This window comes from Catharus ustulatus, chromosome 4 (assembly GCF_009819885.2).
Source record: "Catharus ustulatus isolate bCatUst1 chromosome 4, bCatUst1.pri.v2, whole genome shotgun sequence".
Classification (NCBI taxonomy): domain Eukaryota; kingdom Metazoa; phylum Chordata; class Aves; order Passeriformes; family Turdidae; genus Catharus; species Catharus ustulatus.
Genome location: NC_046224.1, coordinates 24,380,694 through 24,935,092, shown reverse-complemented (window position 1 = coordinate 24,935,092; position 554,399 = coordinate 24,380,694). Strand labels below are relative to the sequence as shown.

Sequence of the window (554,399 nt, the reverse complement as noted above, 5' to 3'; positions counted from 1 at the left end):
ATATCTTTCAACTTTCAGGTTTCAAGGCACTTGTATATCAACAGAGATATTCTCAGAAAAGGGCAGAGAGAGACAGTAACAACCCTGTCACCGTTTCATGGCAAGTGTTGAGTTCTGCAGTGAGGGATGGAGATGGAGCTGAGGGAGGGAGGGAGGAGGAGCAGGGAGTGTGACCCACCGTCTGCGGGTAAGAGAGCGGCCTCAGCCTGTCATAATCCTCTTGTCCAGCAGTATCCCACAGTCCCAGATTTACAGGCTTGCTGTCAACCATCACGTTGGCAGAATAGTTATCAAACCTGAAATTCAGAGACACGGGCCATGGCTCAAACAGGAGAAGAGGGAGCCCTTCCAGTAGAGTAGGTGGGGTTCACAGGGTGCACGCAGGAGCAAAGGGTGGTGATTCCTCTTCTCAGGTCACCTGGGTGATGCTGGTTTCCTGTGAACCTCCACCTTATGGAATTCCCACTCATCAACCTCCTCCCCATTCAGCCATCCTGGACAGGTGCCTGGCTGCAGCTACACCTTTGATACCTCACATGCAGGTTCACAAACCATTTTCTTTTCCCATTTTTTTCCCCAATATCCTTCCCATAACTGGGTCTATTCTAGAGCCAAGCCACTCTCTTTCTTCTGTGTTCTAAAACCTAGTTTCGTGCTTAGAAGTGAAGAAGAATCCATGTCTCTGTAGTTTGCTGCCCTCCTCAACAGCCCTGCTGGAAGTGAGAACAATGTGTCCCATTACTCTTTGACAATCTAGCTTGAAATATTTTAGAGTAACTGTCATGATTGCATGCTTAGAAGTAATTTTTTTTTTCTTGGTAGGAAAAAAATGGATAATAAAGCTACCTACTCTCATCCTAGAAAATTTTATTTCCTGGACCTTTTGGTACCTTTTTTCCCAGATTAAGGGAAACTAGTGATAGGGAGGAACCAACACAAAGGTCTTTTGAATGTGTTCATGGCATCTGCACATCAGAAGGGACATGATTTAGTAGTGGGCTTGGCAGTACTAGGCTAGTGGTTGGACCTAATGATCTCAGAGGTCTTTTCCAACCAATTCTGTGATTCTGCTCCATGCAGAATCTATGACTGCTCCAATGACAGCAAAGTGCTTTGGACAGGGAAAGAAGTGGGGTCCCATGTCCATCCATCTGCCTCTGCCTTCTCTTGGGTCTGGCCCAGTTGCTGTAGCTTAGTTCCTGTTTGTTTTGGCCAGCAGGATCCATCTGCTACTTGTAAACCTAGCAAGCAGATAGACCTTGAGTCGGCTGGAGTCTCCCAAATATCCCATTTATACCAGGGTTTTATATGGTTTCTTCTTGACAGATCCAAAGTTAGAGACACCTTCACTGGGTTTCCTCTGCTTGGCACGCAGATTGTGACCCATGTGACCCACAACAAGGGGTCACTGCACCCCTTCACATCCTGCTTTTCATGCCTCCCACCCCCTCCAGAGCCTGTTTACGCATTACTCACACAGTGGGGATGTATTCTCCTGGGAAGGCATTGGTGGTATAGCTGATAAGGAGACAGGTTTTTCCCACAGCCCTGGAAGAGGAAGAAAACAATAGCAGGAATTCATGGCAGTGCAGGCAGTCTTGCCAGGGTGAGATGAAGATGGGGCAATCCTTCCACACCTGTAACCTAGCCCCATCCAGGGACCCCTGGGAGCAGAAACATTCACAGGACCAGGCAGTGCACAAGCACAGCTTAGAAACCTGGCAGGAAGAAAGACAGGATGTTGCCCAGAAATGTTTGTTGTCTTTGAGCACAAAGGCTTGTTTTTACGGTCTAGTACAGAGATCACTCAGCTAAAACACAGCCACTGTGAGATGGAGGTGGGAGCCCATTTTGCAGTGTAGGCAGTGCTGTAAGCTCACAGCCAGGACACTGCACTGCCCTGGTGTGCCATGCCAGCTTTAATACAAGTACATGCACTCCTGCCTGCTTTTCATGTGCTGTGGCCAGGAACTGGTAGCAACTTTTCCTGACTTACCCAGTCTTCCTCATCTACAGCAGCAGCAACACCTGCACAGAGAGCTGTGAGAACCAAAAAGGTGCCTGCCCCCATGGCTGATGGAGGCTGGTGGAGGCTGCTGGTGGTGTTTCTGAGCTGGAAGCTGGTGCTTCCTCTCCCCTCAGCCTCCCCTGCAGCTTGCTGCAGCAGGGTGGAGTGCAAGGCAGCAGCACAGTCCAGACTGGGTGAGAGCACTGGTGGGAAAAGGAGCAATAAGGCTATCATGTGAGGGAAGGACGTGTTGTGGGCAAGCTGAAGCCTGTGGTGAAGGAAAGAAGTGCAAATAAATCAGAATAAAATAAAGCAGCCAAGACAGGTGTTGGAAAGAAAATCCGTCTCCTGCTGGGATGCCGTATCTCAGGTTTGTGTGGCCTAGGAAAGCTTGGCCATGTTTCAGTTACAGAACACAGGAAATGGAGTTGGTGACAGCAACCTGCCTCAACCAGCACAGCCCAGGAGGAGGGAGAGGTCTTCCCTGGGCAAAGGCTGGATTCTGCTGCTGGGGATTCTCAGACCATCACAGCTGTGTCTGTAAAGTCCCCTGCCACAGGGCTGCAGCTCTGCCTTTTTGTGTGCCCTTGACAGGCACCCTGGTCACAAGGCACCTGCCTCCGTCACTGGACTGTGGGGCAGCTGAGGAGGAAGCTGAGCTTACAGCATGCTCCGACATTTGTTTCTTCCTCCTGCCACCCCCATTTCTTAAATCCTCCTCTCTCAGGACATGAGGTGGGGTCACCCATGATGTGAGGAGGATGCTGCCTTGAGGGAAGGCTACAGAGTTGGTGCTATGTGTGAGGGGCAAACTTGGGGGTAGGGAACTGGGTGACAGATAAATGCCCAGCAGAGTTGTTAATCCAGCTCTAGCTTAAAGCCTTCAGGAGACCTTTCTTAGAGGTTGTGGGTTTTATTTGGGGCTCTGTCTTTCCTCATGCCTTCTCCCCGTCCTCAGCCCCTGAGAACATGTCTGACGTGTACGGTTATGTGTGCAGACATTTTCTTTCCCAGGCGAGGTCTAAAGGAGGAAGTGACTGTAATGTCACTGCTGTAAATGTCTCTTCATCTGCTACCTTACAGCTGCCCCAGATAAGTCTGGCCAGCTTCTAGGTGGAAAGGAATTAAGCAATTCCATTCTAAGAACAGACTTTCCTCCTTCCCTCCCTTGCATTTACTCATCTGTCCACTGCATCCTTCCCCAGGCAGTGATGACTGCTTAACTCATTGATGGCTTGGATCAAGCCATTTCCAGGCATCAGGGGACATGGGCAGAGAAGCCACCATGTTGTGAAGGTGAGGTTTTTAAGCTCCCACTCCCAAAGTGGCCTATACCTCTGCCCATCTCAGTGGAAGGAGCTTCTTCTCCATGTGCCCACAGGGGCCCCTTGCCAGCAGTCCCCACCACACCCAATATAGAGGTAGCCTGCTGAGAGAAGCTGAACATAGAGATCCTGATAGACATCTTGCCATGAGTACCATGCCCTCTCTCAGTCATTCCCAGTGAGTACACGGCTTTCAAGGAGCCATTCACCTGCAGAAGAGCACTTGTACCTAGCGGGTTTTAAATCTAACTCCTGCCTACAAGTTGAATCTGGCAGGAGCACCATCACCTCCAGTGCATGGGACAGACCTGCTCTACTTCCCATGGATGCAGATGGAAATGCAGATGCATGATCAGCATTTCCATGCAGGTACCCTACGAAATGCCCTCCTCCACTCTCCCAGAGGAATGTCCCTTGCCTCAGGAGGGAGAAGTGAGCATGTTTGCAGCAGTAGCAATCCTGCAGGGGGTCAGAAGCAAAGCAGGGAGAGTTCCACCAAGCATCCACCTTTCCCTGTCCCTGGTGAGCCTGTCCGGCCCCGCAGCCCCAGCAAACCCGCAGGTACGTACCCGTCTCCCACCACCACACACTTGATGGCTTGCATGGCTCTGGACCCGTGGCGGAGGGAAGTCAGGCCAAGGCAAACAGCAGGGAGGGATGGGCAAGTGTGGCTACCAGGACAGCAGGTTGCAAGGAGGGAGGAAGTGGAAGAGGGAACTTCTCTCGACGATCACCCCGCGGTCCCTCCGCCCCTCACCGCAGCTCGGCGGGTGAAGGCGGAGCCGGAGTGGTTCCCTGCCCGGGATGTGGCTGCGGTGACATTTCGTGTTCTCCCTGCGTGTCGCACCCACTCCCTCCCCACTCATCCCGATGAACAGCGGCGGCACCACGCTGCTTTCCAGGGGAGCTGAACAAGGGTTAGAAGCACTGTGGAAGGGTGGATTTTCTCCTCTCTCCGTTATCACCCAAGCTTTGGGGGAGGTGTTGGCAGGGAAGGGAATCTGAAGTGGGAGAACCAGGGTGACGAGGGTAATGAAGGTTTTTCATGTCTTCCCAGTGGCCCTAAGTGTCAAGGGTGAAACATCTCAAGGAACAATACTTCTGCGAAGGCTGAACAAGGAAGTCATGCAGCCTCTAGAAAGCAGCTGCGACCCAATGGCTGCTCCACTCCTCCTCTGCTGTGGGGATATGGTATTGCTGCACTTCCTCACCTGCCCAGACTATTAGTACATCCTTCTCTTCTTCAAGCTGAACAATTCCAACTCTCTCAGGCAGTCTTCATTGTCCTCAGAAAATAAAGGATTTTTAGAGCTAATCATCAAGAAGAAGAAAGCAATCACCATAAGAAAGAAGAGAAAAGAGCAGAATGATCCCGGGAAAGCTCTACTCCTTTCTTTCTATTATTGAAATGAGTTTACCTCCTCTTTCTTCCTTCTCCCCCCATGCAACATGAAGCTTTGCAAAGAGTATATGTGTGCACATCTGTGTGCTCCGACCTGAACTCATGACTGGATGGGCAGGAGATGGGTTTATAGAAGATGGGACACGGTGGCACAGAAATAATTAAGAATTTCCAGGCTTTGCCAGGAGGCCTATTAGAGCAAGAACAGTGGGTTTGCAGCTGGGATGCTCCTGAAGGAAGGAACTCTGAGTAAAGTATTTCTCCAAAGGCTGATGACTTTGTGCTGCTGCAGCCACAGGAAGCTGCTGTGACTGACCTGCTCTGGAGGAGAGCGCTCCCAGCTGTCACTCAGCACTGGCTACAGCCCAGAAACCTTCAACCATAGAATGTTTCCAAGTCTGCCGCTATTTCAGAAGCACAAAGTGACCAGCTGTACGAGGTGTTCCCTCTGTGGGTGGCAGGGAAAGGGGAGGAAGGAAACCCACTGATACCTTTGCAAGCGAGAGCAGGAGTGGGACACAGGAATACAGGTCAGAGAAGGACACAAGAGACAGAGACAAAGGCTTTTACAGAGGGGAAAGGACAGGCAGGCACAGAATATATGAACTCAGAAGGCAGGTATCAGGCTCTAGAGAGTGCTACTGGTAGAAAGACAAAAACCATTCTAGGACCTGGTGGCAGGGATGAACAAGGAACACTGACCTGCTGAACACCAGAACACCAGTGTTTGCTTTTGTCCTGGTAGTCTGGCATATGGGCAGTGGGGAAAGGACTGGTGAAGAAGACCAGCTTAACTGGTCAGGGAAGAGGGATTGTTGTGGAGAACTCACATACAGGTGGGGTCCACACCAAACACACTGAAAATCTGCATGTCCAGCAATGATCTATGAAGTCCTGGCAAGAGCCCATTTCTGAGCAAATTACTTTTGGAAGATAATTGCCTGCAACTGCATTGGACAGTCAGTTCCTGTGCAGAAGTCTGTGCTGTGAATCTATAAACATCCTTCCTCCACCAGTGCCTCTGTAGAGGGACAACAGGGATCTACATAAAAGCTTTCAGGATGTTTCTTTCCATCACATTTAAATAGGATTAAATGCCATTATTTAATAATGGGATATTACACTCAAATAATACATAGAGAAATCCCTCTAAGAACAAATGGCACCTGCTGCATTAAAATCTTCCATTTGTACATGCTGCAGGAAAAGGAAGGAACCTGCAGGAAATAGGCTCATAACCCCAGACTGAGCATATACAGTGTTGCTGCTGCTCTCACACCACCAAGAGGTGCTCTTGACATGAGTTTTCTTCTGCATGTGCAGCAGGGCACACATCTGGGGTTTCTTGTTGCCTTTGCTGGGTTTGAGGGAGATGCTAATGGGAACTAATTGCTCAGTGAGACACTTTTGTTGTGGGAGGCTGTCAGGGTCCTGAGCTGGGTCACCTCCGAGCAGCCTGGATGTGCCGGGTTTGCATGGCACCCATGTGAGACTGCAGAGCAGCGATGAAATGCATGACACTGCTTTTCCCCCACAAGGATCCAAAGCAGTGAGGAGCACCTATCTCTCTTTCTGTGGTGTTCTGCCCCCTCAAGAATGATGGAAAAAAGCAAGGGGGCTCTTTCAGAAATGATGCTTGCACATTACAGCCCTGTACAGGAGAGCAGGAGATGAGCAGGAGGCTTGTCCTCCAGCACAGGCAGAATAGCAGGGAGGATTCCTTCATGGAGGCAGCACAAAGCTCATTTCTTTGCACACACAGGACGTGGTCACAGCATCACCTTGGATTTTTTCGATGTGACCTCTCTCTCAGGCAGTCCTGAGTGGCCATGAGAACTTTTTTCTGTGCATTGGGTGCTGACCAGAGTAAACATTAATTTGCTTCAGCCTGACTGGGCTGCAAACTCTCCCCACTTCCTATATTCCCCTTTTGCACCTTCCCACTTCCCCTTTGACACAGCTTCATGCCATCTGTCTCCTGCTTTTAGTTCTTGCTTTGCTGCTTCTCTTTTCCAAAATTCCCACTCCTCCCCATTGCTGCTCCCCCTCCGCCCTTCGCTGCTGCGGTTTCTCAGACTGCTAGAGTTGCTAGAAAAGTCTGTCCTGACTTAAGAGCTCAGATCATAACTGAAGTGGACAATGATGTTCTGCAGTCCCTCTTAGAGAGGCTGTGGAGTTGTTTCATAGAGGGTCTGTTTTCTGATAGGGCCCTCTTCTCCAGCCTAAATTTGTTCTATCAAACAAAAGCTTAGAAAAAGAATGAAATTTCCATATGGATCTGGGTAACCAGAAGAACGTGGCACAAACTTTTGGGCCTCAGCTTCTTTGCGATGGTTGTTTTACATTTGCACTTCCCTCAGTCTAGAAATTGTTCACAGACACTAAATCATACCAGGTTTTTGTGGCTTGGCCTTATCTGGTTCTCTGTGCTTCTGCAGGTCCCCAGTGATGCTGATGTGGCTTTCCATTCCCAGACACATTTTACTCTCAGCCAGTGACAACCCCAATCTTGCTGATACCCGTGTGCCACTTTAATGGCAATAAATACAGATCAATATCTGACTGTGTGCTCTTTCCCACAAGGTGCTTAGACAGTTGAACGACATTTTTCACCAGCCTGTTGTAGAAGGAAGGTAACAGGGACTAGAGATAATATGTGTAAATTCAAACTTGAGTGTCAGCTGCATGACTTGATTCCCCTCCCTGCTAGCACTCTCTATATGATAGCAGATGTTAGATTTACTGCATTTCGTAAATACAGATCTAATAGATATCTTTACTCGTAAGTGATGATGTCTTCTAGGAAGGCTGCACCAGGGAAGTGAAAAGAGTTGTTCAGAGTATTAAGAAAATCTATAGCTACTCTGTTTTACAAGACTAATATTTCCTGAACTACCAAAGTAAAAATTCGTACTTCCCTTCTACCATTTTATTTCAAAGGCATAAAGCTTCAATCTTGCTTCACTTTCAAGTCTAACAAAAAAAATCCCTCTGGCTCTTCATTCAGGTTTATCAGACTCTAAGTGACCCTTCTATAATCTTTATAAGAAGGTTTCTTCTTGCCTATGGCCTTTTATAATCACCATCTTTCTACCTTTAAAATAGACTCCAGTCCCTAAGCCCAAACAGAATGGCAGCCTAAGCCTCCTGAAGGGGCTATTGAATTTGAACAGACCTGTACTTTGTCGCTCTGTGGAGACTTGTGGGAATACAGTTGATATGTTCAGCACAGAGAAATACATGGCACTTTGTCCCTGCCTTGATCCCCTTGAAAGCAGTAGGAAATACTTATATGTCCTTTTTATTTACACAATTATTTTAAGCCTGTACCAAGCAGTAGAAAAGTGCATGCACATTGTTGGTGTTATATTTTCAATCATGACCACCAGAACGACAGATATTTCCAGCTCAAATTTAAGTTTTTGTGTGCAGTCAGGGAGCATCTGGGGAGAAAAAATGGTCCCTGGCACAGGAGGCACAGGGAGTAATGCCTGGAGTATTGACCTGCAGCAGTCTACCTAATCTGCCCATGCTTGATGAGGTGAGAACAGTGGGCCAGCCTGGATGCTCCCATTGCACACACTCGCCTTGTTGACAACACCTGTGGGAGATCCCATATGCTCTGAGCCACACTGTACAGTATTTAAACCTCATTTCCCCTAGGATATGTTTGATGTTCCAATATCCCAAGGGCATAATTAATTTTCATTTGTTCTTGCTCTCCCTCCTTCCGTTATTGTCTCTGTCACTGTGTTTTCCTTTGGGTGTTGCTCCCCTACCTTTTTTATTTGAAATAATGAAAGTTTTGTTTTGTAGTCCGATCATGGTCTTTTCATGCCATGACCACAGAACATGTGTCACCTTAAGGGCATTTTCTGGCACACTGCTGGCTGAGTAGAGTTGGTATCCATCTGAGTTGACTACAGATCTGTATTGCCTGTCTGGGATGCTCAAGTAGACTGAATTCTCATCTGGTTCTAGGTTTTCTCAAGAGAGGAACTGGTTGTATTGCTCCAGGGTAAGCCTAGAACTGAAGTGGTTTGTCCACCATGAGAATTAGTGGAGGACTAGGGACCACAACAGGGAGAAATACTTGCCCTGCACTGTGGAAAGAGTGGGAGTTGCTCTAGGGTTAGTTTATTTACAGTAATTTCACAATTATAAGCTGCACTTCCAGGTGTCAGCAACTTTTCATTCTTTGTCCATACATAAACCACACCTGATTATAAACCACACGTTACAATACAGAGTGTGATAAAAGGTATCTATTCTATCACCATCTGTTGAGGGTGGGGGCAGTGATGCTTATCTCCGTGGGAGATATTTTGCTAATGGGCCATCCATTGAAACCAGGCGGGGCATTGTTCTTTATCTTTTCACAACCCATCCTTCCTCCAGGGAGTCATTTTCTGATAACGGCCCATTGAGTCCCACTGTGGGACTGATAAAATTACTTCATCCCACTGGAAGTTGCTCCAGCCAGGGGGAAGAGCCCAACATTTCTTACCAAGATAAAAACAGAGGCTTTGGGACACTAAGGGAGTCCCTTTCTCCACTGGACTCCAGAGGAAAACTGGTTTTCTCCACATCACCACTGGACCTCCGGAGGGAAACTGCACCTTCTGCAGGAGCACTGCTCCAACTGAATCACATCTGTCACTGCAGGAGGATGCAGCCACCATTTAATGGGACTGCTACCAACACCCTGCCTGATGGGGTGTCAGGCTGTACTCTGACTTTGTCAGGGTTTGGAGTTTGTTTCTTTGTAGTACTGTATTTCTATTTTAATTTCCCTAGTAAAGAACTGTTATTCCTAATTCCCATTTCTTTGCCTGAAAGCCCCTTGATTTCAAAATTATAATAATTTGGGGGGAGGGGGTTTACATTCTCCATTTCAAAGACAAGCTCCTGCCTTTCTCAGCAGACACCTGTCCTCCAAACTAAAACAGCAACTTTTTATTCTTTGTCCGCATATAAGCCGCACCTGATTATAAGCCGCACTCCGGGTTCAGACCAAAATTTTAGTCAAAATGGTGCAGCTTATAATCATGAAATTACTGTATATGAACCTGTCTGTTGCATGCCCTCATGAGGAAACATCTCACAGGTGCATTGTTTTCACATGACGTAGACTAATGCAGACTCCTCTGGCTGAAATACCTGAAAGGATTTAAAGTGCATCAAGTGTTACAAGCAAGGCTACCAGATCCAGAGGAATGCAAGTGGTGGAGGTGATCCTTGAACTGAATAAATACAAGAGACTGGGAGGAAGGGCGTGCAATCTGTGTCTTTTTTGTGAGGCTGAAATGGCTCTAGAGAAAGAGACCATAGCCAGAGTGTTTAGGCAGGTCCTACCTTTCACATCAAGCCTTCTAAAGGGCCAGTTATTGTCTCCAGAGGACTTCAGACCAGACTCAGTTAATGGGAACGTGGGAAGGTAATAGCTCTTCTCTTCCTAGTGAGTCAAGGACCTTCAGTCTCACAGGAGCCTCTTCTGTGTGGTGGTGAGCGTACACAGATGGGAGAACAAGTCACAAGGTCTTTTCTTATTTTTCTGTGTGCACAATGCTCTTGCAAACTCCACCTGGCTGTCTCAGGGAAAGATGGTACGCAGAAGTCTGGCCCTGTTTTGCTGTACTGCTCAAGGTCTGCTGTGACTACAGCAGCAGGCTGGGGAGCTGAGGATGGAGAGTGCTTCACAGGAAAGTGTTCATGGATGGAGAGGGACCAGCTCTCTACAGCTTCAATCCTGCCTGGGGAGGCAAGAGCACTTGGGCATTACACCTGTTCTGACTTTGACCTTGAGCTATTTATTCCATCATCAGTTCTTACGTCTCTAACATCGTCCTCTCCTTCATGGGTTTTTTTCCCCACATTGCCTAGAACACAGCTCTAAACACACATAAATCACACAGCAACCAAACACAGCACAAGGGGCTGTCTACATCCTGGAGCTGTGTGGAGGGCTGGGAGGACAAACAGCACCTCTGTGCTTCACAGAACAGAGCAGCACAAGTGCCTTCAAAACAGTCCTGCTAATACCAGCTCTCTCACCAGCAGGAATATTGCTAAACCTGAGAGAGCACTGCATTTCTTCTTAGTTCACTCTATCCTTACTTTCAAGGCTTCACAAGAAAAACAGTTTGTTTGGGGGAGAAGAAGGAGCAAGACTTAAAGGTGACACTGAGCAGTGAGCGAGGCAGAAGAGTGGGGCAACTTTATTCCCCCTTCCATCAACCATCCTCCAGTTTTGGACTGTTCATCCCCATCCCTGCCCCCATCCCAATCTGCTGCAGAATTAACGCAGGAAGAATCTTCCCTTTAAAATGAAACCACTTCCCCAATCGGATGGGTTTTCTGAATCAAGAACTTCCCTTTTCCCCCCTCTCTCCTCTGAGTATCTCAGACAAAAGCCTCTCACTGCTCATTTTAGTCTCCTCAAACAGAGATTCCCAAAAAGCTGCTGGGATAGAAATGCATTTGTGCACTTGCATGTCAGAAGTAGCCACTGAGCCCCTGCTAGGTCATCGAAACGTGCACACAGTTTCCTGCACTGCTACAAGCGTGTGACCTGTGCTGGGGAGGATGAGGAGAGGGAGGAGTCACAGGCAAACCCGCCCCCTGAAGCTGCCGTGGTCTTGGTTGCTGGCTCCAAGTTGTTTCAGTTCTGTGAAGCATCTGAACAGGCCGAATACAAGGAGGAACACCACTTTTGTTGAAAATATATCGTACTCTTCAGGATGGACCTTTGTCCTGCTGGTAAGCCTCAACCATTGTGTGCCTGTTTTGGGGTGAGGGCTGTGCGCTCAGTTTGGTGGAGTACAGCAGACCCTGAGATCCCAGCAGCCAGAGGGGATGCTGCAGCTAGTGGCTGGAGGAATGACATGCTGGAAGATCCCAGGTGGTACAGTTAATTGCTTGCCAGTCTTCAGCATCAGGCATGGGTTTCGTTTTACTTGCTCTCCTTTCCCATCGGGAGAAATTGCCCTCCTGGTTTGAATGGCCTTTGTGCTGAGCGCGTTACTGCTCTGATTCCTTGGGCTGAGCTGGCACTGACTCCTTGGTGTCGGTGGTGTGTGTGACACCTGGGGTGAGCGCTCCTGGGCTTTGGCTGCTCTTCATGCAGCTCTGGCAAGCTCCTCCATGGTGTTTCCCAGCAGATCCCAGGAGCTGGTTTGCCTTTGCAGAGCCTCTGGTGCAGTTGGGTATCCCAGTGTAACACCCTGGCAAGGCTTTGGGTAGTGGGGCCATGTTAGAGGTGAACAACTCTATTAGGGTTCTAGAAACTCCAAGTGATCCACAGGTGGGCCTACCCAGCCCTCAGATAATCTCAGTGGGCAGATGTGGGTGAGGAGAAATAAACCACATCTGAGGAACTGAGAAGATCTTAGGTTTTATTTCCTGCTTCGCAGGTGGTGGATAAAGTGGTTGGGATTTAACAAGGAAAGGCACACCACCAGACTGAACATTTCCAGCTTCTGGCTGAGGAAGCTTTGAGTGTGTGTCTGTGCAAAGCCAGCAAAGAGGGAGAGCTGACTGGGAACAGGCTGAGCAAAGGAAGAAAAAGGATCACCTTGCAATGTCTCTTCTCATTCTGACTCTGTCCCCTCAGGCTTTTGTGTATAGGATATGGAGCAGAGAGTGAAAGCAAAGGGCAGTGCCCAGTTTCAACAACAGTTGTGCGCTTTTTAGCTCTGAGGTGTGTAGCCAAGGAAAAAAAGGCATGCTCAAACCACATACCAGCCTTGCTTGCCTGGGAAATTGGTGGTACCTGTAGGAGCTGAGTTCTTGCCAGCATCTGGCTGCTATTGAAAGTTGATGAAAATGTGTATCTTCTGATCACGCAGCCCTCACTCCCTGAGAGTAACTGTGGGCAAAGCTTCTGCAGGACAAACTGGGCAGGAGGAGGGATAACTCATATTTTGCTATTTATTTTGGGGTGTGCCTTCAACAGAAACTGGGGGTCTCCCAGCTGAAGGTCTGACACAGTCATTCACTCAAGTTATGTGTAACTGAGTTAATGATGTCTTGAAAGTTACACGTTCAAGCAAGTATACTTTCAAGAAAGTGTACGCGCTGCAATAGCACAATGAGATCCTCTTCAGGCACCATGGGGGTTTGCTCAGTTCTGGGTAGAGCAGAGCCTGGAGACAGGCAATGGAAAGATGTGCTGGCTCTGACTGATGTTTTTGCGCAATCCCATCCCGTCATTCCACAGCTGGGTGAGAAAATGGGTTTGTTTGATGCTGAACTCCCTTGGGAGCCGAGGCTGCCACCAGAAAAGGTTTTCCAGTGAGCTTTAGAGTACTGAATGCATTTGGAATTGCTCAGTTGTGGCATGATTGTCCTGAAGGTCAGAGGTGTGTGTATACCTTTTCTGGGGCCACTCCTGCCTAGAGATGTGATGGTCCTCTTAGGTACTCATCTGTTTGCAAGTAAGATTTGATGCCTGGGGGAGGCTGCTCTCCCTGCAGTGTGTGTCCTCTTCCAGCTCCCTTCAGAGCCCCCTCAGGACTGAGTGAGGCCACAGAGCTGGTGTGCCAAGCCCTTGAGCTGGATGTGTGAAACATGGCAGAGCAGGCTGGCACTGTGGTATCCTGTGCTGGGACGTGTGGGGTAAGAGCTGCAGTCCAAAGTCATGGGAAGCTCTCCTGAAGGATGGATGTAAGTTGTCATGTGAGATAAGGGGACCAGTACACAGCATAAATTCTTCTTCCCGGCTTTCCCCTCCTAGCTGAAATGTGCAAATTAAACCTGTTGGGATTTATGTTGAATTTCTTCTGACACAAGCTGGCAGAGAACTGTGGAGTGGCTGCAGGAGGAAGACGCACACGGCTGGAGGGAATTGAGGACTGGAAGGCTTTCTGTCATTTCCCTGCTACTAAACTGGTGCCTGGCTGTGGAGGTGGTGGTCTGTTCTGGAGATGACACAGCAGCCATATCAGAAAAGAAAAGGAATTTCAGGGGAAATTTTTCTACCAGAGAGCTTCCTTCAGGCAGAAGCTGCCCATCAGGCTGCTCTGCTTTTGTGGAGATGCCCAAACCCTTTAGCAGCAACACTCAAAGCCCTCCATTGCCTTGCAGATGAGCCTGATGAACCTTTGCTCTTGTACCATGGGCGTGTAACACACGGGTCTGCAGCAGTGGCACAAATACAATCACTCTTCATAACCTTCCCTGCTGCTTCTGCAGTTCATCCTTTCAGCTCTCCTGGGTGGTCACTTCCCACTTAACTCTGTGCTTCAAAAGCCATCTCCCTATTTCTATAATTTTCCATGGGACTGGAAGTCTTACGCCTGGGTGGTTCAGCACAGCCCTTTGCAATGGGAAGTGAAAGCAGCAAACACAGAACTCTCTGCTGGACACAGAAGGGCCTGGATGCTTGGGTAACTCTGCCCTCTGGATGGGGAGGCTGAAGGCATAAGCCACCACAACTGGAATTGAAGTCCGTGTCCTGTTTTGAGTGACAGCACTGAAAATACAATCCTGGTCAGTTTGTGGAAAACCAGCAGGTCTTTCTATCTGGCTCTGCCCTGAGAATGGGGAAGCAACCTCAGGAGCAGGTGTAATATCCACAAATGTGATGCTGAGGCACTTTCTTTTCTACATTTGCGCTCTAAAAATAAATTCCAGACAGCAGCCTAATGTCCTCTATGGAGAGGATACTAGCCATTTTTTGTGTGTCTGAACTGGAAAACTTCAGTGTTGGTTGGGCTGACAGCATCCTTCTGAAACCTGCGTGTGTTTTTGTGGTGTCTTCTTCATCAGGGTGAAATTTCCCCTTGTGCAAAGAACCCTGACCAGGGCTATGCTTCATCTGTGTGCTGACCTAGTCCTAGAGGGAAGTAGAACTGAGGTGGTACTGAGGACTTTGACAAGGCATGGACTTTTCTAAAGCAATCAAGGACTTAAACTGTATAGGAAACCTGACGACAACCCTCTCTGCAGCTCAGTCTAAATTGCCCTAAAAGTTTGATCCATCCATTTTTTCCAAACCGTGTCACCCTTTCCTACTTTTTTACCCTTTGATTCCTTCCCTTTCCCCATGACTCCTTTTTGTCTTCTGCCCTCCCCACACACACACAGTCCTTCCCACACTCTTCTCATTCTGACAAACTGGACAGGTGGGAGTTGGGGTTTTCAGATGTTCAGAAGGAAGGGGGACTGTGTTATTTACAGCCTTGTTGGGGTCGTGTGGGTGAAATGGTGTCCTCTGGGAGCCTCATGACTCTTTGAGATGCTTTAGGCTGCTTCAGCAGAACAACTGAAGCGAAGCAACAGCCACACCACAGAGTTTGCTGATGGGGTGGGGGAAGGCAAGATTCTCAGGGTTGTCCTCCTACAGTGCTTTTGTGGAAAGAAAGACAGGGCAAAAGGTCTTTGTTGTAATTTGTCAAGGAATCACCCCAGTGATTTCACAATTACAAGCCCTGACAGGAGTGAGAGAGATACAGCTGGAGAGACTGAGATGCCAGCCTGATCTCCTGCAGACACCACAACTGCAGGATGCATAAATTAAGCTGAAGAGCCTGGGCACTGCTCAGAGGCACAGGGCTGACATTCAAAGGGAAGTCAGCAACCCACCTAACAAATACCAGAGACATCGTATGTTTTTGGTTGGTTTTCTTTGTGGTTTCTTTTCATTTGTTTGTTTTTTTGTTTGCTAACCTTCCTGCCTGCTTTGGTTTTCCCCTCACCTACAGATTTGGCTGTCGCAAGCTTTTGGATGCTTTTTCCTTCCCTCTTGACTAGCTTCATCAGTCAAGCTTCTTGCTGCTCTTCACAAGGGCTGCTTGCAGGGCTGGGAGGGCATGTGGGTCCTTGTCCAGTGCTTTACTCCCACAGACTCAGCAGCCTCTCCCCAGGGAATGCAATGCTTGAAACCATCAGGAAGAGTGGCAGGAGAGAGGCTGCAGTCTGAGGAAAGTAACAGGAACATACTTAGCACATGGAAACCCAACCAGCCAGGAGGATGGGGGAAGCATTAGGGTTGGAGAAGGTGGGTCTTTCTGGGCTGTTGTTGCCATGACAGGAAAAAAGCATACTAAGATGATTGCCCATGTTGCTTTTCCTTTGTCTGTCGAGGCTGCTTCCTTCCCTTTTTTTCTTCCACTCATATTTATAGCAGTTGTTTTGCATGTGAGATCCACACTAAGAGAATTTCCAACGCAACTGGTGCTACTTCCCCTTTTTCTGGAAAGACAGGAGGCCCAGGGGGTTTTGTCCTATGGAACAGTGGAGCAGGGCATCCAGTGACTTGACCTGGCTTCCTGGGAAAGCTTTGTCTTGCAGTGTTTAGGTCTAGCAAGGACCCTGTCTGCAAGTTCACCAGTGACCTCCAGTGCTCTCAGCCTTCTGCAAGCTCTGCTTTTTTCCTGGGACCTCACCTTCTGCTTTGTCTTCTCTCTAGGGCTGCAGCCTTCTCATCCTGCTTGCTGAAGAGGCTATGCTTCACCTGGATTATATTTAGCAGCAACACTGTCACCCCAATTTTTTTAGGTCTTTTATGAATCATATTGTGGTTGCTTTGGCTTTGCAGCTATTTGTTTAAGTTCCTGTATATTACAAGGAAGCCTACTCATATTTCTGCATTTTCTGCTGTTCAAAGAACAACAGCTGCCTGAAGACATTAATTCTTCAGCAAGGCTTTCATCCCCCATATCCTGCCCTCCCGCTTGAAAAACTTCGATTTTCTCTCTTAAACATTCTTTCTGACTCTAGCTATGACAGATCAACTCATGAAGCCAAGTGGTTTTCTTGGGAGGTTTGGATGTAGATGAAGTATTTAGATTTTCATAGATTTTCAATACCTAAAGATGACTGGCATTAGAAGCAGCAGGGAGCATTTAGTGAGATCTCTTCACTGTGCTCAGGGAGAGCAGAATTGGCTGAATGGGCAGTGGGTGCAGAGTCAGCTGAGAGGGCTGTGCAGAGCCTCTGGCTCTGGAGGCGGGGTATGGTTTGCACACTCTGGACTGAGAACCATTTGCAAGGTAAAGGTGAAGTGCAGTGGTTGCAGCAGCAGGGAACACAGATGCTGAAACACAGAAATCAGAGTTGCTATGCCATGACCCTAGGAGAAGGTAATCCTGAGAGGCTGGGGAAGCTTTTTCCATGACGTCTTGGCCTCAGCAGAGTTCTCACAGGAATCCTTATTCTTTCAGAATCAGCTGGCTTGAGTGTGGCTGAAGAGGCTGAATTAGAGACCATCAAGAAGCACAAACAGGAGCTTTTGGATGACATTAAGGTAAGGATCACCCTGTCTCTTGAGCCTTCTCAAATCTGCCTTCACCAAGGATCATCTTTGCATAGCAGTCCAGGCCATGCAGAAGTGCTCTTGCACAGGAGACATCTTCTCTGCCATGATCCAACTGCGGTTTTAAACTTCAGGCGCCCTGGGCCTGTTTGTCACCAGGGTACATTCAACCTGTGGTACTCTCTGCTTCAGGAATCATCAGCTGCCATAATGGGATATTTGAAAAAGGCTGATCAGATTATGGGCAGTGATGAGCTGGGATTGCATATTTAGGATTAAAGAAATGTCTTCACTAAGTTGTACTGGCAGGCATCTGGCTCAGCATTTATGATTCTTTTTAATTGCTGATTACCTGCTAATGGCATATCAGTCCTAGTTACCTGTAGCATCCCCCTGTGTTTATCAAACTTTTGTTTGCTTTGTGGAGCTCTAACAAGTCCTCCATGAAGGATCTTCTCTTATCAAAGAGGTCTCATGGCAGGACCTTCCACCCAAGTTTCTGTGGCTGAACTTGCTTTTCTTCTAATGGCTCAATCATTTCTCCAGTGACTCCTAAAATGTCTGAAAGTAACAGATTCAAAATCAGTCACTAAGACTGCATCACAGTCCTGCATGGTGCTGTGCCCTTTCTATTCTCTTCTGCCTCCACCATGAAATGTGGTTTCCCATTTGAGAGAGCTTATAGCACTGAATCATTGGACTTGGACTGAATTTTCCACAACATGAAGCTGTCCAGATGCCTAGGGAATAGCTGCAATATTTCCTGGCATGGAGTGAAGGATTAAGCCAAACTACATATTACTTCTTAGGCTTGCAGACCTCCTCTCTCTGCTGCAAACCAGAATGGTCTCTTGTTCCCCCTTGCAGAACAGATTATGAATGTATGTGCCTGGGATTTGTTTGTGTGTGGTTTGTCTCTCTTCAGTTTTCAGAACAGACAATGGGCATGGTAAGAGCAGGATATTTGAACAGGAATACTACATGTTTTTGCCTACTATGGACAGAGAAAGGTTGCTAGACTGCACAAACCCATGCTTTAAAACCCAAAAACATTAAGCATTGAGGTATGCAATGTCCAGTAGAGCAGAGTGAGTTTAGGTGAGAACGGTGCCATAGAACAAGAGATGTTTTCCCCAGGGGATTTTTTTCAGAAGGTATCCATCAGAATGTATCTACCCTTAAACACAAAGACTTGGGGGTACGTCTGGGGGAAGGGGGAGGGAGGAGAAAAGAGGATGGGTATTGGTTTGCCAATAACACTGCCAAAAGACAGCAGTGAATAAAGTAACAAAAATTGATAATCATTTGAAAGTCATGAGCTGCAATCATGGCTGTGTTACATTTGTGCAACACCTAGAACTACACTAGGAACACTTACAGCTCTGAGGATCAATGAAGCAAAATGAAGGTGGCCAGAGCAAAAATGAAACCCAGAAATTCTTTCAAATTATGAGATATTGCAGAAATTCAGTTTTTCTATCTGATTATGTGCTCCATCCACATCCTTATTCCTTGATGAGAAAGGACCTGTCATAAAATAACCTGTTCTGGTTGGTATGAGGAAGAATTTGGGTGATTCCTGGAAGAGAACTGTGATCCACTTTGGCTTTGAGTTGGAACATAACTGCAGGATGGAGGCAGGGAGATATAGACGCCTTAATTTCCATGGTAACACAGAATATCCAACCAAGGCAGCCATGGTCTGTCATGGGCCTAAAGGAAAGTGAATTCCACAGCTGATTTTTTAGAATCTGGCAGTAATTACTTTACCTTTACTTCTCCTCTATTTTTTCTCCACCTGAACAGAGTTATCTGCTCAATGGTATTTAAAGGTACATTAAAAATTCTGTGTTTCACAATACAGCCACCTCAGGTTCATATTGATCTCACAGTTACCAGTTCCACTTCTCCTTTCCTGGATGTGTAGCAGGGCTATGCAAAATAAAAACTCAAAAAGAATGGGCACAATGGAAGGATTATTGCATCTGACATTGGAACTGAAATCAACAGTGGGGTGAGTTCTTTGACACTCGCCACACTGATTAAGTTTGATTTTTCCAGTCTTGATTGGCAATAGGCATGAGAACATCCTTCTGTCTCTCTTTCCAGTTGTTTTCATCTGGAATCCAGCAGGGTCATTCCAGAGCAGTGCCCATTTCCTAGGCATCCTTGGCTGGTCATGAGCACCTGGCCTGTCCTTTTCCTATGACTGAGGGGAGAAGCAAGGCATGCTCTTATTCTTCCTTACAGTGTGTCTGCTGATTTTCCCTCCATTGCTGTCATCTTCCTGGCATTTCTTTTGCAGAGGCTGAAGGAGGAGATTGCTGAGGTGGTTGCAGAGATTGAGCGTTTCCAAGAGGAGAAGCAGGAGGCAGATAGTAATCCTGGAGAGCTGACTAGGCAAGTGGAATGAGTATTCCTTTGTTTACAAAGTCTCTCTTTTTAAGTTGGGAAAACAAAAACACTGATGGGATTCGGTTCACAACAAGGGCGGGGAAATGGGCAGGGAAATGAGGCCCTTCTATCCTTTTAGATTTCTCATTATTCCTGGATAGTCAGGCACCTGTCCCTGAGATATCTCACCTTGTGAGTGAAATGACCTGATCCTTTATCCTTTATTCTTTATTGTATTTTCCTTGTTTTTTGTGTTGGCAGCAAGCTGTCACAGAGGGATAAAATTCTGTCCCAGGGCCGGAAGAAATTCAACATGGATCCTGAAAAGGTAGGATTTGTTCGTGTCATCTCTGAGGATAAAGCTGGGAGGAAGAGCCTGTGCTGGCTGCTGTTCCAGTTGCAGCCATTGATGTGGAAGGAGCTATATCAGGGGACTGTGGGGATGGGTTCCTACATCACTAAGAGCCCTGTTGGGAGCAGCCTCCACCCTGCCCCTGAGGTCTTCTGATATGATCAAGCTGTGTTGTGCACCCCCACCATCATGGGCTTAGAGGCCATGCCATACAATTCAATCCAAACCTAAGAGAAGTAAAGGGAGGGTGATTTAACACTGTCAGCATGCCATGAGAGGCAAATTTTCTTCAGCACAGCCCTTCTTGACTGTGAGAGGCTAGGAGCTCACTGTAATGCGATAGAGGAGGATGAACTAAGAAAAAGGTGAAGTTTTGAGAGTGTGTCAGGTTCCTTGGGTCATTGAGCACAGGACAGAATGCCTCTGTCATTTTGGCAACACTTTGGGTTGAATTGTGGAGTAAAGATAGCTTTTTCACTTTCTGGGGCTCTGACCAGTGGTGTCAAGACTCCATAGCTTTCAGTCCTCTACAGAAAGTTCTAAAACCATCATGATTAAATAGCGAAGATGTGAGAAAGATATCTCTTCCTTCCTCCTCACTGGTGGAGCTCTTCAAGGAAAACCACAAGCTGTGATCAAACGATAGCTGATCATCAGCTCACCAGCACAGCTGACACCTCGGGTGGCTGTTGCTGTGTGTGACAGCTTTTCATGCCTTCTCTGTGCCCTGCTGAGAGTGTCAAGATGCCTTCCCCAATGTCCACACCCCAGCTGGAGTGCTTGCCAGTCCCCTGGACATCCCTCTGCCAGTGGGAGCTGTGTCAGAGCAGTGATATCATACAGCCTGTGTGAGAGTTGGTTTTATTTTGCCTTTCTGTCTGACCTTGGTTTGAAGCCCCTGAGGCATCTCTCTCTGCTGTACTGTGCAGGAATACCCAAACTAATTCTAACCCCAAACCAGCTTAGGTTTATGAAGTTCAATGCCAATCAGACTGGTCAAAATGTTATATACTGTGTGCCTGTATGATGCAAATCCCTGATTATTGCCTCCCTCTGCACGCCATAGAGTGGGAGGTGCTGCAATGCAAGGAATTTTCTTTGCCCCTCCTTTCTAAGGTTACACTCCATCCATGCAATGCTGACACTTATAAATGAGTTCCTATCTCCAAGATCCCATGGAAAGTTCCTGGGGCTAGAGAAGGTAAGCGTTAGGAATCTGGCTGATAAAAACCTTTGAGGAGAAGCATTTTATTTTGGAAAATGGGGCCCCATTATCACTGCAATGCTTTTCAAAATTAAATTGATATTACTGAAAATCCATCTGGGGAAAAAGAAAGAAAAATAGAGTGGAAAAAACCCTCACAAAATTTTGATTTCTTCTTTTAAAACTGCTTTTTCTTTGGGGCATTTTAAAAAGAGTTTCATATATATTGCAAGAGAAAGTGAAATGATTCTATTGAAGCAGAACATTTTGATGGATCTAAAACAATTTTCATTCCTTTATTGTATATTGCAAGGAGAATTGCAGTGTGGTCTGGAGAACTGCAGAATTGTTAGATATTGTCAAGAATCTTTTGAAAAAAAGCCTCAGCTTTTTCTCTGGCTTTAAAAATCGTGAAATTCTCTATAAAATAGGGTATTGACTCTTCTCACAACCCAACTCAATTTCTATATTTCTTAAAAAGCATATTCCATCCTTAAAGTCTAGGAGGGATGGAGCTGAAAAGATTGCAGACTTCTCCATTCTGTGGCATGGAAGAAAAATCTAGGAAAAAATTGTTTCAAGTTGTCTCAAGCCCATATTTTTGTCTGAGTACATTTTTTTTATTATGCCTTCTTTTAAACAAATAATTTTTCTTGTAAGTTAATTTAGGGAAAAATAAGACATTTAGGAGCAGAACACTAAGACATTTTGGTTGAAAATATTAAAATTTATTATTTTGACTTTTCCATTTTCGACTTTAAATCTACACTGCCCTATTTCGTTTGCTTGAGTTTCCATGCCAGTGAAACATTTAGCCAAATCTAGGGACAAAATGACAGTCTAGGGACTGACAACCCAAGAGGGATTGAATGAAGATGAGAACATGGCTGTGGTCTCCCATGAAGGGGCTGGGGAGAGGAGGAGCAAGTCTATCAAAGCTGAGGAAGGCTGATATCAGTGTTGGGATCCTGCTTTCTCATTAGACCACGGAGGTGTTTTACTTCCCTGTCTTGCTTCTCCTCCCAGGGGATCCAGTACCTGATCGAGCACCAGGTATTGTCCTCAGACCTGCAGGAGATTGCCAGATTCCTCCACAAGGGTGAAGGCCTGAACAAGACAGCCATTGGGGACTACCTGGGTGGGAGGTGAGCAGCCCAGGATGAGGAGACCCCGTGGAGGCCCTGTCCTGCCTGGCCCCTCATTTTGGATGACTTGTGGCTGACCTCATCCAGGTGCCAAGACTGAACATATCTCCAGCCACAGTGGGCTGGGTGGGCAGGACACCCTGGGAGGGTCTTTGGAGTGTGACTAAGGCTGGCTGTATGGAGTGCCTTTTCTCCTCCCTGTAATGGGATCAGTCATCCCAGACTGGAGTGTGCGCCTTGGCTTCTTCTTGGTCGGAGGGGGAGTGACACTGGGATGGAGCCGGGTGCGTGCTGTCACACCAAGGACATCCAGGCTGAGCAGGGTCAAAGCTCTCCTGACCTTTTCCCTCTATCCCCTCGCAGGGACCCCACAAACATTCAGATCCTCCAGGCCTTTGTGGCATGTCACCAGTTTGCCAACCTCAACCTGGTGCAGGCGCTGAGGTGAGTGCCAGGTGTGGGGGACAGTGCTGGAACCCGCTCAGCCCCTGGGTCTTACACCCAGGAAGGTCAGGGAGCCCTCTGGGGCTGAAATGGGAGCTCCCCAAGGCCCTGCTGTGGGTGTTGGCTCCAGGGCTTTACTCTGTGAGGTGCCAACGATTTCTCAGGGGGGTGGGAAACACTTTTATGGCCCCTTGATTGGATTGCCCACGTTCAGAGAAGTGGGTCACTGTGGCTTCAGTGTCTGGAGGGATGAAAAAAGTTCTTTTTGGCAGCAGGAAACGTCTGTCCTCAGTGCCCATTACGTCAATAACAAAGTGACTCTGTCTTAGGGAACCTTGCTGTATTACAGGCTGCCTCCTGGCAGGACTCTCTCTCCTGAGGTCTCTGCTGCCCTGCAGGGCTCTCATTAGGGAAGCAGAACTGTGATTTCTGGGAGGCTTAGTTCTCCTTCCTGCATTGAGAGTGTTTGAGGCTGATGTATCCAGGCCATTTCTAGAGAGGAGCAGAGCTCCTTCTCCACGCCCTGTGTTGTCTCCCCAGTGTGATGGGATGCCTGCTCTTATCTTGATGGTGTGGCGTGTGTTGAGGGGAGGCATCCATGTGCCTTGGACCCAACCTGACTGATGCTGTGTCATTCTGCTCCTGGCAGGCAGTTCCTCTGGAGCTTCCGGCTGCCTGGGGAGGCGCAGAAGATTGACCGGATGATGGAGGCCTTTGCCAACTGGTACTGCAAGTGCAACCCAGGAGTGTTCCAGTCCACAGGTGGTTATGGGGGAGGGCCTGGAAAGCTGAGCTCTGCTGTGTGTTAGGGAGAGGAGCCTTCCTTCTCCATTCACAAAGCACAGGCAGCATCACTTGGAAGTGTGTTTCCCCCTAAGCTAAAGGAGGCAGCCCTGTTCCTTGGAGCTTTTCAATAAACTGAGCATCTTCAGTCCTCCTTTTGCTACTGTGCTCCAGGCCCTCCTGATGGGCAGCAGAAGGGCTCCCAGCCTCACATGAGGTAGGACTTCCTCACAGCACCTCAGAGTACCTCATCACAGTATCCCTCTGTCACAGGGATAGATAGCACTGACAGATGTAGGTCTGCAGAGACTTTCCTGCTGGCAGAGCCATTATTACACTGCATCTGCCCAACTTGCCCCATTATTCTGAGGGCATGGAATCACCTCCATCATAGGAAATCAACTGCATCCCTCTTTCTCCTAGCAGAGGGAACATCTCCCTTCTTCTCCTACAAATGAGAGGAGGATTCTTCTTCAGTGACTAGAAGCCAAGCCACCTGTGGTGTGGATTGATCTGCCCTCTAAGACAAGTGCCACCCATGCTGATTTTCTTTCTCATTACTAGATACCTGCTATGTACTCTCCTTCTCTATCATCATGCTTAACACCAGCCTGCACAACCCCAATGTGAAAGACAAGCCCCACTTTGAAAGGTTTGTGTCCATCAACAGAGGCATTGACAATGGAGGGGACCTGCCAGAAGAGCTTTTAAAGGTAAGAATTCCTATTTTCTCATCCCCTGAAGTCCGCTTAAAAGGTGCAGAGACAAGGGAGCATCCATTAGCAAAACTGCAGCTGGCATTTTCCCAAAGGCTCAGCAGGCGTGGGACCTGGCCTGTATGTAAGGTACAGGTGGGCAGCCTGCCTATATGTGTCTGCTTCTACCCAGGCAGCCTGTGCAGAATAACTTCTGTCTCACGTCAAAGGGACTGCCTACATCCCACACCTGGGGTTTGCTGAGCAGCATTCCCTCAGGGTAGAGGCTTTAGATCTTTCTCCAGAGTGTCATTTCTTTCAGGCAATTTGAGGAAAGTTGCAGGAGCCTGCAGTCTCTTTATTTTTTCCCCTTGGCTTGGGATTTGTGTAATAAATGATGGCAAATACAATGATGTGAACAACATTTCAGTATCCTTTGAAAGCCAGTAACCTGCCTTCCTGTCACTCTGCTGTTAAGGATGTCACCCTTTGTGCCCCTCAGTGTCAAAGCTTTGGCTCAGTGACATGTGCCTCCTTGTGGCCATGTAGCTCTACGTGCTGGTCTCCACATTCCACTTCCCGGCAGTGTTTGGCAGCACCAACCTAGTGTTTAAATGGGGCTGCATCTCTGCCATGCTGAGTCCCATCCTAGTGCCTTAATAGTACCCACAGCAGCACTTGTGACATGCTGGGTTTGGTCATTGCAGCCTGTCTTGCTGTGGGGGCATCATTTTATGGCTGTAATTTTTCAAGCTGAGACTGTTTTTATGACACAAGATGCAGAAAAGATCTGGTGTTCCCCCTGGAGACCCTGTAAGCTGCAGACTGTTTTACTACCAGTGCTCATCATGTGTGCTCCTGCCCTTCACCCAGCTTCCCTTGTAAAAGCAGAGTGATGGACCAGATGGACCTAGGATAGTTGTGTACAAGCTTTGTCAGAAATCAATCTTTCTTCCCCCTCTCTCTCTCCCTCCCCTTCTCCACCAATGCTCTGGGGCAGAATCTGTTTGAGAGCATAAAGAACGAGCCCTTCTCTATACCAGAGGACGATGGCAATGACCTCACCCACACTTTCTTCAACCCTAACCGTGAAGGCTGGCTGCTGAAACTAGGTAAGGGGGAGGACTCCCCTAGCTCCTCTGACCTCCCCGTTTGCATGCCTCCCACCCCAAATCTCCTCGGGAACCTACCATCATCTCCGCTGTCCTTCGCTCCCGTCTGCTGCCGTGGGCTGAGGCTGACACCTGCTGTTGAAACCAGCTGCCTGCTCCCTCTTCCTGGCTTCTGCAGGCTTTGTCTGCTCAAAAAGGGACTCAAAAACATATCCCTCCCCATTCCCAAACCCATCAGAGCAAGACTGGCTCCGTGTTTGAGTGTCTATTACTGTGGGATTACCATGGTGTCTCCTTGGGGCTCACCTGCACGGAGAGCTGGGAGGGTGTGACTGTGTGTACATGTCTGGAGCTTGGGGGAAGAACAGAAAAATGTGTGACTAATGGCTTCTGAACTTTGCTGCCTTTAGGAGGACGTGTGAAAACCTGGAAACGCCGTTGGTTCATTCTGACTGATAACTGCCTGTATTACTTTGAATATACCACGGTAAAGGCTTAACTCATGTTTGGGAAACTGTCCTGGGTGGTCATGAGCCTCTGAGGGGCCAGGGAGGAGCAGAGGGTAGGGGGCAAGTCTCCCCCTTTTAGCCTGCGTGCCCAGACTCGTCTCACACCTTCACTCTCTCCTGTGCTGTTTCCTCACCTCCTGTCTGGAGGAGGGTAGAGGCTGGACACTGCAGCTGTGGTTTTCTCCCTATTGTCTCAATGGAAGGGGTTTCCTGCGGCATTACTCTGCCCTTGTCACCTCCACAAAGGCCCACACAGGGGAAATCAGAGAGGTTCTAAACAGTGACAAAGATCTGGGGAGCGTGTTGGTTGTTAATTTATGTTTCCTTGCCTCCAGGACAAAGAGCCTCTGGGCATTATCCCCTTGGAGAATCTATCAGTCCGGAAGGTGGATGATCCCAAAAAGCCAGTAAGTGTCCATTGGTTGGCACTCTGCCAACACAGGCTATTAGATGGTTGGAAGGAAGAAAAGATACACACAGATTGCTCCCACCAAAATTGCTCCTACTGTACTTGCTTCTCAGAGGGAAGGTGCCATTGCAAACTGCCTTGGGCCCCCATCTAAACATGGCTGTGTTTTCAATTTACATTTTTGGTGTGAGTAGAGAGCTGTCCTTTGGCTGACTGTATTGTATGTTCTCACATGTGTGTGTAGGGGCAGAAATGAATGCACACAGCTAACTTCCTACTTGTTTTGCACCAAGAGATGTGGGTTTAATTTCTCTCCACAGGAATCTCCATAATAAGTTACAGCACATGTAGACTAAACATTACTGTTGGTGTTAGGGAACTTGCCCAGGAAGTGACACATTTCTTCTGTGTGTCTTTTGTGCATACCCACTCTTCGATGTGTCATGGCTCCGGGAAAAGTGCCTTCTATCTGTGTGGTGGCAGGCAGAAAAGAGGATGTTGCATTTTCTTAAAAGGGGGAGGGATTTGCATGAGTGGAGAGGAGTGACAGATTCTAGAAGGTGTGTTTTGATAAGTGTTAATGCTCCATCTCTCCAGTCCTTCATAGGAGGGGTGTATTTGCCTAAAAAGGAAGGCCATCTAACTCATAGGGAAATTTTTGGGGTGGGGAAATATAGGGTCTGTTGCATTTCATAGGCTCCTCCCCATTGGAAGCTCTCTGAGCCTGTTATTCATGGTTGAAGGCAGCAGTCTTCTTGGTCCCCCTGTCTTATCCTACTGCTCCATTTTGTTTCCTTTCTGACAGAACTGCTTTGAACTCTTCAATCCCAACTGCAAAGGGCAGAAGATCAAAGCCTGCAAAACAGATGGGGATGGGAAGGTGGTTGAAGGCAAGCATCAGTCCTACAAGATCTCAGCAGCCACTCCAGCAGAGCGGGATGAGTGGATTGAGGCAATACGGTGAGGAGAACTTGAGGCTTGTGTTGCCTTTTTTCAGCCCCAGGGACAAATGGTCACAAAGTTTATTTGGCTGTCTTTCATCAGAGCTTGAAAAGGGGGGTGGAAAGAAATGTTTGTAGTCTACCAACTGTGGTACCCCTTGACTTCAAAGACTTTCAAGGTCCCTTGTGGAGAGTCTCTAGCCACAGCTAAATTCTCTGCTGTGAGTCTGCAGATCTCCAGTCCTACATTTTGATAAGTGGTGTCCCTGTGCAAGTTCAGTTAGGTTATCTGTGCTGTTCTCCATTAATAAATCTCTTACTTTTGCTCCAATTTCCTTTCATTTCTAGGACCAGCATCACACAGGATCCTTTCTATGATCTGGTCTCTGCCCGTAAGAAAAAGATTGCCAGCAAAAACTGAACCATGACCTGGTCACCGGCATCAGAAAGGTGTAGGTTATTGGACAGCTTCCCTTTCACACTGGGCTCTTCCAGTGAAGAAATTTGGGAGCTTTGGTTCCCTCTGCCTCCCACTTGGCAGGCAGATGACTGACGGGACAGCTTTCCCTCTTTGCTTCTTCCCCTTCCAAACTGAAGGCAGAGGCACAGGGTGTAATCCTCTGAGGACTGTCCAAACTGTGGGTGTGGGGTTGCCCATGTCCAAACACAAAGGCTCAACAGCAACTGGGCTTTGGGTTCTCCTATGCAGCCCCAGACACGTGGGATGGGATCTGAGAGGAGACAGGAATGTCTGCACAGTGTCTCCAGCCCCTCCTGCTGTCACTCCAGGCCGGGGTGTTTTTCTGTGAGGGACCATTAGATTCTCTTGGAGCAGCTGAGCACAATCAGCTGCAGAGCAGAAAGGCCCCAGTGGTTTCTCTTCCATCAACAGATGTGTAGTGGTTGTGGGGTGGAGGCCACCAATATTTATAAACTCACTGTGAAACCAGAGGTCAAGGTAAGATAAAAAGCCCTCAGTTCAGAAGAAAACCCTCTCTCCCCCTTCCTAAAGCCTGTAGTGAGGGCTCTAATCCTGGGAAGCCCCCACTCTGTAACTGAGTCAGAGATTTAAGAAGTTAAAGATATTGGATCCCTATTCAACTTAAGGGCTAACTGAGCATAGAGATGCTGTGGGACCAGGAAAGCAGCTCTGGGTGGTTTGTCTCTCTTTTTGAGACTCATGGACCACCACAGATTTCCTTAGGGAAGAAATCCAAACCCTATCTCTGTTTCTGGCTGGTGGCTCCCCAACAAAGGTTGGTTCCCTGAGCAACTCAGAAGCCTGGGTATTGTTTCTGAAAGTTCTGAAAGTTTTGCAGTCAGATGGCATGAAAAAATGAAGGTACATACATCTCCCACCAGCATACACACACACACACACACACACACAGAGGCATTCAATCCCATCTTCATACAATAGTATAATCTGAAGTCTGGGGGTTTTTGTCTCCCGTGTAAAGAGAGAAATAAAAGTGTTTAAAACAAGCCCCAAACTCAGGGTATTGTGATCATTTTCATGATAAAGTCAGAGGATGTGAGATAAGAGTATCGTGTTCCTGTGCCCGGCAGAGCAGCCTGAGCGCCGCTGCAGTCTCTGGGCCTTTTCCTTCCTGCAGAGGGCTGTATCTACCAGGAAATCTGCAGCAGGGCCAGCACAGCCCCATTATTCATTCCAGCTCTTTTTGCCCAAGCCACAGGAATGTTGAATTAATTTCAAGAGGCAGGGAGCGTATCTCGGAGTTGAAGCACGCGCTCACCCTGGAGAAGGAACGTGAAGGTTTTCTTCTGCTCATGCCTGCAAATGTCTCCTGCGCTGAATCTCTTTGTTACTGATGTGATACAGAGTGAGTTTGCTGCCCACTGCTCTGGAGCACACATGCTTGCACACACACATTCACTCCTGCTCTGGTTTCAGTGCAGAGAGTCAGGCTCATGTCCAGAGGTGGAAGAGAAGTCTGAATAGGACCCCTTATCTTGGCAACGTCTCCCATCTTTGTAAAGAGAAATACAAATATGCATTTGGATGGTGAGAGATGCCCCAGAGCCTAGGATTGGAGTGAGAAATGTCTGTTCTAGTACTTCTCAGGCTTATACTCTGTGACAAAATCCATCAAAATGTAGTCTGGGGTCTCTATTCTACCCGTGATCTGGTGTTGGGTGAGGGAATCCAGGCTAAGCCCTCCCTACAGTTTACCTGGGTCATTCCTATGACAGCAGGGTCTGTCCAAGCTCTTCCCCATTCCTCCTCATCCCCAACCCTTCTAATTGTCTTGAGACTGCATATGTCCTTTCTCTTCCCTCCTTCCCCTAGATACCCACACACTGCAGAGAAAAATTACTCCCAGCGGGGACAGAGTGGGAAGTACAACTTGAGAGAGGCAAAACAATGCACAGAGACAGGCAATTGTTTAATTTCCATCCATCAAACTAACCACAAGAGTCAGGAAGGGTTGAACCAGAAACTGAGGCAGGGAGGCAGACAGTAAAGTTGAGTTTCCATTGCCTTTCCTTGGCTCCAGCAGAGAACATGCATTTCTGAACTCCTTGCTATGCAATGTCCCAGTCTCCTCAGTTCCATGAGCACAACAGTGCGTGGTGTTGCCCACCAGCAATGCAACATGTGCTCTCTCTGAGTGGTGTCCTGACCTCGTGCCTGCTGAGCACCCATGTGTTTGGTATTGGCCTGGGTGTCTCGGGACAGGTCACTAAAACTGACCACCCACTCATGTCTGCTTTGACAGACTCTCTTGGACCCCTTAGAAATTGATGAGAGGAGCCTCTTGTGCAACTCAAATGGCATCACCAGGGAATGTGTTGCTGACCACCACCACACATTCTCTGCGCTGAGGGCAGCTGCAGCAGCTCACACAGGTACAGACACACGGACACAGGTACAGACACAGACACACAGGCACACAGAGCCCCTCAGGTGCTCAATCTGACAGATTGATATCTGGATGGTAGAGGTATTTCTCTTTCTCACAGGCAGCATGTGTAGCTCACACAGGCATACATGCAGAAGACTGACACTTATTCCCTGCCTGCCTCAGGATTCCTGCATGCACCCAGCTGTTCTTTTTCATAATAAATGTCCATCTATTTTCATAAAAGGGCTGGGAGGAGAATACTGCAGATGTGGAATAGACCACTGCATCCTGCTTGCTCTCCACTCCTTCTTTTCCTCCTATCCCCTGTTTATCAGCTCCTTTTTGGAAGGCTAATACATCTTAAAAAGACATTCTAGAAATTGTTTGCATCGACAGAGATGGAGCAGCTGTGAGGAGAGCCAGCAGCCTCGAGCTCTACAGCTCAGGTAGAGAAAATCTCTGTGAGGTGGAGGGGTAGGACAGCGTACAAATGCAGGCACAATGGACTGAATTACAGATTGAGAGTGATCAAAGGACGTCAGCTGAACCTGTCCTTTGCCAGGGACTGAATGCTCTTGGTGATGGGGGCTCAGGAGCAAATGGAGGCAAGACTCTGCATCCAAGTTGGCCAGGATGGTGTTCAGTGGCAAGGTGAGAGCACCCATTAGAGACACTATTCCTGTCAGACCTGAAACTGCTCAGCTGTGAGCCACGCAGCCTTCAGCACAACAGGAAAATCAAGGAGCTGTTTTCTGTCAGCTAAACAGGGTTATATGTACCAGGACTGCCAGCCTTTTAACTCCCTCTGTGTGAGCATTTGTACCTGACCCCTCCACAGCAGTGCAGGGATTGGCACCAAGAGGGGACAACAGTTTCATCAGCTTGTACCATAAACCCATAGGAATGGAAGGCTATTGCAGTGGCCTCAGAGGGATGGGAGCCAGTCTTTTCCCTCTGAGATCAGCCATTTTTATGGAAAGAAGGACAACCCCACTGTGTTAGAGCTGGTTGGAATGGTGCAATCACATTTGTGAGCCCAGAAGGAACAGTTCCTCCTGCCTCCCACCACTTATGTTAGGTGGTTGGAAAGCAACTCGATACCTGAGGATGGGGAACCCACTGAGGTACTTCTTCCTTATTTTTATTTTTTTTTTAGTATGCATTTCACACAGAAAGGCCAGAGCACAAAGGTAGAGAGCAGGATGGCTCTCAAGGACACCATGGCCTCTCTGCTACACCTTGCTCTGGATCAGTTCTGCCTCCAGCCTGGCAGAGGGCCCCTTTGGGGGGCTGGAGGAAGCCCAGGCAGACAGGGGTTGATACCTGACCAGGATTTCTAGGAGTGTCACTGCTGTCACATCTGCAGTGTCTCTGCTCTAAGAGCCTGTGACAGGGGCATGCAGCAGTCTCATCTTGCCATGCCATTTCCAATCCTGCTGCCTCTCTGCAATGAAGATGAATGTTGCTTGTCCCAGGTTATCACACTCCCATGTGTGTGAGCCTGTATACAGACAGCAGTTGGCTGCTGGTCCAGTGGGCCAAGTTCAAGGGGGTTGTGTATGGAGGGGCAGAGGGATGCGAGGAACAAGTCAGGGGGCTGGAGGAGTCCGGGTCTCTCTGGGCAATCTGTGAGGAAGGGCTGGCACTGACTGGAACAGAGCTTCCACCTCGTCTCCAGAGCAGGGGCAGCACAAATGTCAGGAAGATGCAAGGTATGAACACCCTCTGAGCAGCCTGCAACCTCTGCCACAGGCGCTGTGCCACAGCACCGAGGGACACCTCGTGTGTGACAGCTGCTCTCCTCCGTGGGGACAGGAGTCGTGTCACCAGGCATGCCAGCCCAACACTTCAGGGAGACAGGGGAGATGGTGCAAGGTGGCCATCACATATGGGCCCTCAAAGGCACAGCCTGTCCAGGGAGAGGACCATATGTGCTGGCAGCACAGCATGCTTTGCTCCTGTACCTTGCTGAAGGGACCTGGCAAACTGGATGGATGGGAAGAGCAGAGATAACAGAGGAGCAGGGAAGGGCAATCCTCGTGGGGTTGGACAGCAAGCAGTGTGTGGGGAGAGGGGGCAGGAGAGACTGCAGAGATGTCTCTGGGTTCCTGACCCTGGGGGCTAAACTAGCAGAGCACCTTCACCTGGGCAGAACGGGGAAGCACTGCTGTGGGTGAGTTAAGGGATGTGGCAAGGTGAGTCATTTAACCTCCATCTGAGCCACCAGATTGACCTTAAGGAACCTACAGAAGAGACATTTTCTGCTGCCTCTTTAACTGTGGTGGGTGGCAGCAAGGCTCCTGGAGTTGGCTGAAGAAGTGGTGATTTGTGCAATTAACATCTAATCAGTTCTATGAATATTTATTGCTAGTCAGCAAGCTTCTGAGTGACAGTGAAGCCCATCTGATTGGGATCACTTTCACAGGTAAGTCAGAGCCTCCTTTGGGGGTCACAGACCTCCCAGTGGGGCAAAAGTTGACGATGGTACAACCATGAGCAGCACATGGGAGGCACATGTGCAATGCAAACATGGAAAATTGTATTCAACCCTTTTTTGAGAGATGGAAAAACAGAGGTTTTAAAATTGGCTTGTTGGGGAGAAACACCTTGAAATAGTCTGAATATATTAACAAACAACACATGGCTGAGTTTGAGCCTGGGAATTTGCTTTTGGTTTTGTTGGATTTGGTTGTTTACTTTTTTGTTTGTTGGGGTTTTTTGTGTTTGTGCTCTGTCATTTATCTTCTATTGTAACATGGAAGAGAAAATAATAGGGAGAGAAATAGAAACTCCTGCAATTGTGTGAAAACTCACATAACAGTCAGGAATTTCTTGGAGCTTATAGTTGACCCTTCTCCCAAAATGACATTAAGTATGCAGAAAGGTAGTATTTTGTTCCCTCAAAAAATACTACTTTGGGATATTTCTGTCATCATCAGAAATTTTGACTGTTCTCAGATTTGTCCAAATTTTTGTTGCTTTCCAGAATCCTCCATTCTCTTTCTTTATCATCTCTCTGCTCTAATCCTTTCACCTCACCTCTGAATTTGGCTTCTGTTTCCCATGGTACCTTCCACCTCCTGGGCTTTGCTCATGCCTCTCCATCAACTTGCCTTACCAAATCCCCTTTTTCCTGCTGCTGCCTCTCCTGCACTCCTGCTCCCTGGACAGACTCAGCCTGCCTTGGCAGAGCTCTGGGAAAACCCCCTATTATCCATGGAATGTGAGCTGTTAAACCTCAGCCAAACTCTTCTGCTCCTGCTGCTCACCTGCAGCTTGGGTTTGTGCTGGAGGTGCTGCCAAAAGCCTGTTATTACCTAAATGAAAATGACACACAGCCCTCCCTGAAAGGGAAGACACACAGATAACAGTGATTTGCCTGTTGCCTGCTGCCTTCTGACTGAGAAAAACACCCCAAATTCCAGCAGAGCTTCCAGAACCAGCCCTCAGTGGAGGGAGAGGGACAGAGACAGTTCTGCACATTTCACTTTCTGCATGGAAAAGATCCTGTGAAATTTTTGTGCCTGGGTGGGAGAAGCCTCAGAATTTTCATCACAGTGAATATAGTGAATATAGGTAGTATGGGGGAAAAAAAAAAGCCCCAAAGTGGGAGCTAATAATAGAACCAGAACAAACTGCATAGTAACAGGGGAGGAAAGAGAAGGGAGGGGAAAAAAATGGAGGATTGGCAAGTCTGAAGTCATAATCATAGAGCACAGGGGCTCTGTTGTGTAAAACTCTGTTTTCCTTGCAGCAGCCTTCCACTTTCCTCACCAGCTGCACCTGGAGCTTTGATTTCAATACCCAGGAGATAATGGCCTGCTTGGTCCCCTCTCCAGAGGGCATTCAGCAGCAGAAAGTGTGCTTAGCACAGAGAAAGGCTAGAGAGTGTTCAGGGGAGACAGTAGAAGGGGACAGAGGGGAGCAGGCAGGTCAGAGCCATGTGCTGTGGGGTAGAAGAGCACATCTTCCAGGCTCCTGGGAATGCCAGCTGACCCTAAACATGCACAGCTTCACATCTCACAGTGATGCCTGTGATGCCTTTACTCTGCAGTGATGCCTTTACTCTGATGCAGTTAGAATTCAGGTAATGGTAAGCAACACATGGGAGGTTGTGGACCACCTGTAGTAAACCAGTCATGGACAGCCAGTATTGAGTGGTTTCTCTGTCCTGGGACATACATTATTTAATTAATTATTTAATATCTTCATTAATGTCAGAGAGAGTGGCATTAAGTATAGACCCAGCAAGTTTGTGGATGGCACTGAGCTGAGGGGTGCATTTGACACACTTGTGGAAGGAATTCCATCCAGAGGGATCTGCACAGGTGGCAGATTTAAGCTGAAAGAGGGCAGATTTAGAGTGGATGTAAGGAAGAAACTTCTTGGGATGAGGGTGGTGAGACACCGGAACAGGCTGCCCAGAGAAGTTGGGAATGCTCCATCACCAGGATTGCTCAAGGCCAGGCTGGATGGGGCCTTCAGCAACATGCTCTAATGGAAGATGTCTCTGCCCACAGCAGCAGGGGATGGATTAGACAATCTTTAAAGGTCTCTTTCAAACCAAAACATTCTATGAACACACACACACATTCTTTTTCCACTACAGTACTTTGCTGTTTCCATTTACCATTTGACCATCATCTTTCCCAAGCTAGATGAAAGTATCATCAATTTCCACAAACATAAGGCTGGACTTTAAAACAAATCCCAAGATTTTATTTCAATGTTGCCTAGTTATATTTTGGGAGTATTTGTTTGTCTGGAGAAGACAAAGAATCTGGCTTCCCTCATTCCTTTTTGTATTTGGTCTGAGCATTGAAATTATCTTTTCATTACCTGGACTCCAGGTGCCGGGGCTTTAAGGAAATTATTAATTTTTGGGATGCTTAGGACAAAATGGTGAGAATCTGTATAATTTCCATGCACTCCTTTCATCAGACAGCTCTACTCCTGCTGTTAGGTGTGCCCTTATGCTCACATCTCCCCAAGTGTTTGCCCTCCTACGTTCCCCTACATCTGACTCAAATATCTCTGCACCACACGCAGCTCTGCTCAGTCCTTTGCAATCACATGCAGAAGTACCCTTTTGTTTTGGTCTGGTTTGTGTTCTTTTCAAGGAAAAGCCAATGTTTATCTTGCCCCATGGTGACATTTATCTTGCAACTTTCAGAGCCAGGCTTGCTGGCCCGAGCAGCCAGAGCTGCAGGTGAATCCATGAGGCGCTGGGAACCCTCTGCAAATCCAGGGGGTCGTTGCTATGAAAGAAAAAAGAGAAAAGGAAAGCCTCTGTCCTCCAGGCAGACTTGGGAGCTGCTGCATATTTCCCCTCCTCAGGGCAGACAGGCTGCTCCTATGCGATGGGAATTGCTAAGAGATTGAAAACTTGTTGCTGTGAATTTCAGAGTTGCCTGGCAGGGACAGCTGGCACAATGAAGGTTTCCGTGTATTAAACTCGCCATAGTAAAGCCATAATGTGATTTTGCATGCTGCTGTGACCAGAATACCCAAACCAGCTCAGCACCTCACCTCATCAGGGATGCTCTCAATACCTCCTTGTTGCTCCAGCCCCTCTCCCTGCACCTGTGGTGTGTGTCCCAGCCATGAGGGTCTAGAAGAATGTCTGTCTGTACAGGGGAAGAGGGACTCTATCCCTTGACACCACCCAAGTCTCATAGGCATGTTGGCTTCTTCATCTGCTCTTTTTAGGAGTGTGCCAACTATCATTTATAGGTGGGAATACATCAGCAGCAAAGGAGGGAGGGCAGGATTGCTTCCTGGGAAGAGGAGAAAGAAAGTGAGTTTCTGGGAAGGTGGGTCAGCTGTATGTGGAAAGGACACTTGGGAAGAGAGAGGGCAAGTGTCAAATGGGACAAGGATGAGGGCATGGAGGAAAACTAGGAAGAGGGATGCTCCAGGGAGAGAGCTGGGAATGGTTTGGGGAGAGATGCCTTCAGAATAAGGCATAGGATGTGGACAGGGATCTGGGAGGAAAGGTAGCCAGGAGATGAGTCTGTGGGAGGGAAAGCACTGGGTTTGTACAAGGATTTGCAGTCAGGCAGTTGAGCACAAGGAGTGTGGTGAGCATTTAGAGAGGATATATGCACCACTTCCCACAAAGTATATTCCCTTTATAAAAATCCACTTTGTAATCTGGAATCTGGGATTTGCTCTGTTGGATCTGCCTCTCCTCTACAAAGGATCTAAGAGGGTTCATCTTGCTAAATCCTCTGCCCTGGAGGAGGTGAGGAGGTCAAATGCCTCCTGAGGGACAAACACTTAGCAAAGCTGTTTCCCTACTGCTGCAGAGACCTTAATCCCTTGCCTCCTTCCCCTGTTCAGGCTCTAATACCTAGAGGGAAGAAAAGATGAGAAATACAGGTAGATTCAAGAGCGAGCCCTCCCTTCATCTTGCATGGGACTCCAAGTCTGTGTGCTCCAGTCCCAGGTGGATTGGGCTGTCTGCCCAGCTCTGCAGCTGCCCTGAAGGGGTGAGGGCAGGGAAAGCCTGGGGCTCCCTCCCAGACCTGTGTCCTAACTCACAGCCACCCAAATCTCCTGGTGAGACCCAGACATTGCAACAGGGGAACACACAGGGCAAATGCCTGAGAACCCTGTGCATCAGGAGACAAAAGCTGGTGTCAGGGTTTGCGTGACTGAGGGGAAGCCCACACAGTACATCTATTTCTGCCTTTTTCTCTGTGGTTTTGCTCAGAAGACCTCAGGCATTGCAGTGGTCTCTGTCACACAGAGCTGACTTTTGGGGGCAGCTCAGATGCAGAGGAACCTGACTGGAAATGAAGGAGATGTGAGTTAAATAAAGGAAGATTTATCAGTGGCAATAATTCGGTAATTTGGAGGTTTTAGGGTGACACCGACACAGTGGGTATTAGGAAGTTGTGAGACATTTCTATGCACATTGCTCTTTTCTAGCCCAGAGGAAGCCAGGAGGGGACCTGAGGGTTTGCTCTTCAGCTGTGAGTAAGCTTGCAAAAAACCTGCATTACTTGGGTCACTGACAACTGCCCCAGGGGCACTGCTCCCTGCTGGCTGGGTAACAAGGCCTTCCATCTCCAGTGCTGGCAGCGTGGCAGTCAGCCTCTTGAGGAAAAGATGGATCAAATCAGAATGCAGCCAAGGAAAACCTGGGAGGGAGATGGAGTCCAGTTCTGTGAGGCCAGGCTGAGTTTGCTAAGCAGTAGAAGGACAAAACTCAGTTTTGAGAGTGAGGCAGGATAAATGGGAATGAAACCTAGGGTTCCTATGAGCAGGAAAGGGTGGGAGCATCATACTTACCCCTTCATTAGCCTTCCCTCCAGCACTCAAATCAGACACCAGTTGCCACCATTGCTGTGCCAAAAAAAAAGACCCACCACAGATACAAGGGAACAGCAGAGCAGATTAAGGGGAGTGCATGGAAATAGCAAAGGCTGCATTGCTCTACCTCTTCCTGAATGCTCTTTTCCTTTTTCCTTTTGGTGCCCCATGTGCAGTGGGCTCCCATCTGCTCAGTGAGGAAAGGCAGATGAATCCCTTTCTGTCACCATCTCTCCACAGAGGGTCTCCTAGGGCTGGGCATCACAGTGGTTTTTTTGCCTGAGTTCTGCCAAAGAGCAGAGAGGGAAATCATACCTGACTGAGGATGGTGCTGCCATCAGAACAGGCTGGAAACACCCCACAAGGCTCCAGCCAGCATCCAGCTGCTCCTGCCACGGGAGATGGTTCCACACATGAGCTTCCTCCTTCCCTCTGAGGGATGGATATGTGTCCCTTTGCTCTTCTCAAGGGAAAGGCATTGCTGGGCACGGAGGAGGGGAGCAGATCTGTGTGAGTTTTGGAGAATGGCTCCTCACCTAGAAACAGGCATGCTGTTGGCAAACAGCACTTCACAAGATTGTCATCATGAGGTGTGGAGTCACAGGAGTAAGGTCCCTGAGGAGAGGAAAGGGCAACCCTGTACTCAGCATATGCAGCCTGTTGGCCCTAATTTTGACTCTGCTCTGGGCTCTATGTGCCAGGATGAGATGCATCAGGAGAGGTACCATTTTGCTAAATCTTGAAGCTGACACTTTTAATATCCATTAGTGCTGCTACTCTGCCAGAGAGCATTAGTTAAGATACATGGACTATTCCAACCCTGATCCCTAGCCTCAGTCCCTACCATCCCTTCTTTTGCCTTCCCAGCCCATCCTGACTGCTCTTCTCTGTACTGACAACATCAGCCATCTCAGGTCCAACCCCCTTGTTCAACAAATCTGTCAGTTCCATCTTTTACTCTGCTCATTTTCAGGATTTTTGTATCTTGAGGAAAGCACCCATCCATCCAATGCACATGGACCAACTGCCAGACACCTACCTAGAAAAGGACAGAAGGCAAAACTTCCTTTTTTCTGCCTCCAAGAAACAGACATGAAGCACTAAATGGAGCAAAGGAAGGAGAAAGTTTGAAATACAAATGCTGGCATTCCCTCTTGGCTGCATTGCAGGAGTCAGCAGAATCCTCTGCCAAGATTTGGTTTTGAGGCACTGTGCAAATGAGTTGTCAAAGCCACCCCTGTCATGTCTCCACTAGCTTGGGCTACCAAACATCCAAAAGCAGGATCACAGAATTATAAAAATATAGAGTGGATTGGGTTGGAAGGGACCTTACAGACCTCCTGATTCCAACCCCTCTGCCATGGGACATTTTTCACTAGATCTGAGTGGATTGCTCAGAGTCCTTTCCAGCCTGGTCTTGAACACTGCCAGGGATAAGGCATCCACAGCTTTCTTTGGGCAACTTGTTCCAGTGCCTCACCCTGCTCACAGCAGAGGAATTCTTCCTAATATCCTATATATTAGGATATATATATTCTTCCTACATATGAAGGTCTGCCCTCTTTCAGTTAACAACCATTCCCCCTTGTCCTATCACTACATACCCTTGTAAAAAGTCCCTCTACAGCTCTCTTGTAGTCCCTGCTTTGGTGCTGAAAGGCTGCAAAAAGGCATCCCTGGAGCCTTCTTTCTCCAGGTTGTCCATGAAAAAGGATGGATCAGGAGCCAAGAGTAGCATAGGCATGGGTAGGGCAGTCACCTCACACTACCCAAGCAGGGGTGGTGAAAGCAACAAGAACTGTTCACAAACTCCAGCAAACCAAAAGGATTAAGCAGACCTCAGATCCATTCTTCACAACTGCAGTGCACCAGAAGTGGGTGCCTTGGCATGAGCTTAAATAGATCTCTGGGGGCTGGGCTGAGGATGTGTGAGTGGAAGCCACAGGTAAGACTGACCAGAGCAGTTAAGGCTCATTAGTGCACTTAGGGCCCTGACCCTGTTTAATACCATGGAATGCCATGCCCTGGGTGTGTTGGTTAGTACAAGGGTCTCTGGGGGTAGGTGGGCAGCTGTTACACCTTTATATTCAGGCCTGTGTTTGTGATAAAGAGATTTATACATGCCCAGTGTGTCTGTGCATACTTACATGAAGCTGTGTGACTACTGAATCCAAAGAAAAAAAAAAGAAAAAACAAATTGCAGCTGACAGAGCTGCTTGATCTACTCCCCCAGTAATCTGGTCTGCTCTAAAAACTATGGGTGAGTTTTTTTTTTTTACCATTTCTATCATCCCAGTGTAAATAAATTAATGATGGGAAAATCTTTTTCAGAAACACAAGCTTTATCCTTTTAATTTCTTGGTCTCAACTGTTGTATTTGGCTGAGTTTGAATCAAAGCAGCTGTCTATCACTGTACCTAGACAAGTAGTAGAATGTACAACTATGCTTGAGTGACCCCTGTTTAGAAAGATTCTGGGCAGATGGTTAAAGAGTTTAGAGTCATGCTAGGAAACTGGAAAAGAAGACTGTATTTTCCTGAATATGGGGAGATGTTTTTGTCTGAAACCTACTTTATTAGGATATACTAGGGAATTCTCACAGTGAGAAATAGAGGAAATACAAATTTCCTCTCTACAGGCAGAGGACATTGTCACCTTGTCCCTATGCAGATCAGAAGTAAAAGAAAGAGGTAAAAAGGAAGAGAAGCAATGAATGTATGTTAAGGTACCAAGCATGCACAGATGTCTGAAAGGACAATTGTCACAGAAGAAGAACTGATTGGAAGTCGCACAAACAAAATAAGCAGCTATACAGACAAAGTCTTTCAAAGGTGTTATTATTTAGAAATAAGTCCACAGCAAAGCACAGGTGTGAAAAATCAGTATCTCATACAGAAATTTCTTGGCAGAACAGATAGTGCTTTGGCAGCTCCATCCCAGCCCCAGCAGCACGGCAGCTCTAGGCTGTCTCTTGTCATGAACTCCAGCCTTACTTTCTGGCTCAGGCTGGGACCAAGATCCCATTTCTGACCCACACCACAAACTTTCACCCAGCATGACTCTCTTAGCAGTGTACATTTAGTTTTGTCTCCCCTGCTTTAAACCTACTCCAACCACACATCTAGTTTTTACCTTTATACCTTCCCTAATGGCTTTTATGCTCTCTACAGGATGTAATGGACTTTTACAGACAAGACTCTTAGCCATGGTCTTTGCTGTAGTAAGTTAATCTTGAATCCTCAGATAGCCATCTTAAAATATTTGAAATTTCAATTCCATGTCTTTTTTTTACCCTGTCTACTGTTTTTAAAGACAGAACCCAGCTATTTATCTTAGGAGTGTGAGATAGTCTTTGCAATGTCTCCTATCAATGTGGTGTTCAGGCACCAAGTAAAAAAATCCATGGGAATGCAAAAATTCCGGAACTGTTTCTCCTGCATATGGGTATGCTCAAGTCCCCTGGGACAGACCAAAAATTTTCCTCTCCCAAGGTTCTTCACCCAGAGGGTGATGGGGCACTGAAACAGCTCCCCAGGGAAGTGGTCACAGCACCAAGCTTGACAGAGTTCAAGAAGCATTTGGACAGTGTACAGGTACACAGTGTGCCTCTTGGGGCATTCTCTGCAGCGTCAGGAGCTGGACTTGATGTTCAGGGTCAGCATGTTCTGTGATTCTGTGAGTGCCTAATTCCTCTTTAGGCACTTGAATTCCCATTGATTGGAAGGGACTGTAACTGTGAAAACTAAAGTAATTTGTCATTCCTTCACTGTGGTTTGTAAGGGCCAGAGTAGCCCAGAGACAGACAGACAGAATGAATGAATGAATAAAGCAGCTCTGAATTAATCTCTAGTTTAGCAACATGTTTCTTCAGTCCTTGGGAAGGATTAGACAGGCAGCACCTCGGAGCTGACCTCCAAGCTCTACCTGCTGCTACTGCAGACAGCCCAAGGTTGATTTGCCTTGGATTTGAAGCAACTGCTGTCAATAATATAAAACTCAAGAGGAGAATAACAGGCCCCCTCATGAGATCTTATTTTTTTTTTCCCAGCCACCCTCTCTGTTCCTGCAGCTTTAAACCCAATGAAGGAATGAGTAATTTTTTCCTAATGATTGAAAGAAGGCAGATAAGAGGTAGGTCTTCAAATTAAGAATCCAAGACTTGATTGCAGCTCTTATCATATTTTTCCATTTTTTCTCCTTCTTCCCAACAGAAAATAAATTGCTTCAATAAATTATGTATTTAATCTGCATAGAGGACCAGCAGACTGGGCTCTCCTTTTAATATTTTCTACTGCGAGATAATCAACCCGTTCCTCTCACTGCATGGAACAAACTAATGGATTTTGAACAATTCCATTATTTGATGATTTCTACCATTATTAACACAAATTGTCTCTACTCACTTTCAATTAGGGCATTTTTATTTTCTAATAAATCCCAATCAGGTTCTCTCAAACACCACCTAAATGTGGAGAGATTATTGCACTTTCCATTTAAACAAAGAACCCATCATATTGCACGCCTCACCTCCCTCTGCTTCTCATGACTTTCCTTCTTCCAAACTCTTTTTCCATTTTCCTTTCCTGTCACCATCAGCAGACATCCCTTACTTTCTTCTCCTACTGCTTTTTTCCAAATCTAATTCTGTGTATGTGGGGTGTGGTTTTCGCCACAGCAGAGCTAAGACCTTGGTGGATTTTTTTGTTGGGGATGAGAGGTTGTGGGGTCTGTGGTTTTGGAGGGGCAAAATATCCTTTATAAAGGCCCTGAGTCACACACATAAGGCCACTGAAGTGTTTGTGAGAAGGTGCACTAGGACATAATCACACAGTAAAAATGTAAGAATGATCCACCCTGAAAAAGCCAAAGATCCAGAATTTTCTCCCAAGGAACAATTGCTTAAAATGACATAAATATAAAATATTATCCTCAAAATGGAATGTCATCTTTTCAGATACCAGCTGTTGTACAAATAGGTCTCTTACTGCTATCAATTGAGTGCATTTTCTCTAAATGGTGCAGCTTACAGCAGACATCCAGCTCACATTTTTAATGCAGCAGCTCCTGGAGTGGAACCTGCTGCCCTGTGTGCTCCTGCAGTGCAGCAGTGTGTCTGAGTGACATGAGATGCCTGGAGAGGTATGATTTGGTGTGGAGGATGTCTGCACTGCCAGCTTGGAGCAGCCTGGAGACCCATTCTGTATTCCATGCTGTGGCAGTACAGCTTAGCTTTGGGAAGGGGCCCCATGAAATCCAGCCCAGCAGCTGGACAAGACTGGTTGTGGGCGAGGAGCATCTTTAGCACCAGTGCAGCAACAGCTCTCCCCCAGCACGGCAACTGGATACCCTGAGGTGACCACCAGCCTCAGAATGTTACCAAAGGCATCCCAGCTGCCTTTCCCAGGAGAAAGGAACACAAACAGGCCATAGGTTTCTTCATACAACTTGTCTTTTTTACTGCTGTCCTCCTGAGAGGTAGGAGAGTGCAAGTTGTCAGCTGCTATGGCAACCCTGTCTTGTCTGGCAAAGAGCAGGGAAGGATGAGAATGAGGGCAGGGTGGGAAAGGGTGCAGTGATAGAAGATCTCCACAGCTTGGTTCAAGATAATCAATATGCATTATCATCCTTCCTCACTGCAAAACAAGTGAGGCTGCAAGGCAGGAGGGGAGGAGCTGCTGTGGGATGGACAGGAGAGCTGGGCTGCAGCACAGTGATGGGCTGCCCATAAACTCCACATGCATGGGCTTCATCTCCTGCTGCACTTGGGCCACGTTGTCCACAGTGAGTGCTGCACATCCTCTCCCAGTGGAACACACCTCACGTCACCTCCCTGGGCCTCCAGGGTTTTGTGTTGCATGTTCTCTGTGAGTGTCCCTTCCCAGCCCCTCCTGGACGTGCTCCAAGTCACACCTCTGCCCCTACCTGCGGGCAGGTGTGCAATTCCCAGCTGCAGAGCTGTGGAGGTGTGGTTCCTTACCCTGCTGCTGTGCTTCTGGACCCCTGCCCACCTGCACGCACACCTTGTGGCACACAGAAGGCACAGCCACACACAGATGCTCCCAGGCTTGGCCTCTGCCACATTTGTTTGCATGCACTGTCACAGCCAAGCTCCCTCCTCCCCTCCCAAGCAAATTTTCTTGAAGCGTTCGAGCTCCCCAGCGTACACACATCCTCCCCTCCGCCCCGAGCCTCCCTGCTGCCACGCCAGCCAGCACCAGCCACCCCCGCATAAACACGGATCGAGAGCGGCGGCAGAGCCCTCCGCGAGCTGCTGGAGCACAACAGATGGCTGAGCAACCAAAAAAACAGTCATTTGCTCCACAAGTTTCTTCCTCAACGTTCTGTTTGTTTTCAGAAACGTTCATCACCAGAATAAAATCCAGGCAAGATGGGCTGATATAAACACCCCAGCCTTGATCCCTTGAGGTGTTAAGTCCCACCTGATTTTTGCACTCTTTTTTTTCTCCTTTTTTTTTTCCACAGATTTCAATTCACTCTTCCTGAGGCATCCTCTCCCCCTTTCCCACTTGCAAATGCCCCCCCTCATCAGCATACAGATTAACTTCATCTTCCTTGGGAAACAATACCCCCACAGCTTGTCTCATTCTTGTCCTAAGCTGGAAGGCACACTTCATATTTTCCAATGCTCATTTCTCCCTTTCAGGTGTGCAACTGACTCAAAAATGCACTTTGCCTTTTGTCTCATGATGGAGTCACTTCCCTGAAAAACATTTACTTTAGGTTTGAGAAAGCTGCATAGTGGATCTGCCACAGTGGGCACAGTACCCATCAGGTAGCACATGCTGCTGAAAAGAAGGTTTGGGGGTATTGGGGAGTATGTTGCAGCTTTTCTCCCCTACATGGAATTCCTGTCTGGGACTTGGGGGAGAAGATAAAGGGGCACTTGTATGAGTGAGGGGAAGCTGTTTCTCACAAGCAGGAAAGAATCTGTCATAATCTTTTTGTGTGCTGCATCACAGCCAAGTGGGAGTTTCATCTCACACAAGTCACACAGGTCAGTTATCAGGGCTGATCTTATCCTGACCTATGGCAAGGATAGGGAGTCTTAATCCCTGCCCTGTTACAGCTTTACACCATCTGTTGGGGCCTTCCATCCCTGCTGTACATCAGCACCTGAGCACTTCTGTCCATCACTAGAAGCTCCTGGTCAAGCTGAACTGCAGCAGGAGGCAAGTCTGACTCCGTCCAGGGATGTATCTGGAACTGGGCCTCACAGACCCACTCCCTCCACAACTTCACCAAAATTCAGGGCTGGGCACTCAAGATGAAGGGTCCAACTTCCCCTGCCAGCTGAAACCAAAGCTATTTTTACAAGCAAGCCAATTAACAGCTCTCTGTTCATTCTCGCATTGACACTTAACGATGATGCCTCCTGGGAGAATTCACCAGATGCATGGGGTGGGCAGGGAAAAATCCCAGGAAGGCAAACAGCTGGCTCCAGTGAAGTAGGAGGACAGATAGCTGGGTTTGTCTGGGGTCACTTTATGGCTTCTGGACAAATTCTCTCAAACCCTATCTGCCCCCACTTAAACAGGAATCTCTGCTTTTGCAATGTTCTGCACTGCAAGGGAACTGCACATCTCTGTTTCATCACTGGGGACAAGGCCCCAGAGCCCCAGAGTACAACAAATTAAGAGCCAGGCTATGCACAAGCAGCCTTTGTATTTCTAGCAGTAGTTGGTGTAGTGCCCTCCCTGCATACCTCTTTTCCTACTCCCTTCCCCATGAAGAAAAGAAAACATAAAAAGCTTCTTCAAGATGAAAAAGAATTTTTGAAAAGAAAGGCTAGATGAAGAGGAAATTGCCAAACAAGACAGCATGAGGAAAGGCAATGAGAGGTGTGAGGAGTCCACAGGTATGTGAAGGCAAGGACTTGTGTCAATAATTCAGGAGGAGGAAGCACTCCTGTGCTGTGAGGCTGCTGTCCTCGGCCCGTGGTGAGTGACTGACCAGGGCAGCAGCCAGGGGAGGGTTCAAAAACATGGTCCAGGCAGGCAGAGCTGGATGAGATGGGGCTCTGGACAAAGGAGGGATGCAGAGGTTGAAAAGAGAAACTGATCCTTTATGGGAGGTAAATGGGGACTAAGGAGTGCAAAGTACACAAGTGATAACCTTTAACCCTAAAGAAAAGCTGTGCTCCCACACAATTATGCTAGGTCATGCTTACCTCTGACTTAGCCAGCCGTGTTATACTTAGGGGATCACACTTACAGCCCAACTCAAACTAAGCACAGTCATCCATGCTGTGCCCAGCTCATGGGACAGAAAGTTTCAGTACAAGGGCCGAGACAAGGTCTGCAAACCTGCTGGGTTTTTTTGTGTATCACCAGGCTCTTCTGAAGGCTCGAGCCTGTGACCTCTGTGAGACTCAGTTATGCTATCTAAAGGAGTTCTGCTCCCCTTCTACATCTAGAGTGAGCTGCAAAGACAGGCCTTGGTAATCCCATCCGACATGGATGGAGCCAGGGACTGCAGCATTGGTTGCCTGCCCATCTGTGCCCCTGCCCTGCCACATCAGGCACGCACTGATGATGGGGTCTCACTGCACATGGGCTCAGTACAGGGCAGGTGCACATTACAGAGCAGAGCTGAGATGTGTTCTGGTGTGTTGAAGCTCAAATGTAGCCCAAAGAGCTTTTCCCTTGCTCCCAAGGGCCCTTCCAGGGGAGGAGGGCATGAGCATCAGCCTTGCCACCACCATGAAATTGTGAGCAGTTGTGCTACGCAGCACAGCAACAACTGTGAAATCCCGAGGGGAGTCACAGATTCGTTCCACTGTAATGTATCTGGGTCAAAACAGGGCAGGCGAGGGGAAGTGACAGCACAGGGAGAGCTGAAATCCATCCTCCAAGGCTGCCTCCACTGCATGCAAGAACAAGCTCCCACAGTATCAAGCAGGCTGTTGTGATGGCTGCTGGAGCCATCCGGGGCTTTTCCCAGAATTATTGTGTCTGTGGTCTCCAGAAACAAATCACAATGTCATTCTTTTGCTGAGTATCCTCACCAATTGTCAGGCTGAGAGACCAGAGAGAAATGGGAGTTCCCTTGCAAAATCAGTGGGTGATCAACACACCAGGAAGACTCCTGAGCCTTTCACGTTTGGTTCCACGTGCAACCCTCTCATCTAGTGACAACCACAATTTCTCTCCTGCTTCTTGCTTACCTTTAAAGTTCTCCCCCAACCTTCCAGCCCTGCTCCCTCTCTGCTCCATCACTGTGCAAGACACTGGCAGGCTGTGAGAGTGGGTCTGGGGGATGAAGGCTGCATTTCCTGACAAAGTCAGTCAAGGTTTGGCTCGTTTAGCAGACAAACCCTTGGGCCTTCCATGTGTTTCACTCACCCTTACTCTGATGCTCTTTCTCCCAGAAAGCTCCCCCACAGACATCTCCCAATGCAGTAATTTCTACCACCATGGGACCATCTTCATTTTTGTTGCCTTTACTTCCTCAGTACACCCATTTAAAAAAATTATTATCTCAGAGGGCCATTATGGATAAATGGTGTTGTGACAGGTCTTTAGCAGGGGCTGAGGAGGAAGCAGGAGCCTGGGTGTGCAGAGGTGGAGGAGGCTGGAGCTGTTCTCCCGCTGACAGCAGCATCCATCTGCAGAACTGTGCAGGACCTAATTAAGGTGCAGCGATGCTGCCCGTGGCAGGTAGGGCCACAGCAGGACATCAGCAGGGAGTGAACAGACAGGGAAGAAAGACAGAAGAGGGTAGAGAGATGAGTGTAGGAATAGGGAGGGCAGGAGAGGTAGGGAAAGAGGAAGGCAGGCAGGGCAATGAGGGCAGTCTACTGTTTCTCTGTTATCCTATAGAGGCATTCTCCCTCTGGTTTCCCTAACAAATTCATAATTGCAATATCTTTTTGTTTTTTGCCTCACTGCTGGGAAGTGACAGCCCTTTTTGTAATGTTAATAACATCTTTAAGCCCAGAGCATCAGCCAGACCCCATGAGGGTCTGAGAAATGCAGGGGTGTTGGGCAGGGAGAGAAGTGGAACATGTTAGGATTGTTTTGCTCTTTTTTCAGATGAATTCAGGAATTTGGCTTTTGGTTAACAAATAAACAACCCCATTCAGGTCTAGAGAGCCAAGTGTTCTCACCCATGGGCACACATCCAGCTGAAGGTAAGAGGATGGGGATGAGGAGTGTGGAAGGGGAACAGAGCCATGTGCATGGGCATACAGAGGTGGCAGAGGGTTCTGGTCTGAGAGGGCCAAATCAACACATTTCACATAGCTGCGAGAGTAGATGACAAAAGCCATCATGTGGCAAGGGGAGGCACAATGTCATACCACACAAAACAGGGTTTACTTACAGTGACCGGGTGGAGGGGGTTGGGGAAGACATTTTGTGGTGTGTGTTTGTTCACTGTGTGCACAGGGCTCTGTGCTCATGTGCCACGTGCCCCTATACACTCAGAGCCCATGTGCTCAGGCTCTCTGCCCATGTCCACCTTCCCCATGTGCCCACTTGCTCAGTGTGAGCCTGTGGAGGGCTGAGTGGCAGCTTGGCTTTGTGCCCGCGAGGCGCTGGCCCAGGCTGCGGTTGCACAGTTGTGCAGCTGAGCCGTGTGTGGGTGCCTGTGTGTGCACACAAACATCCACTGCTCCTCTTCTGTACCAGCTGAGTGCCCAGGAGCTGCAGGGCACGCTGTGTCCGGACAGCAGCTCCATGCTCCTGGATGCTGTGAATGATACAGGCTAGCTGTGGCAGTTCTCAGCAAGTCAGGAGAAGGCTCTTAACTTGCACAGACAGCCGGTGCTGGGGGCAGCTGGCAAGGGGCTGGAAGCCAATCTACTCTGACAGCTGCTCTGCCAGGGGTGGTTGGGGGCTTCTCTCTTCATGTTTTCACCACAAACTGGTTACCTAGTGTGAGGCTAACAAGGCCACTGCTAAAGCCGACAGGAATGGGATGTAAGGGGACAAGCCCAGAGTGCATTAAACAGAAGAGCATCAGGAAAGCAAAGCACTCAAGAGCTGCACGCTTGTTAGTTCACACACTACTGATACATGCTCATTTCATGCTTGCTGCTTTTATCAGGGCCCCTCTTCCTGTCTATCTTCAATTGCTCCTCCTCTTTCTCCCCACCTCCACCACATCCTTTCCCAAATGCACGTTCCCTCCGTGACCCTACTGAGCACTCAGTCAGGATACTGGAAAAGCTGGAGCTTCCAGTGTTATTTGGACTGGCTCTCTGGACATCTTTTGGCAAAGAAACCTGAGAGGCAACTACAGTCATCCACAGTTTGATCAGCATGCATGGCCTTAGCCATCCTGGGAGACCCAGAACCAGGCAGGTTGCCAGCTATCACAGAAAACTGTTGGAGCCAACAGGCTCCTGACAGCACTGGTGAGCCTCCTGCTATGAATAAGGGAGAAAACCCTAACAGCTTTGAGCCTGCTGAGGAGATCCAAAAGGGCTGTGATGTCTCAGCATAAAGTTCATCCTCATAGATAAGTACTGGACACAGAGGGCTTGAAGCAAGCAAACAAAAGGAGAAAAAAAAAAGTGCTCTGGATTATGCTTGAAAACTGTCCTGAGTCTATTCTGAGTCTTTCTGGCCCTGTCATGCTGCACACTGATCCATTCTCCATAGCCTCTCTTTCTTCCTTCAATCCACTGCAGAAAGATTGGTTCTTTCTTCCATCTCACAAACGAGTTTGAGAGGCCAGTGAAGACCTAATTTTCTAGCTCCAGAAGTATTGGGAAGGAAAGAAAAAGAGTAAAACGTGTGACTTGGCAGAGGCAGCAGCTTTGTTGCACATCACCCCATAAATCTCACGCCTGACAGAGTTTCTAATGCTGGAGTCACTTAAAACCATGGCTTCGTATTGGGTTAAATTGATGGATGGCACTGAGAGTGGGACAGCCTAAAGCGCTGAGCAGGGACTCTGCCTGATGGCAGGCCTGTCACTCTCCTTCACAGTTTGCTCCCTCTCTCCACTAATGGAGCCTCATCCCTTTAATCAGAAAGCAAGTGCTCTCCAGGTTAGTGCCAGAAACGCTCAGAGGCACTCTTCAGGGGGACCTGCAGGCAGCAACGCTCAGCCTGTGAACTCTTCAATCAGGAGAGGACAAAAGAAGGGAAAGCACAAGGCTGTTCAGAGTGTTCAGATGTGAAGGGTTGTGCTTCCTCAGCTGCCAGTGATGCCAACAACAGCCCATCAAGTTGTTGGAGAGGCCCAATGCCAAGCCAGCCTTGGCCAGAAGACCAATGAGTACAGAGGTTCTCAGAAAAAGCCACCTCTAAAATGGATGAAGAGACTAATGTTCACTCCTTCCAGAGCAAGGAGTGGGCTCCTGGGGCAGCACAGTGGAGACTGGGAGATTATTCCAAGGCAGGGCTCTGACCTCACTGCAGCCAGTGCTGGGATCAGGTTAAGCCTTTCTTAGAGCCTTTCTTTGACTCCCTGTTTTCATCCCTTCTCAGCCTAATTTACTGAGAAAGGGTTTCTATAGGTATGTGTCTGGTTTGGTGTTATTTCCTATCCTGTGGTGATCTAAGTGCAAAACAGTGTCAGAACATCCCACAATCCTGTGAACATCAATTTTTTACTTCCACTCTAGGGATCAGATCCTTTGGCATTCAGACTGCATTGCTACCTATGTCTGCACAGCACCAAACATGAGCACTGTGAATTGCCTCACACCCACTGCTTTGAACCTCTGTCTTCCACTCCTCCCACCTGCCCCATCCACCTTTAATTACAGCCCCAGAACTCTGTACCCTGCTCTGCCACTACATCTCAAGGGCTGCTTTCCCCCTCTACCTTACATTCTCCACCTTCTCAGATTCCCCTCCCAGGAACTGTATTTTTACAAGTTTGTTCCCACTACATTTTTTTCCTCTCAGTGTTCTCCAGGGAAATCCTCTTCTGTTTTTCACATCATTTTTCCTGCAGGTGCAGGACACATTAGGTACCAAGTTTACTCTTTGACTGTCAAAATCTGTAAATCAAATGCCCCATTCAGAGTTGCAGAAATGTTCTGACTGAGGCTTTCAAAAGAAACCTGCTGTGATTTTGGTATCCAGCTGTCAACATGGATGGCAGTCCTCTCTCACCTTCAGCACCTGACTCAGCATCAGCCTTGTCCTGTGCCACAGGAGCTCTGGGTGGCCATTCTCACTTCCTCTTTTGCTCTCTGGGGGAAACACAAAGTAAGAGTTCAGCATCTTTACCCTGTAGCTCCCACTGTCACTGCCCTCTGCGGTCACTGAGATGCAAACTAGAGGGTGGAAGGGAGACTCCTCCTGTGCCAGAGAAGCACTGCAACATAACTTGCACTTCAGGTGCTTCAAGGGAGGTCTGCTGAAATAAAAGGAACCTGTAAGACTCCTAGAGACCACACAGAAGATAGGCTAAAAAGAGCAGTGACGTGCTAGATACCAAAAGGCCAAGGTCTGGAGGTGGGAAGGAGGTGGAAGTGGTCTTGGGGAGGGCACGTTTCCTGCTTGGCTGCTGGCAGACACAGTGACATCAGTCCTCCTATGTAGGGACCTGAGCACGAGGTAATTTCAGCTGTGGAATTTTCTAAATGCTGCCTATGTTGATAAGCAGGGCTGCTTCCATGAGCTTACCCTCTGAACAGACTGTGCATGGGGCTGGAAAGGGGAAAGTGAAGGAGAACCACACTTTGGGACAGAAGAAAGAGGAACTGATTTTAAAACACTGCAGACTTTGATCCTCTCTGCTTGGGTGGCTGCTTTGAGAGGTGGAGGAACAGGGAGGGACACACATGGTCCCTGCAGGTAGTGAGATCAGCAGATCTCAGCCAAATGTCTCTCTCTCAGAGCTGGGACTGCATCCTAAGGCAAGGGAAGCCTTTCCATCCAAGGCTAAACCATCTGTGACAAGTGTCTGCCACCATACCACCATGTTCCATCATCTGACAGTTTCCAAGCACCCCAGCCTTCCTAAGGTGGTGGCCCCCAATATCTTCCCTTTTGCTCTTTTCCTGTTGGATATCCTCCCTTTACATCAGCATGAGCCCTACCTGGTTCTTAAGCAGGAAGGGACCCCTGGAGTCTCCTGATGCCACATTTGCCAAGAGGCTCCTTAGGTGGCTCCTGAGGTGCAGTGAGCAGGATGGGGGCACTGCCTCAGTGTGTGCTTCAGGGGGCTGCTATAAGAAACAGGGCAGGAGCAGGGCAGAGGGCTGGATGGAGAGACATAGCCCCTGCTTCCCCAGCTATCAAAGATGCTGCCACACTTGCCCCTGCAGTATGTGGGAGCTCCTGATGCCCTCTGGCTACGTGTAATCAATGCGATGTTATGATGGCTTCATCCCTCTGCCTCTCAGGGCTCTGCCTGCCCAGACTGCTCTCCACTCTAATCCCAATAAAATGATGAGCAGGGCACAAAGACACCACTCCTTCCCAAAACCAAGATAATTTTTCCTGCTGACAGTGAGAGTATTTGTCTTGCACCTCCCTTCTCCCCGGCTCTCCTCCTCTCCATTTCTCTGTGTTACATTTTCTCTTCTAATGAGGGCAACATCTGCTTCTCAGCCTCATTTGAATCCCTGAGCATCCTCCTCCTAGGGAGTGCAACAGGAGCTTGGCAGAGAAGGGCAGGCAGCCACCACTGTCCTGTCAAGGTGGTGGGTGCAGAGGGTGAGACACTGCAGTGGTCTCTTGGCTATGGGTGGGAGCAGGGCTGCTTGTGTAGGAGACCAGAAAACTGACTCCCAATCTCTGGGTGTTTGAGATCTAATCCTCCAGAGGTTATTTCAAAGCCTGTAGACTTCAAAAGTCCATGGAAGTATGGTCTTGCCCTGCCTATTCCATCTGGGGGACACAGGTTTAGTACACATACCACATCTACACTTTTGAAGTCTCTTGGGGAAACCCTCTGCTCTTCCAGTTGCCCAGCCAGCCTGAGCAAGAGACACCAAATGTGTCACCTTGTAGCTGTGTAGGACTGACTTTTGGGGGGAACTGTGAACAGGGATGTGGGGGTCAGTCTGCCACCCCCTAGGAGCCTGGGCTGTGACTTCTTCCCTGCAAGGCGAGGCCAAGGGGTGAATATTCCTAAGAGCAGCCTCAGGTACTGGAGAGCCTGCAAGTGGCTTGGCTCTGAAGCAGAAATCCCCATCTTTTCCCCATGCAGCCTTGGATGCACCAGCTGCCTGGCTAAACCTGGTGACTGTGCTAATTGGGAGCACAGGGAGAGGGGCTGAGACATGTCAGGGAAAGATGGAGTGACTGAAAGAGCAGGCGGCACCGGGGAATGTCGGAGAGAGAGGGGGAGATTGCATGGCGGGATGAGGAATGGAAAAGAGGCTGAGGAGAACGAGCGGCTGAGCCAAGCAGAGCATTTGGGAGAGCGGGAAATCGTGCGTCAGAGCTGCAGGGACTCAGGGACAGTGTCACAGGCAAGGCTGAAATATAAATGGAAATTCTCACTGAGCCGCATCAAAGCCATATTGGTGAATGAGAAAAAGGGAGGCTGAAGGAGTGAAGGAAAATCACACATCCAGCACTTTCTAAGGCATCCTCAGTGGCACTGTTCCACCCCACTAGTGGAAGCTGCTGGGCAGAGGGCCAAGCAGTCAGTGGGGTGGGAGAGTGGCATTAAGTCATTAGTTTGTCATTAATAATTGTTTCTTTATTGCCTTTTTCCCTATCACACACACACTCTTCCTCCCTGGTCCCTGCCTGGACAGCTCTGGTACCCTCAGCAATCAGCTCCTTTTCCCACCACCTCTACTCCCAGCCTCTGTCTCCTACAGGAGGTGTTTTGTGTGCTGGTATTTCCCACTAAGACCCCAGGAATACATCAAACATGTGACTTTCACTGCCCCAGGTGCTAACACACCTTATATAACTTAATAACATAGCTTCTCCTTCCCTCAGTCTGGTCCTAGAAGACCTAGAGGGGCTCGGGCTGATGAAATGTGCCACTCTTGGAAGAGTAGAGCAGCACCTGTCCGACAGCTATAGGCAGTCCAGTTAAGGTGACAGGGAGGTAGGAGAGCAAGGAGAATGATCTCTGAAGTCAGTGGAACTGTGGTGTCCACTCATGGCCATGTGACTCCCTCATGGCCATATTTCATTTACTGTAATTTCACAATTATAAGCCGCACCATTTTGACTAAAATTTTGCTCCCACCTTGGAAATGCAGCTTACACTCAGGAGCGGCTAATATGTGGAAAATTTTCTGAAATTTCCAACCCCGCAAGTGCAGCCAAGGTGCTGAGCCGAGCGCCTGCCAGTAAAACCCAGGATTGCGTGATTGTTACAAATTGGTTACTCTGTTGCACGGCGGGTGCAGGTGGGCTCTGTGCTGGCAGTGCAGCGGGAGGGGAGGGGAGGGAGGTGGAGGCTCCCTCCTTCAGGCAGCGCAGCCCGGGGGAGAGGTGGGGGGCTCCGTGCTGCCATCCCCATGGCTCAAGGGGGAGGCGGGGACTCCCTCCTGCCGGCCCCGCGGCCTGGGGGAAAGGCTGCTGCAGGAGCAGTGGTGCTCCTTCCCCTCCTGCCGCCACCACCGCAGGTGCCGGCGGGCTCCGTCCCCACCTGCTGCCACGGGGCAGCGCTGGGCCGGGGTGAGTGAGCCCGGTGGCAGCAGCGGCCGGCCCCGAGTGGCCCCGCAGAGCGGCAGCACCGAGCTGGGCCACCTGGCCCTGTTGGCAGCCCCAAGCGGGCCGAGCCCATATGGCCCGAGCCGAGCCAGTAAACCCCGCCATGCCGCGGTTCTGTTACTATTTGGCAACTTTATTGCACGCAGGTCCTCACTGAGAACGACAGAGCGGCTTATACTCGGGTGCAGCTTATTTATGGACAAAGAACGAAATGTTTGCCAACACCCAGAGATGCGGCTTATAGTCAGTGCGGCTTGTAATCATGAAATTACTGTAATTCCGTTTTCTGCTTGGCCACAGCTCCACACACGTACCAGCCCAAGTCCCACAGTCACCTTTGGCCCCAAAGATCTGCCTTCTATCTACCTCCTGTAGCCATGCTGCCTTCTACTCTCAGATTCCTCTTTCCCTTTATCTAACACCTTTGTTTTCCCACCTTTCTGCATAGTGAATTTCATGGCACTGGAGAGGAGCATTAGAAAAGCCCCGGTGGAACAGCGCAGATTAGCCCCAAGGCCTGCCTGTTCCTACCATCTGTCTTTACCCACTACTCATTCCCCTGTGTCCCAGGAAGAAAGCCTCCTCCAGAGCAAAGGGGAATGCCTTCTCAGTCAGAAATAGAAGTGCTGAGACTGTAAGTGCCACCATGCCATTGGGGCCTGCAGGTTGATGACTCCAAGGACTGAGCTGCCAAGAACAAAATGACAGCTGGGTGGGCCAGTGGCATCTTTCAATCTCGATCTGTTGTGGTTTCCTAATGCCACAGACCTGGCTCTTCCTGTCCACCAACAGCAAGATGGTGAATCTCAGCCTTTGAAGGCACAAAAGCCTAAAAGCAAAAGGGATACCCCTGTGGGAGAAACAAGCACACTTCACCTCAGTGGATAAGTTCACACTGAGAACTTTGCAGCTTCCTGGTGACTCCACATGAATAGAGAAGCAAGCAGGAGTGTTTCCATTTGAGGAAACTGAGGCTCTCTGTGGTATACCAGCAAACCTAGATCTTCTGTCTGATGGAGCCCCAGTGTCATGGCCATGACTGCTTTTGTGAGCACCACTGTGTCGTGAGACATGGAGAATTCCCTCTTGTGTAAACAGCACTGACTCAGCTCCCACAAGGCAGAAGAAAGGATCATTCTAATCCAGCCATTTCCTCAGAGGGAGTGATCATGAGCTTGATGAGAGGGCAGCCCTGACAAAATCAGTTCAGTGAACACAAACCACTGCCCATGTCACAACTACTCATACAAGTGCTCAGAGGTTGCTGGTGTTCTGTGGAAGGGATGTCACCTGCGTGGTGACATCTTAGCAGGCCTGTGATCACAGAGTTTGAATGAGCAAGGCCTCTTCAAACGCTTGCTTCAACACGGTGAACCAGCAGCAAAGGTGGGGCTCTGCCTAAACACTCTCTGGGCACAATAATTGAAGCTGGAGCCAGAAATATGGACAAACAGTCTGCCCCACATCTCTCAAGGCAGCCAAACCCCTACATGGTTCCCACACCTTTTCTCCTCTACTTGAAGGTCAAAACCCAGTTTACCCTGTGAGCTCAGGAAATGCATTCTCATTCCTCACTTGGATCAAAATTGCCCGAGGAAGAAATTTCCCATGTGCCCTAGATATGTTCAGCAACCATGTCAGTCCTCCCAGTCCACCTCCCATGCTGTGAAGGGAAAGAAGAATGTCTCCCTGCCCTGCACAGCACCCTCCCATCCCTCACCCTGCCTGCCATCCGTCCTCATGAACATCACAGCCAGTTCCTGTACCACTGGAGCAGCTGGCTTCTCTCTTGATTTTTCACAAGTGATTATCCAAGTCAGAATTTGTCACCCGCAGAATGAAAGGAAAATGAACCTTCAATCACAGATGCAGATCTACCTTCTGAAAAAGAAGCTTGTGGAGGGGTGTGGGGAGAGAGAAATGGGCAAAGGAAGAGAAAAACAAGGAGAACAAGGGCATGTGCAACAGAGAGAAGAAACTATAAACAGGGTGAGCAAGAATGAATAAAGGAAGGAAACAGAAAGGAAAGAGAGGAGTGAGGAGCATGAAGAGTCTGAAGTGAGGAGACTGAGGCATAGCAACTAAAGGGCAGTTTTTCGTGCTAACATGAAAAATGGAGAGGCAGGGCATGAGATCACTGTATCTAGAGATGGAGCAGCAAGATTTCCTTATTTTCCTTCCCATCCTATCTCCCACCTGATTCAAACCCACTACCCTCACCTCTTCTGACTCCCAGCATGACTGGTCCCTCTTTGGTTCTGTGAGAGGGATTCTGCCTGCCCTTCAGCCTGTGTAGGGGCAAGGTAACCACTGGGCTCTGGCTCTTTGAAATCTCTTGTCCCTGACACCACATGCCCACACACACACACTTGCACGTAGTTATTCATGTCTCTCAGATGGCAAGATGGTTATCACACATCCTTTTAGTCATCACTTAGCAAAGATAAACACATTTAGTGCTTAATTTTCCCTCATCAGTCAGGCCTTCCTTGGCCCCTCTATCTGCTGCGCTGCTCTGAATCTTCTCCATTTTCTTTCTATTTCAGTTAATAAGCTGCCCAGCCAAGCAGAGCCCTCCAGGGAGGGGCCAGCAGCTCCCTGACTTCTTTAAGGACAACCATTTCCCTCTCTCCCCTCCCCACTGCTCCCTCCACCTCCTCCAAACAGCAGCTAGGGATTTTTTCCATAATCTTCTCCACCCTTCCCCTCTCTACCACCCTGGCTAAGCCCAGCAATTTGCCTCCAGTTCTCTCAACCACTATTCCCCTTAAAGAGACACTCACTAGTGTCAGATGAAGAGGGGCCAATTTTGAGGTTTGAGAATAATGTATGAAAGTATATGTGGTTCTGTAAAATAACAGGAAGGTTGTGGCTGAATTAAGGAGTCTGTATACAAACAAAGCTCAAAACCACCAAGTATTCAAAATATAATTAAAAATTCATCATGAGAACCATATCTCAGTGGTATTAACCCAAAGTCTTTTCATTACACCATAAGGTTTGGGGCGTCACCTGCTTCCCAAGATACTCATTGATGCCTTCCAGTACCTTCAGAAATCTGGTATTTTACAGCAGTGCTTCAAAATCCTTCCAGCTATCCAGGCTGTAGCCCTGAAGCACCAAAGCTGAGCAGTGCTTTCCCTATTAATTGACTGGCCACATACCCACAACATAGCCAGATTTGGTTTCTTGCAGCCTGAACATAACCCATAGTGGCCTGTAAGATGGAGGCAGAAGGGTGAGGCAGCTCACTGCATGGGACCAGGGTTTGTCAGGTATCCCTGACAAAGATATGGTAGGGAGAGCCATGGAAAGAAACTAGTCCTGCACTGTGCTGCATATAGCAATATGATGATCACTTCAAAAGCTCCAGTACTCGAGCACAAATAGATGCTGGACTGTGCAGCCACATACACATCCCCACTGGGATGGAAGGCAGGGAGGAATCCAGGCTGTGAGTGTCTGACAGTGCTGAATAAAAGAGATGCTGCAGGTGTAATGATTGCTCAGGAGATTGCATTTGCTTGTGGATGAGCATGAACGATCTGACTGGATTTTGAATAAGTTCTGCAACAAACCGATCGAAGGCCCTTTAATCAGATGAATTTAGCTTCTGTCTTTCTTTAAGATGGTTCCAGGACACAATCAACCTCCTGTCTGCAGCAGAAATGGGCATCATCTAAACATAGGCATGCACCATTTTCCAGAAGTAGGAGGTATGGGATAAAAGGGCTGTGTTTGAGAGAGGAAAGAAAGCATCGAATTCTGAGGAAACAATGAAACTGCAGACAGGAAGTAAAAGATCACTAAGAAAAGCCTGAAGAAAGGGGTTTGGGCAGCAAAGTAATTGCCTCCTAGTTTTTGACATGCCAAAGCAGTGCTTTTCGGACACAGAGGGTGTTCCCAGAGAACTTCCTAGATCTATTGTTAATATGTCTCCTTAAGGGAAAACAAAATACAAGAGCTTGAACATCAGCCAGCCACTTGAATCAAAAAGATTCAACACATTATAGGTGGAAAAATAGGAGCAGGGACGCTGTAATCGATATTTTCTCACTCTAGAGTGCATCTCCCATTAGATTCACCTCTTCTCAGCACTTAGCTAGCCCCAAGTGAGTGGCCTGGGGGAATCTCTGTCTTTTCTCTCTCACCCAAAGCAGCATGTGTGTGCCCTACAGGTCAATGGTAGCCAGGGAGCACACACAGGGCTGCCTACACATCAGTCCCTGTTCTTTGGATGAACAGAGGAAAAAAAGGAAAAGGGATGACAGTAATATTTGAGGATGGGAAGGGACTCATACAGACCCTTGCCATTTCTCTGTGCATTGACTTTCCCACCCCCTACCTCCTGCTCCACTGCAGCCAGAGGGATGTTTTCCCTGTTGACTTCAGAAGCAGCAGGAGCCAGCCACTAATTAGGATCCAGTATGACAAAGCACAGAGTACCCTGACACTGCTAGACCACAGTTGCCTAGAGGCAGAGGAGACAGTGCCTGCCGGAGGATCACTTTCATTAAGGCGAAGAACATCAAACAGCTCTCCCTGAACTGACATCCGTCTGTCAAAGGAGCCTGCAAAGAAAGGCAGAGCTGACAGGGGCCCTAAGGAGAATCTCATTAGGATGGTTTTAGAGGGGCTTCTTGATGAGAGACCTGTGGGGACTATCTTCCTCCTTCCATCAGGAGTGGCTTGTGCCTGTCAGTTTGTTGTCCCAGTTCTCAGACGCTGATGGGGATGGACAGGTAATACTGATGGAGGTCACGGGCAAGGGAATGTGACCAAGGAGGAGGCAGTGGCCTTAAGGAGAAGTAGTGGAACAGGACACCACAGAGCAAGTGCACAGAGGGAACTTTTGAAGCACACCTTGCTTTTTGGTTCTACAGAAAGCTGCTGTGAAAGGCAGACTGCTCCAGTAAGCACCATGGGCAGTGCTGGGTTGCCCAAGGGGAGCCTGGTGGGAGTGGGAATAGCATCTCACCTCCCTGTGCACACTGTGCAGAATTGAATACAGACAGCCTGCTTTTTGTGCATAGGATTTGGGCATAGCTTTCACCCAGACATATCTGCACACCCCTAGAGCCTCTTCAAGTTCTCAACCCTGCTGAATTCACCCGCAGCCCAGCTTGAGGGGTTAAGGATATTTGTCCATTCTCATGGAAGCAGTGATGAAGAAAGATTCCTTCACTCCACAGGCAACAGCAACGTGAATGTTTGCATGAAGAGGTGTAACCCCAGAGACATAGTTCTGGGTGTCTGAGCTACAGCTACACGACTCTAACACAGACCAGTGATTTCTAGAAGGCTTTAAACAGGCATTTATCTAGGACTGCAACTCCCTCCTGAAGCACTCCTGCTGGTAAGTGCATTCAGACACTTGCCCTGCAGTACAATGAGAAGGCTGTGCTCAAATTCCCCAGCCAGCTCTGATTCAGTAATCACAACAAGTGTGATTCACAACAATCAGTGCCTGCAGGGACATCCTACTTACCAGGAGTGGTCAGCTGGGCATTACACGGTGCTCAAGGGGTTCATCAGTCTTTAGACTCTGGAACCGACCTCGCAATTTACTGCTACATGAGTTGGTGACATCATTCAGTCTCTTTAAAGGCTCATGTGGGCAATATCATTGCCTTTTGTTAAAAGTTGCTACTCACAGTCTCTCGATGTAGAAGGGAAGCACGATGTTTCCATTTCCTTAGAACACTGATAACAATGGCTGTCTTCTCAGTCACCCTTAGGGCTGCCACACATAACCTCATTGTTTTGTCCTAGGCAAGGGTGGGACCCCTAAAGCCCAGGGGCTGTAAATAGCCTGCAGGAGCTCAAGAACCTGGGACAGATACTTGGAATGTTCAAAAGCCTGTACCTGGGCAGCACAAGAGATGCCGCTGGTGCAGGCCAGTGTTCTCTGAATATGTCATCACAGTCTCACACAAAGCTCACAAAACATATTCCCAACTAGCTCTGAAAGACACTTTGAGCTATTGCTGTGCAGTGCTAAGGTATGTGGGAATTTGCAGTCAGCTGAAAGGTGCTGAGATAACCTGCTCCCTCACCAGCAAAGAACAGGCTCAACAGCCCTGCACCAGGATTTTGCAGCGATGACATCACCAGGGCTTTGAAGAGCTCTGCCAGATGATTTCTTTTGGTACCTCTGAAAATCTGCAGTGCTGATGCTGTCCTGGATTTTAAGGGTTAGCACAAATTATGTCAATCAAGGAGTGAATCAGAGGTCCTAACACTGGTGTATGGTGCAAGGTCACCCACCTGTCTTCAGCTTCTCCTCCAGAATATCTCCCACGAGTCCTGTTTACTATTCACCAGCACTCAGCTGATGTCTTGAATAACCCAGGTCACTGAAAATGGCTCTGGAAACTACAATCTCCCCCTCTTGATTCCTGAGGACCTGCAGCAATGATGCCATTTCCCATCTCCAGAGTTCTGATGGGATGCCTTTCTTCTAGCTTTTTATCTCTCTGAGTACAACCACTCAAACATTCAAGGCTGCTCCCAGCACCTGGCTCACACTGCTGTCCCTCCAGCTGACAGAGAGCTGAGCTGCATTTCACACTGCATGAGCACTGCAGAAACTCTTGTCTTGCCAACAGACTTATGTTCCCCTCAGTCTTGCAGAGCTTGAAAAGGCCTGAGCCCTGACCAAATCTAAGGGGTCTTGGAGCACTGGATGGCAAGCAGAAGCAGCAGGAGCAAGACAGCTCGTGTTCGAGCCAAAGAGGTGCTGGGAAGGATCAGCATGTTCCCATCTTTCCAAGACTGGGAGTTTGTGGTGAGGCAGGACTGGGTCTGGCCAGCTGCAGGACCTGGCTGTACTGTGCTGGCCATTTGGCTCTGTGATGCAAGCAAGAGGAAAGCTGTCTGCCTCCTGCTCTGCTTTCAAACGGCACAGACACAAAGGCAGCAGGACAGGCTGTGGGAGCAGGACAGCAGCCACCATCTGCCAGGGCATTTTCACTAGTCCTTCTTGGCTTCCCAGAGTACGTGGAAGAAAAAAGATTCATTCAACCTGTCCCCTTCACTTCCATCCTCACCCCTGCAGCCCAGCCAGGTGGTGTTTCAGGTTTGGTGGCGATGGAGGGTAAGCACCAAACCAGGGAAGGCATTGTACAGACAGGAGGTTGTGGTGACTCACAGAGTGATGTGGTGGCATCACGGACTTGAGCCAGAGGGGTCAGTGCATAGCTCTTACATCTCCCCACTCTTACACTAAATGTGTCACCCCACTGCCAGTCCAAGCTCCTTAAGTGGCTTCCCAGGCAGGAAGAAGGTTGGAGAGGCTCCATTTTGGCTCACCCCTCTTTGTGGCAGGCTCTCACTCCCCCACTCACACACACAGGAGCTGTCTGTGCTCTCTCACACAGGCTGTCTCACACACTCACAAGCTCTAACATGAACACAAAGGGCACAGGACCCATGTCTCTCAAGCATTGTATAGGATCCCTTTCCCTCAGTGTCTCTTTCACACACTCTCCCTCACACTTGTGCTTTCAGACATCTCTTTTTCTTCTGTCTCCTTCTTTTTGGCATTGGTGGGAGTTTCAAGGAAGAAGGCTCTGCCTTATTCACTCTGTTTGCATTATCTCATTCCCTGCTAGTCTGCACCATTTGGTTTGCTATATTACCATTTAGTTTGCTTTATTACTCTTTGCTTTGCTGAGGACTCAGTTCCCTCCCCTCAAGGAGGAGCTCAAACCCTTACAGCTTATCTGAAACATAAGAACACGCCCAGTTTCTAAGGACTCACCAAGACATGCCTTCATTGGCAAATCCATGAGGGTTTTGCTTTGGATCCCGCTCTGTTTGGCTCTATTACCTGTCAGAAATTGATGTTTCCAGCATGTGACAGGTTCATGAGTCAACCTGAACACCATGTGAGCTTAAAGTGAGAACAAGCTATACCACAGCAAAGATCATCTCTGAAAGATTAACTGTTGAACTGCAGTTCAGCTACCTGGAGGAACAGCTGATCCTCTTCTTCCTTGCTGCAGGTGTGGATTATCACAGTGGGTGCTCATATGCAAGGACCTCATCAAACAAATCCTTAATCTTTGGCTTCCTTTTCTCCCAGCTCACCAATGAGTGTAGGGAATGTTGTTTTTACGGCTTGGTTTTTGTGGAAATAGGAATTTATATTTTAAGCTCAAAAATTAGCTGCTCTAAGTGTGATGTCTGAAGATGGTAGGAGTGGCAAGGTTTGTGTGAAGGATCAGCTAGGATACAAGCAGAAATAAATGCACAAGGTGTCAGGCCCACAGGAGGAGGTAAATGCAGCAAGTCCAAAAATTAGCTTGTCCATTTTTACATTTAATTTGGCTTGTCCAAAAAAGTCATTTATCTGCCTCACCAACACTGCTCCAACTTGACAGGAGTCAGAAATGCATGGATTCCTCCATGCAGCATCACCCCTCTGTTCTAACATGCCATTAAAAACACAGAGGAATTTCAGTTCAATCCTCTCCAGTTGGCACAGTCCTTTCCATGCTTTCCTATAAACTGAGACTTCCATAGTGACATTTTCTTTCCTCCAGTCCTCAGGCACTTCTACTCACCATGAGTGTTCAAAGATTATTTGGATTGACCTTGAAATGATACCAGCCAGCTCCCTTAGCACTGCTGGATGCATCCCATCAAGGCCCATGGACTTACACATGTCCAGCTTGCTGAAGTATTTTCTGATCCTCTTCCACATAGGCTAAGTTGCTCCCTATTTTCCCCCAGTCTCTGGGCCTGGCATTTCTGAAGGCCAGCATTGTTACTAAAGACTGAGCTGGAGAAGCCACTCAATACCTCAGTGTTTTCAATGCCCTGTCTCACCAGGGCACCTGCCCCACTTAGCAGTCAGCCAGCATTTCTCAGGTCTTCCTTCTGCCTCCCATATTTCTGTATTTTTGTGATTTTTAAGGTTCTGGAGAGTGATGGGGAATTCACCTGGAGGTTAACTCAGAGACACTCTGTCCCACAGGCGAGTAGTGCAGAGTGTACTTGCCCTACCATCTGCTCCAGAGAGGACCTGGAGCCAACTGCAAACAAGGTCATTAGCACATCCAGTATAGCTGACACCTCCCAGGATCAATCCCACAGGGACTTGCCTGCCTCAAGACCTATTCTGGTTCAGAAGGGGCTTTAGGACATGAAGCTGTGTGTTTCAATTTTTTGTTTGTCTATTTTCACCAATAAAACCTTGGGGATTTTCTATCCTACCACTTTCCATACATACTCCTGTGTCAGCAATTACTGACATCAGCATTCTTGTCATAAGGCAAGTTTTGCTGCTTAGAGGACTCCACTTGCTCTGGTGGCATGGCTCTCTCTCTCTCATGTTGTGGTCACACCACCTGCCTGTGTGGGCACTCTGCTCCCAAGGTAAGCATGTCTCCATGGGTGTCCTGCCTTGTATCTTTTCATTCGAGGAGAAACCCAAGCTAAATGCAGTTCCTTCTCCTGTTCTTTTGTCTGATTGCTGCTGTGTGCATTTAAGTTTTTTCTTCTACCTGCACATCCACTTGCCCTTTCAGTCCATGCCAAATATTTATAAAACCTGAATTTTATGCAAATGCTCACTGTGTGCTAGAAGAACCGGAAAGAGCAGCTGCAGAAACTCTGTTCTGAGTCTCACTGCTGCAATGCTGGGAAGTTTCAGATGCAGCTCTTTTCCCATCAGGTCTGTCAGATGATCTTAGTATCAGGCTAAGAGTTATCTGGCATTTCAGACCATTGCAGCAGCCTTGCTGGGCAGACCTTGGCACAAGGCTGACAGAGGTTGGATAAGATGTGCAATAATGCAGAAGAACAGATGTACTAGATTGTCATGAAGGTCCATCTGTCCCAGTGTTCTCTCTCTCCTTAATAATGGCCAACAGCAGTTTAAAGACTTCCAGAAATTTGGTTTAAACATTTTGGCAAGGAATTTCATCAGCTATTTCTTTACTATGATATTTTTTCTTGAATTTTCTCTTAAAACAGGTGCTTAATCATTCAAGGATACTCAGTGTTCTCACTTGGGAAGAATAGCCAGTACTTTTGCCTTTTTTGCCTTCTTCAGACTATTTGTAATTTTAGAATCCTCAGTGGAGGAGAAGATGCAGACAGCTTTGATTCATGCTGATATGGCAGATTTTGTGCTGCTTTTCCACAAAATATTTCCTTCATTTGGAAGAAAGATCCTGATCTCTGGGCAGATAAATTTGCTGCTTCTGCCTGGTGGTCACCTGGAGATGATCATTACAGAGACCAGAAAACCTGTGCCTATTTCCAGTGGGCCTTTTTCCTGCCTGAGATCCCAGCAATGGAGGAGTAAGCTGTGAGGGCTGCCCCATCTGGAGGATGAGAAATCCTGATGCCATGGCTGTCTGCAGGAAATGTTTCTGGCAAGAGCCTTCGGATGTGCTCTGTCCAAAGAACCCTGGTGCAGATCCAAGGAATCTCTTCTGTCCAGATGGCTCCAGGTGGTGACAGTAGAAGGAGCTGACCCATCAGGGGAATCCTTTCCTGCCCACCAAATCCCCTCATTTATAACAGCAGGTTGGAAGCACATGCTCCACATCACACAGCAGAGGAGCCCAGCTGCAAGCACAGAGCCTGGTCATGGCACAGATCATCACACACTGGCAGCAGTCACAGCCTCTGCACAGCTTGGAGATTCTGCCCCACACCACACCACCCAGCTCGAGCTGTGATAAACTGGGAAAGGGGAGAGATCCGGTGCAGAGAAACACCACGCACTCCCAAGGTGTCTGTCAGAAGGCATATTCCATTGCTACCACTTTTATTTTCCCAATCTCCTGCCTGTATGAAGCCTCGCTGTGCATCAAGATCCAAGACTGCCCCACCTGCTGCCTCAAGCACAGATGAAGCAGATGCCTGCCTCGCCAACCTCTCCCCATCTTCATGAATCCCAACAGGATCACACAGTGAATTAGCCTAAGATCCAGCTGTTCAGCGAGATCCCCAGACGTTCTTCTGGTAATCAAACATTTTGTGTCTCTCACTGCAGCACTTGCAGACCTGGATTTTCACCTATTAACTAGGAATCTTTGGACTCTAGCTTCAGGGCTCCTGTTAGTGAAGCAAAAAGTCCCAGTTACCCTATCCATGAGCAAGCTGCTAAAAATATCAGGATCACATGGGATGAAGCCTGTACTTGCTGTACATAGAGGTATGGTTTGTTTAATAGATCACTGAAACAGAAAGGTCTGCGGGATTCATTGAGATTTTCTTTCTCTGCCCACCAAAGCTGCTCTCTGAGTCATTATGTGTGGTGCTGAGTCTGTCCCCTGCCTGCAAGAACACTATGTTACTTTCTCTCCTTCCGTCATTTTTAAAGCGATGCCCCTGCCCAAATCTGACTTTCTCTGTACTGTGGTCTTTGCTAAGAAATTCCAGCCTGTGGGTGATGCTCAGACACTGCAGTAGGTCATCTCTGGGGTGAAGGTGTGGAAGTAGCTGATTACAGCTGAGAAGATTCAATAAGGAGCCAGGAGAAATCTGGGGATCTGGCAGGGAAATGTGTTTGTGGGGCAAGGTGCTTGATCCCTCCTGGAAGTGCTTTTCAGGGAGTGCTTTGAGTGTTCACCAGGTTCCTGTGTCTGATAGTGTGGAAGAGGCCTCTGCCCTTCCTACCCCACATCACAGCTGTTTATGGAAAAGTCATAACTGGAGTGATTTGGGCAGAGACATCATCTCAGAAATGACTGCATCAGAGAATATCCAACTGACTCACACACTAAGTTTGTTTCACACAGTGATTGTATCTCAGCTTCCCCCCAGATTCCACCTTCTGTCTGCCCCAGTGCACTGTAGGTTGGCCCCACTGCAGTGCCTGCCTGCCTGCCTGAAAACTTTAGCTGCACTTTCAGTGCACACTGATGCAGAAATGCTCTAAACCCAGCAGTGAATATTGCTGAGCTGGCCTTTTTGTTTAACTTTTTTTTTTCCTTCCACCCCATATGGTCAATATTTAATTTTTGGTGAACAAAGATATTTTTCACATTCTGTTTCCCTGCGGGAAACCACTTCCTTGCAGGTTTGGATGACTCAAGATGTGAGGAATTATATTAGACATTATATGAGAGAGGAAAATATGTGGACATGGGAGGAGACAGAAGGAGTTGAATGGAAGGAAAGAAATGGAGAAATGGGGAAAGGGTAACAGATGGAAGATGGTGAGAGAAAATATCAAGAAAGTGAAGGGGAGGAGACATAGAATAAATCATTATTCTTTAGGGAACCTCAGAGAGGCGAGGGTCAATGAAGGAAGGTGAACAGAGAAAACAGGAAAAAATGAGAGTTTGTAGAGTGTGGTTAAAAATTGTGAGGAAAGCACAATCTGCAGGAAAGAAGGAGGGAGTTGATGGCCCAGAAGGTAAAGCAGAGGTGAGAGGAGAACCTGTGTCCTGTTCTGACAGTTTTGGGTGACTGGTTGGTTCTAACAGGTAACCAGGCAGAATAAGCCCAGAGGTCTGGCTGCCATCGTGTTCTGCTTCCCTCCATCCACCACACCAACCAGACTTGGGGCTTGGTGGTATGAAGAGACAAAGGAGACAAATCTCTTCCATTTCCCACAGGTGTTTCAAGAACTCTATCTGGGAAACAAGGGATGTCACTTGCCAGGAGACCCAGACAAGTCCATTCCTCCCCCAGAGCCAGGAGGGAGCTTTTCAATTTCTTCAGACTCAGGATGGTGTGTTATGCTATGACTGTGTGAATTCACTGATGTAATAACCTTGCAGCTTATACTTTTCAGAGGAATATGTCTAAGTGAACGCTCCAAGGCCTTCAAGCAATGAGTTTCTTATTCCTCTGAGAGGGCATGGGGATGTAGAGAAGCTGTGCTGGCAAATCCAACCACTTCAAAGCATCCCTGCATAGCAACAATTGAAAGCAGGAATGAGATCTGTCATCTGAATCTTCTTTCTGGGCTGGCTAACGTGCCTCAAACAGTTTCACCTTCAGGCACACACCCTGCATAACAGGGCTGGAGAAATCAGTACCCCCTTCTCTCTATAGGATCCAGGTGGGGATAAGGGAGCAGAATCTCCTCATCAGCCCCGAAGTCAAACAACCAGAACATGCAGAGTGAAGGCAGGTGCAGACAGAGTAGCTCTGAGATGATAGGAACAGCAAAACCTGGAGGATCCCCTCTCTCCCTCTCACACTCCACCACTGGACAGGTGATCTCTCCCCACTGCTCACTCAGTCACAAGCAGGACATCCTTCTTGGAAAGGCAGGATTGGGCCCATGATGCTTTCTAAGAGAAGCAGGCTACTCATCGAGGAGCAGAGTTGTAACCTGGCAGTCATGAGTGGCTGAGGGCTTTTCAGAGGTCACTCAAGCCTTGGTTTCTCTGGACACTGCCCTGGCAAGTTCTACCTTCCAGGTCAGGTCTCTGCAGCAGTGGAGGGAGGAATGAGGGCCAGAGAGGGATCTAGCATCCAGTTACCCCTCCAATATCAGACCACAGCTCTACAGGAGTTTAAAAACCCTTTACCTCCACTCCACCAGTCTGTCTGTGTTCAACCTTCCTTCTCACTCTCCTGAGTTGTGTGCTCCACCCCACAACCTCTAGTGCCACTAAGGAGCCAGAATATCCTTTTCCTGGCCACCACAACCACCATCAATGCCACTGACACCTCCTTGCTCCTCTTCCCCATAGGCACTGTTTCCTACAATGGGCCAAAAAGGAGGGCACCATCCTCATAGAGTATGGTAATATGGCCCTGAAAAGCCTCTAATTAACTCTTATTATATAATTCACAGCTTCATCTGGCAGCTTCTGCCATAAAGGGCTCAAACAGACAGTGTCAAAAATACCAATTATCTCCCTGGCTGCCACTTGAGAAGCAGAGAGAAAGAGAAACAGGTGTCAAAGGTAGGAAATCTTGTGGCTAACAGTGACACAAGACAGAAAATGTAGATCAGAGAAACAGAGGCAATAGCTACCTCTCCACTTTATCATAAAGGGATGAGAATTTGGGATCTTATGTGCCTCCTGGCCCAATGCCCAATTGGAGCAAAGTCCAAAATGAAATCCCTTTTCCTCCAGACAAGCAGGTATCACATTAAGCAGCTACTTTCTTTATCTGAAGGCACTCATACACAACAGGTACAGCCAGTTCAGCCTTTGTACATTTAACCTGTACCTCCCTGTCCTGATGAATCCACCCTATGATGCAGTTTGGCCTGGCTTAGCCACTTTTGTCAGCTACATCACTGTTCTGCAGCTCAGGTCCTCAGTCCAACAATGCCATTTTTGGATGTTAGGAATCCCCAGTCATCAACTCCAGATGTTCAGGAAGAGAAAGAACAGAGGAGAAAGAAATCCCCAGGCCTGTGTTGTGATCTGGCAACAGCAGGCATCTGAGGCAGGTTTGTGCCTATTTGCTCACTAATCTGTGGGCAAGTCTGACTCTTCCTCATGCTCCACACCTGGCTATGATTTTCCTTCCTTCAGCCACTTCTCCCCAGAGATCCCCAGATCCCCCCACCCATTCTTCAGGTTTCTTATTATTCAGGTCTTGTTTGTCCCTTGATACTCATGGCAGAGCCTCCACTGTCTTTGGAGCTGGAGCAAGACAAGTGGGACAAGGCACTGGGCTGGAAAATTGGGTGCAGAAGTTGCAATGAATTCTTAATGATGACCTTTCTGGCAAAGTATACAGAGGGATGGAACAGAATACTTTTTTTTTTTGAAGTGTTTCTTATTTAAAAAGTTATGAGGCTTTTGATTCATTTTCCACAGTAGCATTGGCTGGGTACCTGCTTACTTCTGCCTTGCTTAGCAGGAGTCACCAATACAGCTCCTCAGACTCATTTTAGATGCCATTCCTTTCTCCTTTGGGAATGCATGTTAACTGCCAGTCCCTGAGGAGCCTGGCAATCCTGCTGTGCGAGGTATCACATAACCATGTTGTGAGAGACAGACCCTGTTCCAAGGAGTCCTGCAAGGGAAGGGAAGACAGATCCCTGCTGAATATTTGGGAAGCCAAGGAATGGAGCGGTTCTGCACACTGCCATAGTCCCACCAAACCTGTGGCAGAACCTGAGTTTGTCCCTGTAGGGGACCACCAGTGGTAGTGATCCACCCATCTTCTTAACAGGGTATGGGAGCCTGTATAAAAGTGTTCAGGTCTGTGTTTCATCTGTCTTATCGTTTCACTCCTAAATATTTCACTCTCAGGCTGCTTGGGTTTTTTTTCCTCTCAGTTTCTGTTTCCTTCAAGGGTCAGAAGGAAAATATAGAGGCAGTTCAGTGACATACTCTGTTCCCCTACTATTGGTGAGCATGGCCTGTGCACTTAAAATCCCAAATCCCCTTGGGCTCTGTGTAGCTCTCAGTCTGTCCTCCAGCTCTGCACAATACACACCTTGGCATTTTAATTGAAAGTGCATCCAAGATGTGGGGAAAAATGTTGGCCTGACCATTCCCCAGCCTGCACTGCTCTCATCCTGTTGAGAGACAGCCCTTGGGACAAAGGTCAGCACCACAACCCTCAAACCTTCAACCATATGTTCATTGCCCTTCAGAGCTGTTGGTTAGTGGTTCCACTGGATTCAACATTATCTGGAGAGGAGAGATTCCTTACTCTGCTCTCTTAGGCTTGGCTTGACCCTGAGGAGTCATGATGGCTCAGGATGCCCAGGCACTTAGAGTTGCAGAGAAGTATCCTCTAATCCAAGCTGGCTATTGTAAAAGCCACTGAGATTTGGAAGGGAAATCAAGACCCAGAAAGGTTGTTACCTTTGCAGTGGAAAGAGGATTCACCTGCCATTCCATCAGGGATGCTCTTCCAGTGCTTACAGTCAGTCCAGAAGAGGGCAATGTTGCCTACTTGCCTGTTGGTACTGCAACAGAGAGGCACATGCACATTACACATGGGCAAAAAGATGACAACTGTCCCATATGACTTCCAGCAAAAGGCTCTGTGCCTAAGTCAGGTCTTTCTGTGCTGCAGCAAATTACTGAAGTCACTGAATTTCATAAGGTTGTAAAAGAACCACGTCAGCACAAACCAACCACAAGAAAACACGAAATAGTCTTCCTGAGTCTGCAGCCAGCCAAACATGAGGCTGTGTGAAGAACCCCTGTTCTTCTCCAGGGTGGGTTTGCTTAGCAGGCCAGCTCACTCTGGCCACCCTCACACTGCCCACTGCAGCCCCTTCACTGCCCACATCACAGCCTTTGCCCCTTCTCTCACTCCATGATGCAGACACCATGGTGCACCAAGCAGGTTCTGGACACAAAGGTCAGTGTGGCTTGCTGCAGTAACTGCAGTCTGTTGGACACAGTTACATCCAGAGGCACTTGAGAGAATAATGTAGACACACAGACACAGCTCACACCTTGTGTCTTCTCTGGACACACAGCATCTCACACAACGGTGTGCAGAGCAGAGCACTCCTAAGGTCTCTGACTGGAATCAGCCAAAGGCTGTTTAAATACAAGCACTGCTTAACTCTTTCATGACAAATTATTTTGGCCCAGAGAGCTGACTACAGTTCCTCCATGTCCCCTCAGCCCAACAGTCCTCACCTGGCTTCAGGACATTTATGATGTCTTCAGCCCTGACAGTCTTCCCTTCCCAAAGCTTCCTGCTTCCCCTAGAAAGCATTTGCAAATACATCTTGTCCTTTCTCATCCCTATGGCAGAGCAACCAAATGAAATGCAAGGACTGTGGAGACAAAATCTAATTTAGCAACAAAATAAACAGCATGGGGGCTCTCTACTGATTAGATTACGCCTCTTTATAATTTATGCATTAATTCCTCCCAAGGTCTGAGATGCCCTGTCTCAGAAGGCCTGTATCCCTGCACTGCAGAGATGCAGATGCCAGGAACATCACTTTGACAGAAACATCCACCTTTCCACCAAGCAGATGAAGCTCTGATTAATCCCAGAAGAGCTCCTCTTTGTTATGCACCATTGTCCATCCTCCAGAGATACACAGCACCATTCCTTCCTACAGTCATTCTTCCCAGGTCCAGTGGAGAGCATGTCAGACTGTGAAGCATCTGCCTGTAGTAGCATCTACTTCTAGGTCTGCTCTCAAATCAATTTAAGTATTCATAAGAGTCATCAGCTACTGCAGCATATACATGTCCAGGAGCTGTTGTGTCCATAGTCATAACTCCCTAGAACCATTTATTCCCATCCTTTGCTACACAAGGAGCAGAGTCTGTGAGCTGAGCACACTCAATAAGGAACCTAGAAGCCATGGCTAGATCTGTCTAATCAGAGCTGGATGTGCAAGAGCAAAAAAAAAAAGAAACTCTCTGAGCCAAGGAGCCATACCACTCTCAGGAGAAACTAGAAACATTAAGAAACAGGAGGCAAAGAGGAGACAAGACATGCAAGGGAATGGCTGCTATGTCACCATACACAAATTGGCCTAATTATGTGTATAAATGCACCAATAGGCATGGATTTGCTGGAAGTATTCTTGACTTTAAATATTGATGCTTAGGAAGAGCTGAGATCAGGATGTCTGCTGGTGGATTAGGCTACAGATTGCTCAGTCATTACCCATGGCTGGATCGCTTGCCTTGGATTGCCTTTCTCCAGAGAGCTCTGAAGCTCAGACAGAGGATTTGTTGTGTAGGCAATGGGCAAGGAAGCCCTGCCTTACACCTGGGCACAGCTGTCTGCCTGCCCTGGGTGAGGCAGAATCTGGGTGCTGATTGGTGCAGGAAAGGGCTGGTATCATGACAGAACTGACAACTGGGTAAAAATGAGGATATGTCCAAAACAGGTAATAGCCAAGGGCAGAGAAGCAGTGTGTTTGGGGGAAGCAGGTGACCACAGGGTGCCTGGAAGAATCTTCCCATGCCCTGACCCAACTCTCTCAGTTTCACCCATACTCTGTTTCCTCCCATCCCATTCCATCCCACCCTACCCTGTTCTGTCCTGTCCCATCCTGCCCTGCCCCACTCCATCACCTCCCTTCCCATCCCATCCCATCCCATCCCATCCCATCCCATCCCATCCCATCCCATCCCATCCCATCCCATCCCATCCCATCCCATCCCATCCCATCCCATCCCACCCCACCCCACCACATCCCATCCCATCCCATCCCATCCCATCCCATCCCATCCCATCCCATCCCATCCCATCCCATCCCATCCCATCCCATCCCATCCCATCCCATCCCATCCCATCCCACCTTCTCTACCAGACAAGTCTGGAACAAATGGACTCAGAAGCAGCTTTTCATAGTTTTTGCTTGTTGATTTTTTTTTAGGTTTTTTGTTGGTTTTGTTTTTTTTTTAAATAAGAAATTTATTGCAAATATAGAAATTGATTTTCTCCATACAGGAATCTCCGAGTTGAGGAAAAACGATTTCGTGCCATTCAGTTTTAAAACAGGAGAAGAAGGAAAGAGAAAAAAAAAAGAAAGAAAAGAACAAGAAAGAAATACAATTCTAAAAGAAGAAAAGAAAAGAAAATTTTTAAAAAAAGAAGAAAGTAAAGAACATAACTCCAACTTAAATTTGTCCATACACAACCGGGGGGGGTCACAGGGTTGTTACGGAAGGAGGAACACCAAAGAGGCCACAAGGAGCCAGTCCCAGCAGCTGCCTCCAGGCCCTTCCTTACATTCAAGGGCTGACACCCCCTTCTGTGTGCCTGGCAGCTGCCCGCCCCTTCCCACCCCCTCACCCCAGACGCTGTGCTTGTGGATGGACCAGCCGTAGCAGCCCTGAGGGCCTGGCCTGACCCGGACAGCCTCTTCCTCTTCCCCCCAGGGAAGCTGGAGAGCAGCGGTGGGGACAGGCCGCCCCAGAGCAAGGCCTCACAGTGGCGGTGGTAGTGGGGGGAGGCAAAGGCCAAGCCGAACGAGGGGATGGGGCACACGGAGGGGGACCCGAAAGGGGGGAAGAGGGAATTTAACCCCTGGAGAGGCAGGGAGGAGAAGGAGTGGGGGAAGAGGGAGAAGAAGAAGAAGCCAGGCAGAGGATGCCCTCTCTCCCCCCAGGGACCGGGTGGTTGGGGCAGCCCTGCAGAAAGCTGCCCCAGAGCAGGATGGCCGGGGAGAGATGTGGGGCCACCTCCCCAGGGCGTGTGGGGGGACAGTCAGGGGAGGAGACCGAGAACGCCCCTCACAGTACAAGGCCAAAGCGGCTGAGGGACACGGCTGGGAATGCGTGCGTGGGTAGGGGGGACGCCACAGACGCTCCCCTCTGCCTCTTCTTCAGGGAGGGACCCAAAAACACCTGCTCAGACAGCGTGAGCAGGGCACGGCTGAGGTGGGGCAGGCTCCACCAGCCCTAAAAGAAACCCCCATAGCCTGGTGGGGGGTGGCACAATGTGTGGTCCCACACCAAGCCTCCCTCCTGCTCAGATGGCGGGACAGCAGCAGGCTGGCTCCAGCAAGAGGACATGGCTCCATGAGGCTCTTCTGGACTGCAGCTTGTGCGGAAGGAGGTGGTGATGGAGGGGATGTTCTCCAGGCTCCCAGAGGCTGTGTGTCCTTCCTGACGCAGCTGAGCTTTCCAGTCAGCAACAAGCATGGTAAATGTGCTTTTGGGGCCCTGGGTCCAGCTCCTGCCCACCCTGTAGCACTGAGCTCTGCCCTACAGAGAGGGGTCACAGCTCATCATAGCACTGCTGACTTACTCTCCACCTCCTCTCAGAGAGCCTTCACCCCTGCGCTCAGTCCTTTTCCTTGCTGTTCCCTTTGTCCCTTTATCATGCCATTCTTTCCACTGTAGCCATCTCTTCCCCAGGTCCTTCCAGCCTGTCCCTCTTCTACACCTTCTCCATCTCCCTCTGCCTGTTACCTCCTTGCCTCACCATTCCTTGGTCCCACCATACCTTATTCACCCCTACTGTGTCTTCCCCTCCTCTTTCTCGGCTCCTTTTCCACCTTCCTTCTGCATCTTCCCCTCCTTCCTTCAAGCCTGCCAGGCAGAGCCTCCTCCAGCAAGGCAGGCTGATTAGCATTGCAAACACACAGAGGCCTCCTCAACCCAACATAATTCTTCATTTGTCAGTCATGAATATTTCACACCTGCCTCAAGAGGGATTTATTCAGCATAGAAGAGTGGGGACGGGGAGAAGGGAACATGGTACTGCAGCATAAACTGGGGCAGCACCAGCAGATATGGGAAAGAGCTCTACCCCACAGGAACAGCATGCCTAGAGTCTCACCTTCACGCTCCTGGGTGCAGGACCCCAGCCCAGGCTTCTCCCCAAGGCTGTTCTTGGGGCTAGAGGGCAGGTCTGCACCCAAACTCATTCCTCAACCTCCACAATTTCCACTGAGGTGAACTGAACCCCTGTTTTCTCTGCCAACAGTAACCAAGGCAGAAATAAACTGTGAAAGGGTTTGGTCTTGGCCCCAGAGGTCCACTTTGCCCTGGGAGAAGGCAGCATTGAGGGACTAAAGCCAAGCCATAGAAACTTAGAAAATTCAGGCAGCCTCTCCACACTTTTTCCCAACAAAGAGGTTTTGAGGTTTCATCATGCCCTGCCCTCTACCAGGGCCAGCCAGGGGAGGGAATGCATAGGACCTACTTAATCCAAAGGTCTATGCAACCAATAAGAGGAAGGAGGTGGGAGATCTTGTAAGTGATTGTAACCAGTTCCACATCAAGTTTTCACTGTATCAGAGGTTTCCCTTCAGCTAAACCAGTCCACATTCCCTCAAGAATAACCTTGTTTTTTGGGAAAGAGCAACCAGCTCAAAGGGAGGGTGGTGACCATTTCTCTCACATGATCTATCTTGACAGGCCTCACTCCTGTTCCTCAATAACTAGGAGAAATGATGGCCACTAGAAAGAGCAGGCCTTTGGTATATAACACATACTCCTTTATACACGTGACCGTGAAAAGCAGCTGAGAGACCACATTTGGAGCAAGGGAAAGGGGGACACTGGAAAGAAGAAGGAATGAGGTCTATGGGGTGATTGGTTTGGGTTCTCTTTGGGGTATGTTCCCTCTCAAACTGGTAGGAGTCTCTCATAAAATCACATCAGGGATCAATGAAAGGAGCAGAAAAAACAGGGACAAGGACAGGAGAGACTTGGAGGGAGGAGGTTAAATTCCAACAAACTGGCACATACACAACAGGTGTTTGCTCAGAAAAATACAGTAAAATTGTCATGCAAATAGAACGTTAAATCTGCTTTCCTCCAACAGGGCTGACATCACTTTGTGAGCCCTCATCCTGAGGGAGGGAGCAGGACAAAGAAGAAGGGAGGAGGAAGGAAGGTGAGACACTTTGTTCCCCTTCCTTGCCCTCTTCCTCCCACAGAACAGTCCATCTTGTGCAAACTTCATCCAATGGATTGAAATGGGGGGCTACAGCTGGGAGAGAAATGGTTTTTCCCTCCTATCCAGCCTTACCCCCACCAGAGAAAAAAGAAGGGCCTGATGATACGTGTATCCCTGACCTTTCTTTTCTGCCTCATTGAGGTGTTGAGGGGAAAAAACAGAAACCTCTACAGGTTAATGCTCCCCTTTAAAGTATTGACTGAGCAGAACTGTTTACAAGACCACACAGCAGAGAAGCACAGGGAGGGAAGAGTTGGGGAGAGGAACAAGACTCCATCCCCCCCTTGCCTGTCATCCCCCTTTTCCTGTCCAATTCTGTGCCCCAGCCATTAGTCTTTTCTTCTTGGATGGTTGCTGTGCTGGAAGACCACTGAGCCTGCTCTGTGTGGTAGCTGGGGAGGTCTCTGTTGTGCCTAATTGTCTCTCACAGCATTTACCTGTCTTGGGACTGCTGTACACTCTCAACATGGAGGGACACCTGCCAGCAGTGATATGACTTTCCTTTGTGACTTCTCTTCATCCTCCTGCACACAGATGCGCACACACACGTGTGCACACACACCCCTTCCTCTGGGTTGAGTTGGAGTGTGGAGTCAGTCCCACAAACACCTCTGGGCTCAAGGCAAAATAATTCATTGGCTGTGGGAAAGCAGGCTGACAGTGAAAAGTCTGAGGCAATGGGGTCAGGACCTGGCTTAGGATTTTTACCATCAGCATCCCTACAAGGAAGAAACTCCACAGATTTTCATAGGTTTACACTCTGGGGACACCTGCTCTGGTCTTCAAGCACCAGACTCTGCCTACTACTCCCCCTCACTTACAGATGGTGAAATTGTCATCTGTGGCATAGAAGCCAGCTCTCACAGCTGGCATTGCTACTGCCTGGCACATAACAGGCAAGTTCTCTGCATGCAGCATGTAAATCACTCCTAGAGAAGCTCCTATACCCTCATCCTTCTCCCAGGGCCCCCAAAAACACCGGCTCTTCTGAGGAGCACTTCAAAGAGGAAATAACTACTTAGGGAGGGCCAACACAACATAGGCCCTCATCCTGATAGAGGTGAACTACAGTCAAGTGTTGGCCAGATCATGGAGAGGAGGCTCACTGTGTTGCATAAAGACGTGCCTGGCAGAAAAACCTTGAGGGAGATGGTGCCAAGATTGTGCTTCGTTGGGTTGTTCAAAAACAAGACTAGGTGGAGAGGGCAGTAGGCTCATTCCCAACTCTGTGACAGACCTTCTACCCAAGACGCAGAGATTGGGACCCAGCAAGTGCAACTGGGATTTTGTCAAGATGTGAAAGGATCCCTAAGAAAAGTTTGTCACACCTGTGAGGATGTGGAGGATTTAGGAGATGATGTGTTGCTCTCAGCCTCACGAGGGCCTCTACGCAGCCAAAGAAACACTGCCATCCATGTCCTCCTCTATCCCTGCACACACAGAACAGCTGCACACACAAAGGGAGCTTCTTCCAGGCCATCCTTCTTGGGCTACTTCCAGACCCCATTTTCACATCCTATTTGTTCCCTGTGCTCCTGTTTTCATACTAGGCTGGCCCCTATGCATGCCAGAATGTCCATAGCCTATACAAGAGAAAGACTCTGTGAGGCCAATCCAATGAGATGAGCAACTGAAATCCTGTTCCTCACATACACCTGGAAGTGAGGAGTTTGGATGATGCTCTTCTCATGGACACCCACCTCACAGCCCATGGTGCAAATCAGTTTGGAAGAGCAGCAGAAGCTTAATGGAGAACTTCCTCTGCTGAGGTTCTCTCCGGGTCCTCTCCTCACAGAAAGGGGGACATGAACAGAGAGTATTAAACTGACTACACAAGAGCAGCCTGAGCATAGGTGTGTGTGATGAGGAGGACCTCTGACCTGTAACACTCACGGAGAGATGGGAACCCTATACACCTCTGAGAGACCAGGCCTTCTTGCCTTTTCCTCCACCAGTCCTTGAGGACCTGGTTTGCCGTGCCAAAGAGAACATTCACAACCCATTTCTCCCCACCAACTGGCAGAAAACTGGCTCTGAGAAGGCCTGGAGAATGCCTGTCCCTCCAGAATTGCTGGTGTTCAGCAGCAGCAACGTGGCAGGAGAAGGGAAGGAGGAAGAGCAGCAAGGGCACAGAGCCTGTTATATTGTTGTCCTACCCGCCTTGGTCCTTCACATCTCTTCTCCTTCCTCTGAGGAGGACGGAGATTTGTGAAGTATCTAGATGGGAAGTTCAAGCCTAGAGACCCTTAACAGAGAGGGATAGGGAAGAGCAAAGGAAAAGAAGGGAGAGAACTTCTTCCAGCAATTCCCATCTGTCTTAGAAGGGGACAGGAGAGAGAGAAAAGCCTCCACTGCTAAAGAAAATGAAGGGAAAAGTTAGTGATGGAAGATTTGGCATAGCAGGTATACAAGGTGGACAAGGAAGCTTTCTAAACCAAAGTCCTTCCCTCCCACCCAAAAGAAAAATCAGCCTTCAACAGGAACAGAAAGATGAATAGTTCACAGCTGAGTTTCATGCCCCGTGAGTGTCCATCCCTGCCCTTCTCCTGCCACCACTGCCACCACTGCCACCCACTCCCTGGCCATTCCCACCCACTCACACTCCAACGTTGTTACCACAGTGTCAGAGTAGGACGCTCCTCCCAACCACCTGTGGGCAGAACAATGGTCCCCGTAACACAGTAGAGACAATTCGGCATGTGTGTGTGTGTGTGTGTGTGTGTGAGTGTGTGTGTCTGTGTGTGAGTGTGTGTGTCTGTGTGTGTGTGTAAGAGTTGTTGTAAACTTTAAGAAAAGGTTTTGTCAGTTTTGTATTTGTCAGGAGTATTTTGTTGGTTTATTTTTCACAGTCAAGTGGCTTTTTTTTTTTCTGGTTGTTGGAGGGGGGTCTTGGTTTGTATTGTTTCCTTGTGAGGAAGAGTCACAGCTTCTGCTGAGCAGAGACTCCTTTCCAGTAATCCAGGATGTCATGCAGATCCTCGTCCTTGGCAAATTGAACTTTCTTCCGCAGGGCATGCCCAGCTGCCATGTAAACCTCCTCCCTGTGATGCTTCTTGTAAGGCCGGAATCGCTCCCAGATCTTGTGGGTGCTCTCTGAGGAGTACTCGGGACTGGAGGAGTAGCCCGAGAAGTAGTGTCTGGGGGAGAGCTGGGAGTACGTGGAGTCTCGCTTGGACCGGGACAGTGGCTTGAGGAATGACACCCGCTGGCTCAGGGTGTCAGCACTTTCCTCATAGTACAGGGCCGGGAAGGAGTGACGGTGCTCACTGCAATGGTAAGAAGGCTTGACCTCCAAGTGGTGGATGGCGCTCGGAGACACCAAGGGAAGACGATCCAAAGGGCTGTTTAGCGGGCTGCCCTTCTCAATGTATTTGGAATCAGACTTGCTGAGTGGTGGGTGGTCAGGCACATCCAAGCTGAAGACCTTGGCGCTCTTGATGGAGCCACTAGAGGAGACACTGCAGGTCTTTCTGGCCACAGCAGCATCAGCACTGAGCTGGCGCTGCAAAGGGTGGTGGGAGCTTTCCTTGTAGGGTGGGGAAAGAAAACTGGGCCGCTCCAGCCCACTCGAGGAACCGGCTGGGATGGACTGGCACTCAAAGGCCATATCTGAGTCAACACCAGTCCCACCACCCAGGAAAGATGCTGTGTCCAGCTTGAGGGCATCAATACAGTTGTTGATGATCTGGTTGACCTTGTCTACCTCCTTGGCTATAGTAGAGATCTCAGCAGCTGAGCCTTGCCCATTGTCAAGCTCCCTCAGGTCCTCATCTCGCTGGGTTCTCTCCAGCCCGTCCCCACCACCAGTCCTCACCTCAATGTAGTTACCTTTAGTGGTGACTTTAGGAGTCTCCATCCCAGCGTCCATTGACTTTGATGGGGGCAACTTCTCCCCAATCATGGAGGGGATGGAGGACATCCGTGAGACAGGAATGACAGGTGGCTCACCCAGCTTCTGGGAAGGATGGACCATGGTACTGGTATCAATATCTGATCCATAACGCATTTCCAGAATGGTCTTTTTGACATTGAGTGACTTCTGTTTCTCCTCCTGCATCCTCCGCTTCCGCAGGCAGTAGTATACCACCCCCAGCACAATGACCATCCCAAAGAGGCAACCCAGAGTGGTCATAATATAGTGTGTAGTGGTGGAAGTGCTGGAAATAGGATCCTCCCTGCCTTTACTCCGGGTTGCAAAGGTCAGGCAAGTATGGTTGTAGCGCCTGTTGTTGCGGATAGAGGCCACACAGAATGTATAATCAGTATGGGCCTTCAGCTTGTTGACAGTGACATATTCCTTCTTGCTCTTTAGAGTTGCTATGTCAGAAACGTAGCTGTTGTTGTATTGGACCAGCACATACATCTTACTGTAGGGCATGGGGATAGTGACCATCAGGATGGCAGAAGTGATTGTGACATCATGTAGCTTGATGCTGGGACTGAAGGAAGAGTCAGTGGTGGAAGAAGCTGGAGGCTTGACTGAGAGGAAATCCCCAGGGCTGATGGCTGACCCCTCATCCAGATCTCGCTGGGAGTCAGGGGTGTAAGGAGTTGGGTTGACCCTGGAGAGGGAGGGGATGGTGCCCCCTCTGCACATGGACTGGAAGATGGTGATGGCATTGCGGTTGTGGTGAGGCCGAGGCACCAGAAGCGGATACCCAGCAAATTCCCGTGGAGTCTCACACTGGAGGCGGTCATAGTTCTTGGTGACATTGTTGAAGAGAGCCAGCCAGTTAAGAAAGCTGTAGAGGCTACAGTCACAGTTGAAGGGGTTGCCAGCCAGCTCGCACACCATCAGGTTGCTCAAGCTGGTGAAAGTGTTGCCCTCCAGACGGCTGAGGCGGTTGGATGACAGGTCAATGCTAATCAAGCTGGGGCACTCGGAGAAGGCAGTAGGGGTGACCAGCTCAATTAGGTTATGCTGCACAAAGAGGAACTGGAGACGGGCCATGCCCCGCAACATGCCCTCTGTCAGATTGGTGAGTTTGTTGTAGCCCAGCTGTAGGACCTGAAGGTTTGACTGACCCATGAAAGCTCCATCCTCAATGTAGGAGATCTCATTCTTGGTCAGGTTCAAATCAGTCAGGTTGCCGAAGCGGTTGAGGGAGGAGTACAGCACCACTTTGAGCTTGTTCTCGTTCAGACGCAAGTCATGCACCGTGCTGTTGATATGTTGGGGGATGGTCTCATACGGGGGCTGGTTCTGGCTGCAGATGGCCAGCCACACGTACCCTTTGTCCCCCTCAATCAGCCAGCAGTCACCTCGCACGGTGCCAGGGGAAAACAAGCAGAGCAGGGCAGCTGCCCACAACCCCAGGCACAGCATGGTCTGCAGTGGTGCCCTCATCAGGATGGGGGGAAAGAAATCCCCAACAAAAACCAACACCAAATCTCAGGATAACAGCAAAAAGAAACAAGGGGACAGGAACTGGGGTTTAGCAATGGAAGGGAATGAGCACTCCAGTCCTATCAGATGTCATCACCATTATTTCTTCTTGCCCTCTGGTTCAAGCCAGGAGCATAGAGAAAGGAAAACACATGCAATCTTCTTCTGGACCACCCAAAAGCTATGACCATGGATGTTTGGTTTGGAAGGGAACTACCTTGTGCTTCTTTTCTAAACAAAAATTCAGGCCAACAATAATGAATCTTCTTTGATGTTCATGAGCGACTCACACACTTTTTCCACTTTTCTCCCCTCCCACCCACCCCCCACCCACCCCAAAACAAACCCAAGTCTTCCCCCCTCTAGTCTTCCCCCGCCCCTCGACAGTGTGGTTTGGAGGAACAAGGCAGAGCTGCCTCCTGTGTCGCTCACGCTCCCTTGGTTTCTACTCCTTCTCTTCCTTCTTTCCTGGGTTCCCTCTGAGAAGCTTCAGAGCTTCAGATCAAACATGTCGAAAACAAAAATACAAAGAAGGAAAGAGCAAGTATGCACAAGAGAGATCCATCTGTCACTGGAATCTGGAAAAGAAAACACAAGAGAAAAGAAGAGGCATCATTTGGAAGGGTCTTTGAGATAAGTGTGTAGACAGCAATGTTTCATGAGAAGAGGGAGATGGGGAAGAGACACATTAAGGGGGGTGCAAGCAAGAGAGGTGTGGTACTGCCTGCCGTGCTGATAAGCCTTTGAGGAGGGAACCCTCACGATGTATAATGTCATATCAGGGATATGCAGAAGGGTATCCAGGCTCCCTTAAACAGTGTGATCACAGCCAGGGACCTGGGGGAAGGCAGTGGCGTGGGAGTAGAAGGGGAAGGGAAAGGAGAGTGGGAAACATAAAGCTGTTACTGCGGGGGCTCAAAACCCCTAGTGTAAACAAAGGCAAGCCCCAAGCACAGCCAAAGCCATGAATTTTCAGCTGCCTGAAAATGATGTACACAGAATGCATGAAGCAAGGAAAATGCAGACAAGCTTCTCCCCCTGCCCCCCCCAAAAAAGCCAAACATTTTTTCCTTTCCTTCCTTCTTTCCTTGATGCAAGAGGGATAAATAATTCAAGCCACGTGTGACCACTTCTGCTCTAAAAATTGTTCCTGACTCTTGGTGCATGGACAAGGCTGTTGAGGTGAACCAGTCTGGCTTGAGCACAGTGAGGGGCTGAGGAGCAGGCAGTGTGTCAAATACCAGCCTCCAGTCTCTCACCCAACACCAGAACTCCTAATCTGAAGCACATCACCCATCTACCCCCCACCAAAGAGAGGCGCACAGTTTACACCTTCATACTTTACTACCTCTCCTTGGGGGCTATAACACTGCCCCTTTGTAAGAAAACACACCTTGCAGACAAAGTCACATTTGCTTGTTAAACCCCAACAAATGTATTTCTGGGCAAGTTCCTGGTTCTGACTGTGAAGCACAGCCTGGAGCACCTTTCTCTCCAGCTACAGCTTCAACTCTTCTCCCTGTGCTGAGACAGGGGCCTGGCAGGGATGTCCTCAGGCAGCACAGAGGAAATAATTTCATACAGCAGATAAACCATGTGGGCACTCTGCTTTTTTTTTTTCTTTTTCTTTTTTTTTTTTTCCATTTTGAGGAGAAAGGAAACACTAAAGAAAACAGAGAAAATGATTCTTTGCTAATGAAAAATAAAGATCCCCTCTTGCCCCTTTTTTCTGGGGGGGAAGCTGCTCACTAAAGATATCACTGAAGCTTTTGCTGCAAAAGCTGAACCAATTTCTAGCACAGAGACACAAAGGGCAGAAATAAAATGAAGGAAGATAAATGAAGGAGGAGTGAACCCTTGAGGAACAAGGCTTACGTCTGTGGAGAAATCTGAGCTGATTTGGGTCTGTGGAATTACCAGGCCAGCTGGATTAAGGGATCAGAGATAGTGTCACAGAGAAACACTTAAATATTCAATAATCCAAAAAGTAAAGCCAAGACAGAGAAGGGAAGGGGGAGAAGAGCTAGACCAATGAAAAAGACAAAGAAAAAAACTCAATTCCTCACACAGCTCATTGTCTGAGGCCACCAAACTCATGTCACTTATGGTTGTCATATGATGGCCTTCAGCTGCTGCCTCAGCTTTGCCTCAGCCAGCAATGAAGCAGAAGGCAGAGGTTTTTACAGTCTGTTGCTTTGTTTCTCAGCCTGGTAATCCAATGAGAAATAATTTCCTGACACTGTTTCCCCAGATGCATCAGATAGGAGGCACATCTGGCTCTCCACAGGTTGGGACCCACAGGCCTCTGATATTCCTCAGTGCCAGTCCCCTGCCTTGTTCCACCATTTCCAGAGGTGACTCCATGCAGAGACACAGCCAATTCCCCATATCATCTCTGTCCATTTACCTTCCTCTCTAATGTTCCTTCACTTCACCTGATTTCTTCCACTGAACAAAGGAGTGGCAGATACTATCAAGCTTTTTGCACTTTGGTTCCCAAAGTATGCCCACCCTAGGCAGAGGCCAAGGGCAGCCCCTGAGCAAGCAGTGGAAAGATTTAGGGATTAGAGATTTTAGCCAGCATCCTTCTCTGAGCATTATGTTCTGGCCTGCCTGTCTCACCTCCCCAATTACTCTGCACAATATCCAGCTCTACAGGAACATCCCAGCCCCCTTGCTTTGTCCCCTTCTGGTAGGGCAGATTGCTCCAAAAGGTGTGCTGAAGGCACCATTGCCAGCTGTAGCTTGTTCATGGTGCACAGACAGAAACTCTGAGGCCAGGACCATGTTCCTCTGCAGCAACCCCAGCAATCCCTGAGAGCCACCCCATCCCACTCAAAGAGCTGCACTCAGGCAGGACAGAGAGGGTTTGGAAATGCAGATGTCCTAGTAGCCTGGAAAGAAAAGAGTTGGGAGGGTTAGGGCTGGATGGAAACCGAGGTGGTGTTTATCGTTTCTATTTGCCAAAACCAAGGGGACCATGCAGAAATTCCTGCTTCGTGTCCACCTCCCACCTGGGCTGTGTAGCCTTGCCTCAGCCACAGACCACAGGAAGGGTCAAGCCACTCCTCAAGCCAAACTCATTGGTCCCCTTGGGTCCCCAAGGTAGCCATGTATGAGAAACACACAGACCTAGACATTCTTCCCTCAATGTTCCTCTATCCCCACTATCATGTTGATTTCAAGGGCCCTGAATCCAGCCCAATCCATGGCCTACTGCACCCCTGCCCACAACCCAGAACCCCATTTCAACTCAGCCCAACACTATCAGTCCCTGCTACAGCAATGCTGTAGAAGTGCTGGTCTCCAACTGCACCATAGCCATGCCCTGCTCTCTAAGGAGCAGCTGCTCCCTGACCCTGGCAATGCATATTCAAAGGGAGGCCCAGAATGAGGGACAGCACTGTGCCCTCCTGTAACTCTCTACAGCCAAAAGAACATAAATCACACAGCACTGGAGTCCAACAGCACTAGGAAGCAACACTCTGTCCTTTTTGCTGGCCTGAAAGGTGCTGACAAGGGAGTTGGCTGTTTCCCTCTCTTGCTTCTCAGGCAACAGAGCAAAAAGGCACAGGGATGGAGTGTGGGCAGAGAAAGCAAGAAAGTCCAGCACAGCAGAGAGCCAAGGAAGGGGGATGCAAGAGTTGTAGAGAACTTATGGGCAAGAGAAAAAGCTAGGACATGGGCTATGTTTTGTATGAAAGGTACAAGATAGCCATCTCCATGTGCTGGGCTTGTTTCATTGTAGGGTTCCAACACCCTTCAGTGTCACCCAAGATTTACAACAAGCCCTTGGCTCCCGGCCATCCTCATGTACGTGTGAACATGAAGGAACAGTAGTGACATTGCACCCGTGAAAGCTGTGCTCTCCCTTGGCTGGCACAAAGTCAGCCTATCAGCTCCCAACTGATTTCCCTCTGCTTTATCGTCTATTAATGGATTCCTCAATGTTATTGGCATTTATCTGCAGCACTTAGGAGAAGAGCAGGCGGCCACAGGAATGGTTCCATTGTTCAGAGGAAAGAAAAGAGAAGGGAAGGTGAAACAGAGAGTAAAGAGTCCCAAATCTGAGTCAGGAGGTAGGTGTTGATGGCCACAAACATCCCTTTGACTTGGAGCTCAAGTTCGCACAGGGGCTGACAAAGAATTGATGTCACTAGTGAGATGGCAGCATAAAATACAGCCAGTGAAAGTATGGAGAGGCAGGATAGGATGCACAGAGACAAACTGGGGCCTAAGGGAGTAGAAGGACCAAAACTGAAAGAGAATCCAAGGCAACCAGAAAAGTCACAGCTGCAATTTGGGCCTAAAATTCTGATCTTGCCAACCTTGTCCTCTTGGGGCCCCATGCACTGGAAAAACCAGCACTTAATTCTGCCATTGCTTAAACGGTGCTAAGAGCCTCCCATTTGAAATGCATGCATTAAAAACCTGCCAAACACTCTTGACTCCTCTGGGGACACCCCGAAACCAGGCCAAAGCTCCTGCTGCTTTCTTAAGCTTCATGCTGCAGCTGAGCATCATCCCTCTTCCCGGCTCAGTGTGCTGCCTGCTTCTGGCAGGCCTCGGGCACAAACTATCTCCAAGGGACTCTGCCTCCTCTTCTCAGCTTTAAGGTCCTTCCAGGATTTCTCTAACTACTTTCTGAAAGAAGAGCCTTTCACAGAGATGCCAGACACTCAAAATTCATGCCTTACTTGAAGGGACTTTCCCTATCTGCTGGGTAGTTTCTGTAATTCATAGTGGTCTGAGCATCACTGCAGCCATCTCAAATCACCACCCAGAGATTATCCTTGCTTTTGCACCTGGCTCTAATGGAAGCACAGTGCTGTGGGAGAAGCTTGCAGCACAGCTGTGGCACTTACATGACAGCAGTCCCTTCCCTCTCAGCCCTGCTTCCAGGGAATTTTTGAAGGAGTTAACTTCAAGTCATGCAGCACAGAACCTGTGACTGTGCCCAGAGATGCTCCAGAAGCTCTGACAAGTCTGGGGCCTAGAGAAGAGGGAGCAGGAAGCTGATGACTTGTGGTTTTGCGGCAGGGAAGAAATTTGTGCGTGCATGAGAGAGAAATAATGCCTTCTACTGTAGATTCTCTGATGTTCACCAAGAGCTGAGCTCACACAACACTTTGCTTTAATGAAGGTTTCTTCCTCATGTTCTCTCTTCTCTAATTTATCCCCTATTTTCATGGAACACATAAGATCTCAACATCTCTCAGTTCCATTCCAATGTTACATTTGTTTGAAATCAGCCCTGTAGCTTCAAAAATCCAGAGGTCAAAGGAGCTGTACAGCCACACTAGAAAGTCATGCGACAAAAGGTGATTGCATGTCACTAACCAGACAAAGCCTTTATACCTTACAGGAGTTGAACTGATTTCAATGAGTCGTGCTGAATGGTGTCCACTCCACCTTAGAGGCTCTGTGAGTTTGGCAGAGTGCTGTTGTAAGAGAAATCTCATGCTTCAGCTCTGGGCAGGTTCATTTAACCCTATACAAATCCACAGTGCCTGCAGGTAGAAAATTCATTCCTCTGAGAGCTGGGCTGGCCCTGCCATGAATGGGAGGAAGATTGCAGCTCCCAAACTCCAGCTGTCCCTGACATCTGGAAGCCCAAACCACTAGGATCCCAGCAAGACACTGGAAACCAAACAAGATCCCAGCTGCTTCTCACAGGACGCCACTGCAAGGATGCTCACAAAGCTCAAATTCCAACCAGGAAGGATGGGACCCTGCAGAGAGGAAAGGAAAAAGGATGAAACACAGGCTGCAGTACCGCCCCAAGACCATGCTGCTCTGCGGTCCTGCCCTTTGGCCAGTTTGGGGCATGGGAAGGAAAAATTCAGAAGGAAAAATTCTCACACCCAGGCTCAAACAGACACGCTGCCTTGACTCCAAATCTTTGCTGGTACAAACAGCTTAAATACTAACCATGATAAAAACCCAACATGTGGCTGTATATAAAGCCCCTGCTCTCCCATTGCGCCTCCCCAACAGCGATTAGATGCCTAATTTGTTAGGCAGCAAGAGAGAGAGAATGGGAAGGCTCAAGGGAGAAAAATGAAGCAGCTCAGAAGCATGAAAGAGAGAGCTTTAGAAGCATAAATCTTATTTTAGAGTGATAAATACTGGCAGAAAGGTCTTTCATATGACTGTGGTTCCCTGGCAGGCCAGAAAGCCACTTTTGTTTTCCAAAGTGAAATGGTTACCTTTTATATTAATATGATTATTGAAGATTAAGGAGGATTTGCATCAAGCCAGCTCCACCCAGCGAGCCTGAAGCAGCAATCCACAGAAGCGAGTACATGGGGGTAGGCTTGGGAAACAGCCTTCTCCAGGTAGAGCATGTCAAGAGACAGAGGTTCCACAAAAAAATTATCAGTAATAAGGCTGCCTTCAGTGCTCTCCCTCCAGAGCGGGGAGGGTGGCCTGGGAAACATACTGCCCTTGTCATGCCATGAGCCCAGACAGGAGGCTGTAGAAAGGCTTAGAAATAATTCCTGCTGGCCATGGGGAGGGAGCATGGGGTCTGTGTGACTCTCTGTAGGGATCTGCCATAGGGAGTGTGACAGCAGGACTGGCTCTGCCTGGTGCACTGGAATGGGTGTGAGCCACTATAGAGAAAGCTGTGGCTCTGTGGGCTCCAGGGGTGAGAGGTGGAGGGGGTGCGTGTGAGGAGGAGTCGCTGTAGGTGATGGGGTGGATATGTGTGCTGGGGGTGGATGTGGTTTAGTCATCTAAATCAGTGCTGGCTCCTGGGGAGGGAGGAATTGCCATGGAGAGCCAGGCAAAGGCTGTTTGTGAGTTTATGCCTGCGTGCATGTGTGCTGGCATGCAGCAGGCACAGCGGAGAAAGGGGTGGGAGTGCTCGGTTGTGTGAGAGGCGCTGCAGGGGACGGGGTGGGAGTGCAGGCTGCATGTGGGCGTGCAGGGATCATGGAGACAGCCAGTGTGTGTTGGGGAGAAGGGCTGTAGGGAAAGGGGTGGGAACGCTCCTTGTGTGTGTGTCCTGACGTGAGTCACTGCAGGGTGTGAGGGCAGGCTCTGTGCATGTGCACGGTGGAGGGGCTGCTCTAGGGGACAAGGAATGACCTCTGCTGTCTGTGAGGTTTTGAGGGGCAAAGGCACAGGAATGGCAGCTCTGCATGAGCGTGTGTGAGCTGCTGCAGGTTACAGGCCAGGATTGTAGGCTCTGGGAGCATGTGGCAGGCAGGGAACACTGTCCATCATAACAGCATGTCCATCATAAGATCGGGAGAAATCCTTGGGCTGTATGTGGTGTCACTGCAAAGATCCCCCCACCTCCTCAGGGTCATTGTGATACCTCTGCTGTCCTGTGCTGGCCTTGGTATCCTTTTTCCTTCAACAAGTCCTGGCCCTCACCAGTCTGACTATGAACAGCCTGAAGCTGTTTGAGAGATGCCCTCACTCCAAACCAATACGTCCGGTATTTCTGGATACTAAAAACATCCCCAGCAACCCAGCAGTGCCAGTTTAGAGTGCTGCCAAATATGCTAACCTGCAGGTAGCAGGAAAAGGGCATGGTCCTTGAATTACAGAACACTACAGTCACAGGGGGGACTCAGAGCCTAAGGAATCACTTCCTGACATGCATGGGCAGCCATTTGCCCTGTGTAGGACACCTCCAGGCCTGCAAACTCCTACAGGGCACGGGCATCAGCATTCAAGCATCCGTCAACATTCTCTCACCTTCCAGCCACCCTTGTCCTGGGTGGCCACCTGAGAGAGATTTTCTCACTGGCAGTGAGACCCTCAGCCCCTCAAAGCTCTTCCTCAGGTCAGTGCATGCCTGGATTCAGCAAGAGAAGTAGCTCACACTGGACAGGGCATTATGTTTCCACAGGAATGCTTCCACCTTTTTCCATCCTCCACCTGCAGGCAGTGGCACAGCTCAGCCCCGCTGGGGAGGGACCCTCCTCCCGGCCGGCTCGCCCACCTACATTTCAAGATAACATCTGACATGCATTTTGACACAACCGTGCCTCCCCTCTCTTTTCCCCACTACCTTGCCTTGTTTAGAGCCTGGTTTTTTTCTTCCATTGCCAAAACACAATGACTGTTATAATTAACAGATTATCTCAGTGCGACAGCTGCAGTCCTTTGAAAATTAGGTTGAATAACAGGATCCTGCCGTATGGTAATTTCTTTTCATCTCTCAAATATTTTCTCTCTCTCACTCTCATTTCTACCTCATTTCTATTTTTCTTTCTTTTCTCTCTCCCCCTCCTACATTTCACCAGCTCCCTGACTGCATGAGCAGTATCTTCAGGGTGAGACAGGCTGAAGGGCTCTCTCTGCCTTCATCAGCTGTTTTCATTCCCCTTCTTTTACTTCCACACCTCACAGAGAAGCAGTGCTTGTAAGTAAGCTCATAAACACATCAGTAAAATACATGTCCACCAGAGGAAATGGTCAGGAGCCTTCGCTGAAGCCCCACTGACTCAGAAAAACAGCACAGGGAATTTCATGGGGAGGGGAGAAACTGGGCTGCAGTAGCCTGAACCATTGCATGCACCTTTGCCACAGGGAGCTGAGTGCAACGGTGCAGCTGAGTGGTTTGCACTGTTAGCCAGGGTGCTCTACCCACCCACTACCCGTCCGCCTTCTTGCTGACTCAGTATCTGCCCCTGACTCACCACTTGCTCACTGAATGGGGACTGGCAGTACTTACACGGCATCCTTCCCTCTCGCTCAGGCAGCAGCTCTGCCACTTACCACCCCCTTTCCCATTATCCACCTACATCTGTCTCTCTACCGACTCAATCAACCCAAGGCAGCCAGAAAAGCAGCTTGCTGTGGATTCAGGGTTCCAAAACCAAAATAAGAACTGCTCCCAGCTGGACCCGAATTAAAGGCTGTGGAAATCTCCTCCTCTGGGACTAGAGATCCCCTGGCCCTAGCTGTAAATGGGACTGATCCATTCACAGAAGTGCCTGGACTCCTCCTCAGTCTCTGTTTGGGCAGATGTGCTACCACACAGCATTTCAGGCTGTGAGGATGACCAGCCAGACATGTGGGATGGGTCTGTTGGAATGGTGTCCAGGATTTGGCAACTGAAAGGTTTCAAGTTCATTATGTTCTGGACTCAAGAAGTCTGCAACTTTGTTGTTGACTGCACCAGGAGCATTAGTTAATTATTCTCAATGCCTGGCTCAAATGCAGGCAAAATGCCTTGGTCCTGCACTGCTTATTTCAGCCATGTCTGTAATCTATATAATATCATCTGTTACACTTAAAGACCCTTTTTTCATTTTCAAAAACAGGGAGGGATTCCTCCATACGACATGTCCATCACAGCCCAGCACTCCGCTGCAGAAGCCAGTTCCAGCTGTGTCCCGGGCCTCCTCCTGCCTCCTCAGCACAGCCATTTCCTCTCCTCCTATGGAGTTCCACCTCATTTATTTTCTTAATCCCAACTCGGTAGAACAGAAACTCTTTGTCACCATTATTCTGCCAAAAGCCAAGCAGTTTTATAATAAACACTTATCCATTCCATTGTATTTCAGCAGTCTCCAGCAATGCTTCTCCTCATCGTCCGTGATCTCTCTCTTTTCATCCTTTGCCATCCTCAACCCCGCACTTTCTCTGCTTTCACTCCAGGCCCTGTGATAGCTCATGGCACTTATAGCACATCTCCTCATTCATTCACTGTCACTTACCCAAATGTTACCTTCATTTATTAATTCTTCTTTTTTCTAGTAGCATCCCTCCTCTGAGTGCTTTGTACAGTCCTACTTACGTATCCAATAATAGTATTTTCCCAATGAGTGAGTCATATACCCCTTTGCTGACATTTAGAATTCTCCTTGTTCTTTGAAACACGTTTATTCATTCCCCATCTCTACAATTATATATGTCTACTCATGGTGTTGCATTTCCTACAGCAGCTGTGCAGCAAACAGATGATTCGTGCAAATAACCCAGCAAAATACTTTCTCCTCCTGGTACCTTGACATCCTCCATTTTAATTATGTAGGCCAAAGCTAATTCAAGCTATGATGCAATCAAAAATACGGGACAGCTCAGTTTAAAAAAAACCCCCACCCTTTCCCTTGTTCTTGCTCAGTCCAGTTCTCCATCTTATTTCCACACCTATTTCTGCTCTGCTTCTTTCGGTGCTGTCAGTAGCAGAGTACATGGAGGCTGCAATTGTTATCGGGCCTCTGATTTCATAGGTGCTGAAAATATTTTCAGTGAGAAACAAACTTTGCTTCAGACTGTTTCCAGGCTGAAGGGACCGTTAAAAAAAAAAAAATAGCATTACTCAGCTATTACAGGCACATAAATGTCTTACCCACTTACTCACGTAATAGGTACTTCATGGCCAGGGAATGTTGCTTACTCCCCTAAATCTCTGTCCAGGTAGCCCTAGAAAGCAATTAATCTGGCAGCCCCTCCTTGTTTCTCACCATGGCCCTTTTCCTTACCCCACAGTTCTTTGTTTCTCTTTTGAGTCCTTAGTCACCCTTGCATATTCCGTATTTTATTTATTCCTTACTACTCCTCTTAATCTGCATAGGCCAAACCCTAAGCTCTGGAGTCATCCTGACTCATTTTCTACCCAGGAAAAGCAATGATTTATATCAGTGGGAAAGCCTGTGATGTCAATCTGGACAGAGACTGATTCTGCACAGGGACTCCCACATGATTATTTCTTGTTCTCACCCATTCAGGTCTCCATTTAGCAACACACTTAAGCATGCACCCAACTGTAAACCCATGCAAGTCCCATTCAGCTTCTCAATTGTTTTCCTCTGCAACATCTGTGTTGATGGCTCCCACATCTTCCAAACACAACAGATTTTCCCTCTGTGCTTCCTCTTCCTAACCTTTCTGTTACCCACTCACCAACATCCTTCCTCTTGCTCTGAGAAATTAATTTTTTTCCCTTTTTTTCCTTTGCTTGTTTGGATTTTCTTATTTTCGCTGCTGCCTGGGGACTCCAGCTTGTAATTTCACCTCCCTGTTCCTGAGATTGCTATGTTGAATAAAACACTGGCTTCCCCCTCTTCCCTCCAGAATTCTGAAATACTGAATTGGGCCACTAAGGAGAAAAGCTATTGGCCAGGACTGCTGTCTCTGATACTGAAACAGAGCTGGCAGTAATATTTACAGGCGACTTTGAAAGCTCCAAGGATGGCTTGTGGCCAAAAATGATGATATCCACCCCCTCTTTTTTTTAATGATGTCTTCCTATGACTCAGTCTGGTCCATAAGTCAAAATAATTTTTTTTTTTTTACCCATCTTCCCTTTAAGCAACGAGAACAAGAGCCTAAGAACAGAACGCTGTAGCATCACGGACAGGACAAGTTACGTCACGAGTAATGCAACTTGGGGTGTCCTTGGTAGCTTTAAAAGAAGCAGAACAAAAGGCATATGTCCTCTTTCCGGAGAAATGAGTTTTGGCAGAGCTAAACTGGCAATTGCCTGAGTTTTCTAAACTTAGTTTTATCTGTAAGCAAAGCAAGAAACATGCGGGAAGCAGAGACACGGTGACCTCAGGGGCTCATGACTTCCCAGGCTCAGCAAGGAGCTGTCATGCCCTTTATTATCCACCTTTGTGGGGAGGCAGAGCCTGGAATAAAGGGAGGGTGTCGGGGGAGCTGTGGCAGCTGTTTCAAAGTGGGGCTGTGGTGTACCAGCCCAGGCTGCCCGCACACCCATACCTCTGCCTCCAGCCACGCACCCTGCAGCACAAACAGCCACTCAAATGCTTGGGAAAGCAGCAGTTCAGCCTGAGACCACTTAATCTGCTCCTCGCCTTTTTGTCTGCCAGTGGCAGGGAAAAAATGCATGTTTGGAAATTGGCAGTGCTGCATATAGCATTACCAGGCTGGAGTTATACTGACTGCTAGACTGCTACAGGAAAAAAAACCAAACAAAACCAAACAAAACCAAACAAAACCAAACAAAACCAAACCAAACAAACAAACAAAAAAAACAAACCCACCACCACCATCAAAAAACCAAGCCCCCCAAAAAACCCAAAACAAACAAACAAATAACCCCAACAAACAGAAAACCAAACAAACCAAACAAAAAACCAGGAAAAATCAAAACAAACAAAAAAATGTAGAAGAGGGGAGCAGGCTGTGAGCTGTGAAGAAGGGTGGGGTGTGAGCGGGGGAGAGCCAGGCAAGGAAATAGGAAGAGAAATGAGACAGTCCTGTATCCAAGAGTAGATACTATGATGATGGGGACATTAAGAATATGATAGATAGGCAGGGAAGGAAGGCAAGCAGACAGAGGAAGGTACAGAGAAAGAGACCAAGACAAGAGAGGGAGGGAGGGAAGGAGGGAGGGAGGGAGAAGGAAGAGAGAGAGGCAGAATTAATTTAGGAGGAATATACTGAAAACATAATCTTCTCAACAGAGTTAAAAAAGAGAGTGAGAGAGAATTAAACAAACAGCGACAGGAAACTGAGAAAGAATAACTTTTTTTTTATGAGCTTGTTAACATTTGTGAAGTTAAGTAACCCTAAATTTATGCCATTAATTTGCATGTATTACATTTTTTTCTGTGCTGCCAGTTTATAGTCTCTGTGAAACCTTTAAAAAGTGGCTTTTTTTTCTCCTTTTCCCTTTGCCTGTGTTAATTAAGGCTTGTGATATATGTATATTTTTACACTGCTGCTGTGCTCTAGCATTTAATCATGAAATGGGTCTTTTTGCCTTTTCTTTGGGCTGCTCCTGCCTCATCCTTTCCCCTCCACAGAAACCTGAGGAGGCCCACCCATCTGCACCGATGTGCAAGCATGCCTAGAGCCAGACTGAGATCTTATGATCCCAAGCCGGGATTCTCCCTGTCAAACAAGGCAGCTTTCACAAGAGGGAGAGGATCTTCAGCTGCTGAAGGGTTAACACTTCCAATGCACTAGGGCATTCACATTGCCATACTGAAGCACATGGTATTTACACATTAGCAATCACTGGGGAGCCATAAATCGGATTCTCAGGGGAAATCCAGCCAGAATGAGATTCCTAATGAAGGAAGTCACAGCCAAAGCTGGGGGAGGCACAAGTGACAGATACCCTCTAATCGGCTGCTGGAATAAAAGGGGATGAAGGTCATCCTCCAGGGCTTTAGTAGCACCTAGAATTATCCAACCTAGGATGCACACATAGAAAGAGCTGCTGTAGAAAACGCGAGTCTGGTTTCTCCCCTGCTTCCAGAGGACTGCACCAGACCAGTTCTCAGGGGCAGTGCCCCTCCTCTCCTCCCAAGGACACTCCTTTCTGGGCAGACACATCTCCTGAGCACATTGCTGACTTTGGAAGTGCCCAAGGCCAACACAAAGCGTAGCTGGTGGAGCCCTTTTGGCAGCTGTCCCAGCGAGCATATTTCTGAGCTCAGCTGGACAGGAGTCCTGGTCCTAAATGTGCTTTGATTGCTTTGCTCCTCTTCAGAGGCTCTGTTTCTCCCAGCTGTAAGTAGAGTTTGCTGAAGCAAGAAGCAGGTTGCTAAGGCTGGTTTGGATGCTGTTTGGTCCTTAGTAGAGCTGATGGGACTCATCTTGTTAAAAGCCAGCTGAGCTGAGACCATGAACAGTGAACATTGATTCGGACCTAATCACCCTCCATGGGAGACATAGCAACTGGAGGAGGAAATAAGAGAGATTGCTGGTCACAGCAGAGGTGGTGTTCCCTCATCCCCTGTGGAGGAACCTTGTGATCTCCTTGGGGTCTGGCAGGCATATGAGAGGTCTCTGGAGGGTCTCTGCTGAACTGGAGTTGGGAAGGAGAGGTAGGGGAGACAGTCCAGGCTTTCCATGCTGTCATTTATTTTGCCATATGGGGGTGTTGAGCACCAGAGAGGATATTCTGATTTACTCCCTGGCTTACTGTTGCTGTGGCAACGGGAGAAATACAGGCCAAACCAGGCTGCATCTGCAATGTGGTGGTAATAGAGAGTTTGGATTCCCATGTGTGTGCGTTTGTTTGTTTGTTTGTTTGGCTGTTGCAGGAGCCACATGGTAAAAAAGCACCGTTGGGATGAAAAGGGAATGAGGTCTGAATTGTACCCAAATACACCCTCCTCTCATGCAACAGCCAAACAGTTGTGCATGCAGTCCTTCTGACAGCACACAGCCCAAGGAACACCAGCACACACATGTGGCTCTTCCTCCCACCACAAGTACACCCCTGGAGCTGGGGGTCCCCAGCTACTCTCCCATCCTAAAAGACCTTCTTATGTCATAAGTACAAAGCCCTTTTGCACCAGAAACTTTGTGGTTGGGCTCTGAAATGCAGTTAAGAGTCTAGGTCCCCCCTGGTGTCAGCAAGAGGATCTCCTCTGCTGTCAGACCCACATATCCCAGTCAGCTGTGATTCTAAGGGATCACAATCTCCCCTTTGATTACTGAGCAAATACTCCTCCCTGCAAACACTCCTCCAGCACATTGTAGTGACAAGTTCTTACCGCCCCCCCTACACTCCCCAAGCTGATCAACAAAACAAACTCAGACCTTTCTCAACAGTGATATCCCCAGTTGGAGAGGTGGCCTTCATTGCCAACATCAGAGTGAGCCCTCAGGTCACATAAATTGGCCTGCTGCAGATACCAGCCTCCAGCTGTGCGAACTCGTGAGTCTGCCAGCACAATTCCCACCCCGGAAAGCAAGCTGTAGAGCACAGTTAAGTACAGCCTCTTTCCTTCCCTCTCCTCCTGCTGTAACCTGAGTATCTTCAACCTAAACACTGGCCTCTGGAGAAAGGCTCCATGTCCACTGCATCTGAAATATTGGCCCCAGAGACCTACTTAGGTTAAGTGGAAGGAAGGAAATTATTTTTCAACTGCCCCTCATGACCCCAAAGCTTCTCCTGCAGTGCTGGAGCAAGACAAAGTTGCTATTCAGCCCTACCATGATCTGCTCTTCTTTATCCCACAGTCCATAACAGGCTGAAGGGAGCATAGGTGCAAGGAAGAACAGCCTGGTAACAGGACAAGGACATGGTTTTCTCTGGTATGGAGACTTTGAAGTTCCTGTAAATCAGAGTCCAAATCAGCTTTGGGGGTCCTCTATTGCAATTTTTGCAAAGGAGGGACAAAGTCTGTGGCAGAGATAGACTGAATTTCTTCAGCCTGGAAGAGCCAGAGCCTGTGAAGCAGGATTCCTCTGAGGACAGCATATTTGGGGTGAGACACCAGCAAAGACAAGGCATGTCACTGAAAGCCTGATGACGCCAGTAACCTGTTGGCTGCTGCTAATTGTGACACTGAGATAAAAAAAGTGTGTGAGGGGGAAACAAAGGCACTAAGGTTGAGTTGGAAAAGATGAGGTGATGGAGATGATGAGAGGCTCTGCAGATATGAAAAGCTTCTACAAAATATTGTGCAGACAGGAGATGTCCAGTTCGATCCCAACGATGACAGCCACAGGGAATGTGTGGTGGCTGCTGGTGTTCTGCAGGAATGCTGTGATTTTGCAGAATGCCTGTCCACCCAGGCTGTGCAGGAGAGGTGAGACAGAATACAGAGGATACAGATTCCTGAGACTCCATCTGGCCTCAATATTTTTACACACATACACATACCAAAAAAAAAAAAAAAAAAAAAAGGGGGAAGATAAAATAAACACTTCATTTCTAACCTAATCAGCCCTTCTCTCACTAATTAGCACCCTCTGAGCACATCCACAGGCTGTGAGAGATACTCTGGGGCTGATAATGACCCCCAACCTGCAGTTGCATATGCTGAAGGGTCAGCAGAGCCAAGAGCAAGCCGTGGGGAAGCAGGGAACAGAGCGACCTCTGTCATTGTTCTTTTTTTCTCTGAAATGTGGGCTGATGGAAAGGGGACATCTTTTATTTGGCAGGGTCCTTGGGTGGGCATGTATGTGTGTTTTTTGGTGAGAGATAGTGAATGTGTGTGTGCACACGTGTGTTGAGGAGGGGGGAAGCTGGAGAGGTTTGGAGGGAGGGGACTGGAACAAAATTCTGGCACTGAGCCCAAACCTGAAACACATGCCAATTTATGCCTTTTGCTGGTGGTAATGAAGGGCTCCGTTCAGGACACACGGGACACTAATTAAGGGGCTTCAAAGGCGGCTTTCTGCAGAGTGCTCTCTGAAGGGGGGCTGAGGGGAGGAAGGAGCACAAGAGGGGGGTGTTCTCCACTCAATGGAAGACTTCTGGCTCCTAGTGCTGCTGGGGAAGGCACTTTTTCTTTCTCGCTGTTTCCCATAGCAACTCCTACCCGTGAGAGCTGAGAAGGTGCAAGCATCTGGCAGCTCCGGGCCAGCCCTCAGCAGCCAGCGGGCAAGGCAGGCTCCAGTGTGCAAAGGTGGAAAAGCAGCATGGCAGAGAGGAAGAAAAGAAGAAAAAGGTGGAACTGGGGAGGCAAATCAGTGTGATTACAAAGGTAGCACCTACAGTAACAGGAGTTGCTGTTAGTCTCCAGGGATTTGCAAGGACAAAGCTCTGGGTCACTGCAGATCACAACTCCATAGCTGAGCCTTGTCAGCTTCATCCCATGGGGCTATTTCATATGAAAGTTTGTGAATAGGACAACAGGCAGGGCTGGAAACGTGCCTCCATCATGTCAGTCTGGGCACAAGGGCTTAGCTGGGAACCAGAGACAAACAAAAACTGCACAGGCACCCAAACAGCTCTAGCCCACTTCCAGGAGCATCACAGGCCTTGCCCTAGAGCCTCTAAGCACTGCAGATTTGCTCATAGCTGATGCTCCCATGTTAAAGGAAAGGTGCCGGGCCATGGGATGGGTGACATGACTCAGCCACGGTCACCAAAGGTCTCAGTTCAACTCTTCTGCTTCCTACCTGATACCTTACCCTCACACCTGCCCGTCCTCCCTCCACAGGAGTAAACATGAAACAGCAGCTCTGGTGAAAAACAGGACTGTGCTGAGATTGATGAAACGGGGACAGAGTGTGGGAGGAAAGAGAAGAATAAATTGGCAGGGAGAGCAACAGAGTGTTAGTGAGAGACACGAAGAAAGGATGAGTGAGAAAAGTGGTGAGGAAGAGAGAGGAGAGAATAGAGGGTTATCATGGATTATAGTCACTGGGCCATGCACCACACAGAGAGAGAAAGTGAGGGAAAGAAAAGAGAGGTGATATGAGCACGTGAAAAGGAGAAGTGAGAAGAGGCTCACAAAGAGCAAGAGAAGCAGACGGCTTGAGAGATGAGCAGTGTTTAGCTGATCCTGCTCAACAGCATGTTGCCTGCCATCACTTACCACCCCACAAGCTGCCAGAATGCCCTACAGCTTCCCTTGGTTTCAGACAGAGCTGTTTTCTCTATGCCAGGCAGTCTCAGCACCATGCACAGGTCACCTGGACACAGCTCTTTGGGAGACAGGACCAGTCCTGCCACAGGGAACCACAATTTCACGATTATAAGCCGCATGTCCAGGTGTCAGAAACTGTCTTGGGTTACAATACAGAGTGTGATAAAAGGTATCTATTCTATCACCATCTGTTGAGGGTGGGGGCAATGATCCTTATCTCCGTAGGAAATATTCTGCTAATGGGCCATCCATTGAAACCAGGCAGGGCATTGTTCTTTATCTTTTCACAACCCATCCTTCCTCCAGGAAGTCATTTTCTGCTAATGGCCCATTGAGTCCCACTGTGGGACTGATAAAATTACTGCATCCCATTGGAAGTTGCTCCAGCCAGGGGGAAGAGCCCAACATTTCTTACCAAGGTAAAAACAGAGGTTTTGGGACACTAAGGGAACCCCTTTCTCCACTGGACTCCAGAGGAAAACCGGATTTCTCCACATCACCACTGGACCTCCGGAGGGAAACTGCACCTTCTGCAGGAGCACTGCTCCAACTGAATCACATCTGTCACTGCAGGAGGATGCAGCCACCATTTAATGGGACTGCTACCAACACCCTGCCTGACGGGGTGTCAGGTTGTACTCTGACTCTGTCAGGGTTTGGGGTTTGTTTCTTTGTAGTACTGTATTTCTATTTTAATTTCCCTAGAAAAGAACTGTTATTCCTAATTCCCATATTTTTGCCTGAAAGCCCCTTGATTTCAAAATTATAATAATTTGGAGGCAGGGGGTTTACATTCTCCATTTCAAAGACAAGCTCCTGCCTTTCTCAGCAGACACCTGTCCTCCAAATTAAAACAGCAACTTTTCGTTCTTTGTCCTTATATAAGCCGCACCTGATTATAAGCCGCACTTCCGGGTTCAGACCAAAATTTTAGTCAAAATGGTGCGGCTTATAATCGTGAAATTACTGTATTTAACCAAAGTGAAGCAGAAGGCTTTCAGTACTACTCTAATGCTTCTGCACAATTGTTTTGTTTTACCGAAACTAAAGTTAGTTTTTCTAACCTTTTTGCCCTCTCCTGTTCACTGTCCTCCTATGCACCAGCCCACATTTAACTGCTTATTCCGGATGACCTGCTCCATGTCTCCCATGCTCAGTGTCACCCGGCCACAAGCATGGCCGTCTGCAGCCCAGAGCAGTTCAGCAGGGCTGTGCCTGCTGCTGGAGACAAGGGGGGAGGAGGCTCACCCTGGAAGAAGCACCTGGGGTGAAACTGGCCGAGGTGTGACTGAGGCCTGTGGCTGCCCAGAGCAAGAAGGGCAGTGCAAAGCAGTTCTTAACAGCTGCTCTTGGGCAACAGCCTTCAGATGCATATCCAGAAATTCCCTGTTTTTTCTTATTCTTACTACTGCCCAATGGTAATCTTGCTGCCCAGCCAGAGCAGTTTCTGAGAAGAGGTGGTCATGTTCCTAGGCAGGCAGAACAAAAAGGGGGTTGGATGCAGAAACACATCATGGTGATAGAATCAGCCCTTCAGCAGGACTTGCAACCACCTGGGCTGAGGAACATCTGGGGTCTGCTGGGATCTGCAGAGAAAATAGATCTCAAGGAGATATAAGCACAGTGTCAGATGCAGTTGCAAGACACAGTCTTGGAAGGGCTTAGCTCCATCACTGACCCTTGCCTCATCCAAGCATAACAACCATGGCACAGGCCTGACAAGTTCAAGGCACTCATGTGTGCTGCCTCCACCCATCCCACAGCCCACCAAACACTTTCCATCAGCTGCTAACAGCTGGACAGCCATTCTACAACCCACAAAAGACCTAAATCAAATGGAAGAACAGAGCTGATCACCAGGCCCTACTGACCAGAGGGGAAAAAACAGCCGAGACATGCAGATTCACAGAAAGACACCAGCCTTAGTTTCCATGGAGAGAGGAAACAGGAACACTCTCCAGTTTCCCCCTTCATCTCCCACTTCTTCATTCTCCCCCTGCACCCCACCTTTCTGCCCTGTGCAATCCAAATTGGACACCATGCCAAAGACAGATAAACAGGCAACTAGTGAATCACTCTTACTAAGTTTGAACTTATTATTAAAAAATAAAAAAAAAAAAGAATAAAAATTAAAAACATGAAAAGAGGGAGAGAAAATCAAAGCTGGGATTACAGGCTTAGCAAGCATGAGTGCATATTCAGCCTACACTGTTCTCTTTGTGACTCTGTCACACCGGTAGACTGCTAAGAGAGTTATACCATTACTAACATGACAGCATTGTCCTATACAGCCTGGATTAGAAATCCCAGTGGCTGTGTGGAGGGGTAAAGTCCCTTGGCAGTGGCAGGCACTTGGCCTCATGATGCCTTCCACTTGCAGCATGCTGGCCAGGCAGGGAGAAGTATTCAATTATCAGACAGGCTCTGCCTTTTCCTAGGCCAGCTTTCTTTCATTGTCTGACTATTTTTTCCCTGGCCAGTGATGCCTGAGAAGTCTGTCATGCAAGAGAAACTCAAGATGGTCCAGGCAATTCCTGAATCAGGCAGACTTCTCACAGCTGAACCCCTGCTCCTTCTCACAAATACACAGTCTTCTCCAAGCATTGACAGGATTCAGTCTTGAAGGTGGTGAGTATCTCATTTACCAGCAAAGAACCTCCAACAACTGCCTGGAAAACTGGATCTCCTTGTTCTCTGCTGGGCAGGAACATCAGTCAGTTGTGATTCCTTCACATTTCTCTGGCCTAAAAATCATCCAACTGAGCCAAGACTGATTGCCCTCATTACTTCCACTTCTTAAGCAGGACCACACCAGTTTTTAAACACATCAAAGACATGTATGTTGCTCTGATGCATTTTTCAAACACTTCCTTTTCCAAGTAATCCCCAAATAAACATCATCCAGAGCACCACAGCAATCAGATAATCACCAATAGCCTCATCCACTGTTTGTACCCTTTGTGATGTCCTTGGGGACTGTGTTTCCTCACTGGGACAGTGGTCTTATAGCATGTCTGTGAACTGGCATGGATTGACAAGAAAAAGGCAGCTGGCAACAATAAATGCATCACCCTGGCCAGGATGCAGAAAGAAGAAAGGTCATTGTGTAACATGGTGTCTCATTGCAGCCAGAATTCCTGCTTATGTGGCCACCAGTGCAGGGGCTCAGCTTTGGTACCACTGAGGAAAGATGAGCTGGATGCTGCAGGAATTGGCTGTGTCAGTCCCTGTGTCTTCAGAGAGGGAAAGAGGAGCTGGAGTGAGAAAGGCAGTGAGCTGAGAGGAGGAAGGAATTGGGTATGCAGTGCCTGGAGGGTGAGGGTCAGGACCAAGAGTAGCAGAAGGAGCTGCCTAGGACAGCTGCTCACCCAGATGGTCCCCAGTCTGCAGCCTTCAGATCTTGCCTTAGCTCCAGCCCTCTGGCTGGTGCTTGGGGCCTCATCTCCCCACATCTCTGTTCTGCAGCCAGTAAAGCCACTGGTGGGGCAGGCTCTCTACCACTGCAGGAATTGGGGCAGGGACCATTCGTCAGTCACAGAACCCCCAATAATATTTTCTCTGTCCCAACTCAAAGAGACAAGAGAAAAAAACCATAGGTTTTTCTTTTCAAAGTTGCCCCGGGGCTAGGATACAATACTTTATGGCCCAGTTCTTAGCCTATTTGCATTTTGTATTTTTACTTCAACTGCTGTTTGTTTCCAGGCATTTGGGATGCCTAATGATTTTCAAAGCAGTGTTTATTTTAATCCCTCTAATTTATTAATAAATTAGTTGGCCTCGAAGTGCTTGGGAAAGAAGGATAAGGAAGTTCTAACCAGTGCTTTGAATAAAGCATCAAACTGTCATATGATCACATCAAAGCAACAGCAAACAGATCACTTTGTTTGCTATATGATGACACAGCCTCATAGGTCCTCCAGCTTGGTGTCAGGTTTCTTCATACATGTCACCCTGCAACACTACCAGGCTCACCAGCTCCGAGGATGAAGTAAAAAATAGCAATGCCCAGAGGCAGCTCCCTCTGAAAAGTCTGCCCCTTCTCACCCTCTGCATGTTGTGAGAATGTAACGTGCCACCGTGGTGTAGATAATATAAACCATGCTGACATCCACGTGGATTTGCAGGCAAGGTTGTAATCTTCCCATAAATCACAGGTGCACTCAGCTTCCACTACACTCTCTTCAGCCCAGTGCTCTGTGGCAAGGCTATGGTTTCACACACAGGACAGGCCCTGAAAAAATAGTGAGCATAAAACACTGCTAATCATGCAAATGAGGGGCTTGGAATTGCTGCTAGTCAGTCCCAACAGGAACATGCCAGGTTTTCTCAACACCAGAAGGTAACTGACAGATCCTGGAAATCCTGGGGACTGCCACCAAATAACTTTTCCCATCTCCAGGAAAGCTGTGAGTGTGCCCCATCATGTGTTTATGAGCCTGCCCCCATCTAGGACCTTAAGACCACATACAGTCTTGTGCAGCTGACAACTTCATCACACCCTTACTGCTGCAAAGCCCATTTGCTCTCAGTGATCCTGCTGAGATAAAGATCCCCTTTCTCCCATCTCACGCTGACCTGTCAGCATTGAACACGTTAGTCATGGGCTAGCCTTTGCCAGGGACACACAGCCCGCAGGAAACAGAAGCCTCTCTCTTCTGTAGTGGCAGGGCTTGCTGCGAGTGTACATCTTGTGCTAAAGGGCTGAGGTGATTCCACAAACAGCAGCTTCTCTAAAAGCAGCCTGAAGTTGCTGCTGGTTGTCACGATGAGTTAGTTGTTCTAGATGTCCTCCAGAAGTACCATTCTGCCTGGGAATAGACAATGACTACTGTTTAGAGGGGGTGAACACATCCTGCCTGAATGAGCTGATTACAACAGCCAGCACAGCTGTCTGGGATAGGGGGGACACCTGCACCCATGTTCTCTTTGTACTTGTGGATAAATTGACAGAAACAGAGATGCCTCAAGAAAGATGATGGTGGGATAGAAGCTCTTTCACACAGGATGCAGAAAGAACAAAAACATTCCTGCAGTGCCAGTTGCAAAGCGGATTCCAGAGTGGATCTCCTTGCTGATATCCACAGGTCCTGTCAGTGCCAATGCAGCCTGAGCAGAAGTGAGCCCAGCCTGGCTCTGCACCCATCTAAAGGCAAGTGACCAGCAGCTCAGATGCAACACATTTGCAGGACAACTGTATCATCAGGAGTGCCAGGGGAGGCACCTTCCTGGGATCAGTGGTCCCAGGAACAGATTTCTCCCCTCCCCACCACAGATGAGGCCCACAGCTCCAGAGGGCAGCTCCAGCTCCTGCAGAGACATCACTGCTGAGCACTCACTGCACACTGCCATAACCCCAGTCACCTTTTTTTTTTTTTTGCTTCTGTTCTTAACTTAAAACCCCTCTTGTCTCCAAGCTGCATCTCCCATCTGATGAAGGTGAGCCCAGAGCCAAGGGCTGACTACCACAATGCTTGCCAGCTCCCCACCACTCTGAGGGGTGCCAACCTGCCAACACAGCATCCCTCCTTTCTTCCTTTCCTGACTCCCTGCAGTCCCACCACCTCTTGCCAGCCATCCTCTTTCCTAGCTGTTTCCTCTCTCCCATCTCCTTCCTGTGTGTGGATACCCTGGTGGCACCTACCCACTCACTGGGAGGGGCACCAGAGACAGGGTGTCTGCCCTGCCCCCGGTACTCAATATCTGACACCTTGTTTTGGGGGCATATCAATGACTCCAGCAGCCTTTCCCTCTCACCCAGACCCCCAGAGTCAACAGGCAGTGATCCATGCTGTGCAGGAAGAAAAGAGATGGAATGAATCCCAGCACCCTGCTCTGTGATGTGGATAAGGCAGTATCTTCACCCTACAAAGTGTAACTCTGCTCTTGGCTTGATTGTGGGCCCTTAGTTGATAAAGTCAGGTTATTACCTGCATGCCCTGCTAAGGCACAAGCTCTCCTGTCTGCCCATCTTCCCTGGGGCAGGGAGCTCCCTGCTTTAACAAAGCCCGATTGCCCAGCGAATTCTCCTGTGTGGCAGAGGAAATAGAGACCTTTAAAACAAGATTCGAATTGAGTCCTCAGCTTGATGATGTACCACTTAAAAAGAAGGCCAGGGTGGATGAACCCTGATCTTTGCTCTCAAAAAGGTGCACGAACAAGTGATAAGGACTTTGGAGAGAAATAACAAGGAGAACAGCATCTCTTGGAGCCTTCCCGAGAGAAGCATAACCAGCTCATGTACTTAAGGCTGTAACCTTTCGCCTTCTCCCCATAGGTCTCTTGGTGTCTTTTCTTCTTTGCTCTGATCCCTGAGCAAAGAGCACAGTCTTAGCAACCCAGCCTCTGCAGGGAAGTCCAAGAAAGGCCAAACCCTCCAGGATCATGCCTTTCTTGTCTAAGGACACAGGGAAGGACCATCTGCCTTCAGGATGCTTCCTCCAGCAGTGGCAAACACTGAGGCCTGGGAAAAAGGAGCAGAAGTTGGCCAATATAGAGATGCCTCCCCAGGCCTCCCAGACAAGCTGAAAATGGTGTATTTTGTGAGTTGGTCAAAATTTACTATGAAATTATTAAACCTCACAAAATTATTCCACAAGGATCCTGCCCAGTGTTCCCTTTAACTGTGCTTCATTGTTACCTTTCATGGCTGCACAACAGGTGCTTTTCTGCCGGGAAGAAAGGGGGCTGTAAAAGGCCTATCCATGAAGGAGAGACTGCTCTGCACAAAGGGATGTGTCTGTGGGCAGGCAGGAGGGCAGGCATTTCTTCTCTGTGCTCCTCAGCAGGAGTGAACAGTAATGAACATGCTGGGAAAGGACAGCAGCACCTGACTGAGGCATATGGGTCTGTGTGTAAGAGGTGCCAGCCACAATGAAGAGACCATTCCCGCATTAAATCATGTTCAGTGTGTCCATAAAACTAATGAGTGCAAGCATCCTACTGTGAATGTCTACATGTGACGTGCCCACAGTGGCCCTGGGACGTGTCCCCAGCCTGTGAGCGTGCGAGCCAGCCCCACGGGGTGTGCGTGTGCTTTGCCTGGCTGCCAGGGCACCTGCCCACTGGGGAACTTTCCATCTCAACCAGCTGACAGCTGCTCTCCTGAGTTTCCTGGACACCAATAATGTTTTTCCCTTTTCTAATCTCCCCGATGTAAATCCATTCACAACGAGCGCCTAGAGACTTTTAATTCCATCGGCATTAAACTCACTAAAACCTCTATTACCAAAAGCTTTTAGGATTTTCCCCAGAATCTACAAGTCAGGTTCATAACATGACAGAACTCAACCTCTCTAGGGTGTCTGAGAAATTAATTCATGCTTTCTAAACGCCAGGATCACTGACCAGACATTCAAAGTATCCCCCTTGCCATTAGTAAGCTCGAGTTGGTGGTACAACACAGCCCTTGCCAGGGACTGAGCTGTCTCCTGAAACACCTCTAACAGTCTGAGAAGAGCCCCCTCCCTGCACCAGGCAATGGCAGATCACCTGCCACAGCAAAGCAGTATGTGTTAAAGGGAAGTGGTTCATTTCAGTGCTGCTTTGCTGCATTCATAGAGCAAAGGTCTGGCAGTCGCATCACAACACCAGTGCTCCCCTGTATCAAAATAAGTGAGAAGATAATGTGGTCTCACCTCAGTGCTGCACACAGGCAGGCACTGTAAAAGCACAAGGATTATCCAGCTACACCTCAGTAGAGAAGGAGGCTGGGTGCCGAGACAAATTGGAAGTGGTTGTGGTGGAGGGGTCAGACAGCTGTGAGTCAGTGAGTGAGGTTTCTAAATGCTGTAATACTCCAACGATGGAGCATTTATCCTTTGGCCCTGGAGGTTCATTGGCTGCTGTAATAGAGCAGAGAGATGCAATCATCTTTTGATCCCAGAGGTCTTTTTAGGTGCTCTAATAGAGTAGTGATGATCAAGCCATCTCCAAAGCCTTGGGGTTGCTGGCACGCAGCGTGGGTGACGTCAGTGTCTCTCAGCCCCCACAGTCCCCAGCTCCTGGATTCCAGGAGAGGTGTTGAAGATGTTGCTTCCACACCAGAGGTTTGCAGGGACTGTGGTGATGTCAGCTTTCACACACTGCCAAAATTCCCTCTGACCTCACAGGAACTTTTAACCACGTGGAAAGGTGTGATACTGACCCCAGGTCTCTTGGCACTGGGACACAAGCCTGGCTGCTCCCACTCCATCTACATCATTTGCTGTGGGTGCAGCTCCAAGCTACCCACCAAAACAAATCACAGCTCTAAGAATTCAAGAGACCTCACAGAGATCCAGCAAAGAGCAGCGTGCAAAGATAATCCACAGTGGGTTTTCTTCTGGGTTAAAAACATTCCCCTGTGCAAGCAATCACTCTGCTCAAACCTCATGGGCTGTCCAGGAAGGAGACACACTTACAAGGAGTCTGGGATTTGTGTGTAGCTACCTACACACACATTTGTTGCTACACAAAATAGCTAGAAATCAAACAGGCTAAGTTAGCCAAGCTGCTGAACATTTCAGCATCCTATATCATGGACTTAGGGAAAAAAAGAACAAAAAAACACCAAAAAAACCCAAAACAAAAAAAACCCAAAAAAACCAAAAAAACCCCCCAAAAACAACAACAACAAAAAAAAAACCACCAAGAACTGGGACCATGCTCCTGGATAGGGAATGCTGTTGGACAGGAAAGATATGTTTGGACACTCAGGTCCTTATACTGAAGAGAGGAGGAAGTAATCAAATAAGGCTTCAGGGTTTCTATAGGCTCCCCATAGGGATTTCCCTTCTCCCTTCAGCCCCAGCAGAATTCTGGGATCCAGCTTGGCCTGGAAGTTGGAAAGTTTGCTTTACCTGTTAGATACCCTGTTATCCTAGCACTGATTCCTGCATCCATAGTTCAGGTGGAAGATGGAAACGTGGGCAATCTCCCAGGAATATCTGGGAATTTTGCAGGTTAGGTTTGTAATCTGAGAAAGTATCAAGTGTTTAGGTGGGTTTACAACTTTTCTGTGGCAGGGCTAGGGTTTGGTTTCCCCAGAACTGAGTTCAAACTCAGAGGATGAAAATTCTCCTTCATACTATGGACTTCAACATGATTAGACATGAACAGAATTTCACTGCTCATGTCCCAGCAGGTAAGATGTGCATAAGGGAACAACCATTCCAGGTCAGAGAAATGTCCACACTGGCTCTCAGCAAAAACATTACTGGAATTTGGGGGAGAAAAGGTGGAAAAATATCAAAACAGACAAATGAGGGACAATGTACTCCTGTCTCAATTTTGTTTTGCTGCTATGAGTTGCAGGGTCCTCCAGGTTCAGGCTCCAAAACTGGGCTCATCCTTAGTTAAAGCTCATTAGGGTACTCTTGTTCACAAAACACACAAGTCCACTATGAACCTCTCTAAATTCTTGGACCTGACCAATTCTTATGTCTTAGACCTCCACAGTGCAACTCTGCAAACCTGAATCCTATACATTTTAATTTCACTGTGCATTCCCTCACTCCTAGGTGATGAGGAAAGGAAGGACAAATATCCTCATATGTCTCATAATTTAATTTCCTACCACCATACACTCCCAGTCTGCTGTCTGACACCAACAACCCCTGTCTCCTCCATATCTTCACTTGGGGGTGTTCACAACTTTCTGTTTCACCTCAGAGGCCCTTCAGTTCTCCAGCATCCCTTCAGAAACAGGCTGACCCAGGTTTGGCTTGCAATTCCAAATGAAGCAGCACTGCAGGTGTACCAAGAGCTCTTCCAGAGCCCTCTCTCCCCACTGCCTCTGCATCCAAACATCTGATTTGCCTGCTCAAGGGCATCACAGCATGGGGCAGAGGTCTGCAAAGACATTCACCCTCACTTTCATTTGGCTGATACTCTTGTTTCAGGACCTTTTGGGTATCTAAAAAGTTCTGAATCTGCCCTGCAACAAACATTACTTTGAACATACCAATATTCAGTTTCATTCACCAGAGCACAGTGCATTAATTTCACTTAGTTCTCTTTCCCAGGCATTTCTCACAGCCCTTTCTGTCCACAGCAAACATAATAATTTTGTCTCATCTGCTGATTTCCATACGGTGTATCTCTCCTCCCACCCTTCCAATTCATTAAACAATAAGGTAAATCATAAGGGATTTAGAAAAGAACCTGGAGGCCACATTAACCTTTTGCCATGGTGAAACTTGACTGTTTAATCCCCTCATTCTTTCAGTCTCCTACTCAGTTTTTGATCTATGTCAATATTTTGTCTCTCACTGACTGCTTAGCTTCTTTAGCAGCTCAAGTGCAGGATCTTTCAAAAGCCTTTTGGAAGTCTAAATACGTTATATCACTTGGTTCTCCTTTATCCACTGCATTATTGACACATGCAAAAAGTTGTCGGAGATTAGCATGATGCAGTTTTCCCCTGCTGAACCCACATCGGATAGGCCCTATCAGACCACAATCTTCCAGATGTCTTCGAGCACTGCTTTTTAATTATCGTTCCCACCAGTTTACCAGATACAGATGCAAAGCCTACTGATCTTTAATTCCCCGGATCATCACTGAAGCCTTTTTTTAAATATAGGTACAACATTTGGTCTTCTCCAATTCCCCGAATCAGTAGCTTTTTTTTTTTTTTCCACAAGAGATTGCATATTTTTGTTAGCAGCTCAATCACTTAAGCTCCTTCCAAACTCTCGGATTTAACCATCTGGACTTGATAACTTATTGTTCAGGGAAAGGGGGGGCGGAGGTTTCATAGTTGTTGGGTTTTTTTTCACTGGGTTTGTGGGTTTTTTATGAGTTGCTTTGTCCCAGCACCCATTATTCTACCAGCATATTTTCCAACAGATCCTCATCTAAGCAGATATAGGAAGAGAATCTCACAAATACTGTTGGTAGGGACAGCTGATACAAGAGAAATAATAAGAGAATTCAGCTCCCCAGCAACATCCTAAAAATGGAGATACTGAGTCACTTTAAGCACAGGAGGTGACTGGAATTGATCAATGCAAGTTTTCTTGGATAACATCCACCCTGTTCTGACCAACCAGGCTAGTTTTGCTCATTTGTTTGGGTCTCTTGCTGAATAGTGATTTCCATCTTGACCCCAGAAGATTCAGGGCAGGAACAGTGCTAGCTTGATTATATACAGCCTAAGGTGTGATGAAAAGAAAGTGACCTCAGTGCTGGGGGATGCATGAACCTGGGAGGAGATGAAACCCAGCAAGGATGAAAGGAAGTAAATCAGAAGGTGAACAGAACATTGCTGGGCTGTTAGCTCCAGTGATTGCCTTTCAACTGCATCAGCCACAAGACATGAAATGTAATGGGCAATGCTGGAGAACTCAAATAAGTAGCCCCATTATATGAGTGTTTCTCCCTTTGTGCCAGACTGGCTCTCGACAGATTTCACCATGCTGGCTGGCTTTAAAAGGCACAGCAGTTAGGACTGGGGCACAGCCCAGTGGCCCTGATGTGCCACTCACTTTAAGCCATACCTGCCACTGGTCCTATGACAGGGAGTCAGGGAGGAAGCTTGAGATGGAATAGAAGCACCCACAGGTTTATGTCTCAGTGAACACACGACCAGCTGTGGATACATGTTCACCTGTCAACCTGCCTGCAAGCTAACACTGGCATTCCAGCTTCTGGAAACCATCACACTCCCCTCAAAAGTAACTCTGAGAACATCTGTATGAAATCTACCTACCCTGTGACAGACCTGGCATACTCAAGTATTTATTTTGTAAAAGAGGAAGAGAAATTTCTATAAATCCTTCCTATCTAATTGCTGCTGTTCAGTTCTTGTGGGACATGTTGATGGGGCAATTGCAAAAAAAAAAAAAAAATTTAGAAAAAATTGTAGAAAAAGATTGTACCGTTTGCTGAATTCATTCCCTGCAGACACTGCCTATGTGGGGTAATGTGGCCATAAGTTGTTCTGGGGAGCCTTCTAAAGGCAAGTCTGTGCCTCTCTCTGTACCTCACCAACATCCCTCCAGTAGAGAGCAAGGCAATTCTCAGCAGTTCTGGGCAGCACATTCACTTCCTCTGGCCCCATGGGGCGAGGGCCAGGAGAACAGAGGACATGAGGGGTGGTTTCTCAGCCATGTTCCCTCCTCCATATCAGGAGCAGACAAACATGCACAAGGAGAAAGCACCCCAAAGCAGGACAATCACAGGCTGGCTATTCCCTTAATTAAGGGGGTGGATAGAAGATGAGCAGATTACTGTCCAGAGCTGGTCCTCCTGCCACAGAGCTTTTGAGACCACATCCCTGCCCAGTACAAACATGGTCAGGTCAAACTCTAGCCTGCAATATCAATATAAGATACTTCCATACCACACTGTCACTGCAGGGACATGCTGCTCTCTTTCTGCCTCCCTCTCCCACCCCTTTTTTCCCTTGCCACTTCTGTCCTTCTTCTTTCAGGTCCTCCCTCTTTCTCATCTCATTGTCTGCATCCCCTCCATGCTCTGTGTGTCTTGGGTTCCCCCTTCCCACTGTAACACCTCACTCCACTGCCTGCAGGTCTCCACCTCCACAAAGCAAGAGAGGGTTCACACTAGGATGAGACAGAGAAGGAACCTGGGGGAGAAAGAGGTCTGACTTAGCCCAACAAGACTCCCCACATACCAGGCACAACCCTGCTGCAGGTGCCTGTTTGGGCTGGAATGAAGCAACATGGACACTCACACAGATGCTATTCTACTGAACAGGGCATAAGCCAGGCAGGGAGGTAGGATGAATCCCAGCCAGCAGCGCTTCTAGCAAAGCTTTTAACTTGTCTCCCTCCCTTCACATGCACTGGTCTGTCGTGTGTGTGTCTCAGGGCTGTCCTCAGCTGCTTGGCAGTGGCTGTGCAGAGGGTGCAAGGGGGAGGCGAAATGACAGGGGCTGGAGATGGCCAGCTGCCAGTCATGGCCTGTACCAGGGTCCCGTCAGTCCCCTGACACACACAGACACGTGGCATGGCTGCTTGGGGAGGCCCAGCCAAGAAGCCTGTCCTTCTCCACTGAATCTCCACTCTGTTTCCTAAGTGACAAGTCACAAACTCCCTTTCTCTTCCCAAACAAACAGAGGCTTGAGAGAATTGCTGCCTTGGCCCTGGCAAGCAGCCCCCTGGTCATTGCAGATTCTCCTCCAGCATCCAGCCCCCTGTGAATGACAGCACTCAGTCATGTCAGCAGAGCCCACAGGCTGAACCTCCCCACTGCATTTCTCTGTGCAGCCTGAAGTCTTGCTCCTTCACATCCCTACTCCCCAAACCCCTCCTCTCCCACTGTGTTTGTGGCTGCTGTTTGTTCCAGGGAAAGGCAGGGGAAACTGCAGCACAGAATGGTGACCAGTGTGAGAGTTTGCTAGGACTAGGACCCTTAGCAACAAGGTTTGGTAGACAGTATGACCTCTTGCTTTTAACCTCCAAAAGCTCATTTTGCTGGAATTTATAGTAAAACTGACTTCAGACTGCTAAACCTGGTCAACAAATTCTCCTCCTAATCACCAGAGACTTGCACACATCCAAACAAAAGCATGAGGCAAATCACCCCTCAGCACCTCCTGCCCTTTGGCCCTTCAGCACAAACAAAATTACCTCCCTGAGCAAGACAAGCACCTGAGTGGCAGACCTGTAAAAAGTCTCTGCAGTGTAACAGTTGCACTCATACTGTCCCAAAGGAGCACCTGCCTCCAGTGGGGCTGACTCTGTCCATGGTGCAACCCCATTTTCTGCCAACATGATCCTATGAGGAATGATAATGCCTCTCCTGGGCACTGACCTGTAGAGTGGTCAGGGCTGGAGAACAACATCCTCCTGCTGAGACAATGCTTCCTTCCCCTTCAGCATGATGCCTGCCCTCCTCCCAGCCAATGCAATCCTCTCCAGCATCTGCCTGGAGTGGGACATGGCTTGCTCCCAGACTGTAATTTAACCCTCTTTCAGACTGGCTTGTGTGACAGGAGGGACTGAACCAGGCTGGCTGCAGCATGCAATTACATCTGTCAGATTAGCCGTAGCACGCACGATCTGGAGCACGTGCCAGATGTGGCACACAAATAGCACTCGGGCCAGCACCAAGACAGGGTTGTGCAGACAGATAATACCCAACACAACATAAATCTTGCCAGTACAGAGTTAAGCCAACATTGTTTTCTAAACAAATCTCAAACAGCAGAGTGAAGTCATACTGGATCAGCATTTTCTACCATGTAGCTGCAGCAGTTTTGACCCAGCAACAAGCTCCCTAGAGCTGGATTTATTGTCTTGTCCACCCTGAGTCAGTGCCAAAGCCATGTCCTGAGAGGACAGAGGAATTTAACCAATGCCAAATGACTTTGGAGGCTCCATATGGGAAGAGCTTGCTTTCTGCAAACTCTCCAACAAAGACATGTAGTGAGACTGCATGGGCACGCTCCCTCCAGGCTCCAGCCAAGAGGAGGAGTGACACATCAACAACACCACAGTCACTTTTCACCCGCAACACACGCACACATGCACCGGAGGGTGTGAACCACAGGGGAGAAGATCACCTCACAGTATCATCAGCTGGCACCAGCATCCAGAAACAGCCCCACTGGGCAGCATCAGCCCTTCCCAAGGCTGACCAAAGCTGCTCCTGCCTGGCATGGTGGTCACAAAGGAGAAGTGAGGAATGGGTGCTGAAAGAGGGAAAAGTAGGGCTCAGGGCACTCAAGAGAAGGAAGGAAAACAGCAACAGGCACCAAAGAGAAGCTGAAGGCAGCAGTTTGTGTAGAAGGGTAGGTATTGGAGTAGTAGTAGTGGGTCAGGGGGCATTGAGGAACTGCAGATGCCAAAAACTGATGGCAGGGTCATGCAGTGGCAGCAGAGAGATGCACTGGAAGATGCAGTGGAAGATGTACCCTCCTTGTCAGCATCACCAGGTGGGACCTGGGCAGGAGGGGAGCGACCCATCACCTCCTTCAGGGAACAGCACACCAGCACCACTGTTGGGAATGCACAGTAGCACAGACCCTGCCGGTCCCTTCCCTTCAGAGAAACACAACAGCCCCAAAAATCTGACTCAGAAAAAACTCTGGTCTCTGCCAGAGTCTGTGCAGAGCCTGAAACCTGGCAGGTAGCAAACTCCCAGACCTCCCCTTTAAAATACACTCCTCTGAGGTTACCCACTACTTGCCAGCAGCTCATTGCTTTAGGGTCTATTTTGGGGAGAGGCATCTCCAGGCACGTTCGTGCTCCTTGAGGACTGGCAGCATGTCTGGGCCTGCCCAGGCACTGGGAGAAACAGCTGTTCCCACTCCCCTCCCATCCCCACACCACAGCAGCTCCAGCAGCACAGAGACACAGCATGGAAATAGTGCAGCTGATCTTCCTTCTTTCCCTGCAGAGGAGCGGAGGAAAGGGGCACTGAGGGCAGCCCCAGGCGGCAGGAGGCCTTTCAGGTGCTCCCAAGAGCTTTGCGCCCCAAAATGGGTCAGGCTCGGCACAGGGCCCCTTCACTGCCTGCGCAGGGCACACGGCGTTCCCAGCTTATAAAACACACTGTCTCCAGTAGGAAAACATCCCTTCTAGTTGAGAAGGAGCACCAGGGGACAGCAGATAATCAGTGACAAAGAGCATGCCCATCACCCCAAAAGCCGTGGCAGGCTGGGCTGGGTATTCAGAGGAGATACCTGGCTAGGAAATGGAGGCCAGCATCTTCCGTGGGGAATTAGAATCCCCAAAATATCTGTGAGATGAGGAGGGAGGGGGAATCCTCCCCTCCGCGCCCCACTCCCGGCAGCATGATGCCCACTCCTGCTCTGCTGCAAGCTGCATCCCTGAGCTGACCCAGGCCAGGGCTACAGAGCCCAGCTCTGCTGCTGGCCAGGGTGCAGCAGAGTCAGCCTGGCCGTCCCTTCTCCCGAGAAATAGGGGAGGTGGAGGAGAATGACGAATGGAGAAGAGCAGACAGGTGTGTGCTGTGCCCAGGGAGGGATGGGAAAGGGGCGGAATGCTCTCGGGACTGCGTGCGGGGGACCCGCAGCGCTTCCCCGGCTGCTCTGCAAACAACCCCTCCCTGCACGGCATGCAGAGCGCCGGGGAAGGGGCTCAGAGGGGAGCGAGCAGCTCTCCCCCGTGCGGAGGGCGCTGATGAAAGCCTGGATTTTGTTCACAGCATAGCAGAAACCCCTGCCCTTCTCCTCCCTCACACCTCTGGGGAACGAGAGGGAGGGAGGGCGGGATGGATGGAGAGAGGCACAGGCAGAGGTGCTGGGGTTGGCTTACCTCACAGTGCCTGCGCTGGGGGTGCCGGGTGCGCGGGAGGTAAATCCAGGGCTCTGCTCTCCTTGGCGAGTGCTGGGAGAGGTCTCTGTTCAGTCACATGAAGGAGTGGCCTGTGAGTAGGTGCTCCAGCTCACCGCTCGATTGAAGCTGCCATGGATTCATTGCGAACGACTTCGCCTTCTGTGAGGAGAGGAGGAAAGGGGAGGGAAAAAAAAAAAAAGGAAAAAAACCACCAGCTTAAGACTTGGAGGGTAGATTCACTTCTTTCTTAGGTTTCCAATGGCAACTGAATATGCCACATATGAAGATCCAGGGTGTGTGTGTGTGTGAGTGAATATGTGTGTGTGTGGGAGGGACAGAGATGCACAGCTGCTGAGTCCACAGGCAGTGTAGGGTGTGAGCTAGTCAAGGCGTATCGGTGATTATGGGAACAGACAACTGGACACGGGCAGCAGAGTAGACAGACAGCCAGATGGAGAGAGACTGAAAGGATGGAAAGAGGTTGGCCTGTGTGCTAAAAGCCTGGCTGTCCCACTGCACACAAAAGGAGAGAGCACCTGACCCAGCACAGGGCAAGGTGCTGACGGAGCTGCACGGGGAGAAGGTGAAGTGTGTCTGCACACACACACATCCCCCATCTCCCAGCCGACACAGTCACCCAGGCACACCCCCTGCAAGGACACTCTGTGCACTCAGGACACACACACACAGACACACACACAGACATTTACCCACACCACCTTACTTACAACCCTTAAAAACTCAGAGCTCCTCTAAAGGTGAGGTGCTTCTCTTCTCTACATACGGCCTGCACCTACCTGCAGGGTTGCACATCTGTATTAAGATGCACACGTGATAACCCAGAGAACCATCACACACCACCACATCAGCTCCACCCAGCCTATTCTACTGCTCCTATGAGTACACAGCAAAAATATTTTTATACAGCACAGCAAACTGTGGTTCCTGCACAAATGCACGCGGAATACCTAAACATGTCTACCACACACCAGCTCCTGACCCCTTATACGAAACTGTCACTGCACAAACACACAGCATTTAATGACCCCACTCCCACAGCAGACACCAGAAAAAATGTCATATACACACACACATCCATATCAGTGGAAATACCACACTAGCAAATGATGTATCTGTAAGGAAATGAGGGCACATAAAACATCCTCATGCACTCAAGAACATAAGTAAGCACCAGTGGCTGTATGTCACACACAAATATACTCTGGTTATGAATTGCCTGCAGCATACAAACTGATTGTATCAGATACTGTTACCTACCTAAACTCAGCCCACACAGTGGCACACCATCCTTCTGGATCCTAAACGTTAGCCTCAGCAGCCACCAGACATATTCTGTCACACGGAAAACACAAATACTCATCAACATCCAACACAGGCAGACAAACACAAACTAGACATGAAACACAGACAGCCAGCATCACTCACCAAAAAAACCCAAAACAAAACAAAACAAAAAACCAAACAACAATAGCAACAAAAAATTCTTGTAAGTTATGAAACTGGAACTCACTTTGGAGACAGCTGTATTCTGTGCAAGTGCACGGGTGCATATGCACACATACACACTCCACTGTCACACCGAATCTGCTTTAACGGCCTCCATCTCTGAGTAAGATTTTTCCTTTTTTCTTTTTTTTTTTTAACCCCACACTTTCTCTAATTTTGCCCATTCTACAATCTCCCATGTGTCTGCCCATGAACTGGAGTTGCTGCTCTGGGAGGGCAAAGTTTCTGAAGCAAAAGTCTTGCAAAAGCATCCACACTCATCCCTTTTCCTTCCCTCCATTCTGGTGTTAGATGTGCATAATTTGCATGCAAAGAGTGCACAGTCCCACCAGCCCCGAATGCTCTGAAATTGGCTGATAGTGGCATCAGGGGATGTGACTGCAAACCTAAGCGTGCTGGAGGAGTACATAAACCCTTATGGGAAGCAGAGGTTTGGCCAGGAAGGTGCCCACTTCCCCCAGGCCCCAGGAAACACAAGGAGATACACGAGGTGGGTAAGAAGGGGCAAGGGAATGAAGGGAGAGTGGCCCAGCACCAGGGACAGCACAGCGAGCGCTCTGCCAGGCTTGTTTAACGTGTCACAGCGAGATGCTGCCAGCAATGACGGACAACAATCAGGGTTCGACATCAGGGCAAGCAAGCGTACCTGTGTGCCCCCGGGGAATGGGAGAGGCAAGGGGAAGCACGAGGAAGAGCAGCTGGGTGTGGGTGCAGCTGTAAGTTACATGTCATAGGGGCCCATGGCTGCACTGGGATCATTGGAGCAGCAGTGGCACAGACAAAAAAGGAAGAGCTCACAGGCACAAAAAAGGCTGGCATAGGCGTGGCTTAGGCAATGCAGGGGTTGCAGTTGGGTCTAGTCCCAGACACATGGAGGAAGTGTGAAAGGAGTCCCATAAGCTCTTGTCCTGTGCTATTGGACAGCATGGGCTTCCAGCACGTATGGATACACCTCAGTGTAAGTCAGTGGAGTGTACATTGCAATGGGCTCTTTCAGGAGCTCCCTGCCCTCACGCACATTACCAGAAGCCTCAGCCCCTTCCCACTGCATGTACACTTTCCACACCATTACTCTGGCATGCCAGCTCTCTACTCCTCAAAGCCACCCACTTCAGCACACTCCCACTTCCCCATGCTCGCACCACATCCATGTCCATGGCAGCATCAGAGGAGCCAATAGAAACACATGGGGCAGCCCTCACTGCCACCTCAGCTCCAAACAGCCCCTCTTCCCCTCTGCCTTCACTGGTGCCACCACCATTCACTTTTCTGAAGTGCTCTGAAGGAGTAGAAATTTCCTGTCTCTCTCAGCTAAGCTTGGCCCGTACATCCAGGCAATTTCAGCTTGCTAGTAACGTCAGTGCCTCGGCACTGTGCTCAATTGTACCTGCATGCCTCTTCCCACAAACATCCATTGTGCATTACAGCAGATTAATAATTTAGGCTGAAAGGGGACAAGTGAGAGAGTCTTTTGAGTCTCAGTAAGGCACATGTACAAAGCAGAGTGGAGATGGAGCTGCCTCTTTTGGTCAAAGCTAACAGATGCTGCCAAACCTAGAAAAGCCACTATGGCCCAAAGTGCTACTCGGGTTAAAGTACGGTCATGAGGGCAATTTAAAGAGGCATTTGGACTCAGAACTTCTAATAGGTGCTGAGAGTGACACAGAGGTGTTGTGTGTGGATGGGCAAGGAGGATCTTAATCTCTGAGACACTTAGCACTGACCCAAGCAGCTGAAGAGAGCCACTAGCAGAAAAGTGAACCATCATCCTAAACTGACCTGCAAACCATCTGCTCCTGTGCTTCAGAGGCATGGAAGAAGTACTATGACAGGCTAAACAAAGGAAAAGGGATTGAGAAAATGCAAAAAACTGGAGCTGAGTGGGATGCAGATGCATTTGCATGTGCGCACTGGTGTTCCTCTCAAACAAAAGATGCCACATCTGTGTTTTCTGGTGGCATGCAGGGGGACCTGGAAGACACAAACCTGTGTCTGTCAGTACTGTCCCGATGAACCCATCTACATGGGATAATGCTGGAAGAGGGCAATATGGACAACGTGGCGCCATGTGTGCAGGTGGGTGTGCAGGAATGCGTGGCCTCTGGTGAGCACCTGTGTGTTGGTGCTGTGCATGTGCCAGGTATGCATATCTGGGATGTGCATGTATGCATCAAGTGCTGCAGTGCAGGGTGAGCAGTGACTGTGTGTGGGTCTGTGCCTTGCTGAAAACACCAGCACATTTGTGAGGTGTCATAGGGAGCAGTGGATCCCCTGTGGGCTGCCTTGTGTGTGTGTGGCAGCATTCACCTCAGAGAGACACTGGTGTGTTACTGCACACCTGCATAGCCTTGGGAAAGCAGTGCAGTGCAGCAGCACAAAACTGTGGGAGTGTGCATGTGCTGGAGAGCACCCAGGTTTTCAGGGATGGGATCCCCTCTCTGGGTGGATCAGTCTGTCTGGCTCCTGCACTGTCTCTCCTCCTGGACTCCGCTTTTCCTTTCTCGCCTTCCCTCAGCTCCCCTTGCTCACTGGCAGCAGCATGCTCTGCCCTGGGAACCAACTCCCACTCACCACACTGGGAGGGAACTCCTTTCTTAGCAGTTCTCTGATGTTTTCGCATATTGAGAGCCAGAAAGTGAAGAAAAAACTCACTGACCAACCTGAACTGGACCTAGTCCCTTTCCATGTCCTTATTCCTCTTTTCAACCCACAAGAACTGCACTACGAACTCACAATTTTCACCCAAACCCACAAACTTCCACTCCCAAGCCTCACATCCGAGCCATGGGCCATCTCAGGCTGACACAGCTCAGGTAGGGCAACTCAAGGCAACAGAGTCAAGAGAGAGCGGTCCCTGTAGCTGGGAATGTGGAGAGGCTCCTGCAGCTGCAGCCACACCTGTCTGACTTTCAGCTCCCCAGCCAGAATCACCCATAGCTGGGATTGGAGTAAGACATTTTATGCAGGAATTGCAGTCAGCTCAGCTCAAACTCACGCTTCTGGAGCCAAAACAACATGTCTTAGCTGCTCTGTTATTGCTCCTATCAGAAGGCTAAACCATCAGCCAGATCCCACTTCCAGGGGAACTTCCAGGCTGGGTTCCAAAGCACAGAGCCTGTCCACTTGGAGCACGTCCTGGGGCAGTGGTACTTGAGTAAGAAGAAAACCCCAAGGACATTTCTTTATTTCTTTAGCCAATTTTGCAGATCACTGCCTCCCTCCCAAACACCATACCCGGAGCTCTAGTTGTTTGTTCTGAGGCTGATCTAAATTACTCAACTCCCCAAACTGAAATGCAAGCAACTGGCCTCCATTTCAGGCTTTGCTTTTGCCCTATATCCCACTTTGCACCTATTCCCTCTGGAGGACAAAACTAGCACATAGGAGCCACTCGTAAAAATATGCACATCTTCCCTGGAAGGCTTGATGGGCTCCCAGTAAGACCCAGTTTCACCCAGAACCAGAAACACACACTTTTGCCATGAAATGAAGCCTTAACACTTAAGCACCATCTGTTTTTTTTTTCTCGACTGCAGTCCTGAATCTGCAATATCCCTAAATTTTTCTCAACCCTATGCACTGAAAGCCTCACCTCTAAGCTCCATTTTGAACCCTTTGCCTCCAGTTTTCTTCTGAACTCAGCCTTTCACTTTACACATAAGAGTGTTTCATACCAGATCCCTTCTCTGATGCTTTCTCCACACCATTCTACACAGGAGAATGTGGTTTTCTCCACAAGATGACAGACTGGGAAAGTCTGGCTCTCTGATCCACTGCATAGCAGCAGTCACGACCCACAGTGGACAGGATTCGCCAGATTTTTTTTTCCCCCTACAGAGGAGCACTGCTCATAGCTTAGACAGTTTGGGTGACCTTTTCACTGCTGGCAATCACAACCAGGAAAATAGCCCTCTGTGCTAATATTTAAATGTCCACCATGAAAAGCACAGAACAGTCTCAGCACCTGCTTCAGGCTCTCCCTGTGCAGCAGCACAGCATTGCTACTCCAGTCCTTCTCTCACACTGAGCTCTTTCCCTCCAGCCCTGCATCCTCCTCTTCCCTGCTCAGCTTCATGAGCAGCTCCTGCTGATGCTTTCCCACATCCTGCCCTGCAGCCCTGCCAGCTTTCCAGGCCCCACCAGGAATATGGAGAGTGAGCCCCTGATTACCATTCAAGCTGGATTCTCATTAGGCTGAAATGCCCCTCCAGGAGATCCATTAACAGTCCATAAGGTTAACTTAATCCAGCCAGTCTTGTGAGGTCTCTGCCCAAATTCCCTATTACATTAACAATCTTGAGCCTTAATTAGCATGTGAGGCAGAGGTGGCATTATTAATGGAGATAATATGGAGCATTAAGAATAAACAGGCCAAGGCTGTCTCTCCCCCACCATGCATGCAAATCCTCTTCTGTGCAGAAACAGCATGAGCTTCCCCCATGAGCAGCACACATGAGGGGCTGGGGGGCCCCAGACCAAAGACAAACCCTGGAGCATCCAGCCAGGCTGCTGCTGGAGGCTGATGGGGAGGAAATGAGATCCCAGAGCAACCCTTCATCTGCCTGGGCAACGAAGGGCAGAATAATGGGAAGACCACAGTGTGGCAAGTCCTGTGAGGTAAATCCTTGCACCAGGAAGGAGCAGCCATGTCCTTGGCTGATCCAGCCATCCCATCTTTCTGGGAGGCTTGGCAAAGCAAGGCCAAGGTTGTGTGAATCTCTGTTCCCTGGCATGTTCAATCCACGCTGCCGTATGCATGCAGACAGGGTAACACGATGGGTGCATGGGCTTGAACACCATGTGTAAGGAGGGGGTGTCTGTCCAAGGGGGAACAGGCTGGAGGAACCAGCTGTAGCTGTGCAAAATGCTCCTCATGAGTCTCCTTTCTGACCACTGAGCCCCAGTGCACTGAGAATACAGGACAGGACAGAGAGGCTTCAGCTGAAGGAGAGAGCAGTCATTTGGGGGACCAGAGAATAAATGATGGGGGTTCCAGCTTGGTGCAGATTGACCATGTGGTGGGGAAGGGACAGGTCCCTTTGCAGACAGGCTGGTGACTGGCTGCACAGGTGGCTGCTCAAAACAGCTTGGTCATTACTGGTGAAGGGGCAGTCTGGGGCAGACCCTCTCCCAGGCCAGGCAGAGACATCATGGGTTAGAGTACAGGAGGGGAGGACTGGTGCTGCCAGCAGCAGCAAGGGGCTGGGGCAGTTAAGGGTCAGGGATGCACTGAGTATCAGCAGGAGAAATTGCAAGCCTGACACTTTCTTCTAATACAAGCACTTGCAAAATCATAAGGCAAAACAGGGGAGAAGAGAAGCAGAAGCAGCTAAGCCAAGGGAGCAGAGCCTAATGACAGGACGTATGGATTGCTAATTCACTTCCAGCAGCACCCAGCAGGATGGGGGCAAAGAGAGAACTGTGTCTCAGGGACCCACAACTGCAGGGAATGGCTTCCTAGCTTATTCCTGAGGCCTGACCCATGTTGCTCCAGCACGGCTCCGTTGTGCTCAATGTGTCCCTCCAGGCTTTGCAGAAGGGCTTGCACTGAGAGCAACGATCCCTGAAGCACAGAGTGACATCCCTGTTCCTCGGCCCTGGAGCACTCGGCCAGTGCTAAGTAGCCTTGCTTAGCAAGGAGCAGTGCCTCAGGCTGGGCTGCTCTCTCCCAGGGCTGCACTCTGCATCAGCCCAGCTGCCTTCGCATGCCCAGAGGTGCAGCAGACAACAGCGGAGGCCCTGAGCAGAGCCCAGCTCTTCCACTTTTCAGCACAGCAAGTTCCCACTCCCCCAGGCCCACCAGCCAGCCCCTGCCAAATCCATTTGTCCAATCTTGCGCTCTCTACTAATCCTGTTGAGCCATCCTTTAAGTTGCTCTGAGGCAGAGAGAGAAAAATACAAAGATGCCTTAAGAAGCTTCCCCTGACCTTGCTCAATACAAGATAAAGGGCTTTGATTTAAAAAATTACAGTGGGGGTCTGCCACTGATCCACTGCGTGGGTTAAAGGGAAACAAACAGAGACACAGGATGCAGTTAGTGCTAGGTGAGCAGACAGGGAGGGGAGAAAGGGTACAAACAGCATGGGGGAGGAGACACAACAAAAGAAAGGACAGAAAGTGAGAGGGGAGGAAGAAAAAATAACTTCTCCCTTGCTATCTCCATACTTGCCTGCTGGTAGAAAAGCTTTGTACATTCATGATATTATACAACATGTCCTGCCACCTTTCCTGGTCTGTAAGAAATAGTGAGGAAGCTGCACTCTCTGTGGTGTAACCAGGCTGGGGACAGGGTGCTGGGACTGCAGAGGAGCTCCTTATCCTATCCAGTGGGGTACCTGACTGAAATCCCAAGGCACAAGTGCCTGCTAAAGAGATTGTCATCATTATCTCTCCTTATGATGTTGTTCAGACCTTTCTTCCTTCACCCCTTGACTCTTCCTTCACACCACACCTCTCAGCTCATCTCCTTCCCTTCCTGACAGTGCTGTCTTGCTCTCCCTGCTGCTTGTCCTGGCCCACATCACATCTGACAGCATTCTAAACATACTTCCCAGCACCAACCTCAGTCCCCTAGAGCCCTCAAAGGTTACTCAGAACAATTTTCCTCTGTAGGAAACATCATAATGTCATAAGGACTAGTGAGAGCACCTTCTTCTTTCCCTGTACCACCCAACATTTGTTGCACCCCACAAGGGCCCTTTAGTCCCTGGCACGAGCCTGAACCTAATCTGTTTGAAGATCACTCACAAGATAGCTGATGTTTCATTTTCATTCTTCTTTTACAGATAAGTTAACCAGAAAAGGAAGCTTAAAGGTGTACACTTTTCATAAAAATGCTGGAAAACTGATAACAATGGATAAGGAGAAGGCTAAAATACTCAATAACTTTTTTTGCCTCAGTCTTCAATGACAACATTTATTCCCACATCTCTTGAGTGGATGGACAGTGGCATGGGGACTTGGAGTGAAAAGTGCTTCCCACTCTAAGTTCAGGTTCATGAGCACCCAAGGAACCTGAACATACAAAAGTCTATAGGTCCTGACAAGATGCATCCCAGAGTCCGAGGGAATTGTCCGATGTAGTTGTCAAGCCACTCTCCATGAGTGGCTTTTTATTAAAAAACTCATATCGGTAAAATGAAGTTCCAGGCGACTGGGAGAATGGAAGCACTGTATCCATCTTTGAAAAGGGTAGAAAGGAGAACCCTGGGAACTACCAACCTGTCAGCCTGATTTTTGTGCCTGGGAAGATCTTGGAAGATCCCCTTCCTATTTTTCAAGCCTCCTCAGAACCTACCCAGTTATGTCTGGATGACCAAAGGCACCTTCAACTGGTTTCAGAATTTTTGCCCAGCTTCTTCAGCTCTTCAGCTGCTCCTGTACCATGTATGGATGTGTGGACACTGCAGCCGGCTTGAATATTTTCACCTGAGTGGGACCTGGTGCAGCTCATCACTGTGATATCACTTCCCACCCAGCAATACCCCATGTCCTGTTGCTAAAAGCTACACCACTGTAGCCAAGAAGGAGGCAGCTGATGGATGCAGAGACATGAAAGGTAAAGGGATGCTGGAAAAGAGACAACAGAGACTGTAAAATGAGACAGGTCTATAAAACCACTGATGACAGAGGAAAGACGTGTTAACAGCCTCTTCCCACTCAAAGATCAAGGGTCAGGAAACGAAACCAGAAAGTTACAGGTTCATGACAAACTCCATGTTTATAATGCACAACTTCCTACTGTGAGATTCTGAGGATGCTAAAACTTTACCTGACCTCAAAAACTGGTGGGACAAACTCAGGGAAGAAACAAATCCACCAAGAGCTATAAAGTGCACAACAGATCTTCCAGCATTGTGTTCCTTCAAACGTGCATCACTGGAGACTGAAAGGGTGTTCAGAGGAAGTGCTCCTACACAGTTGTCCTGCCTGTATGCTATTCTCTCTTCCAGCTACAGCTGGAGATACTGCACTGGAAGGATCACAGACCTGGCTTGGTAAGGTCCTTTTTGTATTCCTATGGTTTCCCATAGCCAGGCTGACCCAGAAGTCATGGGCAAGAGTAGCTCTGAGTAACAGTATCATTTTGGTATGTTAGATAATTTGGGAGATGGATGGATAAGGCAGCAAACAAGATGGACAAGGCAGAGCTCATTCCAAGAAAGATTTTTTTTTCCCTGACCAAAAGCTGGAAGGGGGTCAGGTGTCATTTAAGCCAGTCATTCCAGTACAGATCCTTACTGGGAATAACATCTCTGCTTGAGCCCTAGCTCCCTCGATGCCTATTTCCAGACTTTTCTAAGACCAAATCCCCTTTCCCTGTTGATAAACACAGAACCCTTTAAACAGACCATCTGTAACAGGTCCAACCCCCTTGAATTCCCTTCCATTTCCCTGACCTGTCTATCACACTATTCATGGCAGGCTCTCCACACTAATCCTTTTATTATGATCTCACTCAATTTTCCTGGCCTATGACTGCAATGAGGGAAAAAAAAAGGAGGGGTATTAATCCTTCTGACCTTGTTGTCCCAATTCTGGGCCATCTGTGACTAAGAATTCAGAGGAGGGAGGTCTGATTCTCCTGACCCCACTATCAACCCCTTGCTTTGGGAGGTTCAGTTTGTACTGTCCTAGAAAGATGATGTGGAAAAGCCCCTTTTCACTTAGAGGCACTTCCTATGAGATTGCTTCCTAGACTACTTTTCCAGCCAGAGAGAGGGGAGGGAATAATGTCCTCCACCTCTATCAGACTCTGTTTACTTATTCCTCCTGTATCACCTCTCTGCCTCCTCAACAGCAGTGTCTGTGGGTTCTTCCCAGCCATGAGACAGGGAATCAATAAAAGGTGAAAGACAATCAAACATCTCTCAGAATTTCCCTGGCAATGCTGCATATAAAGAGGAGGCCTTGCAGCTCACTCCACTTCCACCGCTGGCTGAGTGTAGCCTGTTCCCTCCACCCCTTCCCACCACCACGTTGCCTTGCTGCCAGCAGCTGCATCTCCATGAACCTGCCACACTATTTCATAGACAGTTTGAGCACTCACAACAGGAAGCTTGCATGTATCCTCAAGAGACAAATATTCTCCTCTTTGCTCAGCTTCATCCATACCTCTGACTTTGACCATTTTTTGCCACTTTAAACAACCTCTTCCTTTCCTTGGTCGTTACAATCCTCAATACACACAAACTGTCACGTATCATCATTTAGTCAAGCTCTACGTATTTTGTTCTTTTAATCTCTCCTCATAAATAAATACCTTCAGCCCTTTCGTAATTTTTAATTGCTTTTCTCTGAATTCCCTCCAATTTATCACCCTCCTTCAGCCAGCACAGCACCCAGGTTTGCATGCTAGGTTTTCCAGATTGATCTTACTAAGGCCTTGGAAATATCATTGATTCAGTCTCGCTAGTGCTTCAAGGCTTGATGTTTCTGGGTGTACTTGAGTTTCTGTATGTCAGGAAAGCTGTCTCACTTCATACATGTGGCACCAGGTAATACAACTCAAGGCTGTCTCCCCAGGGAGAGGAAGAAGAAGGCTCATGAGAGGTGGGGAGAAGAAGACACATGGACATGTGGAACAGATGTCCTGCAGCTGAACAAAGGATAGGACTACAAATCCTTATATACTCACACACCTCCAGGAGAGACATCAAGTCATGGACATGGAAAAGGTGCATGTGCACACACACATAAACACACACCTGTTCACTCCACAAACAAACCCCCAGTGACCTGGATCACATGAGTGCACACAGGAACACATACACAGGGATAATACCATGAGGCAGGAATAGCACATATGTGCATGGGGACTTTGAGCATGCACACATAACCTACACACACAAGAGAACAGGACAAAGTCCAGCAGAAAATGGTGCTCTCCCTGCTTACAAACATACATGTTCTCATGCATAAAGCAGTGCTCCCAGAGGAAAGACAGCAGCTCATGAAGACCTTATAGTAGCCTAAAAATACACAGGCAGCTCTGACCCATCTGGTCTGCAGATTGAGCCTATGAGCTATGGAAGAATGAAAACAAACATATGACACCTTGCCTTAAGGCAACTGGTAGCACATGCATCACACTGAGAGAGTCTTCGTATCTACAGACCCTTCCATAGTGATTATATTATCACCAAAGCTATTCAAAAGTGAGGTGAAAGCTGAGGACCACAGAGGGGAAGAAAGAGACTTCCAGCTTCTACTCTGTGACCCCCTCCCTGAGACATGTTACTGATGATTGATTCTTCCTCACAAGGATGTATTTGCTCCATCTCTCTGCTATCAGACATCCAAAGGAGTCAAAAGCACCCACAGATTCTTGCAAATAGTCTTTCCCCTACAGCTTACCAAAACCAGACAGGTATTAACATTTTGTGAGTGTCAGTGTATAGAGAACACAAATTCTTGGCCCCCAGACACAGCTTCTCACTTCTGTGAAATTCATACTGCACCATCAGCTCCCCAGAGCATCACCTGGAATGAAATTCTGTGCTAAAGGGCTGAAAAGCTGGAGATGCACTCCCCAGGGTGACTGCAGGCAGGAAGAACAGCCCCAGCACATCAGTCAGATCAGCACAGAATGGGCTTCACCTTCAACAGCAGAACAGACTCACCAGTGGGGTTTTGATCCCGTGCTTATCTCCATGGCATCTGATGCTATGCTATAGGGCACTATGTGGCCATTGAGACTCCCCACGCCACTGATGCCTGGGGACCTTTAAAGACTCCCTGCAAGCGGCAACATCCAGGGACAAAACCCATCAAGTCATTCACCTCAACCTGACTCCTGGTAGCTTGTTTCCCACCTCTTAAAATGCCATGGAAAGAGTGACAACTGCCCTTCCCTCCTTCTGTACCTCAGCTGGTCAGCTGGAACTGGGTTTTCTCTTGGCTTATGAATGTTGAGAAAATGAGGTCATTTCTCCTCAGTGACAGAAAATTATTTGGTGAGGAAAGCAGTTCATCTCAGGCAATGGCTGTGTACCCCCGAGCTACCCAGGAGACCCTTAAAGAGGAGGTCAGGGCAAAGCAAAGCATGGAACCAGCTGGGGAGCACAGGAAAGTCAGGCCACAAATGCAGTGCTGCTGAAGTGAGGCTGTAACTGCTGCCAGACCAGCTCACCACTGAAGCAAACACAACAGCAGTCCCACAGTCATTGTCACCTCCAAAGTGTCAAGCTTGACTCATCTGGGGACTTAAATACAGCACTCATCTGGTTCACAGCTGTGAGAAACTCATCCTGACCCAGCAGAAATAAAGGGCTAGAGGTGGGTCACAGCCAAGGTCTGCTCCCTTGCATTCCCCCCTTTTGCATTCCCCCCTTCCAGACCATAGAAGGGATTTCAGTGCCCTGCTACCCTGGCAAAAGGGGTGGCTCCCATGCATTCAGCTCACCTACCCCTCAGTAGCTCACTCCATGTCCTCCCTCACCCTCCTCCCACATGGAAAGGCACTGGGGGACACAGAGTTCTGCTCCTTGGAACAGCTCAAGCATCTGCTGTAACTCCAGTCTGGGCAATCCTCACCAGCAGAACCTGCAGAGCTATCAGGCAACTCCAGCTTTCCCCATAGCTGCCAGCAGCCTGGGATCCCTCACTGACCCTCCATGAAGGAGAAAAGCAAAACCACCTCTGTTCCCAGAAAAGGGGATGTTTTGCTGGAACACGTTTGCTCTGCACCTAAGCTGCTCCTGTCCTACTCTGGTGTGAAGGCATGGGCAAGGGCTGCAAGTGTTTCTTGGGACATCTCGTCCCTTTACCAGAGTAAGGTGGCCCTCATGAGCTGACAAAAGTGTGAGGACAGTAGTGTTCCCTGCATGTCGTCTGCCCTCCCTCACACTAATAAAAGAAACAGCCCAGGTCCATACTTACAAGGGAAAAAAACCCATAGTATTTAGGATGGAGAGAGCAGCCAGGTCTCTCTCCCTCAGCAAATGTGCTGATATTTTCTGACACAGCTGATAAGAGCACTGGGAGGTTTCAACAGCCCCTGATATGACCAGTAGCTTTTCTCCCAGGTGGGCAGAGCTTTTCACCACTCTTCAACAGGGTCAGATGAGGCAGCTGCACTCTGCCTGGAGCTGCATCTGGCTTCTGACATGACCCAGGTAAGAACAAACATCGCGGACATCATCACAGCTATGCTTCCCTCCCTTCTGCCTTCCCTGCAATTTTTACCTTTCCGATTTTAACCGCAAGCTCCCCCCCAGCAAAACCCACACCTCTGTATGCCCCCCTTACCCAAACGCCCTCTCTACCCTCCAAGTGGCTTTTTTGCTCCACAGCATAGCTTTGCACCAGTGCAGCGGATCAGACAGCATATTCCCAAATACCCACTTTGCCTGGAGCTGGGGGAAGCGCGGGAAAGGCCATGCATCCACAATTCCTCCCTTGGTGTCGTAGTTTTTGATGGGGGAAAAGCAATGAAGGCAGTTTGACTCATGCCGACAAACCTGCATGCTTGTGGGTTGGGTGCCCTGAAAGCCAATCACCCCCCCAAGGAAAATAATGGTGTGAGGAAGGTGGTAGATGAGGAAGGGGCTGGGGAGAGGGGAAGGTTGGTAGGCTGGGGAAATCAGTGGGATTAAAGTGTCTGCTTCTCACCCCTGGCACTGCATCGGCACCCTTCCACTCCCTGCAGCTTCCTCACTGCTGCTGGTACGGTCTGCACAGAGCGGGGAGGAGAGGGGGGCTGTATTTAAATATATTAATAATGCATGTTCCATGCAAATGAAGCTTCCTTTGAATATTACATTAGCGATGCTGTCAGGCTGCGCTTGGGACCCAGGAGTGACGGGATGTGTGGGGACACGGAAGGGGGGTGTGGGGAGGTAGGGCTCACCAGAAATTCCCTCATCCCCCAGCACAGCCTCCTTTCCACCCCTCCACCCCAGCTCTCCCACATTACACACACTCCCACTCCCTCCCACCTCTCCGTGCATGACAAATTCCTTGGCTCGCAGCATGCAATGCAGCCAGGCTCCCCAGTCCCCAGGCCCCTCCAGTGGCATGGTCCCCCACTCCACTCCCTACATAATCTTTACCCCCCCTCCAATCTCAGCAATCCTCTCCCTGCTCCACAGCTTGGTTTACAGCTCTGTACCTCCGGAGTGGGGAGAAGGGTCCTGCAGCCTTTAGGGGGAAGAAAAGGGAGCCGTTCCTAAGTCTGGCCTGCACATGTGTACCCCTTTGATTCGCACCCGCTGTGCTCGTGTGAGCCCAGAGTGGGTGCCAAAGGACCGCGGGCTGTGCCCGCAGCACAGGAGAGATGCTCTCCCTCCCCACCACAGACACCCCGTTCCCCGGGATGTTTGGTGTTTGTGCCCAGCCAGCCGGGCTCTGTGCACACTCAGTGTGTGCTGCATGCAGCGTGCAGGGCTGGGGCACACCAGCACACACACGCGAGAGGGCATTACGCACAGCAGCTCCCGAATATGCTGCCTCCTGCAGTATTAGCTGATTTATGCTGCCTTTCCCCAGCCAGATCCACGCTCTGGAGGAATGGTAACAGCGGCAGCTGTGCACTCCTGCCTGTCCTGGGATGAGAATAGGATGCGCCTGTTCGTCTCTCTCCCCCACCCCCACCCCTCCTCCTTCCCCCTCCTTTTGCTCCCATTCATTCATTCAGCTTCTCCTCCCCCCCATCCCATGCCCCAAAGCAGGAAGATCCTTATGCATAAAAATGTGGGCATGCTTTCTCTGGTGGAATAAACGGGCATGCAGACACCCTGCAGGCAATACATATACACTTACATATGCATTCGAGTAGCTGTCCTGGGCCCCTATATAAATACCCGGCTCCCACCACCACCACAGACACATTCACACACCCGACAGACACCACGCAATGACTTTTCTGCAGCCAGCCAGTCTCCCAGCAGAGCAGTGTGAGAGCAGAAGAGAGATTTACTCACCCCCCTGCATGCAAACCAGGCGAATATTCACACAGCACACAACGGACAGACACACAGACACAGACAAACCACTGTCCACAGAGGCTCCCCAACAAAGTTTGCAAAGAGACAGGGAGCAGGGGGCTGAGGGATGAGACTGGCTCCTTCTGTGTCCCATAACTGCAGGCAATACACAGAAAAGTCTGTCTGTCTGTCTGTACATGCACATGCATGCATGTGTGGGGGTATATACACAGACCTATACGTGGATACACACATGAACACACACAGACATATATACACATATGGATACATGTACATATACGTATATCGCCTCCTTTTGCAAGGTCTGAATAGATGCAGACAGGTCAAATCCAGCTGTGTGCAGCAAGCCTGAACCTATTCAGCATCCCAGTCCTAAGCAGAGCACACACACACCACACACACCACACTCACATGGTGAAAGGGAGACCCATCTCCAAGCCTCTCTGCCTCCCTCCCATGTAGGCATAATCTACACACACACACACACACACTCATACCACATACACACCCTGGGCCACTTCCCCGTCTCCTTTGCACTCACCCGTCGCCTTCATCCTCAGATCAGAGGCATCCAACCCCCAGGGAGTGCGAGCACAAGCTGGAGGAAAAGGGCAATCCATGCATCCTGCCCTTCTCCCCCTTTTCCAACCTCAGCTGCTTCTCCGGGAGCCAACACGGACGGCAGCCGGGAGCCGAGGACACGCGAGGCAGCAGCACAAGGACTGCACACAAAAACGTGTCACACACACACACACACACACACACACACACACACACACGTACCTGCTTCTGGAGGGGTGACTGCTCCCAGCTTCCATACGGGGCATGACACAGACCAAGCGGAGGCACAAAAGACCTCGGTCCTCAAGCAACTTGCAGCCCTGCAGATGTTTTTGTGTGGGGGGGTATCCCCCGCTGGTGTCAGCCCTTGGAGCTGCTCCGGTCCTTGCCCCGCAGCTGTCTCATTCCCGGCCGCACCTAGGCAGCGCTCCCAGCCAGGCACACGCGCGGGCACGGCGGGCGGGGATGGAGCAGCAGTCCGGGGAGGGCACGCACAGCCGGAGGATTTGCTGCCTTCGCCGCATCCGCATCACTGGGGGAAGAAGGCAGAAAGGGCTGTATTGGCATTTAAAACGCAAGTGATTAATTCGCCACAGGCTCGGCTGATAGGGCTCTGGGGCCAGAGCCGGCGGCACTGCTTCTCCCAGCTGGGAAGGCTCTGACAGGCAAAGGACCCTCTCCCATGGAGCCAGCTCCGAGCTCTCCTCGCCTGCACTGCTCCGGTGCAGGCGGAAAGGGGTGGGCCTCCACCGGAGACATGAGCACACGCATGCAACAGCTGCTGGAACTGCACACACACACACACACAGACACAATTCCCCTCCACAGCTGCTTGAACAGCACACACACATACAGACACACAGACACAATTCCCCTCAACAGCTGCTCAGGAGCTACACACAACACACAACAGCTCCCCAGGGATACACACAAACAACAGCTGCTGGGGAAACACACACACAGAGGCTACAGCTTATCAGGGTTAAGTCACCCACACGAAAATACAACAGCTTCTAGCAACCATACAGCTACAAGCAGCAGTTGCTGAGGAGCTACACACACACACACACACACACACACACACAGATGCATGCAACAGCTATACACCTACTGACACAGGTATGTGCAACAGCCATGGGAAACTACACCTGGATACAAGCCCCTGTGGTATTTGCTAAAAGAATTGACACACAAAAACGTAACAGGAGGTGGAGAAAAGCTTTCATCCACACAAACACACGCATGTGACTGCTCTGGGGAGATTGTCTATCATAGATCTCCTCAAATCACCACTGCAGAAACACAACAGCTCCTCAGAAAGCCCCTGGAGCCACATACTCTCATGTATGTCTGGAAGACCTTCCACCTCCCTCTCCGCAAACCCGCACGTACTATCACCAATGGAGATCTTGCTCACAGTCAGAAACAAGCATCCATGTGCACCAGGTGTTGGGGACTCAGCCACAGCTTGGCCCCCAAATGCTTCGCACAGGCAATACCTGCTACAAAAGCACATTACCAAATGCAGAGTCGCTCTCAAGAAATTACTCCCCAGCTCCCCAGAAAGCAGAAGCACACGACAGACATAAATATCTCTGCACAGACATGCAAGACCACAACTGAAGGGGCACAGTGCACCCCTCACACTCACCACAGCAGTGGAGGGACTGCCTGTCTCACTCAGAGACATGCACATATGCAACAGCTGAAAAAACTTAGGGACATTGGATGGGAGCTGGCTTCCTGGGAAGTACAATCCAGCCTCCTGCTATTCCAGGCAACCACATCATACAGTCTTACTCAGAAATGTCTCAAGGTCCATCTGAGTACCATGAGACTATTTGCTTCCTGCTCAAAAGCCACATTGTTGTTAAAAGCCTGCCCCAACATCTGCATTTACCCAGACCCAATTCAAACCCACGTTCCTGGGCCAGCTGTCCATGTTCTTCACCTGAGCATGCATAGAGGTTGCAACAACAAATGGAAGTGCTCTGAAACCTCCATCCCACCTGAACAGACGCCTCTTGCCCCCCTGCTTCACACAAACATAACACACATGCAACAGCTGGGTGAAGACCTTCCCCTCAGCATAAATACCAACAGGCTTGCAACAGCTTCTGTTCTGTAAACAGACACCTAAGCCTGACTTCCACAGCACTCACATGCACTTAGGTTCAGAATATACAAACATGTAGAACGTCTGATGGGAAACTAATGATTTCCTTCATGCAGTCCAGAAACTGAAAAGGCTGACACACACACATCACTGCAAGCAGCACTGTTATTAAATGTATTATATTAATGGCATGAAACTGCATCAGAGGAAGTTGGATATTAGGAAAATATTTTTCACCCAGAGGGTGATTGACACTTAAACAGAGTCCCCAAGGAAGGGGTCACAGCCTGACAGAGTTCAAGAGTCATTTGAGCAATACTGTGAGGCACATGGTATGATTTTTGAGTTGTCTTGTGCAGAATCAAGAGTTGGACTCAATGGTTTTTGTGCATCCCTTCCTATTCTATTCTATTCTATTCTATTCTATTCTATTCTATTCTATTCTATTCTATTCTATTCTATTCTATTCCATTCCATTCCATTCCATTCCATTCCATTCCATATTGTGATGCCTCATGGACAGAACACCAATACACCTCTGCATGGGGAGGCAAACAATAAATAACCCTAAGGGAATGAGTTGCCTCCCTCAAAACACAGGCAAGTGCAAAGGATCCATCCACAGAAGGAGGGCTAGGATCACGCACACCAGCTAGATGGCATGAAGAAACAAGCTGGCCCACTAGGCACAAACACACAAGTCATCAATCCTTTTGCAAATGACACATAGGAAGCTTGTTGTGCCCTCTTGTACTCCAAACCTGCAAACCCAAGTGGGAAAAATCACCCAGACACAAAAATACACACAAAGACACACACACTCCTCAGGCAGACAGGCATGCAGCTCTGAGGACACTTCTGGATGTTCCCTGGACCATCTGTAGACATCTGTTCCCAGTGGATCAAATGCCAAAACTACTCACACCTCCCAGAATCAGAGAAGGAAGCTTGTCTTGGCAACTACAGACTCAAGTTTCATTGCTTTTATCACTTTGGGGTGTTATGACTGTGGGGTGTTTCCTCCAAGCTCTTTTGAAGCTAAAAGCTAAAGGAATAGAGACTTGCTTCCATCTCTCTCTACTTCCTCCAAGGACATACAGTATCTAATTTTGGAGGGTGTTGAAGTAGGAGAAAAGGTTTCCAACTCCAAATTAATGCAGGATTTGTTCCTGCTTGAGTTCCTCCAGGATCATCTTGCAGTCTGTTTGTGATGAGTCTCCCAGAGGCTCTCCTGCTGGCACACATCCCTTCAGGACTCAGAAGTGCTGGGGCAGGATCCTTGTACTACCAGAGCCTCTGGGGGTCAAATGATATTTGCTTATACTCCCACTGACCCAGGAACAACACTTAACTCCAGCAGAACAGAAGTGCCCCAAGAGACAAGCAGAAGCAAGTACCACATCTCCAGCAGTGTGGGACATTTGGGTCCTCAAGCACTTCAAAGCCAGTCCCTCCATGCCTATTTGTCCCATTTCAGATGATCTAGAGGGTACAGAAGCTCACCCCCATGTTTATTTTGCAGAGGCTCTGACCTTGCCAAAAGTCCTGGAAAGACTCTGTTGTTTTTTACTTCACAAATAAAAAAAATAAAAAAATCACTGAGAGAGGAAAAAAAAACTCCTAAGGACGTCATAGATACTTTAAGTCAGCTGCAGAGGTGCCTCATTCTCTATGCCCAGCAGTACAGAAGAAGAATCACCTTCTAATTATTTTGTGTCAATGTCTTTGAGACCACTACCCACAGTCAGGCCTGACCTCTCTGCCCCCTTAATGGGGGTGAAAGCACCCCCAAAAAACCCTTTGTTTTATACCTTTCTGCTCAGCTCCTGCTCTGTTGGGCTGCCACATCCTCTAAGACTGGAGATGCTGTTGCGGGTGAACAAGAGAGCTGACCTTATTAGAGCAGTTCCCTAGTGTTTTCCCAACATATGCCAGGGAGCTCTAAAGTCCTAGAATAGCCCAGAATGTGGGAATCACAAAAGTGAGGATAAAACTGATTTTTTAACCCTCTGTGCCCCGCCTGGGGATTACCGGTTCAGTGGGGATGGTACCTACACTCCATGTAAGGAGAGGGGCGGGGAGAGCAGTCATCCATCCTCTCTCACCCATCACCTTGTGCCGGGTACCCCAGCAGGAGGGAGAGCCCGGCAGAGAAAGCAGCCACGGAGCCTGCCTGCTACCTGCGGTGTGTGCTGCTAGGGAAGGGAGCCTCGCTGGCAGTGCTTCCAGCTCACAGAGCCGGCAAATCAGCCCCTGTCCCTCTCCACCTCTCCCCTGCCCATCTGCCCATCTCCCACCGGGGCACAACTGGGATGGGAAAACAGGCCGAGGGGGAAGGCTGGGCTCTGCCCTCGTTGCAGTCAGAATCTCTACGCTGATCTATACTGCGGTGAGCAGTGACAGATTGATTTTACAGCTCTGCTTGGAGCCGGCCGCTGGCCCTGGGCTGTGGATGAATCAGCTTTCTCTGGTCCTTGGCTTTTATTTCATTATTTTACTGCAACCTCGCTCACAGGCAGCTAAAGAGGGAGCGACAGGGAGAAACATGAAGTTGGCAGATTTCCTTGCCTGCTCGTGTGCTCCCAGCCTCCCAGCCTGGCTTTGGGACTCCAGGAGGAGGGAGGGAAGGGATTGTTTTCCAGGAACTGACATCTGTCAGGAATAAAGACATGAGGCTCCTTCTACATGGGTAGATGCATGTTGCAGTGGCTGTGGCAGACAGCAAGGGCACTGCACAGCATGGATGGTTCCTGCTTTGCCATGACAATGCCTCCATCCTTGCCAAATGGAGTGAGGCCCAGTTTTCCATACAACGGGCAGCATGTTTGGAAATAACAATGCACTCAATCCGTGAGTGCATTGGACACTAACCTGCTTATAGACTCCAGTGTGGAAGCGATTCCAGGTTTGATTCCAGGTTCTTCTCTTATAGCTGTGGACGTAGAGGAAGGGGCAAGGGCTGTACCTGCTGTCTCCAAGATGCCTCAGAGCATGCCACAGATACAAGGTTCTCCTGAAATAAGGTAGCACCTCCAGGCATACAATTGACCTTCTTCCCTCTCCTGGCTATGCATATTTTAGACTTTGTCCAGGGGAAGCCTGTTCTTACTCTGTTGGCTCTTGCGCCATCAAGAAGAGCAACAGTGAACTGAAGCAAGCATGGAGAAAAAAAATCAAAGGGCAGAAAGGTGTTGGGTTTTTCCAACTCTGCTCTGGAACTACAGTGGGACAGTTCTAGCCAGACTGGTGCAGTCTGCCAGTTGAAGCAGTCTGGAGACAAGAGTAGCGAACAGAAGGATGAACCAAATTGCAACAAATGTTCCTCTCCACACCCCCAACTCCCAGGAGTGAATAGGAGCAAATATCTGCTCTATCAGACTTGCTTCTGAAAAAAACCTCTTTGTCAGAACTGAAGATCTACTCAGAGGCCCCTCACCTGTGCTGACACCTGCTCTGCAAGGGGAGGAGTAGCCAAAGGAACGCAGCCCCAGTTTGGCCTGCTCCAGTAACATAGATTGCCTAGGGAAGGAGTGTGCCTCAGAGGACAAATGTCTGAAGACAGATAGCTACAGCACTGTGTCATTAGGGCTCCCCCAAGCTCACACACATCCTTTCTCTCCACCTGCCCCTGCACAAGCACCAGAGAGCGGCCTTAAAGGTGGCCAGCACAGCTCAAACCATCAGAAGGCAAGGGCCTTTTGATCTGCAAAGATCAAGGAGTGGGAGGGGAAGGGAGGGGAATCAAGACAGGAAAAGCAGGAGAGAGAGGCTTCCCAGTGGTCTGTCCCAGCAAGAGGGAAGGAGGCAGCAAAGTCCATCTCATCCACTTTGTGTCATCTATTAATCTCTTGGGTTTTAATCTTTCACATCAAGAATGAGACACATCATTAAGAGCAAAAGAAATCCCAGTTGGAAGGGAGATGGGGATGGTGAAGGAGACAAAGTCCTCTTACTTCTAAGTCTTCTGCCTTGTTCCCTTTTTCTATGTCTCTCTCTCCCCTCCTTCCTTTTTCCTATCTGCTTACAAGCAATAATGTAGGTGACCTGAGAGACACAGAACACACTGAGGCCTCAGCACCTGGAGGAAGGGCAGTGCCATGGCCTAGGTATGGTGCAGGTCAAGCCCTCCCTTGGTGACAGTCTGTGGTGACACACAGGCACAAGGCTCAGTGTGCCAGCTCCTCTTGAAAAGCTCTTCTGCAGCCAGAGAGACACACAGCAAACACTGCCAGCCAGGTTTCCTCCTGCCAGAGACAGGGTGACCTGTAGAAGCCAGCCCACACCTCATTGGGAGAGGAGAGACAAGTTTTTGGAGGGCAAAGGAGGACCTGGTGGCACTGACTGATTTGTCCCACAGCCTCAGGCTGGGCACTCCACATCTCAGCTTCTCCCATCTGTCCAATCCCGTGGATAACAATCCTTACCTCAGAGGGTGATTGAAAGAGGTTAATGAATTAACATTTGTAAAAGCTTTAGATAAAAGGCTAAGGATTATTACTGTTGTTATGCATGGAAACAACTCCTAACGAGCATTTTCCATCTCCTCCCTCCTGCGAGCCTGGGGGATCATCTGACACAGATCCTGCCACACAGGAGCTCCCCCAGAGATGGAATTACAGGGAGAGGGCTGCAGGCTGCCAGAGACACTAATCAGGGGAAGACAAACTGGGGCTGCTCCATCAACCAGCAGCGCACTGGGCTGTGGGGCCCAGAGCCTCTCCACTCACTCTCTAATGACTGGTGACAGGTCCATGCCACTCCTGTCAAAGTTCAGCAGGAAAAGGCTGCTGAATCCTGACCATAGCGAGCCTGCCCCTCCTCTTGCCCTTTCAAGGCTGTGGCTGACCCAAGATAGATGCACAAGGATTTGCTTTAAGGAAAGCTTAATCTCCAAAGGAAACTTCTGGGCTGCTGGCTTGCAGCAAGATTCAGGAACAGGCCAGACAGACATTCCAATCATGGGCATAGGAAGAGACTTGCTGGGATCAGATTTCAGTGTCTTAAACCTTGAGAAAAATGTTTTCTATGCTAGGGATGAGAAGTAATTCAAAGCAGAAGTCTCAACATTATACATCTCTCCCTTACATACAAGTATAACCTCAAGGGAGAAAAGCCCTCCCTAACTCTCCTGCTATAAATACACCAAACCACTTAAAATGGCCACGTTAAAAGAGAGCTGGTAATTTGATAGTGGTCTCCACTTAATTAGATTATGCTCTTCTTGAATTCAAGGGCTGAAAGCAGCTGATCCTCCTTTCTTTTTTAGTATTATCCCGTCAGCTGCCATGCAGGAAATTATTGAAGTCACCCGTGTCTCGGGCAGCTGGATCACCAACCACATCTGTGCCATGAAGTGCAGAGCTCCAGGTTCCAGAGGAGAGTGGCTGCACCAGTACAGTGCCCATCTGGGCTGCCATGCACTGCTGAAAGCAAGCAGTGCTGTGCACAGCCGGGTGACAAAGTTCTTCTGTCACATCCAGGGCACAAATCAGCCTCCCTGCACTGCAACAGGTGGGAATTGCACCTGAGCTAGGCAAACAGCACAGTTAGTACCCCTCTGCAACAAGACACCAGAGGACAGCACTACCTTGGTCTTCTCAAGAGACTAGAGCATATGTTAATAAACCATACATGCAGCCAAAATCTTTTTAAAAGTATCTTGTTTGCCTGTCTTCTCAGTTAGAGGGAAATAAGTGACCTGTTTGTAGGTTACTGGAGCTAGCTGGTAGGGTCTGTACCTGATCATCATTGATTATTAAGACAGAAAGTCACTTGGAAGGGAGAGGTGAAACTGTTCTGGTCTTAGGACAGTGATTTGACTTCGTCAACTCTTGAGGGATTTGCCAAGCCTCCCCAGCAATGCAGTCAGCCAGTCATTACCTTTCTCCCTGGAGCCCAATCCAGTTCTCACTTAAACTGAGAATAATTGTGGCACTGCTATTAAACTGCTGTATTGGAATGATGGCCTTCCTATCCGGGTCTTGCAACCTTTGCTCAGTGAACTTTATTCTGTCCCTGGCAGGGCTGCATTCTGCTCCCTCCACAAAACACCTCCAGATTTGGAGAATTAAAATTGCCAGACCTTTTGCTCTCCCTTCAACAATGGAGGAAGCTTGTTTTAACAACATACAATTTTCTATTCAGTATGTTCTTAATTAATAATAAAATATGTGTCAGGTTGTTTTGTTGTGTATTTTTTTAATCCTCCTTTTTTTTGTTAGTTATTCAGTTTGATTTTTTATTTTACCTCGTTAATGTAGTGGTGATTTAGATGCAGTTTCCTCTCTCTGCTGCACTTAATGAGTCGTCAGCTTTATTCACTCTCACCCGAATCCTCATGGGAGCATGCTTTGATTTTCTAGTGGGTGCATGAAAACACAGATTAAAGCAATTAGACAGAAATAATCTTAAGGAAAGGGGAAAGAGATCCAGAGCACCTAATTATACCATTTTAATCAAGATACAATTATGCAGAGACTTTTATAGATTATAAATTAACCAAACTCCAAAGGCAGAAAAAAAAATCATTTTAAATATGGTTCATTATGCTTGTTGTTTCTGTCTTGTGAGCTCTTACAAACTGGACTTCAGGGTTCACCTAGGAAAAAAAGTCTGGACTGGGCTGTGCAGAAATGGAGGAGCAATAGTCTTAGAAGACCCTGCTTGCTGGGATCAGGGTCTGGAAATGGCCTCTGAGGGACATGGGGAACCACAGCGCACTTCTCACTCACTGATCTCACCAGTCTTTTCGCAGTGAGTAGGTGCAGCACCTGCTGGTCAGCTGGGCTTGACTGAAGACCTCCAGTCACCTGCATGGCTCAGGTAAGGAAAGCCCCCGGTCTGGGTCTTGCTTTGCCCAAAAAGTCTGTGCCAAGCTGCCAGTGAAGGACTGTGGGTACTGTAGTCTGAGGAGCAATTTTCCAAGCTACAAACATTCCAATTAAAAACACAGTGAGTGGGCAAACAAAACACATCAGGCTGAATGTGTTTTCTTCTGAACCCTGGAGGAACTTAAGCCAGCTGCTCCAGATTTATAGCTGCTCCAGATTTATTGCAGCAAAACCACAAGGCACTCAGGCTCTCAGAGCACGTAGGAAGGTGTTCTGCTCCTGCCATCTCTGCAGAGGAGACAGGGAGACCCCCACGCCTCAGAACCCTGGGGAATCCCAGTTTGCCATGTAGCTGTCATGCTGACTCTATGATGGGGAAGGTGCCCAGACCCTGGGTAGAAGCAGGAGATTCCAGCACCTCTGACTTTGTGGCTGCAGCCCACAGATACCTGTGAGGCATCTTGCTGTTCACTTCTGCTGTGAGCACAGCTCGAGCAATCCCTCCTGCACTGGCATGTGGCAGTCCTCAAGCTGCTTCCAGGTGATGAGGAGACAGGAGAGGGCTCACTGCAGTGATCCTCGGCTTCCTGAGTAGTTTGCCAGCAAGTCTCCTGAAAGGTTTTGCTGCACTGCGGCCTGTGCAAAACACTTCTCCAGGAGAGTCTGCTGCCCGGCACCTCTCACAAGGGTATCTCAACCCATCAGGGCTTCTCTCCATGGCCATGGCCACACTATGTCATGAGCAGCAGTGCTGAAGTGGTTCCTGTCTTCTCCATTCAGGGCAATGCTCTCATTTGCCAAAGGACCAGCCTTGACCATTTCCCACCTGCAAGTCAGTCCTGCTGACACTCTGTCTGCAGGGTGAGGATGGCTGGGATGTGCCTAGAGCTGGTCTATCACAGCCACAGGGACAGCACCAGGATAAGCAGCTGAGAAAGAAAGGGGACTGGGGGGTACTACTACTGAGCCTGAGGCTCCAAGGAAAAACAGCTGCCCTTTCAGTCAGCTGTCCTGTGCCAGAGCCACGCTGCACCCACTGCCTTGGCAGGGAAAGCCCTGGGCTGTGCATACTGGATCTCCCACCCATGTGTGTTCGAGAGAGCTGATGGAGACAGACATGGGAGATTCCTAGGACATCCCTCCCTTGCATCTTCCTCACCCATTTTCTCCTTTTCCCCTCCGCAGTGATGAAAACACGGCTTGCAAGGCTGCTGCACTTCACCATCACCGCCTCCCTCAGTCAGGACAAAGCCCCTTAAGGGCTGCAGGGTTTTTGGGGCGGCCCCGTTCCCCACCGGAGGGCTCGGTCGGGTGGGTGAGCGGTGGTATCGGAGTGCCCTCTGCTGGCCCCAGTTCCGGACGATCTGGCCTGTCCAAGCCTTGCACACCCCCCAGCAGCCCCGGACAGCTGGGTCTTGGCTTGCCCCCACCGTGCCCTGACATCCCTGCCATGGTGGGCACCACTCCAGCAGCCACTCCACGAGCCAGCCCAGGGGCAGCACGGAGCCCTGCCAGTGTTGGGCCAGAGCCCCAGAGGAACCAGCGTGGTGGGGCAGGGACAGAAATGATTGTAGGTCAGCAATTGCTCTCCTGCTCACCAAATGCTGCAGCAGAGATGTGGCAGAGATTCCCTGTGACCTTTGAGATGTGTGCCCCATTCTGTGGAAGGAAAAGTCCATCCTTTCCTCCTTAGCTCCAAGAGGCAGGAAAATGAGAGTTGTGGTGAAAGGGGCAGAGGAAGAGCATTATCTCTCCCTTTAGGCTTGGTGCCATTCAAATGGTTGACCCTGTGAATAAGTCTCCACAGAGCTGGGGCAAAACATCCTGACCATTTACCTGTTCCAGGTGATTGGGATCTTCCATCACACTGGGATGTGCATGCATCTTAGTCTCTTATTCCTCATGCCAGATTTTCCTGCAGAGCTTCCCTAGATAACTCCCAGTGTTTTGATTATCCCAGTCTTCCACAGTGAAACTGGCAGGGAAGACTGGAATCATTCTGCCTGGACCCAGAACATCTGGATTTGGACCTACCCGTGGATTCCTGAGTTATGCTAAGCTCCCAAGACTGAGTACACAGAGTGGGGGTCTGAAGTCCCTGTGGATCAAAGATGATTTATACCCCCAGAAAACCTGGCATGCTGTCTCTGGGCTCTGGAATGCAAAAGGTGACATTCAGTTGCACTCAGGAATGGAGAAAAGGAGACAGCAAGATGACAATCCAAGGAGCTCAGGTGCCTCTGTGGAGCTGGTCACTTGGTGCTTCAGTATGGTAAGCCATTCAAGCAGGGATCACACTGACCTGACAGATATGAGGTGAGCTCATTAGCAGTGCTCTTCTCAGGCTCCTTCAAAGCTCAAGTGCTGCAGAAACGTTGAACACCAGGTCTACTTACTATTCAGGGCTATTGTGAGTTGGAAAGAGGTAATGGAGACTGGTTATCCAGGGAGACGACTTGAGTTTGGGTCTGGGGGTGTGTTGAGGTATTTAGGTACCTCTGAGGAAGGGATGCAGTGAGGTGCTGAACATGCCAGTACCAGCAGGCAGACAGAGCAGAGAGGACTCCCAGAGGGGCCCTGGAGGAGAATCCCTGAGGAGAAATTTCCTCCCACATATCATGGGTAGGCAGCTGAGCCCTGCAAGCATTTCCATCAGGAACTGCCCTTTATAAATATTACAAAACAGTGACAGCAAAAAACCAAAAAAATCCTATGCAGTGGAAGGAAGGTTTTCTAAAGGAGAAACACAGGTGTGCTGCAGCCTCATCAAGGGGAACAGTGCTGTGTCCTGCACTGGAAGAAAATACTGAAATTGCTTAGATATACAGTACATCAAAAGACTTCATCATGGCAGCTCTCTGCCAGGGAGGGAGCTATGAGAGGATACCATTCTTTCCTGGCCTTCACTAGAGTAATGTAAAAAATAAGCTGACAGCATCCAAGGTGAAGTAAAAACTTCCCTTTCCCTCGGCTTTTCATTAAGCACTGCTGAAACCACTGCCCTCTCTCCCTGTCTGATAGTCATCTAAATGTCGAGCCACAGACAATGAGGAGCCAACCTCTGCTCCTATTAACCCAAAGTGCTGGAAGAATTGCAGGGCAGGAAAACTACTTTGCCTGGTAAAAATGTAAATGTCACTTTACAGAGGACAACTACAATCTGACAGAAAATCCATTGCCTCTTCCAAACACTTTGTGAGCTCTTTTGGATGCCATGCCATGGCTTGTTGAGCAAGCAAGGTGGAACACAACTGCTATTTTTCCACATCCATCTACTCAATCTCCATCTGCAGTCCATTTATCTGTCACTGGATGGGCCTGGCACTGCCACAAGGGCTCCCATTTTTAAAAAGCACCCAAAAAAGTGAAAGGCAGCCAAGACCTCCTTTCTTTCTCCTCACCAGACAAATTGAGATCCCTGAAATGTTGGCATGGATCCCATTCTCCATGGTCCCTTGGCTAAAACCCAACCAAAGTGGTGTCAGGCTGGGAGTTCCCTGGGCTCCTCTAAATGGAAATGATTTTCTGCAACTGAAATTGAGATCCCATCATCACACACTGGATCACTTCCAAGTAGCACAGAAGCCTTCAGCCTGTTTTCTCACCCACCAGGTACCAGTTACTACCAGGTAAATCAATACACTTTCCTAGTGTCCTGCAGCAGTGTTGGGGAACAGCTTTCCAGACATCCCAGGGTTTGCCAAGCTCCCAGGCAAAAGAAGCCTCTGGTGATTCCTGTGCCATCAAAACTGGACTTTCAGGAGGAGATCTGAGAGACAGATATCCACACCGAGGTCCTGGAACACTTTCTGTGCTGGCACAGACCACGTGGGAAACAAAGACCAGAATTCTTCTAAGATACAGGAAATGCTTTTTATCAGAGCACTACCCAATCCACCCATCCATTACTCAGTGACCCCCACTGTCTGCCAGACTGTTTTAATTCCTTTTCTGTGAATGCTTCCTGCCTTCACCACCCTGGAAGTTCCTCCTTAGACCAGGTGGGAGGCACAGGGCAGTGTGTGAAATAGTTAACTCCCTAGCTGAGGATGCCAAGCTCCATCAGCCATACCAGGGTTTCAAAAAAATAAGAACACTCCAGGTATTTCACACTCCAGGGCACTGAGGGCTCTCAGAGAACTCACAGCACTGTGGAAATAACCACAGAGAAACAACCAGGAGAGCAAATGAGAAAAAGAGATATAAAAAGGAAAGCAGAAAAATGCGCACATTTGAGAGCAGGGAAAGCACAAAGAGCAATGTGGAGATGCAGAGCAGCAGAAAGTGAGAAGATAAAATTATATTCACAGAGACCTGGCTTTAGGGAAAGAAAAGAGGAGGGAGCCATATAGAGGGGAAAGCACAGATGCAAGGAAAGAGAACACAGGGCATGGAAGGGAAGGGGGGAGTCAGACAGGGAGAAAGGGACGGATCTGGAGGGATTGCCTGATGTCAAATCTGATAGAAAAGAGGATTTATCTGCAAAAATAACCCAGATCTAAGCCACAGTTTCAGAGCAGCTGCGTGCACATCCACAGCACTATTTGCTCTCAAGCAAGAGAAAAAATGTGCTGGTGCAGGTTGCAAGGCAAAGCAGGGTCGTGCCGCACCAGGAGGCTGCCCATCAGCCTGGACCAAGGCGAAGGGAAGGCAAGGCAAGGGAAAGAAAGAAAAACAAGGCAAGGCAAGGGAAAGAAAGAAAGACAAGGCAAGGCAAAGAAAGGCAAGGGCGAGCAGGAGCGGCGGGTCCGTCCCTGTCCAGGGTGCTGACCAGAGCCTGCCCCCTCCAGACGTGGCCCGCTCTCCTTCTCCTGCCCCTTCCCCATCCAGAGGGAACGGGGACCTTGTCTGCCTGGGGACCGCAGGCAGACAAAAGCAGTGTGCTTCCCAGAGCTGAGCAGCGGGGCAAGAAACAGACAGTCAGCTACAAATAAAATATATTTTCCCCATTCCTCTCTCCTGCCAGTATTTTCAGCAGTGGGGCTGGCCTTTCTCAGGGCAGGACTGGATGACCAGCAGTGAAGTGTATGCACATGGTTGGGAAAGTGAATAAGGCACCTCTGGAGCTGCATTTCTGACCTGTCTGGACAGGTCATTGTATGGATTGGACATCCTGATTGTGAAAGACAGGCCTCACTCATCCTTGAACTAGCCTATGCACTCTGTCCCTGTTGCTGCTGGATCCCAGGCTTCCAGAGATATAGATGGGAGGATGGAATCACAGCTATCCCACCTGCACCTGATCCATTCAGATTATCTGACCAAGAATTGGCAGTCACAAGTGTGGCATGTCTTGGGCCATGTTTGCCACCAAGGAGCTTTTGGTGGGGAGGTATCACTCCACACCCTTGATGCTTACAAAAGGCTTAGTCTGAAAAGAGGTCTTAAAACTGTGGTCCACCCACAGGTGGACAGCTGCTCTGTCCACACAGCAGTTTGAGCTGTGACTGCAGGCTGCCAAGTCATTTTGAAAGATGAAAGGGCTTGGATAGAGCTTGGCCTCCTCTGCCCTCAGCTCTAGGATGTGTCTCTGCCTCTTTGCAGTGGCCTCACCAGGCCATTTTTGTTCTAGAGAATTGCAAATCAGCTGCTTCACAGAGAAGAAAGCAGTGCCCAGGACCCTGACAGAGCTACTCAATGGGCATCTACAAATGGTGTTGGCACAGCATTGCAGAACAAACCTGTCTTTTCCAGATCAACCAGGTATCACTGCTTTACTATCAGAAACTGGGTTTTTGATTCCAGCACCAATAGTCTGGACCAGAACAATGTGTTTTAAGAGCCAGCTGGACAAACATCTGATGGAATGGGTATAAGGTGGCTGGCCCTGCTGCAGGATTAGATAACCTCCTGATAGGCGAATAACAGCACCTCTCCAATGCTCTGTGATTCTAACATGTGACTAAGCCAGAGTGCAGTTTCCAGTCACACAGATCATTGTACTACCAAACCAATAACAACACACTTTTTCCCAACACTGAAATCTTGCCTATATGTCACGCATAGCAGAAACTTGATATGGCACAAACATGATTTATGCTATGTCCATGTAACAGCTATAAGCACCTTTCTCCAGGTCGCCATAAGAGGCAAAATGACCTCCAGGGATGCAGATGTAGGGCATCAGCTGGGTCCCAACTCCCCTGTGAACCAAGCAAATCAGGGAGCTTTTAATCAGCTGGGCCCATATTACTACAGGGTGCTGCCTGTCAGCAAGCCCAGCCCCATCTTTTGGGATGACTGAAGGCAGAAAAACAAAGCAGGAAGAATCAGAACAGCACAGTCCCAGGTTAGTTAGGATAAATTACCTGCCCTGTGCCACCCCTGCCAGCTCTGCTGTCCTTGGCTGTCCTGTGCCCAGTAGCTTGCTGGCTGAGTAGCCATCCCTCTCCGGTGGGCCAGTGCCACATGTTTAAGTTGGAACATTATTCTCCAGTTCTAGGAAATTGGATTAAGGGTCAGACAATACTGACTGTTATTTACCTTTGATTAAAACCAGCCCTCCTCCCTCCTGGGCCAGAGAAGCCAATGTTGCTGTTATTTACTCTGCTGCCAAACCTGGAGTTCAATCCCTGCCCTGCGGCACTCAATAAAAGTCAGCACAGAGGTGGGGGTGTGCAGCAGGCAGGGCTGAGTGGGTGGAAGGGATTATCCAAGCCACCATGTCCACTTAGTTTCTTTCTGCAGCCAGACACTGGCTCAGCAAGGACAGGGGTGCTCAGAGTGCCTGCCTCTGAGGAATCCAGCCAGGGTGATTGCAAGGAGGCCCTGTTTGCCCCCATGCCTGTCTCTGGGCCTCTCGCCTCAACAAATCCCCACTTCCACACAGCTTCCCTTTTTGTCTGTCCTTTCTCTCTCTTCCTTCAGCCTCCCCTCCCTGCCATGACCTCCCTGTTTCCCCTTTCTTCCTTTTCCTCTCTTCTGCTCCCACTCCTTCCCACCCTCTTCCCTCTAGTCCCTTTCTCATTCCTCTCATTCTCCTCCTTCCCTCTCCCCCACTCTCCAAAGCCGCTATTCCAGGACAATAGAGCAGATGGCAGGCTGTTTGTTTTATACGTCCCCTTGGAAAATCAGCTCAGATGTTGAATCTGTGACTTTTGCTAAAAACAGACACCGTCCAATACAGCTGAATGCCAGGGAGAAAGGAGAGGGTGTGGGGGGGGGCCTTCTTTCCCTACCAGCTGCACTGAGACTCTGTCTGCACCCCACACCATGTCTTTAGGAAACAAGTCTGTCAGCCCAGAGAGGAGCTTCTCCCCTGCAGAAAAAACAGTGTGGCAAGCAGAGAGCTTGGCCAGCTTCTACAGTCACTCCAGTCAAAGCTGATGGTGATGTGGGAAAGGTGGGGCAGTGTGCAAGGGGCAGACTCTTGTCAGCACATCCATCCTGCTCATTACCCCAGCCTGCTCCTTCTCTCAGTGTTTGTAGACGCTGAGTTACATGGGGTATGCTCAGGCAGAAGTCGTAGCACAGAGTAGAAGCTGATGCTCTTTGCCAGCCCCGTATCTCCTCCTATGCTACTGGGAGAGCCATGAGTGAGAAACCACCAGCCAGCAACAAGTGCGTGGAGAGGGGAAGACAGTCCTTGCCTTTCTCCTCCTGGCTTTCCCTGCTTTTTTTTTGAACCCCTAGGCCCCAAGGCCACCATTCATTATTAGCCAGCACAGCCATGCAAAGGATGTATATTTTTTCTTTTCTCTTATCCAAACCACTTGCTTCATCCCTCACATCTCCTTTCACATGTGCTTATACCAAACACCCTTCAGATCTTCACAGTATTTCTGGGTGGAAACTGTTCCTGAACTCTGCTCCTGAACCCTGCCTCTCCCTGGCCCAAAAAGCATCTTCTCCCTGCTTAGACATGACAATACTGTCTCATCGATCCTGTAAGCCCTCTCCTCCTTCCTCACCCTGTCTCTGTTTGTAAGTAATTTGGAATAGGCACCCTGTCCAGCACGAAGTACAAGCTTGCCTTGGCTCAGAACCAGGGCTGCTGGATTCTCTGCCAGTGCAGTTGCTGGATATTTCATGGCATATCCTCCATCTGATGCAACGTGGCCAAAGGCACCAGCTGCAGATTCTCTCTGTGCCCTGCTTCTGGGGATGGGATGGGGAAAGCAGGGTTTCAGAATAGCAGCATCTCTCCCCATCCAAATGCCCTGTTTCATCACACTTCTTTTTCCTACAGTGCTAAAATCAACACTGTCTTGTTTTCAAGCAGTGGCAGAAGGGTCAGGACCAGCAAATCCTGTTTAATTTGTTCTTAAAGTTCACTACAGATCAGATGCAGCTCCCAATGAAACCAAGAGAGGCTTAACCAAGGTAGCAGTAAAATCAGAAGAGGCTCCTTAGCCCTGCAAAATCCTGGAAGGCAATTTAAACACAAGAGATAGACAAGGAAGCCATTCTTGGGGTCTGTAATTAATCACTTACAGTTCAAACAGGGAGAGAGATAAGTTCCCAGCTTTCTTGGAGTCCAAGCTGGATCAAACACGAAGGGAAAAAAAATCTCAGGCTGTCAAGGAACCGCCAGCCTTAAGAGGCAATGCCATCTGAGATACAACAGCTCAGTTCTGCACTCCTTTAACCTCCCAGGTATTTAGGCAGAAAGTCTACAGGACAAATTCCTGCATAAGCTGGTGAGAACAGGCATAGTTACTCCAATATTTATGATGCTGCACTTCTTCCTGGGTCTATGGCAACACCAGCATCCTCTTCAGTGGAGTGTATTGTTTGGCAGAGGAGAAAATTCCAGTCAGTCTGAGATTCCAATTGCTAGCAGGAAAGATGTAAGAATGGTCCATGACTCCCTGTGACCATGCACTTACTGGAGTAGTTACCCACCCTCCTTCAGCTTTGCATCCCTCAGAGAAATGTGTAGAGCCAGCTGTCAAGTTGGGTTTTTCAGAGATTGAAGACAAAAGAAATTTAACAAATTAATTAAAAGAGCTGTTGATCCCACTCTGGACTGTCTGAAAAGCCTGCATTGCAAGCAAGGGCAGAAGTAGTAAATTAATAAGCTAAATCTGTTTTAACACTGATGAAAAGCCACTGACTTATCTGGAGTGTTATTTAAAAAAAGAAGAGGTTCAGGGCCAACCAAACTGATCTCACCTCTTCCAAGGTGCACTCTGTCTCACAGGCTGGCATCCTCGGTGGCATTGGTGAGCTGCAGTTGCCCTGATGACAAAAAAAATCCAGAGCTGGGGGGCCAGGCAACACTGCCTTTCCTACTCTTGCTGGGCAGCCCCCAAGCAGCACTTTCAATGACTGTTAAAATTCCCATGCTCGTCCAAGGCCTCGCTTGGTGGTTTCTTTCCTTCCAATCTCCTTTCTTCCTGTTCCTATTTCTCATCTTTTGACTTCTGTCTGATAAACTGAGCAGTTTTTGAAGACTGCCTCCTCAGCAAGAAGCCTGGGGAGAGCACTGAAGGCTGCAGTCTGGGTACAAGTTGGGCAAATCCCACAGTGGCTCAGGAATCTGGTTTTCCTCGGCAGCAGAGCTGTTAAGAGAAGTTGGCACCAGAGACAGAACCGTTGTCTAGTGTTGCTATTCTTCTCTCTCCCCTTCAAGTCTTTAGCAACAACTGCAGTTTCCCACCTATTTCAACTAACTTCTTTCCCCCTAAAGAAAGGACAGTCATTAGCATTTTTTTGCACTGTCAAATAGGGCTTTTCTTATAAAAATTCTTCATGCTAAGGGGAAAGTGAAGAAAAGATATTGTTAACATGAAAGCCTTACTTAATATTTTACATTTCAAATACTGTAACTGCTTTTTTTTTCCTCCTCCTTCTCCTTTTTCAGAATGTTCAGTACACAGTTTAAACATCATTAATAGTGCTAGTTGCTATGGTGTTGGGCAGGCAGAGGTGTCTGTACTTGAAACCTTGAACTACACTTAATGTTGTACAACAACAGGGTCATGCCAACACCCTTGACTTTGACCCTATTTTTCCCAGTAAAATATGAAGACCATGTCTCCTCTCCTTTTCGCTCTTGGGAGAGGGTTTTTTTACCCCCTGCAATGAGGAAAGGAAGTGAGAGCTAGAGAAAGGTAGAAACATAAAATTAAAAAAAAAAAACTAAAAAAAATACAAATTTAATAGCCTCAGCGGAACCTTTCCAAAATCTTTGTTACATCAAGAGAAAGAGAATAAAAAAAGACAGCCCCCTGAAAAGTTTCACATGAGATTGTTTCTCATTTTCCCAAGCAGCTAAACATTTTAATAAACTAGGAAAATGAGACTGTAAAACCACAACATCTGACAGCAAGCCCCAGGGGCAGGAACCATTCCTGAAACTAATTTTAACTCATGTTTTAACGTTGATCAGATTTCATGTGGTGAATGTCCCATTAAGCTGTCTCTCTGTTCTTAGAGAAAACCTGGTTTCTTTTGTTGAAGCTATTTTCTTTCCAGCGTATTGTCGTCACAGGCATAGCAGGACTTTTCTGTCATTCATTTCCCTGCAACCCAAGAGATGCCTGCCCCAGACATCTTCTCATCTGTTCTGTTTCCTTATGAGACAAGACATTTTCCACAGAAGTGGCACTTAACTGCTCCAACAACGAAATCCAGTCTTAAACGGGTCCCCACGCAGCCACTCAAGGATTCAACCCATTAAACATCTGATCTTCAGCCATGCAAAAGGCACCAGGTCAATTCAGACCAGCTGAAGTCAGGATGCAAAGCAAGCTTTCAGTTTCTCTGCTTTGCTTTTATCCCAGGGAAGTGAAGCTGCTGTACCAGTTTCCTCACATGAATCGCATTTTGCTCTGATTGTCACCAGGACATCTACAGACAGAACCAGATTTTTAACTCAAAGACTCTATTAACATCAGCTGAAAAACTGAATGGGGAAAAAATGACATATCCAGGTAGTGTAGGTTTCTCTCGAAGACTCATTCCTTCTCACAAAACCTTATTTCATCTTCTGGTTGTGTTCAAACCTGACCACTGTTCCTGTGGGGCAGGACTTCTTGGTGCTGCATCCCTCCTCCTTCAATAGCTGTGTGTCTGTTTTGTGCCACGTGGATTCTTGGCTGGCGTAGCCGTGTGAGCCAAGGGCTTTCCACAACTCAAGGAATGCTCACTGGCACCAGCTCACTCCTGAGCCTGCTCAGGATGAACTTCTACTTCAAAGGCCTGTTGTGCAACAGAAGAAAGCAAGTCTGTGTGCTGCCACACAAGCTGACTAAATGCCACTAAGAATGGCCATGTTGGAAAACAGTTCTACAAGCTCCTGCCTTCTGTTTTTCCCAGAAATTAAAGTGCTCGTTCCTTTTTACATCCCCTTTTGCAGAGGTTGAAGGTCTTTCTGATGTCTTTTCTTTAAACTTTGTGTGCACTGTGTAGGAGATGCTGGTGCTTGGGGGTGGAAGGAGGTGACAGAGTGGCCAGTTTTCAAAACAGAAAAGCCACAGTGACAGTAGCCTTTGGCTCTTCCAGCCCACCAGCAGCAGGCTTAGTCACATCAGCAGCATCAAAGCTGAGCAGCTCTTTAGAGAAAGGGCATTTGTCCTTTCATCTGGAGATTACAGGATCTCTCACAGATCCCAGCAGTCTGTTTTCAAATGCTCTTTAAAGAAAAATACCTGTTTGCGGCACCACCTGCCATTTGAAACAGCCTCTTTGCCTTCCAGCTTTTCCTGCAAAACCCTCCCCCAGCCACTTCACTGTGTGTGCAAGGACAAAATGATGCCAAAGTTCATTCCCCAGAAAGGACCACTGCCCAGCTTTCACACCAGCCACTGTATTGAGAAAAGGACCCTTCACAAACATGCCAGAAAGCTTGTAACCTATTTGGGTCCACTCCTTCCCCTTGTTGTGCTCAGCAGTGAGAGCAGGAAGGCAGAAAGCTGCTAATAGCATCTGGAGGAAACCCACAGAGATAAAAAGCTCTTTGCCTTGCTGTTTCCATTCCTTCATGACTTAATTTTTTTGGTTGGGGACAGAAAAGGTTATAAAGCTGTAACCTCTAATCCGCTCCTGAGCAATCCTTCTCCATCTCTTCCTTTCTCCTCCCTTTCAGCCAGTTCTAATCCTTTATGTCTCTTCTCACAGATAGGAGCTGGAGTCTAATCTCAGACGACAGGTTGGTAATTAGAGCAAGAGATTATCCTGACCCCACATCAAGAAGGTAAGAGGAGAGGAATAATGCAGCACCATACAAGATCAAACCTTCAACATTCAATGCGGGAACCATCCCCATCTCACTCGGTTTCCTCCTGGCTCCCTTACCCTATGCCCTTTCTTTTGTCCCAGCAGAGCCAGGGATTCCTGATTCTTTGTACTTCCTGCCCATCTCCTTTCTGTTGAGCAAAGACTAAGCTTTTCCAGGATTCATTCAGCACAGAAATAGTCAAATTTCCCATCCCCATAGACTTTGACTATGCAGAGACTCAGCAGGTCTGTGGCTGCAAAGTGTGGGCAGTAGGAAAAGCAGATATGGAGGAAGAGCCCTGCTCAGAGAGAGTCTGCAGCCACGGCACACTGCCACCCATGAGGAGCTGGGCACCAGGTACACACACACACAGAGGCCCCTTCTAGTCCAGCAAGATACAGCCAGAGCACAGAGCAGCAGCAGCAAGTCCTCATCTCTACCCTGATGTCCAGCAGTCACTACCTGATCCTCAGTCTGCTCAGAAGGCATACTGCTCCCATCCCTTGCACATATCCCAGCACAGATGAGAAGCTAATTCATGCGTCCAGCCCATCGTATCCATCTTTGGATCAGACCATATCTCTTGTCCTGTGTCACCAGGATTGAGCGAGAACCAAGAAAGCCATCACAGAGTCCCAAGACCACCACAGTGAAGGTGAAATTGGGAGCACCAAGCTTCTTCACTCCCTACAGGTGAACAGGTGTCACCTAGATCCACTGTAGCTGAGGGTCAAGAATCACCAGCCAACAGCCTGCAGGCACCAAGAGGTCTCAGGATAGAGGTGGCAGTGGAGTGATCGAAACCTGCTGAGGAGAAAGCAAAGGTCAGAAGACAGTTTTTACACCAGTACACAGCTAGAAGATGGAAGACCTCTCCCTCACGCCCCATTCCACATCAGGCACTCACCCTGCACCACAGAGCTCAGGACTAGTTGTCTTTTCTCAGCATTCCCAAAGATGTCTTTTCTCAGCAAAGCCTCCCTCTCATACCCAAATCCAGCTCTAGCCCATGGAGCCAAAGTCCAGAGCTCACCCTGATCACGGGCAGGGAGATGGGCACTGCACCAGTTCCTGCTACATGTTTCTGTTGATGCTCTTTCCACCACCTAGCTGCTTCCCACCCCTGCTATCTCCAGCCAGGAGCTTCCTACTCAGGCTCTGCAAATAACAACTTTAGGTTTGTTCATTCAAAGAAGATAAGGTAAATCAAAGAACAGTTTTGTTTGCAGTCAGCCCGAAGTGAACTTTTTTCTTTTTTCCCTTCAGTTTTCTCAGCAAAGCATAAAATGAAAAAACAAGCAATATTTCCCTTCCTGAGTTTAAAAGAACATTTCTGTTCCTGTCCCTGAGGTAAAAGGTTAGCTTGTTCAGCCTTAAAATGGGAAATAAACAGCAATACTTTGGGCTTAGGCATTGTCCAAATAAAATGTTTTGAATGCTTCGTTTCTTCCCACTCACCCAAAAAGGTCTGCAAAGTTTATAAGGGTTCACAAACAGCTTAATGCTGGGGTGCCCCTCACCCAATAAAGCCATGTGACTGTAAGGTTTCTGTCTCTCCCTCTATTTCTCCTGTACCCCCCTGGGCTGCCTCCCCCTCCCAGCCTGTTGTCTGAGGGCTCACATAGCAGCAACACCCAGAGCATTCATGCCCCATACCTTGAGGGATCCTCCTGAGGCGAGAAGGGGCCACTGAGCTCAATGACATTGAGTTTGTTCTCAAACACACCATAGCTGAGGGTGACCTACAAAGCGGTGAGAAAGGAATAGAAATAATGAGATGAGCTCAGCAGCAAGGAATTTGCAGTGGATGACAAAAACTCCCATTCTAGTTCTTTCTCTGCTGGCTTAGCCTCTGCTTTCCACATCTCTCCCATCTTCCTTGCCATGATGGCCCACCTTACTAGTCCTTTACCCACTAGTCCTTTGCAAGGCAGACACAGTGCCATTTCCAAATCAATCATCATTTCTGCTTGTCCTTGTGCCACATTCCCCCAGGGATGCCCTCAATCCTCCCATCACTCCCCATACATGCGCTCCCCACCACTGATCCCAGGGCACCATGACTGGCAACCATGCTGCAGGCAACATCTGCTCCTTATTTCAAAGAGATATTTGTCAGGAAATCCTCCCCAGAAGAGCAGATGATTGATTCAATGCACATCAGTGCCATCAGTGGAACAACATGCCTGTAAGCTCCCCTCCACTTCTCCTTCCTCACACACCTCCTACTTGCTTCCTTTCCCCTCCTCACCTGCTGTGTGAGCTGAGAGGTGGGGATGAGCTGCAGATTCTCCAGGTGGGAGTGGAAGAGTGCACTGGGAATCAGCTGCCCCCCGACTTTGCACTCGATGATGTAACCCACGGTGCAGTCATCAGGCAGGCGGATGAGCTCGGAAGTGCTCAGGAAGTTCCTGCCACTGGAAGAGAGCAGGGCTGCATGGATTAGGAAAAGGGTAGGGGCAGATGTAGGCATTCACTTGGGTAGGAGATTACTGAAAAGCAGAGTAAATCCTGTAACTAGGCAAACAGTCCCTGAGTTCCACCTGCAAATACTCAGGAATGAACTTGCTCTTTCACCATTCCCAGCCATGCTGTCCCTGATACATAATCCAGGTCCTTGGTAGGCTGATGCAGAAAGCTGACAAACCTCACTGAGTCTTCCCACTTCTCCACGTGTCTGGTGAAGTGCTCTGAGCCACTGGGGGGTCAGACAAGCCACAAGAGAAACAGTGGGAGCACATGGCCAGGTCCAGGGGGGACAAGTAACAGGACATGCAGCTTAGATAAGCCATCTACTGTAAATGTAATACCACATACTTTGCTACCTTTTGATGACAGGCTAAACCAAATTTTAAGGCTTCTGGAATTGGAATTACTTACACAGTACGAAGCACTGTCTACTACAACAACCCCCAGCAAACTGAAATGCGTTTTAAGCATTTTTAAAACAGTAGTGACAGACTGTATGCCAGGTTAGGCATTGTCCATCTGTGCCACTTTTGCTTTACCCTAGATCACAGATCATCCTCTTGACTGGGCCTACCATAATATACATATCATGGGCTTTAGCTAAAGCAGCCACCTGGCGTGGATCACATCTGTCCTTCTGGGTACGCTCACATAAGGCTGGCGTAGCCAGTGTACGTGCCTGTGGTATAACCTAGGGCATCATCTTGTCCTAAGCTGGGATAACACACCTTGGGACTTACACCTGTTCTTCATGCACCAAGCTGAGGAAATGACAGTGGACATCTGAGAAGCCAGAGGGCTTGGGGTGAGGGAACAGAAAATTAGCTCAGGAGGGAGGTCAGAAAGCTGGAAAGAGGCAGATGAAGGGGAGATGAGATACGCAGATGGGAAAAGAGTCAGAGGAAGCTGAAAGGAATGGGAAGGAGTGTGGGGTGTAACCAAGAGCCTTAAGGAAATGAGGAGAGAGGAGTACATCATCCCATGACCATGTTTACTGATGTGCCTGCTCTTGCCAGCTTTCCATCAGTTGGCAGACCCACCCACTACATCCTTCCTCCAGTCTCACATCTTGCAGATGTGCCGCACACAGCACTCTGCACCTTTGCAAACACCACATGCACAAATCCAGGTCTGATACTGCCAGGAATTAATGTGCAGCCATGTTGCTCATCCCCAAAGGCTCCCACACCCCCCAGCTCACCTGGCCCAGGGCACCATCTTCCTTGCCAGCTTGCGGCTGATGCAGAACCCAGCCCCTCCCGTGGCAAACCAGAAGCGCACAGATTTCTGGAGAGGAAACAACAGAGAAAAGCAATGGCAGAGGCTCAGACAATACCATACTCCCAGAGGTGGGAATGCTGGAATTCCAGCTTTGACATCAGGACAAACACAGCCCTATTGTCACCCTAGCCCCTGACTGCTGCCCAGAAGAAGGACCTACTAGCAGTACAGCATGGATTTTCACTTCCTTATAACTGGAACAGCCAGTTGCTCCTGCTGGCAACAACAGGTGGGGTACCCAAGGCAGGCTTATGTCCTGTCAGACATGTACCCAAAGGCAGAGCCCCTTGGATCATCAAATTTAGTGAACACCTACAGCCATGTTCAGATAAGATGGCAAGGTTTTCAGCTGTTGCCATTGCTCTTGGGACCTGTTTCTCCTTGCAATACTGCACTGGTTTTGGCCCGTGTAGAGTTAACTTTTTCCACAGTGGCTGGTGTGGGGCTGTGTTTTGGATTTGTACTGAACACAGAGTTGATTATACAGAGATGCTTTTGTTATTGCTAGACAGCATTTACACACAGCCAAGGCCTTTTTTGCTTTTCTACTGCCACACTGGTGAGGAAACTGGGGGTGCAAGGGAGGTTGTGAGGAGACACTGCCAAGACTGGTGACCCCAGCTGACCAAAGGGATATTCCAGGCCAAATGACATCCTGCTTAGCATATAAAGTGCGGGGAGAAGGAGGAAGAGGGGGACATTTGGAGTGACAGTACTTGTTTTACCAAGTCACCATTACATGTGATGGGGCCCTGCTCTCCTGGAGGTGGCTGAACACCTGCCTGCCTGTGGGAAGCAGTGATTCAATTCCTTCTTCTACTTTGCTTTTGTGCATGGCTTTTGCTTTCCCTGTGTTCATCTCAACCCACAAGTTTTCTACTTTTTGCCCTTTTGATTCTTCCCCTACTCCCTCTGGTGGGGAGAGTGAGTGAGCGGCTGCGTGGGGCTTGGCTGCTGGCTGGGGTTAAACCACAACAAATGTGAGCCAGAGCACCAACACAACCCAGTGTCCCGCAGCACCACCACAGGCTGTACCGTCTGGTTGTTTGGCAGCGTTTCAGAGGCCCTGATGGGTCGGTTCAGGCTGGGTTTGCCCAGGTAAACATCCCACGTCTCTGCGTAGGAGGACAAGAGCTTCAGGAGCGCCCGAGGGTTCAGGTAGTTGTCATCATCCAAGTGGCAAAACCAGCTGGGGCAAATGGGAAAACATAAGAAGTTTGCAGTAAGGATGGTACCTCTTGCTCTCAGGGGTGCCCCCATGGCAGCCCTGCCTCACCTCAGGCCGCTGGCCAGGAAGGCGTCAAACTCTGCAGCCATCTTGCAGGACAGAGCCAGGTGGCTGTGCTCAGCCGAGCAGTTGGTGAAGATCACATGGTCACCTGCCAGAGGAGGTGAGAACTCAAGAGCCAGCCCACCTTGCACTGTCACACGGAGGACATCTGGGCAGGAGGGAAGGGGTTTGTTCACAGACAGTCTCCTCATGGCTCCCCAAAAGGTATCCAAGCCCACGGTGACATGGATTCCACTCCTCCTCCTACCAAAAGATGAAACCTGGACAAAGCCAAGAAACGTGGCCAACACTAGAATGCCTGTCATCCACACTTCCACCCTGCCCACTGCCAACCATGATGCAGAGGTTGAGAGGCTCTGTCATGTGCTGCTTCTACACATGGATGCATTAAAGCAGACAGCACCCTGCCTCCAGTGGGCTGCATGCTCTGGGGTAAGCCAACTACAAAAAAACATCACCACCACACACACAGCAAGGGGCATTTGAACGGACAGTGCTGGTGCAGGACAGCCAGCCCTCACACCAGACCCCCTCTCAAGGCCAGGGCAGTTCAGGGGCTGAAGGTGGAGTAGAAAGGTAGTGTCATAGGTCATTACCCATTCTCCTTTTCAAGGCACCGTCTTCTTCATCAGTGAAGATGTAGGTCTGGGGAAACAAGGAAAAGAGATTACTCTCAGGAATGGAGCTGGTACTGTCCCTGGCTGCCCACTTCTTCCTCCCACAGCTGGACACACTCGGAGTAACATGGTTACCCCACTCTATCCTCTGCTGCTGTACCCACTCCAAGGCAGCAGACGAACAGAAGGATGGCTGTGTTCCCTCTTCCTGCAGGGCACAACCACCAGCGCTTGTGTGGCTTCATTTTCAATGCCATCCCACTGCCTTGGGAACAGGGGACCCATGGCACTTAGTGAGGGGGAGAGGTAGCCCTGGATTAGATGTCAGTGGTAGAAAAATTAAAGCATTGTGGTTAAATGATGCTTGGGTTAAAAGAACATCTGCTTTGTGTGTGAAGTGTGCACAGACCCCTGCCATTTTCTGCCCCCTCCTCCTCCTCCTCCCCCACTCCCAGGCTCCTCTAATCCCCCTTGCTGCCATTATGTTACACATCTCCCCCTCTTCAGAGCCAGGCGAGGATCAGGGCTGGTGGAGAAAAGCTTTCCTCAGGCAGAAAATGAGCTTTCATGAAATGAAAAAGGAGTCGCGAGCCGTAAACAGCCTCCCCACCAGCTGCCCACAGGCTGGTTAAACACAGCACCTGCGCAGGCACAAAGGGAACAAGGCAGGCAGACAGCAGCTCCAGGAGCCATCACTGCTCCCAAAGGCTCTGGCAGGGAGACACGAGTCTCTACATCCCCCCACACCCACCCAGCATTTGGGAGATACATCCCTATCCTGAGGACATAGCAGGAGAAATGTTGTGTACCTGAAAAAAAGGCAATGAAGGACCCTCAGAGATCACCTGGCTCAAGCAGAGACAGCAGGATGGTTCCATGATCTCAGATGGATGAGCTAGAGCGCTTGGTGAATTACTCTCCAAGAGCTGAGCTGCAGCAATGGAACACACACACATTCCTACTGCACCCACCAGTAAAATCTCTTCGTTAAAACCACTTTCAAGGATCATGTGACAAGAAGCAATTAGCCAAGTCCCAGGTAAAGGAACTGCTCTGGGTCAGGGGACCATATCAAAACCTTCAGGCAAAGCAGGAATTGTCAGCAGCATGGGATTTCCCTTGCCAGCATGTCAGAGTTAGAAATTTCCACTATGGCAAATATTTTAATTTTAAGAAAAACAAAATCTGAAACTGTTGAAACTTTCTGACATTTTCAAAAAAAACCCCAAAAAAACCCAAAAAAATACTGTTGCTGGAAATTACTTGCTTACAGAGATAAAACCAACTAGATATCACGTGTCTAATAAACTTCACATTTGATTAACTTAAAATAGCAATCTGCATCTTTTCCAAATTTTCTACTTGTAAAATATTCTGAACTTCCCAGTTTTCTCTTGATGCAAGATGTGAAATGGTTTTTTTTGCAGTTATCCAACACATTTCTGTGGAACCCAACGATGAAAGTACACAGTCAACACAGGCAACTCCAGACTGTCCAAAATAACTGGAAAAGGGGAAATATGAGTGTGGGGACCAGGCAAGTCTGATTTTTCTGGCACTTTCAAACTTTGATCTCCATGGCACACTTGGCTGTGCTTGAGAAATGCAAAATACATCACAATAGCACATGCAGCTGCCTTCATCTTCATCTCTCCACCCCTCACATCCCTGAGGATGGGAAACCTGGAACAGCAGTTGCTGCCAGAGATGAAGTACAGAAAGTATCCCTCCATTCTGGGGTGAAGAAGATGTCTGTGTAGGAAAGGATGTCTGCTGGAGAGCAGTGCAAGCAGTGCTATGGAGTCACTGTGTCAAGCAGCTTTTTCTGGCAGATCTTTACGAACCTAAGAGCCCTGGGAACAGATAAACACTAGACTTTGAGACCTCCTCATCCCGAACTGGGGAAACAGCCTAGCAATAAAAAATTGGGAAAAGGGAATAAAGATGTGGAATCTAACAATCCAGCACCATGTTCATTGCCTAGACTCCCAGGGTATCCTTTTTCTATGAAGAAGCCCTCTCCAAAATGCAAACACATCAGCCTGTCATGTCCTGCACAGAGAACAGATTCAAAATCTGTGGTGTGTTCGCATCACTGAAAATCTGAAAGCCAGTTCAAGATGGGCCATTCAGAGGTTTCATTTCAATAGGCTGGGTGTGGAGGCTCCTAAAAGGAGGGGAAGCGCTAGAAATATTTCGTGTTACCAAACCACACCAGAAGGCTGGACTTACCTCCATCAAAACTACTGGGGCCAGGAGTGTAAGTCACACCAAGATTCTGCCCAGCTAAACAATAATCAGAACCCACACTTCTATTTAGATTAAGCTTTTGCTGAGGAAAAGGCCTTTCACTAAAATGACTTCCATATCAATCTCCAGTGGGAAGTTTGTCATGATCAGTTCTCAAGAGACAGAGCATGGTTGGGCAGAGTGCCCATCTCACACTTCCCGATCTCTCGCCAACTGCATGTCTTCAGATTAAACAGAGCAGTTTCAGGGAGAATCTCTCGAACTCACATTTTCTACCCCAACAGAGTCCAACAGAGGATTTTTAATTCAGCTCCCATACACTCTGTCCTTGCCATCAAAAGCACAGCTGTTCCTGCCTCCTGTTACAGTCACCTAAGCCTGACCTGGGAGGTCTGGGTTGCTTCCCCCAGAAGAAAACCATGCAGCTCTGAAGCCACGCTTGGCATCAGCCACACAGCCAGCTGCTAAAACGTCCCTGCTGGCCACTGGTGGAGAAAGACTCACTGAATTGATCTCCAGCCACGATTAAGGGCAAGTGAGACACTAAAATGCTGGATCAGCCCTAGGAGAAGGCAGCCTCTGCACATCAGGACTTCTGAGACCTGAATTTCTCCAAGACTGGCTCCTAAAGCCTATGTCTCTCCACAAGGACTCAATAATAGGAGGTCTGGTTCACTAGTCCTGTCCTCACAACAATTAAATGTCCTTTGCAAATTGAAAATTGTCCTTTTTTTGCTAAGCGAGGTTTTCTATATTGTCAAATTTTCAAAACTAACCCCTTCCTGTAAACATAAAAAAACCCTTAAGCAGGAATAGATTAAAAAAAACTGCCATGTACTTCTTTTTACCTCTCTTTCTGCTCCCACTCTCCTTCCATCAAAGCCATTTCATAAAAAAAGCAAGAAAGAAGAAAAACACAGAAAATTGAGGAGGGAGGAGGAAAATACCGAGCTTGCAACAAAAAATGGTAACACTGAAAAAACTCTGTTTAAAAATGAGCGACACTCCCATTCTACCCCTTCCTTCCTATTTTCCTGCTTAGTCTGTGTAGCTTTCCAGAGGCTAGCAGCAGCATGGAAAATACAACACCTCTTCCAAGGTTTGGACATCGTTGCAGGCCAGAGAAGATCAGATGAATCTGGGGAGCCTGTATCTAATTCCTGTCATCAGCAAAATGGCCAGACAGTGATTTGTCAAAGAAAGGAGGGCCAGGTGACTTGCTCCTTAAAAACCCACTGTGAAGGTCCCACAAGCAATATCCCAATGCCAGTGCAGCCATGTGGTTGGGTTTGGTTTCTCCAAGGATTTGCTGGGCTGGAGCTGGCCAGAGAGAAGAAGTGCATCTGGAGGAGGAAGCAGGGCATATCAGATGCTGAGAGGGACACACAGCCAGGAGAGGAAGCATGCTCAAAATAGGACATGGCTTCCTGTGACGACCGCAGCAGACCAGACAGTTGCAGCACCATGAAGTGGAAAACCACCCTTACCCAGAAAACCCTGCATTGCTTCAGGCACTCTCCTACCCAGTACCTCCGCCCCCGTCCCCCTTCCTCGCTGGGGCCTGAATTTGCCTTATAGGCACCCATCACACACAGGCAGAGGCAAAAAAAAACACCCTTCAGGGCAGCCACAGGATTTCTTCTTTCTTGAGGAGCAGCTCTGCGAGGGAGGGAGAAAAGCACAGGAGCTCTGGGGAGTAGTCCTGCCCACCAGTAAGCCAGCCTGCACAGCACCACCACTAATGTGGTGCCCCACATCAGTTTCTCTGGCAGGAAGGAAACTCTCCAAACTGTTTTAGCAAAGGATGGAAACACAGGGCTTCTAGTTAAAAAAAAAATTCAAAATCAAAAATGCACCCGCATCACTTCAAGATCATGCATGTGAAAGCACATGTACAAGAAAGGAAAGTATGGATTGTGCTGATGTGCTGTGGGGTGAACAGGGCTAACTACAGGAGGTCCTCCAGAAGCCTCCTTGCCTTGTTCTCTTGCCCACTGCACTGCGCCTTTCCAGGGCAATGGGTGCCCAGGCACAGTGTAGATATCCTGACAAAGGGCCAGGGGAGCCCATCAGCCCCAAACCCAACAAACTCATGGCACTAGGAGGCAGAAAGCCACCATTCCATACAGACATAGGACAGGCCGTGCATTCAGTCTGGTATATGGCATTTTCACCAGCTTTTCCCATGAAGCAGCTACTGGTGGAACATTTTGCTGGGTAGCATCTCCCTTTGAATGTGAAGTGAGACACAGAAAAGTACTGAGGGGCACTCAGTGCCCAGCTTCCCCTTCCCCTGGCTTTTATCCCCTTGCCCTGAAACCCCATCCCTACCCTATTACTAACACCTTCTCTCTGGTCAGAATCCATACACTCACCTGTTCGCTGGCCTGGGATATCCACGTGTCCAGGAGCAGCTCTATCCTGCTGTGATGAAACCTCTTGGTCGTCTTCACAGCTATGAAAATGTCCCCAAGCGCCAGGCTCCCCTCAGTCCTGTGTACCTCCGGAGGACGGAGTTTGAGGTCCTTCTGCCCCTCTGGGCTCCCTTCGCTCTGCCCCTCTGCCCTCTCCAGCATCCCCTCCCCGATCCCCGGGTACTGGGCTGCTTCCCGAGCCCCACGGTGCCGCATGGAGAGGAGAGCCACGCTGGCGAGGAAGACTGCGGCTCCGGAGACACCACGGACGAGCCGGCGGCCCATGGTTCCCAAAGCGATCCCGCCGCAGCCCGTATCCTATCCAACCAGGACAAATTCTGCCTGTACCTCCACGTGACGCTGTCTGCTCTTCTCGAAGCCTCCGAAGGGGCAGGATTAGTCAAGAGCAAGGTCTGAACAGGATGTGGTCAAGGAACAGGGTGGGCAAAGACCAGGAAGCCAAAGAGTCAGCAGACCGGTGAAGCAGGGGGGATTTTCAGTACGGAGGGCCCAGTGACCCAGAGAGGCAGGGACAGACTGGAAAATACTCCGAGGAGACGTGGTTGGCACAGCGTGCCAGGAGGAAAGCGAGCATCCCTGCTCCCCATGGAGCGTCTGAGTGTCCCACGCTGGGTGCTGAGGGGGCGGAGGAGATCAGATCCATGAGTGGGACGAAGGCATCGGCTGCCCAGAGGACACCAGCCCATAGAGGGGAGCCAGCAGCCCCGGCAGCAGGCAAAGGGACGTGTCCGGGCTGCCTCTCCACCTGCTCCCTGCCGCAGCTCCCCTCCTGCCAGCCCCGGTCCCGCCTCCGGGCACGGGGCGGGGCAGGCCCGGCCGAGGAAGAATGGGGAAGGGGGCAGGCCTCAGTCCGGAGCATCCCCGCTCTGGGACAGCTCCGGGCTGACAAACGGCCGATCTGGGAGCACACACCTGTTGCTTGACCGATTTCCCCGCTTTTCCGTGACAGCTCAGCCCGATCTCTGCAGCTCTGCTCACCCCCGTGCTCTTGAGAGAGAGGGGACGGTGACACTCATGTGGGCTCTGGTGAAGTTAAGGTGCGGGGTCTTCTGTTCTAGCAAAGAACGATTTTTCCCCAGGAATTCCCTCAGCCCCTCTTTGCCTATGGACACCGGTCTGATTTGCTGCCCCTGCCCTTTAGTCCCAGCTTGCCTCCCAAAGCAGGATCCTGTGTTCCCTGCTGTCCCTCCCTCCACCACACCCCAGAGTCTCAAGCTGGGCTGTGACCCCACTTCTGACACCCATCTCCCAAACCATGACTCTGCTCCGGAAGGTGCCTCTTCCTCTGCCTCCAGCCCTGCAACCCCTGCCCTCTGCCCCAGCTCACATCCCCAGCAGGATGTCCAAGGACATTCTGCTGCCCAGGTGGCTGCAGAACCAGTGAACTCACAGGAAGAGGTACACGAGCAACCATGAGGAAGGGCCTGCTGCCTCCCTTTCAGCTACTGAATCACAGAATCACTTGGGTTGTAAGGAACCTTAAAGATCATCCAGTTCCAAGCCCATTGCCCCAGGCAGGGACACCTTCCACTAGACCAGGGTGCTCGGAGCCCCCTCAAAACTAGCCTTGAACATTTCTGGGGGAGCACGGGGGGTGTGCGCAGTGTCACTGCTGAGTTCATATCCCACCCAGGTCCTTGCCCCCTGCAGCAGGGCTGAGCTCAGCTATTTGTCCCTTGTGGCTTTTGTGCTGTCCAAGATGTAGCTTCCCTCTCCCTGGGCAAGGAAAGGTGATGTCCTCTCTCTTTGGAAAACCTCACAGACCTGCAGGCACAGCAGCAAAGTGGCACCTCCAGCTCCTTCCTCATCCCCTGCCTTCAACCCTGGTCTCCCCTGAGCCACCTTCACTTCCAGCCCTCTCGTTGCCAGCAGGGGATAGGGATATCAGAGACCCTCAAAAGGTGTGAGAGCCCCTCCCAAGGACAAAGATCACCATGGAAGGGAAAATTTGGGGTCAGCACCACAGATTGCTGCATGCTTTTGCTGGTTCAGTATGATACGAGGTAGATGACCATGCAATCCCCTTCACAATACCTGTAGGGCACTTTACAGAGTAGCCAGAAGGATACAGAGAGACAACCAGCCCAGGAGGCAGGGTGATATCCACATCCCCATCTCAGCTTCCCTGTGCAGCAACCATGGGGACAGCAGGATGGTAGTGCTCTACATAAGCTGCTGAAATCAGAGCGCCTCCTCAGGGAGCTACAAGCTGTGGGCATCCAATCTCAGCATACCAAAAAAATAAAAGTAAAAAGTACTAAGTTGGGCCCCAGGAGAATTGGTGGGGGTATGGAATGGCTCCATGTGGAAAAGGACACTACACCTCACGCACATCTCAGATCATTGGGCCTTAGAAAAGAGGGGCAGGACAGCCTGCCAGGGTCCCTCTGTTGCACACTCCCACCTTGTGTCCAGCCACAGACAATTCCACAGCACACAGGGAAGACCTCCCTGCAGGGCTGAACCCCTGTGCTCAGTTTCTCCACATCTCAGATGCACTTTCACTCTGCCCCTGGCTACAACTTTTTACTTTTGTAAGGAAGAAACCACTGAATCCACTTCCCTCCGCCCCCGGAGATTTGGATTTCTCCAAATCTCAAAAACTCCTGCCTTCCCCTGAAGTAAGAACATCTCCAGAGCATCTTCCATATCCCTTTGGAGAGTCCCTGCAGGTTTTATTTTTAGATCCCTTTGAATACTGATGCTTTCTTACACTGATTTGGGGCACAGGGAGTCATTCTCCTTCAGGCCTTACATTACTGCAGGGATGTGAACCTGGTATGACTGGGATTGCTCACACGGCTGGCCAATGCTCCTGAAGCAGAAATTAACCTCCCTGAGTGCTGCAGCCACACACCAGGAGCCTGAGGCACCTGTAAAGGAAGCTTCTATAGCTCCAAGGCATCTTGCAGCGCCTCCCAGCTCTGGCTTAGATTATTTGGGAGGCACAGGTGGGGCACAGGCACAGCTCCTTAATGATGGCCCAAGAAGACATTACAAACAATTCAAAGGAGGTATCCTGCAGAGCATGGTGCCAGGAAGCTCTGCTGGGGCAGGGGGCCACTGTGGGCAGGGCTGGTGACTTCCCAGAGTGACACGTGCCACCTTGACAATCCCCTCCCTGAAGGGAGAAATCTTGCTCTCAGTGACTCTTTACAGGGGTTTGCACAAGGCTGTTACCGCTGGTAATTGGTGCCCAGGGCTGCTAATTGCATTGTGACTGTTACCTAACCTGTGACTCATTCCTCCAAACAGGCAGCCACCCCCACAGGAGGTAAAAAGAAGGTGGGCTGGGGTGTTCAGGGGAGAGAGGGTCATTTATATTTGCCTTGGAGCCCTCTGCTCCACTTCTCACCCATGTCCAGAACCAGTTAAAGCTGGATTTTGAAAGCCTTAGAGGAGAGAAGCTGGATAAAGGGAGAGCCTGGAAGAAGCCTGAGAGCAGGAAAGGAAGTGCTGCTGCTGCTGCTTGGCTCACTGAGCAGTGTCAGCCTACCTCCCAGAAACCTCTCTTTGCCTCCCTTTTGCTGTGGTTGAGAGCACCGATGACCCTGGGTAGTGCTGGTGGACGTGATTCTTTGGGAGGGCAACAAGAGCTAAGCTGGGAGCACAGCCTAACCCAAGGTGGAGGAGCTGCTTTTAACAGCCTGACTAACCCAAGGTGGAGGGGCTGCTTTTAACCCCCTTCAGCCTAGGCCATAGGGCTTGGACTGGTTCCCAATGCCAGCAGGGACACAAGGAAGTTTCAAGCCCTGAGTCACAGTGCCTCGCACACAGTGTTTTTCCCGAGTACTTGAGCGCTACTTTTCCCCAGCAAAGATGCAAATTCCAATCTCCAAATCCATGACAGGGCGAATGGGAACTTGTTTTGGGACTTGTCTTCTCATCAGCTCAACAAGAATCCTGCTTTGTTTGCCTGCAGGGCAAGCACCCTCCCAGGGGACTGGCTGTGCCTGGATGCTCAGGCTGCATCCCCTGGAGTGGATGCCACTTGGGAACCTTCATCTGGAGCCCTGTGTATGCCAGTTCCCCATTCCCAGAGAGAAGAGTTGCATGGCTCCAGGGCAGAGTGAGGACTTTGCTCTACATTTTAGTGACTGCAAGTTAAAATCATTTTCTTTCCTCCCCCCTTCACTCGTCCTCATAAAAGACACAGGCAACTGGTTTAGAGCTTGAAATAACACCTCACAGGGGACTCATGAAGATCAGCAAGTTAATCTTTGCTCAGAGCTTCACAACTGCCACCAGCAGTGCCAAACCACAGGGGCAAGGAGGACACAGAGAGGACCTGACTCTGGTGCTGGTTGCCCATCTTCTCCCTCTGACCCCAGAATCAGCAGACTCTGCCTGACCTCATGCCCCAAGAGCCCCTTCCAGAGCCACAGACTTCATTCTCCTCTGACATGCCTCAGGAAAGACCACCTACCACCACAACCACCACCTCTCCACAGCATGGGTATCCTGGCACCCCTTTCCTATGGCACCTGATAATGGTGGCTACATAATAGGATTCAGGACCAAGCAGGCTAAGTGAGCATTGCTGTGGCTACCCAAAGCCTTCATCTTCCCCCTGACAGAGTCTGAACCCACTCTTGGCCCCATGTCACGGTGAGAACCCCACCTTGCAGGGCACTGTTCCCCTTTCTCCTAGCAGCATGGCTGGGCTCAGTCTCCTCATTGTCCCCCAGGAGGGTGAGGTAGCTGGCTTGTCACTTCACACTAACCAGGACACAGAAAGATGCAAAGCTCTAGGGACCCCAGTCAGACACAATTCAAAACTCAAGTGAGTTTTTCCCTGACCTTCCTAAAGCACCCTGACCAACATCAGTGCTGGGGAGAGGCAAGGGACTAAAAACCAGGGCCAAGTAGAAAAAGGAGGGGACTTAAGTCTGTGGCACACTTAGCCTGTCCTCTCCCCACACTTCTTGCTGCCCTACAACAGCAACTGCAGTACTCCCTCCTTCCCCTGGAGGGCTGGGCAGTTGGGTCTGACCTAAAGGAGGAGAAAAAAACCCCGTTGTGCATGACCCATACCTTCCCAGTAACACACAAGCCCACAGCCTGCCACCCACTCCCATTATAAATGGTATTTAATTCTCTTTTACAGGCGGTTTGCCAATGAAAGGCTCAATTAATAATTTACAAGCAATAAAGAGTAGAGCTCCTATAAAACGAAGGTTTGTTGCAACCTTAGTGTCCCTCCAGCCGCAGTGGGTCACAGGTGTATGAGCCATGCTCCCTGTGCCCTGGGGCCAGAGGCGAGGTAGATGGGAAGAGAGGACCTGGAGCACACAGATCCACCAGGCAGGGGAGATGGTGGTGACAGGAGAAGAGCTTCAAATGTGTGTAAGAAATGCTCCTACACAGCCTGATCCCACACAATTCCCCTACATTCCCTGTCTGTCAATCTGACCATGTACAAGGGCAGCCCATGGTGACAAGGAGCAGCCCACAGGTGTGGTTTCCACCGTGATGGTGGAAGACATCTTTCCAATGAAATACAGAAAGCTCAGACAGGAGAGGCACTATCTGCTACTTCCTAGCTCTTGGAGGCCCTCCAGGGGATGAGAAAGGTCACCCTGGGGGGCCTTAGCCACCAGCATCCCCTCAGGGAGGAAGAGCACACTGCCTGGAGGGGTTTGGGAAGGCAGGGACCTCTGGGAGCAGCTTTTGGGGACAGTAGGCAGCATTGCCACTCTGCTACCCCCCCACTCAGTCATTGCCCTCCTCAATCCACAGCGGGCGGGTCTGCTCCTGGAAGATGCATCCACGAACCACCTTGGGCAGCTCCTCAGCGTGGCTCCAGGCGTGGGGCTCCACTCGGGCCCAGGAGCAGGGCAGGGTGTGGAGAGCCCGCTCCGCACCACGGCACGCCTTCAGCACCTCCGAGTCCCGCTGGCCCACCTTCCCCAGCAAGCTCCTACAGAAAACACAGGGACAAATGTTACATAAGGAGGTGGGGTGGCAAAACCACCCAGGAATGCACTCACACGTACAGAAAGCCAATTATTCCCCTCACAGCACCAACCCCAGCACACATATCCAGTGCTATTGCCTGATCCTTGTTCTGTCTCTGAGACAAGGGCTTCTCTCTCCTCCCGTGATACCCTCCGTCCATGCCACGCCGTCTTTCCTCACCTGAGTCCTCTAACGTTCTTCTCAGTGACCTCGACATGGATAACGATGGGGTATATTTCACTTTTAATTAGATCCCTCACACCCTCAACTCCCAGCTCTAGCAGGCAGTGTTTATTCTGGAAAGGAAATGGAATAGATTTACTGATTTAAATGGAGAAAAAATAACCCCAGCCCCTGACAGTAACATTAAATCAAACCTCATACTGTGCAATATCATTGCTTTTCCAATACTAATTCCATTAAAAGTAAGATTTATGAACAATGCCAATAGAAAAGGGGAGAATTAAAGAGCAGGGTCACCCACTCCATCACTGCCAATCCAACCCAAGAGCTCACTGGATCCCTCAGCCACAGCTCATCTTCATATCCCCTTTGTCATTGCTGTCACCCACAGCCTCACATTTCTGCCCTGAGCAGAGCTGTTGCCACTTTGGTGAACATGAGGAATGTGAGAGCAGGGAGGTCACTTCTGAGTATGGCATGTCCCACTGCCTCCCCCACAAATCACCATTTGCTATTTATTTTAACAGAGACTTAGGGAAATGTGCATACCTGCTGCTCCACAACTCCACAGCAACTTGACCTGAAACACTATCCAAATTACACAGCCCCCAGCCATCTCCTCCTCTGTCACCATACCACTCTCCCTCTTTCCCCATTCAGCTGCCCCCTCCTCTCCTCCAGTCTGAACAAGGTGTCCCATCCTGGCCCTTTCTCCCCACACCAAAAGCCTCAGCACCTTCTCCATTGCCTCCCGGATCATGTGGATTCTTCCACTCTCCCTCTGGTCCTGGGGAGCAGTTCCAGTAACAGGGTGCCCCTGAGCGTGGGTTGTGCTGGGATCCCCTCCTGCCAACTTCTCTGCAAGCCAAGAGGAAATAGGGAGAGAGAAATGTCAGCCCCTTCTCCCTCTTGTATGGACTTTCTACCTCAGACCCCCCATGTTTGCTGCTGAGCTAGTGCTTATCAAGTTCAGTGTTTATGGATTCTGGACAGCAAGTCTAATTATACAGTATCACACTTTGGCATGGATCTCCTGCAGCTTTCTGGTAGGGAACAAGTGAGATATCACAGCTGAAGACACCTTGCATGGCAAGAGCAGCACCTTGTGTTGTACCACAGCAGCCTAAGCTGGCTCACAGTCATTATCCACCCACTGCCACACTGTCCCAACCCCTCCTTAACAGAGTATGGCAGAAAAATAACTACTTTATCCTGCCAGATAGGTTTTCTGCAGGGTTTGAGTGCTACACAGGCTTGTAGACAGCTCCTGTAAGTGAGCACCACGGGGAAGGAAGCAAGAGGAGTGGGTGTATGCTGGGAGAGTGGGAGGAAAATAGGGATGAGCTGAACCTCCTTTTGCTGGTGGCAGCCTGCTCAGAGGCAGGACAGCACACAGCAGCCAGTACCAGGAAAGCAGCAGAGAGGTGATGCTGGGACAGAGAACTGGGGGCAGAGCTGGCTGCACAGAGCTGCAGCATGGTCATAGCAATGGTCAGAGCAAGGACAGCAGCCAGGTGCCCCTGGTAACTGACAGCACACACACCCAGAGCTGACTTGAGAGACACAGGCCCTGCATCCCAGCGTGGCTGAGGCAGGTGTCAGGCTTTACCTGCCCACCATGCTGCTCTAGGCAGCTGCCCACACTGCCACAGAAACATGAGGAAGCATCATAAAAAGGCTTTCAGGAGCTGCTTGTTCCTAAGATGGAAATAAAGCAATATTTTTAGCAGAAGGCATGTTTGGAACTGGGTCCAGAACATGTTCCAGTTATGCCAAGTTCCAGGCTGGCTGGGTATCCTCTGCCTAGTGGCACAGTATTTCCCAGGTAGACCTGGATCCTGCAAAGCCATGTTTCCTTTGCAGGTAGCAGTGTCTCCTGGAAAATCTAAAGAAAATACAGGCAGCAAATGAAAGAGAAATGGCTTGGGGCTCATGGATTATTTTCCTTCCCTCGCAGCAGGCAAAAGTGGCAGGGACAATGGAGGTTTTGCCCTCAGGGTAAATTCCCAATCGCAGTAAAAGCTTGGAAGCAGGTCTCTTGTGCAGTGTGAGGGGGACCCTGCAGAGGGCTCAGCAGGACAGGATATATGGCCAAGTCACTCAGCTGACAAGCCCAGCAGCCAAAATTTTCAGGAGCCATCCTTCAGCAAACCAGAGATTTTTCACTACCTCCATCATTACCCCACAAACAAATAAACCAACTCATTTTTCAGCCCTGCAGTTGGTGAAGGGATAACTAAATGCTGGGAAAAGAGAGCACTGGAGAAGTGGGAAGAAAAGAGGGAGTTGTCCTCTCCATGGGACATTCCCTATGGGAGAAATGCCCATTCCCCAGCAGCCTCTTCAGCCATGTGTCAGCCTCATATCTACTGGCAGAAGGGAAGAGGATAACAGCACTAAGGTTGGATCCAGCCATTCCTGGGCAGGAAGAGCTGGCATGAAGTCAACCTGCAGATCCCACATCAGCCAGGGTTTTCATGTCTGGGAAGAGCCACCCAGAGCAGCAAGGCAATGCTACACCACCACCCACTCAAGGGAAGACAGAAGGTTCCCATGCCTCAGGCAACCAGAAGGAAGGGATGGCTTCTCTGTGGACCAAAGAGATAGGACAGAGTTAAAAAAAGCAGGGAATATCTTGCAGACACTCAGTCCAAAAAAGTGACCTGTCAAGAGGTATTACATGTGAAGACTAAGAGATTCCCACACCCTCTGAAGGGAGATCTCATGGGCTTTCCAAGACTCCCATGAGATCATAACTCAACCTTCCAAGAAAGACTGAGCAAGCAGATATTGCTGCCTACCTGCTGGGCACACGTGGAAGTCCAGGCGAGAGGTGGGCAGGTCCAGCAGGTTCCTGATGAGCCGTGGTGCAATGCAGCCTGGGGACAGCACCACAGGACGGGGTGTCTTCACCACCACAGGGCGCACCAGGCTGTAAGGCTTCAGGCTCGTCTCTGGGTCTAGAAGACAGCATTGAGGAAGAGAAAGCCAAAGGTGAGAACACAGAGACCAGACCAGTCTACAGACTAACCCATTGTTCTGTACCATCCCCTCATCCTGAATCATGGAGGCACCTGCCAAACGATCTTATGTCGCAGGAGAGACCCTGCCCTGGTTACAACACTCGCTCATGGACAGATACTCCGGATGTAGACCCCCTGCCCATTTTCTGGGAGTCCCTTGAGTTACACAGCAGTTTATTCTCCACAAGAAGTTGGATGACCAGGGGACAACTGGGTCTCCAAGGATGACAGGGCAGGCACAGGGCTGACAGCTCACCTGAGCAGGGGTCCAGCCACAGCTGCTGGGGAGGCTGTTCTGGGCTCCTCTGTGGTTTGGATTTCACCAAGCGTAGCTGGCCCAAGGCCCGTTTCTTTAGCTGAGGAGAAAGTGAGGGCAATTAGGCTGACAGCACTGCTCTTTTCACACACCTGCAGAACTGGCTGCAGAATACCCTCTCACAAAAAGGATGGAGCACCCTTACAAAAAGCAAGGGATTAGGTCTGCCACCCATGAGGTTCAGTCTGGGAAGTGGTAGAAAAGCAGCCACAGAGCAGTAGCACTGCCTGGCCTAAAAGCTCAGCTTGCTATCCCATCTGCCATCTCTATACAAGTTGGTTTACCAACAGACTGGGGCAGATTGTCTCTGAGGTGGTGAGATGGCCATAGGCACACACACGACTCTCATCACCCACTTCTTTGGCTTACATTATTTCTCTGGCCTCTTTGCTGCCCAGGTGTCTGGCGCTTCTCTTGGATCTTCAAAAGCTGATGAGCCCTGAAAAGACAAAGAACTTGCACTCAAGCAACTCCAGAAGCCCGAGGGACCACAGCCTGCTGGGATCCTCTTCACCAAACCCACAGGCCTGCTGAAGCATATCAAAGGCCCCACTCAACCTCCCAGTCCCTCAAGGGCTCCCAAACACTACCACACTGGTCCCCATATAAAACTTGTTCATCCTACACCATGGAGAGACCAGTCTGCAGCCCCAGGGCCACTAGGGGATGGCCAGCACAGCCAAATGGGGCAGGGCTCCCCTGCCTCCCTCTTCAGGCTGGTTACCTGCTGTAGTTGGGCACCGTGCCCTTGTCCAGGTCACGCACGGTCAGGGGGTCGACACGAGAGCAGTACCACTCCAGCCGGCCCTTGTGCATGGTGTCCGTGACGTGCAGGATCTCCCGGCACTTCACGCACAGCGCGTAAGGGTCCGACAGCTCCAGCAGGGACACGTTGGTGCGGACATAGAACGAGTCTCCAGAAAGCTTCTTCCCTTCCTCCAGGGCTGCCCGCACAGGCTGGTATCCTGGAGCACAGAACACAGGTCACCACAGGTGGGGACACAGCAGACAGCAGTCACCAGTAAGAAAGTCAAGTCCCCAGCACGGCTGTGATGCTCTGGATTGGGGTTGGGGTGCAGAGGAGGCAAACAGACAGAAGGTCTGTACCTCTGACCTGTAACTCAGAGGATGTACAAGTCACACCAGAGAGGGAAAAATACTGGAGTTACAGCCAACCCCTGTGTCTGACATGGTGGCCTAGGACCAAACAGGAGAGGGGAGAGAATAGCTGAGATTAATCTCCAGGTTTGAGTGAAGGGTGTAAAAAGGGAGGCAGAGAGCTCATGTTCAAAGGCGACCCAGCTGCCAGCAGTTTACCTTCCAGGTCAAGCTGAAAGATGAGATTAGATGGCTCATCCCAGTGCAGCAGGCTCAGGTAGGCCACCTCCCGTGTGCAGTTCTCCAGGGAAAGCACCTCTTCCTTCAGCGATGGCACCCTCAGCTAGCAAGGACCCAATGCCTTAGTTAGACCTAAGGGCTGGAAGAGCACACACCCCCCAGGCTTCCTCACCCATCAGGCTCACACAAAAAATGTTGCCGAGTGAGGCAGAGGCAGGTCTGGGATAAACTGTATCTGAGGACAAGATCCTCAGACTGCCTCTGGAACACCTGCTGCTAGCCATCACCCAGTCTGGATGGTGGGCTGAAAGGAAATGTGTGTGTGCATAAATGTGTGTGGGAGCAGGAGCACTGCCTTGTTTTCAGCTACAGGTGGGATATTAATTCAAGTAGTGCAGCTGTATTTCAAGAGGTGTCATTCTTGGCAAAACAAATGCCCTTCCCTCCTTCCAAGAGCTTTCCCCAGAGCAATTATTCTCTATAATTCAGGAGGGTCACAAAGGCCGAGAAAACTTGCTCCAGAATTGATTGGTTTGCAATGGGCATGTGCAGGATGCAAACTGCTCTGAAAAACTACAAGGTGACAGACAACTCGAGGGACACAAAGCCATACTGGTGTCTTAATCGTGTGACTCCTTTTTGTTTCTCCCTTCCCACAGCTCAAGAAAAGGTTTCAGAAGGTCTTGGCATTTTTACACGCATAGGTACACTCAAGTGCCATGAGACCTGGGTGGGTGTGTGTGCTGTGTAAAGCTCTAGACTGGGAGCAGTCCTGGAAAACAGGAGAAAAGGAGGTGGACTTCAAGCTGTATAGAGGTCATCTCGCACTAGGGATCACTCCTCACATCATCTCAGATACTTTGCAAACCCACAAAAGGAGCCCATTTCCAGACTCACCTCAATGAGCCGGCACCCTTCTCTGAGTCCTGCTTTTTCAACCTGTGAGCCTGGCTTGACCCACTGGACATAAATTCCTGTCCTGTTTCCCCCAAGGATGGAGATGTCTTCTCCGAGTCCCTTCTCCTTGAGTGAGGGGTTGCTGGGATGACCCACACTAGCGAGCTGTACCATCAGTGACCTGGCAAGGAGAAATTCCAAGTCTGGCAACTGAGGTTTACTGCCTTTTCTAAGAGCCAGTCCTCCATGCCTTGTGTCCAGCTACAGGGTGTTTACTGCAGCACAGAGCTCAGGACTCAGAGCATGCCCATCACCAGGGCACACAGAGCCTACAAAGCCCCACACAGCCCCTTCTATCCCACCAGCCCCATCACCAAAGCCAAGCTGAGCTCCCACAGTCCCTCCCTACCTGGACAAATGCATGTCCAGCCCAGAGCAACATCTCCACCCTGCCATAACCAATAGGAGTGCAAAAAATTGAAGTCCTGCTAAGAAACAAGGACTATAGAACTTTCATTTCTCTCTTCTCCCACTAGTAAGAAAGAGCCTGCAATGGTGGGGGGCAGAAAGGAAGGGTCTCCCAAGCATGGTTCCTGGCACCACAAAACACCCCCTCAAGCACCACCACAGAGTTCCCAGCTCAGAGAGCAGCAGTCACCTCCTGGGGACCTCCTTGCGGCTGGAAAGCGTGGACAAGCAGATCTCCGACTTCACCCTGGTGTAGGTGCTGCTGGAAGAAGAGGAGAAGGCAAGCAAGGTGCCAGGAAAACTGCTGCCTAGGAAAGAGCAAAAGGGAGAAGGAGCACTTTACCTGTACTAATGCTGGCAGAGAGCTCATGTTTTGGGAGTGGCAAGGGTCTGCCATCCTCTCCTGACCATTTTCTGGCATCTGACTGGGAAACTGAGGCTGCAGGGAGGCTTTGAATGGTCACCCTCAAGAAAAGGGTTTCCTGTGTTTCCTGAGAACAAGCAAATCTTCATTCCCTTCAAAAGCATTTTGGTGAGAAGGCAGCAGCAGCCAGGGACACCTGGATGTGCTCAGACCTGCCAGCACCAGGACCTTCACCCCAGGAGACTTACAAGCCGTCGTATAGGTAGTAGCAGATGAAGGGAGCATCCAGTAACACCCCAAGGCAAAGGTATTTCCCTCTTCTATTACCTACTCCCCTCAACAGCTCTCCATGAGTCAAACAGAGCTGAGGCAAATAGCTGCCTGCTCTGCAGAGGAAAAGCCAGCTTTTCCAGCTGCTCTGCCTGGGAAGGCACAAGGGGATATGAGGGCCTGGAGTACCATGCTGCAGGTTCAGAGCCCTCACAATGAGCTGCACAAACCAGAGGTGTGAGGCAGGGTCAGTTGTCCAACCCCTCTCCCCACAGCCACCACCTCTTTTTAGCTAAGCCCACTGAGGAAAGCCTTGTACCTGTTCCATCTTCAAGGCTGCTAAAGGAGCCACAGGACAAGCTACAAAGGAGACACAAAATGGATCTGTAAGGTAGCAGCTTTTCCAAAGTCCATTTTCATTCTATTTTCAATCTCAGCTCCACAGACTTCCCCACCACCCCCAAGCACTCCTACAGCCAGCACAGAGCTCCCAGTCAGCCATTCCACTCTGTTCCCATTCCAGGTTCTCTCCTAACCCCGCAGGTAACCCCACAAGCAGCTCCCAGCAATCACCTTTTGTAGGGCATGCACCTCTCTTCCCGCTGCCGACGGAGGATGGAGCCGATGCAGGGAGGGAAGGGGAAGGTGGAAAGGCGGTTGATATCCTTCTCATTGTCGGGAGTCCCATCCTTGGGCAGAGTGAGAGACACGCTTGCCAACATCTACACCCAGCACCACTTCTCCTCTCCCTTCAGGCCAGGGGAGCAAGCAGCTCCTTGGCTGCCACAACCCTCTTTAGGATAATCCAAATCTCTCCAAACTCCCAGGGGCACCTTGATTTCCCACACAAATAGCTCAGCTAGAGATCCATGACACTGCATCCCCATCTTTTTGCAAAGAACAAGGTGTAGGGGCAGTAGCAGATGAACAGACTATCCAACCCTTGTCCTTATATTTCTGTTTTAGCCATCACACACCCAGAGCTGTGAGTAACCTGTGGGACTGCCCATTTCAGAGTGCTCTGGGATGACAGTGCAAGGAGACAAAGGAAAGAACCTGACTCCCTTAAAAACAACACAATGCTGCTACAGGGGCCAAAAGAGTCTGGATTTCTCCTCCAGCATGTGCAGATTAAACAGTATTTTCATGAGGACAGCATCTTACACGAGGCTGTTGGTTTCTAAGGTGTCATATGGGATGAAGAATTTTCACATATTTTAGGGCAGAATTGGCCAGTTTGCTAGAGACTGAAAGCTTTTCATCTGAGATCTGCTCACACCTTACACATAACCCCAAGCCCAGTCTTCCACCAAGTCACAGCCCCACAATGAAGCCACTCCAATGCTTGTGTGCCCTTCCTGAGCAGCATCTCCACTGGCCTCAACTGAGGGCCAGCCTCACATGTTCAAGCACTCACCATGCTCTGAATGGCTGAATCCCCTGGGAATGAGGTAACAGAAGTCCCCAGAGTATCCATGAGTCCATTTGTAGGGTTGTCTATGAGGCTCCAGCTGCTGCTGAGGTTGGAGCAGAGGGAGTAGGAAGAGCTGCACATCTGGGAGAGAAGGGACTCCATCATCCCATTTGCATCCCCCAGAATTCAGTTCTAACCCTTCTGCCTTCCCTCTTTCCCCTTCCTTCTAGCCACCCTCACCTTGCTGAGGCTGCGGCCACCTTGGCACCGCTGCAGCTGTGCCTCCAGCGTGCTGTTCAGGCCTTCTGCCTGGCTCAGCTTGCTGAGGAGCTCATCCCGCTCCTCCTCCAGGGCCCGCACACGTTTGCGGTACTGGTCCTTCTCAATCAGGCTCTGGGAGTATTGCAGCTGCACCCCATCACGGCTCTGGATGGCCTGCAAGGAACCAGATTGAGAGCAAGAAAAGACACAGAACTGCACTGCTGATCCCACCCTGGCATGGCTGGACAAGATCCACTGGGGAAGGACAGGGTATCCAGAGCCCTGTTATTGCTGGGAGGTGAAAACCAGTTTACCTGGTCCCGCTCTTTTTCAATCTCCTCCAGCTGCAGCAGCACTGTGTTCATACGATGCTTGTAGAGATCACAGTCCTTCTGCAGGGTCCGGTATTTCAGCTGCAGATCTTCCACCTCCTGGAGGTACTAATAACATCAAGCAAAAAGCATTAGCTTCCCTGAGAGGAACTGCTTTACAGCCCCTTCCCTCCCCTCTCTTCCAGGCCCTGCTTGGTGTGCAGGGACAGAGGCAGTGATGAATGCCCTACCTTATCCCTCAGCTCTTCAGCCCACTGCAGCTCATTCTGCAGGGAGTTGATTTTCTGACAGAGATCTTGCCGGTCGTCTTGGGCTTCCTTCCAGTCATGCTCCAGGATGTCCAAAAGGATCTGCTCAGAGCCTGGCACTGGGCCCTCACCAGGTTTCTAAGAGGCAAGAGGGTACTGTCACTGTACCTGAAGCACCAAGGGAGCAACAGACCAGGACAGTGACTGGCAGACGGGCACAACCGCCATCATCACCCAGCATCAATCTGCTGTACACTCCAAGGCACGAGGTCACACTTGTGAGCACAACCAAGAATTACAGAGCTGGAAAAAAGCACCCATCACTACCCAGACGCAACGGCAGCCACCACAGCCAGGCAATATGCTCACAGGCTGGGACAGGCCAGCCCAAACCAGCGATTTCCCCATCTTTCCAGTGGCTATGTAAACAGCACTGGGGGTGGCCCAGGAAAGGAAGTGACCTGGAGCCTGCCCCACCCTGGCAGGTACCTGCAACATGCCCTGCAGCTCCTGCAGCGATGCTGTGAGCCGCTGGTTCTCAGCCCACAGCTCAGACACGGTGTCAGGGTGGCCCCGCTCCTCTGCCTCTCGCTGGGGCAGTGCTGACGCCTGCTTCCGCAGCAGGCTGCACTCCTCCTCCAGGCTGGAGACTTTGCATTTCAGCTGGTCCACCTGCAACCCAGGGGAGAAACAGTCTGACACATGGCCTTGCACCTCTGCCTTATTAGGAGAGTGAAGCAGAGGAGGTGCAGAGAAGAAAACAGGTCTGGAGGCAAGTAAGGCACAGGAGGCAACCACAGGCAACCATGTGAAGGAGTATCCTACTGCTGGGCCAAGGTTAGCAGCACAACTGCACACAAAAGCTTCTCCCTCAGGGAAAGGAGGAAGCAGCACTTGCATAAGCACTTTCAGGATCATCTCTTGGTGCAACAACTTTCTTGCTACCCTGGGGCATCCACAGTGCAGCTGGCCTTGACCGTGGGTGGACGTGGGACCTCTGGTACGCTGCCAGGGCCAGCAGCTGTGAGTATCTCCTAGACAGACTCCTAGAGCAGCTGAGAAACAAATTCACAGCAGAAAAATCCACTGAGGCTACTCAGTGTGGGACACCACCTCTGGCCTGGGAGGCGTTTTGAGGTTCAAGCTGCTGGAGGCTGCAGCATTCTACAGGGCACCATCATTCCCTGGCCTGGTCCCACATTTCTCCACCAACATGTCACAGGAGACTAGAGGTCAGCGACTTTTAAGAATAAGAAAGGTCCTCCCAGACCTTTAATGACTGATTAGATTGACTAGAGAACCAATTTCACAGGTAAGTAAGGCTTTGAGAAGAAATGGGACAGGAGAAGCCTATCAAAGCCACCAAGAAGCACTGCCAAAATTGCCAAGGAGGGATTCAGGAACTGAATTACTTCTGTGAATCTACCCAAAAGACCTGGAATGACTTTTGGGGACCAGAAACTTCTGGACCTAAGAGTCAGGAGGGGAAGGCAAGCTGAGACGATGCTTCCAGGGGGATTCCTTCAGCCCACAGTTACCTACAAGTGATTCACCTCTCTGCTCCAAAGAGGCCCAGAGGAGCTGGCATTGGCAGGAATACCGGAAAAAAAGGTAGGGGAGGATCCTGCCACTGGCAGAACAATGAGGTATGAAAGGTAATCACAAGGCTGTGTGAGAGGTCCAGGCCCAGACTGGTAGGGGGAATGCCAGGAGGCAGCAGAGCACTTAAAAATATGGGTTATTAATAGGTTCAAGGTAGGGCTGCCCTTGCCCAGGCAGGAAATAGGTGCATGTTTGCATGAGGTGAGAGCTTGGCAGCTGGAGTGCAGTGTCATGAATTCCTTCAGCTATGCAGGGCATGAGTCTTACAAACGTCATGAGAGCCATGAGGAGGCAGTGGGGAGTGGCGGGGGAATGAAGTCTGGGCTGAAAGGCTCCTAAACTCAGCAAGGTGGGCTGGGCAGCTCCAGGCAGCACACACACACCCAGTGTGGGTGGTTGCACAGTCACCAGCCTCACTAGGGAGAGGAAAACACAAACCCTTGAAGGGGAAAAAGTAAATATACACAGCTTGACAGAGTGAGCTGCCTGCCTGTGCTGCCCAGAGAGCAGAGCAGGCAGCACAGGGCAACAAGCAAAGGCAGGAGCACACAGGGCATCTTGTGGTGCATCAGGGGATGCCAGGGAAGGCATCAGCCCTGCTGCTGGCTCCTCTAGTGATGTACCTCCAATTACATCAGCTGGCACTAGCTGGTGATGTGTCTCCAGCTGCTCCCAGGCAGTGGTGATCCTCCTACACTGCACGCATGTCTCAGTCTCTCTGGAGGGCACATTTCCATCAAGAGCAGGGCAGGATCCCCAACACACATCCTGTGTGTCAGCTCCTTTATGCTCGCAAGCCACCACATCTGTGTGCATCCTTCTGGGCCGTCAGACCCCACCAGATCCCACTGCCCACCCTGTGCTCCCCAGGATCCTACCAGCAGCTGCAGGTCCCTGCTCCGCAGCACAGCCATGTTCTTCTCCTCACACAGCTGGGCATAGCGCATGGCCATCATGTAGTTCTCATCCTTCAGCCTCAGCAGCTCCACACTGTTGGAGTCCCACTCCTCCCTCAGCCGCTGGCAACGCTCCTGCACCTTCAGGAGCTCCTTCAGCTGCTGCTCCAGCCGGACTTGCTCTTGCTCCAATGCCTGGTTTTTCACCTGGAGCTGGTGTTCCTTCAGCAGGTGCTCTTTCCGTTGAGCCCTCACCTTCTTCACCTCCATCATCAGGAACTGAGTTAGTCCCTCAGGGCCTTCCTCATCTGGGGAGAGACAAAGGAGAACCTGTTCCTGGCTGCTGAAACAGGGCTAACCCCAGAAACAGATTTGCCCAATGCTCTGTTTTCCACCAAGAGGTGACAAGTTCTCCTGGGGGTTTGCAGCCCTTGTTGTCCCATGCTTATGGCACCACAGTCTGTTAAACCTGTATACACGGCCCCCTCCCTTCCAGTTCCAGAGTACAGAGCTGTTAGGATTCCTCACACACCACCAGCATTAACACAGTTTTTGCACAGGCATGTGAACTTGCACAAAATTTTCTGGCCCTTCCCATGCAAGCAGCAGCTGAAGGGAGAACAAAGCACGTGCTCCTACCCAGGATCATAGAGCAGCGCTGGGCTGGTTCCCTCCCCGTGAGCCGTGTGTAGTGCTCTGGGTAGTAAAACTCCAAGGATTCCAGGAAGGCTTCGTAGCCTCGCTTTCCACGGCGTCGAAGGATGTCCATCAGGTAACCTGGAAGAACAGATAAAGAGCAAGGATGAACCCCCTGCAAAACAGAGAGAACACTGTGTAGCCCCACTTCATGATATGAAAATACCATCTCCATCAGTGCTGCTTCCACCCACAAAAATGGGAAAGGCTAGAGGAAACAGAATGAGAGCACTGCCCTCCTCTCTCTGCATGCAAGGGAAGGCCCTGGGTACAGAGCACCTCAGGAAACAACAAAGCTGAGGGAGCAGTGCAGTGTGTGTAGCATCCACTCTGTGTTACCAGGTTATCCCCCACAAACCAGGCCCATCCAAGTACAGGTTTGTGTCTTCTCCCACCTGTCTGGTTGCTCTTGCAAGGGAATCGGCAGGAATTCAGCACCTCCTCCTCATCCTGCTCGTCTATGACGCGGCACTGGCGCAGGTACGGGGTGAGCTTGGCTGGGTTCAGGGAGCGGGTCAGCTGGTGTCGTGCACTCTCAATCTTCTCCCAGATGGTGTCCTCTTCCTCCTCCTGCTCTGAGAGGCTGCTGGCTTGGAGAGATGCATTCTCCACGGCTGAAAGGATAAAAGGAAAGGATAATGTGATGAGGAATGATGGAGGAGCAGAGGTAGAAGGCATGAGTAGGTATGGGAGAACACGAGCCGAGGTATGATCCTGCAAACGCTCCATTAGTCTTGCAAATGGGACTCAGACACATTAGAAAACATTTTACATACAAATCAGTTTAGCAGGATCTTGAGTGTCCACCTAGAGCCTTGCAGAAGGCAAGTAGTACACAAAGGAGTTAGAAACATACACAGTAGGAAGTCTAGAGAATATATCATCCTTATCTCTCAAACGTTCTTAAATCCTCCCAGCCATCACACACCTTCCCTTTTGTCCCACCCCTGAGAATGGGAAACTCTCAGGACCAAGAGTTTTCACAGCCTGGGACATGCTTTCTCATACTGGGGCTGGAAAAGTATCCAGCAAAGGAATCCCTGGCACTGTGCACCAAGCATTGGTGACCAAACAAGTTCCCAAGGGCACCATGCCACAGAGAAACTTGGCTACAGGTATAGGAATCAACAGGGAATCACATGAGCATATCTTTCCTGTATCTTCCACACAGCTGTACAGAGTCCTGAAAATACATAGCAACAAGGCAAGCACTCTGCCAACCAAATAAAGCAAGAGAGAGCCCCTCAAGTGAATGGGCCAAAACCACTCAGAGCCATGGTGAACGTGCCCTATTAAGTGCTACAAGCTGTGATGGAGCAGGTATCCTCAATGTGCTCTCTCCAGCTATGGATCAACTCAAACAGTTTTATCTATTTGCACTCAATAAATGAAGTCTGCTTCACAGGCCAGCACAAATCCTTTCAGCTGTCAAGGCAAAGCACAGCAAAGATCTCCTGAGACTTAGAAGCCATTTCTCCTCCAACATGTGCATGGTCACCTGCTGCTCTGGTGCTGGCATTAAGTCCAACTTTGGTAGCCCAGGCACACAAACATCCCCAGGGGCAGGGCAGAGGTTTATGTTCCATGAGGGAAGGAAATGTCTTAGTCTTTTTCCTTTTCTTTGGAAATTTGAGGGTGGAGTTCTGTTGTTTTTTTTATTTCTCTCTTGTGGTGCAAATGATATCACGCTGTTGCAGACTGACAGCCAGTACAACAAGGAGGATGGCTAAGAGAGCTGTGCAGAAGTTAATCCTCCAAATACAAACACAGGAGGCTTGGGGTCTGACGGATGAAAGACAGCAGGAACAGAGAAATGTTGACACCACAAAAGATTCCCAAGTGTCTCATTTTCTGCACCACAGGGTTTAGGAGCCTAAATACAAATACAGATATGGATTGTTCTACGTTGAATAAAAATAGTGCTTCTTGCAGAAATTAAACTCTCATTTGAGACTCTTGCCACATAGACACGAGGATGCCGGAGGAGGACGCAGCAGCAGGTCACAGAAGTTGAGCTGTTTCAAGCTCCACAGCAGATTGATCCCTTTAAGTCAAACTGTTTCTCCAAGAAACTCAAGCCGGCTGTGCAAGCCACGACCAGCTTCTCGGCAGGCAGGCTTGGCCGAGAGGGAAAGGGAGGGAGAGAAAGAGAGGGGAGGGGTGGGCAGAAGGTTCCAGAGCCGGTGGCCCCGCTCCCGCCCGGGGTACCAGTCCCGCCCGGGCGGAGGGAGCGCTTCCCTTTCGCCGGCCTGAAGGCGCTCGTCAGAAATGCCGAGCCGGAGGCCATTCCCGAGCGGGCGGCTGGGGAACAAGGGTAAGAAGCGCAGACATTCCCCACCACCACCACTCCCGAGCCAGTGCGAAACTCACGTCCCGGGGCGCTGGCTCCGCGGCAGGGGAGCCCAGCGGGGCTCCGGCGGCCCCGGGCCCCGCTCCCGGCCGGGGCTCGCCCCTTACCTGCCATGCCCGCTCCGGGCGCCCGCTGCTCCCCGCTCCGCTCCGCTCCGCAGGTGTGTCTGAAGCGCCCTCCCCGCCCCGCCGCCCTTTCCCACCCTCTTTCCCTGCCTCCCTCCCTCTCTCTCATTCCCTCCAGCCGGCTGGAAAAAGCTCGCAGCCCCCGGGCTATGGAGAGTTCAGCTCTGCCCTCCTCCGGGGGTCGCGGGGCACTCACCGGCGGGGCGGGGGCGGATCGCCCTCGGCCACTCCCTGTCCCTGAGAGCCTCCGGCTGCTCCGCACCTGGGCGAGCCGGGGAAGGGTTTTTCTCTGCGTCTGTCCTGTCCTTCTAACCCGCCTCGCTCCGCAGCCTCGGGACAGAGCTGCTCCCCGGAAGGATGTGGCTCGCTAGCCACTTCTCTTCCGAAACGCGCCCCACAGACCGGCGGGGGAAGGGGGCTGCCCGCCTTGTCCAGGACCCTGCCCGGGCAGGATGGGGTCTCCTCGGCAAGGCACAGCACCCCCGCGCTCTGCTGCAAAGAACAGATTCATAAGGAGAGGCTTCCCTTGGTTCCAGGGCTGCAGATATTGTAGGCAGGCCACCCAAGTTGGAGGCCTGGTTCTGGATGGAGGGGGGATCCAAGCAAGAGGGAAAAATTGAGAATGCTGGAAAGATGCCTGATCCAGGCCAAGAAGAGATCCCACAGGCTAGATTTTAGCTCCAGTCCTCAGCTGTGTCAGTGGGTGGAACTGGGTGTGGAGACACCCCAGGGCAGTGTGATGGAGATGTACTCCAGGGCACGCAGGGGCTTGCAACCTGGGCCTGACCCAGCCCTGAGTTGCCCAGGCCAGGACTGGATGCTGGGAAGCCTTCTTCTGGTCCAAGTGGCCACAGCAATCCCAGGAGTGGACCTGTGTGTCTACACAGCATCCCAAAGAGTTTGCACAGAGTACCTTCCACACCTGCCGCGTACTCAGCTGCTCAAATCTGCGTACCATTGGACAAAGAAGCCTCTGGGAGAGATGGAACTGGGCACCAACATCAAACCTCCCCCTTCAAGGCTGTTTTTCATTTTCTCTAGCAACCCTATTTCACTGTCATTTCATCACTCTCAGCTATGTCAGACCTCAGTAGCCAGGCTACACAGTGCAGGCTCTGTACAAGAAATTCCCAATGCATTATCAAGCTCATAAGAAATGGGAGTTCCCTGATTCTCCCCAGCGTTGGACTCAGCCTCAGGGTAGCACGGAGTACTGCTGTGCATCCCTCCAGGGCTCTGAACACAGGAAGGACCCCTGCATTGCTCCTGCCCCTGCCAACACACTGGGAAAAGGGAGTTGCCTTTAGCACCCCACCACTGCAGCTTCTAGACCCCACCTCTGCATGGAAATCTTCCTCTCCTCATCCACATAAGTGAAGAAGCAAATGTACAAACTGGGCCATCCTTTCCTAAAGAATTTCTGCTGCACCCTAACTGAGCATCTTAATTTGTTTCTCCTCCAGGGCCAATGGCAGGGCTCGTGCACCAGTTTCAGTGAGGTGATTTGGGGAGAGGGAGGCTTTCACGAGACCCTTTCTCCATGCTGCTACGTTCTTTTCAAGATCAAGCACAACCACCACCTGGGAGCTGAGAGTGCATCTGTGTGATGCACAGAGCACACAGTCTTTTTTTTTGTTGCAAAATACACACAGATATTGAGCAAACGCCAGGCACGCGCACGCACACGGGGCTTTCAGCAAACTGCCCTTGGATGGCATCCATCCCAACAGGCACTCCTTGACACTCTGAGCACATGAATTTGTTGTCGACTCACCCTCCCTGGGAGGGGTCCCAACAGCCCCCTCCCCTCTCTTGTGAGCCCAGCACTGCACAGCTCCCACACAGAGGGTGCATGCTGACCCAGGACCACCAGCAGCAGGGCACAGCTCTGTCTCCAGCCCTTACCTCCAGCCAGAGGCATCCAGCTGAGTGATGAAAAGCAAGTACAAGCAAGGCTGCCTGCTGGGAACCCGTTCTGACTCAGGCCATGTCAATTTTTGTCTGCTAGTTGTTCTCTCGAAAACAGCTCAGATCTCTTTCTCTCTCTCCCTCTCCAGTGAAAAGATTTCCTGAGCTGGATAGTATGTGGTGATAAAAGATAAGATCTTCACAATCCTAGTAAAAGTCCCACAGCAAGAGTTGGTTTCTCTCATTCACACAGAGAGCAACTCAAGGCTGATGACAAAGAAATCCTCTTCCTCCACCCACCCTGACCCCACGGGCAGGGGCTGCACTGCTTTGTGACTCAGAGCACTCAGACATCAGACAGAACAGGTCCCACATCAAGAACAGCTAAAGAAATATCTTCACCCTAGGTTGCCCACGGAAGAGTCTCAGACATCCAAGTCCAGGGAAAAAGAAATAATTCAATAATTGACTGGTAATGCAGTAAAGGCAGGTCTGTAGACTTAGTGACTAATTTTCTTAATTTTTTTACAAACTCCATTACCTGTTCTCCTTCACAGAGTGTCTCTGAGCTTGGCAGGTACTCCACAAGCAAGAAGACCACCCCTGGCTCTGGGCCAGGTAACTGATCCCAGCAGCTCCTGAAAGGAACAATACATTCCATGCTTGTTTTTTGGCCAGGCTGTGGAGGTGCAGGGATGCAAAGCTCATGCTTTGGAGGGAAGCTGCAGTTGTATAAGAGAACCCCAATTTGCTGGAGATAAGCGGTCCCACCAGACTGTACATGCTCACAGCCAGGTATTATATTTCCAAAATAGCTTTACCAGTAGCAGTTGCTTTTGTGCTGGCACACTTGAGTTCACACTAGTAATGACACTGGGGTGTTTGGGTGGGTTGGTTTTTTTTGTTTGTTTGGTTTTGTTTTTTTTTGTTCTTGTATTGTTGGTTTGGTTTGTTGGTTTGGTTTTTTTTGTTTTATTCAAATCCTAACCAAAACAGTCACACTGGTAAAACTTTCCAAGCCACAGGGGCTCACAGAGGAAATCTATAACAAGCTAGCAAATAGTGAGCCACTTGTCCTTTCCACCACCAGAGGAGGGGCTTGGCACACATGGCCCACAGAGCATGGCAGGCTGCTGGATTTTCTGCAGAACCTTGCAGCGTGGGGTGACTGATGGCACTAAGAGGTCAAAGGGATCCCACTGAGGTGAGTGAGCCCATGCTGTGGAGAGCTGGGCTGGATATCCCTCAGCACTGCATTGTTTGCCCCTGCCTGGAAATAGCTTTAGGAAGGCCTGAGGCGGGGCAGGAATTCAATAAATTCCTGATCGTGTGGCTAAAATGCCATTGGTACAAAGCTCAAGCTGTGGTTCCAGATGGCGAGCTGGGTGCTCTGTAAAGCTTTGCCCTGTGTTTTGGGAAGCACAGTAAATTAACAAAGCTGAAACTTCCTACACACACAGTGTCCAGAATGTGAGCCAATCAAAATATATTCAGCAATATATTTCTTGCTTGGTCCTTTTTTTTTTCCCCCCAATCAAAATAAACTATTCTTCTTGCAGCCTGGTGATTTGCAGAGACCTACAACTTCCATTGACGTTTTAGGGGGGAGGTTTGCTGAGGTCTCCAGGGTGATCTCACAAGTCAGGTTGAGGAAGCGAGTTTGAAATAATTCCCCTAATAATAAAAACTTCCACCCTGCAATAGCTGCCTCAACATGATCTGGTGTCATGAAAAAATTCTCTGCAGTTTCTGTTCCTGTGTGGAAAAAAACAAATGCCAAAAACACAAAAAGAACTTGTGAAACAGAATTATTTACTCCAACCTGTTCAAATTGACTCAGCCAGATTAGTTAACGCACAAAGAAAACTTTTTCTTAATGACACTCCCAAACTTAGTGTTTATATAAACAGCCTTTGCAAGGACTTTGACTACCTGCTTTTTTGCCTGACACTTTTAGTAGCAGATGTAAGACTGCTGCAGCACACTGAGAGTGGTTTATTCTCTCCACAGTAGTGGCTGCAGACAGGAGGAGGAATGAGGTTCCCCCTCGAAAACCGAGTGGCCTTTATAGCAGGAAGGAAATGCGTGTATCTGTGTGGAGATAGCAAAACAAGCAAATATTTCCTTCAGCATTCCACCCCCTCACCACAGGCACACACCCATCGCCTGGAGCTACAGGAGGCAAAAGCATGTGGGAGCTTTTTGGTAAGATATTGGCAAGAGATCTGTGTCCTCCTTAGGGCACCAGAGGTCTGCAGGGTCACAAGGAAGACCTGAATTAGAGGACAATGACGGGATTAGAGTCACTCCATGACTGCCCCAGCTGCCCCTGGCAAAGTGCCTCCAACTCAGCAGTTGCTTTATTCTTAAACCATTATCCCAGTGGGATTAGTCCAAGCATTTTTTCCCCTCTCTCTCCAGAATATAAGCCAATCAAGAGTCCATCTCACTGGTCATTGTGAATCTAGTCTGGCTGGTCACCCTTTGTGAGAGGTCCATTAAGGTCTGCCCTTGAATGCATGAGAAGGGTCAGAACAGTGACAGCACAGAGGTTACAATGAATACAGGGGAGCACTCTGCTGTCCCCAGATAGGACCCACTCTGTCTAGAAACTGGGAATGAATTCAAAGGATCCGCCTTTGTTTTTTACTGGTGTGCGTGCAAGCAGAATTTGTTTCTCAGGCAGAAGAACCACAAGGACTGAGGGTGTACCCACAAGGAGTGGGTACCTGCTTCGAGAAGGAAACATATTACTGTCTGAGAGGAGAAGTGGTGGGGAATGGAGGCTAGAGAAGGAACAAACCCCATGCCATTTCAACTGCAGCAAGCAGCAGCTCACCAAACTCAGCCTGTTTGCATCAGCGCCTCCTTGCACGCCAAGGCTGCAGCCACCAGAGGTCAATGTGACCACATGAACTTCACCCAGCTGCTGGGGTGCTGCACCCCTTGGAAACTGGGACATCAAACACAAGTATGAAGTAGTGTTTTCCACCTTTAAGACATAACTTTGGGACAGATTTGCATGTAAACCAACATTCAAAGCATTAATCACAATAGGACCTCAGCATTATTCTGGGGGGGAAAAAAAAAAAACAACTTGGGAATGACAATGTCTCCAGTTAGCATCCTGCAAGCCTACTAAATTGAGACTCTTGCTTGGCTGTGGACCCCACAAATGCTCCTGACACTCCAGGCATGTCTCAATCCTACTGGTTTCAGTGTCACTCAGGTATTCTCACCAATCCCAGCCTCGGTAGCAGAAAAGGGGTGGAAAAGGGTAATCTGTCCTTCCCTGAGTCCCACTTCTGCTTTCTGGGATAGAGGTCTGCCATAGTGAATGAGGTCTGCCCCTGATCCAGGCTGGCTGGATAAAACAAGTAGATGACCTGCAGCCAGAGAAAGGCAAATGGGTTAAATGAGGAAGGGTCATCAGTCTGGGTTAGAAGTCAGAGAGAGATGATGAGACTGCAGAACAGAAATCAATATGTCTAGATAGCTTTGTGACAGCCAGCCATTCCTCTGCACTCCCACGTGTACCAGTTCTCCTCTCTATCTCCCCCATGTCCTCCCCTAGACGTCCTCAAACACTCACCAGAAGCGCTTTCCATCCCAGCCTCCCAACCCCTTCATCACCTATGTGGACACCCACCTAGTCAGAGCAAACAAAACGCTCCTGTTCCACCTCCAGGATAGCTCCAGCCTCGTGGGATGGACAGGTTTCCACAGACAGCACACATTATCTTCTCCAAGAAGACTCCACTGCACTGCAGGATCATCAGGGAGCCCCTCCACAAGGCCAGCTGCTCAGACCAAGCATGTTTCCACCGTCTCCCAGGAACATTAGCTTATGATGGGAGCAAAGAAGGACCAAGAGGCAAACCCTGGCTTGTCTTTGAAGGGCAGATGAAGGCAAAGACACTGAGACAGTGAGAAGAATCAGCTCGGGTGTCATCACAGAGATAAGCAAACTTTCTATAAGCAGTTTGAATTCAGAAGAAAAAATTGTCCCCAAGATATCAGCTGCTTAGCTGGAAGCTCTGCTCACTCCATTTCAGAAATAGTCAGTATGCTTCAAAAGGAGAAAAGGAAGAAGCATGGATAGAAAACACCACCTCCATCTTCCCTTCCTCTTCTCTGAGATGATCCAAGTCCTGTATGTCTCCTCTGTCTCCTCTTCTCATGTCTCCTTGCCCCAGGGTGCTTAGCTGCCAGAGTCCCTGAGTCACTGCCAGACTGAGACTGGCCAGATGCTGATGGAGGAGAGGCAGGAGAGGTGATACCATCCCACAACACTCATACTAAACATGTGCCATATCAGGGAAAGGGACATGTCAGGACTATATCAGGGCCTTTTCCTCTTGGCTGGAGAGCAAACCTGTCCAGGCCATGAACAGGGAAAAGAGCTGAGTACATGCTAAGAGGACAGAGTCTCTGCAGAGAGGGCAGAGAACAGCCAAGTGCTACCATGGCTTGTAACACTGCTCCAGAGCCATAGGGTGTCACCACCCCACCAGCCAACCCCCTGGGGAAGGAGATGGAAGCCAAAACGCTTTGGGTCGGCGTGGCCATAAACTTCCCTTGCAAAGGGAAGGATACAGGGAAGGCAAGGGCTGTGTCTGTTCCTGCCCCACAGACCTGCCAGGGCTCCTTGCTTCTGACTGTGGGGCCCTTCCCAAGACCTTTCATGGAATGGCTTTAAAATGACAGAGAGCACATTTAGATTAGATATAAGAAGAAATTCTTAACTGTGAGGGTGGTGAGGCACTGGAACAGGTTACCCAGCGAAACAGCCAATGCTCCATCCCTGGAAGTGTTCAAGGCAAGGCTGGATGGGGCTCTGAGCAACTGGTCAAGTGGAAGGTGTCCCTGCCCTTGGCAAGGGGGTTGGAACTGGATGAACTTGAATGTCCCTTCCAACCCAAACACTTTTATTGCTCAGTGATTCTATGACCTACACCGCACAGCTATTCTTATCCTACAGTTGCTGCACTGAGCCAGGCCTGGGCTTTCTTGTGGGACTGCAAAGGGGCTGTAACTCCCATCTGCTCCTGTTAATGCTGCCTAATGGTGTATCCTCCAGCGCATCCACCAGAGGTGGCACAGAGCACCCCTCAACCTACGCTCAGCATTAGCTAAAAACTACAAACCAAAGCTGAGATATGACAAATTCGGCACAGATGTGACCTAAGTCAGAGCAGTGTGGTGCCAGAGGTGAAGAAAAGAGCAGGGCATCTTGGACCTTATTTCCTCCTCCACATACCACCACGGCCACACCAAATGCCCTGCAGGATGTGACCCTAGATAACATGGGAGGTCTCCAGCCAGAGACAACCACGGGAGGAATCAAAGCCTGGCATGTAACAGGAGCTGTCCCTCACTTCCCAGGAAGCTAACCACAGTCTCTCCCTTAGAAGAGAGCTTCACAAGGCCCCAGAATGCAATCCTAGCCCTCCCTGGAGCTGGATGCCCATTTCCCCTGCACAGAAGTTACACCCTGCCACACAGATGCAATCCCTGGGCTAAGAGTCACAGTCAGTCGCTTGCTGGAGCCTGCCCAAGAGCAGTGAGCTTTCCAAGCCCTTTCCCTTTCTTGGGGGTCTGGTAGTCACATAAACAGGAAGAGCCTGGCCTCTCCCTCCCCCTTGCAGCGCTCTGCCTCCCTCCCCTGCTCTGCGGCGGGCGCCGGCACGATGCAAGCTGCAGCGCTGGGCTGCTTGGCCCCCTCGGGAGGAGCTGCCTGCTGGCCCCTGACCTCCAGGCTCCGCATTTCCTGTGGCAGCCGAGGAGGGAGACGAGGCCCCTTCTTCCAGACGCTGTGGCTGGGCGTCAAGGGGCCTCTATGGGCCAGCCTGCGGGGGAAAAGGAAAGGTCATGGCGGTCTCTGCCTGCAGCAGCCCGAGGTCGGAGGAGGCAAAGATGCCAGCAGCCCCAGTGGAGGTGGGAGCATCACTGGGACAGAGGCGTCCAGCCCAAATGACAGGGCGAGGGCCATGCTCCTGCCCCCGCCCTGCAGCCAGCTCTCCAAACCCTTCTTTATGTCCTGGCATTTATTTTTGAAAGCTTTGTGGCATTCTCTCCCAAAACCAAAGGCAGCCACACCAGGTCTGGGCTGCTGCCCAGGAGGGAGCAGAGCCACTGCCTGCAGGACAAGGGTGCAGCTGCAGAGCCCAGCACTGTTAACCCTCAGCAAGCTAAACCCAGCTGCAGGAATAGGTGTCCATCCTGAAATTAAAAAGCCGGACTGTTGCCTAGGAGGGTATTACTCCTTTCCCCCAGGTCCCTCTAGGGAGGACTAAGCTGAGACAGGTATCCCACACTCCTCAACACATCTCCCATGGGTCATGACAGGGAACAGGACTGAGATCTGCAGAGAGAACCAGAAAGAAGGACAGAGCCTTGCTGAAGGGATTCAGTTTAAGAGGCATAAGTCTCTGTGGCCCCCATCCACGCTTGAGCTCTGTGCAAGCCCTGGCTTCCAAAGGCCCAGGATGCTGACCACATGTGATGCCCGCTCTTCACGACCTGGCAAGAGGTGCCGGATGCCTGGGGAGAGCAGGGAGGAGGGATGGCATCCCGGATGGAAACCTCTGGTATGCCTCTGCACTGATCTCCACTCTGCCCTGGAATGTGCCGGCCAGCAGCATGTGGGAAAGTGGAGGCAGCAGAGACCTTGGATGTGTCAGCTCCCCGGCTGAGTAAACAAGAGGAGCCCTGGCAAGCATTCAGCCCCAAGTATCCAAGACCTTGAAAAAAGGGGGCTGGAAACAGGGAGGTTCTTCTGTCCTTTTCTTGCTCAATCTTTGCAAAATATGTCCTAACCTCTTCCCTACCTCAGGTGCTAACACCTCCTTGTACCCCTAGTAAGTCTGGAGAAGTGTGGGGAGAGACACTCCCTGCGGAGTTTCCAGCACCATGCTGTTAGATCTAACATCCGTGAGAGACACTGCCTCAAAAGGAGGGTCTGGAGAAGAAAGAGGTAGGATAAAAGGATTTATCACCCCCTGCCATGCACACATATCCATGCCCCTTGGCATTCTCCCAGACAGCAGGGAGCACAGAGCATGGAGGGAGCTTCCACTAATACTGGCACTGCCTCGGGGAGCAGAGTGACAGCCGGGACAGAGGCATATTTATCCCAGATAAATACCTTCCCAGCCCCACCTGGGGACATTCCCACTGGGGGGTGCAAGCTCCAGTCACATTCCAGGTTTCAGAGGCTCAGAAGAGGCTGACAGTGCATTCCCCAATGCTGGCTTGAAATGTGTTCCCACTGCTCTTCAGGTTGGCAGCATTGCCTCCTTGGTCTCTTCTATAAAGTGCACCCACTGTGAGTCAGCCCTTCGTCCCCTCCAGGACACATGAACCTGGGGAAAAGGGGTGAGCTGGGGAAGGTCCCCCTGCATCCCACCAGTGGAGTCCATAACCTCCTGGGGGCTGAACTCCTGCAGCAGTGGTGCTAGGAGGTTGTGCCTTCTGGCCACCATCCCGTGTCCCCTATCACTCCTCGGCAGGCGCAGACTCCCAGAGAATGAGCCATTGTTCCCCAGCCCTGCAGCCTCTTCCTGTCCCTGTAGGGCTGTGAGACAAACAAAAGCAGAGCCAGACGCCATGGGGAGGAGGCTGGATCTGCTCCCCTCCTCCAGATCCCGCAGCAACCCCACAGGCAGATGGACGGATGCCCGCCTTGGGGGAATGGGCAGGGACACCCCTATTTTTAGCTACTTCTGCATCCCCACCCCCTTCCTTCCGTGGGCCAAAAATACATGGACTGGATGGAGAGGCAAAATCATTAGGATAAAAGAGTTGTCCAGGCCTTGTGTCCAACCACTCCCCTGGCTTTTACCTCTTCCCTTGGACCAGAATAGGTTCCCCAAGCATGGTGCCCCATTCCCAACTTGGATGACTTATCTCTTCATGCCCATTCCCTATATCCCTATATCCTCTCTCAGTACACTATACTCTTCCCCACCCCTGCATGCCACTCCCTCTCTGCTCTATGGATGCATCTCCCATTCCTTGATGGTCCCCTCTCCCATGCCACACCAGCCCTGGGGACCTACTCCTTTCCCCAAAGCACCTTTCTGCACCTTCTCACACAATTCATTTCCAAATGGCTCTTTTCTCCCAAAGGCCCAGAGTTTCCCACTCACCCCATCCCCTCCTTCCCCTCTACATCCCTACTACCCTCACCATCTCCTCCTTTCTCTCCCCACCCCAACAACCTCCATCCCAGCTCCCTCCAGCCTGCACGGGCTTTAAACTCCTGTAGAAATGCTCCCCCTCCTTGTCCTGCCAAAGGAACATGTTTGAGGGAGGGCAAAGAGACTGACAGATGCCCCTGCACCCAGAGAGCTGCTTCTCCAAGCAACAAATTTATATCTAAGCCCTCCCCCCAGTCCCTCCTGTACTGACTTTTACAAGGTCTGTGAAAAAGAACTGGAGAATCAAGTGTGGGGTTGTTCTGGGGAGATGTAGTCTACATACATAAATATATATCTTTATATTTACATCTCCTTTCCTAGTACGTGGAATCACAGAAGTGTTTCCAGGCCACAGGCAGCTGTTCCTGGATTACTTCTGGTTTATGCAACATCCTCCCTCCCCCTCCCAGCTATGTCCCAAACCCCCCTTCCCTCTCCTCTGTGCCCATGTAAAACTTGGAGGGAAAGCACAGCTCAGGGTCTGTCCTGGGGTCTGTCCCTCCATCCTCACACCCAACAACACACCACAACACCACAGCAGCCCTACAGCACCCCACATCCCTGGCTAGCAGACAGCACTAGCATACCAGGAGGAAGCTGGGGAGTGTGGGGGGAGGAGGAAAGATGAAAATATTTGGGATAGGAGGAGATGGGCAGAGGGAGGGAGGCAGCCCGCCAACAAGCCTGGGAACTCATCCGTACCTCCTCCTGGGCTTTGGCAAACCCCGAGGCTTTGAGTTCCCAGCCCTGCTCCCAGGGGAAAAGCACACACTCCCCGCTTTGCAAATCCCACAAGCAGGACATGGTCAGTCCCATTCCTTCAGCCTCAGACTACTACAAGGGAGGGGAGGAGTTGGTGGGGGAAGTTAGAAATGTGTGTTTACAGGGTTACCCACCCCACTTCTAACATGAGTGGGTCTAACCCAATGCTGCTGCCTGCCTGGTGGTGCTAACCACAACCCCCCTGCTTTCCTTCCCCAGTGCCACACAAGGATTCTGGGAACTAGATTTCCCTGGTTATCTCAAAGGCAACAGGCACAGTGTGGGGGACTTGCAGCACAGGCACAAAAATGGGTTGAGCCTGGCCAAACACATCCTGGGATTCAGCCAGAGGAGAAATCGCCCCAGTGGAGAAACTATAGGGCATGAGGGATCCAGTGCCTACAAAGCCAGAGCTGGCGTCAGGCCAGGGGTGCTCTTGGCAAGACGCTGGGTGCTTACACCTATCCCTTGCCCCAGGGTGTCACCTCCTACCACCACTCTGGCTTGCTCACCCTAAAACCGGCTTTGCCTCCAGCTCATCCCCAGGGCAGCAAGACTTGGACTGGAGGCAGCACCAAGAGCCATGGGCTGGGAGCAGGGAGGAGGGACCTGACAGCACCAGGGTGAGGGGGAGCTGGATGAGGCCATGCCAGATGGGGCAAGGGAGCTCTCTGCACTCCCATCCCCATCGTGGCAGGGCTCTGTCCCCCACCCCACTGTTGGCAGTAATCCCCATACCCATGTGGTATGTGCCCTCATGGCCCCAAGAGAAGAATGGAAACATCTGGAAGTCACCTGCAAACAAGCAGCACTTTCAGTTAATGAGGAAATATGAGCCAGGGACTCTGGGCAGCAACAGGATATCTGCTTCTTGTGCAAGGCACCCCCTTCCCACCAAGCCCCCGCCTGCCCTCCTTCTTCAGGAAGTTTCCAGCAATGTTGTGCTCTTGGAGTTCCATCCCTGGAAATTTCCCAGGAAAGGAGGGCAGGTGGGAAGGCAGCAAACTGAAATGGCAGGGAATATACAACCAGGGGTGAGCACCCTATCACAAGGTGGGATGCCCTCATCCCTTGGCTTCTCCCAGGTACTAGGAAAAGGAGTAGGGGGATTTTTCTTTACTGAAGGGGAGTCCTGTATCAGCCTCCTTCAGGTGTCGAGTTTGTAAGCAGAAGGCACTGCAAAGTCAGACAGGATGAAGGACTGAGTACCAGGAAGTGTGGGGTAGAGACCTCAGCCCCCCCACACCTATCCATTCCTCTCTCCCTCCCCATCACACTCACTCAGTCACCCATAAGACCTCAACCCCGCGTTGTAGGGATGAGTGCTGGGGAGATGAGGATATGCAATTTGCACAGCCCTGTCTTTGATGTTGTGGTAGTCAAAACAAATCCTCATCTAGGAAAGCTGCAGGGCCACTTGTCTGCTCCATGATAAGCCCAGTGGCCAGTCTCTCTGTAATGGTGAGACTGGTACTGATGCCTGGGGCTTAAGGTTACAGATGGGATGAAAGGTTGGGATGACTGAAGGTAAATGAGGTAGCTGGGCTGGGAGGGGCCCAGGCATAAGCTCCTGCCCAGGGCATCCATGGGTGGTACATTGACTCTGCAGCACTGTCCAGCCTCACAGCCACCTCTCATTTATCAGCCAAGGTGGAGAAATAGCCTGAGAAGCAGGATTGTATGGATTGACTTTCCAAGTTGTTGTATATGAAAGAAGGAGGTGTAACCAAGCAGCCAGCAGCCAGGATGAGTACTGACACCCAGAGCTGGCACATACCTGGGGGTCTCCAAGGCACTTCAGTGCTAGACCTAGAAGTACAAAAGTCAGAGCTTGGCTGGCATGGCTGCAAGATCACAGGTTTGGGGAAGGAGGCTGAAGAGAAGGCATTTCCAGATTCTTTCTGGGAAATGAAGCCCATCCTGGCCTGGAGTACAGAGATGCTTGGAGTAGGAGTGAGGAGAAGGAGGCAGTGGAGAGCCAGCCACCCTGCAAGAAGTGGAACGTGGCCCCTATCCCATCTGGAAAAGATTTGTTCTGCATTCCCCAGTGGAGGTGGCTGCCGTCACCCAGGCTCTGCTTCCTGATGCAGCCTCTGCTGCAGGGCACAGGGATGGGGGTGAGGGGGAACCCGTCAGGCAGGGTGGGGGAAATGCCCTGGAAGGCCATGCAGAGGGAGGAGACCCAAAGAAAGGGTCTTTTCCTGCCTCTCCCACCACCCCCATTAGCTTCCACTAAGCGGGACCTAGGGGAAGGAATGCCTACCATACCTCTGGCAAGCCAGGAGGATGATTTCTCCTCCTTCCCTTGGTAATGGCAGAAATCATCTCCCATCAGAGCTAAGCCTCCATCTTCCTCCAAGACACAGACCCACTTAAAGTACCACCAACATGCACATATGGTCTTAATTCCTAATGGAGAAAACTTCCCCAGAAGGCAGAAACTCCAGCTTCCATTTTGCAGAAGAGAAGCCAGAGAACAGTGCCAAACCCTACTACTACTACTACTTAGCAAACCTCTGAGCAATAAGGTGTTCCTGCCTGGACACCCCAGCACAAGCCACCCGAGCCCAGTGAACGGCCAGGCTCCATTTTGACATCTCCTTTGCAGACATCTTGTCATCCCTTCAGCCAAGCCCTACTTAACCCCAACAAGTCTTGTCTCGCCTTCACCAGCAGAGACACCTCCCTTCTCCTCAAGCACCTGAATAGGTGCTCGTGCCTGGCCAAGTGGGACCCAGCAGAGCCACCAAGACAAGCCTGAAGGCCATGAGGGTCACCAATGGCACTGATGAGCCTACGCCCACCAGCAGGTTGCCCCTCATTGGCACTGATAGGGTCATCTGCCCTGTGACCATCAGGGGATAACACACGATGCCAGAGGGATGTGATGTCCCACGTGCGGGCAGAAGCTCTCCCTGGTGCCACCAAAGAGCACCTCCTTACATTTATCCGCTGCCACCCCCTCACCCTGGTGTGACACACTGTCGCTGGTATGACGCTTGTCCTGATGCCGTAACACTTGTCCTGACCCTATAACAAATACCAGCCTGGCCCACGCGGCCTTCAGGGAGGCTGTCATCCTGCTAATGCCCCAACCAATGCTACTCACAGGTCCTGGTATGACCAACCCGCAGACCCCAGTCCTGACCGGCAGTGCTACACCACTGGGAACTTCCTATCCAATATGGGATCAGGGGACCCTATGTGATACCCGAGTGGTCACACACACACAGAGGGTTCAAAGCCCTTTCCTTTGCCCTGCAGCCAGGCTCCTGTCTCCAGGTTAGGCAGCAGCCTGGCCTTCCCCCTTCCCCCCCAACCCATGGAATCAGGCACCCGGGAGCGGGAGGCGGCCAATGCCGGCAGACGGGAAATGGCACTGGGGAAGCGGGGAGGAGGAGGGGAGCGGCAGAGAAGTTCCTGAAGTTTTCTGTCCTGGATAGTTGGAATAAATCTCATTTTCTCTGGTCTCCTTGCCGAGTCGAGGATTGGCTCAGCGGTGCTGCAGCCCGCCCCCCTCCTTCCCACGTCCCCTCCCCGCCAGCTTCGCTCCCTCTCTCCCGTGGCATCAGGGCGTCAGCCTGGGAGAGCCTGCCTTGGGGGGACAGCCGTGGGAAAAGGAGGGGACAATGCCTCCCCTTTCTCCCCCACTCCATTCCGGAGCACAGCACCAGTAACCCTTGGAACAAGTTGCAGGCGCCTGCCGAGAGTGTCTCGCAACTTTTCGTCTGGAGGACGGGGAAAGAAGAATAAGCCCAGCTCGAAGGAGGTAAATCCTGAAAGTTTTGATTCATCAGTTTGTAGGGCGGGGGGCAGGGGGGTGTTGGGACCAGAAGGAGAAGAGTGGAGAGGGTGTTTGGAGAGGGGAGAAGCGGGAGGGGTGGCAAGGAGATAGAGACGGGAAGGATGGTGAAAAAGAAAGGGAGCAGAAGGCAGGAATGCAACAGGAAACTGTGAGTGAGGAGAGGGGACACAGGACAGGGGGGAGAGGCGGGAAGGAAAGGGAGTGAGAAGAGCGTCCCACGGATGCGGGAAGGCAGGAGGACGCTTGTGTCCCAAACCCTGCTCTGGATACCCCTCAAAGCCCCACAGGCTCTCGGCACCTCAGTTTTGGGGTACGGAGAAAGAAAGGGAGCAGATTTTCACGAGTGGGCAGGGAAGGGATGGCTGGAAACTGCCCACTTCCATAGCTCCGGCCTCTCTCTCTATGTCCCAGCATGTCTGCTTGGAAAAATATCCTTGTTATACAGAGATATCACTTTGTATATATATATAGCAGCCAGCAGCACAGGAGTCAGATTTAGGCGTCTGCCTACTGCCCGGCACTGCTCCAGGAAAGCTGAGAGAGGCCCAACCCAGCCAGCCAAGCCCCTTTCCCCCTTCCCCAAAAGCCTGTCCCTGCTGGCTTTCCTCATCCCAAAGCAGTCACCCAATAGGGGAACTCTGCCTCCCTTCCTTCGGGGAAAGGGAGGTTTTTCATCACTCAGGAAGGCTGGGAAAGCCTTCTTGGCCACCCACAGCCGTTTCTACCCACTCTTCCTGCTGTTGAGACCACCCCAAATTTCTCACCCTCTTTTGCAGTATGTCCCCTTTGGGGGAGGGAAGAGGCTGCTTTCAGCAGCTCTATCCAACTAGACATCTGGATTATTTTCCCCCCCTTTCTGGTTTCCGCTCTTCCCAGCAAGCAGAACAGCTCTGGCCATTCCCAGCTAGTGGAAAACCAGTGGTAACCAGCTGACCTCGGGGGGAAATGGGGGAGGCCAGGCTGGGAGGAGGAGGAGGAGGAGGTGCTGGCAGTGGGTCTCTGAAGGCAGGGGGCTTCCCAGAGGAGGCAAGAAGGGAGCCAGAGAGCATGTCAGGGAAGGGGAGGTCGTGGTGGGCTGTGGGCTTGCTGTGCCAGAGGGCTGCCAGATGGAAGCTGTGGCACCCAGGCCGAGAGAGGGGTCTGTTTGCCCAGTGGAGGAAAGGACAGCACACAGGTCACCCTTTGCCCACAGAATCACGAGTTTCCCTGGCATGAAGGAGTCAGTTTAGGTGAAGGGGAGGGCTCAAAGGGGCAGGGAACCACACCAGTGGCGGAAGGAAAGAGGAGAAAGAGGGAGACTGGAAGGAGGAAAAGCCCAACAGGCCTGCCAGAAACCTGCCGTCCAGGTAGGGTTGGGCAGCAGCTGCTTCACTCCCTCCCTCACTCTCTCCCTCCCTCCTCTTCCCAGTGCTTGCTGACTGCCAGCAGGCAAGGAGAGCCAGGGGCCAGGAGATGCTGGCTTGCTTCCCTGTGGTGACCCAGAGACAAGGAAGGAGACGCACTTTTCTCCACCCCACTCCCTCACTCAATGGTTGTCCAGATAGGGAACAAGGGGATGTTCTCTGCCTACATCCCCTCTTTTCCTTGCCTCCCATCCCAAGGTGTGATGTCCCCCATAGGGGTGTGCAGGGCAGCTGTGTTGTGTGGGGGACCTGGGGTGGGGTCGGAGGGTGACCCCTCAGAGTAGCCCTGGCTGGTGCAGCACATGCTAAAGGGAACAGTCCCCACTTTGGGTTTCTCAGGGGCTCCAAAATGCAGAGGAAAGGGAAAACTTGAGTGCTGTAGTTCACCTAATCCCCTCTCCCAGGGTCACTTGCTTTCCTGGGAGATCCTGGGGACAGCTCAAAAATATGGTTGCATCTCTCTCCCTGTGGTCCCAAGACCCCAGCTGTGCTGCAGAGACCACCACAGTAGTTTCCTTTGCACTCCAGGAGAGCCCTGACCCATGACTATGGGTGGGCTTCTGCCAGAGAAAGGAAATAGCTCCCCAAATCTGCCACGTGCCTGGTTTGTCCTGGCTGCAAGGCAGCACTGTATGGCCTCTGTGGGCAGGAGGAAGACGTGAGCTGCATGAGCCGGGGAGCTGAGGGCCAGCAGGAACCCAGCCTGCCACCATTCTGTCCCTGCTGCCACCAGCCACTGCCACCCCAGGAGGCCACTGCCACCCTGGGGAGTCAGCCAATGGTGCTGGGCGCTGCTGGGGGAGGTTTGTTTTCTCTTCCCCAGTCATTAACCCCTGGCAGATAAGAGGGGCCCCGGGTGAGCAAACAAGGCCAGGGCAAAGCAAAAATGCATCTAGCCAGCCAGGAAAGCAATTTCATGTCCAGGACTCCCCTCCACCAGAGCCTTTGCCATCCTGGCACTGCCTGGCTGCTCCAAGGCGATGCACAGACAAGCAGGAGAGGCAGGGAACGTGGCAGGGGAAGCCCTGCAGCAGCGAGGGTCCCAGCGCATGGAGACCAAGAGATGTGAGGCTCCTGCGTCACCTCTTGGCAGGCTGTCCTCCACAGCCAGCCCTGCTGGAGGGACTTGGCTCTGTCCTGACGCCCCAGCCACAGAACTGAGCCCAGGGAAGGATATGTCCCCAGCTGGCTACCCAGGCTACTGACACTCTGAGATGCCCCACAACCGAATCCTCTCCTTTCCCCAACCCACCCTCTCCCACTTGCTATGCACAGGGGATCTGCCAATCTGAGAGTCCTCCCCACTTGACTGGGGAGGTCATTACCCTGCCCTGCATCCAGCTGCTGCTTCCTGCCTGCCCCTCAGCATCTCTGGGACCTGCCTGGGTGCAGGGACCCACCCCACCTTCTCCTTCAGCCTCAGGCAATCACCTCCCTTGCCGTGCCTCAGTTTCCCCTGCCTGCAAAGCAGCTGCCCTTCCTGCACTGCTGACTCCCTGCTTCTCAACATGTCTGCCCAGCACCCGGTGACCCAGCCAGTGAAGGACAAACAAAGCAGTATACAAATATTGCATTTTTGCTTCCCACCACTCCTCTCCGAGAAGCACATGGGCCCCAGGCCTCACCCTCTCCTCAAGGGTTCATCTGAATAGCAAAAAGGAGGGAGAGGTTTCTCGCCCCAGGAGCTGGGGCAGCCAAGCAGGGCACTGCTCTGGGAGGAGGTTCTGCCTCGGAGGGAAATCCTCAGCCTGTGTTGTGGTGTGGGTCTGGCAAAGCTGCTGTGCAGATGGGAAACTAAGGCATACTGAGGTAGGTCAGCAAAGGGAGGGAGAGCACATGTTTTTGGAGGAAAGCCTTTTTCTTCTTCCCAGAGAGAAGGGCCAGGTAAGGTGGCAGACAGTAGCAATCTCACTGGTTAGAGGCCTTATGCACTGCCTTTATTCTCCTCATGCACTGTTCCTCTTGCCTTGTTTAGGTGGCCAGCAAGGGAACCAATGCTCTTGCCCTGCCAGTCCACGCAAAGCTCCCTTCGTTGCCTGCTGCCCCATCCGTGACTGGCTCCCGGTCACCCAGCAGCAGTGGAAGACAGTGGATTAACCTCTAACTCTACGATCAGACACAGCTTCCAGTGACCTCCACAGAACGGGGAGTGACCCAGATACCGCCTGGGGACATCTCTGTGTCACCACTGTCCTCACCACTGCGGAGGTACCCTGTGAGGGTAATTTCATGAGCACGACGTAGCGCAGGGAAGCAGGAAACCTGCCGAAAGCCAAAGTGACATGAGCTGCTACCCCAGGAGCATCGGAGCAGAAGCAATGGGGAGGCTGGGGATGTGACAGAGCACCCCAGTGCTGCAAGCCTGGTGAGGGCTGATTTTTGGAGCTTTTTCAAAGGCAGGGTGAAGGGTGCAACATGAGCCTGGGGAAGCTGCCAGTGCTCAGCTGGGTGTCAGGCTCGCATGGCAAGCGGCGGCTGAAGTCGGAGCTGACGCCGGACATGATCAGCCCGCCGCTGGGCGACTTCCGCCACACCATGCACGTGGGCCGCGGCGGGGACGTCTTCGGGGACACCTCCTTCCTCAGCAACCACGGCGGGGCTGACACTGCCAAACCCAACAACTTCTTCGCCCGGACGCTGCGGCACGTCCGCCGGACGCCACTGAGGAGACGGGGCAGCGGGGACCAGGCGGGGGCCTCGCCCGCGCCCCCGGCCATCTCGCCCATCATCAAGAACGCCGTCTCGCTGCCGCAGCTCAACGAGGCTGTGTACGATGGAGGCAGCGGCGGACGGGGCCTGACCAGCAAGTTCTCCTTTAAAAGCGCCTCCAACAGCTTTTCCAAAACGCACCAGGCCTACGGTGAGTGAAGTGTGAGGCAGGGGCTGGTAGCCAGGTACTGAGCATCCTCTGCAGGCTTTCTCCATGCCTCCATGCCTCAGTTTCCTCCCCAGTGAGGGAAGTTTTAAGGAGGGTTTTAAAGGGAGAAATGGGATATTTAAGACTGCCCTGTCTTGACAATCTCTCCAAGCAGATAATCCTAACGTTGCTCTGAACCCTGGTCCTTCCTCCTGCCCTTGAAGGGTGTCTTCCTAGGATGTCCCTCAAAGTGGCAAAGGGATGGTTTCTCCATTTCTCCCCCTCTCCTGTAGCCCCATACAGCTGGCAGCCTGTGTGGAGTAGTTGTAAGGGAGCACCCCCCATCCACCCTCAGCCCTACACCTTTCACTTGAGCAGCCTCCCCGAGGAAATCAAAAAGGTCCTGGGACGTTTTGGAGCAATTCCCACTCCAAGGCTGTGAGGTGAAGGAGACCCACAGCATGGCCTTCCCCACCTCCATACAGATGCTCTAACCCTGTCCCTAGCTGTGTCAACCTCTGCCTCTCCATGTGCTGCTCCTTAGGGGTTCCATCCACCCTTCTCCATTGCGTCCACATTCCTCCCTGTGAGTCAGGGTGCCCTTTGAGGAAGGGTTGTGGAAAGGATGGGACAGGACATCTGTGTGGCTCCTCTCCAGCCTCCCAGCACTGGGCTGTGCTCAGCTTTTCCCCAGGGAGGGAGGTCTGGAGCAGAAGGTCTCAGGGTGGGGGTTGGATCCGGGGTGCCTGCCGCAGCTGGGGGAGGCAGCTGGGCTCAGAGGAAAGGCAGGCTGAGGCAATGCTGCCATCTCCTGGTCCCACCTGCCTGGCTCAGCCCCCACTGCCATCTTACCAAGCCAAAGCCCACCTGGAGACCCTCTGCTGTAACTCTGGGCTTAGGAGATGTCCACAGAGACACTCACCTGTTGTTTAGAGGTCAGTGCCACTGACAGGAGCATTGATCTGAGCCACTTTGGCAGCAGTGTTCCTTATCCCCTGCAGATCTAAGGCTTCCTCCTTTGCCTCACCAGCCATACCTTTTTCCTCACAGGGCTGGAGTCTGGATTTTGTACCATCCCTCGTGCCCCTCGCTCAGAAAAGGCCCAGGAGAAGGGTCCTGGGGAAGATGAGCTGGATCGCTCTGACTCCCTGCTGTCCTTCCGCCTAGACCTGGGGCCCTCCCTGATGAGTGAGCTCCTCCAGGTGATGAGCTTCTCTGAAACCAATGGGAATGAGGTGGGGGAGGATGGCCCACACCTCCTGTGTGAAGAGGGGACCAAGGACAGAGTCCCTCCAGCCGTGTGTGCATCCCGTGAAGAGGACAAGGCAGCATCCAGCTTCTGGGACCACTCCAGGCAGAGCAGCCTGTCGGGGGCCAGCTCACTGCCGGGTCTGTCGGTCCATGCCAACGGAGAGGCGCATGCCATTGAAGGCGCAGGAGCGAACTCTGCCTGGGCTTCGGGGCCAGGGGCAGTGCCCAGAGGGTCCCCGTGGCAGGGCCACTGGAACGACTGCACCATTGAGGCTGGAGAATTTGACCGAGCAACCCAGGTCCTGGCCCGCCATTACGGTGGGACCAGCACCCCGCGGAGCTCAGAGAAGGGTGAGGGTCCCCGGCAGGCCCGGACACAGACCCTGTGGGAGAGCCCCAGCAGCACCTTGTGGGGGTCACAAGTGACCAGGGAGAGCCGGTCTCCCGAGGCCAGCTGGAGCCAAGGAGAGGAGGAGGAGACCAAGCTCTCCAGCCTGCAGGGAAGCTACAGTGGTGCCCCAGGGGGCCACAGCAATTCCTTTGAGTATGCCGATGAGGAAGAGGAAGAGGACGATGAAGTCAAGGTGTGAACTGCCATGTCTCCCAACACAGGCCCCACCAGAGACACTGGTGTCGGGGTCTTTGCCCTCCTCCCTGTGCCCACCCGCTGGTGCCAGTGTCACCAGCACCCAGTGGGTGACCTCCTTGCCAAGTGGGGGCGCTGGGCAGGCTGGGAAGGGCAGGAGGAGAGCCCATCCCCCGGGGGACTCTCTGGGGCTGGGCCAGGCTGCTGCAGAGGGCAGTGGGCACTGCAGAGCCAGGCATAGCGCCCCTTCTCCAGCCATTAGACATCAAAGGAACATTCCCATGTGCCAAAGGAACCCCAAATCCTTCCTACCCCTTCCCGTTCTCCCCAGCACCCTCTCTCTTAGCCCTCAGCCTGGCTCCACCAGCATGTCTGGGGACATACTCCATCATTCCACTGACATCCCCAACCATCCTCTGCAATGGCATGCATGCCTCCCCAGAGATATTCCCACTGATAGCTCTGGCACATAGAGGATGGGGCTTCCCCAGCTCCAGCTGGTGCAAGACCCTTTAGTATAGCTCCTCTATCAACAGGGGAAGGTCAGCTGGGGTCACAAGGGGCAGGCAAACCCCACAAAGCTGAGATTTCTCTTTTCCCCTGCCCCACCCCAAAGCCATGTGCTCAGTGTTCAGGAGGTGAGAGCATGCACAGAAATAATCAGGAATCTTTCCACTTGCCTCTTGCTGCTGGGCATCACTTAGGACAGCTTCCTTCCTTAGCCCCACTCCTATGAGCAATTGAGAGGGGAGAAACCTCTTGGCTGACTGGTGGCAAAGGCAGGCTGTCAGGTCACCCGCTCCTGCAGTTCAGGCCCTAAAAAATTCCTCTTTTCCCCCTGCCTCAGAACAAGGGAGACTCCTCTACAGCCACTCGGTTTGTGCCACCGTCCTCATGGTGGTGGCACAGTTTGTGTCTCCATCCTTGTCCCCCTCCCCATTCCCCATACACACACCCCTCTTTGCAGCACACCCCTTCCCAAGGGTAGTGTGGGCCATGGCTAATGCCCCTCGCCGAGTGGCCCTGGGTGACACAGCCGTCCTGGAATGAGCTGCCCCCCACGCTGGCCCGTGTGCAAACTGCCCCTCACAGAAGTGCCTTTGTGCCATGGTGTGGAGCCAACATGCTCGTGGGCTGAGGTCACCAGAAGGACCCTCACAGGACCCCCCTTGTTCTCTGGGACAGGAGGGGGTTTGCAGTGGGAGGAGATGCTGGGCCATAGCTGCAGGACTCTGCTCCCACTCAGCTCACCCACACCCTGGCTGCTTTTGCCGGGAAGCTCTTCAGAGCAGGATAAAGAGCTCCAGGGTGTGCACATACTGCACGTGGAAGTGCCATTTGCAGCCAGGCCACCAAGGTTAAGGGCAAGCCCATGGTCCCCAGCCTCCCCAAGGGGCTGCCTCATGCTAGCCACCAGCAGCAAACCAGGGCAGGCACCAGCTTCAAGAAGTCCCCAGGTCTGGCCACTGGCACCCAGCAGGATCAGCCTTATTCTCCCTTGCACCTTCCAGGGTGGGGACCTGGGCTCTCAGGATGAGCTCCCCTCTGCCCTCTGTTTCCCAGACCATAACACAAGACCAAAGACCCATATCTGTGGAATTATCCTTTCTGCCTCCCCTCTGTATCCCATGCACTTATTATTGTCCTTATTAAAACAGTTTTGATACTAACTTCTCTGGTGCATCCCCTTGTCTGCTGTGACTTTATTGTCTTCCTTGCTGTGTCTGCTGGAGCCCCAACCCCCAATCCCTCCATCTTGGGCAGTGAGGAAGTGGGGAGGGAGGGCAGGGGCACTGCCACCTTGCCTTGGACCAGGCTCTCTGCAAGATACTCTTGTACTCTGCTCTCCTCCCACCCAGCCTGAAGTACCCCAATGTTTGCTGTCACACATGAGTCTCGCTTTTGGGTGGCAATATACTTTTGAATTAGAGCAGCAGCATGTAATAATTGGGACTATTTGCCTGAAGTCCTGTGCAAGGAAGTACTGAGCCACATAACTCAGCCCAAATCCCACTGCCTCCCCTGCCTCATTTTGGATGAGTAGGATCTGCTGTGGAAATGCCACAGTAATGGCTAAACTGACTGGAATGTGCCAGCAGACAAGTGAGGTGAGGTGAGGTAAAAAGTAAAGTTGGAGACAATCCTTTATCTGTGGCAGGATTGCTGGCTGGGGGCACACCTGTGCTGTCCTCCCCATGCCACCTTTTAATTATACACTTTTGTAGCACCAAAAGCCACATCAAATGCCACATTTATGCCTTCCTTCCCATTTCACCATCCCCCCTCCCAAAACCTCGGCTGCAGGAAGAAATGGAGCGTTGTAAAAAGATTACACAACTGTTTCCCAAGCAATCATATAGTGTCCTCATCCTGAACCCCACCTACAGCCTGCTTTGGCCTAACTACTATCCCTTCAACCCCATGGCCTGATCTGACCTGGAAGGCACCTGGCATTATCCAGCAATGGCTTCTTTCCTATTAGTGGGAGAACCTCGGGCTTTTTCAGTGGTTTGCACAGAGCCACAGAGCTCTCACAGAAGACAAAGCAGCTGGAACAAGCAGTATTCCACTGGCTTGGTTTTTTATTAGGGCTAGGAAGTGGTGCCCATCAGCTCAGCCTGAAGGAGATCATCTTTAGGCCTCCATGGATGTTTACATAGTTGATCTTGTGGTAGCCGTGCCGGTTGGGGAAGTACACTTCATGGCCATCTGGCAGCTTCACACGGAATTTGTCTGACAGCATTTCAATGAAGAACTGGGAGAAAAAAGAGAAAGAAGGGCAGGAGTTGGAGGCAAGGAAGGTATTTAGAGGTCAGCATTTAGGCAAAAGGCCTGACTCTTTCATAGGAGGGTCAAACCTGTCCACTGAGCTTTAAGCAAGGTGCTGGGGGTTGAAGTGAGGGCAATTCAGGAAAAGAGCATCTGATATCAAGGGTCTAAGCAAGAATACGGACTATGACTGGGGACAGGATCTCTCCTGAGGCTGTTTCAGCTACTCAGGAGTGGAAATGGCAATCAGGACCAAAATCCCAAAAGATGAGGGGCCATTGTGAGGGAGCCAGAGGTATTGTGTGGGACCAGAAAAACTATGGTATGGGAATCTGCTAACCAGGGGTTTCCCTTCATCACACATCCCCCATACCCACCACATATAGCCCCTCACCCATGCTGGCACAGACCCCTCACCTTGACAGTGGAGCCCCTGTAGAAAGAGAGGTGGCGGTCACGATATTCCGTCTGCCAGCAATTGGAGAACTTGGAGTTGCAGACGATGACAGACTCGTTGAAGCGGGGATTGAAGTGAAGTGCCAGATCTCTTGAGCTGCAGCCAAGGTTGATGCTGAAACTGTAAATAAGCATGAGGAAAGTCATATGCATGGACAAAAGAGAGTCTTGGAAGACTTGAGATCCAACGCACATCTCTGCACCCAGATCCTGACTCAGTGTGGCTGGTGGCATAACAATGTGCTATTTTGTATCTGGAAACCTTGGGAAATCACCATCCTCTACAGCCCACCTTCAACCCTGGCATGCCAAGGTGGTTTCTTTGTACTTACCCAACACTATCAGCAGGTATTTTGCCCTTCACCTTCAGGGTGTTCCCAGGCCTCATATCCAGGTTTAAGATTTCAATATTTCCCTAAGACAGAGAAAAAATAGTGTGTGGGGCTCCTTCAGCCATTCCTCCTGACTTGCCAACTGCAGCTGAGAGGGTGCTGCTTGGAGGCGTCCCAGCCAGGATATTGCTCTCAGCTGGTGCTCCTGTCATGACCAAAATCCTCCACGCTGCAGGTCTTGCATCAATTTCTCATTCAGAAAGAGAAGAGTGGGCTGAATGAAGCCCACAAAAGAGAAAAGACATCAGAGACAGAGGAAGCGAACACTGGCTTGACCTCAGCAGAAGGAAAAGAAAGCAGGATAGCAGAGATACAAAGAGGGTTAAAGCAAAGGAGCACTGTGCAGGGTTTGATGGAAAGCTGATGCTGCCCAAGAAATGCAAGTGGTAAGAATGGCTGCAACTTGCCAATCTCACTCAGCTTTGCTGAGCTGATGACCCTGGGTGACAGAGGACAGGAGAAGCAGCCCTTACAGACATCATCCTCAGAGCGCAGAGTAACCAGGCAGGGAGACAGCAGCAGCTTAGCACAGAAATACTTTGCACGTTGGATTTCACAGCCCTAAACTTCCCTGTGGCTTACACATTAACTCCAATGGCTTATTAAGCCAGGAGACTTCGATCCAACAAAAAAGGTTCCGTATGTACATGTCTCACTAGGGATTCTAGGAAATATAAGCAAATCCCAGCCTCCTTGGTGGGGTCCCAGTGGAAAGACACACAGCCCTCAGAGGTGCTGCTTTAGACATCACACAGGACAAAGACCTTCCCAGGTGGCCAAGGAAGTGTGACCATGTTCACCTCTTTCCTGTGTGTAACAGCTCAGTCAAAAGAACATCCCAGCTCCTTCCTTTTGTGGCAAGGGGCAGCTCCAAAATCCATACTAGCATACAAGAATGGTCTCCACCATTCTTCCCACAGTGCTGCGAGGAAAGGCTCAAAGGGGCTTGGAGGAGAGGACAACCAGCACATCACATCTAGATGGCATGAGTTATAGAGGAGTGACTTGTGGAATCCAAGCTCCTTCCCTTCTTGTGGCACTAGATTCAGCTGTGTGGATTGCAGTACCCATATGTAGGAGCTCCCTGCAACCTCCCATCCAAGCCCCATCTAGACCCAAACCTTTTAGCTTGAGGAGTCACACCAGGTTCAATAGTCCTACCCTCCCTAACACTTACATAGGGGAATGTTGGCCTCACAGGGGAGTAGCACCCCCGCTGTCTTCCTCCAAATTAAGAGTTACCATGTAAGTCAGCAGACAGTCTCCCTGGTTTGTAAGACACCAAAAGTCAAGTGGAAAGGGAGATAGAGGAGGAGGTCGAGGCTTAGGAGACCACTGGTCCCTCAGTGCCCCTCCCAAGCCTTACAGAGAGCACCTGAGTGCTGTCAGCCTGCTGCTGCACAGACAGCACAGAAGGGAGATAGCTTCTACCCTTCCCTAAAGCATCCTGAAGAAAGGAGAAGTGCTATAAGTACTCTTTCAGTGGATGTGTTTCCAACAAGCAAGGGGTTGTAAAGTCCAGCAGGTTTAGGAAATTTGTTTGCTGTGGAGGACGCTGAAATTGTTGGTGAAACCTCCACGGACTGAGCATGAAACCAGCAGAACACAGTGCTGGGGATGGTGTTATCTGGCACTGCGTCTCTCCCACCACGCTGCTGCGTCCACTGCACACCTGTACACACCTTCACATCACACTGCTCCCCTGCAGCCATCACAGGGATAATACAGAGCCCAGGGTCCTCTTCTCAAATATTGGAGCAAAATTGAATGGCTGGCTAAATTGCACAGTAACTCACTTTTTACCTGGGGAATAAGGATTTGCTGTTTGCAGGGTATCCTGGGTGTTCAGTCTTAGTAAATATACCCATGAGAACAGGGTCTTCTACAGATTTAGGCAAAAGCAAACAAGCAGTAGTTGCTTATTTTCATTAAGTATAAACATATTAAACCGAGGCATCTTTTTCCAACAGAGTTTATAAATGCCATACCTATTAACCTTCATTACTTGGTTAAATCTGTAAACAAAACTTACAGATACATACACAAATTAAAACTCCCAAAACATAGTACGCACAAAAGCTAAAAGCCCTTGTGCATGCTCAAAGTTGGAATAGGAGAACCCTCAGCTCTAGGTGCAGTTTCTAATATGCAGGATACCTATAACCTGGAAAAAAAACATAGAACTGAATCACTCCGTTTCTGTCTAACCAGTGCATGGTGGGTTAACAGGAGGGCATTATCCATTTGTCAGTGATTTGATGGATTTTTCCAGAACTATCTTTCACTTCCCAAGCATAACACAGAAAACTTCAGTTCTGTAACCACACTATCAATATCTGCAGCAGTGGGTATTGTTAATCTAATCAAGTCTTGATTTAGATTTTGGCTTTGCTGTGCTGGTATAAATTTGACAGACTCACCAGGGGGGTTCAGGTGGCTTCCCAGATGTTGCTCCAACCCATCTCATATGACACCCATAATTCCCTATTTCCTGGGTGAATTCATACCAGATAGGTGTGTGAATTTGATCTGTAAGTGGTTGTGCCACTGCTGCAGTAATACTCACGGTGCCATCCATTTGTATGTGATCTTTGGCATTTGATACAAACATTTTCAGCCTACCTGGAAGGCCATGAAAGGGAGGAGTTAATCTGGCTGGACTACCAGGAATCACCTCAATTGATGTCTTTCATACATTGCTTAAATACATGTTGCCTTTTGCACAGAGGCTGCCAGATCTCAGAATCTGACAATTTTAAACAGCAGTAGGCTTTCCTGTGTCCTGTGGGTCTCTGTCCCCAGCCCAGTAGGCAGCTCAGGCAGTCGATGAGTAGTTAAGGTTACCTGGGGTAGTAGTTAAAAATACTCTATGTCTGCCTCTTCCTCACTCAGCACAATCTGATCTCTGCCCGTAAGTGAAACTTGTCTTCAGTTTCGTATTCCCCTGAACATCTAGACTTCTTCCAGCAATGCAGTTTCAGTTTCAATTAAAGACTGAACTTTTACTGCTTTCGAGGTAGGGTCAGAGTCTACCTTTAAATCATCATAATTGTACCAAATGTCCCCATCCCATGTTTCAGGATCCTCACAATATACAACTCTATAGGATGTGCTGGACTGAATTAAAGGATGACTCGTGGGTTTTATCAAGTAATTTACCTAGATTTTTCTGTATCTGTTTTTCTCATCTTTCAGGTGCAGACAGTTTTTCTAATTGTTCATTTTTATTTAAAATAATATCTACTAGTTTTTACAATTTCTCCTCTCTCTCTTTCTCAAAAGACAATACTGTTCTAAGAACCTCATTTTCTGACTTCAGAGTCATATATTTTACACTTGCAACCCTTTTCAGGTGTCAGGAAGCTTTACATTTCCTTTTGCACACAAGATAAACAACCTCCCAAAACTGCACAAATAACTTACCTTCTTACCTTTAATGGGTAACTTACCCTTTCCTCATGCCATTTTTCATTAGACCTCCAAACTAGTAATGTGATCAGCTATTGCCTGTACATTATCACAATTAGTTTACACCCATTCCAACACTGGAGGACAGAGACAACTACCAAACTTCTCCAGTAGAGAATAAAACTTTTTCTTTACACTGGCCACCCTTGGTAACCATTTTTCCTTCGATTTCCCTCAGAGGGAGACAACCTGGACACACCAGGCAGGAGAAAGCTGTCACCCACAGAGGGACAGAAAAAGCAAAAGTTTGGTCAATCTCCCTTAGATTCATAGAATCTCCCACCAAGTGCAAAGAACAGTAAAAGTTCGGAACTGTTAAAACACACATTGGATCAGAAAATGGTGATGCCAATTAAAATGTTACGATTGGCTGTTGAAGCCTTCTGCCCAAATTAAGGTGCAAAGGAGACTAAATGCTGACTTTATTTTACAAAATTAATCTTATACGGAAAAGAGAAAGAGAGAGAGAAAGAGAGAGGGGAGAAGAAGAAATAGGGCAAGTAGAAGGTAGTCACCTCAGTCACCTCCATGGATCCAGCAGCCTCCTGTTGGTCCTTCTGTGCCTTGGGCTTCTTGATGGTGGGGTCTCACCCAGTTAATTTCATTTCCTGAATAATTCTTATGCAGTCCCTTATTTGGGTAAAAAGCAGATGTAGAAGTGAGTTTCAGTTCCCTATTAGCACATCAGGCAAGAGTAGGCATGGTTCTGCCATCGTGCGTACTCAGATCTTAATTTGATGGGCATCAGGGGTCTGTTCTGGGGGTTGTGTGAGACAAGCACCTCAATACCCAAGTGTCCTATTTGTGACCCCACTTCTTGCACATGCATAGTAGTTCACTTCTTATCTAGCACACCACAGTTGAACTTTGACCTGAACTGCAAGGCCAAAACCAAAACCTGGCTTCTTTCGTGGGTTGTGCATAGGTGCTCATGACTTTTTTTCTGCAACAAGTTCACCACCAAGCCCTTGTTTAAGGCATATACTGCAAATTAGTAACCCTTTCTTTACAGCTGCCTGAGAGGGAGAGCAGCACGAGTCTCTTACTGTGTCCAGTTCTGGGCTCCTCAGTAGTACAAGGGAGACATGGAGTTCCTGGAGCAGGTCCAGGGACTGTGGAGAATGTCTCTTAAGAGGAAAGGCTGAAGGAGCTGGGCCTGTTCAGCCTTGAGAAGAGGCAACTGAGAAGGGACCTCACCAATGTCTATCAGTATCTGAAGGGAGGGTGTCAGAAGGATGGAGCCAGGCTCTTCTCAGTGCTGCCAAGCAATAGGACAAGACACTATAGGTAGAAACTGATAGGCAGGAAGTTCCACCAGAACATGAGGAAGTGCAGGTGACCACACACTGGACGAGACTTCTGTCTGAGGGATGGGTAAAACTACCCGTGGAGAGAGTTGAGTGCAGAGCCACAAGTACCACGGATGTGAGAATATGCAGAGAGGGAGATGAGCAGGAAAGAGGCTTGAGCTGCACAGAGAGGGGCCATAAGATTTTATCAAGATAACATTTACCCCCTCCTACAATGCTCAGCAGGGGCGTTCACCCCCCTTTTATTTGCCAATGGGAACAATAGTGGGAAGCCAGGCAGCAATTCTGCCAGCACTGGCGACTTCCTTCGTCTGCAGAGCTGAGCCTCCATATGGTCAGACACCAGTCCTGTGCAGATGATCTCCCTCATGCAGGGGCAAGTGCTCCCCACATCAGAAGGGGATGAGACTTTAGGGACCCCAAAAGAGTCAAAATTCTCCAGTGCAGTTGGAGAATTTTGGAGGTGGCAATTGGGATGATGAGAGGAGGGTGACAGGGGCAGGTTGATACTTCCCTGCTGACACTGCAAAGCAGAAAGCCTGGGGAAACAATGATAGCATGGGAATGTAAATCCCAAAGAAAGAGGAAATCCGGCTAAAGAGCATCTGCAAAAGAGGTGGAGGATCTGTGCAGTAAGGAAAACATAAACAATAGCTGTGGAAGCTGGCAGCTGCTGGTGCAAAGGATCCAGGAACTCTTCACTCCCCAGAGAAATGATCTTATAATAGGATACCTAATTGGGAGTACCCCTCCAGGACCCCCAAGATTTTTGCCCAGCCAGAGGGCAGTTGGCTTGTACTGGTATGGGACACCCATGTTCACATCTCTGTGACTAGAGGAGCATTTGCTGTATTCCCAGAGGGACAGCAAAGACTCAAAAAGGAGTCACTTGGTGTGAGGTGGGGGCCACATGCAACCCAAGTCCAGGGAGCAGGCAGATGTGCAATTTTGCATGGAGAAAACAGAATAACCCCAAACATATTTTAAAGAGGGAAGCACCTAATGCTAGCGTGTTGGCTTTCACCCAGAAGGATGGCAGGGCAGAGTGCTTTCACCCCATAAAATGCAGCAGCTCTATTTGCAGAGGTCCCACATAGTAGATTTTGGGGTAAACCATTTTTCCCAGCCTTCCTGTGAGTCCTGAGGTGATCTCAGGCCACCAGGAGCACCAACGGGATCTCAGGACCCTTGGGGTGCCTCAGACAGCAGTACCTGATGTACCATAGCCTAGAGCTGCCACCCCTGCCACAGGGCACCCACACAGCTGTTGAGAACAGTCTGAATGCCACCCTTCCCAGCAGGCTGCCAACATCCTTGGCAGCATCGTTGCTGGCAGCAGTCTTTATTTTGTTTTCTTACTTGGGGCAGGAGATAAGCCAGCTAGGTGTGAAGCCCTGAGGAAAACCACAACTTCCCCACTTCCCAGCCTAGGTAGACTCAGGGATTAAAGGATTCTCAGGGCCTTTTGTGGCAGAGACAGCCCCCAGAATCCACACCAGCACAGCAAAACTGTCCCCACCATCTCTCTCAACAGTATTCTGAGGAAGGGCTGCAAGGGGCTCACAGGAGAGGGTAGCAGCACATACTCTCTAGACAATGTGAGCTGTGAACAGTCCCCTGCAGGACTGACGCAGGTCACCACCAGAGATAATGCTCAATCCAGAAGGCATGAAGAAGATAGAGGAAGGCAAGGCAGCTGTGCTGGGTGCATGGATGCACGTCCCATGGTCTCTGCATCAACCCAAGCTCTGCAAGAAGAGGGCAGAAATCCTTTCAGCACCTTCATGGAAGGCTTGGTGCTAACTAGGCACCAAAGAAGTGGCTTTGGAGAACAACACTGCAGCATGGATAAGATGCCTGTCCCTTATTGCACTCCAGGCACCAAGGCAGCCTGTGCCTTGGTCCAGGCATCAGCGTCTGCTCAAAGCAAAGGGAGCTGGAAAGACCAACCATGCATTCTTTCTCGGAGTAGCAGCTGCTTACTCTGCTATTATTTCCTACTGCTTCATATAATTTGTACTCCACAGCAAGCTATTGTCCGTTTCCACTGGCTATTTATTTCCTTGAATAGCCTCTGGGGAAAGATTTCAGTGTGAGAGTAAAGAAAAAAGAAAAACTCCGCACAATAAATCTCAAGCAGTGACCTGATTTAAACTGTGTTTTCTGACCTCATCTGGGCCCTGGTTGTGGTTCCTCACGGCAGTTGTGATTAGGCCCTGTTTCTGCTTTCATTTCCTCCTTCATTAAGCCCAGGGGTGAATGACCCCTGCCTTAGAGGGCTGTGGGGTGGATTTTCAGATGCTGCAGCTCAGGATACTACTGAGAAGAAGCTTCCACCACTTCCTAATGGAGATGCTCAGCCCTCCACCTGTCAGTACAGAAATTCCTGAATAGGACTGGCTTCCCCTTTAGTCAAGAGGTGTTGGTTGGCCTCTCAGCAGAGAGTGCTGCCACCTACACCCAGCTGATCCCTGAGCTCTGAAAGCCAGCCAGCTTCCTAACGGAGGAGGACCGAAAGAACAAAGTGTGCTTACCTCAGCCAAACACTGAGGTAAGCAAGAAACTGGGTAAGCAGGTCTGTGGATCCGAAGGGTGTGTGTAGGAGAGAATTGTTCAGGAGATGCAGGAGAAGCCAAAGCAAGAATGAGCACAAGGAAAAAGTGCCCAGGAGCACTAAGCTCCTGCCTAAGATGTTCCCAGAGTGGGATGGCTCCTCTAGAGAAAGCACTGAATGCTCTGCATTCAGATCAAGTAAAATGGGAAGGAGCAAAGGACTGGAGGTTAATGTCCTGTCACCCCTCCTGCCTCAACTCCCTCAGAGTGCATCATCCAGAGCACCTATGGGAAGTACAGAAGTAGCATCCATGATCTAAACCAGAGGGCAAGACACTAGAGGCCATCAGCATCCAGTAGGCTCTCCACAAACATCACCCCTCTTCAGCTGTAGGGTGCAATTTTTCTTCCTTAGGATATGGGGCAAAAGAAGGAGGAAGGACAAAGCTGAAGAACTAAAATGTGGGGGGAAATCCCACACCTTTCTTCAGGGCTAGGGGCAGCAGTGAGAGAGGGAATCTGCATCAAGCAGTTGAGCAGATCATGAGCACAGGGAACAAGTACAGCCTACTCCATCTCTTTCCCTCCTTTATTAGAAGGGCGGTGGTGCCACAGTCACTGGAATCTCCCATCTCCATGGGGGAGCTCAAATGTGCTCTGATGGATGATTTCCAAGTTATGTCCTTGTACCTTTGCAGGGGATGTCTCTCTCAGGAAGCTCTGAAGTCTGTGGAAGCATTTTTGTGTGGTCCAAGTTGTGCACAGGGAAGGGGAGAAAGGTGGTTTGTTTGCAAGGAAGTTGGTTCATAGGTGGTTGTTTTTATCAACCCAAACAGACAGGTAAGTCATGTCTTCTGGGTCCCCAGCTTGGCTGATGGGCAGGAGAGTGAACACAACTGGCAGAGGGTGGAGAAGGGAGCTCAGAAGACTGATGACATGCCACCCAGTTCCATTTCCAGACTTCATTTCTGTAATTCTTTCACTCATAGATGCATGCCAAGAATGTGGGTTGTGGGAAAGGCTTTCAAAAACATGCCTGGAGATAAAAATTCACTTGTGTTGAAAGCTCCCCTACTGGAAAAGAGAAGATGTATAGAAAGCTCACAGCTTCCCTCTCTCTGGGACTTTTGGGATCATTCAGCTTTACCCACATCTTCTGGATGAGATATTATTAGTTTAATGGGAAAAGGATCTTCCAAAGAGCCCTCCACAAAGGATCAGCTTCATGAGACCTAAGGGTCCACTCGCATCTTCCACTGAAAGATTAACATCTACAGCAGTTTTATCTTACCATTGGGCAAGGAAGATAGCAGCTCCCTCACATGAGGAAATTGAGGCACAGACACCCAAGTTCACATCCAAAATCAACTCCTCCATCTTAAAGTTTCCACAAAATCAAATCAAATCAAATCACTGTGAACCTCAAAAAAAAAAAAAAAAGCTAAAAGGAAGCTGTGCTCCCCTAACTAATACAGCTAGAGTATCAAAGATGCTGATTTCTCATCACACCATCTACTATCAGCAAGAAGTACTGAGGTATTCGGTGCCTCTGGAAAAATCAGCCCTTGGGTGGGTCCAATTAAGTCTGAAAACCAGAAGCATTCAAAGAACAGAAGCCTTCCTGCAGTAGAAGCCCTGGGACTTCCAAGATGTCCCAAGCCCAACTTCGCTGACTTCGAGGGGACCATTTCCCACCACAGAAACAGCATGAGACCAGCTGGCTGGAACTAGAATAAGCAAAAAAGAAATGCAGCATTGCACCATTATACAGAAGGTCCTTGGGGACCTCCCTCCACAGGGCAGCCATCCTGGATTCAACCCCACAGCACAGCAAGGCCAAGAAGTGAGAGTGACTCCTGAGTCTCCATCCCGCACAACAAGGCTGTAGGACTTGCTTTCAGTATGTTTCTCACGGCTTCCAGCACTGATCCCAGGCAGGTTGGACAACTCTGAGGACTTGCAGGAATCTTTCAGCCAAGCAGAATCCATCTGAGTCACACGCATGAGGCACAATGCCAAGGGTGGCTCATCCACTGGAAAAAAAAAAAAAAAAGAGAAAGAAATGCTAAGGGGGAAATAGCAAGTTTTGAAAAGCCACAAGAATTAACAGCTCATAGGCTGGAAAGAAAGGGAGCAAAAAAAAAGTCTGCTCTCCCATGCTCACGTCACTAAAGCCAAGTATCCTTCATCACTACTGGGAAGCAGCAAGCCACCTTACCACACATCAGCTTTGAGAGCATCTGAAGGGGCAACCCACCCTGGATCTAAGGCCATCACTGAGGTCTGCAGAGGAAGGGGTTGTCAAGTCAAAACTATCTGTTGCTGCAACATCAGCTTGAACAAACTCCCTTTGATGGCACTGCAAAATGAAGCAGTAAAAACCAAACCAGATGGACATGGGAAAGAAAAGCTGCCAAAAAATGGGAGTCCAAATCCCCAAATGACTGACTCAGTGCAGGAAATGGGCATCTAAAGAGAGAACTGCAGGCATCTGGAGATCTAAGAAAAGATCAGGCCCACATAAATGATTCTCCATATTCCTCTTCTCCCACTTTCCAGAGGAAAGGGCACCAGAAATACCTGAACCCATGGACACTCAGAGTGAGACACAGGGAAAGAGCTGGGATACTCCAGGGAGTAGGGCAGTGATTGCTTTGCACTGATGGGACACCTGGTCTCCCTTTGCAGCACTACACTGGGCACTAAGGGACACCCTGTCCCATATAAGCATCCTGACCCTTCTCTGGGCTGTGTCCATGAGCCTCTACTCTTGTTTCTGACCCATGTAACCAGTAGTACATAAGCCCTCACTTGAGCACAGTGGATGTTTATTTTGCATTCCCAGCAGTCATGCCAAGCTCTTTGTTCTCTCTGGCTCTCTTTCCCTTCCTTTCAGTTTGTGCCTTTTCCTGCTGTCCTTTTTTTCCTCACCACTGGGAACACGGAGGGGCCAGAACCTGGCTATGTCTCCCTAGCTGCCCCCAAGTTTCTTTGTGCTGCTCCCCTCCCAGAGAGTCCCCATCAGCAAAACAAACACCAGGCTTTAATTGCAGTCAGATTCCTGGACCGAAGAGGATGCTTGCTTAAGAGAGGGAAAAGAGTATTCGAAACTAAATGCCTTCAGTGCAACTCACCCCAGACTAATTTTATCATATCCCAGGCTGAATAGCCTCAAACAGTTGCCAACAAACAGACTCAGACTTCCCAAGCTAGGAGATCTGATAAGAACAATGTGAGGACAGGTGGCTGCGACTGCCAGGCAAGTTCCCATCTGCACACAGATAGCTTATCTCTTCTGTCAAGATGGGACACACATCCACTGCACAACAGCAGGGAAAAGCTAGTGGAGACCTGCTTTCTGGTCCTGAGCATGCACGTAAAACTGCTTACACCATCCCTGAGGAACATCTCTATTATTCACTCGGCCTCATTAGGAAAGGGGTGGGAATCTTTCCTGAACAGCTCTGTCAGACACAGCTTCCCTGAGAGCTGGCTCGGGATGAGCTGAAGAGCACCTCGCACTAGCTCTGGACACCATGAGGAGAAGCACAGCAGTCAGAAGGAAGAAGTCTCACAGCCACTCTTGAATTCTTGTGACACCACAGATTTAACATCATCAAATCCCACTGCACACCTTCCTCCTGAAATTCAGCCGGAGCACCACTGTTGGGAACTAGGCTACTCTAGATGTAAAGCTGCACTGTTCAAAAATGAAGAGCCTCTGCTCAGCATCTCCCTGCCTTCTAAGATGAGGAGGCTTGGGCTGCACATCAGGGATAGCAAGATCCAGAAGGTGGACACTGCCTTTGAAAAGCCTGCAGAGCTGAAGGGAGCAGTTGAGTTGTTTGAACACAGCCCCTCCAAGTGGAGACAAGGCAGAGGCTGGTCAAATGCACCTGCTTCTTCTTCTGGCTGGGGGACACATCTGTCAGCAGCATATTAAATGGGGGATGCATGAGCTCTGCCCTGTTCTGCTCCCTGAGTTCCCAAACCTGATGCAGCTTGGGGTGGCAGGGGAAATAGGGTACAGGTGTGTGTGCATGGGAAGTTCTTGCAGAAGCATATGCTCCATGGGCTCCTTGCTCTGCCAGCCTCAGGCAGGAGAGCCAGAGGGGAAAATTCAACGTAATTGTGTGCCCAGGCCTGTCTGATCCCTGCATCCAGGAGCAGGCCCCCACACTGCCCTCATTTGCTTAGGCAACATTTTCTCCTAGTATCTCACCCACCCCACATGACAGAAGGTCAAATGCAGCCAATGATGCATAGCATGGAGTATTGGACACTGAGTCACAACCCACAGTGCAGCCATACTCAGCAGACAGAGCATTTCCCAGTTTCAGTCTGGCACACACACTCCCATCCCACACACTCATCCACGACCTGTTGCATGACATTCCCCAATCTTCAATGAGGGAAACGCTGGAAAATTAGGGGATAAATATACAGGCTGCAGGTGACTGCACTTCAAAAACCTTCCTTCTGACGGACCTGCGTTTACAGGGTATAGCTGTTTCACCATTGGCTCTGAAAGCCAAGAAGCAGAACACGGGTCCCATCAGTGGGGCTAAAAGCATGACAACAAGGCTCTGTTGGGAACAGTCCCCAGCCCACCCTGTCGCCAGCCATGCCTGGGTGCTGTGGCACTGCTCAAAATTAAGGCAGGGGGGTTGCTCACAACTGCACAGCATGAGCCATCACCCTGAGGCAATGCTCAGGCCCAGCCCTGCTCCTGTTGCACTTACTAAGACAGATGAAGCCAGAGGGACTAGAAAGGAGCCTATGAAAAGCCAGGTCCACCCTTGGGAAATCTGCGTAAGCCAACTCAGCGTCTCTCTCCCCCTCCTCTGGGGTCACAGTTTTCTTTTTATCCCTAGCTCCAAGTCCACCGTGCCCCAGCACTGGGATCACTCCGCCCTGCTGCTCCTCACCATCACCAGCAGCAGGGCAGAAGCTGGCTGTAGTGCCAAGTGGCAGGGACTGAGCAGCCAGGCTGGAGGGAGGGCACCACAGGACTGCCTCCTCCCGCTGTTTCACAGCCTGCACTTAAGCCAGCACTGGAGTTTCCTAGGGAACCTGAGGCAGCTGCAGCCAAAACGGGATTGCTGGCAATGGGGGATTTTCAAGGCTGGGCCAAAACCCATCTATTCAAGCTCATCATGCCACGCTTGAGCCAGCTGCACAGCCGAGTACACGTGCATTCGGCACTGGGGCACTCTGCAGAGGGAATGCCTCCTCCCTGAGCCGCGCTGGAAAAGAGAGGCTGCACACGACTGCATCCCTGAGCTCCGCGGGCAGCTGCTACATTATAGATCCCCAGCAAACGCTTCACTAAGTCACATTTTGTTGTCGCCGCAATGCGGGGATGTGTTCATCATCCAGGCTTGGGGATTTGCTGCAGCTGGGCTCCCCGATTTGCTTCAGGACACCCAGGTTCATGTTGCCAATTGCTGCTCAGATCACGCTTGAGTGCCCGTGAAAAATGCCTTTGCAAGAGGGTTTTTCTCCTTCTCTCTCCTGCTGTTCTTTAGAGCCAAACTGTATCTCAGCAAAATCCAGGCTCTTGAACTACTTTTTTCTCCCCCAATACTTGTGCTCTTTAATCATGCCCTTTCCATCTGCCAGCTGCAACACTGCAAGTAAGGGATAAAGCAAGAATGGGTGAGTCTGTTCACATTTTCCAGTGCCTCTGTCGACTCCTGAGCACCGAATGCACAGTATTGGTCATGGATCTGTTCCAGTCTGGAGCTGATCTCACCAGTAGTGCTGTGAATGATTCCATCGAGGCTCCCCCTTGCGGGCTCAGAGCCCTCAGTGCTCACTTCAGCCCCATAAGTTCAACCAGGTCTCTCTAACCTGGCAGGTCTTCCTTTCCCTGTTTAGCTTCCAGCTACAAAACCTACCAGCCCCCAAGTCACAGCTACAATGAGGGCTTCCATCAGTTTTATTTCATCTTTGTCTGATGCAGATAAAGCAGCAAGAGCATTCCCATATTCTCAGAGCACACCCCAAATGCCCCAGACTTTGTTGAAAAGAAGCTATCAGCATCAGCAGACCCATTTGAGTCTTACACAGGGTGCAAACAGACACTCCTCACACTGTGCAGAAGGGCACTGCTACCTGCTCAGTCAAGGGATCAAGACACCCCTTGAGCTGGGAAGCAAGGCTTGAACACAAGGAAACAGGGAACTGCACAGCTCGCCTCTAACTCTGGTATTTGCTTCTCTCACTTGTCTCGCTGAGCCAGTTGCTCTAATGACAGAACCAATGCAAAAAGGAAAATTGGTATACAGAGGTCAATTCCCCAAGGGAAGAAAACGAAATTATATCCCCACGCTAACCACCAGGGAAACTGAGGCAGCAAGCATAGCTGAGTATTTCCCCGAGTCTTGCTTCAAGACATGCTTAATTGCAGAGATCTAGCCAGCAGGTTTTCTGATCCCTTATCCAGCATCCTGTTTCCTCATTCTGCTCCTGTAGCTGCAGAAGGATGCCTTTGATCACCGGGGACAGGTCTTCCTACAGCTGAAAGGGAAACTGCTGAAAGAAATGGAAGGGAGCAATCCTGGTGGATGATTGCATACAACAAGAAAGTGCTGCATATGAAAGGGAAGGAGACATTTCCTATTAGATTAAAGGAGCTCAAACCTGCTCTCCCTCTAGAGAAGCATGCAACTCTATACTTGCCTCTCTAATTGCAACTCTCTGCTGGGAAAGGTGCTTAAAAGTATTGCAAAAGGAAGGAGATTAGCCAAGGTCAGGGAATGGCAGGGCTGCAAATCCAGATGATTGCATAAAGAGGTGCATGGTCCTAGGGGATGCCAGGAGAGGTGCTGCCAGCTTGTTCCAAGAGAAAGTAGCAGAGTGAAAACTCGGCTAACCCCCCAGGAACTGGCTGCTGGAGTCAGCCAGGGCAGGAAAACAAAAACAAAAGAGCCAAAAAAAGGAACAAAAGACTGCAGTACCAAGCTTCACAAAAGTGAAAGGTCTCTGGCAAAACACCTTGCCAAAGAAAAAGGAATGTGATGGGGAAAGGGAAGCTCAGGGCCTGGGCCAAAGCTGATGACCCAGGAGGAAGCACACATAAGCACATCTGAAAAACATCACAGGGTTCACATAAACACACACGGCAGAGAAACATTGGGACAGAAAGGGGGTGACAGGGTGGTTCTGGCCGGTAGAAGACAACCTGGTGGGTGGAAAACCCCTCTCCCAGGCAGACCGGCCACTCCTGTGAGGCCTTTCCTCCCCGATGGAGAGGGACTTGGCCTGTTTGGGAGTCACCTCGAATGCTCGAGCAGCCGGAGCGCTCGCTGAGCCTGGGCTGCTCAGGCAGGCACTCCCCTGCCTGCTGGTGCCCTCTGCGGGCGGCTGCTGTGGGGCTAGACAGCCACAGACTGCACCCCTCTGCCAAACCTGGGATCTGCAGCCGTGTGCCAAACCCGAGACTTGCATTCCTCTGCCAAACCTGGGATCTGCAGCCCTGTGCCAAACCTGGGACTTGCATCCCTCTGCCAAACCTGGGATCTGCATCCCTGTGCCAAACACAGGGCCATACTCTGACCCCACGAGCTGTGCTCATCCAGGCCTCTGGCTTGCACGCCATCACTTTCCTCCGCAACTGGCTACTAGCTAATTATAGCTCCAGTACTTTCCCTCTGGAGCGGTGTTAATTACAACTTGGAGCGCCTCGCTCCATCCAAACCTAGCTTAAAATTCCAGCTGTCGGTAAAAATAAATCGGGGGGGAGATAGGTTGTTCCTCACACATCATCTAGCCGATCTTACTGGGAGCAAAGATTCAGATTCCGGTCTCTTTTTCCACTGGCTGCACTTTGGGTCCTTGTTATATGGAAAGCAGATGTTCCAAAGGGGAAAGAGACTCCTAAATCTATGACAAATAAAAGCTAGGTCGCCGCTGACAGGACTGTTATGCACGAGTTCTCTCACCATTGTTTGCAACCAGCCGAAAAGAGGTGCAGCCTTCCATTCATTCTGGACTTGGTAACCACTGGATGTTGCCAAAGAAAGGAAAACAAACAAGTTTGAGACTCAGACAGACCGAAACCTGAGCAAAAGGGGGCTGTGTAAAACACCAGCCTGCAAAACCTCTCATTCAGAGGTATCGCTGTGGGGGATGGAGCGATGCGTGCCTTCTATGCAGATCGTACATGACCTGGAGGGCTCCTAGAGATGACTTCAGGATTCTCAGAAAAAAATCAAAGGAATTGTGACAGGCAGGGCTGACTCATAAGATTAAAATAACCTGCGTAAAACGTGCCTGAACACAGCAAAGGGAAGGATGTTGCAATTTTCTATGAAAGACACTTTAAAAGGGCTTTGTGATGCAAGACAGTAACAGTTAAAAAAAGAGCTACATTCAGGCGCCAAAAAGTGCTTTTTAATGACCAGCAAGCCTTTACCAAAACAATGGCTATCCATCAGGAAAAGCCATTAGGTGTGACAGCTGGGCAGTTCCCCCGCCAGCGGTGGGATTAGCGGTGTAAATGAGTAACCCAGCACGGGAGCGCGGGGCTCAGGCGCCTGTCTCCACAGCCGAGCCCGGAACGCCGGACGGGCTGCATTGTGCCCTTATCGCCGGGGCTCCGGCCAGCCCCAGCCCCAGCCCCAGCCCCAGCCCCAGCCCCGCCGCTGGCACCCGCACACCGGCGCTCCCCGCAGCCGCTCGGGGTCTGAGAAGCAGGAAAGCAAACTGCAAAAGCAGCGAGTTGGGGAGAAGCCGTGCTGCTCCTGCCAGGTCCCCTGGAGCACAGAGAAAACAGGCAACTGTGTTAGGTGTCACAGTTGCGCTGGCCTAGATCACCAGAGCCACACGGAAAGCGGGGTCAAATGGAGTTTGTTTTCCTGGAAAGCTCCAGCCATTTCTAGAGCATCACCAACCAACGACCCCCGCCTGCTTCACACGCTGCTCGGCCAGGCAGAAGGGCCGGGCCAGGCACTGTCAGAAAATCAGCTGCTATTTAAAGTATAATGCAGGGGACCGCACTTGATGCCATTTATATTTATAATTATTACTGGTCGGCACCTGACCCCAGGTGGCCGCCTCAGTCCAGGCGGGCGCGGACGGCGCATGCGCCGCACCCGGCGAGCCCGTGTCCTTTTAAAGGACATGGAGCTCGCCGCCCGCCGGAAGTGCCCGGTCTCCGTGCCGGAAGTGGCTTCACCTGCCAGTAACACCGGTTCTTCCGGGAGGGGCCGGCTCGCCCGGTTCCCGCGCGGCCGCTGCTTTCCGGCGCTCTGCCCCGCCCCGCCCTCACTTGCCCTCTGTGTCCTTCTCCGGGAGCGCCTTCCGCTTCCTTCCTCTTCCTTCCGCATCCCGCGCCTCTGCTTGCCCCTGCGCGGTGAGCTCATGGTGGAGCGGGAGTGCGGGCCAGCAGGGGGCGCGCTGGCCGCGGCGCGGCGCTCTGCACGGCCGACTTCCGGGTCTCTGTGTCCAGAGGGATCGGGACTCTTCATGGCGCGGCCGCGCCGGGCCCGGCGGGAGGGCGGCGGTGGCGGAGCGGCGCTGCCCCGGTGAGGAGCCGCGGGCCACCGACATGGAGCCCGAGACGCTGGAGGCGTGCATCAGTGAGTGCGGCTGCGACCACCGCTCCCCTCCCAATGGGGCGGGGAGGGCGCGGGCGCGGGGGGGCGCAGGGGTGTGCGGGAGAGGGGCTGGGGGTCGTACGTGGGGGCCGGGGCTGCGGGTGAGACCCCAGGGCCGAGCCGCAGGCAGGGATACGGTGGATCAGCAGGGAGGAGAGGGCGAGAGTTTGTGCACAGGGCTGCCATGGGAAGGGGCGAGTGGACAAGAGTGTGTTTCTCCTCCCACGCCATCCTCTGCTGCTGCACCCGCTGGAGTTGGCAGGGAGGGAGTGGGATCAATGATGTCTCTCCAAGGCATGGGAGCCTGCTTGGGTTTTTTTTCTTACCGTCCTCTCCTCCTGCCCGCAGACAAAGCCACAAACCCCCTGAACAAGGACCTGGACTGGGATGGTATCAATGCGTTCTGTGAACAGCTCAATAAGGAGCTAGAGGGGTAAGTGCTTTGTCCTTTGCCCAGGCTTCTCCAGGTCACAGGCCTGGTTATGATTTCCCACCCAGCCAAATCGAGTGGGATTGTCCCAAGAGCTGAATAGGCATGAAGGCCCTCAAGGTGGGGTTAGCTGGGGGGCCCTAGTCCACTAATGGAAGGTTCCCTCCGGATTTTGAGGTGTCTTAGTGCCTCATCAGCATCTTCAACTTGCAACATGCTTTTCAACTCTGGATTCCCAGACAGAAATGCAGGTACCAGGCTTTTTGTAAATAACCAGAAAGCTTTTCTTTTCCCCTCACTCCTTCCAGTCCTCCACTTGCCACCCGGCTTCTTGCCCACAAGATCCAGTCTCCACAGGAATGGGAAGCTATCCAGGCCCTCACGGTAAGGGCATCTGCAGGCTGGTAGAACTAGATGGAGGGGCAGGGTGTGGAGATGCTCCAGCTTGATTGGAGAAGCATGGGAACCTTTTAATTCCCTCTGAGAGAGCCCTGGAGCACCTGGGCCCTTGGGTGGGAGAGGGACTGAAGGTGGTTCCACAAGTCAGGAGAGGTTACTTGGATAGAATTTGTTCCTAGAAGGATCATAGCCTGTTGAAGTTGAACAGGAAGCTTTTTGGCTTTTGTTGTGGTGGCCTTGGCAGTGCTGTGTTAATGACTGGACTGTATGAGCTTGATGGTATTTTCCAACCTAAAGGATTCAATGATTCTTAATTATGTGGATCCCCACTTTGAAACCCTGGTGTTTGTGACCCCTCTAAGGGTATTTCTTTGGATAGGCTGTTGAGCCATCTTTGCAAAAACTAGCCCCAGAGATAAGAATCTTGCTTCCCTGTGGGAGGGTGCTTGACCACCTGGGAGGGAACAGGGGATGTCCCTTTGTGCTGCTGTAACACACGCACTGTACCTGGTGAGGGGGAAGCAGGAAGGAGCTGGCTCCTGATCCTGCTGCTGACTCCATGCTGGCATTCACCTGGCCCCTCTCCCCAGGTGCTGGAGTCCTGCATGAAGAGCTGTGGCAAGCGCTTCCACGATGAGGTGGGCAAGTTCCGCTTCCTCAATGAGCTCATCAAGGTGGTATCCCCTAAGGTGGGTCGCACAGCATCGTGCTGGAAGGGACTGGGGCCTGGTGGCAGGAGGGCTTTGGGAAAAAGTGGTGGCTGAGCAGAAAGGTCAGACCCCCACTGGAATGTAGGCAAAACAGGACAGTGTTAGTCAGAGATTTAGTCCCTGTTTCCCAGTGAGTTTTCTGGTGGGAAGTGAGTTTTCACCCCTCTGTTCCAGGCTGATTCTTGTTGCAGGAGCTGAGGGCTGGACACGGTGCAGCCAGCACTTGTGAGACTACTGAGCTCATGTGCGTGCCTGGAGTCACCTTCCCTGTGTCCCTGTTGGGCTCTGTCTGTGCTGCATGTGCTCAGAAACCTTCCCCAGCTTTGACAGGACCATGTCTCTCTGGGGTGTCCCAACCTGATTGAGACACTCTGGGAGGGCAAGCCCAGGCTTGGTCAGTGGTGTTCTGGTGAGTCCATCTGAAGGACCAAGTCATTACCTGCTCCTCTGCTGATGCTGCTGTTCCTGCAGCAGAACAAGCTGTGCAGGCTCCCTTATTCAGTCAAGGCAGTGAACACCAGCAAGTGCAGAGTTAAGGGAACATGGGCTAAATATGACTAAGGAAAACCTTTGTCTGCCAGTCAGAGCTTGTGATCTGTGATGATGAATAGCCCCAGAGAGTGACAGCAGCATCCTAAAGTCCTCTTGCTTGGCGCCCTAGAGTATGTCCTCTGCCTTAAGCCACTTGTCTCTGGTGGCACACACAGAGTTTCTGCTGCCAGTGTTCCAGTCAGACCCATGTGAGAAGGATGAAAGATGACTGCATGGCACCTGCTGGGTGCTGGTCATCTGGGGCTCACCTTGCTCAGGCTCTGCCTCAGAGGCCGTTGCCCTCATGCCTCTCCCAGCCCTGTTGTCTCCTCAGTCCTAAAGGGCTGCCTTGCTGAGCAACTTCTTTTCACAGGACCCTTCACAGAAGACCTGTCTGAGCCTTCCCATCTGCCCCTGTGTGTCACTGAGGAGCTGCTGCTGCAGGCTTTCTCACACCTCTTGCTTTTCCTGTGATGGAAACCAGACACAGCATAGGATGTGTTGCAATGCCCTCATGAGCTTTCCTGCTTGCTTCCTCTTTCCTCCTTGTGCCATTGGGAGCAGTCTCACTTCTCCTGGGAGAGTGAGGAGAGGAACAGGCCAGACTTGCAACGGCTCAGATCAGCTTCAAGCCACCTCTTCTCTCTTCCTCTAGTATCTTGGCAGCCGGACATCTGAAAAAGTGAAGTCAAAGATCCTGGAGCTGATGTACAGCTGGACATTAGGGCTGCCTCATGAGGTCAAGATATCAGAAGCCTACCAGATGCTGAAGAAGCAAGGTAAGAAGCAGTGGTCTGGATGGGGCAAGTGAACAGATGGTTTTGCCCTCCTTCACCTCTCCTTTGCCTGGGCAAAATCTCAAACAAGCTCTCCCTTCCCTCTGCCCAGACCCAGGCCGTGTATCAGTCTGACTCAGCACCAGGGTCAGGAGAAGGAGCAGGTGCCTTCGGGCTCCTGGTTGAGCAGAGACAGTTGCTGGTGATGAGTTGCTGAGTTGGAGGGCGTATCTGCTTGCTCACATGGGAGATGGGGCCCTGGAAAGGACTGGGGCTGAAGGGCTGCAAGTGCTTTGGCAGTATATGCTGGAATTTTTTAAGGGAGGATATTTATGGGGAATGGAAACACAATCCAGGATCTTGGATAACAGGAGCTAACCCACACACTCTCAGTCGCAGCTGGACTGGAAAAAAGACCTGGGTGGCAGTGCCATCACTGAGTAGGTGAGTGCTCCTGATCTCTCCTTTGGTTTCTACTGCAGGGATTGTAAAGAGTGACCCAAAACTTCCAGATGATGCTCCTTTTCCACCGCCTCCTCCTCGACCCAAGAACATCATCTTTGATGATGAAGAAAAATCCAAGGTAAGGGCTCTGTGCAAGGAGAGGGACAGTAGGCATCATCTTCCCGCTCCAGTACTTTATGTCCTCCTGATGTGGGAGAGTCAAGGTTCCTGCTTCTTCACTCTGTTCTTCAGAAAATTCATCAAAGGAATGCTGAGGGCCTGTTCCAAAATCATGACAAAGGAAACATCCAGAGAAGTGGGGCATGTGGGTCTGTTTGACCTTTGGATCATTTAGCTGCAGGATGGTGCAAAGGGTGAGGTGCTGACAGTGGCCCAAGCAGGTTCAGGGAGGTTTGCTGCTGTGAGCTTTCCAGACTTCGGAGTTATCTAGCCAATGAGGTTTAAATCCCAGCCCCAGATGATGCTGCTGTTATCTCTTCCCCACCCCCAGCACTGCAATCTGCTTATTGCCCAACCACTTATAGCCACCTGGACCCATCCTGTGTTGTCTTTCCATGTGAACTGTGTCAGCACTCAGGCAAATACCTGCAGTATCAGTGCTGATACATTTAAGCAAGTATTTGGCTCCTCTGGGACTAGTTCTGCAGCAGAAGTGTGATGCCAGTTTGTTGCAAGGGATATAGTTTGCTTCCATGGGTCAGAGTTTGCAAATGAGGATTTGTAGGTGGGCAGTGGGACTGTTCCCTGACTATGGAGAGGGAGAGAAATTGGGACCTCTCCCTCTTCACAGCAAAGAGGCGTGTGAAGATGTCTGAGTAGGAGTCCATTACAGTGCCATGGCAATTCTTGTATAAAACAGGCTTTCTTCTGTCTCAGCATTGCCCCACTCCAGACTTTCCATGGTGTGTAATGGGAAGGCCAAAGCAGGTTTTGAATGCAGGGGATCTTCAGGGAAAGACCTAGCTTGCACAACCAGAACTACAACAGGAAAAGGAAGGCCAGTTGTACTTCTCTCCCTGGTCCCTGATAGCCCACAAGCTCCTGTGCCTGGGCTTTCTAAACGGTTGGAATTGTCCTCTGCCAGATACAGGTTTGGGGTGGGGAGAACTACTGGCTCTAGTGTTGCAAGAGTGTCTCTGCCTGCCATCCCGCAGCTTGGGCTCAGAAGTTCCTTCTCGTTTGCAGACACTGGCTCGCCTCCTGAAAAGTTCCCATCCTGAGGATCTCCGGGCTGCCAACAAGCTTATCAAGGAGATGGTTCAGGAGGTGTGACTGGGGAAGAAGGGAGCTGGGGAGTCATGGTCTGGGTGGCGATGGTTGGCACCAAAGGAGGACTGGTTTTGTAACCTCATGTAGACATACAGAGCTTCTGCCCAAAATTTGTCTGCAGCAGCTGTGAAAGAGTCTTTGTGTGAGTTCTGCCATCCCCTGGCTACTTGGAGGAATTGCTCTGGGTGCATTTTGTGGCCCAAGCCCTGCTGCAGCACTAGATCTACAGCAATTCCATTCCTGTCTGGCATGTTCCTGCCCAGAGATGATCTGGAGTTTTCCACTGGAGTGGGAGCTGTTTTGAGGGCAGTGTTGCTGGGCTTTAGTCCAGGGTAGTTGGCTGGCCTGGCCTTCCTCCTCTCCAAGTTAGGACATCCTTCCCCATGTGCTGCCCCTCCAGGACCAAAAGCGCATGGAGAAGATCTCCAAGAGGGTGAATGCCATTGAGGAGGTGAACAACAACGTGAAGCTGCTGACAGAGATGGTGACAAACTACAGCAAGGGGGAGACAACAGAAAGCAATGAGGACCTAATGAAGGTAAGGAAATCCTTACCGGAATCCTCCTTGGGCTTAGCAGAAATGCGTGACCCTTATCCCCTCATCCTCCTGCCTATTTTGCACACCCAGCTGAGCATCCTGCTCACCTCGTCACTGTTTCTCTGCTCCCCCAGGAGCTGTATCAACGCTGTGAGCGCATGAGGCCCATGCTTTTCCGGCTCGCCAGTGACACAGAAGACAATGATGAAGCTCTAGGTAAACATATCTGCTTTTCTTACTCCTGCTGAGACTGCCCTTGAGGTGACAATGTACCCTGGTGCAGCCTGCAGCAACAATGGGGGAAATGCTCTCTGCAGTGGTTTTGTTTGCAGCAACTTGGGCCTTGCTTTGAAGAAACAGACAGACTTGGGGTATAAAAGTTAATCTCTTCACTGTTTTCACACTTATTTTCAGCGGAGATCCTGCAAGCCAATGACAATCTGACCCAGGTGATCAATCTCTACAAGCAGCTTGTACGGGGAGAAGAGATCAATGGGGAGACGGTGGCCAGTCCCCTTCGAGGTGAGGAGACTTGAAGAATGGGGCAGGAGGGTCAAGCAGAGGGACCTATTGCTGGTTTCCTGAAGAGTAAGAGAAAACCGAGAGAAGTGGAAAAGGGAAACCTGCAGGAGCTTAGAGTGGGGCTGGTGAGAGAATGAAATGGCTTGAGGATGTGACTGGTGCATGGAGAAAGGGAACTGTAAGGGAGAGCAGGGGGATGTGAGGAAAGATGGGAACTAGCCTCACCACACTGCATGAGGACTGGATATCGTTTTCAGATTCTTTTGTTTTTGCAGGCAGCACCTCAGCACTTCTAGATCTGTCTGGCCTGGAGCTTCCAGCAACATGCCCTTCCTACCCAGCCTTGCCCACCCTTTCAGGTGGCTCAGCAGTCCCCGTGCCTGACCAAGCTGGCTCTGTCTCCTTGCTGGATGATGAACTCATGTCTCTAGGTGAGAAATCCAGAGCTAAGGCTCTTTATTCTTTGACTCTACATAGTTCTTCTTTGGCAGGAACACGAATAAGATGAGAACTCTGGTAGAAGTGAATTATGAAAGACGAAGAGGTGTATTTCATTTAGTGTGAGGGAGAGGAGGGAAAGACCGTGCTGTGATTCTAAACTTCAGTCCCATGGTGTTTTCCTGGCTAGTCAGAGAGAGCCTGTAGGGATGTGCCCACTGATTTGCTCTGGGTAGACTGACCTGGCAGGTAAATCAAGAGTGATGCAATGGCCATCCCCAGATAGATCACAAGGGTCGGTCACCCCCAGCTCCTAATGGTTTCTGCTTGCTGTTGAAGTCATGAGCTGACAACAGATGCATGGGACTTCCAGAACTGTTGCCATGAAATCATGCAAGGTGCCAATCCTAGAAGGTTCTAGAGTCCTACTTTGCATGACAAAGTGTCTCTTTCCTAAGATAAGTACTTTTGAGTACAGCAGCATCAAGTAGACAACATGGTCCGTCAGAGTGGTCAACTCAGTATTTTTGTGCCAATTGCAGTGAGAACTAAACTATAAGTGAAGCTATCTGGACATAAAAAAGCCGCTATCACCCTTCTGGCTCTCCCCCATGCAAGGATGGGGGGGCCAGAGATGGGAGACCACATTGGCAGTTCTGCCCTACTGCTTCTGTGTCTTACTCAGGCCACATTTAATGTTCTTACTGATTTGGTAGGTGAGCTTCATGTTTGCTTTTACTCCTGGCAGGGCTGAATGACCCAGCATCACATCCTGTCCAGGCCAGTGACAGCAGTGGCTGGAACAGCTTCCAGGTAATGTGCTAGGAGCTAGGGCAGAGGGTGGGGAGGGTGGCAAAAGCAACAAATGTAGGTAGGGAAACATGCCACATCTGACAGCTGGTACTGATATGCAGCCCTGCTTTGGGGCTCTCCTGTGTGCTCTTTTCACAGTCATCAGACAGCAATGAGCTCAGTATCACCCCTATCACGGCAACACCACCAGTTAAAGCAGATGCTGGTGCATCCTCCCCCAAGCCATCTCCTAGCAGCAGTGGCCTGGATGACCTGGACCTCCTGGGCAAGACACTGCTGCAGCAGTCTTTGCCTCCAGAATCTCAACAAGTGCGATGGTAAGCACTTGGTAGTGCAGTCTCGCATCTCTCCCCATTGTTTCCGTTTCTGGGGTGCTGGACAGCATTTCAGTGCTCCATTCCACTCCTTGCTCTCTCTCCCCCCTTCAGGGAGAAGCAGCAGCCACCCCCTCGGCTCACCCTGAGGGATCTGCAGAACAGGAGCAGCTCTGGCACCACAGCCCACAACCCCAGTGCTCTGCCTGTGCTCCAGAGTATTTCCCCTAACCCCACGCTGCCTCTGACCTCAGAGCTGCCTGCCCCTGCTACACTTGTAAAAGCTGCCACCCCACCAGCAGGAAGTACTGCAGTCCCACCACGGCCTCCTGCCACTGCTCTGCCCCAGGAGATCTCGCTGGCCAACATCACTGTGCCTCTGGAGTCAATCAAACCCAGTGAGCTGGGGAAAAACAGGGGGTCAGGCATGGGGGAATTAAACCCTGCACACATGGAAAGGAAGAATGTGAAGAAACTTCTTGTTTTTTGGGTTTTGTGAAGGCTGAAGAGGAATGGTGTCTCTGTCACTTGTATGGAGTTAGGGTGGTGGGGAAAGGTGTGGCCAGGCCAATTCCCTCCTGGCTGACTGCTGCCTGTCCCTGCGTTTCCCACAGGCAGCATCCTCCCTGTGACAGTGTATGATCAGCATGGCTTCCGTGTCCTCTTCCACTTTGCTAAGGATGCCCTGCCTGAGAGGCCTGATGTGCTTGTGGTGGTGATTTCTATGCTTAGCACGGCCCCGCAGCCCATCCGCAATATTGTCTTTCAGTCTGCCGTCCCCAAGGTAAGACAGCTGCTGGGGTTGAGATCCCCAGACTGGGCCAAAGCATGATTCTACTTCTGCAGGAAAAACAGGGTGGGTGGAGAAAGCTCTGTGGGCATGGGAGCAAATTCTGTTACCTTCAGATTAGCACAATGTTTTTCACTAGACAGTGGAAGCTTCCCAAGTACTGGAGCAGGGCTTCTGGCTGCTGAGTCACCCTCAGAAATGTGGTCACTCTCTTCTCTCACTCTCTCCCTAGATAATGAAGGTGAAGCTACAGCCTCCCTCAGGCACAGAGCTGCCAGCATTCAATCCCATTGTCCACCCTAGTGCCATCACCCAGGTCCTGCTGCTTGCTAACCCACAGAAGGTAACAGCACTATCCCTGCACAAACAGAGGCTGGTCTTGGTGCTTAGGCAAAGCCTCACTACTCTCAGTGTTTCTGCTACTCAGTAACATCTGAGATGTGAATGGTTTGTGCCTCATCCCTTTCTTCCCCTTTTTTCTGACTGCTTATCCTTTTTCTCCCATCTCCAGGAGAAAGTGAGGCTACGGTACAAACTGACCTTCACCATGGGAGAGCAAACCTACAATGAAATCGGGGATGTGGACCAGTTTCCCCCACCAGAATCCTGGGGAAACCTCTAGGGCCACATGCTGCAGGCACTACACTTCATTAGAAAGCCAACCCTGTGGGGCTGGAGCAGCCAGAGGAAATGGGAGGGTGGGTGGGGGCTGGTGCTCACGCTCCATTCTCCAGATGGCCGGGCAAGGGCCAGAGGGAGCGTGCCTCAAGGAGGAGAGCAGAGATGCCAGGAGATGTTCATCTCACAAGACTAGAAGCAGAGTGGAAAGCTTCATGTGTGTGAACAGTTGCCTTCCCTGCTCTTCTGAAGATGACACTCCCTCCCCAGTCTGTCCAGCTTCTCTTCTAACCCTGCTTTCCTGCTTTAGGTGCATAGGGGAACAAGGACAGGGAGCTTTTTAACAACCTCAGCCCAGGGCAAGGCCTAGCAAAGGAAGATCCTTTTCCTTGTCTGCTCCCTCCGCACTTCTGAGCCCTTCAGCTACTTCGTGCTCTATGGTGCTCTCTCTTGTCCCCCTCTCCCCCCTCCTCTGAGCTGGTCTCCTGTGATTCCATCTGGTGGGATCACACTGGAGCTGATGAGGAACAAGGCTGGGCAGAACCTAGGTATCTCTCCAGCACCAGAGAGCAGACAGCTGTCCTTGCTTTGGGGGGGGTCAGGGGGAGTGATGATCACATATCTGTCCTAGCTGCTTACAGAGCTGTTGGTGAGAGGTGGGGCCTCAGGGGCTGGGAAGGGCTTGCTCTGTGCCTTCCCAGCCCCTTCAGCTGGCATTCTGAACCCCTACAGCACGGAGGTCTGCACCATTCCCACAGGCTTTATCATAGCAAGCTTTGGGAATGGTGGCCAGAGAAGGGCATGCTGTGGGGGTTGAGTCTCCCTGCAGCCTCCTGGCAGATGGGGAGAGGAAGCAGCAGTTAGCCTTCCTTTCCCCAGCTGGGCTGGAGAGCTTGGTGGGGCGGGAGGTTCTCTCAGCTCTTCACTGTCCTCTCGCAGAGGGGTGAGGGATGGGCTGGGGGTCGGGAGATGGAGCCCAGCTCATTGCCACAAAGCTCTGCACTGGGGCACGGGGGGGGTTCAGCTGTGCCTTGTGCGCCTTTGCTGCAGCTGAGGGCAGGCCTGGCTCCCTGTGGCAGGGAGGGGGCTCACCCCAGCCGCCTGATCACTGTGACACAAGAGCTGGGATCTGCAGGCACAGAGGAGACTGAGGGTAGCACATCTCAAGCAATCCCCACTCCCATGGGACTTAGGACCATGGGAACTGCTTCCCATCCCTGAGCTGGTTTGGAGAGGCCTGATCATAAAAAGTAGAGGCAAACTGTGCTCTGCATTGGCTTGCCAGAGGTGGAAGGAAGCATGTGTGAGCTGGAAACGAGCAGGGTGCCTTGCGCTCCTGGCTCAGGGCAGTGAAGGTGATGTGTTTTAGAGCTGGGCAGAGTAAAGGCGAGGGGGAAGCAAGGTTTTTATGCTGGGATTCTGCTGTGTCTTACTTCCCTTTCCCGTCTCTTCAGGGTTTTGTATGGGTTTTTTCTTTGCAGATCTTGTTTGGTTCTTGAATAGACTTGTATATATTTTCAGTGCAAAATTCTGTAAATGGAAGAAAACAAACAAACATTTAAAATGAGACGCCCGGCGCGAATAATCTGCTGTATTTATGGGAAATAAAGAGTTCTTTCCTGATCCTGCTCCTCTTGTCTTTTGACCTAAGGAATGCATTTTCCCCCTTACATTTCTGGACTCCTAAGGAGCTTCTCTGCACCCTGCCCAGCTCAAATCCTGCCCTTTCTGTCCTGTAGTTCATCCCTCAGTCACTCAGGCCCTTGCCACAATGAACAGGGAGCAGGGATGGTGGAATTCCCCTGGCAGTTCTCAATTCCTTTTTTCAGAGCAGTCACTTCCAGGCTGTGAACATGGTGCTACCCACTTCCCTCATGCCCCATGGAGAGACAGTGGGCAGGAATCTGTGCCTGACAGCCCATGGGAAGCTGGGTTTGAGCTCCCTGCTGTGCCCCACATGACTGCAGCTTCACTACTGCTGCTAGCAGCACTTGGAAGCAGCTCCATGAGGGAGTTTTATTTCTGGGATACAAAGGGGGATCTGCTCTCACAAGCAGCAGCCCAGGGCTGGGAGCAGCTTTGATACCACATATAAGGAATGGCCTAGCCACCACCTGAGCAGCCAGTGAGGATCTAGGGGGGCTCTGCTGCATCTTTGCAACAGGTTCTTGAAGCATCTGCCTGTTAGGAGCACCCCCAGGGCTCGAATGTAGGGGATCAGATGTGCTCTGGCACTGGTTTAGAACAGGCCGGTGTTTTGGGCAGGGAGAGAATGGTGCTCTGTCACCAACTGCAGCCAGCACTGCTTTGCTATACAGTGACTGAAGACTTCACCCTTGCCAAGAAGCACAGCCTAGCAGCCCTCAAATTTTTGTTCCTCCAGCTTCAGGGCACAGATGGAGTGGTCCTTTGACCTGATTTTCCTTTGCTGCTTTTCTCTTCTGCCCATGAGCTGACTCGTTCTCATATTGGCTTGGTTTGCTGCTTCCTTTGCCAGCCACGTAACCCAGTCACCAGCAACCTCTGCTCTCTCTTAGTGCAGGTGGAAAGTCCTGTCTGCAGGGAGCCAGAAACAAGGTGAGATTTGCATCTCATAGAGTCAGGACCAAAAGTCGTGGTGATGTGAAGTGGATGCTTTTAGCCAAAAAAAAAAAAAAAAAACAAACCAAAAAGGAGATGCAGCTCTGCAGAGAGCAGGCAAGAGCCGAGCCTGAGAACCGGGAGTTTGCGGTCCCCGTGCAACTGCGGGTGCTGCTGCCCCGGCTCGGAGGAACTCTGCTGGAGGGGGGAGGAACCTCCCCAGTGCACAAGGCAACAGGCGCTGGCCGCAGCTTTGTGCTGGTTCCGGAGAGCCTCAGCCACGGCAGGGAGGGAAAGCAGGGTGAGAAGTGCAGGGGAGGCGGGGGTGCAAGGGTGGCTTTGCTGCTTGTGCTTTGCTGGTTTTGTCACAACAAGGGGAAGAGGGTGGAGCTGCACCTTGAGCAAGGAGAGGTGCCTGAGGAGTGTTGGCAGAGGTGGGTGACCAGGTAGGGCAGGGTGTACATCAGGCGCCCTGTATGAACTGCGGAGCCAGCTGGCTCCGGCACGGGCTGCCCCGTGGCACAGCTGGTGGTGGGCACGGGAAGGAAGGGGAACCACCCCAGCTGAGACAGAGCAAGAAAGAGCGTGGGCCCTTCACTCGGGCTCGGCAGCGGCATGTGCTTGTCCTGCCTTGTTATGTGTATGCTGTAATAAAATTTCCCCTTTAAGGCTGGGCTGAAGTTATTTTTACTTGTGGGGTGGTGACAGGAACACAGAACGGAGCTGGAGCTCTGTGTTCTTACCTGATCTGCGGTGGAGGGGCGGACAGAGGAGGAAGGAAGCTCAGAAAAGGAGAGCAAGAGAGAGAAGGGAGCTCAAGGGAGGGGAAAAGAAAGCAGGCAGGGCATCCCCAGGGAGGGACTAGGGAGGGGACCAGCTGGGGAAACTGAAAAAGAGGGAACGAGGGAAGGAGGGAAAGGAGTAAGGAAGGAGAGGTCCTCCGGGAAAAGCAAAGAGGCTCCGGGGAGAAGAGGGGCTGCAGGCATCCAATGTCAAGATCTACCGAGGGGAGCTGAGCGTGTACAGCCAAGCAGAGCAGCTTTTGTGGTCTCTTCCTGCCTCTCAAGATGATGAAAAGACAGTTTAATCGGATGCGCCAGCAGCTGTCCCATCCCAACGCCACCATTAGGTAAGGACTTCTGCACTGCCAGTACCGGAGTGAGAGGGATGTGGGTCCTGGAGGGCTTGCACTGGGGCTGGACTGACCTCCCAGTGCTGACGGCCTGAGAAAAGGGGAGAGGGGGAAAAACTTCAGGGTTTAGAGCATCTTCAGCATAAGCTGAGGGGCTTTGGGAAGGCTGCATTGGTGCTGCTCAGCAGTAAATGATCCTCAAGCACAGCTGCATCTCCCATGGCCCACAGGTACTGCATTCACCAGGAAACAGGGCTTTCCCAAGCTTGGCTTCAACAGGATGTGGGGCAGTGGGGCAATGGGGAGGGACCTTCCAGCCACATGCCCTGGCTGTGCAACGACCAGGAGGGTGATCAGGCTGAGCCTGCCCTCCCTGCTGGGTCTGGGGTGCGCCACAGCAACCAAATGCCCTGCATAGCTCTAGCCAGCCCAGGAATGTGAGCAGCCCAAAATGCCCTTTAAGGAGAGGACCAGGGGTCCTTGGATGGACCCAGGGAGGACCTACAGCTTCACACAAAACCCTCTGTCCCTGTCCTACCTCTGCCATTTCCTTCTTTTTCTCTTTGGCTTTCTAAAGCTCTCCCCTTGCAAAACCCAGAACTGAAATTACAGGGCTGGGCCCTCCCTGCCCAGCCCCCTCACTCCCTTTTCTACTGCCACCTCTGCAGGTTCCCAGCACTGGGTGGCTAAGTGGGACCGAGTGTGTTCCCTGAACCACTCAAGGCTCCTATACACTGGTGGCCTCTGCTCTCCTTGCATTCCATGGAAGGATGCACAATGCCCCTTCGCATCCCTCTTCCCTCAAGATTTCTCATCTCCATGACAGATGCACCTCCCTTTTGCTTAATGCCAGGCAGGCAAGTCTCAAGCAGCTTGTGAAGTCCAACAGCAAGCTCTTCACCTGCTGCAGAGCCTCTCCTCTGTGGACCATGACCTCACATGATTTTGGTTGCCTTCAAACAAACCACCCACGTTTCCTGCAGCTCCACATCCTCGTCCCACATTGGCTTTGGCAAGGCTTCCTCTATGGGAGGCATCGGGGAGGTTTAAGGGTCATGGGGGCTGGTGGGTTTTGAATTTGGCTTTGAGCAGAACTACAGAAAGCTGGGTTTGTGTAGGCATTTCTGGAGGGGCTGGTGTTGGTCTTGGACCCCAGTTTGACCACAAGGATACCCTTGCTCCCGCACCAGCGGCCCCACAGCTACTGACTACCCTGGCCTGCAAAGGCTGAGCGTGCCAGACTGCAACATCACTGCCCTGGATTCACCTTCAGGGGAGAGATGGGCAGTCAGGGGCAGTAAACATCCTGCTCCTGTTGTGGCCCCACTAAACACTCTGACTCCAAAAACACAGGTCACATCTGGACTTTTTGACTGAGGTGCACTGAGCTGGAAACCCTGTCTGATGGGGTGTCCACCAGCCAGCAAATTTGGCTCCCTTGCCCGGCTCCTGCTGTTCTTGTTCTCCCAGGCTCGTTCTACCCATAGCTTTGTATCTGATGGTCCAGGCTATGTCTCCTGCTCCCAGAAGCCCAAAGAGAGGCGGGTAGGATGCATAAGCGCCTGCCTTTCCAAGGAAGCTGGGTGGAGGTCATCCCCATTTACTGATGGTTCCTTCTCCTTCCTCTGCAGAGCCCAAGAAGCAACTGAGCTCCTGTCAGAAGACTTGCTGCAGGTGAGGCATGGGCTGGGCTGGCAGGCATGTGTCTGCTTGTGCCTGGGTGTGGGAACCTGCCCCGCTCCTGCTTGCCATTCACCCTGCCAGCATGTCCAAGTCATGGGGCTGGGATCTGCCCGCGTGCCGGAGGGTGATTTCAGGACCATGGTGTTAAGGGATTGGCAGGCTCCTGCTACCAGGAAGGGCTTTCCCACCCGCTCACAGAGGGATGAATCCTGACCAGGAGTTGTGCTCCCTTTTCACTGGACCAGATGCTCCGGGCAGGATGTGGCAGGATGCTGGGCAGCTGTTGTGGTTTGACACTGGCCAAATGCATGAAAGTTGCTCACTCACCCTCCCCTGCCACAGATGGGTAGAGGAGAGAAAAAATTAATGAAGGCTTCATGAGTTGAGGTAAGGACCAGGAGAAAACACTGCAAGGGCAAACAGGCTAGACTTAGAGGTACAAAGTGAAATTTATTACTAACAAAATCAGAGGAGGATAATGAGAAGTAAAACAAGCCCTTTAAAACACCTTTTCTTCCCCCAACCCTTCCCTTCTTACCAGTGATAGCGCAGGGGACAGGGCGTGGGGTTTTGGTCAGTTCATCACCTGAGATCTTCCTCTGCTCAGGGAGAGGAGTCCTTCCCCTGCTGCACCGTGGGGTCCCTCCCATGGGAGAGATGTCTCTGTGAATTTCTCCAGTGTGGGTCCAAATCTCTTGAGCAGCAATCCTCCCAAAACTGCTGCAGCATGGGTCACTCTTCCACGGGATGCAGTCCTCCAAGAACAGGCTGCTGCAGCCTGGAAGCAGGGCCCCCTCTCTCTTTCCGGGTCTCCCACTGGATCACAGCCTCCTCCAGGCATCCCCCCGCTCCAGCATGGGCACCTCCCACACGGATCTCTGTCCCCACGTGGATCCCCATGGGCTGCAGGGGCACAGCTGCTTCACCATGGTCACCACCACAGTCTGCAGGGGAATCTCAGCTCTGACACCTGCAGAACCTTCTCCCCCTCCTCCTGCACTGACCTTGGTGTCTCCGTGTTGTTTCCCTCCCACGTTCTCACCTCCTCTTCTTCTCTGGCTAGAAAAAAACTGTGTTCCCACTCTGTTTTGATTTTCTTCCTAAATATGTTTTCACAGAGGCATTACCACCATCTCTAATTGGCCCAGCCTTGGCCAGCAGCACATCCATCTTCAGAGCCATCAGGGATTGGCTCTTCCAGACATGGTGGAAGCTTCTGGCAGCTTCTCACAGGAGCCACCTACATGGCCCCCCTGCTACCAAAAACCAGCCTGCACAGCAGGCCATCCTCACCCAGAGCTGGATAGTGGGGAAATGGCCTCAAGGTGCCCATGGTTGACAAAATGGCTTCCCCAGTCCCACTTTTTTGCCCCCAGATTGAGCAGAGGATTGAGCCGGCCAAGCGAGCAGCTCACAGTGTGTCCAAGAGGCTCCAAGCCTGCCTACAGGGACAATGTGGCTCCGAGATGGACAAGCGAGTGGTGAGAAAAATCTTCCCGGCATAGCCTGTGCTCACCCCAGCTCTGTCCCTTGCCAGCAATCGGGATGCCAGGCCCCTGCTTTGCCAGCTTTGCTGAAGGGTGGCCCAAAGCTATGCCAAGCCCAGGTCCCATTGTCAGCAGTGGCCTCCAGCATGTACCTGGGATAAGCAGAGCAGGGCAGTGCTCTCAGTCATCACTAATTTGGGACACTGCTGAAAGAGAGACAATATCTTTGCATTGAATAACCCTCCAAAGCCCTTGTTGTGTATGTTTCTTCCCAAACCCCTGAGAATTCTGGCACCCATGGTGCCCTGTGATGAGGAGCACCACAGTGTGGCCAGGCTCAGTGGGGTCACCACTTCTCTCCCAAATCCTTGGCTCTGTGCAGAAGAAGCTGCCCTTGATGGCTCTGTCCATGGCGATGGCTGAGAGCTTCAAGGAACTGGACACAGAGTCCAGCCTTGGGTAAGTATTGGTGGGACAAAGTGCCAGGGTGACCCCAAAAGATGTTAGATCCTGGTAGTGACACTGTCATGACTCAGGGGCTGCCATGGCTCAAACCATGTCCCCAGAGCAAACACTGGTGTTGCACTGGGAGAAGGGACAGCCAGCACCTTCAGCCTCCCATTGCAGAGTAGGGTCAGGGGCTGGCTCAGGGTCCCACAGGTACAACGGGGATGTTGGGTCAGAGAGGGGCATGGCTCCAGCCTGCAGTTATTTCATCTCTGCTCCCACACAGGAAAGCCCTGGAGATGAGTTGCTGCATACAGAGCTCACTGGCCAAAATCATGGCTGAGTCTGAGATTGCCCTGGAGCACGACGTCCTGCAGCCGCTCAACAAGCTCAGTGAGGTAGTCCTGACTGCCCTGTTGGCTCCACTCTCCAATCTCACCACTCCTTCCTGTGTCCCCAGGCCTTCCCCCACTCACCCTGGCCCTCTCTCCCCCAGGAGGAGCTCCCCACCATCCTGAAGCGCAAGAAGACCCTCCAGAAGTTGATTTCTGACTGGAACACAATCAAGAGCCGGTATGGGGCACACTGCAGCCCTGGGGGGCCAGGACATAGAGAGCACAGCCCCAGACAGACTGGGGGAGAGAGGAGGATAATTGTCCTGGGGAGTCAATTTCCAAAGGCTCTTCAGGAACACACAGCTAGCTCCTCTCTGTAGATGCATCTTGCTCTGGGCTCAGATGCTGATTCCACAGCACCAGAGAGAAGGGCAGCTCTGCTGCTAAAGGCAGCAAAGTGTCCCTGTGCTGTTTGGTATACTTGTTCCAACTCTTGCCAGTGGTAGCCCTGGCCAGATTTCTCTGGAACTCTGCATATCTGTTCTACCCAGCATTCCTGGCACTGAGACCATAAATGTGCCTCTTCTTTCCCACCCCAAAGGCTGAACCAAGCTGCCAAGAGTTCCAGTAACAGCACTGGAGCTGGTGTTGGCCCAGGGGCATCTTCTGCTGCCAACAAACTGGAGATCTTGAAGGAAGAAGAGGAGGAGGTGAAGAGGAAGGTGGAGCAGTGCAAGGTGAGATGGTCACTTGCTCTCCCCCATGGATCAGCTCCAGGCCTGCAGACCTGCTCCCCACCTCCAGTCTTGTCCGAGGTGACCCCATGCTGAGATGGATTGCAGCCAGCCAGCATGTCCTGCCCTCTGAAAGCAAATGGGCCCCTCAAGCAGAAACAGGGAGATGGCCCAAGCCCAGGGAAGAAAAAGAGTAAAGGAATTAAAAGCTGCTGCAGAGAGGAGGCTCCAGGGGCTAAATCAGGGAGCAAATGGTGTCCCCTCAGGCTGGGAACCAGCTGAGCTAGGATCTGCTGTGGGTGGCAGGGAAGTTTCACATCAACTTTCTCCACTTCTGCCCTGTTTCTCCGAAAAGCCCAGCACCTCATCTGGCAGAGCTCGTGAGCTCACTGGAACTGAAGGTGCAGAGACCTCTTGTTCCTGAGCCACTTGTGCCAGGACCTTGATCACAGGGCAGGTTGCTGCCACTACTCAAACACAACTAACAGAAGCAAGGAGAAAGCCCACTGCACCCAGAGACCCTGTCTAGATCACTCACAGGCCAGATGAAAAGGCTTCATGAAGGTGTCTCCTCTTCCTGGGGTGCCAGGGAGGGGATGGAAGATTGCTTTTCTTTGTTTCTCCCTTCCCAGGATGAGTACATGGCTGACCTCTACCACTTCTCCACCAAAGAGGACATCTACGCCAACTACATCATCAAAGTAAGTCCTCTGTCTCACTTCGCCCCAGTGTGTGAATGTCAACTGCAACATGTTGGAGCCCAGCTTTCCCCCATCCACACCAAGTGCCCCCAAGCAGGGCAGGGGACAAATCAAAGCATCACCAGATGCCTACAGCTGGCCTTGCTCCAGGCACTGCAGGCTAATGCCACCACTAGTACCAAGTGCAAATAAGCAGCTTGTCCTGATGATACCCCTCTCCAATTTTCCCTCTACCCCTTACTACTGACACAGTCCCATGGACCCCAGGTGGGCTCCCCTTGCAGCTCCTACTTTGCTCTGTCTTCATGTGGGTGCAGTGTCCTGGGAATGGGCACCTCTCCGAGAGGAGCTGGTGCCAGCTGAATGCTGTTTGCCTGTCTCCTGTCTGGCAGCTATTGGAAATCCAAGCCCAGTACCACCGGCAGTCACTGGAATCTCTGGACTCAGCTCTGGCAGAGCTGAGGGAAAGCCACAGGCAGACAGGTACCCTCTGGCTCTCCATGCAGCCTGGCAAGGGCTGCAGCTGAGCCAGGAGAATACAATTTCCAGCAAAGCCGGAAAAGGCTCGTTTTCCCTCCCTGCTGTTGCCTACCATGTTGGGCTGGTAGGTTGGGGACCGCAGCTTGACGTGCGCTGGGGATGCTGCTTGTCCTGCCTCTGAGCGCAGCCAGCCAAGTTTGGCTTGGAGCTGGATGTTGCCATGGCCAAATGCTGGATGATCCCAGTGTCTACCATCCCTCTTGACAGTTTCCTTCTTCTTCCAGAGCCTTCCTTCACAACAGACATGCCAGTGGCAGGGTACTATGGTGTGTCCCTAGAGACACACCTCAAGAGCTTGGGCCGGGAAATTGCACTTCCCATTGAAGCCTGTGTCATGATGCTGTTGGCTTCTGGCATGAAGGAGGAGGTAGGAAGTGGTCCAGACCCCCTCATCACGTTTCTCTCCTCCCAAATGCACTCCTCCCAAACTCAAAATGAATCCCTTCCCTCTTCATCCCATCCCCAGGGACTCTTCCGGCTGGCAGCGGGCGCCTCAGTGCTGAGGAAGCTGAAGAGCAGTTTGGCTAGTGGCTCCAGTGCCCTGGAGGAGTTTTACTCAGACCCCCATGCTGTGGCTGGTGAGTGCCAGCAAGGGAGAGTGGGGGGACATGATTGGGTGGTCCCTGCCATCCCTCAGCTGCCATCAGCTCCATTGGTCCCCCTCTCCTCCCAGGTGCACTGAAATCTTACCTGCGGGAGCTACCCCAGCCTTTGATGACCTTCGAACTCTATGATGAATGGGTCAAAGTGGCCAGGTGGGTGCAGGCACTGGGGTGGAAATCCCTGGCAGGTCTCAAAAAACCCCACCAAGCCCCCCCATCCTTCCCAGCACTTGGAGCGGGGGTGCTCTGTCTCATTTGGGCGATACAGTGCCCGTGGTGCCTCTGTGGATGCCTTCACTACCCAGTAAAGCAGGACATCTCCATCCCCAGGGCCAGCCAACACTGTCCTCCTTCCTTGTGCACTGTGTCCCTCTCTGCCACAGGGAACAGGCCGAGCTCCCTTCTCCTCCTTCTCTCTTACAGCTTGAAGGACATTGACAGCCGTGTCCAGAGCCTGCGAGACACCTGCAGCCGCCTGCCCCAGGACAGCTACAACAATCTGAGGTGTTTTGTCAGAAAAGGACTTCTTCAGCCCCAAGCAATCACCAAGGGTAACCATTCCCTCCTCAAATCCCTACCTACTAAACCCTTGCCCTCCTTTCACCCCACAGGTATCTGATCAAGTTTTTAGCCAAGCTGGCTGAACACCAGGAGGTGAATAAAATGACCCCCAGCAACATTGCCATTGTGCTGGGCCCAAACCTGCTGTGGTCACAGCAGAGCACAGGGTAAGGTCTGGTTTGAAGGGGTGGGTGGCAGCTCCTTAGCCCTTAGCCCCAGCAGGGGTGCCCTGAAGGCAAATGCCATGGCAAAAGCTGATCCAACAACCTTCAGGCTGGTCTAAAGCACTTACACCTCTCCCATCCTCAAGTCTTGTCCCTTGTTCCCATGCTCCCCAGGTTGCACCTCCCCTCACTAAGCACGTGTCCTCTTAGCAACTCTGCAAAGTAGTAGAGGAGCAGGCTGAGACCCAAAGCACTTGTGTGACATGGGTGGTTTTCTACACCACTGGCCTCCAACACCAAACCAGTAACAGGACAAGAAAGAGGCCTATCACCCACACTGCCATGGCCCTTTGGCTGGACTGCCTTCACTTCAGACCCTGACCCCTGCAGAATGAATACAAAAACCATTTGGGGTTAATGCCCCCAAACCCTTTTTCTGATGCCTCCCCACCCCTGTCTCTCAGAGACCCCATGCAACTGGACTTGTCCTCGGTCTCCTCCATCCAGGTTGTGGTGGAAGCTCTCATCCAAAACGTGGACACTCTCTTCCCCGGAGGTAGGGCCAGGGCATCACTTGGTGGGTCACGGCAGAGAGTGACAGGGAAGGGAGGGGAGGGGAAGGAACATTTCTCCATCTCCAGGAGGAGAGAAGCAGGAGGCTACTCTGGGTCCCTGCTATGGGGTCACTGGTGTGGGTGGCAAGTGCTTCCTCACAGGATCTCCTCCTTTGTCTTCACCCAGAGGTAGATTTCAACGTCTCGGGCATGTTCATGCCACCCACAAACACCGGACTTTGCAAGGCTGCCCCAGTGGAAGAGCCAGCTCCTGCGACCCCTCCAGCCAGCACCCCCACCCTTTTGGATGGAGAGGCGTAAGTCTGATGAGAGCTAGAGGCTCTGGCTGCCCCAGCTGTCCCCATGTCCTCCCTCCCTCCCTCCTACCCCTCGGCAGGGCCGTACACTCTCAGGTGGCTGCAAGTTGCCTCGCAGCCAGGACCACCATGCCCAACCAAAGCCTGACTTTCCCCATTCTCTGTGCAGCACCTCCAGGGACCCCGAGGCCAGGTCCCAGCCAGCATCCCCAGCACAGCCCAAGCCATCTTCTGAAGCTGCAGGGCCACCAGCTCCGACGATGACTGACAACACCACCCGCAAAGGTTAGAGTGCTCCAGATGCTTGGGAAATTGCACTCCCCAGTGCCACCTCCTGTGGTTTAGTCATCATCCTGCTGTTCCCCACACAAGTAGGCACTGGGGATTCTTGTCACCAAATGAGGGGAAAGGCCTCTGCCCAGGGCAGCATGGCCAGGATCCAGCCAAGATGGGACCATGGCATGGATGCAGAATGTCCTCCAGTTTTGAACACCTCCAGTAAAGAGGTGTCAAAGCTCATGGCCCTTTGTGAAGGGAAGAGGAAAAAGCCCCCAAAAAGCTGGTGTGCGCTCGTGTCTTCAGGACAGGAGCAGGGCAAGGAGAAATTTGTCCGAGCACTTGTCTGCAACCCTCCTGCCTGACTAGCACTGCCCTTTGGAGAGACCCCAGTGGAGAGAACCTCAGCCCACCTTAGCTTTTTTTTCAGGCAAACGCCCAGCTCCGGCCCGACCCACAATGCCACCACCGCCTGTGATGCAGCCCCGGAGCACAGCTCCTGCCCAGGCAGGCAGCCCCAAAGCCCTGCCACGACGGATGGTGCTCACCCGAGCCCCCTCCGTCCCACCGCCGCTCCCTCCGCAGCCAGCACCCCGCCACAGCCGAGATGCCCCACCATCCCCCAAGCCTCGCACTGGTGAGGCTGACACAGCAGCTGCCATGGACTGTGTGCCAGGAACCACAGAGGAGGGGCAGCCACTGCCTGCTGGAGGAAGCCCCCTGGCCACATCAGCCCCAGAAGGACAGCCCACAGAGAACTGAACAGGATGAGGGGTGTGGAGGAATCACAAGTCAGGGAGATGGGATCTGGCACCTCTCTGGGACCCAGCAGATGCTGTGAAAATGCCAGGGTGGCCTGAGGGAGAGCATCCCTTGGTCCTCCATCTTGTTCCCTTGGCTCACACCACTTGGCGTGCTTTGCCTGCCTTCTCTCACTCTCCCATCTCGGTGTCCACCTCCCCACACCACCATGTCCCTGCCGGAGCCCAGCCACCAGCGGGGGCCCAGATCCCCGCCCAGATCCCCCACTGCAGGCCCAGACACTGCCGGCAGCTTTCGGGCCAGCATGGGCATTTGCAGGTGCTCAGCCATGATCCCAGCCCCATCTTGCCTTAAAATGCAACACACAGATGGATATATATATAAATACAGATATATATATAGAGAGATAGGTAGATTTGGAATGCATATTCTATTAGGAGTGGCTGAGGGAGCTAGGGTTGTTTGGCCTGTAGAAGCAGAGGCTCAGGGGTGACCTGATCACTCTCTACAACTCCCTGAATGGAGGCTGTAGCCAGGTGCGGATCAGCCTCTTCTGCCAGGCAACAAGAGGACAGTGTCACAAGCTGCACCAGGGGAGGTTTAGGTGGAACAGCAGGAGGAATTTTATCACAGTAAGTGATTAGACACTGGGATGGGCTCCCGGGGAGGTAGTGGGGTCACCATCCCTGGAGGTGTTTAAGGCAGGACTGGATGTGGCACTCAGTGCCATGTTGTGGTTGACATGGCGGTGTTCTATCTTAGGCTGGACTCCATGATGTCAGAAGGCTTTTCCAGCCTAAGTGGTTCTGTGATACTTTGCCAATATTTGAGAAGTTAGTGTCAAAGTCGCAGCCCGCCGTGAGCAGGGCACACTTGGCAGTCTGAAGTGCTGGAGGGTGCAGCCCAGGGGGTCGCAGCGCGGAGGAAAGCAGGCGGGAGGACGGCCGGCGCCCACGGCCGGCGGAGACGCGGGCCCGGGCCGTAACGGCGACCGCGCTGCCTCAGGCCCCACCGGCCGGCAGGGGGCGCTGGGCGGCTGCGCGGGCACGGCGGGGGGCGCTGGCCGGGCACGGCGGATCCAGCCAATGGGCAGCGCGCCCGGGGCTGTCCCCGCCCCCTCCCCGCCGCCATCATTTTGGGGGCCGGGCCTTTCCCTGGCAGCGTCAGGGTCTCCCATTGGTGGCGGCGGGGGGCGGTGATTGGCAGCGCGGCGGGATGCGGTGATTGGCTGCACGGCGGGGCGGGGGGCGGTGATTGGCTGCGCGGCAGGGCGGGGCGGAGCGGAGACGGTGATTGGCTGCATGGCGGGGCTGGGGGCGGTGATTGGCTGCGCGGCGGGGCGGGGCGGCCGGCGGGCTGCGGCGGTGGCGGTGGCGGCGGCGGTGGTGGCGGCGGCGGTGGCGGCATGGCGAGCTGCCGGCGGCTGAGCGGTGCGGGGCTGCGGGAGGTGCTGGGCCCGGCACAGGGGCTGCTCTTCGACTGCGACGGCGTCCTGTGGGCGGGCGAGCGCGCCGTGCCCGGCGCCCCCGAGCTGCTGGAGCGGCTTCGGCGCAGCGGCAAGGCCGCCCTTTTCGTCAGCAATAACAGCCGCCGCTCGGTGGCCGAGCTGGAGCGGCGCTTCACCCGTCTCGGCTTCCGCGGCGTGCGCGCCGAGCACGTCTTCAGCTCCGCGCTCTGCTCCGCGCTCTTCCTCCGCCAGCGCCTTCTCGGCGGCGGCGGGAACGGGAGCGGGGCCGGCCGCGTCTTCGTGCTGGGCGGCGAGGGGCTGCGCGGCGAGGTGCGCGACGCCGGGCTGCGCCTGGCGGGCGAGGGCGAGCCGGCACCCGGCGAGCCGGTGCGCGCCGTCCTGGTGGGCTACGACGACCAGTTCACCTTCGCCAAGCTGGCGCAGGCCTGCGGCTACCTGCGCGACCCGCAGTGCCTGCTGGTGGCCACCGACCCCGACCCCTGGCACCCGCTCAGCGACGGCCAGCGCACCCCCGGTGAGCCCGCGCCCCGTCCCGCGCCGCCCCGGGGGGAAGGGGCTGGTGGCGGGGGTGGCCTCGGGTGGGGTTCGCTGTCCCAGGTGCTCGCAGAGCGAGCGGGGATGCCCTGGCACGTCCCTGCCAGCTCCCGAAGCAGCGCTGCCAGCATCCCGCTTGCCTGTCCTTGGCGGGACCCGGGGTGCTGAGCTTCCCGCGGCTACTTCTGTTCCTCCTCCTTCCCTCCCTGCAGGGACTGGCAGCCTCACAGCCGCAGTGGAAACGGCTTCGGGCCGCAAGGCTCTGGTGGTGGGGAAGCCCAACACGTACATGTTTGATTGCATCGTGGAGCGTTTCGGTGTCGACCCGTCCCGCACCCTCATGGTGGGAGACCGTCTGGAGACAGACATCCTCTTCGGCAAGAACTGCGGCCTTGCAACCATTCTCACCCTGACAGGAGTTTCCCGCCTGGAAGAGGCGCAGGCCTACATGGCCAGCGACAGCGCTGCTGCCAAGGATCTGGTGCCCAATTATTATGTGGACAGTATTGCAGACTTGATACCAGGCCTGGATGAGTAACCAGTTGTACATGTGAGGGCAGAGGGGTCAGGTTCCCCATCCCAGACCTCCATCTGTTCCCATTTCTCTCTCACTGCCCTATTCCCTCAGTTCCTGGTTTATTCACATGCCAACATCCTTCTTTGGGGGCAAAATGGGAAGGGGATTGGCAGGAGGGGCCAGGTTTCAAGTTGACTCCTTTCTGCTGCGAGCTATCCATGATGGACAGAGTCCTTGTCTCTTTGCCAGCTGCCAGCATCTTTGGGAGAGAGCTGGAGGCCTTGAGGCTGCTGGGAGGGTGCCAAATCAATATCTGTGTGGCCTCTCCTCCTGCAGGGGTTCAGGACTGGCTGTTTTAGTATTATTTTTCCCTTGGATAACCAGTGGCGGCCTTTTACTGCTGTCCTTTGACTTGTAGCTCTTGACTTCTGCGCTGCATCTGCAGTCCTTGTGGCAGCCCTCTTTGCCAGGGGACTGGCTGGTACTGTCACCCAGATGGTGTCTATCCATGCCAGAGCATGTGGAAGGAGTGTGCCAGAGCTCTGGAATCGTGAATGAGAGCATCTCTGCCTCCCACAAGTGAAAGAGAGCACTGCCTCATCTCTTCTTTCCCCTGTTCCTTAGAGATGTTTCCCCCACTGCCCTGCTGCCCCGACCCAGTTAATAACTGTGCCAGTGTCCATCTGAAGGACAGACGAGACTGGTTTGAGGGTTTTTTCCTGTGCCAAACAGACAAGCTGTGACTGCGCACAGTGAGTCTGAAGTTGTACCTTGTTTTCAAGCACCCTTTCTGAAGGGGTTTGTGAAGGACAGAGGGCTCCTAGACCATGACAACACAGCACTAGTGAACTGTGACTCTCCCTGGTTGCCCCTTCTCAGTTGGATTTTGTCATAGTACAGTGAGAGAAAAGTGCTGATGGGGGTCTTTGCTCCAGCTGCTGGTGTGCAGGTGAGATGGTGATGGTGTTGTCACTGCTGTGAATGTGTCACAGTCCTCAAAATCATTCCTTGCTGCTTTGTCTTTCTACGGTTTTTTAATTTCATGATCTAATTTATCAAACTTATTTATTGTTCAGATATTGTATTATTTGTATAAATTATGCTGACTGCACCAAGGGGACAGAAGGCAGTGCCTTTGGGCATCCCTTGCTGTCCACACCCCATGTTGATGTTCTTACACTCACTGTGTCTCTGTATATAATAAAGTGTGAACATAAGCTGGAAATGACCTCTCTTTTTTTCACTCATGGTCCCATCAAAATGAAACTGCCCTCAGTATCTTTGAGCCCTCACTGGTGAGGACATGGCAGGACCTTTCCTCACTCAAGGGGGTGCTGCTGGGTAGACAAGACAGGTGGGTAGTCTGGTTGAGTGTCTTTGAGCTGCCGTTTGCTGGATCACTGGTGCCTCAGAAGCATCTGGAGGCGGCTGGTGGGGCTGTGGCATGGGGCACAGGGTCCAGCCAGCTCATTTGGGGCAGTGAGCAATGCAGCACTTGCCAGCTGCCTTTGCATTTCGCAGCATGGGGGAACCTCTTGTGCTGCACCTGAAGGCTGTCCTCTGCTAGCCAGGTGGACGCCAATGATCTGTGTAGCCCTGCTGGGGTAGGGGTGAGGTGCCACCTCTGTTATGTGCACAGAGCTTGCAGGGGGCTGAGAACTGCCCAGGCAAGGTTTTGTTGTGACCTTTCTTGACTATGCTATGCTCTAAGTGACAGGGAGGTGGCTGTCACCATATCCCTGGAGTGACCTTAACCTGACTATAGCCTGCCGTGTCCTGGGTTTGTCTGTAGTCTAGCCCAGAGGGAGAAAACTGTTTGGGTAAGAAAAGTTAGAAGTGACTCAAATGTATTTTGCCTCCATTCCTCATAGAGGAGCTAGTCCTCCCCTTTGTCTGTCAGACCTTTAACTGGTGTTGATGGCAACCAAGCATCACATTTTCCACTTGAGAGATCAGCATTTAACATTCAATAACTACCCTCTGTGTAAGGTAATGCAGTGTCAGCTCATGTGGGAGAATTGGATGTAACTTATTGTCCCTAGGATAGTTCCAGGTGCTGAGTGCCTTTCTGTTGTTCTTTTTTTTTTGTCCAAAATAACCTAGGAAACAGCCTTCCAAAATAAGAGAAGATCCAAAGAGCTTTCTGAAGACTGCCTCTCATCCTTATCAGTCCCCTTTGTATATACCAGTTTCTCTGTTTAATCTATCCCATCTCAAATTAGGCCACTAGAGGACTGATAGTCCCTTAATAAGTACTTGACCAACACTTGCATTGTTAACTACAGCAAGATTGAGACCTAACTTGGCTTGCCAATCTAGAGATACCCAGACCCTGCTTCATTTTTCAGAGCTCTCAGTTCTTGTATGAGGCTGAAATTTGAAGCACTGTTGTTGTGACTTTGGGGCCACAGCTGGAAATGCTCAGTATGGCTACAAATTTCCCAGGCTGAGTTGGTTACATGTGGGTGTACAGAGAAGACTGTGCACAGTGAGAACATCCCCAGGACATGCCTCCTTTTTTTGAGGGTGCTTTCAGGGCAAATGTTCATCTGCTCTATTCTTTCCAGTTCTCCCACACAGCAGATAAGATGCTGGAGGCTGTAGTGTCCCAGGCTGGCACACTGAAAATGAAACAGGAAATCCAGTAGCTGGTCAGAGTGTTCCAGCCTGTGTTTGGGCCCTCTCCAAAGATACTCTGAAGTTTTTCCTTTGGATTCCAAATGGTGAGCCTGCAGAGTAGGTTTTTTTCATGTGACTGCTGCTGAAAACAGAGCTTGGCAGAGATGATGGCTGCTCCCTATCTCTTGTGACCACGTAGCTTCTTTTCATCTGGTGTGTCTCTCCATGAGGGCTTTGCTATGAAACAGAGATGGACTTGGAGCAGAAGAGTTTATCTGTCCTTCCCTTGGTTCATCATGTAGGTGAGGACAGTAGGCAGGGGTGACTTCCCTCTCATAAGCATCAGGGCAGCTGCTCCTGCTCTGAACAGGGATGGAGCAGTACTGTAGGGGTCCATCAGGTCTGCCAGGCTTTGGTTTTGTGTGGTTTCCCCCACTACTATCACTCCTGCATGTAATGAATGTGTGTGTGAACAGATCCTGTTAGGAAACCAGACTGAGAGCACCCCTGGGGGTGATGAGCTCCCTATCCAACCAAGCCTGTCAGACATCCATTCAACCACTGACAATAAGGGCTCTGAGATCCTCATGGGGTTCAGGCTTTGGTTCCTCTGGGATAGGTCTGGTAGGGCTGCAGATAACATCTGCTGTTGAAAGTGAATAAAGCAATGGTTCTTGCCTAAGTCAGCTGATTCCTTCTTGTCTAGCACAGCTTTTCTTCTTGGGTTGAGTGTTTAGGGAAGCAGTGCAGTTGCCAGGGAGGACAGGGCTGTGAAGTGTAGAGCTGTGGCAGCACACAGGAGGTGGAGCAGATGGGAAGCCCCACTTGGTGTAGTGTAAGAAAAGGTATTTATATTCTCATCCTCAGAACACTGCATTGCCCTTTCCTGCCATGCAACAGAGACAATACCCAGACAGGTGGAGTTGTTCCATTACACTGGAAAACTCCTATCCTTCATCCATAAGTGCAGTTACTGTGGCAACCACTGGCTGGATGATGTCAGCTGCAACCTGCTGAGCATTGCCTGCTCTGGGCAAGGCTTCAGTCCCTTAGTCATCTTTGTGCCCCTTCTCTGGACTGTCTCCAGTATGTCTCTGACTCTCTTGTACTAAGGAGCCTAGAACTGGCCCCAGCACTGGACCTCAGGTCCTTTTCTGTCATGCTGCTTTCCAGCTGGGTGGTCCCCAATATTTACTGGTCCCTGGGGTTACTGTTTCCCAGGTGAAGGACCTTGCACTTCTCCTCATGGAATTTTTGGAGCCTTTTTCCCAGCCTATCAAGGTGACTCTGGATGGGACCATAACCCTCTGGTGTGTCAGCTGCTCCTCCCAGTTTTGTGTCATCACCAAATTTGCCTCATCTTACAGTTCATTAATGAAGATGCTAAACAAAATACCCAGTATTGACCCCTTGGAGGACACCCCTAATTACAAGCCTCCAGCTAGACTTTATGCCACTGATCAGCATTCCTTGGGCCCAGCTGTTCACAGTTTCCTGTCCACTGTTTCCTCTGCCAGCCCATACTTCCATTGTCTTCTCTAGGAGGATTTTGTGGGAGATAATGTCAAAAGCCTTACTGAAGTCAGGGTATGTGTCCACTGCTATCCTGTCATCAAGCAAGCCAGCCATTTCATCATGGAAGGTTGTCAAATTGATCAAGTGACTGACACTTCAGGAAGACAACAAATGGGCCCAAAGATATTAATCGGTGAGTAGATGCCTTTAACATGAGGAACTAGAGATGATCCTGGCTGGGAAGCTGTTCATGTTCAGCCACATGACATGGTAATAGAACAGGGAGAATTTGGAAGGTGTTGAGACTGGCAGGACAGAAGAGGTTTTTTTGCATGGGAAAGTGCCTCCAGAGCCAAGAAAGGATCATGATCCTAAGAGCTCGCTCGATACTTGCCTAACCTGATGTGAGAGTCCCCCTCTGCCAAGGCAGGCAGCTCTGGCACCACCCTGTCCCGCAGCAGCTGGAGCAGGGAGGAGGAGGAGGACGATGATGAGAAGGTGAGGAGCAGCAGCCTGTTACTGCCTGCCCTGGTGAACCAACCAGCATTTACTCTTCCTCCAGCAGCAGTGTGTGTAGAAGTCTCTTCTCTGCAGCACAGCTTCCCTCTTCTCACTCTTTACTCAAGGCATTGTCCCCTCCCTACCATAAAAAGTGGGTTTTCAAGGTCCCATTGCCATCTCTCTATCATTATCCGGTTTTTTTTTCCTTCCTTACTGCTGCCTCATTTGCTCTATGGACTCTGACCCCAGAAACTCACCAGGCAGCCCAGGAGAATTACATGGCTGTGCACATCCAGGAACTGCTGCTGTTGTTGGACTCTGCCTGGGAATTGTGTGTGGATAATGTATTGCAAGTGCCTGTGGCAGACAAGCTGTTTTGGTGCTCCTCATACTCCCTGGGAGATACTGAACTTGCTGAGGGCAATTAAAAACCGCTAAGGCCTCCACCAGCTTTCAGAGTTATACTGGTCTTTGTAGCCTCAGTAACACCACTTCAGCAAAGCACTGTCAGCTCTGTAAGCCTTCAGCATGGAGACAAGGGAGATGTGATGCCAGAAACATTTCCAGATCACAGGGCAGCTGCCTGTGATGATCCAGGTTGTTCTGCCCTGTTGATTTAGCCTACTGGATGTGCAGCTCCAGCAACTAGCAGTTTCCAGCCTGTATAGGATATTGCTGAGCACTGAGATGCTCTCTTCACGGGTTGTGGGTGAGAGAAACCTGTCCTTTAAATGGACACAGTTGTCCATCAGGTCACTCAAAAGTCCTGTGCCAGCCTTTCTGCCGTTGCTGGACCTCTAGCCCGGCTTCCATAGAATCTGGACAGAAAGTGGTACCTGGTTAAAATTTATGGCAGGAATTGCTTCCATACTTGACCTGTTTCAAAAAAGATGAAACAACTCAGATCCATGTTTCTGTTTCCTCCAGGTACAGTCCACTCTTATACTACAGCCTCCTATGTGCAAGTTAGGTAGTTTATCCCTGCAGCATAGAAGCCAGAGGAAACTGAGTCTTTGTGGGCTGTAGATTAGAGATTTCCCACCCGCTGGGACAACATGACTGTGGCTCTGGCAAGGCTTCCTTCATGAAACAGAGGTGCTCTTGACTTGGTGCTCTTTTCTGGCCGAGTGTTTGGAGGCTTTTGATTCAGCTGGGTTTGGGCAGACCCTGAGAGAGGCACAGAGCAGTGCCAGTCCCTGTTTGTGCACTTGCCAAGGTTGAGGGTAGTTGTGTGAAGAATGGCAATATGCCATTCTGTTCAGCACTCCATTACAACTAGAGGGCCATGTGCCTGCCACAGTCTTGGTTACCTGGAAACTGGCACAGCTCATGAGACAGGGTGGCCATACTCCTCCAGCAGAGAGTGTAGGCTGTGTTTAGGTTGTTTCATGATGCTCACTGCCTTGCAATTCATCACATCTCATTAGCTGTCTTCCCACAACAATTTCAGGGCTGAAAGGACTTATGTGATTGAGCAATCCCACACTGTATTTGATTCCTGTTTGGCCATAAGCAACTCTGAATGCCCTTGAGCCAATATTGCTGGAAATCTGCCTGTTGGTTCAGGTTTTTGAGCTGCTTTCTTGTCAGTTATGTGTTGGAGCAGCCTGGTATTAAGGATTCTCAGAAGAGCTTCCTTCAGAAGTAGTCTTCCTCTTGGTTACTTGCCACTTGCTGATGACCCAGCAGCAGTAGAACAGTCCTTCTAGAGGAGTGTATCTGATTCTCAGGTCAACCCAGGGATTGGGCTGGCTGGTCATTGCAAGTAGCACACGGTCCTGGTTGGCACACCCTTTAAATTGTGGGATCTGAGGCAGACCCCAGAGTCCTGTTTGCTGATGCAATTCAAATCTCTGTCATTACTCCTTTGGGTGTGTTATAAGTTTTCCAGGACATCATGTCCAGCAATGGGACACAAACAGCATCAGGAAAACCTGTCTGATTCCTGTAGTGACTTAGAAAGAGATACATCTACCTGGAAAAGGAGTATGTAAATTACCCTGGGACTTATTCTGGCAGCAAGCCCCCACACTCAGAACATGGAGGCATCCTGTCTAATACCCATAATTCCTCCTCTTTTTCTGGCAATGTTCTGCAATGCAGAGGAGTAAGACACCTGCAAAGGATCATCCTTATATGCTCCTTGTCTCTTGAACTTGGATGATATGCCAGGTGCAATAAGTAAATTAGACAACTCTGGTAAGGCATCAGTCTAGGCATCTCACCATCCCATCCCCTGCACTATTGTTCTTTAGGCTGAAAATAAATCTAGAAGTAGGAGGCTCTTGTATTTTGCTCCCATTATGCTGGCTGCAGTTAATTGATACCAGATTTTTCTTCCATTACATGATATTCATATGAAATGTTCTCTTCCCTTTTACCTTTCTGTTACCACTACCAGGGACTCCATTGCCTGCCTCTTCCTTGTATAGTAGTGTGCGTTGTGCATCTCTGCCACCATCCAACCCACCAAAACCAGCTGATACCCTGTCCTTTACCACACAGCTGGGTGATACCTAGAGGCCTCAGTTCTGGGCATGGTAAGAGACTGATTAGAAACAAGTGCAGCTGAAATTGCTCTCCAGAAAGAATTCATTTTTGCTCTTGCCTGAGCCTACTGTCTGTCTGTCTGTCTCAGTAGGAGGAAAGGAGTGGGAGGTTCCACATCATCCATAGATCTGTAAACCCAACACAAGCTGGTGCTGCAAAAACCACAGTTATTTTCACATCAGGCTGATGCTCAGCAATAAGAATGCTTTTACATTCAAGAGACAAGAGAGGAGGCTTGCCAGGCAGGGGTGAACAGCTGAAGGTTGGAGAGCAGAATGGGATGGTGTGGGGTGTCATCCAGCTGATATGAGCTCACTTGCAGAAAATATGGCTTGATAAATGGCAGCTGTTGGGGGAAAAGTGTGAAATCCTGTCCCTTTGCACATTCAAATCTTGCATTCCTCTGAGTTGTTCAACAAGACCCCTTCCCAAGAGCTGAAAAGCTGGATTTATACCCACAGACAATTTTGGCTGTACTTCGGGTGTCAGCTTCTTTTACTAGACATTGTTGACACTGCAGGGCCCGAACTACTGCTGGCTCCCTGGCTGCAGCCAGCCACCCTGCAGCTGCAGCTCCCTGCTCCAGAGCTGTTTCTCATCACAGCTCATTCTTACTTCAGCCCACAGCTCCAGTCGGCAGCAGCTTGGTCATGCAAGCATTTCTGCTCAGGAGAGCTTGGTTGCTGGCAAGCACAAGGCTGTGTCCTGGAGAGCAAATGGCACACAATGTGGCCAACAGCCCTGCAGTCTGCATCCAAGTCACAGCTCTCTTTTGTGCATGCTTAATCAGCTCCTTCTGTGCCAGGCGTTTTCTGTCATACTTCCAGGGGACCATGCCCTCCACCAGTGCTGTATAGTTTAATTGCTGTAGATGTATGCTTCCCAGTTTGCACATTATTCTCCTTTCAAAAGCTGACTTATGCAGTACTCTTCATCCACTCCTGATGAACACCAGATACCCTGCATGTTGTTTTACTCATTGCTCCATCAGCTGCCTCACTACAAGAGTCTCATCTTCTATTTTTCAGAACCGTAGCACATTGGTTTTGCCTTTACAAGTCAAAGTGGAAAAGGATGTAATCTGTTCAGACATTGATGCAAACCCCTTAGCAGCAGTTTCAGGTTCTTAAACCTCTATGAAAGGAACAGGATGGAAGAAACATCCACAGCCATCTGCAATCCCTTCTAAGGGATACAGCAATCCCAAACCCATGTGCAGTGCCCATTTCCAGACTCACTTGAAGGGCAATGATCAATCCAGTGGGTCAGCAGCCGTATTGCACAGAACAGTGCCACTTCTCCTCTGCAGCTACACAGGGCTGGCCAGGGAGGGGGAAGGAGAGCACCTGGGACTGTGGTTGCAGGATGCTGGAAGCTGCACGAATGCAAACTTGATGATGAAATGGCAGCCTTCACCTTCATCCCTACTCATTCACTGGTGCCCAGCAGGTTTGCCCTCAAGGGCTGATGTTTCAACAGGAGGACGCCACAGACACTTAGCCAGAGCAGGGCAGCTGCCACACCACTGAGGTTGCCACCACAGCATGCCCAGCTATCCTAGCCCATCCCAGGTCTGTGGTCACAAGTCCCACAGGCACAGCCAGCAGTGGAGCTGGGCTTGGCACCCTAGTGCAATGCAGTGAGGGAGCTCATTGCACTTCCTCAGGCAGAGCTGAAACCTGCCAGCTGGGCAAAGGCTTGCTGGGGAGCTGGGGCCTGTCAGTGCTTGTACCAGTTGCAGACAGAGGAGGACAGGGACTTGGTCCACCTGCAGCCAGGGTGGTGTTGAGATGCCACCAGCAGTGGGAGCCAGGGGAGCACCTGCGCAAGGTGTGGGTGAGAGGCAGGCTTTCATCCAGGCACTCAGTTTTTCTGTGATAATAACCAGTGTGCCAGTACTCTGCAAAACATACAGTCAAAATTGTTTTGGTGGGTTATGGAAGAGATCCAGAGATTTATGGTAATCCCCCAGGAAGGAGTTGCCTTTAGAAGTCTCAGGATCCCTGTTCTTATCCCAAAACACTGCTTGCTCCCCCTGACCAGGCCAGCTCTGACTTTCTCTTGTGCTACATGCTTGCTTAAGCATGCATTCCCATCAGCACTGCTGGTGCAGCTGAGATCTGATCCGTGGTATGACAGTGCTGGATTATTTTCTTTAGCAGATATTATGCTGTTTCTGGAATCATGTGCACACAACCCAGAAGACTGAACAGCATTGCATTAAAAAGGAAAGTAGGAAACAAAGGCAGTGCATTTCATGTTTCAGCCTCTTGGATGGACCAAAAGGTATACTGTCTCTAGAAATACTACAGAAAGCTAAAAAATATTTATAAGCTCAGCTGTGAAACATAATATGTGTCCTGCTTTCTAGCTTCTCCTGAGGTTCATCCCTCCCTGCCCACTGCAGGTACCCATACCCTGGCACAGTTCTGAGGCTCTGCATGGCTGGGCTGAGCCACCATTCCTTGGGCACTCAGCACAGAGGGAGGCCCTGCAAATGTATAAGGGTGTCCTTCTGCCTTTGGCAGACCTGTACCAGGCCAAAAAATCCCAAAGGATGCGAACTTTTCTGAACCGTGTGTGAGTCTCCTCTGATAAAGGGAGAGTAGATGCCCAGCAAACTGGGCCATCCCATCTCCAACAGCTCTCACACCCTGCCCAGAGAGTGCTCGTGGCACATTATTTGGCAAGAGCTTGCCTTTCTCAGAATGTGTCCAGTCTCCCTATGGAGAGTATCACTCAGAGTCAACCCTCCTGCCTGAAAGAGGGATGGTCAGCTCACAACATGGTCAAGAATATTCCCACTTCTGTGTGGGAATAGCAGCGCAGAGCCCAGCATCTCCGTTTCACTGAGAGGCAAAACCATCTCCCAAGTGAGCTAAGATACAGCCATGTGCTAGGCACAGCCTGACCTTTCTGCAGTGGGAAAGAAAGTTTTACAAAGGGGAAATGGCAACTTGATGAGGAGCTGGTCAGCATCCAGGGTCAGTCCTTGAGAGTGTTCCACAGGCAGCAGCAGCACACCAGCTTTGGTCAGTCATGGTCTTCACTCACTCACATTGCACGCTTTCATCAAGAGGTTGAGCCCAGCATCTCTGAGGCTGACCTGACCAAACCTCAGCCACCCTGTGATGCCCAAGAATGGGTGTGTGTGGAGGGGCTGGGTTTTCTCTGTCAGGGCCATTCTGAGCAGAGCCAGGGATGAGGAGGAGATGGGAATGCAGCAGCAGCAGAGGTCCTGCATGAACTCCATCTCCTCCCCAGCCGATGAGACACATCACAAGGATGCTGAATGGTTCAGTCTCTACACAGAACTTGTAGCAAGGCTCAGCAGGGGCTGTTTTGGCCAGACATATTTCCAGAAGGTGCCAGGTGCTTGCCTGTGGTTTCTCTGCCATGTGTGGGGTCTGTGCAGGGCTGGTGGAGAGAAAAGAGTGGATAGTGATGAAGCAATGGTGAGCTTGAAGGAAGGCCAACTGAGACATCCTGAGAAACAAAGCAAGTAATAAAATCCCAGAGAAAAACAGCACTCCGCACCCAGCCAGGCCCTCTCCTGGAGCTGCCAAAAAGGCACCCTTGGCTCACAGGTAAGCAGTCATAAAATGCAGGGAGAGACTTCCCAGGGAGGGAAGGTTTTACCTGTCGAGCAAGTTCATGAGTACCCTCGCCCACCAGCAGGGAGTGTTGAGCACGGCGGGCAGTCACCCCACCGCAGCCACCAGCACCGCAGGAGGAGGAGAGGGAGAAACAGAGCCCTGTTTCCTCTGTGGCACCCAATAACAGAGTCTGGCTGGGTCATTCTGAGAGGGGACCAGGCCCCAGGGAAGGTGGGGTGGGAGCCTATGCCAAGTGGGTTGCCAGCTAGGGAAGACTGAGTGTCTTGGCTGATTTTGACACGCTGATTGTATTTTTGACCACCCTCCTCAGACCCAAACCATGGCTGGAGCAGCCCAGCCCCACCAGACCTGATGGATCCTTCTCCCAGCCACTGCTCTCCTGCTCTCCTTCTCATCGCTGCTCATGGGCACAGGTCCTCACGGACTTACTCAGCAGGTAAAACATCCCCTGCCCACAAAGCTGAGCTTGCACCCCCAGGGCAGATGAATAAAGCACCACGTGTGGCAAGGCCCTGTTCTGCTCTCTGCTGTTTCTCCTTCCCTTTCCCCCAAATAATCAGAACACCACAAAGAGGGACAAATGCCTTTGTTTTCCAGGGAAGGACTGGCAGCATGGCATGTCTCCCTGCATCTTGTTAGAGGTTAGATAAGTCCCCAAGAGCCATGGGGAGCTCTGTCACACAGCACAAGTCCTTGCTGACAGTACTATTGTTAAGAAGGGGTGCATTTTGGGAGGGCCAGGGCTTTTGCCCCCTGCTTGTTTCTCTCCACGAAAGTCACGGCTCATGCCTGCTTGCCCAGGGAGACTTCCCTCCCCAACAGCTCTTATCCTGAACAGACAGCAGCTTGGCATTCACCAGGGGGTATGGAGGCTGGCCCCCATTTCTGGACCTCCCCATGTGCCCCTGGGCTGGCAGGCACTTCATGGAGTGCCAAAACTGAGCTCTAAAGAAGTTGCCTTCTTTTGGGGCTGCCCAGCACCAAGTTCACAGTGCTCCAACCCAGCATCTGCACCAGTAGTGGCCCTTGGATTGCTCCTGTCAGGAACAATCTCTCTCTGTTCCCAGCAGAGCCAGTGAAACAAGTCCAGCATGCTTACCCTGCCTGGCATGGGGGATGCCTTGCCCAGAGCTTGGCTTAGGGCTAGGTCCTGCAAAGGTCCTGTCCTGCTCAGGGCAAGGTTACACAACAACAGACCCTGTAGAGACAGAGTTTTCCCTATGAGGCTACCTCCTTATCATGGGCTTGACCTGGGGACTACTCTCATCTCCCATCTTCCCTTTGAACGGGAGGAGGTGGATTATATTACAAATTGAACCTGCCTGACTAAATATAGCCATAGTACAGAGACCAGGAGAACCTCCCTGGTTTTATCCTGTTTGCTTTGGTGGGAATGGAAATAATGAATCCCAGCAGTTGGCTGCTTCTGGAGCAAATGCCTGAGGGCATGGAGGCCAGTGACTCTCAGATGTCCGTGGTTTTTGAAGATAATCCACCCTGTACAAGGAAACTTTTAGATGGTGCAATGGCCCTTAGCTTCATGGTGTATCTGGTGAACCTGCTGTGGGCTGAACACACAGTGTGGACATGCCTCACAGACTAGTTGCGTGTGGGGAAGGGAGGGTATTTCCAAAAATACCATGGCTGATGGACCCTCCCTTACCTTTTACGCTGGGTGAGAAGAGCAGGCTTCATGATCAAGTGAGCAGCACTTGCCACCAAAGCACTGGCATGTGGATGCTACAAGGAATGTCCACCCCTCCTCTTCCAGGAATTTGTCAGTGCTCAGCCTCCATGTCCTTCACAACAAGAGAAAGGCTATAATCCTGTAGAACAAAGCCATGTTTGTTTTTTTAAAATTTTGGTGCTAAGTGCATTAACACGCTTCCTGCCCTTCTCACAGGTCACCCAGTTCTACTGGGACATGAACTGGTCTTCAGCTGTCTTCTGGAAAAATGACACAATCTTTGTTTGGGAAAGGCTGAGGAGCCCAAGGAGCTTCTGCCCAGGAACACAGGGCAGAAGAGAGGAAGAGTATGTCTGTGCTGCCAGTGCTGGGGATGTGTGAGCTCATGCTCCTGACAAAATGACCTGCATTACCACCCCACCAGCTGCTGCTGTGAACCTGCCCCAGCTCAGGATCTGTAGGAGGAAACCAAGGACATCCCCAGTGTGGATCCTATCTTTTGCATGAGGTGTGGACAGTTGACACCTGGACTGGGCTGAGCACCAAAGGTCAGCTCTTCCCAGGTGCTGTAGGTTGGCAAAGCCCAGCTTGGGTGTTGGTGGGCTGCTTCAGCACCTGCTCTGATGCTGGAGAAACCAGAGGTGAGGGAGAACAGGCCCTTGTGAGGGACATGATAATGGGTGGATGTTCTTGGTGGCAAGGGTAGAGATGGCTCTGCAAATGGCTTCTTTGGAAGGATCCACTTGCAAAAACTCCCAAAAGAGCAAAACAACCTCACCACAGCAATGATGTGTGTGTGCCCACCAGCCTCAAGGGTGTCCAGGCCCCCTTGCAAGGGAGTGGGAACCAGCAGCATGGCAGGGGATGACACATCCCAGTGCTTTCCACAGCCTCCCAACGGTGATAGCATCAGAAAGCGCCCCGCACTTTCTCTCCCCAAATAGCATAGGCCTCAGGGAAATGAGGGTGCCAAGCCCTGCTGAAACACCCTTCCATTTCGGCAGCTGATCCTGGCAGATAACAGACAGCTTACCAGGGTAATTGTTACAGCTGGTCTAGGGTGGCAGGCAGCAACTGCCTAACAGAGCTCACTGCCACCTAAATGTTTGGGGCACCAAGGAAGGATGGCACATGTTATGGAAATCCCCAAGAGCATTTTGGGGGACTCAGGGTCCCCAGTCAAGCTGTGAAGGACAGTGCCAGGCTGCACCAGCTCTGTCCCTGCCAGGAGGATGCATCCATGCTGGGGAATGGTGAGCTGTGCCACCCACAGGACCCCAGGAAGAGCAGCTGCATGTCTGTCCAATGCAATTCTGTTTTCTCCAGCCCTTACTGTCTTGTGGGGCCCCATTCCCCTTTGGAAAGGCCAAGCTGGCCTTTTGCCTGCCTTGGCTTCTGCTCAGCTGTGCTGATGCCTTGTGGTCCCATGTGCTTTGGAGGCTCTCCAAGCACGAGATGTGCCTCAATACCGGCTCGTGGGCTGGCTGCAGATGAATGCTTTTGACAAAGTAGATGCAATGACCCAAGCAGGGTTTGTCTCAGGGAGTAAAATCTGTTGTGCTCAGGCTCCCTGCGGGTCTCACCTCCTGAGCATCTCTGCTGCTGTTTCTGACATGTGTGGAGACTAACATCACAGCCCACACCCTAGGTACCACTTCCCATACAAACAAAAAAATACCAAACGGGTGTTTTCAAGCTTCTTGTCATTCCTGGCAGCAAATCCTGTTCACAGCAACCCTTTTCTTTGGGATTATCATTCCACACTGGTTTTTACACACATTGCTCGCTTAAAAATGGCATGCAGCTGAGTTTCGGTCTCAAGGGTGTTGGAGGAGGACGTGCCTGTGTTCCATGAACATATTTCTCCTGAGTACTGTTTGTTGGAAGACCTGAAACCAGCATCTGGGTTGCTGCAACATGTTCAAACACAGCATCCACTTACAATTTGCATACTAAGTACAGCAAACAAACTTCTGCCCAGCACATCTCAAAAATCATTTTAACAAAAGACAAAAAATGAGACAGTGAATATGCCTCAGCAGGTTGTTCCTAGGCTTGAAATAAGCTCAGCAATTGTAGGTTTCTAAGGCACCTCAAGGACACCAATTTGGGTATTGCAGCAGCGCAGAGCCCGTGGCCACAGTCAGGCAATAGCCAGCAGCTCTCCTGCTCCAGAACACCTGTGACAAAACATCTGACTCTCATGTATGGAGCTACATTTCCTTGCCCTTGAACTTCCAGCACTAATGAGCAGCACAGGAATAATCCTTGGAGTCGTATTTTAGCACAATTATGCCTTTCAATCCTGCAGCGGTGGTGTGGGGCTTATGTTGCAGGCCCTCTGGATGTCATTAGCCAACATCCAGACAAGTGGTGGCAATGTTTTCCCCTCTACAGTCAGCATTTGCTGAGCTTCTGGCTCTGCTTTCAAAATTTGTCATTTCTTATAGGTTAGGTTTGAAGCCTTGCCTTCGGTGCCTGCACAGCCTGAATAACACATGCTGCACCCCAACTCATTTTCACTTCTATTCTTTACCTTTCCTTCTGTTTCTTTGATTTATTTGAAGAAAACTGGAAATTCATGCCACTGATCAGAAGTTGATTTTCCACTTTTTTAAAATAAGAAAAATATTATCAACTTCAAAGTCAGAGTTGTATGAGGTCCCTAATTGTACTTTGTCTAGAGCAGAACTCAAGACTTGCTCCATTCACCGTCTAGCTCTCCCCAGTTTGCTGTTCCCCTGTGGCTTAGCAGCAATTGCCAGGCTTTGCTTAACCTGTGTTTGTAGCTCTTGCAAATACTGCACATGCAACAACCCCTGGTCCAGGCTATGTCATTGTGAGCAACCTCTCTGTGTCAAAACCAAGAACGTGCTTTCCTAAAGCGTTCCTCCTTGACTTGCCTTTGTTGTGCTGCCCGGGGCCAAGTGTCCTTAAAGTGGAGAGCAGATGGCCTGGAGCCTTCCCGACCAGTCATTGCCTGGATGGGATTAAAGATCTGTTAACAACCCTGCTCCAGCCCCACAGTCAGGATCCTTCAAAGGTAACCAAAGGCTTTTTTGCTGTGCTGTCAGTATTTCCAGCATGGTCAGGTGAGGAGTCCTGCTGCCTGTCACCCCAGCAGACAGAGGAGTTAACTCTCATCAGTGCGTGTCTCCTCACTGATCTCACATGCCAGAAGAGCAGTTGAACAGCTTGGGCCAACCACCTCCATGGGCTGACACAGGCAGATCCCTGTTGCCCGTGGCCATGACCCAGCACTGAGCTCCCTCCCTGCCTTCCTGGCTGGGGTGCTGCGTCCATCCCTCAGCCACAGGGATACCACCCCACTGGCAGACCAGGAGCCCTCCCTTCCCCACCAAGCGCTGCAAAAACCAGAGACTTTACACCCCAAAGGCAAGATGGAGCCCAGTGTGAGCAGCCAGAGTTGCAGGGGAGGAGGTGGGGAGCATGGATTTGGGAACCTCTCAGGATGCACTTAGAGGTGTGTCTAACACGTCCCAGCATCATTAGTGCAAGGAGTCATTCCTGCTTCCCCAAGCTGTAACATCAGGCTCGCCCAGATAAATCACTTGTCCAGGTACCCTTTGATAACATTTGCTGGATTATCTTCACCACTTGGGAACATATTTCCATACTGATTTAATGAAAGCAGAGATTCTGGAGTCAGCAGGAGTTGGAGCCTCACAGACGGTTCCTAATCCAGGAAATTGGATGTGGTTGGAAATGTTTCAGCAGTCAAAGCTTGGGAGATCCTGCTGTGGCTCATTCCTGATGTGAGGCTCTGTGTCCACAAGATAATAAATCTGAGTTTAGCACACCTAATCCTTAGCCTAAAATACCACAGGCCACATAACACAAAGTGGCTGAACAGGTACAAAGGCTCTCTCCCAGTGGAAAGATGTTGCAAATCACTGCAAGAGTCACTGAAGCCAAAACAGGCTTTTGCCAGCCGAAGAACACTGTGTACAAGTGGACTTTGGACACATAGTCCACAGGTTTTCCAGCCAGGCCCTTTCCCATTCCTCCTAGGCCATCCCTCAGGATGCCCTAGGATTGCTGCATCCCTCACAAAAACATCTGGGACAAATCTTCCCTCTTTTGCTTCAGATACCTGCCTGACTGGGCTTCTCCTCTGGCAGCTGCCGAACCGCCTTATTTAGAGCCCCCCTCGGCTCAGCCCAGTGTTCCAAGTCAACCCCACAACTTGCACTACCTGGACTCCAGCCCTCTGACCATAGGACCAGTCTGGATATGCTGAGGCACACCAGTGCCTATCAGCTAGACCAGAAGGCATGCTCTAAATCAAAGCTACTTGCAATGATGAAACTCTCTTTCAGCAATCATGTTTCCCTCTTCAACCTAAGGTGCATTACAGTTTGGAGGTTGGGAAGTGTGAGGATGTCCATGAGGGAGGCTGTGATCTCAAGAACGTGTCATCTCAGCATAGAGAGATCAGCCTGGGATCTTTGAGTGTAGGAGAGTGTAGGAAGAAGGCTGAGGTCCCTAGGGCTGCTCATGGTGCTCCTTGTAGCTCTTCTCTCAGGCCCTTACGTTGTATGGGAATGTTGGGTCACAGCCAGCCCTGGGGGATGGGTTCAGGCCTCAAAGGCATTAAAAGTCCTAAGACTGTCTGGGATTGCTCACAAGGATAATTTGCACTTTCCAAGGACAAGTGAGCAGATTGTGCAAGGGAAGGCTAGCAGAGGTTAGCAAGTTGCTCCCAGGAGGCAGGTGACTGAAGCACAGGTCACACTGGAGGTGCCCACAGTCAGGACCTGAGTGGGGTGCCTACACCTAGCATAGTACATGCTTGGTGGGGTCTTTGCTGTGATGCCTGGACATCTGTGTTGTCTGTGAATTTGGTCTGTCCCTGTCATAGCAGCTGGCTCTTCTACAGCCCCTTTTCCTGGCCCCATCCTGTCCAGGACACAACCTCAGTTTGCAGAAAGCAAGTACAGATGCAAACACCACCTGCCTCACCCTCATAACCAGAGGTGAGGCACTGCTGAAGTCATATCCCACACTCATTGCTCTTCTCTCCACACTCATGGCTCTCTCTGGCCAAGAGTCTGGCATGGACAAGAGCACTGTTTCAAGGAACAGCATCATATCCACTGAACCCCTTTGGACTGAGCAAAGAAGACCTTTGTTTCCCAAGTTACAATGCAGAACAGTGACTCTCCCTCTAATACAAAGCTAGGATTTGAAATGTTATGCAGGAGAGCTCTCCTGGTGAGGAGAGACAGGAATGGTAGAGGAGAAGAGCCCTGTCCCAGTGTAGACTTCCCACACGAGCCCATGACACCAAGTCTGCTGTGATCTGTCCTCATCTTCCTCATCTGCATCCTTTGCAGATCAAATGGGCTGCTAAACTGCTGGCACATCCCCTGGCTGGCCCACTGCATACTGATAAGGAAGGAGGTGACAGGCAGTGAAGATTGCCAGCTCTAGCCAGCCTGACTCTGCCCTTCTCAACCCACAGTGGCTCTTCCTACACCACATTGCTCCTGAAAATCACAGGCAAGCACTTCTGTGTCTCCAGTGTGGTGGAGTAGGTGTCAGTACACCTGAGGACACCATCACTGCCTGACGTGACACCAGGGTGAGCAGGGACCTTTCTTCCCCTCAGTTCAGCCATCCCTTGTGAGGATGATGATGCTGGAGCTCTAGAGTTTGTCACCTCATCACAATATGTCCAATCCAGAGGTAGGAAGGCAGACATGGCATTGTCCTGATGGAGGTGACCCACGGCCTGCAGGCAATGGGACGCCCCATGGCCCCCTTGCTTGTGCTATTACCCTGTTATCCTAATGTCATTTAATTCAAGGTTTAATGAAAGCCAGTGGACACACTTGGATTTCTATCAAACACAGGCTGCCCAAGGTAGACTCCAACCTGAAACCTGAATTTCCTTGATGTGAATAGCCCTTTAAGCACCTTCTCTGGAATGGCAGCCCCTCCTTCATTATCATGTCTTAGCCATTAGCTGGTCTCTAATCTCCCCAGTAGCATTTGGACAAAGGCCCCTAGATAGACATAACTCAAGGACCTGGTGACTGCAGAAAACACAGAACCTACCCCATAGCTTTTAAGTGGCCCTCTCCACCTCCACCTCCAAGAGAGCAAATATTTACACATTTCCCCTCCCCATCCAACAAACCCTACCAGTCCAGCCCCTTAGACCATGGCTCCAGCAGCAGCTCAAGTACTTGGAGAGATGCCTGGGGTTTAGTCTCACAAAATCTTGGATCTGAAAGGAATTGATTTAATAATACACACATCCCAAGTAGAGGGAAGCTGACTCTACTTACTTTTTCTCCTCCTCGTATGAAGAGCATCTTGTCCTGCACCACATGATCAGGCTCAAGAGCTGAACCTTCAGGCAAGTGACCAGAAGGAGAAAGGGGGAGCAGGTATGTCAGAGCAGAGAAGACCACTTTGGCCTTTACTTTAGCCCTCTGCCCTCTTGTATCATGGAGTGATCAGCAACCTGGCTGAAGTCTGGAGCCTGTTTCTGCTCTCCCCAGCAGGCAGGCAAGAGGGTCTCCCTGCCACCTCTGCTGGCATTGATGGGACCAAGTGGAAATATTCAGTAGTGCCATCCTCAGGGGTCATACTGGAAGGGGTAACAGGGCTGGAGACTCTCATGCCCTCAGCACAGGGGGAACTGATGGGCCTCACAGTCATGGAAGAAAAAATTGTTTCATAGAGTTTCAGTTCTGGGCCTCTTAAGGAAATCACAGACTGTCTTGTGATTTAGAGACAAATATGCAAGACAAGGAGAGCTCTAAACCACAGGCTTGGCACACTGCCTGAATTTTTCCCTCCTCTTTCAGTATAATTACAGTTGAGCCATGTAGTAATTGGGTAACTTTTTCCAAAGGAATCCTTTCACCCAGTGAATCATACTTGCCACAAAGAGAACACAGAGGCAGATAAAAGACACATAGACCCTATGGCTTATTGTGATAGAAGCATTTTGCCCCCATCCCCTTCTTCCTCAGGCCCCCGCTTGTGTTCAGGGTAGAAGCAAGAGCTAGGGATGGTGCTTTCCCAGATAATTTCTTCCCAACTTTGCAAGGTGGCTTCCTCCTGGCTTACCCTGCCCTGCAGCCAAGATGAACTGAACAGTTTTGAGGGTGCCTGTGGGCTCTGTAGAAAAAGGACTGTTCCCCTCCTTTGGTTCCTGTACCTACAAGAGTGGGTGGTAAAGGCTGAGTCAGCAGCTGGGCAGTCTCTGGGACAGAAAGGATTCATAGTGCAGTTGGGTGACTCTGGATGCAGCTTCAGTCCTCTGTTACTGGGGTTTCACCTGGACAACGAAGAGTTTCTGAGGTACTATGTGTGCTCGGAGACATTTTTTCTACTCCTGGTTTAACTTGAGCTGAAGAGCTCCGCCCTCACCACAGACCCTTCCCGCCAAATCTCGATCCATATGACCATTTTCCATGTGGGATAAAGGCCTTGGATAATAAAACATTCATTGTAGAACTATTTTCCATTGGATTCATGGCCACACACAGCTGGATCTTTTCCTGGAGTGGCCTGCAGCCTGCTTGGAACAGTTGTGCTCAGCATCCTGGAGAGGAGGCTGGGCGAGTGTAGGAGGAGGCAGCTCTGTCTAATAGACCCTCCCTCCTCCCAAAACCAACCCCTGCCACCCTTCCCATTGGTGCATGGGGTGGAGAAGGGCAGGGACAACTCAGCTCTCCATCTATTTAAAGGCAAGGGAGGGGCTGTAGAAGCCACTTGCGTGGGACCCTTGCACCTCGGTGGAGAGGGGCATTACCCTGCAGAGCAGCACCATGTCTTGTGTGAGTAGAGAAAGGGATGGGGCAGCTTTGCTGGAGGTGGGGCTGTGTTGGCTGGGTGTGAGGTGCTTGTGCTAGCTTGCACATCAGCCCCAGCATCGGAGGGTCTGTTAGAGTTGGGTGCCTGCTACTGGTGAGGGACGATCCCTGCTGCATCCACCACAGAGGGCTGGCTGATATTTTGTGTTCTAGCAGCAGTGGTTCCTTTTTTCCTGTAGGATGCCTTTGGGGCAGTACATGTGGGGATCCTCGCTGGGTTGAGCCCTAAGCTGGGTTAACCTATTTTACTGCAGCTCTACTCTGCAGAAGCTGTTGCAGTAACATTTATTGCTGTCTAAGCATCTTCTCTGGGCAGCCTTGCAGCTTGCTTTCTGGCTGAAGTTTTCATGAGTTATTACATTGTTATTCTTCTCTTTTTTTGGAAGGAGTGTTCCCTACAGAAGTGTTCTGTGAATGTCAAACAATACGTTCAAATACCTTAAGAGGTTAGAGAGGTTATCTTAAGAGCAGGTATCAAGAGTATGTGGCCAGACTCTTCACAGAGTTGCCCAGCAACAGGGGAAGGGGCAAGAGGCACAAACTGAAACACAGGGAGTTATAGCTAAATATGAGGAACAGTTCCCTCGCTGTGAGGGTGACAGAGCACTGGAACAGGCTGCCCAGAGAGGTTGTGGAGTCTGCTGCTCAGAAGACACGACACTGTAACCTGCTCTACATGAACCTGCTTTAGCAGGGGGGTTGGACTTGATCTCCAAGATCCCTTACAGCTCTAACTATTCTGTGACTGCTAGGGAGATGCTTGTATTAAGGGAGATTGCACTTCTTTGATTAATTTGCCTTTCATTAGGCTGAGGGTGATTAAGCAGGGATTGTCCTAAGAGCAAGCTTATTTTTTTAAGGTGGGATATGAAAAGATTTTCAGTATTCTTGAGGTTTTGACTCTGCTGTGATGAAAAATGAGTACACATGGGCTTGCCAGGATACTCTGGTCCTCCTGTAGAGAAGGTGGGGGGCAGGTGTCTCTGTGGAGCAGAAGAATGCTCTTGTAAGTACTGAACCTACATTAAAAAAAATGCTCAAGCCATTGTGAGATGGGAGGCAAAGTATCTGAGTCCTTGGACCTGGGCAAGGCTTGAAGTTCAAACACAAGCTAGGGGAAGGGAGTGGAGTCTCCATCCCAGACAGAATTGTGTGGGATGACACGAGACCCGCAAGGCACATGGGTGTGTTTGGGATGGGGTGGGTGTGATTGGAGTGTGCAGGTACTTACGCTTCACTGCTGTGAAATACAGATATGTTGATGAGAGCAGCAGGAGACAGATTAGGAAATCGAGCTCTAATCAAATGTATCATGTGATTGGGGTAGCTTCTCTGGGATGTCCTTGCTGCAATGCCCCAGGGCAAGGGAGCTTCCCTGTTTCTCCATGGGTCCAAAGCAAAGCATGTCTTGAAAGGCAGCAGGGAAAGCTGCCAAGTCAGAACAAGTGAGCCAGCAGGTACTGAGCTAATGCCTCTGCTTCCACATTCCCCAGGGACCAGTGTGCACCAACTTGGGTCTCAAGCCTGGCCAGCGCCTCACTGTCAAGGGGAAAATTGCACCAAATGCCAAGAGGTGAGTTGTGCTGTGCCACCCAGGCATGGCCAAGGCACTGCACTGAGGGGTCTGCAAAAGGACTCTGTCCCTTGGATAGAAGAGGAGAAGGGGTTAACACCAGCAGTGCTTCCAGTGAGTCATCACCTAATGCACATTGCAGTCACAGTACTGCCAGGGGGCTAAGCCAAGCAGATGTGAAGTTCCAGCTGCACACGCTGGCAGTGACCACATCCTCTCTAGTGCAGGGTAGAGGAAATGGAAGCTGTGTCTATACTGAGATTTGGTTTGAGACCATTTGTTCCACCACATCCTCTCATCTGCACGAAGATGGCCAGGAGTAGGGACATTTATGGTGCCTCAGTGGATTTGCCCATCACATGGTGGTGTGGAAAGACGGAAGAAAGGTGGTGAGCAGGCAGGCGGGCTTAAGTGGAAATGTACCCCTAAATGTGCAGGGATTGGGGTGGCTAGGTTTCCCATCGAAGCCTCTGGAGCAGGCCCCAGCCCTTGTGCAGGTCTGTGGTTGGGTTGGAGCCCTTTGCAGGTCAGGTGGAGCCTGTAGCTGCTTTACCAGCACTAGCGGTGTTCCAGGAAACATGTCCCAGCTCTTCCCAGGGCCTTTGAAGTTTGATACTGTCTGAGTGAAGCCTCCCAGGCTTTCTCTTGCCAAATAATATGCCTCTTCTCACCTGGGTAAGAGGCCTGAAGGTAAGGTGGACACTAGGCTAGGAAACTTCCTCCCACTGCTGTTGCAGATACTTTGGGATAGCTAATGACATTAGCTTAGTAATTATTTCAGCTGCCTGCAGGATGAGGAGAAAGCAGTGGCTGTCAGGCAGGATGCAGCACTAGCTAACTGTTGAGTACTGAAAGGAAATCCGTGGAAAGCAGCTGACTCTCTGGGAATTGTTTTGGGTGTGTTATAACTCTGTTTAGGGCATTGCATGCCGAACCATTAAAAGCTTTGAGGAAACCAAGTGATGTTTCTCCCAGGGATGGCACTCTGGAGCCTATCACCCCAGAAAAGTGCCCCTTACTGCCACAGCACATCTTTTTAGGGAAGCTGTGTAATTTAGCAAAGGGTTTAGCTTAGGTTACCCTCAGCTGAGCTTGAAGAAACAGACACAGGGATGCCCATGGTAATGAGAGACATTCTACCATAGTATTGATTTTAATTTTTTTTAGCTGTATTGATGTCTACTTTTTTTTTCTCTGCAGCTTTGTGATGAACCTGGGCAAGGATGCTACCCTCCTTGGACTCCACTTCAATCCCCGTTTTGATGCTCATGGTGATGTGAACACCATCGTGTGCAACTCAAAGAAGGTGGAAGAGTGGGGTGCAGAGCACAGGGAGGCTGTCTTCCCTTTCCAGAAAGGGGGCACAGCAGAGGTGAGGCATGCATATATTTATATATATATATTCTCTGTACATGCTCTGGTGAAGGGAGGGTGTTTGGCACAGGACACCCAGCTGCAGGGGCTGTCTCAGGACTGTCTGTACAGGAGGTGTCTGGTTTCTCCTGCTTGGCCAGTGCCACCACTCAGCTCTGAGCACTGATGGAGGGTGGGGATCAAATGTGCAAGCTCCATCTATCTCAAAGACATTACTATTGAACAGAGCAGGGAATGGGCATCTCTTGGGAGACTAGGATAACATTCCTGGCTGTTGATGAGCAGGTTATTCTACTGAGCTTGTTCACCCTGTAAAGTAGAGGGTGGCACAGCAGTGCTGCAGAGAGGAGAGGCTACTGAGCTTGTTCACCCTGTAAAGTAGAGGGTGGCACAGCAGTGCTGCAGAGAGGAGAGGCTTGAGGAAACTGTCTCTAACTTTTCCATTTGCCTTGCAGATAACTTTTGGTGTCAACCAAAATGATGTGACAGTCCACCTGCCAGGCCACCAGTTCACGTTCCCTAACCGGCTTAACCTCACTGTCTTTGACTACTTTGATACACAAGGGGACTTCACACTCCAGTCCCTCAGCTGGGAATAACTTCCTCTGACACTGTCATCTCAAAGATACAGAAAAAGCAATCAATAAATAAGAGTTTTGGTGTACTAAGTCTCAAAATCTAATCTGTTTAATATTGAGTCCTCATGGGAGTGGCACCTTGCTGGGGGTGGGTGGATAGGAGTAGAGAGTTTTGCTTGAGTACCATAAGTGGATGCAATTGTCCCAGTCTTGGTCCTTGAAAGTCACGGATGGAAACTAAAGGAGATGAAGGTTAAAAGCCTGGGAAGACAGAAGGTTAAAAGTCCAAGGAGAGTTGCAGGAGGAGGCATTGGGGCTAATTGTCACTGCAGGCACAGTAAAAGAGTCCCTTAAACAAGATCTCCCACTGTTGAGGTCTAGACTGACACCTTACACTCCCTGAATAAATTAACTCAATTTCTGCCTAAATTTAGTATTCCTGGCTGACATCAGATGGCTCTGAGTGGCTCTGCTAGGTGAGCCTAGTGGGGCATGGAGTGAAGGGAAAGTCCTTAACTGTGGTAGTTTTAGCTGCAACCTTCTGTAGAGGCTGGTCCTACTCCCATGTCTGCTTGGGACCTCTTACTGCTATATGGAGACAGTAGAAAAGCTGCCTTGCTGGGTGTGGCAGAGCATGTAGAGGCTTCCTCATCCAAATCCTTTCTTCCCAGTTACTGCAGGAGCATAAAGTGTTGTGCTGTAGCACATGAGAGTAGTAATGTGGGGGTGTCTGGTTTTATTCTCCTCTTGTACTTTGCCTGTTCTGTCCAGAGCTGAGGGAGGCAGCACTGTCCAGCTGGAATGCGGGATGCTAAGGATGTGTGCACTATGCTTTTGTTCCTGTTTTACTTGGCCCAAATAAACCTGAGTACTTCTCAGTCTAAGCTGAGGCTAGACTCTGTGGAGTCTGAGGCAGTCAGGCATGTTTGATGTTACTGCATAGCTGCCTCAGGGACTTTCTCAGTTTAATGCTACCTTGGCACTGCTGTTGAGCATGCTGTGCCTGGTGGGTATGGGAAAGGTGGGATCTGTCCTATCCCCAGTGCACAGCAGTTACCAGGTCGGTCTGGGATAAAAGGCTTGACCACAAGCAACACAAGGCACTAACAATTTGATGTACTACAGGATTCCCTGCAGGCCTGGCTGTGCTAATTCCAGGGCAGCTGGAGAACAGGGACTTTCCCCTTCAGCAACTGTACTTGCCATTCTCATTGCATAATTCATGAGGCTCTGCCAAGTCCTAGGTACCCATGCAGAGAGAGGCTGGGCTGCTAGGAAGTGTGGGTCTGAGAAGGAAGAGAGATAAGCTGAGATCTTAGCTGAAAGGCAGGAACACTTGGGGTGTACAAGCAACTTGGGTCTCTGCAACTGGATCTCTCTTGAAGTCCTGTGCTACCTGAAGCCCATCTGCTTTGGATGTACACATCACACTCTTTTTTAGGGCTACATCTGTAACTGTAAACATGGCATCTAGGATTGCCACCCTGTGTATAGGAATGGCAGGGGAACAGCATGGCTTGGAGACTCTTCCCATGGCGTGATAAAGATGAAGCCATCCTTTCTGGAGAAGAGAGGTTCAGTGGTATGGAAATGACCCATGCTAGGCTAGGTAGTCTCAAGGCAAGTGCCCTGGCTCAGTTTGCACAGTGATGTTGGCACAGTCTGGCAGACTAGGGTACAGTGGGTAGGGCAGAGAATTGGGTATTTCCCTCAACCATAGCAGGGCCATGGTGTTGGTGAGGGTACCATGAACTGTCAGGATGGACACAGAGGAAAGCTCTCTCCTTGCAGCTTCCTCTGCTGACCTGATCTTGAAAACTGAGCCAGTGTACTGGACTCCCTGGGCTGTACTACAGGGGAGCACTGCCTCTTAATTGCACTTTCTTTAGATTCTTCAAAGACTTTTTTGTGATGGTTTCTTGAAGAAAGCTCAGTAGTAGCTTTACCAGGAGGATGAACCTTAGTGAGGTCTCCTGCTAGCCTGGCTGTTTCTTAAGTGACTCATCGTTCTTGTGAAATCTATGACTCACTGTTGTCCTGACTTTGTTATGGTTTGGCCCGTTGCTAGTGAGGAGATGAGGGGTGGCAAAGGTTCCCCAGATGTATAATTTAGACATATTGAAGCTGACTGCTCCCTTCCACCCACTCCCCAGCCTTGTGCAAGGTGGAGGCTGGTGTGTGAGGGCTGCAGGATCTGCGGATGGAGTCAGGATCCCTGAGACAAGCACTCTCCCCGCCCAACTGAGCAGGATGAGCAGCCACACAAAGGGGAAAGCACTGCAACAACATCGATGGAAGACACTGCATGCTGGCATGGAAGGTGACACACCTTTATTTCTCAACATGACCCCAGCCAAGGTCAGGTGTTCCCAGCCTGCTCACCCCTCGCTTTCCCTCACAGACCCCAACACCTCCCTGAAAGCCAGGGGGATGCCATGGTTTCCTGCAGCCTGCTGAGAGCCTGCTGCAGGCCGTGCCACGCCCGTCCCGGTGCGGCCACGGCGCCCGCGGTAGCTGCTTGCAAGCAGGGTGTAGAGGAAGGGGTTGACACAGCTGTTGCCATAGGCCAGGCAGGTGACACCGAAGTTAAGGTAGGCCTGGGCAGCAGGGCTGATGCCCAGCCCCTCTCCCTGGTACAGCCTGGCCAGCTGCCAGGCCCAGAAGGGGAGGAAGCAGACCCAGTAGGCCACCACGATGGCAGAGATCCTGGAGAGGAGCCGCCGTGCGGGGGCCCGGCCGGCCACAGGCAGCCCCAGGCCCCAGGCCGAGGACCGGTAGGCCCAGGCCAGGCGGGTGTAGACGATGGCCAGCACTGTGCCGGGTGCCAGGACGCTGGTGGAGAACAGCACTGTCAGGTAGAGCCGGAAAGCTGATGGCGTCCAGGTGGGGATGCAGATGCGCTTGTGGGGGCTGTCCCCCTCCCGCAGCTGAGTCATCACCATCATGGGGGCCGTGAGCAGGAGCGAGAGGAGCCAGAGGACGGCGCTGGCCAGCTTGCGGTAGGCATTACTGGCCCGCCTGGCCCACAGAGGCTTGGCCACTGCCCAGTACCTCTCCAGGCTCATGGCGGTCAGGAGGAAAATGCTGGCATGCATGGTGAGGAGGTCCAGGCTGAGCAAAAGCCTGCAACCCACATCCCCAAAGAACCAGTCATGGGCAAAGTAGGTGCAAACCACAAAGGGGATGGTGGAGAGGTACAGGAGGTCAGCCAGGGCAAGGTTCATCATGTAGACCCCCAAGGAGCCTGCTGAGCAGCCTGCCACCCTGCCAGAGGCCACTGCCACTGTGTAGATGTTCCCCACCATGCCAGTGAGGCACATGACCAGCAGCACTGCGCCCAGTGGTCCTGTGACTAGGCTGTCCCCTCCCAGGATATTGCTGTCACCACCTTCACCACTGCTTTCCTCCAAGAAACTGCCACCCATGGGATCCTCTCTAGGACTTGGGCTGAGGAGAGAAGAGTTGTAAAACATCTTTGGGTAAGCTGAGAAAGAGCAAATCAAGCTCTCTTGCAAATCAAGCAAATCAAACCTGTTCCTTCCTTCTGCTTTCCGCTCTCACTGTATGGGACATGTCTATCTTCAATAGCAAAGCAACTAAGCGAAGAACGGGAAGAGTTCATCAGACATACATAGGGTGCTTCAGAGAAGTCTATTCCTCACCTCCAGCCCAGTCCATTTTGCTGATGTTTTCCATCACAAGCTCTGTCCAGTTGTTTTCCTTAGCCATGAAAAAGCCGAGAAAGGGACACTGCCTTTTCCTTCAAGACCAAGACATGCAAGATAACCTCTGCTATCCAGGAGGAAATGTCTCTTTTCTTCACTAGCTCATCCTTTGTTGCTTCTCCAAAATTCGCTGGGCCCACAGAAACAGTTGGATGAACAAGTAGATTCCTGCTCCCGAGTCTGTGTCAGCTCAGCTCAGACAGACTTTGGAGAGGTGGGCCCTGGCCCACTGAACCAACCCCCTGAGAGCTGCCTTGACCACTGCATGGAAAAATGTGCCTGACTCAGCTTCACACACCGGTGTGAATTGAGTTCCCAATTTACACTGGGCTTTTAGCCGCTAGCTGAGGAGCCCCACTGGCTCCCTCCTCTTTCTGGAAGACATGCTTTCTTCCCCCACATCTTCCTGCATATTTATCCTGCTCCATCTTCCTTCTTGTTCTTGTTTCCCTTTCTTTTTCCCATTTCTCCTTGTACAGTTATCCTCATTTGAGACAAGAGGCAACTGAAAGACAAGACCCCATTGTTGTAACCCAGTACCCTACTGCTTTAAGAATGGTATGTCCCTTTAACCCTGTAACCCCTGCAAGACCTATGGAACTGACCTCCTGCATTCTTATTGGAAAGAAGCCAAGAAATGACCCCTCCCCTTTCCTGACCCTTAAAAACCTGAGCCCTCCTTGGGACTTCCTCTTTATCCTCTTTCCCTCCTGCTCTGCCCTCATGGAAGCCTAAGAATAAAACAGAATAATCATCCCTGGGATTAAGAGCCTTGATATCTCATCTGTTCCACATGATACAGCACCCCAGGCCAGCTCTGCAGGATATTTGGGGAACAGGGCGAGGCCAGGGTGCTGTTTCAGCTGGCCCCTGGTCCGTGGTGTTTTTTTTAATTAAAACCCACGTAAGAGGCTGTGACCCTTAAAGGGTTAAGAAGCTGACGGGAAGCCAACTACCCTGCGGGCGAAACTTGCTTTGTAGCAGGTTTAGCTTAAGGGGACGAGATCGACAACTCATCCAGCCCAAGGGTGAGCGATTTCAGACCAGAATTACTGCATAGCACAGTTTTTCAGCTCCTTGGCACTTCGCACAGATTGGTAAGTATCAATTTTCCTCCGTGGGGGGGGATTCTGAGGTGCTTTCTCTGTAACAACGAAGTGCCCAAGTGCCGGGGACAGGCTGCACAGCATCCGCCCTGGGGGTTTGGAGCTGTGTACAGCCGGAGACGCTGGTGGGGGTGGTGATAGGAGCCTGAGGCTGTTTTCTGCCGTGTGTGAAGTATCACGCCAGACAGACGGTTTCAAACACAGGCGCTAGTTGCTACAGCCAGTAAGTCTCTGTCGGGGGAGGGGACAGCAGGCGGGCAGCTGTTTTGCTCTCCTTCCACGCGCGGGAGATACAAACTGAACCGCAATCTTACTGTGTTCTAACTTTGCATTGTAGTGAGATATTAGAGTAAATTGCTGTGAAAAAATATGGGTACGCAGCAATCTAGTTTGAAACAGAGCGTGGCTTCACAGATTAGAGAACTTTTAAAGATTGCAAATGTGAATATTACTAACAGAAAACTAGAAAGGTTTGCTAAGTGGCTGTCTGTGGAAAGATCTGATCTTAATTTGGAAGATATTAATTCGGTTTTATTTTGGAATGAAATTGGAGAATTATTAACTTTAAAAGTCGAAAATGGGGGTGAAAAAGCCTCAATATTCCTCCCAATATTTTTGCAAATTAGAAAACTTTTACTTCAAACAGAAAATAACAGCCACCCACAGCAAACTGCCTCAGAGTCCACCAGTTCTTCTATCTGTCCCTCTTCATGTAATATTCTCTCTTCAAACCAGAAATCTGACTCCCCTGTCTCTCTAACTCAGGCTGAGGCTGCATGCAACTTCCAACATGGCTCCAGCCACATGTCATTAAACTCTTCTTCTTCCCATAATACCCCTTATCCCCTGCTACCACCCTCAATTCCACCCCTAAACCCATCCTGGCCCCTGGGTTTTCAGGGCTGTTCCCCCTCGGTACAGGTTTTGCAATCTCTTCCCCCAAGCTATCAGGCTAGCACAGAGCGGGGTGGGGGTGGTTCTACACGACCTCCCTGTGTGATAAGGCCCTCTGCCCTCACACCTCAGGACACTGTCTCTGCAGAGGGACACAATCAACAGATAACACAGCCCAGAGCAGAGGGTGGGGTACTGCCCATCCCTAAAACTTCTCATCTGGAAACCCAGATTCCGTCTGTGGCTCCTGTCATTTATATGGGTAGGAGAAATGGCAGGAGGACATATCAGCCACTAACATACCAAGATAAAAAGGAAATTTGTAAGGTTCAAAGAGAATTTGGCAGACACAGTGAAATGTTTAAAGGATTTGTAAGAGCAACATTTAGTTCTAATGAGATGGTACCCAATGATATTAAGGATTTATTCAGATGTTTGTTATTCCCTTCTGAATTTATTTTATGGGAAAGCATTTGGAAAAGATCATTAAGAGTGCTTTTGCAGGAACTTCAACGAAGCCCAGAAAGTGCAAAAGATGAAGATAATAATGGTATTACACAGGAACATCTCATAGGTGAAAGAGAATTTGAAAGCCCTGAGAAACAGGCACACTTATTAACTAGGTTTGTTTTGGCTAAGATCTCTCTAGCAGCAGAAAAAGCTTTCAATCAATTACCTACTGTTGAAGTTACAGGTAGTTATGTTAATATTAAACAGTTTCCTTCAGAAAGTTTCTTGCAGTTTCTGGATCGCCTCCGTGCACAGGTGGAGAGACAAGTCTCGGACCCAAAGGTGCAGGCAGAGCTATTGAAGGAGATGGCTCAGAAAAACGCTAATGAATCATGTCGCAGGGTCATGCTTAGTCTTCCCCTCGACCCACCACCTAGCTTAGCACAGATGATAGAAGCCTGCACCAGAAAAGCAGAACTGTTCAGTGCATCAGAGAGGAATCCAGGACCAGCACAATCAAGGTCTGCAGCAGCTATGACATCAGGACCAAGGAAGCAACCGGTACCACCACAACAGCTGCAGCACATCACCTGCTTCCAGTGCAAGAAAACAGGACACTATGCAAGGGACTGCCCACACAACCAGAAACAGAAGAAGACCAACAAACAAAATAACTAGGTGTACAGTGCGTACCCGCCATAAATATCATAACGCGCAAAGATATAAATACAGCAGGTTCCACACAGGAAAATCCCTCCCTCTTTAAAACTAAGGGGGAGGACGGGACAAATGGTATGGGGATTAATGAGCTTGTTACCTCGGGACGTGGTTACGCATGCGTATCCACTCCCTCAGGCCCTCGGTGGATTCCCCAGAAATGGGTGAAGCCTTTTGTCCCCAAACAGCCAGCTCCAGCTGAAGAGGAAGAGAAGCAAGTCACAGTTGCTTCGAAAAGAAGACGCCGCCAGAGAGGAGAGAGAACTGACATAGAAGACAACCTTCCGGCAGACTCAGAGACTTTTAACATGTTTTAAAATGTTTGTTTTCTTTTTAGAGAATACCTCCCTTCCACTCAACTCTTGATGAACCCCATCCAAGTTGTCATCCTGTTAACACTGAACAGTCAGGCAGCTGCATGGATTGTCCCTCAGCCGCGTCAAAACGTCTGGGTGACCCTGGCAAAGACTCTCCAACAGGAAAACATATGCCTGTCCTCCGCAGCAGCAGAAAATCCTATGTCCACGTGCCTGGTAGGAGTTCCCTTGAAGGCTGGAGAATATTCAGCCAGTTTTGCAATGGAGATGCAAAATGAAATTCCTGGGATACACACAATTTCACTATATAAAACTAGTAGGCAGCAAACAGAAGAGAATCCTATGGAGGAACTGCTGCCCAATTTGCCAAAAGCAGCTCAGGAACCTCAGGAATTAGAGCTGTTAGGTTCCTATCCAGCACAATACTGCATTCAGCTTGTAATTTATCCAAAACCTTCTGACACCAAAGAATTCCACAATGTAATACAATATAGAGAGGAATTCACAGCCAAAAAGTGGTACAGGGTTTTGAGTCACCTTGCAGCAAACTCCCCATCTCTCACAAGTCCCAAGAGCCTCCCTAAGGGGTTGTTCTTGATTTGTGGAGATCGGGCATGGGCAGGAATTCCCTCTCGGCTTTTAGGAGGACCATGTACCTTTGGGCGGTTGTCCCTGTTGGCACCCAACGAAACCTTAATTAAGGATTGGACTCATAAAAACAAATCAGTGAATAAAGTCCAAAAGAGAAGTGCAGACAATTTGGACAAAGATTGTGACTCTGAAATTTTCTATTGGGCCAAGTCAAAAAGAGTTGCTGTATCCCTGTTTCTTCCATGGGTAGCAGCAGCCAAGGCTCTGGGTGAATTGGGCCACCTAGAGTGTTGGGTAGTCAAACAGGCAAATTTGACATCCACTGCCATCAGCTCCCTCCTAGAAGACGAACAAATTACCAGGCAGGCCACACTCCAAAATCGTGCTGCCATAGATTTTCTCCTGCTGTTACATGGACATGAGTGCCAGGAATTTGAAGGACTTTGCTGAATGAACCTGACCTCGAAAGCTCCTAACGTCCATGCTGCCCTCCGAGACATGAAAACCCTGATCGGACAAGTGAAGCAAGAATCTGAAGACTGGTTCAACGAACTGTTCAAGGGCTGGGGATTCACAGGGTGGTGGACTTCTATAGTCAAAACTATTTTGTTATTCTTTGTTATTCTTTTCCTTGTAATACTGGCATTTGGAATCCTTTGACACTTAGTTCTCAAGGCCATTAGTGGTCTCATGCCCTCTGTCGCCATGGTAAACCACATAGAGATGAAAACCCTGAAACAATCTAAGGCTCCTACTAACTCAAAGTGGTGGGAAAGATCATAAGTTGTATCCAGAATAATCTTCTCTCTTCTTCTAAACAAAAAAAGGGTGAAATGTTGTAACCCAGTACCCTACTGCTTTAAGAATGGTATGTCCCTTTAACCCTGTAACCCCTGCAAGACCTATGGAACTGACCTCCTGCATTCTTATTGGAAAGAAGCCAAGAAATGACCCCTCCCCTTTCCTGACCCTTAAAAACCTGAGCCCTCCTTGGGACTTCCTCCTTATCCTCTTTCCCTCCTGCTCTGCCCTCATGGAAGCCTAAGAATAAAACAGAATAATCATCCCTAGGATTAAGACCCTCTGATATCTCATCTGTTCCACATGATACAGCACCCCAGGCCAGCTCTGCAGGATATTTGGGGAACAGGGCGAGGCCAGGGTGCTGTTTCAACCCCATAATATCGTGAGGAGGGTGGAAAGCATCATGCTGTGGCTTTAGAAGGGGAATAAGGGCCAGCCCTGGAAGTGCAATAGGCAGGGAACAGCCACACAGCTCTCCCTAGCCAAGCCAGACTGAAAGAACCTGTCCCCTGCTCCCTCCTAAAAACATCAGGACCCTTTGAGGTTTGAGTGTTGTGGATGTAGTCCCCAGTTTGCAAGCAGGCCCACCAGATGGTAGGACATCTCACATTTTCTGTCCTGGCCGTTTCTGATCTTTGCCCTCAAGTCAGCAGCAAGCTCCTAAAGATTCAAAGGACTGGATATTTTACACTCGGTCTTTCCTTCCTCTTCACAAAGACTATCCTCCTCCTCTGAGCTTTCCCCCTCCTTCCCTCGGAGCCCCGGGAAGCTGCCTGCCGCAGAGCAGGGAGCAGAAGCCAATTACGTAGGCACCACTGCCTTCTAGCGAGACACCACCACATGACACCCATGCCCGATGCCACCCTGCCCTTTGTTCACTCACATCTGAGCCTCATTGTCTCAAGGAAGACACGGTGGGACAGAATGCAGAGCAGAGACAGACGTGCCATGCTACACGTACTCTGCTGTTACTTCAGGGTTTCAGGCCACTCCAGCCACACTCTTTTGCATCATCAGTGTATTAGCTTCACTGTGGCTGAGTCAAATGCCTCTACTCATACCCAGCAGTGGTAATTCAGCAGCAAACGGGAGGAGGAGGAGGCATCCCATCAGTCCTCCCCCACTGTGCAATGATCTTTGGTTTTCAGGAAAACCATGCTCCAAACCGGGAGAGATCAGCAAAATGCAGTGGAAATATACTTTTAGGTGGATATTTCCATTGCACCATGGTGGCAGGGTGAGTGACACTTCTTCTCATCCGGAAAGTTGATGCTCCAAAGAGCATCTCAGCACAGAATGGGGCCCCCAGAGAAGCAGAGGAGCACCGTGAGTCTGCCCATTTGACTCTGATGGGAATAATCAAAGTCCACATGCCCCAGGAAATATAATGAACAGCTATTTGTTTGATCGTCTGTACTTTTTTCCAAGAAACAACCTCATCCCTCAACAATTAACAGGTCAGCTAGTTTAGGAAGTGAAAATAAATTACAGTGGGAATTTTAAATTTATTTCTTCAGGAGCTAATTAAAATACTAGTTGTCTCATTAATTACATTTAGCTCCCCTAAACACATGAGATACCTTCTCTCACACTGCCTGTGTAAAACTGCAAACACATCAGATGCTACAGTCACCAGCAGAACACAGCTACTCCTTCCTGCATGTGAAACACAGCTTTCCCAAGAGAGCTCTAAGATATGAGCTTGAAGACATGAATCATGGATCGATTTAGTGTTTTAGGCTAACTCTTACTAATCATACAGCCCTCCCCTGTTATACTACTGCATACAATATGTGTGATATGCAAGATAAACATATGCAATGTGAAGGTCAGAATGAAAGCGCCAGGCCTTTGACACACAGAGAATGAGGGAGCAGAGATCCATGTATTACTAATTCAGGCATCAACCCTAGGTCTAGTAGAGACAGAGCAGACTCTGAACTCTATACACACTATCAGCTCCTCTCTGCAAGACCCAACCCCTCTCCATGGGTTTAACAGAGACTCAAGTTTGGCAGTTGATCTTCAGTGGCATGAATATCCATCACAATCTCTTCTCTAGGGCAGTACTCTGCCTCCATCACTTTTTGTTATGTGCACACACACACATTCTCCACATACCCTTATGTATATCCACATTTTTTGAGACAATCTCTTAATCTTCTCTGAAGCATTTGGTGGAAGGTCTGCACACAAATGTTGTCTGAAGAAGTTTTCCAGACCATACAGAGCAGAAGGAAAAAGGCCTCACATTTGGCTGTCATGTTACATCTTTTAAGTGACCTTTCTCAACCACTGCACTAACTGATCAAATATCTAGATGTTTCTCATCTCTGTCACCAGCAGGTATGATATTTCTTGTCAAGGAACAGGCTCTTTTAGTCCAGCATCTCCTGTAACCTGCTGGGGTGCCTGGCTCCAGCTAGACAGCTGTTTTCTTGCATCAGATGGGTGGATGTCTGCAGTTTCATGCAGGAGTTTCATGCTAGGTCCCATGTCCAACATAGTAAGTGCCAAAGTTTTCAAGGCCTGACTGACAGGCAAGACCTGTCTGCATCCAGTCAGTTCACAGCAATTTAACAGGGACAGGTTGTTCTGAGGATTCAGAAGCACAAAATCTTGCACTTGAAAGGAAGCAGCTTAATTGGGCCCTCAAAACAAAGTGGATATTCTATGGGGGCAAAAGTGCTTCAAAGGGTGCTCCAAGGGCACTGTGTTTCTCTGATGTCATTCTCCTCTCCTGTCCTGACAGCCACCCAAGAGGACCAGGTAGAGTCAAGTCATAGCACGATTCCTGCATGGCTTCCTAGGATTTAAACTTGAAGTAGGCTTCAACTGTAGTGAAAAAAAAAACGTGGTGCATTAGGGCAATACCCTGAATGAGAGTGGCAGGAAGGGAAGGAAACAGCATCCAGGCACTTACTTGCATATTCCTGTGGTGTCATGGCCTGGTTGATGACACTAGTGAAGGCTCTGATCCACTCCAGCTGGTCAGTCTCTGTCTCACAGGTGAAGAGGTATTCCCGGTCAGGGGTGACAATGGTGATGCCATAGTGCCAAGAGAAGTTGCCCTGTGTCCCTGAAGGCAATCCCTTCTGGACGCTGTATCCATTCTCTCCACTGCCCACAAATACCTCACCCTTAGCAAATGCGTCCTGCACATCAAGAGGGAAAGACAGTGATTTATGGAATCCCAGAAGAACAAGGGAATCATTACAATGCACCTAAGGACAGGAAGAGAGTGTGTGAGGATCAGGGATGTAGCAGCAAAAGGTTTTGGAGGTGGTCAGGGTAAGAGCAATTAGTCTGTGCTCAAAGGCAGAAGTGATGAAATAAAAATAAGGGCATAAGTCTCAAGAGGTTTGGGAGAGCAACTGCTGCTCTCATCTCTCTGTGTCACTGTCCCATGTCACCACCTTTACACCACTGCCCTCCCTGTTCCCATTGTTTGCAGGCGGTGAAATAAACACAGAAAGCATGTGATGAATTAAATGGGATGGAAAGAGGAAGACCAGGAGTCCATTGATAGCAGCTTGGAAACCTGCAAGCCACCTTTAGTGCAGAGCACAGACTCTGTGTGTACTTCGACCCCGCCCTCAGCACTGCTGCCTGCAGCTGCCCGGCGGTCACATTTCCCTCTCACCAAAGGATCCTTGAAGTACATGAGCCTGCGGTGATCCAGCGTGAACCAGCGCTTCTTAAAAGCCTCTCTCTGCTGTGAAGGGAAGAGGTGACATGTGAGGGGACAGTGCCCTCTGCTGCAAGCAGTGCGAATGGATACCCCAAACTCAGCCCAACCACTTGAAGGAACCCCCTGCCTTAACAGCAACCTCCTCCTCACCCTTTCTGAGCTGAGAGTGGGGGTGAGTATCGGGTTATACAGTCCCAGCTGCTGTCCCCAACTCCTGAATTTAGATGAAGGACCCCAGAGTTGAGGCAGGAGAAATCTGAACACTAAATACCTGTAAGGTCATGCACACACAGACACATGCAGAGAGATCTGTCGCTCTGGGAGAAAGCAGGGACTCTGGCTTCATCTACTTTCATATGTGTCCTTCCCCTTCCTTTTATTCTCCCCTCCCTTGGTGCACACACACTGTTCCCACGGGTGTCTAAAGAGTCGGGGGGGAATGAGGAAAGAGCAGGAGAAAAACATTGAGGTAGGGAAAGCCAGCGGTGCTTTGGCAGGCCCCTGCTAGATTTTTTTTCTACCATAGCAGCTCACCTTTGGACCAGTCTTCTCCATGTATCCTTCCTTCAAGAAGTTCCTCGTCAGACGATTTTTAATCTGATGAAATGGCAAAAGTAACATTCACTTATCTGTGCCTCTTTACTATTCATTTCCCTCCCCAACCCTTCTATTCCCCCAAATTCACTCACCTTCTAAATTTGTATTTCCCAAACTGCCTAGCTAGACATCACTTCTGCCTCCAAAATGCCCAGAAACAGCAGAGAGTGGCTGTTTCCTGACCACCACAGGCCCTTTTTAAAAACACCTTCTCATCCCTCTATTTTTACCCTGCAATTTCCACTTCGATAGCTGGGGTTATAACAGTAACTAATGAGATCTTTTATCCTATAAGCAGCAGGAGACCCAGCACCGTGCTCCAGTGCTGCCTTACCTCATTATCGCTGGCAATGGGAAATGCTACCTTCAGGTAATGGAACTGCACAGAGCGGATGGCGTTGAACCAGTCCACCACCTCCTGGGGATGGAACAGCACAGGACAGAAAGCTTAGCCAGAGCAAGAGTGGGCTCTCTAAATTCACCCAGCTGCACCCAGCCCTGTGCTAACTACAAACACAGTCAGCTCTCCCTCCACAGCATCTCCCTCACATGCACACAGCCAGCACGGCTGCCCCATTCCCCACATGCACAGACAGCACTTCTATAGAACTCCTCCCACACAAACCAACTCAGCCAGCGCTCCTGCCCTGCTCCCTGCAGCAAAACTCTCTCACAGATACACAAACACAGAGCCAGAACCCCCACCCTATTACCTACAGCAACTCACACACCTCATCCTACCCTTGCTTCCTACTACTTAATATCAGCAGCTCCTCAAAGCACCTCAATGGCTTTTCAGTGTTTGATGCTAAAACCAGATACCTTTCCACTTTCATGGTAGACAAATATATTCCGGGTCTTATTGTCTTTGAGATAGGTGATCTGCAGGCCATTGGGGTTCCCAATCTTCTCTGGCTGGAATGTAGCATTGATGACATCTATTTTAACATTGATTTTGGGTTCTTTGGCCTAAAAACAGAATGGCATTGATCATGCATGAGCAATCCAAGAAGGAAAGAGACCTGAGCTATTGATTAAGTGGGAAAAGCCAAGGTCAGAGGCCTGATCCAGGTGGAAAACCTTGTACTTGGCCTTTTTAAACCTTCTGAGGTTCATATCAGCACACTTCTGGAGCTTGTCCAGGTTCCTCTGGATGGTGTGTCCTGCTTCTCCCTACCCTAAGCCATTCCCTCCCTTGTGACAGCATTTTAGCTCTTGCCCCACTCATTTCAGAGAGATAAATGAGCAGAAAAGTAGCCCTGCTCAGAACAAACCAGAGAAAAGCTTTTTGCCAACTTGGCTCACAGTGAGGTGAGGCTGGTTCCAGGAATGGTGCAGGATTACACATCCAGGCAAATGGATAGGAGTGAAGTGAAAGATCAGTCCTTTTCTCAGTAGTGAGGGAAGCAGAAAGGGAGAGCATGAGTAAAAGTCACTCTGAGAGTGGGAAGGGGACTCTTCTCCTTAGAAGGGTCAAAAACATGTTTTTTATCATCCCTGAGCTGAGATGAGCAAGACAACCTCAGAAATATGTGTAGGAAATAAGAACATCTCTGTGACCCCGCTGCTCTGGGTGGAGTACACACTGAGGTGGGAGTTGACCACCATACTCACATCCTGCTTGGTGAAATACTTCAGACATCCCTCTCTCTCAGACAAGAGGAACTTGCGGGGTAAGAACTGCCCGTTGTCTCGACCTCTCTTCCAAAGGATGCCTTCCTTCACTCCTTGAAGCAGAAAAGCCACTTATAATAGCATTCCCCCACAGGCATAGTAGGCATCAGAGAGCTGCATGCAGCCTGAGGCCCAGCCATCCCTCTGGGACAAAGAATATGATGGACTATTGCTGACAATAAACACTTCAGATGTGTCACCTCTGGATGTTACAACTAAAGATGGTGGTGGTCCAATGTTTGCAGTGCAGATAAGTGCTCACCAAAAGACATTCCCAGATTCTTCCTACCTCCTAGTCCTGCTCTCACTGCTATCTCTGACAGGGTGAGAGCTGTCTCCTGTGAACACTAGAGTCCTGCCCTATGCAGACTGGTGTCTTCCTACTTGACTCTGCAAGCTCTTGGGCTCCAATGCCCTTTGTCACAGGACTGGCAGTGCCATTTCAAGGACAACCACCATGGTTAAAGGAAGTGGCATGCAGCAGGACAGATATTCCTTAATGGTACATGTCTGTCTCCAGCAAGACATCAAATGCCTTTGAAAAATGCTACCTGATAACACCAGGCTTTTAAGCTACCTGCGGCAGTGCCAGCCTATGTTGCCCACAATTCAACACCCCCAAAAATAAGCCCTCTAAGTACCAGTTGCATTCTCAGGAGTGCCTGTGGGATTTGCAACACTGACACCTCATTATGCTCAACAAAGGCAACAGCAGGATGTTTTGATCCTGTGTTCTGCTCTTACCATCAGAATATGGCAGCTGTTTTCCCGGCTCAGTAAATTCTTTGCGTTCATATTTGGCCCGTATCCATTGCTCTCTCAGCACTCTACGGAGAGAGGTGACAGGTAGCTCAGAAACAAACCAGAGGAATTAGAGGAACAGAGATTTGCCCTTCCCCCTTTTCTTCTGTATGGAGCAACTTACTGGCAGTCATTGTAGGTTGGCTGATAATAGTAAATAGGGATGTGAGCTTCATACATGGCTTTAGTCACAGCATTCCCATGCTTGGCCAGAAACTGCAGAGTTAGACAGAGAGTTAGTGCCTTGCCTTTGATGCAGACTCATGGTGGACCTTTTCTTTCCTGACCCACTACCAGGCTAGATGCACAGCAAACTCTAATGGAGCATTCTCTTTCCCCTCCATTGCAACATGCCAGCAGTCTGGCTGCAGGAAGGTTATGTCTCAAAGGTCTCTTCTGCTCTCAGACATTACAGTGATTGCACCTGAATCAACAGAGTGCCATAAATGTCACTTCCGTAAGGCTGGGTGCACACACATTCAGTGGATTTGCTGCCATGCCCACATCTCCTGGAGAGCTTGACAACAGCTCTGCAATGCTATCTGAAAGGACATTCCAACCTCTTCCAAAGAACAACGAGACACAGATTTTCTTTGGATCTCCAGAAAATATTTTCAGTCCCCTGAAGATTAGTGAGTTGAGGGGGCTGTAATGGGGAGAAATCAAGTTTTCATAAGAGTGATTTTTTGCAAGAGATCATATTATATTTGGAAACTTTTCTTGGAGAATGGAATTGGACTGCTGAAATCAAGAGGAGACATTGAGGCTGGATGGTCTTGGCAAGTGGAAAACAAGTAGTCTAGACCCTAAGCAAAGACTCTAAGCCTTAGTAAGAAACATTGCAAGAGCTCTGCATTTGCCATAACGTAACAGTGGGTTGTGGGAAGTTACTCCTGATTATCGTGAGTAGAAAAGAGACCGATTAAATCAGATTACATTCCAACTCTGTGAGGTCAAAGGACTAATTTTGCCAGGACTGAGTGTATAGTCCAGTCCAAACCACCTGCCATACCCATGGGGATAAACATCTCACCTGCACCTGAGCATCATCCCAGTAGTCCATCTTCAGGGATTTGACTTTGCTGATGCTGGGGATGTTGCGGTGAATTCCTGAACAGCTGAGGCAGATAAAGACACCCAAAGTAGAGGATGCCCAGTCAGGATCTAAGAATATGGAAAAGGGTATAACTAGAAGTGGTGACTATCCCTGGGAGACATGCCTCACCTGAGAATGTAGTCCTGAGAAACAGGCAGCTGGTAACCACAGTTTCACCCTGAGTAATTAACACCCAAGGCATGGATGCCAGTCAGGAAAAAACCACATCTATTCATTCCCCGTTCTAATCACTTTAACTGATTTTTTAATGACCTATATCTTGAAAAATGCCAAAGTGCTCTGTGAACTCCCTTTGTGTAAAAGATCACCCAGACAAAAATGAAACCACCTCTGGGAAAAGACCCCAGGAGTTATTTAGTGCATCACAGCAAACCCCTAACAGTGTTTAGCTCAGGGAGTGGAAAACAACTTTGAATCACAAACTCTCCTGGAATAATTAAATAGGGCAAAATGGTTCTAATTTGTCCAGTCTTAATTTGGCTTGGGTGATACACTTCTTTTGGCGGTGTATGATGGGTGTTTTTAGCAGCACTCGTAGGACCTCAAACTGGATGCCCTTCTGAGATGGCAAGCCCTTCAGTAAATGAAATTTCCCAGGCAACTATGGCAGGTTGTCAGTTCAGAGCTGAGTCATGACTGAGACAATGCCCTCCTGAATCATGCCTTCTTTCTGGAGAAGCTACGATTTCACTGGGAGCTTTCCTGTTGGGTCCTGACTGGGCATGACCTTGATTTGCATTTGAGATCTGACATGGCTACAACCCACGGTGCTGCAGCTAGGCAGCCCCTGCTAATCTGGCACTCCCATATCCCTGTTGGTCCCACCAGTGCTATGGCAGCATCTTCTCCCTCCTCCATTGCCAACCCACCTCCAGGGAGAGGAGGTGAATACCCAGAGCAATGCCTCCCCTTTCTCTCCACCCCAGGCTCCTTTGCAGTCCAGATAGCCAGCATTAAATGGCTGGTAGAGATCAGCCCCAGCTCCCTCCTTCCAACTCTTCCTCCAGCATCGTTCGGGGACTCACCTGGCTTCCCGCAGTCCGCACACAAAGAGTTCTCTGCTCTTTTCCACACTTCCTTCAGCGCCTTCATGCTCCGCTCGTTTCCTCCAGCCATCAGCTCGGAATGGTATCCCTCCAGGCAGGGCAGGACAGGGCCAGGAGGGCAGCTGCCTGCACCTTATGCACCTGCAGGCCAACCCACTGCGTTATCCAGGAGAGAAGGAGCCACCGGAGAGACAAGCTCTGGCAATCAGAGGGAAAAGAGGAAGGCAAGAGAAGCCTAAGGTTAAGGTTAATGGAAAGGGTACAGAGGCCTGTCGGTGCACCTGAGCCGGCTGAGCACAGGCAGGGTAAAGAGGCTGGAGGCTGAAGTGCACCCAGACTGTGCGTGAGGGGTGAGGAGGAGGAGAAGACCTGCCCCATGGGCGTGGAGGGAAGTGCAGCAATTAACCACAGAACTGGTTTTTCCGCATTTCTGCTGGTGAAAGGACAGACCAGGAAAAGAGCACAAGCAGTGAGCAAGCTGATAAAGGAAAGCTGGCTGTGGACAATTGACTGCCAGGCTGTGACAGGACTCCTGTCAGGACTCATCATGCTGGGGAGGCTGGCTTTGGCTGCCCCCACAACACTTCAGAAGCTTCCATTGAAGTCAGCTGGCCACCACACAGGCATTACACCTATTTTTAAGGCAAGAACAGGGGAGAAATAAAAGGCTCAGGAGCTCAGCCAATGTCACTCTAAGCCATTAGAACATGGCAGTCTTGATGCCCCCACCAACTCATGCCAGTACCTCTCTCCACCACTACAGAAATCATGGCTGTCCATGATGCTGCGACTTGGACACAGCATCAGAGCCAAGACCATCTCCACAATTGCCTTCCCTGGATAAGAGCAGCAGCACATGCTCTGCTAACAACGAGAAATGACAATAGCTGAAATGACAATTTAAATAAACTCAGAGGTCTATTGAAGAATGCTCAGTTGAAGAACTGCAGTTGTTAACTATTCGTAAGAGTGACATTTATTAAAGTAGTGTAGATGCAAAACACTCTGGAGCGTCAGAACGAGTCTCAGGCTATGACATCGGGTGCTACAGTGCCATGTTCTCCACACAAGGCAGCGCCACAGAATCTTTTGCTGGGAGGGAGGTGAAGAGGAGTGTAGCCGGAGGCTGTCACGCCTGAAGCTCTGCGGCCGGGATCAGGCACAGGAGAGGTCTGTGCCGGCGGCGCTGTCCCGCCCGGGCCGGGGGCGGCGGGGAGCAGCGCGGGCGTTCCGGCGGAAGGGGCGGGCGGCAGCGGCAGCAGCAGCAGCGTGGGACCGCCATGGGCCGCAAGAAGAACAAGAAGGGTCCGGGCGGCCGCGAGGGAAGGCTGGTGGTGACTTTCGATGAGGAGCGGCGGAGGTGAGGCCGGGCGGGCCCCGGGCGGGGAAGGAAAGCATCCCCGGTCGCTAAAGCCGGGCGGTTCTGTGTTGCCGGCCGCAGGGAGTACCTGACCGGCTTCCACAAGCGGAAGGTGGAGCGGAGGAAGGCGGCGCTGGAGGAGATCAAAGGGAAGCTGAAGGAAGAGCAGAGGAAAATGAAAGAGGAGGTGAGGGAAGGGTCTGGTGTCCCCCCTGGGCAGGGCGGGCAGTGAGGGGCAGGAGGGGCGGGCGGAGGCGCCGCATGACCTGTTTGCGTTCCTCAGCGGCACCAGGAGTACCTGAAGATGCTGAGCGAGAGGGAGGAGGCGCTCGGTACGTGCTGGGCCCTCGGTGGGGAGGGAGTGGGCGCCCGTGGTCCGACAGCTTGGGCTGGGTGTTGGGAGCTGGGGCAGGAATGCTCGCACGCTGTCCCACAAGAGCTGCTCGGTCCTGTGGTGTTCCCCAGGCAGGCTGGGCAGCAATCTGGGAGGTGACCCCGCAGCCCTCCGACCCGGGAATCGTGAGGGTTGTACAGAAAGGAAGGAGCAGGAGTGTCACACATCTCCAAGGTGTCCCCAGGTCCCCTTAAGGGGGAGAAGGAGCTTGCCCTCCGGACTTGCAATGCCAAGCTCCTCTACCCTTTATCCCTGCGTGCCACGGCCATGTGTCACCCCTGCCCAGCATGGTGCATCAGGAGCGAGTGAGCTGATCCCGTGAAAAGCTGGGCACTTTGCAGTGCAGGATTTTTTGTGTTCCCAGAGGAGGCTGATGAACTGGAGCACTTGGTGACATCGCGGACAGAGTCTGTGAACATCGACCACCCAAACCACATTGTAACAGTGACCACCATCAGTGACCTGGACCTCTCGGGGACACGCCAGCTGGGACTGACCAGCTCCATGGTAAAGCCTCTCTGTATCAGCAGTACACACTCCTGGGGCTGGTGAGGTAGGGCTGGTGGTCCCTGAGTGTGTCCAAGGCCTTGAAGCTGGCTGGGAACAGAGATGAGAAGGGAAACTCTTAACTGTTAGTTTCTCCGCAATTTAAATTTGGCCTCTGAAGAGAAGGAAATGTCCTGTGTGAATAGCTGACTCCAAACCTCCGTGGAATCCTTTGCTAGTCCTGACTGACTCTGGTTAATGGAAAGGTGTTACTGGACTGGATGGCAACAGTGTAATACTTTAAAAGCTGACACAAGACAAGCATCAAGGTTTCAGACTTTGCTGCATGGTCTGTCCTTGACTTTTTACCTGTGTCCTTTCAGAAATATTACTGTTAGCATGAGGAAGCATTTCTGTCTCCATGATCCCGTGCTTGGACCACAAATAAGGAAACCATTCAGTTCGGGTTGTGGTCACTTTTATTCTCAAAATACATTGTAACTAAGATCTTATATTTGTTTTATACAGACTCTCAGGTATGGGTTGTGCTTACATTTGTAAGGTCATCTAATCTGAAAATCCACTCAAAGGAGTCTTGATAAGAATTTAAGCAAAAGCCAAGGTCCTTGATTCATTCAAGTTTAAACTTCAGTCACATGGCCATTAAAATCATGCTGAATGAATGCATGAATCATCTTGGGGTGGATTGCTATAGGACATCTCTGGTTGTGCCTTTCTGCAGGACTGCAATAGGAAACAGTGAGGAGTGTGGAAAATTAAAAAAAAAATCTTCATCTGTGACTAGCTGGTTCACAAAACAGCATAAAACCAAAAAGGCAGTGGAAACACCAGAATCACAAAAATGTATTCTTTTTAAGGAAAAAACGGATGGATCTGAAGAAGACAAAGGGGAAGAGGTGGTGAACAAGCCTGTGAGAGCAATGCCCAAGAAGTCCAGAAACCCCTTCCTGTCTGAAAAGTATGTAGAGATTTCTGCGAGCCTTGGCAGCCCGGCTCTGGGAGGCGGTGGAGCGTTGTGTCGGCGGGGCGGGGCGGGGCGGTGCGGGGCGGGGCAGGGCGGGCGGTGCGGGCGGTGCGGGGCGGTGCGGGGCGGTGCGGGCGGGGGCCGGCAGGGAGCGCTGGCGGAGCGCGGCAGGAGCGGCAGGAGGAGGGTGGGCTGCGTCCTCGCCTCCTACCTACTCCTGCGTCGCGGCACATTCCGCAGCGGGCAGAGCTCGGCCCTAGGGTTGAAGGTCAGAGGCTCCTAAAGCCGAAAGTTCAGGCGTTCTCCGCATTTTTCAGTATCCAGGTTTTACAGCTGTTTTGAGGGTGTGAGAGTTACTTTAACTCTGTGGGCTCTGTGCAGCACAGTGCTCACCACATTAATTTTTGTTGCTGCCACACATGGAGACTTGGAGGTTTCCTGCATAGCTTAGAGTCCCTCTGGGAGTTGCCGTGTCTGGCAGCCATTCCTGCTGGGCCACACAGAGCTCTCCAGCTATTGTCGTGGTATTGCCTTGCTTCTGCAGGCTTTGGTCCCCAAACATTTTTCTCTTTCTGCCCTAAACAGAATCTCTTCTCTTACTGCCACACTGCACATGCACAGCCGGAAAAAGACAAAAGGAAAGAGATCCCAACGTGGGCAAGGCCCACGTAAGAAAATCCAGAAGTCCAGCACAGGGCGAACCACCAAGACTCAGCGTCGGAGGCTGACTGGCAAAATGGGCCGTGACCAAGATTAACAGAGAAGCTAATGTTCAGACCACCAGCTGGGACAGTGCTCAGTATCGGGCCTGCTGCTCTTCAGGACACTGTCATTGTGTGCAAGCACCTAGTTTACATGGTGTTCTGACTAGCTGTGAACCCACTTCAGCCTTTCTGTAACCTCCTGAGCACTGGCCAGGGTGACCAGACACTCTACCCATTTATTTTTGCAGTAATCTCCAGCTAAGTGCCTGGGTGCCACAGAATCTGTTAAAAACTTCTGCTGAAGGTCATGTTCACTATTTGGCGTAACCCTCTGTCCTTTCAGAGCTGGTACTTGGGCTTTATCAAAGAAGAGGATCTGGGGCAGAGTGCAACGGGCACATCGTTGTCAGGGCAATTTGAGAGACTTGGGAGAGCTCTACTTGCACTCCTGCATCAGTGCCCTGGCATTTCTGCTGTGCAGTAAATCCTTTTTCCATGGAGACGTGGTGTCATCTTGTCTCCTGTGTTTCTTCACCACACAACACAGTGCCACACCTGAATGCAGGGGTACTTTTTGTGTGGTAGTTGTGCCAGGTGAAATTGGGTAACTTTGTGAGTAAATTGGAAGTAACTTTGCTAATAAAAAAAATAAATCTGTGACTTATTTGAAGCATAACAGGATCTGTGCTAAAGCCAGTACCAACTGGAAAGAGGGGGGAGGTAATTCCTGGTGTTTAAAGGATATTGAAATCCACTGGTGCTTGGAAAATGGAATAGCTAGGAGCTATTTCTGTGGCAAGGCAGAGCCAGCTAGAGCAGGAATGGCTCATTCCATTGTCTGCTGAATATGCCGATCATAACTGCGATAGCTCAGGGGAGTATGAAATGCCCTAATGCCCTTGCTGTGTGTGTGTGGCCCTCTCCGGAGTGGGAGTGGCAGAAGCTGCCCTTGCCCTTTACCTCAGGGTTGCTGCAGTTATTAGCAGCTAATTGCCTTTCTTCTTAGGACCTCTGTGTATGTTTTTTACTGTGGTTGCCCTAGGCAGGGCGAGAAAAAAAAAAAACTTTGTATGGTTGGGATTTAGGAATACTGGTGGCAAAACTGTGAGTGAATCCTCTGAGGAGAGTGAGCCCAGGCAGTATATTGGCTTCTGTCCTGGAGTATCCTGGAGTACTGCCTCTGTGAGCCAGGCCTCCTCCCATGCCATGTGTGCACTGGAAAGGAAATGACAAAGAGAAAAAAGGCCTATGTGTCCAAAACCCACACCAGAAAAATTTGCAACCCAGCAGTGGGCAAGTAAATAGATTCCTCATGCAGAAATGGGAGGAAAAAGAGTAAAGCAATGCCTGAGGCTGCATGGAGGAACATCAGAACAGTGCTGATGGCCACCAGCCGCTAAAGAGAATGGCACCAGCCTGGTGTATCTCTCCATCGTTTCTTGTGGGGTGTGCACACAGAGCTGTTCTCCAGAGCGTGTTAAGGGGGAGGGTGTGATCTCAACACTGACAGCAGCAGCACAATTTCTGCTAGAGGGAGGATTCTGGAAGGAACCAGGTGACACACGTGCTTGTGGTAAGGAACGGGCTCCTCTTGCACTTCTCTTTCCCTTCTGAAGAAGGTAATTGCTGGGGAAGTGGACACTGTTATCACTGGTGCCTTGTGTGCTTGGATTCAGAGTCCCACCCTGCCCATCTTGGGCACCAACAGAATAAACTCCGTCACATTGTTAGGGTGTGTATGTGTGGTTTCCTCACCTCCAAAATAGTTTTCAAACACTGCCTTAAAGGCCATTCCAGGAAGGTCATGGGATTTAATGGGTAAGCTTACCTATCCACCTGTCTCACCTGGGGTTCTTGGGTGTTTCAGAACTGCAAAAACACAACTCAGGCAAGGCCAAAAGTGTTATGCTGAACTGGATCTCAGCCAAAGTATCCAAGAGGTCGCATGTGTGGAGCATAAATTATTTCTTGTTCTGGTTTGGGAGTTACGTGCTCTAGAGAGTTCTGTGCTTGGTGGATTTGAGGATGAAGGAGGGAAGGAGAGGGAAGTTTGGAGAGTGTATCACACTAAGGGGACTGCAGCTCAAAGCTGGAGGGCAGGGTGACATCTTGTGCTTCCTCACATAGTTGGCTCTGGAGCTGGGATGGCCACTGTGAAAGAACTGTGCTATCTGAGAAATCTGCTGGAATGTGGATCAGTTGCCTTCCCAGCCTGTAGGCAGCCTGGAATGGTAGCTGGGACAGAGCTGGATGACCTCATTGTATTCTGGATGAGGTGTTAAGAGTGACTTCAGTTTTTGTCATTTTGCTGCCAAAAGAATTTCACTTTTAGTTTGCTGTTTCCCTGGCCTAGTAACATTTTTGAGCCTTTATCAAGTGTCAGCTGAAATCTCCAACAGCCCCTTCCATGCTTTGAAGTCTTTCAGCTCCTGCTATAAAATGAGTTTTCAAATTCAAAAAACCCAAAAAAGTGTATGGAAAAACTGAGAACGTAACTGCTAAGTCCTGTACAGCATGAACCATCAGGATTGTTCACTACACTATTGATTTCTCCATTTGATTGATTAAAGCTTTATTCTGTAATGTGAATTACTGACTCAGCCCTAGCCTGCTGTTTTTGTTATGCATAGGGTATACAATCAGGCTACCCCTGGATATATTGAAATGAGGATATGAGTTTTCACACAAAAGTTAGTGAGTGAAGTGTTTTCCAGACACATGACAGTTCATACCAGACTCTGGCTTAAAATAATTCTTTGCTGCTTCTACTTGTTTTCAAGATGGATTTGAGCATTTGGGGTTTTTTTCCTTCCTTAGCTTCTCAGGTGGAGGCTGCTTCCAAATGTAAGGTAATTGCAAAATGTAAAGTACTTGCAAAAATCAACTTGCTAGTGCAGTTGGTGCTCCGTAAAGGAAAAGCAGAGATCAGCAGCTCCCTGTGAGCTTTTCCACAGGCATTTCACGCGTGGCTCTGCAGCTAGGTCACCTCGGGCACCTGCGCATTGCTGTGCACATGCCCCAGGCTCACACAGGGATGCAGGGCTTTGACATGGGCTGCCACACTGGGGTTGCCATGCGTGATGGCTTTCACTGGCTAGACTGCGATTCCGCACACATGCACACGCAAAAATATAATTGGGATTACAGAGGATCAAAAGCAGACTGGGAGCCAAAAAGATCAGACAGTTGGGGGAAATTGGAGTGCAGAAAAAAGTAGGAATGGCTGCAGTGTGTGCATGAGCTGTGTGATAATCAGTGCACTGTAGTTATTGCTTTTGCAGTGTATCAAGCTCAAGGCTGTACTCAGTACAGTCACACTGCTGATTTCAGTATTGTGTTCCAGAAACGAACTCGAGGAAAAAAGTTACTGAGAGAGTGATTTTCAGGGAGGTGAATGATGGGTTGTGTGAGGTAGATAGGTTTGAGGAGTGGATTGCAGACTGTCCGTAATGAATTTAAAAAAAAAAGTGAAATTGATTTTTTTTGTAACTGTCACCAGCATCAGGAAGAGTAGGAGTTTGGATTGTAGAAGGAGCAGTGGAGGACAGATGTTAAGGGCGTTCTGCTAAAAATAGCGAGAGTCAGGCAGGGCTTGTGCTTGATAGGTAAAGCTCACGTTAGACAAATCTGAGTGCTGTGGGTAGGCATGACCCCTGTTGGAGCTGTGCTGAAACACGGTGGCGTTTCGCTCTCTCAGTGCTCGCGGCTAAGTCCGCTGCTTTGGCATCTGTTTCGGCTTCGGGATATCTAACTCTTGGGGTGCTGCCTCCAGGGAGCACAGGGGAAGCCCCTCGGCAGGCGGGGAGGCAGTCCCTGGGAGATGCAGCCGAGGGGAAGGGCTGGGGGCCGAGCCGCAGCCCCGGGCGCATCCCAGCCCCAGTCCCAGGGGCACCCCAATCCCCATCCCCATCCCCATCCCCATCCCCAGTCCCGGCCGCTCCATCGCCGCTCGCTGCCCGCGGCACGTGGGAGCCCGCGCCCGTGGGCGCCATGGCCGCGCGCCGCCGCCGGCCACTCAGGAGGCGGCATTCAAATCGCTGCCCGCAGGCAGCCAATCAGAGCGGAGGGGGCGGGGCCTCGCTCCCCGCGGTTCCCACGGCGAGCTTCATTGAGGGGGGAGCTCGGCGGGCGGCGCGGTGCTGGGAGCCGTAGGGAAGCTGAGGTACTGGGGATACTGGGAGGTGCTGGGAGCACTGAGCACGGCCGGCTGCATGCATGCCAGAGGCCCTGGGGATCACAGAATTATCCCGACAGTAGGGCCCAAGGGATGTGGGGAGTAATGATTTGCCCATCAGGCGGTGGGGTACCACTGGGGCTCCAGCCACGGGCAGTGGTGGGCAGCGATGTTGGCGCGTTTTGTGATGCATCCCTAGCAGGGGAGTGCTTAGGCTCCTGTCGAGCATTTTGTGTGAACAAGTCAAGCAAATATGCCCCAGTGTGAGGAAGGATGCTGCAAGACTGGCACCTCTACTGAAAATGAGTGCACCGACAAACAAAGATTATAGCTTTGTTTTTGGCGTTGACGTTTGGCCTTGGTTGTTTTGGGGAGCAACCATAGCCTCGATCAGCTGCTCTGACTCAAATGTCCGTGTTTATGGCACCAGTGGCATGTTCACATCTCAGATGCTGGTCTGATTTCCTGTCCTTCTCTTGGTGCCTCCTCGGGGGAAATTAGGCAGAACCCTCCCGGCTCGGATCACATCCTCAAATCCGAGGACTGGCTCTCAAACCCTGCTGGACAGATGAGGTGATGGTGGGCAGGATGCTTGCAAAAAACAGAACAGAAATGTGATCCAGCTGTCATGCTAGCCATGCTTGTTACCCTTCACAGCTTTCCGCTGTCCTACAGGTCTCGATATTTTTGTAGGATTAACAAGTTTAGAAAGAGTCTGAGTAGATTTCCAAATTTCCTAAGAGGCTTAGAGCCATCTCTTCATGACCAACATAATTAAGAAGAAAGGTTTTGGTTTTGTGCCTTTTAAGAAAGAACATTTCCATCAAACAAAATAGCAGGACATGCACAGCATTCCCTCTCTTCACAAGGTCTCCCAAACTGAGGGGTGTCAGCAGTCGTTTCAGGGTGCAGTGCCCCTTCTAAAAGAGGTCCCTGCTAGAGCACATTCTTTTATTACCTGTATTTATATGGATCACCTTGTACCTGGGTTCCCTTTGATTCCAGTATTGACAGTTGGGAGCAGCAAACTTCAGTCTGGAAATAACATTCCTGCTTCCACAGCTTCTTCTGCTGCTGTTCCTTCTTCCTTTTTCTCCTGGCTGGCCCCTGCCAGTAGCCCATCAGCCAAAGATCTTCGTCCCTGCTATGCACAATGTCTGGTTCAGTGGATGACATGCCTTGCATGAACTTTGAAGCCAACATATTTGCAAAGAGCCTGTGCCAGCACTGTTTCCGAGCCGCAGGGGCTCACCAGCATGCTGTCCAGGTGAGCTCCTCCATCCCACCTGCCGGCTATGGATACTTAAACGCCTCTCTGTTCTATGCTGGGACTCCACCTGCCTTTTTAGAGACAGAAATCCCTAAGACAAAGGCTCAGCCAGGATTTCCAGGCGAGGAAAACCTCTATGGGCAAAGAGTCTTTCCAGGCATAGGAGTGCTTAATTTAACTGTGCCATACCAAAACTGGGAATCAAGCTTAGCAGGGAAGTGCTGGACAGTGGATACAAGGGGCTTGATAGACCCTGGAAGGAAAAGCAGGGGTGTTGCAGATGCAAAGCTACAAGGAGGGAACTGGAGACTGGCAGAGCAGGGACCCACCTTGTATTAATCTCTGCTTGATGCTTGCTGGCATTTACAGCTTTGCCTCACCTTAAATGTGGTCCTGGTGGATTCTCTGTGGCCTCAGCTGTTGGCTTGGGGCCAGGGCTCAGTTCTGTCCCTGTGGCAGCTTCAGCAAGCTGTTCCTGGAGAAGGCAGGAGAAGCAAAAATCTCATGGGGTTTTGGGCTCCAGATACCTCAATCCAACACAATCCTTTGGGACAGGGCTGGACACACAAGCTACTTGGCTGTCTCCGACTGGGTGACAGCTGGTTTCATGTTCACGGAGGGTTTCGTGTTGTTTGACGTCCTCCAGGAGCGACTGGCCAGGGATGATGAAATAGTAATGAGCTCTCTCTTTCTCGCCCTCTCCCCCTCTCCTCCTGGCCTTGGACGCTCTAACGTTACCTCAGCCCTTCGCCCTCGATCTGCTCAGAGCTGTCACCTCTGAGCGAATCCTGGTGCGGGCGAGACGCTGGAGCGAAGGCAGCCGGCTCCCCGGAGCCTCCCCCACTGCTGCTCGTAAGCCCTGCAGGTAACGGGGGCCAGGGAGGATGCTGACGCCTGCAAGCCCTGACAGAGAGAGGCAGAGGCTGGGACTACAGCCTTTTCTGCAAAAATCTTCCTTCCTCTTGCTTCTCCCTGAGCTATCCTGCTGGTGAGGGGGAGCAGCAACCAGCAGCATCAGTGCCAGCATGGGGGGGGCAGTTTCTCTGAACCCTCATCCACACATGCAGTCTTTGGGATGTCTGCAATATTCGGCGTCAAATAGGAATACGCTGGGCCTCTCTGGCCTCTTGATGTAGGAGAAAAATCTCAACGGTGGGCTAGGAGAGATATCAAAAGCCCTGAAGGCCAGGCTGCTCTCGGGGGAGGTAGAAGAAGCAGACATTTCCAAGGGGCAGCCTTCATCCTCATCCTTGGCACGCTGACAGCACCACTGCACCCCTTCTTCCTCGCAGGATCATGCCTCGGAGGTGACAGGGCGCGATGCCTGCGGCGACACAGCCCCAGGAGAGCCCTGGGACTCTCTCCATATTTTAGCCCCGCAGTGCGAGGTATACGTGTGTGTGGGCCCGGCGGAGGGCACGGAGCGGTGAGTACCAGCTGGGAGCCCTGCTGCTCCAAGCCCCTTCGGTGGGAAGAATGGAGGAGGGGGAGCAGGAAGCCAAGCAGGGGGAAATCAGCTGCCTTTTCCCTGATGCTCTGCACGTGGGTGCCTGGGAAAAAGGACTGAGAAACCCCCACACCATGCCCTCTAACCATTCCTCTGGGCTGTTCCTGGAGAGGTCAGGGGCCCCCCTCCTTCATCCTCATTCCCTCCAGAGCAAGGCTGGTGGTCTCAGGATGGGCTCTGCCAGCCTCCGCCCATCCAGTAGAGAGTGAGTCAGTGTGGCTTGGGCTGCCAGTGCTGTCACTCGCCCCTGAGCTCTGCGGGCTGTGCTGACCACCAGCTGTCCTCTCTCCCTGCCCCACAGCTGGCACGAGAGCAGGCGATATCCCCCACTCAGCCCCGGAGCTGAGGGTGAGCACAGAGAAACTGGCACCGACCCCAGCGCCTGTGCCGAAGCCAACTCCACGCTTGCCAGGGTGAGATGGGGATCTCTTGTGGTTTGGGTTATTTTGGTCTCCCCAGCTCCCTTGGCCCTTCAATGCCACTTTTTCTGGGCCCATTCAGCAGGTTCCTGGGCACACAGATGTGCTGAATTTGCCCCTCTGGCTCTCTTGCCTTGGGCACATGGAAGAAGGAGCCCATCATGTGCAAGGAGGTGGATTTGATGATCCTTATGGGTCCCTTAAAACTTGAGATATTTTATGATCCTAAGGTCCTGAGCTGCAAGGGGAGATCAGCTGAGACTCTTAGTCCCCACAAAAGAGGCTCTCCCCTTAAAGAGCCCATGAGATTTGCTCTTGGATACTCCCATGTGGACTTTTCTATGTTTTTTCTTGCCATCGTTGGTCTGGGATCATCTTATACTCACACAGCTCCTCTTCTGGTTCCTTTTTACCAGCAGCTTTGGGCTGAACAGGCTGGAAGTTTTCATACATACTCTTGCCTCCTTCCAGCCCACAAAAGTTTCTAGGCCCCATTGCAGAGATCTGCCCTATCTTGTCTCCCAGGAAGAGGAAATGACCCGATTGTGGGACAACACTTTGGGATCGGGCAAGCGGGACATGATGAGCTACTTGGGCCATAAGGAGGAGGTGCGGTCACGAGCCCCACAGGCAGACAGACCCAGGTGGGCTCAGCCTGTTCCCTCTGGATCCTGGGTGAGAACTGAAGCCCAGGGATCTAGGAAAGAAATCTGCCCACTGAAAGCAGGTACTCTTGGTTTGCTCCTGTGTGAGATCCTGGCTCTGGTTTGCTTTCCACCCAGGGGCCTCTGAGGTTCAAGGCAGATCTCTGTTTAGATTTAGTATCTCTTTATCTAATTCTGGTCCCAGGAAGTGTTCAACACATCCATGGGCACTATGTGAGAGTCCATCTGTGTGCGTGCTGACTGCGAACCGTGGGCGTCTCGGGTGCTCTCTATCTGCATGGTTTGGCATGCCCTCGGCTCGAAGTGCTGTGTTCCAGTGCTCCCACCCTACCTCGAGGGAGTCTGGGTTTTATCTCTGCCCTCCTGGACCATTTCTAGCTCTCCTCCGAAGACCTGCTTTGCCGTGGACGTGGTGGCATCCCGCGTCGCTCGCGCCTCCCCCAGTAACGGCCTTCTCCCCGTCCCAGAGCACCGTCCTGCCAGCCAGAAGCCCGAGGAGAGCTGGCCAAAGCACCGAAAAACTGACCCTCCCTGGGCATCCACCCTGCCGCGTGCCCCAGCGGGCTCCCCGCCGGCCCGCAGTGACCTGCTGGGTGGCGGTGGGCACCTCTCTGCCCCACGGGCTCGGGAGTCCCACGGGCACTCCGGCGCTGGGGGTGCCGAGGGGCGGCACGGGCTGGAGAGGCAGGAGTACACGGTGCTGGCAGACCTGCCCAAGCCCAAGCGCCTCAGCCAGAGGGACGCTGTTGGCCGCCGTGGCTCCCGGACACTCAGCCCTGGCCGAGTGGAGGTGGAGAGGATATTTGGATGCGAACGCAGGTGAGAAATAACAGGACTCCACAGTGGTCAGAGGCAGGGGATTGCCCTTCTCTGCTGCTGGGGGCCCCCGCCTCTGAATCACCATGCTTCAGGGGGAAGGCAGGGCTAGATGGCAGAGCTCAGCTTTCAGCTGTGCTTAAATTTCCCTCAAAGCAAGGGTTGATCTAGGCTCAGAGCCTCCTCCATTGCAGCAACTGAGGCTGTTGGAAAGGTGGAGCTAAACTGCATTGCTATAAGGGAGCAGCCCACCTTCCTCATCCTCACAGCCACCTGGAACCTGCAGGACGTGCTGCAAAGCAGGGCTCCCTGCAGTAAAAGCAGAAGAAAAGAGGTGTCCCCCAGTCCCAGCATCAGTAGCTCCCCGGGGTTTCCATGTTCACTGTAGGAGCCACTCAGGAAATGAAAGGCGATGCCAAAAAGTACCGAGTAGCTGTTTAGGCTTTAGGTGGAGGAGCAAGAGGGGCTCCAGAACTGGTAGCACAGGGGCAGAAAGGGACATAAAGACGGATTGGGAAAGTATCCTGGGCAAGGGGACATGGATGAGGCAGCAGGGTATGAAAGCTGAGGTGGTTAATGGGGACAGGGAGAGGCTATGGGGCACACAGTATCTGGGGCAGGTGGAGGTCTGTGGGGTCAGGCTAAGGTGGAGTAGGGTGTGCAGGAGCTCTACTTCCAAGCTGAGCAGGGTAGCAGCTGGTCCAACTGTGTGTGCCCACAGGAAATCAGAGACGCTGGAGGCCTTCCAGGCTCTGGAGGAGGGCCGTGTGGAGCGGCTCGATGGCAAGACACCAGTGCCACCCAGCAAAGGCCACCTAACTCGGAGGCGATCCAGCCCCAACCTGCCCAGGGAGGTGAGGCTTGGCTGCACAGCAGGACCTCATTCCAACTCTGCAAGCTGAGTTGCTTTTTCCTATCACATTTTCCTCTACTTCTGCCATGTGCTTCTCTCTTTCATTCCCCTTCTCCCTCTTCCCTTTAATCCCAGCTCTCCCTCTGTCATGGATTGGGACCCTCGGCTCTTAAAATGCAGCAGCCCTTTCACCCTTTGGGTGCAAGAGGCTTCTCTACAGTATGGATTGGCTCCATGCACAGGAATGCAACTTCTCTTTGGGAATCATTTAGCCAAATCACCTGGCAGCCCTAACCCCACCATGTTCTGCTCGTTGGCACTTTTTTAAGAGGACTCCCTGCTCTCTGTCCCCTGTGACCCAGGGTCAGCGACTCTCCTGGCAGCTCGAGCAGCGCAGCAGAGACCCCAAGGAGCGCCGGCGTTCCCCCAGCCCAGCTCAGCACCCCGAGAAGGCCAGCAGGACCCGGGGGGACTCCCCACGCCCTGCCAGCCCTGGCTGGCTGCTGGAGAGAGGCAGCCAAAGCCCACGCTCTGCAAGCCCAGCCCGCAGGTCGGAGAGGAGAGCAGGGGAGCCCGTGAACCCTCCCTGTCGCACTGAGAAAAGCTGGAGAAGTCGAGGGGAGCCTGCCCGCCCCCCAAACTCGAACAGGGGCCGAGCCACCTGGCAAGCAGGGGGTATACGGCAAACACTGGAGAAGAAGAGCCAAGGGGATTCCCTGCGCTCCACAGGTGCTGGGAAGCGCTCAGATAATGTCAGACTGAGCCGGGCAGCGCCACCACCATGGGCCCTCAGTCCTGGGAGACGTACAGAGAGCACAAGGAAAAGCCAAAAGGAGATGTCCCCTCCCAGCTTGGTGCGGGGGGCAGAGAGGCAACGAGTGAAGCCAGGGGAGCCACTGCACCTTGCAGGGCCGAGGAAGCCACCCGAATGCAGCTGGCAGAGCCTCCGGGAAAAGCTGACATCCTCCCAGCCTGGAAAGGGCACCAGCAGTGACTGCAAAGGCCGAGGCAAGCCCCTGCGCCCCACAAGCCCAACACGACCCCAGGAGCAGGACTGGAGGGGCCGGGGGGATGCCCACCAAGCACAGGTGTGGGAGAAGGACTGGAAGCGCCAAGAGATTCCCGTGTGCCATGCAGGTGTGATGCGCCAGCTGGAAAGGGACTGGAAAAGCCCTGCTAGATGTCTGGATGTGGGACTACGGCCGGATGACAGCTGGATAAGGCCTGAGAGTCCAGTACAGGATCTGGAGGAGAACTGGAACGGTCATGAGCATGCACGAGATACACACAGCCCTGAGAAGCCATTGGAAACTGACTGGGGGAACAAGAGTCTTCTCATTTACCATGTGAGTAGGGAAGGAGCCAGAGGTTATGGGGGACCCTGCAAGGCCTAAAACTGGTGAAAACAGATGGGGGGGGTCCCCTGGGTTGCAATTCTGTGCACCTGATTCCCTTGGATCCTCTGCTTCTCCAGGGACATTGTACTGCCCACCTGGCACTGGGAGGAGGGAAGATGCTTTCTTCCCTGGCCCATGCCAGGAGACAGATGCTCGGATCTGGGAAACTGAGGTGAGGACTAAACCCCAATAGCTTCAGCTCCTGCTTTCTCCCCTGCAGCCCCAGCTGGGTGGAAGCACCTTCCCACTGCAAAGCAGCACTGGCTCCTCAGGAAGCCCGCAGCCACATTTGAATGTCAGTAAGAAGCGCAACAAGGTAGGGGCCAGGCCCTGGGAATTGTGAGGATGGGCAGCTGCCCTTCTGTGGGGGTCACTGTGGGCAGGACCTAGGTCCCCAGGACTTGATCTGAGCAGGTCCAGCATGGTGCTGCCATCCCGTGATGCCCTGAACACCATGCTCACTAACACTCCCCATCACTTTGTCCTTCACCCATTTCTCAGGTGGGGAAACTGAGGCACGGAGCCTTTTTATAAAGCCAGAGGAGGGCAAACAGTAGACCTGGGACTGAAATCTCAGTACAGCTACTTTCCTTTGCTTTATTATTGGCCAGTGCTGCGATGGCACAGAGGGTTTTACAGGGATGAAGTGGGCTTTAGTGGTGTGAAAGAAGATATAGTGTATTGTGTTGGCATTCCTGTAAAATGGCATTTTGCAGCAGCTATGGGGGGCTGCAGAAAGTATTCCGGGAGCCCGTGTAGCAGGCAGCTGCACACAAGTTCCTGCCTCTGTCCCCCACTGTGCACATCAGTCATCTCAGCCAGGTCATCCTCTGCTAGGACCTGGCTTTGTTCTTTATACAAGGACAAACTGCAGCCAGGAAAGAGGCTGTCAAAGGCCTCTGAAACTTGAAACGGGTGACATCCTTTCACTCCCTTCCCTGCATCAGGCCAGAGAGGAGTCCAAAGCCCTGAACTCACCCCGTACAACTGGGCCAGATCGCCCCACCTGTGCCATGTTTCTTTCTGTGCCAGCACTGAGCTCTGGCACCTTCCTTTTGCCTTGCGGTAAAAAGCATCACCTTGGTGTGATTGCACAGTAGAGCCTGGCATGTTGTGATGCACAGCCCCTCTTCCCTTTTCCTTTGGGACCCTCTCTAGCAATTCCCTTTCTCGAGGCCAGCTGGCGTGGCATTCCAGGGGCACCAGAAGTCTCCCCATGACCTCCTACCACCCCTGCCACAAGCCCAGAGATGTGCAGTTGGTTGGACAAAAGCGAGCAACCCGAGGAGCCAAGGCGAGGACTCCATTGTGTGCGCTGCTGAAAATCCCTGCCAGCGAAAAATCCCAGCCGGAGAGAGCAAACCCTGCCTGGATAAGGGCTGGGCTCCTGGCAGTCCCTTCCTGAGGCAGCAGCGGCTGAACCCGTCCCTCCCAGGGCTTCACCTTTTCCCGGGCCAGCGGGGCGGGAAGGGGACACGGCTCAGCCCCAGCATCGTCCCCGTCCCGTCCCGTCCACAACGCCCCGGGGCCGCCGCCCCTTTCCGTGCGGACCGGCGGCCTCGCCCGCCCCGGCGGCTCCATTGGCTGCGGCCGGTCGGGGCGGCGGCGGCGGCTGCCATTGGCCTGCCCGGGTCCTCCCAGGAAGTTCTGGGGGGAGGAAAGAAAAGTTTTTTGGGGTGGTTTTCTTTTTCCCCCCTCCTTTCCTTTTCCTTTTTTTTTTTTTCCTTTTGAAAAAAAAAAAAAAAAAAAAAAAAAGAAGAAAAGCGGCGCGCGGGGATCGCGGGGCGGGCGGCGGAGCGGGCATGGTGGGGCTGCGGAAGCCGCCCGGGCGCTGAAGCCGCCCCGCCGCCCTGGCTGCCAGCGCCCGGCCCCGCCGCGACCCCGGCCCCGGCCCCGGCGGCCGCGGAGCCCCCGCCATGACGGTGAGTCGGGACTCGGGGTCGGGACTTGGCGGGCGATGATCGCGGGGACTCCTCCTGCGGAGCCCGGGGCACAGCCGGGGCTGGGAGCGGGCGGGGGACCCCAGCTGTCAGCCGCCGCCTCCGGGGGTCCCTGCGCCCCGGGGCTCTGGAGCCGCCGCTCCCCGGGCGACTCCGGCCCCGGCACTCTAGGCTGTGCGGTTCTTCCTTGGCTCCTTTCCTCAACACCACCAGGGTCCCCCCAGAGCTGCTCGTGGCCGCTGCGGCCCCGGTGGGCACCCCCCAGCCCCGACAGGAGTGAGCGTGGGGCGGGCTGAGGCCAGGCCAGCTCAGCGCACCTATGACCGCAGTCGGATGCGGAATTGGCGTCCCCCCGGGCGCGGGGAGCTCCTGCTCGCTGTGGGAAACAGATGCGGTTTGGGGCAGGGAGCATCCCACCCCTGGGGCGAGCCTTCCCTGGCACGGGCGGTAATGGAGGTGACAGGCTGGGCTGTGCCGCCGGCGTTTCGCACGGGCGCGCTGGGAAAGGGAGAGCCCGTCCCCCGCTGCTCCTCATACTGCACGTGTAGATTCGGGAGCTGCATGAGTGCTCCAGCCCGGGAGTGATTTTACTTTCACCCAGCTGAGCTGGAGAGGTTTTGCTTTGTGTTTTGGCCTGGGGCCCACGCCTTATGAAGTGGGTTCCCTTTTTAGAGGAGAGGAGACATTGTGCGTTGCGGTATTGAGAGCCCCTTGCACCATCTCCAGGAGGTGAGAGGAGGCAGTGCCCCAAAACCTACAGTGCCCCAAAACCTGCAGTGCTGAGGAGCTTTCGAGAAGAGCAGGATCCACGGTGATGACAAAGGCTGGTGATGAAAGGACACACCTGACTGTCCTGCTAGGACACTGAGCTTTCTCAGCCTTCCACAGCCTCTTCTCCTCCACTTCTCCATCCTGGCGCCTCAGTACCACCCAGGAGCCATTCCTTTGCTCCCACCCTGTCCCTTTTCCTTCTTTGGTGTTTACATTCTTCAGATACTTACAGACTGTTATCACCTTCCCTGTAGCCCTTCTTCAACCAGAGCAGGCAGCTGCCGCTCCTTAACCTGCTGTTGCAAGCCAGTCTTTCCAGATACCACCTATGTCCCTTAGCTACCCGAGGCTCCCTCCAGTGCCTCTACCTGGCCAGCTGTGGGGCTGAACATTAAACTCTGAGGGGTATGGAGGCAACTGGGCAAAATCACTGCCACCACCTCCCAAGCCATCTACAGCCCTGAGCTGCAGGGCCATTCATTTTGCCGGGGGTGCATCCTGCCACATCATTGCATCTCTGGCACCCGGATCTCTCCCAGCAGCTCGGCTTTCCTGGATGTTTCCTCCTCCCACTGCTGGGCCGTTTCCTCTGGATGAGGGGTTCTATTTGAGCCCCGTGCTCTTCTCTGACGGTATCCTGAGCTTTTTATACTGGGTGAGGAAGCTGGATTTGGTTGTGGGGAAGGGAAGAAAAGTGGCTTTAAGCACTTTGTGTATCAACTGAGGCCTCAACTTATGGTATTGACCTATAGAGCTGCAGCTCCCTGTCTAGGGCTGGCAGGGAAAGCAGAAACCCTGTGCAGCTTGCCTGCTTGGGAAAAACCCTCCAGGGAAATTTTCTGGCCCCAGCGCTGCACTGGGGGCAGCAGTTCTGGCAGGACTTCATGGCAGCTTTTCCAGCGGCATGCATCCTGTTAATATTAATTATTTTGGCACCTAATGCTTTGGGATTGTAAATCCTCAATGAGATGAGACCCAGCTGATCTGTATGACAGCCCCACTCTCTCCCTGTATTGTTTTTCTGCCTCCGTGGAGCCTGCCCATCTCTCTCTCTTCTGTTGAGTGCACGTGCATCCCAGGAGGGGGGTGGTTGTACTTTGATGTTTTGTCTCCTTTCCTTCCCTCTCTGAATTCAGAGCTGGAGCTTAAGTCACCAGACTGGAAGGAATAACGGGAAAAAGGGTGGAGCTGCTGCCACAGAGAAAGAATTAACTTTTGGGGTGCTTTATCAAAGCAGCAGTGGAGCCACCACAAATCTGGGTTGATGGGGATGCATAAATCCCCCTTGTCTCCAAACTACCAGAGTGCCTGTCACCTCAGCAGGAGGTGAGGTTTGGGAGCCCCCCCACGTCCTTTTGCTCTGGTTTCCCTCCCTTCCCAGGGAGCTCAGGACTGCCGGATGCTTCTGGCCAGGCCTGAAGCTGTAGCAGGCAGTGACCTCCCCTTGGCAGGACTTCTTGCTCCTGCTTGAACCAATAGCCAGAGCGCCAGGGTGGGCCGGCACATACTCAGCTCTTGCCTCCCCATAACCTTGGGTGTAACCCACGAGCAGCAGCTCAGGGAGATGAAAGCAGGGAAAGACTTGGCCTGGCTGTACATCCAAGGAGCGGGGCTTTTGGGGCAGCTGTGGTTGGCCACTGGGCTTGTTCAGGGGATGTGGAGTGGCCGTCGGCTTGCTGAGCCACCTCCTCACCAACTCCATCTCAGCTGGTGGTTGTGACACATGGGGACTGCTGGTGGCTTCCACAGGACTGGCAGGTCTGGTGCTGGACCTCTGTGAGATCCAGCTCTGGTACTGTCACTTCTCCAACACTGTCCCTGCCTGGCTCAGCTACTGAAGAAGGGGCAGGCTGGAACACTGGCTTCCATGGGAGAAGAGGTGTTGGACTGAATTCTTTGATGGTGCAACTTCCTGGGAGCCAGCAGGGGTGGGAGGAGGGACCAGCTCGAGCCTGTTTGGCTGAGGGCAAAGCTAGGGAGAGAGGTTCCCCTGAGTCAGCTCTCTGGTGCTCCACCTTGGGAAGAAGATAAACTGGTTGGGATGCTGCACCAGCGACATCAGGTTAGGAGGAGGCAGAGAGTGCATGGAAAATTCTTTGTGGCACAGGGTAATCTGGGTGAAATTCTCTTCATTCTTATCTTCTGTAGCTGTGGCTGGGCAGAGGGCAGGCTCTGTAGTGGGAGGGAGAAGAAATAGCTGGGTAAGAGAAAAACCCTCAGAATCTCAGAGAGGGTTGAACCTTGAAGGGAGAGGGGAGACGATCAAGCACTGACTTCATCTCTACCCTGGGGCACATCGTTTAAAGTCAACGTGTTTTCACAGCTGTTGAATTGCCTCCTGTAGGTTTTTGGTGAGAGCTGAGCTACTATGTTTTTAATAAGTGATTGGTGGTGAAGTTACCAGAGGGACATAGCTCTGGGGCATGGGCAACCAGGGTTGGGACAAGGCGTGTCTGGTTCTTTGTGGCTTTGCCTGCATCTCTGAGGCAAGCCCCACTGGTGGTGGTGGAGCACTCCCTTCTGCCCACTCTCCTTGTCCCTGCCTCCCCCTCTCTGAATAAATACCTCTGAGGCACCTTGTGGAAATCTCTTTGCTGCATATTTTTCTTTACTTTTTTTAAACCTCTTCCCTTATCTCTCGCTTCCTCTTACAGGAATGACTACCTGCTGCTGAGAGCTATGCCCAGCTCTTTTGCACTAGGGTCACACAGCCCCATGAGTTTCCTAAAAGGCTGTTCCCATTTTCGTTCTGCCACGGGGGACTCACCTTCCATCCCCTGGCATGGAAAGCCCTTGTGTGGGTCACTCCAAGACAGTCATTCTCTGTTTTGTTTTTCAGCCGGATCTTCTCAATTTCAAGAAGGGATGGATGTCCATCCTGGATGAGCCGGGAGAGGTAAGCCTCAGATGAGAGTCTACCTCTTCCCCTATCCCCTGCTACTAGAGAACCCTGGTGGACCAGCTGATTTCCTTACTCCTTGCTTACTGAGGTCTCTCCTGCTGGGAAAGGCAGTGGGAAACCCTTGGTGGAGGTGCCTCACTCTGTGTGTGGACACAGAGGTTCATGGTGTGCCTCTCTCCCAGCTGAGGGTCACAAGGGGAAACTGGGAGGGAGGAGGGGGAAGAGAAGGCCGAGAGATCATAGTGCAGAGCATCCCTCCTTGTTCCTGCACTTTCCCTGGTAACTGCCTATCCATTTCCCTTCTGTCTTTTCCCTTGCCTCCCCCTGCCCGATGCACCTGCAGTGGAAGAAACATTGGTTCGTGCTGACTGACTCGAGCCTGAGATATTACCGGGACTCGAATGCAGAGGAGGTAAGCATGGCCAGCCTTTCACCAACCCTTTCTCCTTTCCTGGCCAGGGGGGAGAGGAGCACAGCTCTGGCATGACCAGGGACAAGTACCATGTCCTCCTGAAGGATGGCAGAGGTGCCAAGCTGCTCTTTGCAAGGGCTGATGAAGAGGATGAAGGCAGGGTGGCAGGGTCTGTGGGGACTGTCAGTGGTAGGAGGTGGGGAGAAGGGCTGTCCTGTGGCTGGGTATCTGGGATGCTCTCCATCCACGCTGCTGGCAGCCCTTGGGTTAGAAGAGGCCATGTTGTGCTGGGGGACTGAGCCTCGTTCCCAGAGAGCTGAGCCTGTCTCCCAGCTCTTTTCCAAAGCTGGCTGAGCAGTGATGTCCTAGTGGCTGTGCTTGCAGGCTGATGACCTTGATGGAGAAATTGACCTCCGGTCCTGCACGGATGTGACGGAGTTCGCGGTGCAGCGCAACTATGGCTTCCAGATACACGTGAGTGTCCGGAGCGGCAGCACCGAGGGGCACGGGCTGGGAATGTGTGCTCCCTCCCTGTGCCCAGATGCTGAGAGGCAATTCATACAGATCTTGTGCTAGCACAGTGGCCCAAGGCTGTTTTTTTGACATATGGGTGACAGTGCTCTGGGACATCAGGGCTGCCTGCCTGCAAAGGAAGGAAGGAGGAGGAGGCTTTGCAGGGCTGGCTGAAGGCTTTGCTGGAGGCAGTCCAGGAGCCAAGCTAAATGCCAAGAGTGTCTAAGTGACATGTTGGCCAAGGCAACTTTTCCACAGCTGCAGGGAGCAGGTGGTGAGCACTGCAGATCTTGATGTAACCTGGCTGACCATGCTCTGAGTGACAACCTGTGCCCTGGGTCCAGCCCCAGTACAGTTCTGTCCTTGGCTATTTGTTGTAGCAGCAGGAGGTGGCTGCTAAGGCAGCATGAGAAACGGTATTTCCCATGTGTGTGCAGGGATGGGCACTTCATGGTCTGGGTTTCCCTGTGCCCTGCTGCTGTACACCAGTGCTGGCACCTGATCCCCAGCACCTGAACACCTGGATTGCATCAGTGTATGTTTGGCCTAGCAAGGTTTCTTTTGCCTTTGCTTGGAGATAGTCTCATGAAGGATCCCCCTCAAACAAATGCCTCTCCCTCCTCTCCTCTCCTACCCCTCCACTTGTTCTCAAGAGCCGTAGACAGAGGGTGGCCTTTCTAACAGCCCAGAACTGGTGTATGTGAGTAGCTGTGGGTCTCAGGGAGCAAGAGGGAGCTTCTGCACATCCACTGGGTGCTGAGAGGGCCTCTGTCACCTCCCTGTTGCAGACAAAGGATGCCGTCTTCACCCTGTCAGCGATGACCTCTGGTATCCGGCGCAACTGGATCGAGGCCCTGAGGAAGAATGTGCGCCCAGTCAGTGCTCCAGACGTCACCAAGTAAGAGCTGCCCAGTGCTGCTTGTCCTCTTCTCCCTTGCTGTCCCTCTACCCTGTCTAGCAGGGCAAGGGAGGCCCTTCTGGAAATCTCACCACTCCCAGATCAGCCCTGCCCTCTGCTCCTTCTCAAAATTGGTTTGGTTACACCAGCCTGTGACAGGGGTTGAGGACCTGATGGCTCCCTTTGTTGTACCTGCTTTTTGCCTCACCACATAAGTTTAGGCTGGTTTCTCCGCCAGCATAGCTGGAACCAGGGTGGATCCTTGCTGCCTGGTGGAGAAATCCAGCCCAACTCTACGCTCAGGGTGGGGTTTTGTAAGGCTGGGCTGAGTGAGGGTCTGAGCCTTGAGCAGTTGGCAGTGCCTCTGCTGGCATCCTTTCCCACATGATGCCTCTCCTTCACCAGTTTCTGCTCTGCTTTCAGACTCCCAGACTGTGACAAGGAGAACTTCCGTAACTCTGTTCCCCAGAAAGGCTCGCTCCAGGCGGAGGAGCAGCAGCGGCCGGGCTCAGGCTCCGAGGGGAACTCAAAGAGCAGTCACTGGAAGGCGGATGGGCAGCGCCATGCCTTTGACTACGTGGAGCTGTCTCCCTTGCCACAAGACCCTGGAAATCAGGGGTCCCTGCAGAGGACGAAAGGGAGCTTGAGGATCTCCGACCGAACTCCCAAGTACGAGGAGCTGGAGCGGGATCTGGCCCTCCGTTCAGAGGAGAGGCGGAAATGGTTCGAGACCCCCGACGGCAGGGTCCCAAACAGCGATGGCCCAGCAGGAGACCCTTCCCGCAAGGCCGGGGAGCAGGACCTCCCCACTCCTCCACTTTCGGAGGACCAACGGATTCGTCTGAATGAGGAGATAGAGAAGAAGTGGCTGGAGCTGGAGCGCCTGCCCTTGAAGGACTTGCGGCGCGTGCCCTTGACCACACTGCTGAACCAGAGCAAGGGGAGCCAGGGAGACACCAATGAGGTGCTGAAAAAGGAGGTAAGAGCATCCCTCCTCTCTGAAAGTGGGATTCTGGTGGCCCCTTAGTGTGGTACTTAGCTGCAGGAGGCTCTGCAGAAGAGCGAGGCAGAGGTGCAGGGAGATGTTCATTCTTTCTGGCTCCTTGAGTGCATGGAAGCTTTTGTAACCTTGTAATGCAAGGCTAGAGGCCAGCTCTCACATACCTGCAGAGGTCCCCAGAGCATGTTTTGGTCCAGGATAATGTATTTTGTGGTGCTGCTTGTGTGGAATCTGTGTTTCCTGGGAGTACATTCACAGCCTTTCTTCTCTGGCTATTCCCAAGCTTGCAAGCTCTTCACCTACCAGCCTTTGAAAGGAGCCATGCAGTGGTGGTTTCCTCCAGCATGGATCCACCTCTGAAAGCTGGGATGTCTCCTCCCATCCTTACTGGCATTAACCAGGCTCGGGCTGGCTTTGCCAATTTGTTTTCTTGTCAGGCTGCTGGGGAAGCAAAGGCCTCCATTGGCCATCCTCCCTGTCCCTAAGCCCAGGGTTCGGATGTGGCACATGGTCAGGCCACAGCACTTTTCCACCCTTGGCTGTAGATCTTTCTGTCCTCCCTGGCACAGATCCAGTCACTGCGGGCACAGCTGGAGTCCTGCCGGGCCAGAAATGAGAGCCTTCGGGAGGCAGCAAAGTCCCAGGGGGACAGCCATGTGCCCCGAGGGTACATCTCACAGGTGAGTAGAGTGCCAGACCCGGGGCTGGGGGGGTCACTCCCAGTACCAAACTGGGAAATGCTGGCATGCAGCTTCTTGCCAAGCAGGTATTGCTAATCATTGGGTTGCCATGGGGACCCTAACTGGGCCCATTCATAATCAATGTTAATTACATAAAGGCTGGTGCATGTTGCCTGGCCTTAAAGGGACCAGGGTTATAAAAGGAGAGAAAGATAATTTGGGGAGAGGTGCAGGAGCTGTGACCCGTTTTGCATGTGGGCACAATGCTGTCCTGAGCCATGGGGGTGAGCCATCCCCCAGCTCAGGAGTGGGTCAGCAGCTTCCTGCTGAGCCTCTGGTCGTTCCCTGGTGGTTTGCTGCTCACCACATGTGGTTCTTGCTAACTGAGGCTCCCGTGAGTCTTGTTAAAAGCAGTCAATCAAGTCAGTCCCTGGGGACAGCCCGAGCTCTGAAGGTCACTTTGACAGCACAGCCCATTCGTTTGCTGGGACAGCACGTGGGAGAGCCAGCAAAGCAGAATTTGCTCATGCTTCATCCTCTCACTTCTCTTTGTTTATTTATTTTCCCCTCTCGCGGATTCCTCCAAAGCATGCAGGGTCACATCCCGCAGGGATTTCCTGTGTGGAGGCTGCTGTTTGGCCATACAGTGGGGTTTTCAGGATGGGCCTTACATGTTGGAAGATACCAGGGCAGAGGGGGTTGGAAGGGCAGGAAGCTGGACTGGTGAAGTCTGTTCCACAGGGTTGGCTGTACCTAGCACAGATAAAGAAGCCCACAAACCCTGTAGCACCCAGCCCAGGCACCTACCAGTCTCTGTGTTATCATGATTTAATATTTACGGCTTACAGGCCTCTTTATGGTCAAAAAAAAAAAGGCAAAAGCAGTGGGGAGGAACTTCCTTATCTTCCTAGTAACTTGGCTCAAAAATTCAGCATTTCACATCTGAGGCCAAATTTGGCCTTTCCCCAAAGGATTCGCTCTCTGTGTCTGCCAGAGGTTGCAGCTGGTTCGTGGATAGATCACTGATTTGATTCCTCACCTTTTCCACTGTTGTTCTGTGAAGTTTCCCTCATCACAGCAGAGAGGAGTAGCCAGGAAGGGTTTGCATGCACACAACATGTTCCAGTGTCTTTTGTATGAGCCTTAGTCCTTAGTGGGGAAGGAATGGGATGTCAAGGAGCTGTTGGGGGATGTGATGACTTCCTAGCTCTCTGCTGATGTCTTTGAGGCCCAGGTTGTTAATCATAATGGCACAGTTTGTTGGTGAGCAAATCCTTCCTGTGAGGCTCAGGGAGGAGTGAAGGCGTAGTGCTAAGGTGGGAGCCCCTTTGCTTTGCTCTGACTTGAGTTAACCATAGCACTCAGCATAGAAAGAACCATCCCCTTGGTCTCAGAGCCATCAGGTAGGAGGGATAGCTGTGTGAGGAGGATCCCTAACCATTAGGCTGTGGGGAGGGCTCTTTGGCAGCCTCCATCATGTCACAGGGTAGTGCAGGGTGTCACTTTTCAGGAGAGGAGCTCGGTTTTCATTGATTCCAGGGGATGCTGCTTCATTTAAAAGGCAGATACTGAGATGCAGTTCCCACTGTTGATCTCTTCTAGCCGGGCAGTAGAGTTGGGACTGTGGTATCAGGCATGCTATTCCCAGCTCTTGGACCAAGAGAGATGTTCCTGTCTTGCTGCTTTAGTTTTAAGAACTAGAGGAATGTTCTTCCTCTGTAAAGCACAAAGGAGGGTTGCAAGATGTGTGTCCCTGTCAAATGGTTGTGTTCAGTGATTAAAGTGCCACCTCACTTTGAGAAGGAAAAGATCCTCCTGGGAAGTAGTCTCACTTTTTTCAAAATGTCCCTGGACTTGCAGCCAGGTGCCTGTCTTGGCCCAAGCCCTTCCTTCTTCTCTCCTGATCTCTCACACCTCCTTTCTTCCTCACAACAGGAGGCCTGTGAGCGCAGCCTGGCTGAGATGGAGTCATCCCACCAGCAAGTGATGGAGGAGCTGCAGAGGCACCACCAGCGGGAGCTGGAGCGGCTGCGGCAGGAGAAGGAGCGGCTCCTGGCAGAGGAGGCGGCGGCAACGGCAGCAGGTAGGAGCAAACACCAGCTGGGTCCCTCCTGCCTCTCCCCAGTGTCTCTTGCCAGAAGCCAGTCATCCCAGGCATCTGGAGCCGCACTGTTGGCTGTACTGGTGTGAGGCTGGGGCTTCTTGGAGCACGAGCTTTGGTGCTTCTCACTCCTGTGCTGCTGGTGGAGATGGGGTGGTAAAGATACTGAAGGAATGGGGTCATGCCTCTATGGATGGGTGGGAGGGGACCAGCACTTTATTGTAGTGGGCAAGGCAGAAGTGGTAGAGAGCTCCCACAGTGCCCTGTGTTAGTCCCCTTGGCAGCATGATGATCCTGGAGTGTGGAGATTATGGGGAATGCTCTGAGGGAAGAAGGGAAAGAGGGGCAATCTGCAGAGACAGATCTGGGAACATGCATGGCAAGAGCTTAGCCAGTTCTCTGGTGTGTTTTCCATGAAGCTGCCTGATCCCCCATTTCTCATTGTCCCCCTCTGCAGCCATTGAGGCACTGAAGAAAGCCCACCGTGAGGAAATGAATAAGGAGCTGGGCAGGACACGGAGCTTCCAGCAATGCAGCTCACTCCCAGAAGCCCTCCAGAAGCAGCACCAGTAAGAAAGCGTCCCTCTCACTCCGCTTGTCCAATGATGCCTCCTTGTGCCGCTGTCACCACACCCCATCTGCAGCTCTAGCCCTGAGCTTTTCCTCCTGCCACTTGCCCAGTTCCCTCCTCAGGGCAAGTGGGTGCCCAGTAGTGGGTCCCAGGGCTGCTGCAGTTGTGTAGGGCAGAGAGGTTTGTCCCCAGCTTGGCTCTCGGTCCTATAGCACCTCCCTCATACCTATAGCTATTTCCCCTCTGTTTTCTTTATGGAAAGCTCCTTCATTTCTTCTGCATGGCTTGGAGCTCCAAGAAGCACCACACTCACATGCAGGAGTGTAGGAGCTGCAGCTCGGGTTCACAGGGAACATTGTCTGGCTAATGACTGGTGTGGGCAGAGGCTGGCCATGGCAGGGAGGAAGGCAATGCCAGGGGCCAGGAGCTGGCAAGGGTTTTGGGGCAGTGATGAGCTGGTGCCTCTTTGGCAGGTTGGATGTGGAGTCGCTGAAGCGGGAACTGCAGGTGCTTTCTGAGCAGTATTCCCAAAAGTGCCTGGAAATCGGGGAGCTCACCCAGAAGGCAGAAGAGCGGGAGCAGATATTGGAGCGCTGTCAGCGGGAGGGGAAGGACCTCCTCCAGAAAAATCAGGCAAGAGAAGGGCTTTCCTGCCATCAGAGAGGAGCATTGGAGCATGTGCCTTCCTCATACAGCACAGCCCCTCTGTTAAAATTCCCCTATTTGTTTATATTTCTTCCTTTCTGAGATTTTATCATCAGAAATAAAAACTTTAATAGTTAGAGGCTATCTTAACTGTGGCATTAAATACAGTGAGTATATTGTGGTGAATGTAGATGCTGCCATTGCTTGTGGACAGGGGGTTACAGCATGGTCTGAGCTGAACAAGGGCTGCCACAAAGATGGAATAGTCAGGACAGTAAGAGATGTGTGCCATGGCTCCTCTGATGTGCTTTGGCTTTGCCTGCAGGAGCTGCAGACCCGCCTCTCGGATGAGATCGGGAAGCTGCGAAGCTTTATTTCATCGCGGAGCTCTGGGGACCGCGCTTCACACAACAATGAGCGGAGTTCCTGCGAGCTGGAGGTACGGGGGGTGCCCCTGGCTGCCCCGCTGCCTCCATCCCTGCCCCTCCCAGGGGTCTTCTCCTCTTGGTGGCTTTGGCTTGGAGCAAGTGGGAGGGGGTGACGAGTGGAGCGGCGCAGGAAGCAGAACGCAAGCCTCCCCTCGGCTGCTTTCTCAGGCTGCTTGCGCCGTTTCCTGCCCCAGCCCTTCTGGCCCTTCCTTCCTTTTTCCACTGCCGCGCTTGCGCCAGGGCCTGTTGGCCTTTCCAAGGTGGTGGCTCTTGAGTCACCTCTGGTTCCTCTCGCCCTTCTCTGGCCCAGGTGCTGCTGCGGGTGAAGGAGAATGAGCTCCAGTACGTAAAGAAGGAGGTGCAGTGCCTCCGGGAGGAGCTGCAGATGATGCAAAAGGTCGGTGTTTTCTGGGAGCAGTTGGAAAAGAGCAGGAGCAGGAAGGGAGGGAAGCAGCAGGGCTGCATATCAGCAGGGTTTGATGGGATGCTCAAGACAAACCCTCTTGTCACCTGTGCTGCTTGTTCTTGCTGACTGCAGAGCACATAGCAGCACGGACTGGCATAGACTGACCTTGCACGAGGGAAGAGTCACAGAGACTTAGCTGCTGTTTTCCCCACATGCATGCACACATAAGCATGGACAAGACAGGAGGCTGCCTTCTGCAAATGCGAAACCTGGATGAAGGCTGCCTGGCATTCTGCGTCCTCTAGTTATCCCCTCTCTGAGTGGATGTGTTTCCTTGGCACCGTTTCTGGGTGTGCTGCTCCCTCCACTGGCAGCAGCTCATTCAGAGGAATTTTCAAAGGCCCCTGCCAACGGGGAACCTGAAAGAGGCTTTGGAAATCAGTGATGTTCCAGGAATTTATAAATTACTCACATAAGTTTTTGGCCATATAAGCAGCCGCACCCAGCTCTCTCAGTGGCCTGCATTCCTGGTGGGGTTATGTTTCCCATATGGCTGCCCCACATGCACACAAGCCGTTGTGAAGCCCACATCACCTCAACCTGATGCTGCTGATCCCTGCTGCTGTGGGATCAGTGTCTTTGTGTTCTTCCCTGGCCTGGTGTTTGCAAAATGATACCTCCATGCTCTTCTGAGTGGTTTCTGCCTGGTCCAGATTGGCATGGGCTTCAAACCCAGGGCTAGCTCTCCCCTCCTCCCCTGCTGGCTCTTCTGCAGGGGTCACCTTGCTGCCACCATCCCTAAAATCAGTCCTGCAACCTGCCTGACCCCTCTCCCTCCCTTGGTAGGACAAGAGATTTGCCTCAGGGAAATACCAAGATGTGTATGCTGAGCTGAATCACATTAAGGTGCGCTCGGAGCGAGAGATCGAGCAGCTGAAGGAGCACCTGCGCCTGGCCATGGCAGCTCTGCAGGAGAAGGAGTCGCTGTGCAACAGCAAGTAACGGTGAGCTGGGGTGCTGGGGCATCCCCTGTGGGTGCAGGTGGCTGAGACTGGCCGCTGCAGGGGCGTGGAAGCTGCCAGTTTCTCCTGCTCCACTCACTTCTGAAACTTTCGGCTTAGACTCGTCTTTTCTTTGCTTCTCGCATCCTCTTGGCCTGCACTGCTGTTCCTCCTGTTGTCCCTGATGTTCTCCCAAGGGCCCCAGCTCCCTTTTTGTGGTGCTCTTGATGCAGCCAGCACCAATCACTGCTCAACCAGGCTGCTTGTGGGAGCCAGGCAAACACTGGCCTTCACCCCGTGGTTTGGCGGACAGCGTGGGTAGCTACACATTCTCTGTGTAGGCAGTGTTTCTGCTCCTTTCACCTTTGAAGTGGCTTCCCTGTTGCAGCACGATAATTTTAGGTCTGCATCAAAGCAGGTCTGACTAGACCCAGCCCTTCTCGCACACTCACCTGCAGGCACCTCTGCCACAGATGGGGGGAGCAGGGTGACAGGAATGAGAGCATCCTGTTGTCCAGTGTGCTTTGCTTCTTGCTTGGGTTGGGCTCACCCTGCTCCACCACTGCTTGCTGATGGGTGCTGGGATGAATGGGTCTGTAGCAGGGCACCAACCAGCCATCTCCCCAGGGACCTGAAGGGATGGCGTTTCCGTACTCGCTGGAATCTTTCTAAGCCATTTCTGGTTTTGTCTCTCTCTAGGTCTGCTCCACGTTTGTTATCTGTTCTTGTTTTGTATTTGCTCCATTCCTCACTTGTGGGGAGAGGGAGGTTGAATCCCCATCCGTTACCACCTTGGCGAGGAATCCCACACACCCCCAACCTCCTCACTCCACTCCCAAAGCTTTTTTGATGAACCCTTTTTGCCTGCATACCTGAGCACGTTGTTTGGACTGGCTCCTTACATGCACCTTCTTCAGGATTTTATATGTGAAAATTATATTTTATAGAGGAATTTTTTTCCCTATGGAAAGGAGGGGAAGAGGAGGAGGAGGAAATGTTTTACTATATCACCAGCATTTTTCTAACCTGAAAAAGAGAACCTGGTTTTTTCCCCCTTTCCTAGCCCCATTTCTCCTGGCCACATACAGCCACCTTTGGCACATATTCCCTCTCTTCCAAATGTCTCCACGGTCCCCGTGGGATGTACGGCAAGGACCATGCTCCCCCTCCCCCGTGCCACCCCCAGGGACCTGCAGAGAGGACACGCGAGCCATAGGAGGGAGACGCTGGGGCAACCTGCCACGGATGTGCTTGCCTGAGACGGTTGAAAGAGGACACCTTGGCAAGAGTCTGCATGACCGAGCTCTCTCTCCGTGACTGCCCTTTTGGCTCCTGCGAGAACCTGAATTGGCAGGAGCCCAGAGCCACGGGGCTTCTCCTTTCTGGGGAAGAGGAGCTGTGAGGCTGCTACTGCACCCACCCGAGCCAACCTCCCCAAGATGGCAGCTGCTGCTGCTCCGCTGTGCCCTTCAACTTTTAACTTAATAAAATCTTCCCCTTTCGCTGAGAAAAACGTGTTCCTTGAGAAGAAGGCTTGCCATGTGGCCCTAATCCTGTGGTGAGGGCTGTGTGTGTGTGTCTGTCTGTGTCATTTTTGAGGTTTTGGTTTATACTGACCAGTTCTTCCTTTCTTCAGGATTTGGTGAGGGAAAGCAGCAGGAGCAGCCCTGGCCAGAGAGTGAGAGGAACCTTGCAGTGCTGTTATCCAGCAGCTTGCCCCACCTCTGGGTTTGAGGGGGAAAATAATCTGCTTCACCACACTGCTCCCAAAATTCCATGCGGATCCTGAGCCTCGCAGAGGAAAAGCTGAGCAGGTTTCAGATCGCAAATTGCTGGCAGAGTAAACAGTATACAGAGATCCTGGGGAGATGATAGAGATCTTAAATGTTTTCCTCCTCCGGTTTTTTTGTGTGAAGCACTTGCTTTTTTTATCAGGATGGAGGACCTGGGGATGACTACTACCCATTCAGCCCAATCCAAATATAAATAGGAGCTATTGTTCTACAGAGAGGGTGCTGGCAAATATGGAAAGAGTTCTAATTGTGGTCACGTGCTGGGGCTGGAGGCAGCATCTGAAGAAGGAAAGACAAAGGGTTTGGGGAGGATTCTTGGATGGAGGTGACAGATGTGTTGGCTGAGAGACTGGAGTACTGTGTCACCTGGAGATGGAAGCAGGGTGTAAGAATGTGGTGGCAGCTGAGATGAGGGGTATTAGGGTGGCACTCTTGCTCAGGGTGTGATCCCCTTGCCATGGTATTGGCATCCCCTAGGGCAAGAGGGTGCAGGCTTACCCTTCCCTTGGGAAGGGCTGCAGGGACTACTTTGCCTAGGTAAGGCAGACCACTTTGTTAGTCACAAATTATGGTAAAATTGGGTTGCAGATTTTAATCACGTGCACAAGGCCCTTGGGCAACCCAGTGGATGGTGCAAGAGTCCAAGCAATGAGCTCAGCTTCCTACGACGCTTGTCAAGCGCCAGGGCTTGCTGTTGATGGTTTTTGGCCTCCTGCCTCTGGCCTCAAAACCCTTCTGTCCCTGTGCTGCCCAAGGTCCAGGCTTTTCCCTCTGCCTCCCAGCAGGACATGGATGTTGCCATCGAGTTTGGAATGGGGCGAGCATTTGACATTTGGGGGGCTGGGAGGGCAAGAGGTGAAGGAGCAGCTCAGGGCAGCTGTTTTCAGGCTGCAGAGCTTGGTCTTGCCATGGGACTTTGTAAGAGCCAAAAGAGGAGGAGAAAAAAGGATTCAGGGCACAGTGTTGCTGGCCATGTGTGTTTTTTAGAAAAAATAACCACTCAAACAACAGTCTGCATAGTTGTACCTACTCCTGGGGGAGGAAACTCCCTAAAGCGGGGCATGCAGAGGATAAGCAAGGGGTGAACTGCACACTGCTCTTTGCACAGTGCTCAGCACCCTGCTCACCCGCCCCTTTCCTGGAGAGTTCAGTATCTTGTGTTTGGGTTGGTTTGTTGGGTGGTGTGTTGTTTTTTTCTGCCTTTCTGACGGGGGCTGCTCAGCCCGATAAACGTGTGGCGTAAACACAGACGAAATGTGTGTGCCCCTGACATGTGGTGGAGCTGCCCCTCCTCGAGGCTCTGTGTCTGCAGATCAGGCCCCAGCAGGGTAGGGTCATCTCCTCATCCCGGGGTGATGGGGGACGCGCCTCCAAAATTGGCACGGCGTTAATCAGGCAGACCCAGTCCCGCCTGGTCGGGGTGATATGGTCACCCCGCCGTCTCCACATCCTTATCTCCTGGGAACAGGGGAGCCGCGTGAGGGAAGAGTGGCCAGGAGAGGAGATGACCAAAATGCCTGTGGGTGAAGGCATGATGGCTGGAAGAGACAAAAAAAAACCATCCCAAAGCGATGGTTGTACCCCATGGGCTTGCTTGCAGCTGGATTGTGGCTGTGAGAAGCATCTCAGCCTCAAGGACATGGAAAACCCACAGCTGTACAGCACTGCGTTGAATGGGAGCCAGCACCCTGGCTCACATAAGGAGCTTGGTCTTTAAAAACAGCCCATAAATCTTTTAAAACAGTGGTAATCAGTCCAGCAGTCAGGGGCGATGCCTCTTCACATTTATTTGTATCCTTCAAGTTTGCTCTGTCCCTAGCAGTGGCCAGGCTGAGTGGCTTCATGCTGGGCTGACCACACTGCATTGCACACTGGGGACTCAGAGCTGAAACTCTGATGAGCACAGCTGGAATTTCAGCTAGTTTTCCTGTTTTGCTCTTTAAAAAGCACAGAAGCACTTGGATCCGAGTACCACCAACACCAAGTCCCACTCCTGGGGATTTTGAGTCTCTCTGAAATGGAAACTGGGTAAAATGAAACGTTATCTCTGACATTAATTGCCAGAAGTGCCCTGGTGCTCTCAAAGGCCTATGGACAGCTGTTCTGCCCTTACAAGGCAGGGCCTGTTACCCAGTGGATCCATAACACATCCACAGTGGACACAGTTTGACCATTTAAGACAAAATCTGCAGCTGGAAATGTGTAAATCCCCATTGGGTCTGCTTGAACTCAGTGCAGGCAGGGAGGAGAAGGTAAACAGGATTACAGAGAGGATTTTTCTGCCAGGCTCTGTCCTCTGGGGTTTGTTGGAGATGTTGGATTTCCCAGTCTCTGCAGAATAATTCCAGAAAGGGAAGGCTCAGGAGGCTTGAAGTGGTTGGGTAGCAATTCCTGAGGACAAAAGTGGGTGCAGGGGTTAACCCACCCCATCCTGGGCATGGTGGCAGGTTCCTGTGGCCAAAAATACAGGCATGAACCCAAGATGGCCATGGTGGCACATGTGCCCATGGGAATAACTCTTCCTTCTGGATGAGTCCCCTGTGCTGCCTGCAGTGGGGTGCCAGAAGCACTGGACCCACTTCTCAGAGACAGCAGGGCTTGCATTGCCTGGCAGCATCTGCCTTCCACCTCCAGGCCTGACATCCTGCCAGGGACTGGAAAATCCTCTCAGTCCTGACCAGTTCACATTAAAGGTACATTGTCAAAACAGTGCAGGGTTCAAGGAGTGCGTGCCAATATCAAGTGGGGTACTTGGGGGTTTGCCTTGGTTTGACCAGGTTATCCCCCAAGTGCAAAGCCAGCAGCAGCCTGATGAGCTGTGACCACCTGTGTGCCTTCCCTCCAGCGAGTTGCTGGAGGGTCTTCTCCTTAGTTTGACTGGCTAAAAATTAGGGATCTGGTGTGTATGAACGGGCCAGAACCTCCATGCACAGGGGAGAGCATGTTTGTTTGCCGGCAGCGGCACCCGCCGGAGGAGGACAAGCAGCCTGGATCAGCAGCAGGGCTGCACAGGTGAACAGTTGAGATTAGACCTCGAAGGTGGCCAGAGTAAGGTGAAGCATCTGCCCTGTCCCTCCCTGCCACCTTCCCCCCCCCGCCACCTTTGCCTCCCCATCACTGCACTGGATTGATAATCGCTGCCTGCGTTTTAGGGCTGGAGGCTCTGCAGGCAGCCCGTGGTGCTGTGCCAACCCCGGGGGCCAATTCCTAAAGCCCCCCTAAACCTCCTGATCTCCCCCCCGAGTCTGGCGTGTGGGCGAGCCACTCGCAACGGTTACAAACTTGGATGCAAATAAAAGCAGATGGTGCCTTATCTGTGTGCCTGGCTTTGCCTACGTGCAGGCAGCCAGCGCTGGCGGTTTATTCCCAGATAGGAAAAATGAGAGGTCCTTCGGCCAGTCAGAAGTATTGCACAGAGGCCACCAGAGCTCCATATGGGATGGAAAAACATTTATTTATTAGGTCTTAAACAAAAGCAAAGCCCAAGGGAGGTGGGAGGGTGATTATTCCTATGCATGATTAGGAGCAGTTTGCTCCTAATTAAATCACCTACAAAACTGGTGCTGAGAATCTTTCCCAATCCCCAAATGGAATAGAGCATGTGAAGGAACTCCACCAGGGAGGAAGGCTCAGGGAGATGCACTTGGTCCTTCCATCTGTGGGAAAGCATCAGGGGACTTGAGTATGTTCTTCGAGGCCAGGTCTTCACATAATACAGGAGCAGCAACCAAAGATTTCTGTTTCTATTTAAATGTAGTGATGGGACAAGGGATAATGGCTCTAAACTGAAGAGGGCAAGTTTAGATTAGATACTAGGAAGCAATTTTTTACTGTGAGTGCGATGAGGCACTGGAACAGGTTGCCCAGAGAATTTTGTGGATGCCTTGTCCCTGAAAGTGTTTAAGGCCGGGCTTGATGGGGCTCTGAGCAAGTTGGTCTACTGGAAGGTGTCCTTACCATGGCAGGGAAACTGGAACTGGATGATCTTTAAGGTCCCTTCCAACCCAAACCATCCTATGATTCTATTTCTATTACCCCAATTTCTACTATTTCTATTATTTCCATTTCTGTATTTATATTTGTATTTATGTGTCTATATTGATGTTTTATTGATGTATGTGTTCTTGAGAAGTTCTTGAGAGGTGCTCACTGTGCATTTTAATGCTATACTGAGTCACTGGAACATCTGGTTCACCTCTGAGCCCAACATGGCATGTTGGTGGGCACCAGGTGGCTGCGCCCGCGTGTTTTTAAAAAATAAGGGGAAAACATCATCTAAATCCTGCAGGCAAGATGATGATAGTGGCTATATTTAATCTCCCAGGAACAGCCGACCGCTCACCCAGCGAGGGAAGGATGGCTGATTGCCACTAAGTTCCTGCTCTGTCCCCTCACTAAGACGTGTGTGTCTCCCAAAACAAGGGGACAGCCTATTATTTGTGACCCCTCGCCATTCATGTGCAAGGGTTGAGCTGGTGCTCCTAAAGCACCTGGTGGAGAGAAAAGAGGCAGAAGAGGGAGAAGCAGCCCTTGGCCGTGGGGTATTGCTGCTGAGCTGACTTCTGCCCAGTGCTCCCCCTTTTCTCCTTGATGCTGTGCCCAGTGTCTTCTCTAGTTTCCTTTCTTGCCCCCTGATATTTTTCCAGCATTTCTCCTTGTGTTGTCCCTAAATGTCCCTCCCTGACCCCATGTCCTCCCTAAGTGTCTTCTGCACCTCTTGATGTTGCTCTGAATATCATGCCCGTCCCTGTCTTACCAGTGTTCCCAATGTGCCCCTGTGTCCTTGTTTGTCCCTACACAATATCCTTCCAAGTGCACCTTGAACCTAAGTTGCCTCCCTAAATGTCCCTTACAAGCCCTGGCTCTTCATTGTCCCCCGCTGCTTCCACCAGTGTCGCTCCTTGCCCCCAGCATGCGTTCCCCCAAATACTGTTATTTATCCCACGGTGTCCCCCGCAGTGTCCCTCCCTGTCCCTGTGGGTCGGGTCAGGGCGTGGCAGGGGACACGCGGGGACACGGGCGGGGCAGTCCTCCCCGCGGTCCGCACCGCGGCTTTAAAGGGAGCCCCGCGGCGGGCGCGGCCGCAGAGGCAGCGGCGGGGGCACCGGCGGCAGAGCAGCACCGGCTCTGCTGCGCCTTCACGCACCCTCCCTCCCTTGCCAGCCTCTCCCCGCCCAGGGGCGGGGGTCCCAGGCCGGGTGGGCCACGCTTCCATAGCAGGGCATCGCCGGACGAAGCACTCGCCATGAGCGACAGCCCGATCCCACTGCCACCGGCTTCGGCCACCAAGCCCAAGCGGGCCCGGTCAGCGCGGCGGCCAGCAGCCCACCCTGCATACTCGGACATGATCACGGCAGCCATCCGTGCCGACAAGAGCCGCGGCGGCGCGTCCCGGCAGTCCATCCAGAAGTACGTGAAGAGCCACTACAAGGTGGGCCAGAACGCCGACGTCCAGATCAGGCTGGCCATTCGGCGCCTGCTGGCCGCTGGAGTCCTCAAGCAGGCCAAAGGAGTTGGTGCCTCCGGCTCTTTCCGCCTAGCCAAGGGCAGCAAGGCGAAGAGGTCTCCTTCCAGGAAGAGGAAGAAGTCAGCCAAGAGATCCACTTCGCCCAGGAAGACCGCTAGGTCCAGGAAATCCAAGTCTCCAGCCAAGAAGCCCAAGTCTGCCGCCAGGAAGGCCAGGAAGAAGTCAAGGAGCCCGAAGAAAGCCAAGAAGCCAAAGACTGTTAAGGCCAAGTCCAGACCCAAGAAGGCAAAGCGGTCGAAGTCCAGAGCCAAGTCCGGTGCCCGGAAATCGCCCAAGAAGAAGTGAGAAGACTAGAGGCGTTTCGGTACTCTCCCCATTGGTTCTGTAAATAGCTGGTGCCTTTATTTTTACTCCTTTCTATTGCATTTTATAAAGAATTACTCTAGTCTTCAATTGAAATAGCTAAAACAAGGCAGTTGATGAATGAAAAAAAAAACAATTTTAAAGCGTTACTGGTCTGGGGTTTTATTCTGATGTCTCAGAAATTTATTTTGTGTGTGTCTGTTGGTTTTATTAACGCTGGACTGCTTGTTGTGTGTTGGGAGTGCTGGTGACTCTGTGTGTCTGTTGGAGTCGTGCAGGATTTCAATTCCTGGTCCTGCCCAACTCCTTGGGGGCTTACGTGTTTGCTGAGGCCGGGCAAAAACATTGGTGGGGAAACCAGAACATATGGCTGCGAAAGGCCTGGCCTTCCCTGGGGGAGGAAAAGGGGTCCCTGTTCCCTCATCCACTGCTGCAGATCCCACCGTGGGGATGAGGTAAGGAATGTTGGGCTGCTGGGTGTGAGGTCCAGCTGGTACTGGAGATAACTGGGGCTGCCCACCTGCCTGTGGAGCTGCCTCAGCACAGCTGAGGGTGGCAGGGACTTCTAGGGCAGGGATGGCACAGAGGAGCTGGAGCGGGGCCAGAGTCTGTCCACATTGGCTTTCAAGGAGTTGAAGGTGTCCATGAAGTGGGATCACCGTGGGGAGAAAGGACAAACACAGCCATAAGCAGGGAGGAACATCCTGAGGCAGTGGACAGCGCTGTAAGCGGGCTGTGGTGGGCAGCCAGGGCAGGGTGAGGCTGAACTGCTGGGCTCAGCCCTGCTGTGACCCGGGGGCTCTGGCTTTGTGCCCAGTGTGGGCTGGCACAACTCCAGGGCCTGCCTGGCCCCTGCTAGAGCCCCTCCCTGGGCTGGGCTGAGTGATCCTGACGGCCAGGGCTGGCAGGGAGCCAGTGGGCTGGCCTCACTACCTCACTGCCTAATCCCTCATGGCTAGAGATAGATAAACTTCTTGATCATCAGGATCCCCAACCACCTGGGCCAGGAGCTCCAAGATCCCAGGGGCTCTGGGTTCCCAGTGCCTTTGGACTTGCAGTGCCTGAATCTCATAAGCCTGGGGTCTTCACACTCTCTGATGACTCCTTCAGCCTGTTCTTCCTAAATCACTTGAGCAAATGGTGCCCGAGTCCTTCAGCCATTAAGGATTCCAAATTCAGTACTTCAGGGTACTGAAATACTTGGCCTGAATGCATCTAATCCCTGTGGGCTCCTGTTCCTAAAACCCTTGGATGAAAGGCTCCCAGAACACCTAGACTGAAGACCATGAACACTTTTCAAGAGCCTGGTACCTAATTCCTCTGGAATGAATGGTCTAAACAAGTCTGGCCACAGAATTCCCTAGTCAGCTGTAGCAGAGGAAGAAGATACCTAATCCAGATGGAACAGGTTGCCAGAGAAGCTGTGGGTGCCCTATCCCTAAAAATACTCCAGCTGAGTTTTGATGGGGGTCTGAGCAATCTGGTCTAGTGGAAGCTGCCCCAGCCCATGATAGGGAGCTTGGAACTAGATGATTTTTAAGGTCCCTTCTAACCCAAACCATTCTATCTTTCTATGACTCTTTGTATCTAAAGACATTGAGCCTATAGTTTACAAACACATTTGGCCAGAGGTGTTCAAATCCCTTGAGTTTGGGAACTCTAATTTTCACCTGGTAAACCCTAAGCCTCTCTGTCCAATGGGTTGTTGGTCACCTCAGCTGCATGCACCTACATACCACAGACCTGTGGTTCATTATCCCCAGTGATGGACACCCATAAACCACCTAGCTGCAAGGATCCAAATCACTAATGCTGAGGACCCCAAATCCCTAGGTAGAGGCAGCTAATGCTTCTGGGCTTGCTGATCCTTTAGATCTGTGATGCCCTGTTGCTATGAAATCCCTCAGACCCTAGTACATGACTCCATTAAAATTCCTAAATCTCATGGATGGCGCTCCCCCAAAATCCCTGACTCCTGGTATCACATATCGCCGGCTCTGAGCTGCCTAAACCCTTCGGGACAGATCCTCTCCTCCAAGGAAGACACCGACCGCCTCCCAGAGAAGATGCCCAAACGCTCCCAACCGCTGGAGCTACGGCGGCGCCCGCCCCGCCCGAAGGGGGGCGGTGCCCCGGCGGCCAACGGGCATTGGTCAGCAATTAACCCGTGGTTAATTAGCGCCGCGGCCCGCCCCCGGGCGTGCGGAGCGGAGCGGAGCGGCGGGATGTGGCGGGCGGCGGCGGTGCGGGCGCTGCGGGGCGGCGGGGCCGGCGCCCCCCGGGCCGCGTCGGGAGCGGCGGCGGCGCAGCTCCGGCAGCGGCTGGAGAGCGAGCTGGAGGACATCCGCGGCGCCGGCACCTGGAAGAGCGAGCGCGTCATCACCTCCCGACAGGGTCCCCACCTCCGCTTGGCGGGCGGCGGCGCCGGTGCGTGCGGGGGGCGGCGGGGAGGAGGGCTCTCGGGGCCTTCTCCCGGTGCCATGCCCCTGCTTCTCTCTCTCTCTTCCCGCAGGGATCATCAACTTCTGCGCCAATAACTACCTGGGGCTCTCCAGCCACCCCGAGGTGATCCGTGCCGCTGTGGAGGCCCTAGAGAAGTTCGGCGCTGGGCTCAGCTCCGTGCGCTTCATCTGCGGTACCCAGGTACTGGGCAGCATCCCCATCCCCGCGAGTCTTTCGCAGGATGTCCACATAGACTCTCCTCTCGATACTCCCACTCGGCATCCGTGCACAGTGCTAAATTACACGTGGCGTGGTGAGAAAAGGGACTGCCAAGTCCCCACTAGCCAAGCATCTGGAAATACGCCAATTTAAACCATTACAACACCTGAGAGCAAAGAAACTGAACGCCCCTCTGAATTCGGAAAATTGATGTCTTTTTTTTCTCTCTTGCGGGTCACAGTTTCAGTGAACCTGACTTGAAGTGGCTCCATTAGACCCAGCCCAATTTATCCCTGCTGGAGCCTTTTTTGAGTCCTGCCTGGTTAAGTGCAAAGGACAAGCAGAGCTTCTTCCTTGTGCATGGGGAGCTTGGAGTCTCCCTGCTGAGCTTTTGGCATCTGAACCCATAATCATACTTTAGGGCTGCATTTTCTGAACACAGGTAACTCATCCCACGCACACACACCTTTTCTGGATAAAACCTGCCTGTCTCCTCCCCTTTCAAGTCAGCATTTAACAGCAGTAGGGCAAGCAAGAACTTGTGCTGCCCCACTGTTGACTCCTGCTCCTCTCTTCTCTTTAGAGCATACACAAAGACCTGGAGGAGAAGATCGCACGTTTCCACCAGCGGGAAGATGCCATTCTCTATGCCAGCTGCTTTGATGCCAACGCTGGGATCTTTGAGGTTCATAAGGCTTCCCATGTGCTGTGTATGGAGAAGGGAGGTGACAGCAGTGTAGCAGCTGTGCCTTCCAGAGGCTGTGGTGTGAGCTCTGCGCACCAGAAAAGCAGGCAGTGACTGGTGCTGAGGAGCCCTGACTTGGGGCCCTTGCACCAGGGAAGCCATACAGAGGCATTTAACCACCCTCACCTCTGCTGTCTCCAGCCAGCTCCACCTCTTGGGGAGGGTTCCCATTTCTGCAGGGGTCTGTACTCCCCTTTAAAGTGTGGGTGGGGGGAAGGGGTGCTCTCACAGGCATGTTAGGAAAGGGGGAGGGAGGATTTGAGCTCAGAAGCCCTAAGCAAGAGCCTCGTGTAAAGAAATCAGGATAAAGTGACTAGGAAGGAAATAGAAGTTTAGCACTGCCAGGAGAAACGTGGCAGCTGGAATCAATCTCAGCCTTGTTCTCTGCACTGTCGGAGGCTGGGAGATCTTGGTGAGGTGGCATCTGGAGCAAAGGATGAGCCTTTCTGTTTGGCACGGCCAGGCCTTGCTGACCCCAGAGGATGCAGTGCTGTCAGATGAGCTGAACCACGCTTCCATCATCGACGGGATCCGCCTGTGCAAGGCCAACAAGTACCGCTACAAGCACATGGACATGCAGGACCTGGAGGCCAAGCTGAAGGAAGCGCAGGTATGGAGGTCTGCTCCTCCCTGCCCAATGCCAGGGTACTTGCTTAGCTGTACTGCCTCAGCAGTAACTAGTCCTGGAGGGTGAGCTGTGCCTTTTCCCATGCAATAAGTATTGTTTTTGCCAACAGGCATGGATAGGCAAGATGGCAAAGCAGCTGGCTGTGCTGCAAATCCCCCTCATCTCAGTTAGGTACATCCTCTCTGTACAGGAGTTTGAGTGTGTCCCTTTGCTAGGCCCTCTCCTCATGGTGACATCTTCACCCTTGGGGTGCCTTTTTCCCTTCAATAGAAGCATCGACTGCGGCTGGTGGCCACTGACGGTGCCTTCTCCATGGACGGTGACATTGCGCCCCTGAGGGAAATCTGCCAGCTGGCCCAGAAGTACGATGCCCTGGTCTTCATTGATGAATGCCACGCCACGGGGTTCCTGGGACCCAATGGGCGGTGAGTGACTAGTTCAGCCCTGTTTCTTCTCCTACCCTGACTAATTCTGAAGCAAGGACAAAGGTGAATGGGGACTCCTTGAAGGCTTTGCACCTCACCTTTGGGTTGAAAGGAGATGCTTTAACAGTGATCCATCCCCAAGTGACAGTTTTTTCTCAGTGTGTCACAGATGGAGTGACCATCTCATCTGGGCACCACCTCTCCTGGCAGGTGCTTTGTTTGGACTATTAAACTTCTCTGTGGGAAGTTTGAACACTTTTTTATCTCTAAGGGATGAAAAACCATGCTTTTACTTTGTGAGGTCCCAGCTTAGGCTTTCTGTGGGAGAGGAAGATCAGCACTTGGGTTGAACTAACTCAAGAGGCTATTCCTCCTTGTCTAGAAGGAAGGATGCCAGAGACCTGGCTGACTGTGCTTTGTTTCCCTTGAGGTATCCACCAGCTTCTCTAGTGTGTGCTGGCACAGCTGATAATGTGACATTGCTTTATTTACAGGGGTACTGATGAGCTCCTGGGAGTGATGGACAAAGTTACCATCATCAATTCTACCCTGGGAAAAGCCCTTGGAGGAGCTGCAGGTGAAGGCATTTTCTTGTCCAGGGTCCTGCATGCCCTAAAGAGCTCGACAGCATCAGTCTTATGTTTCCTTCCTCTGCCTAACGAATGCACGTTATCTTTTTCCACTGGTGGCATGAGGCGTGGTTTGGGATGTTGCTGCAGGATTAAGGAGATCTTGTCGTGTGCTCCTTACACTGTGATCTTTCCCAAAAGCATTTGCTTTTGGGGTCAGGGTGGAAACTCTTGGTCAAAAGCATCAGCTGTGATTTTTTTAGACCTGTTTTCTACCTAAATTCCTGCTATAGGTGCCAGGTTGGCTTTATCAAGAAGCCTCACTCTAAACAGGTGACCCTGGGATGCCTTGTCCAATTCCTTCTCCTCTGTCTGCAGGTGGGTACACAACAGGTCCCAAGCCCCTCATTGATCTGCTCCGCCAGCGTTCCCGCCCGTACCTCTTCTCCAACAGCTTGCCCCCTGCTGTGGTGGGCTGTGCATCCAAGGCCTTGGACCTGCTCATGGAGAGCAATGCCATTGCACAGTCTATGGCTGCCAAAACCCAACGGTGAGGGGGCCATATTGGGGTGGGAGCAGGGGCAGCTTTGCTAGGAGTGAGTTGTCTGTGATTTATTCACACCCCCCACTCCTTTCCTGGTGGTAGCTGTGAAGACAGTTTGCAAGTCAGGGCTCAGGGGAAGCTGCAGGATATGCCTGTCTGTGTCAGGCAGATGTGTCACATCTGTATGCTCTGTAAACTGGGGTACACTGTCCACTCAAGGATCTGCAGTCCCATTATGCTGAGCAGGACATGGCAGGAGGTCATTCCAAGAGGAGAGATCGCTTCCCCGCACAGAAGATGGACAGTGGAGCAAACCTTACCCAGTTCTCAGTAGCCAGGGCTCCCAAGGGAAAGGAAGGCAGTGGTCTCCAAGGACAGGGTTGTTGAGGTTTTTACTCATCCTGTTGTTCCCTTCACCAGGTTCAGAAGTAAGATGACAGCAGCTGGCTTCACCATCTCGGGGAAAGACCACCCCATCTGTCCAGTCATGCTGGGGGATGCTCGGCTGGCGTCAGTCATGGCGGAGGACATGCTCAACAGAGGTGATCTGGAGAGGGAGCAGACACATTCCTTGAGGGAAGGGACAGTTGGTGGTGGTGTCACCACAAGCCCTCCTTCAGAGGGTATTCCTACATGAAATCCAATACTCCTCCAGATGCAGATGTTCTCATGGTTTCCCCCAGATGTTGCTGGCTGCACGTTCTTTCTTTGTTAGGGAGGAGATTTACATTAATGCTCTTCCCTACTATGCTGGACTCCATCTCCATTGCTGGCCCTTAACCTCATTTCCATGCTTGGGAGCCTCATTCCATGCTTGAAAACCCTGAAGCCTGGAAGTGGTTATTGGGAGGGGAGCCTTTCTGTCACCCAGTACACCTCAGCCTGCCTCCATCCCAGCCAGCTCTGACTCTGCCTGCATTTCCTCCCCAGGGATTTATGTCATTGGCTTCAGCTACCCTGTGGTGCCCAAGGGGAAGGCGCGCATCCGGGTGCAGATCTCGGCCGTGCACAGCGACGAGGACATCGACCGCTGCGTGGAAGCCTTCACCGAGGTGGGACGGAAGCACGGAGCGCTGTCGTGAGGGGCCAGGAAACATCTCCTCAGCACCATCCCTGCCCACAACCAAGTGCCTCTGATGGGGAAAAAGGCTTGAGTAGCACACTACCAAAAGCAGGACGGTTCCTCAAGGCATCCCAGCCTGCATCACATGAGTCAGCCAGCGTGCTGGCGGTAGCACTGGCAGCCAGCACTTAAAAGTGTCATTAAAGGTTCCTGCGGTACAGCGGATATTTGTCTGCCTCCTATTTCCTCATCCAGGAGCTGCACCCCATCCCCATCCTCTCATGCTGTGACCAGACACTCTGCTATGTCTTCCCTGAAGCCTCAGTCCAGATGCTGAAGCACTGCAGTTCCTGCTATCTCCTGCTGATGGAAATACAGCATTGCTGATGTGCCTGAGGTTGCCTGCTTCTTCTATGCTGTCCTGTGGGTCCAGCAGCATCACCCTGGCAGATCTGACTCCTGCAATTCCCCACTGAGGCAGGGGTGTTTCCCAAGCCCTTTGCAACCTGTGCCACTGGCAGCTGGTTAGGGAAAGAGGACATGGGTCAGACAAAACTCCAGTGCTCCTTTCTCTCCTCCTCGCTCTCAAGTGTTAGATGTGAGGCTTGCTTGCTCCCTGACTACAAGGTGTTGCTTAAGTGGTCCCAAACCTACCCTGGGAAAGACATCTTGCCCCAGAGAGGCCATCAGGCAGTGGGCAAGCTGAGGTGGCAGAGGCCAGCAGCATGGTGAGAGGATTTGCATCTGGCTGAGGCCAGAGGGCAGAGCAGGTGACAGAAACCTTGAATTTTCTTCCATATGGCAGAAATCTCTGGATTTGTTCCTCCAAGCAGTGCTGATGTAGTATTTCAGCATCCAAAAAGGCACAAGTGGGACCTGGGCATCTCTTAGGATTGCTTTGTTTGCATCAGTTTTGTTCCAGATCAGAAATTGTGTGTCTTTCCAGCGGCCCATGTGCTGAATGAGTAGCTGCAGCCAGAGACTGATTCTAGCTGAAGTGGAGTGTGCCTGGGTGCTGGAGCACTGGGTCACATCAGCGAAGACCTGCTCTGAAGTCCTTATGTGTTGCTAGGCTGTCAGGGAGCAAACTACAGGGCAATAATGTCTGACCTGAGCCAGAGCAACTGCAAAAGAATACAGGTGTTAATCCAGGATTGTAGGGCTTTACAAGGATGCAAAGGATAGGGCAGAAATATGTCCTGTAGGTTTGAGAGTACTGCAACCAAACCCTGTTAGAACAGCTGGTAGTGTAACTGTGCTGATTTTGTTTAATTTTCCATCTCCACAGGGCCTGAACTCAGCCTGCTGATAAGCTATGATACAGAATTCCCTTTCTGTGGCACCAGGCCCTCGCAGTGCAGCAAACCCTTTCCAATAGGCAATATTTTGGCATGGGGAATGGAGTGGAGAATTCAGGGAGATTGCTCTCAGGCCTCTTGTGCGACTTGGAAGAGATGAAAGTTCAGCCAGATGGGTTCAGGTATAGGGAAGTTGAGACGCCCTAAACTGAATGACTGCTGGTTTGAGCCCAATGCATGTGCCCCCTGTTCCCTCTGCCTGCACACTTCCATTGCTCACCTGTACCACCCTCCCTCACATTCCTCTCCTGCTGCTCCCCAGCCCTAGTCTCCCCTGGCTTTCTGCAGGCATCCCTGCTGATGCCTCCCCTCCACTGAGGGCAGACAACCCAAGCGATTTAACCCTGCTCCAGCTTTCAAGTCCTCCTCATAGGCAGAGCAGCCCTACACATGCCTCTCTGCTCAGCTGCAGGCCAGGGCAGCAACAGCAGCCTCCTTCCTGTGATGCTCACAATTGGTTTTGCATGCACACACACATGGGCTTGCCCTTCTGCTCCTCCCCTCACCAGAGGCCCTGACCTCCCTCTCACCTCCGTATCTCTCAGGTCCCTTGGCAGTCAGCTCCCTGCACTCTGCCTGCTTCAAGGCCATGCTCAGCAGCAGACTTTGGAGCTGTCTGGGGAACAGACTGTGGAGTGCTGGAATCCCGGGAAGGTAGGAGGGTCAGATGATGGCACATGGTAATAAATAATGCCATCCTCATTGACCTGTAGGCATTGTGATGGTGGAAAATTGAGGCAAATCCTCCTGCTCTTTATTGCTTCAAGGCCTTCCAGCCTAGGTCTGATCTACAGCTGTAGACAGCCCAGAAGGCAAAGGCTGTTTTGCTGACTGGAATGTAGAGGCAGATGTCATTTTTTGAAGAGGCAATTCCCACCCCTGGCTCCCTGACCTACCCTTTATACTGCTCAGGCAGTCCTGAGTCTGGAGCTGTCACCCTCTGCACCATGGCATAAAGTGAGGGATCCACATATTTCACCCATTTTACCTCCACGCAGGGGGCTATCCTATCCCATTTTCATACACACCTAGCCCCAGAAATGTTTCCAGCCCTGGGTTGTCACCCACCCTGCACTTCTTCTGTCCTCATCTAGGCTGCATTGTTGCAGTCACAAACTTACCCCACTGCCCACTGATTAACTACACCCCCTCTCCACATTGCTGTTTCCACCCCAGCAGTGACCCACCTCTACCCTTTCTCTGCTGGCATTCCCTTGCCCTGGCTCCCTGCCTGCAGCCCCATCAAGGCAGGCAGGGATGCCCTAGCTTGGCCTGAGCCAGCTGGGGCTGGTGCAAACAGGGTCTGAACCTGCTGTTCAGTGCCATAATTTTTCCATCCCTCATCCTTTGCTGGAAATAAATGCTGCACAAGGGCCTCTGCTGGTGCCTCACAGCACTGATGGGTGAAGGGTGAAGCAGCTGCACCGCCCGCCCCCACCCGAGGGGTTTCGACGAGACACAGCAACGACCACAGCCATCCCTTCATGTTTCCTGGAGGTTTATTTCTGTTTGGGGGATTTTCTCCCAGCTCCCAGGGTGAGTCCAGGCAGACGCTCGGGCCTTTTGGCCGCAAGGACAGGCAGCGGGCGGTACCTCGGTAGCCCCCCGCAGCCCCTCAGCGGCAGGAGCACTTGCAGGCAGCCACGACGGGGTATGGGATCTGCCGCCAGGTGCAGTTTGTGGGGCCGGGGTGCGGCGAGGTCCAGCAGTGCCAGGCCAGCAGCTTGATGCGGGTGAGCTGTGCAGGCCGGCAGGCCATGCCCGGGGGCCAGGAGCAGCCGGGGGGCCCGGTCTCACAGGTGGTGTGGCGCACCCAGCGCGGCCAGAACACGGGCCCCAGGTCCACCCAGGCGGAGGTGAGGCGGCAGGTGGCCCGTTCCACCAGCCACTGCCGCAGTTGGCGGGCCAGGGCCCCCGCCAGCCCGAGGGGCAGCTCCAGCGCCTCCGCCTCTCGCCACAGCTTGCGGTGATACCGCCCGGCACCCTCGGCCAGGTCCCTGCTCATGGACTCCGGGCTCCCCTGGAGGATGCTCCCGTTGCGGCCGCGGGGCTCCTCGGTCGCCATCCAGAAGGGGTCGAAGGCCGGGCCCAGGAGCCGGCGCAGCCGCCCGGGGCGCAGGTGCCGGGGCTTGGGGGCGTAGCGATAATCCTCGGGGGACAGCGACAGGCTGTAGGGCCGCACCGGGGCCGAGGGGTGGTCGCGCAGCAGGTGGGCCGTGGGGTCCGCGGGGCTGGACGGCGGCAGCGGCGGCTCCTGAGGCTCCTCCAGAGGCGGCGGCGGGCCTGGGATGCCCGGCGGTGGGAACAGGCAGAGCAGCAGGAGGAGGCGGCAGCTGCGGTGTGGTCCGTCCATGGCGAGCAGCACTTGTGGCAGGCTGTGCCTGGCTGCAGGCTCGCACTGTGCCGCATCCCCTGGGTTATCACCGCGTCCCGAGGCATGGCCTTCCCCTTTTCCCTGGTTACAGCGGCTGATAGGGAGCTGGCGGGGACACCTCGCTCCTTCCCACCAGAGGGGCAGGTGGGGGGAGAAGCCGCGTGGTCCCTCCCGCCACTGAGCCAATGGGGATAATTTGGGGCTGCTGTGGAGGAGAAGGGGCCAGCGTCTCCTCCACATCCTGCTCCGTCACTGGAAGAGGTGCACGCAACCCTCCCAGTGAAGGGAAGGTGGTGGCCTTTGAGTCTTGCTGAGAAAGGATCACCAAGCTCCACTCAGCGCACCTGGAAGTCTTCAAGGCACAGGTGCTGTCACCAGGATGGACATGGCAGCAGAGTGGCAGGGCAGGAGGGCTGTGTGGGTCACATCAGCCAGCCCCCGTGTGTCCCAGGCAGCTGTGATAGAGCTGGACCTCTGGAGGTGGCCATGCTGGAGGTCTTGTCCTCCCTCCCACACTGCAGTACTGGTGGGGTGGAGACCTGGACTGGATGGAATCCAAAACCTGCCTTCTTCTCCTTCCCTAAGTCAAACATTGTGGGAGAGGCTCAATCTGCTCAGTTCTACTAACAATTAATTACAACTATTGACAGCAATTAATTGCTCATCCTCCAGAGGGTTTAGTATTTGAGGGGTAGGGCAGGGACCAGGTTCACAGTGGTGGGATATTTACATTCCCCGAAGGTGTTGGACAGCGCGTCCTGAACGCACAGCCTTGAGAGGTGGCCACTGATATCCAAGGGACCCTTTCCCCTTCCATCCTCCCTTTGCTACCAGAGAGTAGTGATCTTTTTCTCTGCCACCCCCTTCTCAGCAGGAGGAGCAGGAAGCAGCAGAGCCTGCAGGAAAACTGGGCAGAGAGGGGTTAACTTCAAACCCAACCTCAGGGAGAGGGGAAAAAAAAACCAACAGAGAACTATGGATCAGCAGCAAGAGCAGAGGGAGGGAAAAGGGGGAGTCGGAGAGAGAGGAGAGGAGCTCCGGGAGGAGACAGAGCAGAGCTGGTGGCAGGCAGGGGTAGGCAGCAGAGCACCAGGCAGGAGTGACTGGGATGACCGAGCTGCCCAGATAAACTCTTCTGTGGTCTGCATCCTCCCGCCACCACCGCGTGGGCTGGACTGGAGGTCTCCTGAGCGAGTGGCAAAGCCGCAGGCCCTTCCTCAAAAAGGTGAGTGCCGGGTTCCAAAGCTGAAAAGTGGTCTCAGGCTCCCTGCATAACCCACCTCCCTGGTGCGTTATGCATGCCCAGAAGGAGACCAGGCTCCTCAGCTTCAGTGGGGAGATCCCATGGGGCCAGATGAATAAGCTGGGTAAGCTGGAGGGTACCTATTAGTAGGACAGAGGGGGCCAAAGACATAGAGAGGCAGGGACAGTCTCTTGGTGCGATACACAAAGAAGCTGGGAAGCAGAAGTGGCATGAGCTGAGAGATGGGGGAGCATGGAGTGAAGGAGGTTGCATGACCCAGAAATGAGTTAATTGCTTGTCAACGGTAGCTAGATAACAGTGTCTTTCCTTCTCTGTTTTTGCTCAGAGAAGGACAATTTGTTCTAATGATAGCACAACAAGGGGAAGGCTTGTTCAGAGATAGACTGTTGATGTTCCCTGCCTGAGCACAATGTTACTCAGGGCTGGAGGAAGTTTTGCAGCAAATCACATTTCCTTGAGCTGTGATAATAACAGGCTCCTTCACAATGATCATCATGTTGAATTTCAGGTGGTTCCAGGGTCTCTTCCTCATCATCAACTACCTACCACCATCTAGCCCTTGACCACCTCTCAGCATCAGGAAAAGGTGCGTTTAATTGCCTCTCCTCTGTGGAGCATAACTACTGCACAGGGAGCAAGGAGCAGCCAGCTCCAGGGTGAAGGTGGTCCCAGCTTTAGAAGTTCACTTGGGGTGGGAATGTGTTGGGGTGCTGCTGCTGTGGGGTGTGATGCAGGCATCAGGTCCCTGCTATCAGAGGTGGCACAGCCCTGGGCTGAGTGTGCTGGGACCATTGCAGCCCACGGTAGCCTCCTACCCCATGGCCCTGTTGAACACTAGCCAGGGTCAGACTTGCCAAAGCAAGCAATCCCAAGGGATTTAGCAGCTTTGGGAACATAGGAGGAACGTGGGTGAGGCCAGGTGGCAGGGCAGGAAGGATCCTTCGGGGTGCTGGGAGCACAGATGATGTTCTGGTGGCAATGTGAATCCGAGCAGGAGAAAGCGGCTTCACCTCTGCTCAAGCCAGGCAGATGTGGGCTGACTGACCGCAACAGCATTCTTGCCAGTGATGTCACAAGGATCTTGGTAGCACTATATAGCCAACTGGTTGGGATTGGCATCTCTGGGAGAAATGTGAGTGTCGAAGGCTGGGGTCAAACACCTTGGGGCCTATTATCCCTTTCTCCCAATGCAGGTCCCTGCAGTCTGACAGGAAGATGCCAGGAGGGTTGAACATCTCTTCTGACAGCCCAGAGCTACGAGCAGCAGGGATTATTGTGCCCATCATCTTCTCCCTCATCTTCCTTGTGGGTACTGTGGGAAATGGGCTGGTGCTGGCTGTGCTGCTGTGGAATGGCCAAGTCAAGTACTCCACCACCAACCTCTTCATCCTCAACCTGGCTGTGGCTGACCTGTGCTTCATCATCTGCTGTGTCCCTTTCCAGGCCACCATTTACACCCTGGATGGGTGGCTCTTTGGGGCCTTTGCCTGCAAGGCTGTGCATTTCCTGATCTACCTCACCATGTATGCTAGCAGCTTTACCCTGGCTGCCGTCTCTGTTGACAGGTAAGTGTCCCCTTCCCTTTGAGTTCTGCAGCTCAGGGACACTGTGTTTGCTGCTCTTGAGCCGTGGGAGAAAGGCCACTACTTACCCTGTTGGGTGTCCTATAATAAGCAGGTTGGGTCTCCCCAGAGGTAGGCCCAGCAGAGCCAGTCTCCCCAGCTCCTCATGCCCTCTCCCTCTGCTAAGCCAAGCTCTCAGCCAAATTACCCAGTGCTCACTTGGGAAGGAGGGGAGTCCACCATGCATAAGCAAGAGCAGCAAAACCCCCAAAACAGCAACACAACTCAGAAGAAATAGGAGAGTCCTGCTCCTATCCTTCTCTTACCTGGTTCGAGAGATACACTGCTTGCCTTTTCTGAGCTAGCACAGCAGAGTGGATGATAGAGATCCCAGACGGTCTGTTGGAATGACCCTGGTATTTTTGTGAATTCACTGTAACTCTCATTCCCAGAAATTTTGGGAGGGAGGAGATGGGTGGCTACACAAATGGCAGTTTCACAGGGTAGGAGAAATGCCTCATGTGACCCATGTTGTGTTTTGTCTCTCCTTCTCCTTCCCCTCCTTGCCAGGTACTTAGCCATTCGCTATCCACTGAAGTCCCGGGATCTCCGCACGTCCCGAAATGCAGGAGTGGCCATTGTGGTGATCTGGTCATTGTCACTGCTCTTTGCAGGGCCTTACCTCAGTTACTACCAGATAATCCATTACCATGGTGTGCCCATCTGTGTCCCCATCTGGGAGGACCAGCGCAGAAAGGTTCTGGACATCATCACGTTTGTATTCGGATACCTGCTACCTGTGACCGTGGTGAGCCTGGCATACACAAGGACCATCAAGTTCTTGTGGACTTCCGTAGACCCCATAGAAAGAATCTCAGAGTCTCGGAAAGCCAAGAGTAAGGTCACCAAGATGATTGTCACAGTGGCCATCCTGTTCTGCCTCTGCTGGCTGCCCCATCACCTTGTCATCCTCTGCTTCTGGTTTGGCCACTTTCCCTTCAACCGGGCTACTTATGCTTTCCGCCTGGCTTCCCACTGCCTCTCCTACACCAACTCCTGCCTCAACCCCATTGTCTACGCCCTCATCTCCAAGCATTTCCGCAAGCATTTCAAGCAGGCCTTCACCTGCCTCTTCTTCCAGAACAAGGTCAAGAAAAAGAAGAAGAGGAGAGGTGGAAGGAAAGTCCATATGGTCAATGTGGAAAGAGGTTTTGCCAACAGGAGAGATTTCTATGGAGGCAACACTGAGGTGACCCAAGTCCCAGAGGAGAACACAAGGAAAAGGGACCATGAAGATGCCAGTCGAGCCAGAGCATGGACTCGGCAGGTACAAGATGCCATGGTCTATGTTGAGAAGGAGCTGCTGGAGGAGGAAGTTTTGGCAACAGCTGGCCGTTCCCTAGATGTGACCCCTCTAAGAGGAGCTGTTGGACAAGACCAAGAAGGAGCCCTAGAAAAGGGCTAGAGAGGCAAAAAAGCAGTATCCATTTGTATCACATTTTCTGACCACGTCACAGGGGTTTTGCTTTCCTCCAGGATCATCTTGCCCACACCTTATCGCCACTGAGATGGTTTTGTTGGCAGTGAGAGATGAGCTTGCTCATTGAGACCCAATAAACGGAGTTCAAGTCCCCCAGAACTCCTCAAACACCTCCTCCATAATCCTGTAGCCATGTCTGAGACCTGCCATCATGCCAGCTCAATATTCACAGTAAACTTTAGGTGACTGCAACAGCCCTCCTTTTCTTTATTTATGTATGGTGTTTTATAAAAGTGCTGCGTGGTTCCTGAATATGTAATTCTTAATGTGAGGCAGATCTGAACCTATAATTTCTTAAGAGAAGATGAAAGATGGGAGGTTCAGGAAAAAGTGTTTAGGGAAAGCTGTGACATTGTGGGACATCCAGACTTCCACACTGAAGCTGGGAAACGATTACAGGTTGCCATGGCACTTGTAGGTGTCCTGAGCCCTGCATGGGCTACAAAATCTTCTGGTGTCCTCATTTGTCCCCATGCATGATGCTGGAAGTTGTGTCAAAAGTAAAGTGGTTTTGGCCCCAGCCAGTGCTGTAGGCATTGTACAGTGGGGCTGGATGACATCAGGCAGCTTGCAGAGCTGTGGTGTGCATGAGCAGAGCCATGATCTCCCCCTTATTTATCTTCTTTTTCTGTTCTCTACTTCTGTTTGCGTAAATCTTTCCTTTTTGCTTTGTCCTGCCCACTCTTAATCCCCAGGTGACATGGTATTTCTAATGCTCACTGAAGCTGTTGTTCGCCTTGCTAGAGCTCAGCTCCAAGGACATCCCTTTTTCTGTGTGGAGGCTAACTGCCAACTGTGCTGGGAATTAGTTTTCTTTTTCCATTCAAGTGCTTGATGTTGTTTCCTGCACTTTGAGCTTCCCTTGCCTCTATCCTTGTTTCTGATTTTTCCACCTTTCTCCTTTCATGGTGGCTGCCACTTTTCTACAGTGAATGTCTTTCAAAAACGTGTCCGGTGTGCCTTACTCTTCTTCCTGGGAACAGCAAGTTCTGCAGCCACGCTCTGTACATGATGCCATGGCTGCTGGCCAGCTCACATGGCCTCATCATTTTTTCAGGTGAAGACTCACTCCACAGCCCAAAGCATTGGAGGGAGAAGGGAACAGCAGGCAGGAACAATGATGTGGCACAGCTGGACACTGCTTGTTCTTGCCTAGAAGCAGCTGGGCTGCTGGTCACCCCTGATCCTGGTCCCCCAGCTTACAAAACAAGCAGATCAGATCAGGACTGACTGCTGCATGTTGGGGCGAAGCCTAAATGAAATGGGACAGAGAGCACAGGGAAGATCTTGGGGAGAAGGTGCATTTAGCATGGGAAGTGGCTGCAAGCCCTGGGCCCCTTCGCTAAGCTCTGGCTGGTGCTAAGCCCTAATTTTGGGGAGCACATGAGCAGAAAGGGCAGCTGCTGAGCCTAAGGTGGGAAGGCTTTGGAGCCAGAAGGGAATTCCTGTCTATCCAGTACCAGTGTACATGCTTCAACTGGTTTCTCAGCTCAAAAGCAGAGATGAAGCAAAGATGTCACATCCCTGATATAGAGTCAGGTTTAATTAAAACTGAAGGAGTCTGATTGCTGCTTTCCACACAGCCTTCCCTCCAGACTGATTGGCATTCTGCAGTCTCTGCTCCCAGCTTCTTGCCTTAATTAATGACTCTTTCCTCTTATTTTCTATTCTACTTTTTATCACTCAGGCTGACAAGCTCATCTTTAACCATGCAGGGGCTGGTTTGCCACAGCAGTAGAGTGCTGCCATTCAAAGACCTGGAACAGGGTAGATGAAATGGGAGAGGCGTGAGCAGGTCAGGGTTTTGTGTCTAGTGGTAAGCACCAGCTCTTCTCTGTGGAGTACCTTAGTCCTGCCAACTGTGTGCTGATTCTGGTGTCTGGCATCTCCCTGGCATGTGTGAAATGAGCCTGACATCACTGGGAGGTGTCAGACCCAGGTGCCAAGAAGCTCATCCTGCTTCTGACCCTGTGTGCAAATCTGGCAGCCCTGGGAAGGGAATTATGCTTATTTTCTTTCGGGTTTAGCTGCTGGTTGCTAATCTACGACCAGACTTAGCAGGTTACCAGCTGATTATTTTAATTCTTCCACTTGCACTCTTCCCCTCTCAGAGATTTCATAAAAAAACCCAGAGGAACACTGTTTGGTACACCTCCCTTATCATATTCATAATCAAAACTTGCTGATTCCTCCACCTAGTCACCCCATGGACCCTGGCCTGCCCAGGGCTACTCCCCCAGGCTGGCCAGGCACAATGCATGAAGGCGGCATCTTTCTGTGAGTACCTTTCTGTGATGGAAGAGATCTTTGCTCACAGTGAGAAAGGAAGTGGGTGAAAGGATGAGAAGTTTGCCAAAGATGCTTCATGGGGCTTCCTTAGCAGTGCAGATAATTGCTGTGCTGGATTTGAAGTCTGCTAGAAAGGCAAAGTTAGAGGCAGTAAATGAGTGTAGCTGTTGGAGATTAATTATTTTGGCTTCTGAAGAGCTGAAAAAATTCTTGATGTTCACACACCTTGCAGCATGCGCTTTGCGTTCAATTGTGTGGGTGAAGTGACTGCTCCAGAGAAAGGTCATTTGCTTAGTAACGTCCATGCAGCTTTGCTGGGAGGCCTTGTCACGGCTGTTGCTTCTGCTGTGGCTCCTCTGTGAGACACAAGCAGATTCTCAGCTGTTTGCTTGTTTGAGGCAGATCCTCAGTCTGGTTTTTAGTTGCATCTTACAGTACAGCACCAGCCGCAGAGCCAAGCAGGTTGCTGCTGGGTTCAATGGCTGGGAATTCTGCAGTATGCTCTGTATTAGGAGGGGAAATTTGGAGTCTGGGGAATTAGGAGGGAGTGTATTTGGAGATGTGGTAGTGGTGAGAGGGAACCAAAGCCTAAAGTTCCAGTTGATATCATGGCCCTGAGAATGGGGACTAATCATTGCTCAGGAAGAGATCTGGGGGGTGCATTTGATGGTGTAGTACAAAGAAAATGAGGAGTTTGGACTGATATTAATGGCAAAAAAAAAAAGCAGATCGAAACCTGTGCTGTTGTTTCCATTCTGCATTACTACAGCAGACACCTCTGGGACACACAGAAAAGTGCCACCAACTAGTTGTGCAGGGAAATCTGTGGCACAGGGTGCAAGTACAGAGAAAAGCTGCTGGGAGAAGCTGAAGCCTCTAGGCCAGGCAGTGCTAGTCAACAGCTCCCAGCACAGTGGGAAGCCATGTTTCTTCCTTCCCTGGAACAGCCTGTTACCTGCCCAGCACCTGACTCTCATTCTGGATACAGTTGCTGAGTGTGACAGGGTCATTTAGGCTCTGGGTATGACTGGCTGACACAAAGAAACATAAAACTTTCCTCTATCCAGTGCCAAACACATGATATGTTTTGGTAGCCCACAGAGCAGCCCACAGCTTCAAGCCCTGAGGCAGGAAAGCAGAACTGACTGCAGTGATTCATAGAATACAATTCCACATGATTCACTTTTTTTTCCCTCCACTGAAAACCAGATGCACTTTTCTTTTTCTTACCTGATGCTACTGCTAAAGCAGTGGCAAAACTTCCTATAGCCATTTGGTTTTTTATTGCCTCTCCTGCCGTGATGGGAGCAGTGTGGCAAAAGAAGCAAGACAATTGCTCCTGGCTGGCTGCAGCACCCCCACCTTTCCCCTCTGTCAGGAGCTGTTAAGAAAAAACCGAGCACCAGGCAAGACAAAAGCCTGAAGAGCTGTGGACATCACGTGTGCCAAGGCTAAAAGCTTCACTCTGAGTCTCAGAGTGTTCCTGGGTTTGAGGTAAGCCTCTAAGAGGTGACTACTTAGAGACAACATGAGCAAGTGAAGTAACTGCAGGGATAAAGAGCATTTTAGCATTTAGGTGCTCTTCAGGCACCTTAATGGTCTCCTCAGCAACAAGGCTGCTGAGGGCAGAAGTGCTGGCAGCAGAGTGTATGTGCACACCAAGACTGGGCTGTAGAGACAAGAAGAAACAAGTTCAGTAAAGACTAGGCATGAAGGTCACCTACTGTTCACATAGGGGCCATGCTGGAAGTTCTCTGCCCTGCCCAGATATCCATCCCCAGCCCCTCATCCTCTTGCTGTCTCTTCACAGCACAACCATTTTATTTGACATGGAGCAAGGCTTGACACCTGCCACTGGGCAAGGCTGCTCTTCCTCTCTGCAAAATATCTCATCTTCCAGCTCAAAGCACTCCTGCTGGGATTCTCTTTCCTCTATTTGTACAGTTTCACAGCAACTACCTAGATTTTAAATTTGGATTTCTTGGCTGTGGAAGTCAGGATCAGAAAAGGTCAGCCAGCAACCCTGTACTTTGATCTGTAAACAGAGTGGTGTTTGAACTCAAACAACTTTGTGTTGTCACTTCTGATTTGAGAACCAGGTATGAGAGCAGCAGTTACCAAGTCCAGTGCAGTGCAGGGGCCTGGAACAGACACAAAGAAAGAGGAATGGGCCACTCTGAAAAAGAGAACTTGGCTGAGGAGTCGTAAAAGACTGACAGGATTTTATTGAAGTTGAAAATACAAAAAGGTCAGATTGTCTCCCACCCTCTCAGCATCCTTCCCATCCAGCACATCACAATGAAGTATCAATATGCACAGTGACAGCTCCAGCCCAGCCATGAGACTGCTGCTCCAAAGCTGTGTCTTCCAGCAGGCCGCAGATGAACCCATCTAAAAGCCATGCCTATTTCTGGCATCTCAGCTTTGAACAGAGGTCCTCTTAGCCTCTTTCTGGACAAGAGGCAGATATCAGAGAGCACACTGACTTAGGGATCTCTGAAGAATGCTCCGAACTGTGGCTGCTGCATATTCAAGCTGAATCCTAATAATAAAGTCCTTCAAACCAGTGACTCCCAAGCTGCGCAGTAGGTATGGCTACCAGCACACCATAGTGTGGTACACAGGTGGGAACTCACACTACTATTGGCATGCTCCCTGTCACCTGTAGCTGTTGGTGCCCTATCAATGAGATGTCCTGGATCCCTGCTCTACAACAAAGCAACCAAAATCTTTATTGCCAACCACAGTGGGCAGAAGCAAGAGAATTTCCCTGTATCCTTCATAGCTGCATCACTTCAGGCTCCCTGCATAAGCCATAATTCGTTTCTCACACTGCACTTAAGGTTCTCCATGACAAGCAAGAGACACAGAATGGCTGAGCAATGGGTTTGGTGCTGCTGAAGCAGAGGTAAATCCCACCTCAATCCTAACCCAATAATACAGCTGAATGCACAATACCTCCTGCCACAAATGGACCTCTTGCCAGTAAAAGAAAACACAAAAGTTAGTTATGGTGGGGGTTTTTTGCAAGATGTAGATGTCTGACTAGAACTGCATTAAGATTGTCACCCTCCAATCCTTATTCTCACATCAGGGCAGCTTTGACCTGCTAGCTATGTACCTGGGTATTTTTTTCAAGTGTTACCCTGTAAGCACTAACTTGCAGCAGACTTAAAAAATGGGTCCAGTGAAAGGTGTTAGTCTAGCTGTGAAAAACTTTGTATCCCACTTGTAACCAGACACATTCTCTGCCCTCTGACAGCAGGCTCTAGAGAAGGTGAGGATTAAGCCTCAGTGCATGTTTCTTAAGGCAGAATGTTTGCTCAGCTTCTAGCCTGCAGATTTAAATGTGTGTTCTTCTCACAGCACAAAGCCTTCTGCTGTTCAAGGCATTCACTTTCTCCCTCATGCAATTGAGCAGTATGGAGGTGGCAAAAGGTGCCTGTTCCAAGCATTTCCATGATGCTGGCCAGCTGCTGAGTGCACTAGTCAGGGCTGGTAACTGCACATGGCATTGGTCACTACTTACATCGAGCTGACATACTTAGGAGAAGGCAAAATATCTCTGGAAAGGGTATGTTATTCATTGCCAGCCCATCTGGTAAAAATTAGAGCAGCTCTTTTACCTCAAAGTCACAGCTGCAGCATTCTTGTCTGTTGCCTTTGTTGTGCAAAGCCTGCTGCCTCCCCATGGGGCAGCTGTGGCAGCACCAACAGGAACAGTCTGAGCACCACTGGAGAGTCAGTCTGGCAGGAATGGCTGCTGGCAGCAATGTTTGGTCAGCAATCTGGGAAGCAAGCAGCTTCCTCTTCTTCTCTCTAAGGCTTCTCCTGCTGCTTCAGGAAGATGATCTGGCAGCCCATTACCTGTTGTCCATCTTCTGCATCTGCAGGCTGAGTGATGTGAAGCTGGCCAGGAGGTCTGTAACCTCATCCACCTGACAGAAGAATACAGATGGCCATCAGGAAGGGGAATGCAGCTGTGCAGCCACCCATCCACCCACCCAGAAGAAACCCCTATGCAGCATGGACCAGCCCTGCACTAGAATTGCCAGTAATGCCCATGTTGAGCTTATACTAGGACAGGATCCTTTTGGTGCCAACAATCACGCAGAAGGGCTACTTCCTCATGATGAAACAAGCCCTAATCTAAGGCAATGGGAGCTTCTCCCCATTCTTCAGGAGGTGATGCTTAACCTCCACTCTGTATTATTTAGCCAGTCCTTAAAATACAAGCACGTTGTTATATTACCCAAAACTCAACAAAGGTGTCAGGGCTGCTTCTTCTAAGTCTGTTTCTAGGGGCTAGTCTAGTCTTTCGTAGGAAAAAAAAACCATGCTCTGCAACCCCATGTGGTTTTGCTGATCCTGGCCTTAAACTGACCGTGCCCTCAGCCCATCTGATCCTCAGTTTCCCTGCTGCTTAGCACTACAATGCTTTCTGCATTTTGAATGTTTAGTTAAAGGAGCACCATGAGTCATCATGTAACTTGCCCACAAGGAGGTGAGTCAGCGTAACTCAAGCTGCCTACCTGCTCCTTTGTGCTAGTCATCTGTAGTCTGGAGCAGAGGTCATCCAGCTGTTCCTTCTGCTCATGCCTCCCCAGACGGTCCAGGTATTCCCGCAACATCTGGATAATCTGAAACAAACAGGCATGAGGCAAATATCAGAGAGCTGCACCAGCCTGGGGTGTTTTGGGAAAAATTAACTGCAATTAAATTGCCAAGCACACAGCCTTGAAGCTGCAGCACATGGCAGAGTACATGACCCTTAGAGACAAACCCAGGCAAAGCAACTACATGGCACTAATGGCAGCATCAGAGCCCAGTGAATCACCAGAGGCGTTCACCAGTCACAGACAGACTAGTTGTGATCCTTGTGCCTGGTTGAGAACAGGGAAGAGAGATAAGCCCAGCTGAAGCTGTATAAGGTCTAGCACTGAAAGCACCAAACCTTTCTTTATGTCTAGTTAGCTTCCCTTATTGTGAGGAGCAGGGCCTTCTAATTCCAGCAGGATCTGCTTGTGCACAGAGGAAAAAAATCCTTGTAGCTGTGTGGCTCCTGAAGTGAGGTCCGTGACCTATGTATTATTGCAGCCCCAGGAGTGCTCTCCTATTCCATGCCTCCACATACTGGTGCAAGATAGACTGTGCTAGGAATACAGAGTATGTGTATGCCACAGCTACAGCCTTGTGCTGTAGTCCCTCTCCTGCCACAAGGCATCTGTCTTAGATTGTGGTTGAAGAAAAGAGAATGCTCTATACAGCCCAAGAATCCAGACACTTAATGCATCCTTAGTTTACCAGAGCCAAGGGAGGCCCTGGAAAAAATTAAAGTAGAGGCTGGGAAAAAGGAAGGTCTCTGAAGCCAAACTCCTCCCACAGCAGGTAAGAGCCTACAGGCAGGCATTTAAGTAAAGTAAAGGAACATGGGACTGTTTCTTTTACCTGTTTGACTTCGAGGCGTACAGCTTCCAGACTGTGGGAAAATCCTTCCTGGAGGATATTCAGCTTCGATTTAGCGAGGTGCAGAGGGGTTCTGCCAGCTCGATCCAAGGCATCAACTCTGGCCCCTGCAAGACACACAAGCAGGGACAGCGAGGTCTGTCACCAGGATTTGGTGTCCCTGGGGAGTATCAACAGGGCAGGAAGGGGACAGGCTGTAACTGTTATATAGGAAATGTTACCTCCGCGCAGCAGCGTGGTGATGACAGGAACGTGGTTCGTGCAGGCAGCTGGGGAGGGAAAACACAGGACACACAACTCAGAGGTACAAACAAAAATGAGTTTCTGCTCAAGCACAGAGCTTGCTGCTTCCCAAAGGGCTTCTTTGCCAGGGGAAAGAGGAACGGCCCAAATGCTAAGACAACCTCCCACTCAAGCCTGAGTATTCTATCTGGAATAGATCTTGCATTCCTTGGGGCAGGAAGAGGGAGGAAAAATCAGCTTTCTCAAAACTTTTCTTTGACTCTAAATCTTTCTGATGAGTGAATTAATGAAGTGCAAAGGAAGTCCTTCCTAGGTCCTTAAACTTGGGGATGCATTCTGTGAGGCACAGGCAAGAGGAAGGTGGAGAGGAAAGGAACAGTGAGGAAGTTCTCACCTCACTTCTCTGCATGCAAAGCTCATCTGTGTGGCACTTACCCAAGTGTAAGGGAGTATTGCCTAGCCCATCTCTCTGGTTTGGGTCAGCCCCATGGTCCAGAAGCAGCTGGACTAGAAACAAGCAAACAGAGACACATCAGTCCCTTCCCTTTGCTCCACATGGGTCACAGGTCCATGTGGAGCCACCAGCTGCCTCACGGGTGATTCTGTCGAGCTCATCAGCTCCTTGCTGAGACAGGGACAGGGGTTTGCACAGCAATGCAGAAGGACCCAGCACAAAGCCATACAGTGCCACTGCTCCTGGGCTCCCTGATGTGAAGAAGTGGGGAAAGGACAGCCCTCCCTCTGCACCAGTACAGTACTAGAACTGGGAGATCCTGCTCTCCCTCCAGCAGGCAGACATGGCAAGCCCTGGGACCAGAGTTGGCAACTTTGACAGAAAAGAAACAGGAAAGAGCAACCTCTGACAGGTGCTGAATCAAAATAAAGACCACCCTTCAAAATCCCTGCACACAGAGAGGTTGGAAGACAGAACTCCCCTCCACTCACCGATGTGATCATTGCCATTGCAGGAGGCAAAGTGCAGTGCTGTCCGGCCTTTGTCATCAGCAGCACAAGGGTCAGCTCCATCCTCCAAGAGTTGCTGCACTGACAGAACCAAGGAGAAGAAAGCAGGTAAGCTGAAGGGGTACCTGAGCAGAGAGGGGTAATGCCATATGCTCTTTTGGGGGTAGATACATGTGCCGTAGCAGCATAACCTCCACCCTCTGATTCAGCCTTCACCACCTTCCACATGCTGCCATAAAAGATAAGCCAACAGCTCTAATGGCTAAAGGTGCACCTAGCCAAATTTTAAAGCTCCAAGGACGATTAGCAGCAAATACCCAAAGAAGAATACAAAAGGATAGGAAGGACGTGGAGCCAACTCTTGGTTTTAGTCAGATGCATCTCAGGCACTTCCCAGGCTGGAATTAGCATCCTGTGCTTACTACCCCTCCATGGGCTTTTCCTGTGGATTTACATGGTCATTTTGTGCACCTGTGTAAACTTCTGACATCAACATGGACCCCTGGTCAGAAGTTTCATAGTGTAACCACAGATAGCGAGAAAAGCCACTTTTCACACCTGTTTTGATTATGCCCTTTCCTAACCAATGGTGGCTACAGTTTGGGAAGCAGGCAGGGGAATGCACTGAACTTCCAAGAGCTGAGCAAAGAGATCAGTACAGGGTGGAAAGATTAGAGGCATAAAAATAGCACCTACAGCAACATGTGTTAAGGGCAACTGTAAGGGCTGTCACTCCTGTTGTATGGAGATCATCCTGATATATTATCTTGTGTGTAAAATAGAGCTCATTCCATAGCTGTTAAAAATGCTGACAGGTCCGCAATATTTTGAGATCTTTAAACAGCATATTCTACAACAGTCAAGAGTATTTCAAGCCACTGAAAGCCACCATTCATCTCATCTTCCAGAAAGTGAATTAGAGCCACCTTTGAATTTTTTCCTGTACACCTTCTACTTCAAGTGTGGTACAGAACTGAAAGGAACACCTGAAAAGATGGAAGTGGCATTAACATGAAATGTTTGATACTTCAGAAGAAAGACAGGGAGACTGACAGTGAGAGCCATTAATAGGAACACTTTAGCTACTCTTCCCCTGAACCAAGTGGGAATGACATAACCTCTCCACCCAGTGTCACCACAGGAAACAGCAAAGATGTTTACTTGTTGAAGAAAAATAAATTAATCATAGCACACTTCCTCAAGTTGCACAGTAAACAAAACACAAGAGGATTGTAAACGGGAACCTGTCTATCAAATCCAAGATGGACTGAAACCAAGACTTCCATAAAACTACATTCTTTCATCTTCCTGTTAGAAATGACATAATTTTTCAATAATTTCAGTTAGTTGTTTTTAATTAACTTTGAAATTAATTGCTTTAGTTAATCATAATCTATACATATATTAATTATAAATAGTGTGTGATTATTAAATTATTCTTAGCCAGTATTTAGCAAAGCTGTCATAACATGCTTTTGTAGGAACACAGCTTGGGGAAACTACTGAAACTAACTTTCAGTACCCAAAGAGGACACAATACCAATTAATAAAACAGAATTTTGTAATTTATAACCAATGAACATTAATTTCTTTGTTTGCTAAAAAGTACAAGTGAAGAAGTTTTATATCTGTGTCTGAGTGGAGGCCAGAATTTTGTGAGCCACAAAAATCGCTCCTGGCCAACAACAAAGTAACATCGTACACACGAACACTAAAAAGAAAGTGTTAGAGGGGGTTATTCACCCCAACAATTTCAGAGGATTTAGTAACAATTTACTGGTGACACAGGTGAGACAACACATTTGATGTTTCACAGACTTACAGACTCAAGGGCTTTGCTGCACACTGAAAGACTTTTTTTCCAGGGAAATTTTTCAATCCTCTGATCCAGGTGAGTTCAAGGCAAAAACCCCTGGGAGTTTATTAAGACATTACTGAAGGTTTAAAAAGGTATACCTAACCATAAGCTTGCACTGTCCAACATGACAGAGTTAAGAAAGTGATGATATAATTGGCTATTTTCTATTAAAATTAAGTGTAAAACTCTGTAAGTGAATATTAATGGAATTGTGTTTGAGTCCCACTGCCTAGTTGGAAAACTGTAATTGCAAAACTATGTAAGTGACTATCACCCTCTGCTTTGCCCACAAATTAGTCAGACAGTGCTGCCTGCACAAAGAGCCACCCTGTGGAAGGGCTTTGCCCAGGTATTTCTGTGCTTAATGCGAGTGTGTGGTGATGTGAGTGTGTTATAAGTAAAAACTGAGTTTGCATGAAAATTCACTTGCTCTAAGAGTGCTGAAGCCATTGTATGTTTACTGTGAATTTTAAATGTTTGTTTTTTGGTAATGTAAATTGTCAAAGCGAGGATTGTTTGCTCAGAGCTCTCTCTTTGGCGTTAGCACAGCGGCTACAACCGTTCTAGTGACTGGAATTGCATTTGTGTGCACAGAGCGCTCTCTCGTGTCGGTTTCAGTAATTGCTGGATTTTTATTTTTTTTTTAATTTTACTGTGGGTTTCATTTTTTTGCTAGAGCCCGGGAAGAGGGGGAATACCTCAATGTTTGCCTTCAAGCTGTATTTTGCAGCACTGGAAAGACTTTAAAAGCCATTCTTTAACTTCAACACAGTTAAAAGATTATTGTATCCTCTGGTGGCCAGATTATCTATTAGATAATCAAGAAAAATGGCCAATTCATGGTATTTTACACCAAAATGGCATTTTAAGGTTGATGTTATATTGCCAAAAGAAAGAGAAATGGAATGACATGCTGTACACAGTACCTCAAGCAGTGATGAGATAGCCAAAGATACACACAGAGAAACACGTTGGGGGGGCAGAAGCTATTAGAGAGAACTTGAAACATCAAGTAACCAGTGTAGAAACGCCACAAATCAAAAGTGTAGTCAGCAAGTGTAAAATACGTTTGCAAAACAATCCACAGCCTGACAAAATACCTCTTTCAGGGACCGCAAAAAGAGGAAACTGGAGTTTATAGGCAAAGAGATTTTTCTGAGTTACCTCAAAAAGAGGGATATTGATACCTATTGGTTTTAGCTGACACATTTTTTGGACAGCAACAAGGCAAGAGAAGTTAGCAAGATATTGTTAAGAGATAATACCCCAATTTGGAATTTCCTTTGGAATGAATGATCTATGATATAACAAGACACAAGCAAAATTTTTGCATTTTAATGACTTAAGTTTTGCTAGATACTCAATGATTTAAGTGGAAATAATCTTAAAGGAAAATTCAGACCACTTCCAAAGGGGGAAATCGTTGGAAATGTCAGAACTTTTTAGTAATTTTAGTTAATTGGTTTAATTACCTTTTATGTTTAGTCATAATCAATAAATATTTATTAATTATAAATAGTGTGTTATTCTTATATTACTCTTAGCCAGCATCTAGCAAAGTTGTCATTAAATTATTTTTGTAGGAACACAGATTGCAAAAACTTTAAGTTCTGAAAAACTAATTTTGATACACTTCAATTAACAAAGCCTGAGAGAGAAAGATGTAGTGTTGAGGTTAGACATCTGGAAAGCAGGATTCATGGACCACAAGAGCATTTTGCAGAAACCAGAAGGTAAGAGTCCAGCTCTGGCCCTGGTTCTAATCTACTGGGTCACGCTCCCTCATCATAGAGGGTTTAGATAATCATAACTTTTCCACCTAAATCCAAACATTATTCTTTTGCTGCTAACAACTGGACAAAAGAACATACCAAAACAGCTGAGCCAGTGCAGTGCTGATTCAGGTCCAGGCAGATGGAAAACTTAACATTATGAACCAGGTGCAGTGAAAAAGTTAACACAATAACCAGCCCCACTCTGCTCAGAGAACAAACCCGGGCTTTAAAAAAGCATTTTCTAGGTCTAAAGCATCTAAAGCATATTGTCCACAAACTATCAGTACCTGCTTCCTCCCCTCCTAAAGTAGGAGCCCTTGATATACTGCCCATCCAAGAAGAGGTCCCAAGTGGGACTGACAGAAGCCTTACCTGTGTCCAAGTCATTGCTATTGGCAGCTTCACGCAGCCTTTTCAGAGCTATGGAGGAAAGAAAGCGATTACTGGAAAGCACAGAGGAATAAGGCACGTTTCCCTACTGAAACATCCCATCCCGGTGCTCGAGCACAAGTGCGCGGCCAAATCACGCTGCTACCGGCTCCGAAGAGTGGGAAGCAGATCAAGGCACCAGGTAAGAATCGTTCTCCCCGTCTCCTCCCGAAGCCGGCAGCAGGCCCGCCCATTCCTGACGGGCAGCCTCCCCTGGCAGCAGCGGGGTGCCTTCCCCAGCCGCCCACCGAGCAGAGCCCCGCGCGGAGCGGAACAGCGGCTCCACGCCCGGTGCTCACCGTGGGCCTCCTTGCCCGTCGGCCCCAGCCGGCGGTGGAGGCGGGCGGCCCTGCGCAGGCGGCGGGCCGGGATCTTGCCCGCGGGCTCCTCCCGCTGCCACAGGACGTGCAGGTAACCGAGGGGTGCGCCCGGTCCCAGCGGCGGCAGCGCGATGCGCGGCTGTGCCTCCAACTCCGGCCCCGGCTCTGGCTCTGACTCCGGTCCCGGTCCTGGTCCCGGTTCTGGTTCCGGCCCCGCACCGGGCGCCCCGTCAGCCCCACCGCCGCCCTCCATCCCGTCACGGCCCCGGCCGGGGAGAGGGGCGGGATGTCACTATAGCAACGGGGCGGGCCGCGTCCTCTCGACCAATGGAGGGCGACACAACCCGCGCATGCAGCCAATGGGGAGGGAGCTGGCTGGAGAGAGGCGGGGCGGGAAGCGGGGCTGTGACCAGGAGAGCCTGACGGGCACTTGTCTTCTCCAATCAGATAAAGAAGCGGCCATGGCCGGCCTGTGACGGCTCCGCAGGATGAAGACAGGCAGTTGCTTTAGCCAATAGAATGCTCATACGCCCCCGTGCCCGCCCCGCCCTTGTGCCCGCGCTGCGCCAGTCCCGCGTTTCCGCCCGGAGCGCTTTCCTTGCCGCGCCGCCGCCATGGCCTACCCGGGGGAGGACTACGACAACGAGGTGCGGGCGGGGGGCGCGGGGGGCGCGGGGGTCGTGTCCGGGCTGTTCGCGGGGTCTCACTGCCGCCCTCTCCCCACAGGCTGCCTACGACCCCTACGCGTACTCCAACGACTATGATATGCACACGGGTGAGTGTGAGGGCTCCACGCGCGCCCCGGGCCTGCTTTCGCCCGGCTGGGTCTGCGGGCCCGGGCCGGGCCGTGCGGCGGCTGCCTCGCTGCTCCTCCCTCACTGCTTCTCCCTCACTGCTTCTCCTTCCCCGCAGGAGACCCCAAGCAAGACCTGGCCTACGAGCGCCAGTACGAACAGCAGACCTACCAGGTGATCCCCGAAGTGATCAAAAACTTCATTCAGTATTTTCACAAGACCGTGTCAGATCTCATTGACCAGAAGGTGTATGAGCTCCAGGCCAGCCGTGTTTCCAGTGATGTTATTGACCAGAAGGTGTACGAGATCCAAGACATTTATGAGAACAGGTACAATACTGTTGGTCCAGTAGATGGAAGTCACTGTTTTAACTGTGATGCTGTTAAAGGGGACTGCTGCCTGTGCTGTTCCAAATTTGGGCTTTCTCTGAAACAGGTTGGGTTTGGTTACTGTGGAAAAAAAACCCTGGGGATTTCCAGCCCATTAGGCTAATGTAGATATACATGAGTTGTGATCTGTCTGAAGGGAAGTGTCAGCCCTGGTCAAACAGGAAGGGAGGCTGCAAAAAGGGGTCTCAGTGGTGCTGGTCAGGCAGTTTGCAGAAAGCTGAGGTGTAGCTTTTGTGTCTCTTCCCAACAGCTACTTCCACTCCTGCTTATAGCCGTGTCAGCTTGACATAAAGGGAATGTGGACGTGATATACACGTCTGTTTTGTGCCTGGGGGATAAACTGAAGTCTCACTGCTTAGTTTGCAGTTCTCATTCTTTGCTTCACCATTGAACTAACTAACAGGGGTTGGTGGTGCTGCTCAGCTTTCACCAAGTCCAAGGCCTCTCTCTCTTGTCATCTCTGACTCCAGCACTGTTATACTGAGTGAGAAACGGCTTCTCATACCACATGTGTGTCTGTTTTTCAGCTGGACAAAACTGACAGAAAGGTTTTTTAAGAACACTCCATGGCCAGAGGCTGAGGCCATTGCTCCTCAGGTTGGAAATGGTGAGTCTTCCACTTTCCTTTGGGTTGTCAGGGAGAGAAGGAACTGAATCCCTCCTGATCCTGAGTTAGCAGGTGCACAGCGTTGTTGCTGCCTGAGTCAGTTGCCTTTGTTCACTCTGGCAGCTCCTTCAGCAGATGCCTGGCAAGAAGTCAGACTTGAGCAAAACATCTTTTTGTGCCTCCCTTTATTGTTGTGGCAAAAGGTTAATAGGCCTTGTGGCTTGCTTATGTTCTCTTCTGTCATCCTTTCCAGATGCAGTTTTCCTGATCCTATACAAGGAGCTGTACTACAGGCACATCTACGCCAAAGTCAGCGTGAGTGTTGGTCCTGTGCCTTCTTGTGGTTTTTGTGTTGGCTTCTCTGTGCCAGCAAACTTGACAAGTCTTTCTGCCACTAATCCCCCACTGGTCCCCTGATCTTTGCAAGGCAGGATTGGATGGGTTCATGAGCTGTAAGACACATTGACTTTAGGGGAGCTTAAAATTCTTGCCTTTTGTTAGTTTAGTAAGGATTCACTGATTGCTGAAAAGCAAGAAAGACTTGATTGTCTATCTGAGGCTTATTAGCTGTCTCTTCAAGCTTGGTGGTGATGAGTGTGCAGGTTTCTCTGGTAGCTCAGGTGAATCAGGAGACTGGATCTGAGTGTTCAGGAGGCTCTTTGTTGCTAACAGCAAATGTAATGGTTAGTGAGTTAGGGACGAAGGGGATGTTGGAAGGTAACTGAATTTTCCTTTTTATTGCTTATATGTGTTTCTTTGTGGTTCCTCTTCAAATGAGCAGGCAGTGAGAAGGGGTGGCACTGGAGGAAGGTGCATTATTTGTCATGAGCAACCTTATATGGGGTCAGAGTGCCTTATGAAAAGGGAAACATGGGTACCGTAAAGGATGGAAAAGAATGAAATGAAAGGAATAATGCTCTGTGAAACCAAACAGCCTTTGCCTTTTTTTTTTAAGCTGATTTGAAATCAGTGCAAAAGTCATAGTATTTGGTTCTTAAAGGAAAAAGTCTCAACAGAGGCATGACTTATGGGTAAATAAGTAATAACTGCAGTTTTGCTGTGGACCAGAGGGTGGAGAAATGGGCACTTTTGAAAGGCTGCTGTGTTAACCCAAGCCAGGCTTCAACAGGAGAAACTGGTTTCTCAAGCTATGCTATTAGTGGTTCTCAGACTCAGTGTCTCCAGCTGAAACAAGAACCAGTAGGTCAAAGTGTTTAGAAATGATGTCCAGAAACAGCATTGTTGATGTTATTCAGGCTTCTCATGAACAGAGAAGGAAGGAGAGCTGGTGAAGGTAGTAGGAAGTTCCTGAATCTGAGCAGCAGAGGAAAACAGGGAAAGTTAATGCAAAATATTCACAGGAGGTTTGACTGCTCAACATCCTTGGGAAAAGCTACCTGTACAGGAAAAGAACTGCCTGTTTGTGGGACATCAGTGCTGCGCTTTTCAGGGTGATGCTGGTGGGTGTCCTGGTTGAATACTGGCTCTCACACTCCTGAACTAGACCCTCTACTACTGTGACTGTCCTTATGCTGTTGCCCATGAACTCCCTCCTGCCCTACTTGAAATGAAGCAGGCTGCTGACTTCTCTTTGCAGGGAGGGCCCACGCTGGAGCAGAGATTTGAGTCCTATTACAACTACTGCAATCTCTTCAACTACATCCTCAGTGAGTTGCTGCAATTAATTTCTGGTTTGTGAATTTTGGAGAAAATGATCAGATGGAAAGGGCAGAGCTGAAGAAAGGGTCAAAAGAACTTCAACATGTTTGATTATAAACAATAGAGGAAAAGGTAGTCTGTAAGCTCTCTGCATGTTTGAGTTTGTTGAATGAAGAGCAATTTACATCCATGAATTTGAAACTGATAAAAACAGAAATAGTTTCCAGTGCTTTCTGAAGTACTGTAAAGAATAAAACTTACTTAGATTTCTGTATTGCTGATAACTGCTTCACCTATCTTTATTAAAAAGTAAAATGAAGCAGTAAGCTAAAGAAAAGTTGCAGTGTTTCACAACTGTTTACTTGTTAATTTCCCTTGGAACAAATGTTAGTGTTTGTGACTCCCTGCTAAGCCTCATGTGGAGAATGGATCAGTTAGGATAAACCCCTGCAGTCTGCGTGCAGCTTCTGAGAGTTGATGCTGAGCAGTCACACTCTAGAGATTAACCCTGTGCATTTTGATAGTCTTTGAAAGTGAAGGCAGTTGAAGTAGTCAAACAAAGCTGCATATTTCAGCCATACTGGCAGCTTCATTCGTCTGCTGCTCCATCTCTCATTTCAGGGAAGTTCTTATGTTCTTTAATTTGTCTATTCCTCCAGTTCTGACAATGTTCTTGCTGAAGGTGTTAATCCTGTCATCTAATCTCCTGCAGATGCTGATGGCCCAGCTCCTCTGGAGCTGCCCAACCAGTGGCTCTGGGATATCATTGATGAATTCATATACCAGGTATTTGATTATAAAACTGGGCTGTTTTGGGGTGCCCTTGCCTTTATTAGTTGTATAAATTTCCCATCTCTTCCCTTGCTGTGATTTCCATAGCAAGGGTACCATTGCAGGTTGAAAATCTTCGGTGATCGCTGTTACTCTTTTGTTAGCAGGTGGATGAAGTAGTTATAAACATACAAATTTTTAAGTTACAGGGTACTCTTTGGGGAGTCCTGAACTTTTGTGCCTATTTCTCTTTCAGAACAAAATTTCTGTCTTTTTTAGTCAGTAGGGCCTTTATACGTGCGCTAAGAGATTGATGACCTGATTTGAAATAAGCTGTGGTCTGAGATCTCGACATTAAGAAATATTTTTCCACTTACTGTTCTGAGTGCAACAGTACAGATCTCAAATGCTAGCGGTTTTTCTCTTTAGAGAATATATTCCCTTCTCTGTAACTTTTTATTATAGAGCTGGAAATCCTCAAGTGTTGTCTTGTCAATCTTGAGAACAAAAAGGACATGTGTGTATAGGGGAAAGGATGCATGTATGCAAATACATCTTATAATTTGGTCATTCTCTTTTCTGCCTGTTCAGACAGCAAATTTGTGTTTAGTGGCTTTCCCTAAGAGATCCTTTTCTGCTTTAATCTGTCTTCTGCCCTTTTCTCTGTGTACTGTATAATTTTTTTTAGATGCTTTAAAGGTGGCATAATCTGCTATTTTGATTTCCATGTGATTGCACATGAAACTTTTTTTCCCCAAGAAACTTGTAGTTTATTGTAATGTGTTTGTGTGAGCAAGTTGTGAGCTTAGTGCACTTCGTTGAGCATCTCCAAACAAGTTGCTCATCATTGAATTTCTGCTTTTTCCTGTAGTTCCAGTCTTTCAGCCAGTACCGCTGTAAAACAGCCAAAAAGTCTGAAGAGGAAATTGATTTCCTTCGTTCCAATCCCAAGATCTGGAATGTCCACAGTGTCCTTAATGTGCTGCACTCTCTGGTCGACAAATCCAACATCAACCGACAGCTGGAGGTCTATACAAGTGGAGGTGAGCTTTGGGTGGTGCCAAACAGCACTGGTGTCTGTGCTGCCTTGCTTTGATTTGACCCAAATTGCTTAACTTTGTTTGGGAGCTGGATCAAACCTGTAATCAGTGGATAGATTGGCTGGGAACTAGTTCTGTTGGCCTTAGGTGAGAAGTACCAGTGATTGCATTTCAGGCAATGCTCCCTTTGTTTTATACAGAAAAATATTGTAAGGCAAGCTTGCTTCCTTGGAGGATGGCATTGTGGTTCCTTTTTTCCCCAGGTGACCCTGAAAGTGTGGCTGGTGAATATGGGCGCCACTCCCTGTACAAGATGCTGGGGTATTTCAGCCTGGTTGGGCTGCTGCGTCTGCACTCTCTGCTAGGAGATTACTACCAAGCCATCAAGGTGCTGGAGAACATCGAGCTCAACAAGAAGGTAATGCAAAATGGTTTAACCCTTCTTTTGCAGCCTTCCAAATGCCTCTGTTCATGCATGCTGGTGAAAAATTGCTGCACCGAATCTTCCAGCTGAGGAACTGTTTGTATCTGCTGTAGTTGTCAGGAGTTTGTGGCTGAGCACAGCTGGAGCTTTGGCATTAAATCAAGCCATATGATAATGCCTGATGCTGTTGCAGCACAATTGCCCGGTTTTTTAGGACGTTTGCTGTGTTGTGCAAAGCAGTGTTGTTACAGAGAATACTGCTGGAACTGCAAGTGGTAGTGCAGTGGTAACTACCTGAACACACCATTCTTACCTTGTCAGTGGCTCTTTCTTGTATTTTTGACTTCTGTTCTCACTGTGTCCGCTCTCATCTAGAGTGTTTTTGCCTTAGAATTGAGTGCTGCTTGCTAATAAAAGTTCAGCTGCAAATGGCCAAGGCTTGGCACAGATCTACATACATGCTGTCTGGCACAGGATGTGGAGTGAAACAGGGGGAAAGGGAACTGAGCAGAGCAGTGTTAGGCACAGAGCAGGAGTCCTCTTCTTGCAGGAAGCTGAAACTGGAAAACATAGGAAATAGGATGATCTAATAAAACAGTGAGGAAGCTGCTGCAGGGATGGGTGGGAGGTGAAGTATCCTGAATTAACCCTCTCGATTCTGTATTTGGGATGGAGTGAAAGCAGGATTGTGGCTAACAAGCAGTTTGGATTGTTTCCCCTCTAACATAGCATGTTACTTCTTCCTTCCCAGAGCATGTACTCCCGGGTGCCCGAGTGCCAGGTGACCACCTATTACTACGTGGGCTTCGCCTACCTTATGATGCGGCGTTACCAGGATGCCATCCGTGTCTTTGCCAACATCCTCCTCTACATCCAGAGGACAAAGAGCATGTTTCAGAGGACAACCTACAAGTATGAGATGGTAAGAGATAGAACAGACTAGACTTCCCAAAAGAAAATGCTGCTGTCTTCTTTCCCATCCTTCGTCTATCACCTCATAGCTTATGTCTAATAGTCCAGCTTTGTTATCCTGGACTTTGCTGGTGGTGGTGACTGGGGATCCTCTGAACCCCTTTGCCATGTGTGACAATATTTTCTCTTAGCTATGTTACTAGTTACTTCGGGTGTTCCCCGTATTATTGTGCCAGGTCCATCTGCACTCTGGCTCTAGGCAATGTTGTTAATGAGTATCAACTGCTGATGATACTCTGGTTGATGCTCCTTCAGACTTAGTTGTGTTTCTAGTCCAGTGCTGCACTCAGGTTGCTGCCGTTGTCAGATATATTTCCATTAGCTGATAATCATTCACAGACAAAGCTCCTTTCTCTTTCTACCTAAGCTATCTTACCTCCTGATTTTGGTGCCTGTTTTACCTGCTGTCTCCTTTTTATCCTTTGGATTAATTCCTAATTCTTTGTTTAGCCAAATCCTACCAGTCTTAATTCCATGACATTTCAAAAAGTTGGTGTGTCTGTTTCAGCCACACAGCTGTCCATTTCATGCTGCCCTCAAATCTTTTTTCTGAGTCTTTTCTTCCCTGACCTCCCTGATAACTGTCCCTTTCCAGGAAATGATTGTTAAACTATCTGCTTTCCCTTCTCTGCATGTTCTTGTACCAGAATAGTCAAACACGCTTCTGGCCCTCCAGGTTCTGCATGGCTCTGGATGCATTTATTCTGCACCTTCCTCTTGTCCAGCCCTCTTTTTTATTTCTAAGAGCCTTGATGTGTCATTCTTCCATTTGCTTTGCCCAGAGGCACTGCTTCTTTGTGCTGTCCCCCTTGAGCATTAGGACCATCAGTACTGTAAAGGATCCTCCTCTGCAAAGTGCAGCTGCCAGCTCCCTCGAGCACCCTAAAGGCTGAGCACACGGTGGTGCTGACAGGGTCTCCTCTCTGTCTCAGATCAACAAGCAGAATGAGCAGATGCACGCGCTGCTGGCCATCGCCCTCACCATGTACCCCATGCGCATAGACGAGAGCATCCACCTGCAGCTGCGCGAGAAGTACGGGGACAAGATGCTGCGCATGCAGAAGGGCGACGCGCAGGTCTACGAGGAGCTCTTCAGCTACGCTTGCCCCAAGTTCCTCTCCCCTGTGGTGCCCAATTATGACAACGTGCACCCCAACTACCACAAGGAGCCCTTCCTGCAGCAGCTCAAGGTCTTCGCTGATGAAGTTCAGCAGCAGGCCCAGCTCTCAACCATCCGTAGCTTCCTCAAGCTCTACACCACCATGCCTGTGGCGAAGCTGGCTGGCTTCTTAGACCTCACAGAGCAGGAGTTCCGTATCCAGCTGCTTGTCTTCAAGCACAAGATGAAGAACCTGGTGTGGACCAGTGGCATATCTGCCCTGGATGGAGAGTTCCAGTCTGCCTCTGAGGTTGACTTCTATATTGACAAGGTTGGTATCTGCCACTTGCTGACTGGGAAATTCTTTCACCCAGGAAATTCTGGAATTGACAGCACCTAGTTTTGTTCCATTCTGTGGGAGACATTCCTTCTTCCTTTGCCATTTATAGAACTTGGCCACCCATGATGAAGTTATAGCCCTGCATAAAAAGAGTGTCAGTGGATGAAGTGTGATGGAATATCACAGGCAGCTTTAGCAGTCAACCTACCTAGAAAACAAACACTTCCCCAGGTCAGAGGGAGCTGCTTGTCAGCGTTCTGGGAGGTGATAACTGAGTGACAGATAGTGCTGTTGTTTGTGTGTCAGGTGGGATTGTCCTTGTAGGTGTACCCCAGATCTCTCCTTTGTTTGACAGAGTGGGGATGTTGCTTGGTCGTGTTAAAGATCTGTTTTGCACTGGAACAGCATTTAGTTGTGGCTGTCTAAGAGGAATCTAAACATGAGGTGTGAGGCTATCACCACCTGTCCTTGGAGCTCCAGCAGCAGGAAGCATAGCAAAGAGTCTTGTAGGACTTTAGTCAAAGCAGTAACCATTAGGTTTCTTGCTAGGAAGGAGACCAGGTTGGCCTGTGTTCTTGGTCCTTATAGCAGACCTCTTCTTGCAAGGTCTCATGCCATGTCTCAGCCCAGCTCTCATGGCATATAGCATGACTGAAAAGAGGGAGGCATGAACTGGGGTTGGAACTGTCAGAGTGCTGCAAGGAAGACAAAAACAGTGTGTGACAATGTGGAAAGTGAATACACCATAAACCCATCCCAGGCAAATGTGTGAGGGAAGGCAGCCCAAGGAGAGCAGGATGGGTGCTGTGTGAGTAGCACAGGTCAGATGTGTGTGATGCTGAACCGTGGCTGGGGTAAAGCACCTTAGATTGATCCTTATGTTTGGCTATTCTTGCTGTCTCCCTGCTAGTAGCACAGTCCTTTTCCTAGTCTCATCCTGTTCTCTTCCCAGGACATGATCCATATTGCAGACACAAAGGTCGCTCGGCGCTACGGAGACTTCTTCATCCGCCAGATCCACAAGTTTGAGGAGGTGAGGCCTGGGTAGGAGAGCTGTGTAGCTCTGCAGGAAACATGGGGCAATCATTGGGCTGTGCAGGCCCTTGAGGGTCCACACTTGTGCGAGACAGCTGTGTAATTCCATGCTGGACTTAGCCTGGCTCTTCAAGGCACTGGGCCAAGGCAGGTGTTCTAAGCAGCAGCTGCTGGCTTTTGAGGAATGGTATGTTTTTGTGAGAAGTGCTCAGTTGAACCACAGTGGAAAAGGAGGAGAGTTTTACTGTCCAGGGATGCTGATTCCATTGTCCCTAGATAAATGTGGTGTCCCCATCAGTAACACAACCAAAATCATATCTCTAACTTCATAACTATGACTCTAGAAAATGGCATCAGAGATTTCTGGAACATAGATGGCTTCAGCATTGAGCTTGGCCAGGAGGTGACATTCTGTCACTGCTCCACTCTCTCCCAATGAAGGTTATTCTGCACTGGAAGCTCGGAGCAAGATCCCAGGATTTGGGGTCTTAATACAGGGTTGTGGTACTGCTGCTACAAATTTGCATCCTCTCTTCTCCACACATCTTCCTCTGCTGTCTTGGAGAGGAGAGAGTTCTACTTACTCCCCCTCTACTTGACACAATGTATTTGCTCGAGACCTCTCACATTAGGGAGTTTGGAGAGGAAGGAGTTAAGAAGCCTTGGATAAAGTCTGCTGAGGGGACAGCAGTGTGTATCAATCACTGTGTATTTTTCTGACCTTGCTTTCTCTAATTCCAGCTGAACCGAACATTGAAGAAGATGGGCCAGAGACCCTAATGTGGATGCAGTGCAGGCCTGGGCAGACATGTGGGTGGGAGAGATTATTCTCTCTGTTGAGGGAGGGGATCTCAGGATTCTGGCATTTCTGGAATCTCCTGTGACTCAGAAGGTATTTTGTATTTAAATATGCAGACTTGTTTGGCTCAAACTATCCTGTGAAGGACAAGACATCTAATAAATTAGTGAAATTTTCCTGATGAGCGTTTGTACTTATTTATTTTTCCTCTGTGGATGCATATAACAGCATCTGGAGATATGGGCAGCTGCTGTTGGCTTGTGTTCTCATTGATCCATGTTGTTGCAGGTAACAATGGGGAGCAGATCTGTTTAGGTGCTCTGTACATACACCGTGCACAGCAAATGGGGAAAGCTGCAGAACTGATTGACAGGAAGAAAATGAGCTGGTCCACAGTGTCTTCACAGGATATGGAAAGAGATACAAGCTAATACTATAGCTTTTAGCTTTTGCCCCATGCATTGAATAGACCTCAGTTGTAGTTACGTATTTAGAAGGTTGCATTTTTGCCTTTCCTCCCCTCTCTTTTATTTTAGTTGCTATGGAGTAGAAGTGCTCCAAAGTGGATTGTCTTGTTTTTAGAGGAGAGGAGAGAATTTTTGTAAACATTGAACCAATAACTGGTTGTCTGATGAAATGTCCTTGCTGGAGGTTGTGTTTTATTTCAGCAGAAGTGATGCCCAGGACCTGGCCCTTAATTTGAGTTTAGTTTCTCTGGAAAACTCTCTGAGGGCATTCAATTTATTAAAACCCTTTAAATGCAAATTTTCCATGCTCTCCAGCCACAAATTCGTAGTACCTTGAAAAAGGGGGAAAAAAAAGTTGAAAATTAGTAACATAAGGGGGAATCAAGGACCTGCAAGTATTGAGGAAGAGAATGCAAAGAATGAATTGCATCCCTCCACACCCTCTCTCCCTTTTGCCATCTTTAAATAGTTTGATGTTTGAGTGGTAGAAACAGGTGCAAGAGGAAAATCTGCATGTGTAATAGAAAGCTAGACAAAGCGTGTTTCAGATACACCATCTGCCTCTTTGTACCTCTCCCTCTCATTCCTTTCCACTGAGAGAGGGGTCCTAGCACTCCAGTTTGGCTCTGTGAGTGATCCTGTTTAAATGAAAGGAATAATTAGCCTTTGTTGGATTATATTCTGTGTTTGAATGAGTGTCAGGTTTCCAGTGTCCTAGATACTGCTCAAAAGTAAACTTTGTTTCCCATCACAAAGTCAAGTAACTCAGCTGGGCAGGGTACAGGTAACAGTGAAATTAAACGGGCAATTCCTGTTGGCCTTCTAGCTGTTGGTGTTATGGATGCTGGGAGCTCACTGTCTCCAGTTCTGGAGGATTTGAGGCAGCCATATCATTAAGAAATTAAAGGACTGAGATGCCACTGCATTGCAGCAGCCCGTGGGGAGCTGTGTTTATATCAAGCAGAATCTGCTTCTTTTTGATTTTAGGGCTGGCACTTTTCCTTCTGTGTTTATGCCAACAGCAGCACAGTAAGCATAGCTGTCAACAGCAGCTGCCCTACTTTCTTACTATTCAAAGCCTAAAGCTTCCCCTGGAACGTGCTCAGGTGGATGTGATACACAACATGAGAACCCTGGCAGGTACCTCCATGATGAATTCTAGTTTATAGTATAGCAAAGGAATCCAGTGTGTTACTGGGATTTTAATATCTGGTTGGCATGTCGGAATTACAGATTTTTAATGCATATCTGTATCATCTGAAACACTCCAGTGGTTACAGGCTGTTTTCAGCTCTGTGAATGTGCTGCTGCTTTGTTTCCATCTGCCAGAGCAGCTTCCAAAGGATGCACAGAGGCCATCCCCTGATCTCCCTGGCTCCACGCCTTCTCTGAGGGACTGCTGGAGGTTAACTGAGCAGGACTGGCCCTTGGTGGAACAAAGCCAGGAGGAGCTTGCAGCTCTCACTGGGTGGAAAGATGGGCTCAGCGAGCTGCGGTGCCTGGCACTGCTTGAAGCCGGAGGAATGCAGGGTGTTCAGCAGCCTCAACAGAGCCCCGCTGGTGCTGGGAAGGCGCTCAGGAGGGAGGTGGGGGTGGCTACAGCTCGAGCTCGCCTGCTGCGGCCGAGTTTGGTGAGTGGAGGTGGTTCTGGACAAAATGGTTTTGTCAGAGGGAACCACGGTACAGGGTCATGTATGTCCCTGACCTAGAGTTGTGAAGGGGCTAAGTAATTATGGAACCTGGAAAAGTCAAAAAAACCTCCGTCATCCTACTGTCCCTTAGGATACAGCCGGAAGACGCTCTCAGGCAGATCTGGGGGATGCTGAGTAGCCAGCTCAGTCATTACTGTGCCGACACAATGTTTCATTTCCTTTTTTGCTACAGAGTAGTTTTTCTTGTGATTTACACTGCGGTTTATCGTGGGCGCTGAGTGGGGAGATTGTAAAAACCAGTCAGATAATTTATTTTTCACTTGTTACAGTTCTGGGACTGTAGAATGATAGAATGTAATAGTGGAGTAGAAGAAAGGGTGCTACTCTTGGAATCTGAGTGAAGGAAGGAGTGTACATACAAAATAACTGCAGAGAATGAACTTTTAAAGTATTTGGAACTGGCAGCAGTAAGCTCAACATCAGTGTGATGGTTTGGACTTCCACAGAGGTAGCTGTTGAGGGTGGAAAGAATGCTAAGCCCAATAAAGTAGCCTTTAATAGTGTGCTTCCCCCTGCTTGTCAAACCATCCCCCGAGTGTGCACAGCAGCTCTCGTGACAATCCATCGCCTCGATGCTGTGGTTCCTGAGATTGTATCGCACTCTTCCTCCGCTTCTTCCAGGGCTTCCTGTGAAGCGCTGCCTGTGACTCCAAGTGTCTTGATCTTCAAAGCTCCCCTTGGCCCCGAGCCTACCCTGGGAGCCACCTACGTCCCAGATGTACTCCCCTGCCACGGCTTATGCCCCTAGGACTGCTGAGAATTCCTTCTGCCTGGAGCAGCTTCTGTCTAAGCCCGAGAGGGATCCAGAAATCAGTTTTTAATCTGGTTTAATTTAAATTGCATCCGGGCCCAACTCTTTCCTGGAGGTGGGAGAGGGTGCTCTCCCCAGCACGCCTCCCCGCTCCCCGGGAGGCGCCGAGCGCGGGCCCGGGAGCTTCCGCGGCGGCTCCGGGCCCCGCCCCGCGCCCCGCCCCGGGAGGCCCCGCCCGGCCCGGCTGGCGGCGGCGGCGGCGCTGGGAGCGGCCGCCCCGATGTCGGGTCCGCGGGGCGCCCTGCAAGCCTGGTGCCGCCGGCAGTGCGAGGGCTACCGCGGCGTGGAGATCCGCGACCTCAGCACCTCGTTCCGCGACGGACTGGCCTTCTGCGCCATCCTGCACCGCCACCGGCCCGACCTCCTGTGAGTGCAGGCCGCGCCGTGCCCGCCGCTCGCACGGGGCGCCGCGGGGCCCCGGCTGCCGCCCGCGGGCGCTGCTGGCAAAGGAGCGGGGCCGCGGAGGTTTGGGGCGCGGGACGCTGGGACCCCCTTTCTGGAGGGCTTGGGCTGCCTGTGCCCAGCGGCGATCACGGGGGGCTCACAGGGGTTTGGCGGGGATGGAGGCGCCGTGGGCTCCAGGCTGGCTGGCAGGGAAGCTCCATGAGCATGGGCATGAGGGGCTCAGAGAGCAGATGTGTCTCTGTTGTGCTGCTGTGCTGGTAGGGGATGCGCTGAAGAAGATGCTGTTGACAAGTAGTTGGGTACTGGGAATGAAGGGTTCCATATTCCCAGGCACTGGTCAAAGCCAGGTTGTATGGGGCTCTGAGCAACTTGGTCTAGTGGAAGGTTTCCCTGCTCACGGCGGCAGGGTTGGAACCAGATGCTCCTTCAGGTCCCTTCCAAGCCAAACCGTTCTATCACTCTGTGTTTCAGCAAACGACGTTCTGATCTGGTCCTGCAGACCTGTCAAGGTCAGGGTTAGCAGAAGTCCTGTGATTTAAGGCTGGTGAGAGCATGGAGGTGGACTAGGTCCATTCACCCAAATGGGAGCAGTGCCTACCAGAGAAGAGATGGTGTTGGTGTCTGGGTGTGGGGGTGTTTTGCCTGAGCAAAATGTGAGCTTTCACACTTCAGGAGGGCCAAAGGCCTGTCCTGCACAGGGACATTCCCAGCAGACAGAGGCAGCCACTCTGAAATGTGTAGAGGACTGGGCCAGGGTGCTGCTTGCATTTGCTTCTACCTTGTTTTCTCTGGATGTCACAGTGAAAGCAGGATGTAGCAAATGCCAGTAGGAGTATTGAGCCTCTCTAGCTTCCCCCAGCTTGGGTGTCTCTGGGGGGGAGTGTGAGTTTCGGGAGGCAGACAGTGAATTTGGGATTGCTTGGGGGCACCATGTCAGGCTGGAGAAACTGGCTGAGCCGCTGGAAGGAATCTGCCCCGACCTGCTGCTGTAACCCTGTGTGCCCCGGCGGTGCTGGGAATCCTGCGCCCATCTGCTCTAATCCTTGGTAGCCCTTGCAGGGCAGGTAGGCATCGCCCCACCTCGCTGTGCCTCCGGCGGGCACGCGCTCCTTTGCCTGCCGCTGAAGCTGGCAAGGGTGACGCGTCCCCTGTCACGTTCTGCTCTGGGACTGGTGATTCTTCCTCTAAAATGCTTGCTCATATTGACCAAGTTGTCTTTCCTGAGCTGGCCTCAGAAAGGCCTTTTGCCATGACAGCAACCTCTGCCAGGCAGAGGGGTTGACTGTGACTCCACTGTGAAGCTGCGGTGTCCGTGAGTGGGTGAAGCAAATTGGTGTCCTTACAAGCTGAAGCCGAGCAGGTAGGCTGGAAACGGAGCTGCTGCCTGCTGTGTTTCAGGTGGTTGCCCCAAAACCCTCAGCATGGTGTTCTGGAATGACTGAGAGCCAAGACGTTCGGTGTCTTTGCATCACTCTGGCTCTTGAAGGAGTTGTGTGGTTTTGTGTCCTGCAGCTCTTGGATGGTATGGCTCGTTCTGACTAGCTAGAATGGAGCCTCTGACAAGGCTGACCAGTGACAAGGTTGCTGGTGGGAAGAGGCAAACTTGCAATTATTTTTTTTGTAAGTGGCACAGTAACTAGGAACTGAAAAGCAGAGGTTCAGTAAAAGCTTATGATAAACACCACTAAAACCACCTGATGGTTTCCCATTAACTGCATTTACCATCCTATTAAAGCAGAGGCTGCTGCTCTTAAGTTGTCAGTGTGCTTAAATCTGCTCCTGGCAGATGTCCTAACTACATGCTTCACAGGTCCTGTGCACGAGCTGCATTGCAGAGACAAAGCCCAGGGCCTTACAAGGACATGGCATGTTGCAGAAGGATTTTCAGACAGCCGTCAGGAGAGTAGCATCTTTTCATCTGATTCCAGCTTCTTCAGCCTGTCCCGATTTGGAAGTGGGAAGATTGGATCAGAGGCAGTAAATCTCCTGACAGCAGAGGAAAAGTGGTTGCCCTTCTTTTCTTCTAAAGTGCTTTCAGTCAGCCCAGTAATGGGACTTGGCAGGCATCTGCGAGTGCGTTTCTGACCTCGTGTGGTTTTCTTTTGTGCGGGGCTCCCCTGGCCCGCAGGAGACAGCTGCACTGCTCCCCGAAGGCTGGAGTTCCTCTGCATGCAGCTGCTTCCCTGCTTCCTGCTGGCTTCCCCTGGGACTGCAGAGGGGAGGAATGGGCACATCCATAGGAGAGCTGAGCCAAAGCTCTTCTCTACCTGTGTGACAGCTCTGCCACCCTGATCCCCTGGGCAATGCTGCTGTGGTGGCTGTCAGACTGTCCCGGTTTTCTGACCTTGCCTGGATGCACCCCTGTTGTGCTACTGTGCTGGGAGGGGACTCACTGAGGAAGAGGATGTCGTGAAAGACCATGTGGGTAAGTGAGAATGAGGACAGTTTTCCACCTGACCCCTGATTTGAACACAATCACCATGGAACAAGGCAAATGGCGTCAGAGGGATGCTGGCCTGGAGAGCTTTGGAGCAGCTCCCGCAGAGCTCTTGGAAACACTACAGTTTTGGGCTTTTTGAAAGAAGTAGACTGGAATTCCTCAGTGTCTACTGAATCCAGCTAAAGGTGTCTTGAAGTGACCAGCAAGAGCAAGGTGCATACCTGTAGGACCTGTGTGTTGAACCATGCAGATGAAAATCCCTGACTCTGCTGTTGTAGGCACTTCACTTGGCTTTGTAGCCTCGCTGTCCCAGTCAGGCAAATGGGAAACTGGGATTTAGCCTCTGAATGTGCTGCTGGCTGTGTGATCTGGAGATGAGACATTTAATCTCTTCTCTTCCCTTTTCAGTTAAGCTGGCAACATCCAGACCAACTTGACAGTGGACTGTAGGGATTAATGAGTTTGTTTGCTCAGTGCTCTAGAAATCTGAAGCATGAAATCAGTATTTACAAGACGTTTGCTACAGCTTAGTGAAGCAAAGAGCATCTTTCAGCATGCCAAGCTGTACAGCCTCCCTGCCGCTCAGGGAAGAATCTTGGCATTCAGGGGTGAGAGAAGAATAAAGGAGTATGGCACATGTCTTTGAAGTGCTGGGAGAAATGGAGGCTTGAGTAAAACAGGAGATGAGAGCTGTTTTAGAAACGCTGTTTTGTGTCCCTAGAGCCGTGGGTTTGGTTACAGGCAGGATCACAAATCTTGTTTGTTCCTTCCCATGTACAGCCTGCATTTCCCTGACAAGACCTGGAAAGCTGAATGGCTTATTATGTGGCACTGCCTTAAAGTGCTCATGATTTATATTTGAGGAATCCAGGAATTTGCTCTGGTTTTAGCTGCACGGCACACCCTTCCCCCTTCCCTGGATTTGCTGTGCTCCCTGGCAGCTGCCCTAAACCCTGGAGTGCTTAGTGGCTGTGCATGTATCTAATTAGGTAAGTGCTTGGGATATTATTTGCATAGAAATATTACTCCAGGATATGGTACAACACTGGGGTTTGCTGAGTCAAGACAGTTGTTCAGCTGGGATGGCCAGAGTCTTGCCTGTTCTTACATCCAATCCCTTTGATGGATATGTTGGCAGGAGAGAAGCCTGAGCAGGACTGGATGAAAGACTGCTGAGATCAGGGCAAGGAAATAATGTGACATGCAGCCACATGTCACAGAACTGTGAGATGGCAAGTTCTGGGCTCTCTGCAGAGGAAACAGTTTATAGAGGTGAAAGGGGTGTGTCTGGAGTGACTTTTCCCCGTGCCTGAGAGGCCATGCTCCTTGCACATTGGTATTGGGAGCTTGCCTGGAGCCACAGGGATGGCACGTGACCAAATGGCATATGGGAGTGCTCATGTCAGGAGCAATACAGGTCAGTGTGGTCCTGCTTGGCCTATCAGAGAGGGAGCTGGAAAATGCAGTGGAGAGGAACTGAATAAACTGATCCCTGGGGCCTTGTGCTGATGGACTTCAGCGTCTTGGGTAAAGCTGAGGCTGCAATCCTACATTAGTGGAAAAGAATCTTCTATTCCCTTGCCGCTTGGTAACCCCTTGATGCCTCTTGAGCTTCACATCCTCTCTGCTGGCATCTGCTGTTTCTAATGGGGTTCCCTTGGTGTATTAAAACAGCTTTGGTTCACTGGGGCAGAGTGGAATGGACATGATCGTTCATCTGTCAGAAAATTCTCTCCCAGCCCAGCCCAGCAAGGAGTCTTTGAGCTTCCAGCTACACCACTCCCATATCCTGAAAGTGAAGGCATTCAAAATGAAGGTCATGAATGTTTAGAGGGCAGTTGATATATAACTTTGCTGTCATTACTTCTCCTGTGTTCCAAGTTGGCATTTTCTTTAAAAGGGAAAAAAAAGGTACTGCAAGGTTAAAGGACTTCTCTTGGCAAAAACAAAACAAAACTTTCAGAAAAAACATTTCCCAGTGGAGACCAGTTATAATTATAAAAATGGCAGTGGTTTTGACATTAAAGCATAGGCTGCAGCTGGAGCCTTTGCTCACCAGCATGTAGAGAAGGAGAAGTTGTGGTATTTTGGGCAGTCTGAGCACTGTGCATGTATTCACATGAGCTTTCAGGAAGGTAACAGAGCTGAACATCCAGCCCACCTTTCCATGTGTCTGCTGCATTTGCTCCTGCAGCAGTGAGAGTCTGTGAGGAAACGGCACCGGCAGCCTTTTGAACGGAGGAAGTGTGATTTTATGGTGGTGTAGGCAGCCGGGATAACCTTCCTGAGCTCGTCACAGACTTCCTCTGCAGCTTTGGGAAGGCTGGTGTGGGGCTTTGGGAAGGGGCTGGCTGCCCTGCCATGTGGTGCCGGGACGGGTTGTGTTGGTGTTACAGGAAAAGGCAATAAAATCCAGAGGGGGATGGAGGAAGAAGGTGCCTGTAGCCCCTCTGCAGGTGCGTTGTGCCACCTCACCTGGATCCTCCATGCCACCTTCGGGGTGGGGAATGCATTCCCCCCTCTAGTCTGAATTGTCCTTCTGTGTTACCTCCCAAGCTTTGGCACCTCTCTGTGGTCCATTGGGCTTTGTTGGCCCTAAACCTCTCTGGACTGTGTCCTCCCATGAATCCAACTAGCAGGTACACCAGGCTGCTGCATGGGGCTTCTTTTTTTTTTTTTTGTAACAAAGCTGAGATCTTGGCAGGAAGGAGCTGTAAAAGCAGTGCAGCTTGATGCTGTTTTCACACATTATACCCACGCAAAAGGCATAACTAACTCCTTCCTGCATTTCTCCCCCTCCTTTGAAAGCCTGCAGACTGCTTTAACTTTCTGCCCTCTGCTTCCCTGGTGAAGGCAGCTAATCAGTCCCTGTGGCCAGGTTGAACACCCAAAAGGCTCCAGGGGAACAAGTGAAATGGATTGGAACAAATGAATTCCCTGGTTGGAGACTGCTGGGATTCCTCTGTGTGCCCTGAGCACCTTGCATTCAGCTCCAAGGGCTACAGCTGAGGACAGTTTGCTGTACACTCTGAATTTTTGGGGGAAAGCAAGGACAGAAGTACAGTTTAAGATCTTCTATGTCACCCCAAATTCCTTGAGGTGGTACAGGGAGGTTTGTCTAAGGACCCTCATAGAGCCACCTGTATCTGTCCCTTCTTTCTCTTGAGGTAAGGGATCTGTATCCCCATCCTCCACTGTTGTGCCAGTGGCCTTGGAAAAGCAAGTTTGGGATCATGTCATGCACTCTTTGGTGCAGCCATGTGTGGTGCTAATTGAAACATGGCCCTGGTATTTCTGCAGCCTTTAATCTCAAGGGCAGAAGGAGTAATGAGAGACAAGGATGACATTTTAATTTCCTAGTCACCACCCATTTGAGACTCACTTTCTTTTTTTAATTGTAATATCCCTTTGGTTTCCTTGTCCCGTTACAACCTGGAATCTGTTTGCCAAGGTTTTGTTTATCTAGGATCTTATGTGTTGAGTTGTTGTAAGGTTGACTGTCCTGGGAATCTACATGTGATGGCATAGGGACACTTTTTCTCTGCACTTCATGTGGCTGTTTTTTGTTTCTCATTTCAGAGACTTTGATTCTCTCTCCAAGGATGACGTCTATGAGAATAATCGCTTGGTAAGTCCCTGATCTGCAGTGCACAGAAGGAAGAAGTGATGTGAGAATGACTTGATGGAGGTCACGTAGTGTGTGAGGAATTTGTGACAGTGCTGAGGGTGTAAGAAGAATCTGTTTGTAAGTAACAGTCAGGAGCTTCTCTGGAAACAAGGGAATCTGAAACATCAGCTTCCAGCCTGGTTATCCTAACAGTTGCCAAGACAACATCTCAGGTGAAGATTTAAGTGGTGCAACGTTTTCTTAACTTTGGTTGTTCTGGATTTGCAGGCAATGGAAGCAGGAAGCTAGTTTTACTTCAGGCATCAGCAGAGAGGAAGGTCATGCTAGACCCTGGTCTGCAATGTTCCCTTCCTGCTTGGAACAGCTGGAGCCAGTAGCTGAAGAAGGCATGTGGAATGGGGAGGTGCCCAACCCCAGGGGTTAGTGGTAGGACAGAGCAGCAATAGCCCTGGTATTTTTAAATGAGAGAAAGACCTAATTGCTGCAGGATCCATCAGATAGTCTGTGGAAAGGCACAGCCCATCACCTTCCAAAGATTAGTTATGCTACATACAAATATCTTAAGGGCAGATGTTGAGGATGAGGCCGGAGTCTTCAGTGGTGCACAGCAGCTGGAGAAGGGGCAACAGGTACAAACTGAATTACAGGAATTCCTCAGCTGAATATAAGGAAAACCATTTTTTACTGTGAGGGTGACAGGGCACTGGACTAGGCTGTCCAGAGAGGAAGTAGAGTCTCTTGCTCTTGGGGATATTTGAACCCCAACTGGATGTGATTTTGTGTCACTTGCTTTAGGTGAACCTGCTTTAGCAGGGGTATGGACTAGATGATGTCTGAGATTTCTTTCAACTCCAATCATTCTGTTATTCTGTGATTTGGGATTTACAGGATCAGGGGTGTCCAGCTGTGTCCTACACCAGTTGGCCTCTTTCAGTCATTAGCAGCTTTTTCCATTCAAGACCCACACAATGGGTGTCTTGTCGTATTAGGGACTTCTCAGGTGGGGTCTCTCTTCACTCCTTGTTGCTTGTAGCCTTGTGTTAAGTAAGACTCAGTCCAGACAACTGGCTTAAAGCCAGGCTCAGCAGAGCAGGATGTCCACGGGGGGAACTTTTATACCCCTAGTTACCACAAATATCCATTTTCTTTTGTTTCTCCATTCCTTTCCTTTGTATCTCACACCCTGCACAGCACCTCGTGCCCCAAACACTAGGCACCTTTACCCACACTCAGTACCTTTACCTCTGCACCTGTACCTCACCATTCAGTGCACAAACCACTCTCATCTCCTCCTGGCTTACTTCTCTTCAGTCTCTGCTATAATCTTGCACCCCTGTCCATGGGAGATCAATGTGGCTATGCTGCCCTTGGCTCAGCAGAGGCATGACCAGTGTAGACACAGTAACCCACACACACTGCTAAGTGGGAAACTCTCAACGAGCTTTTTTTCTCCTCCATTCCTTCCTTTTGGGTAGCCATATATGCAGTTGGAGGAGATGGGTGCTTCTTATCACAGTGTCCTTGTTTCTGCTTGCTGAGACACAGAAAAGTACTGAAAGTACTGGCTTGTGCATGGCAGGATGCTGGATGTTGAGCTGAGATGGCTGTGTTGATTCTGGGAGGGGAAGGTGTGGCACCGCAGAACATGAAAGGATGAGAAGTCGCTGTTTCTGTGGGGTGAGCATTTGGGGTGGCTGGGGACAGTGCCCAGTAGAGCCCAGTGTCACTGGAAGTATCTGCCAGCCCTTGGCCATTCGTGATGTCAACTAAGACTCTGCCAGGCTCTTGTGAGGCCACTGTTGGTTGAGCTGAAAAAACACTGGGTTTTTTCAGTGAAAACTGGAAGGGAACCTTGCTTCTGTTGCTACTTTTTTTAGTCAAGCAGCATGTCTGGAAGCCTCTGTCCATAAGGGATGCCATAGGCTCATTATTTGTCTTTCCTGGGGTCCTTCCAATTTGATATTCCTGTTATTTTTTATGAAGCATCAGTTTTCTTTCCTTAATGCCTCTGTGTTGTTCCTGCAGGCCTTTGAGTTGGCAGAGCGGGAGCTGGGCATCCCAGCCCTGCTAGATCCCAATGATATGGTCTCCATGAAAGTCCCTGACTGCCTCAGCATCATGACTTACGTGTCTCAGTACTACAACCATTTCAACAACCCCAGCCAAGGTGAGTGTCCTCCCACCCCTCAGGCTTCCAGTGTGCCCTTGTTTGAGTACAGAAAACCGAGCAGCACCTTGTGCTTCCTCCTTCCTGTGGCAACTGGGAGCTTTGTTTGTGGGGAAGGGGAGAGGAACAGGTAGTACCTGCCTCTCCTGCATCTTGCTGGTGCCCCTGCAGAAGGCCTGGAAGAGAGTGTGCATTGGGGTGAGGTTTCACAAGAGGTGTGAGGTGATGTAACAGCTCAGGCTGTGGAAAAAGAAACGCCTTTCTCCTCCCTCTGTGCTGCATTCCTGCCAACGTGGGTTGGGCCACCACCCCTGGTGCTCATCAGAACCCTTTGTGATCTGCTCTAACCCACTGAAACAGGAGAAAGCTAGATAGGAGCCCATCTACCACAGCTAATTTTTATCACATGGGTACATGTAAAGTGACTGGAGGACAGAGGGAGTGGAGCCAGGGTGGAATGTTTCAAATCAGCTCATCTGCCCCTACAAATGCAGCCTGAGCTGGGTGCTCTCAGACAATTCTTCCTGGGCATCCTTTGGCTGGGTGGAGATGAGAGCTCCAGGTCTCCTCTGTTTCAGTCTGTAGCCACAACATCAGATAAATCTCTTCCACTTGTATATGCTTCTCCAGGGATGCTGATCTCCTAGACAAGGAATCCTGCTGGGGACTGGTGTGTGAGTTCCAGCCCTGACAGCAAGAGATGCTTCACAGACCTGCTGACAGCCTGGAAGCCCTGGGGCCCAGTGGGTCACAACAATACCTCAGCAGCTACCCCAACTGCTCTGGGCTTTAAGTGTTGCTTAGGCAGTCAATTACAAGGAAGCCAAGTAGCACATGATGAGTAAATGAAATCACAGTGGGAGGCTGGTATCCCTGGGCCACAGAAGGGGATCCGCAGCAGGCCAGGCTCTCCGGCAGCCTGACAGCTGACCCATTATTAGATTGTGTTTGTCTCTTCCACCTAAAATAAGCACTGAAGTTTTGGGAGTGGCAAGTCTCATCCTATGTCACAAGGCTGGATGATTTTATTTTTTTTCCCCTCCCCTTCCCGCACATGGGTGGTGTGAGTCACCACTGCTCTCCATGCCTGATCCTCCTTCCCTCTTGCCTCCAGCCAGCGTCCCTCCGCCTATGAAGCGACCAACTGCTGCCTCCTCTCCTCCTCTGCTGTCCCACAAGACGCCCGTGGCTGCAGTTGAGAGTCCTTCAGCACCACAGGTACCTAATTTCTTGATTCAAAGACAGCCTGAGGCAGTGGTAACTCCTGCACTGTGGGTGAGGAGATAGAAAAAAGCCTGTCACAGAGCCGTGGATCTCTGCAGGGGCCTGCCTGTGTATTTTGGGAGTGAAGGGTGTTTGGGATTTTGTTTCCTTGTGGGATTCAGCTGAGAGTGATTCTTCTCTATTAGTCTGTGGACTGTAATTTGTCCATGGCAGGCAAGAGGTTGGGCAAATTGGTGCTGGATGGTTCCTTGAACCACCCAGGGTACAAACATCCTCCTTCCCACGTGGGGATAACCCTGTAGATGAGGGAAGAGCAGGAATCTAGGGCTAGAAGGCCACAAAATATACCTTTTATTTCAGATTTTAGCAGTTGTCTGGGATGGGACCTTTTTCAATGTTTTACAGGACCCTGGTGCATGGGGTATAGATTAGTCCCTTCCACAGCCCTTCAGCTGTAGATAGGGCCAAGGCACCTTTTGGAGTGGCCTCTTCTAATTTGGGAAGAGGCAGCCTGCCTGTGCCTGGGCTTGAGGGCAGCTGTTCTGTGCATTGTCAGCCCCTGAGGTCAGCCCCTGAGCTGTGCCACGAGTCCTTGCACAGGGAGCAGCTGCTCTGGAGAATGCGTGGTGTGGGGAGCAGCTCGTGGACCCCACCCTGAGCTGCCTGTGCGTTGTGTCCCAGGATGACGCCCCCTCGGAGCCCTCGGAGCGGTCACAGCGCAGCACGCTCAGCAGCACCTGCGCAGCCTGCCAGCAGCACGTCCACCTGGTGCAGCGCTACCTGGCCGAGGGCAAGCTCTACCACCGCCAGTGCTTCAGGTATGTCATGGCCAGGCCTGGTGGGGCAGCCTCTCTCCTCGGCACAGGGGGGTCTGTGTCCTGCTGCACCTCATCTTTGAGTGTCTGCGTCCCTGGGCAACATGGAACATGAACAGCAGTGCTTGAAATGAGAGTGAAGATGTTCCATTTGCCTGCCAGCCCCCTGCCCCAGAGGTCTGACTAGCCCCTTGGGTCCCTGTGCTCCATTCCTATCCTGCTCCCTGCCTTCCTTTCTGACTTGTGCTTTCCCACTTCACTTCCTTGGAATCCCAGCCTCTTGAGCTTCTTCTACCTCCATAAAAAAGGATGCTCTGCTTCTTTACCACCTGCCTACCCAGGACCACCCCCCTTCACCTTCCACTGAGGTCTGAGCCATGACATCATCCTACAGACCTCCTTCCACCTACACTCCACATCCTCAACTGGATATACAGGCTTCCATGCTGTCTGGGTGGTGTTGAGCTCCCAGGGAGCATGTGTAGAGCTACAGACTTAACAAACTGAGGAATGAGGGTTTACACGTCAGCAGCTCTGTGGTTACTCCCTGAATGCAGGTCCTTACCTGCAGCACCTGAAAAATCATTTCACTTTGCTCTCCCTGCTGTGATGATGAAGAAATGAGATCTGTCCCATGGGCCACAGGACAAGGGTTGGTATCTGAGGACAGAAACATTAAGCTGGGAAGATGTGGGAGGCCTCATTCGCCTGCCTAAGCCAGTTGGGGATGTGCTGTAGAAAAAGTGTCACAGGAGAGGAGCTGAGCTGGGGCCCATCAGGCTTCCCATCTGCAGCTGGGACAAAAGCAGGAGTTTGTGGAGTGCAGGTGCAACATTCCCTCTGTCCTCATGGGACAGGAATAGGAGAGGTGCCGTGTCTGCTGTGGCAGAGCTTGTGGCCCCTTAGACTGAGCAGGGAGATCACTGTAATTTTGTCCCATATATTTTGCCTCCTGATTATTTTCTTGTCTATTTTGTGTTTTGTTTTGTTTTTCTCTATGCTGATTCACGGACAGTATTTGGTCAGAAATGTCCTGTGGCAGTGGTTCCCATGGGCTGATGGAAATAAACCCAAAGCAAACCACTTTCTCCCCTTGTCTGAGTTTTCCACCTCATTTCATCATACCCCTTCTCTAGAGTCCCTGTGTCCTCACACTTCTGCTCTCCATTTCAAAGGAAATCCTGGTCAACTGGATGCCCAGAGCAGAATTCCTTGCCAAAATTATCTGCTGGCACACAGGGCAGCCAGCTGCTGCAAGCACCAGGTATTCAGACAAGAAGGAACAAGCTTGGTTTTCATGGGATCAGCCCCTTGCCTTTGGCTGTCTTTCATGTATGCTATCCACCTCCCTTCCCAGGTGGAGAAGGACTGACTTGGTTGCCAGTGCTTTGTATCACGCTTGCGCCTGGAGGGCTTCATTAGGAAGCATTCAGAGGCTCAGTGGGGGAAGAGTGGATGATCCAAGGAGATGTGGCAGACAGTAAAGGACAGGGAAACTATTAGCCCAATTTCAGCAGGCAAGGCAGAGTGTAAGAATGGCCCGGCTGCAAATGCTTTGGCCCAGCTGGATGCCATGGTCAGCATTACTGAGGCTGAGCGTGAGACCAGGCCAGGCTTGTGTGTTCCTTCTCCTGAATACTCTGGAAGCCTCCAATGCAGTAATTTCCCGAGTTGAAATTGATGTAATTTTATTTAATAATCAGCATTAGGGAGCAGTTGTTTTGCAAACAAATGTATCAGACACTTCTTTAACATGCCAGGACCCTTGGCCCCCACAAGGCCGCCAGTAGCCTCCCTGTGCCAGTTCTGAACCAGTTGCTCCCTAATTCCAGTTGATATTCACTGATTCATGTCTGTGAATGGTTGATCCCTCTCCCCGTTCCAAGTGTGGAAACCATATCCCAATACCAATTGTTGCCCTTCCACATCTATTAAATGCTTTCTGAGATGAAGGAAGAACCCAAATGCATGCAATATTTGAGTTGTGAGCTTGCCATGGGTTCCTACAGTGACCCAGTTACATTTCTCTACTTCTTTTCTTTTCCAAATGACTTCCCCAAGGGTACTCTAGGATTTAATAGCAGGGGTAAGAACAACTCTGTGTCCCTACAAGGTTCTTCCAGGTGTGTTGCCTTCTGTGAAAGGCAGGATGGCATCCCCCATCTCATGGTGCTCTCTCTTCTCATTGGCAGGTGTAAAGAATGCTCCAGCACACTGCTCCCAGGATCGTACAAGCCTGGGTCAGAGGCAGGGACTTTTGTCTGCATGCAGCACCGTGGTAAATTGGCCGTGAGCGGGAAGGCAGAGAGGAGGCCCAGCCCAGACCGACAGTCACCAGAGCTAAGAACTGAGTCTGAGGCTGACAGCATGGGAGAGAACGCCCTCCAGGCAGCAGCAGAGGTGGGGAAGGGTGATGGTGACTCCCAGGAGAGTGCGGCAGAGACCCCTACGCCTGCAGAGGGCCCTGCTGGCCCAGCAGAGAAGGACAGCACAGCCAGCAAAGCAGAGACACCCACACCCCCTGCTCAAGCTGGCAGTGGGGCACCTGTCTCCCAAACTCCCCCTAGGCCTCCAGTCCCCAGCAAGCCTGCAGGGCTCACCCAGGACAAAGCCAGCACGTTGGATGGACGGCTCAGAGACTCACGTCCCACCCCAGCTCCAAGGAAGGCCACCGATGTGTCTGCCCTCTCCCCTCCATCCTCCCACCCTGTCCCCCGGCCCAGGTCCACTCTGCAGGGCGAGGGCAGCGAGTGTGGGCCTGGCATGGTGAACGGTAAGAGGGCACTGTGGTGGCAGGGGCTACCCTCTACATCCTCAGTGGCTGAGGTGGTTGGCTGAGTTCCCTTCATTCTCTGCAGCCTGACACTCTTCTGCCTCCAAATAAATCTTGGGCTCAGATACCAGGTCTTTGATTGCCAGCAATTTCCAGTCATCCCCATAGCAAGGAGAGCAGCACTAGTTTTCCTGCCTGTCTGCTCACTTGTACTTCTCCAAAGCTCTCCAAAGGCAGCAAGCCAGTGTGGAGGGAAGATGGTACAGCTGGAGGAGTTTGCAGGTGTGGTAACAGAGGGGTGTGTTAGTTCTCCAGGTGCAGCTCCCAGGGTGAAGTGGGGAGAAAAAGGGAAAGGGATGTTTGGGGTTAGCTAGCTGCATCGACTATAGGAGAAATGCCATGAGGTCTTCAGTGATTGGGAATGGCCACTTTCCTATGGGAAGGTATCTAAGAGGTGCCTCACGTTGATTTAACCTCTTTCTTCATGTCTTTCTGGTGTTGTGACAGCTTGACTCTGTCTTTCTAGGTCGGGTACCTGAACCCAGCCCCCCAGTCCCAAAACCTCGAGGGAGACCCTGCTCCTCTGATCGGTATGTCCCTCTGCTTGCAGATCACCTGAAAACTCCATAGCAAGGTGGGGCTGTGGGGATAGCACAGCTGTGGTCTTCTCCCACCTCCATCAGCTCCTGCTCTTAGGAGGATGTAGGCTTTGACCAGGTTTCTTTTCTAGTAGGTGCTAGCCCAGCATGATCAGTCTGACAGTGTTTATCCATGCCTCCCAGGGCATTTATTTCTTATTGTAAAGAGTTTGAGAGCTTCAGGAATGTGTTTCTGTGACATAGGCAGATTGCCAAATGCCTTCTGAAATTACCCTGCTTGTGGGTGCTGAGAAGGGGACATTTGTCTGCCTTGTGGAGGGTTTGTCCTGGGAAAGGTGGAAAGACTAGTTATGCCCATAAAGCTCAGCCTTTATGCTTAGCAGATGTAGGCTGTAATATTCAGACACCAAAACACTGGGCCCAGCAGGCAAGTTGGGCAGGCTGTGTTTCCCTAAGGCCGTAGGTTTGCCCACAGAGAGTGAGACACTGTGTCTGGGGAAGCCTGGGGCCATCTGTGGATGAGAAAGCTGCTTCTGCATGGGAGATATCCTGCTCTATCCTTCCTTTCCAAGAGCTAAGTTTCTCTCCAGTGCCTCGCCACCCCGCCTTGTCTTTGCCATCTCAATTTCTCTTTCTCTTCTACCAGTGGTGGAGCTGCTGCAAGAGCCAAGGACCCACCATGGATGGCCTTAGTGCAAGCAGAGCCCAAGAAGAAGCCAGCTCCCCCTCCTCCTCCAGGCAACAACCATGAGACTCCAAGTAGGACTTCAGAGGAGGAGGATGGGGAGGAGTTGGGGAAAGCCAGGAGTGAGGAGAGCAGGCCTGATACAACAGCACCCAAACCATACAACCCCTTTGAGGAAGAGGATGAGGAGGAAGTGGAAAGTGCTGACACCCAAAAGAGCACACCTGAGCAGGAGCAGAGTGAGACTGCTGCCAAACCTCTCCACCCGTGGTATGGCATCACTCCTACCAGCAGTCCAAAGGCAAAGAAGCGGCCAGCTCCACGAGCCCCCAATGCTTCCCCGCTAGGTGAGCTTTCTCCCATTCCTTTATCCCTCCTCTGCAGTTCCTGTGCATCCCCTAGGAGGTTCCCCCTTCCCAGGTGCCTCTGCATCACCCTGGCAGGCCAGGCCTTTATGCAGTGAAGGTTGCATTAGCTTGCATTATCCATGTCCTCTCTACCCACTGGAGCCCAGCATTTGCACGCAAGATTTTATGCTGACCCTCCAGTGTATGCCACCCTCCCTTTCTGTCCTGGCTGTCCCTTCATTCCTCTCTGAGCTCTCCCTTTGCTTTGCAGCCCACCACCCCATCTCCAGGCTGTCACACTCTGAGCCATCATCCTCCACCCCATCTCCAGCCCGCAGCCTCGAGAGCATCGACTCTGAGAGTTCAGCCAAGGTGCTGGGAGACACCGATGAGGCCTCAGTGCCCAAAAGCTCTTCCGAGCCCACTGTGCACATGCCAACAGCCGCCAAGACTTCCAGCGCTGATACACCACTGGCCAGTGTCTCCTCCAGTGAAAGCCCTGCTGTCCCAGCCAGCCTCTCCACCAACTCCTCCTTCTCCTCCTCCAGCGAGCTGGCCAGCCTTAGTGGGGAGACGCAGCCCAGCACCCTGCACACCAGCAGGAACATCTCCACTGGCAGCCTGAAGACCAGCCCCAGCCGGCTGCCTCCCAAGCCTCCAGCTGGGGCTAGCCCTACACCCATCCTCTTGGCTTCAGATGGGGGTGCTGGGAGCCCCAAGACATCTTCCTCACCCAAACCACAGCTGAAGGTGAGATAATGACCTTCTCCCCATCCAGATCACACAGCTTTTCTTCCCCATCCATCACTCGGTCACAGGGGATCTGTGAGTCCAGGCTTGCCCCTTTGGTAGTCTTGGTGTGTGACCCCCTGGAAGCAAGCTTCAGGCCTGTGTTAAATGGTGGCTCTGCTTGTACTCTGCCTAGCCCATGTGCTAGAGAAGAGGCTGGATATCATGTAGTCTGAGCAAATAGGAAGGGAACCATGAAGGAAAATCTTCCAGCATGCTTGAGAGAGAGAGAGAGAGGCTGGGAAACTGATGTCAAACAGGAGCAGTTTTTTTTTTTTTTACTAGGTGCTAGTGTAGATGAGTGCTGTGTTCCTCCTGTGGAGGAAGGAGGCTGTGGAGCAGGACAAACCCTAGCGCTGCACTGTCTGCTCATTCCTACTTGTTGGAATCCCTTTCCTTCCTTGGATGCTCATGCTTTTGTCCACCCTTTCCAGTCTTCCTGCAAAGAGAACCCCTTCAATCGAAAGCCATCACCTGCTGCCTCCCCCTCGGCAAAGAAACCTCCCAAAGGCTCCAAGCCTGTGCGTCCTCCTGCACCAGGCCATGGCTTCCCACTGATCAAACGCAAGGTAAAAGGGCCGTTGGGAGCAAGCAGGGAAAAGCCGGCTCTGTGCTATCCCCCAGGGCTGTAGCAGTCTGCAGGCACCCTGCTGATGCATGTGTGGGCAGGGATTGCAGCAAGTGGCTGTGGCTGGGGAAGAGGATGTGTAGGCTACACCTTCTTCATGAAAGCACCACAGTCTTCCTTTGCTCCAGAGTGGGGTGGGGAGTTCAGATCCACACTTTGGTGGAATATTCTGTTGTCCCGCTGCCCTTGTTATTGTTGACCAACCTCTGAATTATCCCTGGAAACTGGAGTCTAGTGTTAATGAAAGTGTCTGTTTTATGGTTTGGCAGGTGCAGACAGATCAGTACATCCCTGAGGAAGACATCTATGGGGAGATGGATGCCATTGAGCATCAGCTGGATGAGCTGGAGCACCGTGGGGTGGCCTTGGAGGAAAAACTGCGCAGTGCTGAGAATGGTGTGTGGGTTGGGCTGTCTGTGGGTGTGGGCAGGACAGACCCTAGGGCTGCCCTCTCTCCAGTCAAGGAAGTGACTTCCTCCCTGCTGATGCCGGGGTTGGAAGAGCACAAAAGGCTGTGCTGGCTTCTAAGATTGGTCACAACCTTACCCTGGAGATGTCCCTAGAATGGAAACAGGTGGGAGAAGAGATAGGGTTTCTGTGGGCCTCAGAAATAGGCTGAGGTTGGGTTGGCCATAGCCCAGTGCCCCTCCCTTGGCTTGGCAGAGCCCAGCCTGTTGCAGGGGGACGGGATCCACCAGGGCTGGGAATGGCTCTGAATTGTCCCTTTGCTTGACAGACAGCCCTGAGGACAGCCTGCTTGTGGACTGGTTCAAACTCATCCATGAGAAGCACATGCTGGTGCGCCACGAGTCAGAGCTCATCTACATGTAAGTGTGTGCAGATGTGTGGAGAAGCACTGGCACTCTTTTGGGGAACCTTTTCTCAGCCCTTCTGAAATGCTGCTTTCAGGGGAGAACCTGATAGGGCCTCCTTGCCTAGAAAAGGGAAGGAGTAAGGGCAAGCAAATCTGTCCAGATGCACTGAGAACTGACCCACAGAATCACAGACCAGAACCTCTGCAGCATCTATTCCAGGAAGGCCTTGAGCAGCCAGGGCTGGTCTTTACTGGTCCTTGGCTTCCTGGCTATACAGGACAAGATCAGCATCTTGACGGTTTTTTCCAAGCTCACCGCATACTTTGGGATGATGTTCTCCCTCTCTGGAGCCTTGCAGTGCTTACCAACATTTCCCCCTTCCTTTGCAGCTTCAAGCAGCAGAACCTGGAGCAGCGACAGTCAGACGTGGAGTATGAGCTGCGGTGCCTCCTCAACAAGCCAGGTAAAGCATCACTCTGGTGTGCTTACCCCTTTTTTCATAGAATCATAGAATATACTTAGTTGGAAGGGACCCACAAGGATTGTATTTCCCCTGGGCATCATCTCCCCTTCTCTCTAGGTGGATCTCAGGTGAAGAGAGGCAGATCTGTAGGCATGCCAATGAAATCAGCTGGCTCTAGAGGCTCTGTCCCATGTCAATGTATGTCCCAGCCTTGTGCAGGGACTTGCTCCTTTTGTCCCCAGGGAATGTCACATGCAGGGCTCTGTCCCCACAGCACTACTAGCCCAACTGGCCCTGCAACATTGCAGGGTAGAAGGGATTGTGCTGGAGATCTCTGCCCCAAAGGTCTGAATTTCAGTGCTCCTTCAGCCATATAATTGCCTGTCCTTCTCTGGGGTTTGGCTGGGTAGAGAAGGACTGGACTGATGAGGACCGAGGGAGAGAGAAGGTGCTGATGCAGGAGCTGGTGACCATCATTGAGCAGAGGAATGCCATTGTGAACTGCCTGGATGAGGACCGGCAGAGGTGAGTGAGGAATGGGGTGGGCTGGGGGAGAAGGGGAAAGCACACTCTGTCTGACTCAGCACCACACGAGTTTCTTGTGGGAGTGTCCCAAGATGTCCATGCTGCTGAAGTCTTTCCCAGGCTTCACGATCCTTGTCTCTTTGAATGATTTGTGTGGGAAAGACAGGACAGCATGTGGGATTTTTCCTGCTGGTTGCAAATGCTCACAAGACAGTGATGGATCTGCCCCTCTATGGCTTCTAAGTAGGAGGCTCTCTAGCCTTAAACAATACAGCATCTGTTTTCAGGGCTGAATTCCTGACCTCTTTCCCATTCTTTCTTTCAGAGAAGAGGAGGAGGATAAAATGTTGGAAGCCATGATTAAAAGGAAAGGTAAGAAACAAATAGGAAACTTTTTGGAGTGATGTTTTCACTGCTGACCCCAGTAAGGGGCAGCACGAGCCATTTGTGAAATTGTGTGCAGGAGAGATTGAATCTATTCTGGGAGACTTTCCTGTAGGACCAGTAAAGTTAGAGGCACAGTTGTGCTGCACACCCCTGTTATCAGAGGAAGTGGGCATGCAGTGGAGGGCTTTGATTCATGACTCTCACCCTTGCCCATTGTCTGTACAACTATACACATCCCACAGTAACAACCTCCCTTTGCAACCCCAGAATTTCACAAGGAGACGGAGACCGAGAGCAAGAAGAAAGGCAAATTCAAGCCAATGAAGGTGCTTAAGCTGCTGGGGAACAAGCATGAGTCCAAGAGCAAGTCACCCAAGGAGAAAAGCTAGAGCAGGGGAATACCAGCAGTGCGAGTGAACCTGACTCACCTCTCCCTGGTCCTGGCTTGCCTCTCCCCCTGCTCCCTCCCCAGGCACCAGAGCTGCCACCCCAGGGAGATGCCAGCTCTCAGCCCAGAGTGGGTGAGAATGACCAAAGCCCTCCCCTTCCTGAGGCTGTGGGGGAGCATGACTATAACCTCCGTGAAGCCTTGTTAACAAGGTGGGGAGAAGATGGATTTGCTTTTCAGATATGTTACCCAATTGTAACATACCTGAATATGTTACATATCTCTTGTCATTAACTGAGAACAAACAAAGAGTTTCGTGTTTGTGGGAAAACTTGCACTAACTGCACCCCGTCCCTTCTCCTGCTCTAACTGTGACAGTTCCACGTGCCTCTGACTTCTGCCAGGAAGGGACTGGGCCTTCCTGTCCCTCCCTGCCTGCCCACTCTTGTCCCTTTTCTGTCCCATTTTTAACTTCAGGAGAAAACTGACATTAGAATCAGGATCCTTTGGGTTTTACTTGCCTAAACTAAAAGGTTAAGAAAATACTCCTGCATCACAAGGCTCTAGAGCCATAGCCAAAAAACAACTGGTGCCCTATTTATTTTGAGCTGTCCCCTCCCTCGAGCGCCAGGGGTGGGTGGGCTCCGTCCCAAGGCTGAGAGGACCCAAGGGGATGGCGTACAGCTGCTAGGATGTAGCTCACGTGCCCTACTCAGGAATCCCACTGCTGCTAAACACTGCTGACTCTGCTGCCTTGCTGGGGAGGGACGACCTGTTCCTTTTCCAGGCAAAGGCAGAAAAGCTCAAGATTGACTGAATGTGGGCGAGGGGCACTAAGCTTGTGTCCCTGCTCACCAGTGCCACCCTTGAGCGGCAGGGGAGAGAGGCGCGGTCACAACTGACCTTCAGCCAGCTTCATCTGTGTATACTTTAAAAGTATGCAGATGTGGCTGGTTATTTTTTACACCTTCTTTACTAGATGAATTCAAACCTATCCTAAAACTTTAAACCTCTTATTTTATTTGTCATGTGTGTGCGTGTGTATACATCAGAGGAGGGAAGGGGGGGCAGTGTTCTTCCAACCATCCCTTCTTCCTTCCATTTTTGTTTCCTGCCTTCACTTCCAAGATGATGAGTTATTTATTGAATTATTGGATCAGTCTGAATTAGAGTTTCATGGGTGTTTGGTTGGTCAGCTGTTCATGCCTTCTCATTAGCAAATTACACATAACCAGCCCTGAGCCATCTGCTGCAGTCCCTTCTAAAAACCCAACAGGCTTTAGCCAAAATGCTCTCAGAGCAGTGCCTTGCAAGGTGGCTGGTGTAGCATTCTGGAGAGGGATCCTCATTTCCCAAAACCAGAGGGACCCAAGCCCCTCCTCAATCCCAGCATGGCCCCCATGGCTGGGAGCTGGCCAGCTGAGCCCTGCACTGGTAATGCCATCTCACCCTTGCCATACCCAGCAGGCTGATGAGGAGCAGTGATAGGGGAGGGGAGATCCCAAAGCACAACTCTTCTCCAAGCAGAAACAATTCTGCTTTAGAGCCTGCTCTCACATCACTGTTGCCAAAGGCCATTGGGATTGCTGCAGCCTGACACCCCTTGGTCATGTGCCCGGTCAGAAGTTTGATTTGTAAATTATACTGTACTAACTCCATGACTTCCATTCACCTGAACAGAAATAAAAGAAACATTGGATTTAAAAAATGATTGTGGATTAGGTTTCTGATTCCTTTGTGCACTCGTGCTGTCCCAGGGCCAGGGCATGCTGCCTGGCTTTGGAAAGTGGCTGAGTATTGCTAAGAAGCTGAGGATGAGATCTTCAGGAAACTGGAAACTGCACATTATGCTGGGATTTGCACAGGAAAAGCAGGGCATCATGCTTCAGTCTGTTGGAGGTCAGAGGTGCAGGTATTTATGAGGTGAGCAAACAGCCATTTCCAGTCTGTGGCAGTAGAGTGGTTAGTCTGCATACCATGCTTTCAGGAACCAAAAAATCACCGTGAGCCCACAGCAAAGAGCAGCAGGCACTGGGGTGAAATCCCCTGTCCCTGTTTGCACAGCTGTGTTCCTGAGCCCCTGCCCAGTGGGCTGCCACCAGAGGTTTGCTGATGCTGCAGGTCACAGCCACAGTGACCTGCTGCAATGCCAAGGGCTTGTGATTGAACAAGGCTGTGCAGCTGCATCTTCCTCCAGAGACATTCCCGGAGTCACAGGGCGAGGAGCGAGAAGGTTACAGGTGTGGTGGCAGCGTGTTCTCATGCTATCACCAGAAACATCCATCTCTGGGTAGATGGGAAGGAATGATATTTCCATGGATGGATTGCTGTACTCTGAGGCACTGCACAGGCAAAAGAAGGCTCTGCTTTGTCATGTTTTGGTAGCCGTTGCTATGTGTTTTCAGGTCTTTAATATTATTGAGCAAGAAGGGATCCAGTGTGTGGGAAGGATTTTACAACTTCTGCCGCTGTTTATGTACAAATTGGTCCTGCCTTCTAGTTTCAGGCAACAGATGGTGCTGCCCCCTCTTTGGAAACAGACACAGACCAGCCTCCAATTCCAAGAGTCTGGGAAGAATAGGTGGGAACAAACTGCACTTGTGTTTTGCCCTTGGCCTAGTCTTGGAGATTGGATTTGTTCCCAACAGGGAAGGCTTTTGTCATGATGTTTCTCATTTCCTCACTTCTCTTCTTGTCAATGGTCTCCATCTCATGCAATTTCTGCGAAGTAAAAAAGGAGAAGAGCTGAGCAGGGAGAAAGCTAGCAGGTTTATTTTTCCTTCTTTTGCCAATCTCAAGAACAAAAACTCTATTTCCCTGATTAAGTTACATGCAGAGATGGAAATAAAGCTGAAGAACTGCTATCCACCATTCCCCAAATTCATGCCTGAGCTGTGCCACGAAGGGAAGCATTTTCCCCCTTCCCTGCTCAGGTATCAGAGAAGACTGCTTTATGATCTCTGACACATGGGATTTCCTCCATGCGCTGTTCAGCCAAGGCCCTTGCATACCTGTGAGATTTCAGTGAGGATGATCCCTTGATACTTCTTGCCCTGTCCTAGAGCTTCCATCTCTGCCAAGAATTCCCTCCTCTCTTGAATTTCATTCACCACTGGTGGATAAGAGAAAGAACTGTGAAAACAGCGTGGAGCCAAAAGGCAAGAAAACACATTTCTGTTTAGATCTGAACCCAAATTTCCTGTTCTGTTTGAACAGCAGTCCCATCAAGGCAGAGTGATATCTGCTGTAACACTCACCTTGCTCAACATGTCATCACAATACCTCAGTAGACCCTTACATAATGGGAAATGTCCCCTCTGCCCAACTTCTTCCCACTCCTTGACTCCCTGGAACAGTAATTTTCTAGTTTTCTTTACGCAGACAATTCTCTTTTGCTTTGGGAAATTTAACCAGTCTGTGGATGGAGACAGAACCTGCTGTTGAGGTTCATTAGTTGACATGCATCAGCCAGTGACTGCAATGATCCAAAGCCAGGCATGGATCATCAGCTGCTGCTTTGCAGCACAGACTTGCACCCAGCTGATCCAAATCCTGTCACAGATGTGTCAAGGACAACATTCAGCTTGTGACAAGTGTTGAAGGCTACCAAGCACGTGTGAAACCAGCTGCTCTGGCTCCCTGCAGCAGGGACCAAAGTACCCCTTCTGTACACATTATTCTAGCATTGCCCATCTTTGTGCTGTCCTGGCTGGCAAAGGGCTTGCAGGGCAGAACACACACATTGAAGATTCAAACACAGAGAGGTATTAGGCAGGGTTTTGGTATCCCAGTCTACTCTGCAGGCCAAGGTCTTTCACTGCTTCAAATTCTGCTTGATATTAAAGCTTTGCTAGTGTAACTGCTGTGATCCTGGAGTGGAATGGCCCAAACTGTGGCTAGGCTAAGCGACCTGGTCTGTGTTGAGTCATGCTTGCTGGGAAAAGGACCAACAGAACTTGCTTCCCAGGTATCCCTGCACATCATTAGGCTATTCCCCTGCCAGCATGGTGCATTTTGTGTGGGCAGCCCAGAGAGCTGTCTGCCAGCAAACCTCGGCAGTACAAGCTCTGTGAGGATGGCTGGATCAGAGTGTCACAGCAGTGAGTCCTTTTTCTTGGAAACTGGGCTTTTTGGCTCCTCCTGTAATGGGCTTCAGGTTACTGGCAACACAGCCTGCCACCCTAGTCCTAGGAGGGAGCTGGCTTCCCAGCTGCCTGCCTCCCTCCTGGGGACACGAAGACGTACATTCTTCAAACCGGTCAGGCTCAGCTATCTCCTCTTCCTTTTTCCGAACAAACACCTGCACTACCTCATCCTCCACCTCATCCTTCCCTGTTGCTAAGATGTTTTGAAGTCTTCTCTTCTCCTTTTCCAAATCTCCTGTGAATGCCAAAGGAAAAAAACATTATTATCAGCATGTCTCCTCATGGAGGAGCCTGGTCATACTGCTTGCCTGCTAACTGTGCCAGAGGAAGCGTTTCATTAACATCCCTGGACTGTGTGCAAGCACCACACAGGTGTACGGAGCCCACCAAACCAACATCAGAGGTGTGATTCACACTTTATGTGCTAGAAAATCACATAGTGCTCTGTTCTTACTCAAGGACTGTGCAGGTCCCTATCACCTGTCACCCCACAGCTGGCAGGCAGAAGTCAGCAAGCACTTACATCACAGGTGATAGGGTACATCTGAGGTGTTCCCTCAGAGATCCATTTCTGAAGCATCTTTGAAGACAGAGTCTGAAGACGTGGAGCAGTTCAGATATGCTGCCACTGCTGAGACTGAGGCAGGAGATGGACAGAAGGGGAAGAGAGGCTCTGGGCATCACCGTGTATTTATTAGCAATGTTTGCTGACTTACGTGTGGGCTGGGGCTTGAATTTCTCTCGGGTGTAGGCATCTCCTGCCCGGCAGACCTTGGCAGGCCGGAGAAGTGGTCTAGCTGGAAGCCTGCGTGGCTGACAGGCTGCTGGGCAGGAAACAGGCACTGACTCTTTGCTGGAGGGGGGGAATCTCTGAAGGGGCAGGGCATCTCCTCCTGGGAGACGAACCAAAAATAACAGCAAATCAGGCAGAGGGGACTCTGGATGGATGTCTGGGCCATTGCCAGCAGATCTGTTGGTCCGTAGTAGCATCACAAACAAAGACCTTAGAGCCCTATATGTCTCACCCTGGGGATTGGGCACGACAGACTGTGGCTCAGGTCACAGTGTGACGCCTTGTGTCCTGGCTGACCCATGGGGACAGCTCGCCCCGTTTGTCCCCCTGTGTCAGCAGCTGCTGTGCTGCTGTTTTAAAGCACTTGCCCATCCGAGCAGGCTGTGGGCAAATTCCCCTGTCTCAAGCCGAGATGCAAAAGCTCCTCACCACAGCACAGCAGCGGGCAGGAGAGCCAGAGGGTCTCACTCACGTTTCACATAGTCCATCAGGTATCGTTTGTGGGAATGCGTCAGCTGCATCTCCTCCATCATCGCTGAAAAACACAACGTGTCCATGCAGAAGCATCAGAGCCGGGCTGGGGAACCTGCCCTGGGGTCACCCCGCTCACAACTCCAACCCGAAGGGGAAGATATTGGTTTGGGAGACTCCAGCCGGGCGGCGACACCAGCGACGGGCCCGCCCGGTTGCCGGACCGCGGTGGGACGCTCTACTTCGGGGCGAGGCACGATGAGCGGGACCCCGGCTCCCCGAGCCGCCGGACCCGGCCCCGTCCCGCTCCGCCATTACCTTTCACTAGCTCTCGCGTGCCCGTGCTGTACCGGGCCGGCCTGCCCGCCGCCGAGCCCCCACCGCGGCCCGGGATCCCCGTTGTCTCCATCGCGAAGGGCGCCGACCGGGCGAGACAGGGGGGGCGGGGCGGGGAGGCGGCGGCGGTCGCCATGGCAACGGCGCAGCGTGACTTCCGGTAGCGTCACGGCAATACGCGGAAGTGGCTCCCGGAAGTGCGGGTCAGGAGGCACCGGGTGGGCAACATGTCCGACAACGAGGACAAGTGAGAGCGGGGCGGCCGAGGGCAGCGAGGGGAGGCGGCGGAGCGGAGCGGGTCGGGTGGGGGCGGCCCGGCCACAAGTGCGATGCGTGTGTCTCTCCCGCAGCTTTGACGGGGATGACTTCGACGATGTGGAGGAGGATGAGGGTCTGGAGGACCTCGAGAACGCGGAGGAGGTGAGTGCCCCCTGGACCGCTGGGCTGGCCGGCCTGGGCAGGCTCTGCCTGTCTGGGGGGCTTCTCTGGTTAGGGAGGCCTCAGTGGCTCCCCCCACACCTCAGGGCCTCGGTGGCGGGTGCGGCTGAGCAGCGGCGCGGTTCTGTTTCCACCAGGAGGGACAGGAGAACGTGGAGATTCTGCCCTCGGGAGAGCGGCAGCAGGCAAACCAGAAACGGATCACGACCCCCTACATGACCAAGTACGAACGAGCCAGAGTCCTGGGCACTCGTGCTCTCCAGATAGCGTGAGTACTGCCCACTGTGTTCCCAGCATTGCTGTAGCTGTGCTTCCCTTTGCACTGATAAGTGCTTTCCTCTTCCCTTAAAAATTCCCAGATCTTCTAAATCCTTTTCATGACTGCTGAGCTTGCATGTCACCTCTGGTCAACAGTGATGCACAGGACTATGGGGCTCTTAGTTGCACCTGAAGTCTCTGTGTCTCTGCTTCCCTGAAACTGTGCTACTTGTGCACAAAGAGAGAGCAGTTAGTAGCCACAATGAGTTTTCCTAGGTCACAAGCAAAATTACTCGGGAATGAGACAAGACAGTTCTGGTTTCTGTCTTTCCTAAAAGAGCCCATATGGACTTAAAAGTTCATAACTGTCTTGTAAGAGTTAATGATGGAGGGAGAGAAGCTTCAAAACAGTTTGTTGATACCACAGGGGTGTAGGAATTGGGAGTGAAGAAACCAATCTGAAATCTATTTTAAATGTAGTTACATTGTCGGAAGCTGCAAGTTTTTTACAGTATTTGCTATAATAAGGTCTTACTTAAAACAGACAGTAACATTTAGAACTTAAAGTGATGTCAAGGCTGTCTGCTCTTAATCCATTTGCCTTTTTAAACTTGTTTTATTAATAGATATTAAATAGTGTTGTGCTTTTTGAATAACTACCTTTTGAGCAAGATGATTAGACAAGTGGCAAGGGTTTCATCTTGGTTATAGCCACCTTGAAAATGAGGCTTCTCTTGTGCATGATTTAGAGGCAGCCAAGCTGTTCTTTGCACAGCCTGTGAAGCTGTTTGGTGCACCTTCTTTCAGTTGGTGAAAGGCAGGAAGAATGGGGGGAGGTGAGATGGGCCCATGCCAGGCCTTTAATCCAAAACACTCATTTGGTTTGCTTCACCTGCATCTTCTGCCTTCAGTGCTGAACCCAGACCAGCAGTACCCCCCATGGCCTTATCCATACATCACATGAACTTTGTGTGCCATCACTGTCCCATGGATGGGTGTAGTCACAGTCCTTTGTAAAACTATTGGATTTTTCTTCCCAGAGGTAAAATGTGCTGTAAATCCAGCTCTTCTCTTCCCCTGATCAAGAGCTGGAAGCTGTGAACAAGTCAGAATGGAAGAGCTGTGTTGGAGTTGTCAGAGGCTTGCTCATTTTGCCACCTTTTTAATTGGATTAATTTTAAAACCACTCTTTTCTTCATGTTTAAGTACAGCAGAGGGCGGCTAGGAGAGTGTGGATTTGACCAGTCCTTGAGCATGAGCTGGTTAGCAGAGCCCTAGGGGTGGGACAAGAAGAACATTGACGGAGAAGTTTGGTCTGTAACCATCTGTGGAATTTTCTTCTTGAAGTGCACAACAGAGCAAATCACTTTTGCCAGGATGGTGTCCTACCCTCCTACTTTATTGGCTGTTGTAGAGGTGACAGAGGTAGGCAGGTGTTTAGCTGTCCCTCTTCCTTCTCTGTGTTTTTGCTCAAGTGGTTGTTGATGTTCTTCCCAGGATGTGTGCCCCTGTGATGGTGGAGCTGGAAGGAGAGACAGATCCCTTGCTTATTGCCATGAAAGAACTCAAGTAAGTCACAGATTTTCTATTCCTTTCTGTAAAGTCAGCAGTGTTCTCCTCACTCCAGCATTTAGCAGTTTGTTCTAAGACAACCTTGTCTTCCCTCAAAAACTATAGTTGCCTTTTCCTTTTTCACCTTGGAGTTTCTCCACAGCTGCTTTCTTCCATCCTAGTTGCTCCTACAAATATTGATGATTAGGAGTGCTCTGGATCTCTTCTACTTCACAGTCCCAGTGTTCCTTATTTCTATGATGGGATCCCAATGTCCTCATCTTTCAGGAATCAATTTATTTCCCCTAATGGAATTGCTTTGAAGCAGCCATGTGAACAGACCTGTGTTCAAATGAAGTGCTGGCAAAAATTAAAATAAGGGTCAGGCTGGTGAGAATTCTTGTTTCCTGCACCCTTGCATGCTTGGCTTCTTGTGCTTTCCCCTGCTTACAGAAAGGTAAGTAAATCCTTTCTGACTGCAGCAGAGGCAGTTTTTGGATGACTGCTTGCAGGCCCACCTTTCCACAGCAGAGCTCCCTGCTGTGTCACAATTTTCCTGCAGATCTAGATCACATGAAGATATCCTTCAAGCAGCTGGACTCTGTTACTGTCCTTGAACAAAATTGCCCCCCTGCTTCCCCAGTTTCTCAGTGTGCTGAAGCTGCTCTTGCAGATTTTTTTATCTATTACAGCTCCCTTTGTCATTGCTAGAAGCTCCTTAGGTCATATTCCTGTCAGATCTCCAGGCTCAGAGTTGCTTCTGGTCACTGCCTGTGTGTGAGCTCTGGAAAGTTAGTCAGGGTGGTGCATCCTGTACTGTGCTAAAATTCAGTTGTAATTCATAGCATCAGGGAGTTACTTTACTACTGGAAAAACAACCTCCCTAAATGTAAAGAAGTTGTGTTACTCTTCAGGTCTGATACAGTTGAAACCTCATGCCCTGGCTAGATTCCAGACTGTCTGATTATGCTTTGCTGGTTAAATCTACTTTCATGAAGTTAAATTGTATTCAGCATTTTCTTGCTTTCTAATCGGAAGCACTTAGCTCCACCCCAGCTGTAACAGGTTTTGGTACCTGTTTCACGTATCCTTAAAATGTAACTAATGCTCTCAGGATGCAAATTTCTCTGTAAATATAAGTTTTTACTGGAAGTTCTCAGAATTCTGTCACCTCGTGTTAGGAAAAACCTTCTGTCAAACAAAAAGTGGATTTGTTTTTCAAGTCCCTTGATTTATATTTGCCCCCTATATCAGGGTGTTGTCTCTTAGTGGGTTCAGAATGCAAGGCTCAATTCCTGCAGTAGCAGCAGAGGTCTGAGAGGTCTTTGGTGTTCATAGTCTGAGAGTGCTGAGTGCTTTGTATCTACAGATGACAGAAGGTTGTTGGGACTTCACGGGTGCTGCACAGCTCTCTGTTAGATCTGATGAGCTTATTGAAGCCACCAAGCGCCTCACTTCTGTTGCCTACTGAAGTGATACAGTGGAGATTCTGACATTTCTGTTCATCTCTCTCTTCCCTTCAGAGCACGCAAGATCCCCATAATCATCCGTCGTTACCTTCCAGATGGGAGCTATGAAGACTGGGGTGTGGATGAGTTAATTATCACAGACTGATCAGATTCCAGACATTGTTTTTGGTTTTGCATTTCCAGGGATGTTTCTAATTTTGGTTAGTGTTTGTGTAAATAAATTCTAAATCTCCCTATTTTAAATTAAATGTATTTGGGAATTTTTGCTGTCTGACTTTCTCTTTCATCTCAGTCCTAAGATGACTTTCTCAGCTGTCTCTGCCAGTTTGGGTATTATTTTTTTCTCTGTGTGTCATGTATGTATTAGTAAGATTAGATTAGGGAGCCAAGTGCAATGCTGTGTTTTTGGCTTTCTTTCATTGGTGAAGTCTACAGTAACTCCCTCCTCTAGCGCTGCTCCTCCCTAGTTACAGGACTGCTACCCAGTTAAACTCCTGCTGTACAGAAATACTCTGGCAGCTACTTTGGCTTCAGAAAGACTCCAGCCTTCCACTACTGTCCCTTCTTAAAATGGGAGTGTTGAGACACCTCCATTGCTTCCCCCTAGACAGTTGGGCCTTTGTGCCCTGAACAGGTTGCTGTGGAAACCCCCAATTTCCTCTTTGGCCAGTGCTGACTGTGGGGCTTCTCAGGAGTATCGTAGAGCAGCTCTCATCAAGCCACCTATTGTTTGCCTGCTCCCTTGCTGCTTATCAGAAGTGGGGATCCCCTTTCAGTGGCACTGCCCCAGCCGGAAGCGCGGCCGCCACTCGCTGTCCCACCAGCTCGGCAGGTGTGGGTTGTTGTTGCACTTGCTCCTGGTGCAGCTGTTCTCTGACACATGGTGGAACTGAGGTCCTGGGGATGGACCAACCATCTCAGTTGAACATACCCTGGTGGTTCTTATGGTGGCACAACTGCAGCTAAATCCTAGAGTTCCTTTGATTTATACTGTGCTGAAAGATCAGTCATCTGTCACCTTCAGGTACCTGCACTCTCACCTTCGATGTGCTGGGAGGTTATGTGCTTGAGTCAAGAGTGGATGCTTTACATTCTGCAAGAGCTTCCAGCCAGCTGCAGATTTTCATTAGCTCACCTAGTTTTTCTTTCTTGATCTGTGTATTTCAGCGTTCTTTCTCTGCATGTGGAAGATTTGAGCTTGGGAAGAACACAACAAATCTTTCTCAATTACCTTAGTAAAAAGAGTTCTCAGTGATTTTGTTTTCTGTTTTTAAAGAGAAGAAGGACTAAGGTGCAACTCACCTATAGTTTCTGCCTTATATTATATTTTTCCTTGCTCTGATCCAGAATGAATATTTTTTACTAGTTTGTGTTAAAGCTTGGGCTTATATATAAAGTGGTCATTTTCCATGCCGTATGTGTGGTCGGTGCCTGCACGTGAGTTTATACCCACCTCCCTGGGAACTTGGCTCATATAACCGGCTATGAGTGTCATTCTCATAGTACTCCCTGTAAAAGCACCAGTCTATGCTTCCTCTCTTGGTGTGTGCAGGAAGGGCTGGTTTTGGAGGCAAGAGCTGAATGGTTCCATGGGTGAAATGATGGGTCAAAGGGGATGTGGAGATGTTTGCAGGTGCATGGAAGGGTTTGACTTTGAAGAATGCAAATGCTTCCTGGTCCGGGCCATCCTTACCAAGAAAAGGTTAATTTGCAGCACTGTGGCCTTCAGTCTTCTCCCCCCACCCTCCATGGAATCCTTTAATCATGTTGGTGCGGTGAAATTTCAGCCCTGAAATGGTGCCTTTGTGCAATCGTTTTGGCGTCTGCCATGGAGCGCGGGGTCGTTTTCTTGTCCTTTTTTTTATTTTTTTTTAAATGGCTTCTTTGTTCGCTACCGGACTCCCCTCCCCAGCCTTGCATCTGTATCAGATACAATTAAAGGGATAGGGAAGGATGCCGGGCCAGCTCCTGCTAGGCTGTAGGAGGAGTGATTAACCCCTCTGTTACCAGTGGTGTTCTCAGTACTGTCTTACTTGCAACAACCCTGCGGTATGAGAGGAAGCATCCCCTTCCACTGGAGAATGGTTGAGGCAGACCCCCTTCACTTTCCTAATTTGCTTCTTCAGGAGCTGGAGAAGCATACTTATGTGTGATTAAGAACTTTCTTTTCCCATTCATCCATGCTGTGTCACTTCTCTCTCCCACCCCGTGATCAACTTGCATACCTTTAATTCCACCATGGCTTCCCTTCCTCCCTACCTGTGCTCCCAACTTGCTCAGCAATGCTCTTCTGGGCTCTTCCCACAGCCTGTGATTTGGGGTAGTGGTTTCTCCTCCTGTCCATGAATGGTCCTATTTTGTGTGGAACTCTTTAGCTGGCATCACTATTATTAAGTCATCCTGCTGTGGATGCTCTTGGCCAGAGCATCCAAACTTCATTCAAACAGTGCTATGTTTTTTAAAAAGCTTTGAACATGTTCCACAGTTCCTAGATGTTCTGCTTATTTTACTCACCTATAAAGTGTTTAGTGAATGGGAACTCACTGCATCTGCTCACATGCACCACCATTGAAACCCTTTGGAATCAACATGTAATTGCTGGGAGTGTCTGGTAATTGAGCTCCTACCCTTCTGCCACTGGCCTTGAGAGATGTTCTTAAGCAGAGTGATACCTGCTACACATTTTTCTTTCCAGACAAGTTCAGATACCCTCCCAGCACCTGACTATATACAGAATGTCTTCTTCAACAAGTAAGGAAGTAAGTGTATACATGTGTTCTGGAATATACTTTGTGTGTATGAGTGTTTATGTTTAGATTCTTGCTTGTGGAAGGCAAGAGCATGGGAGGGGGTGGGGAGCGAGTTGAGTTTTTACAGAGAAATTAATGGCTGCTTCCAAAATACAAGTTTTTGTGTATGTGGGAAGTTGGGTTTTTTGAAAGTATGCTACCTGGTCATGAGGAACCAAGATGAGAAACCCCACCCTTCTATCCTAGAGAGCATTAGCAATCACCCTAAGAAATTTTTGGATGAAGCATGTGCAAAATAGTACTCTTGATTGCATGTGCTGTGTCTCAGATGAAGAACAGAAATAAGTGTTAGTTCTTTTCTCATGGAAGAAATTACTGGAGGTGAGGTGTAAACAGAAGATGAGCTTCATCTCCATGAAGAGTCTGGACAGCCAGTCAGAATTGTGCCTATGTCCCCTTCCTGAGAGGCAGAGGAAGGCTGTGCACTGGATCTGTGTGGTGATGTGTGTGACCTATCATACATGTACTGGGGGAAAAACAGAGACTTGCAGGGAAGAGGTTCAAAAAACCCAGACATGTGAAAATGAAACTTTTAAGTTTATTATTCCATATGTTTAATGCAGAGTTAATGGTGCTAGGATGACACAGAGACTGAGGAAAGGGAGGTGGGAAGGAAGGTGCTACTTGCATAAATAAGGGGACAGGGCTGGCAGAGGTTACATGCGTACAGGGAGCAAACATTCTACATGATCTTTTCAGACACCACAAGGATAAGTCATTTGTAGCTAAGGGAGGCAGGAAGGGCATCTGACAGTCATATCAGCAGAGGGATACAGCAGCACCCATCACAGTCCACATTTGGTTAAAGTATCTTCCTAGACTGGACATTGGAAAGTCCCACAGCATGTCTCTGCAATCAGCTGCCAGGAATCATCTTTTCCTGCGGCAATTTTTGTGCCAGTTCACTCCCTGGCATGACAAACCACCCCAGTCCTGGAGGTGACAAAGGAGAAGCAAGTGGACTGTCCTCAGATGTTGGGCTGAAAAAAGAGGTTGACCTCTAAGAGCTGGTTGCTTCCAGTTTGAAACCCAAAGGCAAAGAACATTACTTTGCACCTAAATAGGCTTCTTTTCTTTCATCATCCAAGAGGGGGTATGTATGTACCTTGCTTAAAGCCACAGGATTATCTTTCCATTCTCAGCATGGGTGGGAAGGAGGTATTGGCTGACTGGGAGACATGATGAACGAATGAGTTCAGCCTGGGTTTGGAGTGGGAGCTCAAAGAGTACTGGAATCAACTCTGGGTGTTGGCAAGTGCATTGTAGCTTTCTTGGTACCTCTTCATTTCATGCAGGCTCTGTCAGACATGGAAGAGCAAGGACCAAGTTTGCTCAGAGGTCGTTTGGGGTACTGAAGAGATTAGAAGAGACTGAGAGGCCAGAAATGCCAGACATAAATGAATTATACAAAGTAATTTTTTAAAAGGAGGATTCACCCATAGCACCGTAATGATTCATTGGTCCTTCCCCACCTCTCCTCCACCTTCATACATGAACATGTGTGTGCACACAGGATGTGATACGAGTAATGCCAAAACTGACCATGCTGTTCCCAAATCCCATGTACTGTTCAGGCAAGCCTTCAAATCTCCATGCTGGGAAGAGAGTGGGATTAAACAGATAGGATGGAGGGAGGAGGTGGGGAGAAAAGCTAGGGTGCAGCTGTGGAAATCGGCAAGGAAGCAAGCATAGGTTGGTCTTCCAAGGGGTTCAAGACTCATGCATGTGTGAATCTTAGGCAGGACTGGTGCACGATGCTGATTGCATGGAAGCTGGCCATGCCATCCTCCCTACTGCTCCTCCCCTGACACATCTGCCAAGGCTGAGGGGCCACCCTGCACCCGCAGCAGGTGACAAAGTGTTGGCCATTGTGGCCTGTTGGAAACACTTGCAAACTCCCTGGAATGGTGTGCGAGGGGAAGGAAAGGACAGTCTCTCTCATTGTACAGTCCAGGGTGCGCACAACAAAACCCACCACAGACCAGTCACTCCATGTCTAGAATCCTCCTCATCTAGAAGGCCAATAAGGCATTGCAAGCCAGTAACGTGGCCTGTGTGAAATGGTAAAGGGTGAAAGGACGATAAACCTTCCTCTAGGTGGGTGTGCCAGCAAGAGCTGGGATCAAGAAAGGCACTTCTGTATGCTTGGTGGGTTCTGGTGGCTGGATGGCACTGAGTGACCTTGGAGTTCGGAGGCTCTTCTGCCTGTGCTGATTCTTCGGAGCCTTTCCGTCGCTGCTTCGGTCACTGTTCCCCATTCCCTATGGCCTGGAGAGAGTTGTGTACACGGGCTGTTCCCAATGTGTGGGGCTATGGGACTGTGGCACGGAGGGTGCAGGGTCAGAGATGGCAGTGTAAAGGGGACGTTGGGAAGGTCCCATATAGGAGAAGGCAGAGTAGAGGCCAGAGGCTTGGGTGGAATGGCTGTAGTAGGGTCCCGAAGGCTGGTGGTCCGGGTAATCAAACTGTGGCCTGGAGATGGAGGGGAAGGCCGAGCCGTAGTGGGGCAGACTCAGGGATGTGTAAGCAATCTGGGAGGTGGAGGGCTGGTCAGTGTAATGGCCTCCAGGGGCCGACCCCTCCGTTTTCACCTGGGCCTTTGAGTCCACCACCGATGAGGTGGCAGTGGACAAGGAGACTCCATGCTGCTTGGAGATCCAGGCAGAGTGTCCGCTGGCCGCAGCCAGGGCGCTCCCGAGGCCATAGCCAGCAGCGGCCGCTGCCGCATAGCCCCCGACGTGGCCTGGGTGGCCGGCGTGTCCGTTGGGTGGCAGGTATTGGTCGAATTCATTGACATCAAAGGTCTCCATGTTGGACATCACCTCATGGCTGATCTCCCCGATGTCCACATTGCCAAAGTCAATGTGTGGCTTTCCCCCTTCCCCCAGGGAACGCCCTTCTCGTTTGGAATCGATTTTGCCTGCCTGCATCTCGGTCTTAGGAGTGGTAGGAGGTGTGGGGGGCCCATGGCTCTGACCTGCAATGTGGAGAATATTTTGAGGAGGAAAGAGAGGTGAGTTACAGCTTTATGATTGGCTCTATACATAACCCAGCTCTGTTCTTCCCAGTATGCCAGCAGCTGTCTATCTGGAGGCTTTGGTGGAGGGAGAAAGAAATAGCCAGAACCAAATCTCTTTATATCATCTTGTGGAAAAAAGGGGGGATGCAACAATACCTTGCCTGACTAGAGGAACACAAGTGCCTCTGAAACTCAGGTATGTCCCTGTGCTGCTGACACCAGCAATCTTCTGGGTCATGAGTAAGGTATGAGACCCATCACTAAGGATTTCACCACGATGACTTATCTTTTTTGAGCCTCTGACTTGCCTGTTGTCTGTCAAGAGATTCACTGAGACCCAAGACTCACCTGAAGAGTGCTCTGGATGACCGTCGGACATGGGCGACCCTTCGCCGGGATGCCTGTGATCCAGGTGGGCATTCTTGTAGTGGGCCTGGATGGCAGCAGCCCCACCAGCCTCCCCCTCTACCTGGCCTTCACCCTCGCCCTGTGTGGCCTTGCCATTTTTCCGCCGGCGGGGCTGGTACTTGTAATCAGGATGGTCCTTCTTGTGCTGCATCCTCAGCCGCTCCGCCTCTTCGATAAAGGGCCGCTTGTCGCTTTCGTTCAACAACCTGCAGAGACCAAGGTGGTAAAGAAGAGAAGAGGGAAAGGAGTGGGGCAGGTCCATCAGAAAAAAACACCCGTGCTCAGTACTGTGGGACAGGGTGCGTAAATCCAAATGCCAGGCTGTTGCCCCATGGAGGGTACTTCCCAGGACAACAGGAAGAACTTAGAGTGTTTCCATGGAGACAGCAATGCTTTCCTTCTTCTCCTTAGTCATTAAGCCCTGCCACCGGTTGGTGCCAGTGCTGGGTCCCCCTTCCCCACCTGTGTGAAGTTCTCTCCTCAGTAAGTAAGTATCTACCCTCTCTTCCTTTGCCAAAGGGTGAAGTGCAGCCTTTTTTTAGCTGTGTTTAATAAGGATGGATGAGCTGCTTTTAAAAACTTTGGGCAAAATTAAGGGCAGTTGGAATTGTCCTTTGGGCAAACGTAGTGTACTACCTGTAGTGCTGCCTGCCCCATGTCTCTTGTTCTTCCCCAGACTGTATTTGTTCCAGGTTAGCCTCTCCCCTTCTATAGGCTCTGCTCCTAGTCTGAGGCTGTATTGAGCACCAATAGAAACAATTGATGTTGGCATCACAATAACCATGTAAAGCAACCTTTAGTCATCTGACAATATTCTAAAAGGGAATTAAAGGAAATTTGGAAGGAGCAGAAACAGTGTATTGTACTATTCCTGGAGCTCCTGCTCGCCTCAAACATAGACAATGCAAAAGGCTGAAGCACAAAAGACCACCCTCTCTTGAACTTGGCCAAGCAGTTGTGAAAAATTTAGCTGCTATTTTTCTGGGTTTGTAGAAGTAGATGAGCCTTGGTCTCTGGATGAAAGGCACTGCAGAAATGTAAGCTCCTTGACTGTATTCCTGCCAGATCATGGGCTGCTGTAGTTAAGGCTCTCTGAGGACATAGTGAAATGCACAGGCAGGATGCCTCATAGCACTTGAAGATAAGATCAAACTCATTGCTCAAGCCTTCTGTGGCATTTCAACCGGAAGCACTTCAGTTTCATGTTATGATTTTCCTCCTCATATTCTTGTGACTCAAGGTCATCCTGCCTCCAACCAAAAACCAGTGCCCTCAGAAGGGACCAGTCTTCTCATTATCGGGAGCTCAAAACAGCCATTACAAATGGCAGAGAGTATCACAAACAGCAAAAAAAAAAAAAATCCATTTATGTTATGTCCTTTTTCTCCCCAGCAAAAGAGCTATATGGGAATGGAACCGTGCCAGCACCTTGGCACCCCCAATGCCCTTAGCACTAAAATGTGACCAATTCTGTTTAGCTGTAGGCTCTGGGGAAGATATAAAGGCCTGAACTGACATGAAAAACTGAAGATGAAGAGGAGGCATGGCTCAAGGAATACACAGGTAAATCTGGTGGGCCATCAGATGGGTCACCAGCAAGTAATGGGTTGGTCCCTGAGCACCCTAAACTTCTCCCATACTCCTTGTTCATCACCTCGGCTGGTGGACAGAAGGTGTGTGGCATGGTGCTGACCTGGGTTCACTCCAGTCAGCCTGGGCGGGTTGTGGCCACACACCACATTCCTCCACTGCCTTAATCCTGGAGATTAAAGCAACTGAGCCACCATGAATCCAACACCGGCTTTCCTGTCTCCCTCCCACCACTGTATACCACACTCACAAGTCCCAGAGGGCTGTAATCCCTCAGCCTGCTCCAGACGGCCCTCCAAGGTTGTAGACCTTGTGGACTGGGAGCAACCTTGCCTTGGCAAAACCTTCATCCTTGCAGAACGTGGGATATGGAGAATAGAAGTAAAGCCTGCAAAGCTCAGCCTCCGAGATCTGTCTTGTGGATGGTGTGAAACCATCCATTGGAGGCTACGTAGCTGTCAGATCCCTGCTCTCTGAGCTATGCTCAAGTGCTTCACTCCTCTCCCTCTGCCAGCAGCCCATGGGTAGTGCCACCAGCAGGGCAGAGGCAAGTCCACTCCCCACATCTTTGCCTTTTCTCCAAGGCTGCCTGCTCCCTCCTCCCTCCCACTGGGATCAGAATTCAAATCGGCTTTAGCAAAGTGAAACTGGTGCGAGCAGGCAAAGGCCAGGAGATTTGGGGAGATTTGGATTTCACTTGCTTCCTGCCCTCCCCCTCCTGCCCCCCACACTCTTCAGACCATAACGCAAAGGAATCTCGCACGGGCAGAGAAGTTACGGATCACAGAGCAAAGCCCTTCATGGGACTTATCCAAGCCCGACACCAAACGCTCACCCCCGAGCCGAGGGGAGAGGGGCAAGCATCCAGCGCCGTACTCTGGGAGGAAAAAGAAGGGCTCCAACCTTCCTGCTCACCTCTCACAGCCTCCCCTTCTGCCGCCTGGAACTGCACCACTCCGCATGCCAGGCGTCTGGCTCAGCAGCCAGAGGCTGACCCTGGCTGGGGCTCAGCTGCCAATGAGTCAGAGTGGTGATGGGCTTGGGCACTGGGGCTGATGGCAAGGCAAGGAATGGCTGGGAGTAGAAAGCGGCTCTCCTATATGTCCATGGCCCTAGATTTTGTGGGCACAAACCAATTCCCTGGGTGTTGCCACCCTCAGGCAAAGATCCCTCCATTGGGGCCCCTTGCTCCTCCCTACCAAGCCTTCCTCCCCTTCTTCCCATGCCTCCCTTGTTTTCAGCCCTGGAGGTGGTGCTGGCTGGCATTTTGGCTGGGAGTCGTGCCGACATTTTCAGCAGCCAGCCTCCATTTGAGAGCTGCTCCCTGTCCCACCCTAGGAAAGGAAAGTATTCAAGGACAGATTTTGTGACCGTCAAGCATAAAAACTCTCCCTTCTTTTTTAGTATGTCCCATTTGTTGTCTGCATCCATCACACACCCTAAGTGGGTACAGATTGGAAGGTGGATAAGGGGACCATAAGTCCCCTGGCACCATGTTTGGGGTCAGGCAGGTAACATGGCCGTCAGGGCATATCCTGCAGCCCCTTCCAGTGAGGGCTGGTGCCTGTGGAGAACATGACGCTGCGAATTCTGGGCTTTAAAAAATATCCTGGGCCATTGCATCCTATTTTGCAGGTGCCTCTCAAGGTTTCCTAGCCTCTTCCATCCCCACCCAGTGCCGATTGCTGGGGATGTGCTTGGTTTAATGGTGGTCTGCAGGGAGTCCCTGTGGTCACCACACTTTACTTCTAACCTGCCCTTTATCTGTATAAGCTCAGAACAGCCAACATTTTCCAAAGCAACAAGCCATGGCAGTAGGGTTTTGGTGGCCACCTTTGCAAGGACACTCATCAAAAGTTTGAGACTAAGAAAAAATTGTGTCTGCTTGCATCTGTACCCAGGTGTAGGAGCTATACCTGGGGGACAGTGTAGATAAGGCAAGTGGGAACCTCAGCAGAGGAAGCCCAGACATACCATGGCTGGAAGACAAGGCTTTGGGTTACTATCCTGGTAACCTTTAGGCCACCTCCCCTGGAGTTTTGTGGTTGGTATTTCCCCCCAGCCTCACAGAAAGACACACACATGTGTCCAGACACTGACTGTACCCATAACCTGGCTTGCTATATTGTGTGATCTCCATAGGGGCTGGCACGGCTCGGAGAGCCTCAGCATGCACTACCAGAGGAGACGTTCAAGAGAAGCACCCAGGTGGCAAACTCAGCAGCTCACAACAACCCCAAGCCTGACCCCACAAGCTTCTCATCTGAGCCACGCTTCCTGGCTGTATTGTGCCCTTAGAAACACACAGGGACCTCGACCATTGTCTGGCAGCAGTGTCCCGCTGCTCTGAGTCCCATGTGGCCAGCAGCGGGAGCCATGTCCTGGGAGCAGGGAGGCATTTGGGTGTGCAACTGTGGCCACAGGCTGGGGGCTGTGTCTCCCTGTGCTCAGAATGCAATAGTTTCATTGCTCTGCTATATTTTCAAGGAAAATGCAGCGCTTGGAGTGAGACACCATTGCTCTAAAACCTGGTAAAATTTTGCAGTAAAGGAATGATATCTTGAAATCAACATTTTGGGAACAAAAAGGGTGGGTCCCCCCTCCCACACCCCCTCTTTTCAACACAGCTTCACAGTCCATAGGCTGGCAGCAGATTCCTAGGTAAAAGCAAGCACTGTGGTAAAGGGAAGGCAGAGGGGATCCAAGCAGGAAAGAAGATTGGATGAGACATTTACAATCAATGCTCTGCCTTTGACTTCCCAAAGAAATCCCTTTGCTGGAGTTACACTCAGGAGTCAGAGTAAACAGGCTGACAGAGCAGAGGGAGAATCTAATGCCCAAAGGGTTGGTTCCTTGCAAGCTAGGTGGTTTGAAGCCAGGAATGAATAGCTGCTACAGAGAGTGTGTTTTGGAGCTTCTGCTTCAAAAAATATGTCATGGCTCACCCAAAACAGAGGGCTTCCTCTATGAAATGCTGTCAGGGTGAGATAGGCTCATGTTTGCATGAGCCTTGGTTTGTGTTCGTTGGCATGAGGCAGGGGACTGTGCTGGGGACTGAAAGTAACAGGGGTTATCAGCAGAGAGTGTCTGATGGGATGGATGCAGCACAACCAGACTGACACCTTTGGCTTTGGCACAACAGCTCTCTGCACACTCCTGGGCTGGCTGCACTCGATGAGGGCAGCCTATGGATCTGCTGGAGGAAGGAGGGGAGGCTACGTAAAGGACCCAGGATCTGAACAAAGTGAAAATAGGTTCACAAACTGGTGGTGCCAAATCTGCTACAAATCACTACATTTGCTAGTGAGAAGGGCGGGCATCACTCTGGTGCAAAGAAATAGAGGGTTCGTTTGAGCCAGCGGATTCCAAGAGAGCCTGCTAAGGCTGAGCCTGTTACAAGTCTCTTCCTCTCTGCTAAGCCTCAGTCCCCATTTCTACCTGTTCATTCTCTTTCCTTGTCCATCTCACTGCACCTGCATGGCCTGCCAAAACAGGGACCTTTCTGGGAAGGATGAGTGTCAGGATCTGACTGCTGGTCTCCTTTGCCCTGACTTTCCTCCTCAGCTGTAAATTGGTTTCCCTCTTGCTTTGTGGCACTGCCCGGAAGAGAAACGCTGTTAGTGCCGGGATCTGAGTTCAGACAGGCTGGAGACAGCCACCTGTGACTTAGCTCTTAAGTCTTGAGCTCAGCCAGTTTACTGCTAGTGCACAACTGAGCCCAACAGGGAGGGTGAGCCAAGAAAACAAGATCTCCCAAGGCAGTCAGGCAGGGAGGACCAGAATGAAAATGTCCTCATGAGGAACAACAGGGAAACTTAGCAGGAAACACATGAAAAGGGCTGCTGCCCAGGATGGAGGTGAGATTTGCTGAGCAAGCCTTCACTACCTCCAACCACCACTCTGGCTCCAGTCAACAACTGTTCCTCCTGTGAGGGGGCTCACTGTACAGAAATCCCCTCAAGGGACAACCCTTCTATCCCACTGAGTTTCCATCCTCCCACATGACCACACAGTCCTGTAGAGGATACCTCCAGACCCCAGCCCTCACACCCCACATTCCACCGTTCCCTCTTACCTCCAGAGCTTCCCCAAGGTTTTACTGAGCTCGGCATTGTGCAGGTGTGGGTACTGGTCAGCCAATTTCCTCCGGGCAGCCTGTGCCCAGACCATGAAGGCGTTCATGGGCCGCTTGACATGGGGTTTGCTCTTGTTACTTCCATTGACCCGGACGGGCATGGGAACCAGGGTCCAGTCATAGCCACTCAGCACCTGGCTGACTGCCTCGCGGATGCACACCGGGAACTTGTCATCATCCGCCTCCGAATCTTGCTGTTCCTTCTTCACCTTCCCCATCTCCCCGTTCCCAGAGCCAGTCAGGTGTGGGGAGTTGTCTGATGCCATGGAGGGTCCTGGGGAGAGGCAGTGGTGGTCTTCAGAGCCCACTGGGCTCATCTCCACCTCCGAAAGGTCTTGGTCGTCAGCCATCGTTGCTCTCAAGCCTTCCCTCTTCCTTCTCACTGTCCTTCTTCTCACTGGGGAGGGAAGGGAGGAAGACAAAAACAAAGGAAAGAAAAGAAAAAAGGGGGGAAAGAGAGAAAAGGAGAAGCAACCACCAAATCTGAAAGGGACTAGAAGGTCTCTGAAGAACTGACCACGAGACAGGGGCTGCTCAATTAAAGTGCAAGCAACGCAATTGCTGTGCACACCGCAGAACCCGTGATCAATGGGGGTGGGGATGGGTCGGGGCCCCTGATTAATTGTTCCCTATGTCTGCAATTGTGTGGGGCTGACGTGTGGAAGGGCCTGTAGCAAGAGGGATAAGGAAGGCTGGGGACCTGAAAGGAGAGAGACAAGTACCATTCTGCCTGGGCACAGCACCCCAGAGATGAGTGGAATGTGGAGGAGAGCCACCAAAATTGTGTGGGGAAGTGGCCCTTTATTTCAAAGACATGCAGTGAAATGTCTGGGGGGAGGCATGGGAGGGGAAGCACCAGCACCATATCTATAAGCCAGAAGAGACTGATACCCCAGGTGCCAGGGAACCTGAGCGGGTGGCACCACCATGCAGGGAACCAGCCCAGGCCCAGGATCCACACCCAGAGACCCTGATCCCAGCTGTGAGAAAGTGCTTCTCATCCCTCACTCTCCTCTCACATCTGATAAACCAAAGGCTTAAAATACATCTACACTTCATCCACACACACTTCATTATATGTATGTATACATATGCATACTCACATTCATGCATCTATCTCTATATCCGTATCTTTATCTATATATATCCAGACAAAAACACAACCAAGTTTAACTTTGAGACAAGCATAGCTTTGGGTTGCCTGTCCCACACACTCCGCCTTTCTCCTGTCTGCAGTCACCTCTAAAAGTCCCTGCTGCTGTGCAGCAGTTCCCCCTAAGAGAAAGAAACACTCTAAAAATAAAGGCCTCTCTATCCTCCCCATCTAGAAATTAAAAAAAAAAAAAAGTAGCAGAAGAAAGAATTTTTTTTTTAGAAAAAAGAAAAAAAAAAAGTGATGGAAAAGCATGCCTCTGACTTAACTGGAAAAAAAAAAAAAGCCAGTGCATAGCAAGAGCTGCTGTCCCTCTAGTTTCAGAGGGCAACACAGACTCTTGTTAGGGAAAATGAAAAAAGTAAGGGAAAGTAGAGGGAAAAAGCGAACAAAAGTGCGCGTGGGCAAGTGAGCTCAGGTAGGAAAACTTACATTGCTGGCCGGTGTGCCGGGCAAATCCTGCGAGGGCTGTGATTTGTATCCCAATAGCCCCCCTGTTCTCTCTCCAGCCCCAGCGGTGTCGGGGCACGCAGCACGGGAGGCTCTCAAGCGAGTGCCATTCCTGGAGGGAGGCTTGGTTTTTACTAATACCCCGGCTGGATGTCTCTAGCTGGCTTTGCTGCTTAGCACCGGGGGAGGGAAGGGCGGAAGGTGGAGCCAAGCACTCCTCACAGCCAGAATACGGTCGGCCAGGGACGGCGGGGAGGGGACACAGGCAGCCCCCCACCCCACCTCAGCCACCAGCATGTTTCCCTGTTTTCCATGGTGCCAGCTTGTTCATGAGAATTGCTGGCATTGCTGCTCTCAGTGGCATGACCACCCCAGAGATGGTGCTGGAGGATTCAGCCCTGCCAGCCTGGGGTGGTGGGATGCTGGAAGGGGTGTGGGTGGTTTGGGGAGAAGGGTGTGCATCCTCAGGATGGGGCTGTCCCTTCTTCCCCCTGACAGTGTGGTTACTCCTGAAGGGTCTAGTGCTCCCCATGTGCTAAATGAGTCCCTAGTCCTCATCACAGAGTTGCATGAGGATTCCTCTATGTGAAACAAGTTGACCTGGGACCCTGTCTTCAAGGCACTGTGTAAAAGAGCATCATTCAGACCTGCATCTGCAAGATAGGGAAGGGGATGCAGGGGATCAGAGGTGTTCTGACAGTGGAGGACATCGGGTCCGGGGAAAATGCCATGCTGCTGGACAGTGGATACCAGTTTGAGCCTTCTTAAGACTCTTGCACTCTAGGGATGGGCTCTGTGGGATCTTGCAAAGACAAGCAGGCTCTGCTTCCTCCTGCATGCTGAGCTGCTCCTAAAGGCAAACGTGGTCTCACAAGGAAAGTGGGGTTTCCTGATGAGAAGGACTCTCACACTCACTCACCCTCATTCTTGCTGCTGATGCACTGGGACTCGTAATAGATCTCAGCTCTCAATGCTTTAGAATGTTCTCCCTCACATTTTCCATTTTCCAGCTCACTTTCCTTCCCACATGACTCTGGTAGTTGGTTTCTTCAATTTCCTTTGTTACCCAGGCTGGTATAGACCAACACCAACTCTGTAACCATGAGAAGTCACCCACAAAAATTCTGATGATCTCCTATGGTAGCAATGCGATAAACTGAGCTCTTGCCCCAGCTTTCTGCTGGAGACCCAACCTGAAGGCGCCTCAGTGCTAAGTCAGAAAATACAAAATGATTAATGCATATGACTGAAACAGTTTGCATACGAGGCAAACAGTTTGGAGGGATTTCAAGAACATTTTCAACTCCTATAGCAGATATTCACTCTCCAGAAGCTTTGTATTAGAAAGACCCAGAAAACCACTGGCTGGCACCACATGGGCTGTGATGGAACCAGTCCCAAGGATGGTGCTGAGCACCTGATCTAAAGCCCTCAGAGCAAACCTGTGGGGCTGGTTGCTGCCCCTGCAAACTGGCTGACAGCTTAGGGCAATTTCCCTGCATGCCTGGTGTTGTCTGGAGTAAATAAAGCTCTGAAACTATAGGGTGGCTGCGGGGAAGACTTACTGAAGGCCAGTGAGAAGCCTTTACTGAACAGAGCTGGAAGGGGGAAATGGCTACATGCCATTGGGATCAAGCAGTCAGCTCTGCTTAAACAGGCTTCTTGCACTCCACAGAAAAAAGAAATAACTGTCAAGGGAACATCTATCTTTCTTCTCTTCAGTATTACCTACTCTGGAAAAAAAGATGGGTTCAAATACTTTTCTTCACATGATGCCTTTTTCTGTTTGGAAGAGAGGAATGGAAGTGTCTTTTTGATGACACGAAAACCTAATGGAAACCTTGCAAAGCAGCATCAAGGCCCTGCTTCCTTGGCCAAAGCAGAAACTGGTCAAGCTCAAGTCTTGCCATTTGGGATGAATTATCTCACCAGCAGACACCCCAGTTTTAGCTGGCACAAGAAGAGGACTCACAGCACAAATGGGAGCAATTTGGCAGCTGGCATGCAGATTACCAGCAAAAACAAGTGAGGCAAGGTCAGTTCACACACAGTTATCTGTGGATGCAGTCAGTGATACTGCAGAGTTCGTGGCAACTTCCCCCAGTCAGTAAGGGTCATCCTCAATCTACAGAGGCCCTGTACAGGAGTGTGGGAGAACTGGGACTGGAAGTTTGGTCTCCTACCCCTCAAGCAGGCAGCCTCTGCTGAGAAACACTGCTTTGCTTGTGCCCCTGGCTGCAGCCAACCTCCAACCTGGGGCAGGGAGGGAGAATGACACAGAAAATGGCCAGAAAATGGTGCTTATTTGCTCTCTCTTCAGGTGGCTAGTTCCTGTGATTTTCACAGGAAGGAGGCAGTGTGGCAGAGATTTCTTGTTTTCCTCTGGAGTAGGGATACAGGGTGCAGGGTTTCAGGTGATAGGGAATGAGCAGCCAGGGGTCCTCTAGTGCTTTGCTGGAGTGGATCCCCAGTCATGAGACAAAAAAAAAAAAAAAAAAAAAAAAGAGCCACCCAAAGCACTGAGTGGAGTTTACATCCTGCTCAGCTAGTACCCCAAGTGCAACAGGTAAACTCTGCAGGGAGAACAACTCCCAGCTGGGCAAGAAAGGAATCAGACCAGAAGAGATTTCAGTAACCTCCAGGGCACTGGACCAGTGTTTTTCCCACTGCTCACCAACCCTGTCGGAGCTTGCTGCCACCAGCCAGCCAGGAGCCAAGTCCAATTTGTGCCTCGTGCAGAGCCATGGGTGACTCTGCTGCCGAGAGGGATGTCGTCAAAGAAGTTTGTACCAGCCACACAGTCTCTGCAATCTCAGTGTCTCCTCGTATTTAAACATTGAGGAAGGGGCTTTCCCCCTTCATTCTGCCATTCTCCAGTTCTTGTATTTTGTCTCCTGCCTCCACTTTTTGAATTCTCTTTTATTTTTCAGTCCATTTACCCCCTTTTTCAGCCCACTCTCAGAGCACTGAGTGTTTGTATATCCTTGTCCAAATTTCTTCTGTCCACGTTTCCTGTGTCCATACCACTCCCAAGGATGATAGGAAACTCTGCTCCAGGCTGGCTGCTTGGTGAACAAGGAGCATCATCACAGCGGCACCTGCTTGGTAGGGTTTCAGCACGGGGACCACATTGGCGGACACCTCCTCCACCAAGGAGGGACCATGGAGGTTTCAGGGGAGGGGTTTTGCTGGATGACACCTATCCCCTGCACCTGTGGCAAGGGAGGAGTCAGAGGGGAAAGCCTGTCCACAGCAGCAGGAGCAGCAGGATCCCCAGCACGAGAGCCAGCTTTTGTCCCCTGCCCAACTCGGGGGCACAGCACTGGTATTGTCCCAGGACTGCCTGGGAAAATGGGAGGGGTTCCCTGTGAAATCTTCCCATACACTAAAACAGCGTCAGAGCTGGGGAGCAAGGAGGGGACTATACAGACATTTGAAAAAATACACATACACACCCCCCAGCCAAACAATACCCACAGTGTGCTGAGGGAAAGGGAGACCCATGAATTGGGAGTTTGATAAGGATTTTCTCCCGCGCGCGCCTGCTCTCTCAACGGCCCCTTCAGTTTTCCCAACAACCCCCCCTCCTTCCCTTTCTGGCTTTCTTGTTTGGGCCTTAAACAGTGCACAGTCTTTGTTCAGGATACAGGTGAATGACAATCATGTGATTAACACACACTCGAACACACACACGCACGCACATAAAAAGCTTTTTAAGAGCGTCCAGCTTGCTCCAGACCCAAAGACAGGAGAGGAAGCCCGGGCTAGGAGGAGCTGAGGCGGCGGCAGTGGCCAGATGGGGACAGCCATTGGGATGGACGAGCAGGCACCACCTCCTCTTTGCAAAATCCCCTTCATGTTGAGGTGGGCACGTGAGACAATGAGGGGCAGGTGGTTGGGGTGGGAGAGGGGGGGCAGGGTCTGGGATTTGGGTGTGGGAGGGGGTCTTGCCCCTGCTGCCTTCTTGCCCATGCCAGGCAGGTTGGTGTGGATTTGCTGTGGCTGTATTCCCCCCGTGATGCTGTGGCAAGGACAGGGAATGGCCATATACCAGCATCATGTTAGGGAGAGAAACTAGATTTTTCACACCAAAGTGAAACCCTTGACCTGCCCTATCTCCAAAGCTGGATTTGCATCTTTGTCAATATGAAGCTTGCTGCTGCTGCCTGACATGACTGGAGGGCATGGCTTGGTGAGGAAGAGGAGGGGAAAAGGGGGTCTGTCTCCTTGCCCATGAGGGAGAAGGAGGGAGGCAGAGGACCAGGCAGTCTGGACAGTCATGAGAGCACTGGAAGTCCCGCTGTCCCAGTCAGAAATAGTATACCTAACATCCTCAGTGAGGACTGCATTTCCCCTTCGGTGTGAAGATCCCACTGGGCCCTATCACACCTCATTATCATGGCCATGGGATAGCTGAGAAGCTCTTTACTCAGTCCTGGGGGCAAGTGGAAGCTAGTGGCCAGGTGACCATTTGACCCCCCACAGAGGAAGTCATGAGAAAATTGGAAAAACTAGAAAGGTTTCAAAGCATTGCCCTTTTTATTTGATGATTGCGTGAGTGTGATGCTCTGAGATAAAGCAGGGAGGAGCAAAGGGAAAGACCACTATAATGTCTGGAAAATCTGTGAGTCTGCAGATGGTCTGTCTTGTGAGACATCATGGGACATGACTGATAACAGCCTGAGAGAGATTCGGACCGGGTCGTACCCTTTGCTGGAGCACCCAAGCCCAGCCCCGTCTCCACCACTTCCTGGTGCCCTTCTCTCCACATTCCTCTCCCATCCAATGTCATGACCGCTCTCCCAGGCTCCTAGAGTGTGGGTCATTTTCAAGGCTTGCCCATGAACAAGAGAAGCAGAGGGTCCCTGCAGGCCATGTTTATATCACCCTCCTCAATTCTGTATCTGCCACAATCTCCAAAGAACCCTTTGATTTGTCTTGTGCCACAGGCAGCCTCCAAATGGAGAGCTGGGCACAGAAATCACTTCTGGGCTCTGATCTTCACCACCCCTCACTGTTCTTGGCTGAAGCTTCAGCTGTGTGTCCTAGACCCTTCCAGGTGCTCTGAGCTTCCAGTTGTGGGCATTGATGAACTGGTTGTTTGCAATGCAGCCTGAGGAGAAAGGAAGTGGTGTGGGTCGGTCAGGAAATGCAAAGAGCTGCCTGCAACCCTACCTGGCTTTGGCAGCACCACACAGCATCCATGTGGCTGGTTACAGGACATCTGTAGGGACTGTACAGGAAGTTTTGCTATGGGATATCAGGAGAAACACAAGGCAGGCAGTGCCTGGAGTTGTTTACTGGTGGACTGGGCTGTTTGACAACCCAGTGTCCTGTGCAGGCAGCTAAAGAAATGTCACAGTGGCTGTCCTCCTCCAGGATTATTATTCTGCATGGGCAACAAAGCCTGGGTGGTGCTGGTTGGTGCATAACCCTGCACTGCCATCACCTCAGGAGGGGGTGGGAATCCTCAGGAACTGGGTCTGGGATGTGGTTGCAGAGTCCTGCCTGGCTCCAGAGCAGGAGTAAAACCTGTTCTCTCTCCAAGGGATGGTGTGGGATGCCACAGGTGCAGGATACCCACAATGTTGCTGCCACTGTATGGCCTTGAGGTGGCCGAGCAGACTTTGCCCAGCTGCATTTTTTTGTTCTAAAGCAGTGGATTATAGTGCCAGCTGCTCCAGAGAGGAGGTATAGGGAAAACCTTGTGGAAAGTAGGGAGGAAAATCTTCTCTGAACATTGCAAAGACCCCAGGCAGCTCCTGGCCTGTCATCTTGGCCAGTCTAACGTTTCATGGGCATGGCAAAGACCTGTGATGGCTAAACAGGACAATTTTCCTGCATTACTCAGGTCTGGGAAGATCAAAGAGGAATGGGGCAAGCATGTCTGTCTGCTACCTGCTTTGATAGATGGCACAGAGCCTGCCTGGCTGTTAACCCCTGCATCTCCCGCTGGAGAGGACAGGTGTACTTCCAACAGGCTAACCCCAAAAAGCACGCACTGAAGGGGTACAGCTGGGGGAGAAAGACCAGGCTGCCTGTTCTTAGATGGAGTCTGGCATATCCAGTGTTATGTAATGGAGGGAGCTGGATGCTCTCAGTCTGCACACCAGATGAGAGATGCCTAGAGGGGAAAGGAAGGGAATTGTACAAGATTGGGCAGAACAACCAGAAAAGGGGATCCTCCCAATGGGATCTGTGTCTGTAGCAGTGCTGAGTGACCCCAGTGGGCTTATTCTGTGGTGGTCAAGGTGGCTCCAGGGTGATCTTCACCTCTGTTAGTGCCCTGGATGCAGGGAGGCTCCTGGGGAGCCGGGGGAAGGGTTAAGTCAGGAAGGCTTCAGCCTGCTGCCTTGGCCCCTGTAATTCCTCCAGAGAGTAGGACTGGGAGAACAAGGAGCCCTTTCTGTTCACAGGAATTAATAGCAAAGAGTCATCTGGGGTGTCATTCAAGCCCTGATCAGCTCCCAGAGGAATGTGAGGGAGAGTGAGTGAGGGAGCACGGCCTCAAGGCACCAGAGCTAGGGCAGGAGCAGTTTGGCTGGTAACCAGAGTTACCAGCCAGCATTTGGGCAGTGGGACCGTCTTCCTCTTCACCCCAGCCTCCATGTCCCCTCTGCCCTGTGCAGGGGCTCACCCTGACACCCATATTCATATTTGAAGGGCTCCCAAGCTTGTCCCTTGTTACCCATCCCTTCATTCTGGGGAGGGGTGGGCTATTCTAGCCCACCAACACAGCCTCCCCTCTGCTGAGCCTGGAGGGATGGGCTAGGCAACCAGGGGCCAGCACAGCCCCACTGCTCTCACAGTGGATGTGAACTCCAGCAGGCATCTCCTTTCCAGGTCTGTCTCACCACCCCCATCCTGTGATAGCAACGTTGTTGTGCTCCCAAGCAAGCTTGCTCATGAAGAGGGTCTCCAGGGAACCCTCAAGCACAGCTGGGGATATGGGGCTGTACCTCAGGGTTCAAAGTTCAGTGCTGAAGCCTTTGCCGCTGCAATGGCTCACTCAAACTCACCTGGTCACTGCAATTTCAGCAGAAAAAGATCAGTCTAAGGATTTGTTATGCTGCTGTTTCATGGTGTTGCTTCATGGCTACAAAGGAAGGCTTAAAAATATTACATGGTGACACTGCAGCTTTGCCTGTAATGACAACCAGTTCTGGTGAGCTAAGGAGAGATTTTGGGCACATCTCTGTTTTCCTGAGAAGGAGACCTTGGAGTGATACATCCTCTTCCATGACCCCCTTCCTCCTCTCTGCCCAGCTGCATCATGGGCAGTCCATGTGACAGTAGCACAGGGTGACTTAAGGCTCTGGTGATGCAAAGTGGTCAGCTCTACCATATGAAGCATAGACCCTTCAGGTGAGCTCTCAGTGTGTGCATGGCCAGAGCATGGCCAGCAGCCTGAGCTCACCAGCCTGGCAGCAAGAGTAGGTCAGGCAGACAGTGACCTGAGTGCCGTGCAAACAGAGCTGTGCTGGAGTCATGAGTTGCTTTTGCTGGCCAAAACATATCTCATCAAAGCCTCCCCTCCTCCCCCCAGCACCAGGTCAGTGTAAAATCAGGCCTGAGCACCAGCCTGTGTCTCAGCATTCTCTGGGAGATGCATGGTGCCACTGGGATGGACTCTGTCCATGCCCCGCTCCCTGTGCCACCACCACTGCCACAATGAGTGCGCCTTGTCATAGACGGGTTAATAAATGATGCAAGAAAGGAGCCCTTTAATGCACAGTGACCTTTGGCCTTTCATAAATCACAGTGTTGGGCTGCAAGTATACGGGGGGCACGAGGCATTGGGGGAGAGGATGGGAGGGGGTCCATGCAGCTGCGCCACGGAGTTGACATTGTTCCCACCATCACTAAAGTGCAACAAATCCCTCTATTGTGTTCCTGGTTTATCTGGTTCCTCTTGTTTATTAGCAGAGGTTGTTTGGCACTGGCTCCAGCCCTGGGCGGGTGGAAAGAGTGTTGGCACGCACCAGAGAAGGGGAGGGAGGGAGTGGGGGGGATTGGGACTGGAGGACGAGAGCAGTTCATCAATGGCTGTATTGTCCCATCTTTTTTGTTGCTCCTGTAATGATATGTTCGAAAAAAGGGGATTAAAAAAAAAAAAAAAAGGCGGGGGTGGTGGGGGGGAGATGAGAGAGGGAGAGAAAGACAAACTGCACAGAAAGACTCGATAAGAATGGCCGGTCTGGGCCCACAGCGGATGCTGTTGCAGCTGGGGAGGATGGGTCGGGACAGAGCCGCGACGGGGCTGCTCTGTGCCTTTATGCTGCTTATTCAGGTCGGGAGTCGTGAGCCCCAGTGGCTCAGGCTGGACCCACCCGTGCCAACTCTATTCATGGCCAGCTGGGACCACGTGTGCACGGCAGGGAGGACGGGGCAGCAGGAGTGAGGAGTTGGGGAGGAAGGCTAATCCTCACGTCCCTCAAGACTGAACCTGTCTTTGTACAGAAGAGATAGTTGGGGGGGGGGTACACCATCTTCTCAAAACACTGTCAGTGTCCTTCATCCTGCTTGGTTATTGTCCCCTAACATACCTATCATAAGAAGTAGTAGGCCCACTTCACAAATTAGCAGGGGTTTTCTTGCACCCAGACTTTGCTTGTGCTTGCATTTTTTCCCTGGAGCTGCCTATAAGCATATGCCCATGAAGAGTTCCACTGGTTTTCATGGAGATCAGTGGGACAGTGCTCCCAGGGATTGATGGAAAATGATAACTTTTCGGGTTTACTTTGCTTAAAGGTAATTTCCAGCAGAGTAAAACTGCCATAGGCACAGGGGCTTTGCTTATCATTGCTCTGCCTGTTGCTACCAATGGAGCTGAAGGGATGCAAACATCCCTAAGAAGAGCACATCCCTCCATAAAGAGCCCCACTGAGATCAAAGTCAAATTTATTGATAGAAGAGTGAAATTCTATCTGGAATGCATAAGGGCATTTTTAAAGTTCATTTCAAGCCACTACTGGCTGGTTTTATCCCAACCACACGTCTATTTCTGTGCCAGAGACTCCACCACTTCAGAGGTGTCAGGTAGGGCCATGTTGATCTGAACATGCATAGGAGTTCTAGGGTGATTTTAAATTTTCGTTTCAAATGGCATAACTCAGAGATTGAAACATTTTTCTGAACTTTAAATATCAAGTTTAATTTCATTGTTTTGAGGTCTTGTGACAGATCTCTTTCAGCCTGGGTCAAGTTTTAAATGCAAAATGCTGGCTTGAAACAAAATGTCAGAAATTCACTTTGAAAATGTCCATTCACAGCATTTTGGCATTTAGAAAAGAATAATTCAGGAAGATTGCCTTGAAAAGAAATGTTTTGATATTTTAAAAATCCGTCTCCCACACTTGCTTTCCACTTGCTTGTTGATTTATGTCTGAATTTGCAAGTTCATTCTCTTGAAGTCCCATTTCTTAGCAAATTATTTACCAATAAAAGCTTCCCTGGTACCAGTCATTCCCATTCAATGATGCCACATCCTTGCCATAATGAGAGGTCTCAGGGTCTCCACAAAGTGGTGGAGGGTGCTTGGATTCCTGGTTTCCTGGAGTCCCACCTTGGCACAGGGATCGCAGAACTCATGGCAGGCCTGCCTTCGGTCTGTGTCACCCACTCCCTGAAGGTCAGGCATGAAGCCCAGCACTGGCACTGCTGTAGCTTTGTGGTCTTAAAAATTAAGGTTAAGTTCATGGAACATGGTCACAGAAGCTGGTGTGGTGGCAGCTCAGGATGTTTCTAGAGGGACATATGAGGAGTGGCAGGGATGTGAAGGGAACAGGACAGATCCCCCTCATCACAGGGATATATGTCAGTGCACGCAGAAGAAACTCTTTCACCTGAGTGGAAAATGAAGCGTCAAAGCCAAGAAGGATTGCTGACTTGGTTAAAGTTAACATTTTTCATCTTCCCTTCTCCCATGCGAACATAAAATGAGAGAGTGAATTGGCCATAAAGAAATGTGTAAGGTAGTGATGACAGGATTATACTACCTGCCAGCAGCTTCCCAACATTTCATTTAAGGAGTTGTTCAGTTCCCCACCTCCTCCTCTGCTCATCACACCTCTTCAAGTCTGGTGAGCTATAGAAAATTCTCAAACTGGATTTTGGCTTCCCTCAGTCAGATCCTGCTCTGTATCCAGCAGTTACTTCCATACCCGGTGTTAACTAAAGCATCTTCATTAAACCTCTGAAAACAAAAAGTGAATAGGCAAGATTCAAAGCATGAATAGGCAATTGTCCAAGCTGCTGAACGAGAGGGAATAGGCAGAAACTGATGCACAGGAAGCTCCACCTGAATATGAGGAAGCATTTCTTTACTATGCAGATGAACTGGCTGCTAAGGGAGCTTGTGGAGTTTCCCTCACATTCCACAATTGTCTGGACACAATCCTGTGCCATGGGCTCTGGGATGACCCTGCTTGAGCAGGGAGGTTGGTCCACCATAACCCACTTGGTCCCTTCCAACCTGACCCATTCTGTGATTCTGTGAATAATTCTCAGCAGCAGTCAACCTCACTTCTTGGTCAGATGAATCATCCAGGTCCACTTGTTCTTCCTGTCCTCCAGTCCAGTGAGAGGGAACTTTATAGGATTTCTGGATTACAAACTCAAAGAGTTACAGGTTTTTCCTTAAAAACATTTGGTCACATGATGAGTATAACAGCAACCTGCACACAGAGTATAGATTTCCTGGACCAACTTGAACTGATGGCAACATCAATCCTGCTCCTGAGCTGGACAGTCATGGAACTGTATGGAAAACAAATCCCATGGGACATTCCCATATCTCTCTGTTTTCTCACAGGCAGTCTAAGCTTGGCTTTACCTAAGGCTACCATCCAGTCTCACCAGCCCTCTCAGCAGGTGGCACTGGTGACTTTGAAGAAGTTAGTATCTGCCCAAAATAGGCCATGACACGTGGCAGAAAGGACAGAGCACTGGGACCTGGATTTATGCAGGCAAGTGCACCTCTGAGTGTCCTCAAAGCCTAGCCTGAGCTGCCTCCTCTGCAGGCAGCGTCTTGATCACTGCAGATGTCCCCAGGAGCATTCAGTCATTGGGGGTGAGGACAAGTCAGGTTAGCTCAAGGCTGCTTGCAGCAGGGACCACTTCGCTTTCCATGTCAGCAGGTAATGGAAAATAAAATAACTACATGCAAGTGAAGAGGATGTCTCATCCCAGACCATGTGGGAGACACTCTCTCGGTTCTGAGGTCTCAGCTGTGCTCAGGGTAGGCCTGACTGCTTTCAGTGGCATCCCTTGGGGCAGGGACAAGACTGTGGCACTCACCATAAACTTCACAGTCCAAGCTGTTGTCAAGAATCTTATCACTAGGTTTTGCTTCCCAGAGTCCAGGGAAGTTCAAGGAATCACTTTTCTGCCAGGAATGGTCTGGGAGTTTTTAAATGGGTGTCAGCATCAAGCTGGAAATTCTTAACAAGCCCAGATCAATTTCCTAATCAAGAGGCACATTTGGGATGTTTTAAACCTAAGTGCCACCTCTTGGGGAGAGCACAGGCCCTGCTCCTCAAAGACAGTGGAACCCTGTGCCATTTGCTCAGGAGCAGGAGAGGAGTCACAGCCCCCAGCACGGGTGACACGGTGACTAGAGGAGCATGGCACTGATGGCACAGATGGCACAGCTGAACCTGCGGGGTGGCAGGACTCCCCGGCACCGCCGGCTGCACCAATGCCTGCTCCCACACTGTCCCCAGCCCAGCTGGCTGTGTCCCCTCTTCTCCCTGCCCCCAGGAGACACTGTGGTCCCCTGACCACCAACGTGGCCCCTCTGTCAGGAGTCGCCTGGCTCACTGGTCAGCTCTGTTTGAATGGTGGCATGAGAATTTCTCCCTCAATCGCCTTGCCCCCCACCCCCCCAGCCATCAATATCCTCCTTCCCTGCCTCCCTCCTCCTTCCCCGCCGCCTCCCCCTTCTCTCCCTGGAACTTCCCTGCAGCTGCAGAGCTGGCCAGACAATCGGGTGTTTTAGAGAAATACATTTTTGGGCTAATTTGCCATGCATAAGTGTTTCTCTTACCCTTTAAAGGCAGGGAACAAAGAGCACATTCTCTGGGAGCTCTGCCCTGTTGTGAGCAGCCCTGCAGCTGTACAGCACTGTGCTACCCTCCTCTCTCCTGCTCCACTCCCTGCTAGCTGTGTAAGGAGATGCGACTCTGCTTCTCTCCGGGACCACAACATCTCCTACACATTTCTTTCTGCTTTGTTGGTTTTTTTAAAGCAGAGACAGAACAAGTGCAGAGGGAAAGGGTTTGGCAGCACTGTGACCCAGACTGACTTGCCAGATCCTCCAGGTAAAATCCTTAGTGTTGAGACATCACTTATTTGGAAACAGTCTTAATGTTCCTTTATTTGGGGTTTAATCCTGTGTCAAGTATTTTATTCTCTTGATACATAACACTGTGGCAATGTCTTACATACACTATATTAGACTGGATGAAATTTAGTTCTATTAAGGAAATTTAGTCAAAATATAAATCCAGGAAGAGGTTTTCAGATCCTGTTTTCTCACTTCAAACACTGGCAGCCATCCCTGCCCATCCCTGGAACTGTTTATGGTCAGGTTAAGTGGGCTTTGAGCAGTGTGGTCTAGCGGGTGGCATCCCAGCCCATGGCAGGGGGCTGGAACTAGATGATCTTTAATGTCTCTTCCAGACCACATCATTCTATGAGTCCATGATTCTATGAGTCCTGGCTAGGGAATCTCTCAGACAGGATGATTTTCCTTTCTAGGGCTATGAGTGAAGAACACATTTGGCCTGATGGATCAAGCTGGGAAGAAGGTACAAATGTTCTGCTATGAATCACTCATGGGTTGTGGAGAAGGAGATAGCCTAGAGCAACCGGACACTGAGGAACTAAAGATTTTTGTCAGCTTTTTGGGAATCCCATTTCAGCATTTGCTGAATAATCTTTTTCCTATCTCTGGAAAGTAGGTCCAGCAAACAGCTTGCCACATAGGATGACAGGTTCTGGTATAAGAGAAACAGAACTTTTAAACCAGGCATAGTGAAATGACACCAGTTCAGCAACATGGTATGGAGGCAAACTCTTTCCATCAAGCCCACTCCCATCTACTGTAAATATTAACTCAGTCCAAACCAGTCCCATTTTCAGATCCAAATTCAACACAGACTAAGGCAGCTAACAGGGAGAGAGAGAGGAGAGAGGAGAGAGGAGAGGAGAGGAGAGGAGAGGAGAGGAGAGGAGAGGAGAGGAGAGGAGAGGAGAGGAGAGGAGAGGAGAGGAGAGGAGAGGAGAGGAGAGGAGAGGAGAGGAGAGGAGAGGAGAGGAGAGGAGAGGAGAGGAGAGGAGAGGAGAGGAGAGGAGAGGAGAGGAGAGGAGAGGAGAGGAGAGGAGAGAAGAGAAGAGAAGAGAAGAGAAGAGAAGAGAAGAGAAGAGAAGAGAAGAGAAGAGAAGAGAAGAGAAGAGAAGAGAAGAGAAGAGAAGAGAAGAGAAGAGAAGAGAAGAGAAGAGAAGAGAAGAGAAGAGAAGAGAAGAGAAGAGAAGAGAAGAGAAGAGAAGAGAAGAGAAGAGAAGAGAAGAGGCTGAGAGTGCAGCCAGCAGAGGTGCACTGGGAGGAATGCATAATGCAAGAAAAGATAAAGGTCTTATGAACTGTGAACTCAGATCCTGAGCTTCTAAGCTAGGAGAAGCCAGCTTAGAGGAAATGATAACTAGAGAAATGTATGGTAGAAGAAGGTGTAATCATCAACAGCACCCAAGTACTAGGACAATGGGATATGTTGAGCCTCACCTGGCACAACCCAATAAATCCCTCAGTTCCTTCCTGACTGAGTTCTTTGCACACAGCGAGGTTGGTTGGCATATGCACCTAAGACCTCAGTTACAATAGAAGGCTGTAAGTAGAGCCAAGGCTCAAAGACCTGCAGTAATTGACAATGTAGTAACATTTTTTGTTCACAGAACATCACCTGCTCTTAGCTTACCTGATGTCTCAATGTTCTGAAACTCCTGCTTTGCTGTGCTACTGTGAATGAGTTGCATGAGACAGCAGTGGAGAACTTCAAGCTTTTTTTAGTTTACAAACTCTCTTTTATGACACTACAAGTGACTCCAGTAAGTGCCCATCAGGTATTAAAATGGTACTGCCAAGAAAAAGACAATTTCTGCCAGACTCTCCTGCAATATGAAAATCCCATTGAGCAATGGATTTAATCATATTTAACATCCCCTCTGGGAAAATGTCCTTCAATCCCTTTAGGAGACTGAATTTGCAAATTTCCCTGGCAGGCTTGTAGGGGACATCACACAGCACAGGTGGTCTGAGTAGCACAGGTAGGTTGAAAGCCAACACTGTGTGCCAACACAAATACCCCAAAGCCCTGGATGAGGTTGGTGGGAGCAGAATCCAACTCCAGCTTTTGAGGTTACCCTCTTAGTAAGACAGAGAAAGAGAGAGAGAAAGGAAGAGAAGGTTAGGGAGTGGGGGAGGGCTGGGAGCCTGCAGACTTCTGTTGCCACATGATTTTCTTGGTTTTCAAACTGCTTCTCTAACAGACATGCACGAGTCCCATGTGATGGCTTACTTACGAAAGCAGTTGTAAGGCTGTTTGCATCTCACATTCGCTCAGCAGCCCACCTGACCACTCCAGGGGCACCCACTGCATCCTCCCCATCTGCACTGTCAGGCCAGGGGGATGAGTGACCCATGGCGGCAGGATGCTGCTCCTGAGTTGGTGAAGCAGAGAGGAGAAACATCTTTCCACTGCTCTTTGCACCCCTTTGCCTGGCATGGTGTTAGGAGGCTCCAGGGGCAGGGTGCTGGCCCTCCTGCACTCCTCTGAGGAGAAGCTTTCTTTGAGATCTGTCTGTCTCACTCCTTTAGAGCACCCAGAAGCAAGCTCACAGTCAAACTGACACAGCATATGCCGATATCCCACATTTTTATCTTAAAAGAGGTGCAGATTCTCTTTCCTTGAGTGGACCTTTTTCTGGTACCATCAGCCCAGAGTCTTTCACCCAAAGATCCACTCAATTAAAGAGGAAAATTCCTTATAAATAATGCGGAGGAGGCTAATGAAGACGGTTCACAATTAATTAAAGATTGTTGTTTCTTTAGAAATGGATGATTTGGCATACTTTCAATCTGCTTATAAAGAGAACCCCTAACTCCAGTAAAATTGTTCTTCTCAGTCAAAAAAAGGATCAAGACATGAGCAAGAGAGGTGCAATGTGTGAGGAGACAGTTTTTGAAGACCAGCAATTGAACCTGAATTCACAGAGGCTGTGATGAGACAAGATTATGCTGCAGTAAGCCGTACATTTTAGGGGTGGCGTTTTCCTTACTCCATAGCATCCCCAGGAAAAACATCAATAGAAAAGTCATGACCTCATATGCTGCAAAAACCCCTCTGGTGATCTCTTCCAAAACAAAAGCTCCAATGAAGAAAGGATATCTGACATTTTAAAACTTCAGTATGGCCAAACCACCAACATTATCCCTAGCTCCTCTTCCTGGACAACCAATCGTTGTTTTAAATTGCCCAAGAGCCAAGACCACTATCTCGCTACACAGATTACATCTCCTGTGGCCATGCCTCTTTTCCTTCACGCTCAGGAAATCGCCTCCATGAAGGGTTAATTCAACCAGGGCCTTTTACTCCAAGTTGTTTTCCAAGTAGCTGAGAGAATAGGTCTCTTGTTACAAACATGGCTTCTGGGCATTTGGTGATGCTTTCCCTTTTCTCTCTCTCAGTACCACAAAAGAATCTTTTGTTCTCGTCTCTCTGTCTCATTACTCTCCCCCACCCTGCTCTCGCCTCTTCCCTCCATTGGCTGCCAAGTGACTAAGGAATGGCAAAAAATGACCATAGCTTGGTCATGGCAAATATTTCTTCACCTATTATCTGATAGAGACCTTAAGCATCTATGTGAAGGCCCCTCTGCTTCCACTAGGCTTCTCTTAGAGATGGGGAAGAATGAGTCAGACACAACAGGGCAGGATATAAGTTGAATCAGCCCAACATGCTAATGGAAATATCTTGTGAATTGAGTCGCATTGCCTGTTTCAGGAAAATCAAATTATAGGGACCCAGAACTGGCCGGAGTCAAGTAGAAGCTATGATAGGTCTAAACTTTTATGGGGACTCAGCATTTATTAAAAAACACTCCCATGTGGAGGCACAGAAAAAGTCTCTTCCCCCACATTTACTGATTCAGTTAGTTGCAAGCTGGAGCTGACACTTTCTGTTGGATAGGTTGTAGCATTGCATAGTTTCCCTGCACTGTTGCTGCAAATCTTCTTGTGCATGATCTCTCACCACAAAAAAGCTGTGGCAAATCCCCATGAACATCACATCTTCCCACACCCCATTGAAATTATACTTCAGGCATTCCCACAGGCATCCTTCCAGCTATAGTCTCCTTGCACACACTGCTTCACTGAGTCACCTTACACATACACAGATATGTAAAAGATCACATGATGCCAAAGTCATTGCAACTTCTACAGTGACCCTTCTGCAACAGAAACATTTCCTTAGCCAAATTCCCACTTCTCTTCCTTTCATAGCATTTGGGTATATACTTCACTGATACTGTGTTCTGTAACAAAATAAAATTCTTCAGTCTCACCTGATGCAAATCCTTCTGCCTTTCTGCTCACCTTCTTCTCTACTGACCCTCTTCACTCCTCTGACCACCCTTTGTCCTGAGTTGATCTCAGTCCATTTCATGCTTTAGATGAACATGGCATATACTGCCTGCATCCATCTGCCAAGCTCTCTACACTCTTCTCCCATTTACTGCCTTAACTATTTTGGAAGGTCCTTGAAACAATCCTAAATTTCAGCCTTAATCACGTCATGCACACACACATACAAAGCTGTGGATATAAGGCGTTATGCAGAGCATTTTTACTCCTGTGGAGAAGGGGAATGGACTACAGATAAAAGGGCCATTATATTCCCATATTAGAAGGACTTCTTGTCTGGTGGATTTTAACCAAGCTGGTTAAAACATCATGAAAACGCTGCATTGACCAACTCTTTATATTCGTATGGCTCTGCCCACAACAAGGATTTTTGCTTAGTCAACCATAATGTTTCGAAGCAGCATGCAGGGCAGCTTTCACTGGAAAGCCTCAAACTCATCCAATATGCAACAACAAAGGAATATATAATAGTCCTTTTTCCTGCCTCCTGGCTTGATAGCATCTAAATGAATCCCAACAAAGACACAGAGATTCTTCCTGCAACCTCAGCTGTGCTCCACCACTCCCTCAGTACCTCTATCGTAGAAGGTCCCCGCCTGGACACTGATCATCTCCATCACAAAAGACAACCAAAGCACCCTGAGATGAAGAATTTTGCCCTTGTCAAGAAAACAAGTCCCTGGAAGATCCAGAAACTCATTAATTCAAATGTTGTTCATCTAACATTGCAACTTTAAACCTTCCCACCAAACAGTGCCCCTGATGAAGCAATGCATTGCTGGATACTCTTGGAATTCTCCACTAAACAATGGTGAAACTTTAATGAAAAGTCTGTGCTTCTCCCTGCTTCAATTCTCCTTCACATGGTGGGATACCACACTCCTGATGTGAAGACTACTGTAATTGAAGGCATTAAACTGTCTAGAGAGCCCCTTCAGGGTCATCTCTGCACCCTGTGGAGACCAAGAGGTCAGCTGTTGGAGTCCCTTTGGAAAGAAGACGCTACCACCATCTCTTTCACAAATGGGAAGCCCAAGGATGGATTATGGATTCTTACTTAGATAATTTTGGATTAATCAAGAAAAGAGAGAAGGGATAGCTGGATGTCTAAATAAAGCCAATGAGATCACATGTTCCGCCTTTTTATCTGCTTTTCTCTTTCTGCTTTTGGACAACAAAGCTTCCTTTGATACAGAAGAAGAGGGGGGTAGGGACAGTGGGGAGAGGGGGTGCCAGAGTCACCCCAATGGCCCCCGGTCATTTATCCACGCTCCTTAATGTGATGTTCCCACTGACAGGGACAGAAAAAAACAGTGATCTCATGATTCCAGAAATGATTCACGCAAACAACCCTGGGAGATCAGGGGTGAAGGGGACAGGAAAGAGGGATAAAGGCTGAGTGAGGAAAAGCAAGAATGGGACAGGAAAGGGTAGGAGTGATAGGGAAAGTGAACATGGGAAGCAGGACCTTGGGGGACAACTGTGAATGGAAGTAGAAACTGAAGGTCAGACTCCAAAAGAGGATGTGTAATAGGGATTGTAGAGAAAAGGAGAAGAAAGAGGAGTCTTGAGACCAAGGGTAACAGAACTGGTGGAAGAAGACTGTGTGTGAGGTGTGACACTGTGTGGTAGGACTTGAGAGCAGGATCAGGGATATGAGTTGACTGAGTTGTCTGTATGTGGGAGAAGGGAGACTGGGCTCAGAGACAGAATGGTGGGATGAGGAACAAGGGCTTGACATGAGGGTGAGAAGGAAAGGAGGCAGAATTACCTATGGGATTAAGAGCAGAAGAGTTAAGACTTGCTGAAACTTGCTTTGTCTGCATATTGCTATACAAGACCAGGTCACCAAATCTGCCAAGAGAATAAAACTGGTCTCTCTGAGTCCCAGGTCCAAAAGATGCCAGACAGATTTATTACTTGAGGCATCCAGCCATATCCAAATGAGACAGTGGTTAAACAGTGGGGCTGAAAACGGGCAGCCTGGTTTGCACTTTCATTGGGCTGATCTTGCTGAAGGAGAACTTCACTCCTGCACAGAGGAGCAATATCTTTGTATTACACCTCACCTGCCAGCAGACATTTCATCCTGCCTTCTTCCTTTCCTTCCTTCATGTACTTTCATTAGTCCTTCCTTTCTCCCCTCCCTCCATCCTACCTTGCCACCTTGCAACACGAAGACAAGAGACTGTCATAGTCTGCAGGAGACATCCCCTCTCCCGCAGGGGACCTGCCACCCCAGCAGCAACTTGTCCCTAATCAGAGAAGCAGCCACAGCACAGCAGGAGACTTTTTAGCCCACAGGACTCCTGATGGAGCTGGGACAAATAGTGGGATAAAAGACTGGGGAAACAACTAAAAGAAAAAGTGTCTCTCACAACAAGCTGCCATCTCCATGTCTCACAGCTCTCCCCAACACTGGCCTGTCCCAGGGGCTCATCACATTTCTCCCCTCCTCTGTCTGCTCCATGGCAGCTAATCAGTGACCCACTGACAGTCTCTGTCTATCACTCGTCTCTGCACGCAATGGGGTAATTAAACCCTGACCCTGGGCTCCTTTTATCCATTTCCTCTGCACAGTCACTCCCCAAAATGACAGAGGGGAGGGTGGCTGTGAAGGCTACTGCCCCAGTCTCCAGCTCTAATGAAGATGTGAAGCACAGGAAGGACTTGTGAAAAGAAAAATGCTGAGGGGGCAGCTAAAGAGGTATTGAGTCTTACAAGGCTTCCTGCATGATTGTGCTGAGCTCTGCTGACCTACCTCCACCAGGCAAGGCTTTGTAAACCTTCAATTCTTAATAACCATGCCCACAGGTTGTCCAGCATCCTTCACCTGCTCAAGCATACCTACTCCTCTGCATGTCTTCAGGGCAGTGCCAGGTGTGGTGTCCAGCACCGATGTAGCAAAAAAAAAAAAAAAAAAAGCTTTCCAGAAGTCTCCATATATCCAGCCCTGGGTTTGCATACTCATGAGATCAATGCAAAGTTCCTGCCCTCCTTGGTGTGAACCCATTGCCTCCACTTGAACTAAGCCCGATGCCTCAGGCCTGACACAGGACTTTCTTCATTAAACACCTGTAGAAGGGCAGAGGGAGGTCTCAGTGATGGGGTGAATCCCATGGAGCACAGTGGATGGACACAGGAGCTGGCTGGGACAAGATGATGTTGCTCTGCACAGAAGGACAATGGAGGATACACCCAGTGACAGACAGGAGTCACAAAATGCCAGAAAGTCCTTTTTTTTTTTACTTTCTTTCTCTTTCTGCTTTCTGGACTGTGTCATAAATTTTTCTGCAAATTTATGACACAGATTGATAAACAGCCAGAAATGCTCCTGAGCAATCCAGACTCTGCTTCCTCCTCCTTACCCTGAGTGGGGAAGCTGCCTCCCTCCCACGCATGAGCAAGAAGGGCTGGGGCCACCCGGGGAAGGGCATGACGGGTAAAGCAGTGCCCCCAAACAATTAAGCACTGTCCCAGGCACTGCTCACCCTTGTCCTGGGAACAAAAGAGTCACACACAAGAGACCTGACTGTGAAGCCTCCATCCGCTTTCATCACTGACCCCCAGGGCAGTCAGGGCACAAGGTCAGCCCACTTAAACTCCAAACTGGCCAGAAATAGAGCTGGGAAGTGGGCAAGGGTGGCCAACTGCAGGGGTCCCCAACCATTTGAGGGGTTTTTTGACTGAGCCATTTCATTTCATCAAAGACACATTTTTTTTCTGGAAGCAAAATGGAGAGCAGTGGGTGTGAAAGGAGAAAGGGGGAGGCAGGGTGTTCACCATGAATTATGACCACTCTCAACAACAGTCTTTTACATTGCAGAGGTGAGGAGAGGATGGGGTAATTGGGCATGTTAGACCCATGCATAATGAGGGCAAGTATCTGCTATTTCCCACCCCTCACTCTGCTACTGCTCATGAGATGTGGTCCCCCACATACCCTGTCACTATTCCACTCTGGAGTTCAGCATCCCAAGGGCCCATCCCAATGTCTACAAGCTTTGATAGCACCTTGCCAGACCAGTAGTGCCCCTGGAGTGGAAAGGCTGAAAGTTGCCTTACAAATAAAAAAAGTATCAGCCAAGCCAGAGCTCATGCTTTCCACCTGCAGGGTCTTAGAAAATCCATTAGGCTTTAAGTTGCCTTTAAGGTTTTTCAGGTTGCAAGTATTGATTTTGCAAGTAGTGCTTTCATAGAGGTAACAGTTCCACCAGATGTCCCTGAGACCTAGCTCCTTGTCTGAGATCAGAAATCTGTGGGGACAAAGTCCAGGGGCACTGAAACATGTTTGGTGCACATGAAAATACAATGCCATCTGCCACGGAGCATTGTTCATTTCCCCTAACTTCCCTCTGGATAAACTTCAGAGTATCCTAAATGCAAGAAATCTTGGAGGAAGGACAATGAAAACACCCAGGGAAAGCAGTCCCCTATTCCACCCCAACTGGGCCATGTCCTATCTGTCCCATATAGAGGCTGCTGCAAGTTTAGCAGAAGTGGAGTAGGGAGAGGGCAGGCTGAGCAGTGATGGGCAGAGAATACAATCCCTACACTTACTAAAAGTTCCCCCAAAAACAGACAACATGGCTCAAGGGACAGCAATCAAGGAAGATGTTAGTCCAGAGTTAGTAGTGTTGACACTGAAAACAGTAGCAGAAGACCAGCCAGAAACATGAGATTCAGCACAGCCCCAGTACACAGAAATACATCTGCGTGCCAAGAAGCTAACCAGTCATGCAATGTGTGATCTGCTAGCAGACTCCTTATTACACGTGATGAAAGACAAGCAGAAGGGAGTTTTGATTCTCAGAGTAAAACTTTTCACGGATTGTGTACTTGGAGATAGAAAAATCTCTGTATGTGCAAACTAAGCCCTCTTGATTGAAGCCATATTAGTAGACTGTAAGCAGTGAGCCAAATTTTCAAGAGAAAGCTGCATTTTAAAATTTTGATACAATTAATCAGACCTATTCTTGAAAATTAATAGCTTCCTGGGATTCTTTTAAATGCTGGCTAACCTTACTTTTTTGATTTTAGGCAACCATTTTCATCAGCAATTCATTACTTTTCCCCTTGGGAGGAGGCAATCAGCTGGATTTCTACTATTGAGACAGACATGGCTTTAGGGCACATGAAGATTCATTCTCCATCTCACATAGAGAGAATCCAATCGATCTCAGACACTTTGGGGCAGCTGTGCAGGGTCAGTCAGCACACGTGTACAAAGACTGATGCTTCAGGGATATACTGAAGGACATGCATAATGCACACACTTCACTGGAGCAGCACAAAACAAGGCTCATCAGACCTACAGGTTTTGGCCTTGTCAGTGTCAGCAGGTCTTGATTTTCACCTCGGGCGAGTTCTGCTTATTGCTTTCGTTTTGAATGGCAGGAGCTACCAGCAAAGGAAACATTCACTGCTTGTTCATCTCCCTTGCAGTTCTAGTAGCATAAGTGGGCACCAGGAGAAATGAGGTCCTGCAACTTCTTTTAACCAGTCTGATACCTAGCACAAGGCTCTGAGCAATCCCCTTGGGGGCAAGCAAATGACTCGCGTTATGTAGGTGTTCTCCTATGTATGTGAAAAACCTCTTTTTTCCCTTTTGCAGTAAAATAGAAGAAATAGCTCACTTTAGCAAACCCTGAATCCAGGCCCCTCCTGCAGCAGCAGTTCCGGGCAGTGACCACACGATGGCGCTCCACCCTTAGAAATGGAGCCCAGCCGGTGGCTGGGGGCGACCCTGCAGAGCCCCCGGGTGACAGAGCGGGGACAGCGCGGGACACACAGCCCGACCCTGCAGAACCCCAGGGGACAGTGCGGGACATGCGGCCCCCGCCGCACGGAGCAGTCCTGCCAGTGTGGGACGGACAGCGAGCTCGAGTTCTGCCCGTGTGACATTTGCTTAGCCAACTCTCTGCATTAGCTGTCAGCTTTGGGGAGGGTTCGGCGGGCTGACTTCCTTGCTTGTGTTGCAGGGTCTCTCTCAGGACCGCAGCATCGCAGAATCTGCCCAGATAAATTGTCACTGTCTCTAGAGATAGGTACACCACCACCTATCTGGGCCGATATCCAGCCTCATCGTGATTTTTATTCCTTTTTTTTGCACTATAATTCCATCCTGCAACCCCTTCCTCTTGTCTTTAGCTGTGCAAAAACCCTCAGCAGAGTCTGGGTTCTTTCCTCTCTTCTCTTTTCTCCTCTTCTCTTCTCTTCTCTTCTCTTCTCTTCTCTTCTCTTCTCTTCTCTTCTCTTCTCTTCTCTTCTCTTCTCTTCTCTTCTCTTCTCTTCTCTTCTCTTCTCTTTTCTCTTCTTCTCTTCTCGTCTCCTCTCTTCTCTCTCCTCTCCTCTCCTCTCCTCTCCTCTCCTCTCCTCTCCTCTCCTCTCCTCTCCTCTCCTCTCCTCTCCTCTCCTCTCCTCTCCTCTCCTCTCCTCTCCTCTCCTCTCCTCTCCTCTCCTCTCCTCTCCTCTCCTCTCCTCTCCTCTCCTCTCCTCTCCTCTCCTCTCTCTTCTCTCTTTTCTCTCTTCTCCTCTCTCTTCTTTCTTCTCAGTCACAGTCAAGTGCTGTTGCACTGCCGAGCCCCAGCAAGCTGTGTGCAGAGATCAGGGTCTGGCTCATCAGTTCTGGAGCTTCACTGATGTAAAACTCCTGTCAGTGGCCAGGGTCGGGATGTCAGTCTCTTTTCTTCAGAGAGCTCCCACCTGAAGGACTGCATTTCTCATTCAGCTTCCCCTCATAAATTAATCACATCTTAGACCCAGGACTTCAAAATGATTATTAACACACTCTTGCCCTTGTAGTCCAGCATTGTGGGTGGCTTCAGTCAGTGTTTTGATGTATGCAGACAAGAGGCTCACGGGGCTGCATACACTAACCACCCTCTCAGCCAGCAAGAGAGGTCATCGCCATGGGCCAGCCCTTGTTCCTAGTCACAGAGTTTTCAGTTGAAAGAGTACAATGTTGGGTTGGGATATTTTTTGTTTGGTTTTTTTGGTTTTTTTTGTTTTTTTGATGTGCGCCAGTAAGTTGGGCTCAGAAGCCAGGAGCAGCTGGAAAAGATGATACATAATGCAACAAGGCGACCACATTTCTCTGGGAGATCAAAGCACTCTCGCAGTGGTGGTGCTGTCATGATGGAGGCAGGAAAACCATTTGAACACCCGACCACTGCCCCCACGCACATGGCAGAGGAGAAGAACGTGAGGGAGCCTGGCGATGCTGCTGCACACATGGCGCTGCAGTGGTTTTGCACACAGCTGTGCTGACTGGCTTCCGCATCCACTGGCATCTGATACTTCCTCGGGCCTGCCAGCAGTAGGGGTGATTGTGCCAACCAATTTCACAGAATCACAGAATCAAAGAATCAATTAGACTGGAGAAGATCTCTGAGATCATGGAGTCCAACCATATCAACCACACCATGGCACTGTCACGTCCTCTTTCCTTAAACACCTCCAGGGATGGTGACTCCACCACCTCCCTGGGCAGCCCATCCCGATGCCCAATCACCATTTCCGTGAAGAAATTCCTCCTAATGTCCAACCTAAACCTCCCCCGGTGCAGCTTGTGACTATGTCCTCCTGTCCTGCCACTGGTTGCCTGGCAGAAGAGGTCGATCTCCACCTGGCTACAGCCTCCTTTCAGGGGGTTGCAGAGACTGATCGAGTCACCCCTGAGCCTCCTTTTCTCCGGCCTAACCAAGGCCCGCTCCCTCAGTCCCCATGGCAACGCGGCGGGCGCGCGGGGGGCGGGGTCGCGCGGCCGCTTCCGGGCGACGCCGGCGGTGACGTCACCAGCGGGGGCTGACGGCGGCGCGCGGCCGCTTCCGGTGAGCCTGGGGGCCCCTCAGGGACGCCCCCCCGCGGCTGCCCCCGGGACGGCCCCGCCGGGCGCCTTGGGGCAGGGGCTGCGCTCGCCCCCTCAGCGGCCGGGCCTGCCCGCAGTCCCTTCCCGGGACCGCCTCGGGGGCTGCGCTCGCCCCTCCCCGGCCGGGCCCTGCCCGCAGTCCCTGCCCGGGACCGCCTCGGGGGCTGCGCTCGCCCCCTCCCCGGCCGGGCCCTGCCCGCAGTCCCTGCCCGGCCCTGCCTCGGGGGCTGCGCTCGCCCCCTCCCCGGCCGGGCCCTGCCCGCAGTCCCTGCCCGCCCCTGCCTCGGGGCTGTGGCACGGTGAGCTGCCGGTGAAGCCCTGGCCCTTCAGGGTCCGGTGTGGTGGAGGTGACCACCTTCGTAACGTCACCGTGCTTTGGGTGCTGGCGAAGGGTGGGCGGAACCCAAACGTGCCAGCTAATTACTGCCCGAAATTAAATGGAAACGGGGTTTGTGCATGGGGAAGTAACGAGGCTTTCGGTGGAAAGCTTGCACATGGCCTGCCGAGACAGGAGGTGAACGTCAAAAAGTGACGTGACTTGCTGTGAAGTCAAGAACATGGAGAGGTGTGATGGATAAAACCGAGTATCTTTAGCAGCCGTGGTGCAGGTCGAGCGTGGGAAGAAGCAGCTTCGGGAAGGGGCCGCGTTTTGTTCTGTGCTTCGGAAATGCTGCACGTCTGTCAGTCTTGGGTTTGGAACATGCAGCATTCGAACTCGAGGGCTTTTTCCTGTCGCATGCAGAGCAGAGAACCGGGGATACTTGACTCCTTTTTCATCTTTCCATATAAGAGCAGAGACCACCACGTGGCATTCCAAAAAAGAAAAATGAGATTGCTAAGGGTGACAGGTTGATTCTCCGTTTTTTTTCTATTGAAATCATTATTTTATTTGGTTTATTCTGTTCTTTCTTCCCAGGGAGTTTGGAATAAGCAGCTTCAGACAGACTTCGTTGAACTAAAACAATGTTTGCAGATTTGGACTATGATGTTGAGGAAGATAAGCTGTGAGTATTTAATTTGTCTTTCCTGGTATTTCTTACAATAGAAGTAGGCTTTGCAGCCGGGACCTAATGAGAGTTGATAAATTTACTGTGTGACACTGTGTGCTGAGCATCAGTTCAGTGCTGATTTCTTGCTCCCTTTGGAGGCTGGGGATGAGGCATTGCTGTGCTGGTGAGAGCATTTGTGTTGCTCTGCAGTGACTGCCCTGCATTTAGCATAGAGCACTTGATTTGCCTCACATTTATGCTGTGCAAGTTGTCCTCTCACTCCAGCACTAAGTGCAGGTGAAACACTAAAGCATGATAGTGTTTCTTCAGTGCCTAGTGATGGATGAGGGTGTGTGTCTCTTCCACTTCTAATCTTTGAATGCAATACCAAGAAAAAGATAGCACAGGTCTCCCTGCTGACCTGTGTGGCAGAGGTGAAGGAATGGATTCAGATGTGCCCATGATGTTTGCCATTTGTACTGACTCAGACTCTGGAGTTGTTTCACATACAGGCAGTTCTGCGTAAGTTCAGTTATTCCTTTCTCTTTGTAGGGGCATCCCCACTGTACCTGGGACAGTGACCCTGAAGAAGGACTCTCAGAACCTGATTGGGATCAGCATTGGAGGAGGAGCACAGTACTGCCCCTGTCTCTACATTGTCCAGGTGGGCACCTAGGGAGGAACAATAAGCCAGCTTTTTAAAGCAGTGTTGACCTGAGAGATGGGAAGTATGGAGAGAGAGCCCTATGCTGTTCATTCTTCTCAAAGTGGGAGATGACATCTCATTTTTCAGTGAGAAGATTTCCTTCCTCGAGTACCTAGTAGGTGTGGAAGAATTAAGACTTGTGGAATGATCCTTCTCCTTGGAGAGCTTGTTAGAATTCACAGGGGAACAATGTGAAACTCCCAACATCAGGAAATCCTATGCTCAAAAAGGTGTATCCTAGAGTGGCAAGAACTTCCTGAGGGAACAAGATGATCAACCCGTCTCTTGGTTTGGAAAAGGGGAAAACTGCAGCTTCACCATGGACAAAGTGGATTGAATAGGAGGAATGCAGCTGCTTGGTTTGTGCTCTTTAGCTCTGCATTGACCTTCCTCCTGATTGCTGGCTGCCTGTGCTCTGTCTTAGGTGTTTGACAACACTCCAGCAGCCTTAGACGGCACCGTAGCAGCTGGGGATGAAATCACAGGAGTCAACGGGAAATCTGTCAAGGGGAAGACCAAAGTGGAGGTGGCCAAGATGATACAGATGGTAAAGGTGAGAGGTAGGAGGGGGCCACTGGAGCTTCTGGGTCATAGTGGGCAGCTTGTTGTCCTTGGGTAAAGGGAGCCACTGCTGCCTGCTTCCAGTACAGCAGTTTGGGGTTTGCTCTTTCTGCAGGGAGAAGTGACAATACACTACAACAAGCTTCAGGCTGACCCAAAGCAGGGCAAGTCTTTGGATATTGGTAAGACTGGTTTCTTTCTCCCTAGAGTATTAAAATTATGCAGAAGGGTGAAAGATTGGACACAGCTGAAACCAACTTAAAATTCCATTTCCTTTCTTGCACTTAACTGAGCCATTTTAAAATGGATACTGTCAAAGATAGTTACAGGTTTAAAAAAATCTCTCCCTGACTTTTTGAAATAGGCTTTAAAGTTAAATCAAGACTTAACTGTTGTTGTGGGAGGCTTGTTTTTCTGTGCTGTGTTTAGCATGGATGATGAATCTCAACTGTATAATAATTTGGGTTTTTTTAAATACATGTAAGTTATGCTGACCTGGTTTTCGATGCACACAAAAATGTGTCAGTTGAAAGGCATTGGTGATGATTTCTGAGCTTGGAGAACAGTGATAAAATACTTATCTACACTGAGTTTTGTACAAACATAAATTTTATGGTAGACCAGAGGGCCTTTATTGCTAAAACAAAGTGTCTGGATTTGAAATAAACCTACACAGGTGTCTGCTTTATATGGTCTACCTTTTTCACTTTCAGCAAACTGTTCTCATTTCTTTTCCTGGTGATTATGGTGCTAATAAATTGACAGGAGTTCTGGAAAATTGTAAATAGTGAGATGGATTTCTGGAAAAACAGAAGTGTGATGAGAATATGGTATTTTCTAAAACACTGTGACTTCAGCTGAGTTCTTGGGATCTGCAGGCAAGTCTGCCTGTAAATAAAGGTGACTGAGTCATCTGGTCCCAAGGAGGGCATAGATGTCTCTAGTAATTTGCAGGGTATGACCACCAAAACCAGGAATTCCATCAAGAGGTGATGAAAGGGTTTGACTAGGATTCAGAAGGTAAAAGTAAGGAAAGAGATAACATTTGAGCATTAAGACCTGATTGGCTTTCACCCTCATCTTCCAACTTCAGCTGAAGTAGTGCAGCAGATAGCATAGGCAAAGTTTAGTTCCAAATATCAAGATAAGTGCTTTGCATATAGCAAAGTGATTGACTGGGACAGCCTTCCAAAAGAATTGCTGGAGCTCTATTGATTGAAGTGTTTAGGATGTGAGAGCAGAACAGATAAGCAAGTTAGATGTGCTATGCATGGCTGGACCAGAGTGCCCTGTTTCTATGGTATTCTCTTTCTGCTTGCTGCCTCAATACTGAGTTAAGTACAGTTTATCCAGTGCCTGGAAAACCAGTGGAATGTGCTGGTGAGCTTTTCATGGCCATGGAAGTGACCTTGATGCTGGTTTGTAACTTTGTTTTGGCCTTTAGTGTTGAAAAAGGTAAAGCACCGACTGGTAGAGAACATGAGCTCGGGGACAGCGGATGCCCTGGGGTTAAGCCGAGCCATACTTTGCAATGGTAAGTATTGTCCAGGAGGACATTTTCCCAGTGGGAATCCTACTCTCCTGTGTTTGCCTACTTTTTTATTGTTGCTTGTTCTTTTGTTCTGCTCTGCCTTGCTGTTGTGATTGTCTCTGCCCTTCCTGAGTGATATAGCCTGTCCTTGTGGGCACTTAAATATTTTATCAGGTCAGATTAATTTAAAGCAGGGAGCAACTTAGTGAATGCCAATAGATAAAATAAAATAAGTTTGCAGTAATTTTAAAAACTTGCCATGTTGTTGTGTCACAGGACAGGCATTAAGGGGTGAGGGAAATTTGAACCAAATAAATGAAACTGGTATTTTTCCACCTATTTAGGTCTTAGCCATATCCTGAATGTGACTACTGTAATTCTGTATTCTGATTCTTGCTTCTATTTAGATGGACTAGTGAAGAGATTAGAGGAACTGGAGAGGACTGCAGAGTTATACAAAGGTAAACGGGACATTTCATCAGACATTGGATGGGGGAAAATGATGCCTTCATTGTGTTCCAGTGAAGTGACTTACATGTGTTTTCTGGCTTCCATCACAGGCTTGACAGAGCACACCAAGAGTCTTCTCAGGGCTTTCTTTGAGCTATCTCAGACACACAGAGGTAAAGAATCTTGAGCAAAGGGAGCACAAATCTTTGACCTTCGGTTTCAGGAAATTTTTTTCAGTCCTTAGATGTGTGATTCTCTCACTCAAAAAACTAAGGCCTGCAGAAATGAGCTGGGAAGGGCTGTTCTCCAGCATTACCGGTCATGGTGCTAACACAGGCCCTGTCCTTCATATGGGACATTGGGGAAATGTCCTGCCAAACTGTGGTCTTTAGGGAATATGTAGCATCATCCCTCAGCTAATTGTAAGGTTATGGGAGGGACTTCTAATACTGGAGACAAGATTTTTCTCAGGGTTCACCTCTTTTTTTCATCTGTCTGTGTTTATTTTGCTCATGCAGCATTTGGAGATGTTTTCTCTGTCATTGGTGTACGGGAGCCACAACCAGCTGCCAGTGAAGCCTTTGTGAAATTTGCTGATGCCCATCGCAACATTGAGAAGTTTGGGATTCACCTTCTGAAAACAATTAAACCGGTAAAGAATTTAACCATAGGAGTAAAGGGTTTGGAGAAGAGGGGAATCTAGAAAGGCAGAAGCCTTTCTTTAAAGGTGTGGTCTTAAAAGTTCATTCATTGTGGGAAGAAGGACCCTTGACTGCTTGCCTTCAGGGAATTCTCTTCATAATGAAAAGAATCTGAGAAGTAGTATAATGAATATATCAACCTTGACCCTATGACTTCTGCACATGAGCATATTCCTGTCCTTTTCTTTTGGGGATGAGAGAGTAGTCTGACCAATGTAGTATCTATAACTGCATTGTGTCACTAAAAGAGTTCAGGGGAGCAATGCAAAAGTTTCAATCAATGTATTTGAATCATATAATGTATTTATCTGTGCACTTATTTTAGCAAAGAGAGAGTTTAAGTGTTGATTCAGGCACCACTTGCAGTGCTGTGTTGGATTTATGATGCTGGGTTGTGAAAGTTTGAATCAGGGAGAGCTGTTTCCAGGACCAGCTGAAAATTAAAGGAGTCAAAAGCACATGAGGCTAGAAGTGAGGCAAGCATTTCTAGCACTGGAACCACTTGCCAGTGACCGTAATGGAGGCTCTAACCATTCTGAGCCACAATCAAACATTTTCTTTCAAATATGCTGTAGTTCAAAGAAGAGTTAACTTGAGGCAGCCTCCTGACCTGTGCTGGGTAGAAGGTTGCACTTTAATTTTTAGTCTTATTTCAGCAACAGGGTGTTTCCTTTGCAGATGCTCACTGACTTGAATACCTATCTGAATAAAGCCATTCCTGACACAAGGCTGACTATCAAAAAGTACCTGGATGTCAAGTTTGAATATTTGGTGAGCTGCTTGTTTTCTGTTGGTTTTTTTTGGTTTTTTTTTCTTCTAAGTACTGGTTGAAATTAAGTTTCATAGAATCATCCTGAAAGTCACATCTAGCCTATATGATCACATATCCATCCTTCCATGATCCACGAGAGAATGCCCTGTTCTTTCCAGTTCTTTATTTACTGCCAGATTACTCAGATTCAGACACCTGCTTTTGACCTAACAGTTCTCACTGGTAAGAAAGATCTTAGAGTACCCCCATGACTTATTTTCTGCATGATCAAAATAATTTCCTGATTTATTTCTAAGGAGTTCCTCTGCAACTTAGGCTCTTGAACTCCTCTAAAGAGCTCCCCAGTCCATATTTTTCAGGTAATTTTGTACACTTTCTTTAGCCAAAGTAAACAACTGTCAAGTCATATTTGCTTTAATTTAGACTTTGCCTTTTTTTACCTCCTTCATTCCACTCAGTCCTTGTTTTCTACCCAAAAAGGGTAAGGTTGCTCAGTGCACCTGTTCTGCAGTTGTAGGAATCTATTTCCTTTTACCTGTTGAGAGAAGTACTTGGAGCTGCAGCCCTAAGGCAAGAGAATATGGCAGAATCTTTCCTACATCAATCCTTCCTGCAGTTAATCTTTTTCTTTCCCTCTTTATTTATTCCCATCTCATACTTTTCTTCTACTGTCTTTTCCCAAAGAGTAGATGAGCACAGGATTTTTCCCACTGTGCTTTCTTCAGAGTCTGTCCACTGAAGGAAGGCTTGGAATGGTACAACCTGATGGGTCTGGGCAATGATCAAGTTGTTTCTAATTTTTAATATCTCCTTCTTGGTTTGCTTTTCTTCTTTTTCATCTTTAATTCTACAAAGTCTTACTGCCTGAAAGTCAAAGAGATGGATGATGAAGAATACAGCTGCATTGTGAGTATCAATTGCAAAAGTACTCTTGTGTCTGTCAGCACCCAAACTAGTGAATGCATCCTAAGGAATTGCATACATTTGTTCTTAATGTATTAGAAATAGGGGATCCTTAAATGCTACCTGGGAAGCACTGCAGCTTGTTTGCTCAGTGGTTGCCTTTCTCAGTGTTTAAGTACTATTAGGTTATGTAAGGAGGATTAAGGTGTTATCTTCACAGATTCCATTTGTATGTAGTGTACAGCTTATCATTAATTCTGGACTTGTTTCTGAGAAATAGAGATTTAGCTTCTCTGCAGCAAAATGCATGTGAAACTGCATTTATAAGTGAAGAAAATTGATTAAAGGATCTCTCTTAACAATAGGGGTTTATAGTTCAGAGTTTTAGGACTTTAATCTTTAACAGCTTTGTTTAAATTAGCTAAAGATATCGCATAAATTCCAGTTTCCCTGCATAAAAGTAACTTTTTTTTATCCTAGGTGTCAGTCTCAGAGCAGGCGTTTGATTTTTTGGAATGTCTAGTTCCCAAGTGCCAGGAAGGAATCAAACTCCTAACACCATGTTTCATTATATGTTTCCTTCTAAATGGGAAGGAAAGAATCCCCGTCTTGCCCAGCAGTGACATCTCTGCATTTTGGCACGTGCAGTGTGTGTTAGGGAGCTGTAGTCTGTGGCACGGATTTTTCTGTGTGTGTGGTGTTTACAGGTGCAAGGGAAGGATACTTCATTGCTGACTCCTTTCCAGACTCTTGCAGGACCATATATAGGTCCCTCCCTGTTGGTTTCCAGCATTGTGTCTGGATGGTTGTAGATACCAGAGGGTTCCCAGTATAGATACGTAATTCTTTATGCAATCCACACAGAGCAAACCTTACAGAGGAGGGCAGAATTTTTGTGTGCTTGATATAAACTTGTTTGTTCTTAATGCCTGTCTTTACTAGTCCAAGTTAGAAGCCATGCCATCTCTCCATGCTGGGCTGAAAGGTGCCTGTCCTTTTGTATTTGCTTAGCAGTGATGCTTTTCTTTACCATGGTTGGTGTGTGTTTGGCCTTCAAAGTGGCCCCACTAACTGCCAGGTTTTGACACAGCTCAGTGCTCCTCATGGTTCCTGCTTTCCTGACAGCAGTTCCCATGTGCCTGAGAGGTCTGTAATAACCCAAGGCCGTTGTGAGTCCACATTGGTAGGCAGACTGTGTGGACAAGCAGTGTTGTGGGAGTCTCTAAAGTGGCACTGTGTTTTTGGCAGGCTCTGGGTGAGCCTCTCTACCGGGTCAGCACTGGGAACTACGAGTACCGTCTCATCCTGCGCTGCCGTCAGGAGGCTCGCACGCGCTTTGCCAAGATGAGGAAGGACGTGCTAGAGAAAATAGAGCTCCTGGACCAGAAACATGGTGAGTGCTACTGCTGAGTTCAGCAGACATGACTTTGGCTTTTGTGTTCCTCCTTAGTCTCAGCTCAGAAAATGGCTCAGTTCTCCTTTGTGGCTGTGTCCAAGACATCGGCCCTGAGGGGCCAGAAGGGGTTAATGTGTAGGAGATGGTATCTAACACTGGAAAAGGAGGCTTGATCACGTTGGGGGAGGGAAATTTCACACTTTTCTCCCCATCGTGTCTCCACTACAGTGCAGGACATCGTGTTCCAGCTGCAGCGTTTTGTCTCCACGATGTCCAAGTACTACGATGACTGCTACGCTGTGCTCCGGGACGCGGATGTCTTTCCCATCGAGGTGGACCTTGCCCGCACCACTCTCAGCTATGGGCAGAAGGACACGTACACAGATGGGGCGGAAGAAGAAGGAGAAAGTGAGAGAGAGGGTAGTGGGAGGGAGGATGCAAATGGAGAGAAGCTCATTGATGATGCCTGAGTGTGTCAGCATGGCCAGAGGGAGGACTTTGCAGACTTAGGAGAACATGTATTTCATGTGGCCATTCATCTTCCATGATTTCTTTCTATGTCCAGCCTGGGATTCCTCCTCTGCTTTGGGTGGGGTAGCTGGTTGGATTGGGACCAACCTCTACTTTCCTCTCTTTTCCTTTGCTTGTTTGCCTGGATATTCTTTTTGCCCCTGGAGTCTTCTGCTACCCAACCTGGGTACTGCGCTGTGGGGAGGAAAGGACACTCCCACACTGCCACGTGCCTCTGTGCAGGGAGCGCCTGGGCAGCACCACTCCTCTCTGGCACATGGAGGTGGTTAAGGGTTTGGAGGTGATTACAAATGGTGAGAACTGCCCCTTTGCATCCTCCCCTTGTGCTATGGGGATGTGTTAGCATCACTGCTTGCTGTTTTCTAGCTCCTTCTGAGGATCCACCTTAGGACGGTGATGGAAATACCCATCTCTAAACTGGAAAAAAGACATAAAGCTTTGTGTAGAGAGGACAACATGCTCTTTAGGCAGAGGCTTTGAGATTTTTTTAGTGTAAAGAATGACCAGCGTGCTCTCCTCTTTCCAACACAACAGCTATTTTGTGCTGCCTCTGGGCCAGCCAGCAGCAGTAGTAAGTATCTTCCCATTCCCTAGCACAAGGGTAGAGGGAAAAGGAAAGCTGAGGTGAGACTGCATCTTTCCTCCTTTCTTTTCTCTTCCCCTCCCTCCATCCCTGTGGGCCAATCCCAGATGCAGGTGGCACTTTCTCTGTAGTGAGCAGCACAACTGTCAGGAGTGGTGTGCTTCCTGGGGCAGGGGTTTTAACTTCTCTGTCATTACATTCTAGTGGTTGTGGGAGAAGTTATTTAAGGGCATTAATTTATGGTCAAGACGATTTTTTTTTTTGATTTGTGTTTCTCTGATTGTTTTTGGAGCTTCTTCATCTTTGTGGGTGCGTGGAAAAATGCCATCCATGGTCAAGTTGCTCTGGAGAATTAAAACAGACTGATGTAGTGACCATTGTCTGTAATAAAGAAATATGTGACATTTCATTTCATTTCATGTCCTTCATACCTTTCCTATAAGAGATTTGTTTCCTTATTATCCATTAGTTTTAATCTTAAATTATAATCTTGGGAAGATGGGTGTCATGTGCTGGCCATCTTTTTTCTTCTCATACTGGTGCATAATCTCAATACCAAGCTGCGGTGGTCAGTGCAGCACAGATTTCCAGAGGAAGAGAGTTATAAATGCTGTAGCAAGGCCAGTTCTCCAGTAATACCAACTTCTCTGCATTTTAGCTTCCCAGGGGAACAGCAGCCTTTTAAAGGCCGCCAGGTGCCTCAGTCGTGCCAAGGTGGCATCTCTGTGCCCTCCAGTGCCAGCTTCTCCACACAGCTCAGCTGTTGCATCACAGCAACAGCTTCAGCTGATGCATGAGCCCCTGATTCTCTTTCAGAGTTGAGTTGTTTGTTGTGCCAAGACATGGAGCCGTTGAGAGGAACTGAAAACACTTCAGTGGAGTCTGCCTGAAAGCCATTGAGGCAAAGTGTAAGCAGCATAGCTGGATTTTTCAGGAAGAGGTCTGGGAATCTTGCAGCACTGTCTGTAGTGAGATCTCGTACCCTAAGGGCTTTTATTTGCTTTTGTGAAAAAAATTTGAGAGTGGGAGGCTTAGTGGGAAATGTTGACTTGTGACAAGGAAACAGAGGGGACCTTGTTCTAGTGACCGGCCTGGCTGACAAGGGCAGTTGTTTTCATGCTGTGGACCTTGGACCTCTGGGAAGTTGTGAGCTCCTTGGAGGGCATATTAGTGAATAAGGGAAACCCAGCCTGGGGTTACTGGGGAAAGAACTGCAGAGTAACTTGGTCAAGCAGAAACAGCAATGTTACCTTGCGGGGAGGGAAAGCAAGCTTTGAGAGCACTGGATGAAGGCCTGCAGGGCCCCAGCACCCTTGCTGCTATTGTCATTCTCCCAAAGCTTTGCATCTGGGGTTTGTTACGGGGTTTAGTCTCGCTTGAGATGTTTTTAAGCGAGTTTGAATAGGAAAAAGCCTGAAGTCATCACTATGACTGGCTTGAAATCAGATCTAACAGTGGTGTTAGCTATGGTGGGACTGAGTACAGCCTCGTGGTTTACCTTCTCCCCTCCAATTTCCAGTTTTTCTGTCTCTTCTTAAACGGATGTTCTTCAACAACTTTATTTTGCTCATAATTTACTGCTGTTTTTGTTTGGGAGCACCTAGAATGCCCTCAATGAATTAATTCCTTCATGTCCCCTCTCCCCTGCTGTGTTTAAATGGCTTTATGGATCCTGCAGACTTTGCCAACTACCCATAAATTTGTAGTCAGTCTGGCCTGGAATGAAGCACAACTTTTGGTGGCCCCACAAACTGCCTTCCCTGTAGCCCTCTGCTTATTTTTTGATCCCTTGTTATAGTCACAGGTTCCCCCAGGGTCTCTGAGGTGAAGCAGTTCAGGAAACCGGAAGAAAGAGCTTTGGCCAGGGGTGTTTATAAAAGATCCAGTCTTAAAGCAGATTAGAAGTGGTTTAAGCATGCCAGGGAAGGTTGTCCTCTCTGAATCTAGAAATCCACCACTGCAGCGGGGGGTGACAGGGTCAGGCCTGCCTTACCACGTGCTCCAACACCCTCGTTAGCGGCACTCAGCGACTGGGGCTTGTCTTTCTGCCTTACCTTTGATTCCTTTATGTAAGGAGGTTTTCTCTATTTAAGAGGAAAACACAGGCATGTCTGGTGCCATTCCTGCTCAATGGATAATCGCCTGGGACAGGGTAATTTACCTGTCTTGGAACCCCCACCCCCACAGGGGCCAAGTTGTTCCCTTCACACGTCAGCGGGACTCACTTGAGCCTAGATAAAGCTGGCTTGGTGCTATTCCTGTCAGCGAGGCTCTGTACTGTAGCTGCACACCTAATGGCATTAGCCTTTCTTAGGTGTCTTCTTCAGGTACCTCAGCAGCAGCCTCTAACACAGCACTTCCCTACTTGGAGAAGCAGCATCAGGTGTCACTGCTCCAGCTTTACTGTCCACAAAAGACGTGCCAGGCAGAGGAGGTTGGAGCTGGTGGCCTCCTGGTTTGGCAGTGCCCGAGGGAGGTACTGCAGAGAGCCGTGCTGGTGGCCCCTGGAGGTGGCCAGGTAGTAGATGTCAGTTACACCACCTCCTAAAAGTGCTGCCAGTGAGACTGACACTGTCCAGACCATGGAAGTGGGGTGAAGGAAACACTGACACCAGAACAGAGCGTACCAGATCTGATTACAAAGAGTCTCTAATTGTTTGTGTTCTGTATTGTGACAATGCAGAAGGAAAAGGAGAGTCCTTGGCAGTCTTTTCAGAAGACTTTCTCCAGGGCTGGTTTGAAAGTGAGGAAAGAAGATTATTTTTTTTTTCTTTTTGGTGTTTGGGCTGCTGTGAGCCTGTTTGTACCAGCATGGGTGCAGGATGCAAGTAGACATATCACTGGGTAGGTTGTGGACATATGTACATAAGGACCAGCTATTCTTATACCTCTCCCTCTTATTTCTTACATCTGCCTTTGTCCCAGCTTTCTGCTCCCCACATCCCATCTACCCTCCCATGCTGAGGTGCTTGCAAACAAGGCCAGTTTTTTACATCCCTGTTCTCTGCCCTGCCTAAAAACTGTCCCTCTCCACCATCTGGTCAGCGTTGCAGCCGTCTCGTGCCAACACCTCCCCATCCCCTGCAGGACAGCCACCTCCCTCCCCTCTCTGCTCCTCTGCCACGTGGTTGGCCTCCTCGTTGGCCACCACCATGGCATTGTCAGTGCTGTGGGCTGGCTGGTGGTTGTCGCTGCTGTGCTCCTCAGCTTCCTGCACATCGGATTCAGCTTCCTCGGTGTCGCTCCCACCTCCTGCAGAGGGATTGTTCTCCGGGGGAGGCTCCTTCTTCCCTCGGTTCAGGCAGCAGTAGCTGGCGACACCCAGGAAGAGAGCAGAGAGCACGACCTCTGAGCCCGCCAGGTAGAAGATCACCTCATAGTTCTTGAGAGCATCAACCAGACGGCCTGATGGTTGGAGAAGACATGAGATGGTTGGAAAAGAAATGAGATGGTTAAATTTGGCCTGCACACTCCTGCATGGACAGCCCAGTGCAGGTGGGCAACACCTGCATTTGGCTGAGGACCCATTCCTCAAGGGAAGAGCAAGAAGTCTGAATATCTAAAAATCATCCTGGGAAAGAGCTGTACTTCCATGGAAAGTATAGTAACAGCACATGATTGTTTTTCCTTGTTTGGACAAACTTAAATAATTATGACACCCTCGTGTTAGGGTCCCACTCCATTGTGGGCCATCTTCTACTTGCCAAGGCAGGAAATGTCTCTCATGATTTGGAGTGACCAGTCTCAGAAAAGAAAATTTGAGAGGCATTGCTATTTCTTAAGCTATTATGTCAGGAAAACATTCTGAAGGGAAGAACTATTTTCTCCTGGGCAGAGAAATCCCTTTGATTGGCCCACACCTGATGGTTTCTGTGCCAGAGATATTCTCAATATATTTTCTGAATCCACTGGGGCTGGCAATGGAGGAAGAGTTCCCAGTCTTTGGTGCTGGGGAGCATGAACAGCTGCCTTGCTGCAGTCAGGATGCAGCCATGGAACTGCCCTCTTCATCCCAGTCTCACACGCTCCCAAATGCACATTGTGACCCCCAGTCCTTGCTGTGCTGAAACCAGCCCCAGGACACGCTGAGGTGCCTCCCAGAGCAGTCATGGGAGGCACGTGGCGAATTCCTCTGCAGGTGAATGTGGCCCTGTTCAGCCAAGCCGGATGGCGAGTGAGGAGCCTGCGTGTTCAGCGCGCGTGCGTGTGCGTGTGTGTGCAGCTTATCCTGTGCCAAAACCCCTCGGCCCCACGGAGTGGGAAGCAGCTCAGGAGGATTACACCAAACAAAGCCACTTTGTTCAGCCCCCTTCTCCCAGCCGAGCACTGTTCTCCCCGAGTCTGAGCTATAGGACTGTCAGAGCACTCGAGCTTCTTGCCCCAGGGGCGTCCTGCAGCCCCAGCATACCTTGTTTTCCCCCCAACACTGTTCTTTGGTGACCCTGCACTGTCTGTGTGCTATTGTATGTGCACACAGCACCAAGTCACAGCTGAACTGAGGCAGGAGGGCTGAGGGATGTCCCTTGTTAGCACCCCACTGATGTGCCTTACTCCTTGGGCAAGGTGCTGTTAAATCCCCCTCTCCCCAGTGACCTCTCTGCAGCTGCCTCCAAGACATATTTCTTGACTCTCCCTGGCCAGGGACTGCCAACTGCCCCACATCTTATAAAGTAAGACATCAATTATTGTTAGCATTTAAGAGGGTCTTTTCTTGGCTGCCAAATTTCACTTGAGAACTGGTTGAAGTTGCTGAGGGCAGGTTTTATTCGTTACAGGTGGTTTGTGCTGAGGAAAAGACCATTCACACACGGTCTTCAATTATGGGCTTTAGCCCATGTGTTACAGCTGAAGGAAGGGACTGCAAGAAACAACAGAGTGGTTCCTGTCTGGGGATTTTCCATACTCTTGTCCCTGACTCTTCTTGCAAATCAGGAAACTGCACTTTGTTTGGAAATAAGCCTTGGGCACGATTTGGCTTTTTCACATGATCAGACACTTAACATTAATCTACACCAACCTCCGTTCAACAGCCCGTTTTTATGGGCTGTTTGTGGGGCATGGACCTTACCAGGGATTGTGACCTAGACTAGACTGGCTGAAAAGCTGTGAGTGTCTTAATCCTCTTAGAAAAATTACCAGCAAATGCCTCAGGGGACTGTACAAACTGTTTTGACTTGACTGACAGCAAAACACCTGTGCCTTGGAATTGGAATCAGAACAAACTGAGATCACTATTCACAGTGCCAATCAAAAGGCCATGGACATCAAGGTGAAATTGAAAGACACTTGCTTTGTCCTAATAAAGACTCTCAAAGGTTTGCCTGCAGCAGGTACCTGACCCTATCCTTAACATGATTCTATGCAACATTCGTAGTGAAGGCAGAGATCAACTCTCAGCTTCTAGAGCACATGTAAAGTTGAGAAATAGGGTCTCACTTCAAGTGCTGTCTCCATGCCCAATTCCTGCAATACTGTGGAACCATGACAGCCAGACAAATCACCTGTAGCAAGACACCTACCTGCAGAGGGTGGGCCGATGAGCACGGCGAAAGCCTCGATAAGTAGGACCAGCCCGATGGCGCTGGAGAACTTCTGGGAGCCAACGATGGCCATCAGCACCTCAAACTGCAGCGCTCCCACCATGCCGTAGGAGATGCCAAAGAAGACGCAGAAGATGACCAGCCCCGTGTAGTTGCTCGCCCTGGCACTGCAGATGTCTGTCAAGCCATTGAAGAGCATGGAGAAGCTGAACAGATATGCCACGTGAGGGCGGACCCACTTCAGCCCTGCCACCATGCCACAGGCTGGGCGGGCAAAGATGTCTATGAAACCAATGATGGAGAGCAAGAACGCGGCCTCTGTGTCCGGCACGCCCGTGTCCTTGGCATAGTTGACCAGCAATATGGGGGGCACGAAGAGACCTAAGACCAGGATGAACTTTGAAATGGTGTAAATGATAAACCCTCGGTTGGAGAAGATACTGAAATCCAGAAGCTTCTTTCCTTTCTTGGGCTTCTTCTTGGCTTTCTTGCCTTTCTTGGTTCCATCAGTGGTGCTGATTCCCTCCTCTGACTTCCCTCCTATGGGCAGCATCTCCTTGGCTTCATATTTGTCCTGAGCTTTCCCCATCTTTCTTTTCATGCCCATATCCAGGGGTCTCATGACTGCCCCACAAGTGCAGCAGTTAAGCAGAAGGCCCCCCATGATAAGGAACCCTCCTCGCCACCCAAACTTCTCCAGCAGCACTTGCCCCAGTGGGGAGAGCGAGGAAAGGAAGACAGGGCTCCCAGCAGCAGCCAGTCCATTGGCGAGAGGCCGACGCTTGTCAAAGTAGGTGCCCAGCATGATCAGTGAGGGCTGGAAGTTCAATGCCATACCCAGACCTACATGGAAGAGAGAGCCAGGAAGGAGACACGGAGTGCAAGAACATGAGATGTGTTTTGCAACCAGCTGAAAACTCCCCTCAGACTATCCTAGTCCCAAAGTCCCATGATGGGATGAATGTATTCCTCACAAGCCTCTGTGCCTTCATGCTGGTGGATTGCCCCTGCAGAGGATGGGCTAAACCAGCCTGTCCACCTGAAGTGGGTTTGGATCAGGTGCTCACACTTAGGCAGGACATGAGCCTTACACAGGAATTCTGCCTCCTTCCCTTGCCACAGTGTACTGATTCCACCTATCACAATCACCATGATCATTGAGCACCACTTAGGTTTCTTCTGTTTCTGAACCACAGGCCCTGGCTGTTTAGATCCAGCAGATGCATCCCTCGTATGTGCAACACTCAGGACTAGATGCTTCCCATAGCGTGCGCAAATAGGCAAGGGAGAGCTGATTCTAGACAAAGCATTACTAAAGGGAAATACAACATGGTCTTAGCTCTTCCCCAGGTAAGCCTGTGTTGCCCCCCAAATTCTGGGGCTCTCACCTGTCAGCACACCAGCTGTCAGATAAAGCTCAATGATATTGGTGGTAAAAGATGCCAGGATCATCCCAGCAGAAGCTAGCAGCCCGCCAATGAGCATCACAGGCCGACAGCCAAACTGGTTCACCATGATGCTGCATACTGGTCCTAGGAGGAAGCAGAGGAGACAGAGTAGGTGACCAGAAGGAGACAAGACAACTGGGAAGGGGAAGGCAGCCCAAGCAGGGCCATCAGGGAAGATGAAGCTAATTTGGAGCTCACTACTTGTCTGCTTAGATACAGATCTGTTGGGCCTGGCCAAGGGAGAGAAGCTGGTGGTGTGGAGACTTCTGCCCTGCCTTTGGCCCCTATTCCCTGGCACTTGATGTGATAGGAACAGCACTTCAGCAGTGGGAATAAACTCTTTATCAATTGTCTGGGATGTAGGTGGGGTGACCCCTGAGGTCTCCTGTGGCAGAGGAAACAGGGATACAAGATGCAGCACACTTCCAGAAGAGAAGTGGTAGGACAATTGTATTCTGCATCGTGGTTCATGACCGGGCCAGTGAGCATGAGAAGAGTCCATGGGGACCTGGTCTGTGCCCATGGCAGAGTGGGAAAGGTGTGAGTTGAGGAGGGGGAAGTGTGTCCAAGCATCACCTGTCCCATAGAGCATGGCCAGCATGATGGAAGAGATCCAGGCTGTGTCACTGTAGCCCACGTGGAAGTCTTTCATGAGCTCCTTGAAGTAGACACTGACGGCTTTTGGGAAGGCATAGGAGAAGCCGGTGATCACAAAGCAGCCAAGGAGCACAATCCAGCCCCAGCCACCATCCGGAGGCTTCACAGGAGCTGGGAGTTGCCCTTCTTCTGGGTCAGGTCTCCCCATCTTCTAACCTAGGAATGGAAAGGCAAGCTGGGAGGAAGTAGGGCAACAGAGAGGGAGAAAGTCCGCTGGTGCTGCAGAAAGAGAAGAGAAAAGCAGAGCAGCAAACATTTACTACAAGGTTTCTCTCCATGCCCACCATCTCCAAGCTCTGAGAGGCTCATTGGGGAACCACACCTGCTCTTTGTACCCTGATCCTGCCAGGCGAGGTGGGATTGCTTTGGGGTGTAAAGTCATGCGTCAGATGGGCAGAGGTGGGAAGCTCCCTGAGACTGGGACAACCCTGAGCTCCATAACCCCTGGCCAAACACAGCTGAGCAGTGTCACGGCTCCCAGCTGAGCCTGGAGTGCTGCATCTGATGCAGCATCAGGACCTGCAGCACCTCCCTTGCTTCATATCCAGCCTTGCCTATGGTGTGAAGGTGAAGAAGATGGTGTGAAGACCAGCAATGTGAACCCTTTTTGCTTCCTAAAATCTGCCTCTGAGTCTCTTCCATGGTGGTCTGCTCCAGTGGGGAGCCCTCCAGGACCTGCCCTGCCACAGAAATCTCCAGCAGTGGGGAAAGGAGATCTATTAAGCCCTCTGTGCTTTCCTCTGGGAGGCCCCAGTGCATGGCACCCTCCTCCCTCCCCTCCCCACCATCAGGGGCCAGATTTCTGAAATAGGTGAAGGGGGAGAGCACAAAAAACCGGTGGTTATTTGCATGCCAGAGAGATTAGGGCTCTGTACATACACGGAGGGGCCGGAACAAAGCCTAAGTGGGGAGAAGGAGGGAATTAGAGGGGATGTCTTGTGAGTGGCTCTCAGGCCTCTTAAGCTGCCCAGGAATTTTGCTCCAGCTAGCTGCTATGGGTATGTTTTTCATTTCTCCCTTAGGTACCAGGTCTCTGCCCTTTCCAGCACCATTGACCATGGTTTCTTGGTCAGCCAGGATTATTTTCACGCCTCTATGCAAAGCCATCACAAAGCCATCTAGACTACAGATGCTCCCAAATAGATTAGACAGACATTCTCAATGCCTGAGCTGGGCTTTTGTGGTCTGGTTTGTCTCCTATCACTGTCTTGCTGGCAGCACACTCCTAACAAGGGTCCTCTCCTCTGCCCAGCTCTCTTGGCTGAAGGACTGCAGGATGGCAGCAGCATCCTCATCTCTTGGCACCAGCAGTTGTGGGAAATGCCAGGAGTCACATCCAGACTAGAAAGTGCCGAGGGGACAGGGGTTGTCTCATGGATGTGACACAAAATGCTAGGACCTGGGAGTTTTCGATCCGGGTGCATTTCTCAAGGAAGCCCCTGTTCTCAGTGTCCTCCGAGTAAAGGGGGTGAGTTGAGCTGATTCCCATAGTTGCTGCTGCTCTGAACGTCAGAGAAGTGCAAACCCCTTAGACAGAAGTGTGGCTGGCACAAGCTGGGGCAGACCCCAGGCAGAGGGCCCTTCCTTGGCAAGAATGGTCCTACCCCACAGCCACTCTCAGCCTTACCCCTCCTTCCCTGCTCCAGGGGGCCTTTACTCCTGAAAACACAGAGTGCAGCACTCAGATGCCTGCCATCACCATGGGTCCCTGCAGCAGAGTTCCCCAAACTTTCAAGATACTGTGAGCCACAAAAAAAAGGGAGCTGAATCTGGCTCTGAGCATGGACTGGGACAACTCTTCTGGATGGCTGTTTCCTAGCAGCTCTTGAGCTGAACCACTGGGGCTGGTACAGGATACTCTAATCTAATCTCGCTCAATTTCTGACATTTTGCCCACTGTTCCAGTCCCAGCTCCAGCAGACTGACGAGCTAGGTCTAATTGTACAAAAGGTGACCTGCTGCCAAAGCCCACTGATTTCTCAGTCACTGCACTATCTGCTGCACTTAGCTACTTCAAGTAAGAGCTGCCACCAAACATAGCCTGAGACTTTTTATCCAAGTCCCAGCCCTGCTTTTCTTGAGCTCATCCTGCACCACAAATTAAATTAATCAATCCACTGCAATCCGTCTTTCCTTCAACCCTGCCACTCACTGCCAGCAGGCTACCAAGAAAATATTTGTCTGTCTGTGACATGCTCTTCAGAGATTTTGTAGTATTGCCTGTCAGTGATGAGCCCATGGCATCTGATTTTGAAGAGCACATTAGACAAATATCTATGAGTACTTGTTTGAATTTGGAGCTGAAGGGCACTCTGCAGGAGCCGCTTTCTCAGTGATACAGAATTGTGTAGCAAAGCATGAAAGCAGTTTTACCTGCCTGCAGCTAGATGTTGGCTGAAAACGCCAACTGATGATGGGGTGCACCAGAGGAGCTCACCTGTAGAGACACCTCCAAAGCCAAAATGCCATAGCACAGCTCTGCTGGAGATTTATCCCAGCTGTGAGCCAGTTATCCCAGTTCAGAGCTGCCTTGTTCCTAACACCATGACACACACACTTGTTTGCTCACAGCTGCACGCAGCAGTCACACCACATACCCTGCACCTGCCTTTGCATACTCTAGAGCTCACTATCATTTTGTCCCCACTTAAGGAGCTTTATTCACAGGTAAAACAAAGTGTGAAAGTTCACATGCACACAAAAGCTCATTAGCATGGGCACCTGCCCTTCCCTGTGCATCACAGGAAGGAGGGCCAGAGCAGGCACTGCCACAGAACCTGCTGCAGGTGGCTGCAAGAAGATTTGCACCAACACCAGGAGGCACAAGCCCGGGTTGGAAGGGTGAAGACCACAGCAGTTCAGCTGTGGCTACCAATCCCTGGACACACACAGAGCACAGTGCAGCCAGTTCTGGACAATGCCCAGAAAATCCCCACTGTGCTGCACCAGGAGGGTCCACATAAATGCTCTTAGTGCCTCCATGCAGTACAGATGGGGTGAGGAGTCTATTTATTGAGTGCAAGGACACGATTCATGCCACCAGCCTCTCTGCTGGGAAAGCATTTGCTAGGGAATTAAATGAGTGCAGGCCCAGGATGAGTTGTCCTACCAGCTGCTGGAGCAAGGGTTCAAGCATCCCTCCACACCACTGACCTGTGCAATGAAGTGATGACCTCCCGAACACAAGCTGAGCCTCCAAGGGTTGAGCAGATCCACCAACAGCGCTTCCTTCTCCCACTGGCTGGCACTTCCAGGCTCTGGATGAGGGTGCCTGGTTAGATGGTCGTGCTGGATCTTTTCTCCATGGTGGGCACAGGACAATGCCTGCAGGGATCTAGCACCTGTTGAGCAGTCTCTTGTGCTCTGCTCCTTCCTTCAGAGCAGATACGTCCTCACAAGACAGCTATACCCCCTCTCAGCTTGCTTCCCTCCAGTTCCAGTGATGCCCAGCAAAGCTGTCTATGGCAGATCTGGAGGGGACACCCTGTGTGGGGCACCCCCTTGCCTCCTATGGGTGCAAATAGTATCCCAGGGCGCTCCCAGTGTGGATGTGGGTCAGGAGCTGCTTATGGTTTCAGGTCGGCAGAGACCAGCGGGTGCTGAGCGGGCAGAAAGCACTTCTCCACTTTTAAGAGGCTTTTCCAGCCAATGGGGACGAGGTGGCTGCCTGCCACAGCCCGAATCCCCTGGTAATCCTGCTGCCCAGGGGCTCCTTGCGTTTTCCCCAGCAGAGCAGGGCAGGCTGGCAGGGATAGGTTCAGTCAGAGGGAGCAAGACAGGAAGAAGTGGGGTGAGGATCAAGGGGGTTGGGTGCAGGGGATAGTAAGGGTGCTGGGGAGGGAGGCAGTGCAGGAGGGGACCATGTGCTTGTGCTTCAGTAAGGGACAAAATAGGTGAAGTGGATGCTTTTGGAGCTTCCTGAACTGCCAGCTATGATGGAGAACAGTGGCACGGTTTCGCAGGGCATGTGCCCAGCAGAGAAGTGAGACGAGGTGGAGCAGCCAAGGAATCACTGCCAGCCATGGCTCAAACTGCCAGATCCTGCCCAACCCAGGCAGCTCAATAACGCCCCTCAAAAACAACCTCCCCAGTGGCTGACTCACAGAAGGAGGTCTGGCAGGTGCAGGGGACGAGCCAGTCTGTGGCCCTTTTACTTCCAGGGAGGGGGCTAGGGCTCAGCCCAGGTGGTGTTTTGGGGAGGAAAAGGCCTGGGCTGTAAACCCCTGACACCCCTCAGCAGCAGGGGGGCTGCGGGGGCTTGGCCACACTCACAGCCAGGGTTTAATGTCTATTAATAAGGCTAATCAGCTAAACCCTGGCCATCGTTAGTGCTCCATCCCTCACTCACGCTGCCTCTCCCGTGAGGGCTCCCCCAGCACACACAGGGTATTCCCAGATTGGTGAGGCCCCTCACGGAATGTTTTTCCCCTGCACTGAGCAGTCCAGGGCACACATTCCAGCAGTGGGTGAGGAGAAGGGGGCCACAGGTTCTTGCTGCCGCTGGCAACAGGACAGACAGGGCCTCGGGGGGGCAGCAAACGATGGGCAATGCAGCCCTCCTGGTGCCCTCCACATCCACCCCAGACCCCTGGGCTGGTGGCTGCCCCATCTGGACCCACAGCACTGCAGTGTCCATGGGCAGCCATCATGGCCCCAGGGCTGGTGGGGGAGTGCCTGTCCTCCTCCCCCTGCATCCTGTGGCTGAGGTCACGTCCCAGCCACTGAAATGGACACAGACAGTGCACTCTCCATTTTATTAAAAAAAAAACCCCATGTATTTTCCACAGGACAGTACATGAAGGGACAGGGCAGTGGTGCTGGACACTGTCACTGCCCCTGCCTTGCCCCAGCACTGCCCAGCAAGCTGAGGGGCTGCTCCTGGGGTGAGAAGGTGCAGGTACTGCTACAAAGAGGTCAAGACCAGACCCTGCCAGCTGGACCACATTACCAGGAGCCTTCTTGTAGCCTTCTCTTTTGGGGTTCACTCTTCTGGTGGCAAAGGAACTGTTTGGTGAGAGTTCTCTCCCCACAGCATCCCAACAGCACTGTCCTGGCTGCAGACAATCTTAGCCAGCCCTACCTCCACCTCCAGCCCCATCCCTTCTCCCAGGCCACCAGCACCAGTAACACCAGACTGGTCCCTCCCACTCAAGTACAGTAACACCACAAGGGGCGGGAAGCAGGGATCAGTCCAGAGAGGGCAGAAGAGATCTGCTTCTGGCTAAAGCACACCAGACACCCAGGTGAGATGGGTCCCATTGTCCCAGAGGTATGGGAGGGGAAAAGAGAGTTCAGTCCATGAGTGGTAGAACTAGGTTGGTGCCCAGCTGGAAGTCACAGCAGTATCACTCCTCCTCCTTCTCTGCTGAAATTCTTCAGTGCCCACAGCCCTGTCTCATCGGATGATGGGTGCTGAGCGGTCGTTGGTGACTGTGGGGCGCAGCTTGACTGTGGCAAAGGGGTTGGTCCCTCTGGAATGGGAAAAGAAACAGGCAATCGTCAGAAAGCCTGCAAATGCCAGCAGGGATCTCTGTGACCAAGCAAAGGCTGCTTAGTCCTGTTACTGTCACCTCCATGCCAAGGAGGAGACCGTGGTAAAGCTCATTCCTGAATGTGTTTTCTCCATCCTTAACACACCCTGCTGCCCATTCCCGTGTGGTTCCCCTTGGGCTCTCCTGAGGGCTTCTCAAATTCCATCTTCCAAAGGATGCAGAAGGGACACCAGCACCTGGCTGTCCCACATGATAGCACTCTACACTTGTAGAATGTACACTGACCCTCCAAGCAAGGAGTCAGGGAGCAGAAAAAGGCCGCAGTACCACACCAGAAACACAGAGATATCAACCCAACTGCGGGGGGAAGAAAACCAGGGATTTATGGCACGTCTCATCTCCACAGACCTGACTCATCAGAACCCAAAGCCACATCCTTTTATGCCTCAGCCCTTTCCAAGCAGGCAGAGATGCACAGTCGTGTAGCTCCACACTCAGGCTGAGAGCTGCTATTGTGACCCTTCCAGGATGGATGGGAAAGAACACGAGGGTCTGGACATGTGTTCAGGGTGCTCAGGTCCTACCTCATTTTACCTGAGCCAGGACCCTCCCAGTCAGCAGAGGCCAGAATAGACCACCTCTGCCTCCTGTCCTGGAAGGTAGGCTGTGCATTGCTTTTCCCCAGACACCTCCTTGTTCCTCCCACATTTGGTAATCCAAAAGGTTAAATAATAATAACATTGTAATAATACTCCCCTCTGTCAGATGATTCCAGAGTTCCACATTTTACTCACCGTGGGAAGAGTTCAGGGGGCTGATCTGCTCCTGATTTCTACAGCAAAAAGAAAAGCGGCAGTGAGAAATCTGGATTGGAGAGTGGAGAGAGAAGAGTGGGGCAGGAGACACTGCACACACGGAGGAAGATTTCACAAAACACTGAGGTGAGTTAGGAGCCCAAGTCCTCTTAGCAGGGCTCTGACTCCTTATTCATTCAAGCTTTGCAAAAGTCCACAAATTCCCCACTGTAGATAATACCCTGAATTTTGTTGTGGTGGGTTGTCCCTACACCGCTGGTTCCTTATTCCCCTAGGACATGTTCCTTTGTTTTTGGGAAGAAAGGAGATGACTCAGATCCCCGAAATGTCATACCTGAAGAGCACAGCAAACAGTGACATTCTGAGCTACGTTTCACCCTCCAGCACAGCCAGAGATGCCCCCTTGTGCTGCCCACACACCCTGGCAAAAAGTCTGTCATCCAGATCCTCACGCACTTCCAGCATCCATGGGGAACTCGAGAGCTGTACCCAGCTACCCTACACCACATACTACTTAGAAGTGGACAAATCTGGTAGATAAAGTTGGACTTAGGCCCGTGGCCCTTATTCTTGGCCAGTAGATAGTGAAGGATCAGTGGCAGCTGACCTGCTAAAGTGCTCTGGTGGCAGAAAAGAAAGTCACACGTGACTATCTGGGATCCACTTGAGAAGTCACACCCATTTGTTTGTGGCTCAGCTAGGGCATGTTTTGGGCATACATTCAAAGCAAGGCTGAGTTTTTCCAAATTAGTCTTTCCCTCCTTTCTAGTGAGGCTCCACACTCTGCCATGCTGCTCCAAATGCTGCGCACAATTCATGACTCAATCCCAGATCTATCCCAACACCCCAGCTCTGGGACAGGATGAAAACTCAGTGACCCAGAGAGTCAGAAAGGCTGCAGAGGCTGTTCCCCTGTATTGTGCAGCCTGATGCTACCTGAAACCACAGAGCAGGACATAAAGGGGAAAAAAAAGAGTAATTAAATGTTGTAATTTTCAATTCTTTGAGACATTCAATTGCTTGTAACTTTGCACTGCCCTGGAACCAGTGACCTTGGAAAAGGTTTTCCAGCTCTCTGTGAGTCTGAGCAAGTAATGCCCCATGGGCAGCACTGTTCCTTCCTCCCCTCACCTTTAACTTCCCCAGTGAATAGAAGCAATGATGAGTGGACTTCCATCCATAAGCCACGGGTTGGCACAACTTGTTCTAAGGCTCTCAAAAATAGCTGTGCCCTCAGCTTTTACCTCCAGATTTCCCCTACCCTGTGACTTTAAGCCAACCCTTGTTTGAATTTAAAAGAGGAACCCTGTGAAACTCCTCTCCATTCTCTGAAGGGAGAAGAAGGATGGCATCTCTGTTAGCTGGTCACCCACTCCCAGACCAGCCTGGTCACTCCATGGTCCTACTATTAGCAGAAAGAAGTGCTGCCCTGGAGCCACCAGAAATCAGGCTGGGAGGTCATGGAGAAAAGGACTGAACTGAAGGGTCCCTGGTGATCAAAAAAAGAGAGATGAGAAGGGCAGGGGCAGAAAAGCAGCTCCCTGGGGGAGCAAAGCCAGGCACCGAGGAGCTGCACACAACAGGAAAACTGGCAGAGGTCATCAGACAAGGTGGCATGTGAACATGGATGAGAAAGACTGGTGCTAACAAGACTCAGGAAAGCAGCAGGTCCCTTCACCAACAGCAGAAAGGTGATTTTCTGTCTCTACTGGCCAAAGCAGAAAACGTGTGCATTGGAGGATGAAAGTCAGATGGGCCCAGTTCACACACACCCACCAGTCACTCACCTTGGAGCCAGAACTGACTGGGGCTGCTACCCCACTCTGGTGGCTGCTGGCACCCACTGGGAGGGGAGGTGGGTTGGGCAAGCTGGGCTGGGCAGCAGCTGGCCAGTAATTGCTGGAGGACGGAGTGCTGGGACGGTCCAGGATGTCATCCATACTGTGACTGCTTCGCAGCGGGAAGGGCCTGGCGAGAGGAGAAGACAGAGAGACGGGGTCAAAGAGCAAGGATCAGGGGGCAGCACAGGTGCTAGCACAAAATGGGATGTCTCTGGAGGAAATACACGTGTCTTGGACCGGCCCAGTTGCAAGAACTTTTGAGATGACATTGCACATGCTAAGGGAGCTGCCTAGGGAAGCCTGTGAGATCCCAGGGCACGATGAGGCTCCTGGGAGGTTCTCCAGTATGGGAGCCCTGCAGCTCTCCATGGGGCACACTCTAAACAATTATTCCACTGGCATTTGTGGTGTACCAAGAGCTCCTGCCTGGCCAGTTGCCATCCTGTTACCTGGTGTCTGGCTCCTCCATCTCCCTCGTATTCTCCAAAGGCTTGACATAAGCTTCAGGGAACCAGCCACACCTAGGGCACAGGAACAGAGACAAATGAGGTCCAGGCAACCATGGTTTGTGGTTCTTCAGATCCAGTTGCCAAACACTTGTGATCTGCACCCATCCCACACATCAATCAAGCCACATTTGCTACTACCATGTGTGACAGGGTTCCTGCACTTCTTTCACCCATAGGTGGGGCACAGGGGTTATTGTGGGACAGACCTTGAGCTTGGAGCAGGATTTGCTTATCTTGGGAGCTGTGAAGAACCTGTGTTCCCGGGAGTAATGCTGGTGCACTCCAGCAAGAGACACTCCAACTAACCACAATCACAAGGAAGCTGTGGAAAACTCATCCAGGGATTTTACAGCAGCTCCACTCCAAAACTGCTGCCCAAAGAAAGGCACTGCTTTTGTTCATCTCACATCTGTGAGCATTCCTGAGATCCCATGTAGAATGGGGCAGGTTTTACACACAGATGTTGGCTGGTAGTGCCACAGGGAGTAATTCAGTAAGTGCTGGGTGCAGCAGTTTCCATGCCCTGCCTGTGCTAGAGGCTGTGGCAGCAGTTGCAGCGAGAGCTAAGAAACGCCAGACCTCTCAGGTAACTCCAGCAGTTCATGGCCCTGAGCTGGATCCCATGACAGGAGTCACTCAGTCATGCAAGCCAGGAGGGGCTCGCTGCATCCCTGGCTCTTCCCCCAAAGCCCCTGGAGGTTTCTCAGCCCATCCACGCCAGCCCAGCCACTGGCATGGAGAGCCCCATCCCTGCAGACTCAGCGTTGTCCCACTGAGATGGTGGGTGGGACACCAGGAAGCAAGGGGGGGGGTGATAATTTTGGGCTTAACCCTTCCAGGTCCAGACTCAACAAGCCTGCATCTGGCCAATTTACAGGAGCAGAGTCACATACGTGGATGAGCCCTCCAGTTTTCCGTAGAGCCAGCCGTTCTGCGCCTCCGGCATCAGCACCGCGATGACGTCCCCGGGCTCAAACCGCAGCAGGGTCCGGTTGGCGCCCGTTGTGTGGGGCACAATGGCCTGGACTCTCGTTGTGCCACTCCTCTTTCTGCCCTCGCTGCCACTGCTGGCCTCACCAAAGGAACCCGAGCGGGACGTACGGCCCGTGGGGAGCAGACCTGTGGGGAGGCATCCCAAGGGTCTGCCTGGAGTCTGGCATCCTCCTGCAAGACCCACACTGCCCAAAGGGACCAGCGCTTTCCCAGTCAAGTAATTACTCTAGTGGAGGAGCAGATGGCCTTGCAGGGAGAGAGCGAAGCATAGCATGGGAAAAGCAGGGTAAGCATCCTGCAGGAAACAATCAGCTCAAGCCAAACCCATTTGTTTTGCACTGTACCTTCTTTGGCCAAGTGCTTAGAGCATAAGCACTGCATGTCCTGGCTGATGCCCTCCCTGCCTGAAGTCCTCTTCCTGACCTGCTGGAGCTACTGTTTATTTGGCTAATTTCTCTCTCTCCTTGTCCTTTTTTTACTTCTTTTAGAAACGTTAAGCTGACATTTCTCAGGAAGGAAAAGCAGGTGTGTCATGGGTTAAGTGGCTGGGTTTCATAGGGCAAGCTAATATTTAATCTGGTAGTATGAGAGAAGGTGCTTTATTAAAATGGCAATCCTAGGAAGAACCAGTTATTGTAGTTCAAGCAGCCTTGAAAATTGCACATTTGTAGGTTCCCCAGCTCACACAGCCTGGCCTTGCCCTGGATGGACCCTGCCCTGAAGGCTGAGCTCACCTTCTACTTCAGCCTTGCTCTCTACAGCTCTGCTAGGCACTGTCCTCTCACCATGCCCAGGAATGCAGCTGAGGTCTGGTGGTCTGATAGAGTGGTGGTCCCTTCCCAGACCCAACCCACTTCCCAGAGAGGTCCAGCCCCTGCATCTCCCCAGAGCACTGCTCCCAGGTATGGGTCATACTGGCTGCTGATGGTGTCCTTCGCAGTGGCCGCCTGGGAGACTCTGGCTGAGGAGACATTCTCATTTCTGGAGGGTCCGGAGTGAAGATGCTGGATCTACTCCCAGTCATAGAAGAAGCAAAGTCCCCAAGGGGTCTCTGGGGCTGTTGGAAAGAAAGGGGGCTGAACACACATCCACGAAGGCTGTGTTAGGCAGGAGATGCTCTGAGAGATACGCAGTCCCTCTTAGAAAGCCAAACTCAGCACATTCCTCCACTGCAGCACACACAGAGACTACTCCTCCTCTTGGCCAGGAAAAGCCACTGGAGCTGGACAAGGCAGCAAGTCCCATGGTTGGCCAAGGACTAACCTTGCCCTGCAGCCTCACCACCAAAGAACCCTTGAATATTTAGGGTTGGAAGGGACATTTAAAGGCCATCTAGTCAACTGCCTGCAATGAGCAGGGATGTCTTCAATCAAATCAGGTTGCTCAGCTCAGTCCAACCTGACCTTGAATGTTTCCAGGGACAGGGCATTCACCACCTCTCTGGGCAACCTGTTCCAATATTTCACCAAACAAGGTTAAGCTGTCTGTGGGCTCCTCACCATCTCGAGGTGGGTGGGTGTGAGCCGTCCTGACGGATACCCCTGGCTGTGGGAGGCTGAGAGCAGCCCCTGTGAGTGGCTGTTTGAGGGATTACGGCTGGCTTCCAGCTGCTCCTTCCACCGCGGTGCCTTGGTCTGGATCATGCCCCGAGCCTGGCGAGAAAGAGAGAACAGGGGGTGATGGACAGGGCAGACCAGCTGCAGAGGAAGCCTAGGGCTTACACATGCAATAGAGAACAGGTCCTCCCACAATTAGGCTTGTGGGAACGGCCAAACAGCTCCCTGTAGGCAGGAATTTCCAGGATGGCACCCTCCAGCAGAGATCCCCTGGTCCCAAAGACCCTGCTATAAACACCTACAGCACCTTTCCCTCCTCCATTACTCACACACCAAACTAACCCCCTGCCAGCACCATCCTCAGCCCCAGGCATGTTCTTCCAGCCTAGTACAGCCAGCCTGAACTTCACAGCAAGAAACAAAATAGCTTCCTGCCCAGTCCATGCACAGATGCATCCTTCACCTAAGCTTCACCTGGCTCCCTCCTGCCTGCATTCTCTCCCTCCAGCCCTGCTGTCCGCTTCCCCAGCCCTCTCCCCAGCATGTCAGGGCGGTACCCTGCTGTAAAACTGGAGGAGAGTGTTGTAGAGCATCTGGTGCTTTTCAGCCAGGAAGCGGTAGCGGCGCTTCTCCTCCAGCTCAGCCTCCCTCTGGCTCTCAGACACGAACGCCTGCATCTCCGAGCGCAGTCGGATCACATTCTCCTGTGCCACAGGGAAAAAAGGGAGGAAGGGATCAGTGAAAATCCAACAGAGCGGATTCAGGGGATGGGTAGGAAAGGGTCATCATGTGTATCAGCTTCCCAGTCCACTTGCAGTGCTGGAGCAGCAGAGAGGAGATAGAGCAGAGTGCCAGGGATTAAGTCCTTGCTTCCTGAGGCTTCCTAAATGAGGAAAGGGCTTGGCAGGAGTGAGTACCACAGGTCAGTAGCACCCTGTAGAGCAGGAGTTTCCTACTTTCCAGATAAGCCTGCTGCCTTTTGAACATTGTGGCAACCCCTTGGCTAAGAGTGCTGAGAAATCATTCCTGGCTTCCAAGAAATCATTCAGTTCTCATTACCAACTCCCCTTCCTGCAATCACTGCTTACCTTCATCTCCCGGGCATTTTTGTCACGAACCCTCTCCATTCTCCACAGCTCTGCCATGCACTTATCCAGGTTGGTGGCTCTTCGCTGGTACTCCAGCTCATACTGCTTCTGGCTCTCCTGCCAGGGAGAAAACAGGCTCAGTGAGGAACCAGAGACCCAGACACACCGTGAGGCAGCAAGGGTGCTGCCCTGATGGGTGGTTGGTCATCTGAGCCCACCTGCAATCAGGCTTCACCTGGACTTTCTTGTAAAATGTGTTTCTTTGCCTTTGAATTTTAAATGGCCCAAGAGTGCTGATGATCCTCCAGATCTCAGGAGTAAGCACTGGCACCCAGCTGGCCTCTGTCCTTCTCTGTGACACTCCCCACCAGCATGGCCAGCTGGGCTGTGGCAGCACAGGATCCACAGACAAGCAGAGCCTGTGGTTTGGGGAAGCTGGGAACTCTGATATTGGAATGCTGAGTCTCTCAGCCCCGCTGAAGCATTTGGCAAGGCCCACTGCACAAAGACCAGCCACCTGCCCTCTTTAGCTCTCCATCATCAACTGAACAAGGGGAGTTTGTTCCATGATGGGAGAAGGTAAGAACCCCCTATCTCCTGCTGAGAAGAATTATAGAAACACCTCAAGTGTTGAAGCAAAAACCCTTGGGTGAAGGGGAGAGGGAAACACGGAGAGCTGAGGAGGAGAAGGGAGTTCATCACTTACACTGATAAACTGCACATCCATTTTGCTGTTCTTCTCCATGTGCTGCAGCAAGTCCACGTGGAAGGTCTGAGCCTGAAAGCAGTGAAGGAGCCATCACCCTTATCCCTTCACCATATGGAATGTTGCACACACTGTAATAAGGTGTGGCTCATAAAATGTGCTGAGCAAGTGACTTGGAGCCAGGCTGTGGCCATGCCAGCCCTGTAACCCTTCTCTGCCACGTGCAGCAGGGAGGCAGGCACCTGCCTGCAGGCATGTGTGAGGGCAGCTGATGGGGTGGATATGGTAAACGCCGATAAGCTGTATTTAAGGAAATCACTTTATTATCCACCTCCACCAGCCCTTGGGAAAACCACTCACCACAATTTCCAGATCTGAGCTCAGTAGTCTCTGCGTGTCAGACATCTGCATTAGAATTTCACCTTCGGGGGAAAAAGACAGGAGATGAAAAAGTCCTTTGGCATTTTCTCGTGTGCCCAAGCTGCATAGCAGCATGCAGCTCAGGTTGATGATACAGAGCTGTGAAAGTCCAAGAGATATCACAAAGCACTGCTCTCTGCTCCCTGGCAGCCTTCCTTCCCAGGCACTGCCAATGCAGGGTTACTCCAGCCCATGTGGTGGCTGAACCAGTGCTCTGTTACAGCCCCAGATGTCAGCAGGCAGCCTCACCTCTGCCATGGGCTCTGGGTGCTGGCTTTCTGCTCTGCCACAGCCCCACAGCCCCCGTTTCTGACCCCAGTGGCTCCCCAGGTGTGATGCACATTTCTGGCTGTCCTATGGGAAGGCAGCTCCAGCACCTGCTCCAGTGCTGTGCATGGTCCTACTCCACTGGTGCTGGCATTTGAAACCAGGAAAGGAAGAGACAGATGACAGGGAGCAGGGGAGCTAGCTGGGAGGTGCAGATGACAAAAAGAGTTTGCAGAAGGGGTACATTGCTGGAAGCCTTTTGTTAAATGTTTAGCAGTGGAGTAGTTCCCAGACCACATTTTCAGCAGTTGCCACCAGGCTGCAGAGTTATTTACACTGCTGAGTGTGAGTCCCTCAGCCCCAAGCTGCCATTCCAGCAGCTTGCAGGCTCAGGAGGACAAAACCCCATCAGCTGTTACCAGTGCATGCTCCCTGACTTTTCCCTCACACCTGCAAGGAAGAGAAAAATACTTCCTCCTTGATGAAAATTTAATCTCTGGGGGCAAGATGCCTCAGCAGGGACTGGTTTATGTGAGAGGTCCATCACTGGAGCTGAGCTCACTTGCTAATCTCAGAGCAGGAGTGCTGGGATTGTGAGATATACTCAAGGACACACAATAAATTTGACTGTCACCACCTGGACAGGGCCTGGTACGGACAGACACCATTTAGAGGAGCTGTATTTCTTGCACCACTACCTGGGAGTGGACTAAGGGAGAAGGTCAAAAAGAGGTAACTGTGGCTCACCACAGGGGAGAAGATGATGTGCAGGAGAACCTTACCCAGCATGTGTGAGGTGGAACTCTGCAGTGCTTGTTCCCCAATCTTCTCAATTGCCTTAAAATACACTTCAGCTGCTTTGGATAATGCTGTGGGGAAAAGAGGGGGGTGGTAAGGGTCCAGCCTGCCTCCCCACCATCACCAGCCCCAGCAAGCAGCACTCAGAACAGCCACCTCCTGGTACTTCACCTGTAGGCACCCCATCTCCCCATCAGCAGCGGGTCCTGGAGCTGAAGAGTGCTTAAGAGCAGCTCAGGACATGACAGAGGTGGCAGACCAGCAACCTTGTCCTGGGTGAGGGGATAGGGGATGCCCAGGCTGGATGCAGCACTGTGTCCTGGAGCCCTGGCTGTGTGGAAGGCACACTCACTCACCATGGAAGGCTCTCAGGTAGTTGTTCCCCAGGTACACCAGGTTCTCCAGCGCAGGGTTGAACTGCTCCAGGATACTCTGCGGCCAGGCAGAAACATGTTAATGCCATTCTTCCTCATGCCCAGAGACCACAGCAGGTCAAGGCACCTGTGCTGTGGTTTGGCTGGGTGAGAACCCCCTCTGGAGCACAGGAACTGAGGCAATGTGCAGCCAAGCACAGCCAGCTCCCTGCATTGGGGCTGGCTAGCAACTCCAGCTGCCCTTAGCCTTCCCAAGCCAGCCATGAGAGGAGCTGTGCCAGAGGGCGAGGCAGCCCACTGCATAGCCCAGCCTAAAGGAAGATGACTTTTTAAGGGCCCACACCCACTGCAGGGAGGAGAGTAAATGCAAGGGGATCTGAGCAGCTTTTTTCCCTCATCCCAGAGCCAGCCAGAGGACCACTGCTTATGACCCAGGCATGAACACAACCCTTTCCTGGCCAGGATGTGGTGCACTGCCAGACTCAGCAGCTTAGTAAGAGAAGGGATGGACAAGCAGCTTCTCTGCTTTTATTTGCATTTATCAAAGGTGTCTATTGACTACAGAGAAGACCAGAGACTGGAATAAGCAATTCCTTATTTCTGTCAGCTCTCCCCACCTTGGTTCAGCAGTGATATATGTAGGGAAGCATTTATGAGATCAGAGTCTCTTTCAAGGGAGGCACAAAACGGCTGATCAAACTTCTTCCTGCCAGCAACCAAGGTGTGTCACCCCTCATGCTCCATATTCAAAGCACCTTGGCTTCCCAGTTTCTTCCCAAATCTCCCCTTAGGACCCACACCACCCTCTCCTCCTACTTCCAAACAGAGCCCAGAGCCCACAGGAGCTGCAGCAGCTCATCCTGGGAATGGATTCAGCCCTCAGCTGTCCACCCAAGGGAGCCTTTAGCAGAAAACACTCATCTCCCAACCACACATCTCCCATATGCAGTCAGGAGCAGCCTCTGATGCCAACACTCACCTTATAGATGGAGATGGTGGATCTGTAGGACAGATCCATCTCTGGAGCCTATTTGCTCTCCCACAGAGAAGCAAGGAGCAAAGGAGAGTACAAAGTGCTATTCCAGCTTGAAGGACTCTGCTTCTGCACAGCTAGCTGGATGGAAAGAGCCTGTCACCAGCAAGGAAGGACAGCAGGAAGACACAGACGTGGTACAAAGGGAGCACTGATGGAGTTTAATAATTCACCAGCCGAGAGGCTGGAACTTGATCTCTGGAAGTAACCAGACTCTGGAGGGGAGAGAGGAATCCTGCGACAGCCAGCAAGGACATGTGACCGCCTCTTTGCATTATTGATTGCCAGCCTGGTACCCAGCTCTGCCTGTCCTGACACCTGCAGCGCCAGCCACCTGCCCGAGCCACTGAGCCACCTCCTCACGGCTCGCTGCCTCCGGCGCTGCCACCGCTCCGACCTGGCTCTGCTGAGCAACTGAGGACCTTCGGGTCTCTCTCACTCAGGAGATCTCTATCAGCTTGTGATCGCAGGCAGCAAAGAGCAGCAGGCAGGGGGGAACACAAGGAAAGCTCTACACAAATTTCAGCTCTCCCCTGCCCATACTCCCTGACCCCAGGCTTCAGCCCTCTGGCTCTTAGCCTCCCTCCCACTCCCAATGAAACTCTCTTAACAGCAGGAACAGGCTTCCGTCTCAACCCTTTCCCAGGTTTCACCTCTGGTGAGCTGGAACCAGTGCTGTCATTGATTTCTTCTGGGCCCATGCCTGGGAAGAGATGGATCAAGCAAAACCCAGTGTTATATTTTTAGGCCTGGACAGTTCAAAGAGGATCTTCATACTGCAGCTGGTCCAAAGCCTCTCTACTCTGGTTGCAACTGCTGTGGGGTAACCAGCCACTCACACCACCCAGGTGCTCCCAGAGCTGGGTGCAGGGACAGTTCATTCACCTCTTCAGCCCATACAAAGGGTATAAATCCTGTGTCTCAAGGAGCCCTTTTTCTGATTTTCTACCTGTAAGAAATTCAGAGTCTGCAAGCCTAGAACCCTTCTGGGAACTTGTAGGATGGAGAGAAAAACAAGACCACCATGGACTGCATGACATTAGAACCAAATGCAAAATACTCTTTATTTTAGGACATGTTAGTTTCTCACAGAAACAGGTAGCAGCCAGTCCATTTGTTCAAAATAAATCCATTAAAATTCAGTTTTTCAGGTTACTCCTCAAAACACCTCCAAACAGATACATAAATTATTTATAAATATGCAAAAATTACTGCAGAAACAAGTGGTGTAGCAATCACAGCAGAATTTCGAGTAGTAATAAAAAAGTAAATCCAAATTGTCACAGGATTGGCTTCTTTGGTGGGAACTATCTCAGAGCATTTCAGTTTCATGTTAACAATAAAGAAAAACAATCTCTCTACAAAGCCAAGGCTCTTCCCCCTTCCCCTGAGCTTGCTGTGAGTAAAGACAGGCTTTCACATCTCATCCCTGCCCCAGCACAGCAAATCAGTGCACAACAGAGTCCTGGTGGGGGGAAGCTGCTCCCTCTCCAGGCACAGTGTTGCCACCCCATCTCAGATGGGAAAGGAGAAGCTGTTGTAAAAGACAACTGTCTCAGGAAAGGCTTGCCTTTCTCCCAAGGCCAGCTGCAACTTGCTGCATTGTATCTACTGCAAAAAGTTTCGGCATTTCTGCTCGACTCCAAACTGCATGTGTGGAGGGGAAAATAATCCCTTTTCCCCATAATACACACTCTGAAATACCTTGGGCCCAGTGGGCCAAGCAATCCCTGAAGCTTTATCAGGCCTAGGCCCATTCTGTGACACAGGAAGGTGCACGGTGCTTTGTCAGTGGAGGTACTGCACAGACAAGAGACATTCCAGCTGCTACAGCTCAAAACAAGTAGGTAAGGACTCTGGATTCTGGGTCAGAGAGCAGGGCAGCAAAACCAAGCACAGCAGCAGAGATGGGGTTACAGCACAAAGGTAACTGTCAGCATGTCACAGCTATCACACACGTCATACATTCTGCGTCTGGGAATACATGTGTATGTGCACTGTTGTCTATTCAATATTAATTCCTCTTGACTATTACAAGTCTCTCCCCCACCTCAACACCTTGGCTCAAGGGCAAATCTGAGCCATTTCAGTGTCTGCTGCTCCTTGCCTTCAGAATGCAGAATGGGAACCTGCAGGTCAGTCACCGGCAGAGGTGTTGCACCAGCTGCTCGAGCTGCTCCCGCTGCTGGTAGATGTAGAGCTGGGTGTCCCAGAGAGCGTTCACCAGCACGGTGTCATTCACCTCATCCAGCATCACCTCTGTGTGCAGCTGAGGGCTGAGCCTGCGGACAGACAGACAGCATCACCAGCTGGGCACAGACAGGGAGGTGTCCAGGTACCAGCCTGCCAAGCAGGGCACTTCCACCAAGTGGCTCCCACTGTCACGATGCTCGTTGGCCCTTGATCTGCCAGGCTTGCAGAGCAGAGGCTTCCTCCTCCTTCAAGGCTATAACAGGCTGTGCAGGGTGGGACAGGGCATGAGACAGGGCAGGATGCACATCCCAAAGGCCCATGCAAGACAACACCCCCCAAACTCCCCTGACCTAGCCCAGACCAGGCGTGCTGGGTGCCTCAGCGCATGTGGAGAGGCAGGGCACGCTCCTTGCTGTCACTGAGGCGTGTGCAGGGGCAGGTCTGGGCAGGATCTGCAGGGGATGCCACTGGGCATGACACATGCCCCAGCCAGGTCTGAAGCGAGAGGGATAAAAATAGTCTGTGCAAGAGAGCGGAAAGGAAGCTCCTACCGGAAATATGGGACATCCGTCATCTCACACCAGGCCCTGGCACGATCCACGGCTGGGCCATCTGCGTCAGTGCACTGCAGGAGAAACAGGCCCGCAGTTACAGCCTGGCTGCTCTTCCCTGGCCTACAACAGGCTTCCCTGGCACCAAGTCCAACTGCACAACTGCCACAATGAAAATAAAAACCAGGAGCAAGGCATCCTGGATAGTACTCCTTGCCGCCAAGAGTTGGGTGGCTTTTCTTTTTCTTTATTTTTAACATAAGGACAATGCTCCTGATCCTTAGGACACAAGGGCTGCACCCTAAAGACCCTTCATACATCACAGCACAGAGTGGATTGCCTCAAGAAAACTCCCAGGATGATGTGAATGACAGCCTCCTTGGGATTTCACCTGTATCCATTCTGTCCAAGCCCTGTACTGCAGAGCCTGTGATTACTTCAGGCTTACTGGGCTACCCTGGGACAGCCCCCCAGGGAGCCTTGAGATAAGAGACAAGAGAAGCAAAAGGACTGTGGGCATTTTCTCACTTCAGGAAGTTAAAAAGGACATATAGCAACATCACTAGAATCATAGTCAGAACTCCATTTAGAGTGTTTTCATGAACAAAACGTAACGATCTTCTTCCTGAAGCACACAAGTGTATATGCCAGCTACACATTCCTAACTCTTAACTATTGCTTTTAATGTCTCATTTCTCTAGTATTTACTAGCTTCCCCACTGGGAAAAACTAAGCTTTTCTAAAGAAAAATGAATTGCTGTTTTCTGAGGCATGAATAATTTTTTTTCCCCAGGTTGCTCAGATGATAAACAATGCTTCCTGGAAAGATACTGAGTTTCACAAACTCACACCTGCAAATGCTCCTAAGGGTCACTGACCACCATGCTGTCCTTAGCTCCTTTCAGCTGCAAAAATATCCCTTGGGGATGAGTGTCCCTTTGGGGAACTCAAAACCCCAAAGAATCAGACAGGTGCTCAGGCCTGCAGTACTCCTGCAATTCAGAAGTCACTCACTACATTCATGATCAGAGCAGTTCCAAGGAAACAGAATTTGCATCCAGAAGGAGGAAGCCAGAAACTGGAAACCTTTTCTGCCTCCCTGCAAGCAACCCCCTTTCACCATCCCCTCCTCCCAGTACTCACACAATCCACCACCATCTTGCCAAGCTCCCTGGCCCCGAAGACGGTCTTTGCCAATTCCCAAGGGTTTGAGGGGCGGAAAACATCCACAGAGCTCACTGGGACCTGCGGAGGCTTCCCTGTTCCCAGGGACACCACCAACCCCAATTTTCTCACTTCCTGCTTCCGACCCTGAGGACAAACAAAAGATCTGTTTGCAATGACCAACAAGGAAAGCGAAGCATGAGGCAAAACGCAAAAGGCTCAGTGGCCTATTCCTCCCCATCATCCACCTAAGTATGGCCTGGTGAGACAGCTGTAACCCACAGGACTTGCAAGAGTTGCACTGCTCTGTCCCTTCTCCTCTGACCACACCCAAACCCATGGGACCACCCTGGAGATGAATCCTAGGACCAGACGACCACAGAACAGTCCAACATTACAGTCATTCTGGCAACACACCTCCCCTTCCAGCTACAGGGAGCAACAGCTGCCTCTGGTTATTCAACTTTTTTGAAGAACTAGCCATACCACAGAAGGCATCCACTCTTCAGCCTTGCAGAGTATCTTACCCCTGTCTTCTTCATTTATTTTTGGGCAGAAAAAGGCCCTGTAGAGCCATGTCAAGGGCCACATACAACCATCAACTGAATCATCCTTTTTCAAAGGAGCAAGGAGAGGCTGATGAGATTGTCTATCCCTCTCACAACTTGTCAGAAGAGGTATCTTGCCTCCCAGCCACTATTCCCACATATCCCCCTCCATACACTCCCTTTTAGGGTACTGCAATGCTAACCTTTTTATCCACTAAGATACATCCACTCTCCCACCTGCTTCTTCTTCAAGAGAGGCTCAGGGGCCATAATCCTCCAGTTACCAGTCAAGGCTATGACTTCCCTCACCTTTTTGATCAGTGTCTTGTTGTACTCGTGGATCTCTGCCATGGCATCGAGGGTGGGGTTGTTGGCCAGCAGCCCTCCATCCAGGAAACGGCCAATGGGCCGGAAATAAGTGGGAGCTGCACCACTGCAGCGGGCAGCACGCCACACGAGCTGCTCTGCAAGGGACAGAGAGCAAAAGGCCTCTTGCAGCAACTCTGCTGTGCACAAAAAGCACCCCAGCTCTACCAACACAGATCACAATGGTTTGCAATCCCAGGAAATCCTGCCCTACATGGTTGTGCCTCTTTCTCCCAACAGCAGGGCTTCTGTTTGGATGCACAGGATGATTATGTAGGGCTTTAAATGATGTTCTCACCACTTCCTACATATCCTGGGTCAAATTCACTCTCTATCCATTTCCTTGCTGTTATTTTGATAGTGAACCAGTTATGTGTGCCAGACAAGGCAGCAAGCTGGAGGAGGTTACATGGCTTTTCCATGTTTTTCTGTGGGATCCCAGGGAAAGATGCTGACTGTACACAGGACTCCTCTAGCAGACTCCTTTCCTCATGAACCTCACCAGCCAGACCCTGTGCCTGGCACAAGAAAAGCTAAGGGAGGAGGAGAGAGGAGAAATGGGAACCCATCACTAGGACCTAGTTGCAAGTCAAGACCAGGGATGAGCCATTGCTGATTTTCAGAGCAATGGCAGGAAGAACATGAAATCTGTCTCTGAGAGATGAAACCTCCCCAACCAACCAGCTGGACTTCCGTGTACCACTATTTACCTTCTGGCTGAGTGAGTGGTTGGAAAGATGCACTTGTCTTGTATTCAGTGGAGCGTTTTGTCTCTGGTACAGGGTAATTCCGGAAAAGGTGGAGCTCAGCTGGCTGCCGGTCACACAATGTCCCTGTCACCATAACCCTGAAGAAGCAGACATGAGAGAGTAAGAGTAAAGTGGGGAAAAAAAAAAACAGCTTGTGGTTTCAAAAGTCAGCACATCACACTCCTCCAGATCTGCTCTAAGGAGAGGCTGAGCATCTCTGCTGAGACAGGTCAAGAGCACACGTGGGACAACATGAACCAGCACAGCCTGAGGCAGGACTTACTTGGGTTTTCGGACATCTGTCATTTTGGTGTTTTCCCCAAATTCCTTCTTCAAGAACTCATCCAGGGGCTCCGACTCGTAGGGCCGAGAGCCCCGGAACACCATGTCCTTCATGCGGAAGTACAGGCAGCGCATGTAGTCCATGGACTTCCCTGAGATGGGCAATAGTGTTGGCAGGAGCAGGCAGTGAGAGGAAAGGCAGGCAGAACAAACAGCACATCAGAGCAAGGATTTCCCAGGAAAAGTGGGAGATGGGAAGCATCATTCCCAATCCAATCCCCTTCCCAAGCTGCTTGGTTCATCTGCTTGGTTCTCATCAGCATGACTGGGAAGGATTACAGAAGAAGAGCAAGCTCAGAGCAGCCTCCCATTACCAGAACATATCAATCCCTTTGCTCTAAGGCCTCTGTGGAGAGCACAGGAAGTACAGAACATTGAACTCTGCCACCATGCACTCCCAAAAACCCAGAAAGCTGCTCAAAGCCAGCTGACATGAGAAGCAAGCGTGAAGTCAGGTAGAGACTTTCCTTCATTAAGGAACATCCCTTCCCTCCTTTGTCAGGCAGAAAAGATCTGTCAGGACTCAGAGAGGCAGCTCCCACCACACATCTGCTCCCCTGAGAGGAACACTCAGGCTCACCAGAGTGAGAAGGGACCCATTATGTCCTTACCATGTACAATAGCCAAGGCCAAGATCCCTCCAGTGCTGGTTCCTGCAATCCAGTCAAAAATCTCACGAATGGGACGGCCTGCGGCCTTTTCAATAGCCAGGAGAAGCTGGATGAGCACAAGGCCACGGATGCCCCCTCCATCCAAGCACAGGAGGCGGTCCTGACTGGAGAGAGACAGACACAGATGACTCTGTGGGAACGGGCCATGTTCCTGGGGACAGAAAGCTATGCCAGTAAGTAGATTGCTACACACAGTGTAATTGGTGAATAAATAAATCCAGCAGTGCCTTCTCAGGTGCAAATAAGACATACTCATAAGCCTTGTCAGAGCTGGTGGAACATTCTGTGCTCTTGCCTAGCCATCTCTAACCTTTACACCACAGAGAAAGTCACCAGCCAAAAACACATCCAAGTCCCTTACTACACAGTAATGGGTATTGTGTCATAAATAAAAAAAGCAGACAGACCTAAATGCTGCCAGCAGCACTTCAGTGCCAACTCCTCCTCCACTCCACACAAGGCAAGGTGCAGGCACTGCCAAGACAGTGCAGAGGGGCTGAGTGAACATCAGGGCAGTGTGCAGAGATAGGGAAATCACAATGCCAAAACAGTCTTGGGTGCCCAGTAGCACAGGGCAGGGACAGAGCAGGGTTTCAGCTCTGAGCTCAGGCTCCACTACAGCTCCAGGCAGAGGTCATTTACAGAAACATAGATTTCTCAAAAGATGCTGGAAAAACTGCAATGTTGAAGGACACAAAATAATGTCAGGTCTGAGGATGCCACCCCCAGGGGTGTGGAAGGAGAGAATTCACACACAGATTCCACCTTCAAGTTACATAGGAGCAGAAGCTGTTCCTCACTTACTTTCTTCTAGCCTCACTAGGCATGTCCACAACATCTGGCGCCTTCAACAACTGTCCCAGCGTTGTGGAAACATACAGAAGGTCCTGGTACCCTAGAGGGCCGCGAACATGCAAAAGGAAAAAAATCGAGATCACCGGTGTGGTAACTGATTTCCACCATAAACAAAGAGAATATCCAGCTCCCTTCCCCACGGAATAAAGGTCTCTGCAGGAAACACAAGCCATCTTGCCAACAGGTAACCCCCAAATTTAACTTCACACCAAAGGACAGTAACACCACCCTTTAGAATAGGCAGCTGTAGATGCACTGGAAAAGACAAGATTTGGAGCAGCAGATGATGTGCACAGTGGGTGAGAGAAGGCAGAGCCCAGCAGCGTGCTCACTACGCAGTTTATGGCAAGCTGTTAAGATTAAAGCTAAATCTACTCCTCAAAGTAACCTAGGCAGGAGAGCTGTGGGGTCAGGGTGACTTGTCATTACCACTCAGCTGACGTTCACCCAGGCCACCCTGGGTGCAGGCACCAGCCCAGGTTAGGTGAGAAGCCAGCCTGTGAAACCAAAAGAAGAAAGAACAGGGGGAGAGAAGTTACATACTCCTGCCAGCACCCAGGTCAGAACGTGGCTGTGGACAACAGGGAATTGTGGTGAGGAGCTTCTTCAAGGACCAGAGTCCACAACAAAAAGGGGTTTTTCCCTGCCAGTGCATCAGAGCTGAAACTGGGCATGGGTTGCCTTCACCAGGCTGTGGTGAGAAGAAAGTGCTGGTGTCAGCAGCCACTGAGACTTGTGGTGACACAAACACATTTCAGGATTGTCCTCCAGCCCCAGAGGAGAGCCTTTGCAAAGAAAAAACCTCCAACCTGAGATGGGAAGTGGTCCATAAGCAGATGTTAGCTGCTTGCATGCTCATGACCCTCCAAGTCCACTCCCCCACTGCCTAGACCATAACCCCTCTTGCTTCCTCTTCCTGAACTCTGGAGCTCCCTGAAGGCAGAAAGCCTGCCACTTAGAATAGAGTCACATACTTATTCACACTGGGCAGCATAAACCACAAGATTCAACACAATCATATGTCCCAAGGTAGACTTTTCCTGTAACAAACCCCATGATCAAGGTTGCTTATCCTTAGGCATCACCCTTTCCCTCTTGCAGCCACTGGCCTCCAGGATCTGAGTAAGTGACACTTCTAAATCTCCTTGTGCCCAGCACAACACTGGGAGGTGCTCAAGGCAGACCAGCAAGCACCTTCCCTTCTACACATGACCCAGTGGATAAAGTACCTGCAGGCTAAGTGACCCCTCTTCTAGAGACGTGAGGGAATCAGTCTTTCTTTTCACAGAACTACATTGTGTCAGGTCTATAAAACAAATGTTTTGAGCACAAGAGTTTAGAATACACACAGAGGAAAAGCAGAGAAAAGAGATGGGATCCTGCAACAGGTGAATGAGGACAGAGTCACCACAGAGTCACCAGATAGTGAGAGTTTTGGCAGTTCCCAGAGCACGGCCCATCTGAAGAAGAGGTCTGACACAGCACTGTGAAGCAAGAAGGGAGAAGAGCAAGGGAGGGCCAGGGAAGGCTTTACCTAAGCTGTTGAGGTTGCTCCGTGAGGAAGGTTGGCCTTCCAGGAAGGAGGCAGCAGATGGTGCCAGGCTTGGGGAGTCAGGGTTGGGTGGTGGGTGGCAGCGTTCGGTCCCTACAGTTTGCAGCAGGTCTAAGAGCACTTTCCGGTTCGCACCTTAGGTGACGAAGGGGGAGTCACAGATCAGAAAGAGAATCAGTGCACATGCACACCATGGGGGAACGTGCTCTGCCGAATTCACAGCAGGCCTGACCCTCACAAAGCCTCTGGGATGACCTGGGGAAGAGCAAAATACGTCCCAGGTATGTCTTCCCATACACCAGGCAGCAGGACTTGTGCACAGCAGGAGCATCCACTGCTGTGCAGCTTCAAGGGCGTGTGCCACACACTTCTTGCCCCTGCAGAGCTGCCCATGTCTGCCTGTGCCTGGGTGGTTCAGCAGTGCTACGTCATCTTGTTGTGAGCCTGCAGTGCCTGACATGGGGACTCGAAAGAAAGGGAGTGCGTGTCAGCTTTTCCTCTTGCATCTCTGTGTCACAGAAGAGAAACTCATCAAGGGCTATTAATACAAAGCCTGTGCTGCTAGCAAAGTAGGTGCCTACTATGTGAGCAACTAGAAGCTGGGAAAGCATGTTGGAGAAGCATTGCCCATGCACTTCATGTTTTCACCTCTCCCCGAGACACTGTTTTGGCCACCAAGGGGAGACAGGATGCTGGGCTCACCCTGTAAGGCTGCTGACAGGCTCCCTCACCTTTGCTGCTCCTGGCTGCCAACAATCCTGGTGTCTCCCCAAAATCATTGGGGATCTCAACATCTCCTCCAAAGACGATGATTGCTTTGATCATATCCAAGTGGTCATGCTAGGGGAGGAGAGAAAGCTCAGTCGAGAGCCGCTACATGATTTCTCATTCCTTCCCTCCCCTTTTCATTAGCCAAAGTACCCACAAGGGAACACCACACGAAACAGCCAGAACTTTAAAGGACTCTGCCGCTGTCTCAACCCCTCAAGAAAACCATCTCTCCCTCCCAGCAGCCTCTCAGAGAGCTCACCTTCATGGCCAGGTGCAGCGGCGTGTTGCCGTCGCGGCCCCGGGCGTTGGTGTGGGCGCCGTGAGTCAGCAGCACCATGGCGCAGTCCAGGCGGCCCCTCTGCACCGCAATGTGCAGAGCCATGTCGGCCGTGCGGCTGCTCACATTCACTTCGGAGCCGTACTCCAGCAGCAGCCGTGTCATCTGTGCCCAGCCCAGATGTGCAGGGGCCACGTCAAGAAGAGATAAAGCAGTTGTGAGGACAACCAGTTGGGCATTCAAGCCATCCAGGTCTCATGGCAAGCAAAGCAGGGGAAGAGGAGGGAGCCTGGATACAGTTGGCTGGCAGATGCCAGCTGAATTGTTTCAAGCAGTGGGGTTTCCCTGTCTTTTACCACAGAACTAGTTGGTGGCTGCAGCCTCTGGATCCTTTGGGCCTGATACACAACTATAATGAATGGCTGAGATCAATGGAGAAAAAAACAGTTCCTACTCAGGCCAGGCTCCTTGCAGACAGAAAGGAAAAATTTTGCCTTCTGAGCTTCTCTTTATAAGCCAAGCAAATTCAAGTCTGCTCTGAAACTCCACAGGAGATTTCCAAGAGGAACTGGATACTGCAGGAGGGAAAAGTGCCCTGCAATAGCAATGCCCTCTGCCTGAAACAAGTGTAATTCAGGTGCTTCAGCATGGCATATCACCATCCTGCCCAGCTCTGGCAGGACATGGACTTTCCCCCACATGCCACCACTCTGTGCCTACCTCACACTTCCCCTGCAGTTTCTAAGGACTCGATCTGTTTGCTCCCAGGAAACCGGCAGGTGATGAGAAGAGAGCTCCCTCCAGGGGCAATTGTATTTAAGGGACAGTGCTGCAGTTTCTCCAACAAAAGGGAACAAGCTGGCAGCTTTACAGCCATGGATGAAATACTAGGGATGAGCCCACTAGTCCATTTCACTGCAAGGCTCTGCTGCTCTATTCCCTGTGGCAAACAGCACTGAACTGCACAATGCAAAGAATATCAAATACTGCGCTGCTGGCTGGGTTCTGACACTCCCAGAGCTCCGCACATGCACTGGGAAAGGGACAAGTTAGCCACAGAAGGAATTAACTGGGTGCTGGGTAGCAGCACAGGCCCTCCCCATCTATTTACCTCTGCCTTCTTTGCCCAGTGCAGTGGAATGGCATCATAGCGTGGGTCCTTGGAGCAAACCTGGCTGGCATCTGCCTCGAGAATGGCCTGAGCACACCTAGGAAAGACAGTGAAATGATAGGATGGGTGGCTGCTGTCTTGACTCAAGACCTCCACTTAATCACCTGCCTTCTGCCCAGAGGAATTCCAGAAAACCCTGCAGCAGTACCAGCATCTTTGCAAGACCTGCAAGTTCCTCAGCTGCACTTTTGCTTTCACAGAAAGTGTGGGCACAACAAGAAGTATACAAGCCAAATGGTGTTGGGACCAGGAGAATCTCTCCAATTACAAGTAGTGGAGCAACATCTAGGTGCTTCTCTAATACAGAAATATGGCATTTCTGGAAGTTCTCCAAACCTGAGAAGCAAAATTCTTCTCTCTTTCCATGGAAACATAGGGATAGAACTATAATAGTTAAATACTTGCTGAAATGAAGAATCTGTGTACTTTCCTGTGACTGAAAAACCACACCTGTTGAGAACAGACCAGTATCTGGCGCCTAGAAAACAGGGTAGGTAGACTTAGGAAATTTGGTTATCTTCTCCACTACCACCAGAAAAACCCTGTACAAAGACAGGGCCCCAGTGCAACCTCAGTGAACTATGCTCATTCTGGGCTTGTGAATCTAATATTGGAAGTACTTTTCAAAATGCTTAAAAAATCAGCCATCAGAAGCTAGTGTTGCCTCGAAAGCCCTGTTTGTGGAGCTTGGACACTCTCTGAACATTAAGTATTATAAAGCATATACAAAGGGAATTGAATTTCTCCGAAGAAAACAGGGAGTAAATACTGTGCTTCTTTTGATTCAGTTCCAGAGTTTGTTACTAAGAGTCAATAGTATCTCTGGCCTACAGGAGATAGGAAAAGCTTTGAAATGAAAGCTTATTAGGATCAGAGCACTCAAAGACAGATGTACAGCAATTAATACTATGTGAGCATCACTCAATCATCTTCCTACAGCTCACTCTGCGAAAAAGCATTTCACAAACAGACCTTTTTAAATCTGTCTTTCTCCTGATGTCTAATACTGAAAAAGGTATTAATTCAAAGACAAAAAGGTTTTATTCTGAAAGCACTTTTTTCTTTCAGCACTTCCCTGTTCTTTTTTACCCAATGACTACACATGAGACCTGTCCTACCGAGCACAACCCTGGGCAATGCTGAGCAAGTACACAAGTCCCCAGACTGGAGGGGACACTACCTACCCCTTTTGGGAGAACTTCAGTGCTGTGTGGATGGGGTAGCCCAGCGTGCCCACAACGCTGCAGCTGGCACGGCACTTCAGCAGGGACCGGACCATGTCCTCCTTGCCCAGCTGGCACGCGAGGTGCAGAGCTGTCAGCCCTTCATGGTTCAGGTGGTCCAAGCCACTGGTTGGGGTTCTGCCCAGGAGCTGGAAGGAGGAGAAAATAAATAAATAGATAGATAGACAGACAAACATGGAAGAGCACTGTCTCTTCTTGAGCTCTGAGGAGAAACCTTGGACCACTGGACCCCTCACAATGCTACAGCCTGTCCTCTCCATCCCTACTCACTGTAAATTGTAGATCTGTTAATGTGCTAACTGGTTTGTTGCAGAAAAGTATCCCACTCCCACACTAGAGAAACCCTGCAAGCCCTAGTGCACGCCTGAGAAGCGGGAATATAGTTTTTCTTCGGTTTAGCAAGGAATCTATACAGAAAACAAACAAATATCAGACATGAGACAGACCAGACAAGAAGCCAAGTTGATGCCAGAGAAATAAAGAAGAGGATATATTTTTAATACAAAGTTTCTAATTGCCTACTCCACAGCATGGCAAGCCCTAATCCTCATCCTACCTCGTCAAGCATTAGGAAACTCCAACACAGACTGGTAGGCAGAGGGAGAGCTGTAACAACAGGTATTGGGCAAACATGGGATTTGTAGCCATGGGAAGAGTCAGTCTCAGGCTCGCACCGAGTCTTGGGGAGCTGACAGACCTCAGGAACTATGTGCAAGGCACCCATCCCTTACAAACCCTGTCACTCTGCCCAACAGTGCTCAGCAATCAAGAACACCTATGACTTCAGACTGTCTCTGCCTCGAGGCTCTGGACACTGTCCCCCATGCAAGGGCACTCAGTTGAAAGAGCAGGTCCTGCAGCTCAGGAGAGCCCAGGGTAGCTCCAAACTGTCCTTCAGCCTGTGGCCAACACACGGTCCCCCATGGCAGCCTCAAAACACACTTCCCTAAAGCAGCACTCTATCCAAAACCAAACACCTTGCTTGAAGGAGAGAGGAAATGGACAGCCATGGGCCTGAGGAAGAGCAGGATGAAGGCCTGATGCAAACAGCACCGAAGGATTACTTTCTAAGGAAACTTGCTTAACCTCCTTGTTTGAGTGCTGGGTGGAATCTCCACTCTGAATATGGGAAACAGTTCCAGTAAAGAGGGAATAGAAAATGCTGAAATCAGGCTCAAGCAATAACTCAACAGAGGGAACTGACTTTCTCTTCCTCTGCCTGCAGCTGTTTTCCCACCTCTGTCACAGCATTGAGAAGACCCATTCTAGTCCCACTTTCTCCCAGACTGGAAGGTGCTCCCACCTCAATGATCTGGGGGTTGTTCCCTCGCACAGCGTAGTGGAAAACAGTCTCGCCGTTCCTGTCGGTGATGTCCACGCGTGCCTGGCACTCCAGCAGCTCCAGCAGGCACTCCATGTCCCCCTTGCGGCATGCCAGGTGCAGCGGGGTGCAGCCATCCTCGCTGTCCGTGCTGTTCACACAGCTGCAAGAGAGGACAGCCTGAGGCCCAGGAACAGCCACGGGGAGGAGGAGGGCATGCAGCTGCTCCAGGAGCTGACACACAGGTACCCTCCACATCTGTCCCACCTGGTGTGAACCATGAGGTTCAGGAAAGCCCAGCCTCTTGCCAGGGAAGAAGCACAGGGAAGGGCCATCAAGTAGTCCTGCCTCAGACTCTCTCCCTAACATGCTGCTCCTTTTCCCACCCTCCACATGGGACCAGCTCCCTCTGCCAAAAGGAAGGCAGAGACAGGTTACAGTCAGCAACCTGGTGATGGTGCTGCTATTTGCCTCCAGTCCCCTAACTCATCACCAGTCTGCCCTATCCTTAGTAAACTTGTGTTGGTTTTGGCTCAGGTAGAGTTAACTTTCTTCGCATTTTCTGGTGTGGGACTGTGTTTTGGATTTGTACTGAACACAGAGTTGACAATATAGAGATGTTTTGTTATTGTAAGCAGGGTTTACATAAAGCCAAAGAGTTTTTTTGCTTTTCATACTGACCCACTGGTGAGGAAACTGGATGTATAGGGGAGGGTGGGAGGAAACACAGCTGGGAACAGGTGACCCCAGGTGACCAAAGGAATTTTCCAGCCTGCATGACATCCTGGTTAGTACGTAAAGTGCAGAGAGAAGGAGGAAATGGGGGGACATTTGGAGTGATGGTATCTGTCTTCCCAAGATGGGGTCCTGGAGGTGGCTGAACACCTGAACATCTGCCCATGGGAAGCAGTGAGTCAACTGATTGTTTTACTCTGCTTGTGTACATGGCTTTCGCTTTCCCTATCTTTATCTCAGTCCAGGTTTTCTACCTTTCACTCTTTCGATTCTCTCCCCACTCCCTCTGGTGGAAGAGTGAGGAGTGGCTGCATGGGGCTTGACTGCTGGCTGGGGTTAAATCACACCAGAACATCCCCGAGAAAAACACAAGGCTTTGTGGCCAAAAACTGTTTCCAGACAGTCCTACTGTACCTCCACTCTCAAGGTTTACCAAGTGAGCAAAAACCTCCTCCAAAAATCTGCTCCACAAGGGTTGCAACAACCTAACCAGTGTCTCTAGCAGGACACTTCAATCCTTTACTTCAAACACCAGAGCTCCAGACTCTGCAGCAGCAGGTTGAAGCCCACCAACCAGCTTCCGCAGCAAAGAAAGGATACTCAAATACAGCCCAGCCTGCCCTCCCAAGCTCCTTGTGAGCACCGACCCCCTGGAGACACCCTGCTCCTTGCCTCACGATGCGGTTGTGCCGGAACATCTCCCGGCGGCCAAACTCCACGGCAATGTGTGCAGGGGACCAGCTGGGGTAGCTGCGGATGCAGTCGCTGAGCTGCTGGAGCTCCTCCAGGGACAAGGGCTGGCATGAGCTCTCGTAGAAAGGGCGCAGCTGCCGGGCATATTGCTCAAAGTACACCAGGGCGTCTGCTTCGTTGTCCAGCTGGAAGAGTCTGGAGAAAAGGCAAGCACAGGGTTCATCCTGCTCAAAGGAATAACCCCAATTCCATGTATCTTTTCCAAACGGCAGTGCTAGGAGCTTTCCTTTATTTCTACAACTAGTGTCATCCTTGTTCAAGGGAAGCAGGGAGACTTCAATGGAAGAGAGCATCCCTCTTCCTGAACAATGTTAGGTTTTGCTTAGAAGTATCCTCTGCATGCTGAGCCACCAACAGGAACGAGCAGAAATGCATGTGAACCTATGGATGCCCTGAACTATATCACAGCTGCCTGTTGTTGCAAAGTTTGGACCTTATCCTGTTTCCACGAGCTGTTTTGCGGCAACTCCTCCACCAGCACATGCACGGGCCTTCCACCCCTCCCAGCCCACCTGTTACCTCAACACAACATCCCACACCCGTGAAGCAGCCCCGACATTAACAATTTGGGGTCTTCGCTTCCCCATGTCAGCGGGGACGGCTAAAGGTCTGCCACCCACCGGAACGCGACCTGCGGGCTCTGGGGATTCACCAGCAAGCAGTCCCAGGAGCGAGAGAGGCTGTTCTTGTAGAGGGCCACCCTGCCCTCCTCCCGCAGGCAGGCATGACCGGCGTACTCGGCGGCCGGCACCTCCCTCACGCGGTACGGGTTGGAGAATATCTGCGTGACGCTGTTGAAGGTGTCCAGCAGCCGCCCAAAAAACTGCATCTTCCCAGAGCCTCAGGCAGCTCGTCCCACTGGCTCCGCGCGGTGCCCGCCCTTCCGCGCACGGTGTGACCCGCAGCGCCGCGGGTGACAGCCCGGAGCCAGCAACGGATGAAGCTCGATCGGGAACGGCGCCGGGCAAAGCACGACGGGCCCCCAGCGCCCCCCGCGCGCCGTCCCCCGCGCGCGCCGCTCGCCGCCCTCCAATCGCCGGCACCGCCCCCCGGGACGGGCCAATCAGCTGCGCCGCACTCGGGGCTGGGCCATGGGGGCGGGACTAACGCCGCGCCCGCCGCCTGCCGGGGGAGGAGGGCGGAAGGGCGGGAGGCGCCATCTTTGTGAGGGGAGGAGCGACAAGGGTGGGGCCGCCCCTCTTAAAGCGGTAGCGGCCCATTTCTGTGGGGCGTTCTGCTCCCGGCAGGGTCGGTCATCGATCTTGCGTCAGCCTTAAATCCGAGTGCAAATCAGCCCTGTTGGAGCGCGGCCGCATTTCACCCCGCGGTGTGCGGTGTGCGCTGGCGCGTACGAGGAGAGCTAGCACCGCAGGGCACTTTAAGGGCAGCTGGCGCTTTAAGAGCAGCGGCCGCCCCGCGCGGCAGGGGCGGTGAGGGGGCGTGGTGAGGGTGACGTCACCGCATGACTGTGTTTTTATGAATGAAAAGAATCCGCGGGTGAGTAATCGCGGGGAGCGAGGTTGGAGGCGCCGCCCGACGCCCCGACCCGGCAGCGGCCCCGCGGGACCAGCGCAGCCGCCAGGTGAGCGCCGGCCGGAGCGGCCCCTCCGCTCCCGCTCGGCTTCGCCCCCCGCGGGGCGGCCGGGAGAAGGGGGCGGCGGGGGCCGGCACCGGCTGGAGGCCTCTCTGCCGCCGCCAAAGGCGGGGATCGGGACCGGGACTAGGGCTCGGGAAAACGGGACGGGCGGGCCGGCCGGGCGCGCTCGGGGCCGTCCGCTCTTCCTTTCCAATTCACGGCCACCGCCCTGGAGGGAGCCGCCGCCGCTCCTCCGGCTCCGGCGGCGGATCCCCGGCCCGGATTGCATCAGCTTCCAGCCGTCGGGCTCCACCTTTCCCACCGCCCCCCTCCAGCCCCTCATTCCTCTCGGGGCACTCTCGGCCCCGTCCCGGCCCCCGCCCCGTCCCTCCGAGGACTCTCCTAACGAGGCCGGGGCTCCCCAACGTGGAGAGAGGCTGCTGGGCTGCAGCCCGGGGTCTCGGACCCCTCCTCACTCTCCGAACCCAGGGACGGGGAGGGACCGGCCATCGGCGAGGGGCAGGCACCGCTTCCGTGACTTTCACCCCTGGGCTGCTGAATCACGGGGCGGCCGCTTCTCACCCGCTTGCGCTTCGGGGCCGCGACCCTTCGCCCCCGGAGCCTGGCGGCGCCCGACCCTTGCGCCGAGACCCGCGGCGCTCCGCCGGGCGGCGGGGCGGCACCTCCGCACGCGTCCCGGCCGGGTGACTTCGCCACGGTGTCACTCGGTGGGGCTGCTGCTTTTACTTTCCCTTCAGCCTCGGGCGGATCTGGCCTGTGTTTCCTCCCCGCAGGGAAGGCTTGGCTTCCAGCAGGCGGCTGGGGCATTTTGGGTCCCCTGGGCAGAGCAGCGTCCCAGCCGTCTCTTGATGGGATGAAGGAGGGCGGGAAGTCCATCCTTGCCCCATTATTATTATTGCTTGCAGTCATCATTGCTATTAATATTATTACTACGTACTTTTTTTAAAAGGAGGGGGATGAGTCATGCAGCCCGGGGTGGGGGGGATGTGGGCAGCGGGCAGGGAACCAGCAGGGCCGGTGTCCTCTGTTCTGAGGTAAGGAACACGGGGCTGGCAGTAACCAGCTTTTCTCCTGGCCGCTCAGCAGGGCTGGAGTGAGGAAAGGATGGCTGCAGACGGGCTCTCCAGCAAGGCTTTGAAGGTGAGCACCAGTGGGAACAGGAGCTTGGGAGTCAGGGGACTGGTTTTGGGGTCTCAGGCAACCACCCCTCTCTCTGGCAGGTGAAGCGGGAGCTGGGGGAGAACACTCCGCTGCTGTCGGATGAGGAACTGATGGGGCTGTCAGTGCGGGAACTCAACCACCACCTGCGGGGCCTCTCCAAGGAGGAGGTGGCGAGGCTGAAGCAGCGTCGTCGGACGCTGAAGAACCGGGGCTATGCTGCCAGCTGCCGGGTGAAGCGCGTGTGCCAGAAGGAAGAGCTGCAGAAGCAGAAGATGGAGCTGGAGTGGGAGGTGGACAAGCTGGCCCGGGAGAACGCTGCCATGCGCCTGGAGCTCGACACCCTCCGTGGCAAGTACGAGGCCCTGCAGGGCTTCGCCCGCACCGTGGCCACTCATGGGCCCTCTGCCAAGGTGGCTACTGCCAGTGTCATCACCATCGTCAAGTCCGGCACCAACCAGGCCGCCTACTCCTAGTGCTGGCCTCCATCCCCCGGCTGGACCCAGTCCTCCCCGGGGTGCCTTCCCCATGAATTGCCTCCCAGCCCTTCCCCAACCTCCTCCCTGTCAGGACCTGTGCCCAAAATCCTTTCTCCTATCCCTTGATCTCCAGCTCTTCCAGGTAGGGAGGGCTGCTGCTATGTGGATGCTGGGATGGAGGACAGAACCTCACTGGTGGCCCTCATAGCCCCCTCCCCTCTTGGGTGTGCAGACAGGAGAGAGCAAACCCACACTGGGAACAGTGGGGAAGCATCCCACAGCTCCAAGCTGGTAGGAAAATGCCAGGTGCCTCTTTATTGTGAGAGGGCATGGGAGAGCTAAATGTGGGCCAGGCAGTCCCAGGAGCATGTGCCAGAGAGGGAAAAGAGGAGAGAGAGGTTTTGCAGTGTAGGGGAAGAAGGCATGATAAAAGGGTATCAGGATTGGGCAGACAACCTGGACCACAGCTGGAGCAGGGAGGAAGGTGGCAGCATGTCTGAAACCTCTGGGGATGCAGATGGCGAGGGAAGGTTAGCAGGTCAGCGGGGGAGATGAAGTGGCTGCATGTTAATGCCTGGTAAGGGTGAATGGAATGGGAAAGCGCTGTGGCAGCTTGTGGTGCTGGGGGACCCCAAAGGTGACAGTGATTGGGCAGGGGGGAGCTGGGAGACTCTTGTCCACAAAGGGGAGAAGCAGTGGTGCTGTTTTATCTTTATCATGCACAACCTTCACGCCTCTTCCTGCTGACGGGACACTCAGCCTGGCTGCGTGTCTGAAATGCAGCAGGACTGGCAGGAAGGAAGCAGAGGCAGCTGGAGCAGAGATAAACACTGTTTTGCTCAGTGCAGGCCAGCTTGTATGGCCCCACCAAGTCCTCCCTGGTGCCCCACCGCCTACAAAGCCCATGGAAATGTGCTCCCAGTCCTCAGAGTCAGAGATATGGAGGCAGAGAAAGGGGTGGAGGTGCAGGAGGTAGGAAGTAGGGGCGGAGAGCATCCCTGCTCCTGGGAGCTCCCTGGCAGGCAGGTAGACTCCTCCCTTTGGTTTTCCTCCAGCTTGGACCCTGGTGTAGGACAACCAGCTCTTGAGCAGGCTGAAAGGCTGGAGAAGAGCTGGGTTCGCTAAATACAGGCAGCACAGGGGAGGGAGCAGGAGGCAGGTTCATCTCAGGATGTGCTGCTGCAGATGATTCCCCTGCCCCTCCGTTCTGCCCCTGCCTGGGTATTGCCACGCCAGCCGCCCTCGGCTGCAGCCTCCATTCTTCCCTGTAGAGAGGTGCCTGCCACTCCTGGTTGGCATTCCCCACCCCAACTCCTCTTGGGTTTATTTATTGCACGAACATAAGTTATTTTCACGTCCTCTTTGCCATTCCGCCTCTCGGCACAGCCAGGATGTTGGTACAGAGCCGTACTTTATATTTTATATATGCAAATCACATTTTATCTTATACTTATATAGAGCAAAAAAAAAACTTATTTATTTTCTGACTTACAGTGTGTCCTACCCGACTCCTCTGTATTTTGTAGACTTTACAAATAAAGCAAGTTCTTTTTTTTTTTTTTTCCACAGCGAGAGTGTGTTTGGTCATTCTTGAACTTGGGACAAAGCTGTGTTTGAGACCAGATTTTCTGTCTCCCTCTAGCTTTGCTGCAGGACATGCTCAAGAATGTGCCCAAAAAAGATGGGATGGGGGACAGCTCATTGCTTTTTAGGACAAAACCAAATTTATAGTCTTTGAGAAAAAAGAGCTAAAAAGGCATGCTTAATGCCGAATACCACCCCCCAAAACTTGCTTTCAGGAGCAGTGCAGCTGTGTTGAATCAGCTTTTCTGGGATTTTCCTGGGAAAGATGCTTTTCACTACAACTGCCTCCAGGCTGTCCTCGGACTAGGTGCAGAGCATCTGTGCCCACAAACTTCCCTGTTGAGTGAATCACCTTATCACCTTACCTGGGAACAGCAAGGACAAAAGCAGTGAGCTTCTGCCCATGGATGGCAGAAAAGGAAGAAGCGTGTAAGGCTCCTTAGCAGATGAAGCCAGACCTCCTCCCTGTGTGGAAAAACCACCCTTCCTCAGTGATGAGCACATTCCAAACACCCAGGTGGGCCAGCCTGCCCCAGCAGGCTCCTGCACCCAGGATGGTTTGGGGGTTTGACATACCCATTCCCTCTGCCACTGCAACTATCCCCAGTCCCAAACACTGCTCATGAAAGAAAATCCCAAAGCCATTGTTTGCTGGGGCCCCCTCTCTCCCACTGGTGTTTCACAGTGAGCACCTAAGGAAAGATTCATCTCTACTCCAGGTTTTTGACACATGGGTTTCACTCCTGCCTTGTGCCAGCAATGGTGTTTTCAGCCCAGGGTGCTGCAGTGATGCTTCTCCATCAGCTCCTACATAGACAGGTGAAGCTTTCCTTCCAAGAGGACAAGAGATCCTGAGCCACCATGCCTCAGTCCCTGCAAGGAGGAAAAACTCAGAGAAGTCACCCAGACAGCACCACACAGAGGCAGCTTAAGTACAATCTATATTATCTCTATATTTTTTATTTGTCATCATATTTGCTCATTTCTGCGGAGTATAACGTCACAAAGACCAAAATAGAGAGCGGCTTGTCGCTGAGCTCACATCAGTTAAACACAATAGGTACAAAACTAGGTGACTCTGTCTTATTTATCATACTTTTTTTTTCAGTCATTTATATACAAAGAACTACTCTATATGGAAAAATAATAAACAAATCCCATGGGTATGTTACACGGTAAACAAAGAAGGAAGGAAGAAAAACGGAAGCAGGTAAGGGAGAGCAGCTCCAAGGGTCTACTCCTGGAACTGGCACATTTCTTGGGTCCTGGGCTACCATGAGCAGACTTGCAAGACCATGGATGCCTTGGCCTTCTTGGTCTCAAGCTCTGGACCTCATATTTTTTCCTCCAATACAAAGTGGCTTGAGAGCTAGTGCTTGCTCTGGCCCTTGCTGGTCATGAGGGAGAGTAGGAAGCTTAGTGATGGATGATTTTGTGTAGTGTTAAAAAACATATATATATATATATGTATATAAAATTATAAAGTAGGGCAGCTGGCTTGTTGGGTACTAGCTCACCAGGCTCCTCTGAAGGCAGCTGGTGCAAAAGAGTTATACTTAAAACCATTACACACAGTATACTCAGAGAATACCCAGATCCTCTGCACAGCACATACATATATATATATGTGTGTGTATATATACATATATATGTATGCAGGAGACACGTCAAAATAAGTTCTAAGAAATGCTTCTCTAAGGCTGGACTACCTTCATGCTCAATGGGGCAACCACACAGATTCCAGCTGCCCAAATGCAACAAATATTGGGGGCAGTCACCAAGTGATACTGGGACATCATCAAGGCCTGCAAATCCAAAGGAAGGGGAGGATGGGATCATGTCCCATGCCCCACTTTCCTAAGAGAGAGAGAGAGGGTAACATCATATCTCACATTAAAGGACTATTAATCACAGCCATAGAAAACAGAAGCAAAGTCTGTTCAACCTTCAGCCCTGCTTTCCAGGTGGCTTATGCATGAGGAAATTTTACACCAAGCCCACACAAAGCCTGGCAAAGTGTGTTTGCATGTCTAATTAAGCAGTCACAAACTTAGGAAAATTAGTTACCAACAGCATGGCACTGCAGTATGTGTGTGAATGATAAAATCAAGCAGCAGAGAACTGACCATGCCTCCAGGTCCTTCAGCAGTACTATTGCTCTCACCTGCTTCACCATCCTCCAGAAACATCAGTACAGGAGGAAGCACTATTCTTAAGCTTTTCCCTATCTCATCCTTACAGCATGGAGCAAACCTGCTTCTCTTCAAGCCCTTTTGCCCAGCTTGAACAGAGGTGCTGAATAAATGAGGTGCTCTTCACTCACTGTTGCTTCTGAGACACTCAATGAACACGCAGATGGATTAGGAAACAAATGGAAAGGTAAACTCCAGGCAGCAAACCAGACTCCAGTTCTAGCAGAACAGCAAGGAACAATCCAGAATCCCACAGGTCTGCTCTTGGCAGGAGAGGTGTGAAGCAGGAGAGGAACAGAGAAACTACAGCTGAACACAGTAGCTTGCTCTGCTCTCAATTTTGTTTCCTGCTTGCAGGTAGGAGCATCTGAGCCATAGCACTTGAGTGTGCTGCCCACTTTTCTCCTAGATAATTTTAAGCAAGCAAGAGGCATTTCCTAGTCTCTGGAGAGCTCTACAGAGGAATCATCTTCATTTTGGCTCCACTAAGTATGCATGGGTTCATCCAAAACCCAAGAGAAGCAAGGGGAAGCTTCTCCCACTTCCATGGATGCTGGTTCCACCCTTGGTAGCACTGCAGGTGCAGCAGAGCTTGTGAAATGTGCAGCAGCAGCAGCAGCAGTTGAAAATAAAAGAGACAAATTTGACCAGCCAGGTCATGTCAGGTTTCAAATCTGCTCCAGCCTGCCCCAGAACAGCTACAGAGATAAAAAAACAAAGGAGTGTGCAACATTCCTTCCTGAATACTCCAGCCTAAGGGTGAAACTTGTGTGGCTTGGGGAAAGTCAGTGATGATGAGCATGGGGAGAGCTACCTGTGAGAGACAAGGACCTGCTCTGGCAGCTACCTCTAACAGGGGCAGATGTGATGCTGGGGGACAGGAAACAAGAAGAAAATCTGGTTTTGTGTTTACATATTTCCCCTTCCCAAAGAGGGCTGAAGGGGCCAGAGCTCTACAAACTTCTACCATCTATCATAGCCAGTCCTCAGTCTTGTTAGCAGGAGACACATGCTTCAGGGAAGCTTCCTGCCACAGGAATGCCAGGGAGATGGGAAGCTTGGACACCTGGTGATTAAAAAACTCCACCCTTGTGAAAAAGCAATTCCATCCCCAGTGAGCTTCAACAAGCTGTTACAGCAATTTGGGATGCATGGAGTCAAGGAACATGAAGAAAGCCCTGTCCTTTTCCCCTTCGCTCCCTCAAGTGACTCAAGGACTCATAACCAGGTGCTTGGGAAGGTGGGGACAGATGTTCCTTACTTAGCACTCAAGGCAATGGCTACATAGAAAGACCAGTCTCAGGTCTGGTCTTCAGGAACACTTATGGCTGTGTCCCCATCCTATTTCCCAAGGATCACAGAGATTTTAGTACCAGGGAGCTGGGGAGAAAACTGTGCCTACATCAACCCTTCAGGAAAAGAAATAGAAAGCAGTCAGGTTGTCCTGTTAGACAAAAACCAAAAACATTTTTGGTTACAACTCTAGACTCCGGCCAGTCACATCCCACACCAAGCTGGGCAGGTGTGGGAAGCCAGAGCCCCAAACCCTGGAGCTTTGCTTGAATCAATTCAATTTGATTGCTGCTGTAAGGAATGGGCTTGAGCATGGAGTCCTGGCCATTCTGCCACCTCTGCATTGCTCATCATGTCCATACCCACAAAAACTAATGGGAAGTGCCCACTTCTGCAATCTTTACTCTCTAGGAAGTGATATGACTTGTGTGTTTCTGCATTAATAAATTATTAAAAAAAAAGAAAGAAAATGTCAGCCTGTGCTGGCAGTTTCCCCTCCTAGAATTCATCATCAGAGCTCAGCAAGAGGGTCTTCTCGTTGTCACGGGCACCGGAGCAGCTGTGGGAGCGCGAGATCACGTGGCTGCCATTGCGCCAGGGGGGACCGTGCTCCAGTGTTGACTGTTGGGTGTACTGCTGGTAGGCTGGAGAGAAGTTGTGGATAGCATCTTGGACAATGTCATGGGGATTCATGGTCTCCTTGAGGCTGCTGGAGATGCTCTTCATGGGAGCACAGCGACCTGTTTGGGTAAGACAGGAAGGGACAAGTAAAGAACACTGCTGCCTTCCCCACACCCCTTAATACAAAGGTAAAGGAGAACAAGGAACATGCAATCCTAGATCTTGCAAAAGGTGCCTAACAGACTTCCTTAAGCAGCTGCTGAGGAAATGCCACACAGATAGTGTTGAGTTTTATCAGTGGTGCTCCTAAACCCAGACACTGTGAGCCAAGTGAATCCACCACAGCACCAAATGGGGGCACACCATAAAAACAGGACATACCCACAACGACAACCTCCACTATACACTATTGGTGCTGGCAACGAACAGTCAGGTAGGGAGGTGCTCTTCTGAACACTTTCAGAAGACAAAAAACTAAGTAAATCCTACAAATATAGGAGAAAAGGCATTTGCCATTCCACTCACTGGAAATTAAGACTGCTAGGCGGTATCAAAGTGCCCATGGGAAAGAGATCATACGAGTAAAAAGCAGCACAAAGTAAGGAAAGGAGGGAAACAGTACTAGAGGCTGAACTACCCCATGTGTCTTGACACCATGAAGAAAGCAGCAGATGAAGAATGTACCACTCAAGTGCTAAGCACAGAGGGAAGCTGTGTCTCCTTCTAGGAGCTGCCATGTCTCTTGGCTTCTAGGTTCCATTTCCAATGTGGGCTTCTACCTCTGCTCTGTTCTGGGTATGAGCTCCCCAGAGAACCAAAGTATGCTAATCATCTGTGGCAATTATAAAAGTGGAGGGAGGCTGGGGTGAGAGCAGCTCCTTTGAGAGCCTGCACGACTCTTTGGAGAGAGATTCCCACAGCTCTGACACAAATGCTCTGAAGCTACGCGTTAATGCCCATGCAGCCATTTTACTGCTTATAATCCAGACAACCCTAAAGCAGCTGTGTGAGGCAGTGGAGTTACAGACTTGCAAGGAAAGGGAAACAAGGGACAGGGCAGGTTGTAGGCAGGCTGGGAATCAGGAGAGAACAGCATCCCAGCTAAAAACCAACTGAGACAAACACACAAAGCATGCTGCACCTACCGTATGGCCCATATGATGGAACTGCTGCATCAGGGACCAGTGGCCAAAGCAGGGGAGAGATAAAAGGAAGAGGAGAGAAAGACAGAGACAGAGAAAGAGGAAATAACAAGAACTGAACAAGGCCCACTGCTGAAACATTCCCCACTGTATGGACCTGTAATTTACCCTTTCATCACCCACAGATCTCAACTCCCCCCACTGCAACCACTGTTCTTCCAAAACCTCTGAGGCTGGCTGGGATGAAGGGGTCACTGACACTGCCTGAGGGCTGCTGTCTTCTAGCACCTCAGCATAGATCTCCCCCAGCAGAAGGGATCCCTTTATTTGAAAAACACTGCACAGACTAGGCAAAAAAAAAAACCTTTTCTCAGAGATAACATCCATCTTCCTCTTCCCCAAAATAAGAATCCTCCTTATAGCAGCCCAGCCCTCACAAAGTCATTACAGGAAGATCCTCCCCCTCCTCTATGACAAACATGTTGCCAAAGCACAGCCTCATCTTCCCAAGCCAGATTCAAAACAGAGCATGTTTTAGGCCCTGTCCCTCCTGCCTTCAGTCTGTTGCACAATCTGGAGCAATGGAGTTCCCCTTTGGGGAGACAGGAAGAAGGACAAACCCATTCCACTGAAACAATGCAATATCTTACAGCCCTGAGGTCTGCAACAAGTTGTTGTGGGTGGCATGCTGGGGAACTGAAAAGGGAACAGTGCAATTCAGTGCAAGGTTTCTGCCTTAGAGAGCTGTTGCGCAATAAATCTGTTCAGACACCACGCAGGAGGGGATGTGGCATTTTCCAGGCTATTGGGCTGGAAGTCCTATCAGTGTGCTGGCTGCCTCAGGGACCAGTCACCGCCCAGTCTCACTACCAAAGAGACAAGCCATATGCACTGGCATACTTCCTACCTTGGGCATCAATTCTCTTGTCCACATACACCTTGTATGTGAAGGCATGGCGCAGGGCAATGGCTGCAAAGAACATCTCCACACAAATGATGAAGTCTTGATAGCCAGCAGCTACTGTGCCTTCACCCACAGACACCTCAGCAGAGTGGATTTTGGGGATGGCACCACACTTTTCCAAAATGGCCAACAGCATGCCTAAACAAAACAATAAGTTTATGTAAATGTGCAGAAAACACAGTCTCATTGTAACTGCAAAGAATGGAAACAGTTTTTTGTGTTGTATATCCTAGACATAACTCACCACAGGAGCTACAAACACACACCTATGGTCACTTGTGCAACAGAGAAAGGAAGAATAAAGTGAGGCAATACTTTTAGGCAAATGATGTTCAAACACTCATCCTCTTCTATTCTCTGTGGAACTAACTGCTGCAGGACTTAATCAAGTCCAAAAGGGTAAGAGAAGTCAGATATTTCTGTAAGCAACCCTGTGATCTCAGTGTTGTCTCAAAATAGGTTCTTTCACACAGTGTGCAAGAGGTCAATCCACACAAAGAGTTGAGGTATTTGGCTTATTTACAGTTCTGCATAGAAAAGGGTGCTGGCTGGCAAATCCACAAAGCCAGCATGATGAATACCAAAGCTTTTTGCTATTTATACATTTTAGCAAACAAAGCCACTAATGTTCCTTGGCTAAAAATTACCTAATTCTCTTTTTAATTAGTATTCTGTCTTCTATTGGTTAATGATCCTCTCATTGCTCATGCTAATTAGTCTGCATGCTCAGTCTTTCTCTTCCTTTGAGTCGGTGGTTTCTTGGGTCAGTGGCCATGATCTCCCCCTGCCAGAATTACCTTTTACTCCATTGCAGCTGATTCAGCACAGTTGCTGTCTTTATTAGTTTCTTCCTTATCTTAGGGGTTCTGCCAAATGTCTCTGTGGCCTGTAAATTTGCATTCTTTGCCCCCACTACCTGTGGTACATCCTTCCCGAGCTTTGTTTAGCTCCCCCGAGGTAAACATTGATTTATAAACCTTAACAAGGCAATTCTACTGTCAAGCAATTTGTCTTTCTAACACCTGGACATCACTTGGAGCTTGTTTTTTAGCTGCTGTTTCACAGATTAAACCTCTTTTCTTGTTGATTAGACTTGAAAGCATACAAAGATCAAACACCAAAGAACATCCTCTCAAGAATATTTTGACATATTCCATATTTTGCAACATCAGCACTTGCACTAGCTAGAACAAAAACTGAAGTAGGATAACTTTTCATTTAAGCATATTAGTATTCTTCAACACACCACGGTAAGAAACAGGTTTCTCCCTGTTCACAGCTTAGTGGCTGAAGAATTTCAGAGAAGATAAAGTGTGTGACCAGATGCCTCAAGACGATAAACTAGACAGCCTATTAGTTTGTCTGTAAACAGGGAGGATGGGCTATACTCCAACAGCTTAAATTCCACCTAAGTTCCTACTCAATTAGTCTTTGAAGTGCAACTCAGTAAATCTAAGTAGGGCATTGAACAGGGAAATGCTTAGAGCCAATTAGTCAGAAGCACTAAGCTTAGGTGGAATTTCAACTTTCTGACTGTGCCTCTGCTTCATGTGTATGAATTCTGAATGTCCTTCTCCCATCAGTGGTTCTGTGGCAGCACACACTGCTTCCAGCCAGCTTGCTGCTTCATATACATCACAGACACACCATTAAAATTTTATTTACAGAGCATTAAAAAAGCACTAAATTTTTTTAATATGTGCCACTTTAATCAATAAAATGGCAGCATGCAGATAAAATGGCAGCTTGTGCTTTATGACTGTTTCAGGAGCACAGAGGACTCTTCACCCTATCAGCTGATTTTGCCAGGTATATATTCTTGTGCACACACACACAGGGATAATAAGGATTCAGCAGCATATAAACAAAAATTAAGTTGAGCAAAACAGGTTTCCCAGAGAAAAGCAATGAATGACTATAAAACAAATGGAATACAGAAAGACATTCTGTCTATTAATCAACATCTGCTCTATCAACTCTTGTGTTTGAGCCCCTGCAGAGAGCTCTTTGTGCCTACCAAGGGGAGGGAAAAGCAGCTCACCTTGCCAGAAGGACAGGAAGATGACAGACTTCACCATGAAGAACTTGAGGACTGGGCTATAGGGACTGAGCAGCTCACGTGTGGCAAAGTAGAAAAGGAAAAGGGCATACAGTGCCAGGCTGACAGAGATGTTGTAGATGATCGTCACATAGAGGTAGCCACTGGTTACACTGAAAAGAGAAGACATATATGAATGCCTGAAACTTTAGCATGCCAATGGAGAGTTCCAAGAGTCCATTTCCTTCCTGCCTCCCTGTCCCATTCCCACCCCCAAACCAAAGTAGAAGAAACATGAAACTAAGAGGGCTACCTCTGCCTTCTCTTCTCATGCACATCAACCCACGTACTCCCATCTTTTCTCAGCACACACACGGACAATAAGAAAAGCCAGGTAGAGCAGGGGCAGACAAATTATGCATGCTAAATAAATAAACTTACTCAAAGTCACCATCCCGGTACTTGCCAAAGGCCTGAAGGATGACTGTGCTGATGGCCATAAGGGGCTTCACCACACAGAACTGCAGGGTAGCCTACAGGAACGAGAGGGGAGGAATGAGAAGGCAGGTGGTGCAAGAGCACAAGCTGCCAAACCAGCATCACAATGGAGTGTCCACTGGGACCACACAGCAAGGTAACACAATCCAGCCCCAACAAGAAGTCTGACCCTGTCACTTGCTAATTGATTGTGCTTGAGGACTGCAGCACCTAAAAGGAGATGAAGGAGTTTCAAACGATGTACATGTGACATCTACTTGTCCGGAATGGGAAGAAAAATCTCTCGGTAGGGTTGTTCTAGAAGCTGCTCAGCCCCGCTGTTCCAGAGCTGCTTTTCACAGACTGTGCTGCAGCCATTTATGCACTGTAACAGTATGAAAAACAAAAAATCCCAGTGCTATGGCACAGACAGAGAGAGTTTAACAGAGACATACTGGGGAAGGAAAGCAAACTCCCGTCCGCAGTTGTCACGAAGTTAGGCAAGAAGGTCCCCTGAATTAGAGGGGAATCCCGCTGTCAGAGGAGGAACTTCTGACAACTGTCACAATATTCAGGCATTTTATAAACACAGCAATGTGTCTTGCCACACACAAGTTAAGAGCTATTCTGTTGTCATCCACATGACCTTTACTGAATCTCCCCAAAGATTCCACGACACTTGGGATCAGCTCTATCCATTCTGCCTGTATAAACTACTGCTCCTACTGGGAGTGCTCTCTCAAAACCACTGCATTCTTCAACTTTCTGCAGATGTTGAACTTCAAAGTTCTAAAAACGGGAATCCTAAAAAAGGATGACCTGTGTCTCCCTGAAGGAGGCTGGAAGAGCCTGGGCAGGTGCTGACCTGTGTGTGTGTGGGGAGGGCTATGTAAGGAAAGAAGGTAAAACCAAACAGTAATAATTGCTTTGGATACGATGCAATTTGTTAGTGGTCATAAGACTTCAAGGAGATTAAAAACCCCAGCACATGCCAGTTAGTGAGTCACTTTAAATATGTGAACTGGAAAAGGTCAAGCTAATTGGTAAACAACTCCATCCTCTGAGCTTCCCCTCCTTCCAATCTGGGGACATTTTAACCATTTCCCTTCAATCCAAACCACCACCTACTATTTTTAGCTCTTCCCTAGAAGATGCTATAGCATATGGGAAGCACATGGATGGTGTGTGACCCATGTGTGAGGGTCACCAGACAGAGGCCCAGCAAAGAATCTTGATCAAGACATCTTAAGGAAACAAGCTGTTGAGATTTCACACCACAGACACCAGCACACTACCACACTGCTGGAGGTCCACAGGCAACACAGGCAGACAGACTGACCCACAAAAGGCACCTGCCTGAGAAAAGCTGGGGGGAAGGATGGCATGAAGGTGGTAAGAAAAAATGTTTACAACACAGGGATCCCTTCAGGATGAAAGGAACTGGAAAGAGCAGAAAATGGGCAGGGGGCAATGGGAGGCAACAGAAATGCCAGAGACACTGACAGCAGGGCTAAAAAGGGCAAGGTGTTCCTTTCAGCACATTCCTCCTCCTGATCATCATGATGGTGGATACTGCACAGATCAGCACTGACATTTTGTTCTGTTGCCCTTTCGCACTAGCCTTCCCAGGAATTTGCCTTGAAAGGTCTTCCCCAAAAATCCTGGAAGTCTAGAAGTACTAGAAAGTGAACCTTGGCATCAACAATTTCTCACCAAGGCAGTATTTCAGTTCAAGCCAAGAAAGATGGAAGTATTTAAGCATCTCTTTGCAACACACCTCCCTCACAGCCTCCACAGCAGACTTAGCAGTTAGCAAAGGGCAGGCATGAGTAGAAAAATTGCTGCCAAATACCAGCAAAAGAAAAGCAAAATATCTACCAAAGACAAGGTTACCAAACGAGCTGGGATTTGTGGAGGCCAGCAGAAAAAACACACCTTCCCCATTCCCCAAGGTGTGCTTCTAGCCTTCACTGTTGTGAGCAAACTTTTCAAACACAGACACGTGCAACCCAGGTGGTGATAACTGCAAGAGGCTGTGGGGCATGAGAAGCAAGAAGTCTAAGGGAAATTATTTCTCCAGCATTCATTCATTTTCATGGGTGTAACATCTGTTTATGTTATATTTAAAAGGTAAAAGTTAACATTAGGAGCAATACGAATAGGTAATGCAGTGAATCAACCAAAGGGTGTCCAGATGAAACCAATGAGAAACAGTTGAAGCAACATACTGGGTTCAGACTAGAAAAGAAAAATATCAGGCAAGAAAACAGAAAAGCTGTAAGGACAAAATATGGGGCAGGGACAAATAGAACAGATATGCAAAAGAAGTGGTCCTTTGAAAATGGCCACTTGTGCAGCACTACCTAACACCAGATATTACCATGAGGCTGCACTGTACTTTTGATGTTCCTGCATATTGCTAAAACACAGAAGATGGGCCACGATCTTCAGGAGAAGCCAGGCAGATACCTAAACCTGCTGACTGAAATTACAATGACCTGAGCCCTTTCAAAGAACTAGACATGCTTTACTGCCTCCACAGAAACCTTCTGTGTTCATTTGAGCAAGTGAGCAAAACCTTGAAATCCACCTGCTGTTTCATGACAGCCAGAGGTGACTGACCTGCAGCGAGCAGACAAGGGCTGTGCAGAGGTTCAGGTCTCCCCTACTCCACCGCCCTCGACATACCCAGCTCAGCACAGACAGACACACATGGTGAGCAATACTTGGTTCCGCCTACAAACCAATGTGTCATGCTTAACCTCCACCCCCTCCTCAGCTCCAAACCACAACAGCAGCACTGGGAATTCAGGAGGCTGTTACACAATTGTGAGGTGTCTGCGACATAACACAGACATCCATTTCTTAGAGCTGGGACCTCTGTAATCCAGAAAGGAAAAGAGTTTCTTCCTAGGATTAATATCAGTTCCAGGAAATAACTTGTGTCTTAAACTAAGGCCTTCATGACGTGGGGTTGAGTAGAAAGATCTCAGAAATTCAGCAGCAAAAGGCATCACTGCCACCCCCACACCCCTATCTTCTGTAGAGTGTCCCAGTGCCTCTAGCCCATACCTGTTTGCAGAATCTCAGGAATCCAATTGAATATGTCTTCCCCCACAGGCAGCAAGTCCCGTACACACAGCTGGACCTGAAACAGTCAACACAAGATGACAGAGTTCACAAGCGAGATTTGGGCAAGAGTGCAAGATTCCTACCCTCTTTATCTACCTCTCTGTAGCAAAGTTGCAGGACTGGTGCCTTCTCCAAAAATGACTGCAGTTACGGTCATACCCTCTTTTGGAGACATATCTGAAACAACATCCTGACTATACACTGCAATTTTTTTTTTACTATCACTGACTAGCATGGGGAGAAACACAGACCCTACAGGAGACAAACACAATCAACTGAAGACAGAAAAGAATTAAAGGAGGAGAATGGAGTAAGAAAATAAGCAAAGGAATAGGCAGGTATCCAGAAAAACTGTGAATCAGCCCAGCTTGCCTAAGAGGATGTGATCAGCCTGATCTGTCTCACAGCAAGGTACTGGTAAATCATCATCATCCATGCTGACCAGTTCCAACAGACATTTGCCACCTGACACAGTTTTTCAGGACAGGAATAGAGAAATAGTAGATGGGGACAGAAGGAGGACAGCGTCATGCTGTAAGCACAATAAATACTCACTCAATTGGCTTCCCTCTGATCTCAGACATGATGGAGCTCTCCCCTCCCAAGTACTCATAGCAGAGGCTGAGAAAGTTGTATATTACAAAGGCTGCAAAGACATCAATCACAGTAAAATGACAACCAACTTCAAAACAGGTGCAAGGACCAACAGTACAGACCAAACATTAGCAGGGACTGCTTATGCAGCACCTTTCCCTCCCCAGCACTCCAGATTTTCACTGCATTTATCATCCTACCTCAGCACTCACAAGACTATCTGAATGGGACTTTGGCCAAGGTCCCAGGCCAGTTCCGTGATTCATGCCCAAAGAATCACAGAACCATTTAAAACTGTGGTCAGTCTCTCTTTTATTTGGCATCTGTAAGATGTCATTCTTCACACGGTTCCTGTGCATTTTTCCAGTATATTACGCTGGTACTAAATAATCTGGAAAAGGTATCTCTGATCCATCAGCCATATGTAATCTCCTGTATTTAACCTTTTAGCTGAACATGGTTTGTCTCTGACAGGTAACCAGACTGTAGACATAAGAGTTGGAGAAACAGTTTATAACCATCAGTGAAATTCTGCTTCCATGTCTTGTGGGGACTTTTGCAAAACAGACTCTGTGCTTAATTTTCTTAAAAAAATGAAATTTCTTGTGTGCTGAATAAACTTGTCCTTAGGCCACTCTTCTCCACCTTCCCCAGCAACCTGGTACAGATGACAACAGACTGACCACTAACACTCTGCCCCATTTCAGTTCCCCATAACTACAGGTGTATTTCCTTTTCATGGGGTCCAAACTCACTTAAATGTGCATGAACTGAGCATGCATACACCCAGTCTGCCACTCTCTTGACTTGTTACAATTGCTGTTGGACCTCAAAGTCGTGAATATTTTTTAGGGCAAGGACTGTACTTCTGTATTTGTCACAGATAGCCCTGGGGCAAAATGACAGACCAGATGAGCCTTGTTGCAACATTATATTCTATGGTCACCTGTGTCTGGACAGTCCCTGGAATGACAACTCCCAAATCCTGCTTTTTGCCCCAAATAACTGGGATAGAAACAGCAGTCTCAAGAAACTTTAAGATAAGAACAGAAACCTAATAATGTACAACACTGAGAAGTTGATCTCCCCAAGCAGCCAGTTATTAGACCGGAGCTCAGTTTTTCCACATGAATAATCTTCCAAATTCAGACAAATTCTTCTATAAGCATCCAAACTATGCCCTGGCAAAGAGATACTGCACGCTCCCCGAAACACTTACAGTCTCAAAACATTGTACTTATGGCTTGTAGACGTGTCTAAGCTGGCAAGATTGCTATGGCACATAAAAACCAGTGGTATACATGCTTCTGTGTATGTAATTGGGATATTGTTATTCCATCTGTAATCCTTATTATTGAAGGATGTTCACACAGTAACGATTTTGCTAAAGCTTTAATTAGGACAGAAAACACCAACCACTGAAACCTTATTTAAATAACTGTGGTAACCCCTTTTGCCTTCAATTTTCCTGCAACTTAGCTGACAGGTTCCAGCACCCAGAGAAAGAAAGGCTGAGCTTTTCCTATTGTCCTCCAGTGACCCCTGCCCTCTGATGTGGTCATTACAATACCAGCTGCCCATTCCCCAAGCACTAGGGAAGAGATGACATCAGAGGAAGAAAACAAAACAAAAGGGAGAAATATCTGCCCATTCATCCCCAAATGAAGTGCTAACTAGCAAAGCTCATCATACCAGCAAAGAACTCTTCTCCCATTCCCTATCCACATCCATCAGATGGCATTCATGACATCAACATAACAAAAAAACCCCAAACAAACCTTACTTGTGTCAGTGTTTCTCACACTTTGTCTTATACAGAAGCAGACACATGAAAGAGTAACACCACAACAGGTTCCTCCTAACGTACACTACAAAATGCAGTCCATAAATGGCTCAAGACAGCTTTCAAAATTTGTTAGTAGGGTCACCATTCCCTGACAGCCCACTTTGTAATGTAAAATCTTTACAAAAAGTAAAGAAGATGGATGGCAAGAGAGGGAAGAGGACTAAAAGGCTGCTTTGAAGCAATCCCCAGAAAAAGTGGGGGAGAAAACCTGCTTTCCAAAGGTGTTTTCACCTCCACATGTAGTTTTCTCACACGGGTCAACATGCTGAAGTGAACTCTGGAGCACAGGCAGCCTCCTGAGTAGATGCTCAAATGTTTGCCAACTCCCAGAGCAAGAGAGGCAGAGGGATAGTGGTTGTTGCTAGGAGAATAGCAGGCTTCCTGCTAGACCTATCCGCATGCAGAGGGTGGGGAAAGAAAAATAACCCAGGCCCAAAGAAAGATGCTTTCTTGCACCACGTGTGTGCTGTTTGCCATCTGCTGCTGCATTGTTGTGAAGGTGAAGGAAGGCCTGCTGGTCCCTTCAGCTGATTAATTTGTTCACATGGCCAGGGGCAACTCTCTGTAATGCAGATCTCACCAAAACAACTGCATCAATGACTTAGGATTTGATGAGAGTATGGTGATAAATTGTCCACAAAAAGACACGGCTAGAGTGCAGTATCTCCTGCTGAGTGGGTAGAGGCTTCTTTCAGGATGAGACCAGGAGGGAAGTTACAATAGCATTTACAGGAAAGTAACCATTTCCCTCACATACAGTGCTAGTGGTATTACATCACTGCAGCAGATAAACAAAACCAAGCAGGTGCTCATCCTGAACATGGCATCCTCTCTTCTACAGGATTTCAAAGCACTTTACACTTCACCAACCCCAGCATGTGACCACTGTGCTACCCTCTGCAAGCACACAAGTGGCCACAGGATGAAGAATAAATACATTGCTAACAAGCCGCACCAGCAGCACAGGACAAAGCAAGTGTCTGGCTGCTAAATGCTGTTAAAAGAGACAGGAGCTAAGCAATACCTCACTTTTTAATACCCAGATACCATCAGAATTTTTGACTTTACCGAAAGCTTTCACCTTCTTAAAGCAAAGGACCCCAGAAAACCATAAACTTAGTCTCTACAGAATCCTGGAGGGAAGGCTCATGCTCAGAAGCCAGTGAGGGAGAGGGTGAAGTTGGATAGGACTTTGAGCAACCTGATCTAGTGAAAGCCCCAGCTCATGGCAGGGGTGGTGCACTAGATGATCTTCAAAGGTCCATCCTGAGACAAACCATCCTATAATTCTATGATTTTCAGTCACTAAGCAAGCCATAGTCATCCAGTTAGGCACACCATTCAGTAGGTGACGGCCATGCTCTCTCCAATTCTCAAACAGAAATGAAGTTCTCTCAGGGCAGAGACTTCCCATCCCCCCCATTTTCTGTCTGATCCCTCCTTACCTTCATAGCAGTCCCGCACTGTGCCAAAGTAAACATAGTACTGGTCATTGGTGAAGAACAGGAGACTGAGCCAGGAGTCAAAGGCATAAATGGGCACAATGAAGAGGATCCGAACGATGTAGCGCTGTTCGTTTGGGCAGCTGTAGCAGCGGAGATGCATGTAGATCTGGGAGATGGAGAGGGGAGACCAGGATCAGCGGTGTATGGAGCAGAGAGGAGAAAGTAGAACTGGAGAGTCAATTGGGCCAGGAAAAACAAACTCAGTAAATCACCTCTTGCCTCCAGTAGCCTCAAGGTGATGAACATAAAAGAAAAGATAAATCACTGTTATCATATGGCATCAATATAGCAACCATTAGTTTGCAGAGACAGGGAAGGAGAGGGAAGAGAAAATGGAGGCATTTCTAATCTGGTTTCTTATAGGGAATTGATTTATTTTTACATCACTTTGCTCACATTCTTTTGGTTCATACCTTTTTCCCAGTCATCAGTCCTATATTTCTGCCAGCCTCTTTTATGTACCTAAGATTTACAACACTGCAGGCTGCTTTCCTCTGAAAAGGGAAGGTGCACACACTTAAGTGCACACTCCTTGTGAACACTCACTCTTTTGGCTGTTTTGGATGCTTTTGAGACTTTCACCTGAAACAACCTAAGAGAGCCCTTTACAGCACATCCCAAAGCTGATAAGCCATAGCCCATCTGCTCAAAAGGTGTCACTCTGCACATGGGTGACAGCACAGCCACAAAGGGTCAGCCATCAAGGGAGCACTGAACTCATGTACTGTGCTCAAAGGAACCACACAGTTTGTTCTGTCTGACTGCACACATGCCAATCCTTCTAAGTCACTGGCTGGGGGGGAACACAGCATCCCCACCCTACCCGCTCCCACCACTCACAGTTCCTCAGCCATCATTAAATCCCACACCTAAGATGCTTTTTTACAGAATACCCACCTCCCAGAAAAGGTATTGACCACAAGCATACCCTGAAAATGAGCACAACCCCTGTAATGCCCTAATAACACAGGCAGAGCTTCAGCACGATTTGTGGGTACACTCTCTTGACCACGGAGTCAGGAGAGGCAAGGCCTCTGCACAGCAATTCTCACTTAGCTGCTGTCCCAGCTGCTGGAATTAGTAACAGCCAGCTGATGACATATGTGCCTCACCACTGACTGATTCTGCTGCCTGAAGAGGGACAAACACTGGTTTGAAGCTTCACCCTGCATTTTGGGGTGCTGTGAGGATTCTCCAGAGACTAAAATAAAAAACCATACACTGACAATCTCCTCTTTCCACTGTAAGGGAGAGGGGCTTGTGTCTCCCCAGCTCTCTGTTGCTTGTCCCTCCCTGGTCAAAACTGACTGAAGGGCTCAAAAATACTTCCATTTCCTTTCCCTATGATGGGCTCAAAAATACTTCTGATTCCTCTTCTTAAGAAGAAACCAATGAGGAGCTCACAAAAAACTCATTTCCTGAGAACAGGTTGAAAAGAAGCTAACAAACCTCAGAGATATTTTTGCCTTGCGACAATCCCAGTGACACATCTCATCCAGCACAGAGACAGCTGACACCAGAGTTCAGATGACTCCAAGCTTTGCCCTTGGGATGTCAAAAGAGCCCTGTGATCTGTGTGCCTAGGACAGCACAGGAACTGCTGCTGTGTAAGAGAACAACAGCGCGTTTCAATCAACAGTGTCTCTCTGGCACTGACCTCCATCGGTTTCTTCACAGAAGGACATTAATGCCTAACTGTGCAATGTTATACTGCAGAGGAAAATTTCTTCCTACTCTCAGCAGGTGATCAATTTGACAGGAGGATCCATGGCATTTGTAATTGTTACCCAAGTTGGTGAAACTGCAGGTGTTACTCTTATTCATCTGTGACTAATCCATTTTTTACCTCCACTGGCCCCTGTATTCCATCAATAGGCTGTACTTTTCTAGATTCTAGTCATCACTCTGGAATCTACAATCCAACAGGTACAAAACATGGGTTGATAAATAATAGGGCTTGTGTTTCCCCACTGTATTTTTCAGTTCACATGACAACTGCATGAAAGAGAGGTACAGAACAGGATGCAGGGTTTGACTTATTCTGGCTTCCAGGACACCTGCCCCAGAGAGAGGGGAGGGGAAAAAAATTAAAATGAAACATTTCCTGATACTCCTTTCTGCAGCAGAGTTCAGCCTGTGGAATCCACTGGCACAGGAGATTAAAGCAAGAATGTCAAACAACAGGTGACTTGGGTCTTTTAGCTAACAGGTGACACAATAAAAAAATTGTAAGATTCAGCTAAAGACTTGTGAAAGGATGGGCTGAGATAACACACCTTTGTACAAACCTTCAAAAGATGGCCAAATGTTTTACACCTGCTGGTTTTAAAGAGTGTGCTTCCTCTCCATTCACACTACAGAAATGGTCTGCTCCTTCATGTGGGGAAAAGGAAAGAATGAGAAGTACAAGTGACAGGGTTTTACCTGATGGCAGGTGATGAGCAAAGCTGTCCACACAAAGAAACCTGAGATAGCCTGAGCAGCAGTGGTCATGAGGAATATTGGCTGCTCCACAGCTGTGGGGCTGCCATCCTCTGGCATCCAAGAGAAGTTAGGAGCCACAGCTGGAGTGGTGGCAGCTGACCCCAATCTGGGGGCTGCAGTGACATCAGTCATCATAATCATGTTGCCTTTTGGTGTGAGGTTCCAGTTGGAATTACTAAAGAGCTGCCCACGAGCCAAGACCTGTCAGGGAAGAGAACCACAAAACAATTGAACCCAGTAGAAAGGAGTCAGGAATGTAATAGAACTTCGCATCTCTCACATGCTTTTCACTAGGTTGCTCACATGTTTTGTGAGCAGGACCTGGGTAAGTCTGCCACTGCCACCCCTCATGATGTAACAGATCATGTGGTACTCAGGAAACGCTAAAAGTCTCCCAGAGATCATGGAATCTGGCCACTGCCATTATCACCACCCTTCTGCAATAAAAATATAGAAGATGAATGCAGCATTCACCAGAGATCACAGAATCAGGACAGTTTGGGTTGGAAAGGACCTTAAAGACCATCTATTTCCAACCCTGTGTGGTGGGCAGGGACACCTTCCACTAGACCAGGTTGCTCAGAGCTCCAGCAGACCTGTCCCTGAACACTTCCTGGAGCATCCCCAACTCCTCTGGGCAACCTGTGCTCACCTGTCCTACAGCCATGTTGAAAACCACACTCAGCCCAAAGCACCCTCTTTGAAGGATATGCACTGAAAGCTGTGACAATGTGAATAGTATGAGAGTCATGCTTTTACCAAAATTTGTACAGCATAGTACATTTAGACAGACTGTCACTAATTTTACTAATTTTGTATTTTCTATGTGATGGGAATTTAACCTGATTGGCTTTTAAAAGCCAGCTGACACATAAAAACACACGCTGAACACAAGAATATGCAACATTTCAAAGCAGCATGACCCCTGGCCATTTCCTGGATAAAAAGCTATTTTCTTTCAATGGAACAAATTCTTCAAGGTCTAAGATCTAAAGTAGCTATTATTTTCAATTTGGTCATAAGAAGGCTCTAGGGTGACCTCTGGATTGTAGGAGGATAATCCACTTAAACCAAGATCACAAACAGGCATCCATTAGAAGAGCTGCTTCTGATGCAGCTATCAAAGGGAGCAGCACAATATTGCCTCCTTCTGATAACCTCCTAGTATTTTTCAGAATAGGACTTATAAAAGCTCAAGACATTGCTCTTGCCTTTATGATCAGTGTATGGAAAGGACTTTAAAAAGGCCAATGATCCATTGCCACAGTTTACAGCTGCACCAAGGAAAGACACATCTGTCATCTACTGACAAATTGTTACAGAACACAAAAGAGAACATATATTCACAGATGAACTGCCCCAGCCCTGTTTCTCCTGAAGCCACAGCACAAACTAGGGAACAGGAACCCAGTAAAAGCAGAGTGCCAGTAGCAAGTCCTTTCCACATGCACACTAAGGCATGAAAATGGCCCCTTTAGCAGAGGGTTTTCCAAAACACACACTTGTATCACTGGTGTGCTGCAGTCTGACGTTATCTTATGTCACACTCCACCTCCTTTCTGCTTTTTTCCATGGGGGAAAAAAGGAAAGTCCTGGGAAATACCCAGATTTGTTTAAGCATGTATTATCTTACTATAGGTGGAGCTGCATAAGCACTGTGCCTTAATTCACAAACCCATCATCAAACTTTGCTTTTCTTTGCTCTTTCCAGTGGCTTTTCCAAAATACCCCTAGTCTGAGTCACAGCTTTCCATAACTGCATGTACAGTAGGGTGATTCCTTTCCAGTTCTGATCAGTACAGGAAATGTAACAAGTTTTGAGCTTCTAAGCACACACATACACATTTCATCATCTGTACTATACCTAAAAATTTGGAGATATGGAAGTTGGGTGGATTTGTTACAAGTTAGTAAGGTTTTTATTGCTTTGAGAAGGGATTTCCACCCAAATAACTTCTGAAGCAACTGAATATGCAGAGTGCTGAGAGGGCTTCCACAAAATTCAAAAAGGGCACATCTAAAATGAAATCAGAGCAGATGCACCTGTGGTTAACCTAGCTCTAAATAAAGTCGAGCCAGCTGCAGTCCTGCACATCCCAGTGCACTTTGAGAGCTATGCAAGACAGGAAGCTGCTAAGCCCTTCCAAAAGTTCATGGGGGAGAGGATCTATACAGCAGACCACAGTGCCAGGAGGAACAGGACCTGGACCGCCACACCCCAGCTAATCAAACCACATCAGCAGCACAGACCCCAATCCAGCAGCAGTAATATCAACAGAACTGAGGATCTGAAAGGGAATTCTTCTGTGTCTCTGCACTAATTTTAAAATAAGTGGAAACAGCAAAAAGTGACCAACAAGACTTTTGTCATGATGGGTTATGTATTCATAAGCAAGGTCAGTCATAAACGTAAGTCGTGTATGTAATCTTAACACTGCCCCCTTGTGATTATACATCAACAGCCATTAATTACAGGATTGTGCATCATTCTTCACCTAATCCCTTTCAATTCACACCATCATTGAAATTAATAACTTTTTCCACCTCTGTGTTTTGAAAGATAATATACAAACTCTCTTACAAAACACGGCTTACATCTCCTACCCAAACCACCTCATCCATGAGCACTCAGGGCTGCCCCTGAGGACAGCTTTTTATTTTCTTGACACCTTTTATTGGTTCTGTGCATCAGCTTGCAGTCCATTCTCCTTGCTAGTGAAACATGAAGGAATGCTGTACTCCAAAATCCACAAAATTAACATAAACCTTCCAAAATATCCTTTCTAATCTCCTCAAGTCCCACACATCACAGCTACAGTGACAGGTACAAGCAGTGTGCAAATCTGTTATGAAATTCTACTGTATGCAAGAAGGTGAAGCTGTAAGAGTAATTCCAGTCTACACTTAAGAAACAGGTAATAGCACAGATGACTGCAGTCTTAACCAAGAAAGCGGATTTTAGCTCATTCACTACCATCAGCTCAGTCTGCTAGCTCCTCTTCTGCCTTGTTAAAGAGAGCAATGTGAGGGTGGGTTGTGGCAACTCTCTAAACCGGCCTTGCTTTTGAGATGTCTCTTCCCACTGTGCAGGACATGAACCCATTAAAGGTGGTGCCTTGGAACATGTCACAACAAAAATACTGCCTTGAAAAGCTACAGATTCAGCACCTTGGTATCAGCAACTTCCCTCTTACCTGACACTGTAAATGTCTTTTGACATTCTTGGACACCCACCTCGACCACAGCCCAAGTCAGTGTCACAACACACCTCTCTGCTTACTCTCATGCCTGGGTAAAAAGGTACTTTCCAACAGCCATAAAGCTATTCCCCATTCACCTCCATCAGTTCCTGGCTGTGATCTCTTTCCTGGTGCTCCTCCCAGCTGGCTGTATTTCTCTGTTGTTTCTTGTGCATTTTAAGCTCCCTGGGACAACCATCTTTTTGTTCTCTGTCCATACAGTTCCCAGCACTGCAAGGTACCAGACCACGAGGAAAGTGCTTGACATTATCATATGTCAAATTAGGGGCATTTGGAAACTCGAATTACAAACCAATCTAATGCATAATAAATTTTGAATAATTTCTTACTCTTCTGCCATATCCTGTTTTCCCTGCCCACCTGCTTCATCTCCACCTCATTGTTTTCAGTTCAAGGGAGAGTAAACTTCCTTGTACACTTATTCCCCCTGTCTGGAGAGCTCTCTTAAATATACCAAAGGAAAATATTTTAACATTTCTAAATTTCACTCTTGGAGCTTTCCTCATCTCCAAGTGACTACCTTGCTCCCTCCGGAGGTAACCTGCAACATAACAGGACCAGAACAGAGAGCCAGGAAAAGCACCAAACCTTGGAAACTAGAAACAAGCACACATAAAAGTACATATATGTAAACATACAGGGTTTTTCTATCAAGATAACTATCCTGATAAAAGCCCAGAGAGGCAGAACACTGTTACTAATATTCTTGATAGAAAAGAAGCTCCAAATGGCATGAGGAGTAGCTCTCTTAATGACGTCACACAGATGTAAAGTAGCAGGGATGTGCCCACATAGCCTGCATCCACAGAAAAAGCAGTACACTAATTCTCCATCAGGAGCAGATTGCCAGTCCTGTATCTTTTGGAAACAGAGACCTCCTGTCTCCAACATTAACATGGCAGCTTCTTCTGCTGAAAATAAACTCAAAACAGAAAACAGACAGGATGTGGCAAGAGTGAAAACAAAAAAACTTCATTTTTGGCTTGCATAAAGGCATGGAAAATGTTACCACTGAGGAGCAGCTATTTCTACATAAAGATAAACAAATAGGAAAACCTCATTTCTGGTGCAACAAAAGTGGTGTAAGAGGAGGGAAGAAAGGTTCAGGCATGGTCCTTCAGTTCCATGGGGTACATTCAACCACAAACTAGTAAAGGAGGAGGTGCTTGTCTGCTCTGAGCAAGACCTACCCCAGTGCCAATAGGAAAAGAGCCCCAAATGACAGGACTCTGAAGCTGTTCTCTCCCATCTGAAAACACAATCTGTTTTTAAAATACATCACCTCACCCAAGGCTGAAAGTATTTAATTTCTAAACTGCTGAGTGAGCAAAGAATGATTCACAAAGCTATCTCCTTAGAGTCTTAACAGCTAAGCCTGCTTCTGCTGTACAAGACACAAACCAAAAAAACACACACAACCTGGCTGCAAGGTTCTCCTGGAGAGCTACAAGACAAGACAATGTTCTTCCTTAAAACCTACTCCACACTTACATTGCTTTAAATACCCACCATACTGAACTTTGTTAAAATACCACAAGAACACTTTCCATTCCCCTCAAATTCTTACTCTTTCAAGAGTTTCTCCATTAAATTATCTTTATTCTGGATCCAAAAAGGCCAACACAGAACTGCCACGCAGCAGATAAATAAGAGCCTGAACTTTCTGCATGTATTAGGACACAAGCAAGAGCTTTATATTAGTGAATGCAGCAGCTTAATGCTTTTTGACAATGTGCCCTAAACTTACAAGGAATAAAAAAACACAGGACAAAATGGTTCAAGGTTTATTTTAGACTATTTTAATTATAACAATACCTAGAATTGCCAACTGGGACCAGCTCTTTGTATTATGCTAGGCATATATGATAAATAATTAATCTAAGGTCTTTTCAACACCCAAAGGGATGGCATCAGCAGCTGAAATGGCAAACCAGAGGAAAAGGAGCAGGTAGATAGGACAAAATAGCACTACACAGCAAGAGAGTCACTGGCACAGCTGAAATCAGTGACAGCAATCCAAGAAAAATCAAATGCTTTTACATTTATTACTTCTTAAATTGCTTTTGCTCTCTGGGGTAGCATCTAGTTTATTTAGCTATAAGACATGAAAAGGTCCCAACAGTGCATTTCTAAGCTCTCCAGCAGCACTCCCAAAACAATCAGAGTTAAGTATGTGACCCGGCATGCAATTTTAACTAATACAACTCATTTACATTTTACTGCTCATGCTGGGCCAAGCTTTCTTAACTTCAAGCCAGTGGAAGCCACCCCACAACACACACCAGCCACACATGCACACAGGGGTAACTGAACACACATGAGCAAAGCTGTGCTCAGTCACAAGACGGGCACTCACCAGACGTAAAAACACACGCAGCGCTTGCATCTGCAGTTGCTGCACTCCATGTCAACTTAATATGCTTGTCTGTCTGCACAACAAATGCAGATCCAAATGCAGATCTCCTCAGTGTTATTTTTTTAGAGGAGATGCCCCAGTCACAATTTCACAGCTGTTGGTACCGTCAGTGAAACAAGGGGAAAGTGTCACTGGGACAGATCAGTAGAGTCAGCAAGAGGGGAGCAGGGAGCCATTAGCCCAGAAGCAGAAGGAAGAGGAGTCAGGCACCCAAGGAAGACAAAACCACAGGGCAAGGTACACACCCACTAAGCCATACTCAAGAGATGATCCAATGCCTGCATACACATGAAACCACACTGTATACACAAAGAGTTTAACCTTCAACAAGGTCACACCCCTGTTTCTCATTTTAGGGAAATTAAAATCTGAGAATACCACAAAAACCTTCTCCACTTGCAGTTCACACAGTCCCCACCCATTTTGCAAGCCCATATTCATCCTAAGAGAAGCTTTCCCTCCCCATGCGCCCATTAAAATACTCAGAATCAACAACAAAACCCTTTTACCCTGAGCCATGCACTCTTCTTTCCAGAGTTTTTTTCTGCTCTATTAATTTCTGTTGTCTCACTGTATTTGCACAGCCCTCCTCCCCCCATCCTCCTCCTCCTCTTTTTTTTTTCCCTGTGGAGTGACCCACATTGTGATAGGTCAACATCCTAGGAAAAAAAAAAACACACTAAACATCATCCTGGAAGGGTGCATGCTTAAAAAAAAGACAGAACTTCAACTCAACTAAATTACCCAGTCCATGAAGTTACCTGAAAGGGAATTTGTATGAATTACTTTTGGCTTAAGACTCTTGTAACATCAGTGCCATCACAAAGTCATTGGGAGGGGGGAAAGGAAGTCTCTAAGTCAGGAGAGTTTGGAGTAGGAGAGAAGTTACTCCCAGCTGATGGGACAAATATTTGTAAATAGCTTCACCCATCACCAACCAGTCTTTCATAGCAAAACCAGCAAGGAAGAGACAAGATATGGTGAGCCACGAAGATAAATTCATTCACTTCTTCTAACCTGCCTCTTGAGGCGACTGACTTGCCCATGTTCATTCCAAGTAACCTGGACAGAGGCACAGCTACCTTACTGCTGCTGAGGCTGTACCTGCATTGGAGATGACCAGGCAGCTGCAGGCTCCAAGCAATCAGCTCAGCAGCCTCCAATAGCATCCATGTCATGTTCTACTGCCTGAGGAGGGAACACTGGGTCGGCAAGGTCAGCTTTTAAGGTATTATTTCATCTCATCTCCTTCTTGAAGCCTCACTGCTGCACTACATAACATGTTGCAGTCGTTTTCTTTGCTGAATCAGAGGGACGTTTTTTTTTACTAGTGAGTTCATTGGGGGCCACATGTACAAAATACCCAGGCAGAGATGGATGCTTTGGGGCTAGACACAAAAAATGTGAGGCCGTGACACCAACTCTCAATGCTCTTGGTCACTCTTCATTATACAACATCCTCAAATAGCTGATCCTTTCAGTATCATCAGAATCCCAGGCACTGTGGTTGTAAGATAATAATAGCAACATTCCCATCCTGTCAATACAGAGACAGACTTGAGAGTGGGGAGACAAATATCCAGGTACTGTATGGGTTAATACAGTAGGTTAATACTGCAGGTAGAATGTCATTTATTTCCCTTTTCAGGTTTCCTGTGAATTACATCCCTCGGGGGCTATAAAGACCTGGTCAAACCCAGACACAGCACAATTCCTGAGCAGCTTGCCTATACACTGCATTTTCCCAGGACACAGCTTGCTCTGTTGCCTTCCCAGACATGTTACTTACACCATCAGAAACAAAAACCCCATGGAGGTTGACCTGATTTTTAAAGAGAGAGAACCTGGCTGTGAGCAAATACTCCAGCTCCCACTTCTTAGAAAAGAGAGACTCTGAGGTGAAACTCCTGGAGGAGTGCAACTCACTGCTTTACCTGGCAGAATTTCAATTCCAAAACCTTCCTGGGGAGTTGCTGGTCTGAAAACAAGTCCAGGTGCTCTTCCCAAAAGCAGTCTATAAAGCAGAGGAGGGAAAAAAAGAGAAAAGAATACCCCTAGACCTTTTACTGTAAGGGTGTTTTCAGTTCAAGTACTATAATATTTTGCAGTTGTTTTAGCTAAGCATTTCAATCCATCTTATCACAGTGGCAAACTGCTTTCAGAGTCCCAAGAGTTCTGGTAGGGTGAGATGTCTTGACAGGAAACCGCTCTTCCACCACAAGAAAGCAAACCCCAATGAATCTGGGAAGAAGGAAGAACACAACAGACACAGTGCTCCAAGCGAACACCACGCAAAACTCCAACCCAGTGCTATGCTCAGCAACACCTCAAATTTCCAGGGCCTCAGCAAGCACAATCAATCACAAACTCTAAAGCAGAGAAGAGCTTCTGCCCCCAGCCAGGGCCGTTCAATAACACCCAGCTGCTTTGTTACACGGGCAGCCAGCGGCAGGCGTGTACTGGAAAACTCGACTGTACAAAGGTTAAATGCAATTTCTCTCTGAGGTTGTGCTATCCTTTTCATATTGCAGACAGACTAACCTGTACATTCACTGCTGCTTTCACTGGTTTCCTCAGTTTTAGTCTGGAAACACCGAGAAAATGAGTCATAGCAGTGGCACTTCAGAATCAGCAAGTCTGATTTGAAACTTTGTCTCTTACTTCTAACGTCATTCAATACAACACTGAGCTCTTGAAGCAGCTAGGACCAAACAAGAAACATCTCCTGAGAAATTCACTGTTTCCACCAGACATTGCTGCAAGAGCTCCTTAAACATATCCTTAGCTGCTGGAAAATTAAATAGGTGCTTCTGCTAGAAGGAGCAGGCAACAGTTTATCTCCCTTAATGCAAACATAAGCCAATTAAAAACAAAACCAAAACAGGAAGGGATAAGGAATGAAGGGTAAGTTCCTCCTGTGGAAATTAAAAGGTTGTCATCTCACACCAAAACATGATTATTAGACGTTTTAGTTAATTCAGCAGTAGAACTGGGTAGAAAAAGGGACAACCTTTTTTTGAGGGGGAAGGAGGTGTTTTAGAAGTTATTTTGTGCTAGGAAAAAAACCCACCCACCCTTCCTTTATCCATGAGAAGAACAGAACCCTAACCCCACAATTGCAAAAGCTCACCTCCCAGCCTCTTACAAACAGGCAAAGAAGCTGACAGAGAACAAGGCAGATTTCTAGCTGGATTCTGTCAAATGGTTACACACCAGACAGCTCAGAATGCTTTTGTTATGCCAAACCAGCCAGTCACACTGAACTTCATTTTCTGACCAGTTTATCTAATTACCTTCCCCTTTTGACTGCCACGTGTCCTAAGGAGACAGACAAACTGAAGTCCAAAAGGTGCCCAGTGGCTGGGAGGTGCTCATCCCCTTGCCCCACATCTCCAAAACACAACCTATTCAACAATCTGAACTGATTGTAGAGACCTGAGTGGAACACAAGGAAAAACATCTGCCCACACCACCGAGCTGGTCAGAAGCGCTGACTTCAGTAAAAAACCTTCCCAAGCACTTTGCAGCAAGACCAAATCACTCCTGCTCCAGATGCAGAGGCACCCACCTGCTGCTTCCATGCCACCGAGGGGTTTTACAGCACAACCGTAATGATGAGTGAATTAAGGACCTAAAAACCTGTTCCCCTAGACCAGATCAGTTTTGAAGCCCATTTTCTTGGGGACAATGGTGAAAGGAAAGCCTTTCTGGGATACCTTCACCACAAGAAAAGCTCTCCCCAAACCCCTATTGTTTAGTACTTAGCCAACATCCTAAAAGCATCAGAGTTAATTTTTTTTTTTGCCATCAGTATCACACAAATAAAAACCTTTAGTATCAAAAACCTGAATAACATGAACATTTCTAAAGAAATCCATGATCCCTTTTAGGGAGGCTGCTAAGCTCTTAGGCCAAAGGGTGACAGCCAGCAACGCAAGTTCAAAGCCACAGTTAACTGCTGTACTAACACAGCCAAGTCTTTGTTAGTGAGATGTACACTCTATTACATTTTCATCGACTGTTTTTGGTTTTTTGCAGGATAGGAAAGTAATTTCTATTCACCCTATTAGCCTTTGCTCTATTATTGATCAATGTCTTCTATTTTTATCTTTAACAGAGGTAAACGGTCTTCTCTCTGGGGAAATCTGTCTTTATGTCTTCAATAATTACTCCTGTTCAAGCTCCTTACACGGCAAGAACAATTTCAAACTTTCTGTAAGCAGGAGCCATCTTCACTATTTCCTTTAGATTTCCCACTCCTCCTCCACCCACTCTTGACAGCTTCAGAGTGTTCCAGGCAGCTTTCATAGAGCTGTCCCTGAAATCACTCTAGTCCTATTCCACAATTTATGAGAACTCAGTCACGCACACTTTCTTCCAAAGCCCTCCTTCCAACTACACGCTGCAGCTGCCAAGGCTGAATTTAGCCCTCACAGAGCAATTGAGATTTCAAGACACCACGAGCATCCACACAAGACCCACAACTCACCTACAGTGCACGAGAACACAGGCACAGTAACAGCCTCCTCACACACCTACCACACCGGCACATGCACGAGGTGTCTGTCAGTCCATCCAGACTGAACCAAAGGAAACCCAGCAAACACAAACCTGGTGCCCACCACGTTACTGCAGTCTACTGAGCTGCCAGCCCACCTAGGACCGGCCACACCCGCGCAGTGACACCCACCCAGTGCCACCAAAGAGCGCGGCAGCACCGGGGAACGAGGGGGCTGTGCGGGTGCTGTGCGTGCACGGGGAGAGTGGAACAGCTGCAGCAAGGACAGGTTGCGGGGAGGGAGGCAGAGGAAGGAGCTGGGTGGGCTGCACCGAGGGTGGGGGCGAGGTTGTGGGGGCTGCACTGGGAGGCTGCGGGTAGACGCGGGGGTGGGCGGTGTGTGTGTTGGTATGGAGGCGATGCCGGAGGAATGTGCGCGGAGAGGGAATGGCGGGGGCAGTCCGGAGAAGGGGACGCACACCGGAGGGGGATCGGAGCGGAGGGCTGGGAGGGAACGGGAGGAGGAACTGGGGGGGAGCGGGAAGCGCGACCACACCGGGCGGCCGCGGGGAGCAAGGTGAGTTCAACGAGCCATCCCCCGCGCCAGCGCGGCCCCTCCAGCCCGGCCCGCCCCGCGCGCCCGCAGCCGCCCCCGCCACGTCTTACCATGCAGCGGACGGGCGGGCGCGGCCCAGCCCGGTGGGGCGAGGAGGGGTCGGGTCGGGCCCTGCCCGCTGCCCCGCGGGCGGCGCCGGCACCGGCGCGGGGGCGCGGAGGCCTCAGGAGCCCATGGCGACGCCGGGCCCGGGCTGGCCCTCCCTCCGCGCCTGCGCACGGCACCGCGCGCGCCGCCCACTGCCTGCGAGGGAGGGGGAGCGGGTGACGTCACCGCCCCGCTCTTAAAGGGACAGCGCCGCCAGCACGGGTGACGGGCGGTCCTTCCGCAGCGCTGGGCGGAGCCGTGCGCTTCCCGGCGCCGGGCACCCAGGCAGGCCGGCGGTCCTCCAGTTCTTCTCGCCCGCCAGGCCGGCTAAAGGCAAGGAAGGCCTCAGGAAGAGCCTCTCCCCGGCAGATTTCCACCCGACGTCAGCGCCGATTATTTCCGCTACCCCCCGAGTGAAACAAACATACGCAGAGGTGTTGAAAACCAAAGCCGTGTCTCTACTCAAGTCTGAACAAGGCACTTTGAGTCTTAAAAAAAAAAAAAAAAAAGCCAAACAAAGCAAGCAAACGCACTACGCCCTAGAACGTTTAATACGACTGTGTTAGCAGAAGGAGGTGACATCCTACCCGAGATAGGGTTGATGGTTTTCTCCTCTTCTCCCGCTGCACCAGAAGCCCACTTGCCCATCTTGAAACAGATATGAAGCTTTCTCCTTTCTCACAGAAAACAGGATTTATAATGGGAAGAGTACAGGTTTAAGCACACTTAAAATGGAGGCAGGGCAAATGCAGGATAGATGTACCCCACACTCCTGTAACCGCCTTCCTCTTCCCATCCCTCCCTACTCTCATCCCTGGAGCTGGAAGACCCATGCAGCAGGGAAACAAAGGAACAGCTCTTCTTGGCCAGCTGGCAGGGAACAGGCTTGGAAAGAATTTGCAAAGTCACTAAGATCCATCATTTATTCCCAGCAGGTGTTTCTGAAAAGTTTCAAGGGTTTGACAGAGCCTGGGAAAAACAGGCCTCTCATCAGGATAATGCTGGGATGCGTAACTATAGGAGCAGCAATTTAGAAATAAATCAGTATTAAAATGTAGTATTTTACTGCCAGACAGGTCAGACAACCAAAGGAGGAGAAACCCAAACAAACCACACCACAGCAGACACCAAAGCAGCAGGTGCCACTGCACAGGGAGCTCAGACTGTTTGCATCAGGCACTGAGCTGTTGTCAAGTGCTCTGCGCCCCTCTCCTTCAGGACTTAGTTTTGCAGAAAGCAAAATCCACAAAATCCAGGGTCCACTTCTGTTGCAGTCAGCACACACCCAAAGCCAACGGCATGGAAAAGCCCATCCCTCTCTCCTCCTCAAGGCCAGACACAGGGGACACCAGAGGCTCAGATCCAGGAACCAAGAGATCCTGAATCAGATTTCACATAACTCTTGCCTGTTCCAAGGCTGCAACTGCAGAGATCAGCTCAGGTTTATTTTTAGGCTCTCCAGTCCTGTGCCCTTTTTTTCCAGTAATTCTGATCAAACTTATTCCTGGAATTCAGAAACAGGTTCAGCTGCAAGACCATGCTTCCTGTGTATAAGATGTGACTCCCAGCAAAGATGCCAGGACCATTAAAGGAAGAAATGACAGATGCTGGCGTCACTTTATCATTTTCTACTTTATTACTTCAAATTAACAACCACGATAAAGCTCAAAAAAGTCCAATATTTACACAGGAAAAAAGTACAAAATCCCCCCCAAAGTTCTTCAGGTTTTTTTTTGTTTTTTTAAATTACAAAGTAATAAAAAGTTTTGCTCTTTAATTAAAAAAAAGAGAGAGACAGTAAGAGGGGTAAATAAATTAGGAAAAAAACAGGGAGGAAAAATAAAAGTGTTAAATAGAAAGGGTAAAAACAAACAAAACAAAGACTAACCCCACCCTCCCCGCCCTTGCCAACAACCCATCGGCTCCACACTACAGTGACAGTGTGTCTGCTACAGGCCATAGGTCGCAGTGGTGATCATTGTGTTTCAAAGCCCAAGTGCCACAAAGCAGCTTGAGTATTCCTAAATTATATTTAAAAACAACTAAAGTGGGGGGGGAAAGGGGGGGGGGAGACGGGTGGGAGAGGGCAGGAGGGGATTGTGCATGTATTGGTGGATCTTACTTGGGGTTGCATGAGGAAAGAAGAGAGCAAGAACCATTGCTCTGAAAGAACTCCAAACTCCAGTTTCTGTGCGCCCCTCTCTTATCCTCAAGTCCCACACTCTCTCCGCAGGAATTAAAACAAGTTTTAATTAAAAAATAAAAATAGAAAAACACGCACAGCCAGACGAAAAAAAAGACCCCGCTGCAGGGATGAGAAGTGTATTTCTCCCTGTATGTCAGCCCCAGAATCCCATCCTCCATGGGACCAGGTGCCTCTCCAAAGAGATCCCTCGGCGTGTGAGGACCGCTTGGATCAGGGAAGGCTGGCACTTCTTCCAGCAGCCAAAAAAGAAACCGCAGAGAAGCCACCCAAGGAAAGGAAGCCCGAGTCAATTATTAGGCTGTTGCCACAATTCCCCTCACAGCTTAAGATGTGTTTAATGCTTGAGAAAATAAATTCTGTTATAATAATAAAAATCAGACTTCTACCATCAAGTGTGGCTAGAATCTGATTCCCTCCTGGCCCACAAGGCTCCTGAAAAGAACAAAACAAAAACAAAGACCAAAAAAATAAACTCACCCACCCACCACCAACCCCTGCCCTCAGAAAAAAAGGAGAGCAAAGTTTAAATTTATATGGCTAGAAACCATATGATTTGAAAACAATATTTAAAAAAATTAAAGCAGAAGATATCCAAGAAGAAGGGAAAAAAAAAAAAAAGGAGAGAAATCAAAACCAGGAGCAGAGAGTCAGGAGAGGGAACTGAGGGTAGCCAGTGAGGGCAGTGGTAGGGGCTGGGGGGCAGCACAAGTGTTCCCACACGGCTCCCACGTCGGCAGCTCCTCGGAGGTGCTCACACCGGGGACAGGTGGCCCTCTGGAAACGGCTCACACCAGCGCGGGGACACAGCTCGACTCCTCATCGTTGGCAAAAAGAAATTCTGTTGGGTTTTTTTGTTGGTTTTTTCTTTTTCTTCTTGTATTTTTTTAGGTTTTTGTTTGTTTTTGGGTTTTTTTGTTTTTTAAAAGAAAAATACAGTGAAGACACTAAAAAGAGAATTCAAAAGAGAGAAAAAGGCAAGAGATGTTAGGAGTAAAGGCTCTTCCCAGCACTTCCATTGCCAGCTGGAGTGTAACAAATGAAATCAGCCCTTTCTTCTACACTCCTGCCTCCCCTGAGAGTTACCTTGCCCAGCTACTGTCGTTTCCTTTACAAGAGGCACTCAGTAGCTGTACAAAGTCTTGCACACTTGATTACCTGCTCAGCATCCTCCACCCCAACACTGTCACATTGCCAGAAAAGCATTCTTGAGGAACTAATGAAATGGCTCCCCAGCCCACCACCTTCTCCACCCCTCCTATCCTCCAGGAGAAATGGAAGCTACCATCACACACCTAGGACAATCTGTCCCCTCAAGGTTTTGGCAGCCAACCTTACTCTTCCCTCTGAAGCCAAAAAACATCTCAGTCAGGTGAAAGGAAAGGAAATATACCAATCCCCCAGAGCGACAAAGAGTCTTAAGGCTTTTTATTCCCAATAATTCCCTCCTCAGGGGTTCCCAAGCATGAGTACAAGCTCACCTAAGCAAACACTGGTCCAGTGGCAATTGCTCCTCACTTCCCAAGGTGATCAAATGGCACACTTGTCTACAAAAAAAAAAAAAATAAAAAGGAAGAGTTGCTAAGGGCTGGAGAGGAAGAAAAAAGCCAAAAAGGCACCAAAACAGAGGCTGCACGTTTCTCTCAGGACACCCTCCCTCTCAAGAGTTTACTGCTTTGCTTCTCCAAACTACTGTGGTCTGGAAGAAAAGGTAAATCCTTACTCCAAGCAAAGCAGAGAGCTAAAATGGCAGTACTGAGCACGGCCTCCAGAAAATGCCAAACAGAAGAGCAAGGGTGTAACTTGGTACCACTCCCCTCACCACACCAGATGCTTCCAGCTCACGTCAGCTCCAGCAAATCAGGCAAAAACTGCTCTGTGGCCTGTAGACCTTCTGGGACATCGAGGCCAAAGCCAGGAACACTGCAGCAGGAGCTTACCTGTGATGCTGAAATCCGTGACACTTCTTGCCGCCCTGTGAGGTCAGATGAGGAGACGTTGGCAGGAGCTCCTCGGTGTAACCTCATGCTGACCTTCCGCTCCCTGTCCACTCTTGAGATTGCTCTGGGGGACGTGTTGCCTGTTGGGGCAGAGAGATGTCAAGACAAGAGTATCAGTCAATAGTTTTGGTTTCCAGCCAACGACAGGGGTGGCACCCTTCCCCAGCCCTCCCACCCTCCTCACCGGACTGCTGGATTCGGGAGGTGGGGGTGGAGGCCATGGGCTCGGTGACATTGCGAAGACGGTTGGCAGTGGCTCCAGCAGGCGGGCCAGGGGGCAGTGCTCGTGTGGCTGACCCTCGGAGCTGCCCCATCCTCTCCTCTCGCTCATGCTCTCGCCGCTCCCGATCCATATCCTCAGGGTTCCGGGCTGCTCCCTGAGGAGAGAAAACCCCACGCCACACATGGCTGTCAGGCAGGAGAGATAGCATCAGCCCCGGACAGAAAACACACAGTGTTCTATCACACCAAGGAAGTGGAGCTCCATCCCCAAAACTGCCCCCACCATCTTCCACTTCACCTACAAAGGACCTCATTCTATTCCAAAAAGAAACAATAAGAAAGCATATAAACTACAGCTGTTATTGCAATCCACACCTGTGTCCCAGCTCCAAATATAGTTCTTCCTGAAAAATTATCTCTAGCTACCTCTAGCTATAGATCTACTGACACATGCTCCATCAGATACACTCACTAATACAACAGTAGCTATATCCCCAGTTAGTTACACACCAAACAACTCTGCCTCTTTTTCACTCTACCTGGTCCCTTTTGCTCAAGCTGTTCACCAGGACTAGGCAGAGACAGCAGGCAGCTTCCAACCTTCCTCCCCCATCTCCATGATACAAACCAACCCTGGTCCAGCCCTTTTGCCAAACACACTCACAAATTTAAGCATGTTCCAGTCAAAGACGTAGTCGTAGGAGAAGCCTTGGCGGTGGAAGAGGTTGCGGAAGAGTTGCCGCAAGTACGAGTAGTCAGGTTTATCGTCAAACCTCAGTGAACGGCAGAAGTTGAGGTATGTCGAGAACTCAGCTGGAGAGAGCAGAGAACAGCTGATAGCTGCTGTTTGGGCCATCCAACCTCCCTGGTCCCACCATGAAGCCACTGCAGCCTTTCAACAGCAGCTTGCTGGATCAGGACAGCACAAACATAGAGCTCTGTAACACAAACTGAGCCTGCTGGTGGCAGCACTTTGGCCACCAAAAGAACCCCATCTCTCTTTTTACCAGAGAAAATGTTATGCATCTCTTTCTGTCAGCTTCTCCAAGTAAGACCTAGCAAGTCACAGTACCTGCTGAAGGACAGGAGGAATGCAGGCCTAAAGAAGAGCTGGAGATGAGCTTTGGGAAGTTCAACTCAGAACAGAAATGCTCCTAGCTCAGTAGCCTGTCGTAAGCAGTGGCCAGAAGTAGACAAGAGGAGAAAGAGTGGGGCAGGTGTGCCTGACACTTCCACCGACATTAGCCCAGCACCTACTTTCAGCTCCAGGAACTTCCTGATCTGGATGTAGTTCCTAACTATTTAGTAATTCTCACAGGATCTCTCTTCCACGTACTTGTCCCGTCTCTCCTCGAACTCCTGTAAAGATTTAAGTATCCACAACATCTTCTGGGAAGGAGTTCCACAGGTCTACTACTGGCTGTATTGTTTTGAAGCTGGCAGAAACCAGCATTGTCTCTCTTCCAATATAAAAACTGGGGCAACCAAATAATCAGCTCCCATCGAAAATTCTGTAGGCATAGCCAGAGAACGGACTTCTATCATCTCTCTACCCACCTCTTTTTCCAGAAAACTCGTTACTTGGGCAGAAATCAAGTCACCTCTGGTCACCCTTTTGACCCATTCCTGGGCCTTTTCTCAGTAATACCATATCCTTTGTGAAACAGTGGGATGGACTAGACCTACACAGTACACAAGGTACAAGTGGGCCATGGGTTTATGCACCCTGTTTGAGCTTCTTTCCTAGTAATTCCTAACACTCCCTTTCCTCAGCAGGCACTGAGCACAGAGTTGATGTTTACACAGAACCATTGATTGCAATTGCAACAGCTCATTGGTGAGTGGCACTGGTCAGCCAGAGCAGAGCCTACTATTGTGCACATGACATGAGGACCAAGACTTCTCTCTGTTCTCGCATACATTACTCCACGTTTACCTACAAAGAACTGCATTTGCCACTTTATCACCTGGTTACACCTGGGACTCTTCATTAACCAGTAAAAATTCTGCATCATCAGCATACCTTCTCAGCTCAATGCCCACCCCCCTTTAAAATGCTCACAAGGTCCTAAAAATCCCTCCTCTCAGCACTCTCATGCCCTTACTAACAGAAGGCTTGACTGTCCACAAAAACACATTTCCCACTTCTGAACCTGAACTGCTCTGTTATCCTTCTCATCACCATTGTCAGCAGCACATCCTGGTCTGGGGTATTGGGCACTGCGCTTTAGGATTCAGGATTCCAGGGGGTTTCAGCAGCTGAACAAGCGAAGCAGCAGACAAGACAGCCATCAAGATGAGAGCACTTACAAGGGTACCCTTTGCAGAGCACTTCGATGGGCGTTGACATCTTTTTCTCACTGATCCTCTCGTACTTTTGGCGCTTGGTGGCAGCCTTGAGGCCCTGCCAGGGCAGCGAGCCCAGGTTGAAATACATGAGAACATAACCCAGGCTCTCCAGGTCATCACGGCGACTTTGTTCTGTGAGAAGTAACAAAGGGGCAAGGAGTGAGCAGCAACCAAAACTGCCTTGGCAATCACATAGCTTTGGAGGTGAACACTGAACAGAACAACCAACCCTCTCTCTTTTCTGGTAGACTTATATAGATAGTCAAAATTGTAGAGGACATTCCAGAGCAAATTCCTGTGATGATGGTCATACTACAAGAGTTAAGGTGCTCCTCTCCCCATACAGCCCAACCCACTTCATTACTTATGACTCTGACTACCTCCTCACTTGGACAAGCCTTAATTCACACCAGAATTTCACATCTCAAGAACTGCTGCAGCAACCCTGCCTACTTTGCTCTTCCCAGTCCCAGAGGAAGGGCACTTACACTTCCCCACCCAGAATGATTCTTCAATCCTGGGATTAGTCATGAGAGAGGTAGTCATAGATAGACAAAGGTAACAGAGGTAAGTCCAACACAGCCCTTTCAAACACATCTTCTAATTAAACTGCTGATAGTCTTTAAGCAGGGCAGAAACAAGGAACTAGGGACCCTTTCTTGTAGTAAACAACTTTGTTGATAGTTTGTTGATAGTAGAAGCCTAACATGTAATGTGCAAAGATGCCTTTCCAGCTTGGTGACATTTTTCAAGCTGTGGAGGAAAGAGACATACTTTGAAGAAAAAATTCCCCTCCAAATGGGGAGTGACTGAAACTGGCATCACTACCAATTCTACTCAGACCAAGGGTCACCCTTAAGATGCCATTGGAAGGACCCATCTTTAGATGCTTGTTTATGAAACAAAAGAAAGGGGCTCACAAACCACCCCCCTAACTAACATTTCACATCGACCTTGTTCTCTGGAATAGCCAAGCCATTTAAAATTTCAAGCTAGCTCAGGAAGGATTTTATGCAGAATCTCAACAACTGCAAATATTGCCTGGTTAACTCCTCCAAACTCCTCCAACATTGCTTGCAAATTCTTCTATAAATCTTGCCAAGATTGTCTTGTTCTTGTTTCCCTCCCAAATAAAATAAACGCTTTGGAGAAAGTACTTTACATCTCCGGAAGAACAACAACTGATGCAGATAACAGGCAGGCAAAATATGGCTTAAGGGAGAGCACAGGGATAGAGGAAAGACTGAAGAGCTTCATCTATTAGATTAATTTACTACAGCACATTTTGCTGGATTCAGTGCCACATCCTGGAAGATGCTGCAGGTTATGTACTAGTCTGTGGGCTGTTAGTATCAGATACATGCTACCACTTGCCCCATTCAAAGGCCAGTAGGTCACTACAGATATCCCTTTTTCTGTTAGCTGAGCTGAAACATGACCAAAGAGTAGCTGCAGCAGGTCACAGATACACATATCCACATGCAACAACACAAGCTGTGGGTCACAAGGCTCTTTCTTCCTTGTGAATCTCTCATAACCTCCTAGTTGTTTTGAGAACTGAGGGCTTGGCAAGTTAAAACTGTTGCGGGGGGGAAAAAAGTACTGTGGTTGCAGAAGATAATGAGAGTCTCATCACTCCATAACTGATAGGAGAGATCATTTGGGTCAAAAGCACATGAAACACCATAAAAATGCCACATTCCAAGACAGCAGGAAAAAGCAGCCCTGCAAATTCTCAAAGTGTCTTACTTTGAGCACGCAGAAATTACAGCATTTTTTGACCTCACTAACTTATTGTCTCAAGTTGCCCACTTTAAAGGGGCTAATACTTCCTAATCTTATCAGGCTACTGCCAAAGATAATTACATGACTGTCTGGGAGATACTTAGATGCTATGACAGAAGCAGAGAAAAGAAACCCAGTTTTGCATTTAGCCTAAGGTTGGGATACGTGTGCTCTCGAAAGGCTGCAATTACTCACCATGCATATCAAATAAACAAAACTAAACAATATTGGCTAATGACCTACATCCTTAGACAGGAGGCATGTGGAAATGGAGTCAGAACACACACCCAGGGCTTGAAAGCACAGGAGACAAAGATAACCTCAGTCCTGCAGTCTTGCCAGTCCTTGACTTATCCATGCTGTAACTTTAACAGCTCTAGTGGTGGCTTCTTGACTAGAGCATGGCGGTTCCCCTCAGCGGAGTAGGGAAAGGCAGGGCAGGAACCAGAGAAACCTACTGAACAAGCAACTCAGCCTTTCAGGAATAAATCAGGATGTTGCCTCCAAAATCCAGCTTGAACTCCAAACTGCTTAGGGCAGGCTGAATAACACACCTCCACTTGTGTGAAGCACAGCACTTTTGAGCACAGCCACCAATCCCATCCAGAATGGGATATATTCTGCAAACATATGCATGGTCCTAGCACTTTAGGGAAGGCCAGAATTAGAGACTTGAGATCAGGGAGCCTGAAGTCAGACGGGGATGCTACAAGCCCTCACTGAAGGCAATAAGAGGGGTTAAAAACCAAATTGGAAAGCTAGCTACTATCCATTACGTGCATGCAAACACACCTTAACTGTGTCTTAACACAGCAATACGATCAAGGAAAAACAACTGCAAGCACAACACCTAATTATTAAAATGCTGATTGGTGTTTGACTGCACTGCACTCCCAATGTTTAGCACCTCACGTACATGTGGTCACTGTAGCCCACTTCAACAACTTCAGTGGGGTTCAAACCTGAGATGAGCTTGAAGCACCCACACAGGGGTCACAGTTGTGCAGCTACCTCATTGTAGCAGTCTGTTACCTGTAACCCTATGTACAAGATCCTGAATTAAACCTTGGGGAGGGTAAAGGACAACATCCTGTTTCTTTGTTTCATCTTCAGTTACTATTACACACCTGCCAACATTTAATTACTTGTCTTTCAGGGTCTCATATACCAACATCCTCAGGATACTAGATAACATTAAACAGCAAAGTTAGAAATAAAAGTTTACCTCTACACACCAAAGAGACATTATTTAGTTTTACTACTTTCCACTTTTAGAAACCTGACAATCAGTGACTAACTCTCACAGTGTCCCTGGGCCGCAGGGGAAAAAAAAAATAAATCTCACTTTGGAGTTTGAAAAGAGAAAGAAAAACACAAGTGATGTGAATGCATCTGCTGAGGAAGTCAGTCCAGAAGTAGGATTGTAGTCATGACCTGTGATAGTACACCACACTTCCTCTCTCCATTTTATCTCCGCTCTCCTACATTGGCGGGGGGGGGGGGTGGTTTTGAAAGCAAATTTTATTAAAAACGTCTTTTTCATAAGACACTCATCCTTTACTCCCTCCTTTCCAAAAGCCCTTTCAATAGAAAACACAAGATCACCTTCCCACATAACCCAGCTGACCTCTCAAACCCAACCCACTCTGCAAGCAATCTCCTGCCAGTTCCCTCCCACCCCCCCCAGTGAGGTTCCCAGCCAGCCCACACCTTCACTCCCTCCCCAAAGCAGGGTCCTCATAAGCCAAGTCAGGGTTGAGCAGCAGGACAGGACAAGACATGCTTGGGCAAAGACTGAAGACTGGTTGCCTTGAACACAAAGTTCATGACAAAACGTGTTTCTTTGCAGCCTAAACTGTCTCCTGGTTCCCCCGTCCAAAGAGTGTTTTCCTCCACCCTGATCCTACCAAAGTGATGCTGCTCCCATGCAGAACTCTGCAGAAATCAGCTGTCTTCCCTGGAGCCAGCCCAGCTGCAGGCAGGCTTAACAGAGCAATGTTTCCTGATTACATACTCAGATCTGATCTTGCACATGCTGGAGTAGAGTTCCCCTTTCTCTCCCCACTGCATGGCGACAGCCTTTAAAAACACACAAGAATCTGGAATGGGTGACAGAGGGCAGGATGAGCAGGAGGACTGATGATCTGCACAGCCTACACTGATACCGTCTAGGACATTCATTTGGGAAGGCACTGCTCCCCCACTCCCTCTGTCACCCAGACAGACAGAGACCATCAGGCTGCTTTCAAGACTGTCTCCTGGGCACACCAGGCGTCTATTTCAGACATTACAGGCTACAGTGGGTGCAAGAGACTCTCATCCCTAGAGCATGTGAAAATTGACTGGAATGCGTGAACCAAAGCCTGCACAGTCCAATGACTCCCCCAACGGCAAGTCTCCAGCTGTGGAACCCTCCCCAGTTTTGCCTCCTACTTTTTTCCCCAGTCACTGGGAAAAGAATGTGTTTCCTCCAGACATCAGAATGCCCAATCCTTAGCTTGCAAATTCAAATAAAGGTATTTATTCATTTGCTATTCCTGTCACACAAATACCCTGGCACCTGGTTCCTTCCCTCTCCCTAGACCACATTAACCCAACATTAGGACAGAGAATTTAGTAAAAAAATTCAGAGTGATGGTTCCCATAGCAATGCTGCTAACTCACAAATATCTCTGTTATATACCCTCTGGCAAGGTCTTGAGAAACAGGAACTCCAGCTGAAACCCAAACACCCCCACCCCCTTTCCTCCAGGCAAGTCATGTAACCCTTATGCCATTCAGGGCAACTATCTGCAATGTGGAGATAATACACCCGAGACCTGTTGCGCAGAGTAACTCACACCCAGACTTTCCCGAATCAAAGGGCATGGAGAGAGTGGCGGCTGCACTCAGACTGATGGCATATGCAATTTGCCCTTGGATTACTGTTTAGACATTGTTTGTTCATCCTGACACACAAGCCAAGCACCAGTAGTAAAGGGCTAAGTTGGGGTGGAATGAATAATGAAGTCGTTCAAAAGCCACAGCCAGACATTTAGCCTCTCGTGATCAGTTCAAGCAGAGCAGGCACACACAAAAGAATCAACAGACATAGTAGTGAGAATTATTTTGTGCATGTCTCCTTGTGGCAGTTACCATGGCTGTGGAAATCTTGACTGAGAATTCAATGGAAAGTCAGTTATATATATGCAGGTCAAGCCAAAATACAGAAGGCCAACTCAGAAACTCTATGAGAACTATTTTTATAACATGGAAGAGGTCAGGAGGTTACAGCCCACTCTCAACAAACAACACTCCTCATTTTGATACAAATAAAGCATTCTTCACCTAAATTTATATAGTATAAAGCAATGAAGACAGTGGGAAAAACTGCTTTATTTTCTGCAGGCCAAGTATTGACTTCAGATTTCTGAGAAATATCTGCAAGAGGGGAGAATGCAGGAAGAATGGGGATGTGAAATCCTGTGAAAGCTACTAGTTTAAAAGGTTTCAGCTCCTTGCTCTGATTTTCAAATTCCCAGGTTAGGTTATACGCTTTAGAAGAAGGGCCTCCCAGAGATATAAACAGCCTGCAAGCACAGCAGATACTTCCCTGGGTCCAACAGGCAAGACAGCTTCAGTGTTTCTGCTCCTTAGAGTTGCCAGTCAATAGTAGAACCAAGTCAGCCTGCTCCAAATGGATTCTACAGTAACTAAGGAAGCCTCACACTGTGAACAAAGTTTAGCTAAAATTTAGCAGAGAAAGGAGGTCAAATGCTGGAAAGAAGTTTTTGAGCAGGGAACAGAAGAGAAAACTGCATATGCTCCTCACAGCCACCAGGGGCTGACTCTCAGGACAACAGTTTGGGTGACTTCAGGAGGCTCAAGCCCAGTGGGTATGAACCTGCACAAGGATTTTACAAAACCTGGGATGATGGTCATCACCAGTGTAAGACTTAACTGAATACTCTTTTCCAGTCTAGTTTCATCCCTTCAGTACTAACCATACACATTAAGGGCAGAACCCTATTTCCCTGAAGTTGCCTCACTGGGTTTGTGCAGTTCACAGACTCATCTATATTCTGAAGGTCTGTGACAGCCAATCCTCAGTCACAAAACAGGGGTGTTCAGGCAGCTGCAAGCTTTCCCTCATTCCAGCTTCTAGTACATTTCCAGCATATCCCCATCCTCCGTGGTGGGTAACACCATACTGCAGTGGGCCTCTATCTTCCACCTCTGACAGCTACAGAACAATCACTAACAAGGGCACTCAGGAGTCAAAAAGACAAGTTTCAACTGGATGTATTCCTAAGTGCTCAGTGCCTGTGAATGTCTCCTTTACACATCTAATCAGCCTGCAAAAATTGTGCAAAGGCAGATTTAGCAGAAGCAGAGTCAGGGAGGTCTTGATGCCCAGCAGGGCTCCCTGCACTAAGCAGTGCACAAACATAGATCAGGAGACGATTTCTGTCTTCAGGAGCTCAGAGTGCCACCACAGCAGCAGAAGTAACACAGGCATAGCATTTATTTGCCCACCATCTCAAGGCAGGTCAGCAGCAGAGTCAGGCAAAGAACCCAACCCCCTCCTTCTGGGGACATACAACCTCCCCTGAAAAGCCCCACCACGAGGTAACATCAAGCAGGCTCACCAATTCCCAGGTGGGTGTTGATAGAGGCATAACGAGCTGTGCCAGTCAGATTCTTGTTTTCCCGATAAGGGATGTGCTGGTGGGTCCGGGCATCTCGGTACTTCTTGGCCAAACCAAAATCAATGATGTATACTAGGTTGCCCTTTTTGCCAAGGCCCATAAGGAAGTTGTCTGGCTTCACATCCCGATGAATGAAGTTCTTGGAATGAATGTACTCAATACGGCTGATCTGGAGGAGGGATAGATAAATAAATAAAAATAATTAAATAGCGAGACAAGCAAGAAATAAACTTATTTTAACTGCATCTGTTAAAAATAGTGCCCTGTCCAAGACACTGGGCTGTCAGAGCACGAAAAGGACACTTTGCATTGAATATCAGCAATGACAGCTAAGGAAAGGACACCCTCTGGATGCTGCTGGATCTGGAACCCTGTACACCAGCCCAGCCCTCACTCTGGGAAGGTCACCTTAACATCACAAGGAAGGATGGGAGGCAAATCTATAGGGACTAAAACTTTGAGCTTCAGCATTGACAGCTGTCAACTTTTGAACTTAGCTGGGCCAGGAAAGGAGCTGAAGAGCTAAGGGTCTTAAACCCAGGACATGAGCAGTGGAATTAAGATAGGTGCCAGTAACTCACCATGCAGGCAAAAGTATCTATGTGTGCAACACTAACACAAGGCGAGCAGCAGGCAAAGGGAGGAGAGATGGAGATAAGGAAATGCCACCAGTGTCTAGGTTCCAGGCCCCCAACTTCCTCAAGAAATAGAAATCTGGCAGCCACTTGTGCTAAATGAAGAAAGGCTGGGATACAGCAGTTCTCAGGCAGAGGGGATGGGAGGGGAGTGTGTGGGGGAAAAAAGGCATGGAAAAGGAGAGTAGGCACAAATGCTTCAGAGGAAACTTACCATCTGGTCTGCCAGCAGCAGAACTGTCTTGAGACTAAATTTGCGGGAACAGAAGTTGAAGAGATCTTCCAGGCTGGGCCCCAAGAGTTCCATCACCATCACATTGTAGTCCCCCTCTGCTCCACACCATTTAATGGAGGGGATACCCACTGGAGAAAGAAAAAGATTAAGCCCAGGGAACAGAGAGAATAGATGTTGAATCTCCTACTGAGAAAATCATGTGTAACACCAAATAATTTCTTTTCTAAAGCCCTCCAGAATAATTTCCTTTTCCAACCACTCCCCCGGCCCCATCCTTTCCTCCTCATCTCACCTCCTCCCTGCATCATCTTGTAGAACTTGCTTTCAATGTGGAGCTGGGGATGCTTGGTTTTGACACATTCCAGTTTGATGGCCACCTCTTCACCAGTTGCAATATTGGCTCCTGCATAAAAATGAGAGTGAAATGAAGATTGCACAAGCTTCTACTGAAGTTAAACACTTTTAACAAGGCCTGTAAAAATGTCAAAACCTAAAGATTTGTCCTGAAACTTATTCTCTACGACAGACATGAGATTCAGCCATGTCAACTTCATACGGTTTCCAGCACTGCCACTTACAAACGCAAGCCCAGAGAGAGGCACATGAGGAAACCAGATCTGATCCTGAAGTCAGTCTAGAACAACAATCCTACATGTGAACTGCCTTGTTATCTCAGAAAGTGCCAGACTTTGGAAGGTCAATCTGCACATATCAACAGCACCTAAACCCTGTGGAAGTTGTAGCTTCCTCGGATCATGAACCTAGCCCCTGAACCCAAGGAGCCCTTCAGGCAGTGATACGGAGTATCTCTTCCCCAGCAAAATTACTGGTTACTCAGCTACATCAATTCAACACAGCCAATTAGTTCAGGAGGAGACATTACTAACATGCCAGCTCTTTCTGTTTTCTCTGCAGCACTGACCTGCTCAATACAGACAATTTCTAAATCCCCAGCTTCTCCCTCTCCTGAGGGTTTTAATAATACCTTTATCTTCTGCCAACACAGAAACATTTGCTTTATCACAAATTAGAAGCACGAAGAAATGAGCAGAACCCTGTCCTGAATTAGGCTGCCTGGACACTTTTGTTGAAGGTATTGGTAGATACTTTGCAAGGACACTAAACTATCACCCCACACACTTCTCTCTGAAAACAACTGAGCTGCCAGCTGCAAAAGCCAGCACTCTGGTCCCAAAGTGCACTGTCAAAGAAAGAACACGCTGCTCTTTTTCTTGTACTAGCTGAAAGGATTCCAGATGTTTCACATCATCCTAAAATGGAAAGAAGGAATATCTGTACACGGGTCACGGGAATGACACTCAAGGCTTGCTTCTCTCCTCCCCAGCCATGCCTGTTTCACACACTCTAACAAGCCCTTCCTCATATCTGGAACTATTAGAAATTGTGCTTAAACACAAATCAGAGAGCAGCCCTGATCACGAGCAACTTACGAACACTGTCATAAAATAAATTACTCCAAAACATACATGTCAAACATGAGTTGGAGTCAAAGGTGATGTTTTGCAGATATCCCATAGCTAGTTTTGGTAGGTCTGGCTAATTTGTGCCTCCTGAACTCCATGATAAGACTTTAAGAGTCCACAAGGACAAGCTGAAGATAAATCTCTTCATTTATCGTCTTTCACACGCCTCCAGAGCCCGAGACCAAAGAAAGGAAGGAAATGTTCACACAACTGGATTGCTTCTCCCCATGGATCCTAAAGAGATCCATCTCCAGTTGAAGAGTTCTGGCTTGTACACAAAGTTAGCTAAGAGCTGCCTGCTAGCAAAAACACATGATCTAGATGTTGCAGTGCCGGGTTGAGACAGACAAGCTGCTAGGAATTTGTAAGAGAGCAACAAAAATGATCGGGGCCTAGAGGGATTGATTTACTAAGGAAGATTAAAAGAGCTAAATATGTAACATAGACAAGAGATACAACTAAGAAGGGTGGGGAGGAAGAATGGGACATGACAACAGTCTACAAATATTTGAAGGCTGTAAACACTAAGGAGGGAGAGGAATTATTTAGGGTGCTCTGAGAGAGGGGAAGGAGGAGCAATGGGATCAATTTAATACAGATTTTAATGCAAGATACAGAAGAAGGGAAAGGGAAAAAGCCATCCTAAGGGGTAGAAACATTTGTCCAATGCTTGCTTTTGAAAAGATGCTGGCATTTTCCACTTAAAAACTGGTGGCCAGAAAAACAAGTCTGTACATTCCCTTCACTCCACCACAGGATCCTTCTTAAAAGCACCAGACGGTGCAAGGAGGAAAAGAGCAAGAAAAGAGACTAGTATCTGTCCACCTTTTAAATCACTGTTCAATCACTGGCCCTCATTCAGCATGGAAACACCCAGGGCACCCAAAAAACATATAAGCACTTCTTTCCCTTGTCTCTTTCCCCTGCCTTTGTGAAGACTTCCCTCCAAATCCTCTGAAGCAGCTCCTTTGTCTGTTCCCTAAGGAGAATTTTTCCCTCTCCCAATACATTTTCTGACACACAAGCAATGATGAATCTCTCTGACTTCTTGCAGCATTTGCATTTTGAATGAACCCAATTCCCAGAACATGAACGGTGGAAACATACATGAGTTCTCATCTCCACATTACCCTGGGTGTTCAGAAACACGAAGATGCAGAAGATGCATCCACCTACTAGGCTGTCTGCAGGTAGGGAGTGTTATCTGTGGGCACACAAAGCTGGGAAAGGGAAAGTAGGGGTAGACAACAAGAAGACTCAGATTCTTCAAAATGTGATTATGCAATTCAAATGCTCAGATACTAACACTCTCCATAGTCCAAACACAGGTGTTACTTAGAGAAAGAAGAAATAATCCTGTGGCCTAGAAGAGCACAAGTGGACTCAGAGAATGGTTTGGGTTGCAAGGGAGACCTTGAAGATCACCCAGTTCCAACACCCCGGACATGAGGGACACCTTTTACTAGACCAGGTTGCTCAGAGCCCCATCCAACCTGGCCTTGAACACTTCTAGGGATAGGGTACCCACTTCTCTGAGGTACCTTTTCCAGTCTCTCACCACCTTCACAGCAAAGAATTTCTTCTTAATATCTAATCTAAACCCTTTTCAGTTTAATCTCATTTCCCTTGTCCTACCACTATATGCCCTTGCAAAAAGTCTCTCTCAGTCTTTCTTGTAGGCTTCCTTCAGGGAGGGAAGGCTGGAACTAGGTCATCCCAAAGCCTTCTCTTCTGTAAGGTTGAACAATCTCAATTGTCTCAACTTTTCCTCATAACAAAGGTGCTTCATCCCTCTAATTATTGTGGTCCTTCTCTGGACCAATCTGACCTATTTTTTGCTGAGGGGGTCACTATCTGAACTATTTAGGCTTGTTCCCTCTCCAAACCTCACCATGCCTACAAGTTGCTTCCTGTACTATTTCTTGGCTAGAGATCCACCCAGATTGAGACCACCACTGGCGAGGAGGGAATTTAAGGGCATGAGTCTTTCTGATCCTTTGTTCCATGCTTTGACCACCATCTTTTTTAAAGCTACAAAAGCAACAGTTCTGTGCTCTCTTTACAGACTAGAAAGCACCGTGTTTCAGACAAATACAGCAGAGTCTGCTAGCTTCAGCCACTCGAGAGACTGAATGTAGGATGGGGGATAATTCCTAACATCCTCCCCCAGTCTCGCTCCGCTGTGGGGGCTGCACAAATTCAATTCATTCATCACAAGCTCTTTGAAACGGGGCCCCGGGGACAGAGGATGTCACCGGCTGAACAGGATCTTTTCAGAGCGGAATCCTGACTGCATGTCTGATACAATAAACACCGCCCTCCTTGAGATCGGGGGCAACAGGCAGAGGCCCCGCACTCCCTGCCGCATGTGCCCCTCTCCACAGCCTGCTGAGGGAAGAATGGAGGGCTGGGAACAGATGGATGAAGGCAGATAGGGCGAGAGAGAGTTAACAAGCCAGGAAACAAAGGGAAGGCACTCCCCTCCCAGCAAGGGAGGAGCCTGCCACCAGGAACTGTCCCCAGCCAGCTCAGGTCCCAGCATGCTTTGTCTACCCAGCTCCTCTCCACCACCAGTGTTCGTCCCGGCCAAACGATTCCTACACGTCCAGCAACCCTGCCCTGCCTCTTGGCCAGCACCTCTAACAAAGCACCTCCTCCTCCAGCGGCCCAAAGTCTAGGCAATTCCTCTGCAAACTGGGTTTTGCTCCTCTGAACGAGCAGTTTTAGAAGTAAACGGGCTAGCCAAGGTCCATCAGCAGCCTGATCTCATTTCTCACCCTCTCAAACTGATGGGGACAGAATACTCCACCTAGCACACCTATCCCTAAAAGTAGGGCGTGAAAGGAATGTGCTTCAATACCCAGCTAAGGATTAACACAGTCCATCCTTTGTGTCTATCCATGTAGAAATCCAAGTTTCCTTCTGACAGACAAAAAACCTAAAACAAACCTCAAAGAGGATAGCACGCAGCACCCGCTGGTTACAGAGCAGGTGAAGGTAGTAACACCCTGAAAGAGAGAAGCTGCGGACAAACCATACAGCTAATCCTCAGAGACAGACAAGCCCTGCTCTGTGTCCACACCATTATCAAAGAAGAGAACTGTGAGGTGAACCTGGTGCAGGACAGAAGTCCCTGTGAATGAGTCCTTCTGTCTGCAGAGCAGGCCATGAGAGCACAGCATGAGCACAAGCGTCCTCCAGACGCACCACCACAGACTACATGCCCAATCCCTCCAGGCTGGGGAGTCACCCAGGCTCCATGAAGTCTCACTATCACTGCTTCAAAACATGCTGGCTTGCACCTCAAGGAACATCACAAGGGCTTTGATACTGCATTCAAGTAACTTGGTTGAATCCTGCTGTGCTCACCACACTGGGGCACTGGGCTTCCTCTGTTTGGTGACAGGCAAGGCAAGCACAACCCCCTCACCACGAGCTATTTTCCATACCTGATTTGCACAGGTGGATGACCTGTTACATGATATAGAGCAATACAGGATCAGGCCTTTCCATTCAGTACCTCCTTTGTCTCCCTCCATGTACCCCAGATGTTTCGCAAGATCCTGACAATTTATACTGTTCTAAAGAGGGTCTGAACACTTCAAGCCCTAGCATAGGTGGAAAATGCTGTGTCCGAACCACCACCTCTGAATCCTAGCATCTGGGAATTAAAAGCACTGTCACCCAAGACACTGGTTTGACAACTGGTTGGAGGGTCTCAGGGGAGCAGCATACAGGAACTGGCTGCAGTAAAGGCAACACACAGTGGAACTGGGATCCCAAATCCATTATTTATCATGTTTGTTCATGTTCTGGATAAAGGTGGCAACAATGCCTGTTACTGATGATTCCCAGAGGACACTTAATCAAGAAGGGCTGCCAACACCAATCAAGAGAGAATAATAAAGCAAGAGGGAATCAGAGATAAAAAACAGAGGTTGAAAACAGACAGTGATTTACAATCACGAGAAAAAGTAATCTGAACTAGACATATTCAATGAAAGGTATTTGGGGAGGGACGGGAAGATGTTCGAGATCCTAGAAGAGCTCTCCTGCAATACAGCTGACAGTGCACTAAGGCAAATTCTGCAACCTGATAGTGTTGGTGATGGGGAAAGCCAAGGAGACCCAAAGCAGCCTGGGCAGATCACAAAGATCACATTACAGATCACTCGAGGGTAGTCCTCTGCTGCCAGGCACTAGAAATGCCACACCTCAAATGCAAGCGTTGGCTCCAAGCTGCTCAGCACATGAAGAAACTAGGAAAAATTGAAAGACCATCAAAAGTGAGGAGTGGTGGACGTACTGGGAAGCAAAATACAACTCAACTGAACAAACTTAACAGTCAAGGAGCACATGATGACCACCTGCAAGTATCCAAAGGGTGCAGTCACCAAAGCAGAGGGCAGCTCTCCGGCTGGCCTGCAGGACCACAGTGGAACAGGTAGTGATGAAAACAAGAGACAGGTAATGCCAGCCCTCACGGTGGGATCGAGCAGGCTGCTGGGTATTCTCGCCACTCTGGCCCCACATGGTTTGAGCCAATAAAAACATGAGCAGGCAAAGCATCAGGGAACATATCTATACATCAGCACACTGGTTTGGAAGAACTTCTACCCAGGTGACCTGCTGTGGTAACAGGGAACCCAGCACCTCATGGGCTCTGTCCACTGAGCTTCCAGCTCAGGTCATTCCAGACATTAACTCTAAATCCCATTACATATCTAACAGATCTGAGCCTCAGGACTTCAACCAGGGCAGGCTCTCTGACCTGTTTTATACCTCCTAGTCTCAGACCTTTCTCTTACAGGATCTGGACCACCTCTTTCACTACCAGTCTTCCCAAAACTGTATTCCTTCTATCCTTGAAGGAATAGCTATGTCCTCCCTTTCCAGCATGCACTCTGTGAACAGAGTTTATACCCACACACACCCAAGCTCAAGAAAAGGAAGTGAGAACGTTGGAATAGGGTGTATGACAAATATGCCCCAAACATCCAAATCCAAAACAGTCTGATCAACCACCACTGTGTCTTCAGTATGTGGTAAAGCAGCGCTGAGCTCATCCCCCTTTCTTTGCCATGAGAAGGCCAGAAGTCACTAGCAGTATTCCAGTAGCTTTTTCTCTTCTCCACCCCGTCCAACCTTACATGGTGCCCACAAATACCAGCAGGCAAGAAAAACAACCCCAAAACAATGATGCAATTGAGAAAACCACCTTGAGACAGACTCTCACACTCACCTAGGTAAATGTCTCCAAACGAACCACTGCCAATCTTTCTGCCCAGCCGGTATTTGTTTCCCACTCGAAGCTCCATGGTTCAGTCGTGCTGAGAAAAGAAGTACAGAAACAGCAGTGTCAGAGCAGAAACAGGAAGTGAATCATGTAAGACTACAGAAGAGACCTCCCCACTTCACCCAGAGGCTGAGTAGTTTTAAATCTTAAAATACTTCACTTTCTACACGACTTCTATCACCTCTCCTGATCTCCTGAACTTCCAGGGACAGCATGAGCAAGAAACATTGCAGGAACAGAACACTCTCAAGCATGTTTTACCCATGTTCACATTATCAGAATGAAGCATGATAGAACATGACTTCCCCACCATTTTGCTCAGAGACTGAGGAGGGGTTCAGGCAACCCCTTCTAAGAAGGTGTCAGCATGTGATCATGCCACACTACTGTAAAGAGGTACTGACTGCTTCTTGCACCTTACAGTACCTGGCACAGGGACAGAAGTAGCCTTGTGAGACACCAGAAGGTGTCATAATAAACCCCATGAGGAATTTCTCTCTGACCCAGCCCTACTCCAAGTAGGAGCAGCACCCTGCACCGAGGGGTGGTGATGAAGCACAGGACCCAAGGGCTGCAAGAGACAGACAGACTGCCAGGAGCAAGCGACTGCATTGCTTCTAGGCAGGGGCCAGCACAGGGGACAGGGAGGAGATATCTCGCTGAACTGAACCCTACCAGGCACACACTGACTAGGACCACCACTTGCTCATTTCCACAAGCTTCTGTTGATGGGATCACCACCTCCTTTGGTCTACCGGAGCCTCTCCATCTCTCTTGCCTACCTAGGTGTGCCAGCTGTTTGTTTTTAGTAGCTCAGGCCTTTCCTCATCCCTTTACCTGAGATGATCAGCTAACCCTTTGACCTGATATACCCCATCAACATGCCCAGGCTCAGCCTACTCACCTTCCACAGAAAACCAACTAGGTGGAAGGACCACAGCCACAGTTAGCTCTCTCTGCCAACCTCAACTTCTGTGCAAACACCTTGGCCAAACACAGCTCCAGCAGTTCCCCTCTTAACAGCTCCCTTTCCCTTGCCTCTTCTATGGCTACCAGCTTATTCTAGGAACCATATCTCTTCCTGAGACAGTCAATGTGTCTCCTTTTAGAAGGATTTGCCACAGTCCTAATTTATGCAATGCCACATTATTAGCGTACAAAATGCAGACACAGAGCCTGTTGGGGACAGGAAGGGTGAGGAATGATTCATGTTTTCACAAGTGGGTGCAAGGAACTTTCCCTTGCTGGAGCTTGGTGGGAAGGAAGCATCACTGAAGGGAAGAAGAAAGAAATGGCCTTGTGAGACAGAAGTACAAAAAAATAATCCCAGCTACAGGATTCTGGGCATACTATAAACCCAGAGCTGCTTCTCCTGCCCCAGGAGATGGGATTACAGAAAGAAGAATGGACGGGCTGCGGAGATGTACAGGGAAATAATCCTATCAAGGCATTCAGGGGACATTGTGAACCCTGAAAGCAGAGCTCCAGTCACCAGAAACCACACACAAAACACTCAGAGGTGGAGTCCCCTTACCTAGTATTTGCTTATGCATGTGGATTTCTGTGCATATATTGTCTAGAAAACCCTGTGGCTATTTCTGACTTTCTTACTACAAGGAATGTAGGCAGAACCTTGGGAACCAGAAGGCAGGCGTACCTGGGTGAGGGTGCAGCAAACAGACATGATTTTTATCCGCTGCCTGCTGTTCTCTAGAGCCACATTAACATACATCTGACTTGCTTACACTCCTACTCCAATGAACGATCAAAGGTCTGTGTCCCCGGGAACCTGTCACACCACTGTCAAGAAGACAGCTCTCAATCCTCCTTCCTTCATGGAGTGTTTACCCAGGCCTGTGAACCCCAAACAATTCCACTCCAGTCAAATTCCCAGGTGGGGCGAGCACAGCTGAGCAGAGACTGGGCAAGAGGTCCTGGTGGGGTCTGCTCTGCACTGGGACTCAGCAGGTACTGCTCTGCAACACCACAGTCCCAAACCTAAATTCAGACCCACCCTACCAGGACTGGCAGGAGCCAGGTTAAGAAGGGTTTTTCACACAGCAAGGCAGCAGCCCTTGTAGCTGATTAAGCAACAGGCTCCAAAGGGGAATCTAAAAAATGCTCTGGGGCGCGGGGGTGGAAGCGGGAAGCAGGATAATGGAGTAAAAAAAAATCATGGTCTCGCACAGCTGTCATTTTGCCTTATCTCCCCCCCAACACACATACATACACAAGTGTGAGTAGAAAACCTGGGTGAAGGATAGCCAGAGAGCAAGAGCCTTGATTCCTGGTAAAAGAGCAGGACACACACATCCCACCTCCTCAACAACTGCTCCAGGAGTTCAAACATCTATCCCATTTGCTTCTACTTCACACTCATACCCCCACACCACCATTGACAGCTTCTGCCCTTTATCTTCTGATCTTCAGGTCTACCTTTACAAGAAGAAAGAAAATTGTACCCATAAAATATATATTCTTACACGGGAAATTTGTATCACCCCTCAATATATCATTTATACATGTAATATTTAAAAAGCCATCCCTCCTTCCCACCCACCCCCCCAACAGGCTTAACCTCCCCAGCCCTGCCACCCTTCCTGCACTCTACAGCCAAGGCAGCATTCCCAGGGGCTGCAGGGCAATCATTTAGTTAAACCATTTAGTTTTCCATAAGGGATTAACACACATACAACCTCAGAGCGAGAGTGTGCTCTGCATGAGCGTTTGCATACGTGAATATCCAATACTACACAGCCACAAAAAATAATAATACTATCCAGCCGCCAGCGCTGCTTCCCCACACACACCATTTTGCACCAGCCCCTTTTATATAATATAAAATACCCACGTACAGGCACAAAGGCCATTATATAAACACACGATAAGAGTTGATACCACATTGCTGTGCCAGCAACGATGGCGACCAAAGATGCAGGGATCATCTGGGGGGGGTGGGAGGGGAGGGGGGCTAAGAGGGGCTGGGGGACAGCAGGGACACTTCTATCCCACCCGAGGGGGTCGGGAATGAGAAGATGCCCTGTCTAGCAAAAGCCATACAAAACCAAACCCACGGCTCCATAATGGAGGCTGCCGATCCCAGCACCGCTCCAGCTTTCAGTGGAAGTGTGGGGAATGGGGGCTGCTTTACCCACAGACCATTAAAGCTTTACACGGTCTTTTTTCTTTTTTTTTTTTTCCTTTTGGGGGGGCATTTGAAGGGAAAAAAGGATGAGTTTGGGAAAACAGTAATTTGAACTGGCTTAAAAATGTGAAGGAAAAAAGAAAAAAAACACATTTTGTTTGAAATGCAAAATACCAATCCCCTCCAGACCCTCAGACACTTACAGAAAGAAGACCAGCAAATAAGATGGGGGGAGAAAAGAAACCCCAAGCACAGAGCTTTTGAACTACGTTTGAGGAAGAAATAGCCCCAACAGAAAAACAGGGAAGGGGGGGACACACAAAAAAATATAATAATAATAAATATGTCCCTTACACCCCCCACCCCCTGCAGGCAAACACTACGCGAAGACAGCCGTACCCGGGCTGTTATTTTTCCGGGTAGGTAACAAAAAGCTGCCACCCCCGGGAACGGCGCTGAACTTCTCCTCGTCCCCCCACTCGCACCCGGCCGCGGCCATCGACCCCCGCCCCTACCGCCCCCCACGAGAGGAAACACCGGCCCCACAACCCCCCCAAACGCAGACACCCCTTCTCCTCCGAAAGAGGCGATGAGGGGGCCGGGGAGGGAGACCAGGAGCATCAGAGAACGGAAGGGTTGGGGGGCTAAATCCCCCGGGGGGCGGCCCCCCGCCGGGACCCCCGCAGACCCCCGCCGAGAACACACGGCACCCCCCTCCCCGCCCGGCCCCGCCGCCAGCCAGGCAGGGCCCCGGCAGCCGGAGAAAGGAGAGAAGGGGGACCCCCCTCCCCAAAATTCTGCCGGTGGCGGAGGGGGTGACCCCCTCCCCGCGCCCCACAAAGGGGCTTTTGTCCCCCGCGCCCCCCCGGCCCGGTGCATCGCGCCCTGCCCTCCCCTCCCCCGCCCCCTCCCCCTCCCTCCGCGCACACAAAGAGCCGGAGGGGCCGCCTTTCCCCCGGGGTTTGCGCCCCAAGATGCGGACGGGCGCCCCCCATACCCACCCTGACGGGAAGGGGGCCGTGTGGGGATGCTGCTCCGCCGGCTGTCAGGGGGCCAGGCGGCCGCGGCGGGGAGGATGACGGAGGATTGGGGAGGGCTGGTGGCGGCCGTGCCCGGCGCGTCCCTCCTTCGCTCGGCTCGGCGCGGCGCGGCGCTGCCTGCCGCCTCCCGCCCGCTCGCCGTCCCCTCCAGCCGGCGTGTGCTCGGCACAGCCCGGCGCTCACCCAGTTTCCATTGAGCCCCGGAGCCAAACCCACTGATGTCACCCAGCGCAGCCCCGACCCTCCTCCTCCTCCGCCTCCTCCTCCGCCCGCCGTTAAAGGCGCAACCGCCGCCGGTCCCGACGCCTTCCCAGCCGCCGTCCCTCAGCTCCGGCGAGCCGGGCGGCACACGGGCTCGGTTTTGGGGCCCGCGACCCTGCTGAAGGTTTTCTCCTCGGCGTGGAGCGATAGCCCACCCATGGCAGCCCCCCAGAGCAGGGTGGCCCTGCATGGGGATGATCAAACGAGGGTCCCATCGCGCTGTCAGCGGGTGTTGAGCGGGGCTGCGTCAGGAAGGCCCAGAAGGCCCCACAGTGTTCAGGGCTCCTCAGCCCACGGCCCTCAGGAGTGGGGATGCCCCCTGGGTGAAACACCTGCAAATCCACACGAATACCGCAGCACACACATAAACCAACAGACTGGTGCAAAGCTTGGGCTACCCCCCAGACCCTGGGGTGTTTGGGGGCCAGGTGGACACAGCAAGCCCCAGAGCACCTCCAAAAGTCAGCTAAGTCAGGGGGAGCAGCCAGGATGTGTCAGACCTATATGGGGGTGTAGGAGCAGACCCAGGCTGGGGAACTCTTCGGGGGCTTCTGGGAGATTGGAGCTGGATGTGCAAAGGAGGATGGAAGCGCTGTTGGAAACTCTGAGAGCAGGACTGCAGGAAAGGCTGGAGGCCAGCGTAGTGTGAGGTGGAAGGGACACAGGGTCCTGTGGAGCAGGACCCAGATGCTGCCCAGCTTTAGAGGCACCAGGATGTTTTGCCAGGGTCCAGGAGCTGCTCCGGCACAGCCATCCCGAAGTCAAAAACCGCAGCTCCTGCAGTTGGAGATAAGTGTGATGGGGAAGCACTGAGGAGCCCCCATACCAGAAGAGCCCTTAAGTGCTTCTAAGCCAGGCCCCTGATGCCAGCTTCCACCTACATGATGTAAGCATGGGCTGTTGGTGCCAAGAGGCCCAAGCTGCAGCCGTGCTGGCACTGTGTGCTGCAGAGAGCAGTCGTGGCTCCAAGTTGTACCAAGATGGGGGACTGCAACCTTCTGAATGCCACTGTCAGACAGTGCCCACACTGACTTGACAGTCCATTGAGACCTGGGAATTGTTCCTCGTTTATGCAAGCCTTTGGGAACCAGTACTGCTTCCCTCTCACTGCTGGGCCTGCTTTGTTACAGAACTTTGCCTGCACTTGGAGAATTTAAAATTTAATTGAGTTTTTCATGGTAATGACATTTCCTTACACATGCTCCATTGAGCCTCTGTTTTTTCACAGCTTATGTAACAGTGAGCAGATGGGAAGGCAGGTAATAGTATGCAGCCACTGCTGGATCCAGCAGGGGTTTGCTCTCTTCCCTGGGTGGCTGCACATCAGCAGAGAAGGGATTTCCCAAAGCCCAGCACCACTCGTGACTTTGCTGCAAGTGGCAGGCTCATACAGAGCCTGAGAGAGGTGGGCTCTGATACAGAGCTGGGAAGGATGGATCTGAATCAGCATCCAGGAAAAGCAGCTCTCAGCATGCCTCGTGGGAGCAGAGTTTAGGGTGACACTGTTTGGCAGGCAGATGCAAGGTCTGGGAGGACAGTGGCCATACCAGCTCTCCTCCTGTTGCTGACTGAGGCAGCGAGAGGGAATTTGAAGAAATCCCCAATGTAGATGCAGCCCTTGGGGATGAAATTGGAGTGTGTACGGACACTTCAGCTACCTTTATTTTAATCATTGACAGCTTAAAATAAGAACTCTTTAATTAGAAACATTCCCTTAATTGAATTGTAATCAAGCTTTTAGCGCTGGCTAGCCATGTGATCTATTAACACCCACCTCTCTCCAAGCATTGCCTAGTTACACCTCTTCTTATGGAGTAATTTTTATTAGGGAGCCTGGGCCAGGGGCTGCTGATTTTGGGTATGCATGTCACGGTCAGTACTGCAGGGAGCCTGTTTCCATCAGGGATGTCAGTGCTCCAGCAGTGCAGCAGGTAACTTCTGCCCCAGTGTCTGAAAAAGAAAGCTGTTACATGACACAAGCAGCAGGATCCCAACTAGAGAGCGGCCAGCTCTTGGGGTTGGGTTGGAGAGGGAATAATTTTGAGGGACAAGCAGAATCCATGCTCACAAACTTTGCTGGGCCATCTCCATTCCTCCCAGTGATCAAAGAAGTGGGTAGCTGCAGCATATTTTTTCCTCCAAAGAGGAACACCCCATCAGATTAGCACTGTATTAGGTACAAACCAAGGTACACTAAGACTCTGTTCAGACTACAGCAGCTGGAAGGATGTCTAACCCCCCAAACCTAGCAGTGAGGTGCAGCTCACACATTCAAAACAACATTTCCAGATGAGGCCCCAGGAGGCCTCACCTTGTCCTGTCTCACTGGTTTACCTGGAAGGGGTCTTTGGGTGCAAGAGCATGGAAGGGAGTCCAAGCCCCTCAGCTCAGCAACTGGGGGCCCTGCACCTGGGACACCTCATGTCTACCTTTCCCAGATTCAGACATGGTCAAAGCACCCCTAGATGATACAGGGAGTGCTGCTGCTGAAGACAGGCAAGCAGAAGATGGGGTACATTTGGCTACTAGCCTGTTCACACACAAAGTCCTTGGGCTGTCCCCAGTGCTCTCATTGCAGCGCTGTAGAGGGAACCCACAACGTGTCTTGAGCTGAATCTTGTGGGCTGGTGTACCCAAGGGGGCTATACCTCACTGGGCACCCAGCCAACCTCTCCACTGCCCACCAGGCCATTCCTCAGGTAGGAAAAGAAAAGAAGGGCTAGAGTTGTGCTGTTTATTCACAGTGTTACGGCTGGGTGGGTGGCCTTCCAGAGTCACGGTACATGATATTCATAGCACCTAGTAAAACTCATGGGAAAGCTGAGCTCCAGTGACCTAGCAGACCTCAGAGAGCTGCCAGGTCACATTTGGCTGCTCTGCCTGATCAACAAAGAGCAGAATCCCATTTCACCCACTCTCTGGAGAAGGACAAACTGCTTTGAAGACCAAGGTCAGTTTGCCACAGAGATACTAGGGAAGTGTGAGCAATCAGGGGAAGAGCAGACAAAACATTGACACCGTGCTGAAGTTTTACTTCTCCAAGGCCAGTCAAAGTAAGAAGAGATGAGAGATGAGAACAAACACATTGCCACCTGCAATTCTGCAGCAAAGGTACCTGAGGAGGAAGGTGCCTTGACACATCCAACAGAGCTGACAGAGTTCTTCAAAGCATTGACTCACAGCTCATTCAGAACGTGCAACCCCCACTCCAAAAACTGTGATCGATATTCATAGGGTCTCTTTTGCACAACATGCACCTAGTTTCTCAGTACTTTACAAATAATAATAGATTTGCCTTTTCAATACTCATACTGAGCAATACAGCAGCATTTTAGAGAAGATCCAGCATTCCTGGAGAGAAGGTCAAATGCAGCCAGCAAGGTGGGGATGCTGATCTGAGCACTTTACCAGAGAGCTCTGCAGTTTAAAGCATTTTCTAGAGCCAGGTGCAAGTCCCCCTTCACATGCAGCAGGGAGCAATAAATACTCCTGCAAATGAGACATCAGGATCCCAGGATAGCACAAGGCTAAAAACAAAGCAAAATGCCAAAATAAATAAAACATAGCTAATAGCTACCTCTGAAAAGATTGCTGTGAGTGACTCGCTCAGCATCAGGTAGGAAATCCGCAGCAGGGGCAAGGATCCAGGCCAGCACACAACTTCTTCAGCAATGAGTCACTTCTTTGTCTTCACACTTTTGGGAAAAAAAAAAACAAAAACAAACCAACACAGCAACAGAAAGAAGAGATGATGTTGAGTCCCTGCTTCATGACACAGCCCAGACTCATCCAGAACACCATCTAACCTATGTGCTGCAGGTGTCCTGTGGAAAAATAAATCTGTGGCCACATAATTAAAGACTTGACAGTAATTCATATGCATGAGGACATTGAAGGGCAGTTGTACAGCCAGCCTTGGTGCTGACATTTCTCAGTGATGAGAAATGTGTGTTTGATATAACAGCAAGCAGCAATTGCCTGTTGTCCTCAGCAAGGAGCAGGACTAGCAAGAGGTGATGTGCTGTTGGGTGGCATTTGGAATAACAGCATAGGAACAGTAAGAGTTGGGAGAAGACCCTTGTTCAGGCACTAGAGAAGTCTCCAGTCCCAGAAACACAATCTCATGTGGTTGTCCTCCCTCATTCCCTTGTCCCCTCCATGCTTTCCCACTTTTGGTTTCTCTTCTTGTCTGGAAGCCCTGGGCTCTGGGCTCAGCCACTGCCCCCTTTCAGGTCCGCTTCACTAGCCCCTCCCTATTTCTTTTCCCACTGTATTCCCAGATCCAGTATCCTGCCCAGACAGTACTAGGCTGGCTCAGCTGCAAGTCCTTGGCCAGTCAACCCCAGCCTTCCCACCACATGCTGTCCTGCTCCACACATGCTACCCCCTATTGCCAGTACAAGCCTTCCTTTGCAGTTGGATGGATGATGGGAGCTCCCCTCCATCATGTCACTAGAAACTCCCACCACCCAGGCAGATGGGCTGATCCCTTCTCCCCATCCCACTGTCAATCACCCCTCCTCTTCTCTTCCCATTTTCCATCTGTAATCACTATGCCTTTGCTCTTCCTATTCCTCATCTCACTGCCCCAGCCAGCCCTGCTTTCTGCTTCCAGTCTTGTGCTCAGCTATCCCAAGTCACTTCAGCAGCTGTCAGGCAATAGCCCCTTTCCCAAACAGACCCAGCATTTCCCTGCAGCCCATGCTCTCATCTGCTTCCCAGTCTCATTTGCTCGTTGTTCCCCAGATTTTTGGTCCCCTCCCTTGAGTTTTATTCCATCTGTAGTGAAATCAGGGACTTTTCTCCACCAGGCTTCCCAGAAGGCAAAAGAGAGGTGGCCAGGAGCACAGGGCAGAGGAAAGCATTGAGAGATGCAAACAGTGAATGACGCATAACAGCAGCTCTAGAAGGGAGAGCCCTCCCAGTTTCCACCTGCACTGCTCCACCCTGGGAAAGCCCATACGCTGTCATGACAGCCTCAGAAACCAAAAGGGTTGGGCAGGTTAGCAAAGGTTGAAAAGTTTGTAGTTGTGAAGCTGTGACAAGTCTTCTTTCCATGTTTAGCAAAACCACGTAATTTGTCCATGCTGGTGGGGGAGTATAGTAGTGTTTCATGGAGCTAACAAAACACAGCTTCCATGAAACAAAAACTGATGTCCTGCCCAAGGCCAAGTCCAGAAGTTCCACAGTTTTTGTCCCCTGGGCTATATATATACATAGACTAGCCCAGGAAAGCTAGTGGTGGGTCCACATTTTCAAAAAGAACTAAATAAATGTGCCCAATTACAGCTGAGACAATCACTTTCTATGGAAAATGTCTGCTCCAGTGGTGAAACTTTGACAAAGTTGTAAGCAAGTGAAAACAGGGTCTTGAAAGGGGAAGTGTTGGCAACCTTAATAATAGGAGCTATTCCTGGCCACACCTGTAATTAAGCGCATTTATTGCTTTTTTCAATATAGCCTTGCCTTTTTTTATCCTCGTGGTATTGCCAGCCTCTGCCAGTTTGCAACTGGCTCTCTTTATTACACCCCTGCTGGCTTCCTTTGGTGAAAAAAAAAAAAAAAAAGAAGGCAGATCTAATGAGGAAAAGAAACAAACAAACAGGAATATTTAGGTGCGCTCTCAGAGCTGTGTCAGGCCAGTGCAGATGTATCAGAGAACCACAAGACAGGGCCAAGGTTCCTTGGGAGGAGCTGGACTCAGGGCTGAATCAGCAGGATCTTACTCGAAGATGTGTAACCTCATCCTGCTCTCCTGCATGTTGACTGCTCTCTGGACACCAAGGCAGCTGAGTGCCTACAGGCTGGTGGAAGAACCTGGCCCAGCAGTCTGGACGAGATGAAGAATCACAGATGAAGGCACCATGTCTGCCTGAAGAACCTGATCACCTTATTTGATAAAATTTGATAAAAAGACCAATTCAGCCAGGCTTTCAATTCCATCTCCCTATGTTCTGATAGCCAAGTAAAGGTGGTGTTGTCTCAATAGGTGGACAAGCAGATGGACACAAAAAATATTTGTCTGGTCAGGCACAGGGAGTATTTAATTGTTAATGGGTTGTACTCTACCTAGAGGTTGTTACCAAGTGGGATGCCTCAGGGGGCTGTTAACATGGTTGTTGATGACCTGGAGAAGGTAATGGGGTGCACTTCCACCAAGCTTTCAGGTGACACTTAGTTGGAGGGGAAACAAGTCAACATGCCTACAGGGACGTCAGAGGACATAAGCAGGTTGGAGGGATGGGCCTGCAGGAACACTGGGAGTTCAGCAAGGGCAAATGCACAGCCTTGAAGCTGACAAGGAAGAGCCTCTAGCAACGATGTGGGCTGGGGATAGATGCAGAACAACTGTGTGGGAAAGGACCTGTGAGTCTTGGTAAAATACACAGCCAAGCTCTTCACAATGGTGCTTGGTGGGAAGATGAGAGACAAGGAACATAAGTTTAAAGAAGAGAGGTCCAGCTTGAATAAGAAGACAAAGAAGACCTTTCCATCCTCAAAGGCAGTCAAGTGTGGGAAAAAGTTGCCCAGAGAGGCTGTACAGCCTCCATCCTAGTAGTTTATAAGATCAAATAAAGCTCCAAGCAACCTCATTTGACCTCTTTGCTGACTCTGCTCTGAACAGGAAGTCAGACTAGAGCTGTCCTGGGGTCTCTTTCAAACTGAATTATCCTTCAATGCTGTGATGCCCAGATCCCCATTTGTGTGTAGAACGTGCCTGGCAAGTGCCAGGTGTGTACGTGCTCCACACATGTCTGTGGCAGGGGTGAGCTGCAAGCCTGAATGAATCCCATGGCAAAGGTGAGGCTCAAGGTAGACAAGGTATCCCACAGATATGATGGACAATGGATGAGGAGCACAGCATGGTGGGGGAGCAGTAGCTCCAAATGCCTGTGACAGCTCTGCCAGTTTTGTGCACCCCGAGGAGCTCACTGAGCATCACAGGAACAAAGTGAGCTGGCAAGGAGCCTGTGGTGTCCCTGAGGTGGGGCTGTGTGTGTGTGTGTGCACCAGGGGAGTGGACATGTGGCCATAATAGTGAAACGTGTGAGCAGCACAGGCAGCAGGCACTGCGGGCAGCAGGGAGCGGTGTCCGTGTGCGCTTGCTGCTCACAGCAGCACAAACCGGCTGTGGTTAAAAAACCTCCCATGTATGAGCATCTCCCGGGCGGGCTCTGGGCTGAGGGGACGGGACAGAGCGCAGGCGGTTATGAAAGCAGCTGGCCCAGCCAGAATAATTCGCATACTGCTGTGGAAGGAACGGGAGAGATAAACAATGCGCTGGAAGGCGGGAGGGCAGGGAGAATGGCTTAAAATGCGTCTTCCCGACATGCCCTGGTGGATTAGTTCAGCATCTCAGCCCAGCTCGTCTTTAATTCTTATGCAAGGGGTTTCTCTGGAAGGGACAGTCTGTCCTCGCCAGCTGAACGCCAGGCACAGGGCGCCGATTAACAAAAGGCCATCTCACCACCCGTCCCACACAGCGAAGGACGAGAGGCAGCTGGGACTCATTCCCTAGGGGTCTGAGGTTGTGTACTTTTATTTCTGCCTCACATCATGCTGTTGCTCATCAGGGACTGTAAAACTTGCTCATCTGAACCTCCCATGGCCTCCTATTCACATCTAGAATGTAAGGATTAGTACCTGCAAGGCCCCATGGAGGCTATTTTTGGGGAAGTTCTGATGCCCAACAATCCCCAGTTCCTACATCTGTTCAGAGGCCAGGGGTGTCTGAGTTGGAAATATGCACAGCACCTGGTCTGTCAGAACTGCTGCTTGGGATTGCAGGCAGTGGTACAAAGGTGATAGGTGTTGTGTGTGTACCTAGGGAAGTGCAGTGTCCTGGCAACAGCTTTGCTGCAGCTGGAGACACAGGACAGGCAGGGACAGTCTCGGAACTGCTCCTGGTTCATTTGTCCCTTGCAATGTCCTTCTTTAACTGCACAGGGAGGTAACTGGTTAAACCCACAGTGGAAGGTTAAATCTGTCCTTTGGCCACTGACTGTTCCATGTTCTTTTAATGGGAAAGTTACTTTGCCTTGCTGTCAGCTGCTTCTGTCTCCCTGTGCTTGCTTTCTCTCTGAGAACAGAAGCTGTCTCTTCTCCTGTGACTGCAGCAACAAGCAAAATGGAGCCATGGAGGACATGAGGGCTCTGGAGGCTTTTCCATGGGACAAATCTCAAATATTTACAAGGAGTCAGAAAATCCCACAATTTTCACAAATGGCTCTTGCATTTTAACAGTTGACAATGCATTTTGAGCTCATGAGACCATCTGACTGCAGCAGGAGAGCTGTCTCAGAGCAACAGGGAACATGCAGTTTCATCTGGCCAGTATAGTTCTACCAACACACTTTGTACCTCCTCTGCAGCAACCCCAGCCAGCTGCTCTCACCCTGACTTTCCTCCTCCGCTGACCTCATGCTGCTGTGTCCCATCGGCACCCACTGGCTTGCTGATCACTGCTGCCTCCTTGGATACTCCAGGTCCAATAATAACACTCCAGGTGTTATTTATCCCTGCCATCCTGCAGCTAATCACCCCATGTCTGCAGCTCTCTGCAGAGCTGGTTTACATTGCAGCTCTTCCCTGCTTTTCCTACAGCCTCACACAACCCTGGAGGGGTCACACAAGTTTCTCTATTCAAGGCAGCCCCATTGCTAGTGAGCACAACACTGTATCCCAGAAAACAAAAGGCACTTAGTGTAACCAAGCAGCCTTGGAGCTAAATGATGGCTCCACTCTGCTTACATTTAATCAGATCGTTTTTTGTGGTACCAAGTGTTCTGCTATAGGTCTAGCGTTGGCTGTCATGTGCTTGCACCCACTCTCCTACTGATTCATTATCTTATCCCTGAGAGAAGCATGTGGGGACTGCAGGTCATGTCATAAACACATTCAAAGTCTTCTCTGGAGTTCCTGCATCAGCTTGTCCTTCTCTCTTCAGTATCCCAGAAGTGGTGTGCAGGCCTATGCCAGGCCCCTGGTAGACACACAGAGGCTGTTGCTGGGTGAGCACCTAATCACCTGTCAGGAGCAATTGCAAGCTCCTTATTCTCTTGCTCCTACAGCTTCTGTAACGGGGCTTTGTCCTCTACAGCACTTTCAGTGTCTGTACTGCCAGGACATTCAAACAACTCTATCAATGCACTACAGCCAGGACCCAAATATTGCCAGGTCCCAGTTTTCAAGATTTGCTGTTTCAAATCTGGGGTCAGCACCAAAATAATCCTGCTAATTTCAGAGACCAAAAAAACCCACACTTTTAAAGCTCAAATATCTTGTGTCACACAGACTATTTCAGGATAGTGCTTGTGTCCATCCTGAATTTCTTCACAGGCATCAGGGCAGTGGAATCACATTGCTGCACTTTACCTCTTTCCAGGCTGACCTGATATGGACAGCGAGTCACTTGGGGTCCACATGCCCAGGCTGCCTAAAGAGCAGAGGCATTACTCACATCAAATGCTCCCTTCTGGAAGGGATGTGGTCAAAGGTAAGCATTATACTGACAGCCCACTGACTGCTTTGCTGGTGCTGCTTTCCTTGGGACCTGGAAGAAGCCCAGGACCAGAGTCTTCTTACAGTTGGAAAGCCAGGCTGTTGTTATCTGTTGTCCCAAGCGGATACAAAATGGTTGGTTGCCTGAAGAGCTCTCAGGGCATTGCAAGCCTTCTACCTGACAAGGACATCAGTTCCACAGAACTTCACTGCCCCTCTCCCACCATCGGGGCATGCTGGCCTCGCACCTGGGCCACGGGAGAGGCAGCAGCACCATGCTACAGCCGTAGGTTGGATGTGTCCCATCAAGGGACTGAAAAATAGGAAAAAAAGAGAGTAAATTTTATACATTGAGCACATACAACCAGGCAGAGCTAAGAAACAGCTGAAGGACAAGCAGACTGCAAGGCAGCACCAGAAGGACCTGACTCTGAATGAATATCATCTCTGGCACGGCTTTGCAGATTTGTCCCCAACAAGAAATCAAAGTGGTACACATATATGAGTGTTTTCACTGTTTTCAGAGTCAGTGTCCACTCTGTGAAAGTCATGGCCTGGCTGTCAGGAGGGCTGACCTTTATTGCAGCATTGGTGGTGTGGGTGCTGGTCCTCTCAGAGGCCTCTTTCATTCCAGATCAAACATTTCCTCCCACAGACCCCACCTCTGCCCCATGGCACTGCCTGGAGAGTTGGCCTCAACTGCAGCCCAGCCCCACAGTGCTCACCAGCACTGGGGCCAAAAGCAGCACTGGGTGAGCCTGGGGAGTCAGGAGGTGGAAGGATGCTGGGATCTGTGGGGATGAACACAAGTCTTATGGGGAGTGTCTGAGGGAGTCAGGGTTGTTTATCCTGGAGAAAAGGAGGCTCTGGGGTGACCTTATCACTCTCTACAGCTACCTGAAAGGAGGTTGTAGCAAGGGGGGGTTGGCCTTTTCTCCCGAATAACAATCAAAAGGACAAGAGGAAATGGCCTCAAGTTGCACCAGGGAAGGTTTAGTTTGGATATTAGGAAAATTTTCTTCACTGAAAGTGCCGTCAAGCACTGGAGGAGGCTTTTCAGGGAAGTGGAGAGGTCACCATCTCCAGAAGTGTTTAAAAGATACGTAGATATGGTGCTTGGGGACGCGGTTTAGTAGTGGACGCGACAGTGCCGGGCTGAGGGCTGCCCTCGCTGACCCCAGAGGTCTTTTCCAGGCTCAGAGATGCTATGACTCTGTGACGCTGGGACCCGCGGGGATGCCAACCTTGCTTCCATCTCTAGGTGGTGCTCTGAGGCCGGCAATAGCGGGGCTTGCCCAGTCCCGCCGCGCCGCTCAGCCTCCCTGCGCCGCGTCCTGCCGGCGGGAGCGCGGCGGGGCTGGGACGGGCAGGACCCCCACCCTGCGGAGCTCGGCAGGAGGAGAACCCCTTCTGAGAGCTGGCTGCCATCTCGGCTCCTGCTGCTGTGACATCCCCCGGATCCCGTGCCGCAGCAGCTGCGGACAGGCAGTGCCTCCCCTGCCTCCCCATCCCTCTGCTGGCCCCTCTGTCTGCACCAGCGAGGCTGCCCCAGCTGCCCTACCCCACCCACGTTTGCAGCATCCCGGCACGCTGCATTCCCTCCTCTGTCCCTCCTGCGCATGCAGCAACAGCCCATCCCAGCTTTGCGGATTTAGCACACGGCCGGGCCCCGCGGGGTTTTCCAATAGTGATGCTCCATTAGGGCCCAGCTCTGCTCTTACCACGGGCAATGCCAAAGTCCCATTGACTTCGCGGGGGCAAGCCCTTAATGGCTTGCGAAGGTAAGACCTGGGTTTTTTTCTTTTTTTTTTTTTTCCTTTTATTTTGACATTTAAAACCCTAGCCACCCTAGCCACTTAGTATTGCCTGTCCTAAAGCTGCCAGAGACCTCAGGCCCTCCTGCAGAGGTAAAGAAGAGCTGCTAAAGCTCAAAGAACACAGAGGAGGAATTCCTGCAGAGGTCATGAGCCCATGCACAGCTGCTGTGGCAGTGTCATGTGCCCTATCCACTCCTGGGCAAAACTTGGACAAAACCAAGCTGTTTGAAATCTAACATATTTGTTCAGAAGCACAGACATTTTCAACACCATTTCCCAATAATGGAAATCCAAACCTATTTTCTTCTCAATTGAGATTATTGTTGTGTTTCTTAAAAATATTTTTAGTTGCAGCATGTATCAAAATGTTTTGCTGAGCAAGTTTTGTGTGAGTTGAAAGGTGCCAAGGATGATTTCTTTTCAAAAGGGTTGTCCAAAAGTGTCACCAAAAATAAAACATGAAACAAGTTTCTCAAGTGTCATTTCAAACAACAACATTCATTTGAGAGTTGGCAAGAGTGGCAGCAGCGTGGTTAGTTGTCATGGGGTAGAGGATCTGAACCCGTGCCTGGATCTTATTCATAGGGAAAAAGTCCTTCCTCTCCCCATTATCTTCCTGGTATTTGAACAGCTTTCAATAATGAGCCAAGTAAGATGTTTAGAAGTCAGACAGGAAAGAAATATAGATTGTGGTTGAATAAACAAAGGAGCAGTGTCTTCCTCCTGAAAAGCAAGCTGCCAGTCCTTCGGGATTAGAAGCAGGTCTTACAGAAGCAATCCCTCAATCAGATCCTAGAGGAGAGAAGGACACCAGGGACATCATGCCCTCATTAAGGGTATCTTCTCTGGAGACACAAGACAAGGAGGCATCCCCTACTTGATGCTCAACACACTGTGTGAAAAAGGTAAAATACCTGGTGTATTTACAGTTATGAATGGCCTGGACAACTGATTTGCAGAATCCTTAAAAATGTCAAGCCTTCTCTGTAGCAAACAGTTTTCCAGGATGGATTCTCCTGGTGACTTTTCACAGGCTGCATAAAGGAGTCTCCAGTATACAGGCAGAGGGGCGCTTGTCGAGATGCAGCTGTGTGGCATTTGTGTGGCTGGATGTTTACAGGATGAAGTTGTGGTGCAGAATGGATTATGCCTCCATGTGGAGCATACACGTGTAGGCACCTGCAGTGTGTACAAGTGCTCTGGGATTCCAGTGTGCAGGTGCAGAAGCACCTGTGCAGAAGGATGTCCTGCTGCTGTGTATCAGCAAAGCCTGTGAGGACATGTGCAGCTTGCAGGAACAGACACTGGAGTGGCTGCACCATGTTGTTGGAGGGGCTGTGTGTGGCATCAGCAGCACAGCTGCACGAGGAGTGTCTGATAGGCAGAAAATTACTCATCACCTCTGTTTTCCTGTACTGCCTGCTCCTCTCCTTCCCTCTGCCCCCTCCCCTCAACCCCCTTCTCTCTCCCCTTTCTAATGATCTGACAGCACTGAAAGATTTCTTGCAATTTTATTATGAACAGCAGGATTTAGCTGGATATTCTTCAGTGCTTCACTGTCTTCTCCACCTTGATACCAGACATGACATGAAAACATCCAGCAGGTTCAGGCACACGGAGGGGGCTGGAACCAGGATGGCTGAATGATACTTGTTCCCTCGGATTTATTGCAATCTTGTCCCATTTTTCCCACCAGAGCCCTGCCATGTGAAGGGAGGGGTGGCAGTGCTTACCTGTGTGTTGCCCCGACCACTCCAGCTGTGCATGGCCATGGCTCTGGTGCACCATCCTCACCTGGCATCTCTGCATGCTCACTCCTTGGTGATCAATGAGTGTCCCAAGAGCTAAGGAGACACTTCATCCCCACCAAGCACTGCCACCTGCCTCCAAAGGATGCTGTACGTCAGTGAGGGGGTACCCAGCCATGAGGGTTGCCCCTCTCCTGGAGGCCACCGCCCCAGCCTGTGTCCTGAATGCCCGTGTCCTCGCACGCAAAGTCCTTCTCTCTCGGTCCATTAGTTTGTTTCCATGGCCAGTGGCAGGCACACGACTCTGAAAGCTGTATTAAAAGCCAGGTCAATACCAGCCCCTGCTTATTCCCTCAGGGGAAAATAAGTAAATAATGAAAGGAGGGGGTGACTTCATTTCCTAAGCCTGCAAATTCTTGAATTTAGTGGTGCCCCAGTTCCCAAGTGGGGAGCATTGGAGTTCTGAGGAGAGGCAGGTCTACCTCAGAACCAGCAGAACTAGGAGGGATGGGGGTCCCTCAAAATCCAGTGAATCCATCATTTCAGTGAAGGCTTTGAGGCAAACTGCTCT

The 554,399-nt window shown here is 50.2% G+C and overlaps 32 protein-coding genes and 1 long non-coding RNA gene across 62 annotated transcripts in view; 16 read left to right on the top strand and 17 right to left on the bottom strand.

The window, feature by feature from the left end:
• RAC2 (Rac family small GTPase 2) overlaps nt 1-4,053 on the bottom strand; it is an 8,210-nt gene extending 4,157 nt beyond the window's left edge. Inside the window, exons 1-3 of the mRNA XM_033058846.2 lie at nt 3,903-4,053; nt 1,477-1,548; nt 179-296 (exon numbers count right to left, since the gene is read on the bottom strand). Coding sequence (XP_032914737.1) covers nt 179-296; nt 1,477-1,548; nt 3,903-3,937 — 225 coding nt within the window. The 5' untranslated portion in view covers nt 3,938-4,053. The remainder of the gene's footprint in view (nt 1-178; nt 297-1,476; nt 1,549-3,902) is intronic.
• Nucleotides 4,054-11,374: 7,321 nt separating this feature from the next.
• On the top strand, nt 11,375-28,459 carry CYTH4 (cytohesin 4). Its single transcript, XM_033058845.2, has 13 exons — nt 11,375-11,494; nt 16,900-16,982; nt 19,297-19,391; nt 19,647-19,713; nt 21,968-22,086; nt 22,450-22,530; nt 23,180-23,292; nt 23,878-24,026; nt 25,009-25,120; nt 25,531-25,607; nt 25,965-26,036; nt 26,844-26,998; nt 27,328-28,459. The coding sequence occupies exons 1-13, from the start codon at nt 11,476-11,478 to the stop codon at nt 27,398-27,400; spliced, it is 1,215 nt and encodes a 404-aa protein (XP_032914736.1). The 5' UTR covers nt 11,375-11,475; the 3' UTR covers nt 27,401-28,459.
• Nucleotides 28,460-72,001: 43,542 nt separating this feature from the next.
• ELFN2 (extracellular leucine rich repeat and fibronectin type III domain containing 2) lies at nt 72,002-80,752 on the bottom strand. The gene has a single exon (XM_033057968.1). It carries the CDS (start codon nt 80,409-80,411, stop codon nt 77,985-77,987), a length of 2,427 nt encoding a protein of 808 aa, XP_032913859.1. The 5' UTR covers nt 80,412-80,752; the 3' UTR covers nt 72,002-77,984.
• A 54-nt stretch (nt 80,753-80,806) lies between these two features.
• On the bottom strand, nt 80,807-131,798 carry LOC116994866. Of its 4 annotated transcripts, none has more exons than XR_004417606.2 (4): nt 131,653-131,798; nt 130,224-130,533; nt 113,947-114,126; nt 80,807-81,028 (listed from the first exon to the last, which is right to left on the bottom strand). It is a non-coding gene; the product is annotated as an uncharacterized LOC116994866 (long non-coding RNA). The 4 variants fall into 4 exon arrangements; XR_004417605.1 differs by lacking the exon at nt 131,653-131,798 and adding an exon at nt 131,117-131,160; XR_004417607.1 differs by lacking the exon at nt 131,653-131,798 and adding an exon at nt 131,113-131,144.
• A 15,549-nt stretch (nt 131,799-147,347) lies between these two features.
• Nucleotides 147,348-162,193, bottom strand: MFNG (MFNG O-fucosylpeptide 3-beta-N-acetylglucosaminyltransferase). 2 transcript variants are annotated; one of them, XM_033059120.1, is made up of 9 exons: nt 161,394-162,193; nt 156,748-156,796; nt 156,137-156,239; nt 155,896-156,049; nt 154,781-154,866; nt 153,362-153,527; nt 152,767-152,852; nt 148,062-151,917; nt 147,348-147,722 (listed from the first exon to the last, which is right to left on the bottom strand). In XM_033059120.1, the coding sequence occupies exons 1-8, from the start codon at nt 161,715-161,717 to the stop codon at nt 151,848-151,850; spliced, it is 1,038 nt and encodes a 345-aa protein (XP_032915011.1). In that variant the 5' UTR covers nt 161,718-162,193; the 3' UTR covers nt 147,348-147,722; nt 148,062-151,847. The 2 variants fall into 2 exon arrangements, with proteins under 2 accessions (XP_032915011.1, XP_032915012.1); XM_033059121.1 differs by having other exon boundaries at nt 148,062-151,914.
• A 4,282-nt stretch (nt 162,194-166,475) lies between these two features.
• On the bottom strand, nt 166,476-182,215 carry CARD10 (caspase recruitment domain family member 10). 2 transcript variants are annotated; one of them, XM_033059194.1, is made up of 21 exons: nt 182,177-182,215; nt 180,115-180,333; nt 179,663-179,800; nt 179,006-179,331; nt 177,015-177,197; nt 176,508-176,663; nt 176,260-176,385; nt 175,925-176,119; nt 175,688-175,825; nt 174,844-174,959; nt 174,590-174,630; nt 173,827-173,944; nt 173,169-173,349; nt 172,251-172,374; nt 171,658-171,898; nt 171,303-171,372; nt 170,874-170,973; nt 170,396-170,554; nt 168,331-168,452; nt 167,592-167,707; nt 166,476-167,373 (listed from the first exon to the last, which is right to left on the bottom strand). In XM_033059194.1, the coding sequence occupies exons 1-21, from the start codon at nt 182,181-182,183 to the stop codon at nt 167,166-167,168; spliced, it is 3,084 nt and encodes a 1,027-aa protein (XP_032915085.1). In that variant the 5' UTR covers nt 182,184-182,215; the 3' UTR covers nt 166,476-167,165. The 2 variants fall into 2 exon arrangements, with proteins under 2 accessions (XP_032915085.1, XP_032915084.1); XM_033059193.1 differs by lacking the exon at nt 182,177-182,215 and having other exon boundaries at nt 180,115-180,397.
• Nucleotides 182,216-196,546: 14,331 nt separating this feature from the next.
• CDC42EP1 (CDC42 effector protein 1) lies at nt 196,547-204,650 on the top strand. Its single transcript, XM_033059095.1, has 3 exons — nt 196,547-196,834; nt 200,249-201,133; nt 202,181-204,650. The coding sequence occupies exons 2-3, from the start codon at nt 200,689-200,691 to the stop codon at nt 202,969-202,971; spliced, it is 1,236 nt and encodes a 411-aa protein (XP_032914986.1). The 5' UTR covers nt 196,547-196,834; nt 200,249-200,688; the 3' UTR covers nt 202,972-204,650.
• An 881-nt stretch (nt 204,651-205,531) lies between these two features.
• LGALS2 (galectin 2) lies at nt 205,532-223,410 on the bottom strand. Of its 2 annotated transcripts, XM_033058111.2 has the most exons (5): nt 223,097-223,345; nt 210,568-215,948; nt 206,525-206,607; nt 206,154-206,313; nt 205,532-205,722 (listed from the first exon to the last, which is right to left on the bottom strand). In XM_033058111.2, the coding sequence occupies exons 2-5, from the start codon at nt 210,580-210,582 to the stop codon at nt 205,576-205,578; spliced, it is 405 nt and encodes a 134-aa protein (XP_032914002.1). In that variant the 5' UTR covers nt 210,583-215,948; nt 223,097-223,345; the 3' UTR covers nt 205,532-205,575. The 2 variants fall into 2 exon arrangements, with proteins under 2 accessions (XP_032914002.1, XP_032914001.1); XM_033058110.2 differs by lacking the exons at nt 205,532-205,722; nt 206,154-206,313; nt 206,525-206,607 and having other exon boundaries at nt 210,584-210,682; nt 215,811-215,948; nt 223,097-223,410.
• GGA1 (golgi associated, gamma adaptin ear containing, ARF binding protein 1) lies at nt 223,405-233,753 on the top strand. The gene is made up of 17 exons (XM_033058108.1): nt 223,405-223,499; nt 223,866-223,950; nt 224,256-224,331; nt 224,937-225,035; nt 226,243-226,366; nt 226,846-226,946; nt 228,014-228,094; nt 228,498-228,635; nt 228,770-228,851; nt 229,050-229,157; nt 229,433-229,588; nt 230,344-230,408; nt 230,547-230,725; nt 230,837-231,120; nt 231,337-231,506; nt 231,745-231,855; nt 232,024-233,753. The coding sequence occupies exons 1-17, from the start codon at nt 223,469-223,471 to the stop codon at nt 232,132-232,134; spliced, it is 2,001 nt and encodes a 666-aa protein (XP_032913999.1). The 5' UTR covers nt 223,405-223,468; the 3' UTR covers nt 232,135-233,753.
• Nucleotides 233,754-234,918: 1,165 nt separating this feature from the next.
• SH3BP1 (SH3 domain binding protein 1) lies at nt 234,919-245,935 on the top strand. Its single transcript, XM_033056859.1, has 18 exons — nt 234,919-235,839; nt 237,474-237,516; nt 238,902-239,006; nt 239,395-239,471; nt 239,746-239,857; nt 239,956-240,032; nt 240,396-240,531; nt 241,161-241,229; nt 241,622-241,712; nt 241,994-242,136; nt 242,236-242,347; nt 242,443-242,524; nt 242,795-242,875; nt 242,983-243,099; nt 243,561-243,652; nt 243,838-243,967; nt 244,137-244,252; nt 244,674-245,935. The coding sequence occupies exons 1-18, from the start codon at nt 235,778-235,780 to the stop codon at nt 245,003-245,005; spliced, it is 1,977 nt and encodes a 658-aa protein (XP_032912750.1). The 5' UTR covers nt 234,919-235,777; the 3' UTR covers nt 245,006-245,935.
• Nucleotides 245,936-246,377: 442 nt separating this feature from the next.
• On the top strand, nt 246,378-248,749 carry LOC116995986 (pyridoxal phosphatase). Its single transcript, XM_033059131.2, has 2 exons — nt 246,378-246,987; nt 247,220-248,749. Exons 1-2 carry the CDS (start codon nt 246,411-246,413, stop codon nt 247,543-247,545), a joined length of 903 nt encoding a protein of 300 aa, XP_032915022.1. The 5' UTR covers nt 246,378-246,410; the 3' UTR covers nt 247,546-248,749.
• Nucleotides 248,750-267,707: 18,958 nt separating this feature from the next.
• Nucleotides 267,708-271,477, top strand: LGALS1 (galectin 1). Its single transcript, XM_033058303.2, has 4 exons — nt 267,708-267,830; nt 269,360-269,439; nt 270,640-270,811; nt 271,269-271,477. Exons 1-4 carry the CDS (start codon nt 267,822-267,824, stop codon nt 271,410-271,412), a joined length of 405 nt encoding a protein of 134 aa, XP_032914194.1. The 5' UTR covers nt 267,708-267,821; the 3' UTR covers nt 271,413-271,477.
• Nucleotides 271,478-273,769: 2,292 nt separating this feature from the next.
• LOC116995755 (urotensin-2 receptor-like) lies at nt 273,770-275,199 on the bottom strand. The gene has a single exon (XM_033058700.1). The coding sequence runs from the start codon at nt 274,862-274,864 to the stop codon at nt 273,770-273,772; it is 1,095 nt and encodes a 364-aa protein (XP_032914591.1). The 5' UTR covers nt 274,865-275,199.
• Nucleotides 275,200-281,525: 6,326 nt separating this feature from the next.
• Nucleotides 281,526-290,154, bottom strand: LOC116995837 (arf-GAP with dual PH domain-containing protein 1-like). 2 transcript variants are annotated; one of them, XM_033058870.2, is made up of 11 exons: nt 288,901-290,154; nt 287,792-287,922; nt 286,883-286,974; nt 286,702-286,784; nt 285,898-286,007; nt 285,106-285,252; nt 284,618-284,701; nt 284,221-284,283; nt 283,639-283,710; nt 282,919-283,150; nt 281,526-282,830 (listed from the first exon to the last, which is right to left on the bottom strand). In XM_033058870.2, the coding sequence occupies exons 1-11, from the start codon at nt 288,989-288,991 to the stop codon at nt 282,802-282,804; spliced, it is 1,134 nt and encodes a 377-aa protein (XP_032914761.1). In that variant the 5' UTR covers nt 288,992-290,154; the 3' UTR covers nt 281,526-282,801. The 2 variants fall into 2 exon arrangements, with proteins under 2 accessions (XP_032914761.1, XP_032914760.1); XM_033058869.2 differs by having other exon boundaries at nt 285,898-286,010; nt 288,901-290,153.
• NOL12 (nucleolar protein 12) lies at nt 290,153-293,526 on the top strand. Its single transcript, XM_033058871.1, has 6 exons — nt 290,153-290,281; nt 290,363-290,468; nt 290,565-290,613; nt 291,040-291,182; nt 292,040-292,140; nt 292,732-293,526. Exons 1-6 carry the CDS (start codon nt 290,202-290,204, stop codon nt 292,901-292,903), a joined length of 651 nt encoding a protein of 216 aa, XP_032914762.1. The 5' UTR covers nt 290,153-290,201; the 3' UTR covers nt 292,904-293,526.
• Nucleotides 293,527-296,946: 3,420 nt separating this feature from the next.
• Nucleotides 296,947-319,732, top strand: LOC116995876 (TRIO and F-actin binding protein). Of its 5 annotated transcripts, none has more exons than XM_033058952.1 (18): nt 296,947-297,012; nt 299,587-301,704; nt 302,423-302,555; nt 302,917-303,900; nt 304,172-304,267; nt 309,502-309,558; nt 309,908-309,976; nt 310,361-310,450; nt 311,278-311,387; nt 311,811-312,366; nt 312,957-313,067; nt 315,003-315,150; nt 315,626-315,737; nt 316,213-316,372; nt 316,710-316,823; nt 317,123-317,209; nt 318,065-318,222; nt 318,919-319,732. In XM_033058952.1, the coding sequence occupies exons 2-17, from the start codon at nt 301,163-301,165 to the stop codon at nt 318,218-318,220; spliced, it is 3,525 nt and encodes a 1,174-aa protein (XP_032914843.1). In that variant the 5' UTR covers nt 296,947-297,012; nt 299,587-301,162; the 3' UTR covers nt 318,221-318,222; nt 318,919-319,732. The 5 variants fall into 5 exon arrangements, with proteins under 5 accessions (XP_032914843.1, XP_032914844.1, XP_032914845.1 ...); XM_033058954.1 differs by lacking the exon at nt 296,947-297,012 and having other exon boundaries at nt 300,075-300,214; nt 301,264-301,704; XM_033058953.2 differs by lacking the exons at nt 296,947-297,012; nt 304,172-304,267 and having other exon boundaries at nt 297,959-301,704.
• Nucleotides 319,733-325,088: 5,356 nt separating this feature from the next.
• Nucleotides 325,089-325,991, top strand: LOC116995533 (histone H5). The gene has a single exon (XM_033058333.1). The coding sequence runs from the start codon at nt 325,258-325,260 to the stop codon at nt 325,822-325,824; it is 567 nt and encodes a 188-aa protein (XP_032914224.1). The 5' UTR covers nt 325,089-325,257; the 3' UTR covers nt 325,825-325,991.
• A 2,061-nt stretch (nt 325,992-328,052) lies between these two features.
• On the top strand, nt 328,053-332,702 carry GCAT (glycine C-acetyltransferase). Its single transcript, XM_033058327.2, has 9 exons — nt 328,053-328,269; nt 328,355-328,485; nt 329,087-329,188; nt 329,712-329,858; nt 330,147-330,301; nt 330,796-330,878; nt 331,249-331,420; nt 331,835-331,956; nt 332,345-332,702. The coding sequence occupies exons 1-9, from the start codon at nt 328,068-328,070 to the stop codon at nt 332,494-332,496; spliced, it is 1,266 nt and encodes a 421-aa protein (XP_032914218.1). The 5' UTR covers nt 328,053-328,067; the 3' UTR covers nt 332,497-332,702.
• A 266-nt stretch (nt 332,703-332,968) lies between these two features.
• On the bottom strand, nt 332,969-336,449 carry LOC116995532 (noggin-like). Its single transcript, XM_033058332.2, has one exon. The coding sequence runs from the start codon at nt 336,447-336,449 to the stop codon at nt 335,451-335,453; it is 999 nt and encodes a 332-aa protein (XP_032914223.1). The 3' UTR covers nt 332,969-335,450.
• Nucleotides 336,109-340,772, top strand: GALR3 (galanin receptor 3). Of its 4 annotated transcripts, XM_033058331.2 has the most exons (5): nt 336,109-337,434; nt 337,982-338,059; nt 338,667-338,778; nt 338,917-339,038; nt 339,606-340,772. In XM_033058331.2, exons 3-5 carry the CDS (start codon nt 338,689-338,691, stop codon nt 340,498-340,500), a joined length of 1,107 nt encoding a protein of 368 aa, XP_032914222.1. In that variant the 5' UTR covers nt 336,109-337,434; nt 337,982-338,059; nt 338,667-338,688; the 3' UTR covers nt 340,501-340,772. The 4 variants fall into 4 exon arrangements, with proteins under 4 accessions (XP_032914222.1, XP_032914219.1, XP_032914221.1 ...); XM_033058328.2 differs by having other exon boundaries at nt 338,667-339,038; XM_033058330.2 differs by lacking the exon at nt 337,982-338,059 and having other exon boundaries at nt 338,667-339,038.
• A 4,297-nt stretch (nt 340,773-345,069) lies between these two features.
• On the bottom strand, nt 345,070-354,185 carry ANKRD54 (ankyrin repeat domain 54). 2 transcript variants are annotated; one of them, XM_033057847.2, is made up of 8 exons: nt 353,898-354,185; nt 353,542-353,589; nt 349,519-349,617; nt 349,009-349,080; nt 348,552-348,599; nt 348,313-348,437; nt 347,397-347,504; nt 345,070-346,802 (listed from the first exon to the last, which is right to left on the bottom strand). In XM_033057847.2, exons 1-8 carry the CDS (start codon nt 354,169-354,171, stop codon nt 346,728-346,730), a joined length of 849 nt encoding a protein of 282 aa, XP_032913738.1. In that variant the 5' UTR covers nt 354,172-354,185; the 3' UTR covers nt 345,070-346,727. The 2 variants fall into 2 exon arrangements, with proteins under 2 accessions (XP_032913738.1, XP_032913739.1); XM_033057848.1 differs by having other exon boundaries at nt 349,519-349,612; nt 353,898-353,989.
• A 273-nt stretch (nt 354,186-354,458) lies between these two features.
• On the top strand, nt 354,459-364,028 carry EIF3L (eukaryotic translation initiation factor 3 subunit L). Its single transcript, XM_033057845.1, has 13 exons — nt 354,459-354,565; nt 354,645-354,693; nt 354,831-355,041; nt 355,629-355,708; nt 355,962-356,023; nt 357,306-357,375; nt 358,080-358,153; nt 359,010-359,181; nt 359,442-359,596; nt 360,354-360,524; nt 361,507-362,004; nt 362,966-363,046; nt 363,790-364,028. The coding sequence occupies exons 1-13, from the start codon at nt 354,533-354,535 to the stop codon at nt 363,826-363,828; spliced, it is 1,695 nt and encodes a 564-aa protein (XP_032913736.1). The 5' UTR covers nt 354,459-354,532; the 3' UTR covers nt 363,829-364,028.
• A 3,009-nt stretch (nt 364,029-367,037) lies between these two features.
• MICALL1 (MICAL like 1) lies at nt 367,038-387,624 on the top strand. Its single transcript, XM_033057471.2, has 16 exons — nt 367,038-367,203; nt 373,262-373,310; nt 375,336-375,477; nt 376,592-376,695; nt 377,383-377,519; nt 379,709-380,289; nt 380,816-380,879; nt 381,535-381,920; nt 382,192-382,670; nt 383,144-383,278; nt 383,607-383,733; nt 384,074-384,164; nt 384,542-384,615; nt 385,026-385,140; nt 385,466-385,512; nt 385,795-387,624. Exons 1-16 carry the CDS (start codon nt 367,058-367,060, stop codon nt 385,914-385,916), a joined length of 2,799 nt encoding a protein of 932 aa, XP_032913362.1. The 5' UTR covers nt 367,038-367,057; the 3' UTR covers nt 385,917-387,624.
• C4H22orf23 (chromosome 4 C22orf23 homolog) lies at nt 387,610-391,800 on the bottom strand. Of its 4 annotated transcripts, XM_033057472.1 has the most exons (6): nt 391,643-391,800; nt 391,326-391,388; nt 390,777-390,953; nt 390,161-390,295; nt 388,927-389,027; nt 387,610-388,636 (listed from the first exon to the last, which is right to left on the bottom strand). In XM_033057472.1, the coding sequence occupies exons 1-6, from the start codon at nt 391,794-391,796 to the stop codon at nt 388,532-388,534; spliced, it is 735 nt and encodes a 244-aa protein (XP_032913363.1). In that variant the 5' UTR covers nt 391,797-391,800; the 3' UTR covers nt 387,610-388,531. The 4 variants fall into 4 exon arrangements, with proteins under 4 accessions (XP_032913363.1, XP_032913364.1, XP_042635122.1 ...); XM_033057473.1 differs by lacking the exon at nt 390,161-390,295; XM_042779188.1 differs by lacking the exon at nt 387,610-388,636 and having other exon boundaries at nt 388,940-390,295; nt 390,584-390,953.
• A 1-nt stretch (nt 391,801) lies between these two features.
• POLR2F (RNA polymerase II, I and III subunit F) lies at nt 391,802-395,640 on the top strand. The gene is made up of 5 exons (XM_033057475.1): nt 391,802-391,907; nt 392,011-392,080; nt 392,236-392,366; nt 393,854-393,925; nt 395,431-395,640. The coding sequence occupies exons 1-5, from the start codon at nt 391,888-391,890 to the stop codon at nt 395,519-395,521; spliced, it is 384 nt and encodes a 127-aa protein (XP_032913366.1). The 5' UTR covers nt 391,802-391,887; the 3' UTR covers nt 395,522-395,640.
• Nucleotides 395,641-398,704: 3,064 nt separating this feature from the next.
• On the bottom strand, nt 398,705-409,170 carry SOX10 (SRY-box transcription factor 10). Its single transcript, XM_033057097.1, has 4 exons — nt 408,924-409,170; nt 407,279-407,735; nt 401,554-401,819; nt 398,705-401,163 (listed from the first exon to the last, which is right to left on the bottom strand). Exons 2-4 carry the CDS (start codon nt 407,686-407,688, stop codon nt 400,448-400,450), a joined length of 1,392 nt encoding a protein of 463 aa, XP_032912988.1. The 5' UTR covers nt 407,689-407,735; nt 408,924-409,170; the 3' UTR covers nt 398,705-400,447.
• Nucleotides 409,171-433,395: 24,225 nt separating this feature from the next.
• Nucleotides 433,396-443,050, top strand: PICK1 (protein interacting with PRKCA 1). Of its 6 annotated transcripts, none has more exons than XM_033057102.1 (13): nt 433,396-433,417; nt 434,430-434,517; nt 435,055-435,166; nt 435,633-435,761; nt 435,885-435,951; nt 437,214-437,303; nt 437,708-437,761; nt 437,861-437,923; nt 438,269-438,402; nt 439,130-439,222; nt 440,079-440,129; nt 441,375-441,519; nt 441,751-443,050. In XM_033057102.1, exons 2-13 carry the CDS (start codon nt 434,477-434,479, stop codon nt 441,990-441,992), a joined length of 1,221 nt encoding a protein of 406 aa, XP_032912993.1. In that variant the 5' UTR covers nt 433,396-433,417; nt 434,430-434,476; the 3' UTR covers nt 441,993-443,050. The 6 variants fall into 6 exon arrangements, with proteins under 6 accessions (XP_032912993.1, XP_032912989.1, XP_032912991.1 ...); XM_033057098.1 differs by having other exon boundaries at nt 433,415-433,475; XM_033057100.1 differs by lacking the exon at nt 433,396-433,417 and adding an exon at nt 433,749-433,812.
• Nucleotides 443,051-444,871: 1,821 nt separating this feature from the next.
• Nucleotides 444,872-453,862, bottom strand: SLC16A8 (solute carrier family 16 member 8). 2 transcript variants are annotated; one of them, XM_033058262.1, is made up of 5 exons: nt 453,435-453,862; nt 450,201-450,500; nt 449,565-449,708; nt 448,156-449,019; nt 444,872-446,041 (listed from the first exon to the last, which is right to left on the bottom strand). In XM_033058262.1, the coding sequence occupies exons 2-5, from the start codon at nt 450,427-450,429 to the stop codon at nt 445,650-445,652; spliced, it is 1,629 nt and encodes a 542-aa protein (XP_032914153.1). In that variant the 5' UTR covers nt 450,430-450,500; nt 453,435-453,862; the 3' UTR covers nt 444,872-445,649. The 2 variants fall into 2 exon arrangements, with proteins under 2 accessions (XP_032914153.1, XP_032914154.1); XM_033058263.1 differs by having other exon boundaries at nt 450,201-450,437.
• Nucleotides 453,863-455,068: 1,206 nt separating this feature from the next.
• On the bottom strand, nt 455,069-466,388 carry BAIAP2L2 (BAR/IMD domain containing adaptor protein 2 like 2). Its single transcript, XM_033056907.1, has 14 exons — nt 466,120-466,388; nt 465,123-465,198; nt 464,751-464,837; nt 463,642-463,703; nt 463,282-463,353; nt 462,576-462,692; nt 462,045-462,191; nt 461,431-461,583; nt 460,847-460,988; nt 459,832-460,057; nt 458,879-458,950; nt 458,376-458,556; nt 456,568-456,605; nt 455,069-455,752 (listed from the first exon to the last, which is right to left on the bottom strand). Exons 1-14 carry the CDS (start codon nt 466,156-466,158, stop codon nt 455,677-455,679), a joined length of 1,488 nt encoding a protein of 495 aa, XP_032912798.1. The 5' UTR covers nt 466,159-466,388; the 3' UTR covers nt 455,069-455,676.
• An 824-nt stretch (nt 466,389-467,212) lies between these two features.
• On the bottom strand, nt 467,213-482,426 carry PLA2G6 (phospholipase A2 group VI). Of its 2 annotated transcripts, XM_033058277.2 has the most exons (16): nt 482,057-482,426; nt 481,356-481,571; nt 479,931-480,111; nt 478,568-478,755; nt 477,324-477,420; nt 476,195-476,377; nt 475,896-476,004; nt 475,147-475,299; nt 473,562-473,652; nt 472,698-472,861; nt 472,028-472,178; nt 471,706-471,842; nt 470,939-471,093; nt 470,061-470,228; nt 468,918-468,991; nt 467,213-468,455 (listed from the first exon to the last, which is right to left on the bottom strand). In XM_033058277.2, the coding sequence occupies exons 1-16, from the start codon at nt 482,263-482,265 to the stop codon at nt 468,314-468,316; spliced, it is 2,418 nt and encodes an 805-aa protein (XP_032914168.1). In that variant the 5' UTR covers nt 482,266-482,426; the 3' UTR covers nt 467,213-468,313. The 2 variants fall into 2 exon arrangements, with proteins under 2 accessions (XP_032914168.1, XP_032914170.1); XM_033058279.2 differs by lacking the exon at nt 475,147-475,299.
• Nucleotides 482,427-482,909: 483 nt separating this feature from the next.
• Nucleotides 482,910-486,229, top strand: MAFF (MAF bZIP transcription factor F). Of its 2 annotated transcripts, none has more exons than XM_033057498.2 (3): nt 482,910-483,018; nt 484,120-484,173; nt 484,254-486,229. In XM_033057498.2, exons 2-3 carry the CDS (start codon nt 484,138-484,140, stop codon nt 484,665-484,667), a joined length of 450 nt encoding a protein of 149 aa, XP_032913389.1. In that variant the 5' UTR covers nt 482,910-483,018; nt 484,120-484,137; the 3' UTR covers nt 484,668-486,229. The 2 variants fall into 2 exon arrangements, with proteins under 2 accessions (XP_032913389.1, XP_032913388.1); XM_033057497.2 differs by having other exon boundaries at nt 484,117-484,173.
• Nucleotides 486,230-487,187: 958 nt separating this feature from the next.
• Nucleotides 487,188-515,462, bottom strand: TMEM184B (transmembrane protein 184B). Of its 4 annotated transcripts, none has more exons than XM_033057495.1 (10): nt 515,383-515,462; nt 504,483-504,743; nt 501,999-502,164; nt 498,669-498,759; nt 498,054-498,129; nt 494,946-495,037; nt 494,508-494,677; nt 492,410-492,604; nt 491,506-491,529; nt 487,188-490,479 (listed from the first exon to the last, which is right to left on the bottom strand). In XM_033057495.1, the coding sequence occupies exons 1-10, from the start codon at nt 515,383-515,385 to the stop codon at nt 490,238-490,240; spliced, it is 1,320 nt and encodes a 439-aa protein (XP_032913386.1). In that variant the 5' UTR covers nt 515,386-515,462; the 3' UTR covers nt 487,188-490,237. The 4 variants fall into 4 exon arrangements, with proteins under 4 accessions (XP_032913386.1, XP_032913387.1, XP_032913384.1 ...); XM_033057496.2 differs by lacking the exon at nt 515,383-515,462 and adding an exon at nt 512,153-512,206; XM_033057493.1 differs by lacking the exon at nt 515,383-515,462 and having other exon boundaries at nt 491,506-491,526.
• Nucleotides 515,463-517,402: 1,940 nt separating this feature from the next.
• CSNK1E (casein kinase 1 epsilon) lies at nt 517,403-540,664 on the bottom strand. Its single transcript, XM_033058026.2, has 11 exons — nt 540,463-540,664; nt 536,263-536,350; nt 529,829-529,939; nt 529,516-529,664; nt 528,607-528,835; nt 522,155-522,325; nt 520,509-520,657; nt 519,807-519,999; nt 519,563-519,702; nt 519,104-519,169; nt 517,403-518,569 (listed from the first exon to the last, which is right to left on the bottom strand). Exons 2-10 carry the CDS (start codon nt 536,336-536,338, stop codon nt 519,137-519,139), a joined length of 1,251 nt encoding a protein of 416 aa, XP_032913917.1. The 5' UTR covers nt 536,339-536,350; nt 540,463-540,664; the 3' UTR covers nt 517,403-518,569; nt 519,104-519,136.
• Between the last annotated feature and the right edge of the window lie 13,735 nt (nt 540,665-554,399).

Bases quoted from the DNA above. Each gene is read 5' to 3' on its own strand.
- GGA1 (XM_033058108.1), top strand. From the start codon at position 223,469: ATGGAGCCCGAGACGCTGGAGGCGTGCATCA. The intron at 228,852-229,049 runs GTAAACATATCT...ACTTATTTTCAG, and splicing joins AGACAATGATGAAGCTCTAG to CGGAGATCCTGCAAGCCAAT. The intron at 229,158-229,432 runs GTGAGGAGACTT...TTGTTTTTGCAG, and splicing joins GGTGGCCAGTCCCCTTCGAG to GCAGCACCTCAGCACTTCTA.
- C4H22orf23 (XM_033057472.1), bottom strand. From the start codon at position 391,796: ATGGCGACCGCCGCCGCCTCCCCGCCCCGCCCCCCCTGTCTCGCCCGG. The intron at 389,028-390,160 runs GTACGTCTTCGT...CTTATCCACCAG, and splicing joins GCCTGACCGGTTTGAAGAAT to TGGTGAATGAAATTCAAGAG. The intron at 388,637-388,926 runs GTATGCAAGGGC...TTTACTTCGCAG, and splicing joins TCCTCACTGAAATCTCACAG to AAATTGCATGAGATGGAGAC.
- LOC116995986 (XM_033059131.2), top strand. From the start codon at position 246,411: ATGGCGAGCTGCCGGCGGCTGAGCGGTGCGGGGCTGCGGGAGGTGCTG. The intron at 246,988-247,219 runs GTGAGCCCGCGC...CCCTCCCTGCAG, and splicing joins CGACGGCCAGCGCACCCCCG to GGACTGGCAGCCTCACAGCC.
- LOC116995876 (XM_033058952.1), top strand. From the start codon at position 301,163: ATGGTTTGGCATGCCCTCGGCTCGAAGTGCTGTGTTCCAGTGCTCCCA. The intron at 312,367-312,956 runs GTAAGAGCATCC...TCCCTGGCACAG, and splicing joins ATGAGGTGCTGAAAAAGGAG to ATCCAGTCACTGCGGGCACA. The intron at 315,738-316,212 runs GTAAGAAAGCGT...CCTCTTTGGCAG, and splicing joins GCCCTCCAGAAGCAGCACCA to GTTGGATGTGGAGTCGCTGA.
- SOX10 (XM_033057097.1), bottom strand. From the start codon at position 407,688: ATGGCTGACGACCAAGACCTTTCGGAGGTGGAGATGAGCCCAGTGGGC. The intron at 401,820-407,278 runs GTAAGAGGGAAC...TGGTCTCTGCAG, and splicing joins ACCTTGGGGAAGCTCTGGAG to GTTGTTGAACGAAAGCGACA. The intron at 401,164-401,553 runs GTGAGTCTTGGG...TCCACATTGCAG, and splicing joins TCATCCAGAGCACTCTTCAG to GTCAGAGCCATGGGCCCCCC.
- MAFF (XM_033057498.2), top strand. From the start codon at position 484,138: ATGGCTGCAGACGGGCTCTCCAGCAAGGCTTTGAAG. The intron at 484,174-484,253 runs GTGAGCACCAGT...TCTCTCTGGCAG, and splicing joins TCTCCAGCAAGGCTTTGAAG to GTGAAGCGGGAGCTGGGGGA.
- SLC16A8 (XM_033058262.1), bottom strand. From the start codon at position 450,429: ATGGGGAGACCTGACCCAGAAGAAGGGCAACTCCCAGCTCCTGTGAAG. The intron at 449,709-450,200 runs GTGATGCTTGGA...GCTTCCTCCTAG, and splicing joins GGCCATGCTCTATGGGACAG to GACCAGTATGCAGCATCATG. The intron at 446,042-448,155 runs GTAGGTGTCTTG...TCCAACCATCAG, and splicing joins CATCGGCCCACCCTCTGCAG to GCCGTCTGGTTGATGCTCTC.
- PICK1 (XM_033057102.1), top strand. From the start codon at position 434,477: ATGTTTGCAGATTTGGACTATGATGTTGAGGAAGATAAGCT. The intron at 435,167-435,632 runs GTGGGCACCTAG...GCTCTGTCTTAG, and splicing joins CCTGTCTCTACATTGTCCAG to GTGTTTGACAACACTCCAGC. The intron at 435,952-437,213 runs GTAAGACTGGTT...TTTGGCCTTTAG, and splicing joins GGGCAAGTCTTTGGATATTG to TGTTGAAAAAGGTAAAGCAC.
- POLR2F (XM_033057475.1), top strand. From the start codon at position 391,888: ATGTCCGACAACGAGGACAA. The intron at 391,908-392,010 runs GTGAGAGCGGGG...TCTCTCCCGCAG, and splicing joins ATGTCCGACAACGAGGACAA to CTTTGACGGGGATGACTTCG. The intron at 392,367-393,853 runs GTGAGTACTGCC...TGTTCTTCCCAG, and splicing joins ACTCGTGCTCTCCAGATAGC to GATGTGTGCCCCTGTGATGG.
- GCAT (XM_033058327.2), top strand. From the start codon at position 328,068: ATGTGGCGGGCGGCGGCGGTGCGGGCGCTGCGGGGCGGCGGGGCCGGC. The intron at 328,270-328,354 runs GTGCGTGCGGGG...CTCTTCCCGCAG, and splicing joins CTTGGCGGGCGGCGGCGCCG to GGATCATCAACTTCTGCGCC. The intron at 329,859-330,146 runs GTATGGAGGTCT...TCCCTTCAATAG, and splicing joins CCAAGCTGAAGGAAGCGCAG to AAGCATCGACTGCGGCTGGT.
- LGALS2 (XM_033058110.2), bottom strand. From the start codon at position 223,388: ATGAAGAGTCCCGATCCCTCTGGACACAGAGACCCGGAAGTCGGCCGT. The intron at 215,949-223,096 runs GTGAAGCCACTT...TTTTTTTTCCAG, and splicing joins AGAACCGGTGTTACTGGCAG to TGGATGAGCCACCCTTGGCA.
- LOC116995532 (XM_033058332.2), bottom strand. From the start codon at position 336,449: ATGTGGAGGAGACGCTGGCCCCTTCTCCTCCACAGCAGCCCCAAATTA.
- PLA2G6 (XM_033058277.2), bottom strand. From the start codon at position 482,265: ATGCAGTTTTTTGGGCGGCTGCTGGACACCTTCAACAGCGTCACGCAG. The intron at 472,862-473,561 runs GTAAGTGAGGAA...GTCTCTCTCCAG, and splicing joins CCTAGTGAGGCTAGAAGAAA to TCAGGACCGCCTCCTGTGCT. The intron at 471,094-471,705 runs GTAAATAGTGGT...TGTCCCTTGCAG, and splicing joins ACCACTCACTCAGCCAGAAG to AGCAGCTCGTGTGGCGTGCT.
- LOC116995533 (XM_033058333.1), top strand. From the start codon at position 325,258: ATGAGCGACAGCCCGATCCCACTGCCACCGGCTTCGGCCACCAAGCCC.
- BAIAP2L2 (XM_033056907.1), bottom strand. From the start codon at position 466,158: ATGGATCTGTCCTACAGATCCACCATCTCCATCTATAAG. The intron at 460,989-461,430 runs GTGAGGAGCCCA...TCTTTCCAACAG, and splicing joins CACCCACCCACCTCGAGATG to CCCCAGAGACCCCTTGGGGA. The intron at 458,951-459,831 runs GTATGTGACTCT...CCTGTGCCCTAG, and splicing joins AAACTGGAGGGCTCATCCAC to GTGTGGCTGGTTCCCTGAAG.
- ANKRD54 (XM_033057847.2), bottom strand. From the start codon at position 354,171: ATGGAGGGCGGCGGTGGGGCTGACGGGGCGCCCGGTGCGGGGCCGGAA. The intron at 349,081-349,518 runs GTGAGTGGAGGG...GCTTGTTTCTAG, and splicing joins CAATGGCAATGATCACATCG to TCCAGCTGCTTCTGGACCAT. The intron at 348,438-348,551 runs GTAACATTTCCT...TGTGTCTTGCAG, and splicing joins CACCACGCTGCTGCGCGGAG to GGGCCAGAGTTGATGCCTTG.
- TMEM184B (XM_033057495.1), bottom strand. The intron at 498,760-501,998 runs GTAAGGAGGGAT...ATGTCTTTGCAG, and splicing joins AGTGCGGGACTGCTATGAAG to CCTTTGTAATATACAACTTT. The intron at 490,480-491,505 runs GTAGGTGCAGCA...TTACCCAAACAG, and splicing joins TCCATCATATGGGCCATACG to GTCGCTGTGCTCCCATGAAG.
- ELFN2 (XM_033057968.1), bottom strand. From the start codon at position 80,411: ATGAGGGCACCACTGCAGACCATGCTGTGCCTGGGGTTGTGGGCAGCT.
- CYTH4 (XM_033058845.2), top strand. The intron at 25,121-25,530 runs GTAAGGGGGAGG...TGCTGCCTTTAG, and splicing joins AGGCTGGCTGCTGAAACTAG to GAGGACGTGTGAAAACCTGG. The intron at 26,999-27,327 runs GTGAGGAGAACT...TTTCATTTCTAG, and splicing joins GAGTGGATTGAGGCAATACG to GACCAGCATCACACAGGATC.
- SH3BP1 (XM_033056859.1), top strand. From the start codon at position 235,778: ATGATGAAAAGACAGTTTAATCGGATGCGCCAGCAGCTGTCCCATCCC. The intron at 239,858-239,955 runs GTAGTCCTGACT...TCTCTCCCCCAG, and splicing joins CGCTCAACAAGCTCAGTGAG to GAGGAGCTCCCCACCATCCT. The intron at 242,525-242,794 runs GTGGGTGCAGGC...TCTCTCTTACAG, and splicing joins GAATGGGTCAAAGTGGCCAG to CTTGAAGGACATTGACAGCC.
- NOL12 (XM_033058871.1), top strand. From the start codon at position 290,202: ATGGGCCGCAAGAAGAACAAGAAGGGTCCGGGCGGCCGCGAGGGAAGG. The intron at 290,469-290,564 runs GTGAGGGAAGGG...TGCGTTCCTCAG, and splicing joins AGAGGAAAATGAAAGAGGAG to CGGCACCAGGAGTACCTGAA. The intron at 290,614-291,039 runs GTACGTGCTGGG...TTGTGTTCCCAG, and splicing joins CGAGAGGGAGGAGGCGCTCG to AGGAGGCTGATGAACTGGAG.
- LOC116995755 (XM_033058700.1), bottom strand. From the start codon at position 274,864: ATGTTTTACAACTCTTCTCTCCTCAGCCCAAGTCCTAGAGAGGATCCC.
- EIF3L (XM_033057845.1), top strand. From the start codon at position 354,533: ATGGCCTACCCGGGGGAGGACTACGACAACGAG. The intron at 354,566-354,644 runs GTGCGGGCGGGG...CTCTCCCCACAG, and splicing joins GGGAGGACTACGACAACGAG to GCTGCCTACGACCCCTACGC. The intron at 354,694-354,830 runs GTGAGTGTGAGG...CCTTCCCCGCAG, and splicing joins CGACTATGATATGCACACGG to GAGACCCCAAGCAAGACCTG.
- GALR3 (XM_033058330.2), top strand. From the start codon at position 338,689: ATGCCAGGAGGGTTGAACATCTCTTCTGACAGCCCAGAGCTACGAGCA. The intron at 339,039-339,605 runs GTAAGTGTCCCC...CCTCCTTGCCAG, and splicing joins GCTGCCGTCTCTGTTGACAG to GTACTTAGCCATTCGCTATC.
- MFNG (XM_033059120.1), bottom strand. From the start codon at position 161,717: ATGGGCCGCCGGCTCGTCCGTGGTGTCTCCGGAGCCGCAGTCTTCCTC. The intron at 156,797-161,393 runs GTGAGTGTATGG...TTGTTTCCCCAG, and splicing joins TATCCCAGGCCAGCGAACAG to ACCTACATCTTCACTGATGA. The intron at 151,918-152,766 runs GTATGGGGCATG...CTTTCTCCTCAG, and splicing joins CCTCAGGAGGATCCCTCAAG to CAGGTTTCGATCACTCCACT.
- MICALL1 (XM_033057471.2), top strand. From the start codon at position 367,058: ATGTCGGGTCCGCGGGGCGCCCTGCAAGCCTGGTGCCGCCGGCAGTGC. The intron at 373,311-375,335 runs GTAAGTCCCTGA...TTGTTCCTGCAG, and splicing joins TCTATGAGAATAATCGCTTG to GCCTTTGAGTTGGCAGAGCG. The intron at 375,478-376,591 runs GTGAGTGTCCTC...TCTTGCCTCCAG, and splicing joins TTTCAACAACCCCAGCCAAG to CCAGCGTCCCTCCGCCTATG.
- LOC116995837 (XM_033058869.2), bottom strand. From the start codon at position 288,991: ATGGCTGGAGGAAACGAGCGGAGCATGAAGGCGCTGAAGGAAGTGTGG. The intron at 284,702-285,105 runs GTATCTGGTTTT...TTCCATCCCCAG, and splicing joins TCTACCATGAAAGTGGAAAG to GAGGTGGTGGACTGGTTCAA. The intron at 283,711-284,220 runs GTGAGCTGCTAT...TTCCCTTCACAG, and splicing joins TGGAGAAGACTGGTCCAAAG to CAGAGAGAGGCTTTTAAGAA.
- CARD10 (XM_033059193.1), bottom strand. From the start codon at position 180,397: ATGCCTTCTACCTCTGCTCCTCCATCATTCCTCATCACATTATCCTTT. The intron at 176,386-176,507 runs GTAGGGCATTCA...TGATGTTATTAG, and splicing joins CTGAAGAGCTGAGGGATAAG to TACCTCCAGGAGGTGGAAGA. The intron at 172,375-173,168 runs GTGAGTCTGGAA...GGTCCTTGCTAG, and splicing joins AAGGGTGCCGGCTCATTGAG to CTGAGGGTGCCATCGCTGAA.
- CDC42EP1 (XM_033059095.1), top strand. From the start codon at position 200,689: ATGAGCCTGGGGAAGCTGCCAGTGCTCAGCTGGGTGTCAGGCTCGCAT. The intron at 201,134-202,180 runs GTGAGTGAAGTG...TTTTCCTCACAG, and splicing joins CAAAACGCACCAGGCCTACG to GGCTGGAGTCTGGATTTTGT.
- CSNK1E (XM_033058026.2), bottom strand. From the start codon at position 536,338: ATGGAGCTTCGAGTGGGAAACAAATACCGGCTGGGCAGAAAGATTGGC. The intron at 520,658-522,154 runs GTAAGTGCTCTC...TGCTCTCTCCAG, and splicing joins GCTCTGCAAAGGGTACCCTT to CTGAGTTCTCGACATACCTC. The intron at 519,170-519,562 runs GTAAGCTCCTGC...TTTTTTTTGTAG, and splicing joins CACGGATTTCAGCATCACAG to ACAAGTGTGCCATTTGATCA.
- LGALS1 (XM_033058303.2), top strand. The intron at 269,440-270,639 runs GTGAGTTGTGCT...TTTTCTCTGCAG, and splicing joins ATTGCACCAAATGCCAAGAG to CTTTGTGATGAACCTGGGCA. The intron at 270,812-271,268 runs GTGAGGCATGCA...TTTGCCTTGCAG, and splicing joins AGAAAGGGGGCACAGCAGAG to ATAACTTTTGGTGTCAACCA.